This window comes from Sabethes cyaneus, chromosome 1 (genome assembly GCF_943734655.1).
Source record: "Sabethes cyaneus chromosome 1, idSabCyanKW18_F2, whole genome shotgun sequence".
NCBI classification, from domain to species: Eukaryota; Metazoa; Arthropoda; class Insecta; order Diptera; family Culicidae; genus Sabethes; species Sabethes cyaneus.
The window spans coordinates 161052815-161567626 of NC_071353.1; the positions used below are offsets into that span (position 1 = coordinate 161052815).

Here is a 514812-nt window from a genome sequence, read left to right on the forward strand (position 1 = left end):
GTGCAGACTTGTTGGCAACCAATTTAGCTGCGTTTGTCCAAGATTTTCGAAATTTATCTATAGTTATTGTGCTGGGACAGCCCTCTTGTCACCAAAGCCCAGTACCGCTCGATGAGGCGTAACTCTGGACAGTTAACTGGATTCGCCTCCTTCGGTACAATATGGACTCCATTGGCATCATACCATTCCAAAACATCTTTGGCGTAGTGACAGGCTGCCAAATCGGGCCAAACAGCGAGGGTACATTATGGCTGTGTAGGAACGGTAACAAGCGTTTCTGCAGGCATTCTTCACGGTTTATTTCCTTGTTAACCGTTTCCGTAGTGAGGTAACTTTTGCTTGCTCGACCACAGCTGCATATGGCCTGCCATACTAAATATTTTTTGGGGAACTTGGCTTTCTTCTTTGTCCTAAAATGCTCTGCAATGCCATTCCCTTTCATGGCAGTGTAAAAAGGCATACCAGGATGCTGTTTAAAGTCTTCTAGGACATACGTTTCATCGTCCAATATAACGCATGGAAATTATATTCGCGATAAAGCTTACGAGCGCGTATTTTGGCCGTCGTAGTTTACTTATCATTACGGTTTAGCACTGTCCTCACATTGATAGACTTCATACCTTGTTGTTGCTTACAAGTGTGCCCGAATGTTGGCGACATTTTTATTTTACGAGCAATGGTACGTACAGAAAGATCTGGTCTCCTCCGTAATATTTGTTTTACCTTCGCATCCTTCTGGTGGTTCCTCAGATCCGTTTTTGTTCCACTTCCCTTCTTCCTAGCTGTTGTCAAGCGAGTATCGAACGATTTTAAAACACTGTGAACAGTGCTTGGAGGAAATCCAAGCTTTTTGGCAAGTTTTCTTAACGGGAGATCCGGATTTTCATTGCGACGCCATTTTACGCTGAGCGCTTGTAATATGAACAAGTATTGTATTTTCAGAAAGAACAGACATACGTCTACCACTCTGCAAAATATTTCACTCATTGTTAATGTATCTCCGAAGCTGTGTGTGTTTAGGGGTGTCTAAATTTTGTTGCGAACAAGCCTTTTATGACTTATCTATTATTTAGATACTAGATCTATGATGTATTTGTTCTGTTCACATTAAGCTTGCTGCGCTCAAAAGCTAAAACAGCGAAACAGTTTGCTTTACTGATTTAAAATTGTGCACAAGAGCAAGTAATAGAGATTAAGCTTCGCTGTCAGATTATCCTACAATCAATTTTATTGTATGGCGATCTTCTTAAAATATGTGACATAACAAATAGTTATTTTTCAACAATTTTCACGGTTATAAGCCACATGGGTCCTGTCACGGTCGCCATGTGGCTGTTTCAGAAACTGACTTGAGCAGGGCTTTTCGTAGGGTAAAACTAAACGCACCGTGTTGGAGAAATCATAATACTGTCAACTGACTGACTGACTGTTTATTCTTCACATTTCACCTTTTTCTTCACCTATTTAAATCTACGGCTGGCGCGCAGGTCAGCAATGTGCGTTTGTGTGTTTCCAAACACGCTCAAGCACTTGTTGACCAAACTTGCCCAGTCGCGACAATCCTCGTTGGTAGCGGTTGTTGACGGTATGGAATTTCCGGATGGGAAATTCCTAAAATTATATGTACGTACAGTACATATGTCTTGTAATTTGGGTTGCTGTGGATTGACGAAAACGAAACGATCCCAGAATGCTTCCTTGCGGAGCAAAAGTTGTGTTGTGCTGTTTTGTAAATACTAAAACGTGATTTTTAGAAGCATGCTTTCTATGCTATTAAACATGAATGGCTAAGTTAAATTCATCTAACTAATTAGTTAAAATTTATGGCAGATCAAACCACTTTTGTTCTATTTCTGTCATAGTTTTTCGAATCACAATCATAGGAATGAATGAAAAGTGTCTCCGACTGGCAACCATTCCTTATTACGAATGATCTATGTCCCTGTTAGCCGAGTTATTGTGACATTACATAGTTTTTTTTTTGCAGCTTCTCACGTCACGTGAAATTGACCGTTTAATACTTTTCTTGAGTCGAGTCCCTGTATGAACGCGCCGGGTAAATGCCAACATAAGCGCACACGGAGACACAGTCCAGTCAGAGTCCAGTGCAGTCCGAACCGCAGCAGCCTTGTGCCGCCCAAATATATATCATGTCCACTCATGGCTACGTGACGGGACAGGAACTGACTCATAAAAAAGTCTCGCTTTGTGTGCACCAAAGACTCCAACGACGGATCGGTACTGGAATTATTGTCCCATTTTTTTTGTCCGTCCTCCACACCTGGAGATTTATTTATTACTTGTATATTGTTCACTTTTGGCTCGGATGGTGCTTTTGCTGTCACAGACTGTGTGTGTGAGTGTGCGCGCCCTTTTTATTACCATTGATTTCGAAAGTGGCCCCGTCGAGCTTTTTTAGTTCATTGTTGTACGATTCGAAATGTGCTCGGATTCGAACGGTTTCACCGTGAAGGGGAGCGGAAGAGGGGACTTCGAACGGTAATCCTATTTTTACGTTATCTCATTTTTTTATCCAGCTTTGCCCGAAAGGGTGTGTGTTCTTTTGAGCATCACCAATCCGACGTTGATCCACCAGAATCTTCGTCTGCAGCCGAAATCCCCGACCTCGATGTGTTGTTGTTGCGTCTTGTTGACACAATTTAGACAAACGGATAGAAGTAATCGTATTTTTTGAGAATTAAATGCGAGGGGGTGTAGTTGAGGAGGCTGCAAAGCAGCCAGCTGCTGTCAATCAATTTCAAACCGAATGTTCAACCAATTTCTACGCTTCATCGAACTTCTGACGAATTTGGACCCATCGCAATAAATTACTAAATAAAATTTTTGATGGTTTCTAATTAAATCACGCTTTGATTGATGTGGTTTTGGACCTGTGCGAAGGAATGTGAGCCTCATCAGACAGAGTTGGGTAAAAATTTATTTTAGAGCGACTCACAACGCAAAACGCACGGCACCACCAAATGAATTAGAACAAATTAAAAGCTTCACTATTTTCATCACAAATGACTGCCTCTGAGCGCCCGTTGAACGACATCATCGACATCAAAGCGCCGGACCGGACGCAGCAAAAAGGACGAGCAATTTCTCTGCATGAGTACAAACGCCAGCCTACCGCCCGCGCCGCACCGTTTGCCGCCGGCTCTCGCCGCCCAGGTCCGCCAGTCGGGAGTAATGAGGTCACATTTAATGGAAAATAGGCTCACTTCCGCACTGCTACCAAACCGGGGGGGAACCGGGGACTTCCGTTGCAAGTTCTGGGATGTAATATAATCTCGGAGTGGAATTACATTTCCGTCCGACCGTGTGTTTGTGTGCATGAGTATGTGAAATTTTTCTCGCTTCCCCTCGGTCGCATCCGGCTCTGACCTTTGCCATTACTTTGCCCGTCACCGGAGCCTACCGAGTTCCTTTGAACTCCTCCGGTACGTACGGTGATGGGTAATAATAGCACCACTACTCTAAAACATCACGCTTTATATCCCGAGAACGGATGCTGAAGACGACTTTTGCTCTTTTCAAGCGACTGCCGCGCCACCTACACGGGAGCAGATATGTGCTGATTACAGAGCTTGTGTCATGGGAGGACGGGCGCACATCAGAGCTCAGAAGCCGAGTGTGTAATTATAATGTTGCTCGTAATTAAAATATCAAGTTTCCCAGCAAAGACGGAAGTAAGCTCCAGCAAAGCCTCTCTTCTCCGTTCGTTACGATAGTTGGCGCACACAACGCACAGTCCTCCACAATGTTGTCGTTCGACAGAGAAACTCATCCCGGTTACATAATCAATTGTTTTCGTCGTACATCAGCGCTCATTATGCACAAACAGGTGTGCCGACGAAAACCCATCACCGACCACCCAAATGAATGGTGCCGAGACAACAGAGGAGAGCGCCCTGCACTGCACGGTGACTAGACGACGCCACCGCCACTTGCTTGAAAACTATCAGAAGAAAGCAAAAAACAAAAACAAAACGACGCAAAGAAAGTCACGTCTCATTCGCAAATTTTACGATGTTTATTCTGACCGACAACGGCGACGATAAGGCACACAGATCCTCCTAAAGGCAATCGACCCGGCGGCGTGGCGTGGCGGTCCACCCGACCGAACGACCTTGAATCCGGTTTGTTGAGGTTGACGACACGTTCCCCCTCATACTCCTCCTCCTTAGGAGCTTTGTCTTTTTTCGGTCGGTCGGTCCCTTGCAAGAGACTTTCATCGGTTCGTTGATGCAGTTTTGGAACGGATTTTGGCTTCAGGTTGAAATGGCTTTTTGTCTGGTACGTGTTGGTGAATAAAATCCGAAGCCCTCACAAGTAGATGGTAAGCGAGTGCGGGGGGAGGTGTAGCATATCATCTGATTTATTTGCCTTTGTCTGAGCTGAGAGCATCGAAGGAAAGCGGGTTTGCGTTACCGAGAAGTATAAATCTTTGTCGTTTTTTTCACCTTCAATGTTGTGAAGTTAGCAAATAAATTTCTCCTCTAACTTTATTCAATTTTTCCAGTCACCCCGATTGTTCAGACTTGTTTTCGTACAACGTAAAACCAATTTCCGCCAAAACGCTAATGCAGCCTTCATCAACAGTAAAAACCGTTGTCCCCGTGTGTGCGTGTAACCGAAAAACTATCAATCTCTCGAGGTAAACACAACCAACAACTCGTTTGATCTCACTGTCGCAGTAAATTAAAATGCCGCAGTGGGACAACGAATCCGGTGCAACAATCGTGGGCCACCGCGTCACACTTTTCACTCGACCGGCCGGCCTGAATGTGCCCCGACCGAACAACCAAGCTTTGTCCTTTGGAGAGCGCTGTGGACAAAGCTCCAGACTTCCGTGCGTCAGAACCAAACACAATCGTCGGCCGTGCATCGAGCGAAAATTACATGCCAATCATTTCCGCTTACATTGTTGCTACCTCGCGAACTCACGGTCGGCCGGTCGGTCGGTATTCAATAACATCCACTTCTGTTCTGACTGACGCATGGCACAGGACACTCGGCACAACCTGTTTGTACGTTGCGAAATTCGAACTCTAGCAACAAGCAAAAGTCCGACGAACGCACTTTGTTTCACAATGTTGTTGGCAGCCTCGCAGTCGCAGCTGCGAGGCACCGAGCAAAAATTCTACCGACTTCAAAAAAAGCCGAAAAGCAATACCAATTAGCGATTCCAGCACAAAATTCCGGACCGACCGGATTGTCTAAGTGAAAATGCATTTTAATGAGTGCGAATTCCAGCTTGATTTGACTTTGTCGAAATCAGTGCTGAGGATGGATACATGCCATCGAACGCGCTTCGAATTGAACACCAGTTCACACAGTTGTTCTGTCAGTAACGTAGAGTGTCATGCCCTCAATAAGGCCCATTATTGACAATCGACGAACAAGCCGAACGGCCGAATGGCCGATGATGGTAATCGATGATAGAGCAGAACTTTTCCAGTAAGCTTATCTCCGTTGTTCGATCCTCGGCTCTCGCGGTAATCAAAAACATTTCAACGTGACTGGGACCAGAAACTCTTAACATTCCTACCCATGGCCGTGGTGTTTCCTGCTCCGGTCGGTGGGGGAAAGTCTAGTGGGAGTCGACACCAGTCGCATCCGATGTTTGCGACGATCGTAATCGCCATCGGGTCGCAAAAGTTATTTTCTGCCGATAACGACGGAGCAGAAAATTTACTGGAAAACTAGGTATTCGGCACGTGAAATTCACAAAACGATGTTTGTGGAATTGTTTCTTGTTTTTCGTTGCGAGTCTGCGAATCGCAATTCAAACCAACATTTGTGTTTTTTAAACTCTCGTATTACTTTATAATATGTAATAGCAATTATTCCTAGATTCTGTCTTCGAAATCTGATGGTAGATTCTGTTTTCGGAACCTAATCTTCTAGACCTCCATGCTACGGTCGAGTTGCCGTTAACAGTTACTCCCGATCGAGATCTGAACACGACGATCGGCTTGTTATAACTAGTTTTAAAAAAATCCAAAAAATATAAAGATTTAGCACACCTTCCTCCTTTAAAAGAATGGTGTAATGTCATGGAGATAGAATTGTTCGAGAAATATATAAAAAATAAGTTTAATTTAATCGGTAATCCTAACTGCCAATTTTCCTGTTTTCCATTTTTTAATTTGGTTAAATGACTGACTCAACTTCTCCTATTATTCAAACTAGTATGAAAAATTGGTATGAAAATTTGCTAAAACACTAAATCACTGCGTATTGCAGTAATTGAATCTAATTCACTAGCACACTCGTAGCTGTCGTGTACTATATTGAAGTCTGTCGATAAAGAATGGTCAAGCCTTAGAAAGGACGTTTAAGCCCAAGGCTTTGCTTTGCGTTGCTTCATTGGAACATTATTTATTTCTTCGTGTTTTTTATCAGGTTCATTTCTTTTTTGCAAGTTATACATTAATTTTTTATCATTACCTTCGAAATTGTAGATTGGTTCCCTTTTATCAAACACAACTTTAAGTGGAAGGTGCACTTTTCTACCAAATATTACCTCAAACCGCAGAACATTTCTATTTTTGGTAACAGAATATCTTTAGATATTATATTTGTTTTTGGAAGGTTTTGGCATAAAAAAAATAACAGAAACATAAGCAGAACGCCCCCTTTCAATGCTGCTTGGTTTCGTGTGTTTTCCAGGAAAACAAGTCTCTGCTCTTAGGTTCGCTAGTATGTATCTGTAGAAGGTCATATAAGGTGTTTAGCCTTTAAACTCCACTTCCGTTTGGTGCTCAAATGATGAATATTCCTGTGTAGAAACATGAGTAGAATTGATCCATTTATCCCAGTCTGTCCTATGCTCAAAATCACAAAATGATAAAAAATAGATAAAACACATACGAGCATAAAAAGTGACAGAAAAATAACAGAAACCAATAAACTGAAAAATATCCAGACAACAATCAAAAAATGGACAAAATAACTGAACAATGACAGAAAAGTGACCGGCAAATCATAAAAAAATGACCGAAAATAGAAAGAAAAGTAATAGAAAAATATCACCAAAATGAAAGAAATACGACCTACGTTACCCAAAAATATAAATGACGGATAACAAACACAGAACACACACGGATAAAAACACAAAAATAATACAGATAAATGACTGAAAATGTCAGCAGAACCGCAAAAAATACTTCAGGAAAATGTTAGCGAAATGACCTAAAAGCATGACGAAAAATGTCAGAAAATAGACAAAAATATGAGAGCACAATGATAGAAAACTAACGGCTAAATATGAGAAAAAAAAGCTGATAAGTGACGCAATACACAGGGAAACGAAAGAAAAATGACGAAAAAAAATCATAACAAGAACCTGGAAAATTATAGAAAATTAACAGAAATGTGGCCTACAGAAACTAACTGTGACTAATGTGACTAACAGAAAAAATATCTTACAAGGACATATTGGATGAACGGAAAAATAACATAACATAACAGCAAACTGACTGTAAAATTACCAGAAAAATAAAAGAAAAATTACTAAAAAACAATAGAAAAATGACGGAAAAGTGATAGAAAAGGACACAGAAATGACAGAAAAACGGCTAAAAAATAAGAGAAAAAATAGTAAAATTTAAAAAAAATCACTAAACCATTGCCAAACAACTAAAACCCAAAAAATCCCACAAAACAGACGGAAAAGTAAAGGAAGAGTAACAGAAAAATAACAGAAAACCACCAAAACATGGCCAGGAACTTACATTACATAGAAGTGACAGCAAATGACAGGAGAAAACCGGAAAAATGAAAAGAAAGATCAAAAAACGACAGAAAAATAACGAAAGTAAAGACAGAAAAGTAAATGAAAAATTTCCAAAAACTGGCCAGAAAAGAAAGGTGGAAGAAAAATGACACATAAATTTACCTAACAATAAAAATGACAGAGTAGAACGAGAACACAAAAAATTACTATTTAATATGACTGAAAACGTCAGCAAAACAGCCTAAAAAAAATCAAAAGGTTATGAAAAATTACTGAAAAACCACCAAAAGACGTTGAGGAAAGTGAAAGAATAATATAATTTTGCTAAGATTGAAAAATTAGCAAAAATATTACAGCAAAGTGACGGAAAGCGACAGAGAAGTAACAAGAAAACGGCTCGAAAAAGCAGAAACATGACAACAAATGACAGAAAAATGATAGAAAAGTTACCAAAAAATGGCCGGGAAATGCAAGAAAAATCACCAAAAAACTTCCACGAAAAACCTGACTAAAAAATTACAAACAAATAACAAAAAAATGACAGAAAGTGATAGCGAAGTAACATCGAAACGGCTGAAAAAAAGAGAAACATGACCAAAAATGGCCAGGATAAGATCAAAGATGACAGAAAAATCACCAAAAAAGAGGCAAAAAATAAAACAAATGACATTCCTAAAAAATAAAAAAGCAGGTAAATAAAAAAATTAACGGAAAATGCATGGGAAAATGGAAAAGCAACAAAAAAATGACAAAAACAGAAAATCACCGAAAATAAAAAACAATAACAAAGTAATTACCAAAAAATAACAGAAAAATAACTAAAACGTAAAAGAAAAGTAACAGAAATGTTACTGGAAAATGACAGAAAAATCGCTATAGAGTGGTCGAAAAAATTCAAAAATATCAACCTTTAAAATCCAAAATTATAATGGTATAAAACCAAAGGAATAATAATGGAAAAATCACCAATAAAAATATTCGGGAAAGTGAAACTGAAACACTAAATTCACCAAAAAATAACAGAAATGACAAAATAATAACTGGAAAACGAAATCAAAAAACTGAAAAATAAGAGATAGTGAAAAAAAATAACAGAGAAATGAATGAAAAGTAGCAGAAAAATCACCAAAAAAAGGCCGGGAAAATGCAAAAAAAATGTTAGAAAAATTACCAAACCACCAAAGAATCGGCATAAAATCAAACAATTGACAAAAAGATTGGGGGCCATCCAAATACCACGTGGACAGCATAGAGGGGGAGGGGGGGGGGGGCTGGTTTTGAAAATGTCCACGGAAGAAAAACAGAAATTAGAAACAGGAATATTAAATTAGGCCATTCCAAATATTTTATAAAGTTTTTGTCCTTCCGGTGTTCGGCCACTGAAGCGGGGGGCGAAAAAAAAACAAAGTGAATTTTTATCGAGCAAATAAACTTGGGTTTAAACCAATGTTGCAAATTCTCATCACGATGAAGGCTCATCACCTGCTCGTCAGCGATTTGAATTTTATCAACTGGCAACTCGATCGTATCCTGATTGCTCGCGATGAATCGCCGACGCAAAAACTGATGAGCAAAATATGAATGGATTACGCTCGCAAATACTCGCTCGGTATCTCTGTCTCACACTCATCGCTAATCATCGTTACTTGCTGTCATCCAACCAAGAATGTATTTTGCGATGAAACGTAAACAAGCATATTTTTTGGCAAATTACAAAAAAAAATATTGCTCGTTCAAAAATAAAACGATATTCGTACCACATATAATAATAAGTAACTTGCCAAACGTCAACATATACTTGCGACGCCATACACAAGTATGTGTAACTTCAAGCGGCACACGGACAAACAAAATGGTTTCAAGATTTAGTTTTAATAAAATGCAAACCTGGTGCAATATTATTATTATTATTTGGTGGCTAGAAGGTTCGAAGCTATGAAAAATAATACATCTTCTTGTGTGACTAACGATGAAGGTTGATAGTAAAAATATCGTCGGCCACTGTTCAAAATTTGATCCTGCCAACAAGTCTGAAAAATCGCTTGTATATTGTAAACATTTGCAAACGTTGCTGGTGCTTGTCATTGTCACGAAAAAAAGATTTATGCTGCACTAAACGTGAATGTAGAAAAATTATGAATAACATGTTAAAATAATTTTATGAGATTAAAAGTCTTCTGGGTGTAGAAGAACGTTAATGTTTTGAAGCGCATTTATGTATTCTGTCGCAAAAATGTATATTCCAAGTACCTCAGGTGCTAATAGTCGAACTAAAAAACCCAAAAACCAACATAAGTGTTAGGTACAAGTTTTTTTGACGGTATAATTCAATATCCGATAGCGCTTTTGCCTGTTTTCCAAAATTGATAAATCATAGCTACTCATCGCGATGAGTAAAATGCGAGGTATTCGTTTTGGATTAACATCACTAGCGATCAAATCATTGCATGAAAAAGAGTGAGTGGTAATTCGCTTTTCTCTCACTCTCATTAAATAATTCTCAGCTAGAAAAGCATTGCCAGAGAATTTGACGTTATGGAATCACCTTTGAGTGTGTTTCGAACCGAATCAGTACTTTTATCGATGAATAGCAACATTGGTTTAAGCATTTTTATTTAAAGTTTAAACGTGAAAACCGAATCTATTTTTGCTTATAATATATACGTTATTATTTTCTATGCAAAAATCTACGAAAAAAGACAAAATCGAAGGAAAGTTTTTTTGGACGATTTTCGGAAATTCCATTGTTCGAATTTCCATTTCTGTTTCGTGCTAGAAGCGTTAACTCAACTTGTACACTCATTTTTCTAGTTTTTCAGACTGTAGAGCCCACAGACAATTGATTTTATAAAAAAAATTGACTCATCTTACTCATATATTATCATATATTATTTTTCTGCCCCCGATTTTTCAAGACAATTTCCAAGGGGGGGGGGGGGTGATAAAAACTTTGAAAATGATTTGCATTGGCCTAATTACCAAAACCTAACAGAAAAATGACTGAAACGGAAAAGAAAAGTAACGGAAATGTTACTGAAAAATGACAGAAATTGACTAAAAAATAATAAAAGAGAAATGAAGGAACTATAGTAGAAAAATGACAGACACATCACCAAAAAAGGCGAGGAAAATGCAATGAAAATGACAAAAATTATCAAAGAATAGGCACAAAATTCAGCAAATGATAGAAAGGTAACCAAGAATTAAAAGAAAAACATGTAAATAAAAAATGGCCTAGAAATGAAGGAGAAGCATTAAAAAAATCACCAGAAAATGATCAACAAACTAAAACCTATAGAATCACTAAAAATGCAGAAAAATTACAGAAAAATCATCAAAAAATAGCCAGGAAAGTGAAAGCAAAACGACAGAAAATTTAACAAAAAATAAAAAAATCACTGAAAAGTGTCAGGAAAATGACTGGAAAGTAACAGCAGAACAACTAAAAAAATAACAGAACGAAGCAGAAAAATGACAAAAAAATAACACAGAAATGAAGGAAAAGTAACAGAAAAATCGCAAAAGAGGACAGGAAAATTTAAAGAAAATGACAAAAATACCAAAGAATGAGCATAAAATGAAACAAATCGTGGTTGTGAGTGATGATGCAGAATTGACGCGTTATTACGTCTGATGATGGCCGAAGGAAAACAGCAGGCAGAAACGTCACACCAAATCAATAGTTTTTGATTTACACCGCAAAGAATCAACAAGTTGTAATAATATTACTGTCACGGTGATCTAAATAAGCAAATGAAACAAATCTCGCCTGATTTTTGAATATGTTCTATCTGCAAACGAGAGCTTCTCTTTATGCCTCCTCTCTTACATTTATTAAGGCTGCATGAAAGCATTTCAATTTTAATTTCAAATTTTTCTTAATGATTAGCTAGCTTATGATGCCAGCAACCATTTCGTGCGAAAAAGATGCTGTTAAGTGTATTTGCATCGTCGTGATAAGCTTAAGAGAGGAGACCCGAAGAGAATCTCTCATTTGCAGTTAGGAGCTATTCAAAAATCAGGCCAGAAATGAGGAAAAGATTACAAAAAAAAAGAAAAACCATAAATAAGCAGTAACCGAAAATTGTAGGAAAAGCAACAGAAAATCACCAAAAAAATGGCCAATAAACTAAAACATATAAAATCTCAAAAAATAATGGCAGAAAAATGAAAGGTATAACAAGAAAATAACAGCAAAGTCACAAAAAAATTCAAGGGAAGTGAAAGCAAAACGGCAAAAAATTTACTAACAAAAATAACTTATTTTACTAATCACGGAAAAGTGTCAGAAAATTACTAAAAGGGTACAGCAGAACAACTAAATAATAGCAGAAAAAAGCAAAGAAATAAAAAACAATAGAGAAATGAAGTAACAAGAAAATGGCAGGAAAAATCACCATAAGAAGGCCAGAAAAGTGATAAAATGACAGAAAAGATACCAAAAGATAACAGAAATTACTGAAAAATGACAAAAAATAAAAGCTAGGATGAAGAATAACAGAAAACAGTTAAACGACAGAAAAATGAAGGGAACAACGGGTAAACGACATGAGCATAACAGAAAAATGCGAAGAAAAATGATAGAAAGATTACCAAAAAAATAACAGAAAAACCAGGTACATAAATGGCTCAAAAACCTAAACTCATACTGACAGAAAAAAGAAAAGTAACAGATAATGAACAGGAAAATTACCAAAATAATAGCCAGCAAAATAAAAGGAAAATACAGAAAGATTACACAAAAAATAATAGAAAGATTAAGGAAAACTCAGAATAAAGAGGAAAATAATGAATTTTAATGACAAAAAATAGCAGAAAACGGGCAAATAAATGACAAAAATGTTAGGAAAATGGTTAAAAAATGATAACAAATAATAAAATATGAGAGCACAATGACATGAAACAACGGCGACAGAAAACAGGCGGACGAAAGAGACAAAGCACGGAGACAAGATGTTGGGAAAAAATGATAAAAATAGAAAAACGGCAACGGAAAAATAGCGGAAAATGACAAAAAATAACCAGGGAATGGACATAAAATGGTCAAAGGGATCGGAAAATTATAGAAAACTGCAAAATATGACAGAAAATGAAGGACATAAAAGTGACAAAAAATCATCAACAAATGGTCCGTAAACCAAAACCCTAAAGAATGACGGAAAAATGAAGGAAAAGCAACAGAAAAGTCACCAGAAAAAAATGATCAAGAAAATGACGGAAAAGTTACCAGAAAATAACAAAAAAAAAGAAGAACAAGTAGTAGAATAATGACAGGAAAATAACCGCAAAATTACCATAAAATTGCCATGAATAAGGAAAGAACATTTGAGACATTTACCACAAATAGCGGAAGTGACTAAGAAGTGACATCAAAACGGCTGAATCGTGACAGAAAAATAATCTAACCAAAACAGGCTTTAAAATTATGGACAAAGACAGAAATATAACGAAAAAAGGCAGAAAAATGTCAGAAAAACTGTCAATTTTATAAACTTAATATTTTATTTCTGAGCTTTTTGATTCATCTCTTTACGTTTTAAACATATTTTAAACATATCAAAACTTGTATCATGATGACCTTTGCATTTTATTCAAAGCCGCTTTCAACATTTTTTGCCCTTGTCACTACATTTTTCACTAAATCTTTTTGAATTAGCTTTTGCCGTCTGTTTGTTTCACTGTTGGTGTCTGTTTTGTAACAATTTTGTTAATCTTTTATGCCAGTTTTACCATTTCCTTTAAACTTATCTGTATGGTTTTTTGGTGAGTTTTTTGTTAATATGTCATTTTTTATTTATGTTTTGTTCTTATATTGTATCAATTTTATATGATAATGTATATCAGCACTTTTGAGTCTTTTGAAGTATATTTTTGTCTGTTTTTTTGTTTCAGTTTTCTATTGGTTTTTGTTTATTTCCTTTTTGACATTTTTGTTACAAGTTAGCTTGACTTGTGATATTTTTGTATTTTTGTTTCTGCTATTTTGCATACTAACTCCAATGCCTACTGTGATATATTGAATTCCGAACAAGAAATCACCGGCATAGTCGATGCCCAGTCAATTTTTTCCTTTACTTGCTAAGTACCCGCTCTTGCTCGGGCCCACCCCCTATTTGTTTCCCAGCCGCTTGTTTGTCTGTTTTATTTCTGAAAATTTCAAGAAATGAAAGTGAAACAATACCTTTTTTTCTTACTTAGACCTCTCTAGTTGTAATTTTTGTATTCGGATCCCATATTATTTGTGTTTTTCTCAAATATTTCAAAGAAACATCTCAAGTTCATTACAGTTATAACAATTTAAAATGTTGATCGGTTTTCGCTTTCTAAATAACTTAATATTAACCATAAAATAAGTCCAAGTATATTGTATTGATTGTAATATAAGTTCACTGAGCAACAAAATTGCCCATCATCAGCACACTTAACGAGAGAAATTGATTTTGTTCAAATTACCATCCGGTACGCAGCTGGTTATGCCGTAGAAATCCATAAAATCTACATTGAACGACGATCGCTTTTTTTTTGGGTGCTGGTTTTGGTTAACATGAGGTTGTACAACTTGACGTGATTGCGAAAAACAGTGATTCACTAATGCTGAAACCAACGAAATTAACCACGAGCCAGCCAGTTTCCCCTCCCTCCGGGCCACGGGTTACATGTAGGTACCTACCTACAACACACCCAACCAGTTCGTCCTGCGAAATCGAATCGCACGACGAAATAAAATATTTCAAGCTAGCTAGGTAGCAGCAAGATTATTGAAACGACACTCGTAAACTCGGAGCACCATGAATCCGAAATGAAATCCCATAAAAACGGTTGAATTAGTACCGAGTAACCAACCAACACACTAAACCAGCCAACATTCACGTTTATATTCGTACTTTTCTTAACACACATTTTTTTTGTTCTTATTTTTCTTTCTTTCAGAAGCTGATTACACTCTAGATGACTCGTTTTGGAATGAGGAAAGTCCTGTCGGTAAGTTCGCTACTGTTGTTTCTGTTCTTGTTGTTGGTAAGTTCGCCTACGTGGGTGCCAACATTCCTGTGCCTAGTGAGGTTCATTGTGCTATAAAAAAGCACCGCCAAACCCCACCGACACACCAACCCCCGTTCCAACGGACGACGACGCCCGTCGTCGTCATCATGTTGTAGTTGAAGAAGTAATTGAACAGCAGCCGAAAGTTTCGCACCGTGTCCCGCCTGGCCAGGCTGGACAAACTTGGCGCTGGCTGGCTGGACGAGAGGAAAGCAAATACACAACCTGGTTCCAATACAAGCTTTACGAGCTAGCTAGCTAGCAGTTTATTTTTCCGGGGCCGGTCTCCCATTCTCCTAGAGAGGGGAATGAATTCAGCAAGAGACAGCTGACGGGAGGATGGGAGGAGATTGTAACAAACGTTAGCTTCATAAAAAAATCTTTCATTAACTACTATGTGGCGGCTGCTTTCCTGTTTCCTCAGCCAGCAGCGCAGCGGTTCCACCACACTTTTTTGCTGTTGTTGGTCGATGATGAACATGTCGACGACGATGGCGATGATGACGACGGCGACGACGACGACGACTGCCGTGCAGGACTTGGAGAATTGCTTATAAATTTTTCAAGGCATTTTAATAATGATGCACCGTGGAACGTGTCGGGAATGCTCGCCGATGAATCTCCGCCCGGATAAGAACGGTGCCACAAAGCGGGACACATAGTTATTAGTCGGTCGATTATGATAATCGGTGGCACACAAGAGTTGAAAAAACTGGGGCGAATGTCGGAGTTTTATGATTCTCGGTGCAATTTCCGTACAGCAGATGGTTGGTTGGTTGGTTGGTTCGAAGACTTCCGGGACGGGTTCTCCTTGATAGGCTGTGGATGTGTGTCTGCTGTGGCTTCTGCTGTGCTCCGGATGGGGCCGATCAAACGAAACGATACCGTATCGGTTGGCCTTGCTGGCTTGTGTGTCGAAGAGTTCGAGTCTGGAAGGAAAAGATTTCTGCCAAAGCAGGTGATTTAGATTCTGGTGGTGATGTGCGCAGCGGGGCTTAACGGGACCGGGAGATACTAAATATGTTAGTGGAACTGATGCGATGAAATATTCAGGCTAAAGTTTAAAAGACCACAACATCGGATAGGTTATTGTGCTTGCATGAGGGGAATATAAACTTTGTCGGTGGAGTTTGGAATAGAGCGAACGACCAGCTGTTGATCAGCTGCTCCTTGGCAATATTGAAAGGGAAGTTATATTTACTGGATTCTCAGTAACATCTTTATGGCTAAAAAAGGAGTAAACCAGGCTAAAAAATTAATTGAAATTATTTAATCTATTGGGGAAAGGGTTTTTCGTCGCTGAAAATATGATAATACTAATGTTTCACTTATAGCATTACTTTGATACTCAAACGTATCTCCATATTTATCAATCATCCCTCAAAACCAGATGGATGATTCTTCTCTGCACACGTTCCGTTCGAGTCGTGACGGAATCTAAACTAAACGAGTGAGCACTACGAAGCTTTCAAACATTGCAGAGAGCAGTTCTTGAAATCTCGTCCTACTTGCTCTAAACAATGTCACCACACGGAGCCGGTCAAATGTCACCTGTGTCGCTGAAAAATACAATAAAAACAAGTGGGCTAAGAATGCTACCCTGTGGTACATGTGCTGATATACGAACCAAGTTTGACTGTTTTGTTAAATTTTCTATAACGATAGTCTTTCCAATACCTCCATTTATTGGAACGGTAGAAGAAAGTAATGACATCAAAGGTGTTTACAGCATCCAACAGAGTAGAACGAAACGTGAATGGCGAAAGAGCCGAAAACTTGACTTGACTCAGCCACACAACACTGTTTTCAACCACGTGACAAATCGTTGTGAGTCTCCCAAGCGTTAAATGTTGGCAACCAGTACATGGTGATTAGTCGATGGTCGAATGCTACGCTCATATCTGCACTAAATGGCTTCAATTTGTGCCTTACTGGCGACCAAAGTGCTCGACGGCGAAATATACTTTCCAGAGCTCCTAGTTATGATGAACTTTCATGCATCTCAATGTCTGCTGAGCATCTTTGAATTTGTGTTTCCAAATAACATTTCTAAAACCATTAAAACGTGTAGTCTGAACCTTAATTTCTGACTTCTTAAAATAATTTTGGTGTCCTGTAAGAACCCTACAATCCCAGGTCCCAAAATTCATGAGAAAATTTAAAAACAAAACAGTTATAACAATTTGAGTGAATTTTCTGGTGCTAAAAATGACGTAGACCTTAAATAAATCTTAAATATAAAAAGGGTCAAATGGAGAACAAAATGAACAAAAAATTATAGAAAAATGCTAGAAAAATGACGGCAAGGTGACACAGTAAAGCGGCTGAACAATAACAGGAAAGTAGAAAAATGGCAAAAAATCCTCAAAATATGGACAAACAACTAAGCCCCAAATAAATCTAACAAAAAACGATAAGGAAAAGTTAACAGAATAATTAAACAAAAATGGCCATGACAGTGAAAGATAGAAATTTAAAAAAAACAGAAAAATGACAGAAGTGACAGCAAAACGGCTGAAAAAAACAGAATCATGGCTGTGAACATTAAGGACAGGTTGCAGTTAAATAACAGAAACGTTACCAAAAATGACAAGGGAAATGTAAGGAAACAAACCGAAAAATTACAAAAAATGGCCACAAAAATGAAAGAACCGTTGCACAATAATTGAAGAAAAATGCAGGAAAAATAATAGAAAAATTATAAAAAATGACCGAAAAATCACTAAAAAAATATCCGGAAAAGTGAAAGAAAAATGACTGAAAAATTACCAAAAAATTACTAAAAAGGTTCCCAAAAATAAGCGGGAAAATGGAAGAAAAATGACGAAGAAATTCAAATCACCAAAACTGGACAAAATTAAACAAATGACAAAAAATTCTAAAAATAACAGATTTAAAAAAAAAGTTATCGAGAAATGAAGGCAAAGCAGCTGAAAAATGACCTAAAATCTCTAAAAAAAGACCAGGCAAATACGAAGAAAATGACAGAAAAAATCATCAAAAATGGGCACCAAATAAAACCGGTGACAGAAAGATGACCAAAAATTACAGAGAAACCATGCAATTAAAAAATGAGCGAAAAATGAAAGAAAAGCAACAGAAAAATAGCTGAAAAATTACAGCAAAACCAATAAAAAATGTTCAACAAACTAAAAGCCATACAAACTCAAAAAATAATGGCAGAAAATGACGGAAAAATAACAAAAAAAAATGACAGAAAAATTACCAAACCAGAAACATTGTCAGGAAAGTGAAACCAAAACGACAGAGTACAGTTCGGACTCGATTATCCGGGGATTCGATTATCCGGGTTTTTAGACTCGATTATCCGGGTCAAAAAAACCTTTTCTTTTCAATTTATTTTAAACACAAATGTCATATTTTTCACGTCAGATAATTTTTCTAGTATGACAAATACTGATTCACCTCCCTAAAGGTATAAAATTCCTTTCCTATATATTTTTATCAGGGAGTAATGCAGATAATGGATTAATTTTTAGTTTTTAAATGCTGCGTGGTATGATTCATAATTCATCATCAATATCATCATCACCATCATTATCATCATTATCACCATCATCATCATCATCATCAGTGATAAAATCTAAGAGGAATTTTCTAACTTTAGAGTAAATTATTCAATAACAGAAAACATTTATGGTACCTAAAAATAAAAGAAATATGGCATACAAGAAAAAATTGCACCAAAAACAAAATTCATCAGTGAAAAATATCGTAAGAAAGGAATTTTCTAACTTTAGGGGAGATCAATCAACACTAAAAATAGATTTATGACACCTACAAGTCAAAAAACATGACACTCAAAAAAAATTTTAGTACCAAAAACATGATTCGATTATTCGGGTGATTCGATTATCCGGGCTGAAAATAAAAGTGAACACTCGGATAATCGAGTCCGGGCTGTATTTACCAAAAAGTAACAGAGAAATCACGGATAAGTGTCAGAAAAATGACTAGAAAGTGACATCAAAACAACTGTACGACAATAGAAAACAGTAGAAAAATAACAGAAATGAAGGAGTGCGGAACAGTAACTGCAAAATCACCAAATACAAAGGAAAATACAAAGAAAATGACAGAAAAATCCCCAAAAAATGGCCTATGAACTAAAAAAATTAAGAAAAAATAACAGACAAACTACAGACTACAGAATTACAGATATCACCAAAAAATTGCCAGAAAACTGAAAGCATAACGACAGAAAATATGCCGAAAAATGACTGGAAAGTGATAGTAGCCGACAAATGAAGGAAAATGACAGATAAATCACCAAAATTAAATGGCCGGGAAAATGTTAATTGACAGAAAAGCTATCAAAAGATAACAAAAAATGACGAAAAAGTAACGAAAAGATGACAAAGAAGTAGCAGCTAAACCGGATGAAAAATAACAGAACACAACAATAAAAACGAACGAACGAAAAATAACGGATAAACCACAGGAATATCACAGAAAATGCGCAGCAAAATTATAGAATGACCACCAAAAAATAACAGGAAATCCATGTAAATCATAAAATTGTCTAAAAGCTAAATACAACCAAGAAACTGACAGGAAAAAAGGAAAAGTTACATAAATTTAGCAGGAAAACAAAAGAGAAATCCCCAGAAAAATGAGAGACAAATGGCAGAAAGATTACAAAATGTAACAGAAAGATGAATAAAAACTCAGAATAAAGAGAAAAATCACAAATCAGTGACAGAAAATATCGGGAAAATAGCAGAAAAGTGGTGAATAAATGAGAAAAATGTTGGAAAAATACAGGTCGGACTCGATTATCCGGATGAAAAAAATTTTTTTTGAATAGTTTTTTTTTTTAAATGTATCAAAACGTGTTTAACATTATAAAAAAAAATTTTTTCATCCGGATAATCGAGTCCGACCTGTATTTTTCCAACATTTTTCTCATTTATTCACCACTTTCCTGCTATTTTCCCGATATTTTCTGTCACTGATTTGTGATTTTTCTCTTTATTCTGAGTTTTTATTCATCTTTCTGTTACATTTTGTAATCTTTCTGCCATTTGTAGTAAAAAAATTACAAAATGAAAAAAAATATGGGAGCACAATGATATGAGAAAACGGTCTTAAAGAACAGGCGAAAGAATGACAAAAAAACAGAAAAGAGAGAAAAGATAAAAACAACAATATAGAAAAGACGAAAAATTACAGTAACATGATGGGAATATAACTGAAAAATGATGAAAAAACGATAGAAAAATAACGGAAAATGACAAAAATATAACGGAGAAATAACCAGAAAATGGAATTAAAATGGTCACAACGGCAGAAATTACAGAAATATCGGAAAATTTATTGAAAATTACGGAACATGACAAAATGCAGGAAAAGTAACTGAACAATGACAAAGTCACCAAAAAATGGCCAACTAACTAAAATCTAAACTAAAAACTAAAAAATAAATATCCCCAAAACAAGTGCCAAAAAGACACCAAAAAAAAATTACCAGGAAAGTGAAAGCAAAATTACAGAAAATTTACTAAAAAATAAAGACAAAATTTACTAAAAAATAAAAGACAAATCGACAAAATAGACCAGAAAAGAGCAAAGGAAATGACAGTAAAATCACCAGAGAATGGGTAAAAAATAAAACAAATAGCTGTAAGATTATCAAAAATAACGAAAAAAAAGAAAAAAGTAACAGAAAAATGACAGCAAAATCATCAAAAAATGACCAACAAACTAAAACCCATATAATTTTAAAAAATAATGGAAGAAAATGAAGGAAAAATAACCAAAAAACTGACAGTAAAATCACCTAAAAACCTAACCTAACCAGAAAATAAGAGCAAAACGACAGAAAATTTACTAAAAGATAGCAGAAAGCACGAAAAAGTGTCAGAACAATGACTGAAAAGTGATAGTAGTAGAAAAATTATAGGAAAACGACAGATAAATCACAAAAGACAGTCAGCAAAATGTTAAATGGCAGAAAAGTTACGAAAATATAACAAAAAATGACGAAAAAGTAGCAGAAAGATTCTTTATCATCTACTAAAGCAACTAAACTAATGAAAAATAACAGAAAACAAAATGACAGAAAAACGAAGGAAAAATAACGGATAAACCACAGTAACATAACGGACAAATGCGCAGCAAAATAATACAAAAGGATTACCAAAAAATAACAGAAAAACCAAGTAAGTGAAAAAATTGGTCTGAAAACTAAAATCCTACTGAAACCAACTGAAAGGAACCGTAAAATAAATTTAACAGAAAACTCCCCAGAAAAATAGCCAGAAAAATGAAAGAAAAATTACAGAAACATTACCAAAAAGTAACAGAAAGAGGAAAGAAAACTCAGAATAAAGAGAAAAATCACAAGTCAATGACAGAAAATATCAGGAAAATAGCAGAAAATTGGTGAACAAATTTGAAAAGTGTTATAAAAATTGTAGTAAAAAGTGATGGAAAATAAACGGTGACAAGAAACAGGCCGAAGAATGAGACAAAGCACAGAGAAAAGATAGTAAAATAATTTAGAAAAGGCGAAAAATTATAGAAAAATGATACGAAAATAATACAAAAATGATAAAGATAAAGAAAAACGACAGAAACACAACGGACAATGATTAAAAAACAAAGAAAAACAGAACGGGCGTAAAATGATGGCATAACGACAGAAATGACAGAAATGTGATCGGAAAATGATAGAAAATTACAAAACTTGACAAAAAATGAAGGAAAAGTAGCATAAAATGACATGAACACTGACAAGAAATAACAAAAAAATTTGCCCTAATATAAAAATGACAGATAGATTGGCAAAAAGTAACAGAAAAATAAGGAAAACTCAGAATAGAGAGAAAAATCCCAAATCAATGACAGAAAATATCAAAAAAATAGCGGAAAAATGGTGAATAAGTTTGAAAAATATTAGAAAAATAGCAAAAAATGGCGGAAAATAAACGGCGACAGAAAACAGGCGGAAGAATGAGACAAAGCACACAGGAAAGTTAGAAAAATGATATAGAAAAGGCGAAACATTACAGAAAAAATTATAGGAAAATAAAAGAAAAAAAATAAAATGATAGAAAAATAAGGGAAAATGACAAAAAATAACGGGTATTAAATGGTGACAATGACAGAAATGTAATCGAAAAATTATAGAAAATTATGAAACATGACAAAAGAAAAGGACAAGTAACATAAAAATGACTGAAAAATAACAATAAAATCACAAAAAATGGTCAATAAACCAAAACCCAAAAGAATGAAAAAAGTACAGAAAATGTAAGAAAAGTAACAGAAGTTACCAAAACATAGAACAAGAACATTACAGAAAAATTTCTAAACAGAAAAATTAAAAAAAAGTAATAGAAAAATGACAGGAAAATAAAAGAAAAATTACCAAAAAAGTTGTCAGAAAAATGAAAGAAATATGACATTTACCAAAAATAACCGTCGCACGCGGTGCTCTAGTGTGCTATGCGCTATGTATGAATTCGTGCAGTTTAACACTGTATTTAACACTCAACACGTTACGTTTGAAATTAAATTGCAAATTGTTTCAAATTGGTAAATAAAAGCAATTAACTTTATTACACTTTTCATAAGAGAAACTTGATAAAAATGCCTTAAGAAACATTTATTTTAAAGTTTCTTGCTTCTGAAAAGTTTCTAAATTTCATGAAGTAGGTTAAACCACCTTCAATTAAAAAAAAACCCGGAATTTTTAGTCATTCATGCCTCTTAATGAAGTGTATTAAAGAATAATAACACGAAAGTTCATAATCAACAACACTGATCAAATTAAAAGCACCCAGTTCCAGTATGAACGTTCTAATGAAAAACTTTTTGGGCAGTTTCGAGATTGAATCTTCCTCCAAACCTAACTGCTCCTACTCTGAAAATAAATTTATCCCAAAAATTAATTGTTTCCACTTCCTTTTTCATCAACTACATGAAATCTAGAACCCAGTAGTGTCACTGAAACCGAATTGGTTAATTATCATCGACCGTTCATCTAAATATCCCTTTTCTCTTTGTCGATCTGACAACCACTGGAACCAACTTTTTTTTCAGTCCACTGAAATCCTCTTTCCAACGAAAATGGCCAGCAACACCCGAACCATTATTTCTACCTTTTCTAAGCCATCCGTCAACCTGAACTCTCTCCCTAACAGTGTCGTTTCTTTTTTTTTTTTTTGCTCTCCAACTTCGGTACCGCCCACAGCCTAAAACCCCTTTTACCACATCGTTACCGGTGATGGTTCCGGAATCGATGCATCCCATTCTTTTCCTTCACAACTCATTTTATCGCACCGACAACAGCAGCAGCAGCAGCCAGCCAGCCCCAGCTCCCGGAAACCAACCAACCAGGCAGTACCAGGAGGACGAAACAAAATCCGTCGACAGAAAAGATGCACAATTCTCGGACCATTTTCGACCTATTTTATACTTCCTTTAGTTACAAAAGCCCGGCATGTGAGTGAGTGTGGAAAAGCTTACAGTCAATCATTGCATGCTACACCTTCCCCCCAACAAGGCTAGCTCAATGACACATACACACTCACACACTTACCCAGTCAGTTGCTTTTATCGGTTGGACGTGTCTTTTTCTTCTCGGTTTGCTTTAGGCTAGGACTAGGACTGGGCGCGGACTGGCAATGCGTGGCAATGGGACAAGCTACTAGTAGGGAGAGTCAGTCGAAAGAGACCCTTGCAGCTATAAATATTTCAAGCTCACCGTCGTCGTCGTCGTCGGTCTTTTGGTTCGTTTGGTTCGTCTTTTGTACGTTTCTGTACAAGCGGGACGAGCGATTGTAACAATCTACCTGATGTGGGTAAAACCCCAACAGTTTCCCGGAAGAGCTGCTCGTTTCCTATCTCATTTTGATCAATTTCTTAATACACGCTGGTACAGCTGCTGCTGCTGCGATAGAGGGTTCTTTCCGAAAAATGGGCAATCAATATTCATCGTGTGTATGGTTCATCTTGGTTCGTCGTTTTTCCTGTGCTAGACCGTGGAAGCCAGCCAGGGACTACGTACTAGTTGAGGGTCCCGATTTCATGGCGGTTTGGTACTTAATTTAAATTGAAGCATGTTTCGCGTGAATAGCGCACGACTTGTTTTCACCGCCCGCCCGATCCGAGCATAAGGGAAAGTGTCGTTTAGGGACTCGTTAACCTCGGTGTCAAAATTGTAAAAGAAAAAGGAAGGTTCGGATTTCACGTAAAATCGAACGTATAACTAACCGTTTGTAATTCGGATTTGTTGAATGAATAATTTATCGGTGAAATGAGAATGCAACCATTTCGGTGCTGTTCCTTTCGAGCTGGCCAATCACATTGGGTTTGAAATTTCCCAGCCTAGCAATCTACCTTCGAGCTTAGTTAATTAATAAAATTTAACCTTCCCAAGGGAAAGTGAAATGGGTTGTTTCCGCATAAAATTGGCGGTTTGACAAGCACAATCAAAATTTAGTTTCGTACTTTCTGGGTGTGTTTTTGGATTTGCTCTCAATTACGTTCAGGTCCGTCGGATCTCTAACCAATTTTCCGCTTTTAAATAACCACAAAGCATCTGCCGGGCCGTTTTCCAGGCCGCATTCCAAGCAGTAATGACTTGATGCGGCACAACATCCACAGTGTAATTCCCCACGCTGCTGGCTGGTGCTGTGTCGAAGTTTGTTTTTCGATAATTTTATTTCTCCGCAAACAACAACCGAACCGACGACGATGCCGGCTCGGTTCGGCAACAAATCCTTAACGATCCCTCCAATGAACCGTAACTTGTCCATCTAATCCAACCAGCCAGCCAGCCAGCCAGGCATCCTTTCCTTTCTGATGGTCTGTAAACACAACCAAGCACCGGAGATTGTAGTACAAATTGATAAACATCCCATCCAGCGCAGCGTTGTCCTTCCAGTAAGGCAACTTCCGTGTGCATGCTCGTGTGATTAGAGGAGCAAACTCGTTTCGTTTTGAACGAAACCGAACCTCTGGATCTGGATATCTATCCATCCCGCTGCACTACTGGAAAGATCCCGGGACGGTGTCCCACCGACGGGACACTCATAAAGATATATTTTATACCCTCACCCCCTGTCGGTTGGTCGGTCAAACGTCCTTCATCGATACGACGGAACAATTCTGCGGCTTTCGTCCCTCTGCTGCCTGGGTGATCGCGCGTGGGCGACAAATTCACCTTAATCCCTTTCGGTGGAAATGTGTGCCCACTTTTCCATTCACCTCCCCTCCCGGATGAATCGGGATCGGGGTCTTCCGTTTTATTTCTTGCTGAAAACGGCGAAACACATGGAAGTCAACCGTCAGAACATAAAATCAATTTATTTTCAACTTGCCGTGTAATACAATAAAACCAACCGGCCGGGCCGGTCGGTCGTCGGTCACTTTCTCCTGTTGGGTCGTGCCTGCCTACCCTGTAGTTTAGGGATGAAAATGGTCCCGCAAACGACAGTTGAAATGTGCACGCACGCACGCAGCCGGAAAACTTTCTGTTGTGCGTGGAACTTTGGACTTTGATACTTGGATTTCGATTTTGTTGACGTTTAACAGCCTATAGCGGGTGAACCGTAAAACGGGTCAACCAGCAGATGGACGATGGTGGACATTTTGGTCACCATAAGTCAGTCGAATGATTGTATTTGATGATGAGGGAAAAGTAAATGTACTATCATAAATTCAAGTTCGTAAGATTAGTTGACATAATGGTTCTTACAACCGTAAAATAGAGCATTAAGTTTCATTATTTTAAAATTGCTCATGTTAGATGGAGTTTAAACTTTTTCATGGACGTTTTGTGCACCACCACTATGTTTAAATCCCACACAGCTCTTTAAAGTTAATCAATCAAAAAAGGAAAAAAATGCGTTACAATGAAACACATTTTTCATCAGGAATGATAATAAATTATCTTTGTTTTGATTTGATACATATCCTTTTCTATATACTCCAATATAAACTCAAATGACGGATGAAGGGTGTCCACGGTATAATTTCAACACACTCAAACTGCTCTAATTTTGAACCGTTGGGTAAAATTGATTGAAATTTTGCATGGAGAAAGTTCAAAGTGCATTGTTTATATTGTGTGAGTCTTCTCATCAGTACCAGTACATCGAAAATAAGAATCTATCACATCCTGCCATCGATAAAAGTTAAGAATCCCTAATTCTACGGTTTCTCGTGTCATAAAACGGTTCACAAAACGTCTGACTGGCGTTCGTAAACCAACTCGGAAAAAATAACCATAACACGAAGATAAAAGTTATTGTAATAGTAAGATACAAAATACCGTAGAAACAATAAAATTTATGGTCGGAAAAGATAACGAAACCATAAAACTTATTGTAGTCCACCATAACTTTCATGGATTTGAGAGATTCTACATAAAAATGATGGGTTGTTAAGTATCTTAACAATAAAAAAAATCTGTTTTTTCGCGAACAAAAATATTCATTTACAGTAAAAGTTATTGTTCTTTTATGTTATTTTTTTCTCGGGAAGATGCGGCAAAAAAAATCGTCCGTATACAATTAAGTATCACGCCAGCAGCGTAGTTGGGACCTTCGACGGGGAAACCAAACTCCTCCGTTCGAAATGTGAATCTGAGCAAAAGTTTCGTACAGAAGGCCAAAACTCGAGCCGGATTACGTATGTTTAAGGTCAAGGAAGGCTTCAAAAGAACACGTTCGCGAAAAGTTGTACCCGGAAATTATACGATCAAAAGCTGACGAAACCATGCTGCTTCTTACGACGAAACCTACGTAAAAGCGGGTTTCAACCCTGATTCCCGGGAACCAGCATCCTACTCAGGATAAATTTGGTTTTCTAGATCTAGGGAACCTCCAACATCAGAAGATGTCGAAGTTAGCCAAGAAATTCTTGATTTGACAAGCAATATGTTCATGCGCAAAGTGGAGTCCTACTGTCCTACGATCTTCAGACCGTATTAGGCTTCATGCCGTTACATACAGGACGTGCTGGAGTTGTATAAGGCAATTATTGTCGATTTCGTGCCGAAAGATCTTAATCCCCAAATGCACCGGAGCTGCGGCCAGTCGAGAAATTCGGGATTATTATGAAACAGAATCTTCTGAAACGTCCGAAAGTGGTCAAAACCGTTGAAGAAATGAAGAAAGCTTGGGTGAATTTGCAAAAACATGTCAATTTTGAGGTTGTACAAAACCTCATGGGGATGGGTTAAGGCCATTCTGACACGAAGGCGGATAAAGAGACGCAAAAACTAAGTTCAATTGTTTCTTTTAATACCCTAAAAATTTTATGACATTCAGATAAAAACTCGAATTTTACAAATTAATTTTGTGTGTTGCAATTTTATCGTGAACACCCTTTAAAACACCTATTTTTTTGTTCGTTTAAAAAAATCTGTATTATTCATTTCCCTCCTCTCCTCTTCAATTACCGAACATCGGAAAAACGAAAACTTTTTAAAATATATTTGTAATGGCCTTATCTGTTTTTTTTTGCCATTTTCCGTTTTTTTCATTGGGTACATTCTCCACTGTGACCAGTTATTTGATCTATTGTGGTGGGCCCCTATTTACTGTAGCCACGTTACCATTTTCCGTTATTTTCTATCGCATTTTTTTTCAACCATTTTATGCGGTCACTGTGACAAAAACATCCAATTTTTTTTGGTAAACGTCGGTTTTCTTTCAGTTTACTGGAAATTTTTTTAGTAGTTTTTCTGTTAATTTTCTGTCATTTTTCTATAACTTTTTGTAAATTTTTCTGATATTTTGTGGTAATTTTTCTTTTATGTTGCTGATCATTTTTTTAGTGACTTTTCTGTTACTTTTTCTTCATTTTGATAATATTTTTTGATTATTTATTTGTCATTTTCCTGTCATGTTTTGTATCATTTTCTTTAAGTTTTGTAATTTTCTATAATTTTCACTTCCCATTTCTGTCATTTCAGTCGCTATGACCAATTTATGCCCGTTTTCTGTTTTTTTCTGCTAGTTTTCCTTGTCGTTTTCCGTTAGTTTTCTATTGTTTTTTCTCATTTTCCTTCATTTTTCTATAATTTCTTGCCTTTTCTATATCAGCTTTCTATCTGTTCTCAGTCGTTTTGCTGTAACTTCTACGTCTTTATTCCGTCATTTTTTGTTAATATTTCTATCATTTATTTTTTACTTTCGAGGCCAATTTTTGTAGAATTTTCTTTCATTTTCTGTTACGTTTTCTTCTAATTTTTCTGTTATTTATTCGATCACATTTCTGTCGTTATGACCATTTTATGCTCGTTTTCTGGTTATTTTTCTGCTATTTTTTCTTGTCATTTTTCGTCATGGTTTTGTTATTTTCTCTTTTTATCATTTTTCTATAAGACCATTGCAAATCATATTTAAAGTTTTTGTCACCCCCCCCCCCTTGGGAAATTGGCTTAAAAAATCGAGCGGGCGGGATAATTTGTAGGATATGAGTCAAATTTCTTTTTATAAAATCAATTGTCTGTGGGCTCTAAAGTCTGAAAGACTCAAACAATGAGTCTCCGAGTTGAATTAACGCTTCTAGCACGAAACAGAAATGGAAATTCGAACAATGGAATTTCCGAAAATCGTCCAAAAAAATTTCCCTTCGTTTTTGTCTTTTTTCGTATATTTTTGCATAGAAAATAATCTATACCTATAAAGAAGGATTTCTGTCTGTCTGTCTGTCTGTCTGTCTGTCCGTATGTTCCTTATAGAATCGAAAACTACTGAACCAATCGGCATGAAAATATGCATGTAGAGGTTTTTTGGGGCCAGGAAAGGTTTTAGTGATGGTTAGAAACCCCTCCCCCCACTAAGAGGGGGGGCTCCCATACAAATGAAACACAAATTTCTGCATAACTCGACAACTAATCAAGCAAATAGAACAAAATTTGGCAGGTGGGTGTTTTCGGTGACAAGAATTTATTCTATGGTAAATTGAGACCCCTCCCCTCTTTATAAGGGGAATTATAACTCCTCTCCTCTTTAAAAGGGGGGGCTTCCATACAAATTTCCTCATAACTCGAGAACTAATCAAGCAAATGGAACCAAATTTGGCATGTGAAGGTTTTCGAGGGCAAGAATATTTTCTATAGTAAATTAGAACCCCTCCCCACTTTAAGAGGGGGGGCTCCTGTACCAAAGAAACACAATTTTCCTCATAACTCGAGAAGTAATTAAGCAAATGGAACCAAATTTGGCATGTGGGTGTTTTTGGAGACAAAATTTTTTTCTATGATGAATTGGGAGCCCTCCCCGTTTTAGGAGGGGGGGAATCCTATACACATGAAATACAAATTTCCTCATAACTCGAGAATTAATCAAGCAAATGGAACCAAATTTGGCACGTGAAAGTTTTCTAGGGCATGAATATTTTCTGTGGTGAATTAGAACCCCTCCCCACTTTAAGAGGGGGGGCTCCTATACAAACGAAATACAAATTTCCTCATAACTCGAGAAATAATCAAGCAAATGGAACCAAATTTGACACGTGTGTGTTTTTGGAGACAAAAATTTTTTCTATGATGAACTGGGCCCCTCCTCACTTTAGGAGGGGGGGCTCCTATACAAATGAAATACAAATTTTCTCATAACTCGAGAGCTAATCAAGCAAATGAAACCAAATTTGGCATGTGAAAGTTTTCGAGGGCAAGAATATTTTCTATGGTGAATTAGGACCCCTCCCATCTTTAAGAGGGGGGCTCCTATACAAACGAAATACAAATTTCCTCATAACTCGAGAACTAATCAAGCAAATGGAACCAAATTTGGCACGTGAGTGTTTTTGGAGACAAAATTTTTTTCTATGATGAATTGGAACCCCTACCCACTTTAGGAGGCGGGGCTCCTATACAAATGAAATTCAAATTTCCTCATAACTCGAGAACTAATCAAGAAAATAGAACCAAATTTGGCATGTGGAGGTTTCTGGAGGCAAAAATATTTTCTATGGTGAAATAGGACCCCTCTCTTCTTTAGAAAGCGAGTTAAGGCCCATCTCCCCTTTAAGAGGGTGGGCTTCCATACAAATGAAATGCAAATTTCCTCTTATCTCGAGAACTAATCAATCAAATGGAACCAAATTTGGCATGTGGGAGTTTTAGATGGCAGAATTTTTTTCTATGGTGAATTACGACCCCTTCCCCTTTTAAGAGGGGAGCTCCCATACAAATGAAATTCAAATTTCCTTATAACTTGAGAACTAATCAAGCAAATGGAACCAAATTTGGCATGTGGGAGATTTTGGAGTCTTGAATTTATTTTACGATAGTTAGAGACCTCTCACCCCTGTGGTAGGGGGATACGGACTCCCATACAAATAAAACAGAAATTTTTGCGAAACTCAAAAACTAATCGAACTCGAGAAATTCGAGACTTCCATAAAACATTAGTCAATTAAGACCACAAAAACTATCTATAGTAACACTAGATCATTCAGGACGAGACGGTCGCGAGTGTTGCCGGTGACCCGCCGTCGGAAGCGCCGCCCACTGGGGGGCTTGCAAAACTCGAGATTGTGACAAAGATCATCCGAGATTCATGATTTATGTACAACACAGGTTTATTTGTGGCAATACGAAGTTTGTCGGGTCAGCTAGTAACGTATATATTATAAGCAAGAATAGATTCGGTTTTCACGTTTAAACCTTAAATAAAAATTCTTAAAATCCATGTTCTTTTTTGCTCGATTAAAAAATTCACTTTGTTTTTTTTTCGCCCCTTCAGTGGTCGAACACCAGAAGGACAAAAATTTTATAAAATATTTGTAATGGCTTAATTTTTCGCCTTTTTTCATTTTTCTATCTTTTCTCTGTGCTTTATCTCATTCTTCAACCTGTTTTAGGTCGCGGTTTTTTTTATTTTCTATCATTATTTAACCATTTTCCTCATTTTTCATTACAGTTTGTTTATCATATTTTCCTGACATTTTCTGTCGATAATTTGTGATTTTTCTCTTGCTTCTGAATTTCTCTTAATCTTTCTTTATTTTTTTGATAGTCTTTCTATCATTTTCCTTCGCATTTTTATGTTATGTTCCTACCGTTTATCCGTTATTTGTACTCCCTTTTTGTGTCAATTTCATGCTTTCTGTTATTTTTCACCCGTTTAGCTGGTTCTTCTTTGTCATCGTTCTGTTACTTTTCCGTCATTTTTCTGGTGTCTTTTGCTAACTTTTCTGTCATTTGATCACGGTTATTTTTCTGGCACTTTTCCGGGATTTCTCTGTTATTTGTTGGTAAATGTTCTGTTGTTTTACTCTAACTTTCTTGGCAATTTTTCTGTTAGGCCATTGCAAATCATTTCAAAAGTTTTTGTCACCCCCCCCCCCTTGGAAATTGGCTTGAAAAATCGGGCGGCAAAAAATAATTTGTAGGATGTAAGTTAATTTTTTTTTCATAAAATCAATTGTCTGTGGGTTGTACAGCCTCGAAAAACTCGAAAAATGAGTGTACGAGTTGAGTTAATGCTTCTAGCACGAAGCAGAAATGGAAGTTCAAACAGTGGAATTTCCGAAACTCGGCCAAAAAAATTTTCTTTCGTTTATGTCTTTTTGTTCGTAGATTTTTGTTTGAAAAATAACAACGTATTTATTAAAAGCAAGAATAGGATTGGTTTTTACGTTTAAACTTTAAGTAAAAATGCCTAAAATCCATATTTTCTTTGTTCGATTAAAAAATTCCCCCCCCCTTCAGTGGCCCAACACCGCAGGGACAAAAACTTTTTTCAATATTTGTAATGGGCTAATTTTCAGATCACATTTGTCGTATTTGTCGTTGTGACCATTTTATTTTTTCTGGTTATTTTTCTGTCGTTTTTCTCTTTTTATCATTTTTCTGTTATTTTTCCGTCATTTTTCTATAATTTTTCGCCTTTTATACAGCATTTTCCTATCTTTTCCCTGTGCTTTGTCTCATTATTCTGCTTGTTTTCTGTCGCCATATTTTGCATGCCATTGTGCTCCAATGTTTTTTTTTTTTAATTTTTAACATTTTTTATCATTTTTCTATCAGTTTCTCATTTATTTACCTTCTATCTGCTATTTTCTTGACATTTTCTGTCGTTATTTTTGTGAGTTTTCTCTTTATTCTGAGTTTTTCCGAGTTATTTTTTGCTAATTTTTCTATCATTTTCCTTCGCATTTTTCTGTTATGTTTCTGTCGTTTATCTATACTTCGTTTTTCTACCAATTTCATGTTTTCTGTTGTTTTTCACCCGTGTTTAGCTGTTACTTCTTTGCCATCCTTCTTTCACTTTTCCGTTAGTTTTCTGTTGTCCTTTGGTAACTTTTCTGTCATTTTATCACTTTCCTGGTCATTTTTCTGTTGGCTTTTGGCAACTTTTCTGTCATTTCATTGCTTTCCTGTCTATTTTTTGGTGATACAGTAGACTCTCGGAAAAGTTAACTCTCTGAAAAGTTAATTGTTCAGAAAAGTTAAGCGAATATCAGCTCTCACGCAACGCTCTAAAAAGTTAATTTTTGCCTTAACTTTTCTGAGAGTTTGAATTTATTGGTTGTCCAAGCGTTCGTCCACACGCGTGTGTTTACCTTCTATCTTTATTTCTCATTTTTCGGTTTATTTTCACCTTTCCACAGTTTCATACAGAGTTGCATCGTAACTGGGATTAAATTAAACTTTTGTATCAGACAGTCGCAGCAATAGTTCAACAGTTCACTTAGTTACTTCAGGATTAATGATAACATACGGGAAAAGCGCAAACTCAGATGAATTTAAAATGCAAAAGAAGGAACAGCAAGGAACTAAAAATAAGCGCGAACATTATCAAAACGTAGTCGCAGAAAAAACAAAAGTAAACTAGTGTAACCGATTATTTTAAACTTACTGAAAGGAACTAAGTGTTATTTCATAAAGATCTGGCTACATATTTCTCTCCATTACAACTCCCAAATACATAAAAATGTGTATCCCATATCCCGGAATGCATTTTTCGGCTTTGTATTTATCATTTTCAATGATTTTTAGGACTACTCGGAAAAGTTAATAGTTCGGAAAAGTTAATCGACCCATTCCCCAATCGATTAACTTTTCCGAGAGTCCACTGTATTTCTTTTTCTGGCACGTTTCTGTGATTTCTTTGTTATCTTTTGGCACATTTTCCGTCGTTTTGCTTTCACTTTCTTGGCGATTTTATTGTTGATTTTTCTTTATTTGTGCTGCCATAATTTTTTGCGATTTTACAGGTTTTAGTTTGTTAGTTGTTTTTAGTAATTTTTTTGTCACCTTCAAGTCATTTTTTTGTTGCCTTTATTTAATTTTTCGGTAATTGTTTATTTGGATGATTTTTCTGTTTTATTTTTTGGTAATCTTTCTGTCATTTGTTTTATGTTGTACCCATCCTGTGGTGGTTTTTCTGTCATTTTCTTTGAATTTTATGCCTATCCTGTGGTAATTTTCTTGGGCTTTTTTTGGTGATTTTCCCGTCATTTTTCTGCCTTTTTTGCTTTTCCCGCATTTCTTTGTTACTTTCGGTTATTTTTCTGTTATTTTTCAGTTCTGACGTCACTTTCCAGTCATTTTCTGACACCTTTACGTGATTTCTCTGTTTTTTTTTTTTGGTAAACGGTCTGTCGGTTTTGTTTCATGTTGCTGGCTATCTTTTGGTGATTTGTCTGTCATTTTCCAGTCATCTTTCTATAACTTTCCTTTCATTTTTCTGTTTTGAAATTAAATAAACGAAAGCTTTTCGAAATAAATCCTGCTGTTTATATTTATTCGCGACAGATGCTGTTTTCGAACAGACTGCTTTGTTTTGTTCGAAAACAGACACTGTTGAAGCCTGCAAGTCGTAGGCGAAATACGTATCTGTCGCGAATAAATATAAATAGTAGAATTTAATTTGAAAAGTTAGTTGTCTTTTATTTAATTTCAGGTTTCGTATTCTACTAAGACGCTTCAAAAAATTTCAGTCATTTTTCTACTATCTTTTTGGCAAATACTCCGTCATTGTTCTTTCTATTTCAAGGCCATTTTTAGTGATTTTTCCGGTATTTCCCTTTTGCTTCTCCTTCATTTTTCGATCGTTTTTTATTTACCTGGATTTTCATTCAGTAATTTTTTGGTAATCTTCGCATTTTTTTGATGATGTCTCCGTCATTTTTTTTTCATTTACCTGGTCATTGTTTGGTGATTTTTCTGTCATTTTCCTATCATTTTTTTTTGTTGCTTTTTTTAATTTTTGTCATTTTGCGGTTTTTTCTAGCCTGTTGTCACTTCTCTGTCACATTTCCGTCATTTTTCTGTTACGTTTTGGTAATCTTTTAATCTTTCTTTCACTTTCCTGGACATTTTTTTGGTGATTTTTCTGTTATATTTCTTTAATTTTCTACAATTATTTTTTAGGATTTTAGAGATTACCGTTTGTTGGCTATTTATTTTTTGCTAATTATTCTCTCATTTTCCAATCAGTCATGCATTATTTCATGTCATTTGTTTTAAATTTCTCTGTTTTTTGGCAAAGACTCCATCATTGTTCGTTCTATTTCAAGGCCATTTTTGGTGAATTTTCTGTTATTTCCCTGTAGTTTTTCCTTCATTTTTCGGTCGTTTTTTGTTTATCTGGATTTTCTGTTATTTTTGCGGTAATCTTTGTAATTTTTTTCACTTTCTGCCCATTTTTTGAAGATTTTACTGTCATTTTTCTTACGTTTACCTGGTCACTGCTTGGTGATTTTTCTGTCATTTTGTTGTTTTTCTGGCCTACTGTCACATTTTCGTCATTTTTCTGTTCGGACCTAAAACGCAATTTGAGTGTAGATTTAAACAAATGAAAAAACTTGTTACTGATCTGTTCCTTACGTAATGAATCTTTTTTATTATTAAATACATGCCTTAATTACTTTAATTCAATGTAGCAGTACTTAATCACTTTTGTTCTCTGACTAGGTAGGTAACTTCTTACTGAAATTAAAAATGAAAAATGTACATGAGAATGATTATTTAGTACTTCTTTTAACAATTGATAAGTTGTTTGCCTATAGGCATATATTTCTTAGCCTGTCCGTAAAACGATGCAAAAGTGACCGGATATTGATTCATTGAGATGTGAGGTGTCCGGATTTATGAACAAGATAAGCTTTTTTGTTTCTCCTATTTTAATGTATTTTATTGAGCTTTTATTATAAAATTGATGTGTTATTGTAAGTTTGAACTTTATATTTGATTATAGCAAAGCAAAGGCTAGGTGCTACATTCCGTTATCGAAACTTGACCTTCTGTTTTTATACGACAGACTTCGCAGCCAGCTGTTAGAGTGCAGTACAATTGCAGGGTCAGTTGCTACGATCCTATTGACTCTAACAGTCTCTCCCAGTCGGGATTCGAACATATGACGACTGGCTTATTAGGCCATATCATACCTCGAGGCCAACTGGGAGACCTATAGTACATAGGCCTTGATTATAGTGCATAGCATTTATCGTTATCGTATTGCGAAATTATTTTTTACGAATCATTTTGAAAATATGACCTTCATAGGTGTCCGGATGCAATGATGCAGCACGGTATAGGATATCTTTTTAAATTCTTTTGATGTGCACGAAGTCTTCTCGGTATTTTTATTCAGTATTCTTGCAATAAAATTATAACCACTCAAACTCAATATATCTCCGATATCAACGCAACGGACTGAGGGAAGAAGAAATTTTCTAAAATAGTATGTATTCAACTTTTGAGATGTTGGATTCATTATCTTTTGGCTGGAGTATTTCGTTCGTTCGTTGTTGATGTTTCCTACCGGAAATAAACACCAGAAGAATTGTCACCAAATGGAGATGACTAGAAGAAACCACTTTTTACCGTTGTCCATATAAATCTTTCTGTCCCGGTCGCCATACACACTCACTAAAATGAGTTGGATGCAGTAAAAAACATGGAGACAGAGAGAAAAAAGCAGCAAAACGTAACCGTTTCATCCCGCTGTCATGGCACTGGAATTAGCCTCTGGCTGTGAGGCACACTCTGTCAAAAATCCGATGAGCGATGAACGAGAGAACAACAGGGTCAAAGTGCGACACCTCGGGTGTGACGACAGCGAGGCGCGGTCGGCGGGACGAATCCGCGCCTCCGGCCATGTGTCGGGTTGTGGTGTGATTGCGGTGATTTACGCCGCTTCTTTCTGCGGCGACCGAAAAGTTTTCTTCGCCAATTTCGGGATGCTATTATTGCAACCCAATTCTAAATGAGGGTATTAGAGCCGGGGCTCCCACCAGCAGCTGCTGGTCGAATAATTAGGCCCTCCCCTACAAATGGTTGGACCGACTGTTGTGTAAATTATATTTGATATCTCGCTTCGCTTCCATCTGGCGTATAAATCAGAAACAAAACCCAATTTACCGACTGATAAAAATTCTAAACAAAAAGCGTTGTCCCTCGTTTAACTCGCAAAAAAGCTACATTTCATCCGAAATAAATGACAAAAAAGCAAGGTGTGAATCGTAGAGTTTCGGCATATTCTTCGCCCCTATTACTCTCCCCTACCCAGCCCCAAAAAAACGTCGTTTGACAAGGTGGGCGACCGAAGCGAAAATAAAAACACCTCTACCCCTGCTGCCACGCGTCACCCAAAAATGCTCAAAGCCTACCATCCGACTGCCAGCCAGCCAGTCTACTCGCTTAACCCACGCTTTTCGTCACCCTCAGCAGTCAGCACCGCACCACCGTTGACAGTTACGGGACAGAATGTGTATGTGTGCTCTCCGAGCCGGTCTAATTAGGAGCCTTTTGACAAAAAGGCGTGATAATGGCACCTTACCGACTCGACGAAAGCATTTTCTCCAACAGTGTAGCGGCACCCGTGCAAAAAAAATAACTGGGAGATGAAAATATGAAACCATTTGCAGAGGAAAAACTTGTGCCGAAAAGTAGGACTTTCCACAACATCCCATTGATGTGGTCGACTATACCTTCCCCCTCCGATCGCCCGACCGACCGACCCCAAGATCTGCTGTTTTCGGAAGCAGTTCGGCTACACTGTTTATGAATATGATTGCTCCTCCTCCGACTGTTCCCCTGGAGCTAGAAAGCAACCGGCAGTGTGCACACGCTTGCCTCCGTACGCTCGGTTCGGTTTGCCACTATCAACCGAGCGCTGGCTAGGATAAGCCAGGTCGGATGACGATGACGACGACATGGTCATGATGGCCGCAAGCTTGAGAAAGTTTTTGTCCTACTCCCAGAGCTTTACTCCTCGGTGCACGGCTCAGTTGTGGGATTGTTGGTTAGCAGTTTTTCGTTTCGATTTTTTTTTCCAGCTCGCTCTAGAGCCTGCCCCGTTCTAGAAAATTTCCAGTTTCGTTTCGGTCGGTTTCGGTTATCTCTCCCACCCAGTCGTCCGTCCTTTCGTTCGCTGATTGGGCCGTGCGGAAGAAACAAGTGGATCGGATCGATGGTACGAACGGACGGAATGATTAACTTTTGATAGCCGGCTTGGTTGTCCGGAAAAGTGGACAGTAGCGAAATACTTTAGCCGATAGTGTGTGTGTGTGCCAGAGTTGGCGACGTTCGCCCGGCGGAAAGTTTTTCGTTGTTGGGGGTTTTTGCAACGATTTCCGATTCGACGGGGACAGTCCCGGGAGGATTATTCCGAACTTTTGTGGCGAAGCTTGGCGAAGTTTGTGACATGAAACACTGTGTAAATCCGCTTAAATGGACGTTTTTTTTCTGCAGCTATGAACTGAAACTGTATAAAAATCCGGCGGTCGGGGGGATGTGAGCCGTCACGTTCCGCAGGGTGGACGCCTAGGGTTGCAACAAATTATTATTAGTCACGACAAATTGACACTCAAATTTGACACCAAATTATTTCCTCATTACCACCGAAGTCACTCAAGCAGACGAAAGCTTACGCACTTTGTTTCCACCAACAAACGGATTGAATCAGCATCATTAAGCTACAATTATTCATAAAACTTGCAGAGCACCTGTTTCTATTCGCTGCGCTGCAAAAGAAGCAGATTGTTGATTGTGTTTAATTATGTTTGTTCCTCCAACTCAGCGTTAATCAACGCACAGTGAGGGCAAAATTTGTGCGATCCGAGGGCAGGCCAGCGGAGAAGATTGAAAGTCTTTCGCGAAGCGTGCAGGAAAACGCAGAAACGACCGAGGCAAAACACCGAGCGCGGTCGGAATTCTTTGGCTCATCAAGACTCATTAGATGTTTATCTGAATTTTCTTTATTCCTTCCTGCTGCGAACGAAGCGACGACGGGGTGTCCTCCGTAAACAACGGGCGATTTCCTTCGCAAGAGGAGCGGAAAAGCGCCAGCGCGAGCAGTAGTAGCGTTTGCTACACATCCTCTGGGCAGCATTCGGGGACTCCCGGGTAATCATCGTAATGGCAAACGACAACAACACAGTTTCCCGCAAATGAGAATGGCAACGTGACTCGCTGTTCCGGACAGCCAGGACAGGGCGGCGGGCGGTGGAGTGGGTTGGAGTTGGAACCAACAAATTGTCATATCGCGTGCGTATTTGTTAGAAAGCTCACGTTTCGTTTCAATTTTGTCTGCATCTAACGCTGCTGCCGTGTCGCCGGAAAATGACATTTGTTTCGTTTTTTTTTTGAACCCATGGTAAACGACTCCATGAACATTTATCGCCATTATACTTAGCCAGGTTTTAAATTTATTTACAGTTCAAATGATGCACTGTATTTGGAGTTGAAAGCAAACAGTAACCGCCCAAAGCGTTCGGTTAGTCAAATATATTAAATCATGATAATAATTTTGTAAAGCATACATTTCAGCTTCGATGACCGATTATCATCAAATCGATATCGTCGAACCGAAATCCAATTGAACGTAAATTTAAATAAAAACCAAAAACCCAGTAGATGATCGATCACCCAACGCCCCGGCAGAATTTAACTGCGATTCAGTGGAACAAACACTCTGAACCGGAACGCAATCCATAACTCATCCGGATGATTTGCTGTAATTGAAATGAACAACGAATTAATATAATTACGATTTCAATTACAACATTCGGTGCGAGCCCCCCAGCCTCAACCGGTGGCACTCGTGTCACAACGGTTTCATTCTTCCGGAACCGAAACCGCAAAACATGGTGATTAAAATCTCCATCCCCGGATTCCCCCGACGATTCCGGCAAAACCCATGTTTTGTTCTACAGACTAGGTAGGTGCGTTGGAAAAAAGGGCTTTCGGATTTTTTTTTATCTCTGTTCTAGGCTTGATTTATGCCCTAACTGAATTTTCATCAACTTTCACCAGCCGCGCGCGCCGCAGTTGGTTTCCGGCTCCCAAAACATTTTAAAACATGCCCGATTTTCGTAATTAATCCAACAGATATAATCTGTTCATTAATATCTCTTCGAGGACGACGCCGACGACCTCCCTTCAATGTAATGGCTGTGATTGAAAACGAAGCCGTGGGACACGCGGAACCTCGGAGGGTGGAAATTGATGGATAATTTTTCCCAGGCTGCTGCTGCTACTCTGTGTTCAGTTCATCGGAACAAACCGGCATCGGATCTGCATAATTAAACAATTTAACGACGCGAACTGAACGCGGGCGCCAGTTTTAATATCGCTTTAATTTCCTTCCGTCACGCGAATCCTTTCACAGGAGAGACGGTCATTACTTCTTCCCCTTCTGCGGGCGACCAATGAATGTAACCATTGTCCGAGCGAGTTTGGCTGGTCGGCTGGAGAGGATCTGCATCGAGTGGAGGGGTGGGGGAGGATGTAGCAGCCTGCCTCGCAGCGATGAAACCTAATGAGAAATTAAGAAGCCTAGCTGCTGGTGTGGTTGGTTGGATGCGGGTTGGCTCAACCAGCGGACGCAGATGGTGCCAGTTCAGAAAAATGCAGTGGGAGTCTTCAACTGTGGTCGACGGAATGGGTCGAATCTACTTTACGAGGGCAATTAGAATTGTGAGTTGGCGCTGGATTCCTACACAGAATCGGTAGTCAGTTGAGTGTCGCCGCATTCAACCAATGCGGTAGGGTCTGCTCCGTGAACTTACTGGATGGTTTAAAACTGAGCACTTGTTGAAAACTTGATAAAATCTAAACGAAATTGTACGGAATGCAATTCCACATTCTAATTGATGGAATGGGCTGTTGTTAAATTTTAATTTCCATGTAGGACATTCGCCCACCAAGAGAGAAACTTTAATATTTGGTAATTTATTCACGAAGGTGTCGATAGTAAAAGTTATCGCATGTTGTCAACATATTCTAATTAGTTTTCAAAGTAGTTTTTCAATTATTAGGTTGGAATTATCATTGGAAGAACAAGCCATCCATTGCTCCATACAGTACTATCTGTATCAATTATGCTGTACGGAACATCCATGTTGAGCCGTGCCTCCATCCAGTCACAGATTGTCGTTACTAGGGGTGATAGATTGAATTCCTTTAGTACGCGAAAGTGACCAATTTGGTCCCCCTCAAGTATATTACGACACTTTTGCAACCTTACAATAGTGCACCGAGTTCGGCTTCCTTCTTCACATGAAGATGTGAAGGCAGCAAGCATAACATTGTCTCCATGACTGCAGTTGGTGTTGTGCACATAGCGCTGGTCACTGTCACTGGCGTTGAACTTTGTTTAGCTTGGCCTGTGCTGTCACCTCATTCACCTTTGGCCACCATACAAGAGCGGCTTAAGATTGCCTAGGCCGTGTGATAGTGGTGTATGACTAAAGGGCTAGTAGTCCCCAGATTTTGCCAAACAGTGAACTGCATGCCCAAATGGTAATTGTAGTTGCTTTCTTGACAGCGTAGTCTAGGTGAGCATTCCAGTTTATGATCCAGGATAACACCCAGATGTTTAACTACATTGTTGAAGTTTAGTCTGACGCCATTTAGTGTAGGGGGAGTAAGAGTATGTCCCTTCCGCCTAGCAAATGGTGTCACGACTGTTTTGGAAGGGTTTATATTAAGCCCCTCTCGGAAACACCACGAACTAGTTTCCCGTAGTTGTTGGCACTGATTGCCCCGCTTGACAGCATTGCTTAAATCCAGCTCATTTTCGGCTGATCAGTTCCTTTATTAAGGAGAGCCGTATTAATTGAAGTGAAAGACGTGTTGTCTAAGGCGCCTTCAATGTCAAGAAAAGCACAAAGTGCCGTCTCTTAGTATTGAAGCGACTTTTTAATCAGCGTCACTAGGCAATGAAGTGCGGTTTCCGTAAATTTACCGCGTTAGTAACCATGTTGATTGCCATGCAGAGGGGAGTTCTTTAGAAACTCATAACGGATGTGATTATCCGTGATTTGTGATCCGTGAGCCGAGGTGGCTCGTGCTGTTTCAAGCACTCGTCTCCATTCAACTCGGTCTTGGGCCACTCGTCGTCAATTTCCTAGTCGTCTCAGAAGTCGCAAATCGCTTTCGACCTGGTCGAGCCATCGTGCACGTTGGGTTCCCCTGTTCCTGGTGCCGGTGGGGTTGTTGAAGAGGACTATTTTCGTCGCATTGTCGTCCGGCATCCTTACGACGTGTCCGGCCCACCGTAGCCTGCTAACTTTCGCTAGATGTACCATGGGAGTCTCCCCAAGCAGTGCTGGTGATTCATACGCCTCCGCCACTCTCCGTTTTCAGTTTGTACTCCGCCAAATATCGTCCGCAGCAGTTTCCGCTCAAACACGGCAAGGGAGCGTATGTCCTCCGTAAGCAGCGTCACGGCTTCAAGTCCATAAAGAACTACCGGTCTAATAATGGTTTTGTACATTGTTAGCTTCGTGCGGCGGCGTATGCTTCCTGATCGTAGCGTTTTACGAAGGGCAAAGTAGGCCCGATTTCCCGCTAGGATGCGCCGCTGGATCTCCTTACTAGTGTTGTTTTCCGCGCTCACCAGGGATCCCAAACACACGAACTCCTCTACCACTTCTAGTTCGTCACCGTCAATGGTTTCCGTCCGTGGGAGACGCGTGTTTGTTTCCTTTGAGCCTCTTCCTTTTATGTATTTGGTCTTCGACGCATTTATATTTAGCCCAATTCTTAGCTTTCAGTCTGGCGTAGATTGCCTCCACCGTCGCAAAGTTCCTGGCTATCATATCGAAGTCATCTGCAAAGCCTAGAAGTTGGCTACCCTTGGTAAAAATCGTGCATCTCGTTTCGATGCCCGCTCGTCGGATCACCCCCTCAAGAGCGATGTTGAACAGCATGCAGGATAAACCGTCACCTTGTCTCAACTCTCGCCGCGTCTCGAAGGGACTCGAGAGTATCCCAGGGATGCGTACAGAACGCATCTCTCGATCCAATGTAGCTCTGATCAGTCGCATCAGTTTGTCCGGAAAACCGTATTCGTGCATTATCTGCCATAGCTTGTCTCGATCGACTGTATCGTATGCTGCTTTGAAATCAATAAAGATGTGATGCGTGGGCACGTTGTACTCCCGACATTTCTGCAAGATCTGTCGGATAGTAAACATTTGGTCCGTAGTTGCGCGAGCCTCCATGAAACCCGCCTGATAATTCCCTTCGAAACCTTGTGCTATCGGTGACAGCCGGTGTAACAGGATCTGGGAGAGTATCTTGTAGGCGGCGTTTACCAGCTTAATACCACGATAGTTGCAGCACTCTAGTCGATCACCCTTTTTGTAGATGGGACAAACCACTCCTTCCATCCATTCCTCCGGTAGCTTTTCCTCCTCCCAAATCCTCGAAATAACCCAGTGTAGAGCCTTTGCTAGCGTTTCTCCGCCATGTTTATAAAGCTCTGCCGGTAGGCGGTCCTTCCCAGCGGCTTTATTGGTCTTCAGCAGCCTGATTTGTCGTTTGACTTCTTGGAGATCAGCAGGTGCTAGGACATTGCTATCTTCCATGGGCGCTCCTAGGTTAATTTCCGTTCCGCCTCCTTCTGCGACTTCGCCATTAAGGTGTTCATCGAAGAACTGCTTCCTGAATGCTGAAATTTTTTCTAACGTTAGATAATTATGTGGCCTACAAGTCTTCCATGCATTGCAAAATGGTCATATTTAAGAGCAAAAAGTTTTTTTTAACAAAACTTATAGCTGTTTATATCTTTTTTTTTCAGTGTGTATGAAAAAATTTTTGTTAGGAAAATTTTTTTCTCTTCAATTTGATCATTTTGCAAGTTATGGAAAATTTTTAGGCCATATAATTATCTATCTTCAAAAAAATTTTCATCAATTTCTGAGATGGCGTTTTTTTGGAAATCGATTTTTATTTTTCAGTGTAAGAAATAATTTTTATTTTTTCAGTATTTTTTCTTATGAAAATTCAGAAAATTTTCTAAAAGTTACTTATGCATCATTTTTTTGTAGGTGCTATAATTTTGGAAATACAGTAATGACCCGATTTTGTCACCGCCAAGATGAATTTAGGGGTGACAAAAACGGGACAGTGACAAAATCGGGTATTTTTTCAATTTTTATTTTTTGTATGAAAACACGCGTTTTTAATTGCGCCGAAATGGTTGATTATACTTGTTAACTATGTTCAGAGAAATTTCACAGCGTAAAAAGCTCTTTCTTATGGTATGAACGATTCTTTGATTAACCCCCCTAAAAGTAAGACAGAAAATTTATTTTTCAAGAAGTAAGAGATAGAGCAAAATAATGTTCTGCAAAATTTTTGAGAAGATTATTATAAAGAGCTTTGCCAAAGAAAGTGACCCTCTAGCTATTATAGTTGTGGAGATAAGAAACAACTTTTGTGGAAATTACACGATAATCAACACAGTCCTTTTCACAGTATTTTAACACATTTGACATGTATGAAAATGATTTTCAAACTAAGCTTTTGATAAATCAAAAGCGTGACTACATCGGGTAAAAAGCGTGACAAAATCGGGGGTAACAAAATCGGGTTACCACTGTACTGAAATATCTCTGTCCTGGTAAGTACTGAAAAAAGTTTTTTTTAGAAAAACTTTTTTCCCTTCAGTTTGACCATCTTGCGATATATGGAAGAATTGTAGGTCACATAATTATTTATCTTCAAAAAAAATTTAATCAGTTTCTGAGATGGCGTTTTTTGGGAAATCGATTTTTAATTTTTAAAATGCTGTTTTTTCAGTGTAGAAACTAATTTTTAAATTTTTCAGTATTTTTTTATGAAAATTCAGAACATCAAAAACTAAGTATGTAAAGTTGCTTATTTACATGAACTCTAAACACACAAAGTTTCATTGAAATCTGAGAGGGTCGTGCCAACCTTTGGTCGAATTGACGTGAAATCCGTCATTTGTAGAACCCCACCTACTATTCATCCCTTGGCACGGATCGCATGACACCTTGGATTAGGGGTTTTATCCATTCGCGTTTTACATTATAGCCATGGATGACCGCTATTAAAACCATTCTCCTTTTAGGGGCGTTGGACACTCTGCTCTGGGTCACAGTATTTTTAGGTTTATTCGAACCTGTTCCTACCGGGATCCGTTACTTACAGGTGGAGAATTTACACTCAGCATTTGCATGAGTACCTCCTTCCCTGTCCGCATACGACTCTAGTTTTCACCGGTCATCCGATTTCCACTAAGGAACGTATCCCGGATGGTAGCACAAGGAGGTAGGGTTAGGAGTTGCTGAAGGCTGAAGAGGCTGTGGACCTCCGTGGACTCTATTTTATAGCTGCATGTATAAAATAGACTCGCGTTATTCGCACCCATTTACCATCCATAGAACACATAAACGAACTAACTTCTCCCTCTGCCTGTCTACAAAAAAAAATCGTTTATAGTAAACCCAGCGGAGAAGATACTGGGTATTTACATCTTCTAAATTCGCTGTTTACAGCCTAGTAGTAGCAGGGAAACAGCCTTCAGTTGATGTTTTTCGAATCATTGCTCAATAAGATCAGGTTTGTAGATTTGAATCGCGTGCTTTTAAGTCGTAAAACATTAAGTTATTTAAACCAAATCAACCGCATCATTTAAATCACGTGCATCACGTGAGTTTGAGAAAACATCATTGTTGTCATGGCGAAGATGTTCATTTGGAAACAATTTAACAAAATCAAGATAAAAAAGTTACGATCGCCCTATTACCTCATAGATTGTTTTTATTACCAATCCTTCTCCCACTTTGGAGACATTTTACCAAGTCGATCCTTTTTTATCAGTAGCACATCCTTGCCACAGCAAAATACCTTCTTTTTCACTATTTTTCCAGTGAAATGGCAAACGTACGCAGACGTGTAGAATCAGATTATAACCGAGCACCAGGCTTCGTTTTGCACATCTTATGCATACAGAGGCAACGCAATCTGCTTCTCACAACAATTAAGTGCTTTCATTTTCTCTTCAACCGTTTTCTCCCCCTCCGAACGATACCTGAATACTGTTTTCTCTTACGACCACTCATCTTGCGCAGAAGGAGCACAACGACCAGCAGGCTGGAACGATATACTCCGTGACCTTGAGAGCATGCATTCGGTAGCGCTCCGGCAGAAAAAGAAAGATGAAACCAAACTGATGCTCACTCGTCGGTAGAGCAAAACAGCAAAGCACCGCAAAAGCGAAACAAAACTCGTCGCGTCGGAGAAGTTATCATCCGATTGAGAGAGAAAATCAAGCAAATCGATTCGGGTTCTGCGCTTTGCCAATGAAACGCCGAGAATTGAGATTTGTAGCAGAGCACGGCAGAAGCCTGCCGAATACTAAAGCTGTAGCTGTAGATATTGTATAATGCATTCTGCATTGTGCTGCCCGCAGAGGAGCGTGACAGTGACATTGGTTAGTTTTGTTTCTGCGATTGAAAACGCAAAGCTCTCGTTTTACGTAAGTAAAACAATCAACTTTACTCTGTCCTATTCTACTGAGAAAAAAAATCTATTAAAGTCATCTGCACTCTCTTGCCCAGACACAAACTATATAATTAAAAGTGGTCTCATAATCATTCGATTAACTCTCGAAAATTCACTTTTCTCTACCCCCGAAAGGATTGAATATTTTGTCTTCGCAGAAGACGACCTTCAAGCTTTAACTCGACAGAGAACGCCCTCTATCGTGCCTTCCATTCGTACGCGCACCCCCGTCCTCGGTGCCGTGGAGTGGCCATGTGGCGGGAGAAAGGTGTTACAGAAACAATGACAACGCCCTCCTACACTAAATGGCTTTATTTTCGTTTAATTTAATTACTGAGCCCTAGTGCTAGTGCTGGTGGTGCGATGGAAGTTAAATTAAAAAGTTGTTCCTCTCTACCCAGTCGCCACTCACCCCGCCCGGTTCGCCCGTTTTCCGTTCTTCGTTTGGTGGGGGAGTTGAGAAAAAAGGACTTCCGAAAATTCGAAGCACAAAAAAAATAACAAACGCACCGCACCGAAACCGAGACGCCCCGAACGAACGGAATAATAGTAGTGGGATCCACTTTGGTGGCTGGACGAACGCCCGGCACCAACCGACGACCGGGGCCGGGTGGAACTGGAAGTGAAACATAAGCCAAATGGTTTTGCTTGCTTGCCTGCTTGCTGCTTGCTACCGGTCTGGTCTGACATGCATCTGCTTTTAAGAGCACTTTGTAACTGTCATGTACATGTCAGCGATAAACAATAGTCCTTGCGAGGCTGACCAGCCAGTCAGTGCCCCGCCGACGGCGGCGGTGCCGCGCGGTGCCAAAACTACCATACACACGATTTTCTCGGTTCGGTTTGGGGAAGAGGACGTAGACAAGATAGTGTCAGGAAGGCAGGCAGGCTGGTGTATGACCGTATGTAAACTACAATTACAAGAGCATTTGATTTACTAAATACACGAGCTGGAGTCATAAATCAACGGTCTTAAAACCCGCTATAGTTCTCGCTTAAGATTGGAACCATTTTCATTCGCGATTTCTAATTCAATTCTTTTCTCTTTCTCTATTTCGTCCCAGGTGAGGTGGAACGACTCCTCAAGGAGCACCAGCAGAATCAGGAGCTGGTGGACAAGATCGGTAGCAACTTCTACCAGATCATCTACCCGGTGCAGCTGCGGCACCACGAGAAGATGGGCATCTCGACGCGAGAAGTCGGCGCACCAAAGGTACGCTATCGTTCCAATGGTTGGGCGCCTGCCTCATCCTTCTTCTCATCATCATCACTATCACCACAACCACCACTATCATCATCAACCAGAAATTCCATTACCAACACCAATACCAACACTATGCACACGAAAAATGCCACACGCACACGAAAGTCCTCGTCGCACTTCTCGAACGAGGCCGCCGCCGGTAGTAGTGTTAGTAGTAGCGGGATGATGATGAATGGCGATGATTACGGCCACCGGATGGTATGTGGATTTGTTTTATGTGAATGTGTGTGCGTGTGGGTGTGTGTGTTTTTTTGTTTTTGTTTAGCACTTTTGTTTTGTGTTTTAAGGTGTTCCAGCACAACTAGACTATATCTTCTCGATACTTGTATAGCAATCTCAACTCCCAAGTGAGGATATAAGTTTTATAGTACTCTTATTGTGGTTTTCTTGACCGATTTTGGTTATAAAACCCTTCAAAAGTGTGTAATAACCTTGAATTATTACTCGGGTTGCTTGTACAAAACAAAAATTTGGTCAGAACAAAAATTTTACTAAATTTAAAGATAACAACAACAAAAATTCACTGCGCTTGTTCACTCACCGGGGACGGACCGCAAAAAGTGATTCACTCTGCGGCGGCCACCAGCGCACACACACATCAAAAATAATGATCCAACCGCGACCTCGCCGTTGTTCAAGCTAAGGCTTTTCCGCCATACAAATTATTGTGCGTTCATCCTTCCGCGAAGCGAGAAGGTTAACCTACCTACGTAATATACCGAATTTCGTTCGTACCGCGGCTGGCCTCGGCCTGGTCGTAATAGCCGGTCCTGTCCGTCCTGATAGGGAAAAGAAGAATACCGACGAGCGCGTTGGGCATTTGCAAATGAATAAATAATACACAATATTTGGCTTTATTGCAACTGCTTCGCTTATGGAGTGGTGCTGTGCACCTCGACCGTCACCGTCGCCGTCGGTCGGACTGTTGTCAATCCTTTTCTCCTTTGGCCGACCGGCCGAGCGGGCCTCCCTGTCCTGTCCGTCTGTCTGACGCAGGGGCACACTGACTGGCGCACGCAAAATGTATATATTTTTTGTATTAAATTGGATCGCAGCCTAGTTTGTAGTCAGTCCCGTTGATCGGTGGAACCGAGTCGATCCGAGAAGAGGGCCGGGTATTTTCCAATATTTTATTCAATGTTTTATTTCGTTATTATTATTGCTGTTATTATTAAGTGAAAATTCCGTTTGTTTTTCACCGAAATGGTTCGATTCGGCAATGGTGAAAAAAATGCGCTTCAGCCAGCCTATTGAATGTTTGCCAGCATCACATTGTGTGTGTGTTGTTCGATTTGCAATTTTGTTTCGAGCCATCAAAGCGCTGAATTCATTACTGGTAAAATTTTTCGCATGAAATCCGAGTTTTTTTTCTCCCCAGTGGGAGTTAGGTAGGTTTTATGCATAATAAAACTAGCGTGAATGAAGTTATGGGACAAGCTGCTGAACTGATTTTTTTTTAAATTGTCAATTAGTGATCTAGAAATGATTGCTATGTTCACCTAGTAAATATGTAACAAAAATTCTGTGAATTTTTGGAAACAGAATTTGAATAATGATTTAGGATCTAATTTGTTTGCGTTATTCTCTTTATTTAATACTCGGCATGAGATTTTAGCGATCCAATGGCAAGGTTCAGTTCATGGCGGTGGTCCGTTAACGATCCTGCGCCGAACGAATTATGGACGGGCCAGTACTGTCGGTCCTGAGCTATAGTTCTACAATCCCCTCGAAAACCAGCTAACCGTGCAGCGTCCACGACAGTGCACTTCCACCGGGTCTGCCCCAAAGTCTACGGTCTCTTGCTGGTTCTCTGTTGAAAATAGTTTTCGGTACTCTCTCGTCGGGCATTGTGGCTACGTGCCCAGCCCACCGCAGCCTGCCATATTGTATCACCATCCAGCTCCACCTCGGCACTAACACCGTCTGGACTGCCACGTTCCCTGCATGCAACAATATACTTCGTTTTGGCGATGTTAATGGTAAGACCCAATCTCGCTGCTTCCCGTTTAAAAGGCATAAAGACCTCTTATACTGCTCTACGGTAGATTCCGATGATATCGACATCATCCGCAAAACCAAAAATCAAGAAGCATGAGAGATCTCGTGAAGGTAGTCCCATTCCTTTCCACGTTTGTTCTTCGTATTGCATCTTCCAAAGCACTGTTGAATAGCAGTTTGAAGAGTGCAGCCCCTTGCTTCGGTCAATCCAACGTCACGAAAACGGTTGAGGTCTCACCTACTATTCTAACGGACGCATGATTTTGTTCCATCCAGCGTCGCACAAATTACCGCAGAATGCTGAAAACCATGTTCTAGCATTATCTGCCACAGCTCATTTCGTTTGACTGAATCGTACGCCGCTTTAAAATCCACAAACAGGTGCTGTGTCTGCAACTGTCCCGGAACTTGTACGGTAGCTGACGCCGACGAAGGATCGCCGCTAATGGTCTTAGTCTATAAAACAGAATACGGGATAGCACCTTATATAGGCAGAATTGAGCAATGTAATGCCTCGACAGTTTTTACAGTCGATTCGATGTCTTTTTTTTTTTTTTTCAAAATAGGGCAAATGAAGCCAACCGACCACTCCACTGTTTTTTGGCTCCACAGCTTGGCTGCTACCGCCGTTTTGTCAGTAAGCTGGATCATTGTACCTACATCCCAATCTATAGCTATAAAAATGTCTGTCTGTCTGTATGACCTTAATAGACTCGGAAACTACTGAACCGATCGGCATGAAAATTTGTATTCAGGGATTTTTGCCGGGTGGCCTGGGAAAGTTCTGGTTCGAGACCTTTTCCCCCTCCGGAAGGAGAGGATCCCATACAAATGAAAGACAAATTTCTGCATAACTCGAGAACAAATCATCCAAATTTGGCTCGTGGGGGTTTCTGGAGGCAGGATTTATTTCTATGGTGATCTGAGACCCCTCTCTCCACTGACTGGAAGGGGAGGTTCATAGAAATGAAACACAAATTTCTGCATAACTCGAAAACTAATCAAGTAAACGATGTTATGACATCTTTCAAATGATATTTAACAAGATCAACACTTGGTGTAGTTTTATTGAAGTTTTGAGCAACTCTTGAAAGTCTTTTTAAATAGATCGCGATAAAAATAACATGTTTTGAGGACGTTGGACGTGTTTTATTGGAGTTTTGTAAAATTACAAGTTACCTTGAAACTGAATTTTTTTTCTTGTGTTCTTTGTATTGTTTAAATTTTCTTCAAACTTTTTTGATTCTTATTTTTAGATATTGCTATGAATTTCCTTTGAAATTTGTTTATTTGCTTCGTACTCTTTATACAAATTGTGCATTCTTCTCCATTCTTATGATCAGTGATTAGAAATCTCATGTTCATTTTATACAATACGACCGCATTAACCCTCTAACGGGCAACACCGTAAAAACGATGCGATCAAGCTAATGACTATTTTATCATGAAAGTACCAACAAAAAAACCTTAAGTTCTGATTTTCATGCAAAAATAATTATCTGGAGGAGCGCCAGGCAAGAAAAAGTCCAATTTCTCTTTTTCTTTTTTCATGCCTAACGCTCTGCCCAGATATTTTTTCAATTCAGATATATTACAAAATTAAAATAATGCATGAAATTTACTCATAGAAACATTTTTTGGGTCAATCATTTTGTTCTAGATGTCCTTTTCCTTCAAAAGTAAAAAAGAGAATATTCGCGCATTAATTATTTTCGGAATTTTTCGGAATTTTTGTTTTTGAAAGATGATAACTTTTGAATGCATGGTCAGAATGTTATGATATTAGTATCAAAATGTCAAGAAATTTGTTCTGAACACATTTTGCATGTTGCCACTTAAAAACAAATTACGTATGCGGCTCTGGAGCTCCAAAGGCGAAGGCCGTCTACAGACGGTCTTACCCGTTAGAGGGTTAATGCCAAATACTGCTCATTCTTTGCTGTTTCTAGTACCGAAGAAGAAATAAACTTAGCATTGCCAACCTGAAACCAACGATTCGAGCGAATCACTTGCGTTTATGTTCTTGTTATTACATTCATTCATTCATTCATTCATTCATTCACAAGTATAGTGAATGAAATCAAATGTGAATCATTCATTTATTTTGAACGGCCAACAACGGCAAACGAAATTACAATAAACGTAAACATTGCTCCGAAGTTTTGATTAATTTCTTTCCGCCAGGTTTCGGTTGATTTTAAAGAACAGACAGTTTGAAAAAACTTAACTTTGAGATCTAAAATATCAGTCAAGAGCAAGAACATTGACTGACAGGTTAGTCGAGCAATCATTCAGCCAGCACTGCAATTCATGAATGAGTAATTCTCGCTTAAACGGGGCCACTACTGACACGAGGTGTTCAAATATTGAAACTTTTGCGGTTAACTGGTTGAAAAAATAGTTAAAAAATAAGAATTACACTTTTGATACCTAGAAATAGTGGACCCCTCGTTCGCCAAGGGGCCGCAGTTTCAAAAAAAGTTGAATTTCACCAAACCTTGAGACCTATATCATGTGATATTTCATAAATTTGCCATGAAACAACTAACAAATGACCCGGTTCTGTAAAGAAGAAGAACAAGGCTTTCAAATGGAGTAAAAAAAATTTTGGCGCCTATCGTGGCTTTGGTCGCCATATTGGATTTTATCAAAAAACGGCTATTTTCACCATGAGTCCCACAACCAATTTTCATTTTAAGACCACCATTGGAAAGCTGAGAAAAATTGCTGTAAAAACGTTCATCAGGTTAGGTGTGCAATGGCATTAACTAAATAAAGCAATTAATTTTCTGTAGCAAGATATTTCATTAGTAGCTGTAACCCCCGCCCGTCGCCTGACGGGCTAATTGAAAGCAAATTAGCGGTACGTTATGTAACTCTTTGAAGTGCAACTACGTTACTTTTGCTCGTCTTGAATGCAATCTGCTATGATTGGTTTGAATCTTTGCTTAATGTGGGCGATTATTACCACGAAAATACATATCGCGCACCTCGTTTTGGCGACAGACATAAGCCTATTATATTTATGATGATTATATTTATGATGATGATATGAGCGTTGTAAACCTTGATACAGATAATTAATTGTTTCGTTTATTTAATGCCAGTACACATGTAATTTGATTAATGTTCCTTATAGCATTTTTTCTCAGCTTTCCGATTGTGGTTTTTTTTCCATGTGTGGACTCATTACTGCGACCAGTATAGTTGATCTATTGTGATATCGCCCGGGTGTTTGCTGTATGACCTGCACTGCATTTATTTTGCTATAATCGCTATTGAGTGAGCGATATGCTTATTGAATTGTTTATGAGTGCTTGCGTGTATTGGGGTTTACCCTTCCTTCAAAGCTTGATCTACTTTACCCACTTATTCCTCGCTGCCAGCACTATCCCATATTACAGTCGTCCCTGGCGAGGACGTATCTCTGACCAGTACACTTAACTATAGGAGGGGCATTTGCACTGTCAAGAGGCTTCAGAGGGTAAATATAGACTTCAGCACGAAGGAAGGGTAAATGGAGGGGCCTGAGAATAAACCCATACTAAAGTCACTTGACATCGAATGGCTTGATTCTACTAAGATTCGAACCCACGACCACTCGCTTGTCAAAGCAGACTCGGTAACCTTACGGCTACGGAGCCCCCCGATGGTGGTCTTAAAATTAAAATCAATTGGGGGGATCATGACGAAAACGGCGATTTATTGATAAAATCCAACATGGCGGCCAAATCCAATATGGTCACCGATTCTTTTTCACTTCGTTTATAAACCCTATCTCTCCTCTTTCCAAAACCGTGTCGTTTGTAGTTAGTTTTAAAGCAAATTTTGAAAATATCACAATAATTATATGAAAATTGTGAACCTTTGTTCTATTCAGTTAGAACCATTGCACACCTAATTTTATGAATGTTTCTTATAGCATATTTTGTCAGCTTACCAATGGTGGTTTTAAAATGAAAATCGGTTGTGGGCTCCTGATGAAAACGGCCTTTTTTGATAAAATACAATATGGCGACCAAATCCATGGTGGCCGCCAAAAAATTTTTTACTCCATTTGAAAGCCCTGTTCTTCTTTACAGAACCGGGCCATTTGTTAGTTGTTTCATGGCAAATTTATGAAATATCACATGATATAGATCTCAAGGTTTGCTCAAAATTCAACTTTTTTTTTAAACTGTTAGGCCTCTTGGCGAACGAGGGGTCCACTATTTCGAGGAATCAAAAGTGTAATTCTTATTTTTTAACTATTTTCAACCAATTAAGCGCAAAAGTTCCAATATTTGAAGACCTCGTGTCAGTAGTGGCCCCGTTTCAGCGAGAATTACTCAATGAATTGTTTTGAAGGGTAGAAAACTGATAAAGTCGTACACTGTCAGAAGTTCAGTAATCATGTCCATGGACTGACAGTTAAAAGAATTCTACCAGAAGTGAAACACTATGCGCTGAATGCGTTTTATGTTCACTTTCATGCAGGGCTGTCAATTTTTTCGAGTACTGGTTGCGATTCTGTAAATATTGTTTTAGTTTTTCCAAACGCTTATCATTTCTCAAGAGCTTTCGACTTTTTGAAGTGTTCTTGAAGTTTGTGTGATTTCAAATTTCTTTGACTGCCTTACTTTGAATCTTTTCTTCAGAATATTTTTTGTCAATTTCTGTTTTCTTTCTTTGAAATTCGTCAGTTTCAAAGAACTTTTACGAATTCTTTCAAAATCTTCTTTATCGTTTCATACATTTTTACAATTTTTTTAACTTTTAAAATTATTTTCATCATTATGATTGCTCTTTTTATTATTCAACATTTTTTGTATTTTGAATGCTGTTAAATTTATTTAAGCTTACTTCTTGTTTATCCTTACAGGAAAATTTTACAATCCTACTAAACTCAATTAGTTAGGCGTAACACAACTGCATAAATAAAACTGGGCAAGAAAAGATTACAAAACGGTTGCGCTACCCGAAAAAAAATTAACATTAAATTTTGTAGTAGAAACAATGCATCTACAACAGTTTTTATTGTTAACATTAAAAATTATGGTAAATTTATTGAAATTGTAAATTGAAATTGTATTAATATTTTTGTTTCTTATTTTACACTATAGAATTGGTCATATTTCATCATAAATTTTTACTGCCTTTTTTAATTATATATTATTTTTTCGCCTGAAAAATTTACCATAAAAGGACGAAAACTTTTACTGTAAATGAAAATTTTTGTTCGCGAAAAACTAGATTTTTTGATTGTTAAGATGCTTAACAACTCGTCAGTTTTATGGTAGAATCTCTGAAAACCTTGAAAGTTATGGTGGACAACAATAAGCTTGATGGTTTGGTTATCTTTTCTGACAATAAATTTTATTGTTTTTACTGTATTCTGTATCCCACTGTTACCATAATCATAATATATAACATTATGACATAAAAATCATCTGACTAGTAGTCTTAATGAAAAAATTCTCCAATTGTGGCTTCTATTAAATAAATTAGTCTAGTCGCTCTCGAGCCGCTCATGAATTGGCACACTGTAATCACAGACAAACAGACGAGACACTCGCGTTAATCGTCCAAGCAAAAAAGACTCATTTTTCTAAAAACATGTTTCGCAACATGGCACCATCGAACGTTGCTTCGGGTTTCCAGTATAAAACCGTATATATGTAAAAACCTTACAGTATAAAACCCTACAAATCTAGGTTACTCCGCAGCGTGCATAATGGTGAGTGTTAGAGTGCAAGCAGAATGTGTAGGACGATGGTTTTTAAAGGATTTTCTTCTATGTGTCATGTCAGTTTGTCAGTGCTAAAATTCAGCACTTAATTAAACAAAGGTAAAACATTAGCACAAAATTGAAGAGTGTATGGGTTGAGCATGGGATTCCGCGGCTCTAAGCTACAAAAATCAGAGGGGTTGTGCACAAGACACGACCGCATAGGTGACGTAGGACTACGGTCTATTTGTAGCGATAGTAGGATGTATCAATGTATGTAATAATACAATTCTTCATGTATACATGCTATATGCGTTGTACGTAGCATTTATCAAAGTAGGTACATTGTATACGTTCAATCCTCAACAGATTTAGGAGTTATTGCTATGAATTGATTGAATCTATGTATTTATTAAAACGAATCAGTCACACTAAACCAAACAGTAAATCAGTTTTCATGATCTGTTTCTACGTTGAATAGTGCTTTTCCTCTGGTAATCAGGACACGATACGCACTAGTTTTCAAAAAGCTGAAAATTTTAAGCAAAACTTTACTGCGGCTTACAAACGAAGGATACTGATTTACAAGCTGCAGACGTTTAGGAAGTGGTAGAAAATGTCGTTCGTAACCAGAAAACTTATTCCCGTCAATTGTTGGTCGTCCGCAACGGCGAAAAATTCAACTTTTCCCTCGTTTCCTGTGTTATTATCGTATTAACTGGACAAGAAAATATAATAAACTCTTCAATTGTTGTGTGGTCTTTAAAAGAACCGATTGTTTGTTTGTCATAACTCCAGCTTGCAATAAACGCATTTAACGTAACTTTCTTTTTGGTAAATGGCCTTTTTCAACGATCCAACCGGAAAGCCATAGCAGCTATGCGATCGACGAAGCCGTTCGTGTATAGTCATGACTCACGATGAAATGCCAGTCCAGGTGGCCAGCTGCAAGCGACGTGATAATTCTGGTCTTTTTGTTGTCGTGAGCAGCACTTCCGCAGTTAACTATTCAATCACGGCAGCCAGCTCCAGCTTCAATAGTTTCCTTTCCTCAGCAGCCGATGAATACGACTAACCGGGAACTGCAGACGTGCACGACTCGAGCGTAACTTTCGCTTGCTCTTGATGCTTTCTCCTTCGTCGCGTCCAGACATGCCAGTAAGATGTTGGCAGTAGCTCAGCTAGCGTTTGAATAATGCTGTTCGCCGACTTACCTCGTGTTATGTACCACAGCAAGCGACAAGAATCGGTCCCGGCTATTTTTCGTGGTCCTTCATTCTATCATCTACGTTGAATAAAATGGAGCATTTCAATTTCAGTGTGAACAAAAGAGCAAAGTTACCAATGAGCTGTTCGCCTTTTGCTGCCAAAGAAAAATTACGTGCGTCCATAAACCAGCAGTAGTAATTTCGCAGCTGGCATTTTGGCGGGCAGACTGTGTGGTGACGAGAAGACTAATTTGCAGTTGGCTGTCCGTGTCGACGGAGAAATGAACAAATTTTTCTTCGGAGTTACTAGAGGTGTTTTGCTAAACATTCAAGCTTTTGTACTACCCAAGAAAAGTGAGAAGAATGCCGATATTTCTAACAGTTGCATTAATTACCAGACACCGTGCTTTTAAGGATGAAAACATGGCTTTATGAAGATATAAAAGATTATTGTTCTCCGCTGATTACAATAAAGTTTATTGGGCCAGCAGTATTTATTAAAACAAAACATTGGGTTTAGTTTCCTGCGTTTTCCTGCGCATTTGTTGCGGCGAATCAGTGTTTAATTTGGTGTTAAATGGATTTTATTTGCTATCACTTATTCACGGCAGACAATTTTTCAACGTGACGATTATTGACTATTGAGCACAATAAGGAATTATCAAAACAAATAGCAATCAAGGAGAAATGGTAGACTTTCATTTAGTTCTATAGTACAATTAAATTTAGTTGTTATAGTACAATTAAATGGAATTTTCCAGCGACTTTCTCGTTGATTTCTGAATTGTACCAAGACTTGTTCGATAATAATTTGAAAACCCAGTGGGGTGGTTAGCATTCACGCCTCTCACACCGAGTTCAAATTCCAACGACGTAGAAGTCACGAATTACTCAAGTGGAATAAACTATGGAGTTAGTTTCCGAGATCGGTCTCACAAAAGAACAATACTCGCGAAACTTTTCAAAAGGACCTAAGTAACATTGAGAGACTCTCTTCGGATTCGCCGATATAAATGCATTTCAATGGAAATTCTCTTGACGTTTGGCTAAATAGTGACGCTAGCTATCGATTCACGCAAAGTTGATGTTTTAAAATGTATTTGCATCGCCATGGTAAGCGAAAGAGAAGAGACACGAAGAGAATCTCTCATTGTTACTTAGGTCCTTTTGGAAAGTTACGCGGGAATAAAGCGATTCAAGGTATAGAGAATTGCGAAACTCATCACCAATTTCGAGAATAAATCCCAGCTGTCGAAAAATGATACTATCATAGTGGTTCCCGACTGTAAGCTCGTAGTCTAGCAGAACTTCCCGATCTTTACACACACTGCACACGGGGGAGGCAATGGCCCGAAAAAGTGTAGTTTTATTCGATTGGCTTACGCTATCGGGGAAACGAAATTATGTTGAACTTGTCTATACTTAACGTTAAACAGAAAGATCAAGCAGCAAAAACCTCCGGCAGCGAAACGGGAGCAAAAGCGAAACGTCGTTTATAAAAGTCGTGAAAAGAAGCGGGCCCAAGCTGCTACCTTGCGGGACTCCTGATAGATTGGAGAAGCAGTTAGAGACTATAGATCTCTTCAGTCTGGAAAAATATCAATCTTGAATATTTTTAATATTAATTTCCTTTCGTTTTTGAAATTTGAGAAATGCTCAATATCACCATTACCACGCCTTCCTACAGTTCAATAGAACCACCGAACCAAAGCTAGCATATATTGATCAGTAAAATAAAATTTATGTTAAAATATAACAACAGACTGCTGAGTTAAACTTAGTCCATCAAGATATTTTGTCATTTTAATTTCCTTTAAATTCTTTCAGGTGAAATTCTGCTCAGCCAGCAATAATTACCAATAAAATATGCCTTTCTCCCCCTCCAATTGCTTTCCCAAGCACGACTTTCATAAAGTTCTACCCAAATGACATTCCAATTGATCAAATCGCTCCCCACACAAAATTTGTTTACGACTGCCAAATAAAAATTCACATTCAATATAGAACGCGTTCCTCTCGACTTTGGCACCAGCAGCACAAATTGTACCCAATCTGATATGTTCTTTCCACACACACACACTCGTCGTAAAGCGGGCGCAGATTTTATTGTGGTTGTCACCTAAAAATCGTGACATGCGGCTGCTATCGAGATGGATTCTTTTTTTTTGACGTAGGACTACGTCTTACGGCAAGTTTTGAGATAGGGTGTCATTCCAAAAAATCGAAAAATGCGACCGTCACGAAAAATGAAAGGTTTTGAGCGCTAATAGCTCTGCGGTTTTCCGATCGATTTTTAATATTCTTACACCAATCGATTTGGAAATCTTCTAAGAATTGGCCCAAATGAAGAAAAGTATGAATTATTGATGTTGAACTATTGAAAAATTGAAAATAATGAACTTATGTTTTACCAGAATTCTCGCTTCGTGATTGGTTGGAAGATTCTTTACGATGATCTAAACCTATACCAATTTGATATCTGTGCTTGGGAAGTAAGCCAAAACAAGTGACCAAGCTTCCTCATTTCAATAAGATTTCTTAACACCGCGGTTCAACCTAGACCATTTTGATGTCCTTGCTTGGGAAGTACGCCAGAGAGAGTAACAAAGCCCCCTCGTGCCAACAGATTTCTTACGAACGCGATTAAAGCAAGTCCAATTTGATGTCTGTGTTAGGGAAGTGTGCCAGAAAAAATGACAAGCTTGTTATCCCACCAGATCGCAAATTTTTTACTGCGAGACAATTAAACCTCGGCGAACTTGATATCTGTGTTGGAAAAATGTGCTACAGCTGTACTGTTCGGTTATAATACGACTCTGTATGAATACGCATGCTTGCCTTTTCATTAGAAGTGTAGTGAAAAGATGTGCTGTTGATAAAATAGGATTGAATTGGTAAAATCCCTTCAACGTGGGAAACCATGGATAATAAAAACAATCTTTAATTTCAGTAAGGTAGCAGGAAAGCAATTGTTTGTGTTCTTGATTTTGTTAAATTGTTTTCAAATTCACAATCTTTTGAGAATTGAACGTATGCAATGTTACTACTTTGATAAATGTTACATACAACGCATGTAGCATGTATATATGTTGCATATAGCATGTATACATGAAGAATCGAATGATTACGAGCATGAATACATGCTACTATCACTACAAAGAGACTTACGTAGTCCTGCGTCACCTATATTTGCGGTCGTGTCTTGTACACAACCCCTCTGATTTTTTCTTTCGGTTTTTTTTCGCCAGAATCCACGCACCGACGACGTCGTGCAGCGCCACCTTCCTTCCTAATTGATAACTTTACGAACCCTTCGCGTAGTTGACCGTGCCGTGAAAAGCGTATGTCAGTCAGAAGGTCGCGTTTTATATGGTTTTATTATATGCCTACACACAGTACACACACAGCTGGGAGCGTGTTTATTTTACGACCCGGAATTATTGACGGAAGTTTACGGGAGCGGGAATCATCTTTCACACGCTTTCACGCGCGTGTGGTTGTAACCTGAAGCTGTGCATGGGAGATGAGAAGAAGAAAAAAACTTTGAAATGTGTTTCAGGCTTTCGACTCATACGTCGTACATCAGCACCTTATTATTTGCTGCATTGACATGCGGCACTTGTACCACGTTTTAAGAAATTTTCGATTTGCCTACCTTCCGGCGACGACGCTTCGGAAAGCGCCATAAATTATACCCGTGTACAACAGCGTACAGTTCAACCCATCCCTCGCTTGGTTGACGCCGAAGGTCATAAATTATTAATGTTGCCTTGGCGCTCTTGACGCTTCCGCTTTCTGAAGAATCTGCGGAACCAATCGGACAGGCAAGGACGTTCCTAGCGCGGTGGACTTAAGTGAAGTGACAGGTGGCTGGAACGAGTACGAACTGAAGGGAGGTGTCAAATTGCTTTACACATTAATGACAGTAGCAGGAGCAGCACCGGTCACATCAGCGAATGTGCCCCGGAATGGGAACAGTCCATATTTTATGACGTACTTGTGGATAAAATGGAGCACATTTTCGCAAGCTTAAGTCCATTCGATTGTAAAGTCCGTTCGTTTTTGATTGTTAGCTCCACCTCCACACTGACTGCAGTGGAGGGCAATGAAGCTTGATTTCCACCCTTACAGCCTGCAGGGGGAATGGTGATCAATAAAGGAGGGAATGTTATCTTTTGTGTCCAGCTTGAATTCAAGCTGATAACATTTCCGCTCCTGGAGAGACACCGAGAAAACAAGATGTTCTTAAATAATTTATAACATATTTCGGGGTGGGAATCCGCCCGATTCAATCCGAAAAGGGCGGCATCAAATTTCCATCATTTCAGCAGCGGCCTCGACCGGACGGCGTCGGCGGGGAAACCACCGCGACGCGAGATGACCCCATCAGCCGGAATTTAGTGCACCCCTGATTCCGGTTCGAAAATGCTAAATCTTGCTCTCGAAAGAAGCATTTTCTTAGCCAAACAAACATTTCACCGCTTTTATCGCAATTTTCCATTATCATTTTCCATAAATCAAGAACCGTCGTCCATCGCATCGGGTTGGTCCCGGGATCCGGATGTCCGGAAAGTGAAAGCAAGCAGCAGGTTCCCGCCGACCGACACACACATACACACGTGAGAGAGTCAGTCAGTCTGCTGACTTCGGTTGTTTTGCTGGCGCAGCAGCTTCGAGCGCGTGAACGATAATAATCGTAATCATAATCGTAAATAAGACAGCAACTACAACAGGCGAAAAGCCCCCTCGTCAGACTCCTACCCGTCCCAGGATCTGGATCATATCGGTTGATTGCTTTCACACGCCACACGCGGAAGCGGAAGCGGCAGGAGCGGAACATAAACTCACGTATGTGACCCGCCGCTGCTGGCGCCACCCCGGACAGGCAAAATTCGTTCTTCGGAAAGGGAATTAAAGTTTAAGTACACTTGCCCCAAGGCTTGGTGGTTTAAAGTCAACATTTCGGAATGCACAATGCTTGGGAAGCAATCGAGCGCAAAGGCGGCTTTCGCTAGCTAACCCTCTTCCAGCCAGGATGGTTCCTCCTGCTGCGGACGGGAGTTTAACGTTGAATATTTTATGAGTGAATGTTTGGAATTGTTTTTCTTTAAGTAAACACATGAGAAGCTCAGCTAGTAGAGGTGGGTTTGAATTTCAATTCAGTTCAGTTCAGCATTGAACTTTTTCGTTCTGAAACTCGGGCAAAACAATAACCGTACAGGAGAGGGTTAAGTTGAATTTTCGATTCATCCACATGACCGGCTTTTAATGTTATTGGAATTTCTTTAGGCGTCGTTCTGGAAACTGTTGTTGTACGTATATATGTGCCATTCAAGTCAACATATTGCAACGACTCATTAAAGTTGAACGACGTCCTATTGTTCCTTTTGTTCATTTCCATTATTCTCGCAATTGTCGGTAGCAATCTTTTAAATAGAATGGCAAATGCGAAATATTGAACTGTAACGAGGTGTGTGTGATGTGGAAACAATTGCTTTTTGCATAGCTTTTCCGAAGAACTCTGTGTGCTGCAAGCTATGTGAAAGCACAGTAGAATGCTTTGGATTGGAAAAGTTCATCTCTCTGCCTTTGGATAGAAGCCGTCCGTTGACAACATCAAAACTGATAGCCATTATCCAGCTGGCATTAGAAGCTAAGTTCGATAAGTATTTTTTATGATACTTAATACAAAAAGTTAAAATAAGTAGAACAAAACACACTTAGAGACAAGAGGAGATCTAAAAAAGGTCACTAATATAAGCCAATCTCAACATTATTTAGATGGAATCAAAGAAAGAGCAACTTCTTTCCCTATCTCCTCGTGGTACCAGCCGCAATACGAGGAGCTCCGGTGTAAACTTAGGTCGTACGAAATGTCGACAGAAAAGGAATTTGAAGATTAAGAATTTGTAGCACGACGTCGGACAGATGCAAGCGAAAATTCCGCTTGTATCAGACGACGTCCGCCCAACAATTTTTATCAGAAAGAAATAGCATTGGCAGCCTTGAGCGTCTGTTCCTATGTCAGGCACCGGTAGCTTGAGGCAGCTTAATGGTTTCTCAACGAAGACAGTGGGTATACTCAAGGCTAGGAGCGGCTCACGACAGCGCCTGATCTGCGGAGCGAACGGCTGAATTGTGAAATGTGCCATCTCGGCACTAAAGCTGAGATGGCAGCCCCATCTCCGAACTCGGTAGCCTACCCAAACCCACCTTACTACGAGGTGGTGACAGGGTGCTGCTGGAAAAGCTAGAACTCCGAAAGATTGGCATCGTGGCACAGTCGCAAAGGCGAGAAGGTGTTGAGGATTCGTGGCAGCAAGGCCTTGTTTTACAAGAGCGGTGAAGCGACTAACAACCTAGGTTTTGTAATGATGGGTATAATACATGATTGCGTGATGGATTGGAAGGCGATTAGCGAGAGGATCTATATGTTGAGAATGAAAGGCCGTTTCTTTGAGTGCACCATCACCAAGAACCATAACTGTAACGTGCAGTTGGCCAGACTGGCCCCTGCCAAAGACGTTAGCTCTAGGGGGCGCTAAACACGCCCTGAACCTCAGTAAGGTATTATCGAGTGTAGCAAAGGACTGGATATAGAGAGTTGTACGAAGCATGTATGACAATCCAATTCAAAAAAATAATGAACTTCGATGGAACATTGATTTAAGAAACAAGCTGACGCCAAATCGGGCCTTCACCAAGGTCACCAGAATGTCACACTACGGCTCTGGAAGCGGGTTTGGAATCTGGGTCCAAAATCTGGTAAAAAATGTGGTCCAAAACATAGTCTACAACCTAGTCCAAATCTGTTGCAAAATTAGATAAAAAAAATGTCAGCGATATCAAAATCAATATAGTCCAGGTTCAGAATCTGGTCGCTGGTTTCAAATCTGATTAAAAATGTGGCCCAAAATCTAATAAAAAAGTATAAGGGTCCATGCCTAGTGGCACGGGCGCAGGCTTGAAGTAGGACTACGAATGTAGAGCAATTCGTCTCCCAATCGTAACACCGGACAGAGCATTTCCCACCAATTTAAGCCGTTCTGCTTCCGCGACCAAAATTTGGGTTTTCTAGCTTATTTAATATTCTATTATAGCAGCTTATTGTCAATTGCAAGTAAAATTGTACCATCCAAAGTGCGATATCGCTCATAACAGTGCTATTTTGCATTAAATCGTTTCGGTATCTTCGGCGCACTTTTTCGTTATCTTCCAAGCAATAAGTGCGCCGAAGAAACCGAAACGATTTAAGCTAAAATAGCACTTTTATGAGCGATTGCTCACTTATTGATTGGACAATTTTCCTTGCAATTGACAATAATAGATCGATGTTTCGAATCCAACACGGTCGGCGTAATTTACACTCCACACCAAAAAATAACCGGCTGCTGCCGAGTTTTACCACCTTTGCCGTGTCCGGAAAGGGAGATAAAATCGTAACTCTCATTATTATTTGTAACTCAAACAACGCGAAAATGATGCCGTTCGCAAAATCACTTCAACTGCTTCATATACTTATTCAGTAGTTCTTAAAAGAACTGATTGTTTTCTACCAGCTGTTAGTAATACGAATCGAAGAAATTTACTGCTTGGCAGCAGCTTTTTTCGGACCGCATTCTCCGTTAGAACCTCTTTTGGCTTTGGAGTTTTCGATGCCTTTGCTACGGTCTTCATTGACTTAGTAATCTTGCTTCTCGCTAGCAAGTTTGGTAGGCGAAGGAACCGGAAGCGCCAGTTCTTTGTTTGGACCAGCTTTCTCTTGTTGAAAACTAACTTCAAAGCCTTTTTCGAGTGTGTCTAACATTGAAACGTCACAATTGTAGCTGGCGGCGATATACTTCTAGACGGCTTGCAACGAGGATCCGTTGACTCTTCGGTTTATTGGCGTCTCGCTTAGTGAATTTGGATGTCTTCGTTGCCTTATTCCGCGGAAGTAGCAACAGCTAAATACGAACGGAATTTAATCCATAGCTCTTCTCCTATATATTTCTGTCATCCGTGTTAGGGAAGCATTGGCGTGGGAAGGCAAAAATTTTTAGCAAAAATAAAATTAAAGCAACGTCATGAGTTAGAAGACCGCGAGTCACCACATATTTAACGTTTTATAGATCAAATCAGAAGAAATTCTTCATGATTTAAAGAATCAGCGACATTTGGAAATTTAATTAAAGAAATTTAGTATACAGAAAATTTTCATCTCTTCATAAACAAATTTGTTCGTCCTAAAAAGGACGGGTTGTGGTAATTTATGTGGTTGAAAATCCGGCCAGCAGGGCTTGAATGTTTGAAACAACACCTCCCAGGGCAATGGTGACGATGGTTGCCGGACAGAGCATTTTCCATTGATTCAAGCTCTTCCGCTCCCGCAACCAAATATTCTAATATAGCAGATAATAGATCGATGCTCCGGTACCAACGCGTTCGGCGCACTCTACACCAAACAATGATCGGCTGCTGCTGCTGCCGTTGCACTGCGTTTTACCAGTTTGCCGAGTCCAGTGAGGGAGATATAATCGCAACTCTCTGCTCTGTACCGTACCGATGCCAATGCGAAAATGATGTCGTTCGCTTCTTCTTCTTAAATTTTCGTTTATTGTTTACATTTGTTACATTTTTTACATTTTTGTTTCCAGATTTATTTAAGTGATTCAGCCTTATTCTTAACCTAGCTTTGCATCTTTGTTGTATTGTTTGCGGTTTACATTTTTGTACATTAAGGGATGACTTATTGTTTCCATGTTCTGGTTTTTGCTGTTGTTTGAAATTTTGTTTATCCTACTTAACCTAACTTAACCTAATTTTTTTAGCCCAATTTACAACTACGTGAACAATTCACGGACTGCAGTATCTTCGGAATTGAGACATTTTGCTTTGAATTTCTCACAATATTTTATGATTTTTTGGTCAACGGTATCGATCGTTGTTTGTTCGTGTATCAATGCTGTACTGGTCCATGGAGGAACATTTAAAATTAACTTTAAGAATTTATTTTGTATGGTTTGCAGTTTTTTCTTATGAGATTTAGAACAGACTTCCCAGACGGGCATGGCATATTCGATGACAGGGTAGATTATCTGTGTATAGATTGCTATTTGGTTTTTGGTTGATAGCCTGGATTTCCTGTTGATTAGTGGGTATAGGGATTTTAGCAGAATGCTACATTTGGTCACTGTTTTATCAATGTGGGATCTAAACAGTAGTTTTTTATCCAATGTTAGACCTAAGTAATCAGCCTCGTTTGACCAGCATATCGGAAAGCCACCTATTTCAATTTTTACATTTTCTGGCGGTAAGAGCCTAGGGGATTGGGAATGGGGAAAGATGATCGTCTTCGTTTTTGCGCCATTGATGCAGATTTTCCAGCTGTTCAAATACACTACTAGGGCGTTTAGACCTGTTTGCAGCTTCTTGGTCAACGCCTTGATCATCCTACCTTTGTAGATCACTGCAGTATCATCTGCGAACTGGGAAAGTATACCATCATTCGGAAGTCTAGGGATGTCATGAGTATACAAGTTGTACAATATAGGGCCAAGGACGCTACCTTGTGGGACACCTGCGTTACAATTGAATTCATCGGACAACGTATTATGGACAGATACTTTAAAAGACCTTGCTGCTAAGTAGTTTCTTATGATTTTCAACAGGTATATCGGGATGTCAAGTCGATAGAGTTTAAATATAAGGCCGTCATGCTAAACGTTATCAAACGCTTTTTCTACGTCCAGTAGAGCCATGGCAGAGGTTTGGGCTAGTGATTTGTTTCGCTTTATTATGTTGGTGACTCTCATCAACTGGTGAATGGTGGATCGGCCCTTCCGAAAGCCGAACTGTTCATTCGGTAAGATGTTGTTGGCGTAGACAAAATCTAGCAGACGATACTGAATGAGTTTCTCAAACAACTTCGACGTTGCTGACAGTAGGCTAATGGGGCGATAACTCTTGTTAGACGTCGGATCTTTTCCTGGCTTCAGTATAGGTATGACTTTTGCTATTTTCCAGGAAGCGGGAAAATAGCTAAGCTCGAGGCAACTGTTGAAAATCACTGCAAGGTGTTTATAGAACTGGGTGCTGAGATGTTTGAGCTCAATATTGAGAATACAGTCAAAACCTGGGGCTTTCATATTCTTGCAAGCCTTGATTGCGGTTTTGATCTCATCTGCAGTGATTCTTTGCTCAACATTAGAAATTACGGGTAAGCTTTCTATTGTAGCAATGACATCAGCTACCTCAACCTCATGGGAACTCCTCAAATTTTGCCCAAGGTTATGGGAGCAAACTATATTCTGCCCTATGGCATTAGCTTTCTCAACCGGAGTAACCAGTAAATTGGCATCATCTCTAAGGGGAGGAATTGGTTTGGGTTTGTTTTTTAATAACTTTGATAACTTCCAGAAGGGTCTAGAGTAGTTATCAAGTTGGCTGATATGTTTGGAGAATTCCCTATTTCTAAGCTCGTCTACTCGTGCCCTGATTACATTGTTCAGATTTTTAGCTGAGATTTTTTTATCTATAGAGCCGGTACGTTGATACTGTCTTCGATAGATGTTCCTTAGTCTAATGAGGGTTTTTGTGGTAGCATCTAGTACAAGGGACTTACGGTTTAATGCGATCTCTCGGATGTTCAGCTCTCTTGCAGCACTGACAGCTTGGTGGACCTCTGCTAGCATACCGTCGATGGCCTCCACCGACTCCGGCTGCTGCTCGTAGTTGATACTATTGTCGACACAACGTTGGAATGCCAGCCAGTCGACTCGATGGTAGTCGCGACGAACCCTTTGCCGCACGTCAACCTCAGCTCCAACCTCGACCACAACCGGGTAGTGGTCCGAGCTTAGATCTTCGTGGACAACAGGATGAGTGATGTTCTCGGACAAGTTGGTGATGAACAGGTCGATGATAGAGCGAGATCCATGCTTCGCAATGTATGTTGGACAATCAGGATTCAGGATGTTGTAGTAGCCATTCTGGAAGTCGTCATTTAGCACCAATCCATTTCGGTTTCTCCTCGAGTTCCCCCACGCCTCGTGTCTGGCATTGAGGTCACCTGCCACAATGTATTTTGCTCTCCTCCTTGTTAACTTCTGAATATCGTTTTTCAACGACTGCATAGAGCCGTCGCTTTTCGAACATTGCCGGGGGCAGTAGACGGCAAAAAAGTTAATGGTACCAATTGAAGTATCTATCGCCATTCCGAGAGCTTCTATGAACGTTGTTCCAGGATGTGGAAGCAATTCAAACTTGATATCACTTCTGATGGCTATGGCCACACCACCACCATTGGAGACGAGTCTATCCAAACGCACTATATTGTAATTTGGCACATAAAACGTAACTGCTGGTTTAAGATGAGTCTCAGTTAAGATGCAACAGTCTATATTTTGACGCGTCAGGTAATCTGCTAATTCGATTTGTTTTGCCCGTACAGAGCAAGTATTCCAGTTCATAACTCGAATTTTATCACACACCGTACTGGATGATAATTTTTCCAAGCACCTGAATCTGCTCGTTCTTGTTTTTGCAACCTCTGAGCGCAACGCTCATTTCCACGAATATTTTCATTAACTCGGCAGCACTGTATAGATTAGATGAATCTTCACTTACGATGTCACTTAACTTTTTCGTACCAGGTGGAGGGAGCGAAGATGACGTTTCATTTCTGATGTTCGACTCTGGTCTTGGGAGGTCCGGGAAATTTATCGAATCCAGGTTCAGAACTGGAGTAGATGGCTTTCTACGAGCAGTTGAACGCCCTGGCTGGTTGACTGTAGTTGCTCGTTGACGAATCTTCAAGAATTCAGTTCGTTTTGGACACGTCTTTTCAGTAGCTTCATGGTCACCGCCACAGTTGGCACATCGAGGAGTTTCAGCTTCAATGGTACACTTATTAGTTGGATGGTTCGAACCACAACGGTTGCAGCGACTTGTCATATGGCAATTTCGAGCCCCATGACCGAAATGTAGGCAGTTAGCACAGTGAGTAACATTTTTGCGTTTGATACGATACGGCTCCCACTTGACGATAACGTGGTCAATAGCTTTCAGTTCTCTAAGCTTTTGCAGCGTTGTAGATCCCTTTGTAAAGTGCAAAAGATACAGAGTATCACGGTAGCTGCGTTGTTCATTTTCTTCCCGACGTTTCATTTCATACACGGCCAGCGGTGGAACTCCATAGCCTGCGAGTAACGATTTTAATGATTCTTCGTGGACAGAGGGCAGTCCTCGCAGAACAACCCTGTACGGTTTATCTCCCGGTTTGTCGTGGGTGAAATATTCAGCTTTGGTTTTTCGTAGGTAATCTTCAATGATACTATACTCCTCCTGCGAGCTGCAAAATACTTTCGTTCCAAACCGACATAGTCTGTAGGTTGGGGAAACTTTTAGTGCAAGGAAAGCCTTGCGAAGCGTGTGGAATTCTCCGTTTACAACAACTAGTGGCGGCATTTTCACCTTCTTTGTGACAGTCTGCCAGCTAGACTGTTCGTCTTGTACTTCTACTTCAGCGTCCTGGATGTCCGGGTCTAAAGCTGCAAAGGAATTCTCTGATATGACAGAGCCACGACTTTCCGATGCCGATCTGGATCTAACACCATCCTTTTTCCGTTTCCGACTGGAACGGCCTCGCTTCTCCAACAGCGTCGCGTTATGCGACATTTCATACAGACGACTCAGAATAAAGATAATATAACAACCGACTCAATATACGTCCGTACTCTAACGGGTTTAGACGCGGAATGATGATGATGTCGTTCGCCGGCTTACTTCTGATTATATACCAGAGCAAACGGCACCAAGTTGTAACAAAGGCGGATCAACGTAGGGCAGAGAATCATAGACACGAAAGAAAGGCGGTACAACGTACAACGAAACCGTACATTGTTTGAACAAAACCGGTGTCCGGTGCTTTCTTAATGAAGAGCTACCAGTTTCTGCAGAGCAACCTAATATGAAGCATCGACATCGTCTTCATGCCACCGAAAATCAGTGGAAAGGCCGCAAAGCGCGATAGGAAAAAGAAGACAGAAATATTCTTCGGAAGGTTTGTCTTAATACAGTTTAAACATGTAATTTCTGACGGGCTCGTACTTCGAACGCTCATACTAAACTGCCAACATCACTTTAAAATGTGAGAAAAATCAATTTTACTGCTTCGTATACTTTTATTCAGTAGTTCTTAAAAGAACTGATTGTTTTCTACCAGATATTAGTAATGCAAATCAACGAAATTTACATCTAGGCAGCAGTTTTTTTCGGGCACCTTCTCCACTGGAACGACTTCCTTTGACTCTGGGGCTTTCGGTGCCTTTGCTACGGTTTTCATTGGCTTAGTAGATTTTTGTTCGGGGGCACCATCGCATATTTACTAGTACAGCTTTAATCGGAGCCGCCTTTGCAGCAGCTAGCAAAGATAAATTGTTTTCGTCCGTTTTATCAACCTTGAACGAATCGGAATCGCCTGTTCTTTTTGTTTGGACCAGCTTTTCGACAGCTAATTTCAAAACCTTTTTCACGAATGTGTCCAACCTTGGAACGTCACAATTGTGGCTAGCGGGGATTTACTTCTAACGGCTTGCAGCGAGGATCCATTGATTTTACTGGGTATTGATAGCGGCAAAAACCATATCGTTCGCTGGCGGACGAGTCGCTTCTTCGGTTTGTTGGCGTCTTGCTTGGTGAATTTGAATGTCTTCGATGCCTTATTCCAAGCAAGCAGCAACCGCTGAAGCTCAACAATTTTCGAGCGGATTCTATAGAGCGTAAATTAAATACAATCAAAGGTCAGCTTAACCCATAGCTCATTTCGTATATATTTCTGTCATCTGTGCTAGGGAAGCATTGGCGTGGGAAGGCAAAAACATGAAAATAATGAAATAATGAATATCCGTCTAAAATTTTCTCAATTATTAAACGTTTGTTTGGAAAACATGGAATCTATTGTATTGTTATGGATTTTTTGAAAAATTTCCAATCGATTGATACCAATATCTCTAGAATCTGTTGACGGATGACTGAGTTATAGGCGTGCAAACCATAACCACTTTTCGTTACATGTTCCCTTTTCGTTTTTCTAAAGTGCACCCCAATATAGAAATCAAAGAAGTAGTCCTACTTCAAAATATAATCCAAAATCTGGTTTGTAATCTGGCCTAGCCTGAATATCTGGTCCAAAATTTGGACCAAAATCTGGACCACAATATCTAATGGAAATTGTGGCTCCGAATCAGGTTTAGGCCAATAATGTGGTTCAAAATCTGGTCCCACATCTGATCCAAAATCTAATAAAAAATGTGGTGTAAAATATTATCCAAAACTGGTTCAATTTACATTAAAATGTAGTCCAAAATCTGGTCCAGAATCTAGTTCAAATCTGTTCCAAAATCCGGTTGGTGTTTTAAAATCTGATTAAAATAGTGGCCCAAAATCTGGTTTATTTTCTGGTCCAATTCCAGAATGTGGACCCAAGTTTGATTCAAAATCTGATAAAAAAATATCCTAAATCAGAACCAGGCCCACAATCAATCAATGTTATCCGCAATCTGATAAAAATGTGGTCCAAAATCTGGTCCAGAATCTGACGCCGCAGGTCTAGAATGTGGTCCAGATCAGGTCAAAAAACTAATCTGATCTGTTGAAAATGTGTTTTGAAATTTGGTTTAGAATATAGTCCAAATCTTTTCCAAAATCTGAAACAAAAATTGATAGAAAACTGTGGTCCACTTAATTACGTAATTTGGTTGGTGGCTTAAGAACTGATAAAAAAAACTGCGGCCCAAATAATGTGATAAAAATGTGGTCCAAAATCTGACTTATAACCTGGTCCAGTTTCAGAATTTTGTCCAAAATTTGATCCAAAATGTATTCCGAAATCTAAAAAAAAAAGTGGGCCAAAATGTCACCCTGGTCCAGAATGCAGTTCAGGTCCGAAATAATGTTTTGGTCCAGAATGTGGTCCAAAATATGGTCCAGATTCTAGTCGAAATTTAGAACAAAATCTGATTAAAAATGTGGCCCAAAATGTGATCAAAACTGTGCTCCAAAATCTGCTTTTTAATCTGGCCTATAGTAGCTGGCGAATCTGATCATAAATTTAAACCAACATCTCTGCTACAATCTAAAAAAAAATTTGGTTCCGAATCTGGTTCAGGACCACAATGTGGCTCAAAATCTGGTCCTGCATCTGATCCAAAATATAATAAAAAATGTATAAAATATAATCCAAAACCTGCTTCACATTAGATTAAAATGTAGTCCAAAATCTGGTCCAGAATCTAGTTCAAATCTGTTCCAAAATCTAGAACATAATATGATAAAAATGTGGTCCACAATCCAGGTCTAGAACCTGGTTTAAAATCAGATCCAAAATCTGGTTGGTAGTTTGAAATCTGGTCAAAACTGTGACCCATCTGGCCATAAACCAATTCCTATTTCAGAACGTAGACACAAGTTAGATTCAAAATTTGATCAAGAAATTCCGAATCAGAACAAGGTCAGGTTCAAATCTGATAAAAATGTGGTCCAAAATCTGGTCCAGAATCTGATGCAGGTCTAGAATGTGGTCCAGATCAGGTCTAGAATCTGGGTCTAAAACCTAATCTTAAATCTTGTCATAAATCCAATCTGATCTGATGAAAATGTGGTTCGGAATCTAGTCCAAATCTGTTCCAAAATCTGAATCAAAAGTTGATAGAAAATGTGGTCCACTTAATTACAATGTGGTTCAAAATGTGGTTCAAAATCTGGTCCCACATCTGATCCAAAATCGAATAAAAATGTGGAATAAAAACCACCTGGTTGGTGGTTTAAAATCTGATCAAAACTGTGCCCAAAATCTGGCTTATGTTCTGGTTCAATTCCAGAATGTGGACCAAGTCTGATGTCCCAAATGTCCAGAATCAGAATAAGGTCCACGATCAATCAATATTATCCAAAATCTGGTCCAAATCCGATAAAAATGTGGTCCAAAATCTGGTCCAGATTCTGATGCAGGTCTATAATGTGGTCCAAATCAGGTCTAGAATCTGGGTCTAAAATCTAATCCCAAATCAGGTCAAAAATCTTATCAGATCTGATGAAAATGTAGTCCAAAATTTGGTTCAGAAGCTAGTTCAAAATCTAGCTAGTCTTAAAATCTGGAACATAAATTGATGAAAATGTGATCCGCAATCCAGGTCTAGAATCTAGTTCAAAATCAGATCCAAAATCTGGTTGGTGGTTTCAAATGTGATCAGAACTGTGGCTCAAAATCTGGTTTATGTTCTGGTCCAATTCTAGAATATGGATTCAAGTTGTATTCAAAGTCTGATAAAAAATGTCAAATGAATCAGAACAAGGTCCAGAAGCAATCAATAATATCTAAAATCTGGTCTAAAGCTGATAAAAATGTGGTCCAAATCCAAAATCTGACGCAGGTCTAGAATGTGGTCCAGAACAAGTCTAGAATCTGGGTCTAAAACCTAATCCAGAATCCGGTCTTGAGAATTTGGTCCAAAATTTGAACCAAAATCTGGACCACAATCTAATAAAAATGTGGTTCCGAATCTGGTTCAGGACCACAATGTGGTTCAAAATTTGGTTCCGCATCTGATCCAAAATATAATGAAAAATGTGGTGTAAAATTTAATCCAAAATCCGCTTCACATTCGATTAAAATGTAGTCCGAAATCTAGTTCAAATCTGTTCCAAAATCTAGAACATAAAATGATAAAAATGTGGTCCGCAATCCAAGTCTAGAACCTGGTTTGAAATCAGATCCAAAATCTGGTTGGTGGTTTGAAATCTGATCAAAACTGTGGCCCAACATCTGGTCATAAACCAATTCCTATTCTAGAACGTAGACCCAAGTTAGATTCACAATTTGATAAAAAATGTCCCGAATTAGAACAAGGTCTGGTTCCAATCTGTTAAAAATGTGGTCCAAAATCTGGTCAAGAATTTGATGCAGGTCAAAAATGTCAAAAATCCAATCTGATCTGATGAAAATGTGGTTTAAAATTTGCTTCAGAATCTAGTCCAAATCTGTTTCAAAATCTGAAACAAGTTGATTGAAAATGTGGCCCACTTAATTACAAAATTTGGTTGGTGGTTTAAGAACTGATTAAAAAACTGCGGCCCAAAACCTCCCCCAAAAAAACCTGACCAAAAATGTGGTCCAAAATCGGGTTTATAACCTGATCCAGTTCCAGAATTTTGTCCAAAATCTGATCCGAAATCTAATAAAAAAAAGTGGCTAGGTGCAGTATTTGGTCCAGGTCCGAAATCGTGTTTTGGTTCAGAATATGGTTCAAAATCTGATTAAAAATGTAGTCCAAAATGTGGTCAAAAATATGATCAAAAATCTGGTTTATAATCTGGCCTAGCTTGCGAATCTGATCAAAAATTTGTACCAAAATCTCTGCTACAATCTAATAAAAATGTGGTTCCGAATCTGGTTCAGGACCACAATGTGGTTCAAAATCTGGTCCCACATCTGATCCAAAATCGAATAAAAAATGTGGTGTAAAATATCATCCAAAACCTGGTCCAAATTCGCTTAAAATCTAGTCCATAATCTGGTCCAGAATCTAGTTCATATTTGTTCCAAAATCTGGAACATAATTTGATAAAAATGTGGTCCACAATCCAGGTCTAGAATCTGGCTCAAAACCAGATCCAAAATCTGTGGTGACATTGCGCCTCTCGTTTCGAGTGATTTTGGTTCGTTTCGACCATGTTAAACGAATGGGCGTCTCGAACGACAATCACTCGAAATGCGAGATGCGCAATGTCACCCCTGGTTGGTGGTTTAAAATCTGATCAAAACTGTGGCCCAAAATGTCCCGAATCAGAACAAGATCTGGTTCAAATCTTTTAAAAATGTGGTCCAAAATCTGGTTTATAACGTGGTCCAAGATTTGTTCCAAAATCCAATAAAAAAAAGTGGACCAAAATGTGGCCCAGGTCCAGAATTTGGTCCAGGTCCAAAGTGTGGTTTTGTTCTAGAATGTGGTCCAAAATCAAATCAAAATGTGGTCCAAAGTCTGGTGCAGAATCTACTCCAAATTTGGAACAAAATATGATAAAAAAAAACTACAAGGTATACAGCCCTAAGGGTTGTACGCCTTGGTGGCCCTCAGCATCAAGTAATAATTGAAGATAAAAATTGAATTTTCTTTCAGCTAAAAATATCTCTTCGATGTACCAGCAACAGCAAAAATTGTTTTAGGGAATTTTACAGTGTTATAACTCAGTAGTTTGAACAGAACGCCACAAAAGTAGCATATATTTAGCGTTTTAGGTACGATAAACTAAACATTTTTACAAGAAATTTAATTCGCAGTTATAAATACGAACCGCAGATTACGAAAAATTTTATTTAACCTTCATTTAATTTGTTGGTGGTCCTTAAAAGGGCCATTGGTTACAAATAACATCAAAGCCAAAGCAAGTTCAGCGCAAATACCGGATATCTTTCCCTTTTGGCATGAATGGCAACCAGAGGGGTGATGTGGGTGTTAAACTACATACTTTGTCTATGTCCCACCCATTGGTTTTGGTACTTTTGGTTCCGGTACCTACATACTGATTGATTCATCTTAAAACAACTGAAACTAATCGGAAAGCATTCAAACACAGCCGATTAGCTATAATTTAACTATTACTAGTTGTTATTTTCGATATGAAGGCACTCCAGAGTTGTCGCCATCCATGGATATTTAGTCCTCCAAATTTTGACAATTTCTCAATCTGATCAAATGTGTTCCAAAATCTGGTCTAGAATTTCGTCCAAATTTGTTCTAAAATTTGCAACAAAATAAAGAATGTGGTCCACAATTTAGTGCAGTTTCAGAAGTTGGGTAATAGTGTAGAATCTTATCATAAATAATAAACTTGGAAGGAACACTGATTTTAGAAACGATGGAGTACTAATGAGGGTCTTCGCGAAGGGCGCCATAATGTCACGCTACGGCTCTGCCAAGAACTCCCTGCGCCTTCTGGATGAAGCTGTACCTTCCTCCGTTTGGAGCTAGGTGCTTTGACTCTCGAAGACGGATGGAGCTGGATACGCTCGGCTATCGATAAGGCTGCAACCGCGATTTTTTGGTGAAGAAACTGCGAGTGCATGAAGTGACTGCCCGAATAAAAATGTATAGCGAAAAAACATTAAATTTCACTGTTACAAACATTGAAAACCTTCGAAAAACCACATTGAAACAGTGAAAATCTTTGTAAAAGTTACACTGAAGTTACCATGAATATCAGTGTTTTCACAGTAAATTTTAATGGAAACCGCCAATTTTACAGCGAATAAGGGGGTGATTAAGTGATGTAACACTAAATTTTTCGGCTTTTTCCCATACAAATAAAAACCAAAAACAGTGAACTTTGTGGTAACTTCACTGTAAGTTTTACACTATTTCGCAGTGAAGTTACAATGAAATTTAAGGTAAATTCTGCAAATAAAATTGTAGGCTTTCGGATTATTAGGACAAAATAAAACCGGCTGATTAAATGCGGTATTTCATGTTTTTGAAAAGATATGACAATGAATTTGATAGGCTTCGAACTATTATGATTTTCGAGCTGCATTCATCGCTCATATTAGGAAAGTATTAGAGGTCAGTACACCTACATAAACAAATTCCGCTCTTTCCCAGTCACGCCCTATCTCAATCTGTTAGATCCTATCGACTCTTTGTTTCATTACTGTCTTCTATCGATCCCTCTGACAATTGTAAAATCTACCGTTATAAAAACTTAATTATATGCCTGACACCTCATTCGATGTCTAGACGTAGAAACAACGAGGTTTGTCTATTCCATAGGAACGGAGCCTTTCCCCGAACAACCGCGTTAAGAATCGCGGCTAATATGTTGACAGACGAACAAGTAAGTCGCAAGGGCCTGCAAAGTGTCGTCGTCCCGTCAGTAAAACGAATTAGATTAAACTTCTCGATCGATGGTTTCTACAGTAGACGGAGGAAGAAACACAATTTGTGTCTACAAATAACTCAACCTGCCAAGGATTGGAGCTTAGATAGAGATTATTTCCTGCTTCGAAACAATTTGCATTGTTGCCGAATTTTATGAAAATTTTTCCAAGAACGGTACAGTAAAGTTACAGCATAAAGTATGTAAACAGTAAAATTCATTGTAATCGAAAAGTTTTTACATTAATATGAAAATTTTTCCAAGAACGGTACAGTGAAGTTACAGTATAAAGTGTTGTAAACAGTAAAATTCATAGTAACCGTAATGTATTTACAGTACTATTCGTTATGCATTTCTATGCGGGTGGTTTGACGGGAAATGCCAGCGAGTAAAAAAGAGCATGATAAAATTTAATGCGCGTATGCTGCACAACTAGCGAAACTTCTGGAAATTTAACATACATATATTCTTTCGAATATTTTATTAACTTTAGAAATTTTAAAAGAGTTGAAAAATCAAAAACAAGTCAAACGAATATGATGGTATCCTTACAATAAAACATTCAGAAAAATTTAAATAGCATCCCGGAAGAAAATAATCATTACCCGAAGATAAAAGTTATTGTAACAGTAGGACACAAAATACAGTAAAAACAATAAAATTTATCGTCAGAAAAGATGGTTTGGTAAACTTATTGTGGTCCACCATAACTTTCATGGTTTTCAGAGATTCTACCATAAAAATGACGGGTTGTTCAGTATCTTAACAATTAAAAAATCTAGTTTTTCGTGAACAAAAATTTTCTTTCACAGTAAAAGTCATCGTCCTTTTATGGTAGTTTTACTACAAAAATTACTACAAAATTTCATGTAATATTTTTTCGGGATATGAGAAAAGCTTTAAAAACCCGCAATATTTTAAGGCAAACCACCAAAAGAACATATAAAATTGAAGAGAAACATCTACGAAATGGGATGGTGATGGTGGCCTCGGGGCTCAGGCTTGGAAACAACATAATTTGACAGTGGAAAGTACTTCAGAAGTGAATCGCACTTTGAACCTTTTCCCGTTAGGCTCTAACAATCGTATTAATCTGTTTGGGACAGCAGCCGTAATTAGTTTCATAATTGGAATCCTTGAATCGACACCCACACCGAGTTCAATCACTTCCGCTACTAAGCGCGCACGCTGCGCGGCGAGCGAATGCTTCGGACTCACTAATCAATGTGTAATTAGAATCGAAATCGGATTAAATATGAGGTCAAAGCCAACGAAATGATCATCACACGCACACAAAGGCCCATAAAATAAAACCTATCCCGTGCAGCAACAGTGCAGTGCAGTGCAGGGAACCGAAGCGGTTCCATTCATCGAGCTAAAATTGCATTTAATACGCTCAAATGCAAACAGTCACAATTAAGCCACACAGAACACGCTTGTTGCAGGCAGGCAACCATCAACCCCGAATCCTCTCCCGTTGGGCCTTTTCGATGATACACTAAACCATTGATGTTGAAAATGAGAACAAAACCGGGTATAGAAACAGTTTGGCGAAACAAAAAATCCACCCCCGTTCGATTAATTACCAAGCTGATTGCTCGGCCTTCCAGCCTATAGCTCATTAGCACATATAATAGAATGCCAACAAAAATCCTTTTTTTTTGGGCAAATAAATTGCACCTCCCCCCGTTCCGATTTTGTTTAGTCGTGACGTGACACGCACGGATGAGTGGAAAACATTCGAACAAAACGCATTCAAGCGTGTTTTATTGCAAAATGCGACAAAGTGGTATTCGCGCGATTCGTCGAAGCCAATCCAACAGGTCGTCGCGCGCGCCCAGAAGGGGCCAGTTGTTTGGCTTTCGCACGTCATTTGAAGCTGCTGCTAAACTAATCAATCCAAAAATGAACGTGTGCGTGCCATATGAGCTGGTTGCTTGCTGTGCCTGTTCTGCTTTTTCCGCCCGTTTAATCGAGTTGACATTTTTGAATTTGAAGGTTGTACTCCTGGCTGGATTGTTGTTCATCCAATTAACCCCGAAATAGGAGCAAGGCTAATCCGAATGAAACGAGGGCGAAAAACTCGGGATCGGATTTCGCACCATGAGTACACGTTTTACTGGTTTGGGTTATATTTCTCAATATTGTCTATTTCTATTCGTAATGTGATTGATAGTCTCCACAGTCGGCAATTAAAACTAGGAAGTCATCGTCCCGGTTAGAAAAAACTGACCCGCAGTGAATCGGCTGACTTTATATCACCGTTAATGGTTAATGTCAGTAAGAACAAACAGAATGCAATTCATGAAAGCTGCGCCTGTGGCGATAGCGTTTAATAGGGAACAAGTGACAAAAACCACGCTGCCGAAGCTTATTTCGATTATGGCAACGGGTGTGGTGGGCCCTGCGGGGAAGGGTATGAATTATCGATGCGTGTGTATGGAAGAACTTTTGCACGTGGTCACCGGGCAGTAAAATAAAAATAAATTGGAATTAATTCAAATGCTGGCTGGCTGGCTGGCTGTGTCCAGCCAAAGTGAGGAGGATGTTCCGCTTTGCTCGATTGGTTGCGGAAAAATTGCATTTCACCACCAATCGAGCGGATAATACCGACCGGTGTGACGAATTGTTATCGGTATCGGTTATGACACCGGTCGGCTGGTCGGTGTCGGCTCTCTGTCGGGAGTGTGAATTGGTTGCTTGCTGCTACCCTCGGACGCACGGTTTATTGCTGTGCTCTTTTATAGTTGAAATATTTTTCGGGTTTTTGAACTCGAAATCGATTGCATGAAGCCTTGTCATAAAATGTTTCGAATTTCGGCGTGTTTTCATTGTAACTTGTGCGTGTGGATTTTTCAATGGATTTTATTGTTATCCTCTTAGCTTTCTTTGTCAAAAAATATCGCTAACCTTTCTTGGTCTTTTTTCTACTTTTCGTAACACGCAGTTTCCAGCTCGTGGCGGCTACGATGGCAGCTACTCTGGAAGCGGAGGTGGCCGAGGACGTTCAAGGGTAAGTCCGTTTTGCAAACACGTTTCCTTCCTTATTGCAGCAGTAGCAGTAACAGTAGCAGCAGCAGGGGTTTGGGATAAAATGTGCCTTTTCCTTCCCTTCACTTTCAATTACTTGAACAATAGACTTTCAAATTTCAGCAGAAAATGTAACAACACTGGCCCGGCCTGGTCTGGCCTTCCTTCAAAACGACCGTTCACAGTCGGCTTTTTGCTTTGCTGACGCGGCTCGACTGAAGGGTGGACGTCAGCGAAACATGAAATATGACTCTCAGCAACGATCACGCGCATCCTGGAATTATTTTCCACCGACTTCCTGCTGACGACCGGCTCGCATCGGTATGCTGGAAAGCTCCTGCTAGAAGCCAACGAAACAAGGCGAAGCAAAATTCCACCGGCAGAGAGCATTTGCACTTCATTTATTGTAGTTTCAGGAAACAAAAAAAAAATATTTTCGTGGAAATTTGCTTACGAGAGCAAGAAAAAGCTGTGCAGACACTAACGAAGTCCAGCTTCGGTGTGACGCTGGAAACGATTGTTATGCCGGTAGGATGGGCACGTTTGCCGGGCGGGCTTAGGGATATGCGGAACGATGATGGCGTTGCTATCTTTATCAGCCGGGAAAATTCGCTGGTCGCTGTAGCCGTGGTCTTTGACCGAGCGTTTATCGTTCAGACACAGTAATTGGGCCCATAACCTTTAATAATACATTATTGAGTGCATTTGGCTAACAATTTACTTCGACTTAGTCTCACGTAATATGTTTCAAGATAGTTCGAGGATAAACGCTGCACCCATTGGATTCGTGAGCATAGCAGAACCTATAGCCATCCGTTTGTAAGATTTGGCCACTGGATTGAGCACAGTTGCGCAGCTAGCTGGATATTCTGGATATCTAATCGTAGCGCTTGCGGAGGACGCAGCGAAATAAGCTGGTGCAGACTTATCTACGGAACGTTATTCTTTGAAGGCATTGCGTAGATTGATTGCGAGAAAATGCTCGGAAATATTTTCGCTTTGTCCGAATTTCGTAGAAGCTTGAAACTAACTGAAATCTGGATGGATGGTCTACCGTCTAAGGACCACTTAGAGAAACCTGATGAAGTCACGCCAGGGTCATCTAAAACGAGGTGAAACTGGTTAACAGAGCAAACTTCGGAAGAAGGCTTAAAAAATCTGCACAGAAGCGCGAATAAAAAAATAACCATACCGCTGTCTCAATAACTGTTATGGCAAAAACAAATAGTGTACAGTATACAACAAATTCCCTGCAAAATGTCAGAATAGATGTAAGGGCTGGGGCCGGTTCTTTACCTATAAGGGAAAAAAGAATCACCAAGTAAGATACTTAACGAGAAAATATGCGGATGAAGTAGAATCAATTGGCATTTCATGCCGATTTTGAATCGACTCACTCGAGTGTTCCCCATGCTGGAGGGCTGTGGGAAGCAGCAGTCAAATCAGCGAAATCCCACTTGTTACGGGTTATTGGGGAGCACGTTACATCAATGAAAGACATGAAAGATGCCGTAATTCGAGACCATAAACGTCAGAAAGTTTGATAATCCAAATAATCTTAAGCCATTAACTCTAGGTCATTTCTTAATGCTTCCCTGCTGCAGTTTCCAGATCAAGATTATTTGACAATTTCAGTTGTCTTTTTTGAAGAGTCAAATGCTCTAATTCGATGAAGCGATAAACAAAACCTCGAGCGCACGAAATGATTGGTTTGACGGGGAATGCCAACGAGCTCTGGAGAGGAAAAAAAAGAACTTGGAAAAACTCTGTAAGCATTTCCACGAGGGACAAACCGGCCATGTGTCGACAAGCGCGGAATAAGTTTAGCACGATTCTGAGGAGGAAAAAGCACCAGAAGGAGGACAGAGATCGTGAGGAGCTGGAACTACTATTCCGGGCTAATGACACGCGCAAGTTTTACGGGAAGTTGAACCAAATTCGTAAGGGCTACTCACCTGAATGTGACATGTGAAGGGACAATGGAGGGAATCCAATCACAAACGAGCGCGAGGTGGTCGACAGGTGGAAGTAGCTGTTCAATGAGCATCTCAGCGGCGATATAATAGAAGGAGACGCAACGGAAGAACTTGATCCTTCTTTATCGACAGACATCGCAAACGGCTATTACAGTACAAGACAATTACGGGACTAATACAATGATCCAACAGACTCTAAAGCCGCACCTTCCAGCCGAGATTCGAACAAACATACGACGACTGACTTGTTAGGCCAGCAACGTACCCCGAAGCTAGCTGAGCGGTGGAAGATAACCTAGAAGTGCCTAAAAACGAGGAGCGTGCCGGCTTCCGATTGAGCAATAACAGAGCCGTCGAAAAACGTAGAGCAGTTTTTGGCAGATTTTAGGGGACGCATCATATTTACGTGGATTTCAAGGCAGCATACGATACAGTTGAACGCGAACGGCTATGGCAGATAACGCAAGGGTATGATTTTCCGGACCTACCGACGTGGTTGATCAAAGCTACCCTGGAGCGAGTGATATGGTATGTGCGGAATTTGAGGGCGCTCTCGAGTCCCTTCGAATCGCGCAGAGTGTTGCGGCAAGGAGATGGACTGTCCTGTATGTTATTCAATATTATTATTGAAGGTGTGATTCTACGAGCGGGCATTTAAAAGAGGAACGATCTTCCAGTGAGTAAGGCTTATTCGCGACAAAATTTGGACCCCCCCGTTTACACACAGCTTCGGAAATACATTAACAATGAGTGAAATATTTTGCAGAGTGGTAGACGTATGTCTGATCTTTCTGAAAATATTACAAGTGCTCAGCGTAAAATGGCGTCGAAAGAAGAGCAGGTGCGAAAAGCAATTGTGTGCGGCCGCAATGAAAATCCGGATCTCTCGTTAAGAAAACTTGCCAAAAAGCTTGGATTTCCTCCAAGCACTGTTCACAGTGTTTTAAAATAGTTCGATACTCGCTTGACAACAGCTAGGAAGAAGGGAAGTGGAACAAAAACGGATCTGAGGAACCACCACAAGGATGCGTAGGTAAAACAAATATTACGGAGGAGACCAGATCTTTCTGTACGTACTATTGCTCGTAAAATAAAAATGTCGCCAACATTCGTGCACACTTCTAAGCACCGACAAGGCATGAAGTCTTTCAAGGTGAGGACTGTTCCAAACCGTAATGACAAGCAAAATACGACGGCCAAAACACACGCTCGAAAGGTTTTTCGCGAATATTTAACGAAGTTTCCATGCGTTATAATGGACGATGAAACGTATGTCCTAGAAGACTTTAAACAGCTTCCTGGTATGACCTTTTACATTGCCATGAAACGGAATGGCGTTGCAGAGCATTGTAGGACAAAGAAGAAAGCCAAGTTCCCCAAAAAATATTTAGTATGTCAGACCATATGCAGCTGTGGTCGAGCAAGCAAAAGTTACATCACTACGGGAACGGTTAACAAGAAAATATACCGTGAAGAATGCCTGCCGAAACGATTGTCACCGTTCCTACACAGCCATAATGTACCCTCGCTGTTTTGGCCGGATTTGGCATCTTGTCATTACGCAAAAGATGTTTTGGAATGGTATGATGCTAATGGAGTCCATATTGTACCGAAGGAGGCTAATCCACCTAACTGTCCAGAGTTACGCCCCATCGAGCGGTATTGGGCTATGGTGAAGAGAGAGCTGTCCCAGCACAAACAACAAGCAACAACTATAGATAAGTTTCGAAAATCTTGGACAAACGCAGCTAAATTGGTTGCCAACAAGTCTGCACTGACCCTCATGGCAGGGGTAAACTCCAAAGTTCGTCAATTTTCCATGCAGACCAAATAAGTAATGTTAATTTGTTTGATAATTATTAACAATACACACATAAAAGATATAAAATTGTTTCATGGATTAAACTTCTAGCAAATTTGTTTTATTGCAAAATTGCGGTGTCCAGATTTTGTCGCAAACAAACCTTATTGACGGCAATGAACTGGAAGTGTGGGATGAATTCGTATATTTGGGATCTTTGGTCACCGCCGACAATAATACGAGTAAGGAAATTCAACGACCCATTCAAGCTGTGGAAGGCTAGTCTACAATAGTCCTCTACGGACTTGAGACAATAAGTTTGCTTTCGGAAGACATAGGTGCATTTGCCGTATTTCAACGAAAGGTGTTGCGAACTATTTTTGGCAGAGTAGACACGGAACTATGATGAGCCGGCCACGTCGCAAGGACGCCGAACAACTGTGCAGTGAAATCCGTTCTCTTCAAGAACCGGTCCGAGTACGGTCCGGAAAGAATTCTTGATACAGTAAGGTTCTCGGCTGATAGAAGAAGAAGAATTAGTAGGCTTCCTTCTTGGTTTTCTTTGGCAACAGAACAGAACGACTGGTATGTTCGGAAATCCACCAGCTTGAACAATAATAACCCCATTCAGAAATTTGATCAATTGTTTGCCATTACGGATGGCCAGCTGCAAATGATATAGCATTTTTCTGATATAACCTTCCAGTTCCAACACTTAGGCCGCTAAATACTATTACAAATGCTCTAAACACGTTTAGAGAGCAACCATCGTTTAAAAAAAGTTCGGCTGTGTAGGTAAAAAAATGAGAAAACTGCAACTGTTTGCACTACGAAGAGGTAGCCTTTGTTTTATTCCAACACATTTCTGGTACAATTTTAGTTCGTCCCATTTTTCAAGTTTTGCCATTTCATTACTAACAAAGTCTCGTACAGTAGGATTTCGAATTTGGCAACAAATGCGTGTCGCCTATAATTCCCAAAATCGAAACCGTGCCAAAATCGAGACCCTTGTTCGATATGAACAAAATTAATGGAAATGCTTTAGAAGTTGACTAAATATCATTAATCAACGATTGCAACCATTTTATGTTTAAAAAGTCCGACAAGAGTTATCCGTCCGGTGCAAATAAGTTATTGACACCCTGCGACGTAGACGTAGTCCTGCGGCAATAAAACTATTATTGTTCGAAACCACATAGTTTTTTTCATGAACATACTCAGGGCATCATTTTTTCGTCATTTAAAGCATGTATACGGAAACTGATTCATATTTAAGCCTATTTTTGGAAGTAAAATATCTTCTGTTGCTAAAAACGAATACTTTTGTTGCCAAAATCGAACCATGCCAAATTCGAAATCCAACTGTATCGTGTATTTTGTTATAAACTTGATGTCGATAGTTGTTAATATAACAAAAATTGCTCCGGATATAGCACAAATATATTAAGGACAACAAATATAAGATGGCTGAACAAATAAAATTTGGTCTTCTTTTTCTTTGTTCTCTGTCTGTGTTTCGTTTACAAACCTCAAAAGTTATAAAAGTCTTTGCCAAGCTACTACCAACAAAACAAAAAAAGATTGTTCCAATACGTTGGGTAGTTTCCGCGAAAAAGGTACATAAAGTTTGAAAATCGTGGTTTTCCAGGAGCGGCGTTTTATTCCGCCGAAGTTGTTCCACGCCGCTCTGCAATGCTAATGTGTATGATCGTTTTTCAGCCACTTCCCGTGGTCGGATCATTACAAATTTAGTATCAAAATAAGCGGAAAAGACTGCAGAATCAAAAATCTGAAATAAAAAAAAGACTTTTTCAAAAGTCATTTATGTCCCCTTAAGGAAAGCATGAGGTAGCACCATACAATATTAAATCACAATTGTTTTATCTTATTAAACGACTAGTTGAGCCCGAGTCTTACGATCCGGAAAATATAAATGTCTGTTCAGAATTCCGAAGACTGCGGATACATTCCACTGGCCAGTGTTTGCGAAGATGTTTAATCTTTGTATTAGTTCTTTGAGTTCTTATGTTGCATATAATATAGCTCTAAGAAGTTGTACCTAAAAGAGTCATAGCCGGAAACTGAAACAAATAGTTTTTATGGTCGTATTGGATTTTATTTAACTGAATAAAAACTTCTGGCTGTTTGCAACATTTATGTAGTCTGATTTGAGTAAAATGCTGCTTAGAAAATTCTTGCTCCTTTGCTATCATTAACTCATTTTTTAAAATTTTGCGACTTGGTTCGGTCTGATTTAACACCGACCAATGATATCGCGACAAGTAATCGAGTTGAGCAGGCGAATCAAGCAATTGAGTCAAGCAGTTGGACCGAGCAGTCGAGTAGAACTGTCAAGTCGAGCAGTCAAATCGAGCAGTCTAGTCAAGCAGTTAAATCGAGCAGTTCATTCGAGCAGTATAATCGAGCAATTAAGTCGAGCAGTTGAAACGAGTAGTCTAGTCGAGCAGTTGAGTCGAGCAGTCGAATCGAATGGTTTAGTTAAGCAGTCGGGTCAAGCGGTTAAGTTGAACAGTTGAGTCGAAGTCGAGTCGAGCAGTTCATTTGAGTAGTCGAATCGACCAGTTCATTCGAGCAGTAGAGTCGAGCGGTTCATTCGAGCAGTCGACTCGAGCAGTTGAGTCGAGTAGTTCAATCGAACGGTTTATTTAAACAGTTGTGTCGAGTAGTCCAGTCGAGCGGTTGAGTCGAGCAGTTGAGTCGAGTAGTTCAGTCGAGCAGTTGTATCGAGCATTTTAATCGAGCAGTTAAGTCGAGCTGTCGAATCAAACAATTAAGTCAAGTAGTTGAGTCAAGCAGTCGGGTTGAGTGGCTAAGTCGAGCAGTCTAGTCGAGCTGTAGAATCAAGCTGTCAGTTGAGTCGAGCAATCAAATCGTGTAGTCTAGTCGAGCAGTTGAATCGAGCAATCAGGTTGAGCAGTTGAGTTGAGCAGCCGATTCGAATAGTCCAATCGAGTAGTTGAGTCAGGCAGTTGAATCGAGCAGTTGAGTCGAGCAGTTCAATCGTGCAGTTAACTAGAGCAGTCAACTCGAGTAGTAAGTCAAGCATATGTGACAAGCAGTCGAATCGAGTTGTCCACTCGAGCAGTTAAATTGAGCTCAAGCAGTCCACCGTAACAGTCAAGCAGTCAAGTCGATCTGTCCAATCAAGCAGTTGAGTCGAGAAGTCGAATCGAACAGTTCAGTTGAGCAGTCCAGTCGAGCAATCAAATCGACCAGTCTAATCAACCAGTCCAGTCGAGCAGTCTAGTCAACCAGCTGAGCAATCGAGCAGTCCAGCGGTCGACTGAGAATACAACCCATTGTTACGAAAGCATGACGTCCTGTCAGGGACCTGGTTTTAGTTACCGATAAGCCTCTTATGGCGTCCTGTCAGGGACCTGGTTTTCGGTACAGACATAAGCCTCTTCTATAAACAGACTAGCTGACCCGACAAACTTCGTATTGCCACAAATTAACCTGTGTTGTACATAAATCATGAATCTCGGATGATCTTTGTCACTTCTCGAGTTTTGCAAGCCCCCCAGTGGGCGGCGCTTCCGACGGCGGGTCACCGGCAACACTCGCGACCGGCTCGTCCTGAATGATCTAGTGTTACTATTGATAGTTTTTGTGGTCTTGTTATTGATTAATGTTTTATGGAAGAGTCGAATTTCTCGAGTTGGATTAGTTTTTGAGTTTCGCAAAAATTTCTGTTTTATTTGTATGAGAGTCCATATCCCCCTACCACAGGGGTGAGAGGTCTCTAACTATCATAAAATAAATTCTAGACTCAAAAATCTCCTACATGCTAAATTTGGTTCCATTTGCTTGATTAGTACTCAAATTATAAGGAAATTTGTATTTCATTTGTATGGGAGCCCACCCTCTTAAAAGGGAAAGGGGTCGTAATACACCACAGAAAAAAAATTCTGCCATCTAAAACTCTCACATGCCAAATTTGGTTCCATTTGCTTGATTAGTTCTAAAGTTATGAGCAAATTTGTATTTCGTTTGAATGGGAGCCCCCCCTCCTAAAAAGGTAAGAAGTCCTAATTCATCATGGGAAAAATGGTTGCCTCCAAAAACACCCACATGCCAAATATGGTTCCATTTGCTTGATTAGTTCTCGAATTATGAGGAAATTTGTATTTCATTTGTGTAGAAGCCCCCCCTCTTGAAGTGTGGAAGGATCCTAATACACCGTAGAAAATATTTTTGCCTCCAAAAACCTCCACATGCCGAATTTGGTTCTATTTGCTTGATTAGTTCTCGAGTTATGGGGAAATTTGTATTTCATTTGTATTGGAGCCCCCCCTCCTAATGTGGGAAGAGGTCCTAATTCATCACAGAAAAAATTCTTGCCTCCAAAAACACCTACACGCCAAATTTGGTTCCATTTGCTGGATTAGTTCTCGAGTTATGAGGAAATTTGTATTTCGTTTGTATAGGACCCCCCCTCCTAAAGTGGGGAGGGGTCCCAATTCATCATTGAAAAAAAAATTGTCTCCAAAAACACACACATGCCAAATTTGGTTCAATTCGCTTGATTAGTTCTCGAGTTAGGAGGAAGTTTGTATTTCATTTGTACAGGAGCCCCCCCTCTTAAAGTGAGGAGGGGTCCTAATTCAACATAGAAAATTTTCTTGCCCTCGAAAACCTTCACATGCCAAATTTGGTTCCATTTGCTTGATTAGTTGTCGAGTTATGAGGAAATTTGTATGGAAACCCCCCCTCTTAAAGGGGAGAGGAGTTATAATTCCCCTTATAAAGAGGGGAGGGGTCTCAAATTACCCTAGAATAAATTCTTGTCACCGAAAACACCCACATGCCAAATTTGGTTCTATTTGCTTGATTAGTTCTCGAGTTATGAGGAAATTTGTATTTCGTTTGTATAGGAGCCCCCCCTCCTAAAGTGGGGAGGGGTCCCAATTCATCATAGAAAAAATTTTGGTTTCCAAAAACACACACATGCCAAATTTGGTTCCATTTGCTTGATTAGTTCTCGAGTTATGAGGAAATTTGTATGGAAGCCCCCCCTCTTAAAGGGGAGAGGAGTTATAATTCCTCTTATAAAGAGGGGAGGGGTCTCAAATTACCCTAGAATAAATTCTTGTCACCGAAAACACCCACATGCCAAATTTGGTTCCATTTGCTTGATTAGTTCTCGAGTTATGAGGAAATTGGTATTTCATTTGTACAGGAGCCCCCCCTCTTAAAGTGGGGAGGGGTCCTAATTCATCATAGAAAATATTCTTGCCTTCGAAAACCTTCACATGCCAAATTTGGTTCCATTTGCTTGATTAGTTCTCGAGTTATGAGGAAATTTGTATTTCGCTTGTATAGGAGCCCCCCCTCCTAAAGTGGGGAGGGGTCCCAATTCATCATAGAAAAAATTTTGGTCTCCAAAAACACACACATGCCAAATTTGGTTCCATTTGCTTGATTAGTTCTCGAGTTATGAGGAAATTTGTATGGAAGCCCCCCCTCTTAAAGGGGAGAGGAGTTATAATTCCTCTTATAAAGAGGGGAGGGGTCTCAAATTACCCTAGAATAAATTCTTGTTACCGAAAACACCCACATGCCAAATTTGGTTCTATTTACTTGATTAGTTCTCGAGTTTTGCAGAAATTTGTGTTTCATTTGTATGGGAGCCCCCCCTCTTAGTGGGGGGAGGGGTCTCTAACCATCACTAAAACCTTTCCTGGCCCCAAAAACCTCTACATGCAAATTTTCACGCCGATTGGTTCAGTAGTTTTTGATTCTATATGGAACACAGGACAGACAGACAGAAATCCTTTTTTATAGGTATAGATTATATAAATATTTAGATAGTTGTAGCCCGCGCGCGTCGCCTCGCATCTAATGGATCATTGTAGGTAGCTTTTGCTCATGCTTACCGCTAGATGGACACTAAAGCCCCACGTGGCATATTTAGTAAACTTTAGGGCTGATACAGATTACACGTCATAATTTCCTGCCGTTCCGTTGTTGTTGACGGTTGATAACGGTTAATTTGAACCGGTCTTTTTAGGTGGACCCATCAGATCGCAAGGCAGTTTGACAGTCGGTCATAGACGTTCGTCGAGAGTGTTTGACAGAACATGTCTATGCTGGAGCCGTCTGTGAAATTTTTGAGCTTTTTCAATGATCCATTCAGAGCAAATAGGAGGTACGCTATGTAACGCTAACGCTATGTAACTCTATGAGGTGCAACTACGTTACTTTTGCTCGTCTTGTATGTAATCTGGTATGATTGGTTTGAGTCTTTGGTTAATGGGGGCAATTATTACCACGAAAATGCATATCGCGCCCCTCGTTTTGGCGACAGACATAAGCCTCTAGTATAAATAGATTGTAGTCCGATTGCCGCCAAACTTATTACGTGAAATTAGGCAATATTAAACTTACGAACGGATTTTGCTGATGTGCCACATGGTGGTAATTTGGGACCATCACTATTCATAGTTTTTATTTAACGATATCTGTCGTTTTGTCAACCGTGAGCGATTATTGATTTCTTGTATTCCGTCAGCTCTCAGATCAGCTATCAGGTAGAAACAACACGATTCAGACTTTTCTGTCAAAAACCATGCTAATCCTGAGTCTGATATGTTAACAAAAACATCACGAAAGCTTCAAAAAAAGCGAAACCCCACTGTGTGTGCACACGGGGGTGATCAAAAGCAATTTCAAATAACCCAGCTTAACAGATGTTTTCTCTCAACTAGTAACTTCATCGGACACATCTCATAAATACCGAAAATCTCCCATCGCTCGTTCCAACAGAACCAACAGTATACAGTGAGTCCTCACAACTTCACAAACTGAACGGAAGGAAACGCTGCTGCTCGGTCGGTGGTGGTCTGCTAGAGAATGACGGCAGCGCCGACGACAACGACGACAGCGAAACGATTATTATTTTCCCTTCTGACAGGTCGCTGTAAGTTTTCTTCGCATATTCGAGGTGAACCGCAACTGCACAACCGCAAACTTGTGCTCACCCCGAACATGCCCTCAGCTAGTGCACAGCAGCAGCAGTCAGCTAAAGAATAGGGGCCAAGCGAACGACCCGCCGGCCTTTCCCCCTCCACAAAGACTGTGTGGACTCGGCTGGGGGCTGGGGGGCTAGGGAGGAGGGAAAATTTAAATTCCTCGACAAAATGTAGTGGTTTTGACATGCGCCGTAATTGGATTGTAATTATGGTCCGGAAGTGCATTGCAGTCACACAGAACGAACGGGGAAAATATTCCGGTTTTTGTTTGCCCCGACACAAAAGCTTTCGAGAGGAGTCGTAATTCTGCCCGAGATCCTGCGACCTCCCCCCAACCACACCAACGGCACCTGATCGTCCTATCCTGTGGCTGAGCTGCTCCGGACGGAAATATGAACTGCATAGAAATTCCGAAGCGAAAAGACATTCTTCAGCAACAATAGCCGAGCAGCCATAGCAGGAGCAGCAGCAGCAGAAGTTCCGTGAATGACCTGGCAGTAATTCAAGCACCATTCATCATCATCCGTCAGGATTCGCCAGCATCGCTTTCGCTGTCTTTGGGGTCTACACCGAGTCAAGATGAAGAAATATGTAGGACCCCACCTCCTTACGGTGGTCTTCCATTTTGTACAAGTATTAGAAGCATCGGATAGAAAAGCTGTGTAGGAGGAACATCAAAAAGCTACCGGGAAGAGCTTGCCGGCCTGCCTGTCTGAGTGCATGCATGGTTGGGGGGAAAGAATTCGACTGTTGGACAACGTTTCTGCTGAAAAGCATACTGACTAAAACGATGCGACCCAGTATGTGTACTTCAAGTCAACTGCACTTCGGGTTGTGAAAAGGAGAAAAGTTGACCTGTTCCACTAGGCCAACACTCGAGGGTACATTGATTGCACCTGGTTGACTTTTCAACTGGAGGAATGCATCTTTCCTTCCTTTATGTTGCCAAGCTACGAATTTGATGAGAAACATAAACTATCAAGCGAAGCAACTTGTGTATCAGTTACGATCAGATAGTTTATGGAAGGATAGGTAATTTCACGTTCAACGCTTTAATTCTTTCGTCGAATTCCAAACTTTGGGCTTAAGTATTCCCACGAACAAGTTTCGCGCAGAACCCACGAAGAAGCAAGGGCAAAAGGCGGCGGGTTCCCGCCCCCTCGAACTCCCGGGGAAGAACACTTGAGTCAAGTAAAACATCGGAAATTGCTTTGCCATTTCGATCGGTTCAAACCGGCGGCGGCGGCGAAAAGTTGCTCTTTACCGGAAGAAGGCGCAAAGGCAATGTTATGTTATTCTTCGGTTGTCGGCTGCCTGTCTTGTGCCTTAGACTAGAGAGGAAGACTTTGCTGTTTCGCAGAAGAAACTTTCAGCAATAATATTGTGGTTTTTCGCACTCCTTCCACCGCTGGCACTGGCTGGAGTTGGCTGGCGCTGAGGCTAGGAAAAGTCAGCCACAATTTTCCACGGTAACTTTTGCACTGCGCATGGGGGGTTTGATGAAAGGTTGCGCGTAATGAGCGTTTGATTATGATCTCGATGTGGAGCAGACAACCTACGGTTGTTCGACGGAAACTTCTGTCTCTTGGATTAGCGCTGGGTAGCATTTTGCGGGAAAATTTCACTGCATGACATTAGAAGTTTAATGCGACTGGTTTTTGTTTCTTGAGAAAATATCGCTGGTTTTTTTTTTTCAGTACAAGTACCAGTTACAGTGCAGAAACTATGATTTCGTGTAAAACTTCCTTCTCATTTTGATTCGTAGCTACTATTATTACTATCATTATAACACCAGAATTTAGCTGTGAATATTGTTATGCCAAGAGTTGTGAATGGCAGTCGACAAATAACAATCAGACTGTCATTATTTATTGATTGAGTGTGTGCAAAATCTGTTAAAAGCCGTGAAACACATTAAAACAGTGATTTTTTATTCTCTTTAGATATAAAAGAGCAATGGGCTCATTGTGCTCCCTTGAGGGGCACCACAGCACCATAGTCACCATATGATGCGCTTTATGGTAGTCACAGGTTCGCTTTTCCTTTAAAAATTAGGCAAGCTAGAACGTTAATTTAATGGGTCTTGCTACAGGGTCTAAATCAATGACTTTTTTGCTCCACAATTCACTATGGGCCAGAAATTAAAATTTCGGGACAAAAATATTTGCGGTTAAACGGCATGTTTTTGAATAAAAAATTGATGCATATTTTGAAAGGGTTGTCCAATCTTTAAGCGTTACTTAAACAACAATTTAAGTAGTAACTTTTTGAGTAAACTTTTTTTCACCTTTTTGGTTTCAAAATATTAAAGATAAACCAATTTGAAGTAATTTGTCTGAAGATATGAAACTTCTACCTTTTACCCATTTTCAGCAATAGACCTTTGTTTGTAAACGACCCCTCAAATCACATTTCTTCTTGTAACATGTTTAGTTCAACAGACAGCTCAATGTGATATTCTAGAAAATATTTTGCACATAAAAGAGGAATATTTTTGCTTTTTCTACATTAATTAATAAAATATGTATTTTTTCAAAGGTGGTGTCTTCGGAGAAGTAAAATAATAAAATATAGCGCATCTTCCTGCACTATTAGGGTGACCAGGAATTCGCCTATTAGGGTGATACAAACTTTTGTTTTCATAAATAATTTAAAAAAAAAGTTTTTTTCTCCAAATGTTGCAGAAAATACCAAAATAAGCAACTTTGCTGAATAAAGTAACTATCTATTTCTTACCGGTTGCGAAATATAATGCTGTGTTAAAAAAGAGCACTTAAAAATCAATTACACTCAACAACTTTGCACGCGATTATTTTATTGAAGTTTGTGTCAGCATTTAGACTACACTTTGTATCAGAATTTGGACCTAAATAGGACCAGAACAAAGACCTAAATTTGCACCAAAATTATGATCGGAATTTGGACTGGATGTGGACCAGAACTTGTTCCTAGGTTTGGATTTGAAAATGAACCTGAAGTCGGATCTGAAATTGGACATAAACATGGACCGTATTTATGACCAACCAAAGTTAGAACCAGAATTTGAACCTACATTTAGACCTGAACTTGGGCCTAAATTTGTACCAGACTTGGACCAGAAAATGGGCTTAGCTATGGATCAGAATTTGGACCTAAGTTTGTACCAAAATTTGGACCAGAACTTCGATTAGTATTTGAACCCAAGTTTATACCAGAATTTGATCCAAACTGTGTACCAGCATTTTGACCAGAAAGTGAACTAAACTCGAACTTTAATTTAATCAGAACTACGACCAGATCTTAAGCCGGAATGAGGACCAGAATTTGGACCTAAACTTGGTTTTAAATTTGTATTAGAATTTGGACTAGAATGTGAACCTGACCCAAGCAACAATGTGAGTTTTGTTGTACTCTTATGGTGGTCTTGAAGACTAATTTCGGTCTTAAATGCCATCATAAGAGTGTAATAAAACCCAAATTGTTACATGGGAAGTTTGTATCAGAATTTGGACCAAAACTTTGACCGAAATTGCAACCAGAACTTGGACCTACGCGTCTAATAGAATAGAATAGAACGTATACTAAACTTTGTACGAGAATTATGACCAGACTGTAGATCATAATTACAACCAAAACTTGAATTGGAATATGGCTTAGTCCATATGCACCAGAATTTGAACCTAAGTTTGTATCAGAATTTACACCAGCATCAGGAACGGAATATAGACCAAAACTTGTAGAAGAATTTGGACTATAGATGTAATCGGTATTTGAACCAGAAACAGGACTCAAATAAGGACCAGAAATTGGATCTAAGTTCGTAACTTGGATCTAAGTTCGTATTCGATACAGAATTTGGACTAAACTTTTCATCCGAACTACGACCAGAATTTGGACATGAACTTGGACAGAATTTGAAGCAGAATTTTACTTTCAAATTGGACCAAAATGTAGATTAAAATTAGAACCTGAATGCGGACCTAAGATTGTACCGAAGTTCTATGAGACTAATTTTAGACTAGAAATTTGATTAAAATTTGGACCTGAATGTGGACCTAAGTTTGTATCAAAATTCGGAACAGAGTTTGGACTAAACTTTAAACTATAATCCGGACTTGAATTTGTACCAGGATTTAGACCGTATCATACGTAAAATTTCCACTTAAATATGGACCAGAACTTTGATCTAAGTTTGTATTAGAATTTGGACCTGAATATAGACCACAAGTTTGGATTTGAAATTGAACTTAAATTCGCATCTGAAATTAAATCCGTTTAGACCACGTTAACGATCAACTCAAAACGGAATAATGGGCCAGAATTTGGACTAAATTGAACCAGAACTTCGACCAGAATTATGACCGAAATTTGAACCAATAATCGGACCTGAATAGGGACCAAAACTTGCTCCTAAGTTTGGATTTGAAAATGATCCTTAATTCGGATCTGAAATGAGATCGAAATTCGGACCACATTAACAACCAACTCGAAACAGAATTAGAACCAGAATATGCACTTGAAATTGGACCTAACTTTGTACCAGAATACGGACCAGATCTTGGACCAGAAATTGAACAGAATTTAAGTCAGAAATTGGACTAGAATTTGGACCTTAGTTTGCACCAGAATTCGAAGTATAATTTGGACTTGACTGTTGACCATGATTTGATCCTAAATTTGTACAGTATTTGGACCATAGTTATGATCAGAATCTGAACCAGAATTTGCACTCAATTATGGACCAGAACTTGGATCTAAGTGTGCACTAGAATACGGACCACTACTTCGTACCAGAACTGCGACCAGAATTTGCACCAGAATTATGACCATAATTTTAACCGGACATTGGACCTTTGTGCCAGAATTCAGACCAGCATTTCTACTTAAGGCTGCACTAGTGTTTGAACCTAAGTTTGTACCAAAATCGTGACCCGTACTTGGACCAAAACATGGATCAGGATTTATACCAGAACGTGGACCTAAGTTTGTACCAGGATACGAACCAGAATTTGAACTAAACTTTGTTCCAGAATTTGAACCTATATAAGTTTGTATCAGAATTCGGACCAGAATTTGGACTTGAACTTCGACCTAAGTTTGCACCAGGATTCGGACTTGGACCAGCATTTGGCTAAACTTTGGACCAGAACTTGTGCTGGAAGAATTCGAACAGATTTGTGCAATAATTCGAATTTAGACCTAAATTTGGACCAGATCCTCGATCCTCGAATCTGGACCGAAATTAGGACCAGAACTTGAACCAAAATATGGACCTAAATTGGGACCAGAATCATGACCAAAATTTGGACTTGAACTAAGACTTAGGTTTGTACCAGAATTTGGACTAAATTTTGGATCAAAATCTGGACCAAAGTTTGTACCAGAATTTGGAACATGTTATGACCAGAATTTGGACATAGGTTCGTACAAGAATTTGAACTAATTTTAGTACCAGAATTTCGATCTAAATTAGACCACAACTTAGACCAGAATTTTGTCAGGAATTTGGGTCAGAACTTGTACCTAAATTTGGATATGAATTTTAATCAGAAAATGAACCACATTTCTGACCATAACTGGTACCAGTATTAGAACCAGAATATGAACTTAATTTTGTACCGCCATTCGGGACAGACGTGGATCAGAACATGGATCAGAATTTGTATCTAAACGTGGACCTAAGTTTGTACCAGGATACGGACCAGCATTTGGACTAGAATATTAACTAAACTTTGTACAAGAATTGGGACCTACGTAAGTTTGCATCAGAGTTCGAACCAGAATATGGAGTTGAACTTTAATCTTAGTTTGAACCAAAATTTGGACTTGGACCAGAATTTGACTAAACTTTAAACTACACACTTAAAAACCTCAGCAAAATTGGCCGAAATTTGGACAGCCGAGCGTTCGGTAAAAATTTCAGTTTTGCAATCCGACGTTTACGGATCTTTACTAACGTTTGGCATCATAAAAAATTTTACCGAACGCTCGGCTGTCCAAATCTCGGCAAAATTTTGCTGACTTCGGCACTTTTTTTAAAGTGTGTAGAATTATGACCGGAACTTGGACCAGAACTTGTGCAAGAATTCGAACCAGAACCTGGACTAAGCCTTGTACGAGAATTATGACCCGAATTTGAACCTGAATTTGGACCAGAATTTTGACTACAATCTAGTCCGGAACTATGACCGAAATTTAGACCAGAACTTGAACAAGAATTTGGACCTAAATTGGACCACAGCTTCGACCAGAGTTTGCACCAGAATAAGGATCTAAATTGGGGCCGAATTCATGACAAATACTTGGAACAGACCTTGAACCTAAGTTTGTACAAGAATTTGGACTAAATTTTGGACCAGATTTGTACTAGAATTTGAACTAAACTTAGTACCAGAATTTGGACTAAACTAGACCAAAACTTGAACACCAGAAATATGACCGGAATTTGTGCCAGAGTTTGGACCTAGCTTTGAACCCGAACTTGTACCCAAATTTGGACCACATTTCTGACCATAAATTGTGCCCGAATCAGGACCAGCATATAGACCTAATTTTGTACCAGGATTCGGGCCATACTTGGACCAGAAAACGGACTAATCTTTAGATCTTTAGTCTAAAGTTTAGACCAGAACTTGGACCTAGGTATGTTCCAGAATTCGGACCAGAACTTCGACCAGAATTTGGGCCTAAATAGGACCACAACCACAACAAGTGTTTGGACCAGAATTGGAACTTAATTGGGACTAGAATCATAACCAAAATTTGGAATAGAACTTCGACTTTAGTTTGTACCAGAATTTAAACTAAACTTAACACCGGTATTTGGACCTAAATTGGACAAGAACTGCGACCGGAATATGACATAAATTTGGACCAGAGCTTGTGCCTAAATTTGGATTCGAATTTGAACCTAAATTTGGACATTTCTGAGCAGCATTTGTAGGTGCTAGAAATAGAACCAGAATATGGACCTAATTTTGTACCAGAAAATGGATTATATCTTGGAATTAGGCTTGTATCAGAATTTGACCCATAATTATGACCAGAATTTGGACCAAAACTTCTGTTAGAATTTGGACCTAACTTTGTGCCAGAATTTTGATCAGAAATTGAACCTGAATATGGACCTAAATTAGATCAGAACTTCGACCAGAATTTAGACCTAAGTTTTCACCAAAATTTGAGCTAAACTTTGGACTAGAATTTGGACTTAACTTTATATCAGTTTGGGCCAGAACTTTAACTTCGATCAGAATTTGGATGAAACTTTGGTTCAGAATTGAGACTACACTTTCTACCAGAGTCTGGACTTAAATTGGACCAGCCTTTCGACTAGAATTTATACCAGAATGCTGACCTAAATTCGGATCAGAACTTTGGCCTAAATTTGACCCATATTTGTGACCAAAATTTTTATTAAAATTTGACCAGAACTAGAACTTAAGTTTTTGCCAGAGTTCGAACCACAGCTTGAACCAGAATTTGAATCAGAATTAGGACCTACATTTGGACCTGAATTGGGACCAAAATTTGAACCTTTATTCGGACCATTACTTGGACCTCAATCTGGACCAGAATTATGCCCAAAATTTGGACCACCATCTAGATCAGACTTGGACCCAAATTTGAATCAGAATCCGGATCTAAATCGAACTGAACAAGCAAGTATGTTTGTACGAGAATTTGGATCAGAATTGTGATTGGAATTTGAAACACAATTTGGACCAGAGCTTGGAGCTTAAATGTGATCACCATGTTTATTTAGCATCGAACCTTATTTCGGATTTGAATGTTGACTTGAATTTTATCTTGAATTTAAACCTGAATTTGAAAATGACCCAGCTAGCACCAACTCGTATATCAATGTATGAAAACTATCGTAAGTATCTCCTAACAAACTCGAAATCGTAACTAAAGCTGGATAAAGTGGGATCAAGTTGATTTTCTGTCGTATATAATGATAATGACTGACACACATACGATTTTCAGCACAAAATCGTAGCGTAGTACGGAGCGACTCGCGCTTAATCGGATATTATCGTATATAAATACTTATATAGTCGTAACGCTCAAAATTATTCGTAATCACGTATATCGCCTCCAAAATAGTACGGATATGCCAATTTTGCGCATGAAATACGATTTATTTAGCATGTATATCTGTACGTAATGGTGATTTTTACCTTTTTTATACATATGAAAATGCTAGCTGGGGAGTTTGGGGCGGAAAAATGTAAAATCTATTTTTTTCGAAATATTTTAGTTTAAAAATTTTTTAGGCAGACTGTTTGAATATAGCCAATTTCTAACTAAATTCAGCTATTGCAGTTGTGGGTCAATCCCGGTGTAGTGGTTAGCATTCACGCCACTCACGCCGAGGACCCGGGTTCGAATCCCAACCCCGCAGCAGTCACGAAGGACCCAACTGCAGCTCCTGTCTCATCTTTTGGAAGGCTTTTAGGGACGTAGCATATTTTACAGCTATCTCAGATTCCGGATTTGGGTTGATACTGGATAGAGGAGAAACCACAAGTATCCGATAAATTCATCCGGCATGATTCTGAATATTGAAAACTTTTGCGTTCTCAATTGGAAATCCGTGAAGCGATTTTTGCTCAATGATTTATCATTTCAATGCAATCAGTTCTATTAATAACAACTGCAGACATTCCAATCAACAAACAGATTGTTCGACATTTCTAAGAGCTATTTACTACCATAAAATATTTCCGCTTCTCACACCCTGGAATTGGATATTGAAATATTTTCACCGAAAGAGACGAACCCCTCCGGGGCAGGCGGCAACTTACAAATTATGTAAACTAGCGCCTGCAAAATTATTGAGAAAATCGTTACTACTCATCGCATAATAACAAATGCCGTTTTTCATCGAGAAAAAAAAAAGTAAAATCCTTGATCCTCAGCACAGCCAACAATTTCAACCGGTCGAAGTACAATGCCGAAAGCAAACAAACACCGGATGTTTTCGCCGTTTGAGAGCTCTCGCAGCGCTCTCGGAAGACAATGGGTGTTGTTGGCTAGCAAGCAACGAGGACGACGATGACGGCGGCGGCGACGGCGACGGTGACGACGACAACAAGGACGACTGGGGCGGCGATAACGATCGGCGGGAAAAACCGACAGCTGCTCTCGTAGCAGCGCGTTAGCCAAACCAGAATCCAGAACCGGAATTCGCAAGATAGATTGTGGATCGGATCCGGAGAAAAAAAAACTCACAAGCGCGGGCAAGCAAGCAAGCGCAAGCAGCGGCGAGTAAATTTATGATAATATTTTTCTTTGCAGCTTTAGTTCTTCCTTATTATTTCAAGCACTAGTTTTTTCTTTCTGTGTTCCGCTCAGCGCTACAGCGAGTGGTGAAGGGTCATACGGCGAGAGAAATTTTCCGACCCTACGGGCAAAACTGTTGTTATTTATTATTCCAGATAATAGTTGCATAATTCATTTGGCTCTTCCTCGCTTGCTGGAGCTGGAGAGCGTTTGCTGCGTTGTTGGTCTGCCCCGGGATCTGCTACTCGGGATCAGCTTTTAGCTTTTCGTCCGTTCCGCTGAAGAACTTTAAATAATTCATTTCCGGTTTTCGGCGGCAGCGGCAGCGATGAGTGTCTGTCCGTCAGGCTCTGCATCTGCTCTTGCCTTTCTTGCCTCCATCGGATTCCATCGTTCGAGATGACTGATAATAGTTAAATAGAGCAAGCGGATCAAAGTCGTAATTTTTTGAGCCTGCAGCACACAGTCCCGACCAGCGAAAGCTGCTGGTTGGACGTTGTGACACCAGCTGAGCCGCACTCTAAATGAAAGTTTTCTGCACAATGTTTCCGCGCCATCATAGTCGTTCGGAATGAATCCAATGGGAAGCGAGTGGGAGCATATTTCATATGTCTCCCGGACTCGGGACTCGGGCGATAATTTCCAATTCAAATCCCCTACAAAGCCCTGCTGCTCGCACGGCCGTCATATGTAATCACATGGTGTGGCTTTCGATAACGTTAGGCGACATTATTATGGGTAGAAATCATGAAATTTATATGACTGAAATCAGGGCGATTTTCTTCCCGGGACGACGACTTATAGATATATCAATCAACAGGGTCGGAAGCTTCAACTACGATGAATATGAAATAAAAATTATTGAGAAAATTATTTTTAAATTGATATGAACGGGAATTGAAATTATTGAGAATATTTTTAATAATTATTCAGCTTTCAAACAAATTGCTCATTGGATTTTGATCTACGAAACGAGCGCAATTGGCACGAAGCTTATCTTTGCCCGGTGCTTATAAGCACAACTTCGAATCTCATTTGCAATCTGCTGCACCTCGCGCTTCGCCTTCCCACTCCCCCCTGTGGTCCACTTTACGGCATCAGTAACCTATTGTTTGCAATTGCGCGTTTAATTAAAAGTTTGTCACGTTCCCTCAATTCTGTTGTCGCACCACACGCGGGCGCGCTTGCACACTCACACTCACACCACGCACAGCGCCATGCACCACCTCCTCCTCCTCCTCCGGAGAGGCAGGCACGCAATTCAGTGCCGTGCGGAAAACGTGCAAATCCTTGTTCCCATTGTGTGAAAATCTGTGCCGTTCGTCGTCATCGTCGTCCTCGCCGTTTTGCAAACGTTCTGCTTCTGGGGCACCAGTTGAAAGAAGCTCGACAATTTCTCTCGTTAATACTTCACAAAAACCAACGAGCGCATAAATATCCTTGCCGGTGCGGTGCCGTGGCGAGAAAACACACCTCCCACGTCGTTTGAGTCGACCGCGGGCGCGGCGCGCATAAATAGAAATTTTAACCCAGCAAATAATTTGAATCGTACACTGCCGACACTACCTGCCTGGCCTCTCCTGCTAGTCATGGTAGTTTGGTGCTGTCAGGCGGAGAACAATCCGATTCAGTTGAAGTGAAATGAAAGCCACTATTAGAAAGTCACACACACACACATACGGACGCTTTATGGTGGGTCGAAATCTGAACTGTGACATTTTTGAGCCGGTTGTCCTGTCTCCACCCCCTTTTGGGTAGGGGGGAGGGGAATGCAGTGCGTCCCTGCTGGAAAGACGAAAGAGACGGGAGGGGTTAACAAAGCGTCACAAGTTGGCTCGGTTTCGCCCGAATTACATTACAGCGCTCGGGACGAGTGAACACGGTACAACTTTCTGCAATTACGTACTCAGTAACAATTAAGGCGAAAACGATTATTCCGCTCGCGTTCGCAGTCGTTCGGTTGTGGCGAAGGGAAAACCGGAGTTTGGGGTGATTCGCGCGAGAAAATAGGTTCACTTCCGGGGCCATGGTGCATAGCTCAAGTCGTTGGTACGAGACTAGGGACGCACGGGAATCATTGTTTCCCGTCCCTCGTCCCCAGCAATTGTATTATTGCCCGGGCGAACGAACGAACGAACGAATCACATTTGTTTCGCAATTTGTTGCGAAACTAGTGAGGTACATACCTTCGAGTTCGCAGTTGGAGTGTTGCAGATGCTTGCATGCGAAGATTCACTTTCGGGTCGAATGCTTGCTACAGGTGAGTGCAGTTTCCCAATGGTTGTCCAGTTGGAGAAAGTTAAATTTGAATAGTTTTCTCGTTATGGCTGCACGCCGGTTGTCGGGGTGACCACCACGGACATGTTGCGTTTTTATGCGAGTGATTTTTTTTCGTTCAAAATAACTAATTCAATGGCGAATATGGAAATACGGAAACGAGCTCTGGCTTCAAACGAAGGTTTTTTTTTCAAGGGCCGGGAAAAAAATTTTCAACTTAATGAAATGTAATTTCAGTATATGCAATTTGCTCTTGCAGTTATACAGTGTTTTACGGCAAATTAGGTTTCAGTTTCCTGGATAATATTTACATTTACTTCACTAATTTGCAGTTTACAAATGCACGGGGAACGTTAAATCCAACGAATTCAACCTTAAAATTGATTATATTCGTCTATTACTCTTAATTGGCACTGATTGAAGGTTGAATTCAAGTTAGAAGTTGCGTTTTATAACCATTTTATTGCGGTTTCTTTGGTGGTTAACAAAAGGAATTGCATTGATTTACTTTGCACAGATTACAGTTTATTTTTCCATCATGGTTTCCCAAACCAAAAACAGAAATGATCTAAAACTGCTGCCCTGTGGCACTTTTAAACAATTCATAAATGCGGTAGGATGACGTCAATAAAATACAAAATTAAGTCTGAATGGTGAAGTGCAAAAAGGACGAAGTACAAAAGTAGAGAAAAGACAGTTGGAAGTCTTTCTTTTCGTCTTTTTATCTTACTCTTTTGGAACTACTATCTCTCTCAAATACATTCGCTTCCCTTTTTTCTATCTGCAAAGTTATTCTTATTCAACTGCCTTGTATCGCTCTGTCAACTCCTATTTCTCTGTCACTTTCAACTCTTATTAAAACTAATATCACCCGAGAGCCATTCATTGACGTCCTTTCGTCGTTTCGAGACATAGAAAAATAAACCATGTCTGTGTAATTTGCGGTAATTCTTTACGAAATACCTGCAGTAATTTAAAAGCTATTCCAGCCAAACATGTAATTTTTAGGAACACTGATAGCGTAAAAATTGCGACTAGTTTTTAGCAATGCCTTTTTTAATTCCTCTTTTGTTATTTTTCTTAAGTTTTCATTTTCCCTTTCAACTTCGTTCTTTGTTTATGTCTGTCTGTCCTGTCTGTCTCTGTCCTGTATGTATGTCTGTCCTGTCTGTCTATCTGTCCGTCTGTCTGTCCTGTCTGTCTGTCCTCTATGTCTGGTCCGTTTGTCTATTTGTCCTGTCCTATCTGTCTGTCCGACTGACTGTCTTTCTCTCCTATCCGTCTGTCATATCTTTCTGTCTGTCTATCCTCTCTGTCTGCCTGACTATCTATCTGTCTGTCTGTCCTATCTGTGTCCCGCGACAGAATTTCTGTCTATCTGTCTGTCCTATCTATCTGTCCTGCCTGTGTTTCTTCTCTGTCTGTCTGACAGACTGACGGTCTGTTTGTCCTGTCTGTCTGTCCTATCTGCCTGTCGGACTGACTGACTGTCTGTTTGTCCTGTCTTTCTGTCTGCCCTATCTGTCTGTGTCTGTCTGATCTGTCTGATTGTTTGTCCTGCCCGTCTGTCCTTTGTGTCCTGTCTATCTGTGTGTCCTGCCTGTCTACCTGACTGACTAACTGACTAACGTCTGTGCTGTCTGTCCTGTCTGTCTAGTCCGTTTGTCTATTTGTCCTGTCCTATCTGTCTGTCCGACTGACTGTATTTCGGTCCTATCTGTCTGTCATATCTTTCTGTCTGTCTATCCTCTTTGTCTGTCTTGTATGTCTGCCTGACTATCTGTCTGTTTGCCTGTCCTATCTGTGTCCCGCGACTGACTTTCTGTCTATCTGTCTGTCCTATCTATCTGTCCTGCCTGTGTTTCTGCTCTGTCTGTCTTCTCTGTCTGACTGACTGACGGTCTATCTGTCCTGTCTGCCTGTCCTATCTGCCTGTGTGACTGACTAACTGTCTGTCTGTCCTGTCTTATCTGTCTGTCTGTTTGTCCAGCCCGTCTATCCTATATGTCTTGTCTGTCTGCCTATCCGTCTCTCCAAAAGTGAGCGACGCAATATCAAAATCACCAATGTGTCAAAGTGAATTGTTTACCGTGTTTCTAAGCTTGACTTATATGAAGTTTTTGGTGATGACCAGTCCTTTTCGCTAGAGCCATCTGCTTACAAACAGTGGGATCACAATATCAGAAAATTTTAGAAGACCAGATTCTGGCAGATTCTAAGATGAAAATGAAGCAACATGAAGAAGTTGTTTTGTGGGCGCTCCCGTAAATGTTAAAACCTCCTAAGGTGAATTCTGCTGAACAACTTCTGGAGAAGTTTACTTTGATTTTGCTGCAAATCTAGAGGAAAAACTTAATTTTCTCTTTCTACACTTTTCAGCAAGACCAAACAAGATCCCTCGAAGGTTTTTGAATTCGTCAGATAACTAAAAACCCTCTAGAGGAGCCTGGGACACCGAGAGTGGCCTTTTTGAGCATTCCTTCGAAGACCGCTAAGTTTCATTACTGCACAATGTGTACGCAAGTCAGTTCTAGAGCTCTTGTATCTTTACCCAAGCAACTATGTGAGTTTTATTGTACTCTTATGGTGGTTTTCAAGGCCAATTTTGGTCTTAAATGCCATCATAAGAGAGTAATAAAACCCAAATTGTTATTTGGGTAGTGCCAATTGCTTGCAGTTCGGGTATGAAATGGGGAACGCAACTAGGAAGAAGCACCCAACATAGCTCTAGCCAAATCAATCTAGCTTACTACCTAGTGCCTCCACGTGGCCATACGTGGAACTACTCCAATTTGTTGTATAATTGAATAGCCAAGCTGGAAGGTGCAGGGCTGTGTGGTTTGGCTAAATACAGCCTGGCCTCTGGTCGAAATAACATTAGTTCATCCTCGAGGGTACGGAATGTCACATAACCTTTATTAGCAAAGACACTCCCAACCCCCCCAGTAGTATTGTAAATCTATGCCTATAAAAATGGATTTCTCTCTGTCCGTCTGTCTGGTTATCTGTCCCTATGTTCCTTATAGAATCGAAAACCACTGAACCGATCGGCGTGAAAATTTGCATGTAGGGGTTTTTGGGGCCAGGGAAGGTTCTTATGATGGTTGGAAACCCCTCCGCCCCTAAGAGGGGGGGCTCCCATACAAATGAAACACAAATTTCTGCATAACTCGAGAACTAATCAAGCAAATGCAACCAAATTTAGAATGTGGGTGTTTTTGCAGGCAAATTTTTTTCTATGGTGAATTGATACCCCTCCGCTCTTTGGGGAGGGAATTATGACCCCGCTCCCTTTTAAGAGGGGGGGCTTCCATACAAATGATATACAAATTTCCTCATAACTCGACAAACCAATCAAGCAAATGGAACCAAATTTGGCAAGTGGGGGGTTTTGGAGGCAGGAATTTTTTAATGATGGTTGGAGACCCCTCACCCCTGTGGTGGGGGGATAAGGACTCTCATACAAATAAAACAGAAATTTTTGCTTAACTGAAAAACTAATCGAACGCGAAAAATTTTAGACTCCTTCATAAAACATTAATCAATAACAAGACCATCAAAAACTATTAGTAGTAACATTAGATAATTCAGCGCGAGACGGCCACAGGCCGCGAATGTTGCCGGCGACCTGCCGTCGGAAGCGCCGGCCACTGCGGGGGGCAGCCCCCCGTAGAGATCACCTCTATCTAGGTTTATTTATTTTCCTAGATCTACTGACCTCTATTACTTTCCTTCAGTTGGGTCACCCCTGCGAAATGGTACTTTCTACGAAAAGATTTTCCGTGAAATGGTACATCCCGCGTAAGGTTTTTCTTAAAGTCTTGGGAAAATATTTACAGGCTTCATTTTATGCCGGGTGGAGCTTCACACGCGAGAGGCTGGCTCTGGCGACATTGACCCACGACGCGATGGCTTTAAACATAAGCGAGAGAGGCATAAAACTACTTCACCAAAGCACTCGCTGGGATGAGCTTAGTCTAGCGCTCTTACGTGAACGAATGACACAAAATTGAACGTCCGAGTCACAGTAAATTGAACATCTGATTCGTACTTTTAGTATAACTTCAGAGCCAGAGGATCAGTGATAATAAAGCAGTCGATATAAGCCTATTGGTCACGCTCCTGTATCATACAGGAAAAGCGTCCTGATTTCATGGTTTGTTATGATTTCACAATCCGTCCGGATTTTAATCTTGTCTAGCTTCATGATCAAGATCTTACGGCCTGATTCGATTCTGCAGCTGTTACGGCTTGTCCCGATTTCACGGTTTGATCTGATTTCTGTATTGTCTGATTTGAAGTTCTGCCCAGAACTTCACGACTTCCCGGTCTATCCTGATTTCTCGGTCAGTTTGATTTTACAATCTATCAATATTTCACGATCTGACCTGATTGCACAATCCGTCTTTACGGTCTGTCCCGATTTTACGATCTGTCCCCATTTCTCAGTCTGTCCCGACTTTTCGGTCTCACAGTCTGTCGCAATTTCCTTATCTGTCTAATTTTAGAGTCCATCACAATTTCTGTCTGTCTGATTTCACGATCTGTCCCAATTTTGTGGTTTGACAAAAAAAAATTAAACTGAACCTTTTATAACTTATCAAAAATGCACTGATCTGTATTTAATTTTAAGCTCGAACCGAGTTTGATTTTTGTTTGAACCGTGCTTGATTTTTTACGATGTACTTCCAAACCAAACATGAATCATTTACCAATGACAAAGTGGGAGGATAAGTAGTGTTCGAATCCGGCAATAATTGACTCCCAGCCTAGCTTGTAGAGCAAAGGCTTCACATAGTACAGCGGTGTCAATTCGCCCGATCTCGATTGAAGGTCACGCTCGTCGGACGTTTCTTACAATAAATCAACTGTGGGATGGCGGATACGGCGGATGGCATGTTGCGTCGTCTTGCTGAAACCACAGCTACTCCACATTAAGGGCGCTCAGTTGTGCAGCAAAAAAGTCATTGATTGTGGCCCTGTAGCAAGAACCCTTTAAATTAACGTTCTAGCTGGTCTATTTAGGTCCACATTTTAGGCCAAACTCTAGTTTAACTTCAGTTCCAAATTATGGGCCGAATTCTGGTGTAAACCTAAGTCTAAAATCTGGTCCATACTTAGATCCAAGTTCAAATCCAAATTTAGCTCCAAATTCTGGTCCAAATTCAGGTTCCAATTTAGAACCAAATTCAATGCCAGATCCTGATCCACGACGTCCAGGTTCATGGTCCAAGTCTAAGTTCAGAACCTGGTTCAAGTCTAGGTTGAAATCCAGTTCCGGTTCAAGTTTATGAAGTTAGTATCAAATTTAGTTTCAAGTCCTAGTCGAGTTCCTTCCATTCGGTTCATTTATCTTGTTTTATTGTGTAACCATTTCTGGCAAACTTTATTTTACTGTTCCTTTTAATATTCTACATATATTTTCAATTCCGTCTTACAATTTTTGCATTCAATTTAATGTTGTTAGTTTGTTATATCGCAAATATTAAATATAGCATAAAATGCTTCGCGACACTTGGAAAGAACTTACGGACCAGCGGAACCGAACCAAAACCAGGCAGACACTCCAGCTGAGCTGGAGAGTAACAAACATGAACACTCATTCGATGTTTTTGAACAACCTTGCATAGAGCATAACGACAACGCAACGGCGACAACGTCAGACCAATAAAATATTTACAATCAACTTAGTCACACAGTCACTAACTCGAATGATTCCATTTCCAGTCCCGGCTACCGGCAGGTACTTGTGTGTGTTTGTATCTGTCTATTTGTGCGTGCTTGTGTGCAGGTGGTTGTGTGTAGGTGAGTGGTTTGACTCGAGTGTAGTTCAAACTGTGTGGTCCTGTCAGCTCTCTGGATAGCCGCCTATCACAGTCTTTGCAAAAGGTAACCAACTTTCAGTAGGTACCAGAACCGGCCGACGATGTAGATTCGTCCGAATATTTTTGTTTGTTGGACTGACTGGTCAGAGAGATAGCACAGAAAAAGGAGTCACACAGACCCAGTCAGTCCCGGCACCAGGAATAACAACAACAACAACAACTAGGTTCGTACCATACATTCGAATGAGATAAAGGACGAGTCCAAGTTTCCGTAGATTAGCTTTGATGAAATTCGGTAACACCCGTCGGAATGCAAAAAGCACAACAAACCGCAAGCATTGTGGTTACGGGAGGCTTCCGGAATTCATTGGTTGGGAAGAAAAGGGACGAGCAGAAAAATCACTTTTCCAGTTTAGAAAATCCGAACCAATGAACGGGGTTTGTGGTACGGAATTAAGCGTGTGTAGATTTGTCCAAACTAAATCATGAATCTAACAAGTGAATGAATCGACATAAATCGGGGTTAACGAAAAGTTTTAACTTTCCCTGTTTTTAGCTCCACTGAAGAGAGCATCATAATTGAAGTTTGCTTCAGTGTGGTCTCTGCTGAGACACAAATTTATTCAACGATATAAATCAATTCCCAAACCGTATTGGTTCAGTCGGTATTTACTCGGTGACTCTCTGGAAAGTTTCGTCTAGCCAAACTTTTTTCCACACCCCCTAGGGGATGAACAAACCGAATCTCTAAGCTAAAGCATGTGTGTTTGTACCATATTGCCAATGCTGCCCGTTAATTTGTTCACCAGCCGACGTATTTATTTTACTACTGTGATGACAGCGACAATGACTGTGCAAGCGCACCATACTAGATTGCTGCATTTGCATTTTCTAGGGAGTGATGCAGAAGTAAATGTTTGCAGTTAGCAAAAGTTGGGCACACTGTATCAAAAACCAGTCAAAAAAAAAATTACCCAAAATATATGTTCCTCATGGAGGTCATCTAGGATCGATATTGTGTAAAACTCTGTATGTCGGCTATAAATGGTGATTTGTTATCAGAAGCGAACATTTTTTTTGGTTTGCTTTCCCACCGTGCATCCTCGCATAGCTAAAACAACACAACACCGTCGCCATTACTGTCGGTTACCGTTGCGTTGTTGTCATCAACGCCACCATCGTCATCCTCGGCAGATTATTCACCAAATATTTGCTCATGCTGATGAAGTTTTTCCTAAGGATTTCGGGGTTGGCCTTCGGGGTGGATCCGGTGGTTTTCTATTTAAGCTGATTTGCTGCGGTGTCATGCTACAGCCGGAGCTCTGTGTGTTTCATGCTACCTTTCAAGCGCGACAGATGATGCAAAATATGCAACGACGAAGGATGCCTTAAACGACAGATTAGAGATAAGTGTGGAATTCCTCAGGGGCTGTGTATAAGCCGACCGACCGAGTGCGAGCGAGTGAGCGAGCGAGCTTAAGCGGGTTTTGATTTGTTTATCGCTTGTCATTATACCGGAAAAGCGGCGAAAACAAAACTGGCGGAAACAGCCGGAAAGTTTCTGCATTTCCATTAAAAGTTCCCGAAGTGCGCGAGACCTACCGCGACCGCAGTTTGGAGCGGGCCGGGATTTCCCGGGTGAGATTTTCGATTGGATTACACAGTCGGTTGATAGCTTCACATCTTATTTGGTATTTGGAACGGGAGCGGTTTTAAGGTCTGCGGCTAAATGTGTCGGTTTAATCGTGGGAAACTAAGCCGTATCTGTTGGTGTAATTTATGCACTGAGCAATGCAAAGGAAGAGTGTGGTTAACAATGACAATGATGCAAACAATTATTTCAGTTGGTTAGCGATTGAATTTAATGAAATATAAAATTTGGACAAAAAAAATGTGCAAAGAAAAACTTTAGTTTCAGTTCGTCGACAAAATAAAACTGACTTTAAAATAGGATGAAACGTCATAAGCTTATACTTGGCAATGTTGATTAGGAGCCAATTTCTCTGGCATGAGCCAAAAAAATTATCCAGCAAGGTTTGCAAATGACGAAAATCGACTATAATCCGAACTATCAAATATAATTTTAGATCATCAGCGTATACTAATTCGCAGACAAACATTAGTGACAGAGTGACGTTGTTAAAAGTGAATAAATGTTCATGAATAATAAGCGTTTCATGTTACCTCCTTGTGGAACCGGCAGCATTTGGTAAAATCAATCACCAGATTGCAGTAGCAAAACTTCAACAACTTGAAATAAGTGATAACACGTGGTCCTGGTTCAAGTGTTACCTCATAGGTCGCTCAATGTCCGTCAAAATAGGTAGTATTATGTCTTTTCTCTTCTCTGTCATATCTGGTGTACCTCAAGGTAGTCATCTGGGGCCGTATATTTTTTTTACTTTACCTGAACGATAGCATCCCAGTTGGCTTCGAGGTATGACGCTGGCCTAATAAGCCACTCGTCGTATGTTCGAATCTCGACTGGAAGAGGCCGTTAGAGTTAAAAGGATCGTAGAAACTGGCGCTGCAATTGTCCTGTACTCTAACAGCTGGCTGCGAAGTCTGTCGTATAAAAAACAGAAGGTCAAGTTTCGATAACGAAATGTAGCACCTAGGCTTTGCTTTGCTTTACCTGAACGATGTCAGTTTTACGCTGAATTATATGAAATTATCATATACAGATGATTTTAAACTCGTCTCGAATATCGCTCCAGCCGTCAATAGTGCCCCCGGTCTGGCCGACCGGGAAAGGAAAAAAAATAGTCAAAAATAAGTCCAAAGAGTCAAAAATGAGTAAAAATGGTTAAAAATCCAAGGGTTAGAAATGAGTTAAAATAAAAAAAAGTGTCAAAAAGCATGGAAAAAATGTTCAGAAAAAATTCAGAGGAATTATAAAAGAGTGAAATAGGTAAAAAACCATAACCATAACCATCAAAAAAGAGTTCTAAAAGAATTATAAGGGTGTCAAGAAAAGTATCAAAAATCGTTAAAAAAAATCATCCCAGAGCCTGAATAGAGTGAAAAAAGAATTAAAGAAAGTCCAAACAAGTTCAAAAGAGTCAAAAAAATGATAAAAAGGTTATAAAGTGAAGCAATTGTTACAAGTGTGTAAAACAGGTAAAAAGAGTTGAAAATGAATCAAAAAATAATTATAAAAAGCCTGCAAAAATCAGAAAAGACTCAAAGAAACAAGAAAAAAGCAACGCCTTGGACTTAAAGCGCCTTTAAAAAAACTCACTTTTTCGTTATCGACAGATATCGCAGCCAGCTGTTACAGTATAATTACGAAACTAGTGCAACGACCCTATTGACTCTGGATCAAACAGTAGTGCCAGGCCGAGACTCCAAGATATGACGACCGGTTTGCTAGACGTGCACCGTACCGTCGCAGCCAACTGAAAGCTCACAAAGAATGCTGAATAAGTCGAAAATGATCAAAAAAGGGTCAAAACAGGAAGCCAAAAAACATTCAAAAATGGTTAAAAAGTGTTGAAAGATTTGAAAGAAAAAGTCAAGAACGAGTAGTTTTTGACGGTAAGAGTTAGAAACGGTCAGAATGAGTTGAAAGCGTCAAAAAATAATTACAAACAGTCAATAAAAAAAATCTTAAAACGGCGACAAAAAGTTATGAAAGGTAAAAAAAATTAAAAAAATATTTCAATAAGAAAGTCAAAATCTATTGCGAAGAGGAATTAAAACGGATCAAGAAAAGTCAAAAAAGAGTCATAACAAGATTCAAAATAAGTTAAAAAAAAGAAGAAATCAAAAATTATCAAAAATCAAGATTAGAATATTCAAAAAATGGGAGTAAAACAGAGTTGAAAAAAAAGAGAGTAAAAAGAGTAATAAACAAACAAAAACAGTTATAAAAGAATGCAAAAAATTGAAAAAAATCGGAAAAAATATGAAAAAAGAAAAGAAACCAAAAATAAAAGACAAAAGACAAGAGAATTTAGAAAAATAAAAAAACGTGGAGTTCAAAGAAACTCAATAAAGAGTGAAAGAAGCTGGCAAAGAACCAAAAAGTGCTCAACAAGATTAGGCAATATCGATAAAGCCATAAAAGAGTCATTAGCAGATTTAAAGAACAGATAAACATATTAAAACCTTTGTTATATACACTGAAGTCGCTTTTTACGCGGTTTTTACGCGCCTATTTTTACGCGAATTTCAGAATTTACGCGGTTATTTTACGCAAGTTTCGGAATTTACGTGGTTTTCGGAATTTATGCGAATTGTTTTACGCGAATTTCGGAATTTACGCGGTTTTTTTACGCGATTTTCGTAATTTACGCGGTGTTTACGCGATTTTCGGAATTTACGAGGATGCGCTCAAAACGTCTATTTTTTCGCGTAGTGTTGAAATCCACAAAGTTTTTTTATGCGAAATCTTGGTTTTTTACGCGAATTTCGGAATTTACGCGGTTTTTTACGCGATTTTCGAAATTTACGCGGTTATTTTACGCTAATTTTGGAATTTACGCGGTTTTTTTTACGCGAATTCCAGAATTAACGCGTTTTTTTTTACGCGAATTTCGGAATTTACGCGGTTTTTTACGCGATTTTCGGAATTTACGCGGTTTTTTACGCGAATTTCTGAATTTACGCGTTATTTTTTACGCGGTTTTGATTTACACGGGACGTATCCTTCGCGTAAAAAGCGACTTGCGTGTAGTATAACAAAGGTAAAAAATAAATAAAAAGGAACGCAAAAAATGAAAAAGGTTAAAAACTGAAAGGTCAAGAAAAGACTAAAGTTCAAAAAGGGTCAAAGAGATTTAAATGAGAATATAAAAAGTCCAAAACATAAGTCAAGAAAGAGTTAAGTGTAAACTAGATCCAAAAAGTGTCAAGTCTAAGTATAAAAAAAAAAAATAATGGAGCCTGTTGAAATTCGATGGATGGCCACAGGCTATAAAATATTCAAAAAGAATTATAAAAGAGTAAAACATTGAGAAAAGTCGAGAAAGAAAGTCTAAAGAAAACCAATAATGTGTCAAGGCAGTTGAAAATGTATACATAAAAAGTGAGTAAGAAAAGAATATCAACCCAAGTAACAATTTGGGTTTTATTGCATTCTTATGATGGCATTTAAGACCAAAATTGGTCTTGAAAACCGCAATAAGAGTACAATAAAACTCACATTGTTGCTTGGGAAGAGAAGTCAAAAAAATTAAAACGCGGGCGAGAAAAGATAAGAAAGGGTCAACCGAGGATCAAAATAATTGATCATTAAGAAAATGTGAATAAGAAAAAAGCTAATAAAGTGTCGAAAAGAGTTTGAAACGGATCAAAAACGACTGCAAATTGAAATAAAAACGTGTCAAGAAAAGTGAATAAAAGAGTAATAAAAGACTAAAAATGAATCAAAAAAGACATAAAGAAAAAACCAAAACTTAATTTTAAAAAATTACAAAAGTAAAAAGTATAAAATCGAGTCAAGAAGGAATCAAAGAGAGTAAAAATAACCAAAAATAGTTATAGCAGAATTGAAAAAATCAAAAGAGTAATGAGAAAAAAAAAAAAACGTCTCGGGAGTTCGAAGAAACTCACGAAGGAGTGAAAGAAGTTAAAACAGAGAGTGATCATAAAAATCACACATTATAAAGAAAGCCAGAAGTGTCAAAAAAGCTTAAGATGTAGACAAAGAGAATAAATTTTAAAAGAGTCAAAAATAGCAAAGAGACTGAAATTGAGGTGAAACGAGTCAAAAAAAAATGAAGAAAACTCCCGATTTCAAAAAGCGTTAAAAAGAATTGATAAAGTAAAATAAAACAAGTCATGGCAGAGTTATCAGAGTCGAAAAAACCTTAAAAAGTCTTAGACTCATTAAAAAATAATGGAACTTGTTTTCATCCACGGCATAGAATTTGGTGGATGGAAACATAAAAGCAAAGCCATGGGTTTATACCGTCTTTAGACATTACCCTTCTTTATCGACAGACTTCGCAACCGGCTGTTAGAGCACAGGAAAATTACGGGGCCAGTGCAACGATCCTACTGACTCTTACTAGCAAACACCGCCTAGCCGAGATTCGAACATACGACGACTAACTTGTTAGACCAGCATCGTACTTCGAAGCTAACTGGGCGGTTAATGGAATGGATGGAAGCATGCTATATAATATTCAAGAAAAATTCGAATAGACACAACTTTGTCAAAGCGGGTGAAAAAGAACTGCAACCGAGTGAAAAATACTTAATTAGAATAAAAAATGAGTCTGAAAGACTTGAAACATACTCAAAAAAGAAATCAAGAATATTTGAAATGCATTAAAATTAATTTAAAAATCAATTTTTATAAGGGAATAAAAAAGATAGCCGAAACTGAACCAGGAAATTACAAAAAAATGAAAGAAATTGAGAGTAAAGTTAAATAGGTCAAAAAAGACTAAAGAAAAGACCAAAGTTCAAAAAGGGTCAAAGAGGGTCCCAAAAAGAATATAAAAAATAAGAAAAGAGTACCTAATTAAAAAGTCGAGAAGAGTCAAAATCTCTAAAAAAGCCAAAGCTTTGTCAAAGTAGTTTAAAAAGAACTCCAACAGAGTGAAAAACACTCAAGAAAAGTAAAAAATGAGTCAAAATGACTTGAGAAATAGTCAAAAAAGCGATCAAGAAATTTTGAAATGAATCAAAAATGATTCAAAAGTAAATATTTAAAAAAGGATTAAAGATAGCCGAAAATTAATCACAAAGGCACATAAATTAAGCAAAAGTAGAAGTGAAAGTGTCGATAAATCGAAAAATGATAAAGAATAAACCAAACAATTAAAAAAAAGCTATAAAATATTCGAAAAGACGTGAAAAATAGCAAAAAAAAAGAAGGGGGAAAGTCCAAAAATACCTAGAGAAAGTAAAAAAAATTTAACAAAAAGTCAAGTTGCAGCTCGCCGAAAGCAGTCGGCCCGATTGGGCACGTGCCAATGCCGAAGTTTATTCCTCCAGCTGGCGCGCGTTGCGTTAAGCTTCGTTATGCTTCTTGCGGGGCTCTCGCGCTCTAGTCTACGCGTTTGTTAGTCTATGCATAACTGAAAACCGGATTGATCGACTGGCAGTTAAAAAGAACCAAAAAAAAAGAGTGAAAAATAGTCGAAAAAGGGTTAAAAACTATAAATTATGTTGAATAACTGTCAAAGCAGTAACAGACGTTCAGAAAGAGTCGAAGAAGGATCAAACGAGATTCGGAAAGAAGTTGAAAAAAATCCAACAGGAGTAAAAACAGAGTAAAACGTAGTCAATACACGGCCAGCAAAGGTTTAAAATCAGATAAAAAGTCATCAAAAACCAATAAAAAAGTGTAAGAAAAATACGGAACACAATTAAATCCAATAGAAAGTGAATCAGAAATTAAAAAGAGTCAAAAAATAGCCAAAAGGCCAAAGTCAAAAGAGAATTAAAGGAGAGTCAAAAGAGAATCTAGAAACAGTAATCAATACACAAGAAGAGTGACATAAGTCATAAAAGAGCGCAAGGAGGCCGGAAATATATGCTCTATTTACACGCTCCACAGCAAACTTTACAGGTGTGCGCCGCCGCCGCCGACACTTTTGCACGTTTTCTGTCGAACTTCTGTCTTGCTTCCCGGTACTCATTTCTTTTTAAAGAGACATAAGCGACCAAAATTTTTGAAAAAGGCAAATTTTTTATTTCAGATTTTGATTTTGCAGTCTTTTTTGTTTATTTTGATACTAATTTTGCAATGATTCGACCACGGGAAGTGACCGAAAAACGATCGAACACATAAGCATTCCACTGCGGCGTGGAACAACCTCGCTGGAATAAAATGCCGCACCTGTAGAAACACGATTTTCAAGCTTTATATACCTTTCTCTCAGAAACAACACACCGTATTGAAAATTTTTTTTTTGGTTTTATTGGTAGAAGCTTGGCAAAGACTTTTATAACTGTTGAGCTTTGTAAACTAATCACAGCTTGAGATAAAGGAAAAAGAATATTTTTTGAAACCCTAGTTCTTTTACAATTGACGAAAGGACGGTAGAAGAGAGTAATAAAATTTTTAGAGTGAGGAGAAAGAGCGGACGGGTGAGAGCTAGTATTGCTTTTCGTTTCGCGGTTGTAAACTGACTGGTGCCAAAATTAGGTGCCGGTCTTACCCCCATACTGATTTCCAGTCTTGCAATTTTCTCACACGTGCGTTTTAGTTCTAACGAACACGCCGGCATGAGTATCTCCTACGGACTTTCGCTCTTATTTTTTCATGCACTGCGACAAGGTTTTGCGAGTGTGTATTTAGCTATCGACTAGAGATGGTCGGGTAGCGGAAAATTTACCCGAAACCCGCACCCGTACCCGTACCCGCCGGGTACGGGTCGGGTTCGGGTATTGAAAAAAAATAATTTGCGGGTTCGGGTCGGGTACGGGTTTGGTTTTGAAACCGGGTACGGGTCGGGTCGGGTCTATTGACCTCGTTTAACACTAAAGATTGTCGGGTATCCGGACCCGTACCCGTGCCCGACGGGTTGCGGTCGGGTTCGGGTATCAAAAAAAATAAACTTGCGGGTTCGGGTCGGGCACGGGTTTTTATTTTTTTTCCTAATCGGGTACGGGTCGGGTTCGGGTATTCAAATTTTCATACCCGACCATCTCTACTATCGACCACAGACGCCGCTCTTGCTCGTCATGCTTGCAATCCAAGCAGCTGACACCGATCACTCACAAGGGCTCGCTGTCTTATCCGCGTGTATAAGTGAGGACGTAACTTACTTACTTACAAATCGTGGAAATTTCGCTAGTCACTAATCGGAAATTCCAAATTAACAGTCACTGTCTATATTTGAACATATCGCAATAACTTGCATTGTAATCTATCACTGTACAACTTATTGCTAATCTATACCTATAAAGAAGGATTTCTGTCTGTCTGTCTGTCTGTCTGTCTGTCTGTCTGTCTGTCCGTATGTTCCTTATAGAATCGAAAACTACTGAACCAATCGGCATGAAAATATGCATGTAGAGGTTTTTTGGGGCCAGGAAAGGTTTTAGTGATGGTTAGAAACCCCTCCCCCACTAAGAGGGGGGGCTCCCATACAAATGAAACACAAATTTCTGCATAACTCGACAACTAATCAAGCAAATAGAACAAAATTTGGCATGTGGGTGTTTTCGGTGACAAGAACTTATTCTATGGTAAATTGAGACCCCTCCCCTCTTTATAAGGGGAATTATAACTCCTCTCCTCTTTAAAAGGGGGGGCTTCCATACAAATTTCCTCATAACTCGAGAACTAATCAAGCAAATGGAACCAAATTTGGCATGTAAAGGTTTTCGAGGGCAAGAATATTTTCTATAGCAACTTAGGACCCCTTCCCACTTTAAGAGGGGGGGGGGCTCCTGTACCAAAGAAACACAATTTTCCTCATAACTCGAGAAGTAACTAAGCAAATGGAACCAAATTTGGCATGTGGGTGTTTTAGGAGACAAAAATTTTTTCTATGATGAATTGGGACCCCTCCCCGTTTTAGGAGGGGGGGGATCCTATACACATGAAATACAAATTTCCTCATAACTGAAGAACTAATCAAGCAAATGGAACCAAATTTGGCATGTGAAAGTTTTCGAGGGCAAGAATATTTTCTAAGGTAAATAAGGACCCCTCCCCACTTTAGGAGGGAGGCTCCTATACAAACGAAATACAAATTTCCTCATAACTCGAGAATTAATCAAGCAAATGGAACCAAATTTGACACGTGGGTGTTTTTGGAGACAAAAATTTTTTCTATGATGAACTGGGACCCCTCCTCACTTTAGGAGGGGGGGCTCCTATACAAATGAAATACAAATTTCCTCATAACTCGAGAACTAATCAAGCAAATGGAACCAAATTTGGCATGTGAAAGTTTTCGAGGGCAAGAATATTTTCTATGGTTAATTAGGACCCCTCCCAACTTTAAGAGGGGGGGCTCCTATACAAACAAAATACAAATTTCCTCATAACTCGAGAACTAATCAAGCAAATGGAACCAAATTTGGCACGTGGGTGTTTTCGGTGACAAAAATTTTTTCTATGATGAACTAGGTGGGAGATTTTGGAGTCTTGAATTTATTTTACGATAGTTAGAGACCTCTCACCCCTGTGGTAGGGGGATATGGACTCTCATACAAATAAAACAGAAATTTTTGCGAAACTCAAAAACTAATCGTACTCGAGAAATTCGAGACTCTTTCATAAAACATTAGTCAATACAAGACCACAAAAACTATCTATAGTAACACTAGATCATTCAGGACGATACGGTCGTGAGTGTTGCCGGTGACCCGCCGTCGGAAGCGCCGCCCACTGGGGGGCTTGCAAAACTCGAGATTGTGACAAAGATCATCCGAGATTCATGATTTATGTACAACACAGGTTAATTTGTGGCAATACGAAGTTTGTCGGGTCAGCTAGTAATGGATAAAATGCTTTACAGTTTATTAATTTTAAAATAAACAGCGGCACTTCATTTGGAATTATAGACCAGCAACAATTCGGCTAGTCTGAGTATAAATTACAAAGTATAACTAGCGTTTCTCGATTGGTCGGTTAGCGAATTAGCGAATTAGCGGTGCCCAACAACAACTGGAAAGAAGTATCCCTATATCCTAGTATGCCGCTAGCCCGCACGGGCTGTTGGCTTCTCACAAGTTGTAGGGTTGTGAGCGGGCTGTGCAAAAAGACATTTCGGGGCTGTGCGCTCGCTAGTAAGTAGGTAGCAGGATGTATGCACGCAGTATCGCTGGTTGCATAACGTACGCTTGCGTCAGTTGCGTAAGCGCTAGATGCTGCTTATACTCGCTCGCATGGGAATACTTTACTTCTTGCTCGATTTGCAACATTGCCGATTTCACCCGCCTAGTTTTAGGCGCCGTCTATTATACGCAATGCATGTAATATCCCTTAAAATAAAAAAAATCACATTGGCAGAAAACTGAAATTTAAATTCGATCTATAGCAATCGCACGTTCATATGTACGGCATAAAATCGAAAGATGGGGTGCGTATCCCAATCTTCCCTACCTTTTACGTACTAGTGTCTACCATCTCGCGTATTCGCAAACATACTAATAAAAAATTATTCAAAGATTTAAGGGTCATTAAAAAGCATTCGCAAAATAAGCATTATTAAGATTTGTCTTACTTGTCAACTTTAGTTCGATTTTTAAAAAGATTTTGCTTAAAGTTATAGGAAATGCGGTAATTTAACGGTGTAAAATACTCGCACGCCGATGCACGCCGCCGCCGATAATCTGACCGGCGCACACCTCTCATACATATTCCTTGTCGTAAGGGAATCAACATTGGGGGATGACAAAAGGGGGTTGTCCCCAACAACAGCGAGAGGAGAGGTCCAAACAAGTGAAAGGGGTTGCGTTTATCTTCTATTTGGCCCGATAGCAGTTGTGCAAGTGACTGGGAGACGTGAGGCGGGGATCTGAAAGGAGGAGGGAGGGGCACTAAGGAGGGATTAATAAAAAAGATCTAGTTTTTCTTCCGTAAAAGAGATTTACGAAGAATAACAAATGCATCAGTAGTTGCCCGACAGAAGGGAGGAACTAATTGAGTAGGGATTCAACACGGGGGACGACTGGACGAGCAACGTGAGTATGAATCTACGTTCCCACCAATACTCCGGAACGTCTGGATCGTTCTTCATCAAATTAGGAGGAGATGACCCCTGACATGGGCTGGAGATCCAAATAACGAGAAAGAGTTTTGTTTGTCTTATTATGTGTCATTATGCGAATTGTCGGATCGAAAAAAGATACAAATGGTTGAGAAACAAGAGAATTATTTCAAAGTTAGTTTTAGTTTTTCTCATAGAATAAATGTATGACGCTAAATAAGGTTGATTGGATGAGTTCATTCCATGTTTTTCGATATATACACCAAAAATATTAAGTCAGGACTCTAACCCTCGAACCCACAGTTCTCGATTGACGGTCAAGTGTGATTCCGTTACACCACCGCTATTCCTCTATTAGGCAATAATACCTAGCTTTGCTACGCTTTTCCAATTTTAGTATTCTCCATAAAATTACTTTGTAAGAGAACTAACCAAATCATCCTATCAACAAAGTCTGTTGAAGATTACCACGCTTTTATCTTATCGGAATTCAATTTTAATGAGCTATTTCCTAATCTGTCCAATTAAAAATTGCCAGCCAGCAACTTCATCCGCTCGGTAAAGTTTCAGGACCCCCCGACAAAGTTAGTAATCTAGTTCGTAGCAGTAAATTCCTATGCGCCAATCACCATCTTTGCCGTCTCTTGTCATCATCGTCGAAATTCCTTTGTTCTGCGACGGAGAAGGACCTCTTTCTCAGTTCGGATACCATGGTTTTTGCCTTTCATCTTGTAAGTATGGTCCTTTCCTCTTGAGCTTCCCGTAGCCAATATTCTACAATCGTGATGTTTTGTTTCCTCGACAAGAAATAAAAACAATGGAAAACTACAAGAAAGCCAGTTGAGTACCGTCACCTCTTTCTCTGACCCCAGTTTCCTCCGTTCGAATCGCAGCCATGGTCTGCCATTGACAGTGTCCCAGCGAGCTGAGCTGGTGAAAGGTTATTGTAATGAGCCAAGCATCAAGCGGAAGCATGCCCATCATCATCGGTTCGTTGTCGATGGCGTTGGGCGAAGGATGGGTTGCTGCAGCAAGAAAGCTCATCAACTTCGTCGTTCATCATTTGAGTCGGACGACCGACGGGAAGATGGAGATGCTTTCGACGACGATGACGACGACGACCGCAGATTGGTGCTGCTCTGCTGGACTGGACGCTCGCACAGTCGTACTACTAAGGTCTGCTTGCTGCGTGCTGATTTCCAATTCAAATGAGACCGACTGTGATTCAATTGGAGCTCTTCGAATGGCTTGCCGTTGATGCGGGAATGAGTTTTTCGTTTCAGTAAATTTTCCCTGCTCCGACGGGGGTTGACCGGACGAAGGACGAACGGTAGGATTTAGTTGGGGGAAAATGAGTATCACGGATTTTTCCACACTCCCGTTCACGGTGTGGAAGGCTAATTAGAATGAAGAAAAGCTTTGATCAAAGCGTCGACGATGGTCGCCGTTTTTGTCTTTCATTATTTTCATTTCGCTTTTTAGGTTCATTCTGGAATGCCAGAATGAACTGCGGCGGCACACCGTGAAAGGGTAGGACATTCCGTCACACTTTTTCGCTTCGCGGCTACACCTAGATCTCGCAAATTCCAGCCTAAACTGTCGATTTGTCAAACTGTCAAGTGAAGTACTCTCATCCTCGAAACTTCAGCCGGATTTTCGTCTTTCAGCAACTCATTCAGCGTCCTCCACCGCGAAGGCGGAAAAACGGCCTCCTGTCACTGCCAGAGAGCGGCAAGCACCGACGAGTGTTGTATTCTCGCGGGCTAGTTTTGGTCGGGGCAAAACTTCGTCTGCGAAAACTGCTGCCTGCCACCGCATCACCGGAAAGAAAGACACGGACGGATGTAGGAAACTTGATCCGTCGTCAAGTGCATTTCTAGCCCGTTTCGCGCTCGACAGGACCGGTGATTGAGCAGAAAAAACGATGACGCTCTCGGCGAGCACAAAAGTGGTTTTCGCTCGCTCGCTACTATACACTACCGAACCGGAAGGAACGGCAGCGGGTGAAAAGGTTTTCGTTTTTAGGGGATCCCTTTTTTGTGCTTTTGCCCTTTCTCACAAACGCAAGCTGTGCGGTGATCAGAGGCTAGAATAATTAAATCCTGCTTCACCCTTCACCACCAGTAGGGGGAGGGGGGAGGTGTCGGACGCACGCACACGGGAACACACAGCCACAGATTGCGCGTGTCAGCAGCGAATGGAAAGGAATGCCGTCCTTTATCACAGGTAAGGCACTCATCAGTTCGCGGTGAATCCCCAAAATAGGCTCCACTTTTTCTGTATTAAATTTCCGCTCGGTTGCAATTTTTTTACCCTTCCTTACCGAAGCACGCCTGTAACGGCGAACAATTATCATAATTTGATTCCAGCCGAGTCGCCTCACGGCGGCGGCGCAGCTAGCGGAATGCTTGTTAAAATTAAATATATTCGGTTGCGAGCATTGTTTAACAATGTTTTGTGTTTTACGTGAACCCATTTTCAGCGCGGGTAGTTAAAGTTTTATTTCGACCAACAGCAAGTACAATTAAATAGGTTTGATTTGATTACTGGGCTGAGGTGGGGGTTGAACCTGTGACAAGGGAAACTAGGCTGAAGTGGATCACGGGAAAATATGCTAAAACAATGAGCCTTGAAGCGATAATTTCAATAACTCGACCCTACACACGAGTACGTATGTGTGTGCACAATTGTACTGCGGCTTTTCCGGTGGCTTGATTCTGTTTGAGGTTGATAATCGGAAGTATGAGCTCATGTAAATGAGTGGAGCTGAAAAAAAAAACCCTCCACAATCAACCTGTGCCGGCCAAGCGGATACGCTGCGGAATGTTTGTGAAATGGTATCCACCGCTAGCCAATCCAAATTTCATGAATATTCGGCTTTTAATCAATAAATTATACTCAGCGTACGGGCATTGTTTTCGAATCATGTTTGAAGTACTCTTCCGGTGCGATATTGACCAAATAACTTTAATTTGATTTAAACATTGCTGTTTGAGATTTAAACGAAATATGCAAATTTGAGGAATCGTTAGGACGATAGCTGCGATTAAATATTACTGGTCGTACGCTACGTGTGTGGCCACGCGTTTAATCTCAATGAGGGCTAGCTAACGGGTTCATTATACGAAATTACACGTTCGTCAGATGTTTCTTAAAAGAACTCAACTGTGACACTCTCGGTGTGGCATGTTGTGCCGTCTTGCTGAAACCACAGTTGCTCCACATTAAGGGCACTCAGTTGTGGAACAAAAGCCGTTTTGAAGAAAAACAGACCACTGATTTCACCGGCCCAAGTCCACGAAACTGTGACTTATTCCGGATGCAGCAGTGTTTCGATAATGACACAAGGAGTCCAGACACGTCACATGCGGTAGTTCTGCCCATTGTTTTTTTTATTCAACCAAAAATGAACTTTTTCGCGGAACAAAACAAAAATAAAAGATAGTTCCTGAAAACGACGACTAACAAAACAAGGTTTACCTTGAAGTGGCTTTTAAATGCGACCACAGACTGGCGTGCCTAGACCTAAACAGACGGTGAGCAGCGTCCTCAAAACTTGACCCTTCTTTATCGACGTAGATTTCGCAGTCAGTGATTAGAGTATAGAACAATTACGAGCCTAATGCAAATGAGCTTGTAGCTCAGCCGCTCAACCGAGATTCCAACGTACGGTGACTGGCTTGTTAAACCAGCAACTAGCAAAAATTCTAATAACCGATTACGCTAAAAACTCCAAACTTCGGACTTTCCCCTATTACGATTTTTCCACAAAAATTTATAGAGAAGACGGAAAGTGTGTTCCAGTCTGGATTCACTCGTGATGTTTGAATTGGATTTGAAATTAAAGTTGAAATTGAACTTCAGATTAGACATTAGATTGACATATGGATTGGAATTTGTACTCGAAGTTGAACTTGGGCTTGCCATTTTGTTTAAAATTAGACTGAAAATTAAACTGCAAACTGAACCTGAATTGGATGGAAATTAATTAAACTTGCAGTTGGACTTGGACTGGAACATAAATCGGAATTAAATAAGATTTGAAATTGGACCTGATGTTGAACTCAACTTGGACATGACATTGACTTTAAAAACTGATTTGATATTACAATAATGAATTTGACTCGAATCTGGACTTGACATCTGATAAAAAATTGGATTTGGAATTAGACTTAAAATCGAAGTTGAAAATGGAATAAAATTTGGCTTGGAAGAGGCTTTAAAATGGGTCATTAAACTTGAACTTTTACTTGAAATTGAACCTCAATTGAACTTCAATTGTAAATAAAATCGCGCTTGAAAATTCACACTCTTAATATTGGGCTTTAAAATTGAAGTCAAATTTGTCGTAAAATGGGACTTACAATGGGACATTCTTGACCTGGGAAACTTTACCTTTCGTTTTTATACGACAGACTTCGCGGCCAATTGTTAGCTAGTATAGGGCACTTGCGGGGCTAGTGCTACGATCCTATTGACCCTAACAGCCTCTTCCAGCCGGGATTCGAATGTACGACGACTCCCAAGTAGCAATGAGAGTTTTATTGTACTCTTATGGTGGTCTTCAAGACAAATTTTGGTCTTAAATGCCATCATAAGAGTGTAATGAAACCCAAATTGTTACTTGGGCTGGCTTATTAGATCAGCATCGTATCTCGAGGCCAAATGGGACATTCCGTTAGGCTTGAAAATAGACTTAAATTGCACTTGAGATCGGATGTGAAATTGAAATTGGGCTCAGAATTGACCTTAAAATTGGATTTATATTGGACTTGAAATTTTACCTTAATGGGATTTAATTAGACAAAAAATTACTTCCAAAATGGGACATTGAATTTGGAAGTCAATTGGATTTCAAATTGTAATTGCTCAAATTTTAAATTAGAATTGCAATTGACCTTAGATTCGGGCATTGAATTACACTTGTAATTTGATCTGAAATCGGAGGTGAAATTGAAACTAAATTTGATTCGGAAATGGACTTAAAATGGGACATTAAATTGAACATGAAATCGAACTTCTATGTGACCTACTGGAATTTGAAATATGTTTTGGAATTAGGCTTGGAATTAGACATGAAATTGAACTTCAATGGAACTTGAAATTGGGCCTGAAATTTGCGTTAAAATGGGTAGTGAAATTGAAATTTAATTAGACCTGTAATTGGCTTTAAAATGGGACATCTACATTGAACCTCAATTGAATGTGAAATTGCCAGACTTGAATTTGGCCTTAAAATTGTACATTAAATTGCAGTTGAAATTGGATCTAAAATTGGAAGTGGAATTAGAGTTAAATTAGATCTTAAATCGGACTTAAGATGGGACAGTGAGATCGGACGGAGGCGAAAACGGTATTTAATTTTTCTTGAGATTGGCTATAAAGCTGGACTGGAAAATGGACGTCATTTGCACCAAAATGTAGTTAAAATTGCCCTTGAAATTCTACTGTAAATTAATCTTGATGTTAAACTTCAGAATGGGAATAAAAATCTACATGAAATTGGACTTAATAATATCCACAGAAAATAAACAGAAATAAGTATTAATCACAGAATTTAATATGGGACATTTTGGTGGGCCTAAAAGTAGATTCAAATCGAACTTGAGATCGGAGGTAAAATTGGAATTCAGTTGGCCTTGGAATTGAACTTAAAATTACCCGTAAAAATTTTCCATTAAATTTGGCAGTAGAAACAATGCATCTACAGTAGTTTTTATTGTGAACATTGAAACTTATGGTAAATTTATTGTAATTCAAATTCAAATTTTATTCATATTTTTGTTTCTTGTTTTATGCTATAGAATTGGCCATATTTCATCATAAATTTGCTGCCTTTTTCAATCATATTAGAATTGCAATTGACCTTAGATTCTAAATTACACTTGAAATTGGATCTGAAATCGGAGGTGAAATTTAAACTAAATTAGAATCGGAATTGGACTTAAAATGGGACATTAAATTGAACATGCAATGTTTTGAAATTAAACACGGAATTGCACATGAAATTAGACTTTAATGGAACTTGAAATTGGACCTGAAATTTGACTTACAAGGGATAGTGAAGTTGAAATTTAATTACACTAGTATTTGGCTTCAAAATGGGACATTTATATTGGACCTCAATTGGATATGAAAATGACGGACTTGAATTTGGTCTTAAAATTGTACATTAAAATGCACCTGGAATTGGATCTAAAATTGGAAGGGGAATTGGAGCTAAAGTAGATTTGAAATCAGACTTAAAATGGGACATTAAAATGGACTTGAAATCGGAGGCGAAAACGGAATTAAATTGGGCTTGAAATTGGCTATAAAACTGGACTGGAAAATGGACGTCATTTGAACCAAAATGTAGTTAAAATTACCCTTGGAATTCTACTGTAAATTAATCTTGATGTTGAACTTCAGAATTGGAATAAAAATTTACAAGAAATTGGACCTGAAATCTACATGAAATATGGGACATTTTGTTGGGCTTAAAATTAGATTCAAATTGAACTTGAGATCAGAGGTAAGCAGAATTAAATTGAACTTTGAATTGAACTTAAAATTACCTTTAATTTGAGTTGGATTTGCACTTGAAATCGGTGGTGGAATTCATATTTAATTAGACAAAAAATTGACATCAAAATGAGACATTTATATTGGAACTCAATTGGATTTCAAATTGCACTTGGGGTTTCTGGCTAGACTTGAATTTGGCCTTTAAAGTGGACATTAAATTGCACTTGAATACAAAACATTTTAGTGAAAATTCCCGAATTTGGTGAAAAAATGTTGAGAGAGAGAGAGAGAGAGAGAGAAGAAAGAGAAACCCAGCTAAACAGGGCAAAACATCAATGAAATAGAAAGAATTAGTGCAAAAAATAGGAAGAAATAAAGCAGAAGCAGAAGAAAAATAGAGACAAATAAAGCAACAAAAGGAAAAAGAGGGAAAAGTAGAGCAGAAAAAATTGAAATAGAAAAAACAGAGTAGAAATAAACAGAACGACCTGAAGCATAAATAGGAAGAAACTGTAAAAATGGATTAGACAGAAAAAGAGCAAAAAAGAAGAAAAACAGTGCACAAATAGGAATGACATGGTAAAAATAGAATGAAAAGGAGCTGCAATCCAGGGTTCAAATGAAAAAAATAGAGCACAGTAGAGAGAAATAGAGCATAAATAAGCAGTTATATAGTATAAAACGGGTAAGGCAAAAATTGAACAAAAATAGCGAAAAACATTGCCAAAATAGAGAGAAATTGAGCAGACAGTGAGAAATCAAGCATAAATGCAACAGAAATAGAGAAAAATAAAGCAAAAATAAAGGAGAATAGTAGAAATAGGGTAGAAATAAAACGAAATAGTGCGAAATAACAGAAAGACAGATGAAACAGCGGACACAAATGGCACCGAAAGGTGCAAAGTGTCTGTTATATACATCTCTAACAAACAAACTACCTGAAATAGCGAAACACAAGCGGAAATAGGAAGTAACAGCAGAAATAGGGCGAAAAAGTGCAGAAATAGGGAGCAATAGAGCAGTAATAGGGAGCAATAGAGCAGCGATAGGGCAAAATAGAGAAGAAATAGGGAGAATACTGCAGAAATAGGTAAAACACCAGCAATAGAGCAAAAATAAGCAGAAACAAGAAGGAATTGAGCAGAAATATGGGGAAACAGCAGAAATAGGAAGAAACAGAGCAAAACTAGAAAGCAATTTAGAAGAAATAGGGCAAACTAAAACAGAAATAGATAGAAACAGAGCAGAAATAGAGTGGAAATAGGAAAGAATAGAGTAGAAATTGTGAGATACTGAGGAGAATAGGGAAAAACAGAGCAGGAATAGTGTGGAAACAGCAAAAATAAAGCAGAAATATGGCGAAACAAAACACAAATAGGAAAAACTGCAGAAATGGAGCAGAAATAGGAAAAAAGAGCACATGTAAAAAGAAACAAAATAGAAATAAGGAAAAACAGCAAAAATAGAGAGAAATAGAGCATAAACAGGGAAAAATAGAGCATGAAATGGGTAAGGTAGAAATAAAACAAAAATAGAATCAGATCTCAAACAGAGAAATAGTGCAAAAATGGGGCGAAAAACGCAAAGCTGTGGGCTTAAACGTCTTTCTAAGACTTGACCCTTCTTTATCGACAGACTTCGCGGCCGGCTATTAGAGTACAGGACAATGACGGGGTTAGTGCAAAAATCCTACTGACTAGCAGCCCCGCCCAGCCGAGATTCGAACATACGACGACTGGCTTGTTAGACCAGCATCGTACCTCGAAACCAACTAGGGAAAAATAGTGCAGAAATAGGGAAAACAGCAGTAATAGAGAAAAACTAAGCAAAAAAAGAAGAACCAGCAGAAATATGGAGAAACAGTAGAAATAGGAAGAAAAAGAGCAAAACTAGAAAGCAATATGGCAGAAATAGGGTAAATGAGAACAAAAATAGATAGAAACAGAGCAGAAATAGAGAAAAATAGACTAGAAATAGGAAAGAATAGGGTAGAAATTGTGGGATACAGAGGAGAATTGGGAGAAACAGAGCAGGAATATCGTAGAAACAGCAAAAATAGAGCAGAAAAAGGCATTAATAAACCAGAAATAGGGCAAAACAGAGCACAAATGGGAAAAATAGCTGAAATGGAGCGGAAATAGGAAAAAAATATAGCACAAATAGGAAGATACAAAACAGAAATAAGCAAAAACAGAGCAAAAGTAGAGAGAAATAATGCAGGGAAGCAGGGAAAACTAGAGCATGAATTGGGTAAGCTTAGCTTAGCTTAGCTTAGGCAGACTACCCGTAGTTGCACTCCGTGATTGGCCGAACCAGTAATATTGCACAAAGAACCAATTGAATGGTGCTTAGAAGTTTGTTTGTTTGTTTATATTTGAGACCTTTTAACCATATCTGGTCATTCAGGTCTGTAGGAAAATTTATATTATATTACATTCCTTTCGTTAATGTGTGCTTGCAAGTTTGCTGCTTTCAAAAATTCAACCGTTTTCTTTAGAATGCTGATATCGTCACCCAGTATTTCTTGCAAGAATGTGCCTAGTTTACATCTTTGTCTTTCTGCGTCGTAAAGTCGGTAGTCAACAAGAATGTTTTCGACCGTTACGAAACGGTAACGAAAAGGCGGACGCTCTAGCAGAAAAAGGAGCATCGCTGAAAACCCCAATCGACATTAAAACACCCTTTGAGGACTTAAAACGGCTAGTAAACGACCAGACCATCACCACCTGGTGCAATATATGGGCCGGCAGCACCAGTAAACTAAGGCGAATCAAAAACACACCCTTCGAATGGACAACATCATACTCAAACGATAGATTCATTAACCGAGTGATTACAAGGCTTAGAATCGGACAGACCAGACTAACACATGGCCACTTCGCGAAGAAAGAAGATCCCGCGATGTGCCCAAGCTGCGGTGCTTGGAAGTAGCATGACATTCTCATTGTGTAACTTCAATAGAGCTTGAACGGGGTAAGGTAGAAATAGAACAAAAATAAAAGCAGATCTTAAATAGAGAAATAGAGCAAAAATGGGGAGAAATGGATGGGAAATAAGTACAAATAAAACAAAAATAAAGGGAAAACATCGCTAAAATGGTGAGAAGTGGAGCAGAAAAAGAGAGAAATAGCGCAGAAATACAACAGAAGGAGAGAGAAATAGAGCAAAAATAGGGGGAAACAGAAGAAATAGGGCGGAAATATCTAAAACAGACTGAAAATATCTAAAACAGAGTGAAAATAGCAGACGCGAGCGCACCGAAAGATATAAAGTGTCTCTAACAAACAAAACAAAGAACCAAAAACAGAGAAAAACAAACAAATAGGAAGAAATAGCAGAAATACAGCGAAAGAGTAGAAATATGGAGAAATAGAGCAGAAATAAAGGACAATAAAGCAGCAATAGGGAAAAAAAGGAGAAGAAATAAGGAGAAACAGAGCAAAGATAGAGGAAACAGGGCAGAAATAAAGAGAAATAGAGTATAAATAGGGAGAAATAGAGTATAAATAGGGAGAAATAGAGCTAAAATAGGTAAAATAGAGCATAAATAGGGAGAAAAAATCAAAACACGGAGAAACAAAGCACAGAAAGAGAGCAATATAGCAAAAATAGGGAGAAACAGAGCATAAAAAGGGGAAAATAGTGCAGAAATAGGTAGAAATAGAGCAGAAATAGAGAGAAACAGAGCAAAGATAGAGAACAATAGAGGATAAATTGGGAAATATTGCAGAAATAAACAGATAGTAAGCATAAGCATAAGCATAGGATACCACCCGTGTGCTGCTACTCCATTATTGACCAGGACCGATGAAAATTGCAAAATGATGGCTGGAAAAAGCATACTTGGGACAGCACGCTATTTTTCATTGTGCAACCTTATCAGGTCCCTGCATGCTGATCAATACCGACGCCGGCCACGTCCGAATGCGGGTCCTGGTGGGATGGAAAGGAATGTTAGTCCAATACTTGTTGCTACTAAAGACCAGGGAATCCTCTGCATCTTCACAAGTATTTCGGGAAAGGAATTGTTGTTAGTAGATGGGCGGAGCTAGATGGATAATGTAAGTATGTAAGCATCAGTCATATGAGACTAACCTGGATATTCGAAAATTTTCTTGTAAAGTCAGTAACTACGAAAATTAAGATATAAAAAATACCTCTTTAACAAATTTAATACAATACCAATGGTGCTTATATACAACCATAATTAAATTTATATCGAAAAATACTATGCACATGCGAGATTTACGGCTCAAAAACCACGTAACAACTTGAACTTATCCGCGATCAGGGAAATCAGGGATAATGAAACGAGCCAATATAGTCCCTAAGTTGATAAGCATTTCCTCTTACCAACGCTAATATGCAGAGATATAGCGCCCTACACGCTTAATATTGCAGAAATAAACAGATAGTGAGCAAAAACAGAAAGAAGTAGAGCAGAAATAGAAAAAATTGATCAGTAAAGGGGAGAAGCATAGCGGAAACTGAGCATAAGTAGGGAAAGATATTGCAGAAATAGGGAAAACAGCAGAAATAGGTAGAGATGGAGTAGAAATAGAGAGAAATACTACAGAAATAGGAAAAACAGCTGAAATTGGGAAAAATATATCAGAAATAGGAAGAAACAATGTAAAATAGGGAGAAACAGTGCAAAATCAAGAGACAGACAGAGCACAAAAATAGAGCAATACAGTTGAAATAGGGAAAACTTTAGCAGAAATAGGTAGAAACAGAGTAGAAGTAGGGTAAATTAGAGCTGAAATTGGGAAAATTTGGGCAGTAATAGGGAGAAACAGAGCAGAAATAAGGTATAATCGAAGACTACAGAACTCAACCCAAGTAACAATTTGGGTTTTATTACATTCTTATGATGGCATTTAAGACGAAAATTGATCTTGAAAACCGAACTTGTTGCTTGGGAAGACTGGGCATAGAAGGAGGTACGCATTTACAAAGCAAAGGTTAATACTACTAATCTCGCCATCTCTTACCCCAAGGGAGTTACTACTGCTTATAAGTGTTAATGATTGCAACCAGCTGAAAGAATGTATACGTGTGCTGTTGATTTACGATATCATACAATGATGTCAGTTTGATTGTGATGCTAGAGTGATGGTCCCATATACAACTTCAAAGTTACCACCGTCATCCGTAGAGGGCGTACTGAGCCTGTCCGTCGAGATTTGACAGAATGCCAGAGCGGGTGGTAAAGCAGAACTGAAATTAGGAAATTTAGTGCAGAAAAATTGGAAGAAACATAGCAGGAATAAGGAAAAACCAAGCAAAAATAGAGAGCAATACAGCAGAAGTAGGACAAAATAGTGAAGAAATAGAGTAGCAATAGAAAAAAAGAGAGCAGAAATAAAGAGAAAAGAACAGAAATAGGACAGAGCAGAAATAGAGAAAACTAGGCATAAATTAAGTAGAAGTAGGGAGAAACAGAGCAGAAATTGGAAAAACAGAGCTGAAATAGGGTAAAACTTAGAGGAAGAGGAGGGTACCCAAGCAACAATGTGAGTGTTTTTGTACTCTTATGGTGGTCTTCAAGACCAATTTTGGTCTTAAATGCTATCATAAGAGTGCAATAAAACCCAAATTGTTACTTGGGTAAGATGAGGGAGATGAGAGAGAGAATGAGGAGAGATAACGGAAGATAGGCGATAGAAGGATAGGGAGGCAGAATAGAGAAACGCTTGCGGGTTTGAAAAATTAATAATAATGGAAAACAGACTATGATAAAGAATAAAACAGTAAACAGGTTTTGCACCTCTATAGAAGGTGAGAAGATTCGACAATTCTTTTCGATATTCGACAATGTGCTGCTCGTTTGTTTTCATTTTATTACACAAATCAACAATGGGTTTGGCAAACTGAATAACTGAAAACCGCAGGGATTGTGCCCTGCATTCGGCATTGCGCTACCGTGAAAAGAGTCGACTCAGTTTACGCTTGCTGTTTTCATTTCATTGACCATAATTCGCCTTTAGACTTTAATTTGTTCGACTCATGCACCTTCCAGCATTGGACAAAAGGTAGGAGTCAAAATGACTACTTGTCAAGCATAGCTACCAATACCCCCCCCCCCCTTCCTTTCCGCCCTTCCCCTCCTTCACCAAAAAAATTTTCATTTCTTTCCCCTACCGTCCCTTCATCAATTGTAGAACCATCGTTTCAAAAATCTATACCTATAAAGAAGGATTTCTGTCTGTCAGTCTGTCTGTCTGTCTGTTCGTATGTTCCTTATAGAATCGAAAACTACTGAACCAATCGGCATGAAAATATGCATGTAGAGGTTTTTTGGGGCCAGGAAAGGTTTTAGTGATGGTTAGAAACCCCTCCCCCCACTAAGAGGGGGGGCTCCCATACAAATGAAACACAAATTTCTGCATAACTCGACAACTAATCAAGCAAATAGCACAACATTTGGCATGTGGGTGTTTTCGGTGACAAGAATTTATTCTATGGTAAATTGAGACCCCTCCCCTCATTATAAGGGGAATTATAACTCCTCTCCTCTTTGAAAGGGGGGGCTTCCATACAAATTTCCTCATAACTCGAGAACTAATCAAGCAAATGGAACCAAATTTGGCATGTGAAGGTTTCCGAGGGCAAGAATATTTTCTATAGAAAATTAGGACCCCTCCCCACTTTAAGAGGGGGGGCTCCTGTACCAAAGAAACACAATTTTCCTCATAACTCGAGAAGTAATTAAGCAAATGGAACCAAATTTAGCATGTGGGTGTTTTTGGAGACAAAATTTTTTTCTATGATGAATTGGGACCCCTCCCCGTTTTAGGAGGGGGGGATCCTATACACATGAAATACAAATTTCCTCATAACTGAAGAACTAATCAAGCAAATGGAACAAAATTTGGCATGTGAAAGTTTTCGAGGGCAAGAATATTTTCTATGGTGAATAAAGACCCCTCCCTACTTTAAGAGGGGGGGCTCCTATACAAACGAAACACAAATTTCCTCATAACTCGAGAACTAATCAAGCAAATGGAATCAAATTTGACACGTGGGTGTTTTTGGAGACAAAATTTTTTTCTATGATGAACTGGGACCCCTCCTCACTTTAGGAGGGGGGGGCTCCTATTCAAATGAAATACAAATTTCCTCATAACTCGAGAGCTAATCAAGCAAATGAAATCAAATTTGGCATGTGAAAGTTTTCGAGGGCAAGAATATTTTCTATGGTGAATTAGGACCCCTCCCAACTTTAAGAGGGGGGGCTCCTATACAAATGAAATTCAAATTTCCTCATAACTCGAGAACTAATCAAGCAAATAGAACCAAATTTGGCATGTGGAGGTTTCTGGAGGCAAAAAATATTTTCTATGGCGAATTAGGACCACACCCAACTTTAAGGGGGGGGTGCTTCTACACAAATAAAATACAAATTTCCTCATAATTCGAGAACTAATCAAGCAAATGGAACCATATTTGGCATGTGGCTGTTTTTGGAGGCAAGAATATTTTCTATGGTATATTTTCTATGGATTTCCCCACTTTAAGAGGGGGGGGGGGGCTCCTATACAAATGAAAAACAAATTTCCTCATAACTCGAGAACTAATCAAGCAAATGGAACCAAATTTGACATGTAAGTGGTTTTGGACGCAAGATTTTTTTTCTATGGTGAATTGAGACCCCTCTCTTCTTTAGAAAGCCATAAGGCCCATCTCCCCTTTAAGAGGGTGGGCTTCCATACAAATGAAATGCAAATTTCCTCTTATCTCGAGAACTAATCAATCAAATGGAACCAAATTTGGCATGTGGGAGATTTTGGAGTGTTGAATTCATTTTACGATAGTTAGAGACCTCTCACCCCTGTGGTAAGGGGATATGGACTCTCATACAAATAAAACAGAAATTTTTGCGAAACTCAAAAACTAATCGAACTCGAGAAATTCGAGACTCTTCCATAAAACATTAGTCAATACAAGAGCACAAAAACTATCTATATCTATCTAAGTTTGTCGGGTCAGCTAGTATTAATATATATGTATGACCACATTTCAAGGTCAAGACTAAAAACTTGAGATTAGTCTTTAATTTGTTGGTAATTGGTTATTGTTCGTGTGATGAATATTCCATTTCTGCTCTCTTTTCCGTTCCTCTTTCTGATCTCTCATTTTTATTAAATTATGACGCACTAGCGTGCTGCAGCGCCTTTTGCAAGTTTCGATACTTGATACTTGACGATACTTGACTCAAAAGTCTATTCAATTATTCATTGTCGTTCAACCCAAATGGTGAAACAATCTCAAAAACGGGCCACAAAAATTGCGACAAAGTCAAATTGTTTATTTGTGCTTGATTGAGAATTGTTTAAAAAAATATATAAATAACCTTTCTGTCGGTCTAGTTAGAATAAATATATTTTGTATGTTTTGCAAAAGTTTAACTAAAACTAAAAAGATTGGTCCGACAGCAAAAATTCAGAACCATTTGCTTTCTTTTCAATAAAAATATTTCCTCAGAAATCAACTAATTTAAGTTATTTCGAAAAAAAAACTCACATAAACAGGATGAGTAATTGGCAAGTAACCATCCATCCTGACACTAAATTCCCCATTAGAAGAAATATTTGGACAACCTGCAGAGAGCAAACGGGGTTTTCGGTCGTCATCGTCGTCGTCGTTGGCATACCGACACAGTTCCAAGACTCTGAACGTTATGAGATTTTACTGACACTAAAAATCAATAAAGTGTGGTCAAACGGCAGCACCAAATATAAAAGAAAAGAAAACGACGCTGGTTTGAACGGTTCGGATTGGGCGAAACCGCACAAATTTCGCCCACTACCGAAGCTAAGCTAGTAGCGAGCCCCTGGCCGTTTGGGTGGGCTTCCGCTGAAGCGGAAGCACTATCCAGTGCACAGGGGGAAGGACACTTTATTATCATATGAACATCATTACAGTAACGTTTTGATGTTATTGTAGCAAATTTATGTATGGTCGACGACAACGATGACGACGACGATGTCGACAAACTAACGAACGAACTGAGATGACGGTCTGCTGCTCTAGCGCTGTCGGATTCTACGTCCTCCGGACAATAATCGTATGAAGATATTGAAGGTTGATCGTGACAGGCCAGCTGGACAGGGACAGGGGTGACAGGGCCGGGACAGGGGTACACCAGCGGAGATGTCAGCACAACGCCACACGGTGAAGTTTAAGAGTGTGGCCATGTAAGCGCTTGTAGGGATCATGTTTTCTGGATGTAAATTATGTTTTCCCACCCTCGTACGGACGGGCGGTGGACTGTCTTGTCCGTTCGGTCCTTTCATTGTTTGTGGTGTATTATTATTATGCTTCTCCGAGGATGTCTAATCACTTTGGAACGATACGATGGTGGGTCTGATTTTGAGTGGATTTGTTTTGCTATAGCACAACCATAAATAGGCTAATAATATGCTGGATCGGTTAGCAATGAAGCATCTGGTTTAGTTTGGCAGACAAAAATCTCTCGGTTTTGTTCGGTTTGACAACTGAAACGTTGATCTATTGGTTCTGCTTCACAGCCCCGGCACAGTACAGCGTTGTTCGGCGGACCCCACTCAAGAGTGCTTATGTAGCAACTAAAATGGGGCGACATAATTTTGCCTACCAACCAGAACATGGCACGGTTTGATAAAGGATCGCCACCGACTAGGACATTTATGACGGTCTGACAATTTCGCAATTATCTGCAGAATCCCCGTACAGCTGCAGAACGTTCAACTTTCCGAACAACATAAATCAACCGAAACGAAGGGTTTCATTAGTCAGCTAAAGTAGCATCTTCTTCCGAGGAAATTGATTGCGAACTAATTGGATGAGTATTTTAATATTTAATATACCTGGCAATTCAAATACAAACTAGCAGCAAGCAAGCAGGAGGACGACCACAGCCAAGGCAAAATATTATTGCTAAACTTTCTGCACCGCAAGTGGTTCCTGGAGCGGAGCGGAATGTGGAGAACGAAAAGAAGTTTGCGGTTTAGCACCGAGTGTTTCTGTGTGCCAAACTTATCGGCATTTTGCTCGACCTTAATATTTCACCTTTTCACCTGCCTGCCTGCCTGCTTGTCCAACCGAACCGGATGGGATGGGAAACTGGTAACCGGTGAAGTTGACGAAGATTGCGACATGAGAGCGGAAAGATACTCGAACCCCAGCCCGTGACCTCCCGGTCCTGCGTCAACCGCAGCGATAATTTTCACCCGACGCACGGAAATGCCGTCACCTTGAAAAGATTTATGGGTTCTACAGTACAGTTCGATTCCGAACACTGGCTGGTAATCGTTAGCATAACGGCAAGCAGTTGACTTGACAGCTGTGTGGCATTGATAGTTGACGGGTTTCGTTGGGTTCCGGAAGGGTACTCCCTTGACGTCGACGTCCCGCCAGTAAATCTCTTAGGCAAAAAGAACTGACTAATATTCAACAATCTTCCTTTCGTCGGTTCAATCGGAAAAAGTTACCACCAAATCACCGCACCAATTAAGTTTCCATTGTAGGAGTGCAATCGCCACCGCATTCAATTCACCACAATTGTTTCGAATAATTGGCGCTTTATTTGCGGTTGATTGGGTTTCCGGGCTTTTCTACGGTTGCTGCCACAGCCTGATGCTGTTGCGCCAGTCGGCACAAACAAACAAACACAAACGTACGCGCGAACCCACACGTCGACATCAATGGATTCCAACTGACTGGTAACCAATCAGCACACCTGGAATTAGAACGAAATCGATTTGTGAATTTTCCCTTTCCTAGACACTGGAAGAATATTCTTTCCTCAGTAGAGTATTCAAAGACTGTAACACGGAAGCGAAAAACCATATCGCTCCGATGCACTGTCAGCTTGTAATAAAAAGACAATTATTTATGCACATACGCTCAGAATTCCGAGTCCGAAACGAGATTTCCGCATGATTTCATCCGAGGCGAAACATCACTTCAAAGGGGACCGCCCGACAACGCTAGAACGTCTGCCGGAAACAGATGAATGAAATGTTCACATTTTTTCTTCTTTTCCCTGATCAAGAGTGACAATACAAACGTCCTAGTCCGCATTGAACGGAGAAAACGTATATTCGGTTGCAGCAGGAAACAATGATGCATTGATTCGAATGGTATTTTCTCAGGTTGATTCTCGGTGGTGGGTGTGAGAGCTTCCCACTCTTGCGTTTTTTATCCTTCCACAATCTAAAAACTGATTAATGGATGCCGATGATGCCAATGACAGACACAGTAGATAAATTAGACAGTTGATACGTTGCCGAAATGTACTTCTCAAATTGTCGAAATCGTACTGTAAATTTCATCTATTCAATTTAATTGACATTGAAGTGCCGGATGGAAAAGCATTTGATTAATTAAAATCATCTTCGAATGACTGCAACGCATTTATATCACTTTCGAAACAGAAATTATCTTCGATCGTGCTGGAAAAGCCACTCTCAATCCACCATTTTCCTTTTTCACTTTTACTTTTTCGGAGAAAACTGACCTCTGCGTAGGAGGTGACCATTGGACGAAAGTTTTATTCCTTTCCAAGGAAAAGAACGAACGGAGACGAGCGCGTGAACTTTGTCCAAATGCTTGTGATTTCAAGCTGATTTCACTATTTCAGTAACACGCATTTGCAGACCTGCAGGACCAGCAAGCGCGAAGCCAAAAATTAAGAAATTCTGAAAACTTGCTCATGTGGAAAGCCATTCATTCAATTATTTCGGACAGTTGAAATTTTCTGTCTGTCCTCTGGTCCCCGGCCTCGGTCCTCTGCTGTCGTCAAATACTGCTTGCTCTGAGACAGTTAGAAAATTTCCCCTATAAAAGCCTACTACTTTCCTACCATGAACCGTCAGCCAAAAAAGCTAAGAGAAACAGAAAGATCTCTAATTCGACATGAATGATGGGATTTCGGGGGGCGTTCCATGCAAAACCATGCAAAAGTTTTCTCTTTCACGACCTTCCTGTCCAATGCGTCTCCTGTCTGATTCGGGCTTGGAGCTCGGTCGACTCCGGTTAAAGTTGGGGTTCTCCGTGGTTGACAATTTACCCCCCTTCTCCATTGTTTGCTCTTTTTTTGTCAGATAGCTTGCTTGGAAATAAACATCAATCCAATTATCTACAATTGCGGCCGCGAGCAAGCAAGCGAGACTCTTCGTCGAAGGTTCGGAGTCTAGAAATGGACCGACATTTCACTAAACTACATTTGTTCGAAGATGTCAAAAGCAACAAACGGTTTACGGGCGCGGATCGTCTTTCGGTTAGCTTAAAGTTCGGAAAATGGTAGCACGTAATGGGAAATGAAAAAAAATACTGATTGAATATATCATAGTTGAAGATAATAACATATAATAAACTGATAATCACCCAGGTCGAGCTTTGTTGGACTAGAGCAGGAGCAGTTGTGCCATCGAATATTGGAACAGATCCAAGCCAAGCTAACGGCATTTATTTCTTTATCAAAATGATGGAATCTCACCTTCGAGCAAAGAATTGAAACAATGTGGAAATCAAAAAATATTCATTTGGTGACCTCGAACTGACTCATACGAGCAAGTCATTTTGTTTCGAAACTTTTTTCATTCGGTATTTTGCCCCATGCGTTACGCGGGTATGAAATGGGGAAGGCAACATAGCAAAGCGTTCAACATAGCTCTGACCGTCCCAGGTTCCTACCTAGGAGGACGAAAGTTAAACACCACACCATCTGTGATTTCGTGTACTGTGTGTGTACTGTGAATTCGATTACTTTATTTAAAGAAAAACAAAGTGACAAAGCCCCCTCTTTCCAACAGATCGAAGATTCTTTACGACGTTCAGACCTGTACCAAATTGATATCTGTGCTTGGGAAGTACGCTAGAAAAAGTAATAAAGTCCTCTCGTCCTAACAAAATTTCTTAGGACTGCTACAAACCAAGCCTAATTTGATGTCTGTGTTAGGGAAGTGCGTCAACGACAAAGATAGGCAGTGTTGCGAAACCCGCACTCGTGTGGTCTAATTTTCTCACACACGCGTACTTATTCTAACGAACACGCCGGCATGAGAATTCCTTTAAAGCTCCCCCTTTTATTTCAAAATGCAGTACAACGAGTTTTTGCTCGTATATGCTTAGCTAACAGCTACAGATGTCGCTCTTCGTTCGTCGTTGCAGTCCGATCTGTTGATATCGATTATACGCGAGGCCTCGCGCTCCCGCCCGTGAGTAGAATCGAGGGCGAAGATGAAAAAGAACAAGAAAAAATAATGCAAAATTTGTATCTCAGTGCGCCACTAGCCTCACTGGTACTCGTGGGGAATGAGTTTTTCGCCTCGGGAATAAGCCATGCAGGAAGACGATGTGAGGATGAGCGTGCGCGAGTGTGTGGGTAACGAAATATCCCACACAGCACCGGCGGCTATTTGTTTTACGCCTGCGTGTGCGGCATAAGTGTTGAATGCTATTTTTCCCATACTCTTTCGCGTATGAGCAGGCATAGTTGACTTCTCGCTCAATTCGCAACATTGGAGATAGGTCTCCTTATTCCAAAAAGATTTTTTAGGACCGCGATAAACCTAGTCCAATTTGTCGTTCTGCAAGTGAAGATTTATAAAAGAATGAGCGACTTATCCTTTCTTTCGTGTGATTGTATCCGCATACTGCAAGAATTTATTTCAAACTGAAGTCTTATATGAAAAAGACATTGACGGAAGACTCATGCATGGGACGTAATGCAGCAAAGTGAGGGAGAATTAGCGACTGTGTAATCCGACAATAGGTTTTGCGCGTTTAATTTGTTGCTTTTCAATTAGTTGCATGCAATTTTTTACATAATGTCAAGTGTGAAAGAATTGATTGAAAGAGTGTCAAAAAGAAATATTAACTAACACCTCAGTTTGAACTTATTTGAACTACAAGTTTTACTACTTCAAACCGGATACAGATACGAAATTAGAAACAAAGCTTTTCTTGAAATTAGGATTGGCATATTTCGTTTTATTCCCTTACGTGTTTTACCTCGTGTCTGTCGTTTTTATCTTCCCCAGTTCCGTTTTTCAACTACTTTTCCCTTTTTTCTCCTTTTATATATCGTTTTCATGGTTTTTACTTTCACTTTCCTTTGGTTTTTCCTCTTTTTCTCTCGTTTTAGTCCCGTGTTTCCAGTTTCATCATTCCCTTTTTTCATTTCTTGTCTCATTTTGACTTATTTTTAGTGTTGCTTTTCCTTTTTGTTATTTTCTTTCTTGCATTCCGACATTTCATGCTCTTTTTTCTTTATTTTCGTATTTTTATTCATCTTTTTCTAACTCCTTTTATCTCCTTTTCTTTTCTTTTTTCGTCTACATCTGTTCCTGTTTTTCCTCTTTTCGATGCCTCGTTTTTCCTTCCTTTTTGTCACGTTAATTCTGTTTTTGGCCCCTATTTTTCACTTTCCTCTTTGGCTAACCCTTTTAATTTCTCGTTTTTCGTCATTTTCTGTAATCCGGTTTTCCTGTTTTTCTACCCCTATTTCCCGTTTTTGCCCCTCTCTCTTCTTTTACATTCCGTTTGATCTTAGTTTCCCATTTTCCTTTTTTCTTCTGTCGTTTTCCTTTCGGTTTCTTTTGTTTGCTGTTCCGTATTCTCATTCTTGTCTCATTTTCATTCCTTTTTCTCTCTCTTTTGTTCTTCCTATTTTCGATGTTTCCTCTTTGCTTATTCCTTTTCTTTTCATTTCCCCTTTTAATCATCCCTGCCTAATTTTTAATCATGGTCTGTCACGTTTCTCGTTTTCGTCTATTCCGTTCGTTTTTCTTATTGTTTTCTGCCTTTCCTCTATTCCTGTCATGTTGTGTTTCGCTTCCCGTTTTATCCCTTTTGTTTTCCATTCTAATTTTTTTTCCATTTTCTGTTTTTGTTCTCGTTACTCCATTCTGTCCGGTATTTTCTCCTTTTCTTTTCCTCATTTTCTATTTTGTGTCTAGTTTTCTTTTTTTTCTCTGTCGTTTTCCTTTTTTCTTCTAGTTTTTCTTCTTTTTCTGTCCAATTCTCCCGGGTTTTGTCTCATTTTTCCCCTTTTGTATCCTGTTTAACCTCTTTTTCCGGTTTTTTTGTTTCCTCTGTCGCTTTTCTTTTTCTCTCTGGCTATTCTTCTTTTTCTTTTTGGTTTCTCTCGTTTTTTCCTTTTTGCGCTGTTCTTTTAATAGAGGGTTCAAAAGAAATATTAATTAAAACTTAAATTTAGACTAAATTTGAACTAAAAGTTTAACTTCAAACTGGATATAGACACGAAATTAGCAACGAAACTTTACTTGAAATTAGGAGATAGAATTCATTTCATTTTATTCCCTTACATGTTTTACCTGTTGCGTTTTTCTCTTCTCAAGTTTCGTTTTTCAACTATTTTTTTCCATTTTTTCTCCTTTTATGAACCGTTTTCTTGGTTTTTGCTTTCGCTTTCCTTTTGTTCTTCCGCTTACTTTTTTTCTGTCCCACGTTCATTTATCCGTTCTTCTAAATTTCCTGTCTCATTTTTGTTATTTTCTGTCATGCTTTTCCTCTTGTTTTCTTTCTCGTTCTCCGACATTTTTATCCTTTTTCCTCCTTAATTTCGTTTCTAGTTTTCGTCTCATTTCCTTCTCGCTTTTCGTCTTATCCATTTACCCTCTTTTTGATGCCTCGTTTTCCCTACTTTTCTGTCACATTCATTCTGTTTTTGGCTCCTGAAAGAAAAGAAGAGAAAAGGGAATCTATTTGGTTTACTCTTTTTGTTTCCTTCTTTCGTCTTTTTCTCGGTCGTTTTGTTCCTTTTTCTTTATATCTTTTTTCTTGTCTTTTTTACATCTTTTTTCTTGTTTTTCTGTTCTTTTTCCCATTTTGTCGTGTTTTGCCCCATGTTTTTATCACGTTTGACCTCATTTCCTATGGTTTCAAATCCAATTGATGTAGGATTTGAATTTTAAATTCAAGTCCAAATATAATTCCTACACACTTAAAAAAAGTGCCGAAGTCAGCTAAATTTTGCCGAGATTTGGACAGCCGAGCGTTCGGTCAAATTTTTTATGATGCCAAACGTTAGTAAACATCCGTAAACGTCGATTTGCAAAACTGAAATTTTCACCGGCTGTACAAATCTCGGCAAATTTTGCTGAGTTTTTTTAAGTGTGTAGCCTATTCGGTAGAAGAAACAAAGAAAACGGGAAAAAGAGGTCAAACTGGATATAAAACTGGCAAAATGGAACAGAAAAAGAAGAGAAACTAGATAAGAAGGAATAAAGATGATGAAAATAAAGAAAATACAAAGAAACGTTGGATAAGAAGCAAAACCTTGTTTTAGCTGCTATCGAACGACTGCTAAGCCGAAAAACCGTTCCAAAAAAAACTGAACTGAACTTGAATTTGGACTTCTTTTTTCGATAGCAGCTAAAACAAGGTTTTGCTTCTTATCCAACGTTTCTTTGTAATTTTCTTTATTTTCATCATCTTTATTCCTTCTTTTCTCTAGTTTCTCTTCTTTTTCTGTTCCGTTTTGCCAGTTTTATATCCAGTTTGACCTCTTTTTCCCGTTTTCTTTGTTTCTTCTACCGAATAGGCTACACACTTAAAAAACTCACCAAAATTTGCCGAGATTTGTACAGCCGGTGAAAATTTCAGTTTTGCAAATCGACGTTTATGGATGTTTACTAACGTTTGGCATCATAAAAAATTTGACCGAACGCTCGGCTGTCCAAATCTCGGCAAAATTTAGCTGACTTCGGCACTTATTTTTAAGTGTGTAGGAATTATATTTGGACTTGAATTTAGAATTCAAATCCTACATTAAATTGGATTTGAAACCATAGTTTAAATATGACTTAAAAATGAATCTAAAATTGGATTTAAATTTGACTTGAATTTGGACTAATGTGAATTAAAAGTTTTACTTCAAACCGGATTCAGACATGAAATTAATTTTAGTTATTTATTTTACGAAAGGAATTTTTGCTTAAAAATGGGATTGATATTCTTCGTCTTATTCTCACATGTTTTACTTCTTTTCTGTTTCGTTTTTTCTCTTCTCCAGTCCCGTATTTCAACTGTTTTCCAGTTTTTCACTTTTTCTGTGCCGTTATCTTGGTTTTGCTCTCACTTTCTTTCCGTTTTTTCTCTTCATGTTTCGTTTTTTTCTGTCCCGTATTTCCTATTTCATTGTTCTATTTTTTCATTTACTGTTCCTTATTTTCTTTTCCATTTACTGTTCCATATTTTCTTTCCCAGTTTCAGTCCTGGTTTTCACTTTTGTCCTCGTATTCCGAAAATTTTATTCTCTTTTTCTTTTTCATTATAGTTCTCGTCTTTTTCTCCTTTTTTCTCGATTTTCATCTTCGTCTGTTCAAATTTTTCTCCCTTTGATGTATTTTCTTTCTTACCTGTCACGTTGATTCTGTTTTGGTCCCTCCTTTTTCCCTATCCTCTTCGGTTTACCCTTCTATTGCGCGTTGTTCGTCTTTTTCTTGTTCGTTTTACCTTTGTCATTAGCTCATTGTTTTGATGTTTATTTCCTCTTTTTCTGTCCCAGTTTTTTGCTTGAACTCTTGCCTTTTAAATCCCGTTTTACCTCGTTTCTTTTTCCCATCTTCCTCATTTCCTCTGACGTTTCGTTTACATTTTCTTCATTTTTCTAAAGTTTTTCCTTTTTTCCGCTGTTGCCTCTTTCTCAATTCTTTTTTCTTCATTTCCCATTCCCGCTTTTCTTCCTTTTCCTGTGTCTGGTTTTCCTGTTTTCCCGTCTCATTTTTGTCATAATCTCGTCCCGTTTCACGTTTTCATCTGTTCCGTTCTTTTCCTTATTATTTCCTTCTTTTCTGTCATGTTCATTTTTTATTTTCCGTTTCACACGTTTTGTTTTCACTTTTTTTGCCATTTCCTTTTTCATTCTCCATTATCGTTTTCTGTGCCGTATTTTCTTCTTTTCTTTTTCTCCTTTGCTATTTTGTTTTAAATTTTGTTTATCGTTTGTCCATCTTTTGGCTAGTTTTCCTTCTTTTTCTGTCCCATCTTCCCGTTTTATATCCCTATTGGCCTCTTTTTCGCGTTTTCCTTGTTATTTACCACCGCTTTTACACTAACGATTCTTCTTTTCCTGTATTTTCCCTCTTATTTTTTCTCGATTTTCCTTTTTTCGTTATTGTTTTTTATTTTGTGTCCCATTTTATCGCTTTATTTCCTCTTTTTTCCGTTTTTTGTCGTTTCCAAGCTCGTTTTCTTTATCACTTGTTCATTTTTTTTCATTTTCTGTCCCGTTTTGACTTTTTTCTTGATTTTGGTCCCGGTTTCAAATTCTTTTTCTATCCCGTTTTTCGTGTTCGTCCCTTTTCATCCTTCATTTTTCATCCTTTTCTGTCACGTTCTGTTTTTTGTTTCATTTCGTCCCTTTTGTCTTCCGATTTAATTGTTTCTCCAGTTTTTCTTCTCCTGCCTCGTTTTTCTGTGCTCGTTTCTCTATTTTCCTGCTTCCATATTCTCCCTTCTTTTTTGTCCCGTTTTTTTCTTTTTCTGTCCAATTCATCCTCATTTTATTCCTCTTCCATCGTTTTCTTTATGATTTTTACTTCGTTTTTCTCTTTTTGCTTACTTTTTTTCAGTATTTTTCTGTAGTATCTTTTCGTTTTGCCTTATTTCCCCGCTTTTTCTCCCCCATTATCTCCTTTTCCACATTTTTTCCTTTTGTATGTTGGTCACATCAAACTTGAGTATTCTTACATATACAATCTGCATAGATGTCTCACGCTCACGAAGTCTCTTTAAGCCTGAGACTAGCTGTCTCAGAATTGGAAAATTGTCCTGACGAGGATATTTATGTGACATTTACCCGTTCCATTCCCGCCATTATAGTTGTGCGGTTGCTGTACTGTACTGTGTCTGTTTACTCACATGACCGTACACCGAAGGATGCAACACCTCCCCCCTCCTCCGCCAGTGCTCTTACGGGATGACAAAAACGTAGAAGCTTCATCATCGTTCGCTTGCAGAATTTTCGGTTCTACATAGCTGCGGTAGAGGATTGTGTAGCATTGTTTCCGTTATCTTCTGTCATTTTTCCAGACGTGACGGGCGGCACAAAGAGAAACCGGCGTCGTCGATTTTTGTTTTCCGATGTTCGTTTTTACCCTGCTCCTTTGGTGTGCTCGCAAACCTAAATAAGACTCGATGCATTAGAGTTTTCATTGCTACGGTGAATCAACAGTTGTGGAAGCTCAAAATCGACCGTAGTTGAGTTCGTCGTTCTCCGGTAATCTTCATATATCAGTCAGGATTGTCAGATTTAATCATGCACGATGAAAACTAAAATTCGGAGTCGGAATTAAAAACGAGTTGTTGTTTAATAAAACTCAAAAGTGCTTACTAAACAGTAACTAGCGTATGCAAACTCATCGACAGCGCATAATCGCGCATCGCAGAGTTGGGATAATATTTGATTTTCATATTCATAATCCCACCAAATCCAGAAGAGATTTGCAAATTCAATTCGCCCACCGAGCGATATTCCTTTCGCTCTGACACCACACCACTGACTGCACTGCCTCTCCAACCTGCTGAATCCGTTTCGTCCGTGCAAAAATACACCCACACTCACTCGCCGTCGTGCCGACACAAACAACGTGCACGGCTCTCACTCAGTGTAACCATCGTCGGATGCCCTCTGGATAGTAGTCGTTGAACTGGAAAATTTTACTCTGAATTTACTCGGAGCCAGCGCCGACATTCCCGACATAGGCCAAATCACGGTATGTGCCCGGAAGCTCCATTAGAGGCCTTCGTCGATGCGCTGGCTGACTGGCTGGCCGGCCGGCCTGGCCGTCTATCGGATCTGCCATCGATAAGGCACTTCATTAATCAGACCTAACTACATGAACTATTTAAATTAAGTCAGAGAGAGCTGCCTACACCTTCCCCCCCACCCCCTCACCTACCTTTCCGACCACGACACTGCTCGGCGACACAGATAAACTATTCTGCCTACGGTCGGTCGGTGGCGGTGTGCCGAACAACTAAATTAAATAAAATAAACATCAATTTGTAATAAAATCTGCACGAATTTGGCTGGTGGGAGAGGAGGCTAAATAGTTGCTATTTGCAACCGAGGGGTGAACGGAAGAGCTCAACTTGAATTCATATTTACCGAGAAACCCTTTTCGGTGGTCGGATTTGAATTCGAGGGCTGAGCTATCAAATTTTTCGCGGTTTTAAACATTTAATAATTTTTACAAATTCGGATTCACATTTCATTGACCGACCCCCCTCTTTTGCAGTGACGCAAGCAATCACTTCAACCGTTGCGTTGTTGCGTTGGTTGTCCGTTCACCAACAGTGCGTAGCGGTTCAGTGTGCGAGGCTGAACTAGCGAATAGCGGCTCAAGCTTAGACGGAAAAACAGATATTGACAACAACTACATCATCACTTTCATCGAACCAGGCGGCGCGGCGGCAACATTCTCCCCCTGGAAACCGGATTAGTCGAGTCCGACACGGACGGCCGCACTGGCCTGGCGCACATTCCACTCCATTCTCCGGGCCGATAGTTTCGATTTTGATCAAATAATTCTCGGTACTTTGATGCGATGCATCTCGACCGACGACCGTTCGGAACGAACAAGTACGGTTAGTAGCAGATATGTACGACGACTGGGGCACATATTTTCCCGGTTGGGTTGGGAAAGTTATAATAGATTTTCGCTTCCCACGTCGAATTAAATCCGGATGCCGCAACTGAGGATGGGTATTTAATTTCTGTTCCTCGCTTGATACGGAAAAACATGCTCCGCTCAGTGATGAAACACGGCGCTGATGAGGATTATGTTTTCCGAGTACCAGTGCTAGAAATTGTCGGTTTGCGGCAGAAACTAAAACTGCTATTTGCTTAAAAACATATTTTCCGAGTGCAATCATTCGTTTTTTTTCACTCTCCCCTCTAGATCGGTACACAAATAAATTAACACCTGGCTGAGAACTCACTAGTAAATTGCAGTAAAATATCGGCCCCATTCAAGAGCAGGAGAGCAGGAACGTTCCACGATGGTTTTCCGGAAATCCTTTACAGCTGCTATTCGTAGCCTCATTCTATTTTCAGTCCTTCGTTTTGAGTGCTAATAATTTCCGCTAAGCCTTTCTATCCGCTGGAGCTGGAGTGGCACTTCTAAAACCAAGTAATAAAACGCTCGACAGAACAAGCCAAACAGCGGCAGCGGCTAGGGGGGAGGTGTCATCGACGTCGGAACAGGGCTGTGATGAGTTCTAACTATAGAGTCTGAAAATGACTACGACGATGACGACGACGACGACGACGACGTCGTCGGCGATGACGGCGATTACGATGAAGATGGCCATTAGAAAAAGAAGACGAATGAAAATTAATTATCTTCCAACACCCTTAACGTTTCCCCCCCTCGCATTTTGTGCCCTACACCATCTTCACACCGTCTTGTCTGTGTAATAATGAAAAACGATAATCGAGAAAATCTCGTTAAAAGCGCGTGTTCCACCCGACGAACCATTGGCTGCCTGCCTGCCTGCTACTGCTACTGCTGCACATGATGCGAGGGCAATAAAAACAACATTAATTCCTCTGTGTTCGACAGCCCACCGATTTGACTGAAGTTCGGTAGGCAATCAATGTGTCCGCTGCGGGGAGCGAGATTTTCCGATCGATCACAAACAACCGTTTCTCATCGTCGTTACAGAATGATTGTGCTTTTAGCGTTTTTCAAAGTAAAAGTAATTCTCTCCTGCCAGTGAGACAGCCCAGGCTGTTGAATGTGGTGGCCCCCCTCATTGGTAAATTTTGCCCGTTTTAAGTGAGAGTGTTTTATAGGTTCGTTCTAGCGAGAAAATGGGGCTAGTGACAACAGTTGATGTCGTTTCAGAACGTTATAGTTATCTATCGGTGGCTACAAATGATTTGCGGTAGAATTATTTGCTTTTCAGTTCAACTGCAAACATTTTCATATGATTATACTTTCATAAATGAAATATTATTTCATAAATATTATTGAGATTTTTGAGATTCGCTCTTTATACAAAAACACAATGGCCAATGTGAGTGGCATTTTTGCGTAAAAAATTCACTGCCGGCAAGCGGGAAACAGCCACCTACTACTTATTTAAACAAACTACCGAATATTTGATTACAATCGACGGCAAGGATCACCCTTTTTGTAGATGGGACAAACTCCTCAACCCAACTCCTTGGAAATAACCCAGTGTAGAGCCGTTGCCAGCATTTCTCGGTCAAGTTTAGAAACTCTGCCGGTAGGCGGTGCTTTACCAGGGGCTTTCATGGTCTTCAGCAACCCGATTTTTTTCTTTAACTTCTTCGAGCTCAGGTGCTTTTTCTGTTTTTTTTCTATTACTATTTCTCAGAAGTCAGTTCTATGATATCTTGGTTTTAACCTCTAGTCGTCGATCTTTGGTTTCTGATGCCTGATCTATGATCAACAGTCTCTAGTGCCCAATCTAGTCTGCTTTGGTCTCTGGTCTCTTATGTCTAATCTTTGGTCTCGTCTTTGATTCTTGGTATATATTCTCCAAAATCCAGGGCTATCCTGCACCAATTTTATTTATTTTTACTTATTTTGCCATTCCACCTCTGCCCAGTTATATTTAAAAACTAGCTGCCCCAAAATTTCGTGTTGTACATAAATCGTGAATCTCGAATGACCTTTGTCACAATCTTGAGTTTTGCAAGTTTCTGAGGAGTTCATGGGTGTTTTAATATACAAATTTTCATCAAAGTAAAGTAGAAAACAACTCCCCCCATCGCTCAACCTGATAAAATCAAGCGGATAGCATTTAAATATTCGCCATCATTACGTACCATTTCGCCGAATACCATTTTGCGGAACACCAATTCTCGGTTGACCATAACGCGGAATATAGACTTTCGCCGAATACCATTTCGCGGAAAAACCTTACGCGGGATGTACCATTTCACGGAAAATCTTTTCGTAGAAAGTACCATTTCGCAGGGGTGACCCAACTGAAGGAAAGTTATAGAGGTCAGTAGATCTAGGAAAATAAATAAACCTAGATAGAGATGATCTCTACGGGGGGCTGTCCCCCGCAGTGGCCGGTGCTTCCGACGACAGGTCGCCGGCAACACTCGCGGCCTATGGCCGTCTCGCGCTGAATCATCTAATGTTACTATTGATAGTTTTTGGTGGTCTTGTAATTGATTAATGTTTTATGAAAGAGTCTAAAATTTCTCGAGTTCGATTAGTTTTTGAGTTACGCAAAAATTTCTGTTTTATTCGTATGATAGTCCTTATCCCCCTACCACAGGGGTGAGGGGTCTCAAACCATCATTAAAAAAATTCCTGCCTCCAAAACCCCCCACATGCCAAAATTGGTTCCATTTGCTTGCTTAGTTTTCGAGTTATGAGGAAATTTGTATTTCATTTGTATGGGAGCCCCCCCTCTTAAAAAGGGAGAGGAGTCCTAAATCATCATAAAAAAAAATCATGCCTCCAAAAACACCCACATGCCAAATATGGTTTCATTTGATTAATTAGTTCTCGAGTTATGAGGAAAATTGTTTTTCATTCGTACAGGAGCCCCCCCTCTTAAAGTGGGGAGGGGTCCTAATTCATCATAGAAAATATTCTTGCCCTCGAAAACCTTCACATGCCAAATTTGGTTCCATTTGCTTGATTAGTTCTCGAGTAATGAGGAAATTTGTATTTCATTTGTAAGGAAGCGCCCCCCCCCTCTTAAAGGGGAGAGGAGTCATAATTCCCCTTCTAAAGAGGGGTGAGGTCTCAATTTACCATAGAATATTAGGCATCTACATGTCAAATTTGGATCCATTTGCTTGATTAGTTCTCAAGTTATGAAGAAATTTGTATTTCATTTGTATAGGAGCCCCCCCCCCCCCTCCAAAAGTGGGGAGGGGTCCCAATTCACCATAGAAAAAATTTTGTCTCCAAAGACACCCACGTGCCAAATTTGGTTCCATTTGCTTGATTAGTTCTCGAGTTATGAGGAAATTTGTATTTCGTTTGTATAGGAGCCCCCCCTCTTAAAGTTGGGAGGGGTCCTAATTCACCATAGAAAATATTCTTGCCCTCGAAAACTTTCATATGCCAAATTTTGTTCCATTTGCTTGATTAGTTCTCGAGTTATGAGGAAATTTGTATTTCGTTTGTATAGGAGCCCCCCCTCTTAGAGTGGGGAGGGGTCCTAATTCACCATAGAAAATATTCTTGCCCTCGAAAACTTTCACATGCCAAATTTTGTTCCATTCGCTTGATTAGTTCTCGAGTTATGAAAAAATTTGTATTTCGTTTGTATAGGAGCCCTCCCCTCTTAAAGTGGGGAGGGGTCCTAATTCACCATAAAAAATATTCTTGCCCTCGAAAACTTTTACATGCCAAATTTTGTTCCATTCGCTTGATTAGTTCTCGAGTTATGAAAAAATTTGTATTTCGTTTGTATAGGAGCCCTCCCCTCTTAAAGTGGGGAGGGGTCCTAATTCACCATAAAAAATATTCTTGCCCTCGAAAACTTTTACATGCCAAATTTTGTTCCATTTGCTTGATTAGTTCTCGAGTTATGAGGAAATTTGTATTTCATTTGTTTTGGAGCCACCCATCCTCCAAAAGTGGGGTGGGGTCCTAATGGATCATAGAAAAAAATTTTGTCTCCAAAAACACCCACGTGCCAAATTTGGTTCCATTTGCTTGATTAGTTCTCGAGTTATGAGGAAATTTGTATTTCGTTTGTATAGGAGCCGCCCCTCTTAAAGTCGGGAGGGGTCCTAATTCACCATAGAAAATATTCTTGCCCTCGAAAACTTTCACATGCCAAATTTGGTTCCATTTGCTTGATTAGTTCTCGAGTAATGAGGAAATTTGTATTTCATTTGTATGGAAGCGCCCCCCCCCCTCTTAAAGGGGAGAGGAGTCATAATTCCCCTTCTAAAGAGGGGTGAGGTCTCAATTTACCATAGAATATTAGGCATCTACATGCCAAATTTGGTTTTATTTGCTTGATTAGTTCTCAAGTTATGAAGAAATTTGTATTTCATTTGTATAGGAGCCCCCCCCCCCTCCAAAAGTGGGGAGGGGTCCCAATTCATCATTGAAAATATTCTTGCCCTCGAAAACCTTCACATGCCAAATTTGGTTACATTTGCTTGATTAGTTCTCGAGTTATGAGGAAATTTGTATTTCATTTGAATGGAAGCGCCCCCCCTCTTAAAGGGGAGAGGAGTCATAATTCCCCTTCTAAAAAGGGGAGGGGAGGTCTCAATTTACCATAGAATATTAGGCATCTACATGCCAAATTTGGTTCCATTTGCTTGATTAGTTCTCGAGTTATGAGTAAATTTGTATTTCGGTTGTATAGGAGCCCCCTCTCTTAAAGTGGGGAGGGGTCCTAATTCACCATAAAAAATATTCTTGCCCTCGAAAACTTTACATGCCAAATTTTGTTCCATTTGCTTGATTAGTTCTCGTGTTATGAGGAAATTTGTATTTCATTTGTATTGGAGCCCCCCCCCCCTCCAAAAGTGGGGTGGGGTCCCAATTCATCATAGAAAAAATTTTTGTCTCCAAAAACATCCACATGCCAAATTTGGTTCCATTTGCTTGATTAGTTCTCGAGTTATGAGGAAATTTATTTTTTATTGGTACAGGAGCCCCCCCCCCCTCGTAAAGTGGGGAGGGGTCCTAATTCACCATAGAAAATATGTGCTATACGCACTCTCCATGTACTACAAACAGTACACATTAAACCGCTATTTATTTACGAGTGGTTTATGCCCGCTGCTGTGTGATGCATGTAGCCGCGTTATGCTGCATGTGCGTTTATGATGCGGAGTGAACGACGCCACTCGCGGCGATGACGATGTGACTCATCGCTGCTGGTGCGCATTTGCTCCAGCTCCGAACCGGCACGCGCCGCTGGCATCACACAGGCGAGGCACAGTCAAAACTAAAACAAAGTACGATTCAGTACAATAGCTGCCAATGTTGATAAACATTGAATATTTTGGAAGCAATAGTATTAAGTATTGATGTTTGACCGATTGTGCTAGCTAAGGGAAAATCCTGTATAAAAGGGCTAGTTACTACCAATGAATCAAGCAGAAATATAGAATCGATCAGACTGGACACTTCTATTTTGATCTGGGATCTGTACGCAGACACCCCAGACACCAGAAAAGAAATCCACTCCTCTGTTCTATCATCCAGCCTGCTAAGTTGTCCGAACGACGGTAAATCTTTTGGATATGGTGTAACGCCACCATAAGAGCGTAAGGTGAAAACGAGTGGATAAGATATATGGAACTACTATATATCATAAATATTCTTGCTCTCGTAAACCTTCACATGCCAAATTTGGTTCCATTTACTTGATTAGTTCTCGAGTTATGAGGAAATCTGTATTTCATTTGTATGGAAGCCCCCCCTCTTAAAGGGGAAAGGAGTCATAATTCCTCTTCTAAAGAGGGGAGGGGTCCCAATTTACCATACAATAAATTCTTGCCTCCAAAAACACCCACATGTAAAATTTTGCTCCATTTGTTTGATCAGTTCTCGAGTTATGCAGAAATTTGTGTTTCATTTGTATGGCAGCCCCCCCTCTTAGTGGGGGGAGGGGTCTCTAACCATCATAAGAACCTTCCCTGGCCCCAGAAACCCCTACATGCAAATTTTCACGCCGATCGGTTCAGTAGTTTTCGATTCTATAAGGAACATACGGACAGACGGACAGACAGACAGAAATCCATTCTTATAGCTATAGATAATAGTTTATGAATCCCCCATACATAACTTTGCCCCCCATACAAACATTTTGCTTGACTGAGGTGGTACAGTTAAACAGGTACAAACGGTGTACAAAAAGCAGGGAAGTCCTGTCTATGTCTGATCTCTGGTCTTTGGTATTTGGTCTCCAATGTCTGGTCCCTGATATATGATCTTTGCCCAGGCAACTAATAGGCATTAGCGTTTTGACTGTATAGATGTTGCAAATTAGCACGCAAAATTATAATAGATTGACAGATTCAGCTTTCGAATAAAGTAGACGTTTTGCATGCTCCAACGTTTCGATGCCGGATTTCGAGCTTCATCAGGCCTTCTAAAATATGTGTTTTATTAGTTGCTTGTGGCCTGTCTGATAATTTGTTCGTGACTTACAAAAGTTTAACCGTCTTTGTAGATAGTAGCTAGGGATTGGTTACCTGGGTTATCTCTTATCTAATATCTAGTCTCTGATTTCGGAACTCTTATATCTGGTCTCTAGCCTCTAGTCTTTCTAGTTGCTGTCCTCTCTTTCGTAGCTATCTATTGGGCATGGTCGGGTTTCATGCTTCCCAAATCCGAACGTTGGACTTGGACCGGAATATTTTTTTTTCGTCAATCACAAGCCCATCTCGAACCGGTAATCTTTCTAAAAAATTCAAATCCGAATCAGACCATCTTTGCTGTCTATTTGGTAGTAGTGTTAGTTTCCTTTTATGGTTTCCGGTTAGGACTTAGGAGCCCTGTAGCTGCAAGGTACCCAACGCGAGTCTGTCTTGACTCAGTCAGTACACAGTCGTATCGGACCATTTGATGCTAAATGAGTGGGTTTATTCTCCGATCTATTCAGTTTCTTCCTTCATACTGAATTCGGCATTTTCCAACAACGAAGCTTCTTGCTAAAGCAATTTATAATTAGTCTCCGTAGTTCCTTGCTCTAGAGATCAACATCTAGAGCTAGAGCTGATCGGCATGGATGATAAGCTGTTTGGTCACTCTACAGCAATACTGCAAAAAGAATGAAGTGCGGAATACAGGAATACAGAAAAAAACACCTGGTCGATATCACAATTGATCAAAACACTGGGCGCAGTAATAATGTCCCTACAGAAGAAAAGTAAAAAATAGGAAATTAAAAATACAATCCAAAAATTTCTAAGGCCAGTTTTTGCAATGAACTAGGAGTAAGAAAATATTTGTTGAATGAGCTCTTATTCCAAAGTTACGCTCTTAAACTAAACGTATCAGAATTTGTGAAGTTATGAACACTTTTTCATAATAATATTCTAAAATTTTCCTAAAGTAAAGTAGCCAATACTAAATCTAAAAAATGGGTCTTCCATTTTAAGTAAAAATAGGAAGCACTTTTCGTATTACAAAATGTAGCTTTGAGAGAGTATCAACAAAAAGATCAAAATTTCTGCTGGATTTATAACCTGGTTAAATCAACCAGGAAAAGAAAGGATGGCAATATTTAGTTGATTTACACCAAAGTATGGTATATTGAAAAAAAAAATCACTGTCCAAAATCAGCTCTTGTGTCAATGAAGGCGGCGGATTCACCGAACTACCCTCGAAGGCTCGTCGAAAAGCAAACAAAAGTGCCACTATGATGAGCCGACCTCACTCAGCCCCAAATATATCCACTACAGATTGCGTCGTTGTGAAATCCCTAACGGACGGCATAAGGAACAAGAAGGATCCTTTTGGCGTCACCCGCGTCACCGAAAACCAGTCGAGTGGCATTATTCTATTTCCCGGATAAAAATCCCGGAATCAACCGAGAGGTTAGCAGAAGCTTATTATTCTGCCGTCCCGCCCACCGGCCAGCGCTACAAGTTCACGACCTCTCTCGTAGAACTGGATGCGACTGATTTTCAGCTCCCTTTCAGCACGCTAAACTGACACTTGAGATCGAATTCCGTTGATGTTCTCGAAATTGAATCCGGAGACGTTCGCAAAAAAAAGAAAATAAACGAACGGATACTTGAGTGCCCCTACTGCTGCTGTTGTTGTCGACGACTGGTCAGGGAATCCTTTTTCCTGATTCCATTGTTAACCCGTCGTCGTCGTTGTCGTCGACGACCGACGGCATCATTCTCGGATGACGACGGATTACATCGGGTTCAAATTTGTCACTGATGACTAAATGGATGCTACTGCCTGGCCTGCTGTTGATGCCACTGCTGCTGCTGCTGCTGTTGCGACCATTCGAAAAAGGGCGGGTTAAAAGCAATTTAAAACATGATTTAATTTGCCTTCCGAGCCAGGCTGCTGCTGCGGGCCAAGCTGGTGACCAGCCAGCTGCTGGTCTGGCCCAGTGATGAATTCTGTAACGGCGGAAGTGTAACTTTTAGAATCGAATTCCGTGCCGGAGCCGAAAATCACGTACGATTCGCATTAGGCGGACGATGAGGACGTTCGGTCGAAAGGCCGTCCGTAGAGCGTGTGGGTGGAACGTGATGAATTTTCCGACCTCATCCCCCAGCCCCCTCTGGGGAGAGTGTGAAACTCACGGGTTATGGAAACAGACAGCAGCACAGTCGGTTTCGGCTAACAAGCTCTACTTTTGCGACTGGTGGAAATCTGACCTAAAAGTTTTGTCGTCAAAGTTTGAATCATTTCGAATGTGTTTCCTCTCCTCGGGGATGCGATGGATGGATGGGTGAAGTGCAGGGGGATGACAGTCACAAATTACTAGGCTTAGTTTTTGTCCAAAACGACGAGGGACGTTTAGGCCCTCGGGCAGCCAGCAGCAGCAGCAGCACTACAGCAGTGCGTGATTTATGACCTTTGCTACAAATCACGTACTTACCTGAGGTTACTGCTGCAATGCTGGCGGCGGCGAAAGGATGGCTTAAAATTAATTTCAACGGATCAACCGGAGGACGGAATCAAAGTTCAAAACCGGAAAGAAAAGTGCTGCATCATCAACGCGCGGAGGACGCACAAACTTCTGCAGCGTAGCCAAAATTTTCCGGAGAAGTTTGTCGTTTGCATAAACAAGAATGCTGCGCTCGGGCAGAACGCATTAATTTAAATAATTTGTACATCCGTTTTGCCCCCCCTCCCCTGGTCTGGCCCGGGGGTGCGAGTGTGTGCACTCACTTGCTCCAGGTCCTTGTTAGGGCGCGGAAAATAAAAAAAAACTTAGCCGCTGCTTCGAGCAAGCGACGATCATGATAAAACTGTTGATGACGATGGTGATGTTGATGACGATGACGAGGACATCGCCGACGGAGATTGATGTAAAGTTTGCCTCGCCCGGTTCAGCCGGGCGCGCGGGCACGAACGGAAGAAATTCTAATTTCAGCAAATACTTCCTCCCTTGCTCAACTTTGTAAATTATGCTAATTTGGATCCATTTCTCTTTATCTCTTTTCAGACGGGGAAACACTTTCATCGAACATCACTTTTGATAAAAGCTTTTAATCATAAATTTCGGTTAGACTTGGAATTAAATACGTGAGTATCATTTTTCCTATTAAGCATTTATGTAAAAGTTTCACGGGGTTTCTACTTTTCGGGTCAACGGTTTTAGCAGGCAAAATTTTTCTGTTAATTTTTCTACTTTAACGTAACGAAGTTACGCATCGTTCCTGAACGACCAATTACCCTAATGTGAAATAATTTTTTCGGGAATTTGGCGATGCAAATGGTTTCCTGAATCACAAACAAGTCCTCTTAACTTAGCATAATCGAATCACAAATTTGCTAAACTTCCACCAGCGAATGGCTTTCGACTTTCGCTGCCAAAACGTGGACCACTTTCCGCTCAAAGGCAGTCCTATTTCCGGCAAAAATAACTTCCTCATCACTCGGTCAGAATGGTCGCTTTACGCACACCCGCGCACACTAACACACACACAGTCCTCATTATGCGGAAAGTTTCAACTCAACGAATCAGTCCAGAATCTCATCCGGGTCAAAGTCACACAACCATTGAGTAAGAACAAGCAGCCGCACGGGATGGGAAAAATATGCACGCATCTGAATGGAGATGAATTCCCGGGATGAATTTATCGTCACTAGCGTGTCCAGACATTAACAAAAAGGAGGGGTATCCGAACTTGCCAAAGAATGTTTTGGCCTCAAAAAAAACGGAATAATCGTCGGATTGTGAATTTATTATTACAAATCACAAAAATACCAATCGATGAGGTTGATAGCTCTGGAATTTCGGGTGCAAGTGGATTTGAAATCAAAGTTGAAATTGGACTTGAAATCAAACTTGACATAAGGTATTTAATTAAACTTAAATTTGGACTAATTTGAACTTGAAACTTTCCTTAAAATTGATATCTGAATTGATAAAAATTGGATTTCAAATTAGACTTAAATGTGGAGCATGGGCGTAGCCAGAAAAGTTCCTTGGGGGGGGTTTTACCAGAACAAATCTGACATAGCCTAACCGTAAGCAGCTTATTCAGGAAATGGAGTATTATTTTCAGTTAAAAACTATTTTGTTTGAAATTGAGTGTTCTGCATCAGACAAATGCCGCTTAGTTGGTTTCGAGGTACGATGCTGGTCTAACAAACCAGTCGTCGCATGTTGGAATCTCGGCTAGGCGGTGCTGCTAGATAGAGTCAGTAGGATTTTTGTACTAGCCCGGTAACTGTCCTGTACTGCAGTAGCCGACTGCGAAGTCTGTTGATGAAGAGGGATCAAGTCTTAGAAAGGACGTTTAATCCCACGGCTTTGCTTTGCTCATCAGACAAAAAATCTAATTGAAATAACAGAGTTAAAGTTATGACTTCCCAGCCGGCATTGAGTTACGTTGTATGTTCGAATCTCGGCTGGAAGAGGCTATTTAAATCTATAGAACTGAGTCTCTTCAAGACGCAGCGAGAGTGCTGATGAACAACTTATGCTGTATGATTCTCAACATCGCTCGTAAGGTGATCCGACGATCAGATTTCGAAAAGAGTGGTTTGATTCTTAGTAAATGTAGCAAACTTCTTGGCTAAGCAGATGACTTTGCCAGGTGGCTAAGCAGATGACAGAAACTTTGCTACGACGAAGGCCATCTGGTCGGTGTCAAATCAGACCGGACCAAGTCGCAAAATTTAAAATAATAAGTTAATGACAGCAAACAGCAGATTAAGATTTTCGTAAGCTACATTTTACTCTAATAAGATCAAACAAATGTTGCAAACAGCCAGAGATATGAAATGGTTTCGAACGATCGATAGCTTTTTACTACACAGCAGCAGCAAACTTTGACTTCGTTTTTCACGAAATCAGATTTTTGTCAGTTGGTTCGGTCTGACTTAACACCGACCATCTGTGCTAGACTGAAGGCGGAGCCTAGCAGGATTGGGCTTTAAATCAACGCGTCGAAGACCAAATACATGAATGATAATAGCTCAAATGGTCGCTGTTAAGTCAGACCGAGCCAAGTGACAAAAATCTTATTTTGAGAAAAATGCGTTCAAAGTTGGCTGCTCTGTATGGTTTGTAGCTATCAATTGTTCGAAATCATCTCATAACACTGGCTGTTTGCAACATTTATGTAGTCTGATTAGAGTAAAATGTAGCTTAGAAAATTCTTGGACGTTTGCTGTCATTAACTCATTCTTTTAAATTTTGCGATTTAGTCTGGTCTGATTAAACGCGGATCAAATGAGACGAACGTACTTTTTTCGCGGACGGTAATCGTTGACGGCGACGGACCAGAAGTCGTAGATGAGCTCGTGTATGTGGGATCGCTGGTAGCCGCGGATAACAACACAAATAAGGAGATCCAGCGGCATATTCAAGCAGGACAACGGGCCTACTTTGAGCTTCACCAAACGCTGCGATTAAGAGGCATAAGCCACCTTAGGAACCTGACAATGTACAAACCCCCTATTAGACCGATAGACCATGCTCACGGAGGACTTACGGGCCTTTGCGGACGACATTTGATGAAGTACAAGCTGAAAGCAAAGAGTAGCGGAGGTGCATGAATCAAGGGCAACATACACTGCTCGGGAAGATTACTAACGTACATTTGACGAAAGTCAGTAAACTACAGTGAACCAGTCACGTCGTAAGGAAAACGGTTCTATACAACAACCCCACCGACACTGGCACAGAGCGACTGAACGTGCAAGATGGCTCGTCCAGGTCTAAAGCGACATTTTTTATTTTTTAAGTAAAAAACTGCGACTTTAGAGATATCTAGAAAATGGGCGAAGAGTAACCCAAGATCGCATTAAATGGGGCTTAGAACAGCACAAACCACCCCGGCTCTAAGTTCACGACGCCGACGGGGATCGTACAATCAGCCCCGTACATTTTCCTGTGCTTTAAACAATAGCTGGCTGTGAAATTTCAAGCTTGAAAGTGTATAACAAATTTTCTCCTGGGGGGGGTTTGAACCCCCAAAACTCCCCCCGTCGCTACGCCCATGATGTGGAGTAATTTGGACTAGAAATTTTACTCGGAATGAGACATGAAATTGGATTTAAAATAGAATGAGTTTTTTAACTGAAACTGAAGACTCGGAATTGAACTTTAAATTGACATTGTACTTAGAATTGGACATAAATTGGTGGACTCTTGATTTACCTTGACTCTTTGAATTGGACTTGAAATTAGAGCTTGAATTCTACGTAAAATTGAAACTATTCTTATGGTAGTTGACTAGTAAATTTGACTGGGAATTAGATTTAAAATTGGACTTGCAATTGAACTTTGCTTTACTTACTGTTTCATTGTTTCTCATTTTCAGTTCTTTTTTCTTCATGCTTTTCATTCGTTTTTTTCAGTTTTTTCTCTTCGTTTTTTTCTTTTCCAGTTTTTATATGTTTCTAATTCTCTTTATGTCCTCCCTTTCTCATTTTTTATCTTCATCTGTACTGTTTTCGTCATTAACATTCCCCATTTTTGCGTCTTTTCTGTCTCTTTCATATGTTTTTGGTTTTTCCTCTGTTCCATTTTTCTCCGTTTCCCCCTTTTCCGTCTAATTTTTCGTGTTTTTTCGCCTTTTAACCTCCTTTCTATCCATTTTTCATTTATCGCTTGTTCCGCTCTTCCTTTTATTATGTCCTGCATTCCATTTTTTCTGCCACGCTCTGTTTTTATTCCTCTTATAGCTATATTATATCTCCCTTTTTATTCCTTTTTTCTTCTGTTTTTATGTTGCTCTTCATTTTATTTTTTGTCCCGTTTTTATTCTTTTTTGTTCTCGTTTCTCCCGTATTTGCTATTTTTTTCATCTTTTTCTATTCCGCTTTTTCTCCTTTTTTGTTTCATTTTTTGTCTAGTTTCATTTTCTTTAGTTTTAGCTTTCTTACTCTTTCTTTTTTTCATTTTTATTCTTTTCTCTTCCGCTTATCGTCTTTTTCTGTCCAGTCTCTTCGCTTTTTTGCCGCATTTTTCCTCTTTTTCTCTTTCGTTTTGTTATTTTTCATGTTTTTTTCCTTTTTATGTCCTGTTTGCATCCCATATTGTCCCATTTTTTGTTTAGTTTTTCTTTCATCATTCTTTTTTAACCCATTTGTCCAGTTTTTGTTTGTTTTTCTTCGTGCCTTTTCCGTTTTCCCTTCTGTCTCAATTTTTTGTGCTGTTTCCTGTACCTTTACCTCTATCTGTCCCGTTTTTGCCGTTTTCCTGAGTCCTCTTTTTCTCCTAAATTTCCTCTATTCCGTTTTACTCTCGTTTTCCTTTTTTCGTCCCTTGTTTCATAGTTCTGTTTTACTTCGCTTTCCGTTTCATTGTTTCTCATGCTTTTCACTTATTTTTTCGCTTATTTGCTATTTTGTTTCCTATTTTAGGCTTCTTTTTTTTTTGTTTTTTCCCAGTTTTTGAATGTTTTTAACCTTTTTTATCTTTTTTCCTTTTTGTTTTCCTGAAAATGTCTCTGTGCAGTTTTTCGCTTTTTGATGCCTCGGTTTTCCGTGTCTTTTTATTCTGTTTCCGGCTTCCTGATATCGCTTTCCTTTCCTGGTTTCCTTTTGTACCTCCCGTTTTTCGTATTTTCCTATTTCATTTTACCCTTTTCTTTTGTCAGTTTATACTGCTTTTCGATTGCTTCTTTACCTGTCCTATTTTTCCGTTTTTTAATATTTTGCGAATCCCATTTGACCTCTTTTTACCGTTCTTCTCGTTTCAATAGAGGATTTTTCCTCTTTGTTCGGCTGTGTGCTTTTGTTTACTGTTCTGTATTCCTTTTCTTTTCTCGTTTTCTCTATTTTTCTCTCTCATTTTTCGTTTTTTCTCGCTTTTTCCTCTTTCTCTGTACATTTTTTTTCTTTTCCTGTTTTAGTTTTTGACAATTTCTGAGTCCAATGTTTTCTCTGTTTTCGTTTTTGTTTTTCTTCCGTGTTTTCATGTTCGTTTTATAATTTTCTATGTGATTTAAACTTTTCTATGTTTAGTCCCGGTTTTCGTCTTTTGTTTTGCTTTTAAACTCCTTTTCATTTGTTTTATCCCTTTGGTATTCTGTTTTCATTTTTTTCTCTTTTCATTTTAATTTCTTTTCTGTCCCGTTTTTCTTCTTGTTTTTTTTGTTATCGTTTCTGTATTCTCCTGTTTCCGTATTTTCTATTTAATTTATTTTCATCTTTTTATTCTCCCGTTCTAACCCGTTTTTTCTCCTTTTTTGTACCGTTTTGCACCTTTATCTTCAGTTTATCCTCATTTTCTTTCTTCTCTTTTCTCATTTTTGTTCTTTTCACTTCCGTTCGTCATCTTTTTCTGTCCAATCTCTTCGGTTTCCCTCCCCAATTTTTTTTTCTCCTGTTTCCCTTCCATGCATTGTAAGCACAGTTAGCTTCGAGCTACTGATACTGGTCAGACGACACTTGCCGTCTGTTCGAATCTTGGCTATGCGGTGTTTGCTAGATGGAGTCAGTTGGACCATTGCACTAGCCCCGTAATTGTCCTGTACTCAGTCTGTCTGTCTGTAAATCTGTCGATAAAGAAGAGTCAAGAAAGGCTGAAAGAGGTTTTGCTTTGCGCTCCGCCCATGCTGCCACGTTTTTTCTTTCATCCATGTCAGGTTCTATTCTTTTTTCTCTCGAGTTTGTCCTTTTTTCTGTCCCGTTTGTCATGTTTTTCTTCATGCTTTTTACGTTTTTTCTTCTGTTTCTTTTTCATTTTTTGCGCTGTTTCCTTTTTCTCTGTACCTTTTCTCGGGTTTTCCTGTTCCGTTTTTATCCTTTTGCTGAGACCTAAATTTCCTCTATTCCATTTTCTGTCTTTTTTTCTACGTTTTTCTCCATTTTCAGGTCCGTTTATCCTCTTTTTCGGTCTCGTTCATTTTCCCATTTCGGCTTTCTTCTCTTTTCGCTCCCGGTTTACGTTTTTTTGTTCGCTTTTTAACTCCTTTTCTATTCCATTTTTCATTCGTTCGTCGTTCTGTTTTTCTCATTCGAATGGATCTATTCGTCTGTTTCGTTTTTCCTCCTAATATATCTTGCTTTTCCACCTTTTTTGCCACGTTTTATTTTCTTCCAGTTCACCCAATTTGTCTTGTTTTCACTTTTTTCGCTCCCTTTTTCTTTTCTGTTCCACTTTTTTCTGGTCTTCCTGTTTTCGTTTTTCCATTCTCCTTCTTCCGTGTTTTCTACTTTTGTATTCACCCTTTCTATCCGGTTTTATCTCCTTTTTTGTCCCGTTTCCTTTTTCTTAATCTTTCCATTCTCTAATATTTACTTGGAAAATGACTAAAACGTGTTCATGACGTAAGCCATTTTGGGAAGTGAGGAAGTGTCAGATGCGAATAATAATTAATTGGATGAACTGGAATATTTCGAAGTAGACCAAAAAAATATCGGGGTGATGGCTGGTGAGGTTCGCACCTGCCTTTCGGTTGGTACTCGACTGTTTTACTTACTAAACTACCGCCGCCCGCTATACTAGGTAGTCAAACATCCAATTTTGTTTTATTCTCCCGATTCTATCACTCCCCGTGTACGCGTCATACATTTCCTAACAGGACAATATTATTTGTATGACTGCTCTTTGTTTCTACCATCAAGCAGTCATATTAAAGCAATATCATCGCATGGGGAATCGTGTGACGCGTATACGGGGGGTGATTGAATTCGGAGAATAAAACAAAATAAGATATTTGACTACCTAATATAGCGGGCGGAGGTAGTTTAGTTAGTAAAACAGTCGAGTACCACGCGAAAGATCGTGGAAGCGTAGCGCATGCCATTATTCTTCGCATTTGACAGTTCCTCACTTTCCAAAACAATAATCGTTTTCTTCGTTTTCTATAGGTTTCTATCTTTTTTTCTCTCATATTTGTTCCTTTCTCTTCCGTTCTTTATCTTTTTATGTCCAGCCTCCTCGTTTTTTCTCTTTTGCTTTCCCGTTTTCTTATTTTCCCCTTTTTTCAAATTTTAGAAACTGACAAATAGAAGAAAAATATTTCAACTTGATAATGACCATAGAATTAAACTTGAAATTGAACTTAAAGTAGGGCACAGGCACTACTTTGTCTCAGCCTGGATACGTCAGTGTTCATCCCCGTCCAACAACGCACATGACCCTAATGAAAATGGATTCGGTTCACACACATATATTTTGATGAACAGCTTTGCTGTTCTATTTTTCATTCGCTCATCACGCAGTCCAAAGTAAAATTTTTAAAAATTCCTGTTTCCCACTTTCTGCCCCGGATTTAAGCATCCGCCGACTTTTACCAGCCCGTCACGTCGTGTCCCAGTCCCCCACTAGCCGGGTTACGCGATTTTCAACGCCTATTCATAGTCCAATCCAATTAAAATGTTAAACATAAATGAGGGGCGAAGAACTTCTCCCACGCCCACTCGCTCACTGCTCTCTATTCCCTTCGTACCGCCAACCAACCAACCAAGCAACGGAACGCGCCACCGAGGGAGCTTCTCACAATAGTATTAACATAATTTGTAAAATTTCAAGCGTGAAAAGATGTCCTTTGCGTCCGTGCGTCCCGAGAATTTCACCGAATGAATTGAAATTACACGACACGATTCACACGGTGCTCGCGGTTCATTGGAGGTGTGACCTACATCGCGAACGTCAAAGCACACAAGGTGCTTCTTTGCGGTACACAAAAACCGACCGTTCGTCGTTAGGTTACGTTTCTAGTCCACTCCGGTTGCCGGTCTGCTGCAGTTAAGCAGTAAAATGTTTAAGGCTTTACATTTTACCGAAACGCTTCTGGCTATAACTGAGTTACAGCTATATGAACTTATTTCCCAACGACACCCAACAGACGACGTGTGGGTCTTAAGCAACGTTTTAAAAGCTTTCCCCCGGGGGACCCATCTGTCCCGGGGTGTTGAACCTCACTTGCTTCTCCTGCTCCTGCTGCTCGTTCGTCGCGAGCTGATGGTGCAATATAAATTAAACTTACACTCTCGTAACGTTTTCCTTCTGCCTGCCTGCCTACAGTAGCATGCATTCGGAAGCATTCTACAGCAACGGCTCCCAGAACGCCAATGAAGCTTTCAATATAAAATGGTGAACCGAAATTTATTGCTTTCCATTTTTGGGAAAAGTCCGTTCTGTTCTGTGCTTCCGACCAGGTCCGTTCCGTTTCGGGCGCACAAAGCATTAAGAAATTAAAAGCATTTATCAATGATTCATCAATTCCCGTGATATTCGTGCCTGCCGCAGGTTATTAATCAACCTCTAACAAGGATCAGTTTTTTTTCATGGAAGTCCATGGAAATTTCGCCAGTCATATCAGTTCGTCTGCCTAGCTTGCTGGTCAAGCATGGTCAGTTCCGGGTTTACTCTAATCGAACCCTTTCGATGACCTTGAACAATCGAACCATCCAAATTGATTTCATCGCACATTTCCACATATTGTGGGGGGTGTGAAACACCCCGAAAACAATGAACTCCGAATAAGGAGCAAAAGTTACTTCCGGTGTACATCGTCGTTGGTTGTCAGCCGTAGCGAAGCAGCTTCGCTGCTAGACAGCCAGCCAGTCAGTCAAGTCAAGATTGATTAATATGAAATTTTGGATTTCACTCCTCCCACCCCAGCTCACGCAATTACGGAGCCGATGAACTAGAGCCGATACGCCGATCGTTCCATGATTGAGAACACAACGCCCGGCGGCAACGAGACGCCTCCGCAGCGCACCCATCCGGCGCAACACGGATGTTGCTTCAAGGCAGAACAATTTTCTTAATTTGTTTTAATCCCTACCGGAGCGCTTTCTCTCTCTCTCTCTGCTTGGCACTTGGCTGTCCCAGCTTCTTTCGAAGGAGTAGGAGGAGGAGGAGGAGGACATTGTTCGACATTTCGTAGTGATTAGAAAGCAACTTTTATCTCGCTCTCTCTTCATCATTTTGGACGAGGGTGAGGGGTGTTAGGCCTGGCGCTGGGGTACGTACGGAGGAAATGACAAGATTCCGATTTACTGCGCCCTCACTCTCCTCGCCGTCTCCTCCTTAGCGTTCCCTTTTCAGCTCTGCCTCCGCCCCCCGAGGGGCCTATTATTTATAGATGCTCTTAGTGTAATTGCCGGCGACTCACGAATCGAATGGCGGAAAATTACTGATGTCTTTCAAAGTGTTTGCCATTTGGGAGAGCAAATGTTTCCTTAAGCAGAAACGATCCTAGTTTCTAGATATTAATCTTGAGATATCTAGAATAAATATTACTGCGGAGAAAATGTTGAAATAAACAGAGTACAGGAGACAGGGAAAATGCGAAACAGAGAGTAGAAAACTATTGAAATCAAAAATCAAAAAACAAAACAATACAGAATATCGAAGACACCAAATTGGAAACCAACATGACATTTGTTCACAAAAAAATAACAACAAATATAAACAGGAAAGCAGAAAACAGATGGCAGGCACATGAACTACGAACTGCTGGTCTTGGCGAGATTTCCATCAAAATCACCTGGCAAAAGTCGAGAGGCTATGGTGGGCCGTCCACGTCGCAAGGATGCCGGGTGACAAGAATTTGATGACGAGTAGAGCGAGAAACGAGTTTTCGATATGGCATTAGTCTCCAGATCTAAGGATTTACGTCAAAACAGCAACAAGAATTATGGAAAAAAGCAACAAAAAATGCCAAAGATCGAAAAACGACAAACAGACGACGAAAATTCGATAAAAAATGGACAAAAGACCATGAATACGATAGCAGGATGAGAAAAAGGCAACGGATTCTAAAAAAGACAACAGAGAGATGACGAAAGACAAGAACAGCCACGTCAGTTTGTACGGAAAACTGTACTCATGCATTATCAGCTATAGCTGTTTGCGCTCGACTGTATCGTATGCTGCCCTAAAATCCACGAAATATGCTACGTGGCCACGTTGTACTCCCGACATTTCCGGAGAATTCGTCGGAGAATATATTTTTGATCCGTGGCACCGTCCGGGCGACGTTGACCAGCATTCGACATTGATTAAAAGTGTTCAAAGAAAAGTTGGTCTTCGAAAAAGTTGTAGCACACACTAAAATGAGCAACTTTTTTGAATATAACAAAATAATCGGTAGTTACCAGATCTGACGGTATTCCATCTAGCGTCCTAAAAATGTAATATACTGTTCTCGCTGGACACCTTTTACTATTTATATTTGCTGATTTTTTCGGCGAAAGTAAAAACTCACAGCCGAAATCTTTCACATTAAAGTAAAAGAGCGAGAGCGGACGGTAAACTTACAGCAAGAGTGCGGAAATTTTAATGACTATACAACGGTTTAATGACTAAATTGCGACAAATAGAAGACAGGAAAAAATAATAGCTTACTTATAGAGGACGACGCAGTGATAATAGATATTTAATGCAAGTTTTTTGTAAAATAGTTAAATAAATGTAATTATATTTTAGGCGTAGTCAATTACTTAAGGGCAGTAAGTCGAAACGTCCGCTGAAAGCATCATAGTTTATATTTTCACCGAAAAATCAACGAAAGTGATATAACAAGTTAACGGTAACGAACTGTAACAATAATCTTTCACTATTATTTGATGTGTATCACCGGCAGTGTAAGTTCCCTATATTATGGAAAAATTCAATTATTTTTCGTCAACACAAGAAGAGAAAAAAATTATTGTGGCATTACAATGTCATGCTTCAGCTTCAAAGTGAAAGTGAAAAAAATTTACATTAAATTTTGTAGTAGTAACAATGCATCTACAACTTGAAACTTATGGTAAATTTATTGTAAAAGTGCCTCAAATTCAAATTTTATTCATATACTTGTATTTTATTTTTTGCTATAGAATTGGTCATAATTCATCATAAATTTACTGCCTTTTTTAATTATGTTTTGTTTTCTCGCAAAAAAAAATTACCATAAAAGGACGATAACGTTTACTGTAAATGAAAATGTTTGTTCGCGAAAAACTAGATTTTTTATTGTTAAGATACTTAACCATAAAAGTTATGGTGGACAACAATAAGTTTGATAGTCTGGTTATCTTTTAGGACGATAAATTTGATTGTTTTTACTATATTTTGTATCCTACAGTTACCATAATTTGTATCTTCGTGTTATGGTTATTTTTTTCCGGGCAGGCATCGATTTTTTCCAAAACATTAAGTCTACGAATCTCACTTATATACACTGAAGTCGCTTTTTACGTGGTTTGTTTTTTGCGCGACTATTTTTACGTGAATTTCGGAATTTACGCGGTTTTTTTACGCGATTTTGATTTACGCGGAACGTATTCTTCGCGTAAAAAGCGACTTGAGTGTAATCTCATTCGGCCACCTTACCACAAATAAACGGGTACAAATGCATGCAGTGTACGCGAACCTGAAGGCAGCGTTTGATCGAGTTGATCGGGGTATCCTCGTTGCAAGGCTTAACCCTTTAAGCACTTACCCACTCAATTGTGGAGGTGAAAACATTTAGTAAAAAGACTATCTAAATATAATCAATCTGTCGCGTGACCTAAAAAGTAGAAAACCTGCGCAGCGTTAGTTGAATAGTTACACTTGATATCACAATAGTTAAATACGTTCTTGAAAAAGTCGATCTTTCATAGTAATAATTATTCGAAAAATTCCGGAAAACGCGCCCTCCGGAAAACGCGGTTGGGAATCCGAGCGTTTCTCCATCGTTCTGTAAGTGGATATGCGTGAAGATCAGTTCTAGTTTTCTGACGCGTTCTGCAACATCTATGGCGTACCACAGGGCAGCAACCTTGGATCACTCCAATTTTCTCTTTTTGTAAATGAACTGCCAGTTCTCTTGCGATCTGGCTGTCGGTCTCTTTATGCCGTGAAATCTTTGAGATATTTAGAACGGACTCCGAATACATTGGGCCAAAACGCCTAATAGAGATCTAGTAGATTAGAAGGTTAGTGCTCCAGTAACTTTGCAACCCTCAGTTTCTCGAGTGCTTCGCCATTTTCTTTCACCGTGAAAATATACCTGTTAATTTTAGCTACAACATGGAGACGGGACATTTTCTCCAACGCGTCTATCATTTCCGTGACCAAACTCCAAAAGGACACCAAGCTCCTGAATAGCACCCTAGCTGAACATTATCACCAGAATTTATAAGCAGCTTGGGTTTATTATTAAAATCGCAAAAGAGTTTCGTGACCCCTTGTCTTCGGTTATTGTTTTATTTGCATGAACGGTCTATTTTCAAATTAGGGGCCGGGATCTAGTGTACGTGTATAGCAAGATTGGAAACAGTGCAGGATTTTTTTATGTAATGCACTGTGTAGTCTTCCCAATCGTATGAAAAATGTTGCCGCTTGCTTCATTTTAAGTGGTTTAAAAGGAAGGGTGCCTATGCCAAGTTACGTTCGTAGCAAGAATGATTTTAGGGTGTACTGACTACCCCGCCATCATCCTGATTGAGCCAAATCTGTATGCTTTTGAACCAAATTTTATAAAGCAAGAAATTTCTTGGACCTGAACGGGCGCAATATAAACTATGAATTGCACGACCCTATGCGATTCATGGCAGTGCGTTCGTTGAACCAAGCCTATGAATTGGTTTAGTATTTTCTTTCGCTCTTCGGTCGGTTGGCGAATAGCCAGTTTCGTTGAGATCACACCACAGTTCTTGCGAGATCTTCATGCATCATTATTTATCATCCTAACGAGTACTCGAAAACAGTGACCAAAGCAACGGGGTCTACAGCTCTGAACGTCATCCGCATACATATGCAGTAAATGGGAACAGAGCAAGGAAGGCAAATCGCTGACGTGACAGCAAAAAACAACGGTCCGAACACAGAGCCTTGAGGAACTCTAGAGGTTGGCCACCTTCGGACTAATGATCTCCACAGAAGGCTCTACAGTTCGAGCTTGTTGCTTCAAACACGACCCTATTGCTGGTAGAAACGACAAAGTTAAACTGAGTTTGCAGCTTCGAGCCAAAATGTTCGATGAGGAATATGCCCTTTCTGCCGCTCGTTTTTACTAGATCATCGTAAAAAGCAACCGCTGCTGTGTAATGCTTTGCCCTGTACGAAAACTGGCCTGATGTTCTGATAGTAGGTTACCTACATTACTTTTTCGGCGACAGTCCGCTTACCGAATCCAAACCAAATTCAGGAGACGTCTCCACGTTTCTCGGTCTGGAGTTGCCGCTCTCCGGTTGCCTCTAACACCCGCTGCTTTAGCATCCAGGTCAATTACCGCGCTTATTCAACGGGTACAGGGTCTGCCTAGAAGTCGTCGGCCTCTGTCGGGTTCTCTGCTAAATATTGTTTTGGCAGGTCTCTCATTCGACATCCTTGCTGTGTAGCCAGCACATTATCGCCTGTCGTGTTTTAGACGCTTCATAATATCCGCATCCTTGTATACTTGGTATATTTCATGATTCATACGCCTGCGCCACAGTTCTTCATCTAATATGCCGTCAAGAGTTGATCGCAGGATCTTACGATCAAAAATGTCAAAAGCTCGTCGGTCGTAATCCGTAGAAGGCCCTGTTGGCAGCCGCTATCCGTCGTTTTACTTCACGACTCACATCTTTGTCGCATCGTTGTCACATGTCATTAACGTACTAAGATAAACATATTCGTCGACCACTTCAAAAGTATCGTCATCAACACCCAAAGGGCTGCCAAGCTCTCTACCAGCCACCATTTGCTTTGTCACAAGGTGCTTGCGCAAAATAAATTCACGACGTTGCTTTTCGGGTGATGCCATTCTTTCCAATTTTCGAAAAACTGACATCGATAAAAATACAGTATAAACAATAGACTCTAAACTACTTCTACCCACATTTTCAAGAGAAAATGTCTAATGGGTAATTTTTTACAGCGGTTCTTCCGTGGTGCAATTTGATGTGGGACACCCTTTATCAACGAACAAGATTCGCGCTACTGCTTGAAAAAGTTAACAAAAAGAATGTTGTCAACTGAATGTTGTGATCGTATAACCTAAAAGAAATTTGTGAGTATTTAGAGCACATAAACGAACTAGCTTCTTCTACTTACTTACTTTACTTTAGTGGCAACGGTCCGTTACCGATCCTGCGCCGAACGAATTATGATCCTCCAGTACCGTCGGTCCTGGGCTGCCGTTCTCCAATCCCCACGAACACCAGTTGAACGTGCATCGTCTTCGACAGCACATTCCCACCGGGTGCGGGGTCTGCCTCGGAGTCTACGGCCTCTTCCTGGTTCTCTGCTGAAAATAGTTTTGGCTACTCTTTCATCGGGCATTCTGGCCACGTGTCCAGCCCACCGCAGCCTGTCACATTTAATTTTTAATTTTAATTTTTTTTTGTATACTTGGTATGTAGCATATTTGTATACTTGGTACAGCTCGTGATTCATGCGTCTGCGTCACACTCCATTTTCCATTTTGCCACCAAGTATAGATCGCGGAATTTTACGCTCAAAAACCTCAAGCACTCGCCGATCAGCTTCCTTTAGCGTCCATGATTCGTGTCCGTAAAGGACCACCAGGAGGATTAGTGTTCTGTAGAGCGCCAGTTTTGTGCGAATTTGCAAACTACGGGACTTCAGCTGGCTACGTTATCCGTAGAAAGCCCGATTCGCGGCTGCAACTCGTCGTTTCACTTCGCGGCTTACATCGTTACGGCTTACATGTCACGAGTGTACCAAGGTATATAAATTCCTCCATTACTTCAAATCGTTCCCCATCTGACTCCACCTAGGCACCAACACCACTTGGGCTCCCACGTTCCCTACCAGCAACCATGTGCTTCGTTTTGGCGGTATTAATGGTAAGTCCCAATCTCGCAGCTTCCCTTTTAAAGGGCCTGAAGGCCGCTTCCACTGCTCTACGGTTGATTCCGATGATATCGACGTCATCCGCAAAACCAAGAAGCATGTGAGATTTCGTGATGATAGTTCCATTTCTTTCCACGTTTGCCCTTCGTAATGCACCTTCCAAGGTAATGTTGAATAGCAGGTTAGAGAGTGCATCCCCTTGCTTCAGTCCATCCAACGTCACGAAAGCAGCTGAGGTCTCACCCGCTATTCTAACGCATGATTTGAATCCGTCCAGCGTCGCACGGATCAGCGTAACTAATTTCGTCGGAAAACCATGTTCTAGCATTATCTGCCACAGCTCATTTCGTTTAACTGAATCGTACGCCGCTTTAAAGTCCACAAACAGATGGGCTTACAATTTCTATCCTGTCCCTGCTGATCTCCGCATTTACCTCTCCATTCCATAGTGTCTGAAAATGCTCCTTCCACCTGGCTGCTACCGCCGTTTTATCGGTAAGCATGTTGCCAGCACTATCATTGCACATCACAGGCATGGCAAAATTCCTGCATCTCACCGTTTTATAGAAACTCCGTGTGTCGTTGCTGGCGTATCGCTCCTCTGCGCCAGCGAGCACGTGCTCCTCGTACTCGCGTTTCTTTAGACGATGGATTCCGTTTTCCGCAGCTCTAGTCTCTCTGTATCTCTCTCTGTTTTGCCGCAGTGAGCATGCGACTCCTGGCCTGGTTCTTTTCATCTGTCACTCTCTGGCATTCGGCATCAAACCAGCTGTTACGCTGTCTTCCACGCGTCGTGTCTACCACCTCTCTCGCTGCTGTTTAGATAGCACCATGGATGTTCGTTCCTCCACAGCCCATTTATATCTTCTTCTTCTACCTACTGTTCTGCGATTCGCTGGGCGAGCTTCCTGGCGTACTCCACTGCTACGCCGTCCACCGTTAACCGCTGGATGTTGAAACGCAACGTCCTCTCACTGCAAGCTTTCGCCGTGTTCGACAGCCTTGCGCTAATCTTACTCACTACGAGATAGTGGTCAGAGTCGATATTTGGTCCACGAAAAGACCGTACATCGATAACATCCGAAAAGTGTCGACCGTCAATCAAGATATGATCGATCTGAGAGCTAGAGTCTCCATTTGGATGCCTCCAGGTGTGCTTCCGAATATTCAAACGTGGAAAGTAGGTGCTACAGATGGCCATCCCTCTGGCCGAGGGCAAATTTACGAGCCTCAGACCGTTATCATTGGTCGACAGATGAAGGCTATGTCTTCCAATAACTGGACGGAAGAATTCCTCCCAGATGATTTTCACGTCGTGTTTTGGGCACTCTCCATAGATCCTCTCAAGCTTGTCGTAAAACTCGTCTTTATCATCATCGGATTTATCATTTGTCGGTGCGTATAAGTTGATTAGGGTCTAGTTGAAGAATTTGCCCTTAATCCTCAACAGGCATATACGGTCATCTACGGGCCTCCACCGGATAACTCGTTGCTTTTGTTTTCCCAACACTACGAAACCGACTCCATGTTCTGCTTTCTTACCGCCACTGAAGTTGATGTGGTACTTGAAAGAAGTGCCTGCAATAGGGTCTACTGCACGAAACTCCCTTTCTCCGGGAATTTGGCCACCGAACTTCCTGAATAGCAGCGATCTCCACTCCGAGTTGATGCAGCTCTCGAGCAAGCAAGCCAGCCCGTGTCGGTTCATGGAGAGTTCGGACATTCCAGGTATCAAGTTTCCAATCGTTATCCCTTAATCGTTTCCTTGTCCCTTGCCGTGTCCTATACCGATTGTTCGGTCCTGAATTTCTTTGTTCGTTGTTCGTGGTAATTGAGTTTTCGGTATACTACCTCACCAGGGTCGCGATACCTACATCCCGCTGATGGGTCTGCCATCTTAGGTATAGCTTGCGGGATACAGCATTTCATATTCAGCCGCCCGTTACGAGACAGACGCTGTGTGAGCCGCCCCTCACCTGGCGAACAGGCGCTCTAGTTCGCACCTCCTAGTTTAGCTGCTTCAGTAAGTACATGAAGCATTTCCGGGTAAGGCCATCGACCGTCATCATTTGACTTAGATCTGCGTGGAGGCGCCAGGTGGGAGCTTGAGAGAGCCAGAGCTATGTTTGACGCTCCTTCCAGGTAACTCTCTCCATTTCATACCCTTCTTCTGCCTTTCAGCAAAGCAAAAAATCAACGGTTCACGTAAAATCCTGCGCAGGAGAAAAGATATTAATCGCTAGGTATTTACGTCTTTCCAACTCGCTGTTTACAGCCCACCCAAGCAACAATGTAAGTTTTATTGCACTCTTATGGCGGTCTTCATGACTAATTTTGGTCTTAAATGCCATCGTAAGAGTGTAATAAAACCCAAACAGTAGTATCAGAAAACAACCTTCAGTTAATATTTTTCGAATCATTGCTGATAAAGACCATAGCATGAATTGGATTTTTCGTCGTCAAGAATATTCGACTTGTTGAGATGAGGATGTTTTGTCACGTTTTTCTGGCGCACTTTCCCAACACAGACGTCAAATTGGACTAGGCTTAATCGTCGCACGACCAAAATCTTCGACCTGTTGGGACGAGGAGATTCTGTCATTGCTTTCATGAGGTTTGTTCTAACCAATCATGAAGCGAAGATTTTTAGTTGGGCAATGCTTCATTAGTTATTTTCAATTTTCCAATAATGTAACATCAATAATTAATATTTTTCGATATGTGGGTCGACACGTAGTAGATTTTCCGATCGATTGGTGTAAAAATATTGTCGACCAGGAAACCGCTAAGTTTTTAACGTTCAAAATCTGACCATCTTTTCAACAATCTTTTCGAAGTAGATTCTTTGGAATGTCACCCTATACCAGCAACCTTTCAGAAAGACGTAGTCCTACGTCAGAAACAGGAATATAAGTCACCTATAAATTAGGAGAAAGGCTGCTGATGTGTTTTAAGCTGAAGAAATGACCAATTTAGTCTTGTGAAATTGATCCAGCGAATCGAGAAATACCAAATCCTTGAATCTGATAAAATATGAAAACTGTGAAAGCAGTTGAAAAAAAAACAGTGCAATCATAAACTGTGCTTACCAAACAAAACTTCTGTTGAGACCAAAGAAATAAATAAGTAAAACTTGTTAAATTGTATCCGAAAAGCGAGAAATTTTCGCTCCAATCTGCAAAATTATCCAGTCAGTTTAGTTAGGAAACCTCAATGCACATTCCATTTCTCCAACTCCGATTAACCATTCATGAGTTGCTGAAACTTCACCGGGACACCGGTCGTCGGTCGGTAGCGTACCGACCAAGTCCCACTTCCATTCCCCTAGCCTCCATGATGATGGCCTGTGCACGTTGGACAAAGTTCCCCCGGCGCAGCCGGTTCGGGCGGGTGGGCGGACTTAGACTTTCGCCACTTGCTGCTGCTGCCGCTGCTGTTCGGAAAGTTGTGTCCCTCATGCAAAGCACAAATCAGGTGGAAATCGCTTTCCGTTCGCTCAACTATTTTCAATCAATTTCTCACCGGTTGAAAAGTTTCGTTTCGCTGCCACGCGCCTTTTGAAAAAGGAGTAAAAAACCGGTGACAAAAAATGAAGAGAAACAAAAAGGAGAGAGAGAGAGAGAAAAAGCCAGTAAGAGATGACGACGGTGCGGTGGTTTGTGTAAAAATGTAACCCAAATTCGGCAAAATGTTGCTGACAGGTTCGAAATTGTTAGCGAACTGTAATAAAAAAAAAATCCCGGGAAACTTTTTACCTACAAAACGCAAAGACTGTGTGCCTGCCTGTGCGCTGCACGACTGCACTTCACTTTTGGCGTGCGGGTAATGAATTTTTTGTCGTTCCCCGTCCCGAGTTCTCTGTTGAAATTGAGAAAAAAGTTTTTTTTTGCTGCTGCCTTATTCGGATAGAAATTTTACATTATTATTTGTAGCAACCAGAGCAACCACCGTTCGTTCGTTCGTTTGCTAGTCACCGTTTTCGTCGGAATGATGCAGTTTGGAAATTCGGAACCGGAGCCGGTTTATATGAAAAATACTGGTAAAAATACTACTGCCTGCCACTGGCATGCTTCAGCCATTTTCGTGCTTCGGCAAAATTCGGTATGTTAATGGAAAAATAACTCCCAGACAAGTTTTTCCAGACTGTAAAGCGCGGCCTCAGGATGGTTCCCTTTTTGGTGGGTGCTGGCGGCTGTCTTGTGTCACTGCTACTATCTGTTGATCCCGTGATTAGCCCGAACCTGGCCGCATGTACTGCTGGAGGGGTGGGTGGTAAACAAGCCCATCGTCCCATCTATAATAATGTGCCAAACCAAGCCAACAACGAGGTGTTGCGGACTTCGAACAACAACCGAACAACCGATTGTTCGACATCATATGTGTGACGGCCAACCATCGAAACCGCAACTTTATACCACTGCGGTTCGGATCCATTTGTTGATTTTCCTCCTGTACAGGGATTTCTGTCCCCGGGTGTGTGTGTGTCTGCGTGAAAAGCGTGTTGTTATGAAAGGCAAAACTGTGGTTTACCTCCAATCGATTCTCAGACCACATGTGGGAGAAAACGTTAAATCCGAACGATAAACATGTCCATTTGACAAGTTTGACTAACTATATGTTTTTATCCTTTCCTGTTTTATTTGCAGACAATTACTAGCTCCTAATATTGTACAGAAACACTATCTCCCCAGTGGGTTCGCGCAGGATTCACATCGAGTAAGTACCCCCATTTTTGGCACTGAACTACAGTCATAAATCCAATAAATTTCCATCGGAGGAGGAAAAAAAACTCCCATCCCGTGGGAGCAGGCCAGCCCGGCAAACCAATTTCACAAACAAGTAAAAATGTCTGTTAACATAACGACAAATGCGTGAACAGTGCGTTCTCAACCAGCCTTCTACCGAGAAGCAAAAACTCTCCACTGATTGCAAAATTAAATTTATGAGCAAAAAAATAAAGCAAACAAACTACCCTTTTTACACAACCCTTCCACCCCCGGGCTTTCCGGTGGTGTGTATGATGCTATGCTCACACACATACACACACACAGTCGAATGCACGCACGGTTCGAATGTGCGCTGTTTTGATTGATGAAAATGATAAACGCGAAACCCGGGAAAAACGACACCGCGAAAAATGAGATTTTTTTTCTATCATCCATCGGACGAGAGATGTTGATCACTACTACCGTTCATGCTTTATGCTAATCGGAACGGATAACACGGCCGAAAAGGATTCTGATCATCTCTTTGTTTTTTCATCAAGCTTGTTAAAAATGTTAGATTTTTTCTGACTTCCCCAAAGTGTGTTGGTTGGTGGAAAAAAGAAACCTTCAAGGGTAAAAAAATCGTAGACTTATTGTAGGGTCAAAAGCAACCCCGCGCTTGTTGTTCGGTAACAATGAACATAAGGCTGGTGGAATTATTCGAAACATTTATTCTATTCAGACAAGCTCATCCGAAATCACAAATAATGGGGCCCAACCTGTTTCGTTCGACGGTAGTACAACACTAATGCTTTCGAGGGTTTTTGTGGTTGTTGCTGTGGCGCTGCTGGGTTGCCTTTATCGATACAACAAGAAGAACCACACGCACATAAAAAAAGTCAGAACATCCTTCGGAAGCACATTAGAAAAACCGCCCAAAAACACAACCTTTCATCGGAGCATTACTTCCAAGAAGACGTCGTCGTCGACAATGACAATAGTAATAATAATAATAATAACAACGTCGGAGCGAGTAGTGGGTCTAGCATTGTTCGCAAAATGGTGGAGGAAAAATTCTTCCGCACGAAAGATTTGCAACTCGAACTAAGGCAGAATAAAAAGGAAAATTACGAATGCGTGGGTTTGGTTAAATCAAATAAAGCCTTCGCCCGTCAGTGATTCAGTGTTTGAAGAAAGCCGAAATTGATTCCGTTTGTGAATGTATTGCTGTCTCTTTTAGGAGGATCTGCTCGAACGAATGGGCTCTTAATGTTGGATCTCTGGACGACTATGACTGATTCTATTTAGCCACTAATATACGTCTCTTTGTCACACCATATTACATCGCAACACTACACAGCAAATTGAATTAAAACATTTATAGGAGCTTTTCATTAAGGTTGACATATCCTTCAGTTGATCCGAATTTTTCCTAGACAAACTTTTTTGGTTGCTTAAACTGTTGATTTGAGATTTTTTGAATAATTTGGCAGTTTGTACCAGAAAAAAATTACAATTTTCTGAATTATGCCTAGTAAATATATACTGTGAAGTACGAAAATTGCATGTACTGCGCAAAACAAAGATTGACTGGACAGGTAGGTCTTGAACAACCCACTAGCTCTCAATCCCCGGTCGAGTGCGTCAACCGATTACACCACCGCACCGCACTAATTATTTCGCCTGTCTCTACACATGAACTGGTTGGTGGTGTAATTGGAAAACGCACTCGACCGGAGATTGAGAGTTGTTTGTCCAGGTAACAATTCTACAGTCGCTTAGTTTTATTTGATGTTTGTAATGGTTTAATTGTGGTATTAATCATTACCTCTGGTTTTATCATGGTGTTGTGAAATATTAAGATGATCCAAGTCTAATACTACTTATGGCTGCGACACATCTCTTATAAACTTACTGTAGGTGGGGCGCAGCAATAAAATATGGTGCGCCAATCAAAGTTGATTTTATTGCGGCTGCTTGTCTAACCGCAATAATGAGCAAACTATGAGTTGCAGAAAGGAAGTGATTACTAATAGATTTTTTCTCATAATGCAGCCAGAAAGATTTTGCTTAAAATTAAGGTTATGTTACGAATATATTACTTTATTTACACAAAGTTTAATCAACTGGTTTAAAACAAATTGCAAAACTTTGATGGCGCGTTAGTTTTAGCCACTTGTCATTCCAATATGCACGATAAAATTTAATGCGCAAATGCTGCACAACTATGGAATCTGTTGAAAATTTATTATTTACTAGAGGACCCGGCGCGCGTTGCTACGTCATTCTAAAAAGGCGGTACATGCATAATCTTGAAGATTTGATTAATTGTAATCTTGCAACCAAGAGCTTTCTTTTTGACAACCCAAGATATTCCTACCTAAATCATGCCGCAAATTTCTAATCCAACGCATCAGCAGTTGTAACTCGAGCAGCAAGTCCAACGTAACGATTTGGGTTTTATTACCAACCCTTAAAATGGTAATGTTGGCAAAATCGTAAGAAAATATCAGTGTAGTTCGATTGAAATCAGTTGAAAACTGGTCAGAAACCATGAACTTAGTGTAATTTCAACATTATTTTCATTTCAACAATGTATTTTCTCTTCAATTTTGTTTTTAAAATAAGTATTATATTATCTTACTTTTATTTAATTTGACCCATTATCTAGGCTTCACCGATTTATTCTTAACAATTTTGTTCCAAATTTATCTTATATTTTTTTGGTATGGACGGCAACACTCGCGAGTTCGATTGCTTTTTGAATACTGCAAAAAATTCTGTTTAATTTGTATGAGAGCCCTCCCCCCTTCCAGAGGGGAGAGGAATCTCAATACGCCATAGAAAAAACTTTTGCCTGCAGTAACCCCCAAATTTATTTGCTATGGGGAAAATTGTTATGGGGAAAATTGTGTTTTATTTATGTGGGAGCCCCCCTCTTAGAAGAAGAAGGTTTCTCAATCTACCATAGAAAAAAAATTCTACCTCCAAAAACCTTCACATGCCAAATTTGGTTCCATTTGCTTGATTAGCTCCGAGTTATAAAGAAATTTGTGTTTCATTTGTATGGGAGCTCTCCCCCCCTCTCTTCTAGAGGGGGAGGGGTCTCAAACAACCATAGAAAAAATTCTGTCTTTAGAAACCCCCACATGCCAAATTTGGTTCCAATTGCTTGATTAATAGTCAAGTTATGAGGAAATTTTGGTTTTATTTGTATGGGAGCCCCCCTCTTAAAGGAAGGAGGGTTCTCAATCTACCATAGAAAAAAATTCTACCTCCAAAAACCTTCACATGTCAAATTTGGTTTCATTTGTTTGATTAGTTCCCGAGTTATAAAGAAATTTGTGTTTCATTTGTATGGGAGCCCCCCCTCCCTTCTAGAGGGGGAGGGGTCTCAAACAACTATAGAAAAAATCCTGTCTTTAGAAACCCCCACATGCCAAATTGCGTTCAATTTGCTTGATTAATAGTCAAGTTATGCGGAAATTTTAGTTTTATTTGTATGGGAGTCCCCCCTCTTAAAGGAAGAAGGGTTCTCAATCTGCCATAGAAAAAATTTCTGCCTCCAAAAACCTTCACATGCCAAATTTGGTTCCATTTGTTTGACTAGTTCCCGAGTTATGAAGAAATTTGTGTTCCATTTGTATGGGAGCCCCCCTTCTAGAAAGGGGAGGGGTCTAAAACCATGCTAACAACATTCCTCACATCAAACGCAATGGGTATGCCAAGTTTCATCAAAATTCGTCGAGCGGTTCGCGAGTCTATCCCGGACACACGAACAGCATTTCATTTTTATATATATAGATTCCTTCGGATATTTCCTTAATGGTCGCTATAAATCAAATCGATCAGAATGATTTGGTATTAAAACTTTCATTTCTCTGCTCACGGCTATATATTTAAAAGTTAATGAGGCTCTCTGGGTGATACAGCATTTTACGCAGCCAGATTGATGCCTTATAGCTTAGTAGAACAAAGCAAAAGCTTCATTGAATTATATCGGTTGCTGTCATGTAACGAAAAGTATAATCGGTTTTATTACTACTTTCAGCAGGGTGTTATAAACATACTTATGTTTATGACCTAACTCCTCGAAAGGTTATAAAAGTCTTCTGAAAAGTGGGCCTCTTGGTCATCAGAAGGTTCTAGTGGAGCTCATAGTTTTTTTAGCAGTTTTATAAAATCGGTCGTAAAAACCACTAGACCATCGTAATAAAACTCAAATTGTTGCTTGGGTGTTCAAGTCCTATCAGTTCAGTAAATTATTTTTCACATTTTTTTTTATTTTTGCCTATCATTTTCCCATCTAGCTTGAAAAATAAAACTGGAACATGAGAAAAAAAAAGTTGAAGAATTTTTGTTTACGTGAAAAGTGTGAAACAGCTGCTTTCTAAATGAAAGAAACCACTATAAACCGTCAAACGGGGTAACTCGCAACAGCGGGGTAACATGCAACAACACTATCTCGATCCAAAATTTATTGTACTTTTTGATCTGTTATTTCAATTTTTAATTTATATCAGACTCTGAATCTTGTTGTTAACACTTCATAGAAGCCATAGATACTGTTATGTTGATTTTCTGCTGTTTTGGTGATTTTTAAAAAAATCCACAAGATGGTGTCAAATTCATCGTCAATTTTTCGTCAGTAAAACGTTTGTGTCGCCCACAGGCATTTCAAATAAAAGAAGCCTAACATACATTTTTATAGCAAAATAAACAATAAGGAAACAAAATAATCGATTTATGATGACTAGTTTTGTTTATCTTACTTGTTACCACATTATTCGTAAAACAAGTACATAAACGGGGTAACTTGCAACAGCTGGTAGATATAAAAAGCTGTGTTCCTTTGTCTTCAAGAGGCAAGTTATCATTTAATCTTGCATCAAACAATACTAAAGCACTCCTGAAGAGTGTAAGATACTTTCGGTAAGTCGGAAATATGCCAGTTTTTCTCTGGATATACTGAAAATGGCCATAGAAGAGGCCACCTCACTGAGAGAATCGACCAGCCTTATGACTATGACTAATTACGATCACTCGTAACGTAATGAACATTCATATATTACGTAACCAAGATATCGATGATTTTTAACTCTCCCGCTCCACTTCATGACGCGATTTTGCATAGTGGATATACGACATGTAATGCCAACACAACTCCCGCTTCCCTAAGTGTGTTACATAATATGTGAATGGTTCCTAAAGAAGGCAGCTCTAAAGGATCCAGACAAGGAATATCAACTGCATGAATAATATAAAAAGCTATTTGTAATTTCCGTTACGGGGCTCATAATTTTTTTTTACCAACGTGACATAGGACATTTATGCGTATATTCATAGCAAAAGCATTAAGAATCGCAGCCGACTTGCGATATCATTTGCATATTCAAGTCAAAAGAAACTCATACAAATCTTTAAATTCGTTCAATTTCCAAAAAATATTGCTTGTTGCAAGTTACCCCGTTTAAGGGGTTACCAGTAACAAATTAGTTAAAAAATTCTACAACAGCCAATATTGATCGCATATTTTTTCTCAATATGTGAAATTGTTCTATGCTTGACCTAATAACTTTGTAAATGTCCTCAAATGTACTACAGATTAGTTTTCACTTGCACTCATAGTTGACAACTGTTGCAAGTTACCCCGTTTGACGGTTGGATAAATGCAAAATGCAAAAGTGAAACTATTAATCCGAAATATTGAAACTAAAAATCTAAATTTTGGACCTCACCATAGATAAATATTCGGAAATTCACTAAACTAAAAGTTAGAGATGAGAAATGATCTGCAAATTATAAACCAAAAAAAAACAAGAAATGAGAGATAGAAAAATTAAAAATACAAAAACGTTTAAAAAACTCTGAAATACAAAAATGAAATGAGAGAAATACAAAAATGATACATAAAAATAAAAACGGAAAAATATTAGAAACGAAATATAAAACAGCAGCAAACCGAAATTCGAAATGCAGATGATAACATAAAACTGGAATTGAAACATGAAGAATTCAAACTCAAATATGGAGAGTTAATAACCAAAAATTACTATAATGAAATATAAAAAATCTGAGAAATTAAATATCAAAAATTTTAAAACTGAAATGTCTCCGATTTATTAAACCGGTTGGTTCATACGTTAGCATAAAATTCCTAAGTAAAATTTTGTCTTATTTTCACTTTTATGGCTCGTTTTTTCTTTCGTTATTTTTTTGTCTGAATTTTCTTTCTTTTCAGTGTAGTTTAGCTCTTTTTCGGGCCGTTTTTTCATTTCTTCTCTTTAGTTTCGGTCTTCCTCGTTTTCTATCATTTTTTGTTCCAGTTTCGTTGTTCTCGTTTTTTAATCGTTTTTTTCTTTGTCCTTTGTCGGCTTTAGCCTTCTGTTTTCCGTTTACTTTGTCCTATCCTTTGAAAGGGCTTCGTTTTCCCCCTTTTGTGCTTTCGTTTTCCTTCTTTTCTGTACCATTTTTTACCAGTCCTGTTTTCGTTTCCTTAAGTGAGTTTTTCTGGTTTAGTTCCGTGTTTTCTTGCTTTTTTCTACCATTTTTTCTCGTTTTTTCTTTTTTCTTCCATTTTTTATTTTTATATTATATTATTATACTAGCTGACCCGACAAACTTCGTATTGCCACAAATTAACCTGTGTTGTACATAAATCATGAATCTCGGATGATCTTTGTCACAATCTCGAGTTTTGCAAGCCCCCCAGTGGGCGGCGCTTCCGACGGCGGGTCACCGGCAACACTCGCGACCGTCTCGTCCTGAATGATCTAGTGTTACTATAGATAGTTTTTGTGGTCTTGTATTGACTAATGTTTTATGGAAGAGTCTCGAATTTCTCGAGTTCGATTAGATTTTGAGTTTCGCAAAAATTTTTGTTTTATTTGTATGAGAGTCCCTTACCCTTAAGGGATATCCCTTACCACAGGGGTGAGAGGTCTCTAACTATCGTAAAATGAATTCAAGACTCCAAAATCTCCCACATGCCAAATTTGGTTCCATTTGCTGATTAGTTCTCGAGTTATGAGGAAATTTGAATTTCATTTGTATAGGAGCCCCCCTCCTGAGGTGGGTAGGGGTCCCAATTCATCATAGAAAAAATTTTTGTCTCCAAAAACACCCACGTGCCAAATTTGGTTCCATTTGCTTGATTAGTTCTCGAGTTTGAGGAAATTTGTATTTCGTTTGTATAGAAGCCCCCCCTCTTAAAGTTGGGAGGGGTCCTAATTCACCATAGAAAATATTCTTGCCCTCGAAAACTTTCACATGCCAAATTTGGTTTCATTTGCTTGATTAGCTCTCGAGTTATGAGGAAATTTGTATTTCATTTGTATAGGAGCCCCCCCTTCTAAAGTGAGGAGGGGTCCCAGTTCATCATAGAAAAAAATTTTGTCTCCAAAAACACCCACGTGTCAAATTTGGTTCCATTTGCATGATTAGTTCTCGAGTTATGAGGAAATTTGTATTTCGTTTGTATGGGAGCCCCCTCTCTTAAAGTGGAGAGGGGTTCTAATTCACCATAGAAAATATTCATGCCCTAGAAAACTATCACATGCCAAATTTGGTTCCATTTGCTTGATTAATTCTCGAGTTATGAGGAAATTTGCATTTCATTTGTATAGGATCCCCCCTCCTAAAACGGGGAGGGGTCCCAATTCATCATAGAAAAAATTTTTGTCTCCAAAAACACCCACATGCCAAATTTGGTTCCATTTGCTTAATTACTTCTCGAGTTATGAGGAAAATTGTGTTTCAGTGGTACAGGAGCCCCCCCTCTTAAAGTGGGGAGGGGTCCTAATTTTCTATAGAAAATATTCTTGTCTTCGAAAACCTTCACATGCCAAATTTGGTTCCATTTGCTTGATTAGTTCTCGAGTTATGAGGAAATTTGTATGGAAGCCCCCCCCTTTTAAAGAGGAGAGGAGTTATAATTCCTTTTATAAAGAGGGGTGGCGTCTCAATTTACCATAGAATAAATTCTTGTCACCGAAAACACCCACATGCATTTTGTTCTATTTGCTTGATTAGTTGTCGAGTTATGCAGAAATTTATGTTGTTTCATTTGTATGGGAGCCCCCCCTCTTAGTGGGGGGAGGGGTTTCTAACCATCACTAAAACCTTTCCTGGCCCCAAAAAACCTCTACATGCATATTTTCATGCCGATTGGTTCAGTAGTTTTCGATTCTATAAGGAACATACGGACAGACAGACAGACAGACAGACAGAAATCCTTCTTTATAGGTATAGATTATATTATTATATTATCACTTCTTCAATTTGCTGCTTCTTTTTCGTCATTAGCTAGCCCTTTCTCGTCTCCGTCTATTTCGTTTTTCAACATTTCGTATCTCGTTTTTTGCTCATGTCTGTCACTTTTTTTCTGTTGCACTTTTTCTTTTCCCCTTTCGTCTTTTTTTCTTTTCTGTACCATTAGTTCTGTCCCGATTTTCTTATCTTCATTCTTTTTGCTGCGTATTTTCTCGTTTTTGCGTCTTTTTTTGCATTTTTTCTATCAATGTTCCTTTTCTGTAATTTTTTGTCCAGTTTTACGTCTTTTCTGCTCCGTTATTCATCCATTTTTTGGTCTATTTTGGATGTCCTCTTTTTTTGTTCTTTTTTTGTTTCGTTTTCCTTTATTTTTGTACCATCTTTTACTAGTCCTGTCCGTAGTTTCCGTTTCCTCAGTTGAGTTTTTCTGTTTTGTTCCGTGTTTTCTTGCTTTTTTCTACCGGTTTTTCTCGTTTTTTCTTTTTCCTTCCATTTTTTTTATTTTTCTGTTTTTCTGGCACTTCTAATTGCTGCTTGTTTCCTCGATTTTCCTCTGTTTCTTTCCTTTTTTCTAACTCTATTCCTCTGTTTCTCGTTTATTTGTTATTTTCTTAAATTTTTTTTTTCGATCCTCCCCCACTGTTATTTTTTAAGTCTATCCCTTGGTTTTCCAGCTCTTGTGCCGTCTTCTGACTTTTTGTTATTCAGTTGTTTCGTTTTTCATCATTTTCTAGCCCTTTCTCGTCTCGTTTTTCGTCTCCTTCTGTTTCGTTTTTCATCTTTTTGTTTCTCTATCATTCTCTTTATTTTTTCAATCGCTTTTCACCCGTTTCCCTTATTTTCTGTTCCGTTTTTTCTTTTATGTTTCGTTTTCCTTCCCTTTCTCTCCATTTCTTTTCTTTCTCAGTACTTAATTACTTCTTTTTTTCATTCCCGTTATTTTCTCGCGTGGTTTTTCTGGTTTTGTAACCTGTTTGTCCGGTTTTTGTCACGTTTTCCTTCGTGCTCGTTTCCCTTTTTTTCTTCTGCTCTCATTTTCCTTTTTTTTGCTTCTTCTCTGGAGAGCAGCAGACGGACTACCTCTTAAATCGTTCATCAGTCATCCTTCTGGGAATATGCTAAGCATAAGAAACTGTTTGCACTTGCACGTATTTCTGCTACGACTGGCAGGCTTCATCAGTCTCTGTTTTCGATTTATATGAAAAGTTTTGACTCATGCCCAACAAATTTTTTTTTGCCCTCCGATTTTTAATAAAACAGAAAAGCTGAAAAAAACTGAAAATAATTTGCAATGGTCTAAGCAAAAATATGGCAACACTATGAACTTAAAGAATAGCAAATCAATAACTGCAAACAGAAAATTCGTACCAAGAAAATCAACCCTTCAAACTACAAATTAAAACATTGTATTAAAAAATTTAAAACTCATGTAAAATATAAGTTTGACTGGTGCAAGGAAATTAAATTTTGAAACCTAAAACATTTCCAAAAATTAAAATTAAAATTCGCTCAGTTCTCAGCAAAACGAAAGGCATACACTCAAGTCTTTTTTTACACGGTTTGTTTTTTTCGATTACTCGAAAACGGTGCAGTTAAGGAACTATTTACAATCTACGTGAGGAATGTCGAGCTACTCCCAAAGGTATTGAGAAATAAATGAATGGTCTCTAAGTTACCCCGTTTTTAATACTCAAAAAACCAAACCGTGTAAAAAAAGTACTTGAGTGTACCTCAGTGTATTTATAAACACATTGCATTGTTGCAGATTCAGATGAACAATATTCCCAACGAACTGAATAAATTAAAAAAAAAAAAAAATCAACGAAGAAATCGTTTCATGCCAGCACATTGCTTTCACTCGCGGTTCCGCTAGGTAGTACATTACGTCCATTTTTCTTCCATTCGCTCTTAATCCAAGCGGCAATATTTTTCCACCTGACAGCCACCACGCCGCCATTGGCGGGCGGCACTCTTCACTAAACCCACGCTCTCGCATGTGAAGCTGAAAAACCATATGCTAACTTGTGTGTGAAACAGGAACCCACTGCACTGGACCGGGTGGTTTCACTTGGCTCCGGTTGATTCCTCGGGTTTTGCATGCCAGCAGATCCACAACTGTGGAACCAAACTGATAATTTACATAATATTATTGCATGAATGGTTCGCTCGTCGTCGCCGGTCGGCACATGTGAAGAGAAACAAGCGCACAGGATGTTTTGCCTGTGTCCTGCACTTTGCACTACTGGATTTCATCTTCGAAGCTTCGAAGGGGCAGCAGGAGCAGTAGCTTTTGTTGACGGTGTCTCAGTTGTCGTCGTCGTCGCTGCTCGAAGTCGTTTGTTATCAGTGCATTTTCTTCTTCGTTGTGTTCTGCAGACTGCTGCTAACATGCATCCTTCACAGGAAGGAGGTGGGAAACACGTGCGGTTGTTCGGCTGCCAAAAGCTAAGACTTTTATTCTTTCGTTCTTTGTGGGTGATATTTGAGCGTATGTCGGACGGAATCTTTTCCTTTGCTCAAAGATCTTTTTCTCGTCGTCGTCGTCGTCGTCGTTGTTGAAACTCAGACAAAAACATCGGCAAAGTTAAGAAACATACATATAGACAGGTAAGTCCGACGGATATAAATTTTCCTTCGAAAACTTTTGCAAACCCTTTCAGTCGTTTCGTTTTTCCGCTCGGCAACCTCTCGCCCGATGGAAAATGCAATGAACGGCTCTAATAGCCAACTAAAGGCGAGAACCGAAGAGGTGACACTGTTTCGGCAGAAATTTGTAGTCGGGTGTTGCAACAGCTACCACGGAGTGATAAACGGAGTGAAAAATTTTCCGCCTTTTGCTAAAATCCCGTTCTCTCCATCCACTTCCTCCTCTTCCATCACTGGGAAAAGTGACGAGAAAGTCCGCCAGCAGCCTGGATTTGTACGGCATGAATATTCAACCACGGCTTGAAAGGAGGTTTCTTCCACGACTCTCTGTGGGAGTTTGTACCGGTTGTCACTTGGGTGGACGAAAAACCCACCCGTGCCGTGTTGCGGCCGGAAACCTACCTACAAGTGCGTGTGTGTGAGTGTGAATGTGAATGTGTCACGCTTGCTGAAGCGGAAATTCGGAAAAAGTTGGCTCTTCGAGCTGCTGTGCAAGCAGCCCTTTTGGTTTGCCTACGGTACACGGTGGAAGGGTTTCGCTTCGCTCCGGTTAGCGTGTGCCAGCCAGCCAAGCCAGGTTGGAGGAACTTTGGGGATTTATTTTGGCTTCGCGTTGCTGTGCAACGTTTTACAACTTTTGAAGGCAAATCCGACGTTGGCCCAGTAAGGAAAAACGAACGACTAAAAAAAAACGATCAGTTGGGGCTGTGTTGTTTGTTGTTTACTGCACTTGAAGCATGGGCATTCGCTGCTGTTGTTGCGGGGGCGGTGTGGTGAGTAACTGTTTCGTTGGTGTGCTTTCATGGAAGGTTTTTCACTTTTCGCTCGGAGGCTTGTTTGAAGTGGATTAGGTTTGACTTAGGTAGAGAATCGAAGGATTTCCGTACTTTCGCGGTTGGTTTCGTTCGAAAAAATAAAACTTGCGGTCGCAAAACTCTAACGGTAAATAAGGAAAACAGGATGAGAGTGTTTCTAATTTTGGAAGAGTTCCATACATTTTTCTAGTCGAAAGATCGCAGTTTTGGGAAAACGATTAACTCTATTTGAAACCTAGTTTTTGCTCACGTGCATTTTTCGGCTTTTGCTCTTGTGCTTAAGATTTTTATACGCCGTGATTTATATCAGTAAGAACCAATTCTCGGTTGACCATAACGCGGTACAATTATAACGCGATACAATACAATTTCATTTGTATAGGAGTCCCCCCCCCCCTCCTGAAGCGAGGAGAAGTTTCAATTCACCATAGAAAACATTCTTGTCTCCAAAAACACACACATGTCCTATTTTGTTCCATTTGCTTGATTAGTTCTCGAGTTATGAGGAAATTTGTATTTCATTTGTATGGGAGAGCCCCCCCCCTCCAAATAAGGTAAGGGGTCCTAATTCATCATAGAAAAAATTCATGCCTCCAAAAATACCCACATGCCAAATTTGGTTCTATTTGCTTGATTAGTTCTCGAGTTTTGAAGAAATTTGCCTTTCATTTGTATAGTAACCCCCCCTCCTAAAGTGGGGAGGGGTCCTAATTCATCATAGTAAAAATTCTTGCCTCCAAAAACACCTACATACCAAATTTGGTTCCATTTGCTTGATTAGTTCTCGAGTTATGAGGAAATTTGTATTTCATTTGTATGGGAGCCCCCCCTCTTAAAGTGGGGAGGGGTCCTATTTCACCATAGAAAATATTATTGCCCTCGAAAACTTTCACATGCCAAATTTTGTTCCATGTGCTTGATTAGTTCTCGAGTTATGAGGAAATTCGTATTTCATTTGTATTGGAGCCCCCCCTCTTAAAGGGGGGAGGGGTCCTAATTCACCATAGAAAATATTCTTGCCCTCGAAAAGCTTCACATGCCAAATTTGGTTCCATTTGCTTGATTAGTTCTCGAGTTATGAGGAAATTTGTATTTCATTTGTATGGAAGCCCCCCCTCTTAAAGGGGAGAGGAGTCATAATTTCCCTTCTAAAGAGGGGAGGGATCTCAATTCACCATAGAATAAATTCTTGTCACCAAAAACACCCACATGCCAAATTTTGTTTTGTTTGCTTGAGTAGTTCTCGAGTTATGAGGAAATTTGTGTTTCATTTGTATGGGAGTCCCCCCTCTTAGTGGGAGGAGAGGTCTCTAACGATCATTAAATGCTTTCCTGGCCCCAAAAACCTCTACATGCAAATTTTCACGCCGATTGGTTCAGTAGTTTTTGATTCTATAAGGAACATCCCGACAGACAGATAGACAGACAGACAGAAATCCATTTTTATATATCAGAGTTGAGAGATTTTCAGCCTGCGGTTGGTTCGCTTCTTTCATGAACAAGATGTTGGAGCCGTCTCAGGTTCTAGATCAGATTTTGGACCACATTTTTATCAGATTTGGGCTACATTTTTGATCAAATTTGGGACGAGATTCTAGACCTGGATTGTGGGCCTTGCCCCGATTTTGGACCACATTTTTTATTCGATTCTGGACGGTTTTTTAGACCTGCACTAGTCTGACTACAATTTTATCAAAATTTGTTTCCGATTTTGTAACAGATTTTAACTAGATTCTGGACCAGAGTTACGACTCCATTTTTAATTAGATTTTGGTCATATTTTGGACCAGACTCTGGACCTGAAACCTCCATCAAATTCTGGGTCAAACTTCGAACCACATTTTTATCAAATTCAGACCAGGTTTTGGATGATATTTTGGACCACATTTTTGTTCAGATTTTGAATAAAATGTGGGACCAGATTTTGAGCTTGGATTCTGAATCAATCTGAATTCTGATCACGTTTTGGACCAGATTCTCAAATTTGGTCAGTTTATAAGCTAGGTTTTGGACCCCATTTTTAATTAGTTTTTGGACCACATTTTTGATAAGATTTTACACGAGCAACCAGATCTTGATTAGATTTTGAACCGGATTCTGAACCTTGACCATATTTTGGGCCAGACTATAACGTGGATTACATTTTTTATCAAATTTTGTTTCAGCTTTGGACCACATTTTTTATCAGGTTTTGGATCGGAATTTAGAGCTGGATCCCGAGCATCGTAGCGTGACATTGTGGCGGACTTGGCGGAGACTGAATTTGGCGCCAGCTCGTTTCTTAAATCAGTGTTTCTGCGAAGTTTTTTATTTTCTAGAAATAGAATGTAATACATGATTATAACTCCTTAACCCCAGTACTTCACTACACTTATTTTCAACGCCCTTAGAGCTAGCGCCTTTGGCGGGGGCCAGTCTGACCAACTGCACGCTACGGCGCTAACGAGGGATCCACTGTTTCGAGGTGGAAAAACTCAACGGTCAATTCTCATTTTTTAACCATTTTCAACCAACCAATTTCAAAAGTTCCAGTATTTGAAAACCTTGTGTCTGTAATGACCCCGTTTCAATGAGAATTACTCATATACCATTTTTCCTTTTTCTTATTCAATTTTTTTATTTTATATTTACCATTTTTCAATTGTCATGTTTTATTTTTCATTCTTAGTTTTTCATCTCTTATTTTTCAGTTTTTCATGTTTCATCTTTAATTTTTCATCTTTCGTATTTCATTGCTTCTTCGTTTTTCACCTTTCATCTTTCATATTTTATTTTTCATCTTTCATTGTTTATCTTTCATATTTCAATTCTTCATCTCTCTTCTTTCATATTTCATGTTTCATTTACCATTTTTCATTTTACATCTCTCGTATTTTAGTAGTTATTTTCCAATCTTCTATTTCTATTCTATTCATTCTATTCGTTCAGTTTCGATAATTGATTTTCAGCTTATAACTTTTCATGTACAAATGCGAGTCGGCTATGTTGCCAAAATCGATAACCTTTTTTGGTTTAGAAAAATTAGATTTAGACGTCATCATTTTTTCGGCATTTAGAACATATATGTACTCTCAAGTCTTTTATTACACGGGGGATACGTGCCGTGTAAAATAAAGCCGTTTAAAAAACCCCGTTCATTCGAAAAATGTAACAAAACCGCGTTAATTCAAAAATCGTCAAAAAAACCGTGTTAATTTAAAAATCGTAAAAATAAACCGTGTAAAAAAAGACTTCAGTATACGTAGAAACTGATTGATGCTTAGTCATATTTTTGGTAGGGAAATATTTTGTGTTGCCAAAAATGAATACTTTTGTGCCCGAAATCGGATCAAGCCAAAAACCAAGACAAGCTTTCGTTAGTCGGGTTGACCTGCTAATGCCAAGAGGATGACTTGCACAACACTTAAACTGGTAGCTATAGCATCTCAGCCCAATCAATGAAAGTCTGTCAAAATCGGCAATAAGCTTAGTGCAAGTAGCGAAGCTTCACTGTAATAATTTTGATTTTTTATTTCTCATTTTCCTCTCTTTTGTTTCAGTTTTCATTTTTCTTTTTTTTCAGTCTTAATATTTCAGTTGTTAAGTTTTGTGTAATTTCTATTATTCCGCTTTTATTGTTTTTCTTTCAGTTTCCATTTTATTTTTTATTTTTTGATCACTTAATTTTAATTTGGCTCTTTCCATTCGTCAGTTTTTGTTTGTTTTGTTCTTCATCTTTCCTTTTTCCTTTTCATTTTTTATTCTACAGGTTTTTTTTATTTTTCGTTCTTCAGCACTTATTTCTCTTCAGTTTTTATTATTCTTTTTTAGTTTCTTTCCAATTGCTTTTATCATTTTTCGTACATCATTGTTAATTTTTCTTTTTCCATTTTCCAATTTCCAGTTTTCTTTCTTCAGTGTTGTCATTTTGCATTTGGTATGTTTTATCACTTTTTTGTTTGCTTTTGTAATTTTTGTTCTTTCTATGTTCTGTTTTTTGGTAGTTTTCATTTTTTAGTTTTCATTTGTCATACTCAATGTTGCATTTTTATTTGTTCATGTTGTGGTTTTCATTTTTCCATTTCTTTTCCTTTCCATTTTCTCATTTTAAAAGTTTTCTTTTTAGTTATTATTGTTTTGACAGTTTTCATTTTTGTTTTTATTATTTTATTTTATTTTTTATGCTCTACTAGCTGACCCGACAAACTTCGTATTGCCACAAATTAACCTGTGTTGTACATAAATAATGAATCTCGGATGATCTTTGTCACAATCTCGAGTTTTGCAAGCCCCCAGTGGGCGGCGCTTCCGACGGCGGGTCACCGGCAACACTCGCGACCGTCTCGTCCTGAATGATCTAGTGTTACTATAGATAGTTTTTGTGGTCTTGTATTGACTAATGTTTTATGGAAGAGTCTCGCATTTCTCGAGTTCGATTAGTTTTTGAGTTTCGCAAAAATTTCTGTTTTATTTGTATGAGAGTCCATATCCCCCTACCACAGGGGTGAGAGGTCTCTAACTATCGTAAAATAAATTCAAGACTCCAAAATCTCCCACATGCCAAATTTGGTTCCATTTGCTTGGTTAGTTCTCATGTTATGAGGAAATTTGAATTTCATTTGTATGGGAGCTCCCCTCTTAAAAGGGGAAGGGGTCGTAATTCACCATAGAAAAAATTTCTACCATCTAAAACTCCCACATGCCAAATTTGGTTCCATTTGATTGATTAGTTCTCGAGATAAGATGAAATTTGCATTTCATTTGTATGGAAGCCCACTCTCTTAAAGGGGAGATGGGTCATAACTCGCTTTCTAAAGAAGAGAGGGGTCTCAATTCACCATAGAAAAAAATCTTGCGTCCAAAACCACTTACATGTCAAATTTGGTTCCATTTGCTTGATTAGTTCTCGAGTTATGAGGAAATTTGTTTTTCATTTGTATAGGAGCCCCCCCCCCTCTTAAAGTGGGGAAATCCATAGAAAATATACCATAGAAAATATTCTTGCCTACATAAACACCCACATGATAAATTTGGTTCCATTTGCTTGATTAGTTCTAGAGTTATGAGGAAATTTTGTATTTCGTTTGTATGCGAGCCCCCCTCTTAAAAAGGTAAGGGGTCCTAATTCATCTTAAAAAATATGGTTGCCTCCAAAAACACCCACATACCAAATATAGTTCCATTTGCTTGATTTGTTCTCGAATTATGAGGAAATTTGTATTTCATTTGTGTAGAAGCACCCCCTCTTAAAGTTGGGAGGGGTCCTAATTCACCATAGAAAATATTTTTGCCTCCAGAAACCTCCACATGCCAAATTTGGTTCCATTTGCTTGATTAGTTCTCGAGTTATGAGGAAATTTGTATTGCGTTTGTATAAGAGCCCCCCCCTCTTAAAGTTGGGAGGGGTTCTAATTCACCATAGAAAATATTTATGCCCTAGAAAACTTTCACTTGCCAAATTTGGTTCCATTTGCTTGATTAATTCTCGAGTTATGAGGAAATTTGCATTTCATTTGTATTGGAGCCCCCCTTCCTAAAGTGGGGAGGGGTCCCAATTCATCATAGAAAAAAATTTTGTCTCCAAAAACACCCACGTGCCAAATTTTGTTCCATTTGCTTGATTAGTTCTCGAGTTATGAGGAAATTTGTATTTCGTTTGATAGGAGCCCCCCCCTCTTAAAGTGGGGAGGGGTCCTTATTTACCATAGAAAATATTCTTGCCCTCGAAAACTTTCACATGCCAAATTTTGTTCCATTTACTTGATTAGTTCTTCAGTTATGAGGAAATTTGTATTTCATGTGTATAGGAGCCCCCCTTCCTAAAACGGGGAGGGGTCCCAATTCATCATAGAAAAAATTTTTGTCTCCAAAAACACCTACATACCAAATTTGGTTCCATTTGCTTAATTACTTCTCGAGTTATGAGGAAAATTGTGTTTCTTTGGTACAGGAGCCCCCCCTCTTAAAGTGGGGAGGGGTCCTAATTTACTATAGAAAATATTCTTGCCCTCGAAAACCTTCACATGCCAAATTTAGTTCCATTTGCTTGATTAGTTCTCGAGTTATGAGGAAATTTGTATGGAAGCCCCCCCTTTTAAAGAGGAGAGGAGTTATAATTCCCCTTACAAAGAGGGGAGGGGTCTCAATTTACCATAGAATAAATTCTTGTCACCGAAAACACCCACATGCCAAATTTGGTTCTATTTGCTTGATTAGTTGTCGAGTTATGCAGAAATTTGTGTTTCATTTGTATGGGAGTCCCCCCTCTTAGTGGGGGAGGGGTTTCTAACCATCACTAAAACCTTTCCTGGCTCAAAAAAACCTCTAGATGCATATTTTCATGCCGATTGGTTCAGTAGTTTTCGATTCTATAAGGAACATACGGACAGACAGACAGAAATCCTTCTTTATAGGTATAGATTTTTCATATTTCCCTTCCGCGTTTCCGTTTTTTTCTAATATTGGTGTTCATTTTCAATTCCTTATTTTCTATTTGATGGACTACACTTTTTAGTTTTTATTTTCATTTTGCAAATTATTTTTCAAATTTTTAAACATTTTAAAACGGTTTCCAGTTTATTTCAAGTATAGGCAAAATGGAGTTTCAGCAGTTTATTAAGACGCATTCTCTCGCCATTCAAAGTGCAATAAAACAAAAATCCCATTTTAATCACGTTGGCGCCTTTGTTTTCGTCCCTAACTTTTCCTAAACAATTTCCATGTGTGGCCCGGCGGCCCCCCCCGGTAAAAACAATGGATTCAAATTTTCGAAGGCTTTTATTCGGGCGCATTTTCCATCACGTATACTTAAAAGAGAGCGAGCGGGATTATTATTTTGCCGAGATCCCAAAACGAAAAGACAAACAACACACTACTACTGGCTCAACTTGATCCCGACCTCGACCCGGGCCGGCCGGGTGGAACGGAGAACCTCGTTCGTTCGTTCGTTCGTTCTGGAACGGTGTAAATTTTCAATTTCAATAGAATAAAGAAAATTAATTAAAAGCTCTAAAGTGCGGAACGCTCACGCAGCAGCAAAGTGCACATTCAATGATGATGAGCGACCTTGCGCTGCACTGCTGCCGCAGTCCGCCAGAATGCAAAAAAGCACCAGGACCAGGATCATCGACCTGCTGCTGCTGCTGCCGCTGCTGCTGCCGGAATGTGGAAGTTTGGTAAATTGAAAAGCCTGCGTTGATGGGCGAACGATAAGAACGGATGAAGGGAGTGCATGTGCGGATAACCCCGTGTGGTTGATTACGATGAAAGCTTTCGATTAGAGTATGAAAACCAGTTTAGCTATGAAAAGATCCACAGAAAATGGATTTCATTTCAAAGGAGGCGCCTGGTTTCAGTAGACTAAGCGTTTTGTTACTCCCAAAATAGGAGTACTTTATGGTGTGCTACGTTAATGTCCAATTGTCCTCAGAGGGGATACTTAAGACAAAACCTCTCGGCAGTGGTGGAAAAAATCACCATCAACTCGGATGGCTGATGAGTGGCGCGATGCTTTCGAAATGGTGTTGTCAATTCAGTCGCTTGTTGAACATTTTTAAGTTTATGAAAAGCATGCAACCCACTTCAAACCTGGTTTGAATTTTGTTCGGCAGCAACAGCACTTCTGGGTAATACAGCTAGCGTTAAAAAAAAGCTGGCTTGTTTATGGCTTGTTATTGCCTCTGTCCGGTTCTCGCCGGATAAAGGATGACCGAGCGATGCACTTCATTTGTGCGGAAAAGATTGGAAGGACTTCTTTGTGAGTGCTGCGGATTCAGCGATGAGCAGCAGCTTCATCGCTTGTGCGAGCCATCACCATTGAAGGCAAAGAAGCTTTCAACAGAAAACAGGATAGAATGAAATGGAAAAGTTTAATTGAATATTTGTAATTTCAATTTTTTCTCGTGCAAAACTTTAATGGCTTCCTTCGGTTCCCGGAACCGGTGCTGTTGCTGCTGCTGTGTAAACCGTCGAGAACCACTTTCAAGTGCACTTTTCCGATCCCATTGTGTGTCATCACACAGTCAGCTGCAGCTGACGTCCCCCACAGTGGATTCGGTCAGTGAAGTTGAAATGGATTCTCCACTACAGAATGCATCTTTGGTGCATCAGTTTACAATTGGAGCTTCATATCTTGACGTTCGAATTCCTAGTTTTGATTGATTGATAATCCTGGCCTGCAGTAGTCAGTAATACACGTTCCCACCGAGGTTCAACTCGAAAATTTATAACCCTTCGATAAAATTTGTCTGCAGTTCGTTATTTGTTTTCAACCATTATCAATGCTTTTTTACACGTTACTTGAATTTTGTTTTAAGCTGCCGGTCAAACACAGTGGAAATAAAATTCAAAAACACCAGTGCTGAACCAATAGAAAAACCATCAATTATTTTTCTAAGCCTGATTCAGTTTCGCAACTGTTGCCACACACTACACTGCTGTGTCATCTATTTTCAAATAGCAGTAAAACCGGCGAATGAAAACATAACCATGGATATCGAATGGGCGATTTGTTTTTGCTCGGTACTTTTTTTTCTCGCCTGGAAACCTCAACTCAAACCACACAATTCCGTTCGCAATTTTTCGTTCGTTTAGCACCGAAACGAGCTGATATTTCAACGATTTTATTTCCACTCAGCTACGCATTTCCAAAATCAATATTGTCATACGTAGTTTGTACGGCTCTGGCTTTCACGGCGAGTACTGCCAGTACCCCGGGGAGGGAATTTCATAGTCGGATAAAAACCGTAAATTTCCTCCCAGCAGCGTGAAAGCGTTTTTCACCGATTCGACTTGTACTGTCGTACGGTCCCTGTCACTGTGCCCTTACTACTAATATAGTAGTAGAAACAAGTGTGTGGTGTTACATAAACACAACTCAATGAAATGACCACGTTCGTCAGTCCTACCGGCGAGGATGATGATGATGTGGTTCACTACCGTCTTCTACGAACCTTCTACGGACGAACGCAGGCCACATTTGTACGTACGCTGCGGTGAAGGGATAACGTTCCGAAAATCGTAATCGTAAAAAGCAACAAAAGAAAGCTTTGCACCAATTCCACCGATATTTACGAGCTAATGCTCATTTCACGTGACGGAAGCAGCTTACACATGTTCGTTCGTTCGTTGATTCGTCCTTTCGCTTCGATCCGTGAGCTTTAATCAGTACGACGACGACGACGACGACGACGAGAGTTGTGGAAGCAATGAACTCACGCACGTCGAACAGTAAAGTAACAACGAACAGTGTCAGTCGGTTTGAAGTTAACAGATTTATGAAAACGTGTTCGGATTTTGAACCTTCAAATCCCGTGAGAATTTCACAGTTCGCAACCGTGGCCTGGTCGGTAGCGCAAATTGATGAACGACACGAAGGTTTTCACTAACCAAATCATGGACCCTTGTCTAGCGCAAAAAATTGTAAATGGTCGTTTTTGTTATTTAGTCAATTTCTCACAAGGGAATTTTATCAGCACGAAACACGCATGGAGTTTTACCGGAAGCTTGAAAAATATTGGTCCGAAAAACGTTCTTCCTTCCAGGAAACTGATTTTTGGTTCGATTATTGGAATTAACCATCAGCTGCCTAGTTTTCGTTTCTCATCACGATTTCATATTCCACAGTTTAAATTTCCATATAGCATATTACAACACACTCCACACATTCCACGGTTCGAATGCCCATGCCTCGTTTCGCATTTCACATTCCATCTTTCAAATCAATTAATGTTACCGCTTGCGTTCCCAATTTTTTATACACATTCTAATACCCTATATTCCACATTCTGCACTTCAAATTAATTAGCTCACATTGGACAGTCCATGTTACATATTTTACATTCCACCTCGTATGGCCCGGCACGGCGGCTTGACGATAGTTATTCATCCTATATTCTAAAAGACGGCTTTTTATAGAGGCCTAGAGTTTTCAATTGAAATAAAACTCAGGTAATGGTGTTAATTATTATAGACTAGCTGACCCGACAAACTTCGTATTGCCACAAATTAAACTGTGTTGTTCATAAACCATGAATCTCGGATGATCTTTGTCACAATCTCGAGTTTTGCTAGTTTCTGAGAAGTTCAACCTTAGATGATTCATTTTGGCAGTTACGTAACTATGAAAGCATCCTAGGTAACCAAAATGCAAGCCAATAAACATTTAAATTGCCACAGGGGTCTCTAACCATCATCAAATAAATTCAAGACTCCAAAATCCTCCACATACCAAATTTGGTTCTATTTGCCTGACTAGTTCTCGAGTTATGAGGAAATTTATATTTCATTTGTTCGGGAGCCCCCCCTCCTAAACAGGGGAGGGGTCCTAATTCATCATCGAAAAAAATCTTGTCTCCGAAAATCCCCACTTGCCAAATTTGGTTCCGTTTGCTCGATTAGTTCTCGAGTTATGAGGAAATTTGTATTTCCTTTGTATGGGTGCCCCCCCCCCCCTCTTAAAAGGGGGAGGGTTCATAATTCACAATAGAACAAATTTCTTCCCCCTAAAAGCCCCACAGGCCAAATTTGGTTCCTTTTGCTAGATTAGTTGTCAAGTTATGAGGAAATTTGTATGGGAGCTCCCCTTCCTAAACAGGGAAGGGGTCGTTATTAATCAAAAAAAAAATGAATTCTTGCCCTCGAAAACCCCCACATGGCAAATTTGGTTCCATTTGCATGATTGCTGCTCGAGTTATGAGGAAATTTATATTTCATTTGTTCGGGAGCCCCACCTCCTAAACAGGGGAGGGGTCCTAATTCATCATTGAAAAAATTCCTGCCTCCGAAAATCTCCAAATGCCAAATTTGGTTCCGTTTGCTTGATTAGTTCTCGAGATAAGAGGAAATTTGTATTTCATATGTATGGAAGCCCCCCCTCTAAAAGGGGAGAGGGGTAATAATTCCCTTTCAAAAGAGGAGAGGCGTCTCAATTCACCATAGAAAAAATTCTTGCCTCCAAAAACACTCACGTGCCAAATTTGGTTCCAATTGCTTGATTATTTTTCTAGTTATGCAGAAATTTGTGTTTCATTTGTATGGGAGCCCTCCATTTTAGAAGAAGAAGGGATCTCTTACTATCATAAGAACCTTCCCCATTCCCAAAAACCCGTACATGCAAATTTTCACGCCGATCGGTTTAGTAGTTTTCGATTCTATAAGGACATACCGACAGACAGACAGACAGAAATCCATTTTTATAGGTATAGATTTGGATTTATTTGGACGGTAATTTTTTAAATGTTGGTTACTTTACAGTCTTGAAGGAGGTTGTATAACAGTAGTAACGTGGAGCATATTGTCTTCCAAGCAGGGGTGTCAGTTGTCTGCGGCTTATCGACGTCATAGACCAAAGGTATCCGTTAGCTTCACAAAAAATAGTCTAACGTGTTTGTATCGTATGATTGGTCTTTAACAATTTTCAGGTTTCAAAAATGGTAACAAAATAGATCAAAATGACAAAGCAATGCACAAAAACAGGACAAGAATACAAGTATGACATAACAAAAATACACCTTAAATTTGATCAACATGAAAAGAATAACGAAACCATGTCGAAACTGTGACAAAAAATATGACTATGATGTGTCAAAATTGTGTAGTAAATATGGCAAAAACGTGACAAAAATATGGCAAAGCTTTGTCAAAATATAACAATTTAAAATAATTAATACTACAGAACTGTGACGAAAATAAAATGGAAATATGATGAGAGTATTGCAAAACTATCACTGAACTGTGACAAAAGTATTATCAAATAATGATATGACCATGACCAAACTAAGACAAAAATTGGACAAAATCATTACAAAAAAACATGACAAAAATATAACAGTTAATCGACCAAAATGTGACAAAAATATGACAAATATCGTAACAATATCCCTAAAACAATGATAAAACAAACCCTATGTCTTAAATGGCATTGTCATGTTAAGGACAAAAATGTGATACAAATATTGTGTATAAACTGAGATGAACATATAACAAGAATATGTCAAAAACATAACAAAAATATGACTGAAATCTGATTAAAAATTTGAGCAAAATTCTACGAAACTGTGACAAAAATATGATTAAAATGCGATCAAAATATGATAACGGTAAATTATGATGAAAATATGAGAAATTCGAAGAACTGTGACAAAAAAAACTGACAAAAGCATCACAAAAATATGATAAAAGTATGAAAAATACCTGATATTAAAATATCACAATTATGACGAAAATATCATAAAAGCGTGACAATAATATAGTAAAAGTATGAAAAATGAGCGGCAAACAATATGTCGGAAATATGCCCAAAGCATGACAAAAATATGATAAAACTGTAACAAAACTATTACCCAATGATGGCTGACGGATAAAAACAATATGACAAATTATGGTAAAAATATGACAAAAGCATGTCGGAAATATGACAAGAATATTATAACAATATTACAAACATTTAACATCAAAGTATAAGAAAAATAACACAACATGACATAAATGCCCACCCGCCCAGTTAGCTTCGAGGGTACGATGATGACAGGCCAGTCGTATGTTCATATCTCGGCTGGAGGGTGCAAAGCAAAGCAAAGCCATGGGCATAAACGTCCTGATGAGAACTTGACTCTACTTTATTGACAGACTTCGCAGCCGGCCATTAGTGTATAGGACAGTTACGGGGCTAGTGCAACGATACTAACTACTGGCTCTATCTAGCAGCACCGCCTAGCTGAGATTCGAACATACGACGACCGGCTTGTTAGGCCAACATCGTACCTCGAAACCAACTAAGCGACTAAGAATGAAAAACTAATTTTTAAAGAAATTTCAAAGAATATGCCCTATAGTTCAGCACTCGATAAAGATAGAAATTGCATTTCTTCAGCAAAGTTGCTTGTTTTTACAATATTTACAACTTTGCCGAAGAAACTATGTCTATATTTCCTAACACAAGAAAGTTGTTTTTTTATTTTTATTATAGTAAGCAATGACTAACTTTTGAAAGTTTTAAATTAAGGGGGGTATTAATACGAACAAAAGCGCTGAAGACCATAAATGATCAAATGAAAGCAAAAGACACTAGGAGAAGAGTTCCGCTTTTCGCCCTTTTGGACCACTGTGCGGTGCTGCTGTAGATCGTCGGTAGGATCGTTGCGAATAGCCAGTGTTGCAAAGCCGACACTCGTGTGGTCTAATCTTCTCACACACGCGTACTCATTCTAACGAACACGCCGGCGGCGTAAGCATCCTTTTAAAACTCCTGCTCTTATTTCTTCATGCACTGCAACGACGTTTTTGCGACTGTGTGTTTAGCTAACAGCTACAGTCGTCGCTCGTTGTTCATCGTTGCAGCCCGATTTGCTATTTGCGATTACCGACGACGGCTCGTAATACCGCCCGTGAGTAGAATCGAGGGCGAAGATGAAGAAGAAGAAGAAAAGGAAATGCAAAATTTGTATCCCAGTGCGCCACCAGCCTCTCACGGGCAGCTGATTCCGCATTTTTTAACTCGGGAATAAGCTATGCAGGAAGACGATGTGAGAATGTGCGTGCGCGAGTGTGTGGGTAGCAGAATGTCTGCACACAGCACCGGCGGTAGTTTCTTTTACACCTGCGTGGGCGGCGTAAACCTCTTTCGCGTGTAAGTAGGCATAGTGTTGACTTTTCGCTCGATTCGCAACATTGGCACTAGCTCCATAATTGTCCTGTATTTTAATAACCGGCTGCGAAGTTTGTCGATAAAGAAGGGTCAATTTGTGAAGGACGTTTATACCAATGGCTTTGCTTTTTGTTTATGACACAAATATAACAAAACTTTCATCACAATCATATTACAGAAATATGACAAAATTGGGAACAATATGATGAAAATATGGCAAGAACATTACAGAAATAAAACGAAAATAGATTAAAAGTGTGACAAATAAGTTACATAAAAATGAAAAATCCAATTAATCTAAATTATTTACATTTGTTGATTATTTTCGTGAAATGATGACTACGTTACAATCCTTTTTTACACGTGACGTTTCAGTCTAATATTCTTTGACTATCATCAGACACTAATTAAGTGACAGGAACATTCTCCATTGTCACATCAGGAATGAGTCTCCTTTCGGTGGTGGGCTAACGATTCTTCTTCCCCACTTGCCTGCACTGGTTACACTCTTGATATGACATGGGAGAATATTCCTGCCGCTTAATTAGCGTCTGTGGATTGCAACGTCACGTGTAAAAGAGGATTTTAATGTAGTCATCATTTCACCGAAAATAATCCACAAATATAATAAATAGTCAAGTTACGGTGACAAAACCCCCCAAAAGAAATCATTCTGTTTTTATTCGACAGACTTTGCAGTCGGCTGTTACGGTAGGAGGCAATTGGAGGGCCACTCCCAGTTGAGATTCGAATGCGTGATGATTGGCTTGTTAGACCGGTGTCGTATTTAGAAGTCAAGCGGGAGGCTTGAAATTTGACATAAACATGACAAAACATGTTACAAACAATTGAACAATGCAAGACAAATATACGATTAAACTATGACAAAAATGTGATAAAAATATTACAAAAAAAACACAAAAATATGAATAAAATGTGAAAGAAATGTGACAAATATGCGGCAAAAATATTATAAAACTATCACAAAAACAATAACAGAGATAAGCCAAAAGTATGGCGAAAGTTAAAATGTGATATAAATGTGAAAAACTACGACAAAACCATGACAAGAATATGTAAAAAATATAACAAAAAAATCATTTGGCTTGAGTGTAACTGCAATATGACAAGAACAGATTTATCAAGCTTATGTAGTAAATATGGCGAAAATGTGGTAAAAATACAACTATAATGTGACAAAAATATGACACAGCTTTGTCAAAGTTGTCATAACAAAAATATTACATAACTGTGATAAAAATGTTTCAAAACTTTTACCAATATATGACGAGTCATGACAAACGTTCGATGAAAATGAGACAGAAATATTGCAAAAAATTTGAAAAATTCTAACAAAAATAATGACGAAAACATGACCAAAATGCGATAAAAGTATGCCAAATGAATGGCATACTAATGACAAAAATATGACGGTTATGTGCCGTCATATTATAGTGGTTTTCAGAACCAATTTCATAAAACCACTAATAAAACTGTGAGCTCAACCAGAACTTAATGATATCCGCTATAAAACTGCCTTCTGACCAAGTGGCCCACTCCTCAGAGTGTGTTTATAACCTCAATAAGAATCAAGTTATAAGCTCAAGTAGTCGTATTCCGCTCTGCTGAAAGCAACAATAAAACCGGTTAAGCTTTCGCTGCTTGACAGCCACCGCCATAATTTAATGAAGCTTTTCGTTTTTCCTTCTAGTAAAAGCTAAATCAGTTCGCCAGTTTTATCAACTTAGAAAATACATCCGTGAGCAGGAAAGTTAAAGTTCTACTGTCAGACGATTCTGATTGATTTGGTTTATAGCGACCATAACAAAATATCCCATAGAATCATTACTAAATTTTGACCAATCTTAGTTCGTTTGCAACATATGCGCAGTAAATTTTATCGTTCATATTGGTATGATAGGTGGCTAAAATCAACTCGCCATTGAAATTTTGCAATTTTCGAAAACTGGTTGTTTTAACAAAATAAATATGTTCAGTTAGTAAATCTCAATTTTGTAGCAAAATCATTTATTTGCTTCCTGTAACAGGAAAACCGGTTGATAATAACTTTGTTTCTGTAAAACACTTTGCTCTGATGAATTTTTGTTTGCGAGCTTAAACAAAATGCTGGACTACGGCAATATGGCCTCACCTAATAGAATAATTTCGGTGTCGAACTTTAGCGTATTCGTCATAATAGCAGTAATAAATCTGTTTTATCAGGGGTTTACCGTTTTAATAGCTCTATCAAAACTAACAGATTTCTTGAGGTTCGACAAGTAACCGCGACAAAATCAATTTTGATTGGTGCGCCATTTTGTATTGCTACGCCACACTTATAGTAGGTTTATTAAAAACGTGGTGCAGCCAACTAGTTTTATCGTGGTAATATAAGCAGCCACAGTGATTTAATTACAGTTTTATTATCGTTTTATAGCTAGCTATGCGTGTGTTTTGACTCATATCCTCTTGCTATTGCGTAATACCACAATAAAACCAGAGGTAATGATTAATACCGCAATAAAACCTTTATAAAGTAAAACCAACTGGCTTTAGAATTGTTACTTGGAAAAGCATAACAAAACTTGGACCAAACTATATCAAAATTATAACAAAATATTTATTACCAAGTAACGGCTGAGCTCGTGGCCAACTGGGAGACTATGATGAAACTGGAGAGGATGATGGAAAGAGGACTAAAATATAACGAAATAAGAGAAATATTACAAAAAATATTGAAAACTAACCAATATTACGACAATACAAAATTAAAAAGTGATAAAAGTATGACAAATGAATGACATTCAAATGGCAGAAATCTAACCAAAACAAAAATATTACAGAAATATGAAACGAATATGACAAAATTATAACAAAACTGTGACAAAATGGTTATCAAATGATGACGGAAATGCAATGACAAAATTTGACTAAGCTGTGATAAAAATGCGATTAATTTATGATATAATTATGAAAAGAAAACGATAAAAGTATAACCAATAGGTGACTTCAAAATATCAGAAAAAATAAATATGATAAATGATCAGAAAAAATAAATATGATAAATAAAAATGATAAAAATTTGATAAAAATGGACAAAAATGTTATCATTGCCTAATATTATCTGTTATATAGATATATGACATAATTGTAGAAAGTATATAAAAATATATCAAAAAATTTTAACATAATATACTAAAAGTGTGACAAATAAGTGACATAATAAAGACAAAGATATAACGAAAATATGACAAAACTGTGATGAAAACATGATTAAAACATGACAAAACTAACAGCAATCTTCTATACCTATAAAAATGAATTTCTCTACTCTAGTCTAGTCTACTCTACTCTACTCTACTCTACTCTACTCTACTCTACTCTACTCTACTCTACTCTACTCTACTCTACTCTACTCTTTAATTCAGCTCAACCATTAAAATGTAATCGTAATTGAACCGAAAACAGAACGAAACGACAAACCGATTTCGTTTGCGTTTTTTAAATTCCAACCTTCTAGCAGCAGCAGCACTAGCAGCAACCCCATTTTCTCGAAGTGGATCTCGACTGACTTTGTCCGCGCTGCGGAACCGATCCGGTACCAACCAAGTCCCTTCCTCCGTATGGGACCCATAGAGAGCATAACAAACGAACTGTTTCCCATGTCTTGTCACAGCCGGTTGCACATATCAGCATGCAAGCAACCAGGTAAGAAATGTGTATTCTTAAGCAGCTGTACGAGGACGGTACGGTACGGCACGGTACCGTGACCAGGTGACACCGGCAGGGCAAGCGAAAGAAAAAATGGAATCAGCAAGCGTGGGAGGCAGCGAAAGCAAAGAACCCTCCAAGGTGAAGTTGTTTTCCTACCGAGGAAAATCAATTTCGAATCATAAATTGCATCTTTACGCCCGGCTGCCAATTCGATTGGAACGATGCCACCCAGCTCGCTCCCCGGCATGGCGCGGCGGCGACGGAACAGAAGCGGATGGAAGGTAGCGTGTTTTTATTTGTCGATGAGCGTGTGGAAACGAGTGGAAAAAAATGCGAGCTGGGAAAACTGAAGCTCGCAGGGCTGTGTGGACGGACCAGTGCACTGCAATGAAATCGAATCGTGATGATGTTTTCATGCTGCGCTGTCTCTTATGCTTCGATGATATTTCGGCTGGGAATTGTGTAAGGCGACTGTCGACAGGCGAGGACGACAGCGCAAGCGGCGGCGGGCGAGAATACCCGGAATTGGATCAGCTTCCTTAAGCGGTAGCTTTTTCCTTCTCTCTACATCATCTGTTTGAGAGAATGTGTGTCTATAAATTCGTAATAACAAAGCTTGTTTGATAGAGTTCCGTGTATGTGCGGCAATTTATCATCGGTGCTTGGTGTTTTGATAAAACCGTTGCTTGTGATGTGAGGAGGAGGACGATGACGAGGAGGCCAAAGACATTCCGTCAAGTGTGTGAAATGCAGAGCAGCTGGTCGGCTTCGGAAGGAACATTTGTTATTCTTCACTGTTGCTCTGTGAGCTGCTACAAGAAAGTCTCCTTCGGGCTCTTTAGAATCGATTATGCATAGCCGAGGCACCGACAAGCAGCTTGCTGTTGTCATGGAAATCCTGTTCGATCCGATGGTTTTCTGAGAAGGAAACAAATCACATTCAATCCAATGAATATTCAGATAATGGTAGCACACAGCATGGGCTGTGGGCAGCAACAGCAGCAGCAGCTGCAGCAGGCAAGGTTGTAAGTCCGCTTTGTGTGAGCGGATCTGCGCAGGATAAGTCCCAGCCCAGCAGGTGGGGTGGAGCCGAACAAACTGACCGATGAAAGATGTCTTCGTCCGGACTTACAATAGCCTCGGTGATTTGCGAATTCACATTTAAAGGGGGCTCTATCGGGGAGGAATGAGCAGTTTATCTGAAAATATCAGCTTTAGAAGCTTTCCTGAAGAAAAATAGCATCCAGCAACACCTTTGCAGGGAAAATATGTCACAATTTTCTCCTGAGTTCCGTTGTAATCCTCTTATTAAGAGACATGTATTCGAGCCTGCAGGGCAGCAAACCACAACATTAATTTTGAGTATCAAAACAAAACCCTTCACAAGTTTACAACAGAGCAGTGCAGCGTCTTAATGCTCTCCAAAGAGTCTCCTCGAACGCCAGCTTCCCACCAACCAACCTGGCAGCAGTCATCAAGTCTCCGTCTCGGAAGTTCCCCACCCCTCTTGCACGGATGAACAACTCCCACAGCAGTCGTAAAGATTTTCGGCCCAGAAGCAGATTTTACTGGTTCACTAAACCAGCTCCAATGCTCCACCGGAGCAACCCTGAGCTGCCTGTAAGTTGTACGGGATCTGCATCAGCAAAGAAGCGGTCCTCGCCAAAAACTGCAACAACCGAAACGCCTCGGTTCTCGGCGGCTCCGAGAGAAGCACACCGAAAAAAAAGGCACAAGTAAGCTTATTTCTATTTTATGCAGCTCTCGGTATAGACATTTTCGGCACCATTATCCGGTGGGGAAGTCCGCCCACCCACCCGTACACGTCCCGGGTTCGTTCGATCATCGGTACATCGAAACAAAGGCGAAACTCTCGGGTCGGAAAGTTTTATGATTATGATTATGCTGTTATGGAACTTTTAAAGCGAGTTTGTCTTCCTCGGGAAGGACCAAGAAGGAGGGTGGGGGCGACGGCGGCTTTTTTATGTTCTGTACTGCACAAAAACCCGGGTCCCGGACCCAAGCAGGACAGAACCGGTATGGTGCATTGTCTGTCTAATTGAATCTATTTGTAGTCGGGAATCAACTCAGGATCGGCGAACTTCGACTTGTAAGTTTGCTTTGGATGGCAGCCAGCAGCAGCAGCAGCAGTTTGGGTTGGTTGGGGTTAAGCGTGATGGTGCTTCTTCGGGAACTACTGAACTGAAGACGAACCAATCATAAACGTGTGGGAGATTGTATAAATATATACGTGCATGTGTGGGAAAGTAGGATTCTGTCGGTGAGCAAACAAGTTGATAACTTGCTTCAGTCTGGTGGAATTATTTACGAATCAAGGGAAAAGTTTTCGGGAAGAAATTGGAAGCGAACCAGACGCATCGAGTCTATCACAAAACGGTTGTCAGAGTGGGAATTGTGCAATGAATTATTTGAAGCAACTGTTTTTTGGAAGTTAGCGAAAGTTGGATTTTTGGAAGCATCCAGGGAATATTTCTCTGACAGGGCGAGAAAAGAAAAACATTGGAAGCGTTTCGACTAAATTGTCCCAATTGGATTTTCTACTGGACAACTTTTGGGACTACTCTGCGATGGACAATGTTAATTTTATTGACACAACAATGGAGCAGAATTTTTGTTTTGGAAGCTCGCCAGAGAAAATACCTAAATTCACGGCCACAATATCGGAATTTATGCTTCAGGAGTTTCCCCCTCTAAGAATAATCCTAGGAAATTTTGTTCAAAGATGACAACAGGAAATTCGTTTAACGTCCAATCAATTAAAGACACGAAAAATGTTTCTTTAACACTAAACTCGTATCAAGACTCAATAAAAGTGCTTCAAAATATGTATTTAAAAAAAATGAAATTGTTGAAGTTTATGTCAATGTTAGTTGGAAACAGTCCCGCTCAAAATATTAAGCGTGACTCCAAATAGCAAATTAATTAAGTGATATGTTGAATTTAGTAAAATTCAGTAAATATGCAAATTTTCAGCCGAAATGAAAAAAATGAAGTAAAAAATTATATTATTTAGTTTTTCGCGGTCAAACGTAAACTCTATTTTGATTAAAGCAGAGGAGCGTTTGGTGCGAAAAGTGTTAGACTGAATACTGGGAAAGTTTTGACCTGCGGCTAAAAAAATTGGGTTGGTTTGTGGCAGTGGGACTCCAACCACCCACAATTTCTCGATTAGCACTCGAGTACTGGGAAAGTTTTGACCTGCGGCTAAAAAAATTGGGTTAGTTTGTGGCAGTGGGACTCCAACCAACCACAATTTCTCGATTAGCACTCGAGTACTAATCGAGAAATTGTGGGTTGGAGTCCCACTGCCACAAACTAACCCAATATTTTTAGCCGCAGATCGAAACTTTCCCAGTATTTAGTCTAACACTTTTCGCATCAAACGCTCCTCTGCTTTAATCAAAATTTTATTTTGTGATATTGTGACAAGAAAAATTAAAAAAACTGTAAAGAGAATGAAAATGAGAAAAAGAACATAAAAAAATTAGAACTAATTTGTGATATTTACAGGTCTCAAACCATAGAATCCATAGAATAGAACAATGTTGCAAATTTTCATCACGATGAAGACTCATCACCTGCTCATCAGCGATTTAAATCTTATCAACTGGCAGCTCTATCGTATCCTGATTGCTCGCGATGAATCGCCGACGCAAAAACTGCTGTGCAAAATATGAATTTATTACGCTCGAAAATACTCGCTCGGTATCTGTCTCACACCCATCGCTATAATCATCGTTAATCACTGTCATCCAACCGAGAATGTATTTTGCGATGAAACGTAAACAAACATATTTTTTGGCAAATTACAAAAGAAATATTGCTCGTTCAAATATAAAACGTTATTCGTATCACATATAATAATTATGAACTTGTCAAACGTCAACATATACTTGCAACGCCATTCGCAACCAGTAACTTCAAGCGGCACACGGACAAACAAAATGGTTTCAAGATTTAGTTTCAATGAAATGCAAACCTGGTGCAATATTATTATTATTAATTGGTGCCTCGAAGGTTCAAAGCTATGAAAAATAATACATCTTCTTGTGTGACTGACGATGAAGGCTGATAATAAAAATATCGTCGGCTACTGTTCAAAATTTGATCCTTTGAGCTTGTCATTGTCACGAAAAAAAAGATTTATGCTGCACTCTACGTGAATGTTGAAAAATTATAAATAGCATGTTAAAATAATTTTATGAGATTAAAAGTCTTCTGGGTGTAGGTAGAAGAACGTGGATGTTTTGAAGTGCATTTATGTATTATGTCGCAAAAATGTATATTCCAAGTATCTCAGGTGCTAATAGTCGAACTGAAAAACCAACATAAATGTTAGGTACATGTTTTTTTAACGGTATAATTCAATATCCGATAGCGCTTTTGCCTGTTTCCCAAAATTGATAAATCATAGCTACTCATCGCGATGAGTAAAATGCGAAGTATTCGTTTTTGATTAGCATCACTAGCGATCAAAGCATTGCATGAAAAAGAGTGAGTGGTAATTCGCTTTTCTCTCACTCTCATTAAATGATTCTCAGCTAGAAAAGCATTGCCAGCGAATTTGACGTTATGGAATCACCTTTGAGTGTGTTTCGAACCGAATCAGTACTTTTATCGATGAATAGCAACATTGGAATAGAAAGAATCCTACCTCTAAAAACCACAACATGCCAAATTTCGTTAAATTTTCTTAATTACTTCTCGAGTTATCACGAAAACCTTTCTCGGCCCCAGAAACACCAGCATACAAATTTTCACGTCAATCGGTACAGTAGTTTCCGAGTCTATAAGGGTCAGACAGACAGAAGTTCATTTATATATGTATAGATTATTTTCTATGTAAAAACCTACCATAAGAAAGACAAAATCAAAACATTTTTTTTATCGATTTTTGAATTAGAATTTAGAATTTTACCCGTCTTAACTTTAAGCTCTGAAGAAGGTCTAAACCACAATCGAAACGTTGGTGTAATAGACAAAAATCCTCTACTTCAGATAAGGACTGAACAGTCATTCCCCTAATCAATTATCAGCAATAGGTACAGTCGAACAAACTCCCAATATAAAATAGAAGCTCTTAGTTACGAAGAAATGCAGAAACAAAGAAGGAGATAAGGATAGAACTAGAAGGAAAAAAGTAAAAACGCGCAGACTGAAAATTTAAAAAATAGTTTTGAAGCTTCCTTCTTCAAATTATTTGGATTTAAACAAAAAATATAAAAATTTTACTCAGAATAATAAAAAAAATCTGTAATGATTTACAACCCGGAAAAAAATAACCATAACACCATGATAAAAACTATGGTAACAGTAGGATTCAAAATACAGTAAAAACAATAAAATTTATAGTAGTAGTACGGGAAAGCCACCATCATTTCAAGGACTTACCAATGTATGTGAGTAGAATTACAGTAGATCCAAATTTGATTATCAAATGAGTTTCACACTAATGCTGTTACAGAAGGGCCAAAAGGGATTAGGCGGACCCACAAGCAGAGGCACTTGTGCGCATTCCGGGGTTATAAGAGTCGCCTTCCAGCATTAGGATTCTTCCATGTAATAATCAATTTCGCTGTAAGGGTAAGCGGGGCAAGACCGCCCGCCTAAGCAAAACCACCTGTATAAAAAAAAGTTGTAGCTCAATTTCTAATTTATCTGCTTTAAATGAACAATTGATCTATTACCTACATATAAAAAATAAAAACATAAATATCTGTAATGATTTTCTATTTTTTATTGCGATTTGGAAACACGTCCAAAAAATAGAGTATTTTTTCCATGCGGGGTGAAACACGCCCACTAACGGGGTAAAACCGCCATAGCATATAACTTTAACAATATTCAACCGATTTGAATGAAACTGGTGGCATTGGATTCATGAATTTATCTAATTTAAACAAATTGAATCAGTTTGCTATCAAACAATACATAGTTCCCCGAGATTCGCAAGTTCGAAAGAGTGTCCGGCAACCACTCGTATTGGAAGAATATCAGTAATATAGGTACCGACAGTCTTGAAATTGATACCGTGTAGTTTCCTTAGACAACAAGATGGATCGGGTTAGGCATCCTGGAGTCAATCTTTAAGGACTAGAGAGGATCTAAGATAAAATATAACAATATGGGTATTAAAGTTCCTGCAATTGATCCGGTAGGTCATTTTTTGACATTTCAAATTGTTCTGATTGATAAAGCAGATACATATTACTTTTCCATTGCTAAGATAATTTGCTATATTTTCATAAAAAATATGTTTATTCTATGTTATTTGTCCTAATAGGGAGGAATTATTAAAAAAAGCTATATCCGAGAAAACAAGAAAATGTCCATAGCGCCCGCAGGGAAAATTGGCGATTTAGATTTTTCCAAACAGTCCACCAGCTATAAACTAAGCACATTTATATTGTTTTATGTAAATCTGAGATCCTTTGGTCCAAACTATGCAATTATTTTAAAAATCTCCTTATCGCACTAGCATTATACACGACGGTCTTGCGCCGTTCGTTGTGGGCGGTTTTACCCCCAAATGACCGATTTACACATTTCACTATTTATTTCAACAAAACTGCATGAACAGTTACCTAATTTAGGTACTGTCGGATGAAGACAGGATCAGAGAAGCGATGTGGGTTGGATTTACTGAAAGTTTTAACGTTTTGAATAAAATAAACCCTAAGTTCTGCGGGAACAAAGTTATAAAAAACGAAACGATTATAACGAAAAATCTATTTTTATTTATTTCTCCGATAGTTTATACGATATTGCTGTACAAGGTATTGTAAAATATTGCGTACGCATTCAGTAATATGACTGTCATCAACATTTAACACCAATTTGAGCAAGGCCCTGTAAAACCATGGTGGGCGGTTTTACCCCGGCGGGCGTTGTTACCCCGTTTACCCTTACCAACTTTAACCCACGTGATGATTTGTTTGTTTTGAATTGAGAAGTGCCATATTTGCTTCAGACCTTAAGGATTCAGGTTGGCAATCCACTCCATCATCCAGCCTTCCACATTTATGATTTCAAAAATAATACTGTTAATAATATGATATTAAGATGAAATGTGGAATATGTAGGTAAAAATAGAACAATCTCACCAGCAGTCCTTCGTATGAAATAAAGTAGCGTCCTTTCCATAAGTGCTTCTAATAGTTAATTTAATTTTTCATTCTGGTATCCATGTGCAGTATTAAAACTCGTTTTGGCCAAAGTTTTTACTATATAGCAGTAGATGCTTCATAAACTAAAACGAAAAAAATAATTAAAATAACTCATTAGGCTTACCAATTAGCTAGGCCGTGTGGCTCCGCCGTCTGCCCAAAACCTCGGTTTTGAAGTCAGGCAGCCGGAAACCACCCAGCATCGCACCTCCTAGCTTGGCTACTCAATAGAGCATTACCAGGTATGGCTACGTGGAGGCCCTAGGTAGGGGCTTGGGATGGCTAGAGCTATATTGGACGCTCCTCATTTGCCTTCCCCGTTTCATACCCCAGTAAAAACAATAAAATTTATCGTCCGAAAAGATAGCCAAACTATCAAACTTAAACTTAACGACCATAACTTTCATGGTTTTCAGAGATTCTACCATAAAAATGACGGGTTGTTAAGTATCTTAACAATAAAAAATCTAGTTTTTCGCGAACGAAAATTTTCATTTACAGTGAAAGTTATCGTCCTTTCATGGTAATTTTTTAGGCGAAGAAACAAAATATAACGAAAAAGGCAGTAAATTTATGATGAAATATGGCCAATTCTGTAGCGTAAAATAAGAAACAAAAATATCAATAAAATTTGAGGCACTTATACAATAATTTACCATAAGTTTCAATGTTCAAAATAAAAACTGTTGTAAACGCATTGTATCTACTACAAAATTCAGTGTATATTTTTTTACGGGAACTTATATGAATAAAAAGAAGTCTCGGTTTTCAAGCAAGCCCACGCAATAGACTAAATTTCCGCTGAGATTTAAAAACGAGCACCAGGAAAGTCCAACGGACATGACATGGAATCGACAAGATGGGCACTAGTTTTTTCACATTTTCGGAAAGAGTGACATGTTAAAAAGCCTAAACAATGGAGCTGTGAGTTCCATTGGCAGACTTTCCATACTTTCCCTAAGCACCGAGAAAGAATTCTGTCAGTTGCAGGACTTTCTGAGACATCTGAGAGTCCTAGCGAGAGTGTTTCAGATAAAAGGCTACAGGATGAGGCACAACACGAGTCTCCGAAAGTGTGCTAAAAAGGTACAGTCCTAGAAAGAGGCAGACGCACAGAAAGCAGCACAGAATCCCAATCCCAAAAAAACGGAAAAAGTACCAAAGAGACACAGAAGAGGCTCAGAAAGAGTTTCAAAAAGGGACATGGAAAGAGATACAGAGAAGCTCAGAAAGAAACGTAGAAAGGGCCACAGAGAGGCCCAAAATAATACATAGAAAGCGGTACAGAAAGACTCCCAGGCAAAATGCAGAGAAAGAGGACCAGGAAAACTGCTGAGAATAGCGAGAGTGCTAGAGATAGATAGATAGATAGCTAGAGGGAGAGAGAAATCCATAATGAAGCATAAAAAAAGACCCGAAATCAAGAACAAACAGCGGCTAGGAATCTGCCTAGAAAGAGTCACAGAAAGTCTTATGACGGGGCACAGCAAGAGACCAAGGAATAGAAAAAATCGGAAAACAAAATAAGACCGTCCAGGAAGCGTCATAAAGAGCTTCGTAAAGAAAATACAGAATATAGAAATACTTAGAATACCATGAACGCGGGTAATTCCGATCATTCAACTAAAGTAGTCGATTTTTAGAAGATGGAATCAAAAATCATAGTTTATGGGAATCCTCATGTCTCATGATCAAAGCTTGCCAATGAGCTATAAATTTTAATTCTATCTTTTAAAAATCGGTTATTTTAGTTGAGTGATCGGAATTAGGAACTAATCGGAATTACCTGCGTTCACGGTACTTAGAAATACGTAGTCTTAGAAAGAGTTCCAGAAAAAGCCTCAGCGAAAAGCTCAGAAAGAAGAAAGAAAGAGAAAGAGCACAGAAATTTCATAAAGAGGCAAAGAAAAAGGCCCGAAAAGTGGAACAGAATTTGTACCTAAAAGAAGCCACAGGAAGTCTTAGAAAGAGAAGCCGAAGGACCGACAGAAGCAGGCAAGTGAGAAATCACAGAAATAGGCACAGAAAACGTCTCGGAAAGCGGCACTGAAAGAGGCACAGAAACAGTCCCAGATAAAAATCAGAAAAAGGTACAGTAATAGGCCCAAAAAATATACAGAAAGCGGCATGAAAATATGCCCAGGAATAGGCACAAAAAGAGACGGAAAAAGAGTGGCAGAAAAGGCCACAGGAGAAGGCCCAGAAGCGGCACAAAGCGCAGAAGGAGTTCGATAAAAAAGGTAAGGAAAGAAACCCGAAAAGAGAAACGGAAAGTGGCACAGATATACCTAAAAAGGCATATAAGGTCTCTGAAAGAGCCTGCCTAGGAAGCCTAGGAAGAGAAACAGAAAGACTCCCAGAACCATAGAAAGAGTTATAGAAAGGTACAGAAAAGGTGCAGAAAGAGTAAAAAACAGCACAGGTATAGGCTCAGAAATGTGCCTAAAAATAATTACAGAAAGAGACAGGGAATGAGTTCCAGAAAAGGCCGCAGGAGGACACACAAAGAAAGACACAGAAAGAGCATAGAAGGACACAAAACAGAACGGCACAGAAAGAAGCCCAAGAAGAGGAACAGAAATTGGCACAGCAATATGTCTAGAAAAAACCATAGAAAATCTCGGAAAGAGGCACAGTAAAAGAGATTTAAAAAAAAACGCAGAAAGAGAGGCACAGAAAGGGGTTCGACATGAAGCGTAGCAAGATGCCTGTGAGAGAAACAGAGGGAGTCCCAGAAACACAGAAAGAGTTACTAAAGCAGGGGTACATTGCGATTCTTGTTTCGAGTGATTTTGGTTCGTTTCGACCACGTTAAACGAATGGGCGAAACGAACCAAAATCACTCGAAACGAGAATCGCAATGTCACCCCAGGCACAGATAAATATGCAAAAAGAGCCAAAAAATAGCACAGAAAATTACTTTGAAATTTGACTAGGAAGAGGCAAAGTAAGAGGAAGGAAAGAGCCTCATAATGAGTCCCGGAATAGCTATAAAAACTCATAGAAAACGGTACAGAAAGAATTTCAGTCTTAGAAAAGCAGCGTACAGCGAGAGTCACAGAGAGGCCCTAAATAGAGAAGAGGTAGACTGAGAAAGAGAGCAGGAAGAGTTTTACCGTGTGACATAAATATATGTATTCGAACAAAAATCATTTTATTTTTTAAAATAATTTATTTTAGAATTATTTTATATCAAACTAAGCCCACGTGTGTGTCATCATGACTTAAGTTTTACTTGACGTAGTTTCATTTTCGTATTGTGTCTCGTTCGGTGTACACGTACCATTGTTTGAGTTTGAGTCCCAGCCAGCATTAACTCGTATATCAATGTACGAAAGTTATCGTAAATATCTCTTAACAAACTCGGATTTGTAAATAAAACCTAACAAAGTGCGCACAAGTTGATATTCTATCGTTTATAATGCTAGTAGCTGGCAAACATACGATTTTCAGCACAAAATCGTATAGCTGTATGAAGCTTGTCGCGCTGGATCGGATCTTATCGTACTGAAACACCTATGTAAGTGTATAGCTCAAGATTATTCCTCAGTCCATTATTCCAGGCGATATACGCGCCTCCAAAATGGTACGGATAAGCGACTTTTGTGCGTCGAATACGATTTTGTTGGATTCATATCAGTACGTAACTTTTAACTGCAATCTAATTATACATATGAAAATGCTGACTGGGTTACGGTCGTTGACAATAAATAAATTCCGAAACGGTGCTACATGTGGCTCTATTTCTCGTGACCTCAAACATCTCGGCATAAAAAGAGGATTTGCATACTATACTGTAAAAAGCTTTATTGAGACGGGATCTGTTGAAAAACGTAAAAAATCAGAGGGGTTGTGTACAAGACACGACCGCATATATAGGTGACGTAGGACTACGTAAGTCTCTTTGTAGTGATAGTAGCATGTATTCATGCTTGTAATCATTCGATTCTTCATGTACACATGCTATATGCAACATATATACATGCTACATGCGTTGTATGTAACATTTATCAGAGTAGTAACATTGCATACGTTCAATTCTCAAAAGATAATGCATTTGAAAACAATATCAAGAACACAAACTATTGCTTTCCTGCTACCTTACTGAAATTAAAGATTGTTTTTATTACCCATGGTTCCCCACGTTGAAGGGATTTTACCAATTCAATCCTATTTTATCAACAGCACATCTTTTCAATACACTTCTAATGAAACGGTAAGCATGCGTATTCACGGGAAACTATCAGTCATTGACTTTTCGTCGGAAAGCCCAATTTCGGAAACAGCTTTTCGGCTCAAAAGCGGGATTGTGTTTATAAAAATGTATATACTGCATTCTTCTTGCCAATCTGAACACAGCGAATATATTTTCATAAACCGAATTTTTGTTTCAAACAAAAAAACTGCTTTTAAAATTGGCTGAATCGTTGATGACTAATTTCACCTTCATACAGAGTCGTATTATAACCGAACACTACACCTGTAGCACATTTTTCCAACACAGATATCAAATTCGCCGAGGTTTAATCGTCTCGCAGTAAAGAATTTGCGATCTGTTGGGACAACGTACTTGTGACATTTTTTCTGGCACATTATGCTAACACAGACATCAAATTAGACGAGGTTTAATCGCGTTGGTAAAAAATCTGTTGGCACGAGAGGGCTTTGTCACTCTTTCTGGCGTACTTCCCAAGCAAGGACATCAAAATGGTCTAGGATTAACCGCGGTGTTAAGAAATCTTGTTGAAATGAAGAAAGTTTGTCACTTGTTTTGGCGTACTTCCCAAGCACAGATATCAAATTGGTATAGGTTTAGATCATCGCAAAGAATCTTCCAACCAATCACGAAGCGAGAATTCTGGTAAAACATTGGTTCATTATTTTCAATTTTTCAATAGTTCAACATCAAGAATCCATACTTTTCTTCATTTGGGTCAATTCTTATAAGATTTTCCGATCGATTGGTGTAAGAATATTGAAAATCGATAGGAAAACCGCTCAGCTATTAGCGCTCAAAACCTTTCATTTTTCGTGACGCTCGCATTTTTCGATTTTCTGGAATGACACCCTATCTCAAAACTTGCCGTAAGACGTAGTCCTACGTCAAAACGGAAGAAAACGAAGCGTTAGAACTGCAGAGGTCAAAAAGGTTGTGCGAGGGAGAATTCATCGCAATTGCGATTGGTCCGCACGGCAAAATGGTAGTTGAGCTGAATATCAACAGGGAATCTCTTCGTCGAATTTTGAAAATGGATCTGGATATGAAAACATTCAAAAAACGTAAATTTCATGGATTAACGAAAGCAACAAAACCAAAACCGATAGGAAAGATGCAGACTCCTGCTCCGTCGGCACGGTGATTCCGAGGTGATCTTTTCTGATGAGAGGTTGTTTGTTCTTCAAACCCAGCATCATGCTCAAAACGCTCATCGGTTGTGGTCGGTTTCGATCATGGACGTTCCAAAGCACAAACAGAATGTACCACAATACCGAAATTTATCAGCGGTCATGGTGTGGGGTGACATTTCAGAGAAGGAAAACTTCCTCTTGTATTTATTGACAAGGGTGTGATAGTTGGTGCAAAATACTATCTAGAAATGTTTTCATAACACAATTTGATGCCTTATGTTCAAGGAATGTATGGTGAAGAATATTACTGCTTTCAACAGGGTGGAGGCCCAGCCCACACTGCAAATTTTGCAGCCAATCTGACGGATTTCATATCGAAAAAGTAATAGCCTCCAGGTTCTTCTGATTTCAAGCCACTGGAATTTCGTAAACTGGGTACATGGAGCAGAAGCTCAAGGATTATAAATTGTATCATAATTTGGATGAATTCAAGTCAGTTATCAACAAGATATGGTATGATATTGCAATGGAAGTAGTGTGTGCCGCATGTAACGACTTCACAAAGCGTTTGAAGCGTGTTATCCAGGCAAAAGGCGATCGTTTTTTGCGTTCTGTATCTATGAGTAAACAATTTCTAAAACTTAAATTCGAAATAAAGCCTTTGTGTATAAAAATATATGACTTTGTTTTTGTTCGAATACGTATGTGTCACACTGTAAAAAGAGGCTCAGAAATGCGCCTACAAAATAGGGAGAGTCTCAGAAGAAAGTCGGCTTGAACCTGGTCGAGTCATATAGCACGTTGAGCCCTCTATTCCTGGTGGCGATAGGGTTCTTGAAGAGAACGGATTTCACTACACAGTCGTCCGACATCCTTGCGACGTGGCCGGCCCACCGTAGTCTCCCAACTTTCGCCAGGTGTACGATGGGAATCTCTCCAAGCAGTGCCTGTAGCTCGTGATTCATACGTCTCCGCCACTCTCCGCTTTCCGTCTGTACTCCGCCAAAAATAGTCCGCAACACCTTTCGTTCAAAAACGGCAAGTGCACGTATGTCTTCCGTAAGTAAAGTTTCTGTCTCAAGCCCGTAGAGGACTACCGGTCTGATTAGCGTTTTGTACATCGTGAACTTTGTGCGGCGGCGTATGCTTCTTGATCGAAACGTCTTGCGAAGGGAAAACTAGGCTCGATTTCCAGCTTGAATGCGCCGTTGGATCTCCTTACTCGTATTATTGTCGGCAGTGACCAGAGATCCCAAATATACAAACTCATCAACCACTTCCAGTTCATTGCCGTCAATAGTCACTGTCCGGGGGAGGCAAACGTTATTTTCTCGGGAGCCTCTTTCTACCATATATTTGGTTTTCAACGCATTGACTTGTAACCCTATGCTCCTAGCCTCCGTTTTTACTCTGGCGTAGATTGCCTCCGCCGTCCCACGGTTTCTAGTAATGATGTCGAGGTCGTCTGCAAAGGCTAGGAGTTGGCTACTCTTGCTGAAGATCGTTCCTCTCGTTTCGATGCCCGCACGCCGGATCACACCTTCAATAGCGATATTGAATAACATACAGGACAGTTCATCCTCTTGCCGTAACCCTCTACGCGATTCGAAAGGCTTGAGAGTGTCCCCGAAACGCGCACGTAGCACATTACTCGTTCCAGAGTAGTTTTGATCAGCCGCGTCAGTTTGCCCGGAAACCCATACTCGTGCATTATCTGCCATAGCTGTTCGCGTTCAACGGTATCGTATGCTGCTTTGAAATCCACGAAAATATGCTGCGTGGGCACGTTGTACTTTCGACATTTCTGAAGGGAAAAAGCGATAGCGAAGCACAAAACAGACTCAAAAGCAGGCATAGAGCTCCATAAAGGACCACAGAAAGCGTTTTAGACAGACGCCTAGAAAAGGGATTCCGAATGCAGTTCAAAAAGAGGCCAACAAAGAAGCGGGGAAAGGCCCAAAGAAAGAACACATAAAGAGATAAAGAGATCCATAAAGGAATACAGAAAGAAGTACAAGAACGTGGTATAGAAAGTGGCTCAGAAATATGGCTGGAAAAAGTACTGAAAGAGCCAGGGAATGTCTGAGAAAGAGTCTCAGAAAGAGACACATTATAAAAACGAAATACAAAGGCACAAAAATTAGAACTAGATTAGATTGCATCTGAGACAGTACCGCGTGTTATTGTAGGACTACGTAAAGTTAGTTTCTATATAGTTAGACGCTTGCTTATTCGAATTATTAGTATCAAACCAACGTATATGACACTTTTACCGAAGAAAATTAAGCAGTTTTTCTGTAATTCATAAACAGAAGTCTCAGTTTTTAATATTGAGAATTGTAAACCCAGCGGACGAGAAAACATATCAACTACTGGGCATTTACGTCTTCAAAACTCGCTGTTCACAGCCCAGTAGTATAAGGGAAACAGCCTTCAGTTGATGTTTTTCGAATCATTCATTGCTCAAAAAGATCAACTTTTTTTTTACTTTCAATGAAAATGTTTACCATCTTAATTCTTGAATGTGTGGGGTATTTTTCGCTGCTGATGTTTTGTCTCACGGTAGATACTTTTTCGCTCTATGGTTCGTTCAAGAAATGCTAGCTGTGGAAGAAGAAGAAGCAAAATGCTCACAGCTGATTTTGGTTCACATTGCACAGCAACAGGGTCCTTGCGTATAATAGGGAGAGAAATTTATATGTGAGTTTGACGCTTACAATCATAGTTGAAATTCCATGTGTTTGAGATCTCAATCAGTTTTTTTGCTGCTATGAATTTATCCTCACTGACTATATCAAAAATAAATAGATAAATTGGTAAAAAATAGAGATGTACTAAAGAATTGTAAAAGACGTTTGAGCTCAGAGAAAAAAAGTAATTACAAGAAAGAATTGAAACACATAAACATAACGAAACAGAAAATAGAAAGTCAGTAGGTGGAAGAATAAAATGCCAAAAGGCAAACTATGTAAAAAATTCCAATCGTAATATAATACCGAAAGGCATAAAACAAAAAGCAGAAGCGTGAAGATTCGGAAGGCTAAACGACTGAATAATGGAGATTGGATTTTAGTTCACGACTGAAACTGCTTTTTCCCAGATACGAATTCCGGTCATAGAACCAATAATCAATGTGCAATATAACTTGACTTGCTACTTGTGGGGAAGAATCGTGAGCAAATATAGTGAAAGAAGTAAAGAACAGAGATAAAAAACAGGATAACTAAAAATAAAATAGAACAGAAGAAAATACTGCAAATAAAAATAGAAAGAATGAAAATTGAAACACAAACAATACGGAATACAAAAAAGGGAAAGTAAAGAAATAGCAAACTACATGTATTATAAACTCTAAATCCGGTTCAAAAATCATACCGATAATCAGCTTCTACCAAACGGTTCCAATTCCACTGCAAGGCTCATTTCCATCCAGATCCTTTCCCGCTTGACGCACCTCAAAATGCTCCTTCATCTCCATCCTCTAATAGGAATATTCCAGCGTAAAGTTATTCCCAAATAACACACCGCAAACCTAATCTACTCGAATGCGATCACGATAGTTATTGTTTGGCTGCTGCAGTAAAATAAAAAATAAAAACTTGTTCCCAACTTAGAAAACATAAAATAACCGACATCTTCAGTTTCGGTTTAGTTGAACATTTTCTCCAGCTCCCGCTCTTTTTCTGTCGACGACGATGACGACGACGTTGTTTCCTCCTAGGCAGCGAACAGGAAAAAAACTCCTTCGTTTCGGAACTTGCATCGACAGCACAGCAGAGCAGAGTAGCAGCGGCGGTGCTAACAGCGAAAGCACTCATGCATATTCATCTTTAGTAGCGAATGGAGAATTTGTTCAGAAAGTTTGCATTTACCTCCCCCCCCGTGCCGAACACACCACCACCACCACCCAAGCAGTGCAGTTCTATATAGCGGCCTTAGCATTTTACAACCCCTGGAATTGGCAACCGGCTCTCAACGGAGCGCGCTGTTCTGTTCTTGCTCCGCCGCACCGGTGCTGCTTGCACCGGCTCCGCGCGCCGGATGAGAGCCCATTTGTGCGGTTTCCAGCACGAAAATGCTAAACGCTACGTGGGCAATCGGTCGATCGATGTGTGTGGGACGGGGACGGGGACGGGGACGGGGTCGGGTAGAGGATGCCGCGGCGCAGTGTTACGAAATCTGCACAGCCAGAAAAGTCCCGGTAATGCTTTTGTGAAAGCTCACTGGCACATCTTACCTGATGCTGCTGGTGCTGCTGCTGCTGCTTCTACTGCTCCGCTGCAACTCTTTACCGAGAAGCGAGAAATACAACGACCCAGCAGCAGCAGTGAACGCATAACAATGTGCATGCTAGATGGTCCGTAAGACGGAAGGGGCCATACACTGTAGAAAAAAAATGAATTTTTTTTCCTAAAATTATCGTTAACAATTTAACTGTATGAGAAAAATTTGAGACAAAAAGACTCCCTTGCGGAACTTGTTTCATACCACCATGAATGCTAGTTTTTTTTCTAACTGTGCAACAGTGTGAGGAAAATTCTAATGCTAAACGGAATTATTAGGATACTCCTCCAGTGGGGCCTTTTGGCGGAGCAAACCGTTCTCACCTGCGGTGTGCCCAAAGCCTTCTGGAGTGACGTCGTTGAGCGTCGTTTATAGCTGAGCTGAGCAGCGGCAAGGACACCACACACACACACACACCGGAGTATTAGCGCTGCTGGCTGATGGGAATGCACGAGATCATCGTCGTTCTGACGCTGAATTAAATATGAGCTGGTTTGGTTATCCAGTCGGGTGGTTTTCTAAGTAAATTCCTCCTCCCGTTTAGTTAAACGAAACCAGACGGTGCGGTAAACTGCATCCGACGGACCGAACTGCAGATTTATCTCGCAACCGATACACACATACACTGACACACGCTTATCATGCCATTAGGATCACAATGCAATCAGATGATCGGAATGTTCTTTCTTGGAAATTTTGTCCATTACTAGTCGGAGCGGGAATCCGGCCAGAAATAACACGCTAACCGGTACTTATGCATTCAACGAGTGTCGTTCGCGTTGGTTCTCTGGCAGACACGTCCCGAAAGAGAATTACCAACCATCTGTGCCGGAGTCAAACGACCCTAAGTGGGTGGCAACTGCGTGCTACCATATTTTGAACCCATGTCCGCATTTTCAGGATGCAAAAACAGGGAACAACGAAACAACTCTGGCTCACTCACAGCCGGAGGCCACCACCAGCAACAGCAGCAGCGCACACTGACTGGTAGTAATGTGCAATTAGCATACCGGACCAGGCGCTGGGCCGCCGGTTCCTGTCTTCGTTGCTTGCACGTGGACGACGAACAACTGCAGATTCAGCTCCACACGCTCTTTCTAAATTAGCAGGAAAAAATATTCCTCAATCGGCGAACCGGAGCGATAGTTGTTATGGAACACTGTAAAAAACTGCTGCTTTGTCACTGCATTGGACCTCCGCCCGGACCGGGAGGACAACATCGTGCTGTGTAGTAATTTTCCTAAATTGATCAGTACACATATCACGTCCCAGGCACGTGCGAGGAACCATGCTGTGCTTGTTGTTGTGCACCGACGACGACGACGACGACAACTGCATTCCGCAGCTAATTGCAGCGGGCGAAGCTGTGCGCCACTGCACTGGTTACCACCTCCAACCCTCCACCCGCCAACGTCACCAGGATCGCCAGCAAATAAAATAAAACGGTGGCTGCTGCAATCAAAGTGGGAAGGTTTTTCGTGTAAAAGAAGCGCGCTCGGATGACTGTGTATGAATATAATGGTTTTTCTTTCGTCTGAGAGCATGTCAGGAGGTTGTGTAATGCTTTGTAACCTTATGGAACAAATGTTTTTCACTGATTGTGAAATTTGTTAACAGGAGATTTTTTTTCGACTCAACTTTTTACAATGTCGCTCATTGTTGATACTTCGTATTGCCACAAATTAAACTGTGTTGTACATAAATCGTGACTCTCGGATGACCTTTGTCCCAATCTTGAGTTTTGCAAGTTTCTGGGGAGTTCATGGGTGTTTTAATATACAAATTTTCCTCACAGTAAAGTAGAAAACAACTTCCCCCATTGCTTAGCCTGATAAAATAAAGCGGATAGCATTTAAATATTCGCCATCATCACAAACCATTTCGCCGAATACCATTTTGCGGAACACCAGTTCTCGGTTGACCATAATGTGGAATATAGAGTTTCGCAGAATACCATTTCGCGAAAAACCTAACGGGGGATCTACCATTTCACGGAAAATCGTAGAAAGTACCATTTCACAGGGGTGACCCAACTGAAGGAAAGTAATAGAGGTCAGTAGATCTAGGAAAATAAATAAACCTAGATAGAGGTGATCTCTAGGGGGGGCTGCCCCCCGCAGTGACCGGCGCTTCCGACGGCAGGTCGCCGGCAATACTCGCGGTCTGTGGCCGTCTCGCGCTGAATTATCAAATGTCACTATTGATAGTTTTTGGTGGTCTTGTTATTGATTAATGTTTTATGAAAAAATCTAAAATTTCTCGAGTTCGATCAGCTTTTGAGTTACGCAAAAATTTCTGCTTTATTTGTATGAGAGTCCTTATCCCCCTACCACAGGGGTGAGGGGTCTCAAACCATCATTAAAAAAATTCCTGCCTCCAAAATCTCCCACATGTCATATTTTGTTCCAGTTACTTGATTAGTTCTCGAGTTATGAGGAAATTTGTATTCCATTTGTATAGGAGCCCCCCCCTCTTAAAGTAGGGAGAGGTTTCAATTCACCATAGAAAAAAATCTTGTCTCCAAAAACACCCACATGTCAAATTTGGTTCTATTTGCTTTACTAGTTCTTGAGTTATGAGGAAATTGGTATTTCATTTGTATAGAAGCGCCCCCTCCTGGAATGGGGAGGGGTCTCAATTCACCATGGAAAAATTCTTGTCTTTAAAACACCCACGTGTAAAATTTTGTTCCATTTGCTTGATTAGTTCTCGAGTTATGCAGAAATTTGTGTTTCATTTGTATGGGAGCCCCCCTCTTAGTGGGTGGAGGGATCTCTAACCATCATAAGAAACTTTCCTGGCACCAGAAACTCCTACATGCAAATTTTCACGCCGGTCTGTTCAGTAGTTTTCGATTCTATAAGGAACATGCGGACAGACAGACAGACAGAAATCCATTTTTATAGGTACAATAGTTAATATCCGATTAGGCGCGAGTCGCTCCGTACTACTATACGATTTCGTACTGAAAATCGTATTTATGTCAGTTATTATCATTATATACGATAGAAAATCAACTTGGTCTCACTTTTTCCAGTTTTAGTTACGATTTCGAATTCGTTGGGAGATATTTACGATAATTTTCGTACATTGATATACGAGTTGGTGCTAGCTGGGTGAAGTCTTCAACATCTGTTTCATTTTTTCCTCACGATAAGAGAGTCTTAGAAACTTCAGAGTTGGAAAATATTTTTCGCTGGAAGATACATTAGATCATAGTCATTCTAGGCAATCAATTAAGATTGAATTCCAAAAAGTCGGAAACAACGGAATTACATTTACATTTACATTTACATTTACATTTATTATAGTCAACAGATAAAGTATAATCCTAATGACAAATATCTATTTAAAACATGTATGTATGTATGTATGTATGTATGTATGTATGTATGTATGTATACCACCATCACTTCAAGGATTTACCTATGTATGCAAGAAGAATGACTGTAGAATCGATATTGTTCATCGAGCAACTTTCACGTATATATTACTAGCTGACCCGACAAACTTCGTATTGCCACAAATTAACCTGTGTTGTACATAAATCATGAATCTCGGATGATCTTTGTCACAATCTCGAGTTTTGCAAGCCCCCCAGTGGGTGGCGCTTCCGACGGCGGGTCACCGGCAACACTCGCGACCGTCTCGTCCTGAATGATCTAGTGTTACTATAGATAGTTTTTGTGGTCTTGTATTGACTAATGTTTTATGGAAGAGTCTCGAATTTCTCGAGTTCGATTAGTTTTTGAGTTTCGCAAAAATTTCTGTTTTATTTGTAAGAGTCCATATCCCCCTACCACAGGGGTGAGAGGTCTCTAACTATCGTAAAATAAATTCAAGACTCCAAAATCTTTCACATGCCAAATTTGGTTCCATTTGCTTGATTAGTTCTCAAGTTATAAGGAAATTTGAATTTCATTTGTATGGGAGCTCCCCTCTTAAAAAGGGAAGGGGTCGTAATTCACCATAGAAAAAATTTCTGCCATCTAAAACTCCCACATGCCAAATTTGGTTCCATTTGATTGATTAGTTCTTGAGATAAGAGGAAATTTGCATTTCATTTGTATGGAAGCCCACCCTCTTAAAGGATAGATGGGCCATAACTCGCTTTCTAAAGAAGAGAGGGGTCTCAATTCACCATAGAAAAAAATCTTGCGTCCAAAACCACTTACATGTCAAATTTGGTTCCATTTGCTTGATTATTTCTCGAGTTATGAGGAAATTTGTTTTTCATTTGTATAGGAGCCCCCCCCCCTCTTAAAGTGGGGAAATCCATAGAAAATATACCATAGAAAATATTCTTGCCAACAAAAACACCCACATGATAAATTTGGTTCCATTTGCTTGATTAGTTTTAAAGTTATGAGGAAATTTGTATTTCGTTTGTATGAGAGCCCCCCCTCTTAAAAAGGTAAGGGGTCTTAATTCACCATAGAAAATATTTTTGCCTCCAGAAACCTCCACATGCCAAATATGGTTCCATTTGCTTTGATTAGTTCTCGAGTTATGAGGAAATTTGAATTTCATTTGTATAGGAGCCCCCCCTCCTAAAGTGGGTAGGGGTCCCAAATCATCATAGAAAAAATTTTTGTCTCCAAAAACACCCACGTGCCAAATTTGGTTCCATTTGCTTGATTAGTTCTCGAGTTATGAGGAAATTTGTATTTCGTTTGTATAGGAGCCCCCCCCTCTTAAAGTGGGGAGGGGTCCTTATTTACCATAGAAAATATTCTTGCCCTCGAAAACTTTCACATGCCAAATTTTGTTCTATTTGCTTGATTAGTTACCGCCCAGCCTAGCTTCGAGGTACGATGGTGGTCTAACAAGCCAGTCGTCGTATGTTCGAATCTCGGCTAGGCGGTGCTTGCTAGTTAGTGTCAGTAGGATTGTTGCACTGGCCCCGTAATTTTCCTGTACTCTAACAGCCGGCTGCGAAGTCTGTCGATAAAGAAGGGTAATGTCTAAAGACGGTATAAACCCATGGCTTTTTTTGCTTGATTAGTTGTCGAGTTATGCAGAAATTTGTGTTTCATTTGTATGGGAGCCCCCCCTCTTAGTGGGGGGAGGGGTTTCTAACCATCACTAAAACCTTTCCTGGCCCCAAAAAGCCTCTACATGCATATTTTCATGCCGATTGGTTCAGTAGTTTTCTATTCTATAAGGAACATACGGACAGACAGACAGACAGACAGAAATGCTTCTTTATAGGTATATCCGATTAGGCGCGAGTCGCTCCGTACTACTATACGATTTCGTACTGAAAATCGTATTTATGTCAGTTATTATCATTATATACGATAGAAAATCAACTTGGTCTCACTTTATCCAGTTTTAGTTACGATTTCGAATTTGTTGGGAGATATTTACGATAATTTTCGTACATTGATATACGAGTTGGTGCTAGCTGGGTGAAGTCTTCTGTTTCATTGTTTCCTCACGATAAGAGAGTCTTAGAAACTTCAGAGTTGGAAAATATTTTTCGCTGGAAGATACATTAGATCATAGTCATTCTAGGCAATCAATTAAGATTGAATTCCAAAAAGTCGGAAACAACGGAATTACATTTACATTTACATTTACATATTTAAAACATGTATGTATGTATGTATGTATGTATACCAGCATCACTTCAAGGATTTACCTATGTATACAAGAAGAATGACTGTAGAATCGATATTGTTCATCGAGCAACTTTCACGTATATATTATAAGAAGGGCCAAAAGGGGTTGGGTGGACTCGTAAGCAGAGGCACTTACGCACATTCCACGGGTAGATAAGAAAAAGAATCCCTTCCAACATAAACATCCGGTTACTTGATCAACGATTTCGCCGTACAAACTGAACTTGCGTGATGGGGAAAAAGGAGAAGGGTGTGTTAAACTCCTATCGGGCCTTTAGAGGGGGGGGGGGGGCGTCACCCAGGTGATTCAGGCAGATCACACACGTCCGTCCTCCAGCCCTCCATTCGTTTAATACCCCTGATTTCTTGAACATCATATAAATAGATAAATCAATATTAAGTCATGTAAAATGAATTAAAATGAAGGGTATGAAGTATAAAAGTATAAAACTAAAATAATGAATAATATTTCATATAAAACGCAGCATCCTCTGGATATACACAAAAATACTGATTTTGATTGGCAACACAATATACAAGTACAAAAGTAGATTTAGTAATAAAATATGGAAAAAATTAATAACAAAATTAAAATTGGAATAAAATTCTAATAAAAGGTGTCCCACATCTAATTGCATCACGGAAAAAACGCTGATGAAAATTACCCAATAGGTATTTTCTCTTGAAAATTTGTGTAGAAGTAGTTTAGAGTATATCTATATATAAAAGTGACCGTGAGTATGTTTGTATGTTCCGCCATAACTCCAGAACGCCTTGACCGATCTCCACCAAACTTGGCACACGTGTTCCTTGATACAAGAGAATCAGCACTGGGTGGTTGACAAAAAGGCGGGGGAGGGGGGTTCGTAACAGGTGGGGGGAGCCCATAACTCCGAAATGCCTGGACGGTTATTCATCAAACTTGGCACGCGTGTTCCTTGACATAAAAGAATCATCACTGGGGGGTTAACAAAAACGAAGGGGAAGGTTCCCTAAATATCTATTTAAATATCTATTTAAAACATATATATGAACTAACCTAGCACAAACATCTTTTAAAACGACGCTTATTGTTTTCACGAGACACATTAAAATCAAACACTTCATAGCAGCTATTAAAAACCCGTCACATACTAAGCACTGGTTCGTGTAACCCATAGTTAGTTCTTGAATGTCGGTTGACGAGAAAGGCGTGCGAACGAAGATTACGTCTTCTAGTGTTGATATCTGGGCGACTAAGCAATTCAGGAGGACAATCGACATTTCCTTGAAGGAGATCGCCGACGAAACACGCCTTAGCCACATTGCGCCTTCCTTCCAGCGGTTCTAAATTAATCAGCTTGCAACGGCTTTCGTAACTCGGCAGGTTACGTGGGTCACGCCAGCGCCAGCGTAGGTGTCGCAGAGCAAACCTAATAAATTTGAGCTGAACTGCTTTAATCCGATGAATTGCATTTTGGTAAAAAGGTGACCAAACAATGGCGGAGTATTCCAGCATAGGACGAACCAGCGAGCAAAATAGAGATTTTAAGCCAATATACATCCTTGAAGCTTTTCACAGAGCTGAACAGAAATCCTAGTTGCGAGGAAGCCCTGAATACAACGAAAGAAATGTAGTTCTTGAACGTTAGCTTCGAGTCAAGCAAGACTCCCAAGTCTTTAACAGTTGTTTCGCGCTTTAGGGCCGTCTCACGAAGGGCGTAATCTTGCAGATGCATGTTACGTTTGCGACCGAAGGAGATGACTGAGCACTTGGACACATTTAGTGACATCTTGATAATTCGGCACCATTCGTCAAAGGTCTCCAAATCCTGTTGCAAGAGATGGGCGTCATTAGGGCTTTTTACTGTACAGTACATTTTTAAATCGTCAGCATAAGATAATCTCGAACATTTGAGGATAATGTTCACGCCATTCATGTACAGCAGAAACAAGAACGGTCCCAAATGACTGCCTTGGGGAACGCCGGAAGTTGCTACGAAGGGTGACAATGCGTATTCGCCGATTTTGACGGACATAGTTCTGCCGATGAGATAGGAGCGAAGCCAAGTCAGCAGATTGTCGTGAATGCCCAATTCGTGGTATTTGGAGATGGGAATCTCATGGTTTATACGGTCGAAAGCTGTCGAAAGTTCCGTATATGTGGTGTCAACTTGATTCCCTTCTTGCATTGCACGGATAATGAACGATGTAAAGGCGATTAAATTGGTTGTCGTTGAGCGCTTTGGCATAAATCCATGCTGGTCAGCAGAGATGCAGTGTGAGCAATCTTGCATCAACTTTTCCAGAATGATTAGCTAAAATAGCTTAGAGACAGCACTTAAGGCAGCAATACCACGGTAATTAGCAAAGGTTCTTTTACATTCCTTTTTGTGCACAGGGAAAACAAAGGAATCCTTCCAGCACTCGGGGAAAACTCCCATCGTCAATGATATATCGAAAACCTTAGCTAAGGGCAATGCAAGAGTGTTTAGACAGCGTTTCAAGACTATGGAAGGAAATACAAATCACTACTTTGTACTTAAAATAAATTAATAGACGAATAAAATATTCTCTTATATTCTATCATCGCTCAACTTACGTCATTAAAATTTACTAACCGAAAAGTACGCTTCCTTCTCCGCCGGTAGTTTACACAACCGAAACTATCATCTCATGTAACTTATACTGTCTTTTACGGTAGAAAAATAAATAAACCCATTCCAACCCGGCCGGCCCAGGCAACTGTCCATTGATGCCGGGCCCCGAACTGGAACTATCTCCAGCAGGCATACCAGCAGCAGTAGTAACAGTGGCAGTGGCAGTGCACAAAACTTTCGGATGTAATCTGCTGTGATGCTCTCGTTATGGGGAAGATTACATTGGAGGCACCTTTTCTTTCCCGCCCCTGCCCGTTCCAGTGGCATCGCCCCTTCCCGAAACAACCTAATAAATTGTGTGCGACGAGCTAAAATGGCATATAGTTTAAAATATTTACATAATCTATCATCACACTCGAGCAACAAGATGTAAATGCTGCCACTACCGAGACCCGCCCGGTAACCGGACAAGCCTGCTTGCCTGCCTGCTTGAATAAAGCCGGAAATCCTCGTCTCAACCTCCGTTTTTGCATCGCTTACCGCTGCTTCAATGTTAGTCTGCGTTCGCTGCGATTTATGTTGTTACTCTTGTTGTTGATGCTGATGATGATGCTACCATACAGCTGCCGGCGACGGGGCCGGTGTATCACCATTTTCGAACAGCCCATAAAACTTCCAGAACAGAACAGAGCAAATACACTTCGCATTGGCTGGCTGGCTAAACTCCGTGGCCGATTTGAGCAAGCGAGCATTAGGATTAGTACTTAGGCTTCCCAGAGTCCACCTTTGAAATTCGGATCAGATTTTTCGGTTCCATCCTACCGGGCTGTGCCGGTCGACCGACCGATGATGAGACGCGGTCCAGTGGATCAGCACAAACTTCTATGCAGAAGAAGGGGGAGGGTTGCAGGTGTGGGGTGTTCCTCTTGGTTTACAGAGTGCATTTTCTCATACTCTTATGCAGTACAGAGCAGAGGTACACACGCTTGAGCTGGTACAGTTTTGGACTATCCCGAACGAACGAACGAACGAACGAACGAACGAATGCTATCCGGAATATAATATTTGTTTTTGCAGCCTGGCTGTTGAACTTTTCTGCAAGCAAACGATAAGTTTGCTACAGGAAAGACTAACGTCGAAAGGCGTAGTGATGATGGGGGAGGGGGGCTGACTGGGGTAAAATTTGTTGAATGATGCTCGTTTTGAATATATTATGGCGGTTTTCAGTGGTTATGTTTCCGTTGCTAGACTTCGAAAACGGATAAGACTGGAGGAGGAGGGGTTGGGGGTTTTCCCCAACCGGGACGACAAATTTACTGGTCTGCTTAGGACATTACGATGTCTGATGAAGGGTTTCCGGGAAAGGGAGGGGGTCATGATTTGAAAGATGAAGTGATGGTTGGTGATGGTCACGTAACTCTAAAGAGTTGGTACCTTCCCAAACCCTGCCCCCGATTTTGGGTGCTGTTAAATGCTTTCGGAAACGACAGACGAAAGTTTTGTGGCACCAAGTTTCATGGCGGTAGGAAAGTTGTTTCTACAGATTTGCTTAATTACCAGTACGTGATTGTTGGTCAAAAGTTGACCAACTTGCAATCCGCACGAATAAATCTCCGACTAACCGAAAAAATCCTTTTTTTCTCTCGTATTTTTTCAGGAAATCGAACACTGCTACTACCATGGTACGGTCAAGGACTACCCGGGAGCTAGTGCCGCCTTCCACACCTGCAACGGCGTCAGCGGGGTGATACACGTCGGGAACGAAACCTTTGTTATACATCCATTTTATGGGGGCGATCTGTCGGTACGTACTATGAGTGATGATTGAATAAAAATTAGATCCCACAATGAAAAAAAAAATCCCACAAAAAAAAAGAACCTGCTGCAGCAGCATCAGGTTGGTCAATTCGATGCGATTTCATACTATGATGGGTGAGTTTCATGTGTTCACATATTGTTTTACAACCGCGCGCACAACGAACGGCAAAAACCAGAAGCCTACTTTTATCGTTATTTATCGCCGTGAATCGTTGTTTTTATCGTCCAATAAAAAGCTACTTGCCTGACGTTTACTCCCCGGAAGCAAACTTTACCTCATTTGCCGTAAACGTCGAATAGGCTTCGTTTTATCTCCGCACAAACACACACACCGCCACAAAAAGCAAGAGACACACAGGTACAGTGAAAAAAAAAAGAAAAAAAAACCCGTCCATGTCCGCGCCGGGAAGCCACGGCAATTTACGATGCATCCGGCGAGGCGATGCGATGTGGCGGCGGTGATTCACGACCCGGTACGAACAGATGTGACGGTTTTACGCGATACCCACTCGCCGTTTTGATGACCACCGGTACTTCCTAATGGCCACAACATTTCCCCCGAAGTAATGTTGCATTTATCGCACCTAAAAAGTGCAACAAAAAAAAAGGAGAACTTCATGATGAGCTCCGATGATTGCGATGTCGCTACCACCACCTTCAAGGAAGCTTGTGGAGGAAATGGGGAAGAGTTTATGAATATTTGATGCAGGGAAATGTTCGTTATGAACTGCTGTGTGATTTGCTTTAGTCTGTTCGCCTGAGTGTAAAATTTATAAGTGCAAACTGTCTGTTTTCTGTAGATGATTCTAACATGTTTTCTTGGCTTTGGCACCTTCCATGACATAAAACATGGAAGAATTATTATACAAAAACCTTGATATTGTCATTTGACAGAACTTAGATGTACTCTGTTAACAGTGGCGTTATGTTAAACCCAACTTTCAATTGTCGCACTGCTCCCAAGTAAATGCAAGGGAGGGTACAATATGAAATGTCACCCAAGGCAGTAATCTGGGATCACTGTTTTTGTTACTTCAAGTTTTGTTGCGTTCGAGGCTCGAGGGACAACATAACATTACATGTCAAAAATGAATATATGGAAAAGATATATATGTACATATAAACTTATCAGGCACCACGCATGCGAGTAAGGACCGCATGCACCCGGTCGTAAATTTATTCTTATTCTTTATTTAAGAGGTTTTCAGCCTGCGGCTGATTCGCCTCTTTTTTAGGTAAATTATTAAACTAATACCTAGACAAACAAAACCTACGAAAACGAATTTCGTTGTTGAAATTTGAAATAAATGATTAACAGGATGTGGAATTAACGGAAAATTAACTAAACATTCATATGAAATATAGCAATTAATGATGAGAACCTGATTGTATGATATTAATTCTCGAAAAGATTCTGTTAAGATCTGTTGAAACTACATCTCTTTAGTCAAAGCCCTTTTAGACGAAACAGCTTATCAGCTCAGTTTCGGGACACATTGACATTAAATTTTAAAAACCCGTAAATTTAAAAAAAAAGTCTAGGACAGTCAAAAACTATTCTGTAAACAAAGTTAAATAAAAAAGTCGAACGAACGTTTCTTTAACTCGGTGACCCGTCTATAAAACTGTACTCGATGATGTTGTTCTAGCGAGTAACTACTGAATTAAAAGTTGGTCCAATCGTTAGAACAAATCAAATTAACCTTCTAGTGCCCAACCACGCCAGTTGACGGGTTAACGGTATTTCTCTGTAAATTACTAGATACCCCTTTGTTTCATTTTTATTCATTAACTAGCTGACCCGACAAACTTCGTATTGCCACAAGTTAAACTGTGTTGTACATAAATCGTGACTCTCGGATGACCTTTGTCACAATCTCGCAAGTCGCAAGTTTCTGGGGAGTTCATGGGTGTTTTAATATACAAATTTTCCTCACAGTAAAGTAGAAAACAACTCCCCCCATTGCTTAGCCTGATAAAATAAAGCGGATAGCATTTAAATATTCGCCATCATTACAAACCGTTTCGCCGAATACCATTTTGCGGAACACCAATTCTCGGTTGACCATAACGCGGAATATAGAGCTTCGTAGAATACCATTTCGCGAAAAACCTTGCGCGGGATGTACCATTTCACGGAAAATCTTCGCAGAAAGTACCATTTCGCAGGGGTGACCCAACTGAAGGAAAGTAATAGAGGTCAGTAGATCTAGGAAAATAAATAAACCTAGATAGAGGTGATCTCTACGGGGGGCTGCCCCCCGCAGTGGCCGGTGCTTCCGACGGCAGGTCGGTTATCTAATATTACTATTGATAGTTTTTGGTGGTCTTGTTGTTATTGATTAATGTTTTATGAAAGAGTCTAAAATTTCTCGAGTTCGATTAGTTTTTGAGTTACGCAAAAATTTTTGTTTTATTTGTATGGTAATCCTTATCCCCCTACCACAGGGGTCTCAAACCACCATTAAAAAAATCCCTGCCTCCAAAACCCCCCACATGCCAAATTTGGTTCCATTTGCTTGATTACTTTTCGAGTTATGAGGAAATTTGTATTTCATTTGTATAGGAGCTCCCCCTCCTGAAGTGGGGAGGGGTCTCAATTCACCATAGAAAAAATTCTTGTATCCAAAAACACCCACATGTAAAAGTTTGTTCCATTTGCTTGATTGATTCTCGAGTTATGCCGAAATTTGTGTTTCATTTGTATGGAGCCCCCCCTCTTAGTGGAGGGAAGGGTCTCTAACCATCATAAGAATCTTCCCTGGCCCCAAAAACCCCTGTATGCAAATTTTCACGCCGATCGGTCCAGTAGTTTTCGATTCTATAAGGAACATAGGGCAGACAAATCCATTTTTAAAGCCATAGATTTGTATGGGAGTACCCCCTCTTATTGGGGGAAGGGGTCTTGTGCCCTCGACAGAACCTTCCCTGGCACCAAAAACCCCTACATGCAGATTTTCACGCCGGTCGGTTCAGTAGTTATCGATTCTATAAGGAACATACGGATAGACAGACAGACAGAAATCCATTTTTATAGGTATAGATTTGTATGGGAGCGCCCCCTCTTAGTAGGGGAAGGGGTCTGTAACCATCATAAAAACCTTTCCTGGCCCCAAAAACCCCTACATGCAAATTTTCACTCCGATCGGTTCAGTAGTTTTCGATTCTATAAGGAAAATAAGGAAGCCCGGTACGAGCATTGCTACGCTTAAAACTAATTGAATGAGAATTTAATAGAACTGGCGCGTTTGCTTTGCACATTACCAAGTGTAACCTCGGTTATATTCTAGAGAGGAGGGGTATCAAATCACCATAACCACATTTCTTGCCTTCAAAAACTTTTACATGCCAAATTTGGTTCCATTTCCATTTCTTTTCGAGTAATGCAAAAAGTTCTGTTTCGTTTGTATGGAAGCCCCTCCTTTCACAAGGGGGGGGGGGGTCTTGAACCACCATAAAAAACCCTTCTTCCAAAAACCTCCACATGCCGAATTTGATTCTATTTGCTTGATTAGGTATTTAAAATTGACTTGAAATTGAACCTAAATTTAGAGTACAATTAGACTTGAAATTTGGCTCAAAATCGGGCATGCAATTGGACTTGGTATAGAATATTAAATTAGAATTGAAATTTGACTATTTTGAAACTTAATTTTTACTTCAAATCAGACATAGACACGAAGTTTTACTCGAAATTTGAATTGACATTTTTCGTCTTATTCTCTCATATGTTTAAATTCTTTTCTATTCCTTTTTTTCAGACCTTCAGATCTTCAGTTTTCTTAGTTTTTGCTCTAATTTTCTTTTCGTTGCCGCTGCTTTTCTCTCGTGTTCCTTCTTTTCATTGCCATGTTTCCTTTTTTCTTGTTCGGGTTTTCTCCGTTTCATGGCCCATTTTTTCTTTATTTTTTCAGCCCTGTGTGCCCTTATGGATTTCAGTTGGTTTTCGTTATTCTCTTGCCAGTTTCCCGTCTTTTCTCATCTCTGTTTTCCTTTTTTCGTTTCTAGTTTTCGTCTCTTTCTAATTCTATTTATCGTTTTTCATCATCATTTGATCCGTTTTTCATCTGAGTCTGCTTTTTTTTCCTACACTCCATGCTTCCGTCTGTTTTGTCATGTGTGTTCTGTTTTCCGCTCACTTTTTCCCTTTCCTCTCCGGTTTTGCTTTTTGTGTCCCGCTTTTCGCCTTTTTTTCTTCCGTTTTAACGTCTTCTTTAGTCCGTTTTTCCTGTCTTTCTTTTTTTTCTCTGTTCCATTTTCCCGTTTCTTGTTCCAAATTTCATCTCTCATACCCCGTTTGACCTCGTTTTCCACGTTTTTTCTCTATCGGTTTTCTTTTGTCTGGCTACTTTTCCATTTTGGTTTCTCTTGTTTTCTGTTCTGCATTTTCTTTCTAGTCTCGTTTTTTTTTCTTTTATTCTTATTTTTTCTTTTCCCCTGCTGTTTCCTTTTTCTCTGTTCTTTTGCTCCTATTTTCCGGTCCCATTTTTCGCCCTCTTAATGCGTTCTAATTTTACTCTGTTCAGTTTTGCGTCTGTTATCTTCCGTTTTTCCTTGTTTTTATGTCTGTTTCTCCACTTTTTCTGTCGTTTTTTTTCGAATGCTGTCCCGTTTCGATTTTATTCTTGTTTTCGGTTCCAGTTTCGGTAGTTGTTTTCTATTAATTTTTACATTTTCATCTGTTCTGTTCTTTTATTTGTTATATCACGACTTTTCCTTCTTTTCTATCACGTTCTGTGCTTTTTCCGTTTAATCCATAATATCTTTCGGCTTCATTTTTTCTCTCCATATTGTTTTTTTCCTTTTCTGTTCCATTTTTCCTCTTTTTCCGTTCTAGTTTCTTCATTTTCCTGCTTCCGTATTTTATCTTTTTTTCTTCATTTACCATCCCGTTTTTCTTTCTTTTTGTCACGTCTTATCTTCCCTTCTGCCCGGTTTAACCTCATTTTGTTTCTCCTTTTTTTCGTTTTCTTTCTCTCTTCTATTCTTCATCTTTTTCTGTCCAGTGTTCTCGAATTTTGCATCGTTTTCCCTTTTTCTCTATCGCATCGTTTTCCTCTTTTTTTCTCGTCGTTGACCGTGAAATGCGGTCAGGCATTAATATTAATACTAAATACTAAATACGACTAAAAACACGAGTTTGGTCAATTTCATAGGAACGGAGCGATTCTCCGAAAACCTGCGCTGAGAATCGCGGCTAACACGCTAACAGACGAACAGCATCACGTGTAGTAGCTTGCAAGTCGTAAGGGCCTGCATAGTGTCGTCGTCCTGAAAGTAAAAACAAGTTAGATTAAAACTTCTCGGTCGGTGGTTTCTACAGTTGACGGAGGAAAAGGCACAATTTGTGTGTGTAAAAAAATAACCCAAAAACCAGATACGTCGCTACATTAATAAGGGGGGTTGCGCAGTCTCCTTTTGTCCAGCGCCTCTATGGTTCAAAGGTACACGGGTACCAGCGAGCCACACGCCCTGGCGAATGTTGTGGCTTCGAATCCGGCTATAATCTCTGATTATAGCTTGGTTCGACCTATGCACCTTCCAGCATTGGACAAAAGGTAGGAATCACAACGACAACTTGTTGAGCGTAGCTACCAATTACCCCCCGCCCCCTTCCACTCTTTCCCCTTCATTCCCAAAAAAAAATTCATTACTTTCCCCTACCGTCCCTCCATCAATTGTAGAACCATCGTTTCCAAAAAAATATTGATATGTATTAATGCCTGCCCGCATTTCAAAAATGACGCATTTTGGTCATTTTTCTTGTCAATTAGCTGTAGAGGTGAACGTTTCTTCGAACCTGACATAAGTTCGCTTTAAAACTATTAGGTGGTTCGTTGGTGATTCGATGGTAAGGTATATTGCTGCTTCGTCTGATTGAACATTGTTCTGATCTTTAGTTCGGACGATAAAAAATTTTGATAGACGGATTTTAAAACGGTACGACGAATTTAAGATGTGTAGTCAGTTGTGTAATTTCAATAAAATGCTTTGATAATCGCGTTTTAGTGAATTCAAAGTGCACGGATCGGAAGGTAAGTGCGTTTGAGTCAAATCAGCGCAAGGCGAATTGGCGAATTCATTAAAGCCATCCAAGAAATGATGAACATTAGAGTGACTTTACTTACTAAGACGGGAATTAGAATTAAACCCTATTTAATATTAGACTTAGACGGATATGAAATTCGGACTTGATGTTGGACAATTTAGTAGACTTGAATTTGGATTATTTTGAGCTTGAAATTTTACTTCAAACCGAACGCGGACAAGTAGTTTTACTTGAAATTAGAATTTATATTTTTCGTCTTACCCTCTTATCCGTTTAAACTCTTTTCTGGACTGTGTTTTGCTTTTCCAGTTCCATTTTTTCCACTTTTTGCTCCGTTTATTCTCCTTTTCTGTGCCGCTTTCTTAGTTTTTGCTCTTCAGTTCACTACTTTCCTTCAGTTTTTCCTTCTTTTTCTCGTTTTTCTTTTTTTCTGTCCGTTTCATTGTTCTGTTTTTTCTTCCTTGGCCCCTTTTTTGTTTTTTTCAGTCTTATTTTTTCTTCGGGTATGTGTTGTCAACTGTCAGATTCACTATTTTATTTTTATCCGCTGTCAATCTTATTAAATCAAAACAGATTTTGTACTCTCACCAACGTTTCGACTATATTTTGCAGTCTTTATCAAGGTTTAATACTGGACAAAGGACACACAACTTTAAACCTTGATATTCGGTTTTTGTTTCCCATTTTTCGTCTTTCCTCTTCCCGTTTTTGTCATTTTCCAACTCTTTTTATCATTTTTCATCTTCCTTTAATCCGTTTTTCGTGCTTGTCTGCGTTTCGTGTTTTCCTTCTTTTCGATGCTTTGTTTTTCCGTCTTTTCTGTCTTATTTGTTCTGTTTTTGGCTCCCTTTTCTCCTTTCCCCTTTTGGTTTTCTTTTTTTGTGTCCCGTTTTTCGTCTTTTTCTCTCCCGTTTGACCTTTTTTCTTCATTCCGTTTTTTCTGTCCCATTTTCCCGTTTATTGTTCCATCTCCCATTTCTCCTCTCATATTCCGTTAGACTACTCTCTTGTTTTCCTCGTTTTCTCTATCAGTTTTCTTTTGAATCTCACGTTTTTCCTTTTTTCTGTCTGCTGGTTCATCTGTTGCTTTTCTCTTTCTTCTGTACCGTTTTTCGTCCTTTTACTGAGTCCTGATAATTCTCTGTTCAGTTTTTGTCTGTCTTCTTACTTGCGTTTTCTTTGTTTGCAGGCCCGTTTTTTATCATTCCTTTTCCTGCATTTTTTTTCATTTTCTGTTCCGTTTTTTTCATGTTTTTCAATTCCGGATTTCGTCTTTTTTTTCGCTTTTTAACTTCTTTTCTATCCCATTTTTTCGTTATCGTCTATTCCGTTCTCCCATTTATCATGTCCTGACACGTTCTGTGTCCTTTCCGTTCTATCGTTCCATTGCATTGTATATACCTATCTTATATTTTTCAATATTTAGCTGTTTATACGAATTTTATTCTGTAACATTTGTTTACAATATTTATTTATTTGCATAGAATGCAACAAATTTTCTCTAAATCTGTCTCTCTGCTTCTGCTTTTTATGCATTTTCATGGCAGATTCTATTCTTGGTTATACAAAATTTCCAAAACATTTTAATATTTATTTTCAATTCATTTCCACATTTACCTTATTGTAAGTATCACCTTTTCTGCCGTTCAAATATACAGTAATTTTCATTTTTGCTTCTCTGCTTCATGCTGATTTTGTGTTATTTTGTAACTTTAATGGTTTGCTATTATTATGAAATTTAGGCCATTACAAATCTATACCTACAAAGAAGGATTTCTGTCTGTCTGTCTGTCTGTCTGTCTGTCCCATGTTCCTTATAGAATCGAAAACTACTGAACCAATCGGCGTGAAAATTTGCATGTAGAGGTTTTTGGGGCCAGGAAAGGTTTTAGTGATGGTTAGAGACCCCTCCCCCCACTAAGAGGGGGGGCTCCCATACAAATGAAACACAAATTTCTGCAAAACTCGAGAACTAATCAAGTAAATAGAACCAAATTTGGCATGTGGGTGTTTTCGGTAACAAGAATTTATTCTAGGGTAATTTGAGACCCCTCCCCTCTTTATAAGGGGAATTATAACTCCTTTCCCCTTTAAGAGAGGGGGCTTCCCTACAAATTTCCTCATAACTCGAGAACTAATCAAGCAAATGAAACCAAATTTGGCATGTGTGTGTTTTTGGAGACCTAAATTTTTTCTATGATGAATTAGTACCCCTCCCCACTTTAGGAGGGGGGCTCCTATACAAGCGAAATACAAATTTCCTCATAACTCGAGAACTAATCAAGCAAATGGAACCAAATTTGGCATGTGAAGGTTTTCGAAGGCAAGAATATTTTCTATGATGAATTGGGACCCCTCCCCGCTTTAGGAGGGGGGGCTCATATACAAGCGAAATACAAATTTCCTCATAACTCGAGAACTAATCAAGCAAATGGAACCAAATTTGGCATGTGAAGGTTTTCGAAGGCAAGAATATTTTTTATGATGAATTAGGACCCCTCCCCACTTTAAGAGGGGGGCTCCTGTACAAATGAAATACAAATTTTCTCATAACTCGAGAACTAATCAAGCAAATGGAACCAAATTTGGCATGTGTGTGTTTTTGGAGACCAAAATTTTTTCTATGATGAATTGGGACCCCTCCCCACTTTAGGAGGGGGGCTCCTATACAAGCGAAATACAAATTTCCTCATAACTCGAGAACTAATCAAGCAAATGGAACCAAATTTGGCATGTGAAGGTTTTCGAAGGCAAGAATATTTTCTATGATGAATTAGGACCCCTCCCCACTTTAGGAGGGGGGGGGGGCTCATATACAAGCGAAATACAAATTTCCTCATAACTCGAGAACTAATCAAGCAAATTGAACCAAATTTGGCATGTGAAGGTTTTCGAAGGCAAGAATATTTTTTATGATGAATTAGGACCCCTTCCCACTTTAAGAGGGGGGCTCCTGTACAAATGAAATACAAATTTTCTCATAACTCGAGAACTAATCAAGCAAATGGAACAAAATTTGGCACGTGGGTGTTTTTGGAGACAAATTTTTTTTCTATGATGAATTGGGACCCCTCCCCACTTTAGGAAGGGGGGCTCCTATACAAATGAAATGCAAATTTCCTCATAACTCGAGAATTAATCAAGCAAATGGAACCAAATTTGGCATGTGAAAGTTTTCGAGGGCAAGAATATTTTCTATGGTGAATTAGGACCCCTCCCAACTTTAAGAGGGGGGGCTCCCATACAAACGAAATACAAATTTCCTCATAACTCGAGAACTAATCAAGCAAATGGAACCAAATTTGGCACGTGGGTGTTTTTGGAGACAAAATTTTTTTCTATGATGAATTGGGACCCCTCCCCACTTTAGGAAGGGGGGCTCCTATACAAATGAAATGCAAATTTCCTCATAACTCGAGAATTAATCAAGCAAATGGAACCAAATTTGGCATGTGAAAGTTTTCGAGGGCAAGAATATTTTCTATGGTGAATTAGGACCCCTCCCAACTTTAAGAGGGGGGGCTCCCATACAAATGAAATTCAAATTTCCTCATAACTCGAGAACTAATCAAGCAAATAGAAACAAATTTGGCATGTGGAGGTTTCTGGAGGCAAAAATATTTTCTATGGTGAATTAGGACCCCTCCCAACTTTAAGAGGGGGTGCTTCTACACAAATGAAATACAAATTTCCTCATAATTCGAGAACTAATCAAGCAAATGGAACCATATTTGGCATGTGGGTGTTTTTGGAGGCAAGATTTTTTTCTATGGTGAGTTGAGACCCCTCTCTTCTTTAAAAAGCGAGTTATGGCCCATCTCCCCTTTAAGAGGGTGGGCTTCCATACAAATGACATGCAAATTTCCTCTTATCTCGAGAACTAATCAATCAAATGGAACCAAATTTGGCATGTGGGAGTTTTAGATGGCAGAAATTTTTTCTATGGTGAATTACGACCCCTTCCCCTTTTAAGAGGGGAGCTCCCATACAAATGAAATTCAAATTTCCTTATAACTTGAGAACTAATCAAGCAAATGGAACCAAATTTGGCATGTGGGAGATTTTGGAGTCTTGAATTTATTTTACGATAGTTAGAGACCTCTCACCCCTGTGGTAGGGGGATATGGACTCTCATACGAATAAAACAGAAATTTTTGCGAAACTTAAAAACTTATCGAACTCGAGAAATTCGAGACTCTTCCATAAAACATTAGTCAATACAAGACCACAAAAACTATCTATAGTAACACTAGATCATTCAGGACGAGACGGTCGCGAGTGTTGCCGGTGACCCGCCGTCGGAAGCGCCGCCCACTGGGGGGCTTGCAAAACTCGAGATTGTGACAAAGATCATCCGAGATTCATGATTTATGTACAACACAGGTTAATTTGTGGCAATACGAAGTTTGTCGGGTCAGCTAGTATTATATAAAGTTCAGTGTTGGTCCATTGAAGGGGAGGGGGGGGGGGGTACGGCGAAAAAAAACAAAGATTTTTTTAATTGAGCAAAAAAATGCGTTTTAAGCATGTTTACTTAAACTTTATTCGTGCAAACCAAATCAATTCTTTCTTTTCACATACACGTTATAATTTTCCATGCAAAATCCTACAAAAAGGAAGACAACAATTACAGAAAAAAATTTCTGCCGATTTTGGGAAATTCCATTGTTCGAATTTCCACTTCTGTTTCGTGTTAGAAGCGTTCCCGATTAGGAGGAGCTAACAAAATTATAACAAGTTATGTTACCAATGGACTAGTTTGTTACCAACTTTTCTAACAACGGTTGTTATACATTAGATTAATAATAACAACTTTTGATATAAATGAGCGACGGTTAGTGGTTAAAATAACAAAATTCTAACTAAATGTATTCTAGTCCATAACTGATTCTGAGCAGGCCTTAATATGGTTTTATTTAAATTGTAACACGTTTTGTTAAGAATTATTTTTCAAAATTTCCAGATATTTCAAAAATATGACAGTAAATAAAAATATTCTAACAAATATTATGCGACGAAATTCATTTACTATTGAAATAATCATTAATTAGACTAATTGTTTTGCAAATAACATATTTTGTTATATTGGTGATATTTAGCATGTTTAGTGGCGAAATCCATATTACTCATTTATATCTAAATGAGTTACAACTATCAGAATCTGTTACAGATTTATTTTTTTTGTTGTTACTTCTTGATCAATTTGTTACCAATTTGTAACAGATTATGTTATAAATATCATAATGTGGGATAAAACTGACATAACCTTGTTATGGTTTCCTGATCGAATCGAACACTAATTTTTCGAGTTTTTTTGGCTGCAGAGCCCACCGGCAATTGAATTTCTAAAAAAAAAAACCAAATTATTTTTTTGCCCCCGATTTTTAAAGGGGGGGGGGGAGACAAAAACTTTAAAAATAATTTGCAATGGCCTTATTATTTTCCATCGTCTTGACTCGAAATCTGGCTCCATATTTTATTTTCACTTTCGTCTATAACTCATACTATTCTTTTTACTGGTTATTTTCCTGTCCACTGTTAAGGTTTCTTATTCAATTTTACAACAATTTGAGACAATTTTATTTTAAGAAACCATCGATAAAGCAATGGAGGCCAGAAGTGAAAAACATCTCTGTTTTTTGCTTTGAATCAGCCAACGATCGCATGAGAAGGTTCATATGAATGATTTTATTTACTTGTATTAAGGTACTGTCTAGCTAGGAGAGAAGCGTACATACCCAAGCTACAATGTGAGTTTTATTGTACTCTAATGGCGGTCTTCATGACCGATTTTGGTCTTAAATAAAACTGTAATAAAACCCAAATTGTTACTTGGGTAAAGCAATTTATTTGAGAATGAAAAAAAAAATGCTTTGAATTATACAGTAAAACACAGCGGTCCTAAATGTGGCACTTGAGGAACAATTGATGAAACATTTTTTTAAGCAAACCACCATTAGTTTGTTTCTACTTTTCAAGTTTGTAGTAAAAGCAAATAGAAATAAGTACTAAAATTCGAAAAGCGACTCATTACGTTCGGGTTCCCCAACGACTTACTAACTGCTAAAAAAAACAAGTCTGATAAAATTGTCACACCAGTTTGCCCCCTGATTAACGTTTCTCATAACAACCTAAAAATAGGACACGTTGACTTCAACCTTGCCGCTGGCCACACCAGGTCATCCAGGTAGGCAGGAAGTGTTCGCTCTCAGGCAGGTGCATCTTCTGCCGAAAGACAATGATAACACGTCTACACGAGGATGAGAGACTGCTGAGCCATCCTTTCGTTCTGTTTCCTGTATTTTCTTTTTCTTACTGTGGTGAAGTACCTGGTGCTGCTGCCAGAGCACCCTAGAGAGTAAACCGTCAACCGACCGACCGACCGACAGAATGAAAACCTTCCATCATAATGGCGGCTGCAGTAGCAGCAGCACCAGGATCGGCAGAATGCATTCTCCTCAGCGTTGAATCCGGAAGGGATGTCATCGTCACCGTCGTTAGATTCTTTTTTTTTTTTGTGCCTGCCGCCAACCAGGATGGACGAAACAGGACGAACGAAATGACGTGACAGTTGAAGTGAGAAATGCTGAATAATACTGTATGGGACAAAATTGCTTGCAATGGCTTTTGGTGGTCCCTTTTCGTTAGAAATGGAATAGCAAATCGCTTAGGTTGGAGCTTTTTATGCTTAGTTGAATTTTTAAACAGCTTTGCTTGCGATTGACGGTGTTTGTCAGGCGGGGAATTGGATGGACGTGAGATTCGAAACGGAAATCGGAAACGGAGTTAGTTCATGCGGTTGTGGCCGTTGGTGCCATCGGCGCCTATTTATTCATAAGTAATCAATCACAACACAATGAATCCGGGATTTTCACGTAAATTTCTCGGAAACCGCAAGGCGGATTTTGACAGAGGCTCAAACACACACGCGTGAGCTGAGCGCGGTAATTTAACGACATTAACAGCAGCAGGAACTGCTGCCACCAGCCAGTGCCGGCGCGGTGATGGATTTGTTGATAATTCGATGTCATAAATCATAATGGTTTCGGGCCCAAATTTACGTGCAACATTTGAATACATTAATAATTTATTAGTTCCCTCGGTAGGTACACCCCCATCGGGATGGAGCCGCTGCCGGACGAGGTACGGGACTGAACGGTGGTGCGGTGGGCCAGGCCTTAAAAGCATCACAATCAGCCGCGTCTTAGCGAAGAACGTGACGATCTTTGTTTTTCGTCGACCGTCGCCGCGACGCGGCACGGCGTTGGGTTGAGTATTCTAATTTTCTTAGAAAATCTCCACCCAACCTTTTGCTCCGATTTCTGCCGCTCGCTTTTGTTAAGAGCTTATCAATTATTACGATGAATTTGTTCGCTCGTTTATTTTTTTCCTTTTTCCCCGTTTGCTCTCTAGCGCAAGTTCTGAAATTGCTTGAGGAAGCGACAATGAGCGACGACGACGACGTTGTGCGTGAGACATTTTAATGAATAAATTATCGTGAAAGGGGTTTAATCAAAATCACTTTTTGATCACACTACTTGTTCGCACACAGTACCGTCTTTCCCTTCCTTCCTTCCTTCCTTCGAATCCTGTCATTTCATTGCATTATCGGTGTGTTAATGCTGTGTTGTAGTACTCTAATTTGCGCACACGAGCGCCCCGCACACCGATGAGGCGCGATGAGCGATGAGGCGCGGAGAACAACGGGGTTAACACGACATGCTAATGAGATTGGCGAACTGTAACTCTACTCTACTGCCACCTTATCACAGGCACAGGTTCCAGAAATCCGGTCCTCCCATTTCATACGCCAATTACCGAGAGGGGCTTAGAAGTTCCTGCCAGAAGTTCGTTCCGAGGCTTTGTATGTGTGCTTCTGTGCGCCCCCCCCCCGTTGAAGGGGAGATGATGTACAACCGCGCTGTTAGTTTTTCAAGTCGCAAAGTCATGTAGTTACTCATTAGGCGTTAGGTTGATGGTGTGTAGTTTCTCTGAACCGAGCAGCAAAGCAAGGTGGCGCGGGGGGTGTGTATAAGGAGGTTTTGGGTGGTCCCCAGTCAGTCGACACTAGTTAGTTAGTGGGATTTTCACACTTGTTCGGTCTTAGCCATCACAGCCGTCATCAGCAGCAGCAGCACCCCGCCTCCCAGGGTGGGAAAGAGGAGAGGAGACGAGGAAAGGAGTTAAAGTGTGGTGCGTTTGACGTTAATTGAATGAGGCTCCGGTTGTACGTTTCAGTCAAGGGTGAACGGTAGATTCGCTTGCCCGCTTGTTGCGAGGGTGCTCTGGTGGCAAAGTTGAAAGTTAAAGCAATTTAGTAACATTTACATTGGTTGTTGTGCGGAATGGAATTTAAAGCTGCTAAAAATTTTCTCAGCACTCCAGGAAAAATATTATTTGAAAAAAGTTTTTTACAATATTTTCCACGGTGACAAAAACTTCAAACAAAAGCCGGTAAAACTATGTTCTTCTGCATGAAAGACTTTCGGATTTGTAGTTTATGTCAGTTGTAAGGGTCATCCCAATGCAGCTCGAGCTCGTTATCAAAACTGGTAACGATGTCTTCGATCCCGTCTACTATTGTCAGGCGCCAAGAAGGCGCTGATTGTTAGAGCATATGCTCGATGCCAATTAACATGTAAAGGAGTGTTTATAACTCAGAAAATAGGGTATTTCAATCCTTCTGCTTCACCGCAGTTCGGCGGTCTCTGGGAAGCGGCTGCGCATTCCACAGAAATTCATTTGTCAAAGATTCTAGAGAAGTATGCAGTAATTTTCGATGCTTTGCAAACGCTACTCACAAGAGATTTGGGCCACTACCCCAGGCCTATAGTCGCTGAATCTTATTTACTTAGTTTTTACTAGGTTCCCGAAAATCGTCTCGGCGTCTCAAACATCAGCAAGTGACAGCAAATGAACTCGCAAGATTGATTTTTTGTTTGTTAATATTTTTCCAACTTTATTCTAATTGTGACTTAATTCTGTCTGATGGGATTGTTTTGGCTTTGTCTTATTTTAAAAATTCAATTCAAAATATTTTTATTTTAAGTTCATTTAATTTATTCCAATTTTTAACCAATCTAATCCTAAGCGTTTATTTGTTATTTGTTATTTATTGTTTACATTCATCAGACAAATGGTCTACATGAACACTTACAAACTAAGAGATAAAGCTAGGGGTTTACATAAAAAATTGTCAAACGATCACGAAAAACACTAGAGCTAACATTGAAAACAAACAAACGATAGTACCGGTTAATTAACAAACACATTGATCTGATGGCTCATTCTGTGCGTAGTCTGTTCTGTGTTGTTGTAGTCTCATAATATTCCAATGTCGGAGATGGCGTGGCTGTACATTGAGGTTTATTCTGGCGAGGATCCAAGGTGCATCGATTTCTCCCAGTAGAACCTTGCCGACGAAGGTCGTCCTTTGGATGTTTCGCCGCTTTTCAAGGCTGTACATTCCCAGCAGACGGCATAGTGCTTCGTAGGGCGGTAACTCATCTGGGTTTCGCCTTAGAAGGAATCTCAAGGCGTGTTTTATGAACAGTGACTGGATCTTTTAGATAAGATTTTAGCTGTCCAAACACTACGAAACGGGCTCCATACAATAGCTGCTGTTTCCAAGACTGATCGAACCAGGCTGAAGTACAAGGCGTGCAAGCAGTACGGGTCACGGAACTCAGCTGAGACGCGGAGAATAAACCCAAGATTTCTTCGAGATTGGGAATGATGTGACTGTAATGCTCCCGAAAGTTCAATTCAGTATACAGTAGTCGGTATACAGTAGTTTGCAACCTTCCGGTAAGCATTGGCATACGTCCTTGAAAAATATGATAAATAGTAATGGCCCTAAATTACTGCCTTGTGGAACCCCTGAACGATTACGGAATTCTTCTGATTCTGTTGAGCCCAGTTTTACACACAGTCAACGATCAGTCAGGTATGACTTGAACCAGTTGATGAGGTTTGGTAATTTTGGCTTAGTTTAGTTTTAGCCTTAGTTTAGCCTAATCTAGTTCTGTTTTGCTCTGATTTTGTTCCGATTTTATAAGAATTCTATTCCATTTCTATCATGTCTTAAATCTACTTTTGTACTAATTTTGACTTTATTTCCTAATTTTATTTCTAACCAGCTGACCCGGCAAACTTCGTGTTGCCACAAATTAAATTATGCTGTACATAAATTGCAAATTTCGGATGACGTTTGTTACGATCTCCAGTTTTGCAAGTTTTGGAGGAGTTCAACCTTAGATGAAGATGATTCATTTTGGCAGTTAAGTAACTATGAAACTATGAAGTAACTATGGGTAGTTAAACGAACAAATGTTCAATTTTTCCTCACACTAAAGTAGAAAAGAACTGGTGGTATTGTTATTGACTAATGTTTTATGGAAAAGTCTAAAATTTCTCGAGTTCGATTAGTTTTTGAGTTATGCAAAAATTTCTGTTTTTTTGTATGAGAGCCCCCCTCTAAAAGGGGGGTCTCTGCCCCCCTCAAAGAAGAGGGGTTTCAAACCATATAAAAAAGCCTGCCTCCAAAAACTCCTACATGCCAATTTTGGTTCTACATGCTTGATTAGTTTCGAGTTATGAGGAAATTGGTTTTTCATTTGTATGAGAGACCCCCCCTCTCCCCTTTTAGAGTGGAGAGGAATCTCATACCACCTTAGAAAAAAATCCTGCCTCCAAAAACCCCACATGTCAAATTTGGTTCCAGTTGCTTGATTCATTCTCGAGTTATGCAGAAATTTGTGAATCAGGAGCACCCCCCCCCCCCCCGCCCTTCTAAAGAGGAGACGGGTCTCAAACCATCACAAGAACCTTCCCCGGCCCCAAAAACCCCCACATGCCAAATATGGTTTCATTTGCTTGATTAGTTTTCAAGTTATGAGGAAGTTTGTGATTTACAGTAATTCTCCCAAAAAGTACCGTCAAACGGGGTAACTTGCAACAGCGGGGTAACATGCAACAACGCTATATCGATCCAATTTACTATACTTTTTGATCTGTTACTTCAAGTTTTAATCTATATCAGTCACTGAATCTTGTTGTTAACAGTTCAAAGAAGCCTTATATACTGTTAGGTTGATGATCTGCTGTTTTGGTGATTTTTAAAAAATCTCACAAGATGGTGTCAAATTCATCATCAATTTTTCGTCAGTAAAACGTTTGTGTCGCCCATAGCCACTTCAAATAAAAGAAGCCTAACATACATAATTTATAGTAAAATAAACAATAAGGAAACAAAATAATTGATTTATGATGCCTAGTTTTGTTTATCTTACTTGTTACCACGTTATTCGTAAAACAAGTACTTAAACGGGGTAACTTGCAACAGCTGGTAGATATAAAAAGCTGTTTTCCGTTACCTTCAAGAGGCACGTTATCATTTAATTTTGCATCAAACAATACTAAAGCACACCTAAAGAGTGTAAGATACTTTCGGTAAGTCGGAAATATGCCAGTTTTCTCTGGATATACTGAAAATGGCTATAGAAGAGGCCAAAACGAAAATAACCTTACTGAGAGAATCGACCAGCAATATGACAGTGTCTAATTACGATCACTCGTAACGTAATGAACATTCATATATTACGTAACCGAGATATCGATGATTTTTAACTCTCTCGCTTCACTTCATGACGCGATTTTGCATAGTGGATATACGATGCGTAATGCGTTGTTACACAACTCCTGCTTCCTTAAGTGCATTACGTAATATGTGAATGGTCCTTAAAGAAGGCAGCTCTATCGGATCCAGACAAAGAACATAAACTGCATGAATGATATAAAACGTTATTTCTGTAATTTCCGTTACGGGGCTCATAATTTGTTTCACCAACGTGACATAGGACATTTATGCGTATATTCATAGCATTAAAAGCATTAAAAATCTCAAGTTGGATTATCATTTGCATATTCAAGTCAAAAGAAACTCATACAAATCTTTAAATTCGTTCAATTTCCAAAAAATATTGTTTGTTGCAAGTTACCCCGTTTAGGGGTTACTAGTAACAAATTAGTTAAAAAATTCTACAACAGCCAATATTGATCGCATATTTTTTCTCAATATGTGAAATTGTTCTATGGTAGACCTAATAACTTTGTAATAATTAATTGTCCTCAAATGTACTACAGATAAGTTTTCACTAGCACTCATAGTTGAGAACTGTTGCAAGTTACCCCGTTTGACGGTACGCTAATAGGAACCGCGTTAATGGAAACCATGTTAATGAAGTCTACGTAGCATATGGGAATTGACTTAATTGGTTCCAACATGGAATAACTCGTGACCTTGACCGTATACAGCGTTGGTGTCTTCGACAAAGTTGTTCAGCAGATCGAGAGCTTTACGTTGGATTGCAATAGTAATGACCCGATTTTGTCACCCCCATGATGAATTTAGGGGTGACAAAAACGGGACAGTGACAAAATCGGGTATTTTTTCAATTTTATATTTTTTTGCAGATAACTTAGAACGAACTACAAATATTTCATTCTGATAACTTTTAGGACCTTTCGCACTTCCTTCTACCTATCTGTGGTCATTTGTCACCTGTGCTGTGAGGTCCCACAAGTATGAAAACACGCGTTTATTAATTGCGCCGAAATGGTAGATTATACTGGTTGACTATGTTCAGAGAAATGTCACAGCGTAAAAAGCTCTTTCTTATGGTATGAACGATTCTTTGATTAACCCCCCTAAAAGTAAGATAGAAAATTTATTTTTCAAGCAGTAAGAGGTAGAGCAAAACAATGTTCTACAAAATTTTTGAGAAGATTATTATAAAGAACTTTGCCAAAGAAAGTAACCTTCTAGCTATTATAGTTGTGGAGATAAGAAACAACTTTTGTGGAAACTCCACGAAAATCAACACAGTTCTTTTCACAGTGTTTTAACACATTTGACATGTTTGAAAATGATTTTCAAACTAAGCTTTTGATAAATCAAAAGCGTGACAAAATCGGGTAAAAAACGTGACAAAATCGGGGGTGACAAAATCGGGTCAAAAGCGTGACAAAATCGGGGGTGACAAAATCGGGGAGTGACAAAATCGGGTTACCACTGTATTTCGGAATTGCCTCACTACGCGGCGCGAGCGTATATGTGATATTTATATACATGCTGTGGCTTGCGCTGCTGACTACTTAGAAAGTTGCGGTTTTCGGGAAGGTTGCTCAAATGACTGCCACCTTCAAGATGGCATGGAAAATAGCGCAGAACTGACTCTCCTTCTGGCACTGGTGTATATGTGATGCTTAGACAGGCTGTATCTAGTGCTGCTGACTATCTAGAAAGTTGCAGTTTTCGGGAACATTTGTTGATAGCCTGCACCGCAAGATACAGCTTGTATAAGTATATTACATGTACACTAGCGCCACGTAGTGAGTCAGTTCTGCACTATTTTTCATGCCAACTTGAAGGTAGCAGTCATTTGAGCAACCTTCCCGAATACCGCAACTTTCTAGATAGTCAGCACCGCAAGATATAGCCTATATAAGAGTATTAGCTATACGCTAGCGCCACGTGGTGCGACAATGCCGCAATAGTATAATCCAATGAAAACCCGTTGATGTACTGAACAACTTTTTCGAAGACACCAACCTTCTATACGATCAGGATCACGAGTTATTCCATGTTGGACCCAATTAACTGAATTCCCATATGCTACGTAGACTTCAATAAGGACGTTCGACCGCGTTAATGGTATCACTCGAGACCGTCCTTATTGGAAACGTTCTTAGTCGAAACCGCGTTATTCGGGGGACTGTTGTATTTGTATGGGAGTCCCCCATCCTAGAGGGGTATGGGTCTCAGTCCACCATAGAAAAAAAAATGGAAAAATTACCTTGGTGGTGCAGAAAAAATTACCTGGGTGGCGGCGGTGGCGTGTGTAGACGTGCCAGCCCTGGCGAGAGGCTGGCTGGCAGCACACGGGTCAACCGTCTATCATCGCCAGGCGCCAAGAAGAAGGGTTCTAAAAGCATATGTTTCGGAGTTCATCGCGGCTCTTTAACAGTGCTCAGAAGATCAGGGCATTTGTTGGCATTTTAATCCTTCTGGTGCGCCTCATTTCGGCGAACCCTGGAAAACGGCCGTGCATTCTGCAGAAATCCATTTGTTAAGGGGAAACCGAAAGTGGCTCAAAGATGGCTGGATAAATGGCTACCATTCGAAGCATGTATTGTTTTGCGCCTTAAAATGCATCTGTATTGGCAGAGCACGCTTTCGCCACGTAATCAGTGCTTCCAGCGCTGTTATAATTTCTTAAAACTTGTAATTCAATTTATCGATCTGCTATGTATCAATAAACGCTCAGCAAAACATAATTGCTAATGGAAAATAAATTTAACTGAACATATCGATCATTCAGCATAAGAGCGACCAATGTATAATTTGGAATTAGTTAATAGATATTTGGTTACGCACATATTTCGTTGAACTAGCGATTTCCGAAAAATCAGCAACACAAAATCAAACTTTCGTCACATCAATGAGCTTTTAAAGAGCTTTCAACTTTCGCCGCATCGATGAGCTTAGAGTGAAGTAAATAAACAAAACGCAAACGCAGGAATCAAAAACGCAATCCGATGCAAGCGGATTAATTAAACATCCTAGTGATCCTACGCATTATTCAGTTGCTGCTGTTAATTTTGATTGAATCGGAATGCCTTGATAAAAAAAACAAACCCTTTTTCGAGATGTTTGTAGTCAGTGCGGTTGGCTGCGGATCAGCTGTTTATGTTTGCAAGCTCCGCTATTTGACATATATTACCAATACTAATGCAATATTCAAATAAACGTTTAGGTTTTTAACGAACACATGAGGTGTACAGTACAGTGTTTGTCGCACTAACACAATAACGTTAGCCACTTTCGGTTCCGCCTTAAAGATCCTAGGGCAATATGCAGTATTTTTCGACAATCGGCAAACGCTGCTCACGAGAGCTTTGTTCCAATTTTAAGCTGCTTATTTCTAAATTTTGTCGAATTTTAATTCAATTTTTCCTTGCTTTTGCCCTTATTTTGCTGCAATTATATTCTTATTTTAGCCCCCAATTGTTAACATTTTTCATATTTTGTTTTGATATTTCACCCATTTTGTTATACAGTAGTATTCCGATTCCGGGATTTGTCGATTTTGTTTACCCCCGATTTTATCAGCTTTTTATCCCGATTTTGTCAGCCTATAAATTTTGTTTAATTTTTGTGCTCATGAACATGATTTGTAAAGCTTTTCAGCCTGCTTCTGATTCTGATTCTCTGGGGAGCGTTTTTGAATAAAATGATGCCTTCTTGCGAGTAATTCGGGGTCAAAATTAGGGTATTTTCATAGTAAAAGTTCTATAGTTCCTTAACAAGCAAAGATAGAGGTATACTATATTCAGCAATGTTGTGTATTTTTAGTTTTTGTACAACTTTGTAAAACAAGAAAAAGTCATACAACAACTACAGAAACAGCTAAAATAGAAAAACTGATTTTAACGATTTTTTATATATGAGAAATAGGATTTTTCTATCTTTGCTGAAGAGATAGAAGGTTACTGTCTTCAGCAAAATTTCTAGTAATAATATGCTGTAAAACTTTGTAGAACACATTAATCTGTTATATTGAAACTGAACTGGACGATAGAACTTTTAATTTTAAGAAACTCTTCCAAAGGTTCCAGAAATCTAAACCAAGTTTTTCCGCTCAAAGCTAATGCGCACCGAAAAAGGTTCCGGACCAGTGTGCTGTGCTCGGTTCATTGAGCTTTCGGTTGACCAATTGAGGGTTAAAATTCAATTTTTAGTAGAAGTCTTCGATATTGCAAGGTCTTAAGTCTTGAATTTTGAACAAAAATCCCGATTTTGCCAGTCCAAAATTCAACGTGGGGCTGACAAAATAGGAACATTACTGTATTTTACTAATCTTCTCCTAATTACATCTTTGTTTGGTCCAATTCTGTTCCAATTTGGTCACTATTTTGTACTGATTTTGTCAGAGTTCGATCAAATTTTGTCTCTTTTTTGTTCCCATTATCTCCTAATTTTGATCTAGTCCCTTCATAGTTTTGTTCTGGTTTTGTCCCAATTCAGGCCTATTTTTATATTGGTTCACTCTCTTTTCTAGCCTAATTTCGAACCAGTCTATAAAAGTTTTTGTCGTCATTTGTTCTGGGTCGTGGGTTTGTTTTAATTTTGTCTTATTTTTGTATTTTGTTGTAATTTGTTTCGCTTTTGGCCTAGTATGGTCATTTTTTAGGTCCAGAGTTTTCTAATTTCCTTCTTAGTTTTCTCTAATATCATAGTCTTTTCTCCAATTTTTTTAATAATTTTGTTTGAAATCTGTACTATAATTTAGTAGAACCGTACAGAAATTAGTAAACTGAGGACCAAATTAGGACAGAAAACCTAATTTGGTCCCTATTTTCTACTAATTTTTATTTCAATTTTGTCTCAAATCTTCTCCAAATTATGTCTTAATCTGTCCTAATTTGGACACAATTGTGTGCTGACTTTGACCAAGTTTGACAAAATTTAGTACCATTTTGTTCCATTTTTGACCCGTTATTGTCATAATTTTCATTGAATTTGGTCGCAATTTGGACCAATTTTTGTATTTTAACACTGGTTTCGCCTTGGTTTTGTTCTGTTTTTCCTGTCCTTGTTTTTAATAAACGAAAAAAATAAACCGTGTAAAAAAGTGTAGGGGAAAAGGACCACTTTCCATTTGATCGCGGCGTAAAACTGTTAACACAGGAATGGGACATTTAGTCCCTCGTTTATTAAGAACAAGGCAACTTAAGGAACTTAACTTACTCAATGCATTTGGGAGAGGCTCGACATTCGTCATGTAGTTTGTAAATAGTCCCTAAGTTGCGGAACGAAAAACGGGCAAACGGAACATTATCTCAGAGTTTTTCATTGTACACTTTACTGATTTATTTAAATTTATCTAGCTTTTTTCCTATAACCGTAACCAATAAGTAACATTGTTGTAGAGGCGAATGCACAAAAGTGTAAAACCTCTCAAATAAAATAACAACAACAACAACAAGTAACATTGTTACTTACATAACCAGGAGACTCTTGAACGCGAAAGAAAAGTCATTGCGACTTTTAGAAAGAATGAGCACCGAGAAGCAAGACATAAATTCAATAGGAGATGTCATACTGAACTTCCTTTACGTTGGGTATTTTCGATTTACTCTCAGCTGGATACTATAACCACAGATTCACAGAACGGATTCACTGTGGACTGACAAAATTTTGTCCTCCCACATTTGTTGTCAAAGTTGGGGTCGGTGTGAGAAGAATGGCGTTGCGGGGCGTGGCAGCGCAGGGATCTATAACCGTCTACAACCGTCAGGCGCCAAGAAGAGGGGCTGATAAAGCATATGTTTCGGAGTTCTTCTGCTCTTTAGCAGTTGAAGAAGTGCTGATAAGATGGGACATTTACTGGCATTTTGATCCTTCTGCTGTACCTCATTTCGGCGGGCTCTGGGAAACGGCTGTGCATACCGGAGAAATTCATTTGTTAAAAATTCTAGGACAGCATGCAGTTATTCTCGATGATTTACAGACGCTACTCACGAGTGCTACTCACCCATGTTTTACATGTTGGGAAGTAATTCAACAAAAGTGGAACAACTTTGATATCGGTGGAAAAGCTATTAATTTAAATGTTCTTCAATTGAGTGTAGAGCATGCCATCCACTTTACAAGATCCTAAATCACTTTCACTTGTGATTGGGTGTGAATTTGTTCAACAAAGCAAAGCTTATCCCCAAACACCGTTCAACAACCGATACATGCATTCGTATCCAGGTTTACTCTAATCTTTAGCAGACAGAAAAGTGAACCACCAAAATGCCGACGAACTCGTTCACATTTGCTAACCGAAATCAAGCATGGTCGTTTGCTGGACCGAAACAATATATAACCATTCCGCTTCATTGGGTGACTTAATTCCATCACAAATCTGAAACAAAGACCCTATCCGACAGCTCTTCATCCCTCCTCCGCCCACCATTCCACAATCAGTAATTGAATCAAAGCTAGCATATCACACTCTAAGCGAGCGAAGAAAAACGAACATTTCAACATTTTGCACAATCTAATAGGAAAACTTTTCCTGAATATAAATTACATCAAACAAAATACTATTTTTCCTCCGTACCAACCCCCCGATTCGGGACATTTTCCGACGGCAAGAGGCAAACATAACAGATCTCCACACGTCGTGCGTCGGCACTGGTTTTGTGTCCGTTCGGGAAGTCCACCAGCCGTCGTTACAGCTAGCAGTTCGTTCGGCATTTACCAACAACTAGCAGCAGCGGGTTGTTTCAAACTTCCCACCAACCAACAACCTTTCCGGAGGAACGTTCCTCGGAAATCTACCCACCCACACACACACGAGACCCGGAGCTTTTACAGCTGGAAACTCAAACCGAGACTGACAAAATGATGGATATCAGTGCCGACTTTCAAACAGACGACCCATCCGTACTCTCTGTTCGGTATCCGAATCTGCATATCCCGAAGGAGTCGGGAACCCCCGGTAAGGAGATGAAGATGCGTAGGTTATCGCTGGGACTCGGAATGTCGTTTTTCTTCCACACTCAATCCGTTCGCTGTTCGTTCGGGAGCTTTGCAACTTTTGAAGGCCTTATCCTCAGCTCAGACTCAGTCAGCAGCGCTCCGGTAGGACACCTTCTGGTTTCGCATTAGTTGCTGTGTTTAGCTTTTGTGGACGCACACAAAGACACACACACACACGTACACACCTTTTCCTACGAGTCCGCAGAGACGGACGATTGGAACGTGTTCTCGAGTTCGACATGTGCTATAAATACAACAACCATCATCATCATCATCTCCGTACGAGACGAGACGAGACGAGATTCGATTAGCAATGGTGCGGAAAATTCTAATTTCATTTCAAATTAAGATAAAATTATTCCGAGAAATCTTTTGGCTCGTTCCGTGCTGGGGGGTCTATAAACTAGTCAATTCAACCAAGGTGGTCGTTGATAGCTGCGTTGACCGGAAGCTGGAAAAACTGGAGTCAGATCGAAAAGAACGGCTGCTTGTGTCACCCGGTTTGACATCCGTTTCCGGTTCGAAACGTACGGGATGGTGATTGAAGGTGATTTCTCCGGTCCCTTACGCACGTGTTTTGGCTGGAACATTTTCGTTCCATTTTTTTTTTCAGATCAGTTCATGTTTAACTCAAAAATTGAATTTCACTCCCGAGAGAGGGGACCTCTGGTTCGCATCGGAAAACAGGGGCACTAATCCTTGCTGAGCAGATAATATTTTGTTTGATTCGATAATTGCCATCATCGAGCGTCAATTATTTAGTGCGTCCCGCGACACGTACGTCCTTTTTGACGGTGTCTCTCGAGAGTCCCAGCGAATCGCGCACGAAAAATGGATGCTGCGCGAGTGTCGTCGCTCCCACAGCGATCAATTTCGGTAATTTCGAGTGGGCAGGCACAGAATAAAAAAAAAATCGCGTCACTCCTGATGGGAAGCAAAAAATAATCATCAAATTATATTCGGTTGAGCGGGTGCCTTTTGCCTGCTGCTGCTCCTGCTGTGTGAAGGATGCTTTCGGGCGAAGGTCTTCGAGGGGGAGGTCGTCCTCGTTGTCGTCGGAGTGTTTCGAAATTGCGAGCTTTGCGCCATTCATCGGGGGGGTGGTAATGGACGGGAAAGGCACCACGATGAGTCTCATTATTAAGCAATGTCGTCATGTGGGAGAATGTGTGAGACTAGCTTTTAGCGAGGCATCGGCGAAAGCTTGTTGTAATGAGATTACCCCTGCGTGTTGCCCCGAGAGGAGTAGGGTCTGCTGAAGAGGGGGGAGTAGAGTTGTTTTCATGTTTCATTCCGTGAAATGGATGCAAATTTTTGACTGACAACAAGATTAATTTCTAATGGAAAGGAGAAAGGAAATTTTCCGTCTCACAAAGACCCTTCCGCGGAAGTGTCGAGTCGAGTTTCGCGTTGTTGCGAAGGAGCAAACGGTCTTCGGATGTTTTATGTTGAATTTTTAAATTAATAGACTTGGCAACGAAAGAAATGCTTTGGAAGTAGTCGAAATAACTTGTTATGCTTGTATCACTTCAATGGTGTATCACAATCGCTTGAATTTTGAATGTATTTAGTTATCAAATTTGCTGCCTCTAGGAGTCTTATGTTAAGTATTCTTTGTTGTTTGATTAGCTTATGAAAAAACTATATTCTAAGAAACAAACACAAATGTTCAGTTTGTATGCTTTTCTTGTTGTTATGTTCACGATTCGTCTGTGTTTTTGAGTCTTCGGAGAGATTTATCAAGACTGAAATTTGATGTATTCCCGACGTTTCGACACTTTGTTGGTGTCTTTTTCAAGGGGTAATATCAGGGGTAAAAGACACCAACAAAGTGTCGAGAAACGTCGGGAAAATATCGAACTTCAGTCTGTATAAATCTCTCCGAAGACTGCCCTGCCAAATATTAACAGTTACAATTGAATCCAGTCGATAAAAAACACATTTCTAAACAGTTACACGTCATATGAATCAAAGACAGATTGCAAAATATTGAGCAACCATCCCCATCTTGAATTTGAAAATGGGGTTAAAGATTTACCTGTGATTTTCGGCAGTCTCTCATTCCAAAAAATCCATACTTTATGACTTTTAACGTGAAACGTTGTATAACTGTCTGTATTTTTAACTATAAAATGACATCGAAAATCTACCTGTGACTTCTATCACCAATCGCTGTTCGGAAAAAGTGCGTACTGGAAGATTTTATTGCAAAATAATGTATAATAATCATCCACCATTCTCGTTAGACTTATTTCAAATCTCGTTTCAACTTCTTTTAGATTATTTAAAAGATTCTTTTAAGTTTGGTTTAGATCTCTTTGGCTTCTGTTGGACTTTTCTTACACTATTGTTAGGTTTCTTATAGATTTCTTGCAGGCCACTTTCAGAACTTATAAACTAGTTTTAGGCTTCTAGACATCTTTCGGATTTTATTCAGACTTCTTTTAGGACAGGTTTCTTCAGACTTCTCTAAGACGGACCTTTTTTTTATCATACAGTAATGTTCCAATTTTGTCAGCGCCCGATTTTGTCTACCCCCGATTTGGTCCTCCCCCTGATTTTATCAGCTTTTTATCCCGATTTTGTCAGCCTATAAATTTTGTTTAACTATTGTGCTTTTTAACATGATTTATAAAACTTTTCAGCCAGCTTGAAACTATTCTGATTCTCTGGGGAGAGTTTTTGAATAAAATGATGCCTTCTTGCGAGTAATTGGGGGTCAAAATTAGAATATTTTGACGGTAAAAGTGCTATAGTTCCTTATCAGGCAAAGATAGAGGTATACTATATTCAGCAATGTTGTGTATTTTTATTATTTTTACAACATTGTAGAACAGCAAAAAGTCATACAACAACTACAGAAACAGCTAAAATAGAAAAACCGATTTTAACGTTTTTTCATTTATGAGAAACAGGATTTCTCTATCTTTGCTAAAGAGATAGAAGGTTACTGTCTTCAGCAAAATTTCTTGTAATAATATGCTCTAAAATTTTGCAGAACACATCAATGTGTTATATTGAAACTGAAGAAAAATAATTTTTTTATTGCACTTTTAGGGGGAACAATCAAAATTTGAATTCCGCTGGACGATAGAACTTCTAATTTTAAGAAACTCTTCCAAAGGTTCCATAAACCTAAAACCAAGTTTTCCCGCTCGAAGCTTATGCGCACCAAAAAAGGTTCGGGTAATTGAGCTTTCGCTTGACCAATTGAGGGTTAAAATTCAATTTTTAGTAGTAGTCTTCGATATTGCAAGGTCTTCGTAATGAATTTTGAAAAAATTTCGAGAAAAAATGTTCGGGATTTTTTCAGTTTCCCTGTTTTGTCAGCCCAAAATTCAACATGAGGCTGACAAAATCGGAACATTACTGTAGTCACTTTAACACATTGCACAGTGGGCAGAATCGATCGAAAAAACGGAACTTTTTGTTGCCGCTGTTTTTGTGGGGTAAAAAGTGACTTTTCTTATGTAAAAACCACGAGAAATCGATTGCTCTTTCTTTTAAATTTTCTTAGACCTCTTCAGACTTATTTTAGACTTTTATTAGGCTTCAATTAAAGCTCTGGTAGACATCTTTAACCTTGTTTTAAACTATTTTTAGACTTTTTTAGGATTTTTTTCAGCCAGCATTTCAATTATTTTATACTCTTGTTAGATTTTTTTTAGATTTGTATAAGACTTGTTACGGACCTCTTTTCAGCTTTTGATAGACTTCTTTCTACTATCTATTAGACATCTTTTAGGTTTCATTCAATTTCGTTTCAGCATTTTTTTATTTAACTAGCTGACCCGACAAACTTCGTATTGCCACAAATTAAACTGTGTTGTACATAACTCGTGAATCTCGGATGACCTTTGTCACAATCTCGAGTTTGGCAAGTTTCTGGGGAGTTCATGGGTGTTTTAATATACAAATTTTGCTCACAATAAAGTAGAAAACAGCTCCCCCATTGCTTAGCCTGATAAAATAAAGCGGATAGCATTTAAATATTCGCCATCATTACAAACCATTTCGCCGAATACCATTTTGCGGAACACCAATTCTCGGTTGACTATAACGCGGAATATAGAGTTTCGCAGAATACCATTTCGCGAAAAACCTTACACGGGATGTACCATTTCACGGAAAATCTTTTCGTAGAAAGTACCATTTCGCAGGGGTAACCCAACTGAAGGAAATTAATATAAGTCAGTAGATCTAGGAAAATAAATAATGCCAAATTTGGTACCATTTGCTTGATTAGTTCTCGAGTTATGAAGCAATTTGTATTTCATTTGTATGGGAGCACCCCCTCCTAAAGTGGGGAGGGGTCCCAATTCATCATAGAAAAAAATTTTGTCTCCAAAAGCATCCACGCGCCAATTTTGGTTCCATTTGCTTGATTAGTTCTCGAGTTATGAGGAAATTTGTATTTCGTTTGAATAGAAGCCCCCCTCTTAATGTTGGGAGGGGTCCCAATTAACCATAGAAAATATTCTTGCCCTCGAAAACCTTCACATGCCAAATTTGGTTCCATTTGCTTGATTAGTTCTCGAGTTATGAGGAAATTTGTATTTCATTTGTGTGGAAGGCCCCACTCTTAAAGGGGAGAGGAGTCATAATTCCCCTTCTAAAGTGGGGAGAGATCGCAATTTATCATAGAATAAATTCTTGTCACCAAAAACACCCACATGCCAAATTTGGTTCTATTTGCTTGATTAGTTCTCGAGTTATGCAGAAATTTGTGTTTCATTTGTATGGGAGCCCCCCCCCCTCGTAGTGAGGGGAGGGGGTATCTAACCATCACTAAAACCTTTACTGGCCCCAAAAACCTCTACATGCAAATTTTCACGCCGATTGGTTCAGTAGTTTTTGATTCTATAAGGAACATACGGACAGACAGACAGACAGACAGACAGAAATCCTTCTTTATAGGTATAGATTTAACCCTTTAGCGGATAAGACCGTTTGTAGATCAACATTTTGACCATTCTGTCTGTATCACAACATTCTGACCATGCGTTCAAAAGTTATCATCATTCAAAAACAAGAATTCCGAAAAAAAATATATTGCGAATATTGCGTTTCTTAATTTTGACGAAAAAGAACATCTAGAACAAAATGTTCGACCTTCGATTTTTTTCTATGAGTAATATCCATGCTTTATTTCAGTTTTGTGATATATTTGAACTGAAAAAATATTTGGGTAGAGCGTTAGGCATGAAGAACGAAAAAGAGAAATTGCACTATTGCATACCTTGCAGTCCTCCAGATAAATATTTTTCCATGCAAATCAACACTCGAGCTTCTTTTGAGTGTACTTTCATAATGAAATAGTCATTTGCTTGATCGCATCGTTTTTACGATGTTGCCCGTTAGAGGATTAATAACCTTGTTTCGGATTTCTTTTAAACTGAAATAGTAGAATTTAAGGCGAAGCCGAAAGTGGCTAACGTTATTGTGTTAGTGCGACAAACACTGTACTATACATCTCATGTGTTCGTTAAAAACCTAAACGTTTATTTGAATGTTGCATTAGCATTGGTAATATATGTCAAATAGCGGAGCTTGCAAACATAAACACAGCTGATCCGCAGCCAACTGCACCGACTACGAACATCCCGAAATATGGTTTGTTTTCTTTATCAAGGCATTCCGATTCAATCAAGATTAACAGCAGCAACTGAATAATGCGTAGGATCACTGGGATGTTTTATTAATCCGCTTGCATCGGAGGCCAGGTTTTGATTCCTGTGTTTGCGTTTTGTTTGTATATTTCACTCTAAGCTTATCGATGCGGCGAAAGTTAAAAGCTCTTTAAAAGCTCATTGATGTGACGAAAGTTTGATACTGTGTTGCTGCTTTTGCGGTAATCGCTAGTACAACGAAATATGTGCGCAACCAAATATCTTTTAACGTAATGATCGATATGATGAGTTAAATTTATTTTCCATTAGCAATTATGTTTTGTTGAGCGTTTGTTGATATATAGCAGATCGATAAATGGAATGACAAGTTTTAGGAAATTATAACAGCACTGGAAGCACTGATTACGTGGCGAAAGCGTGCTCCGCCAATACAGATGCATGTTTAAGATGTAAAACAATACATGCTTCGAACGGTAGCCATTTATCCAGCCATCTTTGAGACACGTTCGGTTTCTGCTTAATTGGAAAAGTTTTCTTTTTTATTTAATTTCAAACAGGAAACGAAAACTGAAAAAAAAACTGAAAAAAGAAAAACGGAACATGAAAAGAAAACGATGGAGAAAAAATTAAAACGGAAGATAAAAGGGATAGAACGGAACAGAAATACAAAATGTGACAGAAAAGGAGCAAAAGCAGGACATAAAAAGAGGAAGATTGGAACCGACGAAAACGAAAAATCCAATTTTAATTCCTAATTTAAGTTTTATTTCAAGTCTCATTTCAATTTTAATTTCCACTTTGATTTTTAGTGCAACTGTAAGTAATATTTCAAGTCTAATTGCGAGTTCAATTAAAAACCAATTCATTTCCAGTAGCTCGTCTCCTGCAGCTTTTAAGGAAAAGAAGCAAAAAAGGAAAAAAATAAGCCATAAAGAGAAAAGAATGGAAAAGAGCACGAAAACAATAAAAAACTGGACAGCGAGGATAGAAAACGAGCAAAAAGCGACAGAAAAAGAAAAAAAACTGGCAACAAAAAAAGAAAAACGAATGAATATGTGACATATGGAGAAACGGGACGTAACAGAAAAAATGGAAAAGAAGAAAACAGGAGAGAAAAAGAACGCAAAGTAGGCAAAAAACGGGGAGACTGCACAGAAAAAGATGTAGAGCGGAAGAGAAAAGCAGAAAAACGAGATAAAACAAAGGAAAAGCCAGAAAAGAAACTGAAGAAAACAAAATAAAAAAATCAGGCGAAACTGGACAGAAAAGGAGAAAATATGAAAGTAGGACAACAGTGAAACGAGAACTGAGAAAAATTGAAAACGGGACAGAAAAGGTAAAAGGTATAAAATAAAGAACGTGACACTAGGAACAGTAACAGTACAGAAGGAAAGCTTGACACAAGAGAACGAACCGAACCGACGAAAACGAAAAACGGGATAGAGAAAGGGGTTAAAAAGCGATCAGGACTCGGGAAAAGAGCGAAAAACGGGGCAGGTATACAAGACAACGGACAGAAAAAATGAGAAAAAGTGGAAAAACGACAAGGAAGCAAATTAAAACAAAAAAGGAAAGAACATCGAGAGAAAAAGAAACCCGATAGAGGACTCGAAGGAACTGGAAAAAGAGGTCAAACGGGATTTGGAAGGAGAAAGATGGAACAAAAAACGGGAAAATGAGACAAAAAGAAAGGAAAATAAAAAAAGAAAAAACAGATTAAAGAAAAAGGTAGAACAAAAATGATAAAGATGAAAAACGGGACATTAAAAAGTTAAACGGGAGAGAAAAATAAGGGAGCCAAAACCAGAATAAACGTGACAAAAAACATAAACATTTCGAAACGAAAAGAAAAGCAGCTAAAAACAGTTAGAAAAAGACCAAAAATAGAGACCGAAAAAAGAACAAAGAGAAGTCGGAAAACGAGAAGAAAAATAATAAATTGAGATTGAGAGCTGTGAGTTCGACTCTCACCGAGTCTAATCTCAAGTCCAATTTAAATTGGAACCTAATTTCGAATTACGTTCGAAATTTCAATATGAAGGGATGCTTCAAACACAAATTCAGTCTACTAGAAGAAATTCAGTAGTCAGTAGAAATTCAAGTCTAGTTTAATGTTCAATTCCAAATCCAGTTTCAGTTTTCATTTTAAATCCAATTACACCTAAAAGTCTCGTGTTTTCAACCTAATCGGGCGGTATTTTTGCTATTATTTTTTTTGAAACGGTGGTTCTACAATTGATGGAGGAACGCTAGGGGAAAGTAATGATTTTTTTGGAATGGAGGGGAAAGAGCGGGAAGGTGATGGAGGGGGGGGGGGGGGGGTTATTGATAGCTACGCTTAACAAGTAGTCGTTGTGACTCCTAGCTTTTGTTCAATGCTAGAAGGTGCATGGGACGAACCAAGCTAATCTAAGATTATAACCGGATTTGAACCCACAACACCCGCCAGGGTATGTGTCTCGCTGTTACCCATGTACCTTTGAACCGCAGAGGCGCTGGACAAGAGGAGACTGTGCCACCCCCCTTGTTAAAGTAGCGACGTGTGTGGTTGGGTAATTTTTAGACTCAAATTGTGCCTTTTCCTTCGTCTACTGTAGATAACTACCAACCGAGAAGTTTTAATCTAACTTGTTTTTACTGGCAGGACGACGACACTATGCAGGAGGCCCTTGGGACTTGCAAGGTGCTGCGCGTGACGCTGTTCGTCTGTCAGCGTGTTAGCCGCGATTCTCAGCTCGGTATTTTTGTGATAAGCGATAATAGATACGCATTTCCAGGCCAAATCATTCTTCTGTAAGACTATTTTGTCTACATCTGGGCACGGTTAGTGGACCTGACCCAATTGAGGAACGTTATCTCGGTCGAGCTTGCTGTTTCCTTGAATGAAAGTGGTCGGCGGTATTGGATGACTTTTGACGACAACGAAAATTTTAGGTTGAAAATCGAATAGTTATGAACCAGCGCGCGACCGCTTTTGATTGATTCGATCAAACAATGGAGCCTTCATCATCGTCTCGTCTATCGGGACTCGCGGCTGTAGACACAGACTGCTTTTTGACTAATCACTTCAATGATGATCCATTGGGTACCATTTCATCGCGGAACGCGTGCGGTTGAGAAGCAAAAAATCTCTCCGACCTGACATCATGACGGTTACGGGGGACGGTTGATGAATATTTCATCTCCGATGGGCCGCACGCCGTCGCCGCCACCGGTTGGTTGGTCGATTTGTTGCCGGATGCGTCCTCCTAAGGCATAAGGCGAAAATAAAAACCCGTGCTGGATAATTGATTGGCACTGACTGCTGCCGGTGACGACTGCTACCGCCTGCTGACGGGTGGTGAATCTGTCACTCGGAACAAATTAGATTCATTATATGCTCAATTGTTTCCGGCAAATCGGCCCGACCGTGATGTATTGCTTCGATTGATAGATCCGAGTGAGGGTGAATGTGGTGAAAAAATTAATTCCGTTGAATCCCCCCAATCCAAGGTGATGTCTGCAAATTCGTTTTAGATAAATAAACTAGACCCACTTCTTAGTTAGGGGAGCCATCCTTTCAGGACTTGGTTAGCTAGCAGTTGAAGGTAAACATTTCAGTGGCAATCCCATCTGTTCAACGCAGACGAAGTTGAGTATTTCATCCCCAATCAATAATGCAATTGAACTTGCATCAATGAAGCTCTTCTGAGCAGGCAGGGGTGCAAAAAAAGATTTCAACCTCCTGGAAGTAATCTTCTGATTCAAATCAGATTAGTTTCTTGCTTCCTTGTGCGCTCTTCTCGGGCTTAGGTCGATTCCCTGTGCCATAGTAGCCGTACACACCGGACTGACCACAATCCGACTGACCCAAACGAACCTCAACCTTTCGCAAGCCGATTTACGCGTGGCAGAGCTTTATCTGTTGTACTGGACTGGACAATTCTAACCAAATCGAATCGACTTTCGACTAGGTTAGAAACCGACTTAGGAAGCAACAAGCACAGTTCGATAGATCTCGAACCACAATCGTCACTGTGGACGACTAGACTACGTCGTCGATGAACTTTCGAGTGCTCTGCAACATTCCAATTAGACGATTGATTCTCTCGTAACACAGCTTAATCTAAGCCATGGTTACTGAGTGCATAAGCTTTCTGTGGATTATTTTCCGGAGACCATTCATCAACATGTTGCTCACGTGTCAGTTGCTGTTGTTCCCTTATATATATAGGAATCAATTTGTTGCTTACAAAAGAAGCCCTACCATCATATCATACAATGAACAATTAAAACTTACAACGGTTTGTTTGACAATTACTTCCGGCCGGCGGCCGGCGCGTCAAGTACAATATACTCGAGCATGAAATTTAATTGAATGACCAGCGCGAGCGTGACGGAACTGACAATTCCGGAAAAGACAGAAAAAAGAGTCAAACCACAAATTGTTATCGTGGATGAAAATTAAATTAAAACCTAGTGGCTGGCTGCACGGACCAATGAATGCGTTCAACAGGAGAGAAAAAAAACAACTAAATCTGACTGAACACAGCGGGTTGCTCTCTGTTGCTAGACTACATTCAATTAACGGAACGGAACAGCTTGAAAGCTGACCGCTTGTTGTTTAAAAGGGAATCTTAACTGAAGCACTGTGAGTGTCGACAGCAACCGAGGCAGCGATGCGCGTTAACTAGAATTTTATTTACATATCAGTTAACTTAATTCTTTTTTATGTAAAACGACGCATCTTGCCTTGCTGTGAGGTGCGTAAAAATATTATCAGAATCATCAGTTTTTTATGATATTAATTAAATTTCACCTGAAGTTAAGTACATTTCGATGCATTGACTTATTGATGCACAAGTTGTACTCTGCATTCGGCATCGTGCTGCTGCTATTAAATTAACCCGTACCCGTACTGGCAGGTTCGGTTTCTTTCTCGATTTTCTCTAGTAGAGAGCTGGCATGTTGTTAATTTCACAATTTAGATTAAACAGCTGTGATATTGTCACTACGGAATATTATATTTTGAAGGAATAAAGCACTTCTACGCACGTTCATAAAGGTTGCAAGTGATGTCCTGAGAGAGAAGCCTAGCACTGTTGTATTATCGGTTCGGGACCCAATCATCTTATGTTTTTTTTTCGAACATCTGCAGCCAGTCTAGAAAGGTCAGATTCTAGTCAAACAATACTTCAAAGACCGTCAAACAGACTTAGGCTCGTGTTCTTGTGTAGACCTGATAATGAAGCAGGATAATTTTTAACGGAAATTTTTACGACATACGAAGCAGAAAAAAGTACCGAAATTAAAGGTGTTACTATTATCGTTTCCAGAGTAAAAGCAAATGAGCAATTTGAATTTCAAATTCAAAAAACACAACCGAGACAAACGGAACGGATGAGAAACCAGCCTCACAAGAGCGATGTATAATGTAAGGGAGAAAATGTGATTAGCTAGTAAAATTATTAAGGCGCTAAATTAGGTACAATTCTCAACGTTCATCATTGAGACAAACTTTTGTCATGATTAAAACCAAATTGAGAAAAGGTGAAGCAAGTACAACCTTAATACAACCTTAAATCAAGTAAAATTGGAGTAAAACAAGGAAGCTTCCGTAGGCCGGTCACACGAGCCAATCGGACGGTGTTTGATTTGACTGAGGATGATTTTAAACGACGATAGAATACGAGTGTGAGTATAACTCCAGATTAAATTCAGAAAGCAATTTTTTTTATTTGAATTCTCGAAAAGGAATTTAATAGAGCCGTCATTTTGAGTTAAAAGAGATTGCTGACTTTGTTCACCGTATCCAGCACAGGCTATTTTTATACGGACCTGTGCAAGGCATCACATATAATTATCGGAACCTCCATTTTTGGTAGGTCAATTTTAATTTATAAACATGTATGTTTGCAAAAATATTCTCAACCAGAGTTAAAACCGTTGCAAATTATTTATTTCGATTAGTTATGTGCAAAAAATGTTGCTCCTAAAATCGTTTCCGATTTCAAACATAACGAGGAAACTTTCTCTACTCGGCCGGGGCCAAATTGAGTCATCCTACGCAGGCGGAAAGCAATGTCCTAAACCTAGATAATGGCAATCAACAACAATGTAATAATGTGCCGAAAAAAGTACTTTCCGAGAGACAAAAAATCACAGCTCAACTTACCATAATCAAGTCATATCCGTCGCCGGAAACGATCACAACCTGAATGACAATTTGCAATTTTCCTTCCCAACGCAACGCAACGAAACGAAAAAACAGCGCGCAACACAACAGAAAAAAAAGAAAGAAAACACTTTCATTTCATTCAACAACCTAAATCGCAGTGTCCGGACATTTTCCGCCGCCAAAACAAAATAGCAAAAATGAACACTCACAAGGGCAAGCAGCAGCAGATTCGCCAATCATCATCGTTCGTTCCGATTCCGAGCCGCGCGCACACTACTGCTGGAGGGCACAAACTCCTGCACCCCAGAGCGAGAGCCAGCGAGCGATCTAGCGTCAAAACGGGCGGGCGATGGCACTCTCCAAACCCGAGTAGCCCGCAATTACGTCCGTCTTGAAGAAATGGCTCTATCATTCTTGTTTTTTTTTTCATTGCTTGCTCCCCATCCCTGCCGCGTGGCTTCGCATAATGGCACGGCCATCAACCGGCCGTCTCCTTCTCCTCCGCCTCCTCTAAGATTAGAGAGCATTCACAGCAATTCGGGGCACTGGCGGGCACTAACGAGTGAGTGCAAAGCAAGGTACCGGTGTGGAGTGGCAGACGCGGAACGATGCTTCGGCTTGAGAAGGTGGAAAACAAATATTATCTTATCACTTCTGGAGGGCGTCGGCTAAGTGGAAGGACGTAAAAAAAGCTGCGATACATACCGATACACTGTGTAGTATTGTGCCAGAAGAAGCAAGTTATGAGTTTGGATTTTTCGGCTTTTTTGTTCCCCAGGATTGCAGTTAGAGGGTCGTTTTTGTTTTTCGCTTTCTACGGATAGTCGCTGATGTGGCACGGGCTTCCTTAGTAGAAACGCACCAGGTTGTTAGTTCACCAATTCAAGTTGTTTAGGTGTGATATTGTCACTACGGAACATTATTTTCCGAAGGGGTAAAGTCTTCTTTTTACGTACGTTCATGAAGGTGGCGTATGATGTCCTGAAAGAGAAGCCTGGCTCTATCATATTTTCAAAACGCTATTGATGTCTTATTTTAAGCATTCTTTACTTGCCTTCATTGCAAGTAAATATAGATGTTCAATTCAATGTCGAAATTTTCCTGAAAAAGCTTATTATCATCTATTTTTACTAATCGACCCCAGCCAGCAGCCAACATTTTTCCGTCGTTTCCTTCGTCCGCAAGCATCAAAGGGCATCACCGCCGCAAATTATCATTTCACTTTTTTATCGCTTTTTTATGTCCACCGTAACAGAGCTAAACAGTTCGTCAAATTTATTCAACCACCAATCCGTCATTCAGCCGTTTCGTCGAACCGGATCGTTCCGAGCCGCCGCCGCCGCCGCCGGTTTCAAGTTTAGCAGTGTTTGCTTTTGCGATATATACAATACAGGATGAGAGTAGCAATGCGGCTGCCGGTGAATAAGATGATTAATAAGATTAGTAAACTGCGTCACCATCGTTTGCGTACTTTATCCGTACCCATTAGCGTTCGTGGGTGCGAAAGCTGGCTGGTTTAATATTCATCACTTCTTCGGTGCCCGTTCCTGGCTGGCACCGAGAGGCAGAAACCGCGTGAAAGAGAAAGATAAGCTTCATTTCTTTAGTATCAGTTTATCTTTTCGCAGTTTGAAGGGAAGGGATTTTGCAACACTTTGTGTGGGTATAATTATAGAGTCGACTCAAGTTGAAATAATTTTGGCATGTGAGCCGCCCCAAGCTGGCAGCTCCCGTCACGTCGCGTCGAAACGAAAGGGAAGGTGCATGCAGCGTGTCGAAGCACTGTTTGCGGTGGCAGGCAGCTTACAACGTTACACGCTTTATTTATGTTTATTGTTGGAGATATTAATTCAATTTGAAAGCGCTTGCCTACATAGTGAAGAGCGTTGCCGTAATTTTGCAGGATGTGTTGATCCGAGCGCCCGCTCTAGTTAGCGTGTAGAATTAGCGAAGAGCATTCATTATTAATTGTAGTGAAAAATGTTGCGCTTTATGCCACAACATTCACCGCACGCCATGACACTCCGGTCGTGCTTCAGCGGCTCGGATTGGCTTTCTGCCGGTGGAAAGTTTATTTATGATTTTAATTTTGCAGCTCGTTATTCGCGTGCTCTGCCACCACACCGCACCGGCGGCGACCGTGTGAATGGGTCGTGTTTGACGATTATTTGAACCCGAGGGGGTAGGTCATAAATTATTGCATAAATGTCAACGAGCAGGGCTACACTAGGATAGACGAAAAACGTGGGGGGCAATTTTCCATCAGTTTCAACTATGAAAACAGACAGCCGTGGGATTTAGGTGGTATCTGCTGGTCGGTGCTAATTGCATGATTAACTGGGAGTGATTTGTGTACTTAACCGAGGGAACCGTGCCTTTTGCCACCGTTGTTTGCTGACGACGAGAGCTCATTAGTTAGTTTTTACGCTGACGGAGTAATCAGGTTAATATTTTTTTTTCAATATCCCACTTCAGGACGTGACAATCGATTGATTGCTTTAGTTTTCAAGTGGTATAGGGTGATTCTAATTTTGAAGCACTTTACTGTCAGGACATCAAGTTGCACTCTAGAAAAGGACAATCAAAGTGTATAATAAATTAAAATTATATTCCGCAGCGAAAGTATCACAAAAGAAGAAAATTATTCAACACAAACGTTCTGCACAGTGTAGCTTCCGAAATGAAATTCATCAACCGGAGGAATTACGAACACGCTTTGCTCTATTCATAGCCCTTCCGTTACAGGAAACTGCATCCGATTTCAGAGGAAACAGTAAATCCGTTGAGTTGGATGTTTTTCAGCGGAAACCAATTCATACGTGCAGCAGCACAGCATTCGTATACGTACGTACGTACCTAGTAGCAGCAGCTTCTCACATGTGCGCAAAGCATTATAAACTCTCATTAGGCATCAGTGCCACTTGAAACCCTACCGAGTTTCGCAGGGCTGCGCGCTCGAGCCCCTGTACATATCCCAGCGATCTCGTTCGAAACAACGGGCCAACTTTCTGGTACGGAATAAAGTTGTTCCGGTGAAAGACTCTGTACGGGTTCGCAAGTATGCTTAAGTGAAAATAAATTACCTTCCCCTTCTCCCGGTGTCGTCGTCGTCGCAGCCTTTGCCAGCCTTCAAAGGTCGAGGATAAATGGGTTACTAGAGAAAACCTCGTTTTCGAGTAAGTGCTTGAAACTTTTCTCCATTTCTTGCTCTGCGTTCGGTGCGAATTGAAACCCCGAATGGAAAATAGCAGCAACAGCAGCAGCAGAGGCGCAGCTAACAAGCACAGTACGGATTTAATTGAAACGAGCATAATTTCCTTTGTCGATGACGAGGGAATACTCTGACAGGCTCCGGCACGCATCTCGGATCAATTGCGATTGAATTGCACCCGAAATCGGTCGGCATACTACTGGAAAGAATAGAACTCCACCTAGGAAGACGCATCCGCATACCAGTAGGAAAACAAACAGCAATTCAATTAAAATTCCAATCACACCCACGTAGGCTTCGCCAGGGATTTTGGCAGGAAATTCATCGAAGTGATGGATTTTGTTCCTCTTACCGGCCGGTCCAATTAAGGTGTAGATTCGTACCGTTTTGGCCGGGGGTTTCTGGTTTTTCACAGGCAGGAGTTTAAAATTCTTCAAATGCTACATTCAGTTATTTTTGCTTTCGTATGCGAGTACATTTGAATCAATTGATTGATAGGTAATCAATTATTCGTGGTTCTGAGTTTAGAGGTTCACTTGGTAGAAAGATCGGGTTCGTTTTCAGATAGTAATAGTTTTTTTGAGTCTTAGCTTAGCGATTTCCTGATTGATTTTTGCTATTTTGGCACCAATCGATCGGAAAATCTTCTACGTTCGGCGCCCGATTAACAAGACTATTGATTTTCGAGTGTGCACTATTGAAAAACTGAAAATGATGAACCTTTACTAACTAGAAATCATCGCTTCGTGATTGGTTAAAAAAATGTTATCAAAGCAATAATGTTTATACACGCTTATAATTCAGTCAATTCTCAATAGATTTCAGAGACATTTGTATCATTCACTAGTTGAGCGATCAGGAAAATATAAATGTCTGTTTAGAATTCCGAAAACTGCGGATACATTCCATTGGCCAGTGTTTGCGAAGATATTTAATCTTTGTATTAGTTCTTTGAATTCTTCTATTGCATAATATAGCTCTACGATGTAGTGTACATAAGAGTCATTGCCGGAAACTGAAACAAATAGTTTTTATAGTGGTATTGGATTTTATTTGACTGAATAAAAACTTTTGGCTGTTTGCATCATTTATGTAGTTTGATTAGAGTAAAATGTTGCTTAGAAAATTCATGATCGTTTGCTATCATTAACTCATTTTTTAAAATTTTGCAACTTAGTCCGGTCTGATTTGACACCTACCATATGATATCGCGACAAGCAATCGAGTTGAGCAGGCGAGTCAAGCAGTCGAATCAAACAATCGAGTCAAGCAGTTGGGTCGAACAGTCAAGTCGAGCAGTCTAGTCGAGCAATTAAATCAAGTTGTTCAGTCAAGTAATCCGGTCGAGCAGTTGAGTCGAGCAGTCAAGTCGAGCAGTTAGGTCGAGTAGTCCAGTCGAACAGTTGAATCGAGTAGTCTAGTCGAGCACTTGAGTCGAGCAATCGAATCGAATAGTTTAGTCAAGCAGTCGGGTCAAGCGGTTAAGTCGAGCAGTGCATTCGAGCAGTCGAGTCAAGCAGTTCATTCGAGCAGTTGAGTCAAGTAGTGCAGTCGAAAGGTTTATTTGAGCAGTTAAGTCGAGTAGTCCAGTCAAGCAGTTGAGTCGAGCAGTTTAGTCAACCACAGGGATACCAGACTTGCAGATTTGTCTGCAAATTCCAGATTTTTGGAACGGTCTTGCAGATCATTATAAATTTGCAGATATTTGCAGTTTTTCTGACTTTTATTGTTTTGGTGCAGATTTTTGTTCGAAGCTCTTTAAACTTTCACAGACTTCCTAAAAAAGTGTGCAGATTTTCGCAGATTATTTTTAAACCAGAAAATTCGAGTAGCCGGAAAACTGCTCGATTTTTTCGGTTTTCGAGCAGTTGCAGACATTTTTTTAGAAAATATGGCATCTCTGGTCAACCAGTTAAGCAATCGAGCAGTCCAGCAGTCGACCAGTAAAGTGACTGAGAATACAACCCATTGCTACGAAAGCATGACGTCCTGTCAGGGACCTGTTTTCAGTTACCGATAAGACTCTTATGACGTCCGGTCAGAGACCTGGTTTTCGGTACAGACATAAGCCTCGTATATAAATAGCTTGTTGCTGTTTTTATTAGCGACACTTTACAATCGATCACTTTTGGATTATTCTTGGATGTCGTTTTCGATTATTTTTAAATCATTTAGTGTTCAGTTTTAAATCATTTCTGTGACTGCGTTTATTTTTGAATTATTCTCGAATCCTTTTGGGATCTTTTTCCGATTTTTTTTGGATGATTTTTGAGTCTTCATACGATTATTTTGAGAAGATTGCTGGATATTGGATCACTTTCAAATCATTTTTGGATCTCTTTTAGACTATTTCCAGATTTGGATTTTTGGATCATTTCTGGGTAATTTTGGAATCATTTTTGGATCCCTTTGCTATAATTTTTAGCATATTTTTGAATCTTTCTATGACTTTTGTTGGTGTGATTTCTGAATCATTTGTGGGTCATTTTTGGATCATTTTCGCATCATTTTAGGATCTCTGTACGACCATTTCGGGATCATTTATCGATCATTGTTTGATTATTTTTGGATGATTGCGGAACTATTATTTTATCATTTTCGAATCATTTTGGATCTCTTTACGATTATTTTTGAATCATTTTCAGTTTAGTTTTATAATTTTTTAACGATTTTTGGATCTTTTTACGGTTATTTGTAGATCATCTTAAATATAAAAATGGATTTCTGTCTGTCTATCTGTCTGTCGGGATGTTCCTTATAGAATCAAAAACTACTGAACCAATCGGCGTGAAAATTTGCATGTAGAGGTTTTTGGGGCCAGGAAAGGATTCAATGATCGTTAGAGACCTCTCCCCCCACTAAGAGGGGGGCTCCCATACAAATGAAACACAAGTTTCTGCATAACTCGAGAATTAATCAAGCAAATAGAACAAAATTTGGCATGTGGGTGTTTTTGGTGACAAGAGTTTATTCTACGGTAGATTGAGACCCCTCCCCTCTTTAGAAGGGGAATTATGACCTCTCCCCTTTAAGAGGGTGGGCTTCCATACAAATGAAATGCAAATTTCCTCTTATCTCGAGAACTAACCAAGCAAATGGAACCAAATTTGGCATGTGGGAGTTTTAGATGGCAGGAATTTTTTCTATGGTGAATTACGACCCCTCTCCCTTTTAAGAGGGGGGGCTCCCATACAAATGAAATACAAATTTCCTTATAACTTGAGAACTAATGACAACAAATTTGGCTAGTAAATTGGCATCCAAAATTGTATTCAAATTCTTCGTGTCGCTAATTAGCTGTAAATTAGCATTGTAAGCACTATAAGGAGGTTATCAGTAAAGTAGCTGTATATTTTGCCAAAATAGCATTTGAGTAGCATTTAAGGCGACTTAAATGCCTATTGGCCTGCATTTGATGCTTATTGGTTACCTGGGATGCTTTCATAGTTACGTAACTGCATAAATGAATCATCTAAGGTTGAACTCCTCAGAAACTTGCAAAACTCGAGATTGTGACAAAGATCATCCGAGAGTCATGATTCATGTACAACACAGTTGTGGCAATACAAAGTTTGTCGGGTCAGCTAGTTTTTGGATGATTTCTGAATCAGTTTTGGGTCATTTTTGGATTATTTTCAAATCATTTTACGACTATTTTTGGATCATTGCCAGATGAGTATCGATCATTTTTGGATTTTTTGTATGATTTTTGGATAATTTTTGGGATTATGTTCGAATTATTTTTGAGTAGTTTGAGATTATCCCTGGCACAGTTTTTAATTTATTTTTTTTTCAGATCATTTTTGGATTTTTTCCGTTGATCGATTTTGGGTTATTTATGCATCTTTTTCCAATTATTTTTGAATTATTTATGGAGAATTTTAAGGTCATTTTAAAATCATCCTAAATTTGATAATTTTGGACCATTTTACGACTATTTTTGGATCATTTTCAGATGAGTTTTAATCATTTTTGGACTTTTTTACGGTATTTTTTTAGATTGGATCTGTTTGCAGTTGTTTTTGGCTCGTTTCAGGATAATTTCCGAACTAGTTTTGGGTCATTTTTGGATTATTTCTGAATCATTTTACGACTATTTTTGGATCATTGCCAGATTAATTTCGATCATTTTTAGAATTTTTGTATGATTTTTGGATAATTTTTTGGATTATGTTTGGATTTTTTACCGTTGATCAGTTTCCAATTATTTTTGGCTTATTTATGGAGCATTTTTGGGTAATTTTTAAAGCATTATAAATTTGATCAGTTTTGGGTTATTTTTGAATCATTTTACGATTGTTTTTGGATCTTTTTCAAATGAGTGTCGATCATTTTTGGATTTTTTTACTATTATTTTTGGATAATTTTGAGATGTTTTTTCGATCTTTTTACGATTATTTTTTGGGCCTTTTTGCACTTATTTTTGGATCGTTTTCGGATGATTTCTGAACCAGTTTTGAAGTATTTTCGATTTTTGGATCATTTTACGATTATTTTAGGACTAATTTTAGGCCATTTCCGGATTTTTGGATTATGTTTTAAATCACATTCGAATCATTTTTAGATCATAATACGAATATTTTTTATCGTTAGTGGATAATTTTCGAATCATTTGTGGATTTCTTACGACTCCTTTTTATCTTGTTTGTATGATGTTTCAATAACTTTTTGAATTATATTTGGATTACTTTTGCATAATTTTTAGATCATTCCTGGAACATTTTTTGACTTTTTGCGAATCATTTTTGGACCAATTCTGGGTTATTTTTTCGACTATTTTTGGGTGATTTCTGGATTATTGTTACATTATTTTCGAATTATTTTTGGATCTTTTCAAGATTAATTTTAGATCACTACGATTGTTCGATCGTTTGTTTTTAGATCATTTTAGGACAATTTTTGGATTTTTTTTGCAACATTTTACGATTATTTTAAGCTAACGAATTTTTCAAGCCGGCAAATTTAATACATTAGGCTTGCGAATGTTTTGAATGAACAAAATTCACTAAAACTCAATCACCATCGCCAAGCATTGGAAAGTCAAATCAAAATTTGTCATGGAAAAGATGAATTTGAAATGCCCAAATAAAATAGGACATGCATAAAGAACTCGCATAGGGAAGCAAACATATCAAAAAACGTTCGTGCATTAACGCAGTAAGACAACTGAAGCTAAATATTCTCGTAATGGACCGCGTTTTCCTATCTAAAAATTAATAATACAATTTGAGTACCATTTGCAATATTCTTGGGATATGGCGGTTCGGTTTGGAGTAAGAATACTAGATGTGGTCCTCGTAACGTGTCGTTCTCGACTATATTGTACTGAAATATTTCTTCCTATGCTATGTGTCGTACGTTTTACGCTATGCGCTGTGTCAGCGTATAATTGTCACCGTTCGACGCGGTACAGTCCGTTTACGCTTATACAGCATAAACGATCCGCGTCGCGCTGAACCATTTCAATCATGAGCGTCCACCACACGCCCTATTTACATTTTTTAAAAATTGTTATCTATAGTTAAGAATTTTTAAACTAAACAAGGAAATATGAACTAGGATTTATATAATGCGTATTATTCCCATGTAATTTGAAAGAACTCATTATGAAACAATCGTCCACCACACGTCCTATTGTTTCAAATTATATGTATTATTATATTCATTCCTTATAACTTTTTATTCTATTTTTATGTATTATATCCTCTTTACCATTGATCACTACCCTTATATTTGGGTCTATGTCCTCTACTACTCTGTATGGACCTATAAATTTATTGTCCAATTTTTTACCTATTTCATTTTTAATTAGGACTAAGTCATCTTTGTTATAACATTTTGGTACAATGTTTAAGTTATTTTTCATTGTTCTTTTCATCTTGCTAGAAAGAAGGTTTTCTCTTATTTCTTGATGGCATACTTGTAACTTTAACGTCAATTGCTTGCTATAGTTGTCTATGTCATAAATAGGCACTGGATTATCATTTGTTAAATTTGAAGGCATGTTACTATTTTTTCCGAATACTAAATAAAAAGGTGTGTATCCAGTGTTAGTGTGAACGGTATTGTTATATGCGAATGTGTAAAATGGTATCCAATGTACCCAAGAAAATAATTTTTCGTTACAATAGATGCGTAAAAAGTTTCCTAAACATTTGTGTGTGTTCTCCAAAGAACCTATAGTTTCATGATGGTAAGCTGTAGAATTTAGTTTTTGAATATTCAATAATTTGGCAATGGATGTAAACAAACTCGACATAAACTCTGTTCCTCTATCCGACGCAATTCGTTGTGGAACACCATATTTTAAAATAACATGCTCCACGAATGCTTTAGCTACTGTCTCTGTTGACTTGTTAGGTATCGGTGTTGCGGTTATAAATTTTGTTAACTCGCATTGCGTTGTTAGTATATATTCGTATCCATTGGTAGGTATCAAAGGACCAACCAAATCTACGTAGATTTTTTCAAATGCTGTGCTTGCTGTTGTCGTAATGATCATTGGAGTTTTTCCGCATCTTCCAACTTTTGATATCTGGCATTGCTTGCATTTTTTAATGAAATTCTCTACATCGCATTTCATGTTTTTCCAAAAATATCTTTTGCTTATAGTTGCAAGTGTGCGTCTAATACCCGCATGTCCCGCTGTCGGTAATATATGGTAGTCGTTTAGTATTAAAAGCTTTGACCTTTCGTCTGTTACTTCTTCTATTTGCTCTCCGATTTTTATTAAAATTGGTAATGTTTTTACTGATGATGGTCGACCATATATCTGTAGTTCTTCATATTTTTTAATGACGTCATATGTCTCCTTATTATTGTTGATGATTATATATTTTATATTATTAATTTTTGAATATTCCGCCACCTTCGACAACATTGCCCGTAGGTCAATTTGTGTCCTTTTGAGGGGAATTTCAATTACATCTGTGGAGATTTGCATGCTTTTTATGTTATCTTTCATTACCATTTTAACGTATTTGTCTTGTTTAGACGAAGGTTGATCAGTCCTATCGTCTTTCGCTTTTTCGCCTTTAAGTTTCGAAGCTCTGGTAACGACTAGAACAGTTTTTCCATGAAGTGTTTTCAGGTCTTGAATCGAAATGCGTGACAACGCGTCCGCTATCACATTCTCGCTTCCTTTCCTGAAAGTTACTTCAAAATCATATTCTTCTAAAGCTAACCTGAATTTTGTTAATCTGCTGGAGGGGTCAGCTAAAGTAAAAAGGTAAACTAATGGTCTATGGTCACTGTAGACTTCAAATCTTCTTCCATACAGGTATGGTCGAAAATGCTTGATAGCCCACACCATAGCCAATAACTCCTTTTCTATCGTACTGTAATTTGATTCGGCTTTATTCAGAGTCTTGCTGGCATATGCAACCGGTTTGCCGTTGCTATTAGATAGCACAGCACCAATCGCATATCCAGACGCATCCGTATGTAAGTTGAATTTGTTGGTCTCCGTTAGATCCGGGTAATCCAGTACTGGTGGATTTATAAAACATTGTTTTAAATTCTCGAATGAGTTGTGGCATTCGCTACTCCATTCAAACTTTACACCCTTTCTGGTCAACTTGTTTAACGGTGTGCAAAGCCTAGCAAAGTCTTTTATGTGCTTCCGATAGTAATTTGCGAAAGCAACGAATCGCTTGATTTCATCCGCAGTGGAAGGGATCGGCCATTTTTTCACTGCTTCGATTTTAGCAGGATCAGGCCTGATGCCTTCAGCAGATATGTAATGTCCCAGGTATACTAAATTTTCTTGCAAAAAATTGCATTTTTCGGGGTTTAGTTTTAAATTTACCTCTCGCAATCTTCGGAAAACGTTCGAGAGATTTTTGTTATGCTCTTCTAGATTTCTACCAAATATGATGAGATCATCCAAATATACTAAACACTTCTCTCCATTAAGACCTGCCATCGCTATGGTCATTAGTCTTGAAAATGATGCTGGGCTTATTTTTAGTCCCATTGGAAGCCTTGTCATCTGATATTGTCCAGACGACGTCGAGAAAGCTGTTAGTGGCCTATCCTCTTGCTTCAAATTGCATTGGTAGTACCCTTGGGACAAGTCTAAATGCGAAAAGTACTTCGCTCCTGCCAATGAGTCTATGACCTCCTCTATATTTGGGAGTGGAAATGTATCGTTCTCAAGAACATTGTTAAGTTTCCGATAATCAACAACCAACCTCCATTTCTTTTTGTCATTCGCCGACTTTTTTGGCACTAGTAAAATTGGGCTATTCCATTCGGAACTAGTCTTTTCAATGACTCCATCTGACATCATCCTATCAATCTGGTCATTTATTTCCCTTTTTTTGCGCCAGGGGAAGGCGATATTGTTTAGAAAATATTGGAGTTGTGCCATCCTTTATTTTAATACTGGATGTGTACTTATCCGTTACTGTTAATTTATCGTCTTTCAAGCAAAACACATCAGCGTATTTTAAGCATAGCCTCTGCATCTCTGCCTGATCTTGTTTTGTCAAATGTTTCAAGTTCAACTCATTTAAAAGTTTACTTGCTCTATTAGTATCGTATTTTGGCAGTTTAATTTTTCCTACCACATTGTAATCCCTTAGATCCTTTGTTTCAATATTTTTTGTTTCAATGCAAATTTCCTTATTTGCTATATTAATAATTCTTACGGGTAATTTCCCTTCTTTTGGAACTGATATTGAATTTGCTATGAAAACATGTGGCATTATTTCTTGTTGTAGTACCACACAAGTACCCGTCACACCGGTATCAACGTACCTTACCACCTCAGTACGAGCCGGTATAATGTAGCATGTTTCAGTTTTTGGTTGTTGCAATCTCATCTCCATACCCACAAAATCAACAATGGCTCCAAATTCTCTCAAAAAATCTGTGCCAATCAAGCCGTTAACTGCATCCGGCAAGCTCTCTATAATATTAAATTTAATGGGATATTCCACAGACTTGTACCCCACAAAAGTGTCAACGGATCCCAGAGTACGGGTTATTCCGTTTACACCACTGATTTCTAATGTGTGTGAATTATTGATATTGATAAATTCGGGAAGACATCTTTTGTCCAGAATACAACAAGATGCTCCACTGTCAATTATGAGTTCTATTACTCTGCCAAATAATTTAAATTTTGCTCTGAGAGCCTTCTTCGCACTAAAATTAACGAAAAAGATCGATTAAATGTGCCTCTTCTACAGGTTGTTGTTGTTGCTGTTGTTGTGTTTGTTGTTGCTGTTGTTGTCGTTGCTGAGGTTCGGCCATATGTGCCACATGTCCGTTGTTCCTCCCGCGACTGTTATTTCCTCGGTAGGTTTGGTTGGTTTGGTGGTTATTGTTATAACCATAGTTGTTATTGTGTTGTGTACCCCTACCACGGTACCTAGTGTTTCCTCGGTAACCACCACGACCTCTAGAGCTTCCTCGGCTTCTCCAATTATTTCGATCGTTGCCCCTATAGGGCGTTCTTCCTGATGTGCACCATAGTGCCATCATATTTTCTAAACTATTTTCAGTTTTTGGAGTACTTTGGCACTCCAACGCATCCGATATCGCTTTATTTAGCGATGTCGGATTCCGTGCTTTTACGAAAAATTGTGTTGAGGGATCTTTCAATCCCTCGACAAATGCCTGAACCGCTACAGGTTCGACAATATTTAGGGCTGCCGCCTCACTTGGGAAAGTTCCCATTGAAACGTGTGCGGCTGCCAATTTAGCGGACAGGTTTTCTATGTCCGCGCCGAACTCTGCGATTTGTTTAGAATGTTGTTTTTTCAATGCCATCTCCTTTTCCACCGCTCTCGGTGTAATCTTCACCGAAAATTTTCTTTTCAGTGCATCAAACGCCTCGGCGGTTGTTCGGGCATTATCGATTGCCCCGTGGGCTGCGCCTACTAGTCTTGTTTTTAAAAATTTCAGGACGTCTGCTGGTGGAACTCCGTTGGAGTATTCCTCCAGCAATTCGACGGTTTCAATAAATATGGACAGTTTCGATGGTTCGCCATTATATCTGTCGACTACCTTCATGGCCAAGCTAAGGTCTAGTTTGGTCGCCATTTCGTAGCGTTCTTCTTCTTCGAAGTCTGAAAATTCTTCTTGAAGAACTTCCTCGTCGTCGTTTGATTCCTCTGAGTCTTCTTCGTTATCTTGTATTTTCGAATTTTCACCCTCACCCCCTTTAGTGCCTTCAGGGGCTAAGGTGTCGTCTAGGTTAGCAGGTACTGAGCCAAGCAGCTTATAGCACTGCCTAGCAACAGACTTCAGTTGTAGATATCTTCTTTTAAATTGGGCTTTAGTCTCTATTGCTTTACATTTGTTTACGGCCCTTTTTAGCTCTTCTAATATGGTTTGGATTTCCTTTATTTTCCTTACCTTAGTGCCTGGTTTATAATTGGCATGTTTTTTTAAATTAGCATGTAATTTCCCTAACGCATCTCCTGCTTTGAAAAATTCTTCCATTCCAGTGATAGTGCCTAAAACAAAATTTTTTTTTTTTTTTTTTTTGTAAAGTAATTTATATTCTTCTTTTTTTACTAATGGATACTTCCCAATTATTTCTCTGGTTATATTTGAGATGTTCTATGGTCATCACATTTGACATTTTTTCCCCGCAGCAGCCGAAATTTCCCATATCTCGCTAGTGTGAAATTTTCCATCCATCCGAAGCTGGAATCATCGAACGAAATTTTCTCTCGCAGTCATCGTCTGGTTGATTGAAATCATTTCCAGTTGTACAACTGAATCAGCACTTTTATCCGTAGAATGTATGTCGATGTACGAATGCAACGTGGAAGCTACTTGGGACAGCACTACACTTTTTTTTTTTTTTTTTTTATACGTTTGTTTTTTAAAGCAATTGTTTATTGTTTTAATTGTTTTTATTTTGAATCACAACATTTGGTAGTTTCTTACACGTTTGGCAAATTTGCCATACTAATAGCTCTTTGGGCGACACTTTCTGTCTGTTGGCGGTGCAGTTTTGCTACTATCCGCACTACAATGTATCCTACAGCCAACGCTGCTATCACGCACAGTGCAATTGTCTGTGCGGTATGGTTCTTTTCAATGACGCTATTTGATGCGGCCGGTGCGATGATTTCATCCGCACTAAACCATCCCATTTTAATTTTTTTTTTTTTTTCACTCTACGATTCACGTATTACGTGGTCTCTTCCAGAACACTGTTCGAAGCGTGCTTTTTCGCTTTGCAACCAACAAGGACGTTTTTCATTGCACAATTTCTGAAACTATAACTTCCGGAACAAAACTCGACCACTTTTTTTTTTTTTTAACTTGGGCATCTCCAACGCGTGAATCAGAAAATTTAACCGTATCGAAACTCGCTTTCACTGCATACTGGCGAGGATCGCCATGCAATATTCTTGGGATATGGCGGTTCGGTTTGGAGTAAGAATACTAGATGTGGTCCTCGTAACGTGTCGTTCTCGACTATATTGTACTGAAATATTTCTTCCTATGCTATGTGTCGTACGTTTTACGCTATGCGCTGTGTCAGCGTATAATTGTCACCGTTCGACGCGGTACAGTCCGTTTACGCTTATACAGCATAAACGATCCGCGTCGCGCTGAACCATTTCAATCATGAGCGTCCACCACACATTAGTAGCCAACCTGTAGCAAAATACGAACCAAAACAACGCCTCAAGTTGCAGTCTATCGAAGCAACAGCAATATTCTTTTTGACCAAATAAAGGAAAAAGATTTACACCACCGGGAAGTTAGGATCCAAAACAACAAAAAAACAGAATAACGAAACACAATGAGCAAACTTTACTTCGCACTGCCCAACCATTGAAAATCTCATTTTTTCCGTCGAGCAGCTCCACGAAAGCGGTCGCATTACTACCACCGAAGGGACCGAATGGTGACAATGACAGTACAAATAAAACAGCTTGAAAACATGCAATTATGGAGCTTTCATCTTTCCTTTTACTCGTTTTGCCTCAGCCACTCCTCCATCGTGCTCTCGTTTTTTTGTTGATAACTTTTTTTATTTTTATTATCTGTACTTTATGCCACACTGTCCTAAGCTTTTTTTCCCCTCAATTCCCATCCTTTAGTCAACACAACCCGGAAGCAAGAATGATTTCTATTTACGTGCGAATGTTGGTGTCAATGTCGGTTTAATTTTCTTTTTTGTTTGCCTTTAGATTATTTCATTTTCCACCGAAATTAAGATGGTTCATCGAATCTTAATCCTACAAAAAAAAGGAAAAGAGTTGCAATCAAGCATTCCAGATGACTGCACTACAATTGCAGATCTCCACTTAACTTTCAAGTTTACTGCTCACTACTGTCCAACGTTTCGCCATTTTATTTCCCTCTTATCTGTCTCACGTTCGCTCTATCAGTCTTCTGCATTACGCTTTTCAGTTAATTCTGATCCAGCTGCCAGTGACGCAAATTTTTAATCGTTCTACCCGAAGGAACAGCCTCAGCAAGAAAGTCTCGAACCGAACCGGACCACAAGCCTTTTCGGGCGGGAGGATGTAATTCCCATCCTCCCTCCACTTACTACCACTTTCATTTTCCAGCTTGCCAGCAGATTCATGCAAGTCACAAACCACTGCGCGAACACAAAGGAGGACAGGCGATCGCCGGACAATGAGAACCGGTGCTCTGTGGTGTGCTGATGGTGTGGACCCCTTTTTCCAGGAAGCAGCACTGGAGGAACGTCTTCAGGTAGTGAAGGACGTTTCTGTTTTTTTTCCTGATGCTTTTCTTACAAGTACTGCAGCATCATTCTTTTCAAAGTGGAAACCCAGCACCCGTTTTGAACGGTTGAAGTGATTTTCTTTCGGGTCACTCGTCCGTTAACGAAAACCGTCCCTCATCTTTCGCCGCCATTCTGCTGTCCGCTCCGCTCTATCTTTTATTCCAAAACGATGCAGAGAATCTACCCGAAATGCCGACGAACGATGGTGGTGGTGGTGGCGGAAGAGGGTAGAACGGCACCTAGCAAAAAAGGTGAATTCACAAGTTTACCTTCGGAACACTGGACAAGTTTCGTTTAGACTTCTGTAGATCTTTTTTTCCCTTCTTTCTGTTCTGTACCGTATCGGTTTGGCTTTTCCGAAGAACACAGAGGGTCCTCCCCTTCTCTCGGTGGGACACTCAAAGCGAAACATAAAAGAGTCGTATGTCACCGGGCACAGAGGCAAAGGCTTCCGGTTTTTTGCGGGTCCGGCATCCGCACGGGAGGGTGGTGGTAGTGCGGCCTGAAAATGATCTTAATAATTCAATGAAAGTTTGCCGTGTATCGAGAGCTGAGGACTTTTGGGAACTCTTCTTTCGCCGCAACAGGACATTCGGCCGCCGGCCAGCCAGCCAGCCAGCTGGCTGGTTGACTGGTTGTGCCTTGACTATGTCACACCCGAACGGTGGGTGGGTTGGTGGATGATGCAGAGGGAGAATCGTGCTGGAAGGTGTTCGACTTTAGAGGCTTTTGATACATTCCGGAATGAATTCGATTTTGCAGTTCTGCCTGTGAAAACAGACGGCACACAGTTTTGGGGTGACTTTAGGAATGTCTAGGGACGAGGATTTTTCTCTCGACATGTTTGTCTGACAAGGATACTTGTGTGTGTGTGTGTGATGCAAGGAAGTGTCATGTTGAAAAATGAAACTAGACTTTAGAGAACTTGAAGAACACGACCAGAGAGTAAGCTTGACGTTTCGAAGAAGTGGGTACTTGCATATTTGAAATGCAAGATATGTAGGACATTTACATTCACTGAATGCTTAAAATTTCGTGTTGCAATCCGTATAGTATGATTGATCAATAAATAAACATCTTTTTGATTTTTATGTTACCATTAGAGTAATGACATCCTGTTAATTGTAAAAATAGTACTAGCTAAGTCAAGTTTAGAGCAGTGGAAAAGTAATCAATTCGGATTATGATACCACGCACGTTTTGATAATATTATGGATATTAGTCGAATTATTTCTTTTTTACCGACTGTCGGTCTGTTTTATAATTCAGAAATGATTTTAAAATCTCTCCAACTATTCTACTACATAATTGTAGTCTCTATTTCGTATTCCACTAAAACGGTCCAACAACTTCAGTATTTTCTCCTTTTCCAGTTTATTCCTATTTTCCACCTTGTTTTCTTTCTATTTTTTCTTATTTTCTTCTTTTCTCTTCTGTTTTTCATCTTTTTCTGTGCAGCGTCCTCGTTTTTTGCCGTTCTTTTTCTCTCCCGTTTTGCTCTTTTTCATGTTTTCCCCAGTTTTATTCTGTTTCTCTCGCTTTTTCCTCGTTTTTTGCCCTGTTTGTTCAATTTTCATTTCGTTTTCGGGCTCTTTTCCGTTTTTTTCCTTCTGTCTCATTTTTCCTTTTTTGCTTCTTTTTTCTCGAGAGCAGCAGAACGCGAGCTACTTTTCATGGTACCTTTTCCCGTGTCAGTTTCTGTGCCTTTTCCTACACTTATTTCTATGCTTTTTATATACATCTTTTTATATCTATTTTTATGCTTCTTCCTTCTATGTCTACTTTTCTCTTTTCTTTCTGTATGAGGCTCTCTGTACCGCGTTTTTGTGTACATTTTTGGTGCCTCTTTCTGTGCTTATTTCATCGCATTTTTGTATCTCTTTGTGTGTGTCTTCTTGTGCTATTTTTATATCTCTTTCTATAGCTTTTTCTATATCTCTCTATGCCTTTTCCTGTGCTTGTTTATGTACCTGATCTTGTGCTTTTTTACGGACCTTATTTTTGCTTTTGTTTTGTTTAAGAGGGATTCAGACTGCTTTTGGTAGCAGTTTAACAGTGCTTGTGCTTATTTTTATTCCTTTTTCTGTATCAATTTCTGTATCCTTGTACAGTCAAGTCTCTTTTTACACGGTTTTTTGATGAAGAGTTTTGAATTACCGCGGTTTTTAACATCTTTTTTTGAGTTAACGCGGTTTTTATACTACATTTTTCGAATTAACGTGGCTTTTTTAAAGCGGATTTCTTTTACGCGCCACGTATCCCCTGTGTAAAAAAGACTTGAGTGTACTTATCTCTTTGCATGCCTTTTTATATGCTTCTTTTTGTGCAGCTTTATATGCCTCATCACGTGCTTATTTCTGTACCTCTTTCGGTACCTATTTATATCCTTTTGCTATGTAATTCTATGCACTTATTCCTTTATTTATTGCTGTGCCTCTTTCTGGGTGTCTTCCTGTAAAAGCAAAGCCATGGGTTTGCAGCACGTCCTGTTCAGAACTTAACCCTTCTTTATCGACAGACTTCGCAGCCGGTTATTAGAGTACGGGACAATCACGGGGCTAGTGCAACGATCCTACTGACTCTATAGCAGCACCGCCCAGCCGAGATTCGAACATACGACGACTGGCTTGTTAGGCCAACATCATTCCCCGAAGCTAACTGGGCAGGTATCTTCCTGTAGCTACGGTTAATTGGTTTTAAGTTGGACTTGAAACTAGACTCGATTTTTTTAAATCAATATGGAAATTGGAATTGAAATGAGACTTAAAATTGAACTTAAATTAGGAATTATTAGGCTAGAGTAGGGCGGGGCATAAGTGCGATGTTTGAAGTTGTTATCAATTTTCGTGAGATATAAAGAAGGACAACAACATAATATATTTTATAATGATGCAGTAACTCAATGTCTTCACATTCAACTATAAATCATCTGCGGTAATAGTGTTTTGCAAAATAAATTCTTCTTTCTTCTGATCAAGTGCAGATTCGCACTTTTGCCCCACTATCGGGGCAAAAGTGCGAATACCGCGGGGCAAAAGTTCGAAGCTAGAATCCATGAAGTTAGCCCAGCAGTAGCTAACAAAACCATATTATCTTCAATCTGCGTTATGTTTCGGTAAGGAATATTCTCAATGTGCACCTTTTCTATTTTGCGCTGGTGTATTGCAGCCTCCGTTAGATCGAAACTTTTCCAAACGTTTGTTTTTGTTTCATCAGCAGAAACACATTGGTTTTCTTCGGCCAACATCTGTAGAGCACACAGTTTTCTGCAGATCTTTTATTTCTAGTTTCTATATTATAGTGCCTAAAGTTGTATATAATTAGCTATACATTTTTGCCTCGTTCATGAATCGCACTTTTGCCCCGTCCGTGAATCGAACTTTTACCCCGCTAGGCGCTTGACGCGGTTAGATTAAATTACGAAAAAGTGAAAGCCTTTTCACCCTATTTTCAAAACAGATATGTGAGTGCTGTAAAACGCTGCTACTAATTTTCAACGAGTAATATCTCCCTGTTGATATCGGATTTGCCGTATAACGATAAATTACATCAAAACCGCCCCAAAATAACATTTGCACGTAACTCAGCAACTATGCTTCGTAAGCAACCAAAGTGTACGTTAGATTCAAGCTGTCAAAGTAGTCACCCATCCATGCCGTTGTAGAAAATTTACTCGGAATCTGCACCGATAAATCATTGAATCGCACTTTTACCCGCATCGCACTTTTACCCCTCCTTACTCTACATTGATTTTTACGGAGAAGGTGAGGCACGTGTGCCAGTTCTTAGAAATCTCATATTCAATTTAGGCAATACGCCTGAATTGATGCAATATACTGCTCATGTTTTGCTCTTTCTAATACAGATGAAATACACTCAAGTCGCTTTTTACGCGAAGGATACGTCCCGCGTAAATCAAAACCGCGTAAATTCCGAAAACCGTGTAAAAAAACCAAAATTTCGCGTAAAAAAACTGTGGATTTCAACACTACGCGAAAAAAATAGACGTTTTGGGCACATCCGCGTGAATTCCGAAAACCGCGTAAAAAACCGCGTGAAAAACACCGCGTAAAAATAGTCGCACAAAAAAAACCACGTAAAAAGCGACTTCAGTGTAAACTCAGTATTGCCAACCTGAAACCAACGATTCGAGTGAATCGCGTGCGTTTTTGTTCGTGTTGTTCTCTACATTTATTCCTTCTCGACAATAGTGATTGAAATCAAATGTGATATGTGAACAAGTCATTCTTTTTGAACTGCCGACAACGGCCAATGAAATTACAATAAACACAAAACATTCTTCCGAAGTATTTAATTGATTCCCTCCGGTCAGGTTTTTGGTTGATTTTAAAAAGCAGGCAGTTTGAAGAACTGAACTTCGAGATATAAAATATCAGTCAAGAGCACGAAAATTGACTGACAGGTTAGCCGTACAATCATTCAGGGTAAGGGTAGGAAACTGAGCAAGACAAACACTGTCAGCAATTCAGTAGTGATGTCCATGGGCTGACGGATAAGAGAATACTACCAGGGGTAAGATTGTATGCGTTGAATGCGTTTTATATTCGCCTTCATGCAGGGTTGTCAATTTTTCAAGCACTGGTGACTATCAGAAGTAGAAAAAGGCAGAACAAGCAGATTTTTTTTTTGAAAAGTATCCTAAAGGGAAATTCAAACACAAATCAAACAAGCGTAAAAACACTCCACAACAGCAGTTCTTTTAGTAACTTGGGAAGAAAGATTCGATTCAAAGTGTGAGTTTTGCATTACAAATAATGCAACATTTATTGTTTTTAAACTAGATTAGTTATTTATTTATAATGACTATTACGGCGGGCAATGATCGGGGCAGCGATCGTTGCGGCTGTCGTGAGTGTTTGTCGGTGACATAACGTCGATTATACGATCAATAATTCTATAGCAGCAGTATTGCCTAATCGCACATGTTGACGGCAGCTTTCCGGCGTTGGTGGATCGTACTTCCGTGCCGCATAAATCCAATGTTTGCAAATCGGGAAGACGTTGTGCCACCTCGTCGTTCACTACTAATGTAGAATCCATCAACGTCAACCGTTGGACATTCGGTAATTGCGGAAAGTTGCTGGCTGAGAATAGAAAATTATTCAGTATAAGCCTACGCATATTGGTTAGCCCTTCCAGCAGGATATGTAGAGTGTGTACACACTCGCGTAAGTCTATCTCCAAGGTTCTAAGATGCGGAAAACAATCACTAATCTTTCCATATACTCCCCGTCGGCCAACCAACTTTAAAAGGTAGACGTTGGGAAACATACGCCGCATAGAACTGTCGAAACGCAAACCCCAACGAAAATTCAGTTCAACTATTTGAACGGTTGGCAAACAAACTGTATTGTTGTTTACCAGTAATTTTCTATTAGCATTACACAAAACAAGAACCTGTAGCGAAAAACAACATTGATGAAAAACTTCAAATGCCAGTTTTAAATAACTTACCTTAAGATACCGTAGACTAGCCAAGCTTTCTAGTGACGCAGGTTTACTTATCCGTAATTTGACCAACAGTGGACAGAACTTGCATAGTTGTTCCTCTTGCATCCTGATACTCCAACGCAGATCAACAGATACCAGCTTGCTAGCTTTTGTAAAATTTTCAAATGAACCACTGTTCATCGTTGTACTTTTCACTAGCAGGTGCTCCAAAGGCAATTCCTGAGCGACCATTGATAATCGATTTTTAAGATCGGTCTCGGCTTCTAGTCTGCGCAGATTTGGAGCTATCCGAATAATATCAAAATCTGACAGATCGTTGACTACTAACTCCTCCAGATGCTCTATAACTGGGAGAGTATCGACTGGCATGGAAGAGGTAGTCGTGAGTTGAACCTTTTTCACATTCGGACACATGGCAACAAGTTTTAGCGCCAGAAATGTTGGTTTGGCAACTTCTAAGAAAAAAGATTCTTCAATGGCAGAGCTAAATTTCTGGAACCATGGGAGCAATTTTCGGAATTCCCCTTGATATATAGATGGTAACAGAACCAGGTCAACCGTACGGTAATGTCTTGAAATTTCAGGTAGTTTATCCAGGCTTTGCTTGTCAAGCACCAGTCTCCGTTTAATACGGCCCAAATAAGCGTAGTCAAAAGCCAGATAATTCCAGCGTCGACATACCAAGGAGAGCGATTTTCGGTGCTTCAGCAGTGGCAAAAAAGTGAAAATATGCTGCTGAAGCGTTTCGCTGGGTAGATCGTTGATGTTCATGATGTCCTAGTTTCGGTTTCCAAAGATTTGTAATACTACGGTGTAAAAGTTGATCTCTTCGAACGGCAGACGCTTCACTTCTGTTCTACAACTTGCTTGTAACTGGCTCACTGAACACTGAATGTAGTAACTACCGACGGTTACTTACTTGACAAAATTGTTTACCTCGTGGTTCTACCTCGAATGTAAAGAAGGGCGCCGTTATTTTTATTATTAATAATTTCCTTCAGCCAGGTTTTGGTTGATTTTGAAAAGCTTTGACTATCAGGTTAGTCGAGCAATCATTCAGTTCATGAATTAACTGTTTTCAAGGGTAGAAAACTAAGAAATTATTTTTTTTTCTCTCAATTTTTTTCTCAACCAGAAAGCCAACACAAAAAAGATAAAGCCTAGCACTGTCACCACTTTATCGAAGATGTTCATGGCCTGACAGATGAAAAAAAAAACAACCAGGGGTAAAACTGTATGCGCTGAAGGCGTGAATGCGATGGTCTCTCCGAACGATATAAAATTAAACTGCAAAATATTTGTCTTGCTTACTTGCAACTGGCTCGCTGTACGCTGAACGGTAACAACTACCGGCGGTTACCTACTTGACAAAATGGTTTACCTCGTGGTTCTACCTATGGCGTGCAGAGTTGCCAGACGCTTTCAAAAAATTATCTAGAACCGCTCGAAAGCCCGAAACAACTGCTCGAATGAAATGAAATGCGCGTTAATTTTTCTAATAGGTAAAAATTATGCGTTTCTTGTTCATTTGAACGCATGTGAAAAGTGAGGCATAAAGTATCAACGAAGAAATTAGAACAAGTTGCATCGATATAACAGAAAAAAGCGATGGAAATAAATCATAAATCTTAAAAGAGATAAATCAAAAATGTAATAAAGGAATAGAAAATTCAAAGAGAAGCAAAAAAAGGATGTCTGAAGTAGTTTAGAAACAGTCGTATATCAGTAAAACAGAATTTAAAGTTAATTAAAAAGACAAACTTCAAAAAAGGAAATGGCTTTAAACAATGTCATATCGGAAGCATAAAAAATAGTTGATTCACTATCGCACTGACATGCTTGACATTTTGCTTGCACACCTGCACACTCACGTGTTATACATGTTGCAGAGTAACTAATTTTTGTGAGGTTTTAGACTGCAGAGTTTTTACATTTGTACGGTTTTCTACTGAAAACTCACTCGCAGCAAAGCAGCACACGCGAGTGCTGTGGTGTGGCCATGTTGCGAACCATTCTTTAAAAAAAAAGTGATTTCTTCATGAACACCAAAAACAGTGTTATTTGGATTCTGCCTATAAATTTTGTTTAACTTTTATGCTTTTAAACATGATTTTTAAAACTTTTCAGCCTGCTTGAAACTATTCTGATTCGCTGGGGAGAGTTTTTGAGTAAAATGATGCCTTCTTGCGAGTAATTCGGGGTCAAAATTAGGGTATTTTAATAGTAGAAGTTCTATCGTTCCTAAACAAGCAAAGATAGAGGTATACTATATTCAACAATGTTGTGTATTTTTACTATTTGTACAACTTTGTAGAACAGGAAAAAGTCATACAACAACTACAAAAACAGTTAAAATAGAAAAACTGATTTTAACGATTTTTTATTTATGTGAAATAGGATTTTTCTATCTTTGCTGAAGAGATAGAAGGTTACTGTCTTCAGCAAAATTTCTTGTAATAATATGGTGTCGAACTTTGCAAAACACATCAATGTGTTATATTGAAACTGAAGAAAAATAAAGTTTTTATTGCACTTTTAGAGGGATTAATCAAAATTTGAATTCCGCTGGACGAAAGAGCTTTGAATTTTAAGAAACTCTGCCAAAGGTTCCATAAACCTAAAACCAAGTTTTCCCGCTCAAGCTAATGCGCACCAAAAAAATGTTCGGTTCATTGAGCTTTCGGTTGACCAATTGAGGGTTAAAATTTAATTTTTAGTAGAAGTCTTCGATATTACAAGGTCTTAAATCTTAAATTTAGAAAAAAAATCGAATTTTTTTTCCCGATTTTGTTAGTTTTCCCATTTTTTTCAGTCCAAAATTCAACATGGGGCTGGCAAAATCGGAACATTACTGTATGTGTTTTCTGTTGTGCTGTTGGTTACGCGAGTACGTCCATAGACAAAAAATGCGCTCCCGAATAGCTGTTGTGAATGAATTTTCTCCTCAAGTCACGTTTCCGGTAAAACGGTTATAGTTTGATTCAGCAAAAAGTTCGATATCCACGTACGTTTTGGTAGTAAAATAGTATCAGATTACAGGACTTCTGCTGCGGATCAGGCACATAGCTGAAAATGGAGACAGCCTTTACGAAATAATTGCTATAGGAGCTATCGCACTTACCTGGTCTAGAGCTTAGGAGGCCACGATTCGTACATCCCCACCCACACGCAGTACTGGGACGGATGTTGTTCGGCAGGCAGACATGACTCGACCACGGCGCGATGGGGAGGCCACAGGCTGTCGTTTTGCCAGCCGAGAGCCAGGTGGCTCTCGCCGTGTCAAGAATTTCTCTCCATTGTACTCGGTTCTGGGCTACCCGTCGCCAATTCATTACGTGTCTCGACACAAGCAAGTCAGCTTCAACCTGGTCTTGCCACGTTGAACTCCTCTATTCTGGTGTCGGTGGGGTTCTTGAAGAGATGGATTTTACTGCATAACCGTCCGGCATCCTTGCAACGTGGCCGGCCCACCGTAGTCTCCCAACTTTTGCCAGGTGTACGATGAGAACCTCTCTAAGTAGTGCCTACAACTACTGGCTCATACGCCTACGCCACTCTCTGCTGTCGATTTGTACTCCGCCAAAAATAGTCCGCAGCACCTTTCGTTCAAATACGGCAAGTGCACGTATGTCTTCCGTGAGCAAAGCTACAGTCTCAGTAGGCTCAATTTCCATCTTGAGTGCGTCGTTGAATCTCCATACTCGTATTATTGTCAGCGGTGCCCTAGAGATCCCAAATATACGAATTCATCAACCACTTCCAGTTCATCGCCGGCAATAGCCACTGTCCGTGGGAGGCAATCGTTGCTTTCTCTGGAGCCGCTTCCTATCGTACATTTGGTTTTCGACGCATTGATTTGTAACCCTATCCTTTTAGCCTCCGTTTTTAGTCTGACGAAGATTGCCTCCGCCGTCCCAAGGTTTCTAGTAATGATGTCCAGATCGTCTGCGAAGGATAAAAGTTGGGTACTCTGACTAGGGATCGTTCCTCTCGTTTCGGTGACCACTCGCCGGATCACACCTTCAATAATTTTGACAGGGCAGCCCATCCCCTCGCCCTTGCCTTGCGTCTCCTTCTGTTATTTCACCGTTGAGATACTTATTTTAAAAAGCAAGCAGTTTAAAAAACTAAACTTTGAGATCTGAACTATCAGTTAAGAGCAAGGAAATTGGTCGAGCAATCATTCAGCAGTACAATTCATGAATAAATTGTTTTGAAGGGCAGAAAAGTGAGAGATACAAACACTGTCAGCAGTTCTGTAGCCGTGTCCACGTGCTGACAGATAAAATAATGCTACCAGAGGTAAAAGTGCATGCGCTGAATGCGTTTTATATTCGCTTTCATGCAGGGCTGTCTATTTTTCCGAGCACTGATTTAGAGCTTCGCTGGATTTACGGACCGCCTAGCAGAAACACAACGGGAAAAAAACGCGCTGCAAAATGGATTACATAACGCCAAAAAAGTAATATTTTGGAACCATAAAATCAGCAACAAAACGCACACGAGTACGCAAACCGTGCAAAATATCAGAGGATGATTAAATTAAAGTACCCACTCTGCAAAAGACTACAAAAAATCAGTGACTAGACCCGCCAAAGAAGATGTCAAAAAATGACAAAAACGCTAAGAAAACAACAACAAAAACATTAGATGTATGCAAAACAGCGCTAAAACAAAGCTACAAAATTGACAAAACGCAACTTAAAGACACCAAAAACGAAACAAAAAGAAATCAAGAACGAAAAAATACGTTGAAATACTGTAGGATTTCGAATTTGGCAACAAAATGATTGTCGCCTATTGTTCGGACGTTTCCGGAAGTAATTTTTTGAGCAGCTTGATTCTCGATCATAAACAGCTAAAAACTGTAATCATTTATTTTAGTTAACTTAATTTTGTGTAACAATAACTGGTAATTATCTATACCCACATGAGTAATTCACACTAGCTGCTTCATCCGAAATTTTCAACCTCCTGTAGGGTTGCCAGTGGTGCCGCAACAGCTCCGCCCCGTAATTCTGGTGGGGGTCCACTACTAGAACCAGTTTTACGCTCTCCTACTTCAGACACCGTCCAGCTAGCTTCGAGGTACGATGCTGGTCTAACAAGCCAGCCGTCGTATGTTCGAATCTCGGCTAGGCGGTGCTTGCTAGTTAGAGTCAGTAGGATTGTTGCACTGGCCCCGTAATTTTCCTGTACTCTAACAGCCGGCTGCGAAGTCTGTCGATAAAGAAGGGTAATGTCTAAAGACGGTATAAACCCATGGCTTTGCTTTTTACTTCAGACACCGCCAACTTAGCTACCGGACGTTTGTAAACACCCTTGGTTGTCCACACTATCGCTTGCTTGACGCGCCCGTCGATGCCCTTGATAACCTCCTCCACGATTCGTGGAATCCACGTCTTCCTATTCTCGTTGTCTGCAAGATAGACTACGGCACGAGGCTCGATCGGTTCTTGATTGTCGTACCACTTGTTGATATACGGTAAATACTCCAACAACCAAAAAAAAGGCTAGGTGCTACATTCCGTTATCGAAACCTTCTGGTTTTTATACGACAGACTTCGCAGCCAGCTGTTAGAGTACAGGACAATTGCAGGGCCAGTTGCTACGATCCTATTGGTACTAACAGCCTCTCCCAGCCGAGATTCGAACATACGACGACTGGCTTATTAGGCCAGCGTCATACCTCGAAGCCAACTGGGAGGCACTCCAAGTCCAACAACCACCTTTGCCAAAGCTTGTCCGATAACAACTGGGACCGCTTATTGTTGTCCCTCAATGCTTCCGCTTTGCTCGCTGAAACAACATACGATTCTGTGCCACCTGGAGGGTAGCCATGAAGGAAGTGATTTGGTGACAATGCTTCCTCTGTATCCGTCCCTTGCGGCATGTATGTCAACGGTCTCGAGTTGATCGCGTCTTCAGCCTCGGCCAGAACCGTCAGCAATACCTCGCCTGTCAGCTTTCGCCCGTCGTTCATTGCTGATAACGCTTCTTTCGCTGATCGCAACAGTCGTTCCCAAGCCCCACCCATATGGGGGGGGCTGCTGGTGGATTGAAGTTCCACCTCGTTCTCGCATCCGTGAATACTTCGCTACAGCTCATATCGATGTTCTTCATCACCTCCTTACTCGCTGCAACGAAGTTCGTCCCATTGTCTGAGAAAAACTCCGTTTTTTTTGTTTGGTAACCTGCAAAGGACCGAAGAAATCCACCCCAGCTGAGCGTACGACGATTGTGAGTAACGCGCTGTGCAGATAACGGTGCCATCCTTGGTGCTTCTGGTTTGCATTTTCTAAAACAGACACTGAAGAAGCCTGCAAGTCGTAGGCGAAATACGTATCTGTCATTGAATAAAATACACATAGTAGAATTAAATTGGATAAGTTTTCTTATTTTTTATTTTTAGGTTGCATTTTCTAGTTTTGCACCACATACAGCTATCCATCACCTTCCTGACTTCGGCTCGAAGATGGGGTATATAAAACCTCTGGCGCACTTCGTTAATGATCGTCTCTCGTCCTGCGTGGCCGAACTTTTGATGGTAATGAACGGAAGAAACTCAGCTGTTGACAATCTTCCTTCCATTCTTACCACATCGAGCTCGTCTAACATCGGCGACACTTTGTAGAGAGGACTGCTCTTCTCGAGTTTGACTCCAGTTGATTCCTCTGTTCCACAACTCTTCTGCAAAACTCTAATCTCGTCCGGGAACATGTCAACTTGAGCTAGCTTCAACAGCGCTCTTTCTGCCACTTGATACTCCTCACGGGTCAATGGTTTCTCGATCGTCAGCAGCTTCTTCATGACCAATGCTTTGACATTCGTTGGTGCTGGAACTATTTCGATAGTCTTTCCTAGTCTCTTTACTCGTAGATCATCGTTCAAACTTTTCACACATGCAAGCGTTCTGACGAGCACGTTCCATTTGGAAAATCTGGAAACATCAACCAACTGAGCTTGTACTTCGATGTCGTGTAACAAGAACGTCGTTCGCATCTCTTCTTCTACAGTCGGTTTCGTGCATTGACGCTGCGGCCACTCAGACTCTAGTCCAAACAAGAACTGTGGACCAGCTGTGGGCCTTTGTTCCACTTGGTCAATTGGTCTGCTATATTTAACTTGATTGGTCACTTGATCTCTGGACTGCCTTTTCTACGATGTCAGTGCTATCAAAGTAATCGTCCACGTAGTGTTTGTGGACGATCGCTTCGTATGCTTCGGGGAACTGCTCGGTGAAATCTCGAGCATTTCTGTCCCTCACGTACAGCACCATACTAGGAGAGCAGCTAGCTCCGAATACCGAATACGAGTCCATCACGTAAATTTCGTTCTGGTACACAAACATTTGGGCCTGCCTGTCCTCCGGCCGGATCTTAAGCTGGTGAAACATCTCGCGGATGCCACCTCCAGACCCGACGAGATGTTCCCGGCATTTGACTATTACGGACGGTAACGACGTTAAGTAGTCCGGCCCTTTCATTAATTTGGAGTTAAGCGACACACCGTTTACTTCCGCCGCCGCATCCCATACAAGGCGAACTTTATTTTTCTTTGAGTTGACGACGACGTTCAGCGGCAAGTACCAACACTTTTCTGGATCAGCAGAATTTAACTCCTCCTTCGTCGCTGTATGACAGTAGCCCTTCTCCAGGTACTGTACTATTTTTGTTGCTTTACTGCCGCTTCCAATTGCGGGTACGTTGACAGCTTTTTCTCCAAACTCTTCATGCGCCGCAACGCTATCGGCAGACTGTCCCGACGGTAGAGAAAGTAATGAAGCAAAGGTGTTGATAGTATCCAAACAGAATGGGACAAGGCGTGAAGAGAAAAGAGCGAAAAATTAGGTACGGGAGCAGAGTTACCCTAGTAACCAATAGTTCCGATAAAATTCCGGAGATTTTTTGGCTTAATCAGCTAACGAAATGATTATGAGACACATGCCAGCGTTACGGGACACAATTGCTGTGTAAATTGGCTCTTGTTTCACCAAATTTTTGGCAAATAGGTTGTAAAATTAACGATTAAAGAGGACGTTATTTTCCAATTGTGTGCCAAGGATTTGCTTCAGTAGGAACTAATTTGCGAATAGAACTCTATTCAGCTTATTTTTTAAGGAATTACCCGTACTTTCAAGTTCGTATTTGATGATTAAACTTCGAAGGGAATACAAAGCAGCTTCTAACAGAACTAGAAAGTTCACAAAAAGTTCACCTAAGTCACTATATAGAACACTGTTCAGCTCAAAAAGAAACTCCAATAATCTTAAAAATAAAAAAGATTGGGGGAATTTCCTCACTTCTTCCTGACATTTTTCCATTTAAACTAAGGCATTTAATTTCGGTTAATAGCGATATAACCAATACAAATTATTCTATTTAATGCAAGATTTTCAGAAGAATGATCGACTGTTTATTTTATAAACATTAATTTATTGTAATGTAACACACACCAACAACCAAACCTCGGGGATTTCAACTCGAGTACTCCCTTTCGGTGACTTAGATGCATAGCACTGCTCCGTTGCTGGAATATGCGAATTGCACCGATTTTACTCCTTAGTGCTCATTTACCACAGTCCCGAAACGAACTTACACTCAAGAACAACTCATCGGCAAAATTCATGTCACTAGCGGCGTCAGAGAGGGCGCAATGCATCAGGATAGGCTTGCAACGCGGAACGTTCGGGTTCAAATCCAGCAGCGGAAGGTGTTATTTTGAGTTTTTTTATATGGTCTATCTTAATCGCATGAACCGACTTTACAGAAGTTAGAAAGAGGCGCACTAGTGTCTCTTGTTTTCTTTTTATCATTTATGGTCTTCAACACTTTTGTTCGTATGTATATTCCCCTTAATCTAAAACTGTCAAAAGTTAGTCCTCGTTTACTATAATGAAAATAAAAAAATAACTTTTTTGTGTTAGGAAATATAGACATAATTTCTTCGACAAAGTTGTAAATATTGTAAAAACAAGCAACTTTGCTGAACTATAGGGCATATTCGTTATAATTTCTTTAAAAATTGGTTTTTCGTACTTAGCTTTTGATAGATGCATTTTGCAAGAATACAATGTTCTAAGTAATTAAGAAGCTCTCAAAATACACATTTTTGCAGAAGACCGCAAATCTCTTGAACCTTTATTAGTAGAGTTATCGCATATTCAAGCTTTAAATTTCCATAGCTTCACGAGCCAATGGGGTAAAATGGAGCAAGCGGATTTATGAAATCAGCGCTCCATCTTAAAGTTTAAGATGAGTACTATTAAGATATATGGGTTCCGCTTGTCCCCAACCATCCAAATGAGAGTACGGCAAACATACGTTTTATGTATTTCGGATTCGCGAAAGGCTCGATACACGTCCATTTTTTTTTGTGTTCGTAGATAGACACATTTCTCCGGCAAAGTTATGGAAAATATAAAGATAAACAATTTTGCTAAAGAAATGACATTTCTATCTCTATCGAGTGCAGAGCTGTAGAGCATTTTCTTTAGCAATTCTTTAAAAATAAGTTTTTCATATTTAGCGTATGTTGGTTGCATTTTACAAAAGTATATGGTTCTAGGCGATTATTGAAAGACTCAAAATACATGTTTTTGCAGAAGGTTGCAAATCTCTAGGACCTTTCCTTGCAAAGTTATCGCTTATTTAACCTTTATTTTTCCTTAACTTCGCGAGCCAAAACCACTGTGAGGCGGAGGTAGAAAATAGAAAAGTATAAAAATATAACCTGATGTGCTATTTTATCAATTTTTGATAAAGTTTCTTTAGAAGCTGCTTAGCGCTCTATGCAGCGAGCTCAAGGCAGCTATGAAGTTCGTTTAATTACAGGTAAAGCTGTTTAGCAAGCTATAGATCCATAAACATAAAGCTTGTTAACCTTCCTTAGACATCATTATCCGAACTCTTAATTACTTTCAAGTTGCATGTTGAACTTTCAAGTTACTGCAGATATTAACTGTACTACTCGGTTTACAAATGTAGTGTCTGGTTGTTCAACAAGAAAGTTCTGCGGTAAATATGTACCAAATATGAACTTCTTAATACGTTCCTTAAGTGAAATTCGAGCTTTTGGTTGCTTGGGCATTGTTTGAGAGCCAATTATAACAGGATTCGAACTCAACTGCGCCTTCCAGGCCCTGTGGCCTTTGTCAGTCAATGGTTTGATTAGAATAGACGGAGGAAGAGGCATAGTTTTTGTCTAAAAATAACTCAACCCGCCAATGTTGATGGTGTTTGAAATACGTCGCACGCTTAATAAGGGTGTTCTAGAGTTTCCTTTTTATCCAGTCCGGTCCATTGTGCTTCAAAGGTTCTCCAATATCTGTGGTTCACAGGGCATTTGCCCGCCCAGTTAGCTCCGGGGTACGATGCTGGCCTAACAAGCCAGTCGTCGTATGTTCGGATCTCGACTGGGCGGTGCCGCTACAGCGATAATAGGATCGTCACACTAGCCGCGTAGTCTGGCGATAAAGAAGGGTCAAGCTCTGAAGGACGTTTATACCCATGGCTTTGCTTTGCTTTGGGGCATGGGGTAATAAGCTGATGTTTCACCAATTTTGATTTAAAATGATTTCCGTATCCCTTTAAGTTTATGAATAGTACTATTAATCAGGACTCAAGAGTACTTCCTTGTGGCACGTTAAATGCCAATATCAAAATGTGACCTATTTTTCTCAACCTAATTAGATGAAATTGGGACAACCGCAACCCGAAAAGCAGAAAGAGTCAATACAATTCTAGTTCAATCTCATCGAGGTATAAAATTCAAAATTCAATTTAGAGGTTGAAATATATTCTTCGGTTGTTGGTTCTTTTAAACTTTAGTTTTGAGAAAATCGAAGTCGAGGAGTTCACAAAACATTTTTTTTTTCGCGTGTAATTGCCTCAAGTCCGGCCAGGGGTCGTCAATCCTGCCTCCACGCGCACCGTCGTTGGTTCGTTTGTTAGTTGACGAAGCAGCATGATGTGCGAAGAATCGTTAAGCAGCGGCATCCCAATCACTGGCTCGGGCAGGGCGGGGGCCGGAACAAAATTTAGTCCGGTCATGTCACGTCCACAGTACAGTGCAATGACCCGACACCACACCGAGGATGTGCATGTGCGTTCGAATGTGTTCGGACCGCCAATCAAGTTTTCAGCTTCGAAGTGTGAGCGGAATTTTAGATTCGGAGGAACGAATCTTTGTTTTTCTTTGGCGTTCAAGAAATCGAAGCAGCAATCAGTCGATTTCTCCCCTATGGGGGACAATTTCGAGGGTTCGATTGCCTTCGCCCCTTTCTTCTGTAAATGGTTCACTGAAAACGGGTTTGATAGTTGATTGTGAACTGTGTATTTTTTTTAATGAGAGTGTTTTCCCTCACCCCCCAACCAGCGGCTCATCAAGTTGATGTAATTCTCATTCGTTTGGCTGACGGTGGAAAATTTGAATTTCAATTTCCCTTCGGTTTGGACTAGTTTCGCTTGAACTGCACACAAATCGACATTAATAATAATCTTTTGCCCATTGGAATAGCGGCACTGACTGGTGGCAAAGATGCACTAGAAAGTTTTTTTTCTTGCTCCTTCGGACACGCTTCACCGATATTTCCTTATCCAATTTCCATCAACCCGATCCGGAGCGTTAGTCTAGAAAATATGAATTGCTTTCTCCTGCTGCTGCTGCCGCCCTGGGCAGCGAGCGGAGGCTTCGCCTGCCTGCAGGGCAAGCTTCCAACTCCTGCCGAAAGTGAATGAATAATTCATCCATTTCGTTTATATGCACTTAAATTTTAATATTTAACATTTTTCTTGTCCCACCCGGATGCCCACCGTTGGCCCCATTATGGTCCCCGTGCAGCAGCCGAAAATGGATTAGGGGAGTGAGGGGTTCTAAAATTGAAACTACCACGAGTCGGAAGCTCCCGCTTGCTGCAATCCTTGCAGTCAGTCGGTAGCAGCGGCAGCGGAGAGCCAAACTGCAATTTTCTAGGTCTTTGCATATTCAGCTCGCGTCAGTGCTGCTTGCATCCTGCAGCAGGACGTGAGGAAGCAGGTAGACGAGCTTGGAAGAAAGAAGAAAAAAAGCGCGATAGCAATCATGATTTCGAAAGTTAACTATAACTTTGGCAGAATTCGATCCCCGTCCTGGAGTGGAGGGAAGACCCCGGCGACCGGAAGTGCATTTGAACGCCGGGCAGTCGTCCGATGTTGATGTTGATGACGATGACGATCATGCTGCTACTGCTGCTGATGATGATGATGATGATGATGATGATGATGATTATGGAGACTACTCTCTTCCTGTCCCTCAGCCGTTTTCAGTGCAAATAAGTCGAGGCAAGAAGCATAGCTTCTATTACAAATTCGTTTTGCCTGCTGCACCGCCGCCGCCATTGCCGTGACCGGGATAGGATGACCAGAGTTTTTTGCCGTTTTTTTTTCGCTTCGTCTAGAGCGAGCGAGGATAATTTTCATATTTCCTGACTTGTTTCTTCCCTATTCCGACGGACGGGCGTTGCCGGTTCATTTCATTCATTCCGTGAAGGGTTATGGCAGATTGAAAGTGATTTTCCAAAGGTTCAATCCATTACCAGGGCAGAGAAAAGTGGCCATCGAGTGGCATGCACTTTACTTTAAATTAGTAATATTAAATTTCACGATTTTGCTTAAATTACTCGATGGATTCAAGTAACCTAGTTTTACTGATTATCTCTTCAAAGGCTTTCGATGTCACACGAGACTCTTGTTAAAAGATAATGCAATGTCTGTCTAAATAGAGAAAATTTTACTCTGCTCTGCACTGTGCTGGAAGCACTCACTCGAAAGAACAGAATTATTAAAAATAATTTTCACACTGCAAATTTCGCTGAAACATTGAGCATTCAAGTGGAAACATGTTTAACACAGTGTGAAACTGAATGCAAAACTAGACAATCACCATAAGGTGAGCTCCACCTCGATTCCGCGCTTTTTGCAAGCGTGCTACACGAATGCACCGCTAAGCACCGCAGAATCGCTTGTAACACGTTGTATTCTTCACTGTCGTGTGCTACATCCCCCCCCCACCTTTCACCAGTCTCATTCAACACAACCATCAAGCTACTGTGATGTCGGCTGTGTCGATTCTCTCTAAAACCATAGCCGGGTACCGCTAACAACACTTTCACGACGCGACGATTCGTCCCAACCCAACGACGACGATGACGACGACGGTGAAAACGAGATGCAATTATGCTCCCGTAGAAATGCCGAAGCCTAAATTGCGTTCCATTGTGCACCAAAATGAGCTTTTTAGGGGTTTACCTCTTTCGACGGCGTGCTCCCACCACCATCCCGATTGGCGCTTCAGATCCGGTTTGGTTCAAAACATGTCGGTTCTGTTCTCCAGCAGCTTCAGGTTCGGAATTGATTATCACGTTCCAGCAAGGCTTCCGGTAGAGAGAGAGACAGAGGCACTGCTGAACAAACAGCGTAAGTGCAGAGTAGGAGCTTACACAACCATCACCGGGAACCGGGTTCGTACGGTTAGCGACGACGCGACGGCAGCCGAACCGAAGGAAAGGATCAAACGCACATCCTTTATTAAATCTTAATTTGTTCCGCACAGCTAGCTGTTTGCGAAGCCCTCGCCGTCGTGTCCCTTCGCTCGCGTCCGTCCACTGACGCTGATACTGACGACGACGATGATGATGATGATGGATTCAGCCGATGTGATCGGATTTCATTGGAAAATTTTCCACGCCAGCGAATGCCCGATGCCGGGCACAAACAAAGCTCAGCGCTGGCGCCCGGAACGCCCGGGTAGGAGGATAAAATCGCGTGAACCCCCAAATATCACATAAAACGCCGAATCTAATCGTTCGCCATCGAGGAAACTAAATTTGCCTTTTTTGTTGGTCGCTGCTGCAGTAAACACGACAAATGTAGTAAAATCTAAAATTAATTGAATATTCATGTCCAAACAATTATCGTACTCTACCGCCCTACTCGTTGTGGGTTCTTTGGGGTACTAGGCCACCCCGAGCTTAAATGTGAAACGTTCCGTTCCGTAGGGCCTCGCACATACCCATGGAGCCATGGTTCACCTGCTGAGGTTGAGTTGAAAAAAAAAGGTAATGCGAAAACTGTTTTGTCGCCAAATTTTTCCACTTCCTCTCGGACGACGGCGTCGTCGACGACGACAACATCGCCCGTAATAGAATGTAGCATTTTACGATTATTACGACTATACACGCTGGCAGGCAGGTAAGCAGGCAAGCAGGCAGGGGCTTCCGTGTGTGGCACACGGTTGGTTGGTCTACCTTTCGCGCTTTGCGCCGGAACGCCGGTAGCAGTAGCAAGCTCGCTCTTTGTTTGCTATGTGCCTTTGATGGGGTTCAAAGCGAAAATTTGAACCACTTTCGCTTTTCACATCGACTGATAAGATGCAATGTCGTCGTCGTCGTGTGAGGGGTGGAAAAACGGGCGCCATAATAACGAACGAATTGGCAACTCTTATTCTTCCTGCGTCTTGGTTCTTCGTAGAAAAATTTTTGGAAAGATTTTCTTCTATTGGCTGATTATCCTTTTCAGCCGGGTTTCGGGTCTAAAGGTGGGCTGCAGGCCGGTAACAACGGTGCAAAATGAAAACGGTTTAGTCTGCTTTGATTTGATAGGTGCGGTAATGTGGGGCTCTACTGGGGATTGTGTTTAAAATTTAAGGGATTCCATTTACGGCTTGATTGATATTGCAACGGGGGATTCCCGTGGTAAAAAATAAGCAAAACTCAGCAAGGATTTAGTTCTACTAAAGGCAGCTAAAAAGTGTATCTGAACACGGTTTATAGAGCAAATTATGTGTTTAATACGTGGTGAACGCTTTTGTGTCTCTGTAGAATGTGTATATCAATATATTGTGGATTCTATAGTATTGGAATTAAAAGTAAAGATGTCCTTTTTACACAGATTTGTAGTACTGTCTAAAATGGCCAGAGCGGCCGAGCAACGCGAAGCTGGTCACAACCGGCTAAAATTACCAAATATTGTACGCTGTTAAAAATCACATTCAGCAAAAAATAGAAGGGTGTGTGTCTCAGGGCGCGGGCGAAACGTAAAGCTACGGATTAACATACAATTGGGAAATTTTTTACTCGGTCATACTTAATCAATTTCGGTTGCCGGTCGAATGTTTCGCTGATTAAACTTATTAGGTAGGATTAATAGGATTAGGTAGTCTAATATCTAATTTTTTTCTCCCAATTCCATACGAGTACCACACACTCCCCGGTGACGATATTAGTTCTGTATGACTGCTCTTTGTTTCTGGCGCCGAGAAGATCTTCTGTTATCTACTCTGTCAGTGCGGTAGAATCAGGCATTCTGTTGCCGACGTCGCTCCGGAAAGTTTTCGTACCAGCACCGGGTGTATCGTAAAACAATATTTGTTAATGAAAATGTTAGTAAATTTCTTCAATAAGGGAAAAAATGTATTCTACCACGATCGTGGGAAACTCCAAAGAGTAATCGGAAAAGCTACACATTTTCAACAAAAATCAACTCAACTAAAACTCATACTGAACACATTAATTTCGGAGAGCTTCAATAAAAAAAACCGATTCACCGAGGAATATGTGTTATTCGAACGTTTTTAAGTATAAAAATAATTTTTACTCTAAATATTTTTATTTATAAGGAAACTAGCTGACCCGACAAACTTCGTATTGCCACAAATTAACCTGTGTTGTACATAAATCATGAATCTCGGATGATCTTTGTCACAATCTCGAGTTTTGCAAGCCCCCCAGTGGGCGTCGCTTCCGACGGCGGGTCACCGGCAACACTCGCGACCGGCTCGTCCTGAATGATCTAGTGTTACTATAGATAGTTTTTGTGGTCTTGTATTGACTAATGTTTTATGGAAGAGTCTCGAATTTCTCGAGTTCGATTAGTTTTTGAGTTTCGCAAAAATTTCTGTTTTATTTGTATGAGAGTCCATATCCCCCTACCACAGGGGTGAGAGGTCTCTAACTATCGTAAAATAAATTCAAGACTCCAAAATCTCCCACCTGCCAAATTTGGTTCCATTTGCTTGATTAGTTCTCAAGTTATAAGGAAATTTGAATTTCATTTGTATGGGAGCTCCCCTCTTAAAAGGGGAAGGGGTCGTAATTCACCATAGAAAAAATTTCTGCCATCTAAAACTCTCACATGCCAAATTTGGTTCCATTTGATTGATTAGTTCTCGAGTTATGAGGAAATTTGAATTTCATTTGTATAGGAGCTCCCCCTCCTAAAGTGGGTAGGGGTCCCAATTCATCATAGAAAAAAATTTTGTCACCAAAAACACCCACGTGCCAAATTTGGTTCCATTTGCTTGATTAGTTCTCGAGTTATGAGGAAATTTGTATTTTGTTTGTATAGGAGCCCCCCCTCTTAAAGTTGGGAGGGGTCCTAATTCACCATAGAAAATATTCCTGCCCTCGAAAACTTTCACATGCCAAATTTGGTTTCATTTGCTTGATTAGCTCTCGAGTTATGAGGAAATTTGTATTTCATTTGTATAGGAGCCCCCCCTCTTAAGTGAGGAGGGGTCTCAGTTCATCATAGAAAAATTTTTTGTCTCCAAAAACTCCCACGTGTCAAATTTGGTTCCATTTGCTTGATTAATTCTCGAGTTATGAGGAAATTTGTATTTCGTTTGTATAGGAGCCCCCCCCCTCTTAAAGTGGGGAGGGGTTCTAATTCACCATAGAAAATATTCATGCTCTAGAAAACTTTCACATGCCAAATTTGGTTCCATTTGCTTGATTAATTCTCGAGTTATGAGGAAATTTGCATTTCATTTGTATAGGAGCCCCCCCTCCTAAAGTGGGGAGGGGTCCCAATTCATCAAAAAAAAAATTTTGTCTCCAAAAACACCCACGTGCCAAATTTGGTTCCATTTGCTTGATTAGTTCTCGAGTTATGAGGAAATTTGAATTTCGTTTGTATAGGAGCCCCCCCCCCTCTTAAAGTGGGGAGGGGTTCTAATTCACCATAGAAAATATTCATGCTCTAGAAAACTTTCACATGCCAAATTTGGTTCCATTTGCTTGATTAGTTCTCGAGTTATGAGGAAATTTGTATTTCGTTTGTATAGGAGCCCCCCCCCCCCCTCTTAAAGTGGGGAGGGTTCTAATTTACCATAGAAAATATTCTTGCCCTCGAAAACTTTCACATGCCAAATTTTGTTCCATTTGCTTGATTAGTTCTTCAGTTATGAGGAAATTTGTATTTCATGTGTATAGGATCCCCCCTCCTAAAACGGGGGGTCTCCAAAAACACCCACATGCCAAATTTGATTCCATTTGCTTAATTACTTCTCGAGTTATGAGGAAAATTGTGTTTCTTTGGTACAGGAGCCCCCCCTCTTAAAGTGGGGAGGGGTCCTAATTTACTATAGAAAATATTCTTGCCCTCGAAAACCTTCACATGCCAAATTTGGTTCCATTTGCTTGATTAGTTCTCGAGTTATGAGGAAATTTGTATGGAAGCCCCCCCCTTTTAAAGAGGAGAGGAGTTATAATTCCCTTATAAAGAGGGGAGGGGTCTCAAATTACCCTAGAATAAATTCTTGTCACCGAAAACACACACATGCCAAATTTGGTTCTATTTGCTTGATTAGTTCTCGAGTTATGCAGAAATTTGTGTTTCATTTGTATGGGAGCCCCCCCTCTTAGTGGGGGGAGGGGTTTCTAACCATCACTAAAACCTTTCCTGGCCCCAAACCTCTACATGCATGTTTTCATGCCGATTGGTTCAGTAGTTTTCGATTCTATAAGGAACATACGGACAGACAGACAGACAGACAGAAATCCTTCTTTATAGGTATAGATTTTTAGAATCAATTTGCGAATATTTAGTCAGTTTTGATGATGATGATGGTAAGATATCATTTCCAAAGAATTAAAACTGCCAGCGTCGCGAAAACTGTAATAAATAATAATTCAGCGATTTCTTGATAGATTTATCATTGTTTTCGATCTTAACTTTCCTAACGTAGTCCTACGTCACCCACGCGGTTGTGTCCAAAACACTACCATTCAGATTTTTTACTGCAAAATAAAATTGAGACAGCGACAACCAGTTTGCTTAACGAGTACGTTGTACCCATTGCTGCCAAGTATCTGCGTTGTTTTGGTACATAAACCTCGAACGTTTTGATAGTAAACCGAACACATTAGAAGAGGACTTCTCCTCTATCGAGCAAGCAAGCTGGTTGAAATAGTTACCTTGAAGATATCTTAAAGATTAAGAATTTATAGACGGTTTTACTCAACCAACCAACTCAATAATAGTTTAAAGAACTCACAAATAGTAACAAAACACGGTCATTTGAACGTTTACTCGTGTCAACATCGAATCAAAAAAAAATATGTTTATGTTCATGTTTATTTTACAAAATTCATCTGACAGTTGCGTCTTAATGTATAATCCTAAATCTAAATCTAATCTAATATCTAAACAGAACATTCAGTAAACGATCACGAAAAACATTAATTGGCACATTAAAGTCAAACATTTCAAAGACTTCATTAAAACGATGGCATATTATACGTATAGGTTCATGATCTCCAAATAAATGGTTCCGCGGCTCCAGGTACAAGAAGTTTCTTTGGCGTAGCGGTCGTGCCGGAGCGTATATGTTCAGTTGTTCTAACAACGCAGCACACCAGTTCACAAACGTATTCAAGTACTCCTGCAGTTCCATACAGTCGTTCAGGCACGTAACAACTTTAAAATTTTTTGTATCGTCAGCATAAAAGAGTCGGCAATCATTCGGGAGTAAACATGATACATCGTTTATGAAAATCGAGAAGAGTAGCGGGCCGAGGTTACTGCCTTGCGGAACTTCAGATTGGTTGGAGAAGCGTTGATCCTATTTTGACACATAAGCTAAGTAAGATGCTAAGCAGTAATAAGCATTAAAAGGTATCTAAAGCAGATGAAGAAACAAAATAAAAAGATTTAAAGAGCACGAACAGTAGTAGGGCACGGGAGGCTATTTTCAGCCCATTAAGCGATGGCATCTATTTTTTCGGCCTATGGCCTAGTTCTAGTGGAAGAACAGGTGGTTTGACGTTCTTTGAATAAAAAACACCGTACATTACTTACGGTCTTGAGAAAATAGTTAGGTCATTACAAATATTTTATAAAGTTTTTGTCCTTTCGGTATTCGGCCCCCCCACGAAGAGAGGGGGGCGAAAAAAACAAAGTGAATTTTTTAATCGAGCAAAAATAAAACTTAGGTTTAAGCATTTTTATTTAAAGTTTAAACGTAAAAACCGAATCTATTCTTGCTTCTAATATATACGTTATTATTTTCTATCCAAAAATCTACGAAAAAAAGACACAAACGAAGCAAAATTTGGACGATTTTTGGAAATTCCATTGTTCGAATTTACATTTTTGTTTCGTGCTAGAAGCGTTAATTCAACTTGTACTCATTTTTCGAGTTTTTCAGACTGTAGAGCCCACAGACAATTGATTTCATAAAAAAAATTTTGACTCACATCCTACAAATTATTTTTTTGCCCCCCGATTTTTCAAGCCAATTTCTAAAGGGGGGGGGGGGGGGGTGACAAAAACTTTGAAAATGGTTTGCAATGGCCTTATAACATATTAAAATCGTATGTCGGCAAAGTATTTTTATTGGCGAAAGAAAAGGCAAAAAGGCTGAATTTAGAAACCTGCTGAAAATACCCTCCTGTACCCTATCTAGTGAGTTGACTTAAAGTCAGAAGAGTATACTAGAAGCGAGAACTCATAATGAGTCGAACAAAAGTGTAAAATTGAATAAAATAATTTAAATAAAAGTAACAAAACTCATTTAAACCACCCGTAGTTTAATACAGTTGGATTTCAAATTTGGCATGGTTCGATTTTGGCATGCCTCGATTTTGGCAACACAAAATATTTTACTTCCAAAAATATACTTAAATATCAGTCAGTTTCTGCATACATACTTTAAATGATGAAAAAAATATTGCCCTAAGTGTATTCATGAAAAAAAGTTTGCGGTCTCGAACAATAATATTTTTATTGCCGTAGGACTACGTCTTACCGCAGATCGCCAAAAACTTACTTGCACCGCACAGATAGCTCTTAGCGGATTTTGTAAACATAAAAAGGTTGCAATCGTTGATTAATAACATTTAGTCAATTTCTAACGCACTTACATTCAATAATTTTTTCATATCAAAAAAGGGTCTCGATTTTGGCACGGTTTCGATTTTGGCAACATAGGCGACACATTTGTTGGCAAATTCGAAATCCTACTGTAATACAAAGCGATAAGAAACCAACAGATAAAAAATGCGACAAATTAGAGCTAAACAATTTTATAAGCGTAACACAGGTCCTAACCATATCAACAAACTAAACAGAAAAGATTCGAAAATCACCAAATAGTCGAATTTGTAGGGGAATGTCGTCGTAGTTGGGCCGCTTTTTGGCATTCGCTCATAATTTCCGTTTGAAAAGGTATCTAAATACATCTTTGCAAAGGTCTAAGAATCTATTTATATAAGAGGCTTGTGTCTGTACCGAAAACCAGGTCTCTGACGGGACGTCATAAGAGCCTTATCGGTAACTAAAAACAGGTCCCTGGCAGGACGTCATGCTTTCTTAGCAATGAGTTGTATTCTCAGTCCCTCACTGGTCGACTGCTGCACTGCTCGATTGCTCAACTGGTTGACTAGACTGCTCGACTGGACTGGTCGATTAGACTGCTCGATTTGATTGCTCGACTCAACAGCTTGCCTTTTGTTTGATTCGACAGCTCGACTTAACTGCTCGATTCAACTGCTCGACTGGACTACTCGACTCGACTGCTCAACTCAGCTGCTCGAATAAACTGTTCGACTGGACTACTCGACTCAACTGTTTGACTCGACTGCTCGAATGAACTGCTCGATTTAACCGCTTGACCTGACTGCTTGACTAAACCATTCGATTCGACTGCTCGATTAGACTACTCGATTCAACTGCTCGACTGGACTACTCGACTTAACTGCTCAATTAAACTGCTCGACTGTACTGCTCGATTTAATTGCTCGACTTGACTGCTCGACTCGACCACTCGATTCAACTGCTCGTCCGGACTGCTTGACTGAACGCTTGATTTAACTGATCGACTAGACTGATCTACTTGACTGTTCGACTCGACTGCTCGACCCAACTGCTTGACTCGATTGCTTAATTCGACTGCTCGACTCGCCTGCTCAACTCGATTGCTTGTCGCGATATCATATGGTCGGTGTTAAATCAGACCGGACCAAGTCGCAAAATTTTAAAAAACGAGAGCAAACGATCAAGAATTTTCTAAGTAACAGTTTACTCTAATCAGACTACATAAATGTTGCAAAGAGCCAGAAGGTTTTATTCAGTTAAATAAAATCCAGTACGACCATAAAAACTATTCGTTTCAGTTTCCGGCTGGCTCTAAAGTACAACTTCTTAGAGCTATATTATGTAATATAAGAACTCAAAGAACTAATACAAAGATTAAACATCTTCGCAAACACTGGCCAATGGAATGTATCCGCAGTTTTCTGAATTCTGAACAGACATTTATATTTTCCGGATCGTAAGATTCGGGCTCAACTAGTCTATATATAAGAGCCTTGTCTGTAGCCAAAACGAGGGGCGTCATATAGTTTCGTGGTAACAATCGCCCTCGTTAAGCCAAGTGCGTCAAACTTACAACGCAAATTGAAAAGAACGCCCAAACATAAAGTTCAATTTTAGTGTTTCGAATGCCAATTATAAATAATCTATAATTTTAATACATGCGTTGAGCTGTATGTTTCATTTCTAGAAAGATATGGTTGGAGAAAATGAGGTTGAAGAGAGTTATGAGCTTCGTTCCCACTTACCCCGTATTCCCACTTGCCCCGGGGTACCTTAAATATATAATATTTAGATGTTCTGTAGACAGTCTTGTTCCAAAATCACACACTTTTTTGCAGAACAACAAAATGTAAGCATATTCTATTGCCAGTATGGTCAATGTTCCCAGTATTATGGGTCAGTAAAACAAAATTGGTTTTTTTTCGATAAAAATGGGCGTGTGTGTGCGATTTAGGGATCTTGTTTATCTTGTACTGTACTTAGCAACTATCTGAGTTTAGCTTTTTCTTTAGGAAGCTCATCAAACTGATTCAATCTATGATAGATGGTACTCAGTACTGTGTTCGGATTTCGTGTAGATTGTCAAGGATCACACAGCGGGCTTCATCAAGGTGATAGTCTCTATGGCAAACCAAGTATACAAAAGGCGACTAAAGCTAAACGGATACGATAGGCAGGGCAAGTGGCAAGAATGCCGGACAACTACCCTGCAAAGATGGTATTTGCCACAAATCCGGTAGGAATAAGACAACCAGGGGCGCAGCGAGCAAGATGGTTAGACTAGGTGGAGCGAGATCTGGCGGAGAGTACACAGTGTCTGAGGAATTGGGAAGCGTTGGCTCACAACCCACAACACTAAGTGCATTGGCGAAACTTTGCTCATCAGGCTTTGTCTTAGGACGGCAAGCCAACTAAGTAAAGTAAGTTCAGGAAGAAGAAATGTATTTGGCACTGGCTAATAAGTTTTGGGTGGTTTCCAAAAATAACGCCGAATTGTACTGTATGGTAGATTGTGATCCCTTGTAACGTTTCGAACTTTTTCGGTTTGTCTTACTAGAGCACCCTGTAAGAGCTAGGAAATTGTTACAAAATAGTTGATTATTTCCAAATCCAAGAAATGACACCTCGAATGATTAGCAATGAACAGCTCATTGTGTGAATTAACTGCTGCTCAAAAAGCGCCTTCAGAGTTGAACGAAACGTCGGAAACTAGACAACATTGTCGTTTCGTTTTAAAGAAGCTGACTAAAATGAGTGTCAACGGTGCCAGCGTTTGTGAAAATAATAATTTTGATGCCAAGCTGCAGCCGCATCAGCAGTTGACAACATCTGTTTTGTGTTCTGCATACCGGGGCAACACAAATTTATGCCAATTTTGTCATCGACACATTCCCGAGCCCGAAAGTGTTTCACCAGCTAGTGGCCGGGTGTTCGCAAGGATGTTCTCGAGTATAGCTCACTCGATTGGCAGCGAAAATGCAGTCGCCAAAATGTGTGACTGCACATCACAACTGAAGCGGGTTAGAAGAAAAGGTTCCTGTTGAGGAGTACTGAAGTTACTCAAGGCGACATTGTTTCAAAGTTGAGCTGTCGTTGGATTTCGTTGCCATGTTCGGAACGATTTTTCCGAATCTGTCAATTCAACCATAACTTATGGACAAGGTAAAAGCTGTGGCTTCAGTTTTCTTCGACGACGGTGGAAAAGTTTTTCCCCGAAGCATAACCAAACTTCACTCACCGTGCCACACAAACGATAATATGGTACGTCGCGGGAGGATTTCTGAACCGCTTGATGATAAATTGAGCACCTGCTGGTGCTTCTGCATCTGCTCTCGGTGCGGTTACCAAGACAAACCGGAACTCTCAAAGAACCCGTTGAGGTAAATTTAACTCATGCTCCGTTGCCAGTGCTCGCTGTGCCTGCCTGTCGAGTTCGAGGTGTTCCGACACCCCACCCACTTTTTCCACCGAACTCACCTGAGAATGTGAGTAATTTACATAAATTATACAAACTTACCCACTAAAAGAAAAACAGGTATTAATTTACAGCCCCGGTCGTTCTGCCGTCTGTACGACTAACTGCTACACCTTCCCCCGGCTTTCCAACCAAAAGCTGAAGCAATAAAGTTGTCCATTTTCCCGCACGGAAGGAATCTCCCGAAAAAAGAAGAATAAATATGAATAATAAATAGTAAGTTGCAGTGCTCGAAAATAAAAAGCACACCGTGCGAGTGCGCACGAAACCGGGCGAAACTTTTCGGCTTACAGCGAACGTCAGGCGTGAAGAAAACAACTTACGGAAAAAGTTTATCCCCCCTCACCCCACCCGCTATCGTCTGACGGATTTGAAAAATTTCACAGCACTGGCGCTGCTGGCGTTAGCGAAGCGAACGTAATGAGTTTAAACGGAACTTTGGCTCCGCTTGTAATCGCCCATACACTGACTGTAGGTAAGCAGAACAGTCGCGTCAGTGTAGGGAGAAGGTAATTTTGAGACGGGCAAAAGTTTTTCAACCCCCCACCTACTACTCCTCATGGCGGTGAAGAAGAGAAAGAACTACGTTCGTTTTTTGGACCCGCCGCGGCCGTGCCTCATCCATCTGTGAATTCTGTCCGCGTGGGTCCGTTTTATTGGTTTAAATTCGATTCGATCGGAATGTGTACTGTAACTGACGTTATCCTGCAGATCGTTCAACCTGTCTGTTCCGAGCAGGACGGGCTGTGGACTTCGTTGCACAGTTATGAAGCGGCTAGCAACTACTGCAACAATGTTCATGATGAAAATGATGGATTTTTTTTTCGGCGGCAGATGGTTGAAGGGGAAACTTTTCTGGAAACATGTTCTGGTAATGCTGGTTCCTTGCACGAGTGTGGTCTTCCTACGTATTACCTCCGCCAATTATCAACCTGCAACCAATCGTGTCTTTTCGATTTACTGTCAAAACGTGTGAGGTTTGTGTACCAATATAACGCTTGTGTATACAATGTGCTTGGCTAGATATCGATCTCTCTGTCCTAACCTCAATTTTACTTCAAAGTAGAAAACATCATGTCGAGAAAACGCGAAGTTGAAAAAAATTAACAAAAAATTTCTCTAATCTTGACGATATTTATTTATTTACTAGAGGACCCGGCGCGCGTTGCTACGCCATTCTAAAAAGATGGTACATGCATAATCTTGAAGAATTGATTAATTGTAATCTTGCAACCAAGAGCTTTCTTGTTGACAACCCATGATATTCCTTAATCTTGCCGCAAATTTCTAATCCAACGCATAAGCATTTGTGACTCGAGCAGCAAGTCCAACGTAACGATTTAGGTTTTATTACCAACCCTTAAAATGGTAATGTTGGCAAAATCGTAATAAAATATCAGTGCAATTCGATTGAAATCAGTTGAAAACTGGTCAGAAACAATAAACTTAGTGTAACCTCAACATTATTTTCTTCATATTTTCATTTTAACAATGTATTTTCTTTTCAATTTTGTTTTTAAAATAAGTACTATATTATCTTACTTCTATTTAATTTGACCCATTATCATGGCTTCACCGATTTATTCTTAACAATTTTGTTCCAAATTTATCTTATATTTTAGTATGGACGGCAACACTCGCGAGTTCGATTACTTTTTGAATATTGCAAAAAATTCTGTTTAATTTGTATGAGAGCCATCCCCCCTTACAGAGGGGAGAGGAATCACAATACGCCATAGAAAAAAATTTTGCCTCCAGTAACCCCCAAGTTATGATGAAATTTTTTGTTTTATTTGTATGGCAACCCCCCTCTTAGAAGAAGGAGGATTCTCAATCTACCATAGAAAAAAATTCTACCTCCAAAAACCTTCACTTGCCAAATTTGGTTCCATTTGCTTGATTAGTTCCCGAGTTATGAAGGAATTTGTGTTTCATTTGTATGGGAGCCCCCCCTTCTAGAGGAAGAGGGGTCTCAAACAACCATTGAAAAAAATCCTGTCTTTAGAAACCCCCACATGCCAAATTTGGTTCCATTTGCTTGATTAATAGTCAAGTTATGAGGAAATTTTGGCTTTATTTAAATGGGAGCCCCCCCCCCTCTTAGAGGAAGGAGGGTTGTCAATCTACCATAGAAAAAATTTCGGCCTCCAAAAACCTTCACATGCCAAATTTGGTTCCATTTGCTTAATTAGTTTCCGAGTTATGAAGAAATTTGTGTTTCATTTGTATGGGAGCCCCCCCCCCCTTCTAGAAGGGGAGGGGTCTCAAACAACCGTAGAAATAAATCCTGTCTCTAGAAACCACCACATGCCAAATTTGGTTCCATTTGCTTGATTAGTAGTCAAGTTATCAGAAAATTTTGGTTTTATTTGTATGGGAGCCCCCCCTCTTAGAGGAAGGGGGGTTTTCAATCTACCCTAGAAAAAATTTCTACCTCCAAAAACCCTCACATGCCAAATTTGGTTCCATTTGCTTGATTAATTCTCGAGTTATGAAGAAATTTGTGTTCCATTTGTATGGGAGCCCCCCCTTCTAGAGGGGGGAGGGGTCTCAAACCATGCTAACAACATTCCTCACATCAAACGCAATGTGTATGCTAAGTTTCATCAAAATCCGTCGACCGGTTTGCGAGTCTATACCGGACACACGAACAGCATTTCAATTTTATATATATAGATTTATTTACTAGCTGACCCGACAAACTTCGTATTGCCACAAATTAACCTGTGTTGTACATAAATCATGAATCTCGGATGATCTTTGTCACAATCTCGAGTTTTGCAAGCCCCCCAGTGGGCGGCGCTTCCGACGGCGGGTCACCGGCAACACTCGCGACCGTCTCGTCCTGAATGATCTAGTGTTACTATAGATAGTTTTTGTGGTCTTGTATTGACTAATGTTTTATGGAAGAGTCTCGAATTTCTCGAGTTCGATTAGTTTTTGAGTTTCGCAAAAATTTCTGTTTTATTTGTATGAGAGTCCATATCCCCCTACCACAGGGGTGAGAGGTCTCTAACTATCGTAAAATAAATTCAAGACTCCAAAATCTCCCACATGCCAAATTTGCTTGATTAGTTCTCAAGTTATAAGGAAATTTGAATTTCATTTGTATGGGAGCTCCCCTCTTAAAAGGGGAAGGGGTCGTAATTCACCATAGAAAAAATTTCTGCCATCTAAAACTCCCACATGCCAAATTTGGTTCCATTTGATTGAGTAGTTCTCGAGATAAGAGGAAATTTGCATTTCATTTGTATGGAAGCCCACCCTCTTAAAGGGGAGATGGGCCATAACTCGCTTTCTAAAGAAGAGAGGGGTCTCAATTCACCATAGAAAAATATCTTGCGTCCAAAGCCACTTACATGTCAAATTTGGTTCCATTTGCTTGATTAGTTCTCGATTTATTAGGAAATTTGTATTTTATTTGTGTAGAAGCACTCCCTCTTAAAGTGGGGAGGGGTCCCAATTCATCATAGAAAAAATGTTTGTCTCCAAAAACACCCACGTGCCAAATTTGGTTCCATTTGCTTGATTAGTTCTCGAGTTATGAGGAAATTTGTATTTCGTTTGTATAGGAGCCCCTCCTCTTAAAGTGGAGAGGGGTCCTTATTTACCATAGAAAATATTCTTGCCCTCGAAAACTTTCACATGCCAAATTTGTTTCCATTTGCTTGATTAATTCTCGAGTTATGAGCAAATTTGCATTTAATTTGTATAGGAGCCCCCCTTTCTAAAGTGGGGAGGGGTCCCAATTCATCATAGAAAACAAATTGTCTCCAAAAACACCCACGTGCCAAATTTTGTTCCATTTGCTTGATTAGTTCTCGAGTTATGAGGAAATTTGTATTTCGCTTGTATAGGAGCCCCTCCTCTTAAAGTGGAGAGGGGTCCTTATTTACCATAGAAAATATTCTTGCCCTCGAAAACTTTCACATGCCAAATTTTGTTCCATTTGCTTGATTAGTTCTTCAGTTATGAGGAAATTTGTATTTCATGTGTATAGGAACCCCCTTCCTAAAACGGGGAGGGGTCCCAATTCATCATAGAAAAAAATTTTGTCTCCAAAAACACCCACATGCCAAATTTGGTTCCATTTGCTTAATTATTTCCCGAGTTATGAGAAAAATTGTGTTTCTTTGGTACAGGAGCTACCCCCTCTTAAAGTGGGGAGGGGTCCTAATTTACTATAGAAAATATTCTTGCCCTCGAAAACCTTCACATGCCAAATTTGGTTCCATTTGCTTGATTAGTTCTCGAGTTATGAGGAAAATTGTGTTTCTTTGGTACAGGAGCCCCCTTCTTAAAGTGGGGAGGGATCCTAATTTACTATAGAAAATATTCTTGCCCTCGAAAACCTTCACATGCCAAATTTGGTTCCATTTGCTTGATTAGTTCTCGAGTTATGAGGAAATTTGTATGGAAGCCCCCCTTTTAAAGAGGAGAGGAGTTATAATTCCCCTTATAAAGAGGGGAGGGGTCTCAATTTACCATAGAATAAATTCTTGTCACCGAAAACACCCACATGCCAAATTTTGTTGTATTTGCTTGATTAGTTGTCGAGTTATGCAGAAATTTGTGTTTCATTTGTATGGGAGCCCCCCCTCTTAGTGGGGGGAGGGGTTTCTAACCGTCACTAAAACCTTTCCTGGCCCCAATAAACCACCTCTTGCATATTTTCATGCCGATTGGTTCAGTAGTTTTCGATTCTATAAGGAACATACGGACAGACAGACAGACAGACAGAAATCCTTCTTTATAGGTATAGATATTTGTAATTCATCTGACTAATGTCTACATGAAATCCAACTACTATAACAGATTGGAGGCTTTTATCTTCTGCAAAAATTATTCGAAGGCTCATCGAAGTCAAATAACTCTTCAACTTTCAAAAAGTTTTTAATACATGCGGTAACTGGTTCATTATATTCAAAAACAGTGCGATGGAATGGAACTTGTAGTAGGCCAATAGAACGTAGAGTCCGTTGTAAAGCACGAAAATCCAGTAGTGACAAAACCCTGGGAGAATCGATTTCGCCATGGATGACTTTAGCTACGAATACAGCCTGCTGGGTTCTTCGTCGGTAATCTAATGAGTCAAGATAAAGTAAACGGCATCGATCTGGATCGGGAGGTTCTCGGGATTGCGCCAAGGTAGATGTCGCAAAGCAAGCCGGATGAATTTTCTTTGCACTCGTTCGATGCTTCGATGAGGATCGTTAAAGTTCCGACCAATTTTCGAAATAAAGCCGAGCTGACGCATTGCCTTCGAAACTATCGATTCACGATGCAGCTCGAATGTTAGTTTAGTATCAAGTAGCACACCAAGGTCGCTAACGTGGTCTACTCTGCGCAGCTCAGACTCCTCAATCTGATAGTTGAATACAATCGGGGTTTTAATGCAGTAGAAACTTATCACCTCACATTTTGCCACACTTAGTGTGAGCCAGTTTCGTTTACACCAATCAACAAATGTATCAAAAGTAACGCTTGCAGGTGGCAACAATCGTCAGTTTTTCCAACAGGTAGAAACAGTTTCAAGTCGTCAGCGTACACAAGTCTGCATCCGATATCCAATTGCAACGTGACGTCGTTGAAAAACAGTGAAAAAAGCAGTGGTCCCATATTGCTACCTTGCGGAACACCTGAGGTATTGGTGAGTTGCGCAGAAATATACGAGCCAAGCTTCACGCGCAATACCCTGTCACGCAAGTACGAGCTGAGCCATTGCACTAATTGTTGAGATGCACCGAGTTGAAAAAGTTTATGCAATTATATTGTATGGTCAATTCGATCAAAAGCTGCTTTCAAGTCCGTGTAGATTACGTCCACTTGCTTCTTATTCTCTATTTGCGAAATGCAGGTAGAGGTAAACTCCATTAAATTCGTACAAACGGAACGGCCAGGCATGAAGCCATGCTGAACTGGAGATATGTAGTTTTTTGTACGCGACAACATCATACTGCTAACAATTATTTCGAACAATTTTGACGCGGCAGACAAATTAGTAATTCCGCGATAGTTCCTAACCTTCCGGCGGTCGCCTTTTTTTATACACTGGGAATATAAACGACTCCTTCCAAATATTCGGGAATTTAGCTTGTTCGAATGATTTGTTAAAAATAATGCGTAAAGGAACAACCATCGGTACAATACAGCGATTCAAGAGAAGAACGCTTCAGTTTTTTTGCAGCGGTTATTATCATGTCGGCAGTAATCTCAACCACATTCAAGTCGACCAAATCAGCTGGAACGTATGAAGCAGCGGTTTGTGCATCTCGATCAGAGGCTGTTTTATTGGCGAACACAGATGAGAAGAAGTTTGCAAACAGCTCACAAGAAACAGAAACGGTAGTGGATTCGATTCCGTCAAGGCACATGTGGGAAGTTCCAAAAGTTTTTCGGTTGTTTCCGACGATCGGTTTGCACACGCAGGACATATGATTTATACAGAACCGCATTCAAACGGCGATATTCGTCACTAGTACGTTTAAAGTTGTGCTGTGTCAGCATTGTTTTACGTTTCCGATGTGCTCGGTTGCGCTCCTTTTTCAATTGCCTAAGAAACTAAGGGGTGCAGGCGAAGCCGGTCGTTTCACAAGAGGTACATTGGAGCTCAACCATCGCGAAATAGTTTCACAAAACTCCGATGCCGTCTCATCCACATCGTTATACTCCAGTAAAGTCCGCCCTCCAATCAATAGAGAGCAAGTGCTGATCTAGCGCAGAAAAATCGATCCTTCGGAAATTCAATTTTTTTTGTGTTTTTTGATAAACGCTTATCGGAAACAATCGGTTTTGTGGTTACGAACTTTTGAATTAGCGTAGAATTTCGAATTTGGCAATAAATTGTTGTCGCCTATGTTGCCAAAATCGAGACCCTTTTTCGATATGAAAAAAATAAGGTAAATGCTTTAGAAATTGACTAAATATCATTAATCAACGATTGCAACCATTTTATGTTTAAAAAGTCCGCCAAGGGCTATCCGTCCAGTGCAAATAAGTTATTGACACCTTGCGGTAAGACGTAGTTCTACGGCAAAAAATGTTGTTCGAAACCACATAACTTTTTTTTATGAACATACTGAGGGCATCATTTTTTCGTCATTTAAAGCATGTATGCAGAAACTGATTGATATTTAAGCATATTTTTAGAAGTGAAATATCTTGTGTTGCCAAAAACGAATACTTTTGTTGCCAAAATCGAGGCATGCGAAAATCGAACCATGCCAAATTCGAAATCCAACTGTACCTGTAATCTCCTTGACAAATTGGATTTTTTCAGTTAAAGTTTTCTTATTTCTCTCCGTTCGTGAAAGCACAGATCCCTCACATGCCAAATTTGGTTCCATTTACTTCATTAGTTCTCGAGTTATGCAGCAATTTTTGTTTCATTTGTATGAGAGCCCTCCCCCTCTTAGAAGGAGGAAGGTTCTCAGTACTTCATAAAAAATATCTTGCCTCCAAAAACCCCCACATGCCAAATTTGGTTCCATTTGCTCCATTAGTTCTTGAGTTATGAGGAAATTTGTATTTCATTTGTGTAGGAACCCCCCCTCTCAAAGGGGCGAGGGGTCATAATTCGCCATGAAAAAAATTCCTGCCTCCGAAAACCTCCACATGCCAAATTTTGCTCCATTTGCTTTATAACGAGCTCGCGTTATGCTCGAGTTATGAGCAAATTTGTAATTATTTTGTCTTAGAAGGAGGAAGGGTCTCAGTACACTACAAAAAAATGCGTGCCTCCAAAAACCCCCACATGCCCAATTTGGTTCCATTTGCTTGATTAGTTCTTGAGTTATGCGGAAATTTGTGTTTTATTTGTGTAGGAGCCCCCCCCCCTTCAGAATGGGAAGGGGTCTCAAAGCACCATAGGAAAAAAATCCGCTATCAGAAACCCCCACATGCCAAATTTAGTTCCATTTGCTTTATTAGTTCTCGAGTTATGCAGAAATTTGTGTTCCATTCGTATGGGAGCCCCTCCCCACTTTCAGAAGGGGACGGAGTCTCAAAGCACCATAGGAAAAAATTCCGCTTTCAGAAATCGCCACATGCCAAATTTTGTTCTATTTGCTTGATTAGTTCTGGAATTATGAGGAAATTTGTATTTCATTTGTGTAGGAGCCTCCCCTCTTGAAGGGAAAAGAGGTCATAAATCGCCATAAAAAATATCTTGCCTTCAAAAACTTCCACATGCCAAATTTGGTTCCATTTGCTTGATTAGTTCATGAGTTATGCACTAATTTGTATTTCATTTGTATGGGAGCCCCCCCCCTTTCAGAAGGGGAAGGGGTCTCAAAGCACCATAGGAAAAAAATTCGCTATCAGAAATCCCCACATGCCAAATTTAGTTCCATTTGCTTTATTAGTTCTCGAGTTATGAGCAAATTTGTATTTCATTTGTATGAGAGCCCCCCTTTTAGAAGGAGGAAGGGTTTCAATACACCATAAAAAAATTCTTGCCTTCAAAAACCCCGACATACCAAATTTTGTTCCATTTACTTGATTAGGTCTGAAGTTATGAGGAAATTTGTATTTCATTTGTACGGGATCCCCCTTTCTTAAAGAAGACAGAGGTCCTAAATCACCATCGAAAAAATTCTTGCCTCCAAAACCCCCCACATGCCAAAGTTCGTTCCGTTTGGTTGATTAGTTATTGAGTTATGAGGAAATTTATATTTCATTTGTGTAGGAGCCCCCCCTCTTAAAAGGGAAAGGGGTCATAATTCGCAATAAAAAAAGAATCCCTGCCTCCAAAACCCCCCACATTCTAAATTTGGTTCCATTTGCTTGATTAGTGCTCGAGTTATGAGCAAATTTTTATTTCATTGCTTTGGGAGCCCCCCCTTTCAGAAGGGGAAGGGGTTTCAAAGCACCATAGAAAAAAATTCCGCTTTCAAAAATCGCCACATGCCAAATATGGTTCCATTTGATTAATTAGTTTTCGAGTTATGAGGAAATTTGTATTTCATTTATATAGGAGCCCCCCTCCTAATGTGGGGAGGGGTCTCAATTCACCATAGAAAAAATTCTTGTCTCCAAAAACACCCACATGTAAAATTTTGTTCCATTTGCTTGATTGGTTCTCGAGTTATGAGGAAATTTGTATGGAAGACCCCTCCTCTTAAAAAGGAGAGGGGTCATAATTCCCCTTCTAACGAGAGGAGGGGTCTCAATTCACCATAGAAAAAAAATTTGCTTACAAAAACACCCACATGTTAAATTTGGTTTCATTTGCTTGATTAGTTCTGGAGTTATGAGGAAATTTGTATTTCATTTGTATGGGAGCCCCTCCTCCTAATGTGGGAAGGGGTCTCAATTCACCATAGAAAAAATCTCCAAAAACACCCACATGTAAAGTTTTGTTCCATTTGCTTGATTAGTTCTCAAGTTATGCAGAAATTTGTGTTTCATTTGTATGGGAGCCCCCCCTCCTAGTGGGGGAAGGGGTCTCTAATCATCATAAGAACCTCCCCTAGCCTCAGAAACCCCTATAGTTTTCGATCCTATAAGGAACATACGGGCAGACAGACAGAAATCCATTTTTATAGGTATAGATTTGTATAGGAGCCCCCCCCCTCTTAGTGGGGGGAAGGATCTATAAGCATTCCTGACACCAAAAACCTCTACGTGCAAATTTTCACTCCGTTCGGTTCAGTAGTTTTCGATTCTATATGGAACATACGGACAGACAGAAATTCATTTTTATTGGTATAGATTTAGAACCCTAGATACCTTTCCTTGTATGGTTCGTTCTTAACTCACATTCGTCTTATTTTTGCATCAATTTCCCCTGAAGGTTACTTGCAGTTTGCATCAGTTTTGGAGTAATGTGAATAGATTGACTCATTTTGTGACATTTTTGACTTTTCTCCCACCTCTGTTGGTTCTAGCTCTTTAAAAATACTTTTTCTATTATTTTTCATTCTTTTTTTTGTTTTCTTTTATTATCAAAGGAATTCTTACATTTTGATAGATGTTCGTTTTGTTTGGAATTTATTTTCATTACTTTTGCGGTTATTTACTGACCCCAGTTTCGCTCGCTTTTGCACATGGTTTTGGTTCTCAGCAATCTATTGTCTAGTTTAGGCCCTACTGTGACTCTGTTTTGATATTTTTAACTTTAACTTTTAACTTTTAATATGTCAATTTGTGTGATTTTCATACTGAAATTCTGCTTCTTTCAAAATCTGATATCCGATAATCTAAAGTCTTATTTTTCTGAACTATTTATCAACCCAAACGGTTCTGCTGCTATTCCAGAAACAAATATTAATTGTAACTAGTTTTAATGAAACAGTCGAGTTATCGGCGAAAACTCCATCGGAAAAAATCCCCCGCCCCTCGCCGCAGCCCAAAAGGTTCTCTCAAGTAAAAACTGAAATCCTGAATATTTCAATCCGATTGGATTTACCCATCCATCCGTGCTTTATGTTACAACCATTTAAGTGGCTCACTTTCAGTCCGTCCTGTGTGTCTTCAGCGCCTGCAAGCAGCACTGATTCCATTAAAAACAAATCCTATTAAGCGAGCAGCAGCAGCAGGAGAGCAAATCAGCGTAAAGTGCACACTGCACAAAGGTGCTGGCTGGCTAGGTGCAATCAAAAGAACTTCGTATCGGACAACTGAAGATGAAAACTCGCCGCTCCGAGAAAGCTCGATGAAAATCGCTCGCTCGCGGCAAGAAGAAAAATCGTACCGAATGTAATTACACGATCAAGCACGGATGCTGACCATGGGAGGAAGGCAAAGCGTAAGGAGGGTTTTGGTTTTCCCCCTCACAGCTTGGTGAATTGAATCTGCATTGGCTGGCGGCTGCTCCGAGTGTGTCTTTGCAAGCTGAGCTTTCCTCAGGCAACGGAATGCAAAAAAAGAAAAGAAGAAAAACCAATCGGAATCGCATTTTAATTTCAATTTACATCCCAACGTCGTCGTCGTCGTTGTCGTCCGAGTGCAGAACTCAATCAATTAGTTGTCGTCCCTCTTCGGTTTTATCTAATTTTTATATATTACGATCCGGTCATTTGTCTCGGTAAACGTCGCCCATTAAAGATTAAAGCTCAACGACATCAGGAGGCTGCCCGGGGGGCACAGGGAGCGGTCAGCAATAAAAATAAATTTTCCAAAAATTTCAAACTTAATGTGATTATTTGGCAGACGAACGCACGGACGGACGACCCGGACGGGGTGGAAATTTTCCAAGCGGCCAGCAGCAGCGAGTGGCGACCGGTGAAAAAATAAAGCCTCGACAACATCATCAGCTACACGGGCTCCTGCGAGCTCCGCTCTCCGGAATGGGAACGTCGTGGATGACCGCACACTTTCCAACTGTGGGCAAGCAATTTAAGTTACCATTTTCACATCCGAACAGCGTAATTTATAGGGTAATAATGGGGCCGGACGAGTGGCTTACTTTTCGGTCCGTGACTGGCTGCACGAGAACCGGATCGAAACAACCGTCGCTCGGACCGGACAGCAACGACAGGACGTGCAGGAAGGCAAATCGCAAGCGCTGAATGCCGAAATGGTCTTCGGAGGATCTCTCACCCCGTCCCCGACGACGACGACGACGACGTTGACTGCCGCAAGGGGTGTTGGAATTTATGACGCTATTAATTTGTGGGGTTACGAAACTTTTGTTTGAGTTTAGTTTGGGAAGAGGTTTATCTTGGAAACAGGACTGGAGCGTTTTCGCTGCCAGATTTGCATAGGATGTTGGTTTCGAGCAAACCGGACGGAACTTTTCAGTCTGTAATATTTGAAGCCATGATTCAGATACTAGGCCACAGCTGCTCTCCCTCTTTTCAGCCAGCCTCAAATCCACCCACTGGCGAGTGGCATCGAATTGACCAACCTAATTTACCAACCTACATTAATAGTTATGTATGTTCAAACGCAGAATTCTATTACCAAAAACCCATTCACTGACCCCACATCGTGTTTTTTGGTTTTTGTCTCGTTCTCGCTCTCGCTCTCTCTCTCTCTTTCTCTCTCCCGTTCATTTCCCTATTCCCGAAACCATCAACCAAAAACCGACTCGTTTCAGCAGAAACATCCACATGTTATCTTCGAGGCACGTACAAAATCAAACAAGGGCTGTGCTAATTCCGGCAATCTGGAGTGGCGGACGCGGTCGATCCGCCGGCAGGGTGGCCACCACTCGGGCCTGGTGGAATCGGTGGACGCGAACGGTGCCGGACGGTACCGGCGGGACGTGCGCGAAACCACCAAGTACATCGAAACGGCGCTCATCATCGACAAGGCGATGTTTCAGAAGCGCAACGGCAGCACCCGGGCCGAGGTGGTGCACGATGCCATCCAGGTGGCGAATATTGCCGATCTGGTAAGTACCTACGCATACGCATCCTGTAGTCGTAGTAGTAGTAGTAGCAGTAGTAGTATGTAGCAGTAGCAGATGGAGTTCATAAATCAACAGTTAGACTACGGACCGCTGCTGGTAGCAACTGTGTACGCGGGAACCGAGAGGTACAATTTAGTCTACACAGTCCAAGCGATCCGAAAAGTCCACAAGGGCTAACGTACGATCTACACTGGGGAGATTCGTTGGGAACGCATTTTACAGCCAACTGGTACAAGTCAAAGTTGGCATGAAAATTAAATTTTATGACTTGTCTAATCCGATCTGAATACAACTGTGGTCGATTGAACTAGATCTTCCCGGCCGGGTAGACTCTTTGCTACTAGAATGTGAAGTTGGTCAGAAATAGATCTATCCTTACTTATTGCGATATGGGAAATATGTGGGACTCAAACTTTAAATGGAAATTTGAGGGGAACCAGTCGCAGGCCGACCAAAAATCTATCGGGGCAAGTGTTTTACTGACTAAACTAGCGCCACCCGCTATACGGAAATGATAGAATTGGTAGAATAAAATAAATTTAGATATTAGACTACCTAATATAGCGGGTGACGGTAGTTTAGTTAGTAAAACAGTCGGGTACCAAAAGCCCCGATATATTTTTGGTCTATTTCGAAAAATTGTTCAGCTTGTCAAAATAATCATTTTCAGGCGCAAATTTTTCTCCCACATATTTCGATGTTACGCTGTTTTTTACATAAATTTTGGAATTTACCTATCTTTTTACTCGATTTTCGAAATTTACGTGGTTTTTAGTACGAATTTCGGAATTTGCGCTATTTTTGTGAGATACTTACACAGTTTCACGCAGTTCTTTAAGGCAAATTTCGAAATTGATGCGGTTTTTCGCGCGAATTACGGAATTTACGCGGTTTTTTCTACTTATATTTCGAAATTAACGCGGTTTACGGGTAGTCACGGTAGTAAAAAATTACACGATGTTTAGGAAATTACCCGTTTTTGCGCAAATATCGCAATTTTCTCTACGCATTTTTTAAAATATACGGAGTTTTCACGTGAATTTTTGATTTTTTTTATTTATTTACATCATAAATTCTTGTAGAGTAAGGATTTCTCCTTTTTAACTTCTACAATTGGTGTTTCATCGTCCACATGTTTAATAAACAATTTCCTTCCTATATAATTAATATTTATCTGTAACTGATTCATTTATTCAACTTACATTTACATTCCTTTCGTTCAACCAATCCATTCATGCACGTTGGAAGGATTGACTACTTTTTAGGTCAGCTGGAAGTTGAATTTCGCATATTTCGAAATTTACGCGATATTTTAACGCAAAATTTCTAAATTTACGCGGTTTTTCTTTCGTGCATAGAGTAGGGAGGGGTAAAAGTGCGATTCAATGATTTATCGGTGCAGATTCCGAGTAAATTGACTCCACTGGCATGGATGGGTAACTACTTTGCCAGCTTGAATCTAACGTAAACTTTGATTGCTTTCGAAACATAGTTGCTGAGTTATGTGCAAATGTTATTTTAGGTCGGTTTCGATGTAATTTTTCGTTATACGGCAAATACGATATCAACAGGAGCAGCGTACTTGGCAGGTATACTTGTTGACAATTTGTAACAGCGTTTTACATCACTCACATATCTGTCTTGAAAATACGGTGAAAAGAATTTACAGTATACATTTCGCTTTCTCATAATTTAATCAAACTCCGTCAAGCGCCTAGCAGGGTAAAAGTACGATTCACGAACGGGGCAAAAGTGCGATTCATGGACGAGGTAAAAATATAAAGCTGATTATATACAGCTTTAGGCACTATATTACAGATACTAGAAATGGAAGATCTGCAGAAAACTGTGTGCTCTACAGATGTTGGCCGAAGGAAAATAATGTTTTTCCGTTGATGAAACAAAAAACAAACGTTTGGAAAAGTTTCGATCTAACGGAGGCTGCAATACACCAGCGCAAAATGGGAAAGATGCAAATTGAGAATATTCCTTACCGGAACATAGCGCAGATTGAAGATAATATGGTTTTGTTGGATACTGCTGTGCTAATTTCGCAGAATGTTAACAATTGTAGCCATCGACCAGGGCGTGACAGAAGATACTACTCGATCTGGATTTGGCAGGTGCGGACCCTACCCCTTTAACGCCGACGCAGTGGGTTATACGCGATGCATTTCCAAAGGTAACCGGATACTAGATGTTTCTGATTGTACCGCAAATTTATCTATGATTGAGGAAGCAATACTCGTCAAACTCTGCTACATAAAGAAAGTCCTCAAGCTGATTGACGCCACCAGCATTAAATCGATTAATCAAGATCATATGAATGAGTCAGAGAAGCCCTTTTGTATGTGTACAAAACTATTATTTCGCCATGCAACTCGGCGACAGGCTTGGTCATATCGATCAAGGGAGGAATACGCTAAATGAGTTAGACTCGCACGTTTCAATACAGAAGAAAATTGATGATGAAAATGGATTTCAACGAGTTCAACATCGAGAATCAATCGGGCCACCTGATGATCAATTGTGCGGGCATTCTGCTACCTACACACTCGCGCACGCACTGCCTCACATCGTGTTTCTGCATAGCTTATTCGCGAGTCAAATAACTACTGGCTGAGCAATCAACTGCCCGTGAGGCATAGGGGCGCACACTTCTTCTTTATTCTCGCCTCCGATTCTACGCACGGGCGGGAGTGCAAACCTTCGCGACTAATCGGTTTCAGCAGCCCGGACTCGTCGCAATGTATGAATAAGTACGAGCGAGAGTTCGAAAGGGACGCTTATACCGGTGCGTTCGTAAGAATGAGTACGCGTGTGGCTCACATGTATCAAGGCTGGCAAAACAAGTCTGGAATGTGTTTCAACAACCTTTTTTTGAATAAAAACGATAATCGAGCCATTTTTGCCGCATAATGGAGTCCGACATATAGTGGGGAAAATTAGAAAACAAAAGAAAAGAAACAAATTACAAGAGTAGAGGGAAAAGGATTTGATAAAAGAAAAGAAGGAAATAACAATGTAAAATATACATTTAAACCCAGTATTGCGAAGCCCACACTCGTGTGGTCTAATTTTCTCACACACGCGTACTCATCCTCACGAACGCGCCGGCCGGCGTCCGTCGGACTCTCGCTCGTAATTACTCATGCATTGCGACGAGTTTTTGCGAGTGTATGTTTAGCTAACAGCTACGGTCGTCGCTCTCGTTCTTCGTTGCAGCCCGAGATGCCGATTTCTCGCGGACGCTTGCACTCCCGCCCGTGAGTAAAATCGGAGGCGAAGATGAAGAAGAAAAGAAGAAATAATGGAAAACCTGTACCCCTTGCGCCTCTTCGCATCACGGGCAGCTGTCTGCCTTTGAGTTATTTGACTCGCGAATAAGCTATGCAGGAAGACGATGTAAGGATGTGTGTGCGCGAGTGTGTAGGTTGCAGAATATCTGCACACAGCAACGGTGGCTATTTGTTTCATGCTTGCGTGGGCGGCGTAAGCGGTAAATGCTGTGTTTCTCATACTCACTTGCGTGTGTGCAGGCAACGTTGACTTTTCGCTCGATTGGCAACATTGTATCTAAATGCCCGAGAACATGTAGTTAGTTATGAACGAGAACAATATGTTAAGATCGCATTTTACACGATGCTTTCCACGTAATTTTTTTCTTAAGACTATTTTGATACAAATTTTGAAATTTTCCTGGCCATTTTACGCGTATTTCGGAATTCTTGCCGGGTTTTCTGGCAAATTTTAGAATTTACACCTTTTTACACAAATTTCTGAAATCACGCGGAATTTAATCGTGCTTAAAAAATTAAGGTTACCATTTTTTCCTAGCACCTCCAACGGAAGATTTCCAATTTTCTTCGGTTCGTTCGACTGAAGTTTTTGGAGCGTCTTAATAGAATACGAGGCCTGAAATTAAATCAAAAAGAAAACTTTTAATTCTACTATTTTTATTTATTCGCGACTGGCAAGGTTCAAAACGGGTTCGAAAACAAACACTGATGAAGCCTGCAAGTCGTAGGCGAAATACGTATCTGTTGCGAATAAATATAAATACACTGAAGTCGCTTTTTACGCGGTTTGTTTTTTACGCGACTATTTTTACGCGAATTTCGGAATTTACGTGGTTTTTTTTATGCGAATTTCTGAATTTACGTGGTTTTTTTATGCGAATTTCTGAATTTACGTGGTTTTTTTACGCGATTTTCGGAATTTACGCGGTTTTTTCTACGCGAATTTCGGAATTTACGCGTTTTTTACCTGAATTTTGGAATTTACGCCGTTTTTTTTTACGCGAATTTCGGAATTCACGCCTTTTTTAACGCGAATTTCGGAATTTACGCGGTTTTGATTTACGCGGGACGTATCCGCGTAAAAAGCGACTTGAGTGTAGTAGTATTTAATAGAAAAACCTTTGATAATGTCAGGTTCGGTTCGTTCGTTTATTTAAAAAACTCATAACTCTGCTACCATAAGGTTAGCGAATCTATCTTAACAAGCGAATGGTTTTGGGTTCGTATCTCGGAATAATCAGCATATTTTTTGTAGGGTGTATGTAATCAGTTAAGTTGAGTGTAATGAAGCGTCTCATCCAAGTGCAAATGAAAATTCCAGTGAGTTTTCTGGTGGTGGGTGGTGTGAAATTAGTTGAGTAGTAAAAGAATAAAAACGAAACAAGAGATGTAAGCTATTTACAGCTGGTTATAAAACCATAAAAAACTGTTCTCAAACCAAATCACTTTGTTTGCTTTACTTTATCGCAATAAAACTGGTTGGCTGCGACACACCTCTTATAAAGTGGTGCACCAATCTAAGTTGATCTTATTGCGGTTGCTTGTTAAACCGTAATAAATCTGTTAGTTTTATGGCGCTATTGCTATGGTAACACCCTGGCCAAACAGATTTATTGCTGCTAGTATGAAGAATTTTAGCGGTCAGCTCCGGAATCATTTTTTTATGCAAGGCCATATTGCCGTTTTCTAGCGTTTCTTTTTAGTCGCTAAACAACAATTTATTAAAACAAACTGTGTGTTGCAGAAAGGAATTTTTTATTAATCGATTTTCATGTCAGAATGCAGGCTTTCGAAACTTGCATAATTATTATGGTGCGTATTGTAGTTACTTACCGTTTCAACAAACAAGATAAAATTTAATGCGCATATGCGACACAACTTCGGAAATTGTTGAAAATTTATATATTGTTACGGATATTTTATGATGGTTGCTGTAAATCAAATTGATCAGGATGATCTAACTCTGAAACTTTACCTTTTCTGCTCAAGGATATATATTTTCAAGTTAATACAGTTGTCTGGGGATTTAGCTGTTTGCACAGCAAGCTTTTTATATTATGGTGGTTGCCTTCTAGCAGCGTAAAGGTTTAATTGGTGCTTTCAGCAGAGTGTAATAAACCTACTGGTACTTATGGCCTGACCCAGCAAGAGGTTATGTACGCCTTCTGAAGAGTGGGCCTTTTTATCGGAAGAAAGTTTTGCAGCGGTCACGAGAAAGCTCTAGTGGAGTTCATAGTTTTATTAGTGGTTTTAAGAAATTGGGCAAAAAACTCACTAGAGCAACGTAATAAAACTTAAATTGCAGCTTGAGTTGTGTCGACCACCATTTTTTATCTCGTCTTGTTTTGATTTGATATTGTGTCTAGAATTATCTAAGATTTGTATTGTTTTGCTTTTAGTTCTCTCGTTTTATCACGTTTTGTCTTGTGGTTTTCTATTGGTTTGGATTGATCTATGGGCTATTTTAATTTTTTTCATTCTCTTGGCTTATCTCTTTTCAAGCACCTTTTTAAGCTTCTGCCTTTCTTTAATTTTCTTCCTCCTTAAGTTTTTTTTTGCTATTGTGGCTAATTGTCCCTTTCGCGTTTTAGTTCTTTTCTCTTGAAATCTTTTTCCTTTTACATTCCATTTCGATTGTCATCCCTATTTCGTTTTCAACTCCTTTGTTGTTTTCTTTTAATTTCTACTTTCTAGATACATAGTTTTAAGAATCTTGTGAAATTGATGAAATTTTATGGAATGAATCGCAACTACTGAATAGTACACCGAAATTAAACTATTTTTGGGCCAATTCTGCATGATCGCATTTCGTTTGACTTTTATATATTAAAGTTTTGATAAATGTTGTCAATTTTAATTATCTCGAACTCTCTACTGCCTTTACTGCTAATTGATTGTCTCTTTATAGTTGAAAAGTACCATGTGTCTCAATTAAGCGTGAGCTAATGGAGTCACATGATTATTTATTAAACAATTAGTTTCAAATGTGTCTTAGAGTTTTAAAGAGAGACATTAAAGAGTCGCTTAATACGGGTGGACATTTCCGCTCATTAGGGCAATGCCGACTCTGCCTGAAAAAGATGACGAAAATTTCCAAATCTGTAGTTGCAGCTTGCCTGCCGTGCAGCAGCGCGGCTGTGATCCTTTGGGAGCTAACACTTTCGCTAGTAGCGCTAAAGTAACAAACAGGAAGCGCTAACCGTAAGCCATTTCGCGACCAGACCACCAGAGGCACTAACCGCTTTGCTATGCCCGGGCCGGAACCGGTCAGTCATCATATTAGCGATATCGAAAAATACCAGCACCAGCTAGAGGAGGGGAGGAGGCACCGAAAGCAATTATGAAAATTCAGGCATTGCGATACGCACGCAACTTTCGTCGCTTCGCTTCGCACAAAAGGCACTGACTTGTTCGGCGGAAGGATGGCTTTCAACGCGAGTCAGCCTCGTGTCCCTAAAAGCGTCCGGTCGACGAAAGATAATTGTGCACACGTTGCGCACAGACGAGGCGAGTGAAAGTTAGCGAAATTGAAAATTAGGTTTTCAGCTACACGTCGAGAGCAGCGCTGAACCGTACTGCGACGGGTAACGGTTATGGGTAATTAGTTTTCGAGAAAATTAGCGAGTTAAGCGTGGAGGGAGTTTTTCCAACTCCAGCGTAAAATTAAGTTTCCGGTTCCGTTCGTTGCCGGAGGCTTATATTTTCCGGTTGACTAAAGCCTATTTCTGGATTTTTTTAACGTGCATGCATTTCAACCGTCAGTGGAAACTTTAGAGAGCAACCGAGATTGTCGGTGAATGTCATCATCAGCGGAAACGCCAATCAGCTTACGAAACAATCGAACTAATTGGTTTCGTTCTAGCCTTGCAGCTACAGCCAATTAAAGCGCCCGATAAGTTTCCCATTCAAGCCAGCTTGTTTCAACCCACTTGGAGGTATCACTCGGTGAAGCCTTCGGCAGCGCAACTTTTCAATGCGGCACAAAACGAAACAATGCTAAACCAATTAGGCCCATCAAAATCATAAAGTTATCAGCCATAAATTACGGTCCACACCAGCTCACACCGGTAGCCATGACAACGCCCGTCTTCCTGGAGAGGGGGCCAGAAATACATTTATCTTTTCCCGATGATTCTGCTGCTTCTGTTGTTTTCGTTGTTCTCCATTGTGTACTGGCGAGAAGAGGCACACAATTAAGCCAATAACCGTAGCAAAAGTACCCTAATAAACTCCTCTATCATGGCAACTAATAAGGCATTCCTTCTGGTTGGTAGTGTTGTTGTTATGCCGAGGCTGTTCCGATCCGGAGGGGTCAAACCGAGAGTGGAAACGTAGATTAGGGCGGCAAGCAAGACGCAGGATGTAGAAAAATGCCTCCCGTTAGCGTGCAAATATTGGGGTTATAATTAGTAGCGCCCTGGCCCCCCCGATTGGAACGAACAACAACGCCGGTTGCCGTGTTGCCATACAACGCACGGAGAAACGGAGGAAGGGATCGAAATTCCTGTGGTTTCTGGCTTTGATCTGCCGACTACTGGCGAGAGACGGCCAATTCGGATGAAGTCGACCTGAAGATACCACTACTACTGACGGCATTGTCTGCTGCTGTACATCTTTTATCCCGTAGGTATTTATTTAATTAGCTGTGAAATATTACAGCAAGAGAGCTGTAGCATTATCAGCATCAATCAGTAGCAGCTCCGTCTTTCCGGCCAGCGGAGGGTTGTTAAGCACACCTCACCACCTCCGAGCCAATGCGCGCCGATGGTGGTGGTGGCAGTGATGGTTGTTGAAATTGAAGTTTATAGCAATTGCGAAAGGAGATCAATTATCGAGAAGATTAGGAGTTATTTTCCCGAGAGGAAGAGGGTGAAACGGGAGCACCGAAATTTGCAGCCACTTTTCGTACATCTTTGTTCTAAACGGGGGATGAATCAACTTGTTGAGGTGTTTTCAATAATTGGTTATTACACAAGGCTTCCAATTTGATAGAACCGTTTATGGTCAACATTAAGGGTAAATCCGACCGGATAATAGGATTGACATCTGTTAATTGAGCTTACTAGCAGAGCATCGAAAAAATGCTTATTCTGCTCCTAAAGCACTCCACAAAAGCCTTCTCATTCTCAAAATTCGATGTCCAATTATGGCAACTGACAAGGGTTTACCGAAGAAAAAGACAATCCGACTTTATCCCCGAATCCACATGGGATGCCAAAACAATCAACTTCAATCTTAGCGTTAAGCCACTTTGCGGTAGGATTGTGCACAATCTCCTACAATCGGACGCAATGAGTAAACTGGAAAAGTCAAATGAAAAGAAACATTATATTCTGTCGCACACAGTGGGTTACAGTAATGACACTCTTGCTCTTTAAATCCCTATAATCTTGAAATCAACTAATTTAAGATTCCCAAAATCACAGAACATTGAAATCTAGATGGAATCCCGTCTGTTGTACTCAAAAAATGTTCCGAAGCTTTATGTAAGCCATTGCAAAAGCTATGCAACATGTCGCTCGAATAGCGCAAGTTTCCAGAGTCTTGGATCTTTCCTATCTACAAAAAGGGAGATCAACGTGACGTAACCAACTACCGCGGCATCACTTCGCGTGTTGTGTCGGTTCGAAGCTTTTGGAGGTCCTCGTGGGAAAATTGCTGTTTAGTAAAGTGATGTCTTACATTTCCATAGAGCAACATGGCTTTTTTCCTAAACGCTCAATTAACACGAATCTACTGCCGTTCTGTTCATTTCACCTACGTCAGATGAAAGTTGCAGCTCAGGAGGACACGGTATGTACATACCTTAAAGCTACTTTTGACCGCATTGACCACCAAATAATGCATCGCAAACTGAGACGTTTGGCCGCATCTGAAGGCTTCGTGTGCTCGCTTCAAACGTAACTTACAAATCGTCAGCTTTCAGTAAAGTTAGGCTCCGCTGAATCGTACAGTTTCTGCAATCAACTTGGAGTTCCACAGGGAAGTAACTTAGGACCGTTACTATTCCTTATATTTTTTAACGACGTCTATTTTGTTATACCGCCTGGCCGCAAGTTGTTATACGCTGACGTTCTTAAAATATTCATCGCGGTCAGTGGAAGACTGCAAACTCAACATCAGTGTTTCTAAATCATTCAATCATCATTCAATTCAATCATCACTTACACTCGCAGCAAAACACTGATCGTGTACAACTACCAAATCGGCGGGGCTATTCTGGAACGCGTCAATGTTGTTAATGACCTAGGAGTTGAACTGGACGCTAAATTGACCTTCCACAAACATTACTCGAACATTATTGCTAAAGCAAATCGCAACTTGGGGTTTATCATGTGTGTTGCCAATGAATTCCGTGATCCATATTGTTTACGTGCTCTTTACTTCTCGCTTGTACGATCCATTCTGGACACAGCTTCTATCGTATGGAGCCCGTATACAAATTTTTGGTCAGCTAGAATCGAAGCAGTGCAACGGAGGTTTATTAGACACGCACTAAGATTTCTACCCTGGTTGGACCCTCGTAACCTCCCTCGTTATGCGGACCGCTGTAAGCTGCTGAATATCGAAACGTTAAGCCGAGGGATCTATCTAGAGCTGTCTTTGTCGCCTAATTGTTGAATTCCGAAATTGATGCTCCTGAACTTCTGGCGTTGGTAAACATAAACGTAATGCCTCGACCGCTAAGATCTCGTGGATTTCTTCGGCTCGACCTCCACCGCACTGTCCAAGCGATGTGCTCTGTATTTAATGATGTTTACGACCGCTATGACTTTTCTATAACGACGAACGCTTTTAATGCTAGAATTAGGTCTAATTCAACTTAACCAAGATTTCATGTATTATTTTGTGAATTTTATGAATGTTTAAGTATATAATACGTTGTGAAATGGAAAAGATAATGCGTTTTTATGCCGATTTGAGAATCTAAATACTAAATCTCAACTCAAGTCGGCTTTTCCCATTCATGAATCCCGGGCCTTCACGAACTTATCTGGAGTTCCGCAAGGCAGTCACCTTGGTCCTTTGATATTTTTATTATGCGTGAATGATGTTTGTTTTCTGCTTCCCGATGGATGCCGCTTGCTGTATGCTGACGACCTGAAATGTTTTTTGGTTATTAGAAACACTGAAGATTGCCGTGAGCTTCAGAAAATTCTTCATCGTTTTGTTGAGTGGTGCAAGTGGAACCGTATTATCATAAGTGTCGAGAAATGCTGTGTTGTATCATTCACGCGTTGTAAAAATCCAATACTTCACGACTATTACATCGAAGGAAGTTGTTTGGCAAGAGTTCATGAAGTAAAAGACCTAGGCGTTACATTGGATAATAAATTGACTTTTGATACGCATCGATCGATCATCATACAAAAAGCCAACTGCCAGCTTGGGTTTATCAAAAAAGTTTATAACGAGTTCAGTAATCCATTGTGCTTTCGATCGTTGTACTGCGCTTTGGTAAGACCTCTCCTAGAAACTGCTTGCATTGTTTGGGGCCCATATCAGGAGTACTGGAACGACCGTATAGAACTAATACAAAAGCGATTCGTTCGGTTTGCTCTACAACGATTACCTTGGAGAGATGCCAATAACCTGCCCTCTTATCCTGATCGGTGTCAACTGATCAATTTAAACACACTGCTTACACGTCGGAAAATTGCCCAGGCCACATTTGCCGCCAAAATTCTGAAAGGCGAAGTTGACTGCCCCGCCCTGCTGTCACGTTTCCAGTTCAACACGCCTGAACGGCCGTTACGTCAACGTAGCCTAATCCATTTACCATTCCACAGTAGTCAATACGGCAATAACGAACCAATAACCAGGCTCCAACGAACATTTGATGAGGTCATCGAACTATTCGACTTTCACGAAACTACTGCTTCCTTCAAAAACAAGCTGAAGACGACAAGAATTTTAAACTAGTAGTGTATTATGTGTAGGACGTTTTAATTTAATTGTTTATGACTACTATATTATTTGTAATTTTTCATAGTTTGATATATGTATGTATGTGCCTAAAAGATGGTGGGGTTTTTATGCCTCTTGAGAATATCAAGACGGCTTTTCCCCACCCCAAGATCATTAAGATCAATTAGATCGGATGATTATATTCAATAAACATATTCAACATATTCAACATAGTATTGTATCTTCATTTAGACTGAGTGTCAGTTGAAGGAAATAAATAAATAAATAATAATAATTACCCGCGCTAGAGCAATGAAACGTGTGCAGTTTGATTTCGGTGTTTTCTTCCGATCCCCCAAGGTAGTAATTTAGGCCCACCGCTATTTTTGTTTGATCAACCTTTACGGATTGAATTCATTACAATGAACATTTGTTAAAACTATCATACTGATTTGGTTTGTACGGTCTAATAAATTGTTTATTTTTTATTAATTTAGTGTTTGGATTAAAAGATCATATATGTACTTATTTTATGAGTCCTTTTTTATCCTGTTTTTCCTTACTCAGAGAATAAAAGTTCTTTTCTTTTTTGCATGTTTTTGCATCTTTCCTACTTATCTTTTTGTCTATTTTCAACTCTCCGTTTTTCATCGTTTATCTTTTCGTCTTTTTCATGCTTTCATCTTATGACTTTTCATCTTTTATTCGTTCACTTACTATATCGTGTCATCTTTTCTCCCTTTTGTTTATTAATTTTTTCGTCTTTTGATTTTTCATTTTTAAATTTAATCATTTTAATCAGTTTCTCTTCTTTTTATCCTATCTTTTCATCTTAATTTTCTTAACTTTTTCAATCCTATTTTTTCATTTTTTGATCTTTTTATCCTTTTGTGTTTCCATCTTCTTCTTTCCGGCTATTCATCTTCTCGTTTCATTTTTTTATTTTGTTCCATTTTTTATTCTATTAGCTTTTTATCATCTCTTCATTAATATATGCCCATCAAGATTTCATCACCATTTCGTTATCGTTACATTATGTTTCATCATCTTTTATTTATCATCTCATCTTCTTTTCAACATCTTTTCACCATATTTTTTACAATTTATCATCAATCTATCGCGGTATCATTCGATCAAAACTGGTTGCAGGATGGAGAATGTACCCAGCAAGAAAAAAAAACGTGGCGTTACTAGTCTTTCTGCTGCATCCAAACTATTTAAAAGAGTAGTGAGCAATTTTTTTCTTGCTAGAACAAAATGCTATATAGTATGGTTCCGATTATATCTACACCCGATTAAGTCAGCTTTTTTTCTATTATACAGTAATGTTCCGATTTTGTCAACTCCCGATTTTATCCGCTTTTTATCACGATTTAGTCAACCTATAAATTTCGCTTAACTTTTGTGCTTTTAAACATGATTTATAATACTTTTCAGCCTGTTTAAAGCTATTCTGATTCTCTGGAGAGAGTTTTTGAATAAAATTATGCCTTTTTGCGAGTTATTGGGGTCAAAATTAGAGTATTTTTATAGTAAAAGTTCTACAGTTCCTAAACAAGCAAAGATATTGAGTTATACTATATTCAGCAATTTTGTGTATTTTTACTATTTGTACAACTTTGTTAAACGGAACAAAGTCATACAACAACTACAAAAACAGCTAAAATAAAAAAAACCGATTTCAACGATTTTTCATTTATGAAAAATAGGATTTTTCTATCTTTGCTGAAGAGATAGAAGATTACTGCCTTCAGCAAAATTTCTTGTTATAATATGCTGTAAAACTTTGCAGAACACATCAATGTGTTATGTTGAAACTGAAGAAAAATAAATTTTTTATTGCACTTTTAGGAGGATTAATCAAAATTTGAATTCCGCTGGACCATAGAACTTCTAATTTTAAGAAACTCTTCCAAAGCTTGTATAAACCTAAAACCAAGTTTTCCCGCTCAAAGCTAATGCGCACCAAAAAAGGTTCTGGACCAGTGTGCTGTGCCCGGTTCATTGAGCATTCGGTTGAACAATTGAGGGTTAAAAATTAATTTTTAGTAGAAGTCTTGGATATTGCAAGGTCTTAAGTCTTAAATTTTGAAAAAATTTTGAACATTTTTTTCCCGATTTTGTCAGTTTGCCCATTTTGTCAGCCCAAAATTCAACATGGAGTTGACAAAATCGGAACATTATTGTATCAGCCCCAAAAATATTTTTTGTTTGTTCCTTTTAAAACATTTAATGATTCCTTTGAGGTCATATGAACAACCGAATGAGTGTTTCAGGCTTTTTAACCCTTTATGGGCCAGGCTGCACAGTGATCCGTACAGCAAAATACGTAATCGCGTGAAATTACGCCGTAACGCAAGATTTTTCGCATATGGTGTCTTTGGCAATATTTCTTGGGATAAAAAAATCCTTCATTTGACAGGAACCATTATGTTCCCCTTAAAAGTGAAATACGAAAGTTATTTTCTCACCTATTTAAGATACAAGTTTGATGCCTTCAGCAAAGATATAAAAAATGACAATACAAACAACTTTGTCAAAGACATCATAGCTGTATCTCTTCATATAAATTAGCTATGAAGCGTCATTTGTGGACAAACCCTTAGGAACAGTTTTTTGTCCCTAACTTATTCTGGTCAATTTTTACGTGTTCTTAGTGTTCCAGAAAGTTATCTGTCTTACTAAAATCCACGTTTTAGTGGAAGATTATTATACGTTATTTCCTAAATTTTCCGAGCTATTGAGCTTTTTCGGTGAAAAATAGTACTTTTTTGAACTCGAATATTTCGCTGATCAAATAACTCACACATAAAAGTACAACAAAAAACCTGTAAAAGCCAGTATCAGTTGTCTGTATCTGATTGTATCTTCAAAAGTTACAGTTCTTTTAAAAAGTGCTTTTTACATACAAATTATTATATTTCGACAACCAGAAGAGATAGATAGTTACTATATACGACAAAGTTACTTATTTAAGCATGTTCTACAACTTTTGTAAAGACATCCTACTTTTGGTACGCATTTAAAACTATTTTTTTAATCATCCTAATATGTTGAAACATGACCCCCCTCATAATGCAAAAAAAAACATAATTTATACGTAAATTACTACTTGGCATACTTTGAGCAAACAAAAAAAATTGTGTTTCCGATTTTATCAGTTTTCCAATTATATTAGCCTAAAATTCACGGTGGAGCTGACATAATCAGAACAATACTGTATCTCCACCGACCAACAATGGATTTATGCCTGGACGATCCGCAACCACTAACCTTCTAGATTTCACGTCTGCTTGTTTATCCCACATGGAACAAAAGGCACAAATTGATGTAATCTACACGGGTTTAAGAGCTGCGTTGGATCGTATAGCCCTTTTCGACCGGCACGTTTTTTTTTAATTTTGTGGAAAATTGTTACTGCGACACAACTATTTACAGAACGTATTTAACTATTGTGATACGAAGCGTAACTATTCGGGTAACATTGCCCAACTTTTACACATAGTAGGTTGTATGAACGATTCTAGGTAGAATTTTTAGCAAAAGCCTTCACCTACACAATTGTGTAGGTTGGGGCCTAAAGGGATAGAAGATCATAAAATACTGCTACAGAAAATTTGGCGACTTGGCGCATCTCGGCATTTTACGAAATGGCTTAGTTCCTCCTACCTATGTGGCCGAGTTCTACGTTCTATCTTTCGGGTGTACCTCAAGGCAGCAACATGGGACCTCTTCTGTTTTTGCTGTTTGCGAACGGTATTGCTTTGCTGCTTGGAGTTGGATGCAAGCTGATGTTTTTTTTCTCTTTATTTTCGATATTTTCAGCCGTGTGCTGGTTCATCTCATATACAAGCTAATGTATTGAATGCAAGCTGATGACTGGAAATTATATTCAGGCGTTCTTCCCATAGACGATAGTATGGGATGCTTCAATGACTCTTGGATGTGTTTGTTGGATGGTGAAGAAAGATTGGCTTGTTTCAAAAATCGTCTCCCAGTTACTATCGTGGTACGATGTTGTTTACTAACAGTTCGATACGAAGTCTATCGAACAAAAAAGCAGAACGCCAAATTCTGTTGGAATGTACCGCGAAGATTTTGCTTTGCTTTCTTTAACTTTTTTTATACTTTTATCATCTTTTCGTCATTACTTTATCATCATTTTACGATTTTTTCATCATGTTTCCATCATTCTTTTTTTGCATCTTTTCTTCATGTTTTTGGCATCTTTTGATTACATCTTTATCATATTTTTAACATATTTTCGTCATGCTTGCATAATCTTTTCTCCATTTTTGATCCTCCTCTCATCTGTTTTTGTTTTGTCTTTTCACCAACTTGTCATCATCTCTCCAAAAAAAATTTCAACATCGTTTTATCGACTTCTCATTTTCTTTTCATCAAGCCTCCATTATCTCATCATCATCTTTTCATCAGGTTTTCGTCATTTTTTCAGCACTTTTTCACTATATTAGCGTTACCTTTTTATCATCTCTTTTTGTCGCTATATTTTTGTCTATTTTTCATTACCTATATATCTTGTATTCATCATCTTTTAGGCATGTTTTCATCATCTTCCAGTTGGTCTCGAGGTACGAGGAGTTGTTTGCCTTCTGGTTTTTTTTTTGCTCGACAGACTTCGCAGCCATCTGTTAGTATACAGTATCGTACGACAAAACCAACTGGCGTTGAGTTTTTTTTCTTTTTAAACTTTTTAACAGAAGGTCAAGTTTCGATAAAGAAATGTAGCACCTAAGCTTTGCTTTTCTCATACTCATCATCTTTCTATCATTTCTCCATTATCACTTTATTATCTTTTCATTATCTTTTCACCGCCTTATAATCGTTTTTTTTTTTCATAATTTTTTTACTATTCTTTCATCATGTTTTCATTATCTCTCCATCAATATTTCAAAATCTTTTCATCATATTTTTTTATAATTTTTTAACCATTTTTCCAGAACTTTATTATCCTTTCATCCTCATTTCATCATATTTTCGTCATTACAGTAATGTTCCGATTTTGTCAGCCCCATGTTGAATTTTGGACTGACAAAATGGGGAAACTGACAAAATCGGGAGTTTTTTTTTTCAAAATTCAAGACTTAAGATCATGCAATATCGAAGACTTCTACTAAAAATTAAATTTTAACCCTCAATTGGTCAACCGAAAGCTAAATGAACCGGGCACAGCACACTAGTTCAGAACTTTTTTTGGTGCGCATTAGCTTCGAGCTGGAAAACTTGGTTTTAGGTTTATGGAATCTTTGGAAGTTTCTTTAAATTAAAACTTCTATCGTCCAGCGGAACTCAAATTTTGATTAATCCCCCTAAAAGAGCAATAAAAAATTTATTTTTCTTCGGTTTCAATATAACACTTTGCTGTGTGTTCTACAAAGTTTTACAGCATATTATTACAAGAAATTTTGCTGAAGACAGTAACCTTCTATCTCTTCAGCAAAGATCGAAAAATCTTATCTATACCTATAAAGAAGGATTTCTGTCTGTCTGTCTGTCTGTCTGTCTGTCTGTCTGTCTGTCCGTATGTTCCTTATAGAATCGAAAACTACTGAACCAATCGGCATGAAAATATGCATGTAGAGGTTTTTTGGGGCCAGGAAAGGTTTTAGTGATGGTTAGAAACCCCTCCCCCCACTAAGAGGGGGGGCTCCCATACAAATGAAACACAAATTTCTGCATAACTCGACAACTAATCAAGCAAATAGAACAAAATTTGGCATGTGGGTGTTTTCGGTGACAAGAATTTATTCTATGGTAAATTGAGATCCCTCCCCTCTTTATAAGGGGAATTATAACTCCTCTCCTCTTTAAAAGGGGGGGCTTTCACACAAATTTCCTCATAACTCGAGAACTAATCAAGCAAATGAAACCAAATTTGGCATGTGAAGGTTTTCGAGGGCAAGAATATTTTCTATAGTAAATTAGGACCCCTCCCCACTTTAAGAGGGGGGGCTCCTGTACCAAAGAAACACAATTTTCCTCATAACTCGAGAAGTAATTAAGCAAATGGAACCAAATTTGGCACGTGGGTGTTTTTGGAGACAAATTTTTTTTCTATGATGAATTGGGACCCCTCCCCACTTTAGGAAGGGGGGCTCCTATACAAATGAAATGCAAATTTCCTCGTAACTCGAGAATTAATTAAGCAAATGGAACCAAATTTGGCATGTGAAAGTTTTCTAGGGCATGAATATTTTCTATGGTGAATTAGAACCCCTCCCCACTTTAAGAGGGGGGGGGCTCCTTTACAAACGAAATACAAATTTCCTCATAACTCGAGAACTAATCAAGCAAATGGAACCAAATTTGACACGTGGGTGTTTTTGGAGACAAAATTTTTTTCTATGATGAACTGGGACCCCTCCTCACTTTAGGAGGGGGGGCTCCATTACAAATGAATTACAAATTTCCTCATAACTCGAGAGCTAATCAAGCAAATGAAACTAAATTTGGCATGTGAAAGTTTTCGAGGGCAAGAATATTTTCTATGGTGAATTAGGACCCCTCCCAACTTTAAGAGGGGGGCTCCTATACAAACGAAATACAAATTTCCTCATAACTCGAGAACTAATCAAGCAAATGGAACCATATTTGGCATGTGGGTGTTTTTGGAGGCAACCATTTTTTCTATGATGAATTAGGACACCTTACCTTTTTAAGACGGGGGGCTCTCATACAAACGAAATACAAATTTCCTCATAACTCTAGAACTAATAAAGCAAATGGAACCAAATTTATCATGTGGGTGTTTTTGTAGGCAAGAATATTTTCTATGGTATATTTTCTATGGATTTCCCCACTTTAAGAGGGGGGGGGGGGCTTCTATACAAATGAAAAACAAATTTCCTCACAACTCGAGAACTAATCAAGCAAATGGAACCAAATTTGACCTGTAAGTGGTTTTGGACGCAAGATTTTTTTCTATGGTGAATTGAGACCCCTCTCTTCTTTAGAAAGCGAGTTATGGCCCATCTCCCCTTTAAGAGGGTGGGCTTCCATACAAATGAAATGCAAATTTCCTCTTATCTCGAGAACTAATCAATCAAATGGAACCAAATTTGGCATGTGGGAGTTTTAGATGGCAAAAATTTTTTCTATGGTGAATTACGACCCCTTCCCCTTTTAAGAGGGGTGCTCCCAAACAAATGAAATTCAAATTTCCTTATAACTTGAGAACTAATCAAGCAAATGGAACCAAATTTGGCATGTGGGAGATTTTGGAGTCTTGAATTTATTTTACGATAGTTAGAGACCTCTCACCCCTGTGGTAGGGGGATATGGACTCTCATACAAATAAAACAGAAATTTTTGCGAAACTCAAAAACTAATCGAACTCGAGAAATCCATTAAACATTAGTCAATAACAAGACCACAAAAACTATCTATAGTAACACTAGATCATTCAGGACGAGACGGTCGCGAGTGTTGCCGGTGACCCGCCGTCGGAAGCGCCGCCCGCTGGGGGGCTTGCAAAACTCGAGATTGTGACAAAGATCATCCGAGATTCATGATGTATGTACAACACAGGTTAATTTGTGGCAATACGAAGTTTGTCGGGTCAGCTAGTTTCTCATAAATGAAAAATCGGTAAAATCAGTTTTTCTATTTTAGTTGTTTTTGTATTTGTTGTATGACTTTTTCATGTTTTACAAAGTTGTACAAATAGTAAAAATACACAAAATTTCTGAATATAGTATACCTCTATCTTTGCTTGGTTAGGAACTATAGAACTTTTACTATAAAAATACTCTAATTTTGACCCCAAATTTTTAAAAGCACAAAAGTTAAACAAAATTTATAGGCTGACAAAATCGGGACGAAAAGCTGATAAAACTTTTCATCATCTTTTTATCATCATGATCATCATTTTTTATCTTCATCTTTTAATTTTTTATTTTCATCGCCATTTCACCGTTTTTTCTTTCTTTTAATTTTTTTACCTTTCAGCTCGGCTTGCATTTTAGTCCGCAGAGTAGGAAAATGCACTTTTTCCGACACACACATAGACAAACAGACGAGACACTCGCATTGATTCCATGGTTTATGCAAAAATCACTCATTTTTCAAAAATCGCATCTTTCGTAACATGGTCACACTGCAGCGCGCGCATATGCCTAACAGAGGGTGCTAGTGTGCAAGCAAAATGTGTAGGACAGTGGTTTTCTTCTATGTGTTTTATGCCAGTTTGGCAGTGACAATAGGTTTGAAGCATCATATTGTCCGCCATCAACGATTTTGTTTAAATTTTCATTTCTTTTGAACAGAAATATTCGCTTTTTCTTAAAAAACGTCTCCCTTTCGTGTTTTTTTCTTTAAAAAATGTGGATATTTTGTTCTAGAAAACAGATCTTTGATTCTTTTGGCCTCAATCTTTTCATCTTCTTTGATAAAATTATCATTTATCTTCACTTTTCTCCGTTTTTCCTTATTTTCGTCTTCTTTTTAATAAGGCCATTACAAATATTTAATAAAGTTTTTCTCCTTCCGGTGTTTGGCGAAAAAAACAATCAGAATTTTTAGTCGAGCAAAAAGGTATGAGTTTTAAGCATTTTCACATTACGTTTTAAACGTGAAAACCAAATCTATTGTTGCTTTTAATATATATGTTAACGTTAACTCAACTCGTACACTCATTTTTCGAGTTATTTTTTTTATAAGGTACCCCGGGGCAAGTGGGATTACGGGATAAGTGGGAACGGAGCTCATAACTCTCTTCAACCTCATTTTCTTCAACCGAACCTTTCTAGAAATGAAAGATACAACTCAAATGCGTGTATTAAAATTATAGATTAATTATAACAGGCATTCCAGACATCAAAATTGAACTTTAAAGTTGAGCGTTATTTTCAATTTGCGTTGTAAGTTTGATGCACCTTTCTATAAATGATATTTTGGCCACAGGCTTTACGTAAAAGTACATGTTTTTATTTTACATAACAGTAAACATAATGAGTGTATTAACAAATGACGCCCAAAAACTAGTTGTTTAATATGACAAACGGCATTAAAAATGGGTCGAAATAAGGTCGGCACTTCAAAGCACCCGGGTCAAGTGGGACCTATTAAAAATAAAGTGTTTCAGCACAAAACTTCCTGTCTTTTTACATACATTTTTTAGATGAACTACCGAACATTTTCAGTTCAATTACATAATATTTATAACATTAAAACTTTAAAATAAAACCGAAAAGGACTAAACCAAGGGGCCCCAAAAAAGAAGCCCATATGCACAGCTTATATATTCAACTACATCTCATTACAATAATGCATTACAGCGTAATTGCTCACGATCTGTGTTTTTTATAAATTATAAAGTCGCCCGTTGTGATCTGATTTTGTTACGCTATTTTTGAATGAACCCTTCGTACAAATATTATTTTTGATTGCTTCTTGGAATGCTTTAACATTGCTGTATATTAACTTACACAATTTACTATTATTTTATGCTTTTTAATCAAATTCGAATATAGGTCCCACTTGCCCCGGTAAATGGGTCAAGTAGGACCTATCGCTATAATTTTGAAAATTCTCTTCCAGATTCATTTCATGTAAATTGATAGGCCTTTTTCGTAATTAATCCTTCGAAGTGTGATACCACTGAAGAGTTTCTGTGCTGAAAGAATTTTGAAATAATCATAGGTATAGAAAACACAGTGGAATAAGCACAAACTATGCATTTTTTAGGTCCCACTTGCCCCGGTGTACCTTATTTTGTTTTCTCATTTTTCATCTCTTCCCTTTTCATCTTTTTATCACAAATATTTCTACCCTGTAGGTAATATTTATTCTATCTACCTTATTACTTGTGCCCCTAAAGGCTTGAATAGGTAATTTCAATTGACAAACACGGATTTTTCATTTAATAGGTAAAGCAAAAGCCTCCCGTTAGTCCTAGGTAAGCCATTCTTTTTGCTGTATAAAAGTGGATAACATTCCGTTGAGGAGCATCAGTTTCGTTGGAAACAACAACAATTTCATTATTTGTTATTAAAAGTTGTTAAGCCAGATTAAAAAATAACCAGCTTAAAAATGGCCAGCAATTCCATTAAACTGCAATCCTCGGACGGCGAAATTTTCGATACAACCGTCGACATCGTCAAGTGTTCCGGAACGGTGAGAACCATGATCGAAGCTCTACGTCTGGACGGTACGAAGGAGCAATTCGTTCCGCTGCCGAACGTAAATGCAGCAACACTTCGGAAGGTACTGGAGTGGGCCACCTACCACAAGGACGATCCGGCACCGATGGAAGATGCGGAAGAAAACCGGTCGGACGATATCTGCCTGTGGGATCAGGATTTTCTGCGCGTCGATCCGACTACTCTGTACGAGCTGATTATGAGCGCCAACTATCTGGAAATCATGCCTCTGCTGGACGCTTGCTGTAAAACGGTGGCGAATATGATCAAGGGTAAAACACCGGAGGAGATACGGCAGACGTTCAACATTAAAAATGATTTTACGCCGGAAGAGGAGGAACAAATTCGCCAGGAGAACGAGTGGTGTGAACAGAAGTGAAGTGATAGTTTTGTATGGTGGAATTCATAAATAAAAATGGTTTTATTCGAAAGATAATTCTTTTTAATTAAATATAATATTTTGTATATGACTATTCTGGAGGCCAAAACACGGGTCCGTTAGGAGAACGATTTGTCCGATATCATTTTGTAGTAGATGTGGTCCCATGATTCCTCCAAACTTTCGGGTTTTGACATTCTGTACTGAATTATGACGGTGTATGCTTGTAAATAGTAGATCACACCTTCCCCCTTTACGGTGAATAATGTAAAGCTGAAATGAAATGAGTAATTAATTCGATTAATTAATTAATTAAGTAATTCAAAAGAAATATCTAAAAGAAATTCTTTAGAGATACAGTTGTCCAAAAATAGTGTACTATCAACCTGCTTTTTAAAAATTCATATCTTTTGAACGTTTAAGCGAATTTATTGTTTCTAGCATCAAACATAAGGTATTTTATTGAGATCTTTGCATTTACAACAGTATTCGTTTTTTTATTTTCATAATTCCAATTCAAATTGTTCATTTAGAGTTTCAACTAATGGCATTTGCATTGTTACGCATAGTATCGAACTCGCGGGAACAAGCAACGCTTGTTCTTGCGCTAATATCAAATTCTTGTTGATTTCCAACAAGAAAACCTTCTTGTTGGAAATTGATATTTAAATAATATATTTTCAATGAAATTTTAGATTAAAAATTGAAGAATTGAATGATCGTTACACGCAGCTACAAGCAGAGGACGGACAACGGTGACAAATAACAAATAACTGTTTTGTGTGTCAAATGTTTTGAGTAATTCTCGCTGAAACGGGGCCACTACGGACACGAGGTCTTCAAATATTGGAACTTTTGCGCTTAATTGGTTGAAAATAGTTAAAATAGTAGTAAAAAATAAGAATTACACTTTTGATACCTCGAAATAGTGAACTGCTCGTCGTTCGCCAAGGGGCCTCATAGCTTAAAAAAAATTGAATTTTGAGCAAACCTTGAGATCTATATAATGTGATATTTCATAAATTTGCTATGAAACAACTAACAAATGGCCCGGTTCTGTAAAGAAGAAGAACGGGGCTTTCAAATGGAATAAAAAAAATTTTTGGCGGCCATCTTGGATTTGGTCGCCATATTGGATTTTATCGAAAAATCGCCGTTTTAGCCATGAGCCCCCAATCGATTTTCATTTTAAGACCACCATTGGAAAGCTGAGAAAAAATGCTATAAGAAATATTAATAAAATTAGGTGTGCAATGGCATTAACTGAATAAAACAACTAGTTATTTGTAGCAAGGTTCACAATTTTCATATAATTATTGTGATATTTCCGAAATTTGCTATGAAACAAACTAGAAACGACACGGTTTTGTAAAGAGGTGAGGTAGGACTTATAAACGAAGTGAAAAATAAATTGGCGACCATCTTGGATTTGGTCGCCATGTTGGATTTTATAAAAAAATCGCTATTTTCGTCATAATCCCCCCAACTGATTTTAATTTCAAACCCACCATCGGAAAGCTGAGAAAAAATGCTGTAAGGATCATTCATGAAATTACATGTGCAGTGGTATTAAATAAACGAAACAATTAATTGCCTGTATCAAGGTATACAACCCTCATATAATGGAATATCATATAATTGAAAATTAGTTGTTTTATTCAGTTAATGCTATTGCATACTCTACTTGATGAATGTTTCTGATAGCATTTTTTCTCAGCTTTCCAATGGTGGTCTTAAAATGAAATACGGTTGGGGGGCTCATGGTGAAAACGGCGATTTCTTGATAAAATCCAATATGGCGACCAAATCCAAGATGGCCGCCAAAAAAAATTTTACTCCATATGGAAGCCCTGTTCTTCTTCTTTACAGAACCGGGCCATTTGTTAATTGTTTCATGGCCAATTTATGAAATATCACATGATATAGATCTCAAGGTTTGCTCAAAATTCATCTTTTTTTGAAACTGTTAGGCCCCTTGGCGAACGAGGGGTTCACTATTTCGAGGTATTAAAAGTGTAATTCTTATTTTTTAACCATTTTCGACCAATTAAGAGCAAAAGTTCCAATATTTGAAGACCCCGTGTCCGTAGTGGCCCGTTTCAGCGAGAATTACTCGTTTTCTGATGATGCCCGAAATAAGTAGGCAGAAACGTAAAATTCAAACATATTTCTGCAAACGACTTTCACCGATAAGCATCAATTAAAACAAGACAAGGACCTTCAGACGAGGCCCTGGTCAGTTGTATCTATTTTGTGCTGGAGTTTCTCTAGGTCCTAGGTCCTAGGTGCGCGGTTGAGCGAAACCATCCTGACAACGCACACGCTCAAAATTGACCGGTGTGTTTTCTGGACAGACTCTAAGACCGTGTGCAGTTGGATCCGCTCTGATTAGCACAAATTCAAGCAGTTTGTTGCGTTTAGGATTGGAGAAATCCTGGAACTGACACGAACGACGGATTGGCGGTGGATTTCAACGAAGCTCAACATTGCCGACGTCCTGACCAAATGGAGTCGGAATCCGATACTACAGAGCGACAGTGAGTGGTTCGCCGGTCTATCATTCCTGCACCAGTCCGAAGATCAATGGCCATCTACCGATACGCAGATTGGTGACACTACCGAGGAAGCAAGGGGGCTGGTGCTGTTTCACGAAGTCTAACGAAAACAACGAAAGATGTTCGCGATGGATTACCTTGCTGCGGGGAACAGCATATGCATTGCGATTTATAAGCAACTGCATTCGCAAAAAGAATAGTAAGCGGATCATCACGACGAAGGCGACAGAAAGGCAACGGCTGCTGATCAAAGCTCAGTACTTTTCGGTCCAAAAGCCTCTTAGCCAGGAGGAATTCCAGAAGGCCGAGATCGTTCTGTGGAAACAAGCGCAGTTCGACGGTTTTCCAGACGAGATGAGTGTGTTGACGACGAACTTGACACTGAAGCCAGGGCAGCAACCCGAAAGGATAGCAAGATCCAGCAGCATCTATCAGCTAACACCGGTCCTAGATCAGGACGGAATTCGACGGATGGGCGGTCGAATGGAGACGTCGATCGACATGCGGTTCGATAAGAGATTTCCCATCATCCTCCCTCGAAAGCACGGGGTGACGGGAAAGCTAATTCAAGTTTACCACGAGAAATTCGGACATGCCAATCGGGAGACCGTGGTGAATGAGCATCGCCAGCGGTTCTGGATCCCGAACATCCGAAGTACAGTTTTTCAAGTAACGCGACAGTGCATTTGGTGCAAAGTGCATCGCTGTCTTCCGGTAGCTCCGTAGATGATTCCGCTTCCGATCCAGCGGGTAACACCATGCCTTCGGCCATTTAGCGCGGTGGGCATAGACTATTTTGGTCCCATCGAAGTGACCGTCTGCCGGAAGAAGATGAAAAGGTGGGTCGCAGTGTTCATCTGCCTAGCCATACGCGCGGTACACCTGAAAGTCGTCCATACCCTCAGTATCCAGTCTTACAAGATGGTCATCCGGAGGTTCTGCAAAGCACATGGAGCTCCGACAGAAATCTTTTCGGACAATGCTACGTGCTTCCGAGGTACCGCCAACGAGATGCAGAAAATCCACTACGCATGTGCAGAAGCTCTAGGCAGCGCATCGACAGCATGGCATTTCAATCCGCCAGCCACACCTCGCACATGGGCGGAATATGGGAGCGGATGGTGCGGTCGGTGAAGGAAAGCATGAAAGCGTTGGATGATGGACGCACCCTCACAGATGAAATGCTGCTGACGGTCCTTGCGGAGACGGAAGATGCGATTAATTCTCGACCGTTGACTTACATGCCGCAGGAGTCAGCCAACCAAGAAGCGATTACCCCGAACCATTTCCTCTGGGGAACAGTCTGGTATTTATCGTCGACGGGAAGAACCGGAAGTGCTGGACCAGAGGCATCGTCGTCGAGCAGGTGTTCCGGGGAGCAGACGGACGAATCAGGCCAGCGAACGTCCGAACGGCTGAAGCAGTATTCCGTCGTGCTATAGCCAACTTGGCGGTTCTTGAGGTAGGTTACAGTAAATCCTGGACTTCCTGAAGACCCTCCGGATGTTTCGGGCTGGGGTATGCCGACGGTGAAATAGTATGAACCCTTTCAACTGGCAGCGACGTGACAGCGGGAAGGAATCAAAACAAGAAGGAACCATTACGATAGTGAGTGAGAAAATTGGAACTTTTTCGGAAGATTATTTGCTAGATTAGTGAAGTTTGGAATCGAAATTGTTATACCTATTTAAAGAAGAAGTGATTTCGAAGGAATGCTTGGTGGTAGTTTGTGATTATTCATCTGTAAGTAGCTGAAAAGAAAAAAAAGGTTGTTGTGCGCAACCTGTGAAGAAAAAATTAGTAAACAGAAAAATAATCGTAAGTAAATTGATCAGATTATTCCAGTGATTAATTAGTGAACTGTAAAATAGGATTCAGAAAGCAGGCAAAAACAGTGCGCGGAGATAAGAATTTTCGGATGATTAAAGATTGGTAGAGGAAATCGTGAGTGCACGGAGGGAAAAACATAGGCGAAAACTATTTATTGTGAGTTGTGAAAAGAAATAATTTGTAACATTAATAAACTTCCAAATTTCAGTTTGAGCTGTACAACAAAATACTACTACAAAAAAAGTTTACCGTTCTATCCGAACACCGTATAATTTAATAATTCGATGGAATATTTCTGAGATATTCTGCTACAAGAAGAGAAAAGGTCATTTTGTACAGTCTTCGAACATTCCTGCTCCCCTATATCCACTTGAAATTATTTTATGAAACACAATTAAGTGAATTGCTTCATTATTCGGTCAACTATTTATTCCTGACCGCATTCATGCGTGCGTTCCATCTAAATTGCCACTCGGATTTGCGTGTCGAATAAAGCTTCCCCCAACGCCCGTTCGACTGCGCTTTCGCACGAAAGGGTTGCGTGATTCGCAACTCCTCCTACGGTAAAACATTGCGTGCGTACGTTCCCGAAATCCGTACAAATCTCATCCGATAAATTGGCTTTGAAAGAAAGAGTTCATAAGCTCGTTTTTTTCGGGGGGAAAAAGCACCCCCATTTTTTGGAGCTAAATTGGAGTTAGACTAATTTGTGCCTTCCCGGTAGCTTCGGTAGCGTTTCCGTTTTTGCGGGCTGCTTAAATTTACCGCTCTTTTAATTCGTCTATTTATTTTTCTTCCCCAACAGTACTTTCGTACGCTCAACACACGCGTATCGGTTGTATATATAGAGACGTGGCAGGGCCAGAACCAGGCACAGATCGACGGTGGCAAGGATATTAGTAAAGCAATATCTAATTTTAATGATTATACATCTAGGAATTTATATAAAATAGATAAGGATACGACGCAGCTGCTAACGTAAGTAACTTTTCGGCAATTTTCATTTATAACATTTCTAATTTTCTCTTTTCTGCATCATTTCCCATCAGGGGTGAAACGTTCGCCGGCGGCGAAGCGGGCATGTCCGTGCCGGAAACCGTCTGCACCCCGAAAGCAGTCGGCATTAGTGTAGATATCAATACGTACGAGCCGCACCTGCTTGCGGGAACGATGGCGCACATGATCGGACACAACATCGGCATGGGTCACGACGACAACCGTAAGTACTGCCCTGCATCCCAACGACAGTCAACTTCAGCTTCCAATTCATAATCGTTAAAAATAGCCCAACTTGTGCGGGCGATGCGATGATGCCTTCGTTCTCTGTTCTTTCTCTCTTTTTCTTTCCTCGCTTGAATTTCCTTTCCACGAGATACAACTTATTCCATGAATTGCACTTTCATGGCTTCCTTTCAACCTTGTATCTATTTTAAATAATACCCATATCCGATCCTCACAGGCCACACAATGCCATTCGCCGGAAGCGTCTCCATTTCGCTCCCCGGACTGCCTAGTTGCAGTGGCTGTCAGCCCCCTCCCCAGGCTGGAGTAAAAAGCTTGCATCCACACGTTCGCACAAAAGCAATAAAAGATCCACCACAGAACTCTTTTGTGTCTTCACCATTGTGAAGCAGCGTTACCACCCATTTACCCCACCCATCCCCCACCGCTTTTGCCTTCAATTCCACATACTCATCGACATCGAAATCCACTCGCACCAGACTAAAGCAAACTCGAATCAATGGCTAACAATAGCATGTGTGACCTGCAATGCACACATACAAACCTATAGACACACACACACATTTATCTGGTGGCCATCCTTTCAATGCACTCTGCCGTGCACGGCCCTAGCCAGCTCTCGCATGCTTTCCCTTTCTCGTTGCTTCCGGTTGGATTGTTTATTTGCCGACATCCACCATTTTACCTACAGCACGTGCTTATCCTCTCTCTCTTTCGATCCGCTCTTTCAAGCCCTTCCATAGTAGTAAGTGCGTATGGTGCTGTCTGTACTGCGCTCCGATGAGGTCAAGATCCGTACTGTCCGAATATGGTGTAGAACGACAAGAGGTCACTATCCAAAACGATCCCATGCCGGACTGTGGCACGCTGCGCTGCCACTTGCCTATCCCATCCACACCGAACAACGGAGAGGAGGACCTCTTCGGAACAACACCGGAGACCGGTCACAGACAGTGCAGCGTGTGCCCTATTGACGCTATGGCTATGGCTGCTGCTGCTGACGCCGATGCCGATGCTGATGCTACTGCTGCAACTGACCGGAAAGAGGGGTCCTTCTGAATGAAGCTGAAACTGAAAGAATTGACCTGATCAGTGCTGCACATCTCGTACCCATCATGATCCGCATATAAAATCCATTGGCTCGCTCGCACAGGCTCGGTGGTGGTGGGCTAGTGACATGAAAATTGTTTCCCATTTATTTCTGTTCAGCCTTTTTTTCCTCCCGTAGCGTGGTCCACCACCGTCGTCCGGTTGGCTGTGAAAACTCATTCATTCATCCAATTCTGCGGCAAAATTAATCCAGTTTTTTTTTCTTTTCTTCTCTTTTTTTTCATTCTTCGGCTTCCTTCACCGTCACCGGAACGAACGGACGAATCGACGAACGAACGAAAATCCACCCCAGGTGACGAGTGCATTTGTCGTGACTGGCACGGCTGTATAATGTCCCAGTCAATTGTCGGTTTGGAGAACGTCCAGCCGTATAAATTCTCCGAGTGCAGTCGATTGGACTATATTGATGCACTGCGGATCGGACACGGCCTCTGTTTATTGAATAAACCGAACGAGGTAAGTTTCAGAAGAAGGGACTGACCGACAGACAGACAGACAGACAGACCGTAGCCCAAGCGGTCTGGGTTAGGGTATCAGGGCTTCGAAAGGAGAGTGAGAAAATCAGAGGGTAAAGGGATTTTTTCCGCGCGCACCTGAGCTCCGTGTACCATGTGCGGGTTCGAGTATGTATCCGAATAGGGTTGGTTAAGTTTTTGAAACTGTGGAAATTTCAAATTAATGACGATTTTGATATAATATCAAATATACAACAAATATCACGAATAATGCCGCAAAAATGAATAAAAAATAATATAAATACGATTCAAAACTGACACAAAGAAAACACAAAACAATAAACCCATTTGGTTAACATAACATTTTCAGCTAACAATTGGGGCGTTGTGCCACAACAATTGGTTGTGCAGATAAAAAAGTGCAAAACCTCAAATTACTACCTGGCTTCGTAACGACATACGACATAAAAATCGATTAAAATCGGATAAAAATTAAGGAAAACTCACTCTAAGTAGCCAATTCCAGTTTTTTTGCGGTCTTGCTGACCAATTTTGATCATTAGAACCGTTATAAGTGTGTGATAAAACCCAAATTGTCGTTTGGGGTTTATCTATGGAAAACACAGAAAGGACAAAGTTAAAAAATATTATATATTTGATGGAAATTTTTGTCAGCATACCTATTGTTCTTTCATTTCTTTTAATGTTGACATTAATTGTTGAAGTTTTTGAAGCGTCTTAGTAGAATACGAAACCTAAAAATAAAAAAGAAGGAAACTTATCCAATTTAATTCTACTATGTGTATTTTATTCATGACAGATACGTATTTCGCCTACGACTTGCAGGCTTCCTCAGTGTCTGTTTTCGAAAACAGATTTTGTAACAAATTCGTCTCTTTTGTTCTATTTTTAAGTCATATTTTTGAAATGTTCTCTCAATAAAATGCCACGTTTGAGTAAAACTTCTGAGTCACTACCCGAGCAAAGTTTTAGAGCAAATTGAAAACAAAATTTGATATCTTGATGTAAGGGATTTCGAATACTCGGTGTGCTTTCATTTTGGTCGACTTAGCGGTTAAAATATCAAAATTGATATCAAAAATTGCACGCCGTGAAATTAAATTGAATACTACTTTTGCTATTAAAAATATCAAACGGAATACTAATCTTGCTGTTGCACAATATTAGTAGGAAAGCCGAATTAGATGTCATTTTACTATCATATCATTATCATTTTGCTATCATCATACAATTTGAAACAACCATTTTACTAGAAAAAAATTTATCTGAAAATAGATTAATTTAAATATTGAAGGTTTATTTACATCATAAATAAAATTTGTCAACACATTTTCTTTCAATAAAAATGAAAGCAAAATGATAGCAAAGGTTGATACATCATAAGTGCCATTTTGAGTTGGTAACAAAACATGTTTTCTAGTTGATATCAGCAGCAGAATATGTAATAATTTTGATATATTTTTGTTGTGAATCCTTGCTCGGGTATCTTGGCTTTTTCTGTTTTGTGTAAAATAGCTATCAATATGATGATACAAAAATATTGATGAATAGGTGACAAATGTCATTAAAAATTTCATGAAAAACTCCGCAAATGATTTAGAAAAAAGTGTCTCAAGGCAAAAAAGCAAAGCCATGGGCATAAACCGTCTTTAGACATTACCCTTCTTTATCGACAGACTTCGCAACCGATTGTTAGAGTACAGGACAGTTACGGGGCTAGTGCAACAATCCTACTAACTCTACCTAGCAGCACCGCCTAGTCCAGATTCGAACATACGACGACTGGTTTGTTTGACCAGCATCGTACCTCGAAGGGCGTTTCTCAAGGCGTTTTTATCAAATTTCTCCAAAAAAAGCGTGATAAAGCTGATTGGTTTTATTTACCAATTCAAATTTTTGAAATCGTTCTACAAGTCGTTCTTTGGCAGGAAAAGCCTACCTCTTTTCGATTTGCTGCAAAATAATTTTAAAATGATCGTGTAGGATGTGGAATTAGTCTCAGAAAACTGTTCGAAATCATACATCACGCATAGCACATTAGATCACCACGTGCGGCGGCGCTCAGGTTCTTACTCGTATGAAAAACAATAACAGCAAAAACAATGATCCACTTTTGCATGCATAATCCTGCAAAACACATGCCGTTTAGGTTTATCCGCAGGCAGTAGCTCTTAAAACCTGTAGTGTGCAAAGGATGCATTTTTGCTTGGACCTTCTAGTGTGGTACAAGGCAGTGCCGTAACTTGCCTTGTACGTTCTTGTAAAGGTGTCTGAATTAAAATCATTGTGTAACAAAACGAATACTTTTGGATTTGTTTACTTGCATTAGGTAGCCGACGCACAGAGGGCAACTAGGGCAAAAAGCTGGCCAAAATAAGAAAAACATTTTTTTCGGTTTTCCAATATAATATACATTTTTTGTATGCTTAAATAGATGCTTCACAAAGTACTCTTAGTCAAAACACGTAGAAACATACCTGTAAGTTTTAGCAGGTGTACAAACATTGACAATATTTGAAACATTTTTTTAAATCATCAAGCATCAGGAAACGGATTATATCAGTAGTAAACAAAAAGATTAACAAAGGCTATTTATAAAAACATAGGTTCATCATAAGTAATTCTAACTGGTTTGTAGGAAGAAAGGTTAAAATTTTGAAAATATGACTTGTTTTAAACAATTTTGTCAAACAACTATGCAATGCAATGCTTTTGCAATTTTGTGCCTTTTCAATGGTAAAAAAGTTATCAAATCTTGCATAATCTGGTCATATATTCTATGAAGGAATGAATCTTTGTGGTATTCTGAACAAATCGGTACGTAAAGCTCATCCGGAAACGTCCGGACTGGCATTTGCGACCCTTTTGAAAATTATATGTTTCACATTGTTTTCAAGGAAATATCAACAATTCGCATCTAGTTGCGTACTATCTTTGGTGCAAGATAATTCACTTTGAATACAATGGGCACACTAGCTATACTGTACATGTCTAGGGATTATGAGGCCATATCACAGCCATATATCACAGAGAAGACATCTGCGTTGATTTAGTGTCGAAGAATCAGTCTACTCCACTATCAACAATTTGGTATTAACCAATATCATTTTTTTATATGAATCAGAGATAAACAAGATACTCATTGATTTGCTCATGCATTTGTAGGTTTTGGAGAAGGCTGCAAAATAGCGACTAGAAGAAAAGCATAAGCTGCACTGATAAGTGAATTGAAATGACTAGCAATGGCACCAGTTTCTTACAAAATTAACTATTCTTACGGTTTGCTTCATATTCGAGCGAAATATTACTTAATACATTAGAAAATAATTTTGGCCAGCTTTTTGCCCTAGTTGCTCCTCTGTGCGACGGTCGGAAAATCTACAAACAAACTTCTGTTGGGCTCTTGTTGCTACACAATTAGCGAAGCCATAGCGAATGTCCGCTAGTACAGCGAAAACATTTTGATACTGCAATCGTTTTTAGAAACGTTCTAGAGAGACACGAGAAGTCTTTCTCGTTGTTGTTTCCCAAACGCGTCAGACCGTGCCCGACGCACGCGATGATATAGTATGTTATGCATGATGTATGAATTTGGGCGGTTTTCAGATACGAATTTAACACCCAACACCCAAGGGGGCTCCGTAGCCGCAAGGTTACCGAGTCTGGTTTGACAAGCGAGTGGTCGTGGGTTCGAATCTTAGTAGAATCAAACCATTCGATGTCCAGTGACTTTAGCATGGGTTTATTCTCAGCCGCCCCCACCTCATTTACTTTTCCTTCATGCTGAATTCTAAATTTACCCACTCTTGACAGCGCAAAAGTCCCTCCTGTAGTTAAGTGTACTGGTCAGAGGAACGAAGGAAGGGTAAACCCCACAATACGTACAAGCACGCGTAAAATTTAATACGTATATCGCTCATTCAATAGCGATTATAGCAAAAAGAAATGCAGTGCAGGTCATACAGCAAACACCCGGGCGATATCACAATAGATCAACCATACTGGTCGCAGTGATGAGTCCACACAGGAAAAAAAAAACACCCAACACAATACTTCTAAAATTAAATTGCAACGAAACTAAAAGAGATAAGCGTTTTTTTGTCGAAGAACGAATTGTAGAACGGTACTAGATCTTTGAATTGGTGCAAAAAAAAACAATCAACTTTATTACTCTTTTTGGGAGAAATTTGATGAAAACATCTTGAGAAATACCTATTTCAAAGCTTCATGCCTTTGAAAACTTACTAAATTTCATGAAGTAGGAAGTTTAAGGATACTTTTCAGTGATAATTTTTCTCTGTTTTCAAATCAAAGCAACAGAAATGAGCTAGCCAAGCACACCTTTTGTACTAGAGTTAATTTAAGGCAAACAGAACCGGTAATTAAAAATGTTTGATAATGATATTGAGATTTGACCATATGTGTAGAAGGATTTTTTCGTCAAATGTGGTCCTCTATCAACCCCCGAAATATTTACACTAAGCTACCTATCACCCTGTACCGTGCTGCATCACTATCCGGACACTTAAGCAGGTCACATTTTTAATATGCTCCGTAAAAATTAATAGCGCACCACTTCGATATTTGCTTTGTGCTATAGTCAAATTTAAAGTTTGAACTTTCGGTAATATATCAATTTAATGATAGAAACTCAATAAAATTCATTAAAATAAGCGAAATAAAATGGCTTGTCTTGTTCATAAATCCGGACACCTCAATCTGGTTGAATCAAAATCCGGACATTTTTCCGGACAGGTAAAATTTTCTCATATTGTGGTTAACAAATTATTGCCTACAAGTAAAAACGCATTAATTGTAACAATAAGCGTTTAATAATTACTTTTCTTTATTTTTTTACCTTTAATAACACTTCGTTGTCGTTAACAAGGATGGAAAAAACGCTTCTAGCAATAATAAACATACGAGCGATCTGATTCAGTTTTATTGACATTGTAAGCGATAAACAATTTGTCGTAATCTGTACAGAATATGACAATCTTCACAACAGATCTTGTTTATTGCTTGATCGTAGTGAAAAATATAATAGATACAGACAATCGATTGTGTGTAGTGTGTGCCTTTCGAATCAAGCAGTGCGGTAAACCTTTTTATCGCAACTAGGTGAGATCTAACTCTAATCGACTGCTGAGAGTTGTCACGAGAACAAAATCTTATGATCAATGCTGTCTGTCATGAACTGTACAGATTATGATCTGTGCATGTGGGGGTAACTGACAGATTTGATCCAAATCACTGATTTTCCATCCGTGGTTTTGGTAAATACCTGCCTTCCCAGAACGATGGTGATTAACTATTCCAAAGTTAAATAACTGAAAGCATTTAATAGAAAGTCTATTTTACAGTGAGTAAATTCGGTAGAAAGTCTCAGACGTATTAGTTAGTTTATTTAGATTTAAAACATTTTTTTAATAATAGGTTGTTTATTCATAATCTCCTCCATCTTGGCTCTTTGCGTCATCTGTCTTTCTTCGATCTTTCTGAGTTTCTCCTGTTCCCTTCTAATCTGCTTCGAATGCCTTTTCTCAATTTTCATTCTCTTCAAATTTTCTTGTTGCTGCTTCTCATTGGCTTCCGCTTGATACATCTCCATCCATTCGTCACTAGTAGCTACTGCTGGAAACGCACGCCATTTCCGGTGTCTCTTTCCTATCTTTGGAGGTAAATTCGTACTGGTTTCTGTAACATTTGAAGAAACAATGTTAGCCTGTTGAAGCTCAGATAACGATGATGTATTCCAATACGACTTTCTCTTCATCGTTTGAAAGGGCAGGCTGAATACCTTTTCGATTCCCAGCATATCTCGATTTCACCTTGTCCTCCAGCGAACTCTTTGGAATTGCATATTTAATAGCTGTTCCCCGGATAGAAGCTCCTTTTCGTACTGCAGTTACTGCTTGGTTCAATATCTCCTCACGCATTGCTTTAGAAAAAAGTTAATCAGTTACCATCAATAAATAGTTAAGCTGTCCGGATATAAAAACATCTTGATATCTTGGTTGAGAATCCGGACAGTGTAATTAATCATTAAAATAGACTTTATTTCAGCATTTTAATGAATAATACTTTCTCACTTGATTGAAACTTACTATTTGTATCAATTCTAAGCTTAAGAAACTGTTGTACTAGTGCTAATAAGTTCACAAAACCGCTAAAACTGAAGGCACTACTTCTTAATAATCCGGAACAACTCGAAGAAAACAGACACTGTTTGACAGCAACGTTACGTTTGGATTTATTTTAATTATGTCTCGCAGCCTACTTAACTTCCGCTTATGTTTAAACGATCTTAGATATATTTTAAAAGCTCTCCACATAATTACACCTCATAAATAGCATAAATTTCTATAACAATTAAGATAAATTTATGAAGGTGTCCGGATATTGGTACCGTCCGGATTTTGATGCAGCATGGTATATATACAGAAAGGCTGAAAATAAAGAGATGTAAAAGAACATTAAAAAATTGTCATAATAATAGTACGGTAGAGTGAAAGATGGAACAACAAAATAGCAGAAATAGTGCATGATAGAAGTAGACCAAACTCGTGTTTTTTAGTCTTCGACCTTGAAATGTGGTCAGGCATTAATATTAATATTTTTGAAACGGTGGTTCTACAATTGATGGAGAGACAGTAGGCGAAAGTAATGATTTTTTTTATGTGGAGGGGAAAGAGCGGGGCCACATGCCCTGCCGTGGGTATAGTGGGTTCAAATCCGGTTATAATCTTAGATTATAGCTTGGTTCGACCCATGCACCTTCCAGCATCGGACAAAAGGTAGGAGTCACAACGACTATTTGTTAAGCGTAACTACCAATAACCCCCCCCCCCCCACATTCCCGCTCTTTCCCCTCCATTCAAAAAAAAATCATTTCTTTCCCCTACCGTCCCTCCATCAATTGTAGAACCACCGTTTCAAAAAATATTAATGATATGAATCTATCTATTTATATAAGAGGGTTATGTCTGTACCGCAAACCAGGTCTCTGACAGGACGTCATAAGAGGCTTATTGGTAACTAAAAACAGGTCCCTGACAGGACGTCATGCTTTCGTAGCAATGGGTTGTATTCTCAGTCACCTCACTGGTCGACTGCTGCACTGCTCGATTGCTCAACTGGACTGCTCGATTCGATTGCTCGACTGGACTGTTCGATTCGACTGCTCGCCTCAACTGCTTGATTGGACAGATCAACTTGACTGCTTGCTTGAACAGCACGATTTAACTGCTCGAGTGTACTACTCGACTTAATTACTCGATTCGACTGCTTGACTTCCTACTCGACCCGACTGCTCGACCTAACAGCATGAATGAACCTCGACTGGACTGTTCGATTCGACTGCTCGACTGGACTGCTTGACTGGACAGCATGATTCATCTGCTCGATTGGACTGCTTCAACTGCTCGATGCAACTGCTTGATTCCACTGCTCGACTAGACTACTCGACTCAACTGCTCGACTCGACTGCTCGAATGAACTGCTTGACTCAACTACTCGATTGGACTATTCGAATCGGCTGCTCGACTCAACTTTTCAACCCGATTGCTCGATTCAACTGCCCAACTCGACGGCTCGACTCAACTGCTTGACCGAACAGCTTTATTTAACTGCTTGACTAGACTGCAAGATTTGACTGCTCGACTCAACTGCTTGACTTCTGTTTGATTCGACAGCTCGACTTAACTGCTCGACTGGACTACTCGACTCGACTGCTCGACTTGACTGCTCGACTCGAATGCTCGACTCGACTGCTCGACTCGACTGCTCGACTCGACTGCTCGACTCAACTGTTCGACTTAACCGTTTGACCCGACTGCTTCACTAAACCATTCGACTCGACTGCTCAACATAAGGGGGCATAGTACTTTTTCAATTTAAAAAAATCGATTTTTTTATTGATTCGAAAGATTAACATTTTGTGCATATGTGTTTGATACCGCTTCGATGAATTCCAAAAAATGACAGTTACAGCTATTTGTACCGCGCATGTCTGGAGCGATTAAACAGCGAATAAAAACTTCAACGCCGTTTTTCTCGACACCAGGTCTTCAAAGTCGATACCATAAATATCTCAAGAACGGCTCAAGCAATTCTGTTGCTTCTTTTTTTTTGTTTTAAAGCTAATAAAATTATCTTGTCTTTGGCCCATCCTTTTTTCGATATTGCAAATTATGTATTTTTTAGAAACGTTTAAAGTCAATTTTTCGACTAAAAAACTGTCTTTTGTGGTTAAATGTCTGCCGTTTTGTTGTGCGTTCGAATTAAAAAAAGGGATAGGTCAAAGACAAGGTAATTTAATATACTTTCATGTCGTTTTGGAATTTTTCATTTCGGATAAGCCCCCAAGTGCCAATCCATGGTACCGCAAATCATGTTTTTTTCGAATGATCATATTCAAAGAGCGGTAGGGGAGAGGGGAAGGGGTTCACATATGAAAGCAAAATTTTAAATATTAGTGTAAAATGCAATGTTTAGAATGCGACAAACCCGAATCGATTCGCTTTTCGCGTTATCGAGAAAAGAATATATGAAATAAGGCAAGAAATATGGTGTAAAAAGTACCTACTCTGCCCCCTTAAGTGCTCGACTGGACTACTCGATTCAACTGCTCGACTGAACCACTCGACTTAACTGCTCGATTAAACTGGTTGACTGGACTGCTCGACTTAACTGCTCGACCGGACTGCTTGACTGATCAGCTTGATTTAACTGCTCGATTTGACTACTCGACTTGACTGTTCGACTCGACTGCTCGACCCAACTGCTTGACGCGATTGCTTGGTTATTCGGTGAAATCGTTTTCTGAAATTGCAAAATTTTGATGTTGCGTTAATTCGCTACTTATTATTCCGATATGCACGATAAAATTTAATGCGCATGTGCTACTCAGTTACGGAAACTGCTGAAAATTTATTAAATATATTTTCAGATGTATTTTATTGTGGTAGCTGTAAACTAAATCGAATAGGAAGATCTGACAGCAATACTTAGCTTTTTAAGCAGTTTTATAACTTTGTCGAACAAAGCAAAAACCTTCATTAGATTATGGCGGTTTCCGTTAAGCATAATCGGTTCTATTGCTGCTTTCAGCAGAGCCTAACTCTAGCTTATAGCCTGACACTTCAAGAGGTTATAAAAACCTTCTAAAGAGTGGGCCTCCTGGTTGGAATCTAGTTTTATAGCGGTCATCAGAAGGTGTTAGTGGAGCTCATAGTTGAGTGGTCAATAGATTTACGAACGACTGCAATATTTGAAAAAAATCCGAAGTTTCGTATTTTCCCTAAAAACTTTCTCGTTCATTGCTAAATAACTTTTTTGGCGTACATCGCTAAAATTAAATTTTGAATCAGATAGCTAACTTTAATTTTTTCTTTTTTTTTCTTGATTTATGGACGATTAATTTGATTTTCCTGAACGTTCAATGGCTTCAAAATTTATGTATCAGGAACTAGAAAGAGCATTTTTTATGAAAGTTTTTAAAGTAATTTTTTCTAGTTTTTTCTAACAAAAATTCCATTCTGAATAAGTTTTTTTGCAGAATTTTTACAGTGGTTTCAAACTCCAGCTCGGATGACCAAATACATGGATGCGTTTCTGAGAAATAAAAATTTTCTTTTACCAGCATAATTGTTTAACGGTATAACTAGATGCCAAATTAATAGCAGACCTTCATCAGATTTGTCCTGGAGCTATCATTTAAGTTTTGATTTAAAGTTTTCATCCAACAGCAATCGACTTTGATTGGACCTGAATTGAAATTTGATTCAAAACCAATCCCATTTTTGTGGCTAATTAAACTTAACTTGTTTGAAAGAATATGAAAAGTTTTTCAATCTTCTATAATGGTTGAGAAACGTATTTCAGTTGAGCTGAAGCTAAATTTCAGTAAGCTTGATTTCACACTCAACTCAAATATTTAGTTTTGAATCATCAGCAAACAAGCTGCTGCCGGCCAACCCTATTCCACAATCGCCGGGTCGATCCCAAATCAATCAGAGTAAAAACCCCGTCCGTTCTGAAACCAATTAAAAGAAAACTCTCCGAGGTTCACACAGTCGGGTGGGTCACTTCACCCGAAATAATAGCTGTACTACCACTACTACTGCTACCAGGGTTTGGCCGGAGTCGGATTGCCCCTCGAGCACCAGCAACAGCGTTTAATCCGATCTCCGCACGTGACGGTGACGGGTGCTGCGCTGCTGGCCCGTTCTTCGTGTCCAATCGAAGTCCGAAGCCGAGCGGAGCGACGATATGTTATTCATTTCGTTATCGAATTTAAGCGCCGTATCCTCTTGTCCCGGTTCCCGGACCGGCGGACAAGAACTGCTGAGCTCGAATTTATGTGCTTGTTTTCAATTCTCCGCTCTTCTTTCGAAGCGATTTTCCCCCAAGCGCCGATGGTTGCAATTGAAAAATTTAGACACCCGGCATTAGAGACGGGCAATGAAGCGAGTGATTGGTGCTAATGAAAGGAAAAGAAGTTTATTTCATTAGTGAAGTTATTTTAGAGGACAAAAAACTAATTTTCTCTTTCTTCTTCCTCGCGTACGTGTACGCGACACAGGTCGAACTCCGCAAGAACTGCGGCAACGGGATTGTCGAAGACGACGAAGAGTGCGATTGCGGCAGCGCTCTGGACTGCGACAAGACGGACCCGTGCTGCGATGGCATCACCTGCAAGCTGAAAAAGGAGTCCCAGTGCGCCACTGGACCATGCTGTGATAAATGTATTCTAAAGCCTCCGGGCGTGATCTGCCGGGATGCGCACAACGAGTGCGACCTGCCGGAGTACTGCAACGGGGAATCCGGACAGTGTCCGCCCGATGTACATAAGAAGAACGGGAACCCATGCGGGATGAACGCGACCGGATTTTCCACCGGTAAGTATCACCGCTGCCAGCATTGATCTCTATACCCTTTTTTATGTCGATAAAATAGGAAACGCATGGGGCGCAACAAGTTACCGTCTCAGCCTATCCGGTTGAAATCAGAAACTGTTTTCCATCCTCTTAACAATGTCTTCCCCGCAGGGATATACATGTAAGCTCCAGCTCCGGAGACAAAACATCGCATAAAATTCCATTCCTCATCTCATTCATTGTCGGGGTTGACACAAAAACAAGCCCTTCTTCTTGTTAATAATTCTCCCGTAAAAGCGGAGAAAGGATTCTACCCTTTACTGCACCTGACACCCTCTTTTACAAACAATGAGACTGACAGTAACTCCCGGAGCAACCGACTGCTGACTGCCGCCCGGGAGGTGAAAGTAACAGAAGTGCAGTGAAGCAAGATGTCTCATAGAAAAGTGACATATTTCTCTCCCATCTCCACCCGCCCCGGGACTACCCTTCCCGGGACCAAGTGATCCCGAAAACTGTTTCGCATTCAGTCAGCAGACAGTTCAACCTGAAATAGTTGCCAGGATACCCACAGCGCGGCGCAGGGTACACGCTTGGATGTTCCCAATTAGCGTGAAACATTTTCACCGTGTCACCGTGCTGCCACTGACTATTCCGGTCGGTTGTCGTCTTGGTAACCTACCCTCATCGGGGGGAAAGTTGTTCGTCGTACCTACCTACGACGGTGTACTTCACCTCATGAAGCGGTTGACACGGGAACCATAATTTACGCTCACTGTTCCGTTGTCAACCTCTGGCTTGATCCCGGCTCTCGGCTCTCCCAGCTACCGGTGTCGTCCTTGCGCGGGGAAGCAACGCGCGAAATTCTCGTTTATGGCGGTACGGGACTTTGCATGGTTTCGTAATTAGTTTTCCGATTTTTTTGTTATTGCTCTTCGTAGTTGCATATGAATATGCACGCTGCACAAACATCGATAAATAGCATTCAAAGCGCCCTACCATCTCGTCGGGGGAGTCTGCGGCTGAATTACAACAATTTGTTACCACTTTTCACATACAATCACTTAAACTTGATTGATTTCCATGGAGATGCTGCTCCGCAGCTCCGGCAACTACCATATCTGGAGGGTATAACTTTATAACTTTGCACGGATTCCAGAAAACTCGATGCAACGCCCCCACCATTCCACTCATCATCGTTATCGTTTGACTGATGACTCGTCGTTGTCTAAGCAACTAAGCCAGATAATGGTTGTTTAATTAGCGTAAAATGTTTCCGCTGCATTCGAAGAAGTGGCATAAAATTATTATAAGACATTGTCGATGTACGTCATCTCCTGATGTTTTTAACCGGGGCCAATTAAAATGAAACTAGTTCCGCTCAGCAGTGCACAGGGTACAGTGGGATGGTAAGTACCAGCTTCTATACGCTTCTTCGTCTTCGGATTCGGCTAGAACGAAAGAGGAATGGTGTGTCTTGGTTTAAACTTAGTTTTCCGGGGAATCACAGCAGTTAGTCAGGTAATGGAACTAAACTAAGTTAGCTTTCTCCTATGCAGGCGACTGTACAACTTTTAAGCTTTGAAATAGAGCTTAGCAAAGTTGGTGAGTACCTATATCAAAGACGAAGTCTAAGATGTGAAAACCACTGAGGCGTTTCATGTGAATCCGAAAAATCGATTCAAATCAACCCACTTCGGTTGGAATAAATATGGCTATTTCACGCTAAATGAAAAATTCATCCCAATTTAAAAACCTGATTTAATCCACCTAGTGGTGAAAGGAACCTTTGTTATACGGTCTTACTTGCTATTAGAAAGAATTAGATAGAAATCGACACGTCTTCAGAAAATAATTCATCTATTGGCAGCACTTATAAATTTTGATAGTTCCTTTTCTCATGAAATTGCTAAGTAAGTTGTTACTAATGTGGGTAAGTGCAAGTAAAATTAAGTTGTAAGAAATATTATTCTTTAACATATACATTGCGTAGTAAAGGCCTAGTTTATAGGTTTTTGAACTATGCATAATTACCTGTAATGCCATTCTATTTGGTTCACATCAATAAGGTTTTCTTGAATAAATTTCATCAATTTTTATTAACCTTCGGTTACTCAAGCTGCTGTATTTTTTACAACATGTGTAGGTTTTTGAATGCCATATTTTAAATTGTTAGGAAAACTGATCAGCATAAACCGACAGAAAATCACAGAAACGAAGCAAGCAGCTTGTGAGGTGTACCGCAATTGGCCCTAACTGGCATTTTATTCCGTTTCTTCATATAGAAAAATGGTGTCGGTATGCAGCAAAACTATCAGCAAATGTAAAATGTTTAAAATGTAGCCGTCTGTTGGTAGTCGAATAATTCGGAGTCAAAATTAGGGTGTTTTTTATAATCAAAGTTCTACAGATCCTAAACAAGCAGACATAGAGGTATACTACATTCAGTAAAGTTGTGTATTTTTACTATTTGTACAACTTTGTAATACTTGAAAAAGTCATACAACAATTACAAAAAGAGCCGAAGTAGAAAAATTGATTTTACAAGTGCATTTACAATAAATAAGATTTCTCTATCTTCGCTGAAGAGATAGAAGGTTACTGTCTTCAGCAAAATTTCTTGTAATAATATGCTCTAAAACTTTGCAGAACACATCAATGTGTTATATTGAAACTGAAGAAAAATATTTTTTTTATTTTACTTCTAGGCGGATTAGTCAAAATTTAAATGCTACCAGACGATAGAGCATTCAATTTTAAAAAACTCTGCCAAAGGTTTGATAAACTTAAAACCAAGTTTTCCTAGTCAAAAATCTATCGCGCACGTTTTCTTTGGTTTTGGGCTATTGTGCGCGCGAGTAACTATGTTACAAAAGTTAGCGCGAGTGTTCGAGGGTTAATATCTTTTGACCGGAAAAACCAATTCTTATGAAATTTTGCATATATATTCGTAGTGTCAAAACCTCTCGTTTGACATTAAAATAATTGAAATTAGGCAAATTAACTTGGTTAAAAACATTATAAATTATAGTTAATTTTGGTGTGGTGTATACAGTTGCTCATAACTTTCAAACTAAACGTCCAATCAAAAAACAATTCAATAGTGATCTATCCGGCTTTATTACCTTTCAAATGAAACTAATAGCGCAAAAATCGGTTTGGCCATCTCTGAGAAACAGGCGATCATTTGGACCTTGTCAAAACTGGTTTTTTAAGCGTAACTTTTAAACTGCATATTTGTTTTCGATGAAACTTGGTAGAAAGTTTAGCCATAGCAAGAGCTTTTATTTGGTACTAAGATCATTAAAATTGGTTGTGTAGTTCCGGAAAAAACCGTGTCACGTAGTTTTCACATTTTTGCTTATAACTTTTAAACGAAACGTCGTATCACGAAACAACTGAATGGTGATATACTAGGCATAAATACCTTTCAAACAAAAGTAATAGCGGATGAATCGGTTCAGCCATCTTCGAGAAACAGGCGATAGAAAATGAGCTGCACACACATACATACACACACACACACACACATACAGACATTGCTCAATTCGTCGAACCCTATCGATTGGTATATGACACTTGGCCCTCCGGGCCTTGGTTCTATTTCGCGTTTTTCGACCAATTTCTAAACCTTTGTTATATAGTATAACAAAGGTAAAAATTTATTGCTCAAGAAAGTATTGCAAAGTTGTTAGTTAAAATCGATTCTTCCTAACAGAATATATATTTTCATCCCAAATCTTCTCCAAACGTTGCTTGAAAGTATCCACAATCAATCCTTTGGTGCTCCCTAGTTTGCCTAGCATAAAAGTCGAGAGGATACAAATTTGGCGAAGAGGCAGGCCACTCTTTCGAAGAAATAAAATCCGGTAAATAACCCTCACGCTAAGCCTGTGCGTGTAGCTTTTGGCTGGTGAGACGGTGCAGAATATTGTTGGAAGCAGTATATTGTATACGTAATTTGTATGACGACTTTTCCGACGGATCCCATCACTTGGTGGACTTTAGCCGCTCTACTGTACTGTACTTACCCAACTTAGTTAGTAGCTGATTCAACAGCCCATGAGCCGAGAGGCATAGGGGGTTGATCAACAGGGATTTGTCATCTAGCGACAGTCCTTGGATCGAAAGATCTAGGGGGTCGCAGTGAGTGTCCGAACTAGCTAAATGTTGGGTTCAGAATGCTAAACAGGAGCATTATCAACTAACTTAGCCTGGTTAGGTGGCTTGCCGTCCTAAGGCAAAGCCTGTTGAACAAAGTTTCTCCATGTAACTCGGTTGAGGGCTACCGCTCTCCAATTCCTCGGACACCGGGTACTCTCTGCCAGATCTCGCTCCACCTGGTCTAACCATCTTGCTCGCTGCGCTCCCGGTCGTCTTGTTCCTACCGGATTTGAGGCGAACACAATCTTTGCAGGGTAGTTGTCCGGCATCCTTGCAACATGTTCTGCCCATCGTATCCGTCCAGCTTTAGCCATCTTTTGGATACTGGGTTCGCCATAAAGCTGTGCGAGTTCATGGTTCATCCTCCGCCTCCATACTCCGTTCTCCTGTACACCGCCGAAGATCGTTCTTAGCACTCGTCGTTCGAAAACTCCGAGCACTCGCAGGCCTCCTCGAGCATTGTCCATGTTTCATGCCCGTAGAGAACAACCGGTCTAATAAGCGTCTTGTACAGGGTGCACTTTGTACGGGGACTTAGTCTGCTCGACCGCAATTGCTTGTGGAGCCCATAGTAAGCACGACTTCCGCTGATAATACGCCTCTGAATCTCACGGCTGGTATCATTGTCCGCCGTTACCAGTGAGCCAAGGTACACAAATTCATCGACTACCTCAAACTCATCGCCATCGATCAATATACTACTGCCCAAGCGGTGTCGTTCCGCCTCGGTTCCGCTGGCCAGCATGTACTTTGTTTTAGACGTATTTACCTGCACCTGCAATTGCACCCTACTAATTGTTACAAATCAGCTAATTAAACGATTAACACCTATTTTCGGATGCATGAATACTCCGTCTACGCTGTTTGCCTACAAGACATCAGTTTCAAATAAATTCTTGCAGTATATGGATACTATCGGGCAAACAAAAGGGATGGTCACTTACTTTTCCACAACTGTTCACATTAAGGGTTTTTAAATTGCACTAGGTTTAATGTTTAACCCTCTAACGGGTAAGACCGTCTGTAGACGGCCTTCGCTTTTGGAGCTTCAGAGCCACATACGAAATTTGTTTTGAATTGACAATATGCAAAATGTGTTCAGAACAAATTTCTTAACATTTTGATATCAATATCACAACATTCTGACTATGCATTCAAAAGTTATCCTCTTTCAAAAACAAAAATTCCGAAAAATTTCGAAAATAATTATTGCGCGAATATTCCCTTTTTTACTTTTGACGAAAAAGGACATCTAGAACAAAATGATTGATCTTAAAGTTTTTTTATGAGTAAATTTCATGCTCTATTTCAATTTTATAATATATCTGAATTGAAAAAATATCTGGGCAGAGCGTTTGACATGAAAAACGAAAAAGAGAAATTGGACTTTTTCTAACCTGGCGCTGATCCAGATAATTATTTTTGCATGAAAATCAGAACTTAAGGTTATTTTGAGTGTACTTTCATGATAAAATAGTCATAAGCTTGATCGCATCGTTTTTACGATGTTGCCTGTTAGAGGGTTAAATGATAAAATTGGCTGAAGAGTAGGAGTGTTGCTGCACTTTAACGAATTGTTTACTTTCGGGACATCAAGTTGTCACTTTTTTTAAAGTCTGTTGTCATGGTCTTGGGAAGCAAAAGCGTGCTTACTTGTGATTGGCTGATGGGTTAATAGAGGTTTTCCGTTAAGAAAAGGAGGGGTATGACCTCCTTTTCTTATTTTTTCTCGAAATTACTCCCAATACGAGTGACAACCGCCCAGTTAGCTTCGAGGTACGATGCTAGTCTAACAAGCTAGTCGTCGTATGTTCGAATCTCGGCTAGTCGGTGCTTGCTAGTTAGAGTCAGGAGGATCGTTGCACTGGCCCCGTAATTTTCCTGTACTTTAACAGCCGTGCGAAGTCTGTCGATAAAGAAGGGTAATGTCTAAAGACGGTATAAACCCATGGCTTTGCTTGTTTTTAAATACGAGTGACTATGGTGCAAAAATATATTTTTTTCGTTGACACTAGAATTTACTACGATTTTTTAAACAATGCAAATTGTAAGAATGTTGAGTTTCTTTTCACCAAATCACGAATGTTGAGTTTTAAAAAATTCGTTTTGGCTGCACTGTTTCAAAATTTTCAGATTTTCTGGCAGCATTGCACAACAGATTTTGACATATGTATATCAGCGGTTGAGTGAAAAGGACAAAACGAATGAAAAGCTAATAATTACCTTCTTTTTCGTTTCGTGTGTTGCTTGCCACAAGAGTAAAGAGTGGCACAAATGGTTTCGAAGTGATAAAAATAGAGGACACTGGTACAAAAAGGCATGTAATACATCCGAGAAGTGACGGGTTGAAATATACGTATTTTAGTTTTTCATTTTTCCAGTAGTTAGAGGCTTTAATAAAGAAAGTTTTATATAGGCATCATTTCTAAGAGTCAAAACCGAACATTTAGTGGAAAATTTTTTTTTGACAGAAAACCTCTATTCTAACAGTGCTTAATATTTAAGTTTATTTCAATAGTGATTTACTAAATAAAATCTGTTTTTTTTGTACAAATCAATGCGTAGAAGATTTTCCGAACGATTGGTGCAAAAATATTTAAAATCGACCAGCAAATCTCTGAGTTTTTAACGTTCAAAATCTGACCACTTTTCATGCTTACATTTTTAGGAAACCCTACCTAGCCTAACCACGCCGTAAGACGTAGACTGATCTGAAAAGCTGTGCTCGAAAAAATGTACAGTCCTGCATGAACGCGAATATAAAACGCATTCAGCGCATATAGTTTTACCCTTGCTAGTATTCTTTTATGTGTCAGTCCATGGACATAACTACTGCACTCACGGGTGCCAAAAAGAACGACAAAAAGACAGCAAATAATCGACAAAAATACGAAGAAAAGGCGACAAAACAAAAGCAAAAATCAGAGGTGTTGTGCACAAGACCCGACCGCATAGGTGACGTTGGACTACGTAAGTCTCTTTGTAGCGATAGTAGGATGTATCCATGTATGTAACAATACGATTTTTCATGTATACAAGCTATATACGTAACTTTTATCAAAGTAGTAACATTATATATGTTTAATCCTCAACCGATTTTGGAGTTATATCCATGAATTGATTAAATCTATTTTAATAAAACCAATCGAAGTCACACTAAACCAAACAGTAAATAAATTTTCATGATCTGTTTCTACGTTCAATAGTGTTTTGCTCTGGTAATCGGTAGACGGTACGCGCGAGTTTTTATTTTGCATTTTATTTTTACAACTTTCCTGCGGCTTGCAAAAGGACACTGATAATAAAGCATTTACAAGCTGCAGACGTTTTGGAAGTGGCAGAACATGTCGCCCGTGACCAGAAAACTTATTTCCGTCATTTGTTGGTCATCCGCAACGGCGAAAAACTCAACTTTTCTCTCGTTGCCTCTGTTATTATGGTATTAACTTGGCAAGAAAATATAATAAACTCTTCAATCGTTGTGTGGGCCTTAAAAGGACCAACCGAAAAGCCTCAGTAGCTATGCGATCGGCGAAGCCGTTCGTGTATGGTCATTAGTCACGATGAAATACCAGTCCAGGTGGCCAACTGCAAGTGGTATGGGATAATTCTGGTCTTTGTGTTGTTGCGAGCAGCATATTTCCTGCTAATTCCAGAACTTCAGCAACCAGATATTCCATCACGGCAGCGAGACGAGTGCTCCAGCTCCAACAGTATACTTTCCTTGCCTCAGCAGCCGACGGACACGACCGACCGGGAACTGCAGACGTGCACGACTCGAGCGTGACTTTCGTTTGCCCTTGATGCTTTCTCTTTTGTCGCGTCTAGACATGCCAATGAGATGTTGACAGTAGCTCAGCTAGCGTTTGAATAATGCTGTTCGTCGGCTTACGTTGTGTTATATATATAGCAGAGCAAGCGACAAGAATCGGTCCCGCCTATTTTTCATGGTCCAGCATTCCATCATCTACGTTGAACAAACTGGAGCATTTCAATTTTAGTCTGAACAAAAGAGCAAAGTTACCAGTAATCCGTTCACCTTTTGCTGCCAAAAAAAACTTATGCGTAAACGTATTACTGTAGCATTGGTGACGGATGTATTTGTGTTGCTGAAGAAAACCGAAAGGAAAGCCCTAAGTTCCAAGTTTCCTAAGTTTCATCAATTTCCGAAAAGAGCGGTTTTCGGTTTAAGAACGAACAAATTCTTATGTGGAGTTACAAAAGATGTCACTAAAACTCTTAATACTAATACTGCTTATATGAAGATATAAAAAATGGTTGTTCTCCGCTGATCACAATAAAGTTTATTGGGCCAGCTATATTTATTATTACAAAACATGCGTTTTAATGGGTTTTCCTGAGCATTTGTTGCGGTGAATTAATGTTTAATTTGGTATTAACTTGGTTTTAATTGCTATTACTTATTCACGACAGACAATTTTTCAATGTGACGATTGTCTTGCTATAACATGTATTGCGAAGTTATCGATTTGACTATGAATAGAAGTGCGCTCAAAAACAATTTTTTTTCTAAGTTAGTTCGTTAAGAAAATTTTTGTAACTGTAATGCTCTACGACTGATTGACGACGAATAAATAAAACAATAAAGCTAACTGCGGCACCGCTCGTGTTGCCGTTGGTGGTACAGCACAATAAAGAATTATCAAGGCAAAGAGCAATCAAGGAAAAATGGTAGGATTTCATTTAGTTCTCTTGTAACTTTGTTATATTTCCGATCAATTGGTGTAAATATCTTGGAATTTTATTGAAAATTGACCTAATTATACTCTGGTTAAACATAGGTTCATTATTTTCAAATTAATTTTCAATAGTTCAACTTCAAGAATCCATACTCTTCTTATTTGGGTCAATTCTTAGAAGATTCTCCGATCGATTGGTATAAGAATATTGGAAATCGGTCGGGAAACCGCTAAGCTGTTAGCGTTCAAAACCTGACCATTTTTCGAGAAGGATTTTTTGGATTGACACCCTATCCCAAACCTTGCCGTAAGACGTATCCCAATCCCAAACCTTGCCGTAAGAGATGAGGACAATACAATGAAAAGGCGCTAAAACAGCAACAACAAAAAAACAAAAAACACGTTAGAAAATGACAAAGGCTACAAAAAAGATGTCAAAAATTCGGTGAAATGTTGTCGACAAGATAACAATTAAATGACGAAAAGAAGCTAAACCAACGACAAAACATGTCTATACACGATAAAGAAAACAAAAACACAGGAAAAAGACGTTTTAAAGTATTAAAAAGGCGACGAAACAAAAAGGATGATAAAAACGACAAATCCGACAAATAATGTGACAAAAATGCCAAAAGCAAACGCCAAAAAACGATTGACAGAGGACAAAAATACGTCGAAATGATGGCACCAAAAACCATGAAAAGACGATAGAAGTATGGCACAGACAGATGACAAAAAGACGACTTATACAAAGAGAAGACAGCAATACAAGAGAAGATAACAACAACAGCAATAAGTTGACAAAAAGACAACGAAGAGGCGGCGAACAGACGATGGAAAAATGACGAAAAAATGATGACGAGTAGACGAAAAACCGATGCAAGACGGCAAAATATGATAAAAAGACACCGAAAAAACGCCAGAACAGCACTCAAAAATGCAAAAAAAAGACAATAAGAAACGATGAAATGTCGATAAATGGATGAAAAAAGGGCGGCAATTAAGAGACTATAAAAAGACTGTAAAACTGCAACTAAAAACGGATAAAAAGGTGATAGAAAGCCGACGAAAAATTAAAAATGAAACAATTTGTTGTCTGGGAAACAAATAGGTCGACGAAAATATGCCCTAAAAGTGACGAAAAGACAACAAAAAAAAGCGGAATTACGATAAAAAACAATGAAAAGATAAAAAAAAAATAATCTAAAATAATCTAATCTAAAAATAATAAAAACGGGATAAATGGCTAAAAGCCACCGAAATTTCGTCGCTTTTTCGGCCAGAACGAGACGCAAAAACGACATACAAACGATGGAAATACTACAAAAATATGATGAAAACGATGAATAGACGCCAATGCAGCGACAAAAAAAACGTTTAGAAAGCATAAAAAACTAAACAAAGACAACGACAAAAAAGACTACACAATGCCGACGAAAAGACACCAATGCAGCAACAAAAATATAAAAAACGGCCGAAAATATGATGATGATGATGATGATGGGCCCACCTCTTACCCCTACGGAGGTTTGAGGTAGACGATTTATCTATATGATAATTATTATAAAAATAAACCAGGAAAACAAAAAAAAACGGACTGGTTTTTTTTCACACAGATACAAATTCCTTTAGCAAATTTCTAATGGCTAACACTAGCATGACTACGAACAATTAAACTCTCAAGTCATTCAAGCTAGAATACCCAGCTAAAATATCGACGAAAAATGCCAAAAACGAAGCTGGTAAAACGACGAACAGACGATGGGACTAATATGAAAATACGATGAAGACGATGAAAGGACGCCAAAGCAGCGACAAAAGTACAAATAATCACGACAAAAACACTTTTAAAAAGTGTGAAATACGACCGACAAAATATGCAAAAAACGAAGAAAAATTACGAATATGTGACAGAAAGCAGGTATAATGACGACGCAAAGAAGTCAAAAGAGGGACAAAAATGGCAAAAAGTAATCAACAAGAAACCCAACACACACAGAAAACGGAACAAAAAGTGTCAAAAAAGCGGCAAACTATTCTAAAATAAAAGAAGACAAATACAAAACTGAAAGAACGACGAAACGACGGTAAAAAAACAACATTTTGGTTGTCATTTTTATTTATCCGACGGGCAGTGGGTTAAAATGCCACTGTGACGTCCGTCTTAATGATCATCTTTTGTGGAAGTTTTAACTGTCTTTACAACAAACAGAATGATAAGAAAGGTGAGTAAATGACAAAAAAGGCAAAACAACAACACAAAATGATGAAAAGTCGTTAACCTCAAAGATAATTATAATAAATTTTGTAGAAGAAACAAGGCATCTACAGCAGTTTTTATTGTGAACATTGAAACTTACGGTAAATTTATTGTAAAAGTGCCACAAAATCAAATTTTATTAATATTTTGATTTTTTATTTTATGCTATAGAATTGGCCATATTTCGTCAAATTTACTGCCTTTTTTAATTATATTTTGTTTTTTCGCCTAAAAAAATACCATAAAAGGACGATAACTTTTACTGTAAATGAAAATCAATGAAAACAATCTAGATTGTTTTTATTGTTAAGATACTTAACAACCCGTCATTTTTATGGTAGAATCTCTGAAAACCATGAAAGTTATGGTGGACAACAATACGTTTGATAGTTTGGTTATCTCTTCGGACGATAAATTTTATTGTTTTTACTGTATTTTGTATCTACTTGTTACCATATTTTTTATCTTTGTGTTATGGTTATTTTTTCCGGGAAAACATCTAGAAATGAAGAAAAATCGACAAAATGGCAGTGCCAAACTAACAACAACAAAAACGGAAAAATCCGTTGAAAAAACGTGACAAAAAAGGCAAAAAGGAGGCAAATAACAAATGGACGACACAGATGTAATTTTAAGATGGAGGAAAGGTCACGAAAAGATGACAAAAATACGGTGAATACGCGTCGAAAACATAATAAACCGATATCGAAAAGATGACGTCAAAACGATGGAAAGGTAGCAAATAGACGACCAAAACACGAGGAACAGGCGACGAAAAGACAGCGAAAGTAGGTGAACAGTTGATGAATATAAAATACGAAAGATGACAAAAATACGATGAAAAGACGCCGAAAGAACGCCAAAAAAAGAGACAAAAAATGTCAAGAGAGAAAATAAAAAAACGACGAAAAGACGGCAATTATCAAAATTTTTACTTTGTAAACGTATATTTCAAATAGGTAACAAAATAGTACTACGCAGCAACAGTCAAGCATTCTTCAGGGTACGGAAAATATTTCATGCTGCTGTCAATTAGGCACTGACCTGTGTGATTCACACTTGGAGAGTATACTGTCTGCGTTTCATTTCATTTCCGATTGTCAGTTCAAAAGAACTGACTGGGATCTCGTCGTAATATTCCCGCTGCAGGGGAAGGTATTTCAAACAAAGTTTAATTCAATCTTCAATTGCGACACAAAAGACCATGCGTTTCCATATCTTGAATTGTTCTCATATATTTAGAGTAGACGCATGGTAATCTATAGATTAAAAGAGTTACATTTTACTTTTGCTTTTTTTTCTCCCATGCAGGTTACTGTTTCAACGGAGTCTGCCCGACGACGGCGGCCCAGTGCGAACGGATCTGGGGCTACAGCGGCACCGGAGCCGATCGGGTTTGCTACGAGCAGTTCAACTCGAAGGGTTCAATCAATGGACACTGCGGGAAGGACACCACCGGCAACTACATCAAGTGCGAACCGGAGTAAGTATTACCGTTTGACCGACCTTCATTCGACTGCAAACATCCATCCTAACTTACTGCACTCCTGGGAAGTAGATTTTCCTCGTCTCGTAGTACTGCATGAAAGTGCAGTGTCAACAAGTTTAGCTACCCTTCCATTGCATTGGCGACCTTTTCCACTCTCTCCTGGGATCATTAATCAAAGCGATGATAAATATGTTGGCCGAACCTGCTACGGCAAGGCGCAAACGGACGACGACGGTTGCACAAACTGTCGTCGTAGCGTCGAAAGAACAGCGACGACATCGTTTTCTGTTCCTTATTCGCCCTGACAATGTGTCAGTGCAAATTAATCATTACGGTTGCAGACGTAACTCACACGCAGCACTGCTGCTAACTAACCACTTGCTTAGCAGCAAAAGCAGAGAACGTCTTACCCTCGTGAATGCAAGCACACCACAGCTCATGGTTTCTCTCGCAGGACGCAGGAGTGCAGTGACGATCGCACATTTGTCTTCAACAGGAAATTGCTTCCGTTTTCCGAAGACCACCTGCACAATGGCAAAATGTCCATTATTCATCGTGAAATTAATAATAACTATTGTTGATAATAATGATACTGCTATTAGTCAGCACATACTTACCGGCTGTCAGTTCTTGCCTAACACGTTACCCGCCGGAGGCGGAATAAACTTTAATATTGTTACAATCATCCTCCTTTGGGTGGCAAAGTTGTCGAACTTTTACACACGCCACTCTCGTCATCGTTTCCAATCAATTTCATTCACAAGGAACCTTCATTACTGCTACCCGTGGCATGGGTAGAGAAATCCTTCCGAAAGACAGATCGTCCATCCGTCCCGCGAAAGCCGTGTAATCAACACTGCGGCTAAATTACACAACAAAGCTTCCAAATGAAGCGGCGGCGGCGCTCGCCAATGAGCGTTCGGTTCAGCCGACGGCCATTCATCATTAGGCGCCTTTACCTAACCTCATCGAATGTGCACACCGGGGAATCCGCGCCGGGTCACCACAGTCGAGCCCGGTTCTGCTGCCGGCTGGCGACTGAACACCGTAGCAATAGTGTGTGTGCGTTCTCGCAACGCACGGGAACGCACCATCGAACGACCGACCGACCGACACACTGCGGCAGCAGCACCAATATATGGCTAACCTTCACTCTCCGCTCGAAACCGCAATTGTTTGCACCGTTTTCGATCCGGCTAAAAAGCCACCTCCTATGACCGGTACTAATCTCTCCCGGCTTCTGTTTTTCTCTTCCACCATGCCATCCATGACATCCATCCAGGAACATCCAGTGCGGTTCGCTGCAATGCAAGGACGGCGATCGGACGCCGGTGGAGGACTGCAGCGACCATCTTTACTCTAGGGCAATTATTTCAATTAAGGGCATCGAGTACGAGTGCAAGTGAGTATAGCCATTACCAGCGTGGCAGCGACCGCGACCAGTGCACCGTCCCGATCGGGCACCGTAACGGGCGACGCAAAGAAATGATGCATGTTCTCCCGTTTCTGTTTCTTCTCCGGCGTCGTCGTCCTCCCATCGCCACTACAGGTCGATCACCGGTTCGTCAACGGGCGCGGCCACACCACCGTTCGGGCTGGTTCGCGACGGCACCCCGTGCGGTGACAATCTGATCTGCGTCAACCAGACCTGCGTCAGCATTTTCCCGTACATCGACCAGACCAAGTGCCCCAGCAATCACAACAATCTGGAGTGCTCCGGGAACGGGGTAAGTAAGATGAAGGGGGGGAGAGGTTTACTAACTTCCCTCAAAAAGAGGAAAATTTAGACATAAAAATTTGGAAATTATGCTGTAAGTCACTCGCATATAGGGGATAATTTTTCGTTGTCCGTCGTTTCGACACTTTATAGGTGTCTATTTTCAAAGGTACCGTGCCTAATTCTGGACGATTGCCGATTTGATTTACATATTGACAAAATACTAGCTTTTAACAACGTAATAACTACATTCTTCATGTGATGATTTTATATTACTAAAATGGTTATAATGACTATATTGTTGTCAATATGTAGCTCAAAACTTGCAACTGTCCAGAATTAGGCATTGTCTTGAATATGGTGCTGGCACGGTAATCTCAATAATCGTGTTTTTAGTTTTTATAAAATAACTAAAACTTAACTACAACGCAAAAAAATGCAAAATCTCATTCAAACTAATAACGATTAATTGGCAATTGGGCAAATAAAAAATAAGGTTTAAAGTGAAACAAGAAAAAACAAAAAAAAACTTAAAATATATATTTGGAACGCCTGAGAAGAGTCAAACAGAGAAAAGAATGACAGGGTGGTGTCCGTCTCAAGTAACAATTTGGGTTTTATTACACTCTTATGATGGCCTTTAAGACCAAAATTGGTCATGAAGACAACCATAAGAGTACAATAAAACTCACATTGTTGCTTGGGGAGACACATCCATAGGTGCTTTAAGCAATTACAAGTTGATATTCATATTACCGAATTAATCTCTCATCGATTTCGGGCATCGAAATTCTTTCGTGTCAAATGATAACACGTGACAAGCAGCTTTGTAAATGCAGTCATTTTTGCCAGGTTAAATCCTATGCATAGTGCACAGTAAGTGGTCCAAAAGGGTGAAAAGTGGAACTTTTTTCCTTGTGTCTTTTGCTTTCATTTTATCATTTATGGTCTTCAGCAATTTTGTTTGTATGAATATCCCCTCAATCTAAAACTCCCTACGATAAAACTGAACCTTGTCGTGGTGTAGGGCTTTTTAACTAATCAGTAAATGAACAGCGGTCACGTTTACTTCTGAATGTGGGTATATGTCAAAATACTTTTGTGATTTCAAGTGGGACTCGGGGTAAAAATTTACCAAATGTGATTGTTGCGTTGTTCAGAAAGTGCTTTTATTCCGTTTAAGAATAAGGCCAGTATGGGGATCTCTGACAATAGATTAAGTTTTCTGGGATTCATCCCTATTTATCACAACTGTCACAAATATCTCCGAAAAATGTCGGATTGATTGAGTTGGTCGGGGGCTTAGGGTTAGCAAGGGTATGTAAGCGGGATACCAGATCCGATTGGATGCCGAAGGACCACTCTGTAATGATTACGGGTAATAGCACTTCTTAGGTAGCAGATGGGAAAATTAAGTCAATTCGTGTCGCGTGTTCGAGTTTCGGCTAGGCTGTGCTGCTAGATAGAGTAGGATTTTTGCACTGGCCTCGTGGCTGTCCTGAGCTCTGATGGCCGCCCGCGGGCTCTGTTTAAGCCCAGAGCTTTACAGCACTTTGGTCTCGAGGGTTGGAAGGCGGGCGAGTCTCTATATTTTGAAGCTTCTGTCGACTACCGCGAACGTCCAGCTTGTGCTGCGCTCAATTTGCTTTGTATCGTGGGAATGCATTGTGAATGCTAAGGGGATGAAAGATTAAATTTGCCCTGATAAGTTGATAACCACTAATGCTCCGAAATTTGTCTTACCTATTGGTTCATTTGTGGTTGTTTGTGTTGGAAACTGAAAGCGGGCGCGCGGTTGAAGACCGGTGTCAGGCGGGGCTGACGAATCCTCCACTTCTTCACTATACCACATATTGCAACTCGAGTGGTACAAAAAGTCCAAAGCACATTTACAAATTCGATCTATTATTTTTCTTCTCATTATCATCATTATCATCATCATCGTCATCATCATCATTATATTTAAAATATGACATTCCGGCCTTTGGCAGAGAGATCTTAGAGTCAGTTCGTGGAGTCCGCGCAGGGCCGAAACGCCTCCGCCTGCGGGTATAGGCGTGACGGCTATGCTTGGGGCTCTACCTGTGTTTTAGTGGGCGCCAGTGCCTGTCTCGTCAGGTAGAACTGATGTTTAAGGTCTCCCTGACACTTTGTTGACATCACAAAAGGGCCCAGCGCAGAGTTTTATACGCTATTAAGCGACCAGTTGGATAACCCGAAAAAAGGAAAAAAAAAATGAATATCCCCTCAATCTAAAACTGTCAAAAGTTCGTCATCGTTTACTTTTTTGTGATAGAAAATATAGACATAGTTTCTTCGGCAAAGTTAAAATATTGTAAAAACAAGCAACTTTGCTGAAGAAACAATATTTCTATCTTTAACGAGTGCTGAACTGTAGGGCATATTCTTTGAAATTTCTTTAAAAATTAATTTTTCATTCATAGCTTTTGTTAGTTGCATTTTACAAGAATACAATGTTCTAGGTAATTATCGAAGCTCTCAAAACACACGTTTTTGCAGAAGATCGCAAATCTCCGGGACTTTTACTTTCTAAGTTATCATATATTCAAGCTTTAAATTTCCGTAGCTTCACGAGCCTATGGGGTAAAATGGGACAAGTGACCAATTTCTATCTCTATCGAGTGCAGAGTTATAGAGCATTTTCCTTGGAAATTTTTTACAAATAAGCTTTTCATACTTGACTGATGTTGGTTGCATTCTACAGGAATATATGGTTCTAGGCGATTATTGAAGGACTCAAAATACACGTTTTGCCAGAAGATTGCAAATCTCTAGGACCTTTCCTTCCAAAGTTATCGCTTTTGGCTCGCGAAATTAAGGAAAAATAAAGCTCAAATAAGCGATAACTTTGTTAGGAAAGGTCCTAGAGATTTGCAACCTTCTGCAAAACATGTGTTTTGTGTCTTTCAATAATCGCTTAGAACCAAATATTCCTGTAAAATGCAACCAACATACGCTAAATATGAAAATCTTATTTTTAAAGAATTTCCAAATAAAATGCTCTATAGTTCTGCCCTCGAAAGAGATAGAAAAGTCATTTCTTTAGCAAAATTGTTTATCTTTATATTTCATATGACTTTGCTGAAGAAACCATGTGTCTATCTACGAACACAAAAACAATGGACGTGTATCGAGCCTGTTAGCGAACGCGAAACACATAAAACGTATGCTTGCCGTACTATCATTTGGGTGGTTAGGGACAGGCGGAACCCGTACAAGTTTATAGTACTCGACTTAAGCTTTAGGATGAAGCCCTGATTTCATAAATCCGCTTGCCCCATTTTACCCCATAGGCTCGTGAAGCTTAAATTTAACGGAAATTTAAAGCTTGAATGTGCGATAGCTCAGCAAGTGAAGGTCCAAGAGATTTGCGGTCTTCTGCAAAAACGTGTATTCTGAGAGCTTCGATAATTGCCTAGAACATTGTATTCTTGTAAAATGCAACTAACAAAAGCTAAGTATGAAAAATCAATTTTTAAAGAAGTGTTTAAGAATATGCCACGTAGTTCAGCACTCCCTAAAGATAGAAATTTTATTTCTTCAGCAAAGTTGCTTGTTTTTACAATATTTACAACTTTGCGGAAGAAACTATGTCTATATTTTCTAACACAAAAAAGTTATTTTTTTATTTTCATTACAGTAAGCGATGACTAACTTTTTACAGTTTTTGATTAAGGGGGATATTCATACGAACAAAAGTGCTGAAGACCGGTGGCACGGACACTTCACCTGGACGACAGACTGTCATATTAGCTGTTTTAAACAGTGACAAATCTGATGCAACAGCTTCCAGACTTCCGGAAGGTTTACAGGCGGGGGTATGTCGCGATGTACTTACCTATGACAACGCGTGCATAACATAGTTTCCCTATCTAACTTGGTCCTGGACCACTAGTCTCCAGTGTCCAGTCATTTTTGTCGCCGTTTCTATGCTAATCTTATCAGGTTTAGTGTACGACTGCTAGAGGCTATAGAGCACCTTTCAGCGGGTGCTATCAGTTAAGTAAACTTTTTCATTTTTAAATTGTTTCTACTTATGTCAGTGATAATTCATAGTAATTTTATATATAGAGAGTGCTGATTATGAAATATCTGGGCCATACGGCCACTTACTGTTACATTAAGGTAACTGCGTACCTACGAAAAAATTATCAAAAATTATCTCTGTTGATTTTAGACTCGGTATGGGCTCTCAACATGCCCTACGTACAAATTGCACGGTAATATATAGAATTAAGCAGTCTTTGAAGAATGTCCTTAGTGATCCAATCTCCCCTCGACTTGTTCTAGTCGGTCGTATCGTCGAAGGGGATCCAACCTCTTGCTCACTTGCTCCGATGGAAAGCAGTATTGCTCCAATAAAGTTTGTGTCAAGGTTGGTCGAATCAGTGATGTTTTTGGTCGCGACCAGTGACCGCTATTAAACTACATTCAAGTCGCTTTTTACGCAAAGGATACGTCCCGTCCCGTCCCGTAAAAAACGTGTAAATTCTGAAATTCGCGTAAAAAACCACGTAAATTCCAAAATTCGCGTAAAAAAACCGCGTAAATTCCGGAATTCGCGTAAAAAACAAACCGTCTAAAAAGCGACTTTAGTGTATTTCAAATGGAATTAACTACAGTGACTTGCCACTCTAACGCAGTAATTCTCAGCCAATGTTAGCAGCTGAAAACGTCTTGGACCCTTAATCTACCTGTGTGGGCCCCATATGGGTGGCATATGGGAGATGATGGTGAAAAAAGTAGTAAACTTTAAATGCAATTAACCCAGCAGGAAAATTTTATTCTTTGTTCGGTGAATAAATTATACTAAAATTATTAAAATCCTGTCTCATGTTACTTTGAAACAGTTATGTTAAAATGTAAAACCTAAACAAATCTGGGATCTGGGACTAAACTTTTCGTGTGATTTTTTCCCCGCTCGCCACAGGATTGCACCAACACAAACAAGTGCTTTTGCAAGTTCGGCTGGACCGGACCGGACTGCTCGATACAGGCTCATATCACAACGACGTACGCATCCCCGGTAACGTCCACCACGCCGGAGGGTCTCTCCGCCGTAATGGAAAAGAAAACCACTCGCTACGGTAAGTGTACCCCGTGTTCCAATTGCTTGTTTCAACGTACTTATACAGACATAAATACCCGTACATCCTTAACAAACCATCAACCAATCATCATCATCATCATTATCATTATCACTGCATATAATATACATAAAATTTTAAAACTGTTTTTCGTCAAACCCTGTTTCCCCATCTATACGTTTTACATTCTCTCTCTCTTTCGCTCTGTACATATGTTTCACTACTACCGTTTGGTTAATACCTTTTTACGAATATGTTTGATTTCTATTCTGCTTTTGAATTTTACCCATCGCATTTAATTTTCAAGCAGCTTCGTCGCTCTTTTCAATCTCTAGAATAATAACTGTGTACAAAGGCGGAATTTCCACTCGTTCCGAAGTTCAACGAAACTCCGCCAGTCGCCGTTCTAGAACATTTCCTTCGACGTTTTCCCCCCAAAACTTATCTGTTTTTAACTATTACTGTTTACAATTGTCTTTTTACTGTCAATTTTGTGAAAGAAAAGGTATAGTTATGACAATGGTAATCGTTTTCTTTCCAAATCTATTCCAATGAAAACAAAATAGTTTATAGAATTTGTATTCGAGAAATTTTCCATCAGTCTTCCCTAGAGATAAACAATCACATCACTGGCAACACTGCCATCCTCACCAACACTCTACTAGCTTTTACTCCCTGTAGTCTGAGACCAAACTAGATGAAAACAAAAAAACCAACGAAACGCCTCCGTCGTAGTTCGTTGCCAAACCTACGAAAGTCACCCCGTAGCTTTAGAAGTCCGTTTTCCCCGTTTCCTTCTTTTCGATTTTTAACAACAAAATTTAACTCTCTCCAGTTTTATGAGTTATACTTTCAACATCTCATTCTACGTGCGAATACACAAACTACCCGAAAACCTTCGGGCACTTGGCTCTCCGCCCCGAAACCGGTGCCGTATCTTTTTTCCTTGGTTGTTTCTTCGTTGATTTTCTTCGGTTTTTTCTATCTCTCTCTTATTCTCTTCCTCACAAAACCCACACACACACAGACACCATCGTAAAATCAAAATTGGTAAACACACCAAAACTAACGTCAATCTGTGTGTTATTACAATCCGTTTTCCTCCCGCCCCGCAATCGAATTGAAACTACCATCGTCGCCCGAAACTACCAACACATGCACACGTGCCAAACCAAAACCAAACCAAATCAAACCAAAAAAAAAACAATCCAACGAAACCCCGAAAAATTTGACACCCAATTAAACCGAATCAGACCACGACCAAGGTAAAGTCAGCACATTAGCTATGGTAATCATGTTAGTGGTAATCGTCAAATGTGTCTTCCTCTGTTTCGCACTAATGGCTGTCTGTTACAGGTACGAAAAACAAAACAAATATCAAAAAAAAAAAGAAAAACAGGGAAACGCAAAACAATTATCGTCTCGTACACGGTGTCGTTGTTTATGTTTGTTGTTTTATGAGTTTCTTTTTTTTTCCTGTTCGGTTGTGTTCGGATGCACTCCACTGAAAAAGCGCAGGCAACCAAAGCACTGAAAGAAGCACCCCCCTCCCCCAAGTAAGAATGAAAGTTTTAAAGTACTCCTGTAATGGTTTTTGTGACCGAAATTGGTCTTTTATAGCATTATAAGAGTGCAATAAAACTTAAAATATTACCTGGGATTGAGAGGATAGTTGATACGTCGAATACGATTACGTCGGAATAACGAGTTGACGTTTAAGTTTTTTTTTCACTAGAAATGGATCGAAAGCTAGAGTAGGCGTTGAGTTTTCGTATTATTTTACCTGCTGTTTGTTTTGTATTACGTCAGGGACGAAGACGCCAACTTGGATCGTACCGATAGCAAGCAGAGACCGCTCGAACCGTAACGGTTAGGAACAGAGAACTACAAATAGATCGAAACGAACTAACTTTGTATTATATTGTACAATATCTGATGATAAAAATGCTGCTGCCTAATTGTGTTTGTTACAAAAAAAAATTCGTTGCCACTCAAAGTGACTATGTGTTGGTGATACCTTTACTCTCCTGTCACTCATACTACTGCATTCCCTTCTGATGTACAATTCAGTGTAAAATCATGTAAACAACACCGCAAATTGATGTCCACATTATACTAATCTCCTCTGTTCTATTTTCTTTGATTTCTATAACTGTCGAACCATTTTAGTTCTCTTCTGTTCAATATTATCGCTGTATTTTGTATTCACGTTTTTTGCCGTCTTTGTCTGTGTGTTTGTTTCTGTCGTTTCACATACTACCAACCAGTAACAGTACAGTACTACTACCAACCTACGCGGTTTTTTACTCGTTCCAACTGCCAGTGTCTATTATCGCAAACCGAAAGCTGCTACTGCATCCAACATAAAAAAAATCAAACTTGCAAAGCCGATCCATATCGTGTTACAGTCAGTGTCATTTATAACCTTTTTCCAGACTACTCTCCATTAACAGCGTATTTTTTTTTCTTTCCATTGCGTTCCTTCTGTCAGATTTGTTTCTCACCTCACTTCTTATTTCACCGTACTATCTTCCTTTTACTTACACTGTCCTCCCACGCACACATCTAAACACACACACTCATACAGTAGTAAAATAAACAATCCCACCGAATCCGATGAAACCGCAAAACCGATTTGTCACGGTGGTTCACAATAAGTCACTCGCTCGTTCGATGCCGCTCGGAATCAAATTTTCGCCGCATTTTTTCGCCGTTTCGCCCCCGAGAATGCTCTAATCTGCATCGTTCTCGTTCCTGTTCTTGTTCCTGTGTTACTACTACACACCGCGAGTAAATTATTATCTGGCCCTTCCGAAAAACCCCGATAAACAAATAGAAAAATACATGTGACTTCCATCGAATTCGCGAATCCAGGCAGGCTGTGAGGGGTGATAAATTACCGCAGCGGCCAAATTTTCCTCTCAATTGTGGACACACTGTAATACAGTAAATCACGACGGCTGTAAATTTAGTTTCTAAGCGTTCCTTCCTCTACGTTCCTCCATGTGCCCTTCGTGCTTCGTGTGTGTGTATGTTTCTGTGCGCGTGTATGTTTGTGTATAACTTTTGACAGTATATCCCCATTATGGATGCACCGTGCTGCAAAAAGCGTCCGTTCGAGTACGAGGGAGAGGGTGGAGCCATAATTCATTTGTTTTTATGTTTGAGTTTTCATTTTTATTTTTCGCCTTTTGTCGTCTCTCTCGACCCGACCGTCCACCATCAACAATTAGGCTATCTCGTTTTTGGTCCTCTCTCTCGCGCGTTCCAACCCGACACAGTAATCGCGCCTGTCCACTAGCTGTATCCGGTCGCGAGGTTTTTCTATCCGAAATCAAATGAATATTAATATGGTTGTTTTTCTGCCACGCCACGGCTGTTTGACTGTGTGACGTTGTCGCTTTCCGTTCGCATCCGTTCGCCAGCTTGCGAAGCTAGAAAATAAATCCCACACAGAGAATAAACTTTTACAGTGTAGTAAAAGAGTCCAACAACGGAAGGAAGTTGTGTGATAAGTTCGGAATAAATCATACGCCCGATTACGCGAATCGGGCGTGCCACAGACAAACGAACCTACCGCGCACATGAAACGGTGCCCGAAAAAGTTTCACAACGCGACGTCCGCTTGTCTGTGGCAGATGTGCCACCATACCTGCACCTGCATCAAAATTCAAAACTCCGCGCTCAAGCAAACAAGCAAAAACAAGTTAAATTGACCGTTACTAAAACCTGCGCGCCGTCCGTTTCAATTTGCATATTTCTAAAAACCAAAACGAAAACCGCACCACATATTTAAACCGATTAGAAACGCCCCACTGGAAATGCGCTTTAATTTTCGCTGTCCGGTCCGTTCCGGCCTCGCCGCCACCGCGGTTCCCATGGTGATTGTCCGGGTAATAATAACAACACAGAGTAGTGTGATAGTTCGGCGTAACAAAGGAGGCGTAAATTTATGGACCACCAGGAAGCGTTGGTGAATTTATGCATTTCGGAGGCATGATATATGGAGATAATCTGGCGCTGAATGAATTCACCGTCCGGTTTTCCTGTGGAAATCAACCCGATGAAGAAAAGGGAAGGATGCTTTCGGCCGGCGACGGGTTCGAAGGGGGGGGGGACGGGCAATAATGGCAACAGTAAACTTGAGAAACTATGTCCCCCCGGTTCGAGCGGAAGCGGATGACCGTTTCAATAGTTGCAAATTTTCTGCATCGGGATTAGCCATAATGACCCAATGACAAAGTGGTCAGCACAAAATCAGACACAGTTTATGGGTTTGCTGTTGTTGTTGTTTAGATCTGTCTCTCTATTTCGCCCGATGGTGTTGACAAAGCCCGCTGCAGCAGCAGCAGCGTGTATAAAGGAGGTGTTCGTGTTTGCTACGCATTCAATAGGACACTTAATTATGCTCCGACACTCTGACGACGAGGAGACTATTATGCTTCATTCGCGTGTCGCATGCTGTAACCAATCACCGATGATTATACAGCTAATAATGTCTCATGAAAATGACGTACGATATCTGATGTTTAGTTCCTACATCCATCGATTATAGTTTTTAATAAAATCGCAGACCTAGAATATTTTTTATTGGATGAGATCAACAAAGAGAGTTCATTGCACTCTTATGACGATTGTAGTGACCAGAATTGGTCAAGAAGACTTTTATTAGTTTATTAGTTCCCTCACAGATACTCTATCTATTATCTTTGTTTCCTAATCCAAGTAATTGTTCTTCTCAATTTTGACAAATATTTTTGTTTCAACGTTTCGGTCATATATTTTTAAGACTTCATCGGCTATTTATGTTTATTCTAAACTAGCTGACCCGACAAACTTCGTATTGCCACAAATTAACCTGTGTTGTACATAAATCATGAATCTCGGATGATCTTTGTCACAATCTCGAGTTTTGCAAGCCCCCCAGTGGGCGGCGCTTCCGACGGCGGGTCACCGGCAACACTCGCGACCGTCTCGTCCTGAATGATCTAGTGTTACTATAGATAGTTTTTGTGGTCTTGTATTGACTAATGTTTTATGGAAGAGTCTCGATCTTCTCGAGTTCGATTAGTTTTTGAGTTTCGCAAAAATTTCTGTTTTATTTGTATGAGAGTCCATATCCCCCTACCACAGGGGTGAGAGGTCTCTAACTATCGTAAAATAAATTCAAGACTCTAAAATCTCCCACATGCCAAATTTGGTTCCATTTGCTTGATTAGTTCTCAAGTTATAAGGAAATTTGAATTTTATTTGTATGAGAGCTCCCCTCTTGAAAGGGGAAGGGGTCGTAATTCACCATAGAAAAAATGTCTGCCATCTAAAACTCCCACATGCCAAATTTGGTTCCATTTGATTGATCAGTTCTCGAGATAAGAGGAAATTTGCATTTCATTTGTATGGAAGCCCATCCTCTTAAAGGGGAGATGGGTCATAACTCGTTTTCTAAAGAAGAGAGGGGTCTCAATTCACCATAGAAAAAAATCTTGCGTCCAAAACCACTTACATGTCAAATTTGGTTCCATTTGCTTGATTAGTTCTCGAGTTATGAGGGAATTTGTTTTTCATTTGTATGAGAGCCCCCCTCTTAAAAAGGTAAGGGGTCCTAATTCATCATAGAAAAAATGGTTGCCTCCAAAAACACCCACTTGCCAAATATGGTTCCATTTGCTTGATTAGTTCTCGAATTATGAGGAAATTTGTATTTCATTTGTGTAGAAGCACCCCCTCTTAAAGTTGGGAGGGGTCCTAATTCACCATAGAAAATATTTTTGCCTCCAGAAACCTCCACATACCAAATTTGGTTCTATTTGTTTGATTAGTTCTCGAGTTATGAGCAAATTTGAATTTCATTTGTATAGGAGCCCCCCTTCCTAAAGCGAGGAGGGGTCCCAATTCATCATAGAAAAAAATTTTGTCTCCGAAAACACCCACGTGCCAAATTTGGTTCCATTTGCTTGATTAGTTCTCGAGTTATGAGGAAATTTGTATTTCGTTTGTATAGGAGCCCCCCCTCTTAAAGTGGGGACGGGTCCTTATTCACCATAGAAAATATTCTTGCCCTCGAAAACTTTCACATACCAAATTTTGTTCCATTTGCTTGATTAGTTCTTCAGTTATGAGGAAATTTGTATTTCATGTGTATAGGATCCCCCCTCCTTAAACGGGTAGGGGTCCCAATTCATCATAGAAAAAATTTTTGTCTCCAAAAACACCCACATGCCAAATTTGGTTCCATTTGCTTAATTACTTCTCGAGTTATGAGGAAAATTGTGTTTCTTTGGTACAGGAGCCCCCCTCTTAAAATGGGGAGGGGTCCTAATTTACTATAGAAAATATTCTTACTCTCGAAAACCTTCACATGCCAAATTTGGTTCCATTTGCTTGATTAGTTCTCGAATTATGAGGAAATTTGTATGGAAGCCCCCCCTTTTAAAGAGGAGAGGAGTTATAATTCCCCTTATAAAGAGGGGAGGGGTCTCAACTTACCATAGAATAAATTCTTGTCACCGAAAACACCCACATGCCGAATTTTGTTCAATTTGCTTGATTAGTTGTCGAGTTATGCAGAAATTTGTGTTTCATTTGTATGGGAGCCCCCCCTCTTAGTGGGGGGAGGGGTTTCTAACCATCACTAAAACCTTTCCTGGCCCCAAAAAACCTCTACATGCATATTTTCAAGCCGATTGGTTCAGTAGTTTTCGATACTATAAGGAACACACGGACAGACAGACAGACAGACAGAAATCCTGCTTTATAGGTATAGATTAAATGACTTCATCTCTTAGTCGGTTTCGACGTAGGTGTAACAGAATCATCACAAAGTCTGCTCTATTTCAACGTCAACGTTCTAGGGTATCTAGGCCAAGCAAGCGTCGCAAATTTTTTTTGGGGGACGTCAAGGTAGATTACATGAGCCTCAATTATATGAACCAACTTTGCATACGTTCAATTTGAAGCTTTTAATAAAATTGGTGTGGGGTCCAAATTAGGCAGGCATTTTTGAGGCAAAGAAAGCAACACAATGCTTGTAGGCAATATATGTCTTAAAAAACCTCATCCAATTATCACAGGCAGTCGCTTATCACGCAAGTCGCTTCTCAGTTTATCGTTGCGCGAGGACGTTCAAATGCCAGTTTCGGGTCGAGAATCACACCAAAATCATGGTCAACCGTTTTCAATACCTCACCGGTAATTTTGTAGTTGAAAAAGTCGAAAGACGTATCCATAGACCATAGATAATGCTAAAACAAATAAATTGAACTTAAGTAGTCCCCGTTTACTGCCTTGTGGTACACCAGATTGGTTCGTGAACGGGGACGATACCTTCGAGTCAAGTTTTACTGGGTAAAACTCTGTCGCACAGATACAACCTTGATGACCATACGCCAATCTGTTGAGAACAGCCAGTCGTGATATTTTTCCAAGCAGCTTGCGAAGATTGATCGAAGACACCTGTCAAGTCAGTTTTTATTACGTGTGCTTGAACCTCACGTTCCACTTCAGTTATACAATAAAAGCTACAAGGGAAGTCACGAAGATCCATCGTCACGCTGCGGCTAGCTCCACGCATGGGTCCATGTTGATTAGAATAAATATAGTACGTATTAAAGCAACGCTCTAGATTATTTAAAATAGTTTGGTAGCCGACAAACTGGTCTTACAACGGTACTTTCTGACAGTTTGGTGATCACAAGTCTTGAATACGGGAGACATGGAATGGAATGCTTCCCAGTGCTTAGAAATCTCATATTCACGCCTGAACTGATGCAATATACTGCTTATTCTTGGCTGTTTCTAGTATAAATGAAATAAACTCGGCACTGCCAACCTGAAACCAGTGATTCGAGTGAACCACTCACGTTCATGTTTCAACAACAGTGACTGAAATCAAATGTGAATCATTCATTCAAGTTGAACTGCCGATAACGGCAAACGAAATAGCAATAAACGTAAACATTACTCCGAGGTTTTAATTAATTTCCTTCTGCCAGGTTTTGATTGATTTTGAAAAGCAGACAGTTTAAAAAACTAAACTCTGGATCTAAAATAGCAGTCAAAGGTTTGAAAATTAACTGACATCAGCGCTGCAATTCATGAATGCATTGTTTTGAAGGATGGAAAATTGAGCAAGACAAACACTGTCAGCTGTTCAGTAGCCATGTCCATGGGCTGACAGAAAAAAGAGTACTACCTAGAGGGTAAAACTGTATGCGCTGAATGCGTTTTATATCACTGCCGGCTCCTATCAATCGCTTCTAGTATCAGAATACAGGTTAGTTTGTTGTTGGTTTGAAAGTAAAGCCAGCCCTACGGAGGTTTACAGTTCAGTCCTCCCACAATTCAAAAATGTTGAACGTAAACTCATGAAAACTTGTTTCTCAGGCCGTTAGAAAAGGCGTGCGCAACAAAATAACGGACAACAAACTGCTTTCCTGGATGTTACGTTGTGATGAACCTATCAAGCTGGAACGTTGTCTTCAGCAGCGATGACAGTCATATTCGTTTGTATATTGGGTTGTTTCTTAACCCATTCGCTTCGACATAGAAGTGTAGACAAGCGTTTCTTGTTTTAGCTCCGCTGCGATAGGCGATGCACTGGGAAGTCTAGCTAAAGCGGGGTACGCTGCTGAAAAGGAAACAGCTCAAGAAAAAATCTTGTTAGAATACAGGACAGTGCGGGGTCAGTGCTACGATCCTATTGACTCTAACAGCCTCTCCCAGCCGAGATTCGAACATACGACGACTGGCTTATCAGACCAGCGTCTTACCTCGAGGCCAACTGGGAGATACAATACAAGCAACCACCTGTCATTTTTTCTTGAGGTAATAATTGCGCCGGATATTATTCCGTTCGGAAAAGTGACGTTTTAATTCACTTGCGTGTAAAACTGCGCCATCTGGACGTGAAATAATATTTCTTATGAGGTGGGTACTGCTTAAGAAATCGCAAATCGATTTTTTGAGCATTTCTTGTCCTATCTTTTTACCCATTACTTTTCAGCAGCGTACCCCGCTTAAAGGTGCACTAGAGTAATAGAGATAGAATTGACGCGAGAGAAAACTTAACTGTAGAGTTCGCTTCGGGTGCGTTTTAACGCTTTTTACTCTGGCTTCCCACAAACCACCGATATGTGGCGTTCGGGGAGTAATGAAACTCCACTTGATTGCCTCTTTATTTGGGTAATTTTATTCTTTAACATGCTTTGAAACGAATGAAGATTCTGCCGACGAGATAATTCGTCGGACGGACGAATAACAATCAGGGTAAAAGTTTCGACAGAAAATAGACTAGAGGGCCAAGGAACGGAAAACCATCCAAAGAGCATCGGTAGATAAGATTCGAAAGAAAGTTAAAAAATCAGACAAACAGTCGAACTAAATTAAAGTCCATTAAATGAACTGAAAATAAAAAAACAATTAAAATTTTTGGTAGTCCCGAAAGTGCTGGAAACTATTTTAGAAATTTCAAATTAACAAACCTCTTTGGGAAATGTAGTCAAACCAAAATTGTAACAAATTTTCAGTTACTCTCTGACGTTTTGCCTTTTATTTTTAAAGCTTTTTCAAGGAATCGCTATAAACATTGGTATTTTACCTATTTTGGTACAATTTTTAATATTTATTTATATGTATATATTTATAAATAATGCAAAGGATAATCAGCTTGATTTGTATCTTTGTTTCTGACACTGTTAGAAAAGCGTGCGCAACATCATAACGGACAACTGGATCCTTTCCTGGATGTTACGTTGTGATGAACCTGTCAAGCTGGAATTTTGTTTGTTTGATTATACTCACTTTAACAGCTTGGGTCATTAGTGACTACTGCAGGGTTGTGATTTGAACCCGGGTCCTCGCCGTGAGGGTCGTGAATGCTAACCACTGCGCCGGGATTGACCCCTCAAGCTGAAACGTTGTCTTCAGCAGCGATGACAGTCGTATTCGTTTGTGGATTGGGTTGTTCATTGGCCCCGTCGCTTCGAGCTTGAAGTGTAGACAAATATTTCCTGCACTAGCTCTGCTGCGATAGGTGATGCACTGGGAAGTCCAATAATTAGACGCTGACTCTAGCTCAAGGTATGCACTAGAGTAATAGAGAGTGAGAGAGAATTGGCGCGAGAGAACAGGTAACTGTAGAGTTCGCTTCGGGTGGGCTTTGACGCTTTTTACTCCGGCTTTCCACAAGCTACCGAAATGTGGCGCTCGGGAGGAATGAAATTCCACTTATATGCTTTGCTTATTTGGGTATTTTCATCCTTTAACTTTAACTTTAAACAACCAAATTTGACAGAAAATGGACTAGAGGGCCAAAGAACGAAAAACCACCCAAAGGTCATTGGTAGATAAGTATTGGGAGAGGGGTAAAAAATCATCAGACAAAAAGTCGATTAAAAATAAAGTTCAATATACGAATATTTATACACTGTCAGTTTACATACTGGTCGATGGATGGAAGATCGATCAACGTAAAGTTAACTATAGTGTCTATCAAAGACGAAAAGCTCAGAAATCCTGATTCTGGCTGGATGCTGAATTGAAAATATAGCACAATTGAAGTTTTAGGTGTTCCTGAAAGTGCTTTTAAACTTTTTAGGAGTTTCAAATTAACAACTTTATCCTCTTAAATTACTTGAAATTTTCTACAGCACTTCTAAATTTCTGAGTATAAACCATTCCATTTGAGGATATTTTTAGTCTTTTCTTGATAAGTTTAGTAGACTAAAGTAGACTTGAGAAGTTTAGTTTTTTTTCCTTTTTTAGACATCTTACGATGGACAGGGCATGTTTCTTGAAGTTAATTGTCCATTTTTCACTGAATCACACGACAAAATGGCCTTTTTCAGCATACTGAAGTCGTTTTTATGCGTTTTTTTATGCGGTTGGTTTTTTACGGGACTATTTTTACGCGTGTAGGGTTCCTAGCTGCGGGTGGTCCAAACTCCTTCGATAACGTGGTGCAGCGGTGCAGTCAGGTCCTACATCGACCAATGCATAAGCGGAGGAAAAGTAGAATCCAATAGATTGGTAGCCAGCTCACAAATTCCAGATGGGTCCAATGGTGTGCCAATTCGGATTGTTGATAGCCGAAATAATACGCTCCGTGGTAGTTATAAAAACCAAGCGTTTAATGATGACACGTATATTAACTATTATTAACTAACGAACAACGTATATTCAATTTAAGGAGTCTAAAACAATTAAGTAATAAATTGATATGGGAATCGCGTCTGATCCCGACGGTGACTCAGGTTCCAACTAACTATGAAATGCATCGGCATGCACTGCGACCCGGCATCCAGTTCGCGCCAAAGTCGCTCAATTTCGAAGATCGAAGATCGAAGATGGACCACTCCCGAGATGTGTGAGAGCGCAACTCATGCTCTTATCGTTGCTATCAGTTGCTGATTGGGTGTCACTGATGATGAGTTCATGATGATGACGGATCCCCACGATCGTCCGCCACAGATAGAGATCGACGAGTGTGTCGCAGCCGAGAGGAAACGTCCCAGTGTTTCTCACACGACGTTATCAGCCGAGCCAGTCAGTCGAGAGTGTGATCGCCGAATTGTGATATAATGGTCCGTGATGCTGTCCAGGGTTGTAGGCTTGGGTGGATCGTTGTAGTCACAAACATCTTCGCCCACCCTGAAATGCCCGATTTCTGAAAATAAAGGAGACGGAAGTATCCTCTTCGACAGGGTAGGGGGATGGAACGGTGATTACATATTGCTGCTTGGCGCGTCTTCCGCCTGCTGCTCGTCATTGCAGCTCGGTAATGGTAGAATGCAGAGCTTTTCTACCGGCCTGACAAGTATTCCAGACGATGTTCTAACGGTAACGACGCGAACCACGTTGTCGTCACCTGGATGCGTTGCTTCGATTCTGCCCGTTCTCCAGCGCATTGGTGGCAGATTGTCGTCTTGGATCACGACTAGTTTTCCCACTTCAATTTGGACCGGTGGCTTCCAGCGCTTATTTCTTGCTTGTAGCTGGCACAAATATTCCCGTCGCCACCTGCGCCAGAACTCTTGTAGTTTACGCTGCATTTGCTGCCATTGGTTGAGCCGGTTTAAAGGTACCTTTTCTAAATTTGGTTCGGGTATTGCCTGGAGAGAGCTTCCGACAAGGAAATGCGCTGGTGTGAGAGGTCGCAAATCATTTGGATCGTCCGACATCGCCGTTAAGGGTCGCGAGTTTAAGCAACCTTCCACTTGGGTAAGTAGTGTTGTGAAGTCTTCTGGGGACACAGGATTTTCTCCAATGATCTTTAACAGGTGCCGTTTAGTAGATCGTACTGCTGCCTCCCAAAGCCCGCCGAAATGTGGGGCACTAGGTGGTGTAAAATGCCACTGTATACCTTCAGAGGCACATTCGATTGATACTAGCTCATGATGTCGTTCATTCTTGAGTAATTGTAAAAAATCTTGCATCTTATTACGGGCACCAACAAAGTTGGTTCCATTATCCGAATAGATATCGGAGCACCTTCCTCTCCTGGCAACAAAACGACGTAAAGCTTGAAGAAAGCGATCAGTGGACAAATCTGTGACCAACTCCAAGTGCACAGCCTTGGTGCACAGGCATATAAATAATGCAACGTACGCTTTTACTGCAGGTCGCCGAGGAGCCGTTCGTACATACACTGGTCCAAAATAATCCACGCCAGTCCGAGCGAACGGTCTGGATATAGTAACTCTGGCTGCTGGTAGCTCCCCCATATACTGCTGAATTTTAGTAGGATTGAAACGGAAGCATTTCATACACTGATGAGTGATCTGCCTAGCTACCTGTCGCCCTCCCAGCGGCCAATATCGAAGTCTTATTGCACCCAACATAAGTTGCGGTCCTGCATGGAGCAGCCGCTCGTGATAGTATTGCAAAAGTTTACGGGTGAATGGATGCCGAGCTGGCAAAACCAATGGGTGTTTCGATTGCTCACTTTCATTTGAGTTACACAGTCGACCACCTAGTCTAATTAATCCATCCTCAGACAATGATGGACTATACCATCGCAGAGGCGAGTTTAGTGGTATCATTTGGTTATTCCTTAACGCCTTTATTTCATTTGCAAAGGAATCCGCTTGCACCAACCTAATCAGCGTATTCTCGGCTGTTTGAAGTTCAGCGGTAGATAGAAAAGTATGATCCTTCCTTTCACCCCTTGGCTTACGCAGTAGTTTCATCAGGCGCAGCCAATACGCTGTCCTACGAATCATGTTCGAGTATGATGCAAATTTTCCGATGAAATCTTCATTAAAATTTGTAGGCGAAGATGAATTACATGCAACAATTCCACGTCGTCGCTCTTCTTCTCCTTCTTCGTCGAGGGTTTGAACAGTAATTGGCCATTGCTCTGGCCCATATTTTAACCACTGAGGTCCCCGCCACCAAGTGTCATTACGTAAAATATTCTCTGGCGATATTCCCCTGGATATCAAGTCAGCAGGATTGTCGACTCCGGGCACGTGTCGCCATTGACAGTGTTCGGTTAACGTCTGAATTTTGGACACCCGATTGGCAACGTAAGTAGTCCAATTAGCGGGAGAGGCTTGAATCCAACGTAGGACACAGGTGGAATCCGTCCAAAAATGCGTTTCCATTGGGATTTTAATAGACTGGCGTACCTTTTCGTAAAGCTGCGCGGCCAAAAGCGCCCCACACAGCTCTAAACGTGGAATGGTGTGACGTTGCAAGGGAGCAACCCTTGACTTCGAGGTGAGGAGTCTAATCAGTACATCCCCTGTCGAATTTTGGCTTTTAATGTACAGGCATGCTCCGTAAGCCTTCTCTGATGCGTCCGAAAAGAAGTGCATTTCTGTCAATACTGCATCGGGTATAATAACGCAGCGCTCAACGCTGATTTGGTTCAATATAGGTAACTGAGAGACAAATTTCCTCCATTGCTCTCCCAGCTTGGCAGGCACTTGCTGATCCCACTCGAGTCTACGTCCCTCTTCATCCTGCAGCATCCATAACTGCTGCATGAATATCTTAGCCGTTGTGATAGCAGCTCCCAGCAATCCCAACGGATCAAATAATGTGGCAATAACAGAGAGGATCGAACGTTTTGTCAGTTTAGTGTCCTCCGCCACATCAGGAATGCAAAATTTAAATCGGAACATGTCGGTTTTGGGTACCCATGTCAACCCGAGTGTTTTGATTGATGGATCTGGGTCCAGGTTTAAACCCTCCAAAACAGGAATGGCCAGGTCCTCTGGCGGAATACCTTCCAGTACCTCCTCATAATTTGAAGCCCATTTCCTTAGCTTAAATCCTCCTGATAACATCAGCTTGTCTAATTGGACTCTAAGCTCTTTCGCGGTGTTTACGTCATCTGCACCGGTGATTACATCGTCCATGTACGTGTCGTCCCTAGCTGCCCGTGCTGCTAAAGGATATTTGCCATCCTCGTCGATTGATAGTTGCTGCAACACTCTCGTGGCGAGGAAAGGTGCAGGTTTAGTTCCATATGTTACGGTGTTCAACTCGTACACCCCGACTTCTTCTACTGGTGACGATCTCCATAAGATGGATTGAAGATGTCTGTCTTCTGAATTAATATTGATTTGACGGAACATCTTTTCCACATCGGACACCAGCATAATTTGGCGGGTGCGGCATCTCAGCACGATCGACCGTAAATCCTCTTGGATAACTGGGCCAACCAGTAACGCATCGTTTAAAGAAATGCCAGACGATGTCTTACAGGACCCGTCGAAGACCACTCGTACCTTCGTAGTGGTACTCGCCTCCTTAACCACTGGATGATGCGGTAAAAAACATCGTTGAAAAGCATTTGGTGCATTGCTTTCAACCTTACGCATGTGACCCATCTGGATATATTCCTCCATGAATGCCGTATATCTCTCGCGCAAACAAGCGTCCCTTGCTAGTCTGCGTTCGGTGCCTTGTAGACGACGAAATGCAATTTCTCTCGATTGCCCTAATTTAAGTAAAATATCGTCATTTTTAGGAAGTGCTACCGAGTATCGACCATCTGCTTCTCGGTAAACTGATCGCTGAAAGATCTCTTCACAATGCCTTTCTTCGAGAGAGTGCGCCTTACTCTCTTCAATTTCCTCACAGGCCCAGAAGCGCTCAATCAACGCGTCCACTCCTTGTGACGCTGAAACGTTGCAGTTAATGCGAGCAGTTTGAAAACTGTTGGATCCTCCACAAATTATCCAACCAAACACTGAATAGTTTAGTGTTGGCATTTGTTTTCCGATAGAAATCCTTTTACCAGTAGTAAAAAAGTCGAAAAAGGACTCTATCCCAAGAATAATATCCACCGTTTTCGACTCAAAAAAGGCCGGATCAGCCAATTCTATCCCATTTGGAATCGACCAGTCAGACGTATCAATTGTGGTTGTAGGAAGATTTACGGTGACCTTAGGCAAAACCAGAAACCCAAGATCTCGTGAGAAGTCTGAAGTTCGTGAACGCACAACCGCGTGAGTCCTGTGCTTCACCCTTGTAGTCGATTGTCCGATACCGGAAACTGATACAGCCACCTTGCTGCGAGATACCTTCATGCCTTGACATAATCGTTCTGTAATAAAATTGCTCTCGGATCCCGAATCTAAAAGAGCCCGCGCCGGGTGTAATACTCCTTCGTCATCTTCTACGATAACGACCGCAGTCGCTAATAACACCTGGGAATAATGTTGTTGAGTAGGAATGGAAACCGAAATATCAGTGGCTGCCACGTTAGCCACCTGCGATGACGAAGAATTGGAGGGTATGATTAATTCCTTGTTATTCGATGAATTGCTATCCTTAGCAACCACCGCCACCTTTGTTTCGCCTAACCTTTCTGATTTGAAACAGACCAAGGTATGATGGCGTCCCTTGCAATTGCGACAGGAGTATTTGGATAGGCACTCCTTCGCTTGATGCCCAGTCCGAAAGCAGTTTCGGCATAGTCCGTGAGTTTTTAGAAGGCCGTCACGCTCGGCCACCGATAGTTGTTGGAACTTGCTGCACATAAACAGCGGATGATTGGATGAACATGCCACGCAGCGCCCCCCAGGCGTCTTTGTTGCACTGAAACTGGTCCTAATAGTTGACTGCTTTGGCCTCACCGGTGGAATTGGTGCAGTCTTAGTGTCGGTTGTCCTTGATGGTAGAGACTCCAATACGCGAACACGACGATGCAAAAAATCTGTAAGCTCCTCTAAAGTATCTTGTTCCTTCGTGGAAGAAGCCTCTTCCCAACCTCGACGGGTTACTGGATCCAAACGCGCCGTAAGGATATTGACTAGCAGCAAATTCTTATAGTCCGATGGTTGAACGATTTGATCGAGGGTTTGCACTACACGTTCGAAGCCTTCTAGAAGCGCGTGCAATTCCCCCACCGATTCCTTAGTGAGCGATGGCAGTGAAAACAGCGATTGGATTTGCCTTTTCTTTAGCTGTTTGCTATTGTTATAGCGTTTCAGTAGCATATCCCATGCTACATTATAGTTCGCCTTTGTGATCTTCAGAGGGTCAATCATATTTTTTGGCTCGCCTTGAAGACACCCCTTTAAATAGTGAAATTTCTCCACCTCAGGAAGTTCCGTCTTCCAATGTATCAATGAAGTGAATAAATCGCGAAAACTTAACCATTCGTCTATATCACCGTTGAATGTTTGCAGTTTGATCTGCGGGAGCCGCACATTGTCAAGTGCGCCCTCAACCGCCGTATCATTACCGCGTGTGGTTCGTTCCATCACTGATGAATCTTCTCTTTCCTTGGCCCGGTCCATGAGAAAGGATTTGCTTTCATAGTAACGGTTGTTAAACTCTCGCCTTTCCTTGTCGTAAGCATCCTCCTCAGTATTAAAATCTTCGTGCGATTTAATTTCCACAAGCGTCTCGCTAAACCTTTCCCAGAGCTCGTCCAGTTTATTCAATCGAACAGTCACTTGGTTGATTGTTGCGTCTTGCGAAAAATCTTCGATAAACGCCCAGATATCCATTAAGGCGGATTGTGTTTCCTTCAGCCTGGCAGTTAAACTCCGCAGCGAAGGTGGCTTCTTAGAAGATGTAGGTGGCATTGCGTTGTGTGTTCACCAGTAGAAGAATAAAGGAATTGGATGGTGTAATAATCCGAGTAGTTGCCTAGCCTGGCTGGCATATACTGTGTAATTCACCCACCTGACAACCCAGGCACTTCGCCTAAGGTGAAAATAATTGCCAATGCTAGGCCCAGACGGACGACGATGCCAGTACTTGTTGCAGAATCCGCGAATAACGAATGTCACACCCAATGTAAATGCACTCAGCAAATGATCAGATGTTCAATAGAGGCCCATCGGGCAAAGGGTATTGGGTAAGGCACACGGTGCGAAGAGGATAAAATTCAATCAGGTGTGTATTTCTGAATGCCTAGCTTCGGTGACATATACTATTAATGTGCACTAACCTGGAAAAACATAATTCTGCGCGTCCTCTTCTCTCTATGCCAGTGCCTCAAGTACCACCCGTGTTGAGGTCATCCAGTAGCTTCAATGTTGCGAATTATGCAAGCGATAAATTGATGAATGGATGGAGGTTCCAAAGTTCTAATGCCGGATCCCAGATGGTCACGGATCGATGAATTGTTAGCTCGGTACCGATGAAAATCAATCGTAGAAGAGACGTGTAAGTATGATGATTTCACGCTTCGACTGGACATACACACTGAACATGTAATATTTACCCGTGAAACCGGAATCCGCGCTGGTCCAGTGGTAGTCGTAGCAAAGCCGTTGAATTCCCGCTGAGCAGATAGTGAATTAGGTTGTCACCGTCGATGGTTCTGAGTTGCTAGGTTGGATTGGCAATCAGATATTCCAAGACAATCCGATCTTGGAGGGCGCAGCAAAATTCCCAAACGTAGATGCCAGATAGATTAGTAACTGCTCCAGTCCAGTTGGTTGGAATAATTCCAAGAAGGGGTACTATTTAGCAGCAAACTCCCACGCCAAGTGACGCTAAGTCAATCGAAATGGCGGAGTTGTCCTTTTTGTGATCAAAGGTCCTTTGTTGAGTGAGGATGTCCTTTGTTGGATGAGGCTGTCCTTTGTTCGTCAGCAATAATTGGCGTCCTTTACCAAATTGCAATGGCGCTGATAAGCGTCGGCGGCGACGCGATTGCCTGATTTCGTCACCTTCCTTTTATGAGCTTCCGTGGATTCTTCGCCGGTCAATCATCCGGTTCGAAGGACCACAATGTAGGGTTCCTAGCTGCGGGTGGTCCAAACTCCTTCGATAACGTGGTGCAGCGGTGCAGTCAGGTCCTACATCGACCAATGCATAAGCGGAGGAAAAGTAGAATCCAATAGATTGGTAGCCAGCTCACAAATTCCAGATGGGTCCAATGGTGTGCCAATTCGGATTGTTGATAGCCGAAATAATACGCTCCGTGGTAGTTATAAAAACCAAGCGTTTAATGATGACACGTATATTAACTATTATTAACTAACGAACAACGTATATTCAATTTAAGGAGTCTAAAACAATTAAGTAATAAATTGATATGGGAATCGCGTCTGATCCCGACGGTGACTCAGGTTCCAACTAACTATGAAATGCATCGGCATGCACTGCGACCCGGCATCCAGTTCGCGCCAAAGTCGCTCAATTTCGAAGATCGAAGATCGAAGATGGACCACTCCCGAGATGTGTGAGAGCGCAACTCATGCTCTTATCGTTGCTATCAGTTGCTGATTGGGTGTCACTGATGATGAGTTCATGATGATGACGGATCCCCACGATCGTCCGCCACAGATAGAGATCGACGAGTGTGTCGCAGCCGAGAGGAAACGTCCCAGTGTTTCTCACACGACGTTATCAGCCGAGCCAGTCAGTCGAGAGTGTGATCGCCGAATTGTGATATAATGGTCCGTGATGCTGTCCAGGGTTGTAGGCTTGGGTGGATCGTTGTAGTCACAAACAACGCGAATTTCGGAATCTACGCGGTTTTTTTTACGCGAATTTCGGAATGTACGCTGTTTTTGGAATTTACCTGGATGTGCTCAATTAGTCTATTTTTTCGTGTAGTGTTGAAATCCACAAGGTTTTTTTCGCGAATTTTTGGTTGTTTTACGCGAATTTCGGAATTTACGAGCTTTTTTTTCGCGAATTTCGGAATTTACGAGGTTTTTTTTTCGCGAATTTCGGAATTTACGCGGTTTTTTACGCGATTTTGATTTACGCGGAACGTATCCTTCACGTGAAGAGCGACTTGAGTGTATTTGCAATAGTGCCCTTAGAACCGAGTGATAAGAAATATTTTTGTTCCCTCGTCGATCCTCGTCTCCTCCCCGTTGTTCCAATCGCTTACTATCGAGTATCTTTAATGGCTTCAAATTTGAGTCCACTCCAGATTATAGGAAGAGGTTCTCGACAGTCAAACTCGCTTTGGCGGTGTCAACGCAGTAGACTTAGCTTACTGCAAGCAATTGCATTTGCATGTTTAAGGTTCGTGACAGTCATTTGCCTTAATTTTTGTGAGCCCATCTTCAAAATGTCAGTTACTGCCGAGTACTATTTAACCAGCTTCTTAGGGAGCTCTGTAGTCACCACCATCTTACTGAGTCGTTGACAAGCGAAAAATCCTCTTGTTATAAGGCAAATTATAACTAGTTCAATGATCGAGCAAATAGGATGAAAACACCGACACTTACGTACGAATAAAAGGCAGTTAGCATACTCTATAGTGATGCTGCAAAAAGAACGAAGTGCGGAATACAGAAAACATAGCTTAACGCAAAAAGCCTTCCGTTGCCAACCGAAAGGTTGTGGGTTGAAATCCCACCTGTTATTGCATCACCCGATGTATTTTTGGACTATGTACAGACATTTTCCAATTCATCCAATTTATCATCGCGCCATACGCTACTTTAAATCCCAAAAAGTTGGAAAAAATAATACAGAAAATTACTTTCCTGGTATGGCTCGTGGAATAGCTGTCGTCTTTCCCGACGGACTACTCACGAGCGTACATGCTGGTGATGATGCCTTCCAAACTCCATTTGAGATATCGCAAGGCAGTACGCTTTGTCCTCTGATCTTTTGTAAATTTGTAAGTTATCTGTAACAAATGTTAGTTGACTAATCACAAGTTTTTAGTCTTGACCTTGGAATGAGGTCATACATATATTAATATTTTTTGAAACGGTGGTTCTACAATTGAGGCCCTGGCCAGGCCCTGGCGGGTGTTTTGGGTTCGAATCCGGTTATAATCTCAGATTACAGCTTGGTTCGACTCATGCACCTTCCAGCATTGGACAAAAGGTAGGAGTCAAAATGACTACTTGTCAAGCATAGCTACCAATTCCCCCCCCCCTTGCTTTCCGCTCTTCCCCTCCTTCACCAAAAATTTTCATTTTCTTTCCCCTACCGTCCCTTCATCAATTGTAGAACCATCGTTTCAAAAAATATTAAATGTTAGTTGAAAAATATTTTCCACAAGATTTTCAATACCGGTGGAAAACTCCAAGCAAGAGTTGGAGCCGGAAACTGTTTTGATAATAAATGCTGTATGAAAACCGTTCACTTTATGTTCTGTCTTCAGAAAAGTTATTTAGGTGAACAAGACCTACCGAAACCATGGTTTAATCAGATTAAAGTCTTTATTTTAGGGGTTTTCAGCCTGCGGCTAGTTCGCATGGTTTAGTAATATTATCTAATTAGTAAGCCCTGTGACAGATAGTTCAGTTTACAACTTTTTTATGGTTAAGTGGTGCAAATGTTGCCGTCTTCGGTAAAGTTGTTCTGATAGTCTACACCTGCTCTATTTTAAATAATTCTACTCGACATTCATTCTTCACGCGGCGCTAGCGTGTTACCAATTTTAACTATTTGTCATATCTTAGCAAGTAGGGTTTATTTGTAATCCCCGTCGTAGTAAGGAAAACCACTCGAATTCTCATCATTTCTTAGGTGGATTTAATGAATACTGCAAAAGTTCTGCTGCTGATTTGACTCAAGCACACTTATCTTTTGATCCGTGCCCTTTGAATTCTCTAAAAAGGAGTTAATAGAGCATTTGATTGAAATTACGCAACTGACTTTGTATCCTAAATTCGTCGTAGCGTTTTAACATCCGTCCATCAAAATTTTTCATCGTCCGAACTAAAAATCACAATAATGTTTACGAAGCTAGCGTGCTTATATGAATGTCTAAAATTATCACTGCTGTCGTATGTTTTTAGACAAAATCATACAGACAACGGACAGACTAGTTAGTGAGTAGCAAATAAATACTAAAAATTGTTCCAAAATATGAAATATCAATGTTTATAGCGATTCCTTGAAAAAGCTTTAAAAATAAAAAGCGAAACGTCGGAGAGTAACTGAAAATTTGTTACGATTTTGGTTTGACTACATACGCCATTTCGCCAAAGAAGTTACAAACAATGCTATAAAATTAACAAGCTTTAGAGAAGTTTACTTCAAGCTTTCTACAGTACTTCTAGATTTGTGACTATCAGCCATTCCACTGGAGGATATTTTCAGTCTTTTCTGGCTTGGGCAATATAGGTGAAGAAAGATTTTTCCTTTTTTAGACATCTAAGAATGGACAGGAGATGTTTCTTGAAGGAAATTGTTCGATTTGCACTGAATCAGATGGCAAAATGATGGGATATACAGTCAGTCCACAATCATGAGTTACACACAATTATGGGTCATTTCCTCTTTATCTGCCGATTAATGCGTGAATATTATACTAATTGATTGATAAAATTGTTGCTCATAATTAACACTAATAATTTGATCAATCATTACGTGATATTTAAACGGAAATTAGCGGTTAAAGCTGAAATAACCCTCAATTGTATGTGACCCATGATTGTGGACTGACCATAGGTAATTGGGATTGTAGAAGCGGGCTTTTTCAGCATATTTGCCCCAAAGTGCCCTTAGAGTCGATTGATAAGAAATATTTTTTTCCTTGTCGAGCGATACAGAATGCAGTCGCTTGCAGTCGAGTATCTTTACTGGCTTCAAATTTGAGTACTTGAAACGAATCGCTCCAGATTGGAGCAGGTTCTCGACAGTCAAACTCGCTCCGGTGACCACGCCGTAGACTTAGCTTACTGCAAGCAATTGCATTTGCATGTTTGAGGTTCGTGACAGTCATTTGCCTTAATTTTTGGGAGCCCATCCTTAAAATCTCGGTTATCACCGAGTGTTGCCTTACCAGGTCCTTAGGGGGCTCTGTTTACTGATTACTGAGATTACTGAGTCTGCCTTGATAAGCGAAAAATCCTGGGTTCGAATTTTAGTAGTATCAGGCTGATGCTAAGTGACAGAGCGTGAATTATTTTCAGGCCCTTTCACACCCTTTCTTCATACTAAATTCTGCATTTACCAACAAGGAAGCCTCTTACCAGCACCGAGCTATAGGAATAGTACCGACTCGAGCTACGTAATGAAGCTGACTTGTTCCGCTACCTGGTTCTAAAAACAAGATTAATGTTGCAAAGTAGCCGGGGCTAGTTACAACAATGACATCAGCTTAAGGTGCGAATGAAGCCTCTTGTCCAAGGGCAAATTATAACTAGTTCTTCGCTCTAGAATTGGCTGAAAACTAGTGAGCAACATAAATATGGATCAAAAAGAGAGAAAACACTGACTCTTAAACAGGGATAATAAGCAGCTCGCTCACTTAATGGCGATACTGCAAAAAAAACGAAGCGCGGAATACAAAAAAAAACAACCAGACGATATCACAATAGATAAAAACGCTGGCCGTAATAATAATGTCCGTACAACAAAACAGTTTCCCGGTATGGCTCGTAGAATGGCGGTCGTCTTACCCGAAGAACGGCTCACGAGCATACGTGCGGGTGATGATGCCTTCCAAACTCCATCTGAGGTACCGCAAGGCAGTATACTTAGTCCGCTGATCTTTAATAAAATTGTGCACTCAACAAAGTTGGATATAATTTTCATTTAATAGGGTCAATGTAAATTTAAGGCAGGCTTCATCTTCAGTTTTTTGCTCAGTAGATGCTCATTTGACTGTAGCGCTTCAATGAAACAGAACTCGAAGAAGTGGTACGTAGGGCAATTGTAGAGCTAATTATTATCTACATTATTGTTGAAGAAAGTATAGTTCTACCTTTTGTATTTACGGCGCTATGGGGTTGTTACCCCGTTGGTAGCAAAAAGAGTGCACATTTGGCTACCAACGGGGTAGCAATCGCATAGCACCGTAAATACAAAAGATAAAACTATACTTTCTTCAACAATAATATAGATAGTAATTAGCTCTACAATTTCCCTCCACACTACTTTTTCGAATTCTGAGTATTTAAGGCGCTCTTGTCAAATGAGCATCTACTGAGCAAAAAACCAAGAATGAAGCCTGATTTAAGGTAAAGCATCCAGTCCGTTCGACACTATGTACGTATTAGAATAAGCAAATTTTTTATTAGTAATCTACAACAGATGTCATCTGAAAAAAATTTTACGGAATTTTCAATGCCGGTGGAAAACTCCAAGCAAGAGTCAGTTGGGAACTGTGTTGATAATAAATGCCGTATGAAACTTATTCACTTCATATTCATGTCTTCAGAAAAGTTGTTTAGGTAAACAAGACCAAACTGCAGAAACCACGGTTTAATCGGATTAAAGCTTTTCTTTTAGATTTGTTCAGTTCTCACGGCTTAGTAATAGGTTATGTATCTAACTAGTGAGACCTGTGGTAAATAATTCAGTTTACAACTTACCTATGTTTAAGCGATCGAAAGCGGTTGCCGTCTTCGGTAAAGTTGTTCTGATAATCTAGACCTGTTCTATATTAAGTGATTCAAATCGACATTCATTCACCACGCGGCACTAGTGTGCTACCAATTTTAATTATTTGTCATATCTTAACAAGAACACTAGACAGAATATCGTTGTCTTCGACAACGTTTTGTTCAAAGTTCAAAGTTCAAGACTTTAGCTGTCAATCCACTTACCCATCAATGGTGCGGTGTACTTTAAATGTTGTTCTGTTTTTTACTAGCTTGATCTAAATTAATATTAATTTGATAGGATCTCCCGGTCTTCTGTAAAGTTGTACAGATGGATTCGACCAATTCAACATTTGAACTTAGAATCTATCCACCTATTGGTATAAGTCATACAACTATGAATATAAAAGTTTACGATAGCTGTCGTCACTTAGCTTGTATTTTAGCAATCGTTATCGATTCATAATAAGTGAAAAAAAATTGGCCATTTTGTTGCTTTTTCCTACTGCAAATAAATTTGACTATTCTACTTGGTACTTTATGTTCATAGACAAAGTACAGCGACAAGCGAAATGGCACAAACAGGCGGGAGGGCACAACCGACACCAACTTTGGTGGTGCCAGTCCGTGTGTATGAGAAAAACGCGCCAAGCCTCACCACGAAATTCAATTTCCAGCGCTTGCAAACGCTCTGCGGTTTTTGTTTTTCGTCACCAGCTCGGCTGAATCCTTTTATCATCGTGTGCGAGCGCGAGTGGTGGTGCTTGGTTGGTTGGTTGGTTGCATATTTCCGTATTTAACAGCGTTTTCTCCCCTGTCCGTTTGCAGCTGTCGCAGTTGAGTACCCCGCACACCTCCCCCTCTCCATAAGAGTGTGGGAAAATGAGGAAAAAAGTTCAAAGACACGAGGAAAAAATCCCATTTAATTATTCTTCTCTTATGGCAATCGTTTTTTTTTTGTTTCTTCGCCTTCCATCCACTTGGGCGAGTAGGATTTCATTTCTGCAAGGACATCATGTTTTGTGTTGGACGGATAATTTCCTCTCCTTACGCTTTCGCAATCAGGACGTAGTGCTGGCTTAGTGAAACGACTCTAATTATTTTTTGTTGTTGTCTTCTGTCCTTCCCAAGAACATTTTGCGTGCTCACTTCGTATTATTACTTAATTGCTTCGTATTTAACCAGTTAGAGCCAGTCTGTAGAATAAACGCACGTCTCCGGCTGTCATCTAATCAATTTTCCAAATCGAAATGCTTTGTGAATTTTTGATGAAAGCTAATGACTATCCTCCTTTTAAGTGGCTGTGCGGTTGTTTGAGTTCAATCGAGTGGCAAACGAAACAATCAGAAACTAATCGAATATTCAAAATGTATATTTTACCGATACCAGGAAGCAAGCAACCAACCAACCAAACGTGCATGGGGCGAACCGAGCATCATTGCAACATTTGTCGAAAATTCTTATCAATCTCGAGAGCAGTAATTATTCTACGATTTTCCAGAAATTCAATTCCACAAAATCTAAATTAGCTTCCCCTTGCCGTGCGCCGCTCGCTTGCTCGTTCTCGCTACTTCCTCCACCGGATATCCATGTAATTAATATATTTCGATCCAATGAATCCTAATAACATCATTCCGTCGTACTCACTGCTGACCCGTACGCTTTAACCTGGTGGCCACCTTTTGCCTGGCACTCGGCCGCCGTGCCTGGCCGTGCCGCGTTTCACACGTTTTGCACATATCTATCGGTAAGCGTGCAAACTGCAAACACTCTCCCGCCCGGTGTGTGTACACTCGGAACTATCGAGGCCGTTCGCCCACCGTGTACGTTTGTTCCGATTTCCGCAGTGATTACGATTATGATAATATGCACGGCCACGGTTGTGGCTGAAACACCTTCCCCCCGCGTTCATTAGAATCTGGAAAGAGAGAGAGACAGTACGGGTACTGACTGGCGTACTACTTTGGACTTCTCCAGACAAACACACACGCTAATATGTATGCATGCATGCATGCATGCTGTGGCCGGGCTTAGGTTAGGTACGGCGAAATGGCAAACGAGCAGGTTCAAATTGGTTGCAATTATTCGAGTACGTACGTTGAGGGCCTCCGACATGCTCGAGACTGTGCGCTTATTAGTGTTAAGTCGTCGCACCTTTCCCGGTTTCATCCGCCACAGCACAGCAAACTAGGCGGTGGGGAAGGCGCACAACTCGCACTGTGCGGCTGCAGGTTTTGTCGGATTTATTGTTCCGGGAAAACCGCTCATCCCTTTCAACGGGCTGGAAAATTCACTGACCAAACTGTTTCGGAAAAGTACGGCCGTATTTTTTATCTAATGGTTCTATTTTCTGTCTCGATGTACCATCATCGTTTCGTTCCTAGCGAGCGAAGGAATGGATCCGACTTTCCTTTTGCAGCATTCGAAGCGTCGTCCGTCCCGTGCCGGGTAAATTGAGAATACAGATCCAGGGAAACCAGGGCTGGGAGAAAATGAATGCGTTCGATTTCACGCAGCCAATGTGCATGCATGAATGCATGCATGCAGGCAGGCAGGCATACATGCGTAATTGCCTTCCACCCGGAGTGTATGTATGCGTTTGCGAAATTCTGTTTGTCTGATCGGGTTTACGGTTTTATCAATTAATCTCAATATTTAATGATGATGAATTGTCTATATCCGCTAGCAATTGTTTCTAAGATTGCAGTCCGTGCTTGTGCATAAAACGATGAACAAAACAGTGCTTCTGAGGTGGAAATATTCCGGGCATGTTTGCTGAAGAAAGTTTAAAGGAGTGGGAAGAAGCAAATTCGCATTAAAGCGATTACGATTTTGCCACTATAATGGGATTGAAAGAGTTTCAAGTCGAAAATGTGCTCAAAAAAGCCCTGAAATAATTTGATTTGAGTGTCACATAACTTTAATTGTTTCTCACAACATTGCTAGAAAGATAGTTTTTACTGATCCTACTAGTGGCTCCCAGCTTCCACCAAAATGCAGTTTTCTCACCAAATGTTACAATTCTTGTTGTTATTATTTCAGGAGCCCATTCCTATGTTACGTTTACGGAAAGGTCGGTTTTCTCTTAATGATTCGCTTAGCACGTACCGACAGGGTTTTACATATTTCTTCACTTGGCTGTGTTTGGTTCACAACGCTCAAAACTTATGAAGTTTTTTTTTCAAAACGTCTAACAAACCAAAAAAATCCAATACGTTGTTTACTTTTCGGTAAAAAAATCAGCGAGGCTGTATACAAACCACTATGGAATGGTTGACGTAGGACAACACGTTATAGTCTGGTTGTTGGATGTTTTTAAATATCTTACTGCTTTTTTTGGAATAACATTTGGGTGGCCCTGAAAAGGGCCGTTTGATGAAAGTGAGTGTGATTTACCGTCAAGTTTGTTCACTAGCTCCTTTAGAACACCCACATTTGCAGCGCCATTCTGCAATTGAACTGAAGCGCTTGCTGTTATTTTCAATCCAAATATCGATTTTCGGCTTCTGTAAATTATTTTCGTTTCTAAAGTGTTTCATTTACAAAATTGAAAAATTATAAATGTTTTTAACGAACTTCTGCCAACAAAATAAAAAGAGAGTTGCTCCGTAAAAGATGCTGTAAAAGATGTGTTTCAATTGGGGTTATGTGATACTTGACCACATTGGAGACGGTAAAACTATGGCTCGGATACGTCAACAAACCAATTGCGAAGAATTGACCTGTCGCAGTCAATACGGAATTGGTCGGAGCCCGCTAGCCGTCGATGATTACGGTCATTTTTGTTTTTGCTCCAAATGTAAGCATTGGATTTGGACGATATGTGATTTCAACAAGACGGCACTACTTGCCACACAGTAAACGAAAACAATTCGCCAATTCAGGGGTGTGTTTGATGAATAATCAATCCCCCGTTTTGGACCTTAAAATTGATCGCCTAGATCGTATGATTTGACATTTCAAAAGCCCTTTTTTGTGGATTTACAGGATAAACCAGCAATATTGCACGGCTAATTCGTGAGATAATGAGTAATTCTCGCTGAAACGGGGCCACTACTGACACGAGGTCTTCAAATATTGGAACTTTTGCGCTTAATTGGTTGAAAATGGTTAAAAAATAAGAATTACACTTTTAATACCTCGAAATAGTGGACCCCTCGTTCGCCAACGGGCCTAACAGTTTCAAAAGAAGTGAAATTTTGAGCAAATCTTGAGATCTATATCATGTGATATTTCATAAATTTGCCATGAAACAACTAACAAATGACGCGGTTCTGTAAAGAAGAAGAACACGGCTTTCAAATGGAGTAAAAAAAAATTTTGACGGCCATATTGGATTTTATTTAAGAATCGCCGTTTTTTTAACACCACCATTGGAAGACTGAGAAAAAATTCCACAAGAAACATTGATAAAATTAGGTGTGCAATGGCCTTAGCTGAATTAAACAACCAGTTATTTGTAGCAAGGTTCACAATTTTCATATAATTATTGTGTTATTTCCAAAATTTGCTTTGAAACAAACTAGAAATGGCACAGTTTTGTAAATTAGAGAGATAGAGCTTATAAACGACGTGGAAAAAGATAGGCGGCCATCTTGGATTAGGCCGCCATGTTGGATTTTATCAAAAAATCACCGTTTTTGCCATGATCCTCCCAACCGATTTTAATTTTAACCACCATCGGAAAGAGAAATGGCATTAACTAAATAAAACAATTAATTTTCTGTAGCAAGATATTCCATTATGTAAGAGTAGTAAACTTTAATACAGATAATTAATTGTTTCGTTTATTTAATACCACTACACATGTAATTTGATGAATGTTCCTTATATCATCTCAGTTTTCCGTTGGTGGTCTTGAAATTAAAATCGGTTAAAAGGGTCATGGCGAAAATGGCGATTTTTTGATAAAATCCAACATGACACCCAAATCCAAGATGACCCTCAAAAAAAATTTTACTCCATTTGAAAGCCCTGTTCTTCTTCTTTAGAGAACCGGGCCATTTGTTAGTTCTTTCATGGCAAATTTATGAAATATCACATGATAGATTTCAAGGTTTGCTTAAAATTCAACTTCTTTTGAAACTGTTAGGCTTTTTGGCGAACGAGGGGTCCACTATTTCGAGGTATCAAAAGTGTAATTCTTATTTTTTAACCATTCTCAACCAATTAAGTGCAAAAATTCCAATTTTTGAAAACCTCGTGCCAGTAGTGGCCCCGTTTCAGCGAGAATAACTCAATATCAACTGAAATTATCGAAAAAGTCTTACAAAGCGAGGCATTTAGCTTGGACTACATTAAGCATTCCATTTAAAATATAAACTTTTTCTAGGATGCTCGATCTAGGACTTCGAAATGACATTCATTATCGATGGTCGCCTTCTAAAAGTCACCACTGGCGTGCCCAGACACAAACAGAAGGAACACTTACCTTCAGATTTAGACTTAAAATTGGATTTAACCCTGGACTTAAAAAGGGATTTGAAATTGAACCATTCATTGAAGTTGAATTAGGACTTTAAACTGAATTTAAGATTGAAGTTGTAATGAAATTTTAAATGGAACCCGAAATAGGACATGGAATGGGACATGAAATAGGACATAAAATTGCAGTAGCGATTGGATTTTAAATTTCTCTTGAAACTTGACTAAAAATTGAACTTGAATAATGGACTAAAATTGGTCTCTAAATTATACCTGAATTTGGACTTATTCAGACTAGCTTTACTTTTAATCGAACTGTAAATTTTACTTTAAATTTTACTTGAAATTGGATCAGAAAGTTGGACTTGTAACTGAAGCTGAAAATAAGCTAAATAGGACTTGCTTTTCTTTAAATTTTACCTGAAATTGGATTCAAAATCGGACTTGACAATGGATGCTAAATTAGACTTGAAATGGAAGTTGAAACAAGACTTAAAATTGTATTCAAAATAGAAATTGAAACCGGACATGAAATAGGACTTAGAATGAGACATGAAATTGGAGTTAGACAGTTAGACTTGAAAATGCACTTAAATTGATGTTAGTTAAATTAGACGTAAAATTTGACTTGAAATCGGACATAGGATTGGGGTAGAAATCGGACGTGGAATTCGGGTTGAAATTGGCCTTAAACTCAAATTGGTCTAGCTTTATTTCAAATTCAACGAATTACCTACGAATGGCCGAAACACAAATGGCCGAACCACGAATGGCCGAAATAACAAATGGCATAATATACCTAATGGCGGAATCACGAATGGCCGAATCACAAAAGGCCGAAACACGAATAGCCGAATCTTATATTTGGCTGAACATATTGACGGCCTTCAACCTGCCCAACGTTGGGTACACGCTGCCCTTAATCGCTACCGCTCGTTCGGACTTAACTAAGGGATAATCTCTACTAGTCAGTAAACCTAGGAAAATGCAGGAAAATGCAGGGACTAAAAATTGGACTTGGCACTGGACGTGAAATGTAAAATGTACCATTTAGTGAACAGGAATTTGTAAATTTAGAGTTGAAATTGGACTTGATATGAAGTCTCACCTAAAATTGAAGTTGGAAAATACTTAAAATTGGATTTAAAATTGAAGTTAAAACAGGACTTTAATGGGACATGAAATATGATTTCAAATGGGACATAAAATGGGCTTTAAAGTTGAAGTTGCGATTGGATTTAAGCAAAAGCAAAGAGCAAAAACCAAGAAAAGAGTACAGAAAAAGGGGAAAAACGAAATACAAAGTGGCAAAACGGGACTAAAAATGAAAAAAAAAAGAAAACGGAACACAAAAGGAGTAACAACGACAGAAAAAAGGAACAGCAGGTCATAAGAGGAAGAATGAAAGAGACGAAAGCGACAAACGAGTTAGGAAAAGATGTTAAAAAGTGAAAGAATATGTAAACAGAGACCGAAAATAAAGGCGAAACGGAACAGAAAACTTATCAGTAAATAAGACAGGAAAAATGGAAAAACTGCACTGGGAACCAGGAACGTAAGAGAAATACCGAAAAACAGGATTTAAAACGGAACAGTAAAAAAAAGAAACAGAACAGGGAAAGAGAAGAGGTTAGAAAAAAAGAAAACGAGAGAGAAAAGGAGGGAAAACAAGATAAAACAAGGAAGACTGAACAAAAAAGAGAAAATAAAACGAAAAATAGCGAAAAATGGAAAGGAAACGAAGGAAAATAGAAGAAAAAAGTATAACAGAAACGGTAAGAAAACGGAAGAAAAAAAAGAGGGAAAACCACAGTGTAAAAGGAAAAGGGAACAGAAAGCCAGAGAAACCAGAAGGAAAAAGAAGAAGAATAACAAGAGAGTGGACCGATAGAGGAAATGACAAAAGCGGGATAAAGAAGTCTAACGGAATATAAAAGGGGAAATGTGAGGATAAACGGGAAAATAGGATATAAAATGAAGAAAAGAAAAACAAGAAAATACAGACCAACTGAAAAAGAGGCTGGTACCGAATGGCCGAAATCCAAATGGCCGAATTTCAACAACAGTCACAGAAGGCCGAATCACGAATAGCCGAATCACGAAAGGTCGAATCACGAAACGCCGAATTTTTGCGGAATTGGCAAGTAGTTAACAAATAACTTTAATCAAACAAAAAACAAAATAAGCAACATGACTATTTACTGTAGAGTATAGATGATTGATAGTTCTCTCCTAAGCGCAAATGAACTTCGTTCATTATAAGGTGTGAGACCTACTTACTGTGCTAGTAGATTCAGTGAGAGACGGCCGCAGGCCGCGAGTGTGCGTCGCTGACCCGCCGTTGAAAGCGCCGGCCACTGCGGGGGGCAGCCCCCCTGCAGAAACCACATAGGTCCACTGACTGGACTAGGGATTATCCTTTAGTTAAGTCCGAACGAGCGACAGCGAGTAAGGACAGCATGTACCCAACGTTTGTGCAGGTGGAAGGCCGTGAATATTTTCGGCCGAATATGACGTTCGGCCATTAGATATATTATGCCATTTGTGTTTCGGCCATTCGTAGGTAATCCTGGAAAAGTAATGCGGGAGTGAAAAGGACGGCAAACGGGAGATAGAAAAAGGAAAACCGGGTAAACAAAGGGGCAAAAGACAGCCAAAAACAGAATAAATGTGACAGAAAAGAATGAAAACCGGGGCATCAAGAAAGAAGAAATACGAAGCAGACGAAAAGGAAAATCAAAAAGAGTGAGGAAAGGATAAAACCTGGAAACGAGAAAAGGTAAAAGAAAAGAAAAAATACAGAAAACGGGAAAGAAAATGGAATGGAAAACTTATGTAAAACAAGAGAAAAACAGAACTGAAAATAAGAAAAATGTGACCGGAAGCGAAGAAAAATGGTACAATGAAACAGGAAACTTGAGACAAACAAATAAACGACAAAAAAAAGAAAAACAAAACAAGAAGAAAAGTGAGAGCGAAAATCAAGAAAACGGCACAGAAAAGGATAAACAAAAAGTGAGAGAACGGTACTGGAAAAAATAGGCTGAATAGAAAAGTAGGAAAACGTGTGAGAGAATGAGACGAAAAATGTCAATACTGGTTTATGTAATGTAATGTACTTCGTGTCTACAAAATGCTAAAAAATATAAAACTTCACGTTCAAATTAGTCCATATTTAAGTCTAATTTTTTGTTCAATTTTAAGCCCAATTTCAAGAAATTTCGTTCAACATACAAACTAAAAAGAGAAGTCCCAAATGAGAGCCTTGGGCGACCCCAGAAGTGACTTGAATTGGATTCGAGTTCTTTCCGTTAGTTTCAAATAGGTATTTGTTAGCAATTAGTTAAATACGATTTAAGCCACTTCAGGAGCCCTGGCTCTATTCCATTTTTTTTTTGGAATTTGAACTACTTAAGTAACTTCTATAAGCAAACCTAAGGAACACCCATGTGGCATCCATTTATGCCCATCCGTTAATATAGTTAATGGAATTAGAATTTTTCTTTAAAATTATCAGCCAACGTATCACGTTTAGATAATTCTAAATAGAAAATGTTGAAGTTTGGAATTTATATTTCAATAGAAATATCGTAAAATTCTATGGAACTCCAGTGGTCTGCACGAAACATTTAAACAAGTTACCAAAAGGGTAAACCAACCCAGCTGTGAAATTGGGTTAAAATCTTCACAATCAAGATTCTCCTGCTGTCTGTTCCGATTTGGACAGCTTGCCTGGAACGTACCAACAGTCGCAGCAATTCGGCTGCATGCGCTTTGAGTTCTAGAACTGGTTACAATTAAAATAAACTTTTTCCATTTCCTCGTTCTTTTACGACGTTTCAGTTAGTTCGGTAGGTGATTAAAATTACCAAAATTGTAGCTGTTAGTATCACATTTTCGGTTCGGTCATTGGTATTGAAATATAATCTCATCATCCATAGGAAGGGAAGATAAAATTTACCGGAAAAAGCGGCAGCCAAACATATTTCTACCAATCATAACACGATTTGAAAAGTTGCCCGAAAAAAGCATAACTTGAGAAGTTACGAAAACTTAATCCGACATGAATAATTACTTTCTTGGACACAATTTGCATACCGATTCCGTTCCAAACCATGACCCCGGAATCCCTAGTGAAGTTTATGTATCACTTAGAAGCTTCTTTCCGCGCTGCTGGCCGGACAATCCCCATTGCTAGGGGACGACGACGATCATCATCGTCGTCTTCAAACGACTCAACTTGAATCAACAACATATGGTTGCAAACTTGCCCCTTAACTCATCACCATCACCATCGTCTCAACGAGGAGGAAGACTATAAAGCTGACCAGCTGCTGCTGGCTGGGCTAGGAGAAATGCTTAGCACTTCGTTTGAAGACACTTTCGCCCGAAGCCGGAAGCTGGCCCGGAGCCAGCGTTGGCAACTTTTCAGCCCTCGAGAGCTGTGAAGAATCGCTGGCTTGGCTGGCGCTGGTCCGGCCCGGCCAGGAACAGGGAACATGATGTACGGCACATACGATTGCCAAAATCTTGGTCAAACTGGAGCAGCGCAGCCAAAGAAAGTTTCGCCAGTTTTGCTTCCTTCCGGTGCCAGCAGCCAGCCTTTCTGCATCCGAACAGGACCAGCAGCACCTTGACGCAGCTCCAAGCGAGCGCGCACGAAGTTTGTGTTCCACTTTTTGGCCGTAATTTAATAATAACACCACCGAAATCACATGCCTGCTGCTGGTGGTGGTGGTTGGTAGGACGCTACATTACGACCAACCAACCAGTGTGCAGTGCAGTGCTCCGGAGTTTGCCAGTGAATTATGCAAATTCTACCCACAGTGCGTCGCTCACCAGTCCAGTGGCAGTGCGCTGCACTGGTTCTGCGGCGCGCTGAATTTTCCGAGTGGAAAATCTTCCCGAACACTTCAAATCGGAACGGGCAGTTGATTGCCATTGTGCTGGCAGGTGATTGTCTGCCAAGGACGACCGACCGCAGTCAAACTTTTCTCAAAATACACACACACATCCCTCGAGAAGAAGCAGCCCCATCCTTCTTTGCAAGTAAACGAATGAAAATTGATTTATGCATTCGGGTTTTGCTTAGGTGGAAAGTTGGAAATGTAAAAGTTATGAATGTTGCTGAACATGTACCGGACAGCTTGGTTTATGGTTTGAGAAATCCTTGAATGTGTGTCTGTGCGGAAGATGGCTTCTTTTGAAATCCACTCTTGGAAGTTTGTGTTCAACTTCAATTGTTAGCTAGCCATTTTGATTACCGAAAGGACACAGATAATTCGTTTAACTGCCAGGATAATATCGTAGTCGTACGTTGTCGATGAATTCACTGCTCGCAGTACCGAGCAAGTATGGTTTGTCGTCCGCCGAATGGAAAATAATGGCTAGCTGATGGGATAGCCGGGTTCGTAATCAATTTCAATTTGTACGAACGTACTGTTTGCGATTGATTTCGCGCGGGTTTGCCACTTTTCACTTACTGGCTTACTGGTTTGGATGGTTTGGAGCTCAGCGACGATGGTAAACGTCGAGAGGCGAATACTTTCCACTGAATTCTAATCAAGTTCGCGTTCCCTTTATTCCGGTTAATTCACTGTGATTGATTCCGTGAAATGTTTAATCAATGAAATTGAGAACCGCGCTTGCATGATGATTTCTAAAGCACAGACGATATGATGCTTTTGATTACACGCTGCCATGCGTCTCCATTGAAATTCTGCATCTCGCTGTAGAAGTCCTCGGCACTCTGATTAGAACAATGTGTATTCTGTCAAAATCATCTTATCACTCATCAAACCGACAAAACAAACGCTCGTAAATCCAATCAATCTGCAAATGGATATCGCTGTACGAACGATTCCAAAACCAGTTGCCGCCGGCAAACGTTATTCGGTTGCCGGAGCATTATCGGAATTTCATTGCGACAATATAAAATTTCCATACATCACAGAGAAAGCGATGAATGTAAAATAATCTCACTCAGTGCACTGAAGCGAAGATAATGAGTTTGAGCCACGCGCTCAACCATCCTTCCCTTCACGTCCTTCACCACCGCCACCGTTGTCATTACCCGGGCGCAAAGCGACATCCATTCGGTAGAATTATTATGCTGATGACGAATTTCCCCGTCCCCGTCCGACAACACAGATCATCCACCCGACCGACAGGCACCGTTTCATCGGAAAAATTTTAATAACGATGTAAATCAATATGCAACTGCGGCAGCAGCAACAAGTTTGCAAAAGCGGAACGAACGAACGAACGAACGAAAAAAAAAATGCAATTATTTCGCTGCCGCCAGAACTGGACAGTGGGATTCGATTTTAATTATCTGCCAGCCAGCGCGTAGCTTTTCCGCTAAATTTCACATTTGTCACACTTTAATCAGTTTACTTGCAATCGCTCACTGGACCGTGAGGCTCTGCTGGGACCACACCCCTCCCTGGATCAGCTCGGATCGGACGACAGTCGGCGGGTTGTTTGACAACCAACAACTTTCGCGGAACCGCAAATCCGATTGCCGAGTTATTTGCGCGCAAATTGTAGCTCCTCTAGAGCATTGGGTGGGCCACCGTCATAATTATATCGGGTTATTAAAATAAATTGGCCCCATTTCCGTTCGTGAGCGACGTAGCAGTGACTGCGAAAGCTGGGCCAATAATTCGGCCGCTTGACTTGCCTGTACGGCCATGCTATGCGCTGTTTACTCGTGTAACCCCCCCAAAAAAAATATGAGTGTTTTATCAGCTTGGATTACGCCCTTTGATTGGGAATTATATGGAAGAGCTGAAAGAAAACAACTGAATACTGATCCGATACACTTTAATTTCGGTGAAGCTTTGCAATACGACAAAGCTTCCCGTTGAATCTTGTTCTCCGTAAGACAATAGTGCTGAGCAATTTTGTCAATCAGTATTGATATATTGTCAGTAATATTAATTAATATGTTCGCGCTCGCTTTAGAATGTAAGAAAAATGTCAGCACCGTGAAATAGGTGAGATATTTGATGTATTTCGACTATTATCTATTTTAGATACGAAAAACTCACTAACAAAAGCAATAGCGGCTTTCCCACAGGGGTTCCGGTTGTTTGCTTATAGAATTTGCTCTGGTAGCAATGTATTCCAACAATTATGCCAATAATTTTAACCAACAGCTACAATTTTGGTAATTTCAATCATCAACTGAACAAACTAAAGTATCGGAAAAAACTACAAGGTATACAGCCCTAAGTGTTGTACGAAAGGGTGACGTAGGACTATATCAGATTATTAGATCAAAGACTAATGTAAACTGAGCATTTCTGGCATATGTATGATTATAAGAATCTGTCAGTGCCATTGTTTAAGTGCTTAAACAAAATATGTACAACGCCTGCAACCATAGAGACATAGAGATTTCTTTTAAAAATCGTTTGTGTGCATCATAAAGGTTGAAACAGTAATGAATGCCCAGCCCACAGATTATTGTATTAGATATGATTATGCGTAGCTTGATATGATTCAATAATCTTACTTTAACTCGCTTGTGATCTTTAAAAGGGCCATTGATTACAAATATCATTAGAGCCAAAGCACGTCCACCGCAAATATGACGTGCCCTTTGAATGTTCTTCTCTTTTGACATTAGTGGCAACAGGCACGTAAGTTACCCGCGTTGATTCATTGTCTTTTGCTCCGAGAAGGTTTTACTAGTTTACTTTCTCAGCTTACCGCTTGTTACATAGCAGAAAATATGGCACATACACAAAAATCTCTGTTTTATTGTTTTATTGTTTTGTATGAGTGTCCTTATCTCCCTACCACAGGGGTGAGGGGTCTCAAACTATCATAAAATAAATACATGGTTCCATAAACCCCCACACGCCAAATTTGATTCCATTTGCTTAATTAGTTCTCGAGTTATGAGAAAATTTGTGTTTCATTTGTATAGGAGCCCCCCCCCCCCTCTTAGAAGAGGAAGAGGTCTCAGTACACCATTGAAAAAAATCTTACCTCCAAAAACTCCCACATGCTAAATTTGGTTCCTTTGATTGATTAGTTCTCGAGTTATGAGGAAATTTGTATATTATTTGTATGGGTGCCCCCCCTCCTAAAAAGGGGAGGGGTCTCAATTCACCATAGAAAAAATTCTTGCCTTCTGAAACCGCCACATGCCAAATTTGGTTCCATTTGCTTGATTAGTTCTAGATTTGTGAGGAAATTTTTATTTCATTTGTATGGGAGCCCCCCCTTTTAGAAGGGGAACGAGTCTCAGTACACCATCGAAAAAATCCTACCTTCTAAAACCCCCACATACCAAATTTGGTTCCATTAGTTCTCGAGTTTAGAGGAAATTTGTGTTTCATTTGTGTAGGAGCCCCCCCTCTTACGCCGTCCATAAAATTGCTCTCTCGTCCCTTCCATAAAATTGCTGATCATTTTATCTTTCCAACGACATATAAATTGTTCAGTTTCGTGCAGTTGTTTAGTAGTTATTAGCATTTGAAATCTTTCATTCCAACGTTACACTTCTATTTTCGTTTTCACAAAGTGCTACCCAGTCCCAGATAGCAAACAAGGACGTAGTTCTACGTCAAAAGAGACAAACTTACAATCGGGTTTGTCTATACTAAAAAGTTGGTACGATTACAGCTGTACCGTTGGCCTCTTGCTCCGGTTTAGTCCAGATCCAAGTAAGAAAGTGAGTTTTATTTTCACTTTTATCACGGCTCTCATGACCAATTTTGGTTACAAAAGCCACCATGAGAGTTTAATAAAACCCAAATTGTTACTTGCAAGGTCATAACATGTAACAATTTTCCTGTCTCATCTGAAGAAACACCAAATAAATCTAGTAATTACACTTTCTGAGCTACCTAGCTGACTAAAAGTAAAAGTTAATACTTGTTGGTCGTCGAGGTACTACACTGGTCTAACAAGCCAATCATCGTAAAGCTTGCTTCAGATAGTATTGGAACAAAAACAATTGCGTGTATTTCAATGATTTATTGAATTCAAGATCTTTTCTTACACACATGTAAAAATACGGATAAAATTATTCGTCACGGTTTCGAATGAATTCTCGAACTTTTTCTGCAAAATGGCTCATTAGGCGGCGCACACTTTCGTACATCGTTTTGGCTATCTTATTCCACCCGGTCTTCATCTGATTAATGAATTGACCAGTTTTCCGTTTGCCTGGAGTGTCCTCTTCTGGGGGAAATTGGGTGGGTTAAGATCTTTCGGAAATCGGAACAAACTGGACCTCTTTCTCTGCATACCATTCTTGAACGAGTTTGCTGTAGTGACAGCTTGCCAAATCTGGTCAAAACATCACGTGATGGTGGTGGGATCGAATGAATGGCAAAATTAGTTCTTGAAGACACTCCTTTTGGTACAATTCCGACGTCATTGTCTTATTTGTAACGGAAACTTTAATTTTTCTGCCACAGCTGCAAATGCCCTGCCCCAAATCATAAATTTTCGTGCAAATTTGTCGGCGAATGGCGGGAAATGCGGAATGTTGCACCAAGGCTCTGCTTTGCTTTAATACTTGTTAAGAAAAATCCTCCAAACAAAAATCGAAAGTGGATTTCCCATACGTGTTACGTGTGTTTGCTTATAGAAGTTTCGCCGCACCGTGGGATGAAACCCAAAGCTAGGTGAACAAAAGTAATTACGCTAAAACCGTTAGTTCTAGGTATATAGTATGTTCGGAGTAAATTTGTTATTTTAACTTCCGCATTTTTGGTGTATATTACATTAGGGTGACCATCATAGTAAGCGAGTGCAAAATATAAACTTTTTTATGGCTTAATTTGGCTGAATAAAATGTTCAGCAAAGTTAAAGAACATTAAATTTTAAGTAACTTTGCTAAAGAAGTGCTATCTCTTATGGTTCATGGGCTGGAGCTATTTAAAGTTTTTTGGTCGGGATGGACCTAAAAAATCCGTTTTTTCTTTATATCTTCTTTCGTGTTTATTTCTCACAAATCATGCCTTCTAAGCACCTTCACACGTATGGAAAACACACATTTTGTTTGAACGAATCAAGTTGCTATCTCCTTTGGTTCCGAAGCTACAGGCATTTTTTCTAAAAAAATTTGTTTCTTTTTCAAATGTCAATAACGTAAAAACTACTCAAAAGCAGCAAATCAAATTTTGTATACGTGTTTAGTAATATATTTGCCTCCGAAATTAATTGAGATCACATCGGTCCAGGTCGGCCCGTTTTTGCTTGACCGTATTGAAAATTGAAGTAAAAATTACCGTTTTACTTGCCAAAATCACAATTTTTACGTAAATAGAATTGATTACCCAAAAAATGCGGAAATTAAAATAACAAATTTACTTCGAACATACTATATCCCTAGGACTAACGGTTTTAGCGTAATTACTTTTGTCCACCTAGATTTGGGTTTCATCCCACAGTGCGCCGGTAGTATTACAGCAATTCTATGGGAAACGTTTTAAAATTCAAAATGGTAGAAGCGAGCAGTTGGTTGCCGACTATCGAAGCGGGGCACGTTCAATGTATTTTTAGCCTCATATCGAAATTTCCCGAAGTTTCATTCAGTTTATCATGCTGCGCACCCAAAACTTCTTCACTTTATAAGAAAGTTTACGTTGGACCGCGACAGAATCAGAGACAAGTAAAGCAGAAAAAACACTCCCGGTGTGGTATACACTGAACGTGCCGTTTCGACGGTCGGCAACCGACTGCTCGCTTCTACCAAACTATAGTTGATAACCGTCTATCTTCTCGGTGGTAGAAACAAATGACCAATCATAGAAAACTAATTACCGTCGGCGGGGGAGCGTATGTATGCGTGTACGGAATGGTTAAGACTGGGGAAAAAATAAAAAAATGAGACTATCCGATATACGTATAAGAGCGCGATGGTAGTTTAATTGCCTAAAGCACTCGGGTACCAACCGAGCGAGTGTGAGTTGGGAAGTTCAATATTTTTGGTCTCATTTCGAAATTTCCCAGTTTCATTCGACACGACAGCCAGAGACAAGTAAAACAGAAAAAAGCGACAAAATATACCAAAAACAGATGGACGAAATTACGACAAACTGACGACGTCAATTCGATGAACAGATAGTAAAAAGATCATGAAAAGATGATAAAAATACGACGAATACTAAGCCAGGACAACAAAAAAATAACAAAAGACGGCGAAAAGGCGTTGATAAGACAAAAATAAAATAATTGAAAGTTTTTCATCTTTTTGTCATATGAAAAGACTGTGAATAGTGGACGGAAAGATAACGAAAAAGTGATGGCAAGTAGTCGAAAAAACGAAAGACAACAGAATTACAGTGAAAAAGTATTGAAAAAATGGTAAAGAAGCGACAAAAAATGTCAGAAAAGTCAATAAAAGACTACGGAAACACTATCAGTAGTAGCAAATTAGGCAATGAAGAGACAATAAAAAGACGGCAAAACAGTAACAAGAATGAAGTTTTTATGATTAAGCAACAGGAAAGGCCAAAAAAGAAAACAAATGATAATAGAAAGATGCCATTAAGGGCAACCAAAAACGACGCAAAAAACGATGGCAAATAACAGCAAATAGCTAAGAGACAAATAAACACAATGTAAAGGTGCCAGCAAGGCAGAGGTTAACAAACATGGAAAACGACTAAAAGACGATACCGAAAGGTGTCGCAAGACACATAACAAGACAAAAGACAAGAAATTACAGACAAAAGATGTAAAACTAAACGACGAAACTTGAAACACGGAAAACAAAGTTAAAAAATTATAAACTAAAGTCGAGAGTAAGCGTCCTTGAATAATTTAAGTTTAATCGCAAATGTTTCTTGAACTGTTTTGATTCTAAAAAGTATTAATTTTATTTAAAAAATATGATTAAATTTTGCTTCTTTTTAATTTTGAAACGAAATTATAATGCTCGCATCGATGACAAAAGCACAGATGGCTAAATTGCGAATTTTTCTTCAGTAAAAACTGGCAACTCTGTCGGTTACCTTGCCAGAAATATCCTTTTTTTTTGCAGATAAAAACAAAACGCTACGCGTCTCTATTGCACTATCGCCACTTTGTTACTTTAAATAATTGTACACTCAAATCTTGTTTTACGTCCACTATTGGTGGGACGTAAAAAAATCGGTTGTGAAAAAAGAGGACGGTAATTGAAATTTTGGACGTAAAACGAGACGACGTCAATTCAAATTTCGGACATTAGAAAGTGGACGTAAAACGAAATCACGTAAAATGAATTGACGTAAAAAGATATTCTAGTGTATCTCAAAGAGGAAAACCGATGCTTTTCCAAATTTCCAATATGTCTCAGCTTTGCAGAGAAATATAAAAAAATTGGGGTTTCCATGGTTTTCAAACCATGAAAAAATGTGTCTTTTTCGAGGTGTTTGCCACTAAAAAGTGAATTGTTCTCTTAAAAATCTTTGATCAAAGTACCTTTAATCTGATTCCATGATTACTATTGAAGTCGGTCCAGTGGTTCAAAAGTTATAAACTGAAAAAAGAAGCTCTCAAGGTTAGAACAAGTGAACAAAATCGGGACACTTTTCTCAATGTCGATAATTTTTTTCTCATAGAATTGCTGATATATTATCTGATTTTCTAGCCTTCCAGTTAGCATTGCGCTAAGATCTAAGTGTCGACACTGGCCTGAAAAAACCAGTCGTCGTAAGTTCGAATCGACGTCTGGGAGAGGCTGCTAGAGTCAATAGGATCATAGCACTAGCCCGCAATTGTCCTGTACTGTAACAACTGGCAGTCTGTTGAATAAAAACAGAAGCTTAAGTTTAGTAAAACGACACCAAGGTCTTCCTTTCTTTTTTTTGGTATGAAAACGACATTAACAAAAAGCGAAACAGGATGTCCCAGAGGTGTTACGTGTGTTTGCTTATAGAAATTTAGGAGTTTGATCTTGTAGTAACATATTAAGGCCAATGGTGAGAATTAAACATGGGTTTGCGAGCAAATCAATAAATCCCCTCATAATACGAAAAACTTCAGAATCTGGATGATTCTTGATGCCCCCAAAAAACCTTTTAATATGGGAATATTATTTGAAACATAATTACCAGCAATTTGCAGTAGCTATAGATGGCATTCGATGGTCAAAAATATTGCATGGAAAATCCTACAAGGAAGAATGGTTTGACATTGGTCAAACAAAATGCATGAAGATCTATGCAATATGTCCGTTTTTGGAATATAGATGACTTGTAGAGCCAAAAAGCAAAGATTGCCAAAGATGATCGAAAAAACGTACGATAAATGCTATCAGAGTGAGTAGGTTTGAAATGAGGATGACTTCTAGAAACCGAAAATCGATAATAACTGCCGTTTTTCGAAATCAAAAATGTCGGATCAGAGGATGTTTTAAAAATGTCGATTGGACCTAGACGTACAAGAATTTTATGTAATTTTGTAGGATTAGTCCGCAAACGAAAACAAAACTTGAAATTATCTCATCGTCGGAAAACGCCTTTCCTGGCTTTTGGAAAAGTTTTCTTTAGCTCTTCAGAACCGATTTCAGTTTAAGCGATGGGAAGCCTATTTTGGGATCATTTTCTTTCAATTCTTCGTGCGCTTTAAAAACTTTTTTGTTGATCTTTTCTACCCTTTAGATACGTTTTCTGCGATCTGGAGCTTGGCTTGGGATGATTTTATTTTCATTTTTTGCTGTGATTCAAAAACGTTTTTCAACAATTTTAAGCAATTTCACAATTTTTAAGCTCAATTTAAGATTATTATCTTTATCGATATTTTTTGCCCTTCAGAAACGTTTTTCAGTGCTTTAACTCTTGGTTTGAAATCGTTTGACTTTTGACCTTTGCGGCTTCTTCTTCAATTGAATTTAGTTCAAGTAAAATCAATAATTACTTAACTATGTATTTTTTATCGACTGTAGTGCTAGTCAAGCTGTTTTTACTTTCTTATGAAGGAAGCAAATGTATTTTTGTGACGAACAAAAATTGAATGAACTGAGAAAAATGATGTGCAAACCATTGAAAATAATTAATTGGACAGGTACGACTTGAACCAAAACACTTTATCTTCGGTCGAGTGCATTATCCAGTTACACCACCAAAACTGTTCAAAAGGAATGGAATTTTTTCCTAACGTCTTTTGATCTCATTGTAGCTTTATACAGTATTTTGAACATTTGTTCATATGAATGTCCCACCCATAATTTGAAAGCATCAAAAGTTAGTCATGACTGAGTATGATAATAATAAAAAAATGACTTTGTGTTAGAAGATAGAGAAATCATTTCTTCGACAAAGTTGTAGAAAATGTGAAAGCAAGCAATTTTGCCGAAGTAATTACATTTCTATCTCTATCGAATACAAAGTTATAGAATTTTTTTTGAAGTCCCTAAAAACGTAGTTCTCCATACTCTACACAAAACATATGTTATTGCAGAAGACCCCAAATCTCTTGGATCGTTCCTTGCAAAGTTATCGTGTTTTAATTTTCCTCAACTCTACGAACCTGTAGGGTAGAATAAGGCAAGTGGAGACGTGAAATCAGTGTTTCACCCTAAAGTCTTTACTTTCTCAAGGTGCTAACTAACGAAATGATACTTTTCATGAATCTGAAATCTCTATTCCATAGGTGAAGGTGTTACAGCTCCTTTATATTTGACACAAAACGCAAACTGTTTGAGACCATTATTTAAAGTGTCGCAATTGTCGCGAACATTTAACAAAGTTTAGTGGATTAGCTAAATCGACTCCACAACAAACATTAACAGAACATTAATATGTATTGCCGCCACGGATTACGTAAACTTTGGTCCCCTCTCCATAGACACTAAGTACTTGAATGCTGGGTAGGGAAGGGAAGGGGGGGGGGAGGAATTGGCGTTGGCGTTGAAATGTTCCGCCATAAATTATTAAGCACACTACATCCGCCTGCGGCCAAACAGAACAAACTAGCTAATTCGGAACGGGTCAGCGCAAAGGGACAGACTCCCATGGTTGACCCCTTGGTAACCCTTAGCCGTGAGTCCCCAGCCCGCCGTTTTAAGTCCCCACAGTCGACGCAGTCGGAAGAAAGCTCGGCTCACGGTCGTTTATCAATGCACTATTAATTATTGAATCTGATGTTCTAATTATACTTAATTGCTTTTCGATGCAATACAATGTGCAACTGTTCCCACCTGTCTGCCTGCGCCTGCGGGACCGTTTGTTGTTTCGACAGGCCGATGACGACGCCCTTTTGTGTGTTTACGGTCGAGAGAAGACAAAACTCATAATAACAATACAATTTACCAGAGGTAATTGAATTCATCGTAAAGGTTGAAAGCGTTCGGTCAGCCGGTCAGCCTGCCGAGTAGTGTTATCCCCGGGGAGTGCTGATCGGAAAACATTGTTCTTCAATCACCCATCGACGACGTCCGGTCGTCACCACGGACTGTACTAACTGTTATGGCTATTGTTATCTGCCACTGACTGGCTCGACACCTGTCCGATACTTGTCTAATTAAATTTGCGTGCGGTCTAAACGGAATTAAATGCCTCAATCTTGGTTGACTCGGAATTAAATCGGGTCTACTATGTATATAGACCGAACCGATGGCAATTAAAAGTGGCATCGGGGGCTTGGCTTCATGTTTTGCAAATGGCCTCATTTGCAAATCAATTTAGAAGTGATAATCCATAAAATAATTTTCCTTTAAATTGAAAATGAAATGAATCCGGCTCGATGGTTGAGGATTTTGTTGGCTGGGTGGGATGGGGTGGCTACCCTGTTGCACCCTTGATGGTGTATGGATTTATTTCGATGCGTAAGATTCATTTGCATCGATAGAAAGTGAAATACTTTCCAGATCCACAGCATGTGGAGATGTTTAGCTATTCACCTTCTCTTCTGAGAGCTGTGTGAGCTCTGTGGCAGTCGACGATTGGAAATGCTAAAGGCTTAGACAGCCTCGGGAAACACAGGAGAAGGCTTAACTTTGCAATTTAATTTAAACTTTCAATGTGATGATTGAATCCCTTTAAAAATTCTAAGAAATTCTTTAAATTGCCTATCTTAGAGCAAATATCAAAACAGTCTATGAATCAAATTAGAATTCCTGTTCAATTTACATAAAAGGCTTATTTGAATCGTTTTCTGTTTACCAATAATCATTGAAAATTGGTGGTCAAATAATTAATATAAAATTCTTCATTACCTACAAACAACCAAACGACTCCATTTGTTCGCATTCAAAGGAGACGCTTGGTGTTATGTGCTAAATTGGTTGAATCGACCGAACTGAAACTTCTTAAGGTGATACGGTACTGAATCCCAACATGGCAGAAAAAATGGCGTCTTTGTGAGGATATAGGATATAGGATATCTGGCCATGTTGGATTCAGTACCGTTTCACCTTAAAATATACAAACTCAGAATCAGAGGTGTTCTAAATCAAAAAATCGGAATTGCCTAGTAGGTCGACAGATATAAATTACATATATATCACTTTAGTTGATTTTTTCGGTGAAAATAAAAACTATGATGCTTTAAGCGGACGTTTCGACTTACTTACTCCTTCAGTCATTGACTACGCATTAAACATCTATTCTCACTGCGTCGTCCTCTATAACCTATATCTCTCTAACTCTACTGTAACTCTAACAATAGATATAAATTACGTTTCACCAATCTCGATGCTCTCGCTTGATGCCATCTTGTAATTCGTTTTTGGTGATTAGTTATTCAAAGAGTAAGCACGAGAAACATTTTAAATTCGAGATCACAGAATTTTTAATTGCTGCGCAGCAGTCAGTGAAGGCCGTATGTTAGTGATAATAATCCCACACAAAATATTTAGTGTTGGAAGCAAACCTAGGAGTCCACTACGTGAAATAATTTGTTTGCCGAAGGTATTTTTTTCAATAAATCAACGGTGGCACGAACTTATCCGCGAAAACAATCTTGAATTCGCTAAGAAGCTTGCCGCAAGTAGGAGGCCTTATAGAATTTATTCCCCGGGATTTGGTTGAAAACGGCTTTTATTAGTTTCATTGTTGCATTTTTCCTCATTGTTGCATTTAGTACCTGGCTTACGAGCCCGGGGGAGTTGGGAGTGGCCATACTAGGAGCAACACTAGAGTGACCCTTGAGGTGCTCTGGAGAGGCCCTGAAATAACCGTGAAGTAGCTCCGAAGCTGTTCTGCAGTGGCTCTACAGTGACCCTGAAATGGTCCTCACATGACCCAGAAGCGGTCCTGGAATGGCAGCAAAGTGGTCCTGAAGTGGCTCTGAAATGGTTACGAAATGCTCTGAAATTGCCATAAAGCGGCCCTGAAGTTATACTATAACTTCAGGGTATAACCCTGAAGTGACTCTGAAATGGCCCAATGTGGCCCTGGAAGTACCGCTCAAGCCCAAGGCTTTGTTTCTTTTATTGTGGCCCTGGAATGCCTGGGAAATGGTTCTGAAGTGGCCCGCAAATAGCCCTACAGTGCCCTGAAGTGCTTGTGAAGTAGCCCTGAAGTGGCTCTGAAATAGCCCCAAAGTGGCTCTGAAACAACTCTCGGGAATGGGCCTGAAATGGCTTGGTAATATTCCTGGAATAGTCCTGAAGTGGGTCGAAAACAGGCCAGAAGTGGCTCCGAAATTGCTTTGAAGTGGTACTAAAATAACCTTGAAGAAGTTCTGAAGTGGCCATGGAATTGTTCGGAAATGGTCCTGAAGTGGCTTTGAAACAGTCCTTAAGTGGCTCTGGAATAGCTCTGAAGTTTAAGTCACAAATGACCTAGGCTTTTAAAGTGATTATAATCAAACAAAAAATAACTCTGAAGTGACCCTGGAGTGACCCTGAAATTACCCTAAAGTGCCCTTGATCTGGCTCTGAAATATCCCTAAAGTGGCTCTTAAACAGCTCTGAAGTGGTCCCGGATTGGCTCGGAAATAGTCCTGAAGTTGCTCTAGAATAGGCCTGAAGTAACACTAAAAAAGCCCTCAAGTGGTTTTGAAAGGATTTGAAGTAGCACTAAAACAGCTTTTCAATGTCTCTAAGATAGCTCTGAAGGGGCCCTGAATTGACCCTTATATGACCCTAAAGTGGCGCTGAAACAGCCATGAAGTGGCTCTGAAGTGACCCTGAAACAGCTTTAAAATAAACCTGGAGTGGCACGAAAATAGCCCTAAAATGGCTTTGAAGTGGCTCGTAAATTGTCCTGAAGTGGCTTGAAAATGGTCCCGAATTGGCCCTGAAGTGGTTCTATAATTACTCTGAAGTGGCCCTAAACTGACTCAGAAATGGCACCAAAATGGTACTAATGTAGCAGGTGGCACTGAAATAGCACTAAATTGACCCTGGAATAGCTTGGAGATCGTCCTGAAGTGGCTTGGAAATGGCCCTGACTTGTCTCATAAGTGATCCTAAACCGGCTCGGGAATGGGCCTGGAATGGCTTGGAAATATTCCTGGAATAGCCCTGAAGTGGGTTGAAAATAGTCCAGAAGCGACTCCGAAATTGCCTTGAAGTGGCACTAAAATAACCCTGAAGTGATTCTGAAGTGGCCATGGAATTGCTCGGAAATGGTCCTGAAGTGGCTTTGAAGCAGCCCTGAAGTGGCTCTGGAATAGCTCTGTGGTTCTGGAGTAACCCTGAAATGACCCTAAAGCGGCACTGGGATACCCCTTAAGTGGCTCTTAAACCGCCCTGAAGTGGTCCTGTATTGGCTCGGAAATAGTCCTGAAGTTGCTCTTGAATAGCCCTGAAATAATACTAAAAATACCCTTAAGTGGTTTTGAAGCGGCCTGAAGTGGTATTAAAACAGCTTTTCAAAGACTCTAATATAGCTCTGAAGTGGCCATGAATTGACCCTTATATGACCCTAAAGTGGCGCTGAAACAGCCATGAAGTGGCTCTGAAGTGACTCTGAGACAGCTTTAAAATAAACCTGGAGTGGCACTAAAATAGCCCTAGAATGGCTCTGAAGTGGCTCTGGAATGGCTGGGAAATGGTCTCGAAGTGGCCCTGAAGTGGTTCTGTAATAGCTCAGAAGTGGCCCTAGAATCCTAGAGTGACCCAGAAATGGTCCCAAAGAGGTGCTGAAGTGGCAGGTGGCACTAAAATAACTCTAAATTGACCCTGGAATAGCTTGGAGATCGTTCTGAAGTGCCTTGGAAATGGCCCTGACGTGGCTCATAAGTGATCCTAAACCGGCTCGGGAATATTCCTGAAATAGCTCTGAAGTGGGTCGAAAGCAGTCCAGAAGTGGCTCCGAAATTGTCTTGAAGTGGCACTAAAATAACCCTGAAGTAGTTCTGAAGTGGCCATGGAATTGTTCGGAAATGGTCCTGAAGTGGCTTTGAAACAGCCCTTAAGCGGCTCTGGAATAGCTCTGAAGTTTAAGTTACAAATGACCTAGGCTATTAAAGTGACTATAATCAAACAAAAAAAATAGTTCTGAAGTGACCCTGGAGTAACCGTGAAATTACCCTAAAGTGGCCTTAAACTGGCACTGAAATATCCCTAAAGTGGCTCTTAAACAGCCCTGAAGTGGTCCTGGATTGGTTCGGAAATAGTCCTGGAGTTGCTCTAGAATAGCCCTGAAGTAACACTAAAAAGCCCTTAGGTGGTTTTGAAAGCACCTGAAGTGGCTCTGAAACAGCCCCAAAGTGGCTCTGGAATAGCTCTGAAGTGGCCCTGGAGTGACTCTGAAATGACTCTAAAGTGGCACTGAAACAGCACTAAAGTGGCATTGGAATGGTTCGAAAATTGTCCTAAAGTGGCTCTCAAATAGCCCTGAAGTGGTTTTGAAATGACACTAAAGTGCCTTGGAATTGCTCAGAAATGGTCCTGACGTGGCTCTGAAACAGCTTTGGAGTGGCTCTGGAACAGTCCTGAAGTAGTTCTGAAACAGTTTGAAAGTAGCTCTGAAATAGCCTTGAAGTGGAGTGAAATAATCGTAGAGCGGTCCTGAAATTGTATTGAATCAGCCCTGAAGTGGCCATAGACTCCTAGAGTGACCCAGAAATGGTCCCAGAGTGATTCTGAAGTGGCAGGTGGCATCGAAATAGCTCTAAATTTACTTTGGAATAGCTTGGAGATCGTCCTGAAGTGCCTAGGAAATGGACTTGAAATGGCTTGGAAATATTCCTGGAATAGCCCTGAAGTGAGTTGAAAATAATCCAGAAGCGACTCCGAAATTGCCTTGAAGTGGCACTAAAATAACGCTGTAGTGGTTCTGAAGTGACCGTGGAGTTGCTCGGAAATGGTCCTGAAGTGGCTTTGAAGCAGCCCTGAAGTGGCTCTGGAATAGCTCTGAAGTGGCTCTGGAGTGACCCTGAAATTACCCTAAAGTGGCCTTGAAGCGGCACTGAAATATTCCTGAAGTGGCTCTTAAACAGCCCTGAAGTGGTCCTGGATTGGCTCGGAAATAGTCTTGAAGTTGCTCTTGAATAGCCCTGAAATAATACTTAAAAACCCTTAAGTGGTTTTGAAGCGGCCTGAAGTGGTATTAAAACAGCTTTTCAAAGACTCTAATATAGCTCTGAAGTGGCCATGAATTGACCCTTATATGACCCTAAAGTGGCGCTGAAACAGCCATGAAGTGGCTCTGAAGTGACTCTGAGACAGCTTTAAAATAAACCTGGAGTGGCACTAAAATAGCCCTAAAATGGCTCTGAAGTAGCTCTGGAATGGCTGGGAAATGGTCTCGAAGTGGCCCTGAAGTGGTTCTGTAATAGCTCAGAAGTGGCCCTAGAATCCTAGAGTGACCCAGAAATGGTCCCAAAGAGGTGCTGAAGTGACAGGTGGCACTAAAATAACTCTAAATTGACCCTGGAATAGCTTGGAGATCGTTCTGAAGTGGCTTGGAAATGGCCCTGACCTGGCTCATAAGTGATCCTAAACCGGCTCGGGAATATTCCTGGAATAGTCCTGAAGTGGGTCGAAAGCAGTCCAGAAGTGGCTCCGAAATTGTCTTGAAGTGGCACTAAAATAACTCTGAAGTAGTTCTGAAGTGGCCATGGAATTGTTCGGAAATGGTCCTGAAGTGGCTTTGAAACAGCCCTTAAGTGGCTCTGGAATAGCTCTGACTCTGAATGACCTAGGCTATTAAAGTGACTATAATCAAACAAAAAAAAATAGCTCTGAAGTGATCCTGGAGTAACCGTGAAATTACCCTAAAGTGGCCTTAAACTGGCACTGAAATATCCCTAAAGTGGATCTTAAAGAGCCCTGAAGTGGTCCTGGATTGGCTCGGAAATAGTCCTGAAGTTGCTCTTGAATAGCCCTGAAGAAACACTAAAAAAGCCCTTAAGTGGTTTTGAAAGGGCCTGAAGTGGCTCTGAAACAGCTCCAAAGAGGCTCTCGAATAACTCCGAAGTGGCCCTGTAGTGACCCTGAAATGACTCTAAAGTGGCACTGAAACAGTACTAAAGTGGCATTGTAATGGCTCGAAAATTGTTCTAAAGTGGCTCTGAAATAGCCCTGAAGTGGTTTTGAAATGACACTGAAGTGCCTTGGAATTGCTCGGAAATGGTCCTGAAGTGCCTTTAAAATAGCATTGGAGTGCCTCTGGAAGAGCCCAGAAGTAGTTCTGAAACAGTTTAAAATAGTCGTGGAGTGGCCCTGAAGTTGTCCTGAAGTGATCCTGAGATGGCACTGAAACAGTCCTGAAGTGGCGCTAAAATAGCCCTGAAGTAGCTCTGAAATGGCACTAAAATGATCCTGGCATGGCTCGGAAATAGTCCTGAAGCAACTCTGAAATAGCCCAAAAGTGCCTCTGAAATATCTCTGAAGTAGCACTGAATTAACTCTGAAGTGGCCCTAAAGAGGCTCTGAAAGCCCTGAACTGACTCTAAAATAGCCCTGAAGTTGCTTAGAAGCAGCCCTTCAGTGTCTCTGAAATAGCCCTGTAATGGCTCATTTACTGGCCTCCTCAGAAGGTGCAGAAGTGAATCGGAAATGTTCCTAAAGAGGATCAAAAATTGTCCAGAAGTGGCTCGAAAATGATTGGAAAGTGGTCTGGAAATGATCCTGAAATGGCTCGCAAATGATCCTTAAATGGTCCTACAGTGGCTCGTAAACGGTCCTGACGCGACTTGAAAATGGCCTTGAAGTAGCTCGGAAATGGTCTAACTGAAATAGCCCAGAAGTGGCTTTGAATTAGCTCTGAAAAACCACTAAATGTCCTGCAGTGGCTTGGAAATAATGCTGAAGTACCTCGGAAATGGCCCTGAATTGATGGTCCTGAAGTACCACGGAAATAGCCCTGACGTGGCTCATAAGTGGTGCTAAATCGACTCGGGAATGGCCCAGAAGCGACTCGGAAATAATCCTGAAATGATGGTGGGAAACGACGTGACTTGGAAATGGTCCTGAAGGGGTTAGAAAATGGTCTAGAAATGGTCCTAAAGTGGCTCGAAAATGGTTTCGAAGTAACGTAGAAATGGTTCTGAAGTGGCTCTGAATTAGCCCTTTAGTGACCCTGAAATGGTCCTGAAGTTACCTTGGCCCTAAAATGGCACGGATTGGCACGGTACGACAATGATTAAAATGGTCCTGAAGTGGCACAGGAATGATTCTATAGTGGCTCGGAAATACCCCTGCAGTGGCTCGGAAATGGTCCTGAAGGGGCTCAGAAATGGTCTTGAAGTGGCGCAGAAATGGTCCTGAAGTGGCTCTAAAATAGCCCCAAAGTGGCCCTAAAATGGCACTGGAGTGACCCTTAAATGGCCCTATGGTGGCATGGAGACTATCCTAGAGTAGCATGAAATGGTTCGGAACTAATCCTGTAGTGGCTAGAAAACGGTCTTGAATTGGCTCGATAATTGTCCTGAACTGGCCATAAAGTGGCTCTTAAATGGTCTTGAAGTGACTCAAAAACGGCCCAGATGAGCTTCAGAAATGGTCCTAAAGTGGCTATTACACTTGAAGTAATCCTAGGGTGGTCCTGAATTGATGGTCCTGAAGTACCACGGAAATGGCCCGGACGTGGCTCATAAGTGGTCCTAAACCGGTTCGGGAATGGGTCAGCAGCGACTCGGAAATAATCCTGAAATGATGGTAGGAAACGACGTGGCTTGGAAATGGTCCTGCAGTGGCTCGGAATAGGTCCTGCAGTGGCTCAGAAATAGCCCTGAAGGGGCTAGAAAATAGGCGAGAAATGGTCCTAAAGTGGCTCGGATATGGTTGGTTCTGAAATGGAAATCGTTCTGAAATAGCCCTTTAGTGACCCTGAAATAGTCCGGGAGTTACCTTAGCCCTAAGGTGACACGAAAATTATCTCCCAGAGTGGCTTAAAATAGCCCTGCAATAGTTCGGAAATGGTCCTGAAGTGGCTCTAAAAAGCCCTAAAGTGGTCCTAGAATGGTCCTAGAGTAACCTTGAAATGGCCCTAAAGTAGCACGGAAACTATCCTAGAGTGGCTTGAAATGGTTCGGAAGTAGTCCTATAGTGGCTTAAGAAAGGTCCTGAAGTGGCTAGAAAACGGTCTCAAAATGACTCGATAATGGTCCTGAACTGGCCCTAAAGTGGCTCTTAAATGGTCTTGAAGTGGCTAAGAAATGGTCCAGAATTGGGTCGGAATAGGTCCTGCAGTGATTCGGAAATGGTCCTGAAGGGGCTAGAAAATGGTCTGGAAATAATCCTAAAGTGGCTCGGAAAGTGGTTTCGAAGTAACGCAGAAATGGTTCTGAAGTGGCTCTGAAATAGCCCTTTAGTGACCCTGAAATAATCCGGGAGTTACCTTGGCACTAAAGTGACACGGAAATTATTCCAGAGTGGCTTAAAATGGCCCTGCAATAGTTCGCAAATGGTCCTGAAGTGGCTCAGGAATAATTCTGAAGTGGCTCAGAAATGGTCCTAAAGGGGCTCAGAAATGGTCTTGAAGTGGCGCAGAAATGGTACTGAAGTGGCTCTAAAATAGCCCTAAGATGGTTCTCGAATGGGCCTAGAGTGACCCTGAATGACCTTATAGTGGCACGGAGACTATCCTAGAGTGGCTTGAAATGGTTCGGAAGTAGTCCTAAAGTGGCTAGAAAACGGTCTCAAAATGACTTGAAAATGGTCCTGAACTGGCCCTAAAGTAGCTCTTAAATGGTCTTGAAGTGGCTCAGAAATAGTCCAGTATTGGCTCGGAACAGATCCTGCAGTGGCTCGGAAATGGTCCTGAAAGGGCTAGAATGGTCAAGAAATAGTCCTAAAGTGCTCGGAAATGGTTTCGAAGTAACGCAGAAATGATTCTGAAATGGCTCTGAAATAGCCCTTTAGCGACCCTGAAATGGTTCTGAAGTTACCTTGGCCCTAAAGTGGCACGGAAATTATTTCAGAGTGGCTTAAAATGGTCCTGTAATGGTTCGGAAATGACCCTGAAGTGGCTCAGGAATGATTCTGAAGTGGCTCGGTAATGTTCCTGCAGTGGCTCAGGAATGATCCTGAAGTGGCTCGGAAATGGTCCTGCAGTGGCGCAGAAATGGTCCTAAAGTGACTTAAAAATAGCCCTAAAGTGGCCCTAGAATAGACCTGGAGTGACCCTGAAATGGCCCTATAGTGGCACGGAGCCACTATCCCAGAGTGGCTTGAAATGTTCCTGAAATAGTTCGGTAGTAGTCCTGAAGTGGCTAGAAGACGGTCTTGAAATGGCTCGAAAATGGTCCTGAACTGGCCTTAAAGTGGCTCTTAAATGGTCATGAAGTGGCTCAGAAATGGTCCAGAAGAGCTTCGGAAATGGTCCTTAAGTGGCTATTACACTTGAAGTAATGAACTTTTTTATCCTCATTTTAAAAGTACCCTTTTTTGAAAGTGAGTATTTTTATTTATTGATTCTATAGTTCTATACCATAGTTCTATACTAAAGCATTAGTATAAGCAGTAAATCAATCGTTTATTAGCATCCCTGGCGTTTTATACTGCAGGTTGCTGATTGGCATCCACAATTCTGTTTAAATTCTTCTTATCGGTAACAAGCTGCAAATAAGCATTGTCAGTACTAGAACAGAGCTAGCAGTAAAGTAGCCGCCTATTTTGCCAAAATAGCATTTAAGTAGCATTTAGGGCAACTTATATGCTTATTGGCTTGCATTTAAATTGCATTAGAAATGCTTGTTGGTTAGCTGGGTAATATTGATCGTGTAGTTCGTTGAAAATTTTCACTGCCGCACCGAGTTGAATAAATTATGTCAGGTGGGAAATACAAGAGTGATTTCTATAAGCAAACCTTTGGAACGCCAATGGGAGCATCGATTGTTCTTTGCTAGTTTTTCACGGTAAACAATGTAGATAAATTAAAATATGTCAAAAGAAGAAAAGAATGTCTGATTTGCTGCGAGACAATATTACATTTTGCCATTTTTTTATATCGTCGTTTTAATTAGTCAAAGGCCCCTTTCGGAATGTAACATTTAAGACACAAACTCACAGGAAATCAATATTATCATTAGACCAAGTTTCACCGAAGGTTATCATCTGTAACTAGCCACCGTTGTTGGTCAGTCAATGCACCCCATCGTCGTCACGCTAGCCAGGGCATAATCAACCATGAAAACCTAGTTAAGTCCCACCGAGAATTTAATTCTATTTCCCCCGCCACACTTAAATGATCATTCAACATGCTGCTGGTGCTGCTCCTGCTACTGAGGGCTGGCTGCCCTCACCCGTAAGTGGTTTTTGAAGCGGACGAGTGCTGTTTACCATCCACCGGTGGAGTGTTTACGAACCCCTTCATCCATCCGATGATGTTCGGTGTTCGGTGTTTGGCTCGCTCGCTCACTCGCTTGAGTCGCACAAACTTAACCCTAACCCCAAATCCCATCGATAAAGCGTGGCCAGTAAAAGCAGTTGTGTTCCATCCAAGCAGAGCGTAAAGTAGTGAAGTGAAGTGTCGGGGTCATCCCGGCGTAAACAGAATCAGTGCAAAATCAACTTTGTCCTGCTTGGCTCCTCCGCCTTCGGCGGATCTCCGACCTGCTCAAGCAAACAATCGCTCCACCGACCGGGGAGCGTCGGCTGAAAACTAAACACCTCGACGAACCCTGAAGTGGGTATGGGTCGGAGATAGTTATCATTTTCACTCTTCGAAAGCCATCTAACAAGAATTTGCCTAAAAAGGTTTTAAATATAAACATCAAGCGAATAGATTTTTTCGATCCAACAAGCTCGGAGAAAGGAGTTTTCCCCGAAAGGGGTAGTATCGTTGTTGGTTTCGGTGGCTAATGGAGCGACCGTTTTTGCGAGTGCACATTTCCCATGGTGAACATTACGCTGAAGAAGCTTGTTTGCCTTACTCGTGAAAATCGCTTTCCAAATCGAGCAACTCGCAGCGAACAGCAGCAGCAGCAGCAGCGTGATGAGCTTTGATGGCTTTAATTAACTTCAACGGCAGACGGCGCGTCTCCATTGCAAATCATCACACCGACGACCGGGGCGGGCGTTGGAAAATTAGCAGATAAACTCAGTTAAGCAAACACCTCGAATTTACGTAATTGAAACCCGTTCCATTTACATACCGTGCTTTGCAGAGACCGCAGTGAATAAGCAGAAGCGCGCGGATAATCCGGCGAAACGGAAACCGAGACAAAAGTGTGTTGTTAACCAAGACAAAATCCATACCGTCGTTAGCATATAATTGAATGAATAAATTAAAATAACTTAATCGTAGTTTTCGCCTCCCTGGTGATGGTGGTGGACGGACAGAGCATCTGACTTGTCTGACTGAGTGAGTGAGTGAGTGAGTGAGCGAGGGAAACTGAGCCGACCGAAGCAAAATGTTTCTAGGTTTTGGCCTGACAATTGCACCGGTCCCATCCCGCCCGCAGTTCAGTGGCAGTCAAAATTTATTCCAATTATAATTCTCGCCGTTTGTTTTTCTTACTCGACCAACCAACCCACCCCTCGGTGTGCTCTCGTTTCCTTCGACTCTCGATATGCATAAATCCGGTGGCATAATCCGTTCGTTCGGACACGGCCGCCTTGGCACATCATGGGTCCTCTGTGTCCTCCCTGCGGAACGAGGTGGTCTGTCAGGTGGCTGCTGAAAGAAAGGTCAACCCCGTCGTCGTAGCGATTGCGATAATTTATACTGTGGCAAGCAGTTTCGGTCTGTCTGTACAAACTCGCTCGCCTAGTTATCATCGGTCCCGTCCCGTTCCAGTCGAAAAGAACCAGGCGAGGTTGGGCGGGGCAATGATAGTAACAGGCCGATGATAGTGAACGCGCGGCGGGACTGTATACAAGTTTACACTTGTCTGCAATGGTTGAAGGTTACTTGTTTGAGTGGAAAAATATGCTACGCCACTAGTGGCGCTGGTCAGGAGATGTGAAACTTTATTTTTACCTTCGTTTGTTTTTCTTTTGGTCGAGGACTGCAGTGCTGCCGCACTGCGCTTGAAAGCTAGCTCCATTTGGTGTGCGTCTGTTTGTCTGTGCTAATAACATATTCCTTCATCTGCATACCTACCACCCCGTCGAGTCATTGGATTTGTTTTTCCACCTGGCGCAGGAGTTTTTGCTGAACACAAACATTTTTCTTTCATTTTACAAGGAGTTGCTCTCTGCAGTCTTGCCATTTGTCATTGTGTTGGGATAATTCCTTGGACAAAAGGAAAATAAAACGGAAAAGTTAGCGCTTAACTAACCAACCAACCAACCCACCAGTTAAGTCATGACAGTAAAAAACCTGTAAAAGTAGTTAACGAAATCTGAACATGGAACGTCCCTTTTTTGCCTGCTGTGCATTGTATTCTATGAACATCGGAATTAACATAAAAAAACTCAGATTACCATTGTCATAAACAAGGAACTGTCGAAGTTCTTCCGCTTCCTTCCCTCTACCAAAAGCAACATCGCCGTCAGTGCACCATAGTTTTTACCGCCATTTTGTTGATTCTCCTCAACTCCACACAACTTTATTATAACATTTCGATTATAACATATTCTTCAATCTCAAACGTAGTGCCAAATACACCATCCACAATATTTAGCAAAAAAAAAACCATAATCCTCACTATTTTTCAGCCGGTGTTTTGTGATTAAACGACTTTTCTTTCTTTTTCTCTTTCTTCTCGTTCCGTCGTTTCCGAACCGATATGAACCGAACTAAACCAAAACAAAAAAAAATATACAATAAACAATTGGCCCCACGATGGTACACGTACGTGCGGCCAATTTGTTGTCTGCCTCGGCCTCCCAAAAACACACACGCACACACTTACACGCGCAAACATTTGATGTAAATATGATCCACAAAACTGTGTGAAAAACAATACCTGTAAAAAAAAAAATAAAACAAAAACAGCAAACTACCACGGCTCAAACACAGTGTTTCTAGTCGGTGTGTTAATGTCGGTTGTTGGGGGTGTTTTTGTAACGTTTGCTCTGATGGCTTTGTGCTACAGGTCAGTTGTAGTACATAATAACTTCTCCTTGTGCCTAAGGTTAGTGATTTTCTTCGTTTTTTTCTTCCAATTCTTTTACTTTTTCCTTTTTACTACCAAATGCAAGCAAACAAACAAACAAAACAAACAAAACAAACGAAAAAATATTAGAAAGCAAACATAAACAAACCATAACAACAGCACAAACCAAACTAACAAACAAACAAAGCTCTAAACATAATATTGCCCCTATTGTCTAACTTAACCAGTAGTGATGAGAGAATGTACCACTAACAGAAGCTTTAAAAAACCGTCCAACATAAGCGAAACAAAAGTTCACAAAAAGTACGTCGTACGGGAACTATCCCTGCCAGGACAAGCAGAAAAACAAAAAAAACAAACAAAACAATTACTGCTACTGTTACTGACACTGTTGCTACTCTTACTACTAATACTACTACTACTACTACTATTACAAAACCATAATCACAACAAAACCAAAACACAGATGTAATAAAAAAAACCGAAACATAAAAATATTACTAGAATACATACATGTATCTCTCTTTTTCTGTCTTTTGTATTTCACGAAACTAAACGTATTATATACTTATATATTATATAGTGCTGGAATTCGTTTTCTTATCTAACTACCTAAAAACTACTACTCTTACTCCGTTGTTCTGTACCATCTGTATCTGGTGTCACATAACCAACAATCCCGATCAATCTGTACCAAACCAAACCAAAAAAAAAAGGAAAACCATCTCCGACCGGTACAACCACTGACTGGTAACGAAACAACATCATTGTGGGCGGCTGACTCAGGCTTTGAGACGAATTAGCTGATAGTAAAGACACAAACCATAAGATGCTGGGATTTTTATTGCATTCAAGTTGAACCGTCTTGAATGAAAGATGTCCTGTGTAGTTATATTGCATCGGGTGGGCGAAAACAGCACCAAGACGTAGTAAAAACTAGGGTTTATTTCTAATTTCCGCCGTAGTAAGTAAAGCCATTCTAATTTTCATCATTTGTAGGATGGATTTAATGAAGACTCCAAAAGTTCTTGTGCTGATAGGACTAAAACACACTTACCTTCCGATCCGTGAACTTTGAAATCACTGAAAAGCGACTGTTAAAGCATATTATTGAAATTACGCAACTGACTTTATTGCTTAAATTCGTCGTACCGTTTTAAAATCCGTCCATCAAAATTTTTCATCGTCCGAACTAAAAATCACACCAATGTTTACGAAGCTAACGCGCATGTATTGGTATAGGACGGCATGACAAATGTTATTCTGCAAAACTTCTGCAGGTCAGGCAAGTTTTCCTGGCTGTAGAATAACGACAATGCCTTGCGTGAGTTATTTTCATTTATGAATGACGGAAATTAAAACGATTATTCGACGATTTCTTCTTCGTCGCACGAAAAAACACGTAGGAAATTTGGTTGGTAGGACTTCTTTAACAGTAAAAAGCATTTAAATAGATCTCAACTCACTTCGATTGATCGCGTATGATAGACATCAAACTAAAATATTAGGGAATAACTAGTTTTGCTTTGTGTGTCATAAAAATGCTGATATTTTTAATAATTTATGTTGGATAGGACGGGAATAGGCAATCACGACGAAGCAGCAACATACCCTACTTCAATTCTAATCACGTTCTAATTCTAATCGTTTCTGACACTGGCGTTCCCAGACACAACCAGAAGGATAAGCATCTGGCTTTAAATTTGGACTTGAAATTGAAAGTTTTTTACTTGTTCCTAGATTTTAAATTGTAAAAAACTTGAACTTGAAACTGAACTTCAAATCTAGCTTAGAATTCAGATCATGGAATCGGGACTTTAAGATGGACTTTGGTAATTAAAGTAGAAATTGTGCTTGAATTTGTACATTTTAAATAGTTGAAATTGGACTTCAAACGGGACATGAAATTGAAGATTAAAATAGGTCTTCAAATTGGATTTTAAAATTGAAGGCGAGAGCCGGAAACTTTAAATATGACACGAAGTGGGACTTGGAATGTTATGTCCCATTTTAAGTCCCATTTCGTATCTTATTATAAAAGTTCCGTTTCAACTTCAGTTTTAAATTCAATTTAAAGTTCTATTTCAACCTTCAATTTGAGGCGTAAACTGCATGTCCCTGGGAGACCAACGTTCAAATGGAATTTGAAATGGGACATGTAATTGGACTTGAAATGGAACATACAACATTACTTGAAATTATATTTGAAATTAGACTAGGAATTGGACTTGAAAACGGAGTTGAAATTAGACTTGACATTTTAATCGAAATTGGGTTTGAAAGTTGAATTAAATTAGTCTTGGAATTGGATTTGAAAATGACCATGAAATTGGACCTCAATGTTTGACTTTAAAAGGGACGCGAAATTGAACCTAAAATTGAAGTTGAATTAGGTCTTAAAATTAGATTCACAATTGAAGTGAAGCGTGACTTCTAATGGGATATGAAATTGGACTTTAAATTAAACTTTAAATCAAACTTCAAATTGGACTTAAAATGGGACTTAAATTGAACTTGGATTTGGACAAAATTGGACGTGCTTTGCTTTAAATTGAACTAGAAATTTGACTTGAAATGAGATTTTAAATTGTCCAACTTTGAAATTAGACCTTGAAATTTAACTTGAATTTGTGAAGTTAAAAGTTATAGTTAAAATATAACTAGAAAAAGGACATAAATTTGAACCTAAAAATAAATTTGTAATATGAATCGAAATGGGGTTAAAATTGAAACGCGAATTTAGGTAGGACTTGAAATTATGGAATAAAAAATGGGACATCCAACGGACTTCTAGTGGAAATGGAAATTTGACTTCAAACGGGACATGAAATTGAAGATTAAAATAGGTCTTCAAATTGGATTTAAAATTGAAGGCGAGAACCGGAAATTTTAAATATGACATGAAGGGGGACTTGGAATGTTATGTCCCATTTCGTATCATATTTAAAGATCCGTTTCAACTTCAGTTTTAAATTTAAATTGAAGTCCTATTTCAACCTTCAATTTGAGGTGTAAATTAAATGACCCTGGGAGACCAAAGATCAAATGGAATTTGAAATGGGACACGTAATTGGACTTGAAATAGAACATAAAACTTTACTTGAAATTATACTTGAAATTAGACTAGCAATTGGACTTGAAAAAGTAGTTGAAATTAGACTTGACATTTTAATCGAAATTGGGTTTGAAAGTTGAATTAAATTAGTCTTGATTAGTCTTAACTTCATGTTTTAATTTAAACCTGAATTCTGGTAGATTCTTGGTTCAAATTCAAATTGGCTTACATTCGGATCCGACTTGCCCCAGATTAGGGTCTAAATTCATCAGTTCCAAACTCAGGACCAAGTTTGGGTCCAAAATCAGGTCCGAACTCATGTCTGAATTCAGATCGAATTTCTGGAAAATTAACTAATGTTCGAAATTCTGGTTCAAATTCATCTAAAAATCCAAGTTCAAAATTATGTCCTAATTCAAGTTCAAGGCCAATTCTAAACGAAATCAATGATGAAGTGTAAAGTTAGACGCAAATTCAATTCCAAATTTCAGTCCAAACTCAGGTCTACATTCAGGTCCGAAAATATGTCTAAATTCAGGTTTAAATTCAAGTCCAAATTTATGGCCCAGTTCAGGTCCAAAATAGGGTGGATATTCAGATCCAAATTCAGGTCCGAAATAAAGCCCAGTTTTATTGCGAAATCCAAGTTCGAGTTCAAGTCCAAACTGAGGTTCGGATTCATGTCCAAATTTAGGTTTAATATCATATCCAAATTTAAATCCCATATCTAGAGCAACGTCCAAATTTAGGTTTAATATCATATCCAAATTTAAATCCCATAATATGGGATTATATTCGAATCCGAATATTATATTCGGTCGAATTTAGGTTCAAATTCAGATCCAAATTCATTCCCAAAATAAGACCCATATTGAGCTTCGAATTCTAGTCCGAATAGGACACCGTCTCTAGTTTCTGATAATAAATAACAGAAGTTGGCACAAGTGTTTCATCATGCACCATGCGTGAGAGTATGCTCGAAACTATCAATGTTTTCCTGTAGAATACAACAGATGTCGTTACTTTGTAACGCTTATTGTACATTTCAGAAACAGCTCAATTTTGCGCGACAATAAATTTACTCAACAAAATAGAAATAGAACATACAACATTACTTGAAATTATACTTGAAATTAGACTAGGAATTGGACTTGAAAACGGAGTTGAAATTAGACTTGACATTTTAATCTAAATTGGGTTTGAATTAAATTAGTCTTGGAATTGGATTTGAAAATGACCATGAAATTGCACCTGAATTTGAACTAATTTGCGCTTCTTTCTGAAGTAAAGATTAAAGATTGAACTTGGCATATAGGACGTGAAATTGGATTTGAAATTGAAGTTGAATTTATAAATTTGGACTTTAAAATGAACGCGATATTGAACCTAAAATTGAAGTTGAATTACGTCTTAAAATTAGATTTACAATTGAAGTGAAGCGTGACTTTAAATGGGATGTGAAATTGGACTTTGAATTAAAACTTTAAATCGAACTTCAAATTGGACTTAAAATGGAACTTAAATTGGACAAAATTGGACGTAAAAAAGCCTGGGTGCTTCTGTTTTTATACGACAGACTTTGCAACCAGTTGTTAGAATACAGGACAGTGCGGGGTCAGTGCTGAGATTCTATTGACTCTAATAGCCTCTCCCAGCCGAGATTCGAACATACGACGACTGGCTTATTAGACCAGCGTCTTACCTCGAGGCCAACTGAGAGGGGACAAAATTGGACGTGCTTTGCTTTAAATTGAACTAGAAATTTGACTTGAAATGAGACTTAAAATTGTCCATCTTTGAAATTGGACCTTGAAATTCAACTTGAATTTGTGAAGTTATAGCTAAAATATGACTAGAAAAAGGACATAAATTTGAACCTAAAACTAAATTTGAAATAAGAATCGAAATGGGATTTAAAATTGAAATGCGACTTTAAGTAGGACATGAAATTGGACTCGAGATGGAACATAAAATGGGACATCCAACGGACTTCTAGTGGGACATGTAATTGGACTTGAAATATTATTTAAAATCATCAGTAAAAAAATAACATGGCAATAAGAAAGCGGAAAACCGTTCTTTATTAATGAGCATTTTTGCAAATCATACTACAAAATGGGACGTGGATCCCAGAATTCCATAAATGGATTTGTGAACTAACATGTGATGTATTTCGCCAGAAAATTTTAAAGAAATTTCAAAGGTAATCAAAAATTAAGATTGATTTGATTGAATTTGGACCTGAAGTCGAACCCGAATTCAAACCTGAAGTCGGACCCGAATTCAAACCTAGATTCGACCTGAATTTGGAAATGTTGTTACATGAACATAAACCTGAAAAAAGAAGCGGATCTAAAGTTAAGTTAGATTCAAACTTGGGCCCAAATTCAAGCCTAAATTTAGGTACCAATTCACGTCCGAGTTCCGCTTCAAATTGAGTTTCTAAATAAGATCAGAATTTTAATCCATAGTCCGGGTCCGACTCCAGAACCGAACTTATGTCCAAATTCAGGTCCAAATAGGGCCGATATGCAGAAACAAATTTATGTCCGAAATGAGATCCGGTTTTTGAGGTGTCCAAATTCAGGTATATCTTCATCCAATTCATCAACTTCAGGTTTGAATTCGGGTCCGAATTCAGGTCCAAATTTAGGTCTAATTTCAAGTCGAAATTTTGGCCTTTTTGGTCATGCCTAATTCCAATTCCAAATTCCGGGCCAACGTTAGGCCCAAATTCAGGTCAAAATTTAGCTTATGACCGAATTAACGTTCAAATTCAAGTCCAAAATGAAGTTCAAAATAGTGTCAAGTTAGAGAGTTAGAAATAAGATTTGCGAAATGTAAAGAATAATAAGCAGAAACTAGAAACGAAAATTGTGAATTAATGTCCAAATTGTGGTTTAACTTCATGTCATAATTTAAACCTGAATTCTGGTAGATTCTAGGTTCAAATTCAAGTCCAAAGTAAGGTTTAAATTCGGTTCCGACTTGGCCCAGATTAGGGTCTAAATTCATCAGTTCCGAACTCAGGACCACGGTTGGGTCCAAAATCAGGTCTGAACTCATGTCTGACTTCAGATCGAAATTTTGGTTCAAATTCATCTAAAAATCCAAGTTCAAAATTATGTCCTAATTCAAGTTCAAGGCCAATTCTAAATTCAAATCAAAAATGAAGAGTAAAGTTAGGCGCAAATTTATTTTCAAATTTCAGTCCAAACTCAGGTCTGAAAATATATCCAAATTCAGGTTTAAATTCAAGTCCAAAGTTATGGCCTAGTTTAGGTTCAAACTAGGGTGGATTTTCAGTTCCAAATTCAGGTGCGAAATAAAGGGGGCGAAGTTCGAATTCAAGTTCATGTTCAATTGCAAATTCATGCCCAAGGGTAAACCCAAATTCAAGTCCACATTTAGCTCGAAATTTATGTTCAAATTCAATTCTAGAGTCAGGTCCGAATTCAATTTCTAAGTCCGAACACAATTTGGGTCAGGTCCGAATTCAAATCGAAATTCTGGTTCAAACTCAAATAAAACCCCAAGTCCGAGTTGATATCCAAATATAGGCTCAAGCCCATTTCTAGATTCAAATTCAGGTTCGATTTTTAGCTTCAAAGTCAGGCTCAAAATAATGTCGATTTCAAATACGAAGTTGTCCAAATTCAGGATCAAATTCAAGTCTAAATTCATAGCCAAATTCAGGACTAAAATAAGGGGATACTCATATGCAAATGCAGGTCTAATTTCAGGTTGGAATTCAAGGTCAAGTGCATGTCTAAGTTCAAATTCGATTTCTAATCCGGATTCAAGTTTAAACTAGAGTCCGAATTCAAGTTCCATGTCCAATTCCAAATTCATGACCAAAGTTATACCTAAATTCATGTCCACATTCAGCTCGAAATTTAGGTTTAAAGTCTGTTCCGAATTCAAAACTAGATTTGGGTCCAAAATCAGGTCCGACCTCATGTCCGAATTCAGGTCGAAATTCTGGTTCAAATTCAAGTAAACAACCCAAGCCAAACTTGTGTTGATTGATGCTAAAAAGTATCCTAAAAGTACCCGTTCATAGAAGCCCTGATGAAGATCCAAATCCGGCTCGAAACGTTGGTGTAAAAAGGCAAATATAACGTCTACTATAATTTAATGACTGAACGGCCAAAATCCCAATCATTCGATAATTACATCTCAGTCGAAAAATACTAGTGAATTGAGGCTCAACTTCAATGCTAAATTCATGTAAAATCAGCCCCAATTCCTGTTTGTTCAAATTTAGGTTTAAATTTCGTTCCAAATTTATTGCCAAGTTCAGTTCCAAAATAGGGTTGATATTCAGGTTTAGTGTCCACGTTTCAATGCTAGGTATATTCAGGTCGCATTTAGATCCAAATTCAGATTCATAATCTGCTTTAAATTCAGACCTAAAATAATATCCAAATAGAATTCCAAATTCGAGCTCTAGTACAGGACAAAATTCGGATGTAATTCCAGGTCCAAATTCCAAAGTTAAACCCAAATTCAAGTCCAAATTTAGGCTCAAATTCAGTTTCGAACTCAGGATCAGATTTCAGTACAGACAAGCGAACTCAGGTAAAAATTCTAGTTCATATTTAAGTTCAAATCCAATTCTAAATTCAGATTAAAAATCAGGTTTAAAACTAGGTCCAAACTCAGATTCAAGTTTTGGTCTCAATTCAGTTCTAAATTCCGGTTTGAATTCAGGTCCGTATAGGGTTGGGAGTACCGACAGGATTTTTGAGAACCGGTATTTCGGTACTGAAAGGATCAGTACCGGTAATACCGGTACTGGTACCGGTACCCAAAGCTTTAAAAAGAAAATCCTTGTTCTTTGAAAATGTGCTAATACTTTTATTTGAGGTCCAATTCTTAAGTCACTTCACCTCACCTTGCAGTTACCATTTCATTTGTACTATCACTTAGGTAGCAGGAGTCACCCAGGTACTTTCAAAATCGCTAATTGTGTTCTCATCTAAGATATATGAGAATAGGGCCCTTGTAAAAATGAACAGAGTTAGCGATTGCAAAAATTGGAGTGATTCCAAACGACATCTGGCGAAAGTCGGGAGGCTACGATGGGTCGGCAATGTCGCAAGGATGACGGATGACGGTGCACCGAAATCTGTTCTTTTCAAAAACCCCACCGATTCCATAAATAGAGGGGCCCAATGACCAGGTTGAAGCCGACTTCGAGCAGCTCAATGAATTGGTGATAAGTAGCCTAGGACCAAGTACAGTGGAGACAAGTTTTTGATACAACACGACCCCCCGGTTGTATGCTGCTAGTGGAGAAGCTTGCAAAGTTCAACTTTAAGATGCACAGAATATTCAATGTACTGTTCACCATGCGAAAACGAATCTGCCATACACTGAAAATGCTTTCTCAGAATGTTTCGCTGGTGGACAGGCTGTACTCTGGGTACCGAAAAGCATAGTCTAATACTTGCTCTTCAATCCTTGAGTTACATCGAAGCGAATTCATTGCGCAGAGTGTTTTGGTGTACAGGTCTAATCGAACTCCTTAAAGCTTGAACTGCTATAGGGGTCTGAAGTCCGTTCTATTTTTTCCTTCATGATCAGCTAGCCATATTCATTCCAATAACTAACGCTCAACAATTTCCTCAATCTTGTTACTGGCGTTAAATCATTGTAGTAACTCATCCGCTAGCTTTATCAAAATGTAACGCGTAGTTTTAGAAATTATTTTAAAATTGTTATCTTCGATTTTAAGGCCGAATGTTAGAAAAATTGCATAATTGTTCAGTACCGAAAGTACCGGTTTTCTCTTGTGCCAGTACCGGTATTTCGGTACTGGAAAATCAGCCGGTAGTACCGGTATTCCCGGTTCCGGTACTCCCGGTATCCCAACCCTAGGTCCGAGCAAGTGGCCAATTTCGTGTTAAATTCAAGTCCAAATGTACGGTCAAATTCAGGTATAAAATAGGGTTGATATTCAGATTCAAATTTAAAGCCGAATTAAAGTCCAAAAAAAAATTACAATCAATTTTGTAGTAGAAACAAGGCATCTACAGCAGTTTTATTGTGAAGTTTTTATTGAAACTTATGGTTATTTATTGTAAAAGTGCCTCAAATTCAAATTTTATTCCAATTTTTGTTTTTATTTTATGGCCAATTCTAGCCATATTTCATCATAAATTTGCTGCCTTTTTTATTATATTTTGTTTTTTAGCCTAAAAAATTATCATAAAAGGACGATAACTTTTACTGTAAATGACAATTTTTGATCTCGGAAAACTAGATTTTTTATTGTTAAGATACTTAACAACTCGTCATTTTTATGGTAGAATCTCTGAAAACTATAAAAGTTATGATGGACAACAATAAGTTTGATGGTTTGGTTATCTTTTCTGACGATAAATTTTATGGTTTTTACTGTATTTTGTATCCTACGCAATTACCAAATACAAATACAAAAAAATTCAAATTGAACTCCGAACTCATGTCCGAATAGAAATTTAAAATCAGGTCCAAATTAAGATCCAAATTCAAGTCCAAATGTACGTCCAATTTCAGCTCATAATTCTGGTTCAAATCAAGTCAAAACCCAAGTCCAAATTCAGGTCCAAATTTAGGTCCAAATTGAGGCCTGAAAACAGGTCCAAATTAAAATCTGAATTCTAGGTTTCTAATTCCTAGTCGATAATCGTAAACTGTCCAATATTTAAGCCTTCAGAAAACACAACAATAAAGCGACGACGAAAAGAAATCTAAAATACGAAGGAAAGACAACGAAGAGATGCCGTAAAAACGACGAAAATGCGGTAAAAAATAAAATAACGAAATAAGATGACGAAAGTACGAACAAAAGTTGACAAAAAAACATCGAAAAACGACTAAAAAACGACGACGGAAACAACATGAAAATGCGATCCCAAGATGCACAAACCACGACAAAAAGAACAAAAACATGACAGAAAGAGGTTTAAAAAGCATCAAAAGAGGGATGAAACATGCTACAAATGACTATGAAAGAACGGCGAAAAGATAGTAAAAAGGTAACATTTTTGTTGTTTTGATAACCAACAGAATGACGAAAAATTGACAAAAAAGTGACAAAAACACGGCGTAACAACGACAAAAGGTGATGAGAAAATGACAAAAACGAAGAAAAGATGCCAGCAACAGCAACAAAAAAGTCGTCAAAAACGTACCAAAGCAAGAATAAAAATAGGACAGAGAGATTACTACAAGACAACGAACACAATAAAAAAATCAGAGGGGTTGTGTACAAGACACGACCGCATATATAGGTGACGTAGGACTACATAAGTCTCTTTGGAGTGATAGTAGCATGTATTCATGCTTGTAATCATTCGATTCTTCATATATACGTGCTATATGCAACATATATACATGCTACATGCGTTGTATGTAACATTTATCAAAGTAGTAACATTGCATACGTTCAATTCTCAAAAGATTGTGCATTTGAAAACAATTTAACAAAATCAAGAACACAAACTATTGCTTTCCTGCTACCTTACTGAAATTAAAGATTGTTTTTATTACCCATGGTTCCCCACGCTGAAGGGATTTTACCAATTCAATCCTATTTTATTAACAGCACATCTTTTCACTACACTTCTAATGAAACGGCAAGCGTGTGTATTCATACAGATTGGTATTATAACCGAACACTACAGTTGTAGCACATTTTTCCAACACAGATATCAAATTCGCCGAGGTTTAATCGTCTCGCAGTAAAGAATTTGCGATCTGTTGGGGCAATGAACTTCTATTATTTTTTCTGGCACACTTCCCTAACACAGACATCAAATTGGACTAGGTTTAATCGCGTTCGTAAGAAATCTGTTGGCACGAGGCGGCTCTGTCACTCTTTCTGGCGTACTTCCCAAGCAAGGACATCAAAATGGTCTAGGTTTAATCGCGGTGTTAAGAAATTTTGTTGAAATGAGGAAACTTTGTCAGTTGTTTTGGCTTACTTCCCAAGCACAGATATCAAATTGGTATAGGTTTAGACATCGTAAAGAATCTTCCAACCAATCACGAAGCTAGAATTCTAGCAAAACATAGGTTCATTATTTTCAATTTTCTAATAGTTTAACATCAAGAATCCATACTTTTCTTCATTTGGGTCAATTCTTAGAAGATTCTCCGATCGATTGATGTAAGAATATTGAAAATCGATCGGAAAACCGCTGAGCTATTAGCGCTCAAAACCTTTCATTTTTTGTGACGCTCGCATTTTTCGATTTTTTGGAATGACACCCTATCTCAAAACTTGCCGTAAGACGTAGTCCTACGTCAAAATGAACAAAAGAAAACACGACAAAAAATGATTTAGCATCAAAAAGACGCCAAAGTATGCAAAAAGAATGACGGAACGGCAGTAATGAAAACAACATTTTGGTTGCTCTTTTATATGCCAGAAGTTAATACAGTAATGTTCCGATTTTGGTAGCTCCCGATTTTGTCTATCCCCGATTTTATCAGCTTTTTATCCCGATTTTGTCAGCCTATAAATTTTGTTTAACTTTTGTGCTTGTAAACATGATTTATAAAACTTTTCAGCATGCTTGAAACTATTCTGATTCTGTGGGGAGAGTTTTTGAATAAAATGATGCCTTCTTGCGAGTAATTCGGGGTCAAAATTAGGGTATTTTTATAGTTAAAGCTCTATAGTTCCTAAACAAGCAATGATAGAGGTATACTGTATTCAGCAATGTTGTGTATTTTTACTAATTGTACAACTTTGTAAAACAAGAAAAAGTTATACAATAACTACAAAAACAGCTAAAGTAGAAAAACTGATTTTAACGATTTTTCATTTATGGGAAATAAGATTTTTCTATCTTTCCTTAAGAGATAGAAAGTTACTGTCTTCAACAAAATTTCTTGTAGTAATATGGTGTAAAACTTTGCAGAACACATCAATGTGTTATATTGAAACTGAAGAAAATTAAATTGTTTTATGTATTTTTAGGCGGATTAATCAAAATTTTGATTCCGCTGGACGATAGAACTTTCGACTTTTAAAAACTCTTCCAAAGGTTCCATAAGCCTAAAACCAAGTTTTCCCGCTCAAAGCTAATGCGCACCAAAAATGGTTCTGGACCAGTGTGCTGTGCCCGGTCCATTGGGCTTTCGGTTTACAAACTGAGGGTTAAAATTTAATTTTTAGTAAAAGTCTTCGATATTCCAAGGTCTTAAGTCTTGAATTTTAAAAAAAATTCGAAAAAAAAAATTTCCCCATTTTGTCAGCCCAAAATTCAACATGGGGCTGACAAAATCGGAACATTACTGTAATTGTCCTTTGTGGCAGTTTTGGTTGTTTACAAAACCAACAGTCTAGCGAGAAAAGGTACCAAAAATGTGATGAAAAGACAACAAAAAACGATGGAAAGATGACAAAAAAAAACGAACAAAAAAAATCGTCAAATTGACGTAGCCAAAATGAAGGTGCTAAAACAACAACAAAAAAGATGACAGCGACGATAAAAAGCCGTTGAAAAAGGGATCAAAAGTGCAAAAACGGAGTCAAAAGGACGAAAATGTGACGCAAAGATGGTAAAACGACCATGAAAAGGCGACAATAAAGACGCGCCGAAACGCGTCGAAAAAACAACACAAAATAACCAAAGGACAACATAAGAACGACGAAAAGACAACAGATAGACGACAAAAAGATGGCGAAGGGGAGGCGAAAAGATAACAAAAAATAAAAGACGAAATACGATAAACGAACACCAAGAAAACGCTAGAGACCTAACAAAAAGCGACGAAAAGACTACAAATAGATGAAGAAAATGCGATGAAGAGACGATTAAACGACAGCCAAACACAGCAACAAGTCTTAACTCTTAGCTAATAGAATCTATGATGAATTGAAATCTTTTAATCTTGAAAGTTTTAAATTTACGACCACTACTGGCTTGCCAAAGCAGATTATATTGTGACCTCTTAAGATGTTTCCTTAAAAAGAAACATACTGTAACGCTGAGCCGTTTAGCGAGAAGTTTCCTTTATCAGTATTAATTACAGAAACACATTTCTATTGAATGAAAGAAAAGTCATAACTTTTTCACGATTGAAGTCAACTATTAATTTTGTTTGAGTAACCTGCATTTTTTCTTCAATCGTGGAAAAAATCCTGGTAAACTCAAGGATATTTTTACGAAACTGAGTAGATACTTTGCAAAAACATTTTACGCGTCATTGAAGTTGAGACGCATTTTTGCAATTTTTGCATTTGCAGTTTTGCATTTCCCTCTCACTTGCGTCTAGCCATGACTGGCTGTTGGTTTGGATTTCAGCAAACTGAACTTGAAATTAAACCTATGCAATAATCATAAGTTTCCATAAATTTGTAGAATAATAGATTAACGTCCGATCGCCATGTTGTTTCGTTACCAGCAGCGGATGTGGAGGGGTCCTCGATTGGAATCCAAAACCACCTGTATCCTGTAAAAAAGTGCTATCTAAAAAAAACTGTACCTCTGTGACACCAACCAGACTGCGATTATCATAAACAACCAAGCTAACAACAGTAATAAATTCTCTGACTTTCAGTTCAATCATGAGAATTTTTTTCCACTTCTTTTTGAGACTTTTCTTCACCTTTTTTTCTCGAAGTTTCTAATGCTTTTAGATATCGTTACGTTTCAGTTCCGAGTACTTCAACGATTTTGTATAGGCTGAAAATCATTTTCAATTATTACTTTACTTTTGTTTTTCTACATTCATCAAAACAATTGCTGGGCAGCGGAAGCAAAAACCAAAAGCAAAAAAAAAAAAGAATCTAAAATCCCTGGCCTGTGAAGTGCCGTTTTATCTCATGCACAACTTTTTCTCGTCCACCATCAAAAAAAAAAAGTCCACCACACCACTACTGTCCGCGTGACTAAAAATCTTTGTGTCACATCAATTGGTCTGCCGAACCGATTAAACACACTTTCCATCCTTTCCCCTCCTTCTCTTCGTTGACAGAATTCGATCCCCCCCCCAAAAATTCAGTCATCATTTTTCTGTCTTTCTCTTAACTTCCATTGTCCCATCTGCATGAGCATACTCAATGTCTATCTGTCTATATTCTATATATATAAAAAGCTTCTGACATGTGCTGTTTTTTTATTTGAGAAAAAAATTTCCGAAAGAAAAAAGATCAATCAACGATCCGCTCTAACTGTTGCTAGCAATGTGTTACAATTCGAAGGATGGCATATTGGCATCCACTACACCAGCCTCATCATCTCATCATTATATTGCACCAGTTGTTTGGTTTTCATTTTGTTTCTCTCTCTTTCTCGCTGTCTCGTTTTCCGTTACTCATTATTCGGTTTTGGACTTTGTTTTGGTCACAAACAGTCTCTCTCTTACTTGCATTATGTTTTTGTATCAAAATGTTTGAGTAACAAAAAAAAAAAAACAAACCCACATACGAACTACATATTTTTCCGTTCCAACTACTAACTATATTGCTGTGAGTACTTTTGTGAAACTAAACTTTTCGTCTATCGTTCGTCTATATTTAGGTATATACAAATATTTAAAGCCAAACAAAAAAAAAATTAAGTCGAAAAATACTTCCCCCAAAACAAAACGAACCCGTAGTGTAAATATGTAACAAAACCGACTTCACTACTTTACTTACTTACTTACTGTACCTTCCCTCTTACTGAATCATTTTGTTCTTTTTTTTCTCTCTCTGTCTTTCTCTTTCTGAATGCTATGTTATTGCTAGTTTTGGAAAGAAAAACTCTCGCTTCCCTTGTTCTTGTTCTCTTACTTACTTAGAGATTTGTTGATTTCGGATTTAATTTTCCCCTTTTTGCTAGAAATTTTTTTAAGGAATGTCTAAACTATGGTTTTTGTTCAATTCGTTTTTTTTTCAGTGCATGGCTTTTAACGGCATGGCGGGTTTTCCGCTCATTTTTTATAACTTGTTTTGTTCAGAAAAAAAACGTAGTTTTGAGCTTGTGTAGCTTGTTGTAGTCGAACGAACTATAAACAAATCGTAGACTTACGTGTGTGTGTTAGTGTAAATACGATAAGAGGGAAACTTGAATTGTCTGAATGTCGCACAACCGCGCGCTAGTAAATGCAAAGCAAAAAAAAACAAAGAACCAGCGAACGGCGTTGTTCGTAAGACTGTAAATTTTTGAAAAAAAACGTAACTAGAAGTAGAAAACGTGCAGCGCAGAACAATTGGTTGACTTCTATGACTGTTAGAATGAAAACAAACGAAACAAAAAAAAATTAACTGATTAGGGGATGACTGATTAATTGAGGGAAATTTAAACAAAGCTACAACAACAGGACCGATCCGATCTGCTATTTACCGATTTGTTTTCTTACATTAACAATAATATATTACTTATTAACTTAAAAGTTTAGAATATTAACTAATATATCCGATTAGTTTTTACCTATATATATATTATATATTAAACTTGAATGCGAGCGCTCTGAGGCTCGACCCCAAACTCCCTCGACAAGCATGTGTTCGTCCGAAATTGATCAAATGTTTGTGATTTTTTTTGCTGCCGCCGCTGATCGCCACACACGATCACAAACCAAAACCAAAAACCAAAAACGAAACAAACAAAAACACGGTAAAATTCCTCAAAATCATGGGCGTCGAGTGCAGAAAGAAAACCACTCGCCTTAAATACGACCCGCCGTACGTGAAGAAACCGATGGCCAAGTACATGGGCGGGGCCGCCAACGCTAACCACCACTCCCAGGACGATATCTCGCTCGAGGGCTCCAACAAGATGATGTTCGGCAACCAGACGACGCAGTTTAGGTAAGTTTTTCTAAACCGCGCCTCCCAACAGAGACCTTCGCCACACTTCGTTCGTCAGCAGAATTTTTTTACACGTCAAAATACCACCACCCGCGCCTGGCTGGCTGGTAGACTCTCTGTAGGTTTTTGAAAGCTCAGGGACATATAGCGTAGGAGAATGAAGACGAAAGAAAAAAATCGGTTCGGTATTTAGCCGTTTCGAATCGCGTTTTTTGCTGCTTCGAGCGTCACACTCAAGCGGTGGCTTTGAAGGAAGAAGAAAAAAATTCCCAGAACGGCAGTCGCATGTGGTCGTTGATCAACTCAAATTTACCGCTTCTGGGCGCTCGGATTCGGATAGGAATGAGTATAAAAATCTCGTCGACACCAAAGGGACGACGCTTCCTCCTCCTCTGGCTGCCTCCTACATGGTGCTGCCCGTTACCAAGCGACCGACGCAGATAAAAGTCCTTTTGAAGTCAGCAGAACGACGACAAAACACGGTACAAAACCGAAAACCGGAATAATTCCACTGCTTCGAAGTGATGAGAGAAAACGCAAATTCCTTCTGGGAAACCGATACTCACCGAGCTGGAAGAAATTGATCCATATCCACCCGGTTCGGTTGTACAATATTACTGCATGGCTCCGGCTTAGTCCAGTGTGCCAGTCGCCGTCGTCGATTAGTGCACTGATGCGTGCCCAATAAAGTGAAAGCCGCTTTGATGTTTGATTGCTTACTCGGTCGAAATCCGGTCCGTCGCTCGAATCGCAACTTTCTAGCAGCAGGTATTTGAGTTAGTTTCAATTTTCCCTTTGCCTAGCTTAGCTACGGACCACACACTAGCAACTAGTGCAATGGTTTTCCGCGAACGACAGAAGTGAAATATTACAAGGAAATCTCTACTCACAATTTGGCCCAACCAAACCAAAAGTCCAAACATTCAGACATTCAGGCTACATCAGAGTATACAGTTTGTTCCGATTTTGCGAATCCTTGAAAAGTAGCAAATTTTCCCGAAGATTACTATCTATATATATATACGGTACACAAGCCCTCCCTCCGACAAAAAAACAGTTCTTGCATGAGTCCGATTCCTTTCTTTTTCTCTAATGCCGCGCAACCGAACACACACAAATCATCCATCATCTCACTCTCCACCCACCACCCACACAGAGCCACCCACTCACATACAGAGCAATCATTCCGTCCATTATTGGCCACGAAACAAAAAAACAATCGACAACCATCAGCGCGTATAATTCACCGCACACACACACACACGTCCCATCGACCGAGCCCAGCCGAGTTCGGAGGACAATTTGTCTCCTGGGAGGTAGCTCCGATGAAACACACTCAAACCGAACCTCCTGAGGCAATAAATGCCACCAACGCCACAAAAAAACAACGACGAAAGCACAATTATCACTTCTTCTTCAGGAGGAGAGGGACACCAAGTGCAACAGCAGCAGCCCCAGCGAAAAACTCCGATCATCATCAATCATAGTATTTTATTACTTTCCAACGATTTGTGACCGACCGCCGCGGCGCGGCGCGGCGTCCTGACGCGACGACAATCGGTCGGTCGGTTCTCAGCAGAAAAAACAACCTACCGAGCGTCTCCATTGTTCCTACGCACACGCATTCGTACGATTAATGATAAAGCGTTTGTTTGCAGTTTCATTTTACATTGTTGTTGTGAAAAAAAGAAATCAATTTATTTGTTGCATCCAACGTTTGCTCTTTAACAACCGACGAATTGTCGGAAATTCTTTTCAAAACTTCCAATAATTTCCAAAGTTCCCAACGCCATCCTCCCGCAAAAAAGTCGCTGTACCTTCCGCATTCCGTTTCTCCTTGTACGGGAAAAAAAGGGATCAAAATTTCCCCTGAAAGGGTTCCACCAATCCGGAATGGTGGGTGTTTCCGGGTCCGGGCCGCCGGATGCAAATTTTTCAAACCCGAACTCCCGAACGACGACCCAGTGCCCAGTGGCTGACTGATTGAAGAAGCGCGTGAAGATCGCTTTCACGCGCGCGCTCGGAAGGAACCTAAAATCCATTTAATCAGCGAAATCCTTTGCGGGTTTCCCCTTTTCGTTTGGTTTCGCAGCAGCAGCGGTATGGAAACGAGTAATTTGCCCCTTTTTACTCCCCGTTCTATTGTGCGTCATGGGGGATAGATTTTACCTTTTTTGTTTGCATTTTTCTGTAGTTTCGCTCTACTTTTCCGACCGAGTGAGGGATGCGGAAAAAACCGTTGAGCTCTGGCCGGTAGCTAGCGAGCTTAATGACAAGCTCCATGGGTTCCGCGTAGGGTGTCCCTTCAATGTTCAGAGGAATCATGTATTTTTCTCCCGCCATTTCTTCGATAAACTCTAAACTCGTTATGATAGGCAAGCTCCATATGATTGGTACTTTTTAGTTTTTAAGTTACGCAAAAATTTCTGTTTTATTTGTATGAGAGTCTTTATCCCCCTACCACAGGGGTGAGGGGTTTTAAACCATCATAAAATAAATTCATGCCTCCAAAAACTCCCACATGCCAAATTTGGTTCCAGTTGCTTGATTACTTTTCAAGTTATGCAAAAATTTGTGTTTCATTTGTATGGAAACTCCCCCTCTTAATGGGGGAGGGGTCTCTAACCATCATAAGAACCTTCCCCGGCCCAAAAACCCCTACATGCAAATTTTCACGCCGATCGGTTTAGTAGTTTTCGATTCTATAAGGGATATACGGACAGACAGATAGACAGGAATCCACGTTCGTCTGCAACTATACTGACAGTGATGGAATGAACAGTAAACTACTTTCCGACAATGCGTACTTTCCAAAAAATTTTCATTACTTTCCCCTACCGTCGCTTTATCAATTGTAGAACCACCGTTTCAAAAATATTAATAAATATGTTTGACCGCATTTCAAGGCCAAGACTAAAAACTCGAGGTCGGTCTATTTTCATAGGAACGGAGCCTTTCTCCGAAGACCCGCGCTGAGAATCGCGGCTAACACGCTGACAGACGAACACCATCACGCGCAGTACCTTGCAAGTCGTAAGGGCCTGCACAGTGTCGTCGTCCTGCCAGTAAAAACAAGTTAGATTTAAAACTTCTCGGTCGGTGGTTATCTACAGTAGACGGAGGAAGAGGCACAATTTGTGCCTAAAACCCAACCGCGTCGCCTCGCTATCTTAATAAGTGGGTTTTGCAGCCTCCAGCGCCTCTACGGTTCAAGGTACAAGTACCAGCGAGCCACATGCCCTGGCAGGTGTTGTGGGTTCGAATCCGGTTATAATCTCAGATTATAGCTTGGTTCGACCCTAGCACTTTCCAGCATTGGACAAAAGGTAGGAGTCAAAACGACTACTTGTTAAGCGTAGCCACCAATACCCCCTCCCCCCTATTCACCTTTCCGCTCTTTCCTCTCCTGCACCAAAAAAAATTTCATTTTCATTTCTTTCCCTACCGTCCCTTCATCAATTGTAGAACCACCGTTTCAAAAAATATTAATATAGAGTAAGGAGGGGTAAAAGTGCGATTCAATGATTTATTGGTGCAGATTTCGAGTAAATTAACTAATTTGGCATGGATGGGTGACTACTTTGACAGCTTGAATCTAACGTAAACTTTGGTTGCTTACGTAGCATAGTTGCTGAGTTATGTGCAAATGTTATTTTAGGGCGGTTTTGATGTACTTTTTCGTTATACGGCAAATACGATATCAACAGGAGGATATAACTTGTTGAAAATTGGTAGCAATGTTTTACATCACTCACATATCTATTTTGAAAATACGGTGAAAAGAATTTACAAAATATATTTCGCTTTTCCGTAATTTAATCTAACCCCGTCAAGCGCCTAGCGGGGTAAAAGTGCGATTCATGGACGAGGCAAAAATGTATAGCTCATTATATACAGCTTTAGGCACTATATTACAGATACTAGAAAAGGAAGATCTGCAGAAAATTGTGTGTTCTATAGATATTGGCCGAAGCAAAACAATGTTTTTCCGCTGATGAACGTTGAACGTTTTTCCGCTGAACAAACGTTTGGAAAAGTTTCGATCGAACGGAGGCTGCAATACACAAGCGCAAAATTGGAAAGGTGCAAATTGAGAATATTCCTTACCGAAAACCGAAACATTACGCAGATTGGAGATAATATGGTTTTGTTAGCTACTGTTGTGCTCCCTAGTAACAATTTAGGTTTTATCGGACTCTTACGATGGTTTTTATGACCAAAATTGGTCATAAAAACCACAATACGGGCACACTAAAACTCACAATGTTACTTGGGCTAATTTCATGGATTCGAGCTATGCAATTTTGCCCCGCGGTATTCGCACTTTTGCCCCGATAGTGGGGTAAAAGTGCGAATCGGCACTTGATCAGAAGAAAGAAGAATTTATTTTGCAAAACACAATTACCGCAGATGATTTATAGTTGAATGTAAAGACATTGAGTTACTGCATCACTATAAAGTATATTATGTTGTTGTTCTTCTTTATATCTCACGAAAATTGATGACAACTTCAAACATCGTACTTATGCCCCGCCATACTCTATATGTATGACCGCATTTCAAGGTCAAGACTAATAATATGAGATTAGTCTATGGCCAATAATAAAGTCCCTAAAATTAAAATGAATGATATGATAAAATTAAAATGTTTATGCATGTATTGGTGTGAAAATTGGCTCATTATCGGCTACCAAAGATCAGCCATATATATTTGAAGACACCTGAGAAACCATCCACGAGACGACCGATTCGGTGAATTGGCTGTACTTCATCAGCAGACCAAAAGGGACTCAGATGATTTAGGTGTTTTGGTTTTTCAAGTGTTTGGTGTTGAGGTTTTTCAAGTGCTGTCTACAACCGATAATACTCTTAATTTAGTATGGACTTTTACTCCATTTGTTAGAAGCGTTCTTGGTGCCTTTGTCTCTCGCACATTTGTAGTACGCATCAAATGACGCATCTCAGTTTGTTAGGCTGAAATTAACACCAAGATGAATTTTCAGCTAGTGAATGAAAGTTGATTTATATGTTCATATCAGAGGGGAATTTTTGTGCTCCTCCTTGATAAAAAGAATTAGAGTTGCTCTGTGATAACAGCTGTTTAATTTCTAGAATAGGTAAACGTGAACATAATTGTGTGTTTTCCAAACCATCATCGAGTGTGGATAGACGTCAGCGATCGCTTCTTTTTTTCGGCCGTAATTCACGTAATTGTGCCAATGCAGAAACAGTACTTTTGATCAGTATTGTTTGTTATTTAGTTTTCATTTGGGAAAGCGCAGCAAAATAAAAGGAATGTAGGCTAAATTTAGCAGCATGCTGAAAATACCCTCCGATACCCTACTTTAAATGATATTCTTAACATTTTTGAGAGTTTAGAATAAAGAAGGAAAAAGTTCGGTATGATTCAATCTATTCTACGGCCTTCTACGACAGTACAGGGCGCTGACTGTCAACAAAGTAAATGTTTCCTCATAATTTACTACCAGAATGACAGAGGATTACGAATGAAAACTGACCGACAACGAACAAGACTCGTCATCATGCTGATGAAATTATCTTTGACTGTGGACAGTTATTCGGTCATGGCTGCAATGCTTACGGAAAGGACAGCATCGTAATTTTGATAGCCTTCGATAGCCTAAAGACAACCTTCGATAGTGTCAATCACACGATATTCCGTTTGCCAAACTCGACTGTCTGGGTGTGTCATCATACCTTGTCTACTGATTAAAGTCGTACCTGACCTGACTTGTGCGTTAGATTGATATTAAAACAGTAAAATGAACTGTACCATTTATGTGTCCCACAAGGAAGTAATTTAGGACCATTATTGTTAACCACTGGCGTCTGCCATTTCTTACAAACGAGCACCACAACTCGTTGGTCGTTTATCACACCACATATGGACGGTGCGTGGGAACGAATGGTCCGCTCGGTGAAGAGAGCCGTATTGGAACCATATTAGAAGCTCAACGATGGCTAGGTGACGAGGCTCTGGAAACGGTAATTGCCGCGTAGATCCCTAACCATTTAATCCTAGGATGCTCACCAGAGTTAAGCAACCTGTAAAAATACCTACTGATCATCGTAAAAAGCAAAAAAGTGATGGCGTTGCGCGTTGCACTTTGACGGAATTTAGCTGTCTGTTTTATTCTCCTTCAAACGGACATCGCAGCTAACTGTTATTCTGTACATGGATGCTGTTGCTGTGGTGCTATTGCTACAATCCTATTGACTATAACGATCTCACATAGTCGACATTTTAACCAGTGACCAGAGTTTTTGGATCAGTATCGCGCTTTTTAGTTGGTTTCGAGCTATGACGTTGGTCTAACAAGCCGGTCGTCGTATGTCCCAATTTCGGCAGGGAGAGACTGCTAGAGTCAATAGGATTGTAGCAATGGCCCTGCAATTGTCCTGCACTCAAGTTTCGATAACGGAATGCATCACTCAGTGGTCGAAAGAATTGACAGCCCTGCACCCTGTTTTACCTCTGGTAGTATTCTTTTATCTGTCAGCCCATGAACATGACTACAGAACTACTGACAGTTTTTGTCTTTCTCAGTTTTCTACTGTTTAAAACAATTCATTCACGTATTGCAGTACTGAATGATTGCTCGACTAACTTGCCAGTAAAATTTTACTTGCAATGCGTATTGATTTTAGTGCTTAGATTTCTCATATACGCCTTAACTGATGCATTAACTGCTCATTTGTTACTGTTTCTAGTACAGATGACCCAAGTAACACACAAAACAAGTTAGGAAATAATATTCGTGGAAAGTAGTCACTTAAGAGTACTATAAACGTCGTTATTATTAAGGTTTTGAGATGTTTTGGGATAACATGAATTTATTTGACAGCTCATATCAAATGTATAATGTTTGTTTTGTCAACATGTCAACACGAAGTTTTTATTATGTCTCCATTACTAAATTTAAACTACTGGAAGAACAAGTTGTAGCTTATGCTATTATAACGTTTTAAATTGGTATGAAATAACCTGATACATACTTCTTTCAATTCTTGTTTTATTAAACTTCAAATTTTTGCGCTTTTCATGTAATAGAGAAGTTCTGATATATGTAATATTATACTGTTCTATAACAGGCTGTGTTGCTTGGGGAAATGAGCTCTGCATTGCCAACCTGAAACCTTTCGATTCGAGTGAATCATTTACGTTCATGATCGTGTTGTTCTCTACATTTATTCATTCTCGACAATGGTGAATGAAATCAAATGTCAATCATTCATTCATTTTGAACTACCGACAACGGCAAACGAAATTATAATGAATGTGAACATTGTTCTGAAGTTTTAATTAATTTCCTTCAGCCAGGTTTTGGGTGATTTTAAAAAGCAGGCAGTTTAAAAAACTAAGTTTTGAGATCTAAATTATCAGTCAAGAGCAAGAAAATTGACTGACAGGTTAGTTGAGCAATTATTCAGCACTGCCGTTCATGAATGAATAGTTTTGAAGTGTTGAAAACTGAGAAAGACAAACACTGTCAGCAGTTCAGTAGTCATATCCACAAGTTGACAGAAAAAAAGAATTTTACCAGGGGTAAAACTGAATGCTTTTATGCGATGAATGCGTTTTATATTCACCTTCGTGCAGGGCTGTTAATTTTTTCGAGCACTGAATCCCGTTAAAAGATTTTTTAAAAAAGATTTTTTAGTTTATAACGTATTAAATTCATTCATTTCTTCATGGATTAACAAGATTTTTGCATGAATCAATCAGAATTTTCTTCACGAATTGGATCGCATGGATGATAAGATCGTGTATTTCAATAGCTAAATAGTGAAAATTGATGTTAAGTGAACCGTCCAGTTAATTTCTAGGAACGATGCTGATCTAACAAGCTAATCGTCATATATTCGAATCTCGCCTAGGCGTTGCTGCTAGATAGAGTCAGTAGGGAGGGGTCAGTCCCGGCGTAGTGGTTAGCATTCACGCCCCTTACGCCGAGGACCCGGGTTCAAATCCCAACCCCGCAGAAGTCACGAATTACCCAAAACTGGTTGAAGTGATTATAATCTAAACAAAAAAAAGAGTCAGTAGGATTGTTGCACTAGCCCTGTAACTGTCCTGCCGGCTGTGAAGTCTGTCGATACAGTGAAGTCAAGTCTTTGAAAGACGTTTAAGTCCATGGCTCTGGCTTTTGATGATAACTGAGAAGTTGTAAATTTTTCATTGGAGGATCTCCTAACTTCCCAAACTTGGAAGATCTCCTAACTTCCCAAACACGGACGACACATGCATATACGAGCCAACTACTGTGGAATAATCTTCGTATGTCTTGACGGTTACAGAAGCCCAGGAATATATAGACAAAATACATTCGAATGTGATGGAACGAGATTGGACAACATCCAAACGATGAGTTTTGTTGTTTTTAAAACCGTTGTTAGTGCAAACGTTCGCTTAATAAAGGTTAATAACGAACCATAGCATTTGATTACTTTCGTAAGCACCCTACAGGTTGTCGGATATAAATCAGGGGGCACAATCGACTTAAGTTATAACTCGTGAATTTTATTAGTTGTTACAAATAGAAAATAACGAGCTTGAAGTCATCAATCGACATAGTCAACCTACTTCAATTACGTAATGGTGTAATGTCGACGGTTTTCAATTACTGATATCGAAGTTATTAATAACGCAACTCGTCCCTTCCCACTTATGCTTTTCACCAGAGACCAGTACTTCCATTTTATTGGCACTGGGGTACGGTGATTACTTTGTATGCTTAAACCACAACAAGTCAAATATGTCAAATAAGCGATATCGAAATTCTCTCAACTATATTCATTATTCGATTGAGACCGTAATAGGCCTCTGGCCTAAAACGTGCGATTTTATTAATATTGGCTTGTGTCAGTCATATTCAACCCTACTAGCACAGTTGTAATAAACTAGTTGTGGTAACCGATTCATGACTAATTTCAGTCATAATTAGGTTGCAGCAACCAGAAGTGACAAAAGTGTGCTATTTGGGAAAGCAAATATTTGCCAGCCACCGAATTGACTATTATCAATTGGAATCATTGGACCGGAGTAGAACTGAAATTCGTTGAAATAAAATTTTGATTTATTTTAGTAAGATTTTCACTGCCTTTTTCAATGAATAATGGAGACGCTCGGTGATTTGTTGTCAAAAGGAATGCAAATCAGATCATCATATCAGAGACACCCCGTCCGGGCAGTTCAGCCTGACGTCAAAGAGTGACCTGTGTCCAGGTAATTAATCACCACCACCACGCTCTACGCTGCTGGCTAGGCAGAAACACATTGTCTAATTACAACGGTTGCCTCCACCACCCACCCGGAGAAAGTGTTTTATTTTTTCGCGACCGACCATCTCATCCTGCTGCTGTGAGGGTAAGTGCAGGAATAGAAACCGAAACAACGGCAACAACAGGCACATTAGACGCACAATCTAGAGGTTTCTGAAAGATAATAATCATCGGCATTGAAAGCATCAATGCGGCGGGGCACCGTAGCTGTTCTCCGGGAAAATTATAATTAATGGACCGCTGACCGGCCTTCTGTGAAGGAAAAGCTTTTAGTAATTTCGTTGTTGTTTTTTGCGCGAGAAAAAAATTGCTAATGTATTGAAAATGAAGCGAAATCCTTTAAGTGTTTCCCGAATAATAATATTACTAATTTATTCTCCGGAAATAAATCCGTGAAGCATTTATGCAGCTGAGCCCTAGATAATCCGGTTGAAGCCGGTGGTGACGGTAACCGGACGGGGGCGCGGCATCGAATAAAATCTGTTAACATTCAACCAAGTTCCATCATTACATGTTTATCAAAATGTAATATAAACAATCAACCATCAAGTGCCTGCTGTATCAGAACACTGCTGAATCGGATTTGCATGTTTTCAAAACTGGTAAACAACCATTTCCATAATCTCGACAATCAAACCACAACCTCGTCCCGTCATCGAAGTGAAAAACATGCATCGTGTAACATACACCAATCCATACACTCCTGCACAAAAACACACACACACACACACACGCACGCATACATACATACACACACACCCACATTTTGATTGCTGTGAAACATTTCAATGCTCAAATCCAGTTCGTTACTTTATTTCTAGTCAAATGCCAGTTCTAGCAGCATATTCAAACATTTATAAATATACATTATATCGTTTTCGTTTTCGAATCTAGCTTACCTACGTATGATGGTTACTATATTATTACTTATTGATGAATTACTACTTAGAGTGTTCCTAGTCTGCCAAATGACTTTTGCCCTAGCCGAAAAAAAAAATCAGTTGTTAAACTCGATCGTGTGTGTGCATTTTAAGCAAGCAGCAACCCACAACCAACCACCATTGTAAGAAGAAAAAAAAAACGAAGAGATCTTCAGTGGAACCGAACCTTTTTTTTTTGACACATTCTAGCTTGATCCCCGCGATCCACCAGAAACGATTAGCGAGATTGTTTTTGATTTTTTAATTTAGGAATGTTGACACTGTTTTGTATGAAACGAAATAAAAAAGCGCTTCGGTTGAACTAGTTTCTCACTTCGTGCAAATTTGTTTTGGTCGCTGCGTTTTTCACTTTTTGTATGATATCAATTGGCTAGTTTTTCTTTTCCTTTTTCTGGCAGTTAACTGAAGCGCTTTCCGAACCGAACTCGGGCCCCGTTGATCTGTAAACTAATCGCGGTTTGTTTCCCTCTTTCCCCTACCAAAACCATACTCAACCCCCATTGGAATGATGACGATGACGGCGACGACGACCATCACCACCACCACCACCATCCAACGTGCTCTCTACTCTTCCAAGGGATCACAAATCGATCCGCAGGATGACTGGCACCTCGGGCAGCGAAGAGGATCCAACGCATTCCGGTAAGTTGTACCTTGCTACGTACCATCATTTTTAGAAGCTAAACTAAATAACAAAATAGGAACTGTGAAAAAAAAGTCAATTTTGATTGCCTGTTCGACATTTGCTAGAGCTGTGAGGAATAATAACAATCCTGAACTCATTTTTTGTTGCTTTCTAGAGCCCTAGGAAACGAAAGTAACCACCCCCGCCTTCTTCTGTATACACGAAAGTAGAACGCACACCACCCATCATCATGCCGTTTTTGTGTTAGTTTTGAGTTTGGAGAGCATTCGAACGAACGAACTTTTTAGTTTTGGATTTTGTTTTCAGCACATGTGCTAGACCACCAATTTTATGCAACAGGAAATTTTATAAACCAATTTGTTTTCTACAATCCCTGCGTAAAATTATTTGCTCAGTCTAAACAGAAAAAATATAACTTCCGATACAAAACGACTTCCGAGTAGATTCAACGACTTCCGAACGATTTCTTCTCAAATTACACGCATAATAAGCTTATTGGACTGGACTGTTAGCATTAAGTGAACCGCTAACGATAAAATGCGGTAACAATCAAGATTGGCAGAGAGCTGCAACTAAGCTGAAGTTTGATAGTATTGCTGCCTGCTAGCGAAATATTTACTATCAAAATGTAAGAGGTTCGCGCATCAATGTTGATGATCTTTCCACTTTGTCTCAAATGTATACTTCATTTATCGCAGTTGTTTGAAAAAGCTTGTACCGTGTGCTAAAATAATCGAAACCTGCGTCTATTACGAGAAAAAGATAAAACCAATTGATCTCGCACAGTTCCACGGTCTATCTGAAATCTGATAATATCTGAAACTAGTTTTGGGACCAAATTTTCGGTTAAGATAGAACTGTTATTTAACCAGGAGAATTTTTATTAAAAAAATTACCAAAATCATTACACTTGAATGAAAACATAAAAATAGAAAATAGATAATTTGCAAAAGATTTTATAAACTTGTTAAGCTATTATAGGCTTTTCTGCCTATTGAGTCGGGTGCTTAAAAATAAACCAAAGTTCTTCTCGCCTCTTAAAGTAGCTAACGAAGTGCATATCCCATTCACCGAGAAGACGAATCCCATTTTCAATACTTCATGCCTTATCAAAATCTGGCGTGGAATAAATTGTCAATCCGATGGAGATATCGCTATTCAAGAACATGCTTCAAATTGGTACCGTGTTAAACGAGATGCTGGAGAACCGCTGAATCATGCTGTATGAACTGGTGAGCAACATCAATTTGACTAAGAATGCAAAGACGTCGGGTTTGGACGGACTATTCTACATCTCCTCGAAAAATTGGGACTGAATGCGCATACTCTCTACTAAACATCTTGAAAACTTTTGAATGTAGAAAACTTTAACTGTTATCATTAAAGCAAGCTCCTCAAATTCCGTTTTTCCAACTATTTTATGAAGATGATTCCAGAACATCTCAACGGTAGGAAGTCACAAGTGTACGTAGTCAGCGCGCTCCTCAAGCCATACGCTACCCCGCTGGAGTCCCCCTAGGCAGTGTCTTGGGGCCAACACTGTACTGTCTGTACACGTCTCATATGCCATCTCTTTCTTTTCTTGGAAAACTCTCGCTGTTCGCTAAATTGCAGCTAACAGCTAACAATTATCAAAGACAAGTAATGCACCTTCGTGTCGTGCTTGCAGACTGGACTGGATATCTACACAAAATACCTGGTTGAGTGGAAGATATGTGTGAGCGCGGTCAAAACATAAATCATCTTATTCCCCCATACCGCAACACTGGCCTTCTCATGCCCGCATCATACATCAGGATCCTGAATGCAAAATCGAATGATCATCCAACCGAGGGTCACTATGTTGGTTTAATTTTCAATAACATGCTCGTTTTGAGTTCACACGAATAGAATCGCATTACCAGGGGAACTGTGAACATCAGCTAAGGTCAGCTTTCGGACGCATTTACCACTAAATTTTGCTGTGGGAGCTGAACTGCCCAGAAGTTTGTAACGAATTCTTCCGCTGGCTTAAAATATACTTGACGAATCTTTGCTTCTCAGTAAAGCTGGACTCTACTGAGTCGTGTTTTTCTTTGCAACAAAATCAACGCTCCTCATGGAAGCGATTTAGAACCATTAGTTTTCCCCATATACTCATATAGAAAATCGACTGACAGTCGGGCAAGCATTCAGCACTCCAATTCATGAATGAATTGTTTTGAAGGGTAGAAAACTGAGATAGAGAAACACTGTCAGCAGCTCAGTAGTATGTCCATGGGGTGACAGATAAAAGAATACTACCAGGGGTAAAACTGCATGCGCTGAAAGCGTGTTAAATTAGCTTTCATACAGGGCTGTCAATTTTTTCGAGCAGTGGTTTCTAGTCGAAATGGTCAGGAAGTTGAATTTGGATTTTTTAAGGTCATCTTCCAAAAGCATTATTAGGCTAGTGTTTCGAAAATAGAAGCAGAGTCCCGTGACCTACACTGTTTGCGCTCATTTTTTCCTTTATTATATATCCGCATCTTTAGCGGAACGCAATATATACAGTATTTACAGGAATCACATCATCCATTCATCCCAGTCGTACCTGCCACAGCCTGCTATCATCGGAGTCGTCCCGGCCCTTCCGGTCGGAATTGGAGAAGGGTTTTCTCACTTCGTACTCAAGCAAATATTGCTCGTCTGAAGAATACGTGTCTCCGTCTTCCGTCCTCCACGCTCGTTGAAAGAGCGAGCGCTTGCTGGTTTATGTATTACCAAAATGTGCGTGGATTGCGCACCACTTTTCATACTTGTCGGAGTTATCTACCGGTAAAGGGAATCAGAATTGCTTCTGTTTTATCGAGGCTGTCTATTCATCTCGTTTAAATTTTTTGCGATCGAATATTTTGGCAACCTGCGTTGCTCTCTTGAACGGCTTTGACCTTCTCAGCCTAACGTAGACGAATACAACAGTTATCAAAAACTTACGCTTTCTCGGTTTTGTTTCGGTTGATGAATGTGATTTCCGAATCCGATTTGCGTAATCCTGTCGAAAGCTGTTGAATCTGTACTCCCACTTGGCGCAGCCCGTCTAGCCCTTGCAGTCATACTTGGTTTATCAGCAACTTTTTGAATTTGAAAATAGTTTTGCTGCAAGAAACTTTAACTTTGTTGACAGTGGATTTTTCTGCCCCTAACCGAAGCTTACCCCCTCGAAAATGATTTCAGAAACCAGCGCGGGATGCAATTTGTTGAAGCGCAGTGAAGTCACTACTTCAAAATGTTGGGACAATATATGATGCAAGTTTGTCACTATTGCTTGAAAGTTAGGACAAGAACAAGATATCGTAGCTGTTTATCGTGGACACAGTTGCTTCATGACGACTAAGCTGTTGCTTGCGAAAAAGACACACTGTTGTTTGCAATACTCACGAATTGTACGCAACAAAAGCAAACCTAATCATGTCACAAGTTGATGCGACATCTTGCTGGATATCAAATCAGCAAATCACCACGTTGTATGTAACCTACTAAGAACTCACATGAAAAGTGTGTAAGATAGAATTACATAATATGGTGTCAGTCTGAGCATATTTTTTTAAGTGTTCATTGATAACCTGCGGCTGCATCATTATTGTGGAAATGTCTCGTAACGTTGGAAATTTACTAGTGGTAAGCATTGTGCGCCAGACTTCAGGTCAAAGTAAGCTAGTCTTTTTTTAAGTTTTTTGCTGTTTGTCCCTTTTGCTCAAGTTACTGATAGAGTATTGTCTTTAGCCGACTTGCGACGAACATATATTTTATTGCATACCTGCAACACCAAACCAAGTGCTTGTAAGAGCGAGTGTCAATCAAAATGTCGAAATGTATTCTCATCGAAAGTATCCTGCTCATATCAGTGAGGCAACATTTGTTTGTCCCCTTATTTTGTTGTCGTAATACATTCTGGTTGCTACGTATGTTTTTAATATGCAGAGACTAACTGGTTTGTCGCTCTTCAGTTTTGTCGTTTATTTCTGGGTATGAGCAATGATATTTTGATAACCTAAGCATCACAATTGCTCTGCACTGCGAAAATATTACAAGTTTTGCAGTCTATTTTCAAAGTAACACCTTATTACAACTTGCTAAATTAATCAATAGTCATTCGGGAACTCTGAGAAATGATAGGGCTAAATGTAAATAGATGAATATTGCAGACCATTTGCTATCAATCCTTCAATACTTTTATTGCTTTAGAAGCACAAGTAGCCTTTGCTATTAGAGATTATCTATCTTATATTTTTAAAATTACCATTAAACAAAAAGTTCAAATGAAAAAGTTCAATTATTCGTTCGTTGTTTGATCAAATCTGCTGTGACGCATCTAACAACAGATTTTGTAAGCATTTTATTTTGTTCTATTTAAATAGCGTGAGTAGACGTGATATGTATAGACTTAAAAGCTGCCTTCGATGGTGTTGACAACGACCTTCAGTCGGATTGAGAAACTTGGAGTTTCTTCCGCTTTCACAGGATGGATGAAATCGTGTCTTATCGGCTCTAACTTCTATGTCAATGTCGATCCGGAAAAATCCGGAATTATTTAGCAATTTATCGGAGGTCCCCTAAGGAGGTATACTAGGCGCTTTGCTTTTCACACTATTCGTCAATGAGCTCTGTATTCTACTACCGTTCGTTTTAAATTGAGGATGTTAAGATGTACCTATTTACGGAAAACATACTTGACTGTTTATAACTGCTTAAATTTTATAACAAACTAGCTGACCCGACAAACTTCGTATTGCCACAAATTAAACTATGTTGTACATAAATCGCGAATCTCGGATGACTCGGATGAAGTTTCTGGGAAGTTCATGGGTGTTTTAATATACAAATATTCCTCACAGTAAATTAGAAAACAACTCCCACCATTGCTTAGCCTGATAAAATCAAGCGGATAGCATTTAAATATTCAGCATCATTACAAACCATTTCGCCGAATACCATTTTGCGGAACACCAATTCTCGGTTGACCATAACGCGGAATATAGAGTTTCGCAGAACACCATTTCGCGAAAAACCTTGCTGCCTCCAAAACCCCCCACATGCCAAATTTGGTTCCATTTGCTTGATTACTTCTCGAGTTATGAGGAAATTTGTTTTTCATTTGTATAAGAGCCCCCCTCCTATAAAGGAAAGGGGTCTCAATTCATCATAGAAAAAATTCATGCCTCCCATGAAACACCCACATGCCAAATATGGTTCCATTTGAATAATTAGTTTTCGAGTTATGAGGAAATTTGTATATCATTTGTATAGGAGCCCCCTCTCCTAAAGTGGGGAGGGGTCTCAATTCACCATAGAAAAAATTCTTGTCTTCAAAAACACCCACATATAAAATTTGGTTCCATTTACGTGATTAGTTCTCGTGTTATGCAGAAATTTGTGTTTCATTTGTATGGGAGCCCCCCTCTTAGTCGGGGAAGGGGTCTCTAACCATCATAAGAACCTTCCCTGGCCCCAAAAACCCCTATATGCAAATTTTCACGCCGATCGGTTCTGTAGTTTTCGATTCTAGAGGGAACATAGGGACAGACAGACAGACAGAAATCCATTTTTATAGGTATAGATAATTGGGAAAAGGTGATAAAGAAAAATATCTAATTATGGTAAATTACTCAAAGTTAGATGAATGAACCTTCTCTGCACGCACGCAATCCGCGCTATCTGCGGGTTTCAAACCATATGCATTTTGAAGTATAGAACACACAAGAGAGCAATCGGGACAGTTCCTATTTAAGCCTAAGAAACCCAAGTTGTCTATTTGCTTTGGATACGTTAGCTTTCGGTCCAGAATAACACCAAAATCATTAACGTCAAAGCTGTGCTAATAATCAAGGAATTCAGTTTGCACCATAAATTTGTCGAATAAAAAATGTAGACGATAATGAACCTCTATGCTATGAATCATCAGATAGATTTTAAATTCATCGGCATTCAGATTCATAAATACTACTCGGCATCCATTGTCTATCGCATGTGCTGCGTCATTGAACAATATAATTTAAAATAGTGGACCAAGAATGCTACCCTGCGGTGCGGTGCACCCAATTTGTTTTGTGTAAATGCAGATGATAACTTAGATTCAAACTTAAATCATAATACTCTGTCACATAGCAATGATTTCAGCCACCTGTTCAATTCGATCGAATGCTAATAATTGAGTTATGTTCAGTTTCTGTAATGCAGTTTGACACGAAATCGAAAAGCTTGATGACTATTCAATGCAAATTGGAAAGCAAAAATTGGAACGAAAAACAGTGACAATTCGTACTTGTTCATTTTCGGGAAATTTTTGATCCGTCTTTTTTAATTGGCGATGGCCCCGTTTGTATTGATTGGTGGTTTAGTGGTTAGAAAAGCGCCAATTTGGGTCATTTTGCTTTTAAATTGCTTTCTAATAAATCGTAAGGTTTGAATTGCTGAACCGATTTTAATGATTTTGCTATCAAATGAAAGGTATTTTAATAGGCTATTAAAATACTTCCCATTGAAAGGTATGAATAATTAATCAAAGGTCCAAATGTAAAAATGAAATTTTTAGACAAATAACAGGTCAGCACAAGTTTTGAACAAAATTTCATTAGTATTTTTCTCCAAGGAAGTTTTCTTTCGTGCATATTCTAAGTGGATCGCAAAACTCAGAATGAAGACGGTTCCAAGTGCCAGCTGCTTTCGTGGGGAAATGACTAACTGGTTGAATCGATTCGATGCCTCAATCATTCTGTTACAGAGTTATTAAAATTCAATTTTTTATCGAAAGATGTGATAATTACTTCTATCAATTTCCATGTTTTTCGACTATTCGATTGTGTTACTTTTTAGTGTGAAAAAGAGAATGTACCAGTTATTAGCAACCAAACAAAACCTAGTTGTACATTAACCGCCGCTAAAAAAATCTTTTCTCACGAGAAATCAAATTTGCTTTTGTCCATTTTGCATTGCTTTTAGCCTTTCAGTTCTCCGGTAGTGGTAGTCTGTCCAACCTCCGCTAGGGCGGAACGAACAGAGCAATTTTCCAGCCCAAAAAATTAGAATAAAGGAATGGTTTGCACTGCAACCGACTAGGAGAGCAACCCTCACGCGACACTAGTCCATCATCCCATCGCCATCGGTCGAATTTCCACGCATTTCCGGTCGCTCTCAGTTACGGGAAAACCAGTCCCCCTTAAAAGTGACCGCCCGCGCCCCGAGCAGGAAAGAAGCGCTTTCAGAACTCAATTCTCGACAGATTAAAACTAGTGAAGAAGCGGTTTCCTTCCGAGAGCGCCCGTAATGGTCTTCCGCCCGCCCTGTATCCTGTGCTTCAATATCTTTCGCTTGGCTGCCTGCGCGCCCATCATCCACATCATCATCCATCGCATCGGTCGGTCGGTTGGCCGCGCCGTTTTACGGTTGTTAGCAGATATGAATGGCAGCTTGTAGCATATACGGGCAGCGAACAATGTGGCCATCGACAGTAGCAGAAGCCAAGTTTTTAATAACTTTAATCCTCTAACAACTATCATCATCCTTATCCTCATCATCAACCATCGTTCGAAATGAAGCGCGCAGCCCAAGTAGTTCTCAACTCTTGCCTTGCCTCACAGCACAGCCAGAAAGTATCCATAATGAAGATAACGGGCGATGAGTGTAATAAAGCGCGAAAGGATGCTCCGTTATTATGGAAACCGAAAGCTGCTCTGCCTGCCCCGTAGTGGATGCTGTCGTTGGATGGCTGGTTGGCTGGCTGGCTGGCGTCTTTCGGTCTTTTCGTAGCGAAAGCTACGAGGCGACGGATGAAATTAAATAATGTAAAGCTTCAGAATTGGAATTTACCACCGCTCTTCCCTGCCCGGCTCTGGCAGGGGACTCGCGGCGAGCTTATATTGCTGTTGTGTTGTTCATGCATTATTATAGCGTAGCGTGAAGTCCTCCTCCTGGTTGTTCAGTGCAAACCATCATTACAACAATGCAATCGTTGCCTGCCTGTATAGCTTAGGTGCAGCTATTCATTTCCATTCCAACCATCAATGCATCAGCGGTGGGTGTGCATGACAATGTAGTTGCACTCTCTAAACATTTTTATTTAAAACAAAACAAAAAAAACCTAGAAAGCAGCCGCTAACAACTGGGGTGTAGGTAGATGATAGATCTGACTGACGGGGGAAATTTGCCGCTAGCTGTAAATATTTTTTTTTTTTGTAAATCATTTGGAGGCAAAAAATATCCACTTTATTTTTTTGCTTTCGTTTGTCATCATTTAGAGCATCAATAGTCCTGCACTCCTGTCCGCTTAAACCCGTTTCCTCATATGAAATAGATTGATGAACCTACGAAGGCCCCGTCCCCCATGGTTAACAGTTATTCGAACATTTTACTGCCAAAAAAATAACCGTCACCACCGCCACCAATATCGGTGACATTTTTTTTTGTTTTCTCTCTGATAAGCAATTTTTTCGAACTAGTCCGGTTGAGAACTATTGAAACTCGAATCGCAATTTGGTTTTTTCTCTCTTCTTTTCCCGTTTTTTTGTCGGTATTCCCCCATTCCGAAACCATACGCCCCAATCTAAACAAATGCCATCCATCTGTCGACGGCGTTTGAAGGCGAAGAAGAGACAGTATCGTTCATCGATCTACCCCCAAACAATATCTCGAAACTTCCAGAAAAGGGCATACTTAAAAAGCACGGATTCGGCCTAGTGCTGGCCGACGGCGGCAATAAAGAAAAGTGGCCCGACGATACACAGTCCGATAATCTCGAATTGATAGCTCAGCAAGAATCCACTATTCCTCCATCAGGTGGCCAGGCGGGCGCAGCGGTCGTCGGTCCCGTATCGGACGTCGAGCGTACGATGAAGAGTCTCAATGGTTATCACGAGGATATCCTCGAAGCCCTCCGACGATCGGCGGCCCAGGTGCCGCGCAGTAGCGCCAACACGCCATCCGGCAGCATCAGCGAAGAACTGCTCCGGAAGACCCTGTCCGATTGTGTCGCCCTACAGCTGGGGGCACCCAGCGTCTACGCGACCGAGCGGGACCGGGAGTACAAACGTAGCAGTAGTTCACGGACCGGCTCCAAGGAGAACATCTGCGATCCCCAGCAGCACATACTGAGCGATACCGGGGCCACCTCGGCCCTGCTGCAGCACCATCGCCAACAGCAGCAACACCCTCAGGACGAAGACGACACACCGACGGCCGGCCCGTTACGTATCCGAAACCTGGAAGATCTGATACGGCAGCTGGAGCATCACTCGTCGCGCCACATGAGCCCCAGCGGGTCCGAAGATATCCGCATGTCCGAAACCGAAGTCGATCGCCACTATAGAGTAGATAGTTCAGCCGCTTGTAGTGAATCATCGCATGGGTAAATAGAAAAGAACCAATTTCCCTCCCAATTTCATCCGCTTTCTTACTAACCTTCTTTCTATCCGTTTTTCCAGCTCAAACCAACAACTAGCTCAAACGCAGAAAACTGCCACTATACTGCCGCCCTACAGTAGCCGCTGCCGTCAGCCACGTTCCGATGACGAGTCCCGGTTTTCGTACGGTGGTGGCCCCGGAAGCAGCGGTACCGGCCGTTACCGCCATCCGGCGAGCCGCCACCCAGCCCATCAATCACACTCGCCCCATTCGCCTCATTCGTTCGCCCATCACACTCACCACGGGCACGCGCACGGACATTCTTCGCACGCGGGCCACTCGTCTCACCACTCGTCCCACACGCATCTGCACCAGGACGACGAGGGCATCTACGAGAGTGCCGACCCGCACCCGGTTCATCCGGTTCACTCGCACGATCGCAACGCACTGAGCGACCAGCGGGACACCAACGATAGCGAAAGGTAGGTGTTCTGAACCGGCCCGCGCACACACACACATGCGTGAAGCGTTTATTTTTGTCTTCGACCGGAGGCTTTCCATTGCAAATGATTGAAAGAGTACTAAATTGTAGAAATTCCATCCAAATTTGTTTAGAAAAATTTACACGATTATTCTCTATGACCAAATCAGTCGTTTCAAATAATTAATGTGCCCTTTTGAGACATAGTAAAACATCGTTCAAAAATTCGTATCTCGAAAGAGTCTTGTGGATTAATATGCTGTCTTCAGCAAAATTACAGTTGATTCGATCAATTGTCTTCACTTTTTTCACTGTAAATAATCGAATCGAGTCACAATTCGAGTCGATTTTCTTATGAAAAAGTACTCGTATCTACATAAACTTTATGGGAAAGGTTGAATTCTTTTTACGAGAACGACGAAAAGGCACTAAAAACAACATCTTTGTCGTTTTGTTAACAAACAGGACGATAAAAAAATGGCACAAAAACAATGAGACAACAACAGAAGAAAAACGGCGAAACGACGACAAAAAACAATGAAAAGATGACAAAAAACGAAGAAAAGATGACAAAGTAACAAAAAATGACAAAAAGATAACAAAATAATAACAAAAAAATAACAAACATGCTACAAATAGACTTCGAAATAATACGACGAAAACCCGATGAAAAGTTGGCATGGAAAGATGACAACAATATGACGGAGAGATGATGAACAGACGACGGAAAAAACGGCTAAAAGACTGAAAATAGGCGTCAAAAAGAACGTAAGACGACAAAAATACGATAAACAGACGCTTAAAACGTCAAGCGACAAAAAGAAAAACGATAGAAAATGACGAAAAAATGACAGTAAATTACAAAAAAGATATAAAAGACGATGTAAAGATGCCAGAAAGCCAGATGTTTGAAAGACAAAAAAAGAGACTAGAAGAAGACAGTAAAAGCTGACAGAGTACACATGACAGAAGAAACACGAAAGATCAAAGACAAACGACGACAAACCGTCCAAACGAAGAAAAATTAAAAATGAAAGACGGATAAACAAAGACGAAAGGAAGGCGAATGATGAAAGTCGAGAACATGGATGGAAAATCAATGATTTTAACAAAATCTGTGAGCTATCGCCACACCTATAGATCACGGTCCGTACAGATCATGACAAACAGTGAATCTTTAGCTTTAATCATAAAATTTTGTTCTCTTAACAATTCGTAGCAGTCGATAGCATTCAACGCTACCTAGCAGCAAGAAAAAGGTTAATCATGTTGTTTGCTTTGAGATTCACGCTCTGCACCGATCGTCTGTTTCGGTTATATTTCTTATCGGATCAACCAATGGACATTATCTGACAAAAGATTCGTCATAATCTGTACAGATCGCGACAAAATATTTGTCGCTTATAGGTAGTGATGTCAACGAATCTGAAACTGAGCACTCCTATGTTCTTCATCGCTAGAAGCAATTTTTTCCATCCCTGGTCGAGAGTAAACTTCTTTGAATAATGTTTCAATCTAATTCAATCTGGCTTCTTTCCCAATTTTGAAACAAAATTTTGACTCATACTCGAGTGATAGAAACAGGTGGCAAACTGCAAAGGCGAACGAAACTGTTTCCCTGGTCTTAGATGTACAAACCGGTCGTCAAGCCGTTCCCCTCTGTTTATGCATTGCTTTCACTGATTGTACTAGGCGCTCCCATGTGCCGCCCACGTGGGTAATGTTCCATTAATATGAAGCTATTACTAGTAAAAATGCCAATCGACGATCATCGGCAGCGGAAGATTCTCCGAAAATGCAAGATTCAATTGACAGTCACAGTTTCATCAAATGGTGATCAATAACGCAATCGACCGTTTAACCGTCGAGCGTTTCTTGTCCAATTTCACCAAAAAAAAAACAGGTCACAGTGGCTTCAAGGTTTTTCCACGTGTGCTTTTGATGGTGCTATTTAGGGGAATCTACGGTTGTAGTCGGCGAATTTTAGAGTATTGGCAATCACGTCCCATATTGTAGGAAACAGTAGTCAGGAAGAGAGAAGACTTGGCTTAGCTTTTCGAGCTGCGCGCTGTTTAGAAGTGCTTTGTTAAGCTTCACAGCAATATCCCAAACGATGCGGATCTTTGCTAGTTTCTTGGGGTTAATCACCACATCGGGATGACGTTGGCCGAGCAGCATCTTCTTCGTTGTCCTTGTACAAATTTCCTTCGCTTTTATCCTTGAAATTTGTCCAATTCACTTCCACATACGTTCTTGAATTTCTGTTGCAATCTGCCGTTGATGGCATCGACGATGGAGTTCCTCGAACGATATTTAGTTGTCAGGTCACCAGGTACGAAGGATATATTGCAGGCAGGGTTGCCACATGCACAGATTATTCTGTGTTTAACAGATATTCGAAAGAAATCGCCTGTACAGAATCTGTATGCATAGAATACAGATTTTCGCCAAATTACACAGATTAAACAGATTTTTGAGCTTTTACATGAGAGTGAAAGAGACGGAAATAGTCAGATAAAAGGCCTCTATCTCTTTCACTCTCATTGTTTTGCATTGGACAGATTTTTGCACAGATATCTTTCCTCGCCGTACAGATTGTCAGATTTTTCCAAGAAAAAACACAGAATTATATGTGGCATCCCTGATTGCAGGCAGAGATTAATAAATAGTGGCTAATTTTTGATGTCTCCTCCGAGACCCATCACGTTTCGCAGGCGTACAGTAATACGGATCGGATGTCCAGATGTTCTAGGCATGAATTCGATACGGTCTTTCATACAACACTGCTACTACAACGGTTAGATGTAGGTTATCAAATCTTTTCAACTGCTTCGGTACGACACTTGCAATACCTCGATATCTGTAGCCACTTTAATTTCTTACTTTTCTTCTTACTTTTAATAAATTTTATGAAAATTTTAGCGTCGCGTAATGATTTTCCAGAGGTTTATGGTAGGGTAACCACCCTATTTTGGACCCCATCAGCAGTTGTACATAATTTGGACACTTCCATTTGATTTTCCTGTAAGTGTCCAAATTATGTACAGCTGCTGAAGGGGTCCAAAATACGTTGGTTACCCTAGCTATGTATACTGTCAAGAAGTACGAGTCATGAAATACTTATAACTAACTATTAAACTCGAATAAAACTACTCGTAAGCCCGATTAACAGGTCTTATTGCGGTTGCTTAATTTAACGCAATGGAAGTAGCTGGCTATTTAAGCTGGCTATTTCCGATGTCGTGAAAGCGATCGACGTCTCACACGCTATTTAGACGCCTGATTTCGACCGTCGTACAAACCAGCTTTGTCAGTTTTGCCGAAAACCCACGTTCAATCATTATCTGAGACAGCTCATTTCGTTTGACTGTATCGTACGCCGTCTTGAGATCCACAAACAGATTATAAGTCTGCATGTTACACTCGCGGGAACTTATCTAAGATCTAAGACCACAGGATAAACGGTTGATACGTCGTGAAGCGAGCTTTTCAAAAACCCAGTTGGTAGAAGCTAGAGGTCACTGGACGTAAGAGAAATAGGGTATGTTGAGTAAGGAGCAAAAAAGACTACCTTGAGTATCTCTGACTGGAAGCGCTTTAAATTCAGAAGTGAAAGTGATACATTGGAAGTACGTCCAGATCATGGGTTAGTAAAGTAATTAACACTGATAAAAACTGGTCCCAGGAGCCACGTTCAGAAAGCAATTAAACTCAAATTATTACTTGGGAAAGTATGTCGGGACGTTTTTTAGTACCAGGAATGTGGTTGAGGCAACGTTCAGTAGAACTACGGCTGTGTTGTATGAGACTGACGTTGGATGATGCTCTGCACTCGGATTAGTGGATGCACGACGGTCCCTTTCAGAAATTTTTCACTCTTACAGAGCGAGCGGTCGTAATTAGCTATAATGGGACTTCATATTTGCAGACCATTTAATCAAGGATCTTGACTTGGTTCGAAAATTTTTGTTCGAATTATATTTTGATCTTAGTTTACGGAGTCACAGATGCTGTCAATTGACGGCTTCAGTTAGTACGTATTACAAGAGCATGGACGACACGTCCTTAATAGTTTATTGCTGAGTCGCCAGTAAATAGCGAAATGATCACTCTGTCTGGCAATGGTGGGAGACCTAACATGTACAGACTGTATTGAAGCGGACTTAGTAAACTCCCTTGTGGCACATCAGCCGAGCTATACTGTTCGCACACTCGTGATGACCTTTCGTTACGTTGCGTTGGTCAAGGCATTTTCTATGTCCATTAACGCTATAACCGTTATTTTCGATACAGTTATAATGATTACGTTCACTACCCTCTAGAGCCGGTGAACCGTGGAATGAACCTGTCCTAAAGCAAATTGTTCATCTACAAATAGCGCGTACTCGTCGATGTGTTTTCGGGAGTCTAGTGACGATAATTCTTTCAAACAGCTTACGTGTCAACAGGAGTTTGATTGGTGAGTAACCTTGGTGGGACTAATGGGATCCCTAGGGTTTTCCTAGCTATTCGGTTCCAGTATGGGAACTGCTTTGGAAACAACCCTATGAATGGAAAGTGTCCACTTTCCCGGCAACGTTTTTCGGCCGATGATCACAAGACCTTGGTCCAATATTCTTTAGAGAGGAATGTTAAAGTGACTATTAAAGCAGGGTCCCTTCATGATATTGACTCGTCAGGAAATGCGCAGGGTAAAAGTTGTACTGGGCAACTGTTGCTTATATTGGACTAACAATGTTTGAACAATTTCTTAGGAATATTATGCGTTTGGTTTGGGAATCTAGACTTCTGAATATATTGGCGGCCGCGGGTGTTGTTGGGCTAAAGTCGTTTTCTGCTTTTGAGGGTGCTTTGTGCGATGTTATATCTATACTGGAGGTATCGATATTTTCATTCGATATATCGAGGGCCGATATTATGCCAAGCGGTATTATCGGATATCGATACCATTTCATCCGATATTATAGGTATCGAAAGCCGCAAAAGGCCAGCTCTTCTTGCATAAATTTTTGCTAACTTGTCGAACTCGAGTTTTTCAGTTCTCAAGCATTCGAACCAGGCATGTCTAAAAACTGAACCATACACTGCGTGCCGCATTTTAAAAACTCTACAAAATTATTTTTGAGTCGGTACGCTGCTGTCCTGCCTGATGAAATGAACTGGACTGGATTTACTCACATGGCCAATTGGAATAAAAATGAAGCGCCTCCAAGCATGTTTTTGCAAACTTGAAAATACTCGTCCACGGTGGAGTGAACTCTCGGAAATGTGTTAATCGGGTGCATTGAAAACTGGTTTTAGAAATATTACAAACCGTATAAGCTCTATTCGGTGCCGGGATGGTTCGGTCTCTTTGACTCAGTTTTGATTCATTTGACAGTACCGTCCCAGCGGAGCAAAATTTGACAAAGTTATGTATGGGACATTTGTAGAACTAGTTATAATCTAAAATTTTGCTGAATAAAGAGTTGTATTTATTGTAGTTACGATGCCTCAAAGCTTCAATGCTAGTACCTCATTAGTAACTAAGTGAACGTTCATTTGCAATGAGGCGCTATGAGGTCAAATGAATCAAAATTGAGTGAAAGTGATCGAACCATCCCTGCTTCGGTGTATTGCCCATGCCTGATTCCGGTTTTGAATTTTGTTTCTTGAGATGTGGATTATCTTTAACAATCTATGAAATTAGACTTTCCCACAATAATGCACAATTAAAAATAATGTGAGAAGGTAAACTGCGAACTGCGAATGCGAACCTTAATTACATCTAACACTTTTCTGATCATAGGAATTAATCGCCTCTATTCTTGATACCGATCGGACCCGGATCCGATTAGAAATTTCGCTTCGATCAGAATACAACGTATGCTATAACATTCGTCGATCGGAAAGTTTCTGGTCAGAACGGGCCCGATCGGAATGGAGAATCGAGGCGAATGTAACCATTTATGCTGCTTCTGTTGAAATATAGCAAACTGTGCAGCAAATCACCGGGTTTTTCAAAACAATGTCTTGGAAGGATATTTTGTTACATTTCATATCAATCTATTAAAAAATAATTCAGTTCAGAAAAAAAATCAGTTTTGATCCTGGTGGATCTAATTAAAAAGCAGATTAATCTGCTGCCAACATTTTTTTGTGGGGCCTATGTGGTTTCTTGGAGGAGCGGAGATGCCAGCGATATAAACGTGGTGGGCAGGGATGCCAGGTGATTTTTTGAAAAGTCTTCACGAATCAACGAAAAATGTCATTTGTCTTCCTTGGGCTTTCCGCCCATTTAAATTGCATGGTGAAGACATGTCTTCAAGTGAAGACATTTCACTATTTTGTAACAAAAATGTTTTCAAAATGAAAACATGTCTTCACTTCTGGCATCTCTGGTGGTGGGTTGCGCAATCGCAAGCTTGTGACGGATCCTATCTGAAAACTTTTTAAACATTCGGTTTGAAAAATCTCGGGTTCCAATATCGGTGAATATCGAAGTATCGATATTTTGGTTGCGATATACTCATTACTCAGTATCGGAACGGTCCGATATATTGCGATACCGAATATCGATACTTTAGGGAATATCGATTCCCATCCTTAGCTTGGAGTGCATTACACCGATTTCCTCTTTCAGTGAAATTGCTTCTTTTTGTGCAGTATTATTTTTTGCATTGCATCTGCAGTCTCTGCTTCATTGGTATTTGTAATCATCGTCTGTGCTTGAGAAGCAAGGCATCAAAAGTTTTTGTTAATTTGCAAATTTAAATTCAAATTCAAATTTAAAATAATCTTCCAATAAAGAAGCACACATTTGCGATATCTATTATTATAAATTGTAAGTTAAACCAAACCTAGGTAAGAGATAGCCAGGTAATAGATTCTAGTGACCTACTAGGACCTCGCACGCATCTTTCTGCGTTTACGCTTCAACGCTCTCATTGTGAAAACAGCAACTCGACGAAACTACGCCTGAACCTGGACTTGACCAATCGTCGCAATTAAGAATTAGACATGACACCCTGCAATAAGACATGAGATAAGAGTCCTGTACCAAAAAAGCTTGAAATATTCATGTGTTTTTGCAAAGCACCCAGTTTTGCTCTAACGCTTTGCCAAACATAGCATTTAAATCCATCAAGACATTATCGAGATGCGTGTTTTTGTTCATTTTATTTAGTTCGAAATAAAAAAATCTGGTCACAGAGAACATTCGCGTAAATTTTTCAGCCGGATAGAAGAGACTCGATGCAAATTGCGATTTACGGATTCGCATGGAACGCCTCCCTAGAACCAGGACGATAACCGTTTTCGTCCACCTAACTGCCTGCAATGTTCACATATCACTTATTATATTCTAGTATTCTCTAGTGTGCTTAACTCTGAACCCAATCTGATTATTATTATTATTATTATTAAAACCCTCTGATTGATCTGAAACAAAGCCATGATTATAGTATAAATGCTTTTTACTTACCGCTCTACCTCAGCTCGAAAACTTTTGCACCGCTTTACGAAACCGCTTTCTTCTGTTACCGTGTCATCCATCACACTCATCGAAATCAACGAAAAAAAAGTGTCGTGTCAGCCAACTCAGCCGGTGGCAGGACCCCCGCTCGGGGGGAGCCGAACTATCGCGTTTCTCAATTATTGCGATTTCCTATCAGTATCAATTCGAATCCGAAAAAGTTTTTCGTACATCTGAAATGAGGAAGAAAACAAAAAACGTTATTGGTGTGTTCGCCTCCCCGGACGGTAGCCTGCCACCGACCGACCATGTAGCCGCTTGTAGTATCCGGAGTGCAATTATACTTTCTTTACGTAGAATTTCTTCTGGTCTTCATAAGTTTTCTTTGTTCTTTTATGAATGTTTAACACTGAAGCAGAGAAAAACAAACCCGCACATACTCACATGCCACCACTCACCGCCGCACCCATGCTTGTTCCTAGCGCAAGCCGAAGAAGCAAAAAAAAAAAGAGATGAACAGCAGCCGAGCTTTCGGCTTTTTCCTTTCTTCCGTTTCCTTCCTCTTCCTGTGATTACTCTTGATTTGGTTAGTGATCTAAAAGACCAAAAGAAAGTTTTTTCAACCATTTGTTTCTTTCTTTGTTTGTTTTGGTATAAACCACCACGAAATTGCCCTGCTGCCAATCACTGTTTTAGTGATGACTTATTTCAAGCTCAACAACAGTTAGCCCGATGGGCGAGTGAGGACGTGGTTTCCGTGGTGGTAATGGAGCAAGGATCGGATTCGTCCCACGCGCAAGGTCCATCATCAGCCAGTACCATGCACGGCCATATTCAACAACATCCATCGCATCAGCAACAGCAGTCGCATCACGACAGCCATCCTACCACCACCAGCAGCAACGTCAATGGAGTACAAGCAATGGGCAGCTGTCACAATATCAACAGTTTGAGCCACCAGCTGGTGAACAGCAGAGACTACTATCCTTCGCCACCCTCCACCGAGACCGAGAGCAGTGGAAGCGTAATACAGCCGTCGAGACGTGGACCCATTATGCCAGGCCCCGGACCAGACGGAAATCATATAATGGAGAGTACAGGTCGCTATCCCGAATATAAACACTGATAGTAGCTGAACGGGATTTGATATTGTCACAAATTGAATCCCCACTAGCGAAGCCTCACTAGCAAAGCAAACAAATCAACAACAAAACAGCAAACAGCAGTGTTTATCAACAACAACAACAACATCGAGTCGAATTTATGATACCGCAAAATGGCGCCTACGTGACTAATGTGAAAATATAAACCTGAAATGAAGCGTATTATGAATATATGAGTAATAAAAAAAAGCCGGGAGGAAAGCCTCTTACCGCAAAACAACAATTCCAAATGCAAACCAAGCTAGAGATGCTCGTTGAGAACAATATTGAAGAAACCAAACTGAAAAAAAAGAGTAACAAAGTGTTCACCATTATCATCGCAGCAAGAGCCCCCCCCCTGCCCGGGGCCAGGGCCCGGGCCGGGGACATCATTGGAGTGTATAACCTCTCTCGCTCCTAAATCATCGCGCACGACGACGTTCACTCACATTAAAATACAAACACCCCATTTGCTCACCGAGCAAAAACTGTATAGGATATGAAAAATTGAATAATCTTCCTCCTCCACCTCTCGCCCTCACTCACACCGGTGTCGGTCGTCCCGTGTGCGTCGGCAAAAGGACTATAAATGGCGACCTGTTTTTATCAGGCCGCTTGTGAATATATTAAAAACAAAAGCAAAACCACGTACACCATACACACCATAACTACACACATTACTACTACCATTCGCCATCATCGACGTTCACAGTTCACACAAAGCAGATGGAACAACAACAGCAGGCTAGGGAAAAGTAACACACTAAATCAGAATAAATTGTACAGAAATTTCTATCACCAACAACCACAGACGACCGCCCAGGCCAGGCACTGGCACTGGCACTGGCGCACACACGCACACGACACCTGACGACACGTGAATGAAGCGGAAAATAATAAACGAGCTAAGCCTTTTTTGCTTGATTGTTTTCAACCGATCAAGGGCAAACACAGCAGCAGCAGCAGCACCACCACCACCACCACCCGCCGGAACCATTCGACGGACGATGTGTGTGGTCAGATAGGAAGTGAAAATGATTGTGGAAAATAAGAGGAGGGGGGGAATGGGGGGTGAAATTATGTTCCGGTATCGTAAATTGAAAAACTAATCGGCCTGCTATGCTTTGCAGTCGGTTTCCCCAACCCAGCTCAGCCCAGCAGCTCAGCATGGTTCGGACTGGCTAGAGTGATGCCATATTTATGGGTTATCTTCCATAGAGGTTAGTTTATGTGTTTGCAAGCAAGCAGTCGAGCTGTCAAAATGTGAGTTACTATCGACCGACTGAGGGTTTCTTAGAACGAGAAGTTTTCGAAAGCATTCTTCGTGCTAGTGTCGGAAGTAATCATTTACCGATTTGTGGTTTTGCTGGGATTAATGGAGCAAAAAACAATTGAATTGTTTCTAATGGCAATCCAATAGTGCAAATAGTTTTCCTAAGTAATTCAAATGGCTGTGCAAATTAATGTGCTGAAGATAGCCATTAACCAAGAATGTCTTTCTTCGAAAGGATGGGTTCCTTCATCGAGCGTCTTAGCAGAATCTAAAAAACGATCATTTTTCTACTTATCACACGTTAAGCTACTAGTTAAATTAGACAATTCTGCATTCCGTCACCTTATAATCATGTGAATGTGCGGCACTCGCAATTGGTGTGGAAACTCACGGAAACAAACCGCGTCTATTTTTGCGCTCCGCCCTTAAATCGAGAGTTCGCAACTCTCGCGACATTTGTATTGCGGGTAGTTCGTAACATTGAATTGAAGGAGACGCAGCGAAAATTTGCAGACATGTTATAATTACTTGTCCAAGAGAGGAAAATTCATGAAATTAACATTCCAAGCAACAATTTGGATTTTATCACACTCTTATGATGGCTTTTATGACCAAAATTAGTCGTGAAAACCACTATAAGAGTGCAATAAAACTCTCATTGTTACTTGGGATTTCTTTTAACTTTTCTTCCCTAAAGACCACAAGGATGTGGTGGGCGCCGTTATTGGTCTATTCAAAGAGGAAGCTTCTGAATTGTTGCAACAAACTATCTGTGTGGTTCTCTGTGTAACTTCAGTAGTTCAGATCAATCACGGAGGTGCAACTATGATGTGCGTGGTCGTCCATACTCAAGCTCATGGTAAAGGACTTTTTGTTTGCACAGTGGAGGGGACCAACGATTCGAGCGAATCACTTCGTGCGTTCACGTTCGTGTTGTTCTCGACAATGGCGAATGAAATCAAATGTGAATCGATTTCATTTTTTGAACTGTTAACAACGGCAAACGAAATTAAAATAGACGCAAACAGACTAAGAAAATTGTCAGACAGATTGGTCGAGCAATCATTCACAGAACTACAATTCATGAATGAAAAATGGGTAGAAAACTGAGAAAGACAAACATTGGCAGCAGTTCATTGTCATGTCCATAGGTTGACAGATAAAACTGTATGGGGTAAAACTGTATGCGCCAAATGCGTTTTACATTCGCCTTCATGCAGGACTGTCAATTTTTTCGAGCACTGGATGAAGGCGCCTTGTTGTTCACTGTTATAGTTGACATATAATTGGGTTCAATTATAACCTGGTTTAACTCGCATATCTCCTTCCCAAGTAACAATTCTAAAGCCACTTGGTTTTACTTGAATTTTATAAAGGTTTTATTGTGGTATTAATCATTACCTCTAGTCTTATTGTGATATTGCGCAATACCAAAAGAATTCGAGTCCAAACACACTTATAGCTACATAGAACACCATAATAAAACTGTTCATAAAGCAAATTTATTGTGGTTGCTTTAAACGTTAAAACTTGTTGGCTGCACCACGTCTCTTATAAACTTACCATAAGTGTGGCGTTGCAATACAAAATGGCGTACCAATCAAAATTGTTCTTATCGCGGTTGCTTGTCAAACAGCAATAAATTTGTTAGTTTTATAGAGCTATTAAAACGGTAACACCCTGACCAAATAGTTGTTTTTTGCTGCTATTTATGAAGAATTCAAGAAAGAAAGAAAGAAAGTTATTATCAATCGATTTTCCTGTCAGCGGAAGCAACTAAAATGATTTTGCTAGAAATTGAGACTGACTAACTAAATAATTTCATTTTGTCAAAACAACCAGTTTTCGAAAATTGCAAAATTTCAGTGGCGCGCTGATTTTATCGACCTATCATATGAATATGCACGATGAAATTAAATGCGCACATGCTGCAAACCAATGAAATTGCTTAAAATTAAAAAAATATTCTATGGGATATTTTATTCTGGTCGCTATAAACCAAATCGTTCAGAATGATCTGTCAGTAAAACCTAAACTTTTCTGCTCACGGATATATTTTCAATTTGACAAAGCTAGTCAACTTATTTAGCTTTTACCAGAAAAGCGAAAAGCTTTTTTAAATTATGGCGATGGCTGTCAAGCAGCGAAAGCTTATCCGGTTTTATTGCTGCTTTCAGCAGAGCGTGATACTACTACTTGAGCAACCTGATTTGAATAGCGGTTATGAAAACATTCTGAGGAGTGGACCACTTGGTCAGAAAGCAGTTTTATAGCGGTCATCAGAAAGTTCTGGTGGAGTTCATACTTTTATTGGCGGTTTTATGAAATTGGTCATGAAAACCACTATACGAACGTAATAAAACTTGGAATTGTTACTTGGGCTAGTCTGGCAAAAAGTAACGAACTATGGACCTGACGTGTTGCAAGTTTGCATTACGTGTTCGTAATATTTGAACAGCATTTTTGGCATTTCCCTAATACATCGCACGTTTTTTTTCCGCGCGTTCACGGTAAAACTAAAGGAATGTACGGAAAGAAAACGTGCGATGTATTAGGGACATGTTAAAAATGCTGTTCAAATATTACATACAAGTCCACCATTCTGGTTCGTAAAAAGCTGTATAGCAGATTTATGCCTTTAAGAACTAAAATTAGACGAACTAATCCATCGGATTCCGCCAACTTTACAACTACGAACGGCATGAACCTTCGGTTTCTCAAAGGAGTCAGCTGATAGATTTGCAGCCGATGTAAAAGCTTTCGGTCGTAGGTTAAAGCAAGGTAGCGGGCATGCCCAATATATATTTCGATAAGAAAAGACGATGCTTTTGGTTTTGGTCGTATTCACACAGGTTTACGGGGCATATAGCGAGAACAAACCACGTTTTATAATGGTCTAATTTCTGAAAATTTATTACTATAGACTTGATTTGCCTTCCGGCATACAAGATGGCGGTATCATCTATCTGCTCAGAGACAGGACGCATCCGTTAGCTAAAACCAGGATGTCCGACGTGAGCAAATTATGGAGTTATGAACCTAGGATGCTTCCTTGAGGCACATCCTCAAGGTCCTGGTCATTTAGCAGTAGGTTGTTCGATTCGGCGTAGAACCAGATGTAAGGCTCGAACGCTTTGCTCAGAATAGAGAGTAAGTTATCGGTGCAGTTGACAGGTAACGGTGCAGTAGTTTACTCGAGATGACTGTATCATATGATGCTTTAAAATCAAGAAAGATATGATAAGTGGGCACGTTGTACTGCCGACATTTCTGCAAGATCTGTCGAATGGTAAGAATTTGGCCCGCAGTGGCGCGAGCTCCCATGAAGTTTACCTGATAATTCCCTACAAAATCTATCGGTGCTATCGGTGACTAACGGCCTAACAGGAGAGAGTATCTTGTAGTGGTGTTTGGCCAAACCATTCACACTTTTTGTCAGTGGGACAAACCACTCCTTCCATCCATTACTCCGGTAGTTTCACTTGCTTTTCATTTGCGAAAATCTTGAAAATAACCCAGTGTAGAGACGTCAGCCTTTCTTGGCTATGTTTACAAAGCTCTGTTGGTAGGTGGTCGTTAGTTACTGACGGTTTTGTTTGTCCTCAGAAACCCGTCTTTAGCCACCTGATTTCAGCAACTCGTTGAACTTCTTGGAGATCAGCTACCGGGACATTACTGTCTTCCATGGGCACTCCTTGGTTAACTAGTTAACTACTTCCGTCGCGCCTCCTTCTGCAACTTAGTCATTGAGATGTTCATCGAAGAACTGGTTCCACGTGTCGCCTGTCTATTTCGCTCTTTTTGTCATCAGATTCTCTCCCTCGTACCTATCACAAGGGTCAGGGTTTGAAGTGTAACTCTTACGAGAATGGTTTAACTTTTCAAACAACTTTCGCGTGTGATTAGCTCGAAATAGTTGTTCTAATTCTTCACTCTATCAGTCCTTCTTTTGGCGCTTTTAATTCGTCAGAATCGTGGCTAACTGGTTTCTTGCCCGTTGGTATTTGACCAAGTTTTCCCTAGAGGTAATGCTTAGGTAATTTTTTCAATTACATATACTCCGAGGGTCTTTGAGTCAAAATTTTGCGCAGTGGAGTTTCTTGTCAATTTGCCGAATGGTAAACTTCTAGTACCTACGCGGAAGAATCGTACGCATTAAGGTCGGTGCATGTATTTTGTTGTAGTTTACCAACAATTCGGGAGTTCCACAAGGAAGCAATATGGGTCCCTTATTATTCATGTCGCGTTCTTCAACGACGTCAGTCTCTCAGTACCATCTGCTGATGATCTTAAATTGGTTTTTGGTGGTTAGAAACATGGAAGATTGCCGTCAGCCTTGGTAGATGATTTCGTTGGCTGTAGTCGGAAGAACTGGCTCGTGATGAGCCATTACAAAGTGTGAAATTTTAACGTTTCGCCGCGGCGCGTCGTATTCTAAAACCAGATGTAATGAGAGGTAACTCTGATAAGCGATCTCGGTGTTGTTGTTGACTCTAAACTTACCGGTTTTTCTTGAATATTATAAAGGTTTGATTGCGGTATTAATTATTACCTCTGGTTTTACAATGGTACTAGCTGTAACCCCCGCGCGTCGCCTCGCGTCTAGTTGAAAGCAAACTGGAGTTACGCTATGTAACGCTAACGCTCGTCTTGAATGTAATCCGGTATGATTGGTTTGAGTCTTTGCTTAATGTGGGCAATTATTACCACGAAAATACATATCGTGCCCCTCGTTTTGGCGACAGACATAAGCCTCTTATATTTATGATTATACAATACCAACAGGATACGAGTCAAAACACACTTATAGCTAGCTATAAAACCACAATAAAACTCTTAATGCAGCAAATTTATTGTGGTTGCTTTTATTATCACGATAAAACGATGGCGCGTTGATTTTATTCACATATCATTTCAATATGCACGATAAAATTTAATGCGCATATGGTGCAGACCAACGGAGACTGCTGAAAATTTATTTTTGGCTAATTGGTTATTATCGCTTTTAGCATTGACGTTTTCCTTTCGCAGAGCAAAGTGCAGGATGGTATAGCGACGCTTGCTGTTCTTCTCCTGTTCGGGAAAAACTTCCGACTGTCGGTTGCCACAATATAGGAGCATTATATGGAGGAATCCGATTCGAATGAAGTTTTGGGAATTTCACAAAAAAAATCTATTGTATACTTGTAGACCCAAGTAATAATGAGAGTTTTATTGCGCTGTTATTGTGGTTTTCATGACCAATTTTGGCCATAGTAAGAGCGTAATAAAACCCAAATTGTTGCTTGGCAGCGAAGTACTATCTGCAATAGAGGGTGTCTTCCAAATAAATTTTACCCACATTCTATTGGTCGCCAAAATTCCAATTCCTTTCAGATTCTCTTGAAACTTTTTGGGAAATGTAGAACAGCGATAGGTTTGTCATTTCAACTTGATTCAACTTTAAAACATTTTTAATTATTTTGTGATGCTTGCGAAGTGTTGCCTTTACAACATCCGAAGGAACTTTGATAAAACAAAGTTGATTCTTTTGGGTTTTTTTGATATTCCATAGGATATACTGAATTGTTTCTAATTCTGCGACGCCAACAGACCAGCTTAAAGATACGGAAGCCAGATCGATGGTATCCCAATCGGCCCCCATACGAGTTGTGTTCGGTAACTGGATTCCCCGGTCTTGATACGATCCTTCGGACAACAGTTGGTTTGATAAAATTGATGAATTAACACAACTTGCGTCTCTTAGCAATTTTGGGCAGCAGATTTTTCAACAAGTTTAATTTGATGCTGTTCAGTCCAGGAGCGTTATTGTTACAGGAAAGCTCCGTGCATCGCGTGCCTTTGAGAGTCTTCTGAACGCGACGCACCGTTTTACGGCGGAGACATCAGAGTATCCATTATTGTTCCACTATGGAGTGAAAGACCCGCCAGGTTGAGATCGTCATACTGTCCCATTTTTCACGTGGGCTCAAGTAGCCTGCGAAAAGTTGCACACTTCAAGTGCTGGAACTTCCGAAATTCTTTCTCCGTACAAGTTCTAATCGTGTTATTTCCTGTAAAATCATGCGGATTATAGGTTGACTAGCTCTAGCTCGCGTTCGCCGGTCTAATTGAAAGCGAATCAAAGGTACTTAACCTAATTTTCTGTAATTTCGACGAAATAACACTTCATTATTGCGGAGATAACCGGAATTTATGACCAAATGCCTAAATGTACCTCTAACGCTATGTAAGTCTATGAGATGCGCAACTTTGTTTGAATCTTCGCTTGCATCTATGTACTAATTTGCCACTGTCAACTGTGGCGCTGGAGTTTTAACCAGGGTACTGACATCTGTACATCGTTGCATCACAAACCAGTGTCACCAGTGCTTAGAAATCGCATATTCAATGTAGACTATACGCCTGAATTGATGCAATATACTGCTCGTGCTTTGCTGGTTCTAGTACAGATGAAATGATCTCAGCATTGCCAACCTGAAATCAACGATTCGAGCGAATCATTTGCGTTCATGTTCGTGTTGTTCTCTACATTTATTCATTCTCGACAATCTTTTATATATATAAGAGCCTTGTCTGTAGCCAAAACGAGGGGCGCGATATGTATTTTCGTGGTAATAATCGCCCACATTAAGCAAAGACTCTAACCATTCATACCAGATTGGATTCAAAACGAGCAAAAGTAACGTAGTTGCACCTCATAGAGTTAGCTCAATTAGACGCGAGGCGACGCGCGCGGGCTACAGCTAGTGGTGAATAAAATCATTCATTTTAAACTGCCGACAACGGCAAACAAAGTTACAATAAACATAAACATTACCTCGAAGTTTTAATTAGTTTCCTTCAGTCAGTACAGTTTGGTTGAAAAAGCAGTCAGTTTAAAAAACTTAACTTTGAGATCTGAAATATCAGTCAAGAGTAAGAAAATGGACTGACAGGTTAGTCGAACAATCATTCAGCACTGTAATTTACAAATCAAGTGTGTTTTGAAGGGTGGAAAACTGAGAAAAACAAACACTGTCAGCAGTTCGGTAGTCATGTCCACGGGCTGACAGATAAAAGAATATTAAATACCAGGCGTAAAACTGTATGCGCCGAATGCGTTTTATATTCGCCTTCATGCAGGGCTGTCATTTTTATCGCGCACTGTTTGTAACATAAATTTTGCGCCCCTTCTCATTCGGGCCCACAAAAAAAAATTCGAAACTCGAATGATTGAGTAGTCCATGAGGTGCTAGCAGTTTAGCTGTAGTTTAGGACGAAAATGTGATGTGCTGTCAAGGGCCTGGTTTTCGTTACAGAGGGAATAAAACGCCTATAGTATTGGAAGATTGTAGGCGGTATGGCTCGTAAGCCAATATTGAGGGCTAAAATTATCACTACCGCAGGGATTGCATCGAGCAATCCGTCAGTAGTGATGTCAAACCAAAAACACAAATCTAGAGTGGTTGAGCTCTGTATTTGTCTTTTAGATTCGTGTCATAAGGTATCACCTTTATGCAAAATGAGCTGATTATTTTTGCGACATTTTTCCGAACGATCCAACATTCAATTGGCAGGATAAAATTACTGCCAGGTTAAAAAACAGTCAATGTGGGACACCTTTCGAGGCACTCGATCATCCGGAACGACCGGTCAGTTTACTTTCATTTAAAATTGTCGTTTCAAAGTTGTCGTACAGATTGTAAATCAACGCTGAACGGTTATTATTGAAAAAAGACCCTTATAGCTACACCCCGCAGGAGTTAAAAGCTTCCAAAATCAACTGTGACGAGGGAAGAAGTTGTTTTACAACTGAAATCTCTACCGCTGCGCTGCTCAATCGGTGCTCCAAAACGGGAATATATAGAGTAGGGCGGGGCATAAGTGCGATGTTTGAAGTTGTCATCAATTTTCGTGAGATATGAAGATGCACAATAATAAAATATATTTTATATTGATGCAATATAACACAATATCTTCACATTCAACCTTAAATCATCTGGAGTAATAGTGTTATGTAAAATAAATTCTTCATTTTTGTGACCAAGTGCTGAATCGCACTTTTACCCCTCTAGCGGAGCAAAAGTGCGAAGCTCGGATCTATGAAATTAGCACAGCAGTGCTAATCTTCAATCTGCGATAATTTCCGAAAAGGAATATTCTCAATTTGCACAATTCCGCTGTTTTCCGCTGGTGTACTGCAGGCTCCGTCAGATCGAAACATTATCAAACATTTTTTTTTGTTTCGCCAGCGGATAGACATTGTTTTCCGTCGGCCAGCATCTGTAGAGCACACAGTTTTCAGCTGATCTTCCATTTCTAGTTTCTGTAATACAGTTGCCTACGAGTGTTTTTCTGCCTCGTCCATGAATCGCACTTTTGCCCCGTCCGTGAATCGCACTTTTGCCCCTCTAGGCGCCTGACGGGGTTTGATCAAATTATGGAAAGCGAAATATATTTTGTGATATTTTGTGAGATTCAAGCTGTCAAAGTAGTTACCCATCCAATGGCAATGTAGTCAATTTACTCGGAATCTATACTGATAAATCATTGAATTGCACTTTTGCCCCTCAATAGAGTAATTGAAGCTCTTCACCATTTAACGTACCAACAACTTTAGTACCCGGGATCGATGTGAAGATAATTCGATCACCAAAAGAAACGCACTTTGTAAAGCACTTCTCCGTAAGGCGACGGTTAAAGACGAGTAGCATTCGAAGTCAGTCAAGTTTTACAAAGAGGAAATGCATCGCCTGTTTAATTTATTACTTTAAAGGAATTCATTTTGGTTGGGAATGATGATTCTGCAATCGTACTGTATATTAATGACAGAGTCTTGTATCTGTCTATCTCATGCGTTGAATTAACCATCAAAGGATACAATAATTGCAAGAAGATTGCCTCTTTTTCGACAACTGCGTCAACAAGGTTCAAAAATTAAAAGCAGTAGAAGACTTTTAAATGGAATCAGCGCGGTTGCCGAAAGCCCACCCAGGTAACCAATAAGCATTAGCACAAACCTTAAATTAGCCGTTTATTGGCATTTCTGGCATTGTTTGACTGCATAGCTGTTATAACTTGGCATCCCAAAATCTGTTCAACTTCTGCTTGTCAGTAATCAATTGCAAATAAGCATTGCCAGCACTATAAGAGGGTTAGCAGTAAAGTAGCCATATATTTTAAGCTTGGTTTCAAGGGCTAGCATTTAAGGTGACTGAAATGCTTGCTGACTTGCACTTGAATCGGTGATGCTTATTAGTTACCTAGGCGGTCCACAATATCAGAAATTTTCTGCATTCCATACTCTTGCTGACGTCTTGGACGTAAAAGATTTAGAACCTCCGGTGTTTCAGAAAATGCTGGGAATTCCTTGCAAGAATTGAGTCACTCCAGATATCCCCTTTCATATTTTGAGGCAGTTTAGAAGAAGAAACAACTTTCCTCTTTTTAGATTTTCCTGAATATCGGCGAAGGAGTGTTTCTCAAGTGGATCGTCAGTATTAGACTTATCGCCAGTCAACAAGACCCCCCATAATGATCCGCAAAAGAACCCTTGGATCGTTTTTCTTAAGACCACTTGGTTTTGTCTTCGCACAGCTTTTTACACGGTCGCCATGTCGAGCGCTCATGCTTACCGTACCGTGTCTTAACTGTTGCAACAGTAACGACAAGTAGTCCGCTAGACTACCCTTTTTGTTTTCATTGTCAAACGATACTGTATGCAATTGGGTGTAATCATGTAGCTCTACTGGTTGAAAAATGGGATCCCGAAAAAGGCGAACTCCATATTCCAACAGGCTGATAGTTGATAGTAGAGCTGTGAGTCACTTTATTGTTGTCTTGAGAGTTAAATCCTGGAGCGTTCGAAGCACGTCATCCTCCTCATTCATCGGAACTTTAATCGGTGCTTTGAATGCACGCAGTGGGGCGGAAAGCAATGCGTGATGCAGAAAACGAAAGATCAGGGCAGAAGATAGAAGCAGAGGTTTCACACAAGACCTGCACTGAATGTTGCTTGTTTAAAACGGAAGTTCGAATCAATAATAGTTCATTCAACGGGAACATCGGCTATTTGCAAAAATTCATATTAAAATTTTTCAGAAAATGAATTTGTTTGCAAATGTTTTTGCTGCCAACTTTGATTCGCAGCCGATTAGTAAATTTGAATTGTACGCGTCACTGCACGCCGTCATCATTTCATTTGCTAATTTTTCCGAATAAAAATAAGCAATAATTTGTTATTAGTTATGTGCTTTTGATCAATCAATACGTTAACGAAATTAATCTGTCGCGTCCCAAACCTGCTGCTGCATATTTACATAATTTTCATCGCTAGGCATTAACGACCGGTGCTGGAACGCACCCTAATTGGGCTCGAGTAATCAATTAAGCGCGCGGGTCAAAGTGGCCAGCAATCGCCGTTAATGCCACGGGCCCGGGCACGGACGGCAGTCATTTTAAATATCCCACTTAATCGAATGAAAATCGACAGCAAAGTACTGCGCATCATTGGGTCGGAATTTTAATTTCATTGTGTAAACAAAAACAAGCCCCCCCCCCCCTCTCCACGTTTTTCTCCTGTTGGTTGGGTGTTTGGATTAAAAAGGAAAAAAAAATACTTAAAACTGCCTTTATTGGAGTCAAATTATGTTTGCACATATGCAATCAGCAATGCAGGCTGTGCTCGTTTTTTTTTATGAAAAGTCACTTGCCTCAAAGTCAAATTCATTGACTCGAAGGTAACTTTGATCGGACTGACGAAGTGACATTTCGTCGTCGTCAAGGGGAACACTATAAACAGGCGAACACACAGAAATTAATGTTCATAAACACTTACAAAAACACACTCACATACCCATACAAACTTGGACTGTACTTTCTCTCTCTCTCTCTGTCATAAATATACTAAATTTTGTACTGAAAACATTGAAATACCAAACGATGTGTCATAACAAATAAGCAGCACTGTGTAGTAGTTGGAATGGAAAAAAATAAAAATCAAATGCCCTCACGATTTTGGGTTAACTTAGTCGAATTTCTATCGACACAGAGTCAGAGTAAGGATAAGGAAAACCGTATTGTAAGTAAACTGTTTAATAAATTAGGAATAAAGTCAATTTTTATACGAACAAAAAAAAATAAGGAAACAAAACGAAACATTGGAAAGTATTTAATCCAAAAATAAACAAGAAAAACCCTTCTCGATGAGGAAGGCTCAACAGCACACACACACAGATTCGGTAGACTTTTTCGGAAACGTTTTCTAAAAGCTGATAAGCGTAATTTAATATAAATAGGATAATATCAGAGGGGGATAAAAAAAAACATCAGACGAATGACACAGTTTAGAAGCAAGTATACATATAGGACTTTCCAATCACAAGCAACTCAACTTTGTGTTACCAAAACAAACTCAAAAAATCACCCCCAAAGCTGAGCAAGCAAAGCAGTTCACGTAAAACCATAATCAACAATCACACACACACACTTTGTAACAATTGTATGAGCAAGTCATCGTTACTAAACCAGTTAGTCTACAATTTAACTATAGACAAACACAGTTGGATCGAGGACGATGATGACGACGACGACGACGACGACGATAGGAGGGCTGAATCGGAAGGAAGGATAACCTAACGTTAAGTAATTTGTAAGGCAACTCGTAAACGTCATTCTAAAATAGTTGTATATATTTACAAATAGAAATCGTAATAGGCCAGTGGAGAAAAAATTGAAACTAAGGGGAAAAAGGAATACAAAACAAAGCTGCATTAAACAAAAGTTAAAAAAAACACGGATCTAGAGCGTAAGTTGAAATGTTTGTAAAAAAATACTATCGAAAATGAAAAATAAAAAATAAATACATAAATAAACTTAGATAAAACTGTCAAAAACTCACACGTAAAGAAAGAATACTATAGAAAATGAAAACAAAAAAAAAACAAAAGATAATGAGATAAACCAGAAAACAATAGACACATATTGAGCGTTATCAAAGCATTCTCGTTTCCCTCAGCCGAGCATGATGTCGTTGAAAGAGTTATGAATTCACACACACACACTCATACACACCGGAAACCCCCTCACCCGGAAGGCCATCTCCCCCCTGCTGCTCCCCTCCGGGGACCTGTCATGTGGCAAATATATTATTAAATAATAGCAAAAATACCGCAACCCCCCGCGGGGTGGATGAAAGTGTTGGGGGGAGGTCCGCCCCGGGGACTAGCGCAAATGACCCAAACAAACAACAATAACAAAACTGAAAATTTTCAATGCGATTGTAATGTAAATAGTCACTGAAGATGGAAAAGAAAAAAAAATCATTTCTAAAGCAAGTAAAGATCGTAAAAACCAAAAAAAAAAAATGTTTTTAAAACATGATGCATTTAGGCATAGCAAAAACCACAACAGACATACACACACACAGAAGATGTTCCGAAATGAATAAGAAACAGAATAAATAGAATGTAAAAAAGTGGTAAAATAAATATATAATCGTTTTATATTAAATCAACGGAAGGAATCCGATGGGAAAAGTGGTATTTATTAAAAAAAGTAAAACAGAAAATAGTTAAATAAATCAAATTAATAGATTTTAAATTATTGAGAGAATAAATACACGCGCGCGGTATCGGCCGAAGGCGATAGAAATTAGCTAAACCAAAAAAAGAAAAAAGAAAAAGAAAACAGGATTCTGAAAGAAAACAGTCATAACAAAACGAAAAATAGCGAAATAAATCAAAAAAATTCATCACGATTTTCCCGAATTAGCTGAAAGGAGAGAAAACAAAAACAGAAGAAAAAAAAAAGAAACCGTTTCAACACGTGCAAAGCTCTCTGGCAGTTTAAAAGATAAGCGAATTTTTTTGGTTCCGTTTTCTTTCTGAGTTTCTAAGTTTCACACGATGGAAAGCAAAACCCCGCAAAAAACACACGCAACATATAAGAAAACAAAAAAAAAACTCATATGCTCACACACTTACAACACTACTGCAGAGAAGTAAATTAAAAGAAAAAAAAACAACAGCAGGCAGATCAGTTCTGTTATCAAGCAATTCTAAAGTTTATGGTGAAATACGCAAAACAAAACAAAACAAAAAAAACAGCAGAATAATAGCAAGGAGACACTAGATACATGAAAATTACTAATAAAACGAACCGAAATGCATGTATGCGGACACTTTTTTTAAAATTGATATTGTAGAGATGCAGAAAAAACACATTCAAACACAAAAACAAACCAACGCGCCGTGTATTTCCAACAAACACTGATGAAAGCAAAAATAAATTAAACCAAAACAAAAAAAAAACAACCAACAAACAAACAAACCTAAACGCATATGTAAACCGAGACACAAAAATCCGCGCATCCCAAAATAAGAAGGAAAAAAAAGTAATATTAAATAACGATAAAAACACAAATGTTTTCTGTTGTTGTACTACACCAGAACGAAAAAGGACACTTAGTCCACAGAGTACTCTCGTGAGTCGCGAGCGCGCGTAAAAACCACACACACAAAATCCGTTTGATTTTATATACCGTAGGTAAAACCAGTTTTCTAAATTTGAGAGTACGACGCGCGAGCAAAGTTAATAGTGTAAAACAAGAAACAACAACAACAACAAAACAAAACAAAAAATGAGATTAAAACAATTTTCGAGAATGTGAAGTAATGTGTTCACTCTTTCGTTGCTGTACAAAGATGATGATGATGATGATGCGGGAAGAAGAAGAAGATGATGCCGCTGAAGAAGCGGGAAATAGGGGGAAAAAACAATGTGACATGGTTTTGTTAAACTAATTTTATGATAGAGAAATAAAGTTTATAAGTTACTAACAAATGGAATTGGTTTGCAGCCTGGTGTGCCGATGTTCAATTAAGCGCGATGACTAGCCCTCGCTTCGCGAATGGAAACAGGACCGCTTGATTTCGACGGAAAAAGGTCGAAATTGCACCGCGTAGTCCATTATGAGTGTTTGTTAAATGGTGCCGAGTGTTTTTTCCCCACCACCCGAAACAAACGCAATACACCGGTCGGAATCGATACGGTTATGACTGCGTCCCTTGCCGCGCCGCGGCATCTCCTCTGATCGGAAGGTCATTAAAATTAACAGCGCTCGCAATTTCGTTGGCGAATAAAAATTAATAACATGTCGGGCGGACACTGGACCTCCTGGAGGGAGGTAGGAAGGTAGAAGCTTCATAGTCAGTACCACCAGTGCGTACCGTGCTGTGCTGCTCTCTCTCACCAGGGGATGCTATTTTCGTGCCCTGATTTTATCGCGAATAATTCTCCGATCCTCCGAATCCTGCGATGTTGTAATAAATAAAATTTCACCCCTTTCACGGACCACGAACCACCAACGCACGCACGCACGCAGCGCAGTGTTAATCGAAAAAGATTAAAAGTTTTCCGAGCAAATTTGTTCGACCCCCATTTTGTTGCCACATGAACTATGCAAACGGGAAAAATGTGTTCCATATAATACAATTTTCGCCGGTAATACGGGCCCGGCCAGCCAAGGAGGAGGCACAGTCCTCCAATATTTAAAAGCACTTGTACAATCATAAATCTGGTTTTTTTTTCTCTCTGTATCGAATAAAACTGCTTAATCAAAGTGTACTACCTTACGGTACCCGGGAAAACGGGTGGGTCAAATAGTATGGGTAAAAATTGCGATAAAATTGGTTACTCAACGGGGATCGCCACTGAACTAAGCTGGACAGTGCATTCCGGAACCACGATGGGTTCAACAAGAAAGTAGAGTTTTGTGATATTTTTATGCTTTATTTATTTTATTAGGTACTAGCTGACCCGACAAACTTCGTATTGCCACAAATTAACCTGTACATAAATCATGAATCTCGGATGATCTTTGTCACTATCTCGAGTTTTGCAAGCCCCCCAGTGGGCGGCGCTTCCGACGGCGGGTCACCGGCAACACTCGCGACCGGCTCGTCCTGAATGATCTAGTGTTACTATAGATAGTTTTTGTGGTCTTGTTATTGATTAATGTTTTATGGAAGAGTCTCGAATTTCTCGAGTTGGATTAGTTTTTGAGTTTCGCAAAAATTTCTGTTTTATTTGTATGAGAGTCCATATCCCCCTACCACAGGGGTGAGAGGTCTCTAACTATCATAAAATAAATTCAAGACTCAAAAATCTCCTACATGCTAAATTTGGTTCCATTTGCTTGTTTAGTACTCAAATTATAAGGAAATTTGTATTTCATTTGTATGGGAGCCCACCCTCTTAAAAGGGAAAGGGGTCGTAATACACCACAGAAAAAAAATTCTGCCATCTAAAACTCTCACATGCCAAATTTGGTTCCATTTGCTTGATTAGTTCTAAAGTAATGAGCAAATTTGTATTTCGTTTGAATGGGAGCCCCCCCCCTCCTAAAAAGGTAAGAAGTCCTAATTCATAATGGGAAAAATGGTTGCCTCCAAAAACACCCACATGCCAAATATGGTTCCATTTGCTTGATTAGTTCTCGAATTATGTGGAAATTTGTATTTCATTTGTGTAGAAGCCCCCCATCTTGAAGTGTGGAAGGATCCTAATTCACCGTAGAAAATATTTTTGCCTCCAAAAACCTCCACATGCCGAATTTGGTTCTATTAGCTTGATTAGTTCTCGAGTTATGGGGAAGTTTGTATTTCATTTGTATTGGAGCCCCCCCTCCTAATGTGGGAAGAAGTCCTAATTCATCACAGAAAAAATTCTTTCCTCCGAAAACACCTACATGCCAAATTTGGTTCCATTTGCTGGATTAGTTCTCGAGTTATGAGGAAATTTGTATTTCGTTTGTATAGGACCCCCCCTCCTAAAGTGGGGAGGGGTCCCAATTCATCATTGAAAAAAAAATTGTCTCCAAAAACACACATATGCCAAATGTTGTTCTATTTGCTTGATTAGTTCTCGAGTTAGGAGGAAATTTGTATTTCATTTGTACAGGAGCCCCCCCTCTTAGAGTGGGGAGGGGTCCTAATTCACCGTAGAAAATTTTCCTGCCCTCGAAAACCTTCACATGCCAAATTTGGTTCCATTTCCTTGATTAGTTCTCGAGTTTTGAGGAAATTTGTATGGAAGCCCCCCCTCTTAAAGGGGAGAGGAGTTACAATTCCCCTTATAAAGAAGGAGGGGTCTCAATTTACCATAGAATAAATTCTTGTCACCGAAAACACCCACATGTCAAATTTGGTTCTATTTGCTTGATTAGTTCTCGAGTTATGAGGAAATTTGTATTTCATTTGTATAGGAGCCCCCCCCTCCTAAAGTGGGGAGAGGTTCTTATTCATCATAGAAAAAATTCTTGCCTCCAAAAACACCTACATGCCAAATTTGGTTCCATTTGCTGGATTAGCTCTCGAGTTATAAGGAAATTTGTATTTCGTTTGTATAGGAGCCCCCCCCACTTAAATTGGCGAGGGGTCCCAATTCATCATAGAAAAAAATTTTGTCTCCAAAAACACACACATGCCAAATTTGGTTCCATTTGCTTGATTAGTTCTCGAGTTATGAGGAAATTGGTATTTCATTTGTACAGGAGCCCCCCCTCTTAAAGTGAGGAGGGGTCCTAATTCAACATAGAAAATTTTCTTGCCCTCGAAAACTTTCACATGCCAAATTTGGTTCCATTTGCTTGATTAGTTCTCGAGTTATGAGGAAATTTGTATGGAAACCCCCCCTCTTAAAGGGGAGAGGAGTTATAATTCCCCTTATAAAGAGGGGAGGGGTCTCAAATTACCCTAGAATAAATTCTTGTCACCGAAAACACCCACATGCCAAATTTGGTTCTATTTGCTTGATTAGTTCTCGAGTTATGCAGAAATTTGTGTTTCATTTGTATGGGAGCCCCCCCTCTTAGTGGGGGGAGGGGTCTCTAACCATCACTAAAACCTTTCCTGTTCCTGTTCCTTTTTTTGATTCTATAAGGAACACAGGACAGACAGACAGACAGACAGACAGACAGACAGACAGACAGACAGACAGACAGACAGACAGACAGACAGACAGACAGACAGACAGACAGACAGACAGACAGACAGACAGACAGACAGACAGACAGACAGACAGACAGACAGACAGACAGACAGACAGACAGACAGACAGACAGACAGACAGACAGACAGACAGACAGACAGACAGACAGACAGACAGACAGACAGACAGACAGACAGACAGACAGACAGACAGACAGACAGACAGACAGACAGACAGACAGACAGACAGACAGACAGACAGACAGACAGACAGACAGACAGACAGACAGACAGACAGACAGACAGACAGACAGACAGACAGACAGACAGACAGACAGACAGACAGACAGACAGACAGACAGACAGACAGACAGACAGACAGACAGACAGACAGACAGACAGACAGACAGACAGACAGACAGACAGACAGACAGACAGACAGACAGACAGACAGACAGACAGACAGACAGACAGACAGACAGACAGACAGACAGACAGACAGACAGACAGACAGACAGACAGACAGACAGACAGACAGACAGACAGACAGACAGACAGACAGACAGACAGACAGACAGACAGACAGACAGACAGACAGACAGACAGACAGACAGACAGACAGACAGACAGACAGACAGACAGACAGACAGACAGACAGACAGACAGACAGACAGACAGACAGACAGACAGACAGACAGACAGACAGACAGACAGACAGACAGACAGACAGACAGACAGACAGACAGACAGACAGACAGACAGACAGACAGACAGACAGACAGACAGACAGACAGACAGACAGACAGACAGACAGACAGACAGACAGACAGACAGACAGACAGACAGACAGACAGACAGACAGACAGACAGACAGACAGACAGACAGACAGACAGACAGACAGACAGACAGACAGACAGACAGACAGACAGACAGACAGACAGACAGACAGACAGACAGACAGACAGACAGACAGACAGACAGACAGACAGACAGACAGACAGACAGACAGACAGACAGACAGACAGACAGACAGACAGACAGACAGACAGACAGACAGACAGACAGACAGACAGACAGACAGACAGACAGACAGACAGACAGACAGACAGACAGACAGACAGACAGACAGACAGACAGACAGACAGACAGACAGACAGACAGACAGACAGACAGACAGACAGACAGACAGACAGACAGACAGACAGACAGACAGACAGACAGACAGACAGACAGACAGACAGACAGACAGACAGACAGACAGACAGACAGACAGACAGACAGACAGACAGACAGACAGACAGACAGACAGACAGACAGACAGACAGACAGACAGACAGACAGACAGACAGACAGACAGACAGACAGACAGACAGACAGACAGACAGACAGACAGACAGACAGACAGACAGACAGACAGACAGACAGACAGACAGACAGACAGACAGACAGACAGACAGACAGACAGACAGACAGACAGACAGACAGACAGACAGACAGACAGACAGACAGACAGACAGACAGACAGACAGACAGACAGACAGACAGACAGACAGACAGACAGACAGACAGACAGACAGACAGACAGACAGACAGACAGACAGACAGACAGACAGACAGACAGACAGACAGACAGACAGACAGACAGACAGACAGACAGACAGACAGACAGACAGACAGACAGACAGACAGACAGACAGACAGACAGACAGACAGACAGACAGACAGACAGACAGACAGACAGACAGACAGACAGACAGACAGACAGACAGACAGACAGACAGACAGACAGACAGACAGACAGACAGACAGACAGACAGACAGACAGACAGACAGACAGACAGACAGACAGACAGACAGACAGACAGACAGACAGACAGACAGACAGACAGACAGACAGACAGACAGACAGACAGACAGACAGACAGACAGACAGACAGACAGACAGACAGACAGACAGACAGACAGACAGACAGACAGACAGACAGACAGACAGACAGACAGACAGACAGACAGACAGACAGACAGACAGACAGACAGACAGACAGACAGACAGACAGACAGACAGACAGACAGACAGACAGACAGACAGACAGACAGACAGACAGACAGACAGACAGACAGACAGACAGACAGACAGACAGACAGACAGACAGACAGACAGACAGACAGACAGACAGACAGACAGACAGACAGACAGACAGACAGACAGACAGACAGACAGACAGACAGACAGACAGACAGACAGACAGACAGACAGACAGACAGACAGACAGACAGACAGACAGACAGACAGACAGACAGACAGACAGACAGACAGACAGACAGACAGACAGACAGACAGACAGACAGACAGACAGACAGACAGACAGACAGACAGACAGACAGACAGACAGACAGACAGACAGACAGACAGACAGACAGACAGACAGACAGACAGACAGACAGACAGACAGACAGACAGACAGACAGACAGACAGACAGACAGACAGACAGACAGACAGACAGACAGACAGACAGACAGACAGACAGACAGACAGACAGACAGACAGACAGACAGACAGACAGACAGACAGACAGACAGACAGACAGACAGACAGACAGACAGACAGACAGACAGACAGACAGACAGACAGACAGACAGACAGACAGACAGACAGACAGACAGACAGACAGACAGACAGACAGACAGACAGACAGACAGACAGACAGACAGACAGACAGACAGACAGACAGACAGACAGACAGACAGACAGACAGACAGACAGACAGACAGACAGACAGACAGACAGACAGACAGACAGACAGACAGACAGACAGACAGACAGACAGACAGACAGACAGACAGACAGACAGACAGACAGACAGACAGACAGACAGACAGACAGACAGACAGACAGACAGACAGACAGACAGACAGACAGACAGACAGACAGACAGACAGACAGACAGACAGACAGACAGACAGACAGACAGACAGACAGACAGACAGACAGACAGACAGACAGACAGACAGACAGACAGACAGACAGACAGACAGACAGACAGACAGACAGACAGACAGACAGACAGACAGACAGACAGACAGACAGACAGACAGACAGACAGACAGACAGACAGACAGACAGACAGACAGACAGACAGACAGACAGACAGACAGACAGACAGACAGACAGACAGACAGACAGACAGACAGACAGACAGACAGACAGACAGACAGACAGACAGACAGACAGACAGACAGACAGACAGACAGACAGACAGACAGACAGACAGACAGACAGACAGACAGACAGACAGACAGACAGACAGACAGACAGACAGACAGACAGACAGACAGACAGACAGACAGACAGACAGACAGACAGACAGACAGACAGACAGACAGACAGACAGACAGACAGACAGACAGACAGACAGACAGACAGACAGACAGACAGACAGACAGACAGACAGACAGACAGACAGACAGACAGACAGACAGACAGACAGACAGACAGACAGACAGACAGACAGACAGACAGACAGACAGACAGACAGACAGACAGACAGACAGACAGACAGACAGACAGACAGACAGACAGACAGACAGACAGACAGACAGACAGACAGACAGACAGACAGACAGACAGACAGACAGACAGACAGACAGACAGACAGACAGACAGACAGACAGACAGACAGACAGACAGACAGACAGACAGACAGACAGACAGACAGACAGACAGACAGACAGACAGACAGACAGACAGACAGACAGACAGACAGACAGACAGACAGACAGACAGACAGACAGACAGACAGACAGACAGACAGACAGACAGACAGACAGACAGACAGACAGACAGACAGACAGACAGACAGACAGACAGACAGACAGACAGACAGACAGACAGACAGACAGACAGACAGACAGACAGACAGACAGACAGACAGACAGACAGACAGACAGACAGACAGACAGACAGACAGACAGACAGACAGACAGACAGACAGACAGACAGACAGACAGACAGACAGACAGACAGACAGACAGACAGACAGACAGACAGACAGACAGACAGACAGACAGACAGACAGACAGACAGACAGACAGACAGACAGACAGACAGACAGACAGACAGACAGACAGACAGACAGACAGACAGACAGACAGACAGACAGACAGACAGACAGACAGACAGACAGACAGACAGACAGACAGACAGACAGACAGACAGACAGACAGACAGACAGACAGACAGACAGACAGACAGACAGACAGACAGACAGACAGACAGACAGACAGACAGACAGACAGACAGACAGACAGACAGACAGACAGACAGACAGACAGACAGACAGACAGACAGACAGACAGACAGACAGACAGACAGACAGACAGACAGACAGACAGACAGACAGACAGACAGACAGACAGACAGACAGACAGACAGACAGACAGACAGACAGACAGACAGACAGACAGACAGACAGACAGACAGACAGACAGACAGACAGACAGACAGACAGACAGACAGACAGACAGACAGACAGACAGACAGACAGACAGACAGACAGACAGACAGACAGACAGACAGACAGACAGACAGACAGACAGACAGACAGACAGACAGACAGACAGACAGACAGACAGACAGACAGACAGACAGACAGACAGACAGACAGACAGACAGACAGACAGACAGACAGACAGACAGACAGACAGACAGACAGACAGACAGACAGACAGACAGACAGACAGACAGACAGACAGACAGACAGACAGACAGACAGACAGACAGACAGACAGACAGACAGACAGACAGACAGACAGACAGACAGACAGACAGACAGACAGACAGACAGACAGACAGACAGACAGACAGACAGACAGACAGACAGACAGACAGACAGACAGACAGACAGACAGACAGACAGACAGACAGACAGACAGACAGACAGACAGACAGACAGACAGACAGACAGACAGACAGACAGACAGACAGACAGACAGACAGACAGACAGACAGACAGACAGACAGACAGACAGACAGACAGACAGACAGACAGACAGACAGACAGACAGACAGACAGACAGACAGACAGACAGACAGACAGACAGACAGACAGACAGACAGACAGACAGACAGACAGACAGACAGACAGACAGACAGACAGACAGACAGACAGACAGACAGACAGACAGACAGACAGACAGACAGACAGACAGACAGACAGACAGACAGACAGACAGACAGACAGACAGACAGACAGACAGACAGACAGACAGACAGACAGACAGACAGACAGACAGACAGACAGACAGACAGACAGACAGACAGACAGACAGACAGACAGACAGACAGACAGACAGACAGACAGACAGACAGACAGACAGACAGACAGACAGACAGACAGACAGACAGACAGACAGACAGACAGACAGACAGACAGACAGACAGACAGACAGACAGACAGACAGACAGACAGACAGACAGACAGACAGACAGACAGACAGACAGACAGACAGACAGACAGACAGACAGACAGACAGACAGACAGACAGACAGACAGACAGACAGACAGACAGACAGACAGACAGACAGACAGACAGACAGACAGACAGACAGACAGACAGACAGACAGACAGACAGACAGACAGACAGACAGACAGACAGACAGACAGACAGACAGACAGACAGACAGACAGACAGACAGACAGACAGACAGACAGACAGACAGACAGACAGACAGACAGACAGACAGACAGACAGACAGACAGACAGACAGACAGACAGACAGACAGACAGACAGACAGACAGACAGACAGACAGACAGACAGACAGACAGACAGACAGACAGACAGACAGACAGACAGACAGACAGACAGACAGACAGACAGACAGACAGACAGACAGACAGACAGACAGACAGACAGACAGACAGACAGACAGACAGACAGACAGACAGACAGACAGACAGACAGACAGACAGACAGACAGACAGACAGACAGACAGACAGACAGACAGACAGACAGACAGACAGACAGACAGACAGACAGACAGACAGACAGACAGACAGACAGACAGACAGACAGACAGACAGACAGACAGACAGACAGACAGACAGACAGACAGACAGACAGACAGACAGACAGACAGACAGACAGACAGACAGACAGACAGACAGACAGACAGACAGACAGACAGACAGACAGACAGACAGACAGACAGACAGACAGACAGACAGACAGACAGACAGACAGACAGACAGACAGACAGACAGACAGACAGACAGACAGACAGACAGACAGACAGACAGACAGACAGACAGACAGACAGACAGACAGACAGACAGACAGACAGACAGACAGACAGACAGACAGACAGACAGACAGACAGACAGACAGACAGACAGACAGACAGACAGACAGACAGACAGACAGACAGACAGACAGACAGACAGACAGACAGACAGACAGACAGACAGACAGACAGACAGACAGACAGACAGACAGACAGACAGACAGACAGACAGACAGACAGACAGACAGACAGACAGACAGACAGACAGACAGACAGACAGACAGACAGACAGACAGACAGACAGACAGACAGACAGACAGACAGACAGACAGACAGACAGACAGACAGACAGACAGACAGACAGACAGACAGACAGACAGACAGACAGACAGACAGACAGACAGACAGACAGACAGACAGACAGACAGACAGACAGACAGACAGACAGACAGACAGACAGACAGACAGACAGACAGACAGACAGACAGACAGACAGACAGACAGACAGACAGACAGACAGACAGACAGACAGACAGACAGACAGACAGACAGACAGACAGACAGACAGACAGACAGACAGACAGACAGACAGACAGACAGACAGACAGACAGACAGACAGACAGACAGACAGACAGACAGACAGACAGACAGACAGACAGACAGACAGACAGACAGACAGACAGACAGACAGACAGACAGACAGACAGACAGACAGACAGACAGACAGACAGACAGACAGACAGACAGACAGACAGACAGACAGACAGACAGACAGACAGACAGACAGACAGACAGACAGACAGACAGACAGACAGACAGACAGACAGACAGACAGACAGACAGACAGACAGACAGACAGACAGACAGACAGACAGACAGACAGACAGACAGACAGACAGACAGACAGACAGACAGACAGACAGACAGACAGACAGACAGACAGACAGACAGACAGACAGACAGACAGACAGACAGACAGACAGACAGACAGACAGACAGACAGACAGACAGACAGACAGACAGACAGACAGACAGACAGACAGACAGACAGACAGACAGACAGACAGACAGACAGACAGACAGACAGACAGACAGACAGACAGACAGACAGACAGACAGACAGACAGACAGACAGACAGACAGACAGACAGACAGACAGACAGACAGACAGACAGACAGACAGACAGACAGACAGACAGACAGACAGACAGACAGACAGACAGACAGACAGACAGACAGACAGACAGACAGACAGACAGACAGACAGACAGACAGACAGACAGACAGACAGACAGACAGACAGACAGACAGACAGACAGACAGACAGACAGACAGACAGACAGACAGACAGACAGACAGACAGACAGACAGACAGACAGACAGACAGACAGACAGACAGACAGACAGACAGACAGACAGACAGACAGACAGACAGACAGACAGACAGACAGACAGACAGACAGACAGACAGACAGACAGACAGACAGACAGACAGACAGACAGACAGACAGACAGACAGACAGACAGACAGACAGACAGACAGACAGACAGACAGACAGACAGACAGACAGACAGACAGACAGACAGACAGACAGACAGACAGACAGACAGACAGACAGACAGACAGACAGACAGACAGACAGACAGACAGACAGACAGACAGACAGACAGACAGACAGACAGACAGACAGACAGACAGACAGACAGACAGACAGACAGACAGACAGACAGACAGACAGACAGACAGACAGACAGACAGACAGACAGACAGACAGACAGACAGACAGACAGACAGACAGACAGACAGACAGACAGACAGACAGACAGACAGACAGACAGACAGACAGACAGACAGACAGACAGACAGACAGACAGACAGACAGACAGACAGACAGACAGACAGACAGACAGACAGACAGACAGACAGACAGACAGACAGACAGACAGACAGACAGACAGACAGACAGACAGACAGACAGACAGACAGACAGACAGACAGACAGACAGACAGACAGACAGACAGACAGACAGACAGACAGACAGACAGACAGACAGACAGACAGACAGACAGACAGACAGACAGACAGACAGACAGACAGACAGACAGACAGACAGACAGACAGACAGACAGACAGACAGACAGACAGACAGACAGACAGACAGACAGACAGACAGACAGACAGACAGACAGACAGACAGACAGACAGACAGACAGACAGACAGACAGACAGACAGACAGACAGACAGACAGACAGACAGACAGACAGACAGACAGACAGACAGACAGACAGACAGACAGACAGACAGACAGACAGACAGACAGACAGACAGACAGACAGACAGACAGACAGACAGCAGACAGACAGACAGACGACAGACAGACAGACAGACAGACAGACAGACAGACAGACAGACAGACAGACAGACAGACAGACAGACAGACAGACAGACAGACAGACAGACAGACAGACAGACAGACAGACAGACAGACAGACAGACAGACAGACAGACAGACAGACAGACAGACAGACAGACAGACAGACAGACAGACAGACAGACAGACAGACAGACAGACAGACAGACAGACAGACAGACAGACAGACAGACAGACAGACAGACAGACAGACAGACAGACAGACAGACAGACAGACAGACAGACAGACAGACAGACAGACAGACAGACAGACAGACAGACAGACAGACAGACAGACAGACAGACAGACAGACAGACAGACAGACAGACAGACAGACAGACAGACAGACAGACAGACAGACAGACAGACAGACAGACAGACAGACAGACAGACAGACAGACAGACAGACAGACAGACAGACAGACAGACAGACAGACAGACAGACAGACAGACAGACAGACAGACAGACAGACAGACAGACAGACAGACAGACAGACAGACAGACAGACAGACAGACAGACAGACAGACAGACAGACAGACAGACAGACAGACAGACAGACAGACAGACAGACAGACAGACAGACAGACAGACAGACAGACAGACAGACAGACAGACAGACAGACAGACAGACAGACAGACAGACAGACAGACAGACAGACAGACAGACAGACAGACAGACAGACAGACAGACAGACAGACAGACAGACAGACAGACAGACAGACAGACAGACAGACAGACAGACAGACAGACAGACAGACAGACAGACAGACAGACAGACAGACAGACAGACAGACAGACAGACAGACAGACAGACAGACAGACAGACAGACAGACAGACAGACAGACAGACAGACAGACAGACAGACAGACAGACAGACAGACAGACAGACAGACAGACAGACAGACAGACAGACAGACAGACAGACAGACAGACAGACAGACAGACAGACAGACAGACAGACAGACAGACAGACAGACAGACAGACAGACAGACAGACAGACAGACAGACAGACAGACAGACAGACAGACAGACAGACAGACAGACAGACAGACAGACAGACAGACAGACAGACAGACAGACAGACAGACAGACAGACAGACAGACAGACAGACAGACAGACAGACAGACAGACAGACAGACAGACAGACAGACAGACAGACAGACAGACAGACAGACAGACAGACAGACAGACAGACAGACAGACAGACAGACAGACAGACAGACAGACAGACAGACAGACAGACAGACAGACAGACAGACAGACAGACAGACAGACAGACAGACAGACAGACAGACAGACAGACAGACAGACAGACAGACAGACAGACAGACAGACAGACAGACAGACAGACAGACAGACAGACAGACAGACAGACAGACAGACAGACAGACAGACAGACAGACAGACAGACAGACAGACAGACAGACAGACAGACAGACAGACAGACAGACAGACAGACAGACAGACAGACAGACAGACAGACAGACAGACAGACAGACAGACAGACAGACAGACAGACAGACAGACAGACAGACAGACAGACAGACAGACAGACAGACAGACAGACAGACAGACAGACAGACAGACAGACAGACAGACAGACAGACAGACAGACAGACAGACAGACAGACAGACAGACAGACAGACAGACAGACAGACAGACAGACAGACAGACAGACAGACAGACAGA

At 39.9% G+C, this 514812-nt stretch overlaps 1 protein-coding gene across 1 annotated transcript; it reads left to right on the top strand.

Annotated features, from left to right (window-relative positions):
* Positions 1–46710: 46710 nt before the first annotated feature.
* LOC128732897 (disintegrin and metalloproteinase domain-containing protein 30) lies at positions 46711–486156 on the top strand. The gene is made up of 20 exons (XM_053826334.1): positions 46711–46758; positions 78581–78646; positions 155062–155141; positions 174453–174522; positions 230263–230409; positions 323912–324208; positions 351163–351335; positions 351407–351576; positions 353002–353165; positions 363771–364086; positions 376501–376672; positions 377961–378080; positions 378228–378405; positions 383347–383503; positions 440878–441016; positions 456691–456849; positions 467671–467735; positions 476338–477100; positions 477177–477578; positions 485727–486156. Exons 1-20 carry the CDS (start codon positions 46723–46725, stop codon positions 486154–486156), a joined length of 4104 nt encoding a protein of 1367 aa, XP_053682309.1. The 5' UTR covers positions 46711–46722.
* The last annotated feature ends 28656 nt before the right edge of the window (positions 486157–514812 follow it).

Bases quoted from the DNA above. Each gene is read 5' to 3' on its own strand.
- LOC128732897 (XM_053826334.1), top strand. From the start codon at position 46,723: ATGGGCATCTCGACGCGAGAAGTCGGCGCACCAAAG. The intron at 376,673-377,960 runs GTAAGTATTACC...ACATCCATCCAG, and splicing joins TACATCAAGTGCGAACCGGA to GAACATCCAGTGCGGTTCGC. The intron at 383,504-440,877 runs GTAAGTGTACCC...AAACAAAAACAG, and splicing joins AAAGAAAACCACTCGCTACG to CAAACTACCACGGCTCAAAC.